Below are 573,848 nucleotides of genomic sequence, written 5' to 3'. Positions count from 1 at the left end.
TGTAGTTTGATGGGATTTTATTACACTGCAACAGTCCCCCTTAGCAATGAGCCCCCGACTTTTGATATAGATGACCGCACGACAATGGGCGACGCGCGAAGTCGCAAGATGCTCGGGAATCCACACCTATAATTTTAACACCCGCACAAAACGCGGTTATAACAGCCAGAAATGTGATAATTTGAAGCTCAAATGAGGCGTGAGAAGAGTCTAAGAGTAGCTGGCCAAGGTGTCAAAATGGCCGCTAGCTGTTCATAATGTGCAGAAAATGTCCGGTCATTCAAATTCCCTGCATCAACGGAACCTCCGCACGCAGCTGCATGCGGGGAGGGGAGGTATTCTCAGTTGACTTCCTGGCGCTGCGGAATTCCAGCTGTTGAGCTAATGATAGAGGGTTAGTTGCTTTTCAGTAATCCTCATGGAATCCTGAGTGTCGTGCCGTCACAGACTCCTGAAGGAGAAAGATGGAACTGAAGCAATGCAACAAAACATCTGGAATCGTTAGTATACATCATTGTTTTCAGATCTGGCAAGTCAGTGCGGCATGTCCATGCAGGAGAAGTGACAGCAACTGGCTTTTGGGGATGCAGGTATACGCTTACGGCATCGGGTGTGCCGGGAAGACAACAATAAGGAAGAGGACACAACAGACACTAACATGACTTGGGCCTCGCTCGACCGCGCCTGAGATGGGGAATGATTATGAGTACACAGCAACGGCGACGTGCTGATCCATATTTCAAAATAAATTTTCTGCACTTAAAATGCATAAATTGCACAACCCTTTACAGCACCTCCATTGTTGCATCATTAATCATGCAATACCTAATAAAGCGAATCGAGAATATCGCAATTAAACAATTGCCTGTAGATATGCCACAGATGTAACATTTTGGTGTTAAAAGATGTAACATTTCATCCGGTGCTTTGAGATAAGCCTTGCTCTTCTTCAACACAATCTACTGCTTGATAGTGACAAAAGACAATATTCAGTTGATTGATGCGCTCCCAGCTTCTTTTTACTGTAATACAAGGCAAATAGGCTCAGATTGATAAGTCATGATTCCTTTCAAGTCCGCCATCAATCTTTTACATATTTGAATGAAGACACCAGTCGCTTTTTCTGGAGGCGTCTCTTACAATGTCGTGCCACCATCCAAAGATTCAGATATCCCACGCGCGTATGAATAATACAATCCGCTCATACATTGCGTGAGGAGATTTAATGAGATGCCACCCAGACTTCAAAAGAAATCGTGCAATGGCCGTTGTCTTTGCGGACATGGCAGAGTTAGTTTTCGAATGCACCAGTATTCTGGTCGTCTCTGTAAGATGTCTGATCATGTTCACGTTACGCCCAAAGCTCTCACTCCGTCGGCGAACTTATGTTGTGATCACGGATGGACTTGAGCCGCCTTGGCTAGTGGGTGTTTGCCAGTGCACACCCATACCCTTGACCGACTAGCCTGTTTGACCTTTCAATGCCCCCCCCCCCCCCCTCCAAAAAGAACCGTTATTCAGAGTGTGTTGAAACAGTAGAGCAGGTAAAAACAATTGGGAACATTGAGCAGTCACTTCTTTAGAGTTTCGTGACACAAAACTGGAGATTTCAAACGGCCTCTTCAAGCGTTTAAGATGCATGGGATGTTTATCGAGAGACCCAACACCGATCTCGTGATTCTGCCCCCCGGAGCTGCCTCGGGGATAAATGCAAAAAACGTTTCATTTTCTACTAACGTGATTCCAAGTCATGTTTTATATTCAAAAAAGATATTGTGATTTGATATAACTGTCGCCAACCATGCGTGCATATGTTTCTCCCTATGTCGCCTGTCCGACAATTGAAACATCCTCCTGTTTATTGTAATATTTTAATTAAAAGTCACCTGGGGTGTTTTTATGTTCAACATGATAATAAAGGGTAATTATGGATGAGAGATTGGTGCTTTAAGAGATAGAATGTGTCGCTTAAGGCAGAGTCGGGGTGAACATGCGCGAAAAGCTCATCTCTACGATCCTGAAATTGTCGGTTTCATTAGTGGTTTACTGAAATTTCTGGGTGTATTTCTCAGATGTAGAGACTACGCAGGATTTTCAAAGTAAAGTTGAAATAAACGAGAAATAGCTCAGGGGTGAAGAGATTGACTTGTCATAATGAGAGGCAAGATAAAAACGGCGACAATGCTGTGGCATGCATGGCATTATATAGCAAGTGTATGCTTAAATGCAATCGCCATTGCAATGCACAGACCTGTTGGTGTCAAATCAGGGTGGACCTGAACCCTGAATTCGATTTACTGGTACATGTACGTCACAAAAGTGATATGGGATAAATAAGGTCGAATATTGAGGATGTAAATGACGGTTACAGGGAGATAAGTCATTTCCACATGGTTGGGTCCCTGCGCAGGTGGGCGAGGGGAAACCACCAGTTGCCTGGTAGCCTAACCAGCTGCTTGCAGGGTAATGATATGTTATTTTCGAGGTAAATGTTACAATTGAGGTGTCAACATCAAACCGCAAGGTGGTGGATAGTCATGGTTGAGTCTAACTTGTGGGCAAGCCGACGCTGATGCCGTCTTCAGCAACAACTGAAGAAAGGAATGTGGCTTGGTGCCGTTATGACTGAGTGGCTTAACAGAACGGTCTTCCGGTGGGCCGTGCAGAGAGTTCACCACCTACCCGCACTACACTGTCAACTGGAGGCGACAACGCCATGAGTTTTCTTGAGGAGCCCAGTCCGGCTGCCCCAGTCCGGGCCAAGCAGAATAACAAATAAAAAACTCAAACCCCGTATTAAAACGCTGTGTTAGCTTCATGCTTAAACTAGATAACTCTACAAGGGAAATCAGTAACTTTCAAGAACTGAACATTGAATATGCTGGTGGTAACGCTTTCTGGTCGTGACTGATGCAGTATCCTTGGACTTGACTGATGCAGTATCCTTGGACTTGTCCACAGCATCGTTCAATCATTGCTCTCTGAGCTGCCTTGATTCTGTACTTACCCAAATACTGAGACCAAATGCCTGTTGACTGTGCTTTAAGAGAAACTGACGCCATGCCTGGTCTCTCTTAAAGCACAGTCAACAGACACCAACCCCCTCAGACTCAGAAACCACAAACGCCCAACCCTTCCTGCTACCTTAATACTTCTGGATAACTCTACAAGGGAAATCAGTAACTTTCAAGATACATGTATCTGCATCAACGATGCAGTTTACCCATCAAGTTTCGTCCATGCTGTATATATACTGTATGTGTACAATGTATATGTACATGGAAATGGAAATGCACAATAAGGATTCACTGGATCAAAATGTTACCAAAATTTAACTACATGTAATGTATAACCACCAATAGATCCATACCTGATAAATCTAATGCCACCTCCGAACATCCGAGTGGAAACCGAGTATAAAAAGATTGTCTTCACTTGTCACTAAAGGCGTCAGGGCGAGCGCAGGACTGGAGGCTGGGCCCACAGGCGCCACACCAGATCTAAATGTCACAATTTTGGAGCCATCGGACGATCGGATTCGTTGATTATTAGTTTGATATGGAGGATGATTGTTTTTGATGGATAATAATTTCAAAATCATTAGATGACACTGGGACATAAAGTGGTATTAAGTTAAAATCTTATCTTTAACTGTTGTTATTGGAAAGCAGTTTGTCAAACGGAACACAAAATACCGATCACTATTTTACAGCATTTGTCTACCACCAGCTAGAATCTCTGTGAAAACAAAATATTGTGACTTGAACTGTTCAGTGTCCCCACTGCCCTTATCCCAAAAGTACATGATTATCTGCTCATAAAATGATGCTGTCACACATTTACGGTAAAATCTGAAGAGTAAACCTGGTCTATCCAAATTTTGGACCTGAAGAAAATCCGCTAGGGCATTGTTTTTAATACTGGGTTAGCAACTCGGTAGCAAAGCGACATCAGTTTAATACATAAGACACACCGATGAAACGTTTCATGCCAGTCATTGTGTCAAAGGTTTTATCAGGTCACCTTGTTTGCTTTACAACCAGGATTCTTAAGAAAAATATATCTGAATTCATTAGGTAGTTAGAATCTTATTTTATCATTATGTCAAACCATAATATCATTACATTGCTAAACTTTTTAAGCAACCATGCGAAGATGAAGAGGTCCATCTCTCTTTAATCGCTATATAAGCATATGTATCGCTTATTCAGGCGACATATCATCTTACAATTTCACCAGGACGCCTGAGGTCCTAACAAAGAAAAGATAGTGTCAGACCCATTGTACCCCGATCAATCGCTAATCGGCATTTTAGGATAGAGTTATCCCGCTGTCGAGGCTCCTTAAGATTTTTTGAGATATCATCATCTTGTTGGAAAAATGGCCTTTTTCATATTAAGAGGCAATTATGTTTGTGAGATAAATTCTAAGTAGCGATTACCCTCAGGACCTAAGATCATCTATTGGGTGCCTTGTGGCGGTTATGTGGGGATTTACTCAGCGCGAGAGGAAATGAAGTTTTTTATATGTATATATTCAAGATTGCGATCGGTTATTTGTCTTGTGAAGACGCCATTTAGCATGAAGAATGTCCCACATCTGCTAGGGCAAGATTTGCCATGTCGTAGAGATAATCTCCCCTTAACTATCTCGTGTCAACGTTTATATAATAAATGACCATCTTGTGATTTGAAATGGAGATTATAACGCTGAGGCCACGTGTAGAGTTTTCCCTGCTTCCGATCAGAATTCTCCATTTAATTTTCGAAAAACATCAATACAGAATAGATATCGAATTGTATTCTTTATAAGTCAGCTTACGTGTCCGGATACTTTGAAATCCTTACGTGGTCAATGTTTGGGCCGATAATATACCTGCAAGTCAATGCAAGTGGGACACAGATATTCATTTTGTTGATACATTGAGGTCTCACGGTGCTATGGACGTCGGTATTGGCAGAGACTGCCTGGATAACAAGCATGACAAGGGCACCCAGTACTTATGAACTGGGAATACGTTTTTGCCTTCGCCTAAATGCTTGACTCTGGCTCAAATTTGATCCCGGGAAGAAAACGAGCGTTGAATGAGAATTGAGAAGAATATTGCGGAATATTACAGCTTAGCCAATGATCGGGGTGAATAATAGCCGCAAGATTGAGCGTGTGATTCGCTCTATCGATACCCAGACTGCAATCTTTTTCTTACAAGAAAACGGGGCGAGATGATTCTAAAATTATCTTTTAGCTAGGAGAAATTTGATTGTAATATAGGAATGTAAATTCTTAGATGAAATGCTGATATGCAAGTCAAATGTGTGAAAAATGTCATTTGGGCCGATTTAGGTCTAAGTCCACGCCCGGGTCGATTCAAAATATAAATGGAAGCGAAGATCAGGGATAAAGAGTGGAATCCCTTCATTATTACTAACCCAAGGTTAAAGATAAGCACGGGTATGAGGGATAAAGGCGCCTGGTTTGGTTTTGGACTGGTTTTGAAACATAAGAATTTGAATAAGCTCCACCGGTATTGTGGAGCGCCGTCCGCGATCGAATGTGTGATCTCTCTTCTCGGGGACGCCTTGACGATGAAATGTGGGTCTTGTATAAGTCAAGTACCTGACAAGACCACTGACTGTGTCAGTTAAATGACTAAGCCTTAGATCGTCAATACTAGTGTACCTAAGAGATAAAAAAGCATGACGTATAATCCTTTGTTCCCCGGACATTCATCCCGAGGACATTTACAACATTTACACTGGTATACACTGTAAAAAGAAGGGCGTCTCATACGTTGCCTTAGAAATGGCAAGGTTACGTAATAACCCTTAAGTACCCCGAGTCTTGAACTTTATAAGCCCCCCTCTTAGGAGGGGCTCTTAAGATACACGTGTGTGCGGGAGTATATAGTGAATGATTAGAAATAAAGAGAGTAACAATTGTATATCCTACAAACAATTTTTTTTGGTATTTTTCTGAATTAACTCCGTTGAGTTTACCGATTTCTCCGCGATCTTCCGGTGGTGGTTGCTATCCCATTGGTTGAAATTAAGTTAAATTAAATTTAAATCTTCATGGGAATTCGCTACATCATATGCCTAAGAAATTGGCCAATTATATTAATATTTTTATTAGAGAAATATCCGTCCTAAATAATGACAGAAAAGGGTGGTTTATTTCAATTTTGTGTCGACATGGTCGAGGTCACGTGACATAAAAACAAAACAATCGCACACACCCGTCCAAAAAAGGCACTTTAAGAAAAATAAATACGTTTTTCCAGCTTAAAACCACACTGACGACTAAGTTATATTGGTCTACTGCCCAAATCTGAAGTATCAAAATGAATCACAAACTAGAACTAGCTCTATTTAGCTATAGTAGCGTGAAAATTTCGGGTGAGCGACGTACATTCTGTACCCTAGCGGCCAATAAATAAACTACTTCCAGCCGTCTGCTCCGGTCTCGTTAGGGAGTTTTTCCCAAATGTACGCGATGATGACGTGCCCCATTAACAGGACGTGACATCTATTTTAAAATGCGTTTCCAAAGTGAATGCATGAGGACAATCCATTTAAGTGTCGTATATCACTGGAAACGCCCGATTCCCGTGAATAAGGACAATCACAATGTATTACATTACCAAAACAAAAATGTGTCGGAAGGAACTATATGAATGGTCCCATCGCACCCCCCCCCCTCCAGCAGTATGACACAGAAGGGCTAGTTGACTGTCCACCGGGGGGGGGGGGGGTTTGGGGGAGCTTCCCTCAACGCACTGGTAAAAACCTATGTCGACGGAGGGGGGTTTGGGGGGTGTCCCCCCATTGTAACAGCTGTAGTTGTTAGAGCTTGCACTTAACATATGCTCGTAGGGGGGTTCGGGGGAGCTCCCCCGACCTAAAGGGGGGCTCACTAAGTCCTTGACTTTACATATTAGAACCATATACCAGAGTCCATTTGAAAGACTCTGCATACACCAAATACAAAAGGGTCGGACCCTTTTTTCAAGCGGGCATTTTCTGCTTTTAAAACCGGCGGCCGGCAAAGAATGAGGTTTTGAAGACACGACCACAACAACAACGGAAGAACGTAACGTTAACGTAACGTCGAAAACATGATAAGTACATTAAAAAAACAAGATTTGAGGCAACAAATGATCGCCAGGTGCTCGAAGAAAGTGTTATAAATGTTCATTGAATTATGTAGATCACAAATGTTTGGTTTTGGGAAAGTCAATTGTATTGTAAATGATAATTTGAAGAGTCTAAATCGCGGGCGAATGCGATGTACATACATGAATGATGTAGCCTACACGTTGGCCATCATTGTACACTGCACGCACACTGCATGCATGCAATTAACGTTTTTCGGGTACGAACGTGTGACATACGACCAACCATTGAACAATTTGAGAAAAACCCTTGATTGGACACTCATTCATGTCTATACCCCCCCCCCCCCCCCCCCCCCGCAAGGGTTGGGACAATCAGTATTCAGTCCTTCGACACGTTTCACCTGGCGTGATCAAGGGAACTGATCGTCTGATGCCGGGATGCTGCCAAGTGCTAGAGGTAAAAGTCCACGCATGGACAGCCCAATCCGCTCCTGTTTGTCCTCATATTTATACATCGTTATGATATCTTCTTAATTATATCAAATCTCCATCACAATAACTTTATGATTTAGTAGATGATTGGGTGGATTCTGTGAGCGCCTCAGTTGTGATTTGGGCATTCACAAACTCCGAGCAAACACCAAAACCACCTGGGAACGCATTATAGCCAATGCAGAATTAAATCTTTCATTTTAATCGCACAATGGACCAAAGCAGAATTATATTACATGAATTTCAAACGATCAGTTTAGACGGGCGCATTGGACTGTGTACACATGGCTTATTTTGATAGGCGATGAGAACCCATTAATTAGTGGGATAGAGAACAGCTTAGAATGTGACGAATAATATGGGCCGAATGACGTTCTTTGTGATTGAGTGTAATAAAATTAACAGCAATTGGCACTGATTTTTAAAACGGTATTTTGAAGCCGAACTGGGGTGCTCACAATGTCGATTTGTCGGCGTTGATCGTCAGTCTCTTCCGTCGCGAAGCTACTCTGTAAAATAATGCCGACAAATTGGCCTGTGTTGCATCGTGAAGATGAACATCCCAAAAAAATATCAACGATTCATTTCCACCTAGTTTTGAAAGCAACACGGAGTCGGCGTAGGTGGTACATACATGCAGGTACAGCCCATAAAAAAGGCCATTAATGAACGAATTAACAAGCAGTTTTAGTGAGGGCATTTTCTGGCATGCCTGTTACCACAAGCAGGTATTCGTAAGCGTAAAGCTACACTACCAAAATTTTCCGAATTATTCATTTTACCCGCACAACATTTTCGTTTACCTGCAAGGTAATTCCTCGTTGAATCGCCGAGGCAGGTTCGTCGAATCACCGAGAGGTTTCCCCATTGACGAAAAATCACCTCGTCCCTCAAATGATAGTAGCCTGTTTCCGAGGCTGAGTGCGGGATGAATCGAAATGTTTGCATAAAGTATCAAACGATAAATGAAATCGTTTGTCATTAATTTTCATATCCATCCACAGCGGGCATCCATAACGGTGTGCAAACAAAAATGATAGGCCAAGATTACATTAAGTCGTATCATTTGTAATTTGTGCCCATTGAAACTGAGAAGCAAGTCGTTTAAATGTCCCGCTAATCCCCAAAGGTGGAGAATCGGGCCTCGAACAGATAATGAACCAGCGGAATAATCAGCAGTTTTTCACAGGATGGCTTTCAGCGCGATAAATGATGTTTGCTCGCAAGGTTTCAATTCTGTGGGCTCATTGATAATCATATGGTAGCACTTTGTTTGAAGAAGACTCCAGTTTTGCTGGATACACAAGCTGATTCACTGGCACAGGGTATTCACAAGGGGTGGATTCGGGGAGTTCGTGAACCCTTCTTTGAATACAGTGGTTCTCCTCAAGACCCTCACTGTATAGTATTAGCATATCTTCATTACTAATTATTATTTTTATGCACGACATGGCTAGATGTTGTCAAAAAAATCAAAAAGCTGCGGCAAACAACCGACAGAGGGTTGTCGATAAGTTACGTCGGCACATGAAGCTGATAAACTTAGTGGCGACTGCCCTTTTCACCAGTGAGAAAAATAAGTGGTAATTAAAATAATTTTGATATAAATATCAAGATAGTTCCATGGGTGATACTAATATGAATAAAGACTGGTAAACGCCCCTACTACAGTTTTGCACAGAAATCGGGGTAAACGTACATACATGAAGTTGTCAATAAAAGCAATTACTAGTCTTTACATGTTTGCACGTTAGAGATAAGTCTGGGTGACAGAAAGAAAGACCCAGGAAAGGGATTAGTACTCCCTTGACTAAGCATTTGCCCTTAACCCGTCAACTGAAGTCAATGTTCCTGGATGTATTTGCATAATCTCACAGGAATACGAGACCCGATATTCTCCAAAAAGGTTGATGTCAGTGTCGCCACCACTGTTTGATATGTTCAACCACCACGATATATCACGAAAAATCATCATCTTTTCGGTACTTCAGTGCCGCCATCTGCGTTTTGAAAGCATTCTGCTAGTCCACGATAAGACATTCCTGTGGATTTCTCCATACCACGCAGACGTAGACGTACATGTCACGCTCTCAAAACATTGGATTTGGTACTGAAACTGCTAAATGTCTACGACAGAGTCATGAACCTTCTGCCAGGAAATTAATGCGAAGAAGAGCGGCTGAATACTTCAGGCCTGTTGACCTACATGCTGCTCTTAATGATTTATCATGAATAGGCCTAATGTCCAGTACCTTTTCTGATGCATGTTATTTCGTGAATTTTGTGTACACGTCTTCTGCTTTGATATCTTGCAGGCCATTCAAATTCGAGATCAACTCCTCAAGAGTGAGAAGTCAAGGCGTTTCTCTCGGACCTCCTCAAAATCTCACTGGCCATGAACTCTCAAATCGAGCTGATGCGCTCCACAAAGTATACCAAGAACATGCAGCTGGACAAAACGCCTCACTATCTTGCCGCAGCTTGTTTCAAGATTCAACAGACCTTGGTGAAATTGTAAATTACAACGTTCGAGAAACTATTCGCTGATGGCGATCCACGTGGTGATGAAATCGATTACATGTACCTCGTTGATGTCAACCTCGCCCAGAACCATGATGAGTTGAGCGAAGATCCAGGGACTAACTGTCAGGAAGTAGCCCAGGGCGGTCCAGGCTCCAAGAGTCATGCAGACATGAAGGTTCGATTTCTTCATGCCCCGTTTCTTGAATAAAAGTTGATGAAGGAGTACAAGCTTTGTGATTATTGGACAGAGCGTTCCACAACAATTTCATTCAGCCCAACATTTTATGTATTGTATAATAATACCGAATTTATGTATCTGGAAATGTTTCCAACATACTGCAGTATCATTGTAGGCCAAAAGCAGTTTAGCTTGTGTTGAGGAGGGGGGTGGAAAACACCACTCTTGGCCGATATTAAAGGGGCCCTGGCTCTGAAGGTCTCCACCATCTCTAACTACGGCCCTGCCCTCTTCCTTTATATAGCTAAGGACAGAGTCTGGGAAGATCATGATCAATTTCTACCGGTAGGTCCGTTTCTTACCTAACCTGTGGATGACTCGACAGTCATATCCGAGACTCTTGACTGGGACTTGAGAGCAATCCGGTATGAAGAACAGAGCTAACGACAGAGGGAAGTAAAAGATCGTCGCATAATGTGAGGAAGTCTAAGTAGGTGTTGCAACCCAAGTTAAACATACCCAGTTTGTATAGAAGGCAGAGAGTACCCATATCTCTGAAACACCATGTAATGTTATAGGCCTAAATAGCGCCGCGTGGAGGGCAAAGAAAAAACTAAACAACGTGCTATCAAATCGGGCGAATCTTCTCGTTGAGACAGTTCGGGTTACAAACGTTCTGTTTGTATGCTGAATAAGCCGCCTATCGACTGTTGGAGGATTGGCACGATTTGAGGAGCAAGGAGAACAGTTTACTTCAACCAACTTAGTCTTTCCCGTTCTGCCCGTGAGGCCAACCCTTGTTATACAAATTTGCCAGGACTGTAAGACAGATTGGGGATGTAGCTCAGTGGTAGAGCGCTCGCTTTGCATGTGAGAGGCCCCGGGTTCGATCCCCGGCATCTCCATCGGAATTTTTTTCCGGAGGGAACGTTCCTTCTTTCTTCTTATTTGTCTTTTAAAGGAACGTTCCTATATTTTCTTTTTTGTTTTTTAAGGAAACACTCCTTTTCCTGATAGTCTACAGTGGTTATAACTGCCCGGCTATCATACATGATATGGTCGGAGAGAAAAACCCAGGATTGTATTTCTGAAGAGCCCGAAGAAGTTTGAAATGTGCGAGAACATACGTGTATACGTCGACACTTCAGAAATTTTATCCCGGATATGACGATGGTACGGTTTGCGCATAACTGACCAATTAACTAACAGAGCCAGCAAATGATGTAAGTCATGCATAATCAGATGATATCCTGGCTCTGTTAGCTGATTGGTCAGTTATCCTGGTCAGTTATGCGCAAACCGTACCATCGTCATATCCGGGACAAAAGTTCTGAAGTGTCGTAGGCCTATAATGCGCCTTATATCTCTGAGTAATTGTAATCATGGCCTCTACAGAACCATATACCAAAATCCGTCAGAAGACAAAAATTCTAGGAACCAACAGAAGCTTTGCGCGCTGTTGGCTGGACTCATCTCAATTCAGTTAAATTTCAAGGCATCAGATGGCGTGGCAGTGGAAAACTCGGACGTCCGCGACTGTCCTCAGACGATGTGATTTTTGCGCTTTTAGCATCAATTATTTGTTTTAATCTCGGGACTTTATAACTAGATGATAAGTTATTGCGATGATTGCTACGTTTCCTTCAAACAAAAGAAACTGAAATATTACTTCTTCTTGGAAAGAAGCATATGGCGCTACACTTTCTTCTTGAATAATGAGACCCATTTTTGTCTCTTTGTCTTCCGCGCATACCGCTTGGAACAATCATCAATCAATTATTGTAGTAAACATGTTTTCAGACAAGTACTGTTCTCAATTTTCTGTCTAATCTCAAGTAACCAGAGATACCTAAGCCTGAAACCCCCACTCTCGACTAAACCATTGTACACACCTTCACTCTATCGCCCCTTTGTGAATAATGGACAACTCCGGTGGGCAAGTTTCGTTGTCAGTCGAGTTTATACCGTCTCTGCATGAAGTGACAAAGACCTCTGGATAAACCATTAACAGGGAATTAGCTCACGAACGCAGAGAGAGTTTTGAGTTTATGAGATATCGAATCGTTTTTAACAACTGTGTATTATTTGCATTTCGAAATTCATAATTATTTCTAAATTATTGAGTGGAAACTTAGATGATGATAATATTGTAGAGGATTAATATTCGGTGAGAGTTATGTGATTGTGAAATCGGTAAAACCGATAAATTCAGACATAAATATTTACAAAAGTAAGCGAACAGGACTTGGATATTAGAGAGAATTGTTGGAAAGCCAATTAAACTTTAAACATCTTGAAATTGGATCTGATGAGTGTGACCACGTGACATAGGATATTTTCTCAAGACTCTGGAGGATATTAAAAAATGGCAAAATACGCTGTGTTTTTGACCCTTTGTTTAGGGGCAGGTCTTCTACCCCAATCTCTCGTATCGGGGCAGGAGCCACCTTTCTCTTGCCCGGATGCGTGTATGTGTAAGGGGACCTCTGTGGACTGCAGTTTCAGAGGCTTGGTGGAGGTCCCGCGGGACATTGACGAGAAGGCATCTAGGCTGTAAGTACCCTAATCACTGGTAGTAGCAGCTTAGCCATCTGCACCTTGTCCGATGTGTTACAACCTCGACGCAATCTGAATCTGATTACCATGATATCTATTTTCTTTTTTATGATGTCTTGTTGGATATGAACAAATATTTAATTAGTGAGATATGTCAATAATTTTCTTAGTTAGAGCATTGCATTAAAAGGTATGCACAGTTTTGGCACTGTTATAATCTACATGTTCGCAGTCGAAAATAAGATGCATGTTCAAACCGCTTAACTTTTCTCCTGTTTGTAAATTATTTATAATTTGTGTGTTTGTTCTTCAGGAAGGGTTTTGATCATTAGACTGACCATCTACCAGAACCCAATGATTGGATTGTGCTTTGGTATGGATAGTCAATTTCTAAGCGTATTTATTTACATTCGTCTTAAGTCTGCCAACTGATATTCTAGGTTGCCTTTCTTTATCTTTAGTAGCCAATAAGAGGAACGAATACCCGCAAGATCAACATCAGTTGTGAGAATGTACATGTATATCTTCCATTGCAGGCATCATATTAACTTATATTTTGATTTGTAAGATCATCGTGTGGCATTGGATGATGGCTGTGATAAGCACGATGTAATATCAAAGTGAACGCCATGTGTCAGGATGAATTGTGTTATACCGCGATGTCAATGTCATCTTTAAATGACATTGCCGATGTCAACGTTATTGTTACACGAGGAGAAGTTGAGTAAACAGAAGGCCTTCTGTTTTCTATGGTGGATTCCAAATATTTAAGGGAGAAAGAAACCCTTTATGTCCGTCCCTATGTCCCCCGGTTTCCTCAGAGTCAGTTTTGCAAATAACTCCTTTTTTAAATTATTGTGGACAGTAAGTCAAGACTATACCTTTATAATAATGCTTTACCAATGACCAACATAGCATATACCCGCGTTATAACGCTGATAATATACCCAAACTCTTCAGAACGCTTCTCAGTTCGAGTCTCCTTGACTTTGAACAATACCAGGGGTTGACACACCTGCGCGGGACTTCAAGGAGATGACTTCATAAAGCTCAAACAGTCTCAAGTACGGGGAATTCACTTTTTCGTCTTTCATAAAGTCGCCTGGTCGGTTCCCCGAGGCGGCACATAATATTGGTTGGATCTCGACTTTATTTGTCGAAATACTTGCCGAGTATACGCGTTGGGTAAGCAAGGGAAGAATCACGGTTTAGAGTTTTAAAGACACGCGCAATGTATAAATGAAAAAGCAGTATGCTAGATGAGTGTCGAGTTGAGAGACTCCTAAGTACGTATGGACTATCGCAAGACCATTGGTTGCATCTGCACTGATCGCATATTCCTTAATTACGCAGAGAGAAAACTCCATCGCTCAGGCTTGGCTGCGACAGCCAAAGGTTTTCGGGCATGGTGACAGCCCGATGCCCAATCGAGAACGAGCCTCAAATTTCTAAGTTTCTGTCAAGGACACCGAAACTATAAATATTTTCACACAACTCTGCCGCTAACCGGAAGGCAGGATATTTCAAAGCAAGCACGAACATATGTCCATTTAGGCAATCTAATTAATAAATACAGGGGTCATTCTAAACCATTTAATGAATCGCCTATTGTTTTACAATTAGCCTCAGAGAGCAAGTTCGTGCCATTGGCATTGATACCTACATGATAATTGTCTGGCGAGTAAGTGGTTCACCACAAACCTTTATTCCGAAATTAACAGATTGATGCCATTAGTAAATTGGGCTTTTCCCTCATTCATGACTTGTTGGAATCTTACACTGATTATTCAACTCAACAACCACAATACCAATAAAATATGTGTTTTATTTTTGTCATTGGAAACTGTCGGACTCGACAAAGATATGTCCACCATCCAAAACTAATTACCAAAAGCCTTTTTTATATTCTCTATTTAACTAATAAAAAGCATAGAGCCTAAAGATATAGTTAGCTGTTCAACCAGATTTCTGTTCATTCATTGTTTTGCTTTGATTGCATAACTTTTTCAAAATGAACGACACCTTAAATCCTTTCTTTTCAGGGGCGGTTTGTTACTGTGGCTAAAACGAAATACAGCAAAACGATGCTTACCAGAAGTGGGGTTCGAACCCACGCGGACATTCGTCCATTGGATCTTAAGTCCAACGCCTTAACCACTCGGCCATCCTGGTTCGATGTTTGCTGATGACAAAATCAACCAAAATGGTGACGTTTGTTTTATCAATTCTCGCACACAGTTCACCTAAGTTAAAGATAACTTGGCGTCACCCAGATTGTTCGTGGAAAAGCCATTCGCTGTACGTACGCAGTTATTGCGCCATTTTTGCTCTCTGAAACTATGCAGGCATTGAACAAGAATTGCTAAATAATAAGGCATAATAATACGTTAGGTATAAAAAAAACATATCAAAAAGGAGCACAGAATGCTGTCGGAGTGTTTAAAATCGCAGAAAATCCCACATCGAACACTGACATTACCTGTGCATACATGTAGCCAGCAGCATACACTGCTGTTGTAGCCTACATTCCAACTTTAATTACCAAGTATACCAATATATCCATCTTTTCACAGTGAAATTGACTTGAAAGGACACTTTGAAATTTGACACCAATATCTTAGACCAGGCAAGATCAGTTGAGAAATCGATGAAATTACTGATATTTACGTAACTTGCCCAGAGGTAATTACAACTTGCCATGCTAACCCGAGTTTTCTTTTTTCTGATCACGATTCTGCCCGAAGCGTTCTCTCTGGTTTGGTTCAGTGCTGTGCATTTTGATGATAAATAGTGAAAAATTATGGACATTAACAAGGTTATTGATTATACCACAGTGTATGATCATTAAATAATGAACATCGATGTATACAATGATATGCTAATTTGTTGCCTTGTGTTGGTATCGCAGTTTTTTTAGAATGAATAGCGCGGTTGAAACTTTCAAATTTATGCATTCAAGGAAAAATTTAGTTTCGTTGCTATTGACACCCTTACAATGTACAGGAGTTCGTCTTCTTGGCACATCATATACATTCTGCAGAACAGCACATTGCAAATTGGTACATGAACCTGTTCCTTTTTTCGAATTTCAAATTTAACGCGAAGTGTTGAGTTTAAAGATGATAAACTTTATTCCAATGAAATACCAACCTTTGAACAGTGAGCTCAAAAGCACTGTCTAATCGTATCTAAATGTAAGTCTCATTCTCTCAAATCCAGTGGAGTGCACTGTTACACGGCAATCAGTTTTGATTCAGAAGTGGAATCGAGTGGTATCAGCTTCCCCTCCTAAGGCAAAAGGCAGCAAGGGAGTTTGGTCAAATGCAATTGTTATAAAATCATTTTTGACCGATTCTCCCGATCGCCTTTGCATGCAGAGCATCTGACTGCAACAAATTTTCAGTATGACACTCTAAACCATGAGTGCCCTGTCGCCAGGTCAAGAATAGCCTAATTGGATATCCACATAGAACAAAAGTAGAAGAAATTGCAACAAATCTAAAGTAATTACACCTTTGTGCTGAGCAGTCAATCTTTGATGTCATGGTTTCATTTCCGTATCAAATAACAGGCGATGTGCATTATTATGCTGAAGTTTTCCTCCCATAGTCACTTGCAAAATTACAGTTGCATGCATCGACCATAATTGTAACGTACTAAGAATATATTGAAGTATCGCTGTTAGCCGTTTGCCCAGGAGATGCATGGTTTACTTTTACTGCACGGAACTGTGCAATATCGTGCGTTTGGTACGTTTGATAGAGATTTTGGCTTCGTTGCAACGTACGGTTGGCTCGGACCAAAAATAGGCAAGGAAAAGATACTCCACTCGAATCGAAGAGAGAGTGTTGTATACCTAATTATAACGCTAAAGATACTTCACTCTAAAAGCTTTCTCATTTCCTAGAAGGTTCGTGCTTGCTGTTAAACAGGTGCGATGTGGTATCGTTAGTACAGCGATAAATCTTTGTCGCCAGTTTCCATTTGTCTGAATCAGAAGTGTTGTGTTCTTGTCTGTCTTCTTCCGTTTTGTTTGCTTGCTTGGTTATTTGTTTAGTTTTTTCCATCTCGTGTTGTCAATGGCTCCGAGTGCTACTCCGTCTACAAATCAAATTACAACACCACTGGTCGGTTTTTCTGAACTTACGCTTACCGTTGCCTCACATATGCTAATACACTGCAACCTTTCAGAATTTCTTAGTCTTTTTTATAATACAAGAGTCATGTGTAGAAGAAGAAAAAGAAAAAGAAATTAGACAATCTAAAGAATGTCTTTATCTTTCTGCTTCCTTTGCCACTGAACTCTCGACGTATCTGTTCTTCATAACCATCTGATTACAATCACCGATGATTGACTCCGTCTATATCTTAATTTGAAATAGACAACGATGATTTCTTCCTCTGCATGAAAAAATCATTCCACAATCTGAGAGATCGTCTTTATCCTTCTGTGTGTTTGTCACCGTATCTTCTTGCCATAACAATCTGATATCACAAGCCGGAAATGGAATCCGGCCATTTCGAACTCGACAGAAAAATAGGAAGAGTTCTCAGAGGACAATACCATGTTCTCCACAGAGTCTCTCAACCTCCCAAGCTGTTAATTCCTTTGTTGAAAATCACTCGGAAAACAATGACAGTCTCCTTACTAAAGTGCGTCTCACAATTAAATCTGTTGTTGGGTGTTTGCTCGGGGCCGAAATCTTACACGCCCAATCTGATATATCATTTACACAATGGAAACAATGGCTAGTCAATTTCGATTAGCTTTTACATGTAGTTACTGCCTCGCTACTGCGTACCTCGAAAGAGACCAGTCAACTAACGAAAAAGTGGTTGGAAGCTGCTGTGTGCTCAAATGGCTCGGAATCTAGATGTCACTGGTTCGAACCACACAGTTTGCATGGGATTCTATCGGCAGGTTTCTTTGTCTAACCTGCCTTACCTAGGGTACCGGTCAGAAGTACTCAGGTTGCTGCATCGATATGTAACACTGAAACTTCATTTTTCAACATTCTTGCTCCGAATAGAGAACATGGTTTAAGTTTTTATCGACCGTCCGACAAGATAAATTTTATTCGATTGGCTCGATGAACCACTTACGAGTTTGATTGATTTATCTTCCAAACCAGACCACATTGGCGAAGATAAGGCATGCTGCTCAAACATGAACCGAGAATTTGATTCACAACCGATTTTTATAATGAAATCGTGGTGTACATGTACCGTACCATTTTTTAAATTGGAAGTTGTATGCATACTACTATATGCACAGACCACGTGTATTAATTACTTTTGAATCCCATGATGTTATGATGTACAGTGGAGGCGACAACCAACGAGATCCAGGCCTACCTGGGGGTATTGCGTCTTCGGCGTTTTGGTCACACTTGTCGGAAAGTCTATCACAAACGTGACAAATAAAGCGACGGATCACCAGTGCCGGGAGTTCGACATGCTTTCTACAGATTTCTGAGGTGTAATAAATATGAAGACCTAGATCGAATCGTAAGCCAGAAGGTCATAACGAAGGAAAACGAACAAAATATTTAAATGGAGCCTTGCTGGGTTGTAAAAAATATCATTAGATTATCACCTCTGCCCTTCGACAATAGCTGTGAAAGGAATGTCGCTGGCCTACCGTAATGATAGCTAATATGGCTCGCTATGCCCACCACCCCTCCACGCCCCCGAGTCACCACACAGCCAGACAAACCTTCCACATAAACCGATCCGATAATAAAGGGAAAGTGCGATTGTCTGTGCTCGAATATCATTCATATCTCTCATCACTGAGGTCTAATAGCGTGACAAAACCCTACCCCAAGTGTGGGGACCTCACAATGGCCCCGCCCCAGGTGTCCCGGCTGAACTTCAGTACGCAGCCCCATGTATACAGTACACCTTAGACAACAACACACGGTGTAGAGTGTAACTGGGGAAAAACCATGGGTCGTATTCGTGCTACTAATTAGGACATGTCGAATTTTAAGATGTTATCTATCTGGTCATGTTAAATCCACTCGGTTTGTGATATCCCAAGAGGTAATTATTAGTTTGCGATTGTCCATTTGAACTTCGACGAACCCACTTTAAATTCTCCCCCCTCGTTATACCAGCGATTGCACGTAACACGCTATGACAAGATAGAAAATTACGAGAGTACATGTAGAGACATTATCGTTGTCACCAACCTGAGCGTCATCATCTCAGCCTCAAATGGAAGACATTTCCTTATAGGATTTCTGTGCATCTATGCCAATGCAACGCTTTGAGTACAGTGTATACACATATGATCAAAGGAACAACTTCCATTACTTTAGTTCTTCTGATCGAGTTAAATTGAATTTACCACACAACATTTTCATCTCAGCTTCAAATCAGCCTGGGGATAGATGTAGTTGTTTGTATTTCAAGGCGATCTACATAATTCAAGGCACCCTGTAACGATGTATGCTTTGAATACCAACAACTTTGATCCTTCTTACTTATAAATGAAAATATGATGAACAGCATCATCCGTGTTGCACGTGGCAATAGCAAAGATTACGAGTAATTCCTTTTCGATCATCGATTACTTAGAACTGCTCATCAAATGTACCTTTCTGTTTTACTAATTTACAAAATACCAAGAAAGTATAGAACTGACTCTTTATTATCACTGCAGTTACTTGCAGCTTTCAGATGAGGAGTTCAAGAAAACAAAATGTGGCAAAAGTTTGAATGTTGAGCACATGTTGGTGTTCGTCAATAATTTCAGCAAAATAACTACCAGAAGTGGGGTTCGAACCCACGCGGACATTCGTCCATTGGATCTTAAGTCCAACGCCTTAACCACTCGGCCATCCTGGTTCGATGACAGCTGTCGTTGAGTCGGTGAGAAATCCAACCAGATGACCTGCTATGAAATGATGACACCAGTTTTAGCTCAGTTTAATTACTTTTACACGCAATTTTGTTCATTTTGAAGACGCCTATAAACCACTCGTCAAATTGATATAATGCTGTAAACGTAACTGCTAACAGCAGTTGCTAATTATTTGATGATAGGTTACCACTATTGGCAATATCTGCCAGCCCGGTAACGCTCTTTTTTAAGAATCGGTGAAATCTATCCCGCAAGAGTGGATTTAATTAGACCAATTTCTCTCAAGAAAATTATCAATCCTCGAGCTGAATTTCAAAATCTCATCATCGTCTCTATCTCTCCTCAAAGATGTTTTTATAGTCACTTGATGCGTTCCAAGCTATCTAGTAATTGCTTTGAAGTCATCGCCTTATGTTAACGCAGGATCAATTTGGATTTAGTGTCAAGCTGAGGGCAGCTTTACTCATCGGGTAAAAAGGCTGAAATAATATTTTTGAAGTGGAATTCACAATTATAGTGTCTTTGGCGCAGTTGCGTGGAAATTCATATTTTCGAAACTTTAAGTGATATCAAATCACTTATTTTTTGCTGTCCCCGTTGCTTTTCACAATCATTTAGGCATCGCAAGATGTTCCTGCAGGGGCTTGGATTTTTCCTTGAAAAACTTCTACGGGATGCATATATTTGTTGTCTGAAAAATCCCAGATTGTTTTCCAAAGCTAAGAAACCTGTATTTTGATAGTGTGTATTCTGAGTGACTTGATTGCTACAAGACATTGTCGACACATTGCAATCAGAAATGTTCCATCGCATGATGACGGTACCGGGAAGGAAAATATACCATGTTCCTTGTGGGCTAAAGAACCTTCAAAAATGCACGTACCAACTTCAAAACTCCGTGCGCATGTTAGTTTTAGCACATTGCCGGGTCAGTCAAAGGTCACCGAATGACATCACAACGATGCTACTAACAATGATTGAAAAGACCCCATGCTTCTAGGTATTTTTGTTGTCGATTATCACACTTCACGTGTAGTCCGCAATATATCCCAAATTGATTAATTTGGCGTTAACGTGCAGTTACTTCTTTCTCCGTAAGGTTAGGCAAAACTGAGGCCGTTCCTTTCGAAATGTGCCACCACATATGTGTGAATATCTACCGAAAAACAACACTTGGAAAGGCATATAAAGTGTAAATGGCTACTGCAAACGTAACATATAGCAAGACTAAAATTTCAATTTTGAGCGAGCCCATGGCTTTCTCATTTTTCGCATTATTATTGGCCGGCTACTCTTCTATAAGTGATCTACCACAAGCCTTCTAGTGACCTTAAAGCGCAAAGGAAATGTTATGCTTTGGATTCAGTCAATTGCTAATTAGCTCACTCAATTGTTGATTAGCAATTGACTGAATCCAATACAAGCATTTCTTTTCTGAAGTTGTACCTTGAATTCTACAAAAGCAAGGCTGTGGTCGGCTTTCAGGATTGACCCTATCCGATATTATTAGCTCTCTCATGCAATGTTGTACTGATATCTTTCAACTGGTAAAACATTACTATAATGTAATCTTACACTGTCATAACGCATTTACAAAGTGACGGGATTAGAGATAATCTTGTGCAAGTAATGCACATGTGAACGTAAGAGTCATGTCCAAATATGATCATATTGAGTCAATTGACTTTGTGATAAGCTAGGAGGATTTCGAGATCCATTTGGTAAACATAAGTTCACACTCTCACGAAAACAGAGCGTTATATATCGTGGTATAACTTTTTGTAAATCTATCATCGAGAACAGAATCGAACAAAGGCAAACAGTAAATTAAACAGGCATCAATTGAATCAACCGGCTAAATAGAGATGCAATGCGGTTTCAGATTGTTCCTGTTGGAATTTGGAATGGGATCTGGCGCTGGGGTTGGTCTCATGGGCGCAGAAATTTCTACTACACATAGAGATTTAAAGACCATCAGCAGTAGGAAATGCACGAAGTCTCAGCGTCAAGAAGGTGTTAAAGGTACCGTCATATACGAAAGCTTCGTCGGTTCTCTTTATATCTAACTTTGGCTTGGACATTGCAACTTCAGTACTATAGGATGTCCTTCAGCACAGAATTGAAGCATTCATCATTTACGGACTGGGAATATTGCTAACAGCATGGTAGGTCAGTAAAACTAAGAGATGAATATCGCGAGAAAGCTGAACTAATTTCTCAACGCAAAAACTGCTGATACCTGCGATACAAGACTGTAAGACGTGCTCTTGCTTAGAATGTCGGCTAGGCAATTCTTGATCGATTTTGACGGATTCGCTTGTGAGTACGTCCCACAATGAAGATTTACCATGCCTTGACCAAACTATGATTTATCAAGACAGGTTTCACAATACGGCAGCCGGATATGAAATATAACCCGTACCTGGTTAACTGCACTGTAGAATCTTACTTCTGTTTAAGCTGGGAGCACACACATATCTGCGAAATCATGTTTTTTGTCGAAAAACGAATGTTTTTACTTTGTGTCATGTTGTCAACTAAAATTTTGACGACAACATGCTACAGATGCCAACAAAACAAACGTTCGGTTTTCTATCAGTGCAGGCTTTTCAAGAAGACTTCTGCGCCATGATCTCGCCGACTTTTGCCTCTGTTTGCTGCCAGCTTTAGTGAGGTCGCAAAGTAAAACGTAATAGCAAAACAATCAATAGATTGTCTGTAAAGTCTGGTAAAATAAGTTGGATATTAGTATCAGCAACACTGTGTGGTGTATGGTCTCTACCACTTTCTTTTCGATGTCGATGACCGAGTGGTTTAATTGACAGTAAAATAATTGATTACCAGAAGTGGGGTTCGAACCCACGCGGACATTCGTCCATTGGATCTTAAGTCCAACGCCTTAACCACTCGGCCATCCTGGTTGAATGGTTAGCATCCATTTGTATGTCTACTTATTAGCGACTAATTGCTCGTCTACCTTCAGTGAGGTCTTCGAACACCACACCGTCAAACGATATGGTGAATGTAAAAACGTCAGGAAAGCAAAATTGAAATAAAATCATGTTGCCGTTCTGATTTTAATTTTTCTAGATATCACCTTCCCTATCACAGGTTAACAGCTTAAACAGCCCCCTTGAAGGAATGTCCTAACCTTTTGTATTTTGAAGAATTTAGGTATGGTTCTATAGAGATCCATGCCCTTCAATACCTCATACTTTGAAAGCGCATAAAATATTCCTTTGTCCTCGGGCGCTTTATGGTACGGACAGATTTTCCAAGCACACTGGTCCAAGAGACTCGCAGAATACTTCATGATGGTGTCCACATCATGTACTTCGCATGCAATTCCCCGTGCACTCTCACGTCGTCTCCTAAGCCTCCCTCTCCGTGTACATGTCTAATTGCAGTCATTCTGATCAGGTAGCAAGGATCAACTGATTTATTGCCGGACATTGATTGACGGTCCACCGTGATAAATTCTATGGCAGTCACCGCGGTGGCGATATAGCAAGTAGTCGCAAACTGTTTACGAAACATGACGATGAATATTCTTACATTTCGCGAACCTTTATGAAATGGGAATCGTGGTGAGACAAATATGTATTGGAATTAATGAAGACGTTCAAATGTCAAATAGGACGGAAGCATACCGTTCGCGTCATCTTGCACGCTGATTTAGTCAATTTAGCGATGCCGCGCTGAATCACGGTCGTTGACTGTGGGGAATTGCTGAGGTTGTCACGGGAAGGTAAATCATCATCACGAATGCAAGGTTGGGAATTGCAATGGTTTGTGGTGATAGAAAAGGATTTTGCCTGACAGTCAGCGGTTGGAGCAGCAGGATTATCCCGAAGACATCGTTTCAGGAATGGGCAATTCTTTCGAAGTCCCCCTCAGGCGCATAATGATATTTTACATGTAGGTGTTTAAAGCGAAGTAACAAAATGAAAAGGGATACAGCCCCTATGCATCAACGCATTTCCTTTTTAGTGTATCAAATGCATTTAACCCTCCTCAAGGCCAAACTGTATTCGTGTAACAGCAGCATACTTCCCTTATACTGCAACCTATACACAGTGCACACACATCCGTGGCATCCCATGGGGTAGAGTCATGTACCGTTCTTTCTCAACGTGACCTGTCACGCTGATTTCCCATTGTCCGGGGCTGTATACCAGTATTGGCCTCTCAAACAGCCAACCCGCGGGGCATCTAACCGGAGAATACCACTGCAGATGATGGGGGCTTAACCTCGAAGCTAACCCAGTCATTACTTGGAGTAAAACCTTTTGTTGTCTTTATTATCCTCTTCTCTCTCACAGTCGGACAAGCCTGGGTGAGATCTGAGCGCTTTGGAGGTGTGGACCCCAACAATATGGGTCTGGGTGATTATCAAAGGATAACTGTTGGGAAGCCTTCAATTGGAAATCGCTGTTTTCGAACTCACGCTAATTCGAGTTGTGTAGAATGGGCCGAATATATTCAAGAAATATAAATCTTATCATGCAGTGTGGTGTACATGCAGTGTACATCACAGCTGTTTCTGAATGACTGGCAGGTCTGCAGAAGTCAGATTTGTGTTCCCTACCAGTTCAGATGACAACTGACATGACTGAAGACCTCTCTCTCTCTATATGTTCCTGCTGGAGCATAAAACAGCTATCTTTACATTTTGCTTTTGGAAGTTTCTGGCCGCAAAAACTTCAAATACGCAAAGTAATGCAAGAACGAACCATTAATGCAACTATTATCTGGTCTAGACTATGGCCGCAGAAAGAAGGTTGATAATATCCTGTCAATAGGGTTACCACAAATACCTCTATACCTTACCGTGCGTAGCATTTTATTAATCAGAAAGAATGTCCTTTAGTGCAGGACGCGGCGTGTGTCTGAGGTGCATTTCTTCATGCTTTCAAAGGCTAATCCTATTTGCTCTTGGTGTTCATTGTAACTTACGCGGAGTCGATTGGGCTGCTGTCATGACCGCGCCAAAGAATCTGCAAGAGAATCTGCGAGAGCTCAAAATGCAAACGTTCGCCTTTCTAACGCAGTGAACAATCAGTCTTCAGCTAAATGATCTTTGAAATAAAGTCATCTGGTCCACAACTCCTTCACATCAACATACCCTGAGGCTGACACAACTTTCAAAGGAAACCGAGATGTTCAATTCTCGATCGTTTTTTCTCCTCTTCATTCAATGCGACAGCATGAATTCATTTCATCCGAACTATGCAGGTAGTAATGATAGATTTGATATCAAGATCAGTGTGTTATACCAATCTCGGATGAAACTAACTTGGCATCAGTCGGGTATCAGTTCAAATGATTCTAATGAAAGAGTATCAGAGCCCTTGACGATGCAAATTTTTCAGTATGGTTACAAATGACATTTGTTTAATGGAAATACAGCAACAGTACGCTTTGTAACAAGTCTTAGTCATGTTTGTGGTCTTTGGTTCATTCATACATAGGGGATGTATGCATCGGCTGCATGCTGCGTACATACAATTCAATTGCGATTAAAATCTACTGTTACACTACACGTCTCAAAATGCATTACACCCCAGTGCCTGCATGATGTCGTGAACTCTTGACGGAATGACGAAAACAAGCAGTATCGGTGCATTCTCTTCGGTGAAGCCGATCCCAATAAACATCTCGGTGACTGTCACCCACGCCGATTGCACGTTACACAAGATGTATCTATCTATTTGCATTTTGATGAGGCATTTTCACGTTCCTTATACCTGATTACGTTCGCGTTGTCCAAGAGGCAATCAGTGTGTTGGGTGCGGTGGTTCGCGCATCAGTCAGCCGGCGAGTAGAAGTTGATACGTATATAACGCTTGGAGCCAAGTGGCGAATAGATCACAGAATCTCACAATTTTTATGAATGAATCTCGGGGTCGGCCATCATCAGCGTGATGTACACGATACATCATCGTATAATGAAATACAGTAGGAATATTAACTTGGGGTTCTTTTCACATCACAACTGCACCCTTGAGACTTGCTGAAAAGAGTGTGGTTGATTTTTCTTTTCGTTCAAGACGGCCCGATCATGGCGGTGAGACTCAGAAATGGCTTGAAACTTAGAAGACAAATATTAATTGAAATTTTCCCTTAGAGATTGTCCTTGAACTACATGTATATGCTAAATTCATCAATAGTGCATTTCACCTGAAATTAGTTTATAAGACTGTGCATTGTTAAGCTCAATACACGCAATACAGTACAGTTTTGGAATTCCGCATATTCTTCAGATTCCCAGTAACATGAGATTATGAACTTCAGTCGCGGTTGCGTGTCTTTTGAAACGTGACGCCATCCCTCAACTCCCAACCTTGAGATGTCAATTTTTAAAAGAAATGTATTTCGGTCATGGATTCGTCTCAGATAGCATATTAACCTTTTGTCACAATGCAGTGTGAGAGTTCGGAGTTGTCACTTTCAGAAAATATCTCTCTGGAACAAAGAAGAATTTGATTCGAAAACCTCAAGTGATACACGAATTGTATCCGAGTTCAGTCAAACCCCGGATATTGTCCGTTTTTCTGACCGACGACTTAATTACTTGGATGAGTTGCTGACGAACACTTACAGGGTAACCCAAACACTTCAGTCATTTTAACACAGTTCATATAATATTCGGTAGCCCTGGGTAGAACGCATTGCTGCATGCATGCACGCACGCACATGTACTACCTGCATCAGTGCATGCACGCACAGAGGAAGGTGTTGGTAGAGGAACGTACTGGACCCGACGATTGGAGATGCACGACTTCGTTATAATGCATGGAGCTACTTTGCCAACAGTTGTGTGAAGATATGACAGACATGATACTGTAAAAATCCTTCTGGATTCTGCACAACTTGCTGAAAAAGTGTAAGGTGTAGGTCCACTAAATAATAGGGAACGATGTTTGTGAAAGAGCTGGCGGCCGGCAGTCAGATGGTTGACAATTTTGAAAGGTTTGGTTGATGAAAATAGTATGTAGTTGTAACATGTAGACAGTGTTTTCAATAAGTTGACTCCCCATCACTGCGATATCTTATTACTGATCGTATGATCATCTGATCTGTCGGCTGAGCCGCCGAGTTGACGGGGAGCGTGAATAGCCTCCGTCAAGCTTCAAAGTCCGCGAACGCATTTCATGTCCTTTGTCGAGATTATTGCGCTAGCCAGAGACAGATTCTGTTAGCATGGCTATAAAGTGGACGCATGGCTAACTAAAGTAATGGGAAAATGAAGATTGATTGGCATAGGGCTATACTCTTGATCAGAAATATGTTTCAATCTGGCACACATTGACTGTTGATGGTAAAGCTGATCTTAGTAGATCCTTGGGTTACTGGTACTTTCAATATTATGATATCTAGGAATATGTCAAATTAATTTGAGACCACACAGCTTAGGAGAACACTGGTCGTATGAGTCGAACACTGTTGGCGTGGAGGCGGGGGTGGGGACAACGATAATGGCATCATGTTTTCGCCTGTAACATTTTTTGCGTCACCTAGCTGTTAGTAGATCTTGCCAGGAGTTCAGGAAGTTCACTAGAGTGAGATAGTTATAAAAGGTACACTGGTGTCGCTCTCTAGTTGGGGGAATGGTCCAAGTTGAGATGAACGATGTCCGCCTTTTGCAGATTGACGTAATTTAAAATGATTCATTGGCGTGCTCTCGTTCAGGCAAAGTTATATTACACGACCTTTAGCCTGAAATGTTGTTACATGGAGAAATGTTTATGAAGGTAAAGGAGCCTAGGCTCAAGAGATTTTGACATATTTCTGGAAATGCTTGAACTTCTTCAAGTCAATAAAAACCAACAAGTGAAAATGTTGATTCAGACTTAGTGTTTTTAAAATCACTTTACATTGACAGATTATTGAAATCGCTGACTAATACACCATTATGAAAAGCCCCTGGTACTTTAATAATTAATGACAAAAGAATGATTATAGCTCAATTGAAATATAACCCACAGCATTTGTCTCCGTACGTGCATGTGGTTGCATCAGAGTAGAGTAGTTAAATTTTAATCATACGATATCATGTACAAACGTTATTTTTAGAAAATACCATAGAATTATTTTGGGTTTTTTCTTCTGAGGCATTCCGCAAATTTAAAAGTAATTGAAAAGATGTAAAAAGTGCTAACAAACAATATGTTGTACCCGTTGCTGCGGGCTGTTTCGACAAAATGCAAATACGACTGACTAATTCAGAATTCGGGATTCTTGAATACATACTCTGTAACCAAATCAATTAGTCAAATATAAAACACCGTGAACAAATATAAATTGGAATTTAAGTTAAATCTCGAATCACTTAATGTTTCTTGCAAATCCTAAACTTGAGTAAGTGCTAAACCAACAATCCTTAAGATTTGAAACAGCCCTTATATCACCAGCAACGATGGTAAAATATTCCCCAGGGAGTCTGTCAACGCAATCGCTGTATCTCATATCAGGTTCTTTTATGATAGCGCTAACAGTAAATATGCCATCCCCAACCACGAGGACTCTGACTCACTGAGAGACAATCATCTCAGATTCTGAGAGATCAAGAGAACGATAGGTTGGGCACTTTCATGCTTGACAGTCTTCTTTTGCAGAAGTTGCTTCTTTCGCCATTCAGGCCTTGAAGTAATTTAAGAAATTGATATCGAGCTGGAGGTATTCGTGATCTCACAGAAAACCGCGAGGGTGAAGCTAAATCTTGGCCAAATACGAGCGAAATGACAGCAACACCTGAGCGGTGTTTGGTGGCATATGGTGAGGTTTTAATTTCTGTTTTAAAACACCTCAAACAACATTGAAATGAGATTTGACTGCTTTTTTCTGCTTCGATATTTTGTACCACTACCATTTTAAATCTTTTGAAGACATCTGAGACCAGGCAGTCACTTAACCCAGTGTTCTCCCAGTTTTGGTGTGCTCATGTCAAACCAATAACCGGATAGGCTTTAAATGGATTTACGAGTCAGTCCCTGTCAAGTGGGTCACAAGGATTTGTCGAATCTCCTCGATAAAAAATATAATTGACCCTTTTTCTTTTCCACAATGCTAAATCCATTGTTTCTCACCATGGCCCTGATATTAACTTCTTAAGAAAATCTATCTTATTAACGTGGTAACTTTCTCAAAACAATCAATACGAGGGAATAAAAGGCTTTTTGTCCTGATACTTAAGGACTGAAAATATGAAAAAAAAGAGTTCCCTAGTGTTTGCAAACACTTAACGTGATTTGGTTGGCACTAAAGTAATCTGTTTTGACGATACTTGAAGTTGTCAGTCAATCTTTAGCTTCTTTTATACCGCACATTGCCAAGCTTCATATTTCACTATTTTATAAGACATCCCTGTAACGAACCATGGTTGGTTAATTCTGGTCAAAGAGTTTGTGTAAACTTCAGTGTTGAATATAATCTAAAATTAAAAGCCCCGGGTGCGAACAAGCTGCAATAGCGCCGACTGAAGTTGACACTGTGGAAGGGGGTATAAGAAATGAAAATAAAGGCATGAACCAACGCTTGTACGCCAAAAGGTCAGAGCAAAGAATCGAAAGGCCCCTAAAATTCTGGTTGTAGTAGTGTTTGAGGTCATTTGTAATATTGGTGTATGCATACATTTGAACACATTCCTAGTGCCCAAGTTCGAGTTTGAGTTTTAAAAAAAACATATATACTGTCCTCCATCCTCTCCTTCTGTATCCAGCAAATGAAACTGACGTCTCATTACGAACGCATAGACATTGTTCTTTTTTTCAAATATAAACAAATTAGTTCAATCAAATATGTATAAACTGTATTCAGTGGTTCAATTTAATTTAATTGCTATAAAATACCGATGGAATGGATATGTAGCTTTTTTGTGATCATTATTCGATAGACATTTCCGCCGCTGTAATTCAGTGATAGCTTGGCGTACTGCTTGCTATAACACGCTAGGGTAGTTTGCCTTAGACTATGATATAAACTTTCAAATCTAATGAAATACCGTTAAACTTAAGATCATCCTTGCCGGCTGATTTCACTTAATACTGAATATACATTTGTCAATGTTGTAAACGATACTTCGTAAATGTTACCGGTATTTACTTTTTGTCGATTCCAAAGACCCCCAAGAACCTTTTTGAGCGGATGTCCTCAATAAAACAACCTAATTTCCCCATTACAAACTCGTGTGGTAACTCTGGGTGGCCATTATCAAACTTATAGTGCACCCAGTTTAATGGGTCTTTCAATTCTATATCTAAGATGATATTTAAGATTGACAAGAAATATAAAAAGTGAATCCCATTTAAATCTGGTTCATTTACTGTTGATCTTTTGATGCGATTGACAAGACCTTCAGGGCATGCGGTTTGACTAGGTCCACACTTTCAAACACTGACAATGTGCAGACAAAGGAGCTGTCTGTTAAGGTAGTTTATGTGTGCCAGGGGGTTGGAAATGAAAAGTAAATGACAGTCCGTGCCAAAAGATAGTATGATGAGTTCTTCAAGACTTTCAACACTGACTTATATGTTCCACTAATAATCGAACTTCTACCGAAAATGTTGTATTTTACTTCTAAACTGGATATCAGTGAAACATTCCTTTACCTTGTTTCACTTAAATGCGATAAGTGTGTCATATTATAAGACATTTATGAATTGCATACCATACATAGAATTGCAGGGACATATATTATCGTATACATGATACATCATCATTAGATTATTGCTTTTTCATAACTCTGCGCCACGGCGCCACGTAGATTGCTATCGTAACATGAAATATCTCTTGAAACTATTTATTTCATGGCGATTCCATTGTAAGAAGTAGTCATTTCCATTGAAGTATTCTTTAACTGATATTCCGTATGCGTATTTACCCAAATAGAAGTTTTCATATTCGAGATGAATTTTCAGATTTTTGAACTAACGGAGTCCAAGAAGAAAAGAATGCTTTGGAAATCCTGATCAATGCATACTATTTTTCTTCAGTTTTTGCTAAATACAGAAATAACATTTTATCCATTTATATTTTTCATAGTTTATAGCATAGATGTGTGGTTCGATTACATTGACTGTTATAATTTCAATAAGGTGTTCTAAACTTGGTTATATTTTGGCAGAAAGTGCGAGTAGTTATTATTCGGGGTGTGAGTGACACACTTCATACTTCATTAAGCGAAAAATGACTCTGCACGCAAAAACTCCCAAATGGCTGAGAAAAGGAGTCAGTAATTTGCTTCAAATGGATTGATTGTTCTTGGTCATGCTCTGTCCGATTCTGGCAAAATATGTAGTTTTAGATAATTTAGACTTCGAAATTTCATTTGGTCAAATTCGATTCTATCACTTTACTTTAGCCACCTTTTTTAGCGTCTTCTCAATTCTCAATCCTGTTCTTTAGTTAGAGAAAGACGAGAGAGAAGGCAAGCATATGCACTATGTGAATTCACATGGTCACCATGTCGGTTGTGCCGCCAAATATCCCCTCACTGCCCTCAATCACCAGGAGTCTAAGTGAGAGATAAACCTATTTTTGAAGATGAGCGAGATTTGACAATACCCACTATTTCCAAATTTCTACTTTTGTTATCTGTGGGAGGAATGGAATCATACAACAAGATTCCCCCTCTTGGGTGCTCACGCCAGTTTAAGTGGCACCTAGCATGTTTTCTTAGAAAACAACAACACATTGCTTTCCACATTCAACAAGTTTGCTGTCTCTTCCTTGAATAGCTTAAGGAACTTAGAGACATTCTCTAAGACGCAAAGGTATCTATGCAATGCGTGTGGAAGCCTGTTTAAGGTTTTGATAGTGTGATACAATCAAACATCGGCCTTCTAGAGCTAAATACTGATAGAAGTCGAAGACGAGAACCTTTGAAATTCACGCGTATAATGTATAATGTTTGGTTTCGATAGCATACTGAACTACGTGTAATACATTTAGTAGAATCAGGGATTGCTGACCCTTATGTTGCATATTACAACAATTCTTTGATATACATTGTACTTTTCATATGAAAAACAATCAGAAATACTTTATTAACAATCAATTCGATAAGAGGTATCTATATTACGGGTGAAAAAGGTTATATCGTGAAGGGTCAACTGAGGATGCAGTAGACGGACAACTGGTTGTGTCGATGTGTTTACTTTTGAAGTTTCTTTCTTTTCTATGTATTTTCTCACGACAGCCTACTCGGAACTTGTTGATTGCAATCTCTGTCTTAGTGATACATGTATCTCTAAATGTCACTCCATCTGTCTTTTCAGAGATCTTCAGGGGAATAACATTACCGTACTAAGACGTGGAGATTTTGTTGGACTGCGTAATGTGAAGATATTGTAAGTACATGTAGCTATCACTAAACGAAGAAGTAAAGTCATTGACGAAACTATAGTTATCCGATGTTCTATATACTCCTAGAGTTCCTGAGCAGTTTTTCATTGAGTGGTTTCTTGTCACTGGAGTTTGAATTAAATTTTAGGTTTTTGAACCAAGCTACAGCAAAAAATCAGTTAATATTCAAAATCATCTCGAAGTTCTTTAATGTAATAATAAAAACAATAATAATGTTGCTTATAGATTGAGCCTCTTATCTAAATGATGGCCACCTGTGTCATTTCGATCATCAGAACTGTAGTGTTTTCCCCATCTTGATGTGTTCGCCTTCATTGTTTCCAGACAACTGTTGGACAATCAGATTCACGCAATGGAAAAAGGAGCATTTCAGGATATGGTCAAGCTGGAGAGATTGTAAGTAAAAAATATGTTGTTGTTCAATTTCTGTTTTAAAAAGCTAAACTAATTAACACTTGCTGGTTTTCTGCCCTGCGACCACAAAATACAACACATGCTTTGACATTCGCCTTCTTATTAAATGAATGTAACAATTTTAAATACACTTTAATGTTTTGAACATGCTGTTGAGAAACTAATAAACAAAAATACAGAGATCTGTTGCATATGGTCTTTTTAGAGGTTTGTAGTATAAAAGTTCTACAGCTCAAACAGCTTTATTTGTTTGGGGTGTACGTCAGTTCTGCCAAACCCATCATATCTATTGGTAGTATTCAGCAATTTACGGAGAAAGATCAATGTCTGGCTTTCCAAACAATTTAAGATTCACTATTATGTACCGGTTTCATTTGGCTTAATGCCCACTCATACATTTTGGTTAAGTTAACAACACTCTACCTTAACTGACAATGAAAAGCTGACGACTAACGCTTCAAACTCGTAATATACCCTGTGGACCGTGGGATTAAAGTCCATAGATATCATTATTATTAAACGTCTTTCTATAGACCCTGGCTACTGTCTTGGAAGAAACCACCTAACAAATTTTCTGTGCGATTAACCTTTAGACACAGATAACAAATCCAATGCCTTGATTTAAAACCACATTACAGTTCAATGAAGTATGTCATTTATTTATTGAAAGCAGTTGATAAACTGTCATTTAGGCCTTTCATGCATGTCATGTGTTGATGACACTTCTGGATGGATTCATCTCAGGTATTCTATGCCTGGTGTCCATTTTCAAGCCAAAAAAGAACCATCTCGAATTCTCGTAGACGTATGCTTATCTTGTGGAGAGTTTGTTATTTTCATATAGTAAATGGAGACATGACGATTCTTCGAAATGTCGCGCTGGAAAGTATTTGGCAGGTCAGGGCAAGTCAGATACAATGACGAGATCGACATCGCATTTCGTAGCAAAAACACAATTGATAACTACAAAGTCTATATCAATCCAATAGAAAGGGTTAAAAATCCACTGAAGTTCAAAGAAGTATATATATGGACGTTGCCCAGGGGTAGAATTCCAAAGTTTTAGAAAACATGTTAGAAATGTGTAACATTTTACAACGTTATGATTTCAAAAATGGATAAATTACACATAATTGCCACCTCTAGCTATTGTGTTTGTAACAGTGTACTTTGTTTCTAAGAAACCGACACATGACCCTCTTTCAAAGGGTCAAACCACTCATCATGCAAAATATCTTGATCCTCAAGTTTTAATTTGTATCTTGAAGATTGCTATGAAGAGGTTCGGTGTGTCCGTGGGAAGAAAATGCAAGGACGATAGATATGTCATTGGATTTTCATCGTCAAAAAACACTTTATATACCTTGCAACTTTTCTTATCAATTTTTAAATCAATAGCCCTAACGGTAAGTCATTACATACTAATGGCATAGTGTAGATCAAATAGGACATTTTATTTTACACCAATTACTCGAAACGAACCATGCCTTGAAAGTATTAAACTTATCATTTTTCAAATCTATGTCTTCAGCTAAGAAACTACAGGATTTGATTTAACTTTTGACCCAAGTTATTCAGCAGAGACCTTTCCTTTGGGAATGCCTTAGGTAAAACCAGATTATCCCATGATCCCTTGTAGTATAGGCCAAATGAAGCCTATGCCGTGTTTGTACACATAGCTAACCCCTTTAGCTAATTTGTTAATATAAACTTTTGACATTCACGCCAAATGCTTCCCAGGGAAAACATCGAAATCAATTCTTTCGAAAATTAAGTCTAAACTTTAATATAATAGCAATTTTCAAATCTTGAGTGGTAATCCTAATTTTCTGTGATAGGTTACGCCAATTCCATGCCTGAATGTCTGCGCTGCGGTTTAGGATAGGGGGAATTTATCATAAACATTCCAATCATATTTATTAACAAACGTCGTTTGATAGACCGAATTGTGACAACACCCCCAAATCAAAATTTTGATAAACTTCAAAAGCATTTGAATGAACTAAACCATTCAGCAATAACTGCTGACTTAAGATAAATTTGTGGAAGGTTTTATAATCAGTTCATATAAAGTTTGGATCAAATGCTACTACGAGTAGGCTTGGCTATAAGGTTCATGATCACACATGTGTCATTCTCATCCCTTCAAACAGAAAGTAGGAAAAAATGAGGACATGAACAGTGAAATATATATGCAACTCGTAGTTTATTGGGAAAGGGGATGTTTAAGCTCTCATTTCTTGCCTTTCGTCTGTCACCCGGCCGGTCGGTCGCCTGTCAACAACACTGAAATAATCAGTGTGAGAGTAGGGAAGAATGATTATACTTGATATTCTTGGTGGGCGACTTCTGTCGAACTTGGGTCCTTTTCATGTTTGAGACCATGATATTCTGGTGTGGAAAACTAACCAAAAGTCGAAGTATATAGCTAAATGTTTGTCATAGGTTCTGTCGTACATTCACAGCAGGGTGGTGATCATGACGTTTGTCCAAGTCTAATGATTATAACACATAACCACAAAAACATACCAAAATAAGTAAACTTCCCTGAAAGGATCCTAAATTAGTTTTTACACGACCCAAAATAATAAATTGGCTTTTTATGAGTAGAGGAAAATAACTTCAGAACTCTTGAGCGGTATACTTGTAGGTTTGTCCAGGCAATATTAAAGAAATGGTTTCGGATGCTTGGACAAGGGCATTTACAGGTCAAGGGTGGATTTGCCCTCAGCAGTGACACCCTTAATGAGACCTCAATGAGGGCCTATTCTTCAAGCTACGAAGCCATGGTAGAGTAATGCTTGTGTAGTTAGTAGGACTGGCATTGACTGGGGGATATTCTCAAGTTCTTCTTTCTTGTCAAGACATGATGATTCTCAGAAATTGCTTTCTATTCCCGTGGGATGATCGAAATTGTCAAAATACGGCTCTTGCAGTTTTGTCAAGGGTTGTGAATCCTGAACTATCATTTTACTAAATCATGAAGTTTTGTAAAAGAACTTCTTGATCATCGTGGTTAATGGTGTAAAATCGCTTCAACATACTTATCTCTAAGCATTTTCCAAAACTGATGAACCATACTGCGAGAGCCACGCACTGCCACACACTTGATGATTTTAGTCTGATTCCAGTCACGTCTTCTACTTCCTTTACCCATCTTTCCCCGTGCAACTCCGCCATTAGCCATTTCCGGTTACAGAACGTACGCTCATGTTAATCGGAAAGCTACATAACTTCATTTATTACAAGCACACTGCTGGTACAAGTAATTAGTCAGTAAGGAGTATCTCTAATATTTCGTGTTGTCAGTTGCCTTTTGGATAATTTTTTTGATTCCAGAAATAGAGCACTCAACAGTCAATCTGATAGCCTTTAAGTTTCGAGCCGGAAATGCTTCCAAAAATATCTAGAGGTACTCATGTATTACTCCAAGAATGGAATGGAAAATTCGAGTTTTTAATGACTAACTGTTTCTTACAAAGTACGTTTCTTTCGTATAGTCTGGTAACTATTCCTTTCACTGTAGCTATATTTTCTCAGGGGGTTTCATCAAATTTTTATAACACATAACTGTATCGTGGGAAACTTTCGTGGAAAAAAACTTTGATTCAGACAAAGTTGCTTCAGTCTTAGTGAGCAAATGCCACGTGTTACAAAGTGAAAGAGGGATTACAATATTCCACAGTATTTTGTTGCACAGCTCCTGTGGCTTGAAACTCTTTGGACGAAATGAGATAGCGGGGAGGATTCTGCTAAGTGTTTCTTAAGAGACATTTGTCTTTAGTACACATTTGTGGCAAGGGAATCTGTTCTTCACAGTTATTAGGCCTAAAAGCATAGATAATGCAAATTCGCTTAAACGTGATGGACATCAACACGTGCCTTTTAGCTTAAACAATTAAGTCATTTTTAGACCACCATTATCGTCCATTAGTGCTTTTCCTCATGGAAAGAAAACAAACTAACGATATTATAAGTTGTTTGTATACCTAGTGTTGCAAGACTGGTTTTTAAGAGCCATGATGTGGATTTTGGTATCTTCCTACACCTTTAGTGATGAAGACATGGTAATATTCTGTTGCAACTTGGCAATGTTGATTACTACTAAGTGGACTCAGTGGAACCACTGCCAAAAGCCTGGAAATGCCTACGAGAATGATATCACCATATTCTCAAGGGCAATGACTATATTTAGGTCCGGTGAAGGTTGGTAACGTAGAGTAATATGTTACAAAATTCCCAAAATTAAAACATGCTAATTAAAATACATGAAATCTTAATTTTAGTAGTACAAGTATCTTGCCGAATTCTTTCCATGGGAACTTAAAAGAAAGATTTTTCTCGGTGTGTATGTCATGTAATACCATTTGTATTTTGCTTCTACCAATAACTTACGAGATATGTTTCTTCAGATGATTTCTTTGCAATCGTACTATTTTTATCACTGCTTCAATTCAAAATGAAAAAAAGTCAAATCAATTTCTAGCCTCAACCTTGGATATGATGACAAGTCTCTTGAAAATAAAATTCTGGCAGTGTATTGGTTGGTTTAACCACACTTACACTTCAATAAATACTTTCCATTTTGTGATAATACGTCCATTGACATGTTTAGTATACATCTTAACATTCCTCCTTAACGTTCGAGTAGGGTAAATCAATTTGTCAAACTGGTAAAAAAAACATGGAGGGGACTAATTATTCTAAGACATCATTGACCATAGAGTGCGCAGGTAGGTATGATAATGGCTGACGCGTCTGAAGTAGTTCCGTCATCTGGTTGACTTCCCTGACTAGTTACTGTCACCTTGACACAGAGCAGGTCTCAGACCTACAATGGGCCTTTTCTGTATGATGAGTAGATAATTTGGGGCCGTTTTCTAAGGGCGTCAAAGCACATCAAGACGATTTTTACCCCTCTAGGTCAGGGGGTACGTTCGTGTTCAAAACTATTCTGAGAGCGTGAAAATACAGAATGCGTTTGGTCAATGGAAAAAAAAATCTTCAAGAAAGAGAGATCAGGTTAAAGGTTTTCGTTGAAGACTTGCCTTCACCCAGTGACATTGCAAAATACGCAAAGATACACATGGCTTCCTTCTAGAATCTATATTGATTAATTGTTCTTTCTGTTCAAATCCTATCATTAATTCACACTGTTGACAAGGGATTCTAGACACAATTACAGCGTTGATATTTAGAGCAAATAGCAAATAATTGTATAGCAAATAGAGGGGTGTATGTTGATGTTGTCTCTGACGTAATCGGCCCTGGCTGCAGCTAGAAGTGTCCTTCGTGGTACTCTATTCATCATGTCAGAGGCGCATTGCGCATCTGTCCAACTTCGACATTTTTCTTTTAGGAAAGACGATGTTTAATTCAAGAGGTTGCTCACCCTTCCGACTCTCACTCTGACCGAGGTTGAATTACAGCTAGCTAGTGAAATATTCGACTTGATTCAATTGACCACCCAGCAAAATAATTTTTTCATCAATCAGTCAAATTGTCATTCAATATAAGTATACCAGTATCATTTGAGCACTTTAATGCAGTGAATTAGCTGTTTGACGAAACCCCCTCCAACTCAACAAACAGTTTTTGTCCAGTGGATTTCGTCCGCGTGCAATGGAACGCCCAACTGTTCAGCTAGTCTGATCGAAGATTACTAGATGGTTATCACGATACAAATTCGTTAAAAATGGAGACCACCGAAGATGCTGCACCCAAAACCCTCAAGGCTGGCCCGACGTCTTTTCACTTTAACCTTAAATCATCTGAAATCATCGAAGAAAATCTTGCCTGAGATAGATCCCATGTCTCACTATAAGGCTTCCATGCACCGATTCAACCTCCTAATAATATCTCCTCTCTTCTTGTTTTGAGATAATTTGAACACCCGGGCTCCCAGATGGCATCACAAAGTTTACCATTTGTCTGCTAACAATGGGGAAAGTTTGACATCCAGGGGCAGAGGAAGGAACGTAAGCTGAATGAGAGATTGAAAAGTTGAGGGGTGAGCTCAATGGAACATTCAATGTCATTGGTGGTGCTGCTCCACCGCAGGCTGTGGCAGACCGAATTCAGATGCAGGTGCCAGATCCCTCCCCTCCTACTGCCCGACAATGGCTCCTGATTTATGTTACGCCGACTACGCACTCTACGACCCAGGGAGCAGAATGTATCGGAATTGAGGCGAGAGTCTGGAAGAGTTCAAGGCCTAAGGGTTCTTTCATCGGGAAAATTTGATTTTGCGATATCTTGGCAGAAAGGGCAAGTTTTTCAAAGTCATTCTTTGGTGTTTGTAAAGAATACCAGTTACTCTTAGATAAGAGGTGATGAATAAGGCAATAGCTTGTAGCAACCAAGGACATTCGATGATATCTCGACCCCGGCCTCATTTGCTTGATGTTAGGACTAATAGCAGCTTTTAGTTCCCACAACAAAGACCAGTTTAGTTGCAAAGCAAAGTAACAATGAACAATAATGCATCGATGACTTTGTAAATGACTTGTTTGTTCTTAAAGTGACACGCTGCAAGTGACAATGTGAACTCTGTTAATCCAACCTAGCGGTCATTTCTCATCAGAATCCATAACGCCACAAGTCCATTTCAATTTGGCCACTGCAGCCCGTGCTCCATACCCATTACCTGGTCTCCAACGTTCAATATCCGTGCTTAGTGACCACATCATTAGCCTTTCATGTGGTCACTCCTACAATAACATTAACTGACATATTTGACACTCTATTTACTCTGTGACCAATGCCAATTTGGTAAGAATGTCATAACTGGCGGAAACTGCTATTGAACTGAATTGGCAGCTGTAGTTTCCCAATCTCAGGATTGATCGAATATTGTTGGTCTAATTGGTTTGGTACAGTGTGTTGCAGATGTGATACCTCTTGGAGCAACAACACGCCAAGACAGCAGCATTGCTACCTGTTTCCTTTAGTTTAGTTTATAATTCAATTGTGAGCTGTCATGTAGCCCATTTTGTGATGCCTGCCTTCGAAAAGCAAAGTGAACATGTTGGGATATCGATGTTGATAGCCATTACCAACCGTTCTTAACGAAAACAATTCTCAAAACTCGCCAGTGGCGTCCAGACGTAGAGATTAGCAGTCTTGCCATAGGAGTTGGAGAAAAGACACCATATACCCAGATGGCTGCAGACAAGGTCGTTACGACCCTAAGGGTCAAGTTCATGCACGATGATTAATCCACTATCGTCTTAATTTAGGACCCTACGGGAAAACCCTGAGGGATGAAAGCTGTCGATGCCACAACGTTTCGATCGGCGGTTAAATTTAAGGTTGCCTCAAGGGTTCATTGAGGTAGCTGTGTATAGGTGGATGAAAAACGCCTGGGGCGAGGGGTTAGGATCCTTAAGGCGACGAAAAAATCCATTGAAAAACTGCTTAAACAAAGCTCAATAAGGTCAGGTAACAGTCTCTGGTCCTCACCTTTCGGTCAGACTATGTGCCAGTGTGGTTTACAGGCCTGCAGACTCATTTCCATTAACCTTGCCGTCCAGTTGTTTCCAGCTTTTCATTACATGCACCATAATCATTCAGTTTAGTGGTACAGCGGCTAGGCTTTATTGTAATTGTGTGGAGGAAAGAATGGAAGGATTGACCAACTGACGCCCGGTTCTCTTGACAGACATTTCGTTGAATACATTTTTATGAGAAAAAGCAGCAATACAGTGTTTACTGAGTTTACTGATGCAACTGCATGCATTCTGTGGATACATGTATGGTGATCATCTCAACACTGACACGATAATCATTTCATCATCATCTGCTGTTGACGTGACTTTATTGGTTCCCAACAAAGCACCGCAAGAACTAAACGATGATGTAGGTTGCTGGTCATTCAACGCAGTTCATTCGCCAACTGCTAATAGAGACTTCACAATCCATCGTCACTCATATCAATCACATGCAAGCTGTGTAGCTGTCCTGAGAGTAATATACACATGACTACAGCATCTTTTTCTTTATTAAACATAATCCTGGATGTGATTTATAGCTCTTCTCATCATGAGGCCAGATGGTGGAGAATGACAACTTGTTAGCTGTTATCGACCCCTGCACGGAATTCACTTACTTTCATTGCTGCTAGCCAGCGGTTAAGAGCAACGACTCCCTAGTGCGCAGTTGTTTCTAAATGAAATGATAATGATAATGGCAACGATAATGATAGTCACATGAAGAAAACAATAATTGCGGTTTTTATATGTAGAAACTTTTTACTGGCTGCACGCTGTAATCTGAGCAGCTATGATGTCATTCTCTTGCTATTTGATATAACGATACTCCTGTCCAGTTCCTTGTCGGTTTGTCTCAATCATCGACAACCGTGTTGCTCTGACTAACATCACTGATATTTCACACGTCTATATCGTTTCGCATAGTCCAGAAAAGGTTAACACGGCATCATTTCCTGCTTTTACCATCAAACCCGCCTTGCATGTGGACAGCGTATCTTGTTTGAAACACATGCCTACTTAATCAGCCTCTTCTCCAAGATCTCGTGTTAATTCAATGGAACGTGGTTGTGATATCCATTGCTTTCTGCACGCAACAAGCCTCACAGCGGCAATTAGTAACCAAGCAGAACAACCTTTTTCTAGGAGTCGTGTGTCAATTGAGCAAATTGAGTTTAGAACAACTTAATGTCGTGTCGAGCGAGAATCAAGGTTGGAATTAAATAAGATTGATGCAAACATGGATTGGATTCGAAAGCTACGTTAACAGGGTTCGTCAAGGATATTAAAGGCATTTCGAGATGTGATGTGTTTGTCTTAAAGTGCTAGTGAAAGGTTGAGAGCATTACAGGTGTTGCTAAGTGGGTGACGTATTGAGTAGAAAAGGCAATTGGAAGGGGAATTTACAGCCGCAGTTGCGGCGTTATGTATCACGTACGTTTGACTACATGTAGTTGTAAAAATGATACAGCTTTATCGAGAATATAACTTTCATTGTAAAGCTGACACTAACGTTTTTTCTATTAATAAATGATACATGTACGACCTGACGGACTGTGCGTTCCTATGTGTGTCCCTAGCCTTGGGCGATTGCCGATGATCAGCGCTGGAGCTTTGAAACTTTTGGAGAAACTGGACCAAGACGAGTTGATCATCAACGGAGCAGATTATCGGTCTTGTTGTGCAGTGGCCTGAAATCATACTTTACCTAAATCACCGTGATTTATACGAGATCAAAAGTGATTACTCATGTTGTCTAATTAATACAACCTGATTAATCATTATCCTAATTACGAGACAACATAAAGCTTGATCAATCACTTTGTTTCCCGACTGTGCGTATCCCCTGAACGAATCTGGTCTGTAATTAACATCTTATGTCTAGTAACAATGGCGCCCATTGATAACCTCGCTTCATGGTCAGTTCAACATGCAAGCTACATGCAAGTTGCATGGTGAAATAAACAGGTGATCCAGGTTTTCCTCTGTCGTCTGCCTGAACAGCTGTCATGGCGTCTCTATGACGTTGCATATTTGATGACATAATGACGTAATCCAGCTTAAAACAATTTGTATGGCTTTCGTGTCGCCAGTCTGTTATTTTGACATACTCCATTTTATTATTAATATTGTGACATGCAATGAGTCAGAGAAGCTGGCTGGCCCATATGACTTTCACAATGGCAAAAAAAAAAGTGCTCCAGTAATTCCATTGTCATGTCATTGACGATATGATTCACTTTTTTGAACAGACGGTCAGTCTGACGGCTTTAGAAACAACACTACAGAACTGTAGTTTTTCTTCAAGTACGACCCGCCCTACATGCACAGATAACCACCACCAGTGATGCTAGTGTGCTGATACACGTGGCAGACTAAGAATTGTAAATTGTTCCGCTTGGTTCCAGTTATATTTAGAGGAACGCAATGGAATTGGCCCAAGTTATTTTTGGTTTTAGGGGCCCTTGGTCGTCACCTCACCCCTATCATGGAAAGCACCACCAAATTCTATCTTTTTACCCCTATCATGGAAAGCACCACCAAATTCTATCTTTTTCTGACGAAGCAGAACCAAGCGGAACATCTTACAATGTACAATGCGCAGTCTACGAATCTCCTTCGTCTTACAAACTCCTCACTTGTGTTTTGATCCGAAATATTCACCCGGTGAAAGGTTGCGTGCATCCGACCTTTGATGCAGTTATGTTTCCAACTGAATGGTGAATGACATTTATCATTGTGAAACAACTCACCTTGCCATTCCAGCAGCGCTTTTATCACGTCCAACGGTGCCATTTCTCAATGTAAGTGTCCCGTCGACCTTGCACTATTATGTTGTACCAGGCAATGCCAGGTATCTCACTGCTCGAGCTCGAGATTAAAACATCAACCTGACTTGATCACCGTCATTATGGTAATCATTCTATCAACCTGTTTGATGGATGGGCCAGCTCCTGTCGCTGAAGGAACACAGATTGCTTCGGGCTTGCCGGCGTTGTCTTGGTTAAGATGCCGGGTTCTGTCTGGGGTTGTTGGTAGTCTGCTAGCTGGCTTGTCACTATGTGGACAAGAGTTCAAACGAATATATTTGAGCACGTGGGCCCAAAATACGAGTTTGGTATGGTTCAAGCAAATGTTGCGCCCAGAGAGTTGATGCTCAGCCATGCAACATTGATGCCCAAACCACAAAACAAATATCTAGAAATGTAGGGCCTATGCAATTCAGCCCGTGCTCCTTCAATTTGTATGTTGCAGCTGAAAATTTGAACTACCTATCACTCGAAATGTTCATTTTTTCATGTTAAAAATCCTCTCCATCAGGGAGAAAGAGCTCACGGTAGGTTCAGAGCAACCAGACAGCTTCTGTTGGCCCCTGAGGCTTCCGCCGAGGTAATTCCATTGTCTCTAATAATTAGACCTATTATTAGGTGCATGTCACAAGAAATGTAGACATGGGAATGTCGCCGCTGGATCAGAAAGGGTAACTTACACAACGAGTAGGCGATAAAGGTCATAGCATAAAGAACGAATGAAGTGAATATCAGACTAAAATTGTAACACGCCATGGCAGTGTTATTAAGAATTTGAAAGCTCAAAATATTAGTAGTTCGCCGTTATCATCCAAAAGCTTAAAATATTGCAACTCGCCAAAATGGTATTTTATTAAAGCTCTACCTGCAACTCGCTATAACAGTATTTTCCAAAAGTTCAAAATATTGTAACTCGTCATTGTGAGGGCGTGGTTTTTTTACATCTCGCACTATGATGTTTTCGAAAATGTATTTTAATTGTCCATTATTTCGCTCTCTTTTCAGACGCTTAAACAGGAATAGATTGACTGTAATTCCGGATTTAACTTTCGCAACGACAAGTAATCTTCACAGACTGTAAGTACTCATTACTTTCACCTCTGCATGTTCGTTGGTCCATGCTGGTCTCTGGACCTAAAGTGACATTGCTATCAAAATCACCTGGTGCTACATTGCAATAAGTACATAGTTTCACATCAGCAACGTTCAGGCTGCATGTGATGGTAATCTATAATTTTGTTTGAAACAAAAAAATATTATTCAGAAAGTTATACGTGATATTGTGAAGTCACTGTATTCTCACCCTTAGAAAAAAACCAATAACCATCACAGATCCAAACAACAGCCCACCTCCTTCCAACCTCAATACGTCGCTCTCACCACGATTACACCAGAAAATAGCTTCATCCTCGTCCTGTTGACGCTCTCCAATGAAGTGCGCCCGACAATTATCCGCAGTGCCCTAGAGCGAAAAATCTCATTTTGGACCATGATGGTTATCAGGTTGTTTTGTGATAGGTCTGGTCTGTTGATAATAAACCAACGAGCCCCCGGGATGAGATGACAATTACAGAAGATGCAGTAGCATCATGCAGTATTTCGCCCCAAATCCTGTTTGGTTCGCGAATGTCACGTTTTGATACAACCCTCTCTGTAGTATGTGGTGTTTTCTCAAATACAAAACAGCATGTCGGTGCTAAATTAGTCATTTACTATAGATAAACTAACCTATAGGTCCGGTATCGTTATGATGTGTGTCAGATCTTGACGTCTTGAAGTCTTGAACTTTTGAAACTGAAGAGGATATAATCGATTTTACAGTTGTTTTGACAAATGCTATTTTTACTTATGTATACATGTGGTAACTCTATTGCAGTCCTCTTTGCACTTGGTTAAAGCAAACATGCACATAGCATCTAATTAATCAATGAACCACTCTTTCACTAATATCTTATGCGAGAGTCCACATACTACCAAAATTCATATCCCTTGATAAAATCGCGCACAGACGGCAGGTCTGTGGTGGAATCCGATCCTTTGATGCTACCCGCATCACACTGACACTGGTACGGGTAGCACCCGTTTTCCTCAGTGATGATATTATCAGGGTCTTTCTCGATTTGGCAGATGTAACGAGCATGCAAAGCAGCACCACGATGTTTCTCCCAAACGTAGTTAGCACCCGGCATTTTCCCAATGAAGCCATTGCCGTGGAATAGGTCATACCTGGTATTCAAATAGTCCAATTCGACTCGGCTGTTGTCAGCCCACACCCATGGAGGCTCCACACCTGGAGTAACCGAATTGGGATCCGATTGATCCCATGACAAGCCCAACCAATATATCGTCGTATCATAAAACGATTCAGTAATGGCTAGAGTCGATACTGCCTCGATTTCATAGGGAGTCGTCGGACACGCTAAGTTTGGTTTGTGGCCGCGGACGCTGAGGCAGCGACATTCGGCCTCCTCGTGGGTTATCCCAGTGGCACGTTCAAAGACTCTGAAACATTTATTAGTCCCGGCGTCTATCCATCCTCGAGGACAATAACCAGGCACGACGCTAGGCTTTGGAGGCCTTGGTTTGGGCGTAGTGTTTCTCTTCTCCCTCTTACAGATGAACCCACTCAGGTAGTGCTTACCCCCAAATTCGACCCTATCACTTCCACAGTTGCCAACCGTAAGTTTCGTGTTGCGGGTTTCATTGTCGCCGATATAGAAGCTGAGTGCCATACACCTCTTGTTAAAGTCTCTGAACCCACTTGTGGGGTACATCCGTAGTTGGTCACGTTCAGGCTTGTCATTCGTTGCTTTCCATTCGTAAACATTATCCAGCCTGTTGCGTCCCATCCAATAGTTACGGTCACTCCTCAAGTCGTCCAGGTATATATTTCCCAACAGGAACATACGATTTTCAACCGCAGTGTCAATTGACAGCAAATATCCTCCATTTGACATGCAGATTTCTTGCCCATCGTACCACGTGTATCCCTTGGAATCTATTTTGGTAGTGTCAGGTTTTACAAATGCATACTCATAAACAATCCGTGGTCTTCTTTGGTAAACGAATTCGTAGGTCCAGTTCAAGGAGTAAACGCATCCAAGAAGAGTGAAGAGGAGTCCACATCTGACTAGAATATCAGCCATGGTACAATGTTCTCTGAGCTAGTTAAATTGCGTACGGATATTGCGTGCTGGAGAAAATAATGGTTTGAAATTTGTTTATATATCGTGTACGGTTATCACTGCGTCACATAATGACCTAAGTTTTGATAATCTTGAGGGCGCGATTGATTTTTTACTGTTTGTGGTAGATGTCAATTTGATGTACATGAAATACTATTAGCTGACGATCTTCGAGTGGGTGCGAAGTGACATTGGTCATTTCGGTGCATACGAGGTTATCATGGCATGCCAGATACATGAAGCTTGTATACGTGTATTGCCTTGCCAGCAACTGAAAGAATTAAGGGCAGACTTATTGACCATGTTTGAAAGAACCTGCGAATTCTTTGGAGAAATGTCCTCCTAATTTTGTTCTTTGTGCCTCCGAGGTAGTAAACTTACCAGAGGATACTTGCTTGTTCAGTTTCTGATTAAATGTCCTGTAAAGGTGAAATTGTTTACCGTTGATAATCACAAGTTATTGTCCTACTACTCCGGATAGTGGGTCCTTGGTATTCAGTAATTATTCATTATCTCTTAGTATACACTTCTGAAGACAAACTGGACCTGTTTGAACGAGCTGATTGCAAAAGCTGAGTTAATCAGAATTGCTTGTAGAAGCAAATGAGACGATGTTGCCAGGAGCTAGGTCTTGTTGCAGTGCAGTAGATGTTAAAAGATTCGACAGCATCAGCTTACTCATTTGCCAGGAAAATGGTCGACTTTTTACATCTTTTGTAGAAGGTTTGTTGACCCAGGAACTCTTTCACTAGGCCTACGTGCTCGTGGCAAACGACGGCCTCGTACTTTGAACTCACTGTAAGACACTTGCTTCCAATGCCAAATACTAAACTCTTATGCACGGGAACATTGAAACTTCATAAATCACAGGCCTTCTTGCTTCACTGCTCAACAGGGGCAAGAGATAACGATCTTTACACCTGTATTCAAGTACCTAGCTTTTTTCTGGTGACATTTTCCCTTCTAAGCCTTTGGCATGTTTCAGGACTTATCGTCCTGACTTCTGAGAGCTGTCAGATGGGATTTGTCTGGCTTTGGCAGATTAAAGGTTTAGAATTAGGCTTTCTGTTCAGGCACTTCCATAAACAACAAGACATGGTACATGTAGTAAACCAAAGAAGATGTTCGCAGTATTTAGTATCGCCCCTCGTATTCAAAAGGCCTGTCGATCTTGAATTGAAGGGGCAGAGTAGTCACAGGCAGAGATCAACACAGTTATCGGACGCGCGCCATCACTCAGCTTCTTTTTCTTGCAGCAGTCTCTTTTAAACAGCAAATACCTTTGTTCTGGGTATTCCTGTTTCTCTGTATCGTTTAGAATGTTGTTTTGACAGAATGATGTCCGAAAATGGTGTCCTGTTTCGGGTCCTGTTTAAAGTCATTTCATCCAACTATTGGACGACCTAAAGCTTTCTAAGGTCTACCATCGGGGTGGGTCAATACCATCTGTATAATTGACCAGCCGGGATTATTGACAATCTAGCATAGTTATGAAGTTCGTGGTAAATGTATATCAAGTTTCTATAAGGTGGCAATAATAAGAAACGTTATACGGATACATACTGGCTAATTCCGAAATATCCATCATTGGTAAGGCTTCATATGTTGTTTGTCCAACTGGTGGTTTGAGGACTGAACATAGTCAAGATGTGTGAGGATGTGAACGACCATTTACAATGCGATCACTTACAACGTCCTGATCCCAATGGCCTTACTCAGGTTGACAGTAAGGAAGTAAGTTCTCAGTTGAAAATTTTACTTTAGATTGTGAATTAACATCAACAGCATTTGTTGCCATCTACACGAACCCCCAACACTCATGCTGTCCAAAGCATACCAGTGATGGATATTTACCATTCATCTATATAGTGCATTTGTTGAAAGAATCTTAGAACCTGAAGGGTGAACGTGCATGACTGTTCCTCCACGTGTTGGTACTCCATCAAACACTAACGTGCTATTCGAACCCAATTGAATTACCTCCTCTCGGGTGGTTCATCACGAGTTACACCTACACTGCATCGCATCGAGTTTGACGTAATCCGGAGTGCATTGACGCACATTTTACATCTTGAAATGTACGCGTTGTTCTCAATAAGGCAAGTTGGAATGGACCTCATATCATAACGTAAAGAAATAGAAAATAAATGTACTGTGCATACTGTTAATAAGCTTGTGTACGGGATGAAAGAGTATTCTGACAAGTTTGCCTCGGGCATATTGCAAATAGCAATTCCATCACTCTTGTTGTTGTGAGTGGATGAATATTGGGTCAGGATTATGTCATGACTTCGTTGATTGGAAAGATGGCCATTTCGATTTTCGACGGAAAATAGACACCTGACATCTTGGCCTACAATGTTTTGATAGAAGCCAATGCATTGATGGTAATGCCTTTATGGCTGCCACTTCAAGATGGCTCATTCAGGTTCAGTACTTGTTGACGTCTGTTTTTATATATCTCGTGAAAGCCACAATGAGCAAATTCCATGAATCCTCCAAATTCGTTGAAACTTTGCAATGATGACCATATTAACTACGCTTACCAACAATCTTGGGTAATCATCCTGTCATGTTGTCACCACTGGTTTGACTTGCTTCGCTCGTTAACTACTCACTGGTATACATATACCACAAGCTCATTGGCGCCGGAGTTCCATGTCCCCTCGGGACCTCCTATCTCTAGGGTATGGCTGGCGGGTTGTCTGTTGCATCTATTCGCCAATATCGAATATCCTTGTTTACTCATATATAAAACTATATGAGAAAACTCAATGATTGGGTCTTTGGGATATTGTCAGCGTTTTCTTGGAAACTAACCATCCACTTACTTCTTTGCTGAAATGGAACAGAGAACTCAAAACTTTTCTCTTGGGGTTCTCTGAAGGGATATCTCCCCTGTCCCACTCTTTGCTTAAAACATCACCAGTCAGACATCGTCTCCACGATTTTTTGCTTTGTTATTGCCATCACAAATATCTACCAATTCTGGTGCTGCCGGTTTTTCCTGTGCCTTTGAGTTAATGATCGGAGATTAGATCGATTATTTCTAAGAAATCCCCTTGGATGTTGTAACGCATCTTTCAACATTGATACAGCAATGGCAGCGACTGGGCTATAAATCTGCAATGTTCCCATTGACAAATCGGTTGTCTCCAAGAAGCTTCTAAACTGGAGGCAGTATCTCACTTCGTGAGAGTATGACTCGTCTATAATCCCCAGTCGACCGACCCAGGAATCTCAAGCCGTCAAGGCAAATTTAAGGATTAAAAGCTGAAGTGAAAGGACACGAAAAACACATCGCGAACCTGCTTAATAACTGACTTAATTACACAGAACAAAGGCGCTGAGAAGGCCGGTCACAAACAATGGAAATTATGAGATTTCGCAGACATCTGTTCAGAGAGAGAAAGAAGAGATGCCTATCTCAATCATTTCATCAGAATCCTCTCCAACAGTCAATGTCAACAAACGCCCTTCTTTGTCTTTGATGTCTGATGAAAGTCCTGATGACTTTCTGTTCACCCTCTAGCGGTCGCGTGACAAGGAATTGCGTCACGTGATACCAGATCGAAAAACTGAGAAGCTTCTGTTTTCAGCACGATGTCATATTTTAAAAGGTTATGACCGCGTGCCGACGGTGAAAATGTTTTGCTTTGAAGGCAGGTTCGCCGAGCGCAAAACCGCCACTTACAACTGCTCGCGAATCCACCTTCGGCGATATTGGGCGCGGGTGCTGTAAACTTGTTGTATTTTATTATTGTCAAATTCGTGATCTGTTCCTCAAACTGCGTTCATATTTCATGATACAACCGGCGACGCCATTTTGTAATGCGTTTTCAGTCTGAAGCTTTTACTTTCAGCCTCCATTTTTAAAACTGTCATACCAAGTATAGATCTCTAATCTATACTTGGTCATACAGAAATAATCAATTCACAGTATAGTCAGTAGCTAAGTGCCTTTATAAAATCTCCATATCTTGAAATAATAAATTCATATTCTTTCTCCAGCCTGACATGAGAATTGTCAATATGGGCTGGGCGAATGATCACAACTCTTGAGATATCAACGCCCTGTGCCTAATTGTAGTCATCCATGCGGAAGCATGCGCAGTGACCTTGATCCGGAACAATCGGTCACAAAATGGCCGCGTCGGGAGATTTCAAACCCTGTGTAAACATTTGAGATGATATTCATGGTGCTCTCTGGGATCAGACAGGTGTGAAATTCGCCAACAAAGGTGCCATGTTTTCTCTTTTCAAAGACTTAGTTCACACCAATTGATTGCACCCATGCTTCAGTGATTTTCGGCCCGATTTCTTTCGGTGGATATCTATTTCTTCGTCCATCGCAAGAACATTAAGAATCATTAAGTAGCTTTATGGTGATGTACTACCGCCCCATTGTCATTGCCAACGCCCTTTAATCATTATATTTAACTGTCAAGCCATCTTTAATGTCTGTCCTAAACCCTCTGTATGACCCGGGAGAAGATTCTTTGGAGTTTATTACTCTCAGGTGGGGAAAATAACATGTACTCGGTGTGCATATGCATGATATTAAAGAGCTAAGTCAGATTGCGGAAGAGAAAAAAATCCCCTGGGCTTCGTCCTCTTGGCAATGCACACGAAAGGAAGATGTTCCTACGCAGAAGTTGGCAATATCTAGCTGCTTCAACTGCTTGTCCGCTGCCCAGACACGCCAGACTTGGTTGAGAATTGCTTTCCAACAAAACCTGAGGGTTAACACAGTAACAAGTCTAATCATTCTGTTCAATACATAGTCACGATTTTATGTTTCCCCTGAGCACAATAATAGAGAAATAATGCATCCTGAAAAAGAAAAAACTTGCCAATAGCCGGGTCTGTTGTCCAACCCTGTAATTGAAGTAACAAGTGTATCAACTATCATTCTATTCAGTACATCTAACGATTTTATGTTTCCCCTGGCTACGTTTGAGAAACGTTAAAGCCATCATTAGGAAGAAACCATCCAGACTTGCCAACGTACCCCTGGTATATTATGTTGTCCAACAACCATGTAATTGTCTGTCAAGGGTTAACCCAGTAACACGTGTATCATTCTCTTCAGTATATATTACGATCTGTTAGGGAAGATTGAGAGACAGTGAATGCATCATTACGACGAAACCAACCAGATAACGGATGGTGCTCTCTACATAGACATGCTCATCAGCGCTCATCAATCTTGCCCCCGGTCGATGCTGCAGCAAGGCTATCAAGAGAAACCAAAGATGAAAAGAATGAAGTGGAGCATCAACCAGTTTGGTCTTTAGGCATAATTCATTTTTATAAATTGGTGCCTTCAAGTGAATATGACTGTGTGTCAAGTCAAAGAAGAACTGATATTCCTAGAAAAGCATGTATTTGGAAGAAGGAACTTATTCCTCAATTGGTTGTAGGGCAGTGTAGGGTGTTGGTCATACATCTCTAGCTATGGCCCAGCCAATTTCCACACATTAATGGAACGATTGTTGTTTTTCCACCAATCTGCCAATCTATCAGATGACCAAAACGTGTAGCAGAGTATGATATCTCTAAGTTTCCTTCTTAATAGACCGATTCCCACACTAAATAATGACATTTTGCCTTTAGCAATCGAGCAATCATTTCAAATACCAATACCTTTCATTCTTCTGCAGTAATGCAATAGAAATTTACCATACAGTTGTCAAATTGTGAAAGCCAGATTTCACATCACATCAACGTTATAACTTAATAAGAATTGTCTCCTGCGATGTGTAACTGCTGTGCTAAAGCATAGACCTGTCACATTTGACACTGCACAGGTAAATGTTAAAGAAATGTTTGAAATTTTATCTTTCATAAAAAAAATCATGTCTTTTTCTCTTCTTTTTGCTGTATTCTAGCTGAAACCAGATGTATTTTATAAAAATTATGTTGTGGCACTCAACTGGACCATTTTACTAGAAATTGTATGACAATACCGACTAATCATGTCATTGTGCAGCGCCGCTGATGCGAGTCATTTCTATCTACCTTTAATGTAATTTGAGATGAACATAATATTATTGAAATAGAAGTGGTGGATGGCATCTCTTGACGGGTCTGGTGTCCTTTTCTGTGGAATCTTGTCTGCGAGATTGGATTTCATGTGTGTGACGAATATAACAGACAGTTGAATAACGTACATGTACATAATGCAGTGCATTAATACATTCTCGAACACGCATGTTCATCGCCTTACCTTATTGTGTTTGAAGTCGGATCTTTCCCAATTCTTTCCTGCCGTTAGATACTCATAATTTTCATACCACAACAGTACTGTTACTATTGTTCAAAACGCTTGACGACTTTCAGGTATAATCAGAACCACTCGGCTTGACTTCATTTGGCGACACTTGCATACACCTGTAGTAGGGCTGTCTACATGGCTGTGCCGGCTTGCAGACCTCATTGAGATATAAACCATCTCACCAAAAGTATCGCCAGAGGCTCAAAAGGCTTGATCTTTTACTGACACACCTTCTGGTCAGAGGTGCGGATGCAGGAGATGGTTAGTCACTTGGCTAGGCTTGCTTCCCCGGGGTGCCGTTCGGTCTTTTATCGTATTGACGGAACGTAGAACCCGGGAAGATTACCCCTCTTCCTTGGCCCTTCTCGTTAGAAGTGAGATGCAGAAAGCTGCCAAGTTACAGCCTGATTTGTTTGGCATTGCAACCTGTTCAGAACCTTAGCTGTGGCTATCAGCGGTTCTGACAGCTGTTCAAGCCATCTTGAAGAAGTAAATATCTTTATGCAGTGCTAAACGTCTAGTACTCAAAGTTGAAGAAGTCAGCGTGCGTTTGAATATTACCAGCGTCCCTGTGGTCTACTTGGAATGGTATGGCAAAGGCACATGTATGGATCGTAATTTCAACATCTTTGAAACCATCAAGCCAAACTCAAAAGCCAAGACCAAAATTTGGATTACATTTCTAGAAGCCCCGCCGCTGTAGTACGATTGACTACCTTACAGTGCGGTTACAGCACTTCCTGCGGCAGCTTCGTCAATGACATATTTTACTCTTTATGTTCAAAGTTCCTTCCACAGTTTAAACGATCGATTGATCATGGCTGATTACAACTTCAAAGTTGCAATTCAAACATCTTATATAGTTCCACTCTACTATCCCTAAATTTCCAGTCTAGACACGCTCCCTCTGTACGATCCAGAACCCATAGAGACCATTTTAAGTCAATTAATTTCTTTATGGTATTTATCTCTCATAGGAGACTCCGTAATTTCTCCCAAGCACCACTCTGGCGGCTGAACGGGGGCTTTGATTGAGGCTCTTGTCCATTTCATTGATTAGAGCTTTATCATTATTAATGGATAGATAAGATGATTTTGCTTCCTTGTTTGGTTGCTGATAGATTATTGGGCGATTTATACAGTTAGCTTTCTGGATGGTATCCGGGTACATTTTCTGTTGAATCGTGGATGTTGGTACGTTTACTGTCGAATCCTAGATGTTGTCGAAATCTAGGAACATCCTTGTTGTCGCCATAAACGACGACGACAAGTTTCGGCTAAACCTTTGAGGGAAGTCTTTTTGTCACTTTTAACATCAGCTGGTGACAATAAACAGCTAGTTCCTGATGCTGTCATCTCATTCTTGATGCTGAGTGTTGTCTTATACTGGGAAAGTGAGTACTTTTAGACTTACTGCCTTTAAAGATTCTGAGACATATAAAACTTTGTTTAACTATCACGACATATCGGGAAGGTCATGACCATCCACCCCTTAATTCACCTTTATCACGTTCAATAAAAATAATGCCAGATATCAAACTCATTGATACAAAATAAATGTCCACGTTTTATTCGGCTCGTTTGGAAACGCTTGCAACAGCGAGGTCTCAGTTGTGTCGGAGTAACACAAGCCTATCTCTCGACCTCAGTTAACTTTGGTGCCAGAAATATTCCTTTCTCTTGATTAAGATTCATGCTTTAGTAACCAATCACTTGTGACAGCTTCTTTCCTTGATAGTACATCATGCCGTAAGCACTTCCATATCCTGAGTAATTTCGTTGCGTCTAATAAAAACGTTGCTTGTGTGTTGTTCAACTTAAAAATAAAGCTACTCAAGTAGGCAGGTATCATTTGTCCGAGAAATACCGATGAAATTATCTGAAACAATTAGAACACTTCAGCGTATGCTTAAACACGTTGAGTGGATTCCTTCGGTAAAGGAATTTCGAAAACACCATTTAACATGTATGTTCCCTGGGCTTCTAGATCTCTGAACGACATACCTCTGTACTCTGTCTTTTTATAAGCTAGTTACACTGTCAGTACGATAGTATGCCAGTACGATAGTATGCCAGTACGATAGTATGCCAGTACGATAGTATGCCAGTACGATAGTATGCCAGTACGATAGTATGCCAGTACGATAGTACGCCAGTACGCTCATCCTAGCTTGGAGGAGGGATACTCACTTTAGAATAACTCTTCCAAATGCAGAGCGAATGCTGAAGACGAAGAAGACCAATGCTTACCCAAGTTAGGTTAGAGCAGCTAGTATTGCGATCAAAAGAACTGAGGCTTTCCATTTAAGGAGTAGATGACATCTGCCTCCCTGAAGCAACAATCGTTGAAAGGAGAGACGGAAGCCTAATGGGTTGTCGTCTGTGATCCCTTCACCGCTGAGACTCTCTCAAGGTGGTTTCACTTATCCCTGCTCCCTCACGCGGAGTCATAGCGTGATATGCCTTTGATTGGTAAACGCAAGAAGCGGTCGGCTTCAAGTTGACTAAAATCTCAAAGGAGAGCTCGTACCTTATTCTGCAAAGAGGCAAGCAGTTGAACACCGCGCTTCTCAGGAGTATGTTCTCTGTTAAAGTCGTGGCAGGCGTTTTGATTTATGTGGATTTTGTAAGTCGTAAATATTTGAGAGGTGCGAAAATTGGCAGTAAACAGTGTGTTGATGTGTTGCTTTGATATGTAACTTTGAGTAAAACGGGTTTTGGTTTGAAGGAATTGAATGGCTTCCTGAAGCAATTTAACTGGTGATAAAACTAAGAGGTGATAGCCCAATGGAATTCCGACTCTTAGTCCTATCACCACTTGACTGTGATCTATCGACTACCGTACGTGTCAGGTGGTACGATCTTTTTCGTGTTTACGTTGAGCTTTTCCAATGATGTTGGTCATCTACGTGATAAAAGTTTTCTCGCAAACCCTCTACAAAGTATGCTCTTTATTACTTATGATATACCTCATATACCAAGAATTTATCCATATATGGTCGACACGATAGATGGTCAATCGTGTTCTGTGTGGGATGGCTGCACAACACATCATCAGTTATGTGCTACACTCCTAATCATCCTAATTAAGCCCACTAAGCCATTGGCACGAACTGTCCCAGTCCGGACCATAATATATCTATTGGCGTATACTTTATCATGAATTAGTATGGTTATCCATTCCATTTAATGATGACATTATACCGGATACTGGGACATGATTCTGCTCTCATTCCCATAATATTAATGAATTCCGGCTGGATTTCTGTGACATGTCACGCTTGGTGCCCATTCAAAGGTTACTATCCCAATAAGTATCCTGCGTTCGGGGAAATACCACTTTTTTGGTACTGTCGGAATCTTCCACTTTATGACAGATTATTTGTACTCTACTAATAAGTTGTATGATAAAACGCTAATCCCGCCTTTGTGGAGGTATAGCTCTGGAGAATGATAAAAGCGAGAGAGAAGGCTGAAGAATAAGAAGAAAGTGTGATAAAGCATACTGAGTATATTTGTCACGTATCAAGAACCAAGTGCTGCAACTGGATAAGTTTGATGGCTGTCCTTCGACTTACTCACTGAACGCACTTTTAGGATGCGTTGTGAGATTGCTTACAGGCTGGAACTTTCCGGCAGCCAAGACTTCTCCAGTTGACTTGGGTCCCTTTTTCCGAACTATAGGTGATATCATATCAGGCAACATTTCTTTTTATTGTTCCACGATCTTGCTAAGATTTTCACTTCATATTGACTCGGAAGGAAATACATGTACGTGACGTTAGTGTAAAACCAAATAGAGTGTCCCTAGCAGCAGGTCCGTGCTTCCCTCAATCGTTAATCTGAGTGTTCCTCAGAATACCGTCAGTCAAGAATTCTGTCGGGGAGGATCTTCAATGCAGACTTAAGCTTGCATTTGCGAATATCCTTCCCGACATTGACCGTGATGATCCTTGATAGTAATTAATCGAATCATGAACCCACTACATCATACGTCAAAGCAGTGATCTGATAATGCCATCATAGCTCTAAATTGAGCTAATCAAGTGACCGTTAATGGAGAGATGAACTCTCTGTTGCGTTTGGAAATTCCTATGTCATGAGCACGAAATCATCATGGCACTGGAAAGTATGTAAGAAGAAGATGCGTGCTAGTGGACACTTAAGAAAAGTCCAACATCTGAAATACGAAATCAAAAGATGGCGAGCGAGCACGAGGCCGAAGCAGTGCACTCGGAAATTTTCTTAATGTACATTTGGATCTTGCGCTGACTGGGCAGCTCAACTGAAAGGTTTCGCGGTTTCTGAAGTCTATTGATAACCTCAACCATAGTTGATACCAGACTTCCAGCCCAAAACTTTAACTTGCCTTCCGGATTCACACGATATCCTCCAATAACTTCAGATTGAAGTACAGTCATGATAAAAAATCACCCAAAGACAGGTTAATGGAAAACCACGTTGAACAAACATTTTCGATTTTAGTAAATGGATGGCGTTCCAGGAACGTATTGGTAGACAAATTTTTCCCGTCTTTGTAATTTAGAAAGGAAGTGTCAAAGTCAATATTTGCAAAAGGCAGTTTTACAAGCCGTATTACTTGGTATAGACTTAAACCTACAATGAACTGAGATTCTGCTCTCGTCTGCCCGAAAAGCTTATAAAACATATCACAATAAGTCGATAAATTATTTGACAAATCGTTATTTATTATCACAGGTGTTTGGGAAATGTTGCAGGTGTAATAACCTATAGAACCGTTACAATAGAACCTCCCATTGACACTGTGTATAAATTTCCCGAGTTATAATCCATTAACGACATTGAGCATCAGCCTCTTACCACAACTCATCCCCTTTCCGCCAATTCCGCAAACTTATAACAATTTGTCAATAATTGTATGCTCAGGTGTGAATCGACAATGCCAGTTTACAATCGAACCCTCGTTGCTTTGAAATTGTGGTTTATTACCGTAACCTCCCACATCTTTTATATTTCATTACTGGCTGTGTCCATCTGGCTGAGTTGATATACGCTTATATACTTCACCACCATGCCCATGTCCTGTATCATAATACCAGTTGGACCTCCCCTTTACCCGCTGTTTTGAACACCTGGTATCTCAATTGTAATATCATTCCCAAAGGTGTGAATCATTACACCCAAGCTATTTCTTTCTTTCTTTTTCACCACTAAACTGTGCAATATAAACCAAACACGGATCCTCCCAACTCCGCCCTCCTTTTCGTCGGTTCAAACAAAAATGGTTGATATCAACACTGGTTTAGCACACGTTTCTTTTTTCTTTTGTCGAAAGGATACATACACCAGTCCTAATTAACCACATCTCAATTTCGGACTCTACCAAACCGCCTTCAGACTTGACACCAATGAGAGGCATGCCGCTTTATCGGTGGTGTGAGACAATCCTAAAATCTCTTCAGGAGGAGGGATACCGACGCACAACGCCGATAGTTCGGTATGAAGAGTGGGATCTTTATTTATTTAAACTTTTAAACTTTACGATCTACGAAGGGAATACCTCGTTAAGAACAGGTTGGGTGTTAAACAAGGTTACACTGAAAACCGTTGTGCCCAATCTGTCAACTGTAGATGATAACATTCTCTCATCATTCTATCGCCCAACTTGTCCATCAGGTTGTAACAGCAGCCCATCAAAATATGTTATCATACAGGAGTTGTGATGCGTATCTCCGCTTGTCGTTCAATTGCTGGTAACATGACTTCCATTATGTTCTTGACCTCGCTCCTTCGGTCACTAAACACTCGATAGAGAAAGGGACACCGAATGTTGTTAACTGATTAAACCCCTGCTGGGGACGAGATTGTTATTCCAAAAGCCATCACTATACCATTGTGGGGATGACCGAGCAAATATGCACGCCCCGTTTCATCATTGGCGATGGGTTTTTGTATAGTATCCGCAGAATGCAATTAGACCAAAACCAAGTTTGTGACCTGCTTGTGGCACAGCACTTCCTAAATCATAAACTAAAGAATTCTTCTTCAGGGTTGAGTTCGAGTTGTTCATGATACAGTTTGTTTACCGCGTTGGTAGATACAGTAGCAACCTGGAGGAAAGGATGCTTCCGATCGCCGTCGTGGTATGCGTAATAAGACAGCAATAGAACCATGACACCTGAATTTCGACAGAATTTGTCATGGGCCACTGCTCGTTCGATGAGATCAGCACACGTGCAGTCCAACAGAGATTGTTTGGAAATGACTTAAGGTCTCGTAATGACGAGTCATCCTTTTCAAATTGAAATCTAAATGACCCTAGAACGACTCTAGGTGCAGCTCAAAGAAGTCCGAAACCAAGCATTGGTTACACGAGGTTGTTGGTTCAGGTGGGCCCGCACAAAGCCAAGATGAATACAGATGGTCCTCGAAAACCCAAATGATGACCATTCAAGATGACCTATATTTACTCTTCTTCTGTTGAGAAGGAAACTCTCGCTTTAGGTGGTCCACAACATTTGGTGACTTTATCCTCAAGTCTGTAGAAACACCACTTCATTTATGATAATACATTTGAATTGAAAATTATCCGGAGCTGATTTGGAATGTGGGAGTTATTCTTTAACAACAAACGCCAACAGAATGAATAGAATTTTCGCTCAAGTATCAACAAAAAGATGTGATACATTTAACTGTCAAAATGCTATGAGCTGCGCTTCGCGAAGATGTGCTGTACTAGAATATGTGTGGAAATCAAGTCGAATCTGGCAAAAATGTACCATCCGCACAAAAATACAGCTCGTGATTATATCGGTAAGATGATCCTAGCAATTATGTAAAAGCTTCATAATAGCTTTGCACAATTGGGATGCTAGATTGTGCATTGTCTCGGCCGAGATCCAAGCTGTCGCCAACAAAGACAGGAGTATCTTGTTACCCATGTGTGTCTCCGCTCGCCCAAGACAATGGGAGGGTTGGCGAGGTTCAGTCTTCATGCGGTGTGATACACAGATGGGGGGGACCCAGTAGTGTCCCGTCAGTTTGACACAATGTGACACCGAATGTCGATGTGGATTTCTCATCTCTTTTATTGCGCTGCAAATCCATAATGAAACTTAGTGTTATCACTGTCACGACTGCAGTGTGCATTGGGTGATGATGGCATGCCGGATTGCAGTGCATGCGGTCAGTTAAGTACAAGGTTGAACTCTGCCGGAGAGTAACATCGACTCACAATGCACTAGGCAAGATACTGTCTTAATTTCAAGTACATGTAATGTAATTTAAAAATGCAAATGTATGTGTAATGTCCTTTCTACAGTTGATGGACAGTTACAGGAATCATCGTACCGAACCATCTTTCATTTGCATATAAACCCTAACGACCAAGACGTTATTTGAGCTACATGACTGACGAACGGATGATCAGATTGTTTTGAGACTCAGAAACGTGTTGGCCCATTGACGATGACCTGGTCGAAATGTCAGAGAATGTGTGGCTGCTAACTTTGTTGGTAAGGTAAATGACATGAATGATCTTCCTTCTTTTTCAAACACAAACATGATCGGATATTCGTTGGTCTAGCAATCATCGATTTCGTCACTTCTGATGGTTTCCATGTGCTGTGAAGGCATCAGGTAAAGTCGGGTTCACCCACCGCAGGTGCAGGACAATCATCCCCTTCGCTTACACGTTCCTGCTTCATTCAGACGGTCATGAAATCCCTAGATGGGCCTCAAGCCTAAGGAGGTATCACGTAGTCTTTTCTATAGTCAGTAATGGACCTTTCGTGTTATCGAATGGCGTCCATGTCAAATTTTCGCAGCGTGCCCAGTCAATGCGAAACTTCATTTTTGTTTGCACCAAACTTCAAAGCTCTCAAGGAAAATTGTTTCCTGAATGGGGTTTGTAAACAGGGGCTTTTAGCCGGCATGTCTGTTTAGTATCGTCAACGAATAGGTGCTCATCTTAAAATATTGAATTTCGTCTTGAAGACTGTGTGCACACTTGGACGTATCCAAGTTCACTGGCAGCTAGACCTGTCATGTCGTCTGTGGAGTAGACGTCGGTTTGTGAAACTGAAAGCCATTTGATTCTTTGGCACTGGTCGTTCCGTCTGCGGTTTGATTGGAAATGGTTTCTTGTGGTTGGTTTTGTGAAAGTCGATTCATGCCTTTGGCAGTGTGATGGCTATCTCATGAACATCAAAATACACCGTATGTTGTATCAATGATTTCAAGGACGCGGTTATTTGATATTGTTGCATTCAGATTGCTTCTTTGGGACCAGAAAACATCTGAAACATGAAAATGCAACACTTCCATACCCAACAGAGTGGAAGAGAGAGTATTTGGTGATCTCTCAAGGCCAGGTACCGTCAAATGAACTTAAAGTTGCTCTGCAGTAGCCCGACTGAGACATAACATTATTGGCATTTTTCGTGTTCTTGTGGTTATTTATTCGACCTGTAAAACATTTTGTGCTGTCAACAGTTCGTACAACCATTCTATAGTCTGAAAGTTTAAATAGTGTTTAAAAAATATTTGCTGTGTTAGTCTTATTTCAGAATTAAACAGGTTGTTTAAACACATGTATAGAAAAAAGACACAATAGAATAGCCTACCAAAACAGGTGAACGCGACCAACAAAAATGTCAAAGGGTCATAAGCTTCAGACACAACATGGATTGTGTATGCCCAATCAGTTAGGGTACTTCAAAAGCTTAGCAAATTCTTCCTTCTCCTGCTTATTGCTTTTTGCTTTGGGAAGCGATAGTAAAAACATCACTTGACAGGTCCTATTCATTCTCTAGGACTCTAGTACCACTTTGGGTTCTAAAGGAAAAAGTAATGAAAGTGGGATAATAATGGCCGATGATAATGTTAGGCAAGGTTGCCCTCCCCCCGACTTTTGACCCCAGTTTAAATAAGGCCTCGAGTAAACATGGTCCTAATAGCCATTATTTGGGTCTAGTTGGCCATGTAGGAATATGTTAAATGTGTCTGCTGATAAGATCTGTACTTTCATGGTCCCTTTGAGTGCACCGAGCGAATCCTCTCAACTGTCGGTCGGGTCTACTGCCTCTATTGGGGCCTGACAGGTTTCATACCCAATTCTCTTCTCTTCAATACATCCCTCTGACTATTCTATCAAGCGGGACATTAAGTCGCAGTCTGCGGACGAGCGTAATTGTCGAGGTTGGTTGGTTGGTAGAGTGCGATATTTTGCCCAAACAACTCTGAACACATGTGTGTTGAACCTGGTCATATTGGCGCAGCGATACATCAAATAGATCTTTCAAAGAACGTACATGTAATGGCTATTTCGATTAATCATTATTCGCATCAACGAATAGAAAGTACTTTTCCCACCCCATAGTTTCGCTGTTTCTCATTCTGAACCCAGAGAGGTTGGCATGTCTTGTTGTGTTTCTTTCTTATAAAAATAATATTCTTGTTGTTCTTCTGGCGTCAGATTTAATCATTTTCATAATCACAATACAGCCTGCAGTAGTAGGTTTCAATAACCGGACATGCGGTGTTCGTGGATGCGAATAATGATGAAGCATTCTACCTAAACCTCTTAACAAATAGGATATCGAAACGATAAAGAAGGCTTTTTTAATCATTTGCTAGACATCAAACTATTCCTTATGGAGCCAAAATATCTGAAGTCTGTTTCGATGCTTTACCTCAGAGATCAGAGGCGATTGCATTTCAGGACATCCTAAATTGCCAATTTTTCATGTGGACGTCGCACAACAGCTTTCCATCTGCACTCCATTCCAGTGAACCCAAGTTGAAACCAAGTTCTAAGTCAGATTACTTTTGACGCCATTCAAGCGAAGAAAATGTCAAAATAATGAGTGGTTGTCGATACCATTATGATATTGCCATGATCTATTTTCGATTGGATGGTGTCAAGGTATTTCATGCATGATATCTTACTGTGAGTACCCGGTAATAAAATAATATCCCCTGTCCAATTTTATTGCAAACAGTTTTGGTGCTCGGTCACGATGGTGGTGAAGATAGCTTAACGATGTTAGTCTGATCTCCCGCACGTTTTTGGCACCTCACGCTTTGTAACACCGAGGTACAGTAGCGAGGTCGATCACCTACATTTCTAAACAAGTTGACATCATTTTGGTAGAACAAAGGGGAGACATCCCTTTGGGTGTAGAACAGAGGGAACTACATTGTGATATAAAAAACATCACAGCATAAAATAAGAATCACATCAAACTGGAAAGAGATCCTCTCTGACATGTCTGAGTCGACACATCTCCATTGAATCTCCGCTCTTTGCATCCTTTGGAGTGATGGTTGTCACGTAATGTTGATGGCAAGCTCTTACCACCGCGTAACATTCTTCACCTTTGCGTAAACTCGAGTCATCCCCAATTGAATGTAAGGTTGCACTGAGGTGGAGAACCTTATTGATTTCTTGTTAGCTTTTGCTGGGTTGCATATTGGTTGCCATCTCGTGGTGTCTGGAGCTTTATTTGAGTTTCATTCAGCACTTCAGATTTTTCAGATGTCACAGTTCAAACTTTATTCCGCGTCGAAGGTTGAACTACTATTTGGTACATATGATGTGCAGCTGTTTCCTGCTAAGCCGTTGCAATCACTTTCTGTAGGCAGTTTCACTGTTTGGTTGTGACGATTGCTTTGACGTGTGTCTCATCCTAATGCATCAACTATCGCCATGTGTTCTTGGGCGTTTCCTGACGAATGCTGGACCGACCAAATACTTCTGGTCAATTTTCGGACACTGTTTCCTTTCCAAGCGATATTTGAGCCCTTCGACGACCATGTACAGCCAATGAACTTCCCACAACCTTCCTATAAGCCCAATCACCATCACCTCTGCTACTGGAATCCGCCGTGCCCTCTCAGACCTCTTTCAGAGATTGTCTTATCTTGGGTTCTCGGCGAACATGACCATTCCATCAGCCAGTGCCGTCACCTTGGATAGCGTGGTCATGCAGAAGCATAATCAACCACTTTATTTTATCAAGACCTGAGTCACCCTATCAACCTTGTGATATCCTAGAGACACCCAGAGCAGTTTAACGCGTTTCTCTGTGGAAAGGTTAGATAAGGGTGTGGGACATTGAAGTCATAATGGAGATTATGATTGCGATGCACAGTGGTAAACCAAGCAAAGCAAGGAGTTTTACTGTACTGTGCATTTGCTGTTCTGACAGTGATCAGCGAAACTTGTACCTAACAACTGCTTTGGTCGATCCATTTAGCTAGTGTTGGCACGAGGTCCCATGATAGATGAGCGCGGATATTGGCATATTGAAAGCAATGTAAATAAATCACGAGCGATGATGACTGAAACCCTAGACGTCGGGTTATCAAAATGGTCATGGATCAACACCGAGCACCAGTAAAAATATTGGTATATAACCAGTCATTCTTGGAAATTCTGTCCATAATTTTGCAGGTACAGTTAACTGGACGAGAGAACATGGTGTCAATACGACCGAATTCACTTACTCTGGATTAATTTGAGTCGCAAATAACTGATGTTAGCGTTACCCACTTATGGTTGCAGATATTTTTCAAGCAAAAAGTATTTTCCCTCGCCAACATGTTGATACGATGCATCGCAAAGGTGGTCTGCTTATTTGTTGTTGCCGTAAGCGTCGTCAATCAACATCACTTGGTGAAAAACAGCCAATTGCTGTATTAGCCACATGCTCTTCAATCCTTGCTTAGCAATAGATCGAGAGCATTAGACATTCTTTTCTACATCATTTCGCTTTTCTTGGTGTTTATTTGAACAACTGCTCCCAGTAAATTGCTTACGGCACATAATAAACTTATCATCGTCTGATCAAAGTTAGATACCCGAGCCCTGGAGATGTTGCTAAATGATCGGATCTCTTTGGTCAGGGTGGTAACACTCAACGATTGCGCATGCCCGGAAGCACTGATACTCTTGACGTCTTTTTAGATCTGTCTAAGTCTCGCGAGTCCCGGAGTCGTCAGTTTATCCTGTTTACATGGCGAAGGTTCTTTCTAGCTCAAAAATAGTTTAAAACACTGTCGGGGGTAAACCTCGGTCAGAACTCAGAACCTTTCGCCGTCAACAAATCACCACTGCCCTTGTCATTGGGACGCAAACGAAAGATGGATCGGCAAAATATTACGCGGGGTGCAAACTTATAAAGCAATAGCAAGTATCAGAACAGGATCTCAATTGAGATGTATCGGAACATTAATTGGTACGTGATTACTTCGCGATCCTATGATATTGGCCATTATTAGGCAAACGTATACATATATCTTTGCTACGGCTTCTTAACCGCAGGGCAGGACGCTAAATTAACCGCCGGATTTCTGGTCAACAATTACCAGATCTAATAATCGCGGCGCAGTGATCGAGACGCGATGGAAACCAATCAGCAATTATCGACCAGTTGGGCCTGGGGAAATCCAGGGCTTATGGTTGATGAATGGAGCTGTTTGATGGAGAATATGATAGTTATGGATTTTCCTTTCGTTTTGAGAAAGAAAACTGGTCGTATTCCCCAAATGACATTCTGTATCATTTCCTTTGGCATACGACTAAATGCTGTAATTAACTCCGTCTCATCGCCCGAGGTACCAGTCTACTCAGGCTGTGCCGGTCGCACTTGGGGGACAAACGCAGACCATCAGAAAAAATACAAAATGTGATGTACATATCCGCTTTTATCGTGTTGTTCGTAGTTTGCATTAAGTCTCTTGACGAGGAACGCCGATAAATCGGCGTGCCAATTAACCAGAAGCATAGTTTTGTTTTTCTGCAAGACTGCTTCGGTCAGTCAACCAATCACAGGACTTCGCCGCTGAGATTCTGCAGGACTTAAGTGGTAAATACCTCACTAACGATAACAGGTTAGAAAAAGTTCTAAGAAACATGTGATTGGCAATTAATCAGATATTTTCACACGCCTGTCGATTACCACAGAATCTACGCTGTACAGGCAACGCGTGTTCAATCATGGCCATCAACAAGCAGTTTCACGAGACATACATATTCTCGCGGGCTTTGATATCGACAAGAAATTGCCGAACGCAGCGTGTGAGTAATAAGTTGTCAAATCATGAATGATCATCAAATGTGCCCATAAATGCATGATTCCACAGGGCATTTTCCCATTGACCTGTTGCGGCACTTCCGTTTTAGATGTTGATTCGGTGTTATGCTTACCGGTCACGCTTTTTGCAGCATCTTGTTATTTTCATATTTCTCTTAAACTTTACAAAGGCAAAAGGCGTATTAGGGTTACCGATTACAGTGTCGTTCGTCTTGAAAAGGTCGTCGTTGGCGAAGATATGACACGATGATGACACGACAGACCTTAGTAATTCGCCGATTTTGGCTAGCGGTCCGATGGCTTTGGGTTCTCTCAGTTTCGACCTGCCCGCTCTTGAAGGTAGACTGGGACCTCCAACCGGCTTTGGATATTGTCAGATGTTAATAGGGCTAGTCGAGAATGGTTTTCAGTCTATGTCAAAGGCAGCTCCTCAGTTGCACCAGACTTTGATTCATTGATCATTATTCGAGACCGGTTATCAAAACATTCCCTCCATCAGTGCTATCTGGCAAATGATAGTTTCGTCACCTACATGGATATTTCGAACGCTTTTTCAATCAATCCTTACCTACTGACAGGCTATTATGAACACTGTTGATAGTAGCGATTTGATTGCGGACATCGCCGCAAAATGCTAAAACTCGTGTGTGAATAGTCACGTGGAATAGTGACTTACTTGCCAATAATTGGTTGAGTATCAAATTTCACCAGCCTATAGATGAGTGGGACACTTATTTTGATTCTCCTCGATCAAAATTAAATTCTATGGCTCTTCTTTTGAAGAATCCGTTCATGGATAATGTGAAGGATTGGTTATGTTCAATCGATCGCCCATCGAACACACAAGACGAATACAAAATTGATGTAGTGTATAAACTTTACAATACATGCTTGACTTCAGCACGCATGGCTGGTATAAATATACCGTTATGTTCGCCATTGATATCTGCTGAACTGATGAAAATTCGGCATGATATGTTTGGCCATTTGGTTTAAGACGGTTGGATAGATGATGTAGGAATATACTTATTTATAATATGAGGATAGAAAAAAGCTCTCGCTCAGCGTGACAGAGCCGATGGCTCAGTCCTGTGATCAAGCAATCATGGGTTCGTGTCCCGTCGGTGATTCCAATCAGATTTGTTTCTCTTGATTTTCTTGTTATTTCAGTCTTTACTTATTCATTCAGCAAACCCCTGAGCTCGAACTTTACAAACTGAAGTACACAGTGACTCAAGGCGCGGAGGCAGGCCACTCTGGAGGACGGTTTGAAAAGGCGAATTTTGGACATTTTTAGTCAGTCCGACGATTGCCCCTAAAAATAAATCGCCCGTGTGCGTTGCCCTTCAGGTTACGACGCAGCGGATATCACTGGACGTTCAGAATGAGCCAAACATGTCCATTAAGGACGTCGTTAGTCATTTTATTGTCTCAATCAACTGCTCCTTAACGGGTTAGTTACGACACACAGGAATTCCTTAGTCGTCATCGATTGCGACCATGCACTGAGCACCTTACCATGCGATCGCGCGAGCAGTTTGCCAAGGAAGGCGAAGACTGGCGCACTGGCATTCAATAGTGAAATTGGGCAGCCAAAGGGAGAGCAACAACTAACTCATAAAAGCGACATTTCATCCTTGGATGATTCAGTGAGAGGTGTCTGTGGGAACCAAGGCAGGTGAATCTGAACTTAAGATGTCCTCGATGTGTTGATTGGGCGTAAAGTATGTTGTTTGCAGGAATGTTTTCACTATTTTTGGATGGTAATGTTGATAGATAAACAATCTTTGGCTGTGCTTAGGTCCGTAAGGTCAAAATAACGCCATCACAAAAAAACACATCATTTTAGAGAACTTACTGAATATGAGCTTTTATCCACTAAGTTAATATGTATTGCACGACACCGTCCTCTCTAACAGCGTTGATATTTATATGTCATGGCTTACGTAAGATGGACAGTTACATTGTGCATGTTCCCTTGCCAAATGGTCTTACCATGATGGCAGCTAAGTACCAGTCATCCTCCTCGACATTTCGTGACCCATGGCGAGTACCACAACCAACAATGACCAGGCCGCGTTTCTAGCCGTCTAGTGCTCTAAGATACAGTTGGTGGACTTCTCAAGTGGTTTATTCTTATCCAATTAAGTTCGAATTCCTCGGATACTTTGCGGGTTGATCATCGACGTCCATTTGACTGCCCAGACGACAAGGTATAGTCTGGCAAGGTCCCCTTTGGTGGTACCGGAGTATTAAAAACTAAAATGAACGAGAGCACAAGGGATATTTTAACTGATTACGGAGAAAAAATGAGATTCAAAGGATGAACAGTATTGTTGTAGCCGCGCATACAAGCTATTAAAAAGGTTACCCTGTCCTCACCCCTTCATACGCGGAACTAAGCAAATGCATTCAGTCACTATTTATCACAAAACCTTTCATAAAAAGTACAAATAAATGAGATATTCGTGATAAAACTTTCCTTAGAATGGTCATGTTCGCTCTTCGATATTTCATTGTGGTCTACACGACTGCTAAACGTATTTAGGACGGTTTGAGAATACAGGCCAAATTCGCATGGCAAAGTGAAAAAATAACGTTGATGATTTCTTCAGTGCTGGCCATTTCGCATACCTCACTGTCACTGGGGCTGAACCAAGATGTACTCAGATGAATGGCCATTCATGACAGTTCAAGAGGACGGCTTGTTGTAGTAAGTCATCAGGTTATCCTTTTGAAATTCTGATATACAGTACTGTGTACAAGGGGACGTCTGGTGAAAGAAGAGAAACGTGGTTTAGTAAATCTGCTGGGACCCGCGATGCATGGTGTCTCTCAGTGACTAGTGGTCATGAGGTCCCACTTAAGGATCAACCCAGGCGAATGCTCATGTTGTAACGCAGATTGTGCAGCTCATCTCGTTCAGGTTCAATCGGAAGGTATCACGATAGACCGAGGAGAAGTGTAAAGCGCTTTGAGAATGTTGTACACTATAGCATTTTGTATTTATTTTTCGTATTTTTGGGAGTGCTGGCATGCGTCCCACGAGTATATGAGTTGCTGTCTATACAAGGCATATCGGCCCCTATTTTAGGGCGTCATTGGTACATTATACTAAAGAATATCCTAAGGGAGGTGTCCTGTAATCTCGATATAAGCTCTGTCATTCGGTGCAAGAATCACTTAGATTCGCTAAGTAATCGTAACCCAAATTTTTCCCTCAACAATCCTACGATTACCAGACAACAGGTAATGACACCATTACACAAAAGATAACCTTTCAGTAAGGTTCGCAGATGAGAAAAAACTACCTCTAATTGGTTGTGACTAGCAAAGGACTGTGTTCCATTGAGCTGAAGACCTGGTACATAATGTTACATCTACCATAAGGCACGCTTTGGGTACACCTGTCGCGGACACACTCCCTGGTCAAACGGGCCGCCCTCTCTTGGGATCAAACCGTGGTCAGGGCATCGCTTCGAGCCAGTTGACTGAAGTAAAACAACATGACCCACCAACAAAAACAAGACCCTTCTTTGAGAATGGCGCCGTCGTTGGCCAGTTCGAAGCCATTATACGTTACTTTATACCTGGTAGTCAGCACATATTTCCAGAGTTATTCAAATTCAAAAGCAAATAGTCTTTTCCATGTCACCTGGTACCATTGCACTCTTACCAAGACATTCCTATCTCCAGCTGTAGATGGAACACGCGCCAGCCCCACATCAGCAACAACCAGCAAAAAATCCCTCCTCCGCCAGGTTGCACTCAACACACGCGACACCCTACAACAAATCAAGCATAAAGCAACTGCGCGCGTTGGTTGTGCATTTCACCATACGTTGGCTGTGATAACCAATGCATTGAGTCTAATTACTTGCATCACATAATGTACTTTGTTTTGGCCAATTTCACATGAATACTTTTGAAAGTTGTTGCACATAACGTAAACTTGTTCATCATAGAAATGGCACGTTTTCATTGCCAATGAAAAACCTCTCCCACCGGAATTACGCTGACTCAGCGAAAATGAGAGTGATTCAGAAGGTAACGATCAAACTTCGTTAGCTAACTCAAAATATATCAGATTTCACGAAAGCACGATTGAATCTATGAGAATGATGATGGAAAACAATCTGGGGAATAAAGTGGTGCGAAGGCGTTTGTGTGATGAGCGAAAGACGAAAAGGAAGGATTAGAACTGAGCAACACCTCGTGGGTGGATCAATAGGCCAATAAATGCCCCCAAAATTATACTCAATAATACGAAGATGGATGTGCAAATGGTTGTTGCAAAGTTACGAAGGAACGCTGTCGACCAGCAATGATCATATGACAATTCTAGAGTACAACACAGCACATAAAGAAACTTTGTAAAGCCAATGACTGTCAAGCCGTACGGTATACAACTTATGAACGTCAGGTAATACCTCCGATAGTTCAGAATACGGTGGTGGCTGCGAATGCCTAAAAATCTCCGGGCAAGATGGTCCCGCATCATAAAAGAACGTGGAAAAGACCCCGACCGTGTTCCTTGTTATATCAGATTTCCAAAGAACATTCGTTTTGCGAAACATCCTCAAGTTGTTATCTGATCGAGTTGTCTCTTGTCCATTGTTGCTCAATTGAAAAGAGTTGACCTGGAAGGCGCCGAAAAACAATTTTCTTGAATGATTTTATGTTTCTTGTTACCACCAACTGACTAAACGTATAGGTTATCATTGTGCTATAGTTGTAATTTTTTGGAAACTTCGTGATAATCGCAGGTCTAACTGGAGAGACTGGAGACTGGAGCGCTGAGATAATAACATAATTACATAAAAGTTGCGGACATCCGTGATCGTATACGTTTGTAAAAAGATGACCTGTAATGTTTCACTGACGAACCATGACCATAGGAACTAGAATCACACGATTCCGTTAATACGAGGGTCAGAAATCGCCGAATTAATGGCTTCATTCTTCAAACATAGCTGTCCATCTATCTGAACACAAGGAGATGAATTCGACGAAGTTGTGCACACTCTTTAGATTTGATATATACACATGTATATATATGATGCATCGGAATTATCACCTGGCATTAAAGGTCCGAATGCTTAACAGTTTAGAGAAGGTTTCTGGACAAGCCCTATTCAATTCTTCAGCGGAGCCAGAAGAAAAGCCATTTTGACACCCGTAACATTGCACATAAACACACTTCACAACCATACAATGTACAGTTCGTGTTTACAGATGTAACCCCTGTCATCAAAGAATGGCTGAACTTTTGACTTTCACCGATAAAAATCTTCAAAATTAAAAATTCCTGTTACCATACGACAGGCAGCTAATTTTAGGGGACATCCTTTGTGAGGTTACATATGGTAACGACAACATTTACTCAGTGTTGACAGGTTGAACTGTATACTTGTCGCAACGATCCTAATGACCTAAATGTATTTGAGAAAAAAAAGAAAGTTAGCCCTTTTGGCATGTTTGGTTGTCATCCTAATACTTTATCACTTTATTCTAACACAGGGCAACTCCGTTGAAACCAGGAACGCCAAAATCAACATTTAACTACGATAGACTATAGTTTTACAATACGTGAAACAACATTGCGTTGAACTGATCTCTTGCAAACCATAAAAGAAGCTCCCAGATATCAAAGAATTCTGGTAATTTTGTTTATTTCGCCTTTTATTGTTCGCCGTCTGCAGATGACACTCGGCTAAAGTGATACCGGCTTCGTCAGGCACCTCTGTTTTTTGAAGAATTTTAACAGCTTTGGAAGACATTCTGTTATTTTGTTGTTATTTGCTGAAGTATTTTACCACTTCGATTTTTATCTTGTGGCGATATTCCCCTTGGAAGGTCAGTGTGTTCTCCTATGTCAGAAGCTCTGATGAGCGTCCTTTTTGCATGCAGGGCGTCTTGGTCGCCCTTGTCAGAAGTCACGTCTCACACTCACGTCTGCTGAGAAGAGGCTATAAAGACCGATGCCAGCGACGGGAATTCGGCATGCTTTTTGTTAGGCAAGCGTCATCTTTCTTTTTGTTGTGTTGTTTTATCTTGAGCTGCTGGCCATTTTCACTCGATCCCAGACAACCTCCTTGATTGAAGGGGCGTTTTTAGGGTAGTCTTGACAAGTCATAGCCCCCAATGTTACGTGGGCGCCCCAGAAAAATGTTTCAGTCGACCAGTTCCATTTCAATTCTTATCTTTCAGAATTGCACACAGAATCTGAAGAAAAACTTGTAAATGGAAAATTGGCGCCATGACTTTCAAAGCATTGACAATAAAGAAGTTCCTGTAAATGAAACATTTTTATATATTTACTCTGACTGAGTCTACCCCAGTCATCTCTGCCTAAGAATGGCAAGGATGGCCAAGGCGCCATGAGACAGTGACAGTGGTTCCGAAAGGATATACTGTTTCAAGGGCCAACAAAAGCCGTAATGGGGTAATTATGGGCTATTGTGGCCAAAGATTGCTATCATCTGACCAATTGTACTCTGATGAACTGAGATATCTTCCTTGTAGAAGTCTCGACGGAAACTATAATAGGCTTGTGGAATGAAAAATGGACTTGAAGTGGTTATAACAAGGTACATCTAATGGAAGGAGATACTGCCATATGACGAACTAGTGCAGTGTGTGATGTTTTGTATGAATAACTCGTCGATAATATTGCGATGTGAAGACAAAAAAGTACTGTATCTTCACGATTGTACCACTTTACCGTTCTTGATGTTTTGTATGAGTAGGTTCTGGGGGGGGGGGGGGGCAGGATAAGTTGTGGTGGTGAGGCCACTGTTGAATTCTTTGATGTTTTTTATCCACGTTGTCTCCGCCACTTGTCCGACTGACATAGGGGTTCCTCGTTATTGGTAGGAGATCCCGAAACACAATCCGAGGTTAAGTTGCTGGTATTTCCCCTCGCCCGTTTATTCTTTTGTCATCGATGGCCATCTCAAATGACAGTCCAATCATCACAGCGTATTGACAGCCATTCGAACCCATTAATATTAGATTGTAAGATATCAACACCCATCTGACCAATACAAAGGAGAAGCAAATCGGCCAAGATACGTGAGTCAAAGTAAATGTTATGCTGAGCTTATAGTGATGGTTCCAGGGAAAGGTGTTAGGAGTCTGAGGGCAAGAAACGGTGGTGAGTTGATTAACTTTGGGCATCAAAACCACGGCCGCCGCAATGTTGAATTATGAACAGCCAAAGGGATGAAGATCCGTTTTCTTGCGAATATCCGATACATTCAGACGTGATAAAAAACTATATACATGACAATAAAAGTTAAACATCCGGAACATTATTGAACAGAAGGATTTCTATCTCAAATTGCGAGGTATAATGCATGGAGTAAACACTAGAATTAAGAGTGTTCTCAACCTCTGAGGACTTCGATAAAACAAGAACAATGACACTATTATAAAAGATTTGACACTTCTCACCTCTTCATGGTGACATCATTGACTCACTGGAGCCAGTCTTCTGAAGGTGTAGGTAACATCAAGGGTTCAGCACGAGTCTTTATGTATAGTGTTCCACCAGAGACCACTGCCCGTTGGCGCCAATTCCCCCTGCACTCCAGTTGAGGAGTTTGCATTTTCATTGAATGCTTTTGTGAGAGGAGTCGAGAACGTATATTTCAAAATGTCCTCGGGTCAAGGAGTGATGAGGCCAGGGTGCACTATCTGTTTGATATGGAGATAACGCTTAAGGTTGCCTAACTGGCGAATTCGATATCAGCAAGCAAATGGCCGTTGAGACAATCCAAAGTAAAACAGGTTGACACATGCAAAGGTAAATTCGGAATCAGCCAGCAAATGGCCGTTGAGACAACCCAAAATAGGTTCCTCCAGTGGCAAATTGCGATTTCAGAATCAGCGAGCAAATGGCATTAGAGACAACCCAAATAGGTTCTTCCAATGGCAAATTGCCAATTCAGAATCAGCGAGCAAATGTGTGGTATATCATTACAGAGACTTGTTTGTCCTCTGGGAGGCATGGCGCCCTAAAATCTTTCCTCCACACCACAATCATTGTACAAGCCTCAAACAATCAACTTAGATTCAGCTAAAGTACTTGACTATTAGAGTTACTTCAGTCTAGAAGTGGGAGACAAGTATTCGTATGTCGTCGCGTTCGAAAACCTATACACATATCGCAAACGTTTTTTCACTTTCCTCTTCCATACAATGTCCATGGGCAAATTATCAAATGTTAGTTTTTTTTTTGAAAGAAGGACGGATACCAAAGCTCAGATCAGACTGAACATCATCATACCGACATATACACAATACCCAGTAGTCACAACCAGGAGACTTTTCCACGAACTAATGTGTTTTTTCTTTCTTATAATTTTAGAGATCTGAGTTTCAACAATTTAAAAGTAATCGGCAGAAAAACGCTGAAGGGAGCACCACTCTTGAAAAATTTGTAAGTACATTTAAACATCGATCGGTTTTACATTATTTCAGACGAGACAGAAGCGACTGTCTCCTAAAATAGAAACGACTCTGCCTTTAATGGCCAGTGAATCAGATTTTCTCAATCGGAAACAAGCGTGCAAAATCTTTGAAATTGGTATCCGGGTTAAATTCATCGATGTGGGTCTAGAAAAATTGTCAGAATCATTTGCCAAGGCCAGATCAGTTCTAGCAACACTGAGCCTGAAGAACAAACAGTATCACAACCATGGGGAAGGCATCACTCGAGAACATCATGTTCGAGAATTTTTCGCTGGAATAGCACAACTTATCATTGTTATATGCGAGATTAGCCGACTATTTTTACAAGAGCTACACTACGCGTGGTGGCAGGATGGGCGAGCGATGAAGGTGCGAAAACAATGAAACTTGAGCCTGTTAATTTCGGTGCAAAAACTGTTATTTCGATAATTTTGGCGCAAAAAGAATTCCACGTGGGTAATTTGGGGTATGATGTGGCAGTCCATTGCGGTCACAATTGCCCAATTCGAAAGAGGTTCCTTTCTTTTTTTCACATTCCTGAGTGCTATTATCAATTTTTTCGTCTCCGTATGAAATGTTCACTCAATTATCTCGCCAGCAGGATATTGCACTCGTACTGAGCACATGGCTTAAATAATCACAAGTCATCTTTCTCACACTAGTTTATGCAATAAGACATGCAGAAGGATAATGAGTCCTACCAGCATTGGAGATGGTCCATCACAAAAAAATCATTAAATAAAACCTTTCCTTATTTTCAGACAATTGGACCATAATGATTTAACGTGTATAACAGAGGCAGCAATCAAGGGATTAAAAGACATGGAAATTTTGTAAGTGCGAAACTTTCATCAAGTTGGTCTGGGTTCGAGCGTGAATTAAAGTAAGGGTTAGGGTATGAGGGTGGGAGCAGAGCTTGGAAGGAGGGGCGGGATGGAGTAGGCCTATAAGCCCCGGCGGCCCTAAGCATAAGAAACATTCCTTGGCGAGCCCCACTTTGGAGACATTCTGTGGGCTCTTCGGATGTCGACGGAACAGCCCAGCCACGGTCCATGTGGAATTTGTCCTATGGATGGTCATAAACGAATAAAAACAGTGGGAAATTTTGATTCTACTCCTATGCCAATGAAAAAAAAAGTTAGTTTTACCCTATTTGCTCATTTTTTGTTTCAGAACAATTAACAACAATAGACTCACAACATTACCTAGAGATATATTTTCCGAAATGCACAAACTCAGAGTAACGTAAGTATATGTAAATAGGTCGGAAAGTTGGGGCCGAAACTACATGCCACGTGCGGGGCCACGTGGCATGGCTGCCACACATCATACGTAGGCCGACAGGGTGTACCAAAAAACAAGTATTTTCCTCTGTGTATCCATTGGCAATGAAAGCTGTATACAAAACGTCGTTGATTGATTGTTGTAATAATCAATTTATTTGGTCCTTCCTCGTTTATAAACATCGTTGCCGGATACGAGGTGTTCCTCATGTCATCGTGTCATTCGTTCCTCTAAAGCAAAGGTTCATGCCATTTGATTACGGTAGCCCTACAAATTAGGGACAACAATTGAACATACAAAGATATGGTTTGCGAAAAGACTTCTTCTTGTCTATTTTGTTTATCCCCATTTCTCAGGCAACTGGAGTTTACCATCACATGAGAATTATCATAATATATGTGATGTCCCCTCATGATTGAAATACATTCAGGACAGTCAGCTTGGTCAGCAGTTGAGACTGTCTTCAATTGAAACCCTTAACTTCACTTGCAATGTGCAATAGTGTTTCAGTCAAATGATGTTCAGAAAGAAGATGGCTTACAAAGGACCAAAATCATGTGAAAACTCAAGACACAAATTTCAACTTCCAGGAGAATACGAGAAAACCAGCTTGTGTGTGATTGTCATCTGTCATGGCTAGCGAAATGGTTACGGCAGCATCCAACATTGGCTCTCTTCACAACATGCTCAGCCCCACATCATCACAGAGGCGTCGAGATTGCAGAGTTACAGGAATCAGATTTCACTTGCAATGGTGAGTATGCCCTTATATGGTGACACCCCCCAGAAAGCACACCCCTTTGTATCCGCCACTCAAGGCTTTCATGCCCTTCATATTTTCAGGTATAGACGACTGCAAGTCTTGATAATTCGAATTTATGTTGGGGATAACTTGACTTACTTTGTGCAACATTGTGATGTGAGCCAGGTTGTCATCAGTAAGATCATCATGTTGAGGATTTTCATATCATCATATCGAATTGAATTGAAAACGACAAAACTTGTAATACAGATTTAGTTCTTGTGTTTGCAGGAGTGGAGAGCCCCCACCCTCAGGAATGTGTCTCGGAGACGGTGTGTCCAACAGAGTGTATCTGCACAGAAGGTATCGTCGACTGCAGGGACAAGGGATTGACTGAGATACCGGAAAATATCCCAGAAATTGCGACAGAATTGTGAGTATCATTATTAACCTTTCCCAGTCTCTGGGCAACAACATGTAATTAAATTGGCAAGGAGAATTAAGAAGTGGCTTCGCTTAGAAAATGTGTGACATACTCGACCAGAACAAGGGAAAAAGTTGGATAGTTATAAAAGAAAAGAGTCTGTGTCAGTTGACTTATTAGACAGACGTCTGAAGGTTTGAAAACCTTTTGCTATTTTGTTGATTTCACTTGCAGGCGTCTTGAACAGAATCAGATAACGATGATCCCATCCAAGGGCTTCCTGCCATACAAGAGATTGAGAAGAATGTAAGTTAACTTCAAAGTTATTCAGCGATGTTGTTTATTTATCAGCTTTATCTTCTATTGTTTGGCTCCCAGTGGTGTATAAGTTGTTTATTTATCAGTTTTATCTTCTATTGTTTGGCTCCCGGTGGTGTATAAGTTGTTTATTTATCAGCTTTATCTTCTATGGTTTGGCTCCCAGTGGTGTATAAGTTGTTTATTTATCAGTTTTATCTTCTATGGTTTGGCTCCCAGTGGTGTATAAGTTGTTTATTTATCACTTTATCTTCTATGGTTTGGCTCCCAGTGGTGTATAAGTTGTTTATTTATCAGTTTTATCTTCTATTGTTTGGCTCCCGGTGGTGTATAAGTTGTTTATTTATCAGCGTTATCTTCTATTGTTTGGCTCCCGGTGGTGTATAAGTTGTTTATTTATCAGCTTTATCTTCTATTGTTTGGCTCCCAGTGGTTTATAAGTTGTTTATTTATCAGTTTTATCTTCTATGGTTTGGCTCCCAGTGGTGTATAATTTGTTTATTTATCAGTTTTATCTTCTATTGTTTGGCTCCCAGTGGTGTATAATTTGGTCTCTTGGAAAGGAGTCTTTCTCGTGCCAAAATAAGTTGATGTAACCTCTGATCAGTAACAAGGGATTTCGTCCACTCATACATACATGCATTTTAAAGGAAGCTACTATACTATTTATGATATCAAGTAATCCATACGTGGTATAGACAATATAATTTCTTTCTTTTCAGTGACCTGAGTAACAACCAGATCTCCTATTTGGCTCCAGATGCATTTGCTGGTCTTCGCTCACTGAACTCTTTGTAAGTATCTTGGTGAAAAGTGTACTTCCCTTCGTAATTTTTCATGCAATTTTAGTTTTGAAACTTACTTTCAATAATGAGTGAATAGTAGACTCCAGATCAGTTTTGATACTGGCATGAACGTCTTCTGTATTCTCAATCGTGGATAGTCAGTCCTGTTCTAGCAACTGATGCTTTCATCTGCTATAGTTTATCCTGGTCACTGTGAAGCTGCTCCCAGATGCAGGTTCTGGGTAGTTAGAACGCCTCCCACAAGGCAGCTAGTTGTGGGAATTTTGTCAGGATGTAGTTGACAGTCGCATATGATCTTCATTGTGTACTTTTCATACTGCAGAGTTTTGTATGGTAACAAGATTGGTGACCTTCCACCGACGATATTCACTGGTCTGTCTGCGCTGCAACTACTGTAAGTATGACTCGAAGAAATGGTAGCACTTTATGAGGAATTTGAGGATAGTTTTCATTTTGTTAGTTGAGAAAAGGAGATAAGAAAGGAGAAAACACATGCTGGTACCCTTTTCTCTTTCAGCTGATAAAAAAATGTGCATTAGTTGATGACGAAAATATTTGAAGCACTCAAAATTAACTTTTTTTCTCATATAAGGTTACTGAATGCCAACAAGATATCCTGTGTTCGTGTTGATGCCTTTGGAGATCTTCATAATCTCAACCTGCTGTAAGTATCAAAGATTCTTGGTTCAATAAATTGCTTCAGTTGTTAGGCAAAGATTGACACAGCTGCTCAGACCTAACACTTCTTGAAATACTTCAGTGATTATTTAGATAAATGCTTTTTGGAGCTGCTGATGGTCTCTGCTGGCTCGTCCTTTCAGGTGTGTCAGACTTATTACAATATCATCACTTGGACATTCTTCATTCCAGATCATTATATGACAACAACATTGTCTCAATCGCCAATGGAACGTTTGACCCACTCAGGAACATACAGACACTGTAAGTGTTGGTGGCAACACATTTCGTTTTTTAGACATTGGCTGAGAAGTTGGAGCAGTCAAGCTGATGCAGTATGTGGGTGGAGTTTGGATGGCACTCACACCCTGGCACAATGTTGTGTCCACCGTGCCAAGTCTCTTTGACACAGTGCATTGTTCTGGGGCGATAAGTGATTGTGCCCTCCCTTCTGTCTAAGAGTCTGAGGGCATTCAACATAGGGTTGTGACTACCTGGCCTTGTCACCAGTCACTTGACAGAGCAAGTTATCAAGATGAAATAATGTCGTGGATCTCAGCAATTTCATTTCTTCCATTGCCAATATGGAAGTTACCTCAACAAACTCATATGTCCTTAGCTGATACCTGAGTAATGGAACCACTTCCTCTTTGAAATGCCTGTGTGCCCACCTATTTATTTATTCAAGACCTCCATGGCGCATTATTTTAAAAAGCTATTCAGTGAGCGTCAATAAAAACTGCATGCTGCGAGACTAAGTGGTGTACTCAAGTAATTTGTACAAACAGTGTGTGGAAGTTCTATCTTCTGAAAAGTGCATTCAAGTCATTCTGAAATTTCTACCACCGGTATCTCTCCGATGTTAAACATTTAACTCTAGTTTGGATGCATCATTTGTTTGTAAAGATGAATCATTTTGTGCAAAAGTCAATCTTTACCGGTGCCTTTTCTCCTTAGAGCCACCTGTGCTGTATTCTGTGAACAAAATCATCCACATTCGCCTATCTTTTTGCAGTCATCTTGCTCGAAATCCCTTCATCTGCGACTGCAACCTTCGCTGGCTCTCTGAATACCTCCACAGCCATCCGATCGAGACAAGTGGTGCCCGCTGTGAGGAACCCAAACGAATGCAACGGAAAAAGATCGGACAAATCCGCCATGGCAAATTCAAATGTAAAGGTTAATATTAGTTCAGCTTGTGCGCTTCTTGTCCACCATGCAGCTGCTGCTTCAAGGTTTGCTCAATAGCTTATTACTAACAGCAGCTAATTGGAGATAAATTGATCTTGAAATTGGCTCATCCAAAACTTTGATAACATCTTGATCTTGGTAACATTAAGATTGGAACTACATGCTGAAATTGGCTGATCCAAAACTTTGGTGACTACTAACATTATGGTTACATGAAGTTTGAAATTCGAACTGTATCCGCAAATTGTCATAGCCAAAAACTTTGATTTGTAGATCTTGAAATTTGCTTTAAAAATCTGTAATTTTCTGCTGTTAGGAATAAGTTTTTGTGGTTTGCTTGGCCTGTGGAAAATTATCACTGCTTTCTTTAACAGAAATATGCTTGCTTTGTCAGCAGGTTTTCTTACTTATATTTTCAACTTTGCTGCATGCATTGAATTTGATTTGGCAAAGATTCCATCAGCGGGTAAATTTGCTGCCGCAATTGCCAACACACAAAATTTTCTTCCGATTTTTTTCTGTGTCTTGTAAAAAGTGTATTTAGGCATTTGATGTATTTGTACAAATGTTTTGTTCTCTTCTTGAAGGCAGGGGAAATTTTCCATGTGGTCATGTGTTGTTGTTTAGTGTAGTTGTAAAATTGTGGTTATGGCAAAGGCATTAGCCTGTTGGCCGATGCGTATAGAAGTGCACTACGGGCTGCTGTCAACCCATGCAGGGTCTTTAAGTTGCCCTGGAATAGACCCCAAATACAACGGACCTTATAGCTTTCTGTTCCAAGCCACAGACATAGAACACCTGAGTTTTTAGCCTGAATTGTCAAGGACTCTAACCAGCACCCTCTCTTGTGTTAGGTGGACAAAATGATCTTTAGATTATAGTGAATAAAACACAAGCAACGATCTACGTATTCTCGACGTTTCGTGTATTTGACACTTTTTCAAAGAGATACAGAATCAAAAGATCAACCAGGTTTTATATAAAATTTAACTGAGATTCTGGTTTGCGCTATGAATCAATCAGTTTGCAAAATGATCTTTAGGCCATCATGGCCATCATGAATGTTGCAAGGTGAATAATCCTTCAACAAGTGAGTAAAGTTAAGCTCCCGCACCCTGAACTCAGTAGAACCTAATTAACTTGAATAACTAATTTCACTAACTAGTGAGCACCGTTACTCACACTGGTTCCCCATTACCCATGAGATGCTACATCTTTGTATCTCATAACTTTTTGTGCACTTCAAAATGTTCATCGAGTCAATCTAAGTGTTGTTTAATGTGCTTTTTGTGTGCATAAAATAGATTGTTATAAATCTTGCTCTACGAAAGTCAGCATATTTGTGGTTCTGTGAATATATGGGTTGAAATTGTATAAGCCTTCTTCGAGAGCGTGATGTAATCCCTAACTACTGCATGAATTTCGTCAAGTGATGAGATCCCTTCGTTTCTTCAAAATTTGTTAATAAGAGTGGAAAGCCTTTTCCTATTAACTGTATCACCTTACAATACAGAATATTATCATGGTTGATATTGATCATCATACAGATGTTTGGCCAAATTGGCTCCACGTTTGAGATATGGCCTGCTGCCATGTTGGCTATAGATTGACTTGCCACAAACTGTATTCTATCTTCTGACATTTTCAGGTAGTGAGATGACCAAGACCAAGAATGCTGGTTCCTGTAACATGGAGAATGACTGTCCTAAGATGTGCAACTGCAGGGGAACACTTGTGGACTGTTCAGGCAAGCGTCTGATTCGAGTGCCGGCTGACATCCCCTCATACGCCACTGAACTGTAAGTAGCCCATTCTATAGAGCTGTTCACAGACACTATATGCAACCTAGAATAAATCACAGAGCTTGGGATTGAAGTGTGATAAATTTTGGCGCTCAGTGTTGTCAAGGGAAAAGATGTTTAGAATTTGAACCCTCAATTGAACGTGTAGAGCACCCTTGTACCTGGAGTGATTGATAGACCCCTCCAGCGGGTGTCAGCAATCTGAAACCCCAACCCCTTTTCTGGCATATACATATACATGTATTTCATTCCAACCCCTATTTCTGGTATACATACAACATGTACCTTCTGTAACAAGAGTCTGGGGAAATATGACTGGATTTGGTATCCGAGTAACGTAGAGTTGAAAAATAAGGGGCCTATCAGAGTCAGTTTGGTAGTGAAGACAGCAACTAATGATTTTCTAACTGTAATATTTGTAACAAAGATTGCCAATGATGTTTCCTTTAATTTTGAAACCCTTCTCCTTCCAGGTCATTAGCTGATAATGAAATAACCAAGATTGAAAATAATGGTGTTTTCACAAGGCTGAAAAACCTTGTAAAATTGTAAGTTAGTTTATTTAAAATAACAATCAATGAATGCTTAAAAGATCAGACTTGCATTACTTGTCATTAGATGACCATGACCAACGAACAAAATAATGTCCCCAACCCATGGCTGATATGAATAACGTCTAGCAAATGCTTTTACTTCAATTTTGTACAGAAAGGTCTGGTGTAAATGTACATGGAGTTTTAGATAAAAGCATTTGCTAGTCTTTATTCATATCACCCATTGTCTATCCAATTTCAGCATGTTGAATAGCATTGAACAACCATGTGGATTTTTAGGAATGGTCCCAGGTTAGAGAAACAAGAGCACCTTCGTTGAATCCTAATCTAATTTACATGCTTTTACAGAAATATGAAGAACAACAAGATTGACACAATCGAAGAGGGAGCTTTCTTGGGGGCAGATAATCTACAAGAAGTGTAAGTATGACAGGAGTTCAGGGACTATTTAACCACATTGTGGCAACAGTATTATCAACACTTTCACTTTCTTGCCAATTTACACATACGAGTACCTCTTGTCAGTCTTTCTCTGCGGATTTAATCTCTGCATCATTCTAAGCTCATGATCAAATTTTTTCCAGCACCCTGACTGAGAATCGCCTTTCAACTCTTAACAGTGCCATGTTCAAGGGCCTTACGAGGATCAGGACTTTGTAAGTAGTGGTTTCTTGTGATGATAGGCATCAGAAGGGGAGCTGTCAGTTAAAGCCTCAGTCAATGGCCGACCTACCGTTTGCTTTGAAAATGAAAAGCCAGTGTAACAAGTGAAAATCCCAAAGCCATTATCCTGTTGTTAAATCAACCCCGTCATCGTATTCCGCCTTCGAACTGACCACTGCAGACTTCAACACTAGTGCACCACAAGTTTGGAATTGGAGAGTACGACCTTTGCCCTGCACCGCTGAGTCAATGACTGTCAACCACATCCTGACAAAATGCACAAAAACATCTAGACAGAGAATGCAGAGGAAGAAGAAGAATTGGCTGTATTTACTTCTTTGCATTCTGAACTTTATTTCAAAATTTGAAATTTGGAATGTCATTAAGATTCACTTCATTCTGACTTGAAAGATATTTTTATATTTCCATTCCAGAATGTTGAGAAGCAACAAGATTTCCTGCATCAACAATGATACTCTAACTGATCTGAAAGAACTCAGACTTCTGTAAGTGAAACTGCATGTTTTTATCAACATATTCTGATAAAATATTGAGAAACCTTCCCGGGAAAGAACATCTCGGCTGGTTGGAAGGCCTGCCAAATTCATGGCAAGCTTGGGAATTGATCGTCCTGGGTCGGACTGAAAGTGTAATGTGTTGCTTCAGTTTTGTTGAAACATCATCAAGGGATTGCTTTCCATTTCCAGGTCTCTTTATGACAACCAGATCCGTTGTATCATGAAAGGTTCCTTCGAGAGACTCAAGCATCTGACCACCATGAATCTCCTCTCTAATCCTTTGAATTGTAACTGTCATCTCGGATGGCTGGCTGACTGGCTGAAGGGCAAGAAGATCGTCACGGGCAACCCCAGGTGTACGGCCCCACAATTCCTCAAGGACATCCCCATTCAGGATTTGAAGATGCAGGACTTCACTTGTGATAGTAAGTGCTGTTATGGTTGTGCTTCTTTATCATTTGTGTACCTGAAGAAAAGGATGTCTCAATACCAGAAGACGCCAGTAACACCCTGGACAATCAGTACCCCGCAAGTCCTAAAGTAATGAAATAGCATAATCGATTCAATCTTCGTTTATTTCAGTGCCGACCAATGAGCTAGGCTGTCACCCTGGCCCTGCACCTTGCTGTACGAAGGACGCTGTCACAAATGTTGAGAACACCTGCGATCGTCGAGCATACTGTCCTCCTAAATGCAAGTGTTCTGGTACGGCCGTCCGATGCAGCAGGCAGAAGTTTACAGAGATACCCAAGGATATTCCACTTGATACAACTGAACTGTAAGTTGTATATTCTCTTAGGTTTCTTTTTCACGTTAAGCATTTCTAAGTATCCATCACTATTTTAGTACCGGTAACTTTTTGCGGCAGCAGTAGCTGTCTTATGAGCATAGTTTCCAATGAATGCAGTGCATAGTGGGACTGAATACTGGAGAAAGGGTGTATACTCATGTTATTATTATCTGCTAGACCTGCCTCGATGAATGACTTAATCAATATGAATCTTTTTTAAACTGACTCTGAAATTTTGATTGTCTTATTTTCAGCTACCTCGATGTGAATGATATTACTGAGATTCCCGCAGAAACATTCTCAAGACTTACCAAGTTACAGAGCATGTAAGTAAATGGACCCAACAGATATGATACAGTCTGTTCACCCTTATATTGGCTTAAACGTTAAATTCAACTGTTATGCTCCTCATTCATCATTTCTCTCCCTTGCAGTGATTTGAGCAGCAACAAAATCCAGTCGTTAACAGCCAGGGTCTTTTCTAACCAGACAACAATGCATACTCTGTAAGTACAATAGTTTAGAAATCATTTAGGGCTCTTGGCTACATGACTCAGGTTTACCTTCAAGGCAAGATAGAGAGTTAGAGGCATGTCAATTTCAAATCTTGAAATCAACTTGCATTGTCTTTATCCTTCTTACGTCAAGATATCCTTGATTTACGTACCGTTCATATTCATTGGATTTTCTCTAGGAAATGGAAATAAACATCATCATAGTACAGTTGAGTTATCATTTGCAGAAATTTGGTATTTGAAGTATTGGTACATTTATATATGCAATGTAGATCTTCTTGAATAAAGTATGAAATGACGTCTGCTTCTTTTTTTCAGCATTCTGAGCTACAACAAACTCCAGTGTCTTGATAAGACGAGTTTTGAAGGTCTCAAACAATTGCGTGTTTTGTGAGTATATAATTTCAAATGTAATACACTGTCTCATAATTCTCCAATAGCAGTCTTATAAATGTTCAACATGCAGCCCTCCTGATTCAGTATATATCTGTAAATAGTTCAGAGCAGGACCTCTTAGTTATACTTCACTAAATCTGTTATTAACTAGAAGGAGACAGAAATATTGGATGTTTGGCTTGTTAAAAGGAATTTATACCAAACTGGAGGCATTGGTTGTCTCACCTAACACCGCAATAAGGAATATGGCCCAAAACTAAAACCCCGGGTGTTTTCGAGTGATATTCTATTTAATCTCATCTATAATTCTATAATGGTATTGTTTGAGTATATAGGTCTGTAATTCTGACTGTTGGATAATCTGCTTTGCAGGTCTCTTCATGGTAATGAACTTTCTACCATCCCATATGGTTCCTTTAAAGACTTAGTGGCTCTAACTCATATGTAAGTATTACAAGATCTTCCCTTAAAGAAGTAGATTCACGCCTCAAGGCATGGTTGCAAAATTCAACTGAGAATCCGTCACTGTCACAACGGAAAAAAAATCACCCCTGATTGCATTGGGTACTACCAACAGATTATAAGAAACATGCTTTCTTCCAACCTTACCACGCATATTCAAGCTGGTTTCATACCTTCATGATAGAAATATGAATCGTTTCATTTATTGGCCACTCCATTGGTCCTGACTCAATTGCATATCTCTTAGAAACAATCACCTTAGGCGGTCCTGGCTAAATGGCATATCTCTATGGACATTAGCCTCAGATGGCATTCTTAAAAACTGCTACTTCTTCTTGTTTCAGTGCCCTTGGCGGTAACCCACTCTACTGCGACTGTAACCTGAAATGGCTGTCTGACTGGGTGAAGAAGGACTACAAGGAACCTGGAATCGCCTCATGTGCCGGCCCAGCCAACATGTTGGAGAAACTCATGCTTACGACAGAATCCAAATACTTCCAGTGCAATGGTAGGTTTCTCATTGATAAGACACAAGGGAGGTTGAGTCATTAGGTTGCTTGAGCAACAGATATTGACAATCTGTGCATGGACAGCGCTTTCTGCCCAATTTTCCCCTGGGAAGTCTGTGACAGTATTGAATATTGTCCTTTCAGATCCACCAGAAGACTACGTCCTTGCCAAGTGTAACATCTGCTACACGGATCCTTGCAAGAATGGTGCATCCTGTACCCTGACCGGCTTTAAGAAGTACACGTGTGAATGCACCCCGGGTTATCACGGCCATGACTGCGAGAACGAGATCGATGCCTGCTATGGTAACCCATGTGAGAATGGCGGTACTTGTGAGGTGGTCAATGATTACGGACGATTCGGGTGAGATAATCGAGAGGTTGCACACCTTTCTGACTACCATTCTGACTTCATCTCAAATCGAGTTGTTATGGATCAGGAAGTGCCTCAAGTTATGAATAGAGGCAAAGCCTATTAATTTCATATTGCCAGTGTAGCTTTTGTATCCCTGGGGCAACTTTTGAGGAAGTAAGCTTTTTGAATTTGCTTTACAGTCATTTATTTCTGAATGTGTTAAATGCAGATCATAGTCTCTGAATTTATCCATCTTCGTTTTCTAGCTGCAACTGTCCCAACGGCTTTGAAGGTGATCGCTGTGAGACGAACATCAATGACTGTTTTGGTCACAAGTGTGAAAACAACGCCACCTGCGTCGACCTTGTGAACAATTACGCCTGCTCATGCCCGCAAGGGTTTAGCGGTAAGGCTCGATTGCTTACTGATCTTTTGCTTTCACTTCAGAAAATAGGATTATTTCCCAGATTTAACACGTCTTAAAGGCTTTTATTTGTCTCTAAGATGAATATAAGGTGCTGCGCAAACAAGCAATTTAAATCACCACAGACTGCAATTATAATCACTCTCATATGCGACAAAAAGATCACTTGTCAGAAATTTCTGATTACTGTCCAATTAAGCCCTTCCAAGTCTCCCCAAATTCGAATTTTGAAATCCCTGAATTGCAGTTCATTCCATATTTTGTTGCTGCATGTTATTTGATTTTTGTTACAGGTATATATTGTAGTGACCAGATTAACTTCTGTACAGACTTCAACCCCTGTAAGTTGGGTGCTGAATGTATCGATCTCGGCAATGACTACAAGTAAGTTTCATCAAACAACTTCCCGCCTAATATTATAAACAAGATAATTTGCAAAGCCCTAAAATTGCTGATTATTTTAGTTTGCCAGGATACCAAGACCATTTTCGTTGAGAAGAAGGACTCCGACAAAACCACTGATTGAAGACATATCACACCAACTTCAAATAGCATTCAGTCAGCTGACAACTATTAGAATGTCAAATATCATGAGATAAAATACAGAATAGTTCATTTCGAGGTTCCTCTCAGCGTTTCAAAGCTTGGCCAAATCTTGTTGACAGTTTGCTTTAAACAATTGAAGATGTCATCTCTTCAAGAAGTGGTACTGATTTTCTCATTTCTGGAATGACTTTGCATTCTAGATGTATCTGCTCATCCGGTTACAACGGCAAAAACTGCACGGAAGACATCGACGACTGCCAGGAACACAGCTGCCAAAATGGTGCAACGTGTGTCGACGGCGTTAGCAGCTACTCGTGCGTCTGCCCCGACGCATTCGCTGGAAAATATTGTGAGATTGCTCCGGTGGCACCAGTGGTGTATGCAGTGGGAGATGGGCCAGCTCCATGTCAAAACCACGACTGTCAAAATGGAGGCGTCTGCTACCAACCAAAGGGATCAAAAGAATATGCCTGCAAGTGTTCACCTGGTACGTTTCTATAGTTTGTTATGTTTTCTTCCAAAAGAACCCAAATCAAGTTGATTACACCGTGTTTTCCACCACTACACTCTTTGATTGGGTGCTCCGACCATATTCAGACACCATTATAGACTTCAGTTCAGTTTTGTGCGGGGGGGGGGGGGGCAGCAAAGTCTGTCCAGTGCTCTTACAGAAAACCATTATGAACTCCATGAATTTAGTCATCGTTTTCCTGCTGTTCTACCTAGACAAAAGCAAAGTGGAGCACCCTGGCCCCAAGTTCAAATCACTGTTTGTCGGGTGGGTCACCAGAATAATACTGGCATCGTTTTCCTGCTGCTCCACCTAGACAAAAGCAAAGTGGAGCACCCTGGCCCCAAGTTCAAATCACTGTTTGTCGGGTGGGTCACCAGAATAATACTGGCAAATCAATGATACATGTAATCAAAGTGTGTCAGAGTGATATGTTATGGAGGAAAAAAGGTTCATAAGCCTCACCACATACTTGTTTCAATTCATGTTTTTCTTCTTCAGGTTTTGATGGGAAGAAGTGCGAGAAGCTAACCAGCATCAGCTTCAGACAGAAGAACGCATACGCACAGCTCGGCGCCCTGATGGTGAAACCTGGAACTAATCTCACGTTCGTCCTGGCCACAAAACAGGGAACTGGAATCTTACTTTACCACGGCAAGGAGAAACATATCGCTATTGAACTTTTCCGAGGCAGAATCCGAATCAGTTACGACGTTGGAAATTACCCCGTCTCAACAATGTTTAGCTATGAAACGGTTGATGACGGTGAATTCCATACTGTTGAGATATCGCTTATAAAGACCAATGTTACTTTAATGATTGATGGTGGGAGGTCGCGTACAATTATCAATGAGGGGAAGAATGAGTATTTGGAATTGGACGACGAGCCGACTTATATTGGTGGGCTGCCAAATGTCGTAAAAGCACGGGCGCTGAAGAAATGGCATATCAGAGATGGAGATAGTTTAAAGGGTAAGCTGGTTGGAGTGCCATGATGTCATCTGTGAACTTTAAGGAGAGTCACACTTGTCTTTCTGATGTCATTGTACAATGTTCTAGTCACTTAGTACTTCATCTTCAGTGTTTCCTCTACACTTTAAGGTGTTACTGTTACTCTCCAGGGAGTATTCCCTCCAAGGCGGGTTGAGCATTTTTGCCTTCCACTATGGTCAGGCGCCAGTTGGGATTAATGGCCTAGTATTTTCATCTTCAGACAGAGGTAGAGTCCATCATAAGCTACTCATGTTCCCAACTTGGTGGGGCCTTTTCTTGCCCTTGCAAATATCACCAGGTAAAAAGAGAGGTTTATGTCTCATTCAAAGGCTGAAGCAATTTTGCGTTGAGTATCTTGCTCTAGGCAAAACAGCTGTGATCATTCTGAGACAATTTTGCCTTTTCAGGTTGTTTGAAGAAAGTGTATATCGGCGGCCGCCTGGTCGATTTTGTGAATGCGAAACTCCAGCATAAGATGACCCCAGGATGTCCTGTGTTCGATAATCCCGACCCCTGCAAAGCTCACAGGTGCAAGTACGGCAAATGTCGGGACAACGGCAAGAGCTACACATGTTCATGTAGAAGGGGCTATTCTGGACAATTCTGTGAAATTGGTATGTTGATGGTTCTTTGTACTTCTTCTTTAGCATTGCTGTTTTGAGTGTTTGTTACATGCCACTACAGTCGGGAACCAATTAAGTTTATTAGCCTTGTGATTTCATCTTCTGACAGGGAGTATAGAAGCCTACTACAGCCTGCAAGATATCTGGCTTCTTGCTGGCATAGAATAAAAGTTGTTCGGTGGCATTTAAAGGACAAAGCAATAAATGTCAAGTGACTTGCCTGAAATTTGAAGAATTGGACAAGCATCGGTGAAGTGTGGAATCAGTAGGAAGATGGTGTTTCATCATCAGCGCAACTGGCGCAGTAGAAAACCCTAGTCAATCAAATGGCATGTAAGGAAGTGCATCAAGTGTTTTGCACTTAGTTTTCCTTATTTGAAATGACAGTGACACCTTGCTTTCTCATCTTTCAGAGCCGAATTGCAAAGCAATGGAATACAAAGAAATCTATATCGACCCAAAGACTGGCTGCAAATCTCGTTCGAAGATCCGTCATCGTCGTTGCCACGGGACGTGTGGCAACTCCTGTTGTAAGGCAAAAAAGATCAAAACGAGGCGAGTGCGTGTTTTCTGTGACAATGGAACTAACTATATCCGGCAGATGCCCGTTATTCGAAAATGCGGCTGCAAAGGATGCGAATGAGCAATTTAATTTCTGATGCGTTGAATTTGCATCTTGGACTTCGTCGGTGTGTACATAAATAATGGTCAGTGTAGATAAACATGTACTTTGTGACAAATTCATTCTCTGTGAGCAGACGACAGATATATTTCTAGGCAGATGGCGAATATATTTGAATTTAGTTCAGCTCGGATCATTGTTAATTTATGTAGAAAGTGTTTGGCAAACTCAGTGGGAGGTTTTTGAACAATGTGGCAATATATAGTGTACTTGTCGAGACGCGATGTTTGGTCTGACATCAGCGCTATGGAAGACTTCAATAAAATACTGCAGAAATGGGGTTAGACGAGAGTCACTGCAGTTCATGTTAACCTCTTGAAGTGGATTCGAGAAGAGCAAAACGTTTTAGAAATGGATTCTTGAATGTTGGTCTCGAAAAAGCTCAGTATTGTAAGATCAAGCGCACAAACAATTGCTGGAATCAGAAGTAGCTTAATGCTGATGAGTGGACACGGAGGAAAGGGGGAAGGAATTGTAAGGCAGCGCAACATGGCTTCCTGTTTGGAAATGTATGTAATCCTCTTATTTAGGATGCATACTTTTGCCAGTGGGACTAGGAGTGGCCACATTTGAATAAGGGAAAGTTGTTGTTAATAGGGACTAAGCTTGTGTTGGTCGGCCTTGGCCAGAATCAAAGAAGGTAGTTGATGACAAGCGGTTTTGTAACGTAACAACTTGTGCTATAGTGTGTATGTAAGACTTTACAATGTTCTCTGTATAAATTGGAGATATAGAATCGATTCTATGGACAATTCAGACATTAGGTTTGTTATGGTTTCTGGAAATTATTGGGAGGTGTTCCGGACCAGATACAGAAAAGAGGGGAAGGTTTCCCTTGTAGATATTATAATGATTATATTTATGTGGTATGATCTGAAGGTCTTGAAAACAGACCATGTTTTAGTTTCAATTTAATGCAGCACACACACTGGACATTAACTCAATTGTAAAGCGCAAAAAAGAACACAGCCCCTTTGGAATTGAACCTATAAATTGTGCGAAATGTGTACTCAATTTTAATGAAATGTCAGTTTGATATCGAATGCTTGTATCTTTTCAATTTTACAGAAAAGTTATTGTGACCTCTCAGAATAAGTAGGTCTTTAGAGGATGGGTTTGTTTATTGTGGCCGACCTGCCCAGGAGACCACCCCAAATGACCATTAGACTTCACCAAGCTAAGATCAATAAAAAACAAAATTGAAAGAAACCTAGCCAGTAGTTTGAGCTCTAGAGCCCCAAATAATGTGAACAAGACATTTATGAATGGACCATAGATTGACCGAATAAGCCTTCCCAATTGAAAAGAAATGCTTTTTCCTCTTTCATCTTTTTCATGGATGTAGACATTCTGCAACTAAAGTGCCTTGCAAACAAGTTATTTTGTCACTGCAATCTGCAACAATTATCACTGCGATGATGACGACAAGCATGATATTCTTGTTGCATCTGATCATGACTGCAGGTCACAGCATGGGAAAGCACATGTTTGCATCGCGGTTTGATAACAAAACACATACTAATTTCAGATCAGTGCCAACTATTGTTTTATTTTATAAAGATGGAGTAATACTCAGTAAATGACAAAAGTCATTTTCAAAGCATATATTTTAGAATATGATATACCATATTATACATATTAGTTTGTGTATTTTAGATGGTTGTTCATCACATGGGACAGTGGAACTATTAACCTGGATATTGTACATGTATATCATGTGAAGTGACTATATATTTTCAATAGGAAATAACCGGTAGCTACTTATAAATCTTCATTCTTAGTCTGGTGATTCAAATTGATATACTGGTAACAGGCCAACAGACTCACCGGAATCCTTTGTAAGCTGGTGGAATTGAGGGGTGAAAGGCTTGGAAGGCACTCCTAAATACTTTGGGGTTCGTTCGTTGCGTAGGTGTCCATCACAGTCTGCTCATGTTTCTAACTTGGACAGCTTCTGCCCTGGCAGAAATGCGAGGACATATGGCAGTCAAGCTGAAGTGACTTGTCCCAAAGGTCACAAGCAATGTGTCCATCTGCAATATTGAACCCAATATGTTCATATTACAAGTCTGATAAACTACTTGACTATGCCACCCCAACCAAAGAATTCAGGAAACTGATTGACATAGGGGTATTCAAATATATTTCAGTTTGTTTTCTTGGGGCGACTATATTTTTGAGGTGTTTAAATAAAGAGGTGTATAGACTTGTTCTCAGTGTATTTACAATATCTGGCTATACGATCAGGGAATATACATTTATTGAAATATTTATCATGTGTATGTTGGTACATTTATTATGAAACTTTACATGGTGGATGCCAAGAGGTTTAGTGACCACTGACCACATATACCTGGCATCGAACATGTAGGGTGAATGAATTTCATCAACAGTTTATAAAAGGCAGTATACAATGGGCCTACAACCCCATACATCCTTATGAGGTATAGGAGGTAATGCCTGTTACAAACTGCTGATTTCATTAATATACTCCAGTATGTTAGTGTTAGCAATCCACTGTGTTTTATTTAAGAATGGAAAGTTTGGTTAGGGATTGTATTATCATGTGCAGATCACAATTTTTCCTCTCGCCCTCAAGTTCATGGGTTGGTTTTCAGATTGACACGTTAACCCTTGACTGCCTATGTTTGTATACCTGGAATTATAGCCTATTCAGAATCTCCTTCTCAACATAAACAAGTTTACCAATATGTGACACTTCACACTAAAGAAGGGAATCAAAATGTAGCTTATGACCTATGCTATTTGAACATGTGGATAACTCCATATGCCCCTCAGTGTGATGGATCACAAATAAGCGATTTAAATGTTGCGACTCGCAATCGTGATCATGCTCATTTGCAGGTGTCATCGTAGGTGCCTGCAACATGAATCAGTGATCCCAGTGACCCGCAATCTGTATCAAACTCAACAATCACCAGTTTTACCCACAGACCAGAGGCCTAGTTGTTGGACATAGAAGTGATTATAATTACAAGAGGCGGTGACAGAAGTCGATCATTTCCACAGGGCTCAAAGACACTAACAGTCTTGCCTTTAAGGGTTAAGTGTCAATCACTAGTTCATTATCTCATTGTGCCAGATAAGCAAGTGTATGTACATTATGTTTCATGTGTATCCCACCCCACACCTCATGTTAATGTGTATGAAAATATTTGGTACGAAAATAAAATTTGGACATAGTACGATAATATGACTCTTCGATTAGAGACCATTAGCGAAAACAGCTTGGGAGAGCACGATTACAAGACTAATTCATGTCTTGATCCTCCCAATTGTGACCACATGACACATAAGAATTAACACATGACTTGGAGACATATCACAAACTGCACCATTAAATTGGACATGTTTCATCCATTTGCCTCTGCCCAGTTGAGTATTTCAGCATCTTGCTGTGCGGGCAAACTTCTTGAAACATTGTCTTCAATAGGATAGGGAGTGTGGTACTCGAAGCTATAACAACTGTGAGGTCACTATTGGGGTACAGCAGACAAGCCCTCCCCCTCTACTATAATGTCTGTCAAGAAATGCTGTATTGAGTGATGCAGCATCCTCCTTAGAACCAGGACATTCTTCCACGATTGGCTTCTGTGCTCCAAAGATGTGAAAAAGGAACGTACTTTTAAAGTACAATTGATAGGCAACGATTGAAGCCTGGTGTGGCCTACTTCTCTCAGACAAGATCGCAAGTGAGAACACAGTATCAGCTGGTGCTCAATTTGGGTTGGCTGAAGACCTTCTGGTGTACCCTTTTATCTGTCCTCTCTCAAATTGACAGAGCAGGAAGATCAGAGAAAACACGAATGGTCTGGATTTTTAGTGTTGTTTCACAACGAACTGAAAATTTTTTGCCTGGTGAACCTCCATCACGCCTATAGCTAATCCATCAGGTAAAACATCACAAGTGCCATTAGTTGGCATTGGTCTTTACCTTAAGTCGGCATGTGCTTTTGTACGATTGCAAAGTTCAGCTCAAATAGTGCGGACTACACTCACAGCTGGGCGAAGTCACCATCCCAAAACTAATCTCCATACAATTGATCAATGTTGATCACAGGTTGTGACATTGTCTTCACAATGCCACCAGAGCAATGTAAATTCTGGGCTGGGACGAAGTCGCAATTCCTTAACTTATCTACATATGATTGATCGGCTTTGATCACAGGTTGTGACATTGTCCCCGCCATGCCAGAAGAGCAAGGAAAATTCTGGGCTGGATTATAGACTATCTGATTAATCACGTCTCAATTCTGAGGTGCCCCAACTTCAGAGTAGTTTATTTTGGAAGACACCTATGCTTCAACAACACAGGAGTGGAGCATCTTTTTTAGGTATAATAACATTGAAGATTCATAAAACGCAGTAGAGCACTGGCAGTCAAAGCATTTATCTGCTTATTATCTTATTTATTCTGCAGCTCCATTCCAAAGTGTTTTTGCCTTACAATGAGAAAAAACAAAGTAGCAGCACCTTATCTCAGTTTTTTTTCTAATAACTAAATTCACAAATATTAACAAGGCACAACATTTTTAATCACATACAGCGCTAGAACTGCACAGTTGTGGGCCTGAAAGGGCCTGCTCATGGTAAAATAGAATCACAGAAACTATCCTCAAATGAGCCATTGAATGTGACATGTAACAAGCAACACTAATTTACAAAGGATGTGAAAAAGTTAACCGTTTGACGGAATGCCACAGGTAATCGCCCTCTGAACTGGTGACAATCGACCATATAGTGAAAGTGTATCACTGCGCTATCTCATTGCTTGAATTGGCAGATTTCAATTAAGAATTTACAAATTTGAGCAATATCATGCCTTTTAAAAACAATTTTGATTGCACTATTTGCGCAAGGCTACATGAATGACAAACAAGGAATGACAAACAAGTGTGACTGTACGCAGTGTATGAAGTGCAGACTCAATGTACACTGTACCCGCCGTATTGTATAGACGGCGTAACAACAGTATGATAAAAAATCTTGGCATGGAAGACTGTTAACAATAGCGGCGATGTCTTACCATGCCAAAAACGGTTACAAAATAAATTTATTTTTTATCAAGTAGGGTACCTGTAGGCTTAGGATTCCCAAAGATAATAATTATATTCATTCAAGCCTATACTTTTTCTTTGGCTCGTGGCTCTCCTGGCAGCACTTAATTGGCTCTTTAACAGAGTCTTGGCTCTTGGCTCTCAGATTAGGGTATCCCGTGGATATTCCATTGTAAAATCTTAACTCTAATAACCAGATTTACAACTTTTCAAATCACATACTACAGAGCACAAACTAGACAGTCATAGGCTAAAATGGGCCTGCTCTATGGTATAAAGTAGAATCACAGAAACTATCCTAAAATGAGCCATTGAATGTGACATGTAACAAGCAACACTAATTTACAATTGACATGAAAGAGTATACAGTTTGAGGCAAAGCCTCATAACTATTAGATAATTGCCCTCTGTACTAGTGATAATCAGACTGGCCTGAAATTCTCATTATCGACCACTCCTCAGCGGAAATGAATCCAACCAAAAAATGGGGTCATTGTATACAGTGGTACTGTATTACCCCGATGAGAAGCACTTTACTTATGTCCCCCACTCTCAACTAAGATATTTGTGCGCGTACCGGTTTGACTACGGGCTGAAGTTGACGATGTACTCCTGACGGAGCCATTGGGTGCTTCGCCCGCTCATTGACCGAGGCATGGTGACCTGGAGACAGTGACCGGATTAGCACTAGCTGGTCGAAGGACACTTCACAGGGCGTCAATTCGCAACTTCTCATCATTTTTAAGGCACGACCTATTCACGTGGACCAAGTTTTACCCGTCAACCTACTCCTTACGTAGCGTGGGGTACCAACCCACCGCAGATTCAGGAGTGTGCAATGGTTTCAGAATATCCTACACCCAATTGTGCTGTCCATTCGCAATAGATTTAACCACCGTCATGCGCCCTTGACATCGCCATCTCTCAGACGGTAACAAGAAATGGTGCAATCTGGCTGCAAATTTTTCCCAGAGGGGCGAGATAATGATTATTTCAGACCGATCAGAGTGTCACAAGTTCAGAGCGAAATCACCTGACAGTTATATGGAGTTGCACCAAAATGCAGACTCTTCATTTCATTTGTAAATAGGCATCGATTATTTTTGTTACATTCAATGGACAGTCCTACAATCTCTGCAAGAGCCAAGTCTGCACATAATTACTACAATATTGCTTCAAAGCAAGAAATGAATCTGCACATATTTACTGGTATGCAGATATGCCAGCAAGGCATCGAAAACCTTCGTAAGCCCTTAATGAGCAACTAATTTATAAAATTACAAACAGGATTTATCTTACAACTGTACTGCTCCAAAGAATGGATTTTAAAAACTACATGAAGGTAACTATACTACCTCATCTGCAGTGGCTGCAATACCGAGACGTTATTGGTTCCTCGCTTCAGAAGGACCTTCACTGCTGATTCACATTTGTGTCTGTATCCTTTAACATGAAAACTAACTCTCAAAACAAACTAACAAGAAATATAACTGCATTCCTTCTATGCATCTAGCAGGATAAATGTTTTCTTGAGTCGCTTAGGAATACTCAATTGTCTTGCAGAAATTAAGTATAACCCTTTGACTATTAGGCCTACATCGAAAAGAAGCAACTCTCGGCTGAAAAAAGTAGATGTCCAGGTACTTTTGGTGATGTCCTTTTCCACATTCTTCAAACTCATGACCTCCTGTACATAATTGTAACATCTGAGGACCTAACAGGGTTCACCAAAGCTGAAATAATGAAAAGGACTGATTCTGGGTAAAAGACAGAGAAATTAAGCTAAATTTACTGCAAAGTGCACTTGCAGCTATTTTACAATGTATTTTATATATTAAAGGGGATGCAAGTAAATTTTGATCAAGTCCCCTGAAGAAAAATACAAGAATGCCACTCAATACATTGGAACCTTTTCCTTTTACAGATAATTCTGTTAGTGTTAGCAGAACACTCTTTCTATCAGGGGGTCCCACATGTGTCTTGTCCTAATGAGAGCCACTAAAAGACACTTAACAACTATGAGCCAAGGAGGACAAAGTAAGATGTGGTGCAACTGTGTCATCAAGTGATTCTAGTTCTTGACGCCTGCAGGAACACCATGCAACCTCTATGACTTTCCATTTGTTCACTAAAAGAATATCTCACGCTTTTTCTTGATCATCAAGCATAGATGTCTTTTCATGTCGTAGTAGTAGGGGTCCTATCTTGTTCAGCTGATCCCAATGGTCAATGTGATCCACGTCCATGCCCAGACTGTTTACGCGAGAAGTCACGATGCTCTACCAGCTTCAAGTACCTGTCGTTTGCGGGTAAGGTCGAAGTGCTGGAAGAGACAATAGTACTTTACTTTTGATTTGAATGCCTTTTTCTACCAAGACGCGAGGTGTTAGAAAATTTAAGAAGTGCCTCAACAGATCAACTAATATCTATATATGCAACAGCAGTTACAGTGCCCCTTCCTGTTTGAAATCTTGGATCAGCACCTAAGGAGATTATCTAGAGCGCGTCCAGTCAAAGTCAATTGGAGGCATGCGTGCAAGAAACCGATAAACCACACATTTGGCAAAATCAACTTCTATCAGACTACCATCTATCAACTGAAATCGAAAGCATTACTCCGTGAGATACCCGAGTATTGAGATATCAAAAATATTCAGGTTCATCTTACACTTACAACTCTGAATACCTTTTCTAAAACTTACAAGAAAAGCCTTTTATTTCCTACTGGAACCAACCTCCTTCCTCTGGGCAAAGCTTCCCCAGCATCTGTGCTTTCAGGCGACATATGGCATCAACAGGGTTGGTTGTTTCACTGCTAAAATCAAGAAGGCAGAAAACTCAGAAAACATTACAATTGCTACTCTTGTTACATCCCAGACCTTTTCAGCTTCTTGACTTGTCTCAAAGCTAAAGAGATAACATATGAGACACCTTTCTGCTTTGAGGGCTGATGTTTCACCCCAAAAACCCCTTTTCAGACCCCCAGGGAAAAAGATCTATCAGAGAAAGCTCAGTAATTTTTTTCCCCCCAAGACCACAGCATGTTGAATCTAGAGAGAAAACATTACCATGCCCCAGCTCCATTTTATTTTTCTGGTTGAAAGCAATTAAAGATGACCAACCAGGTGGCAACTCCTTAACTTAACCGAATACAAAAGTCTGGCAATGGGGTGTCTGGGGTTCCTCCCAGAAAACTATATAAACAAGGGGGTAAATATGCATTGCCCGGGCAACAGGCTCTCATACATAGTCGTAGCAAAATGTTCAGCATTTCACCTGCAAATTTCAAACTTACCACACCTACCTTTTCGTCTCAAAATCGCCCAAAAACAGAACAGAAATGCGGATTTCAACTTTATGCCAATGGCACTGCACTATTTACTGAGCATTTAATACACTGAGGGTGTAGGGCATTTTCATGACAACCATTTTTTTCCATTTTGCCCGAGGAAAACTAAGTGGAGGAAAATTCGTTGTTAATCGCCGAATTCAACCAGAAAACCAAAAGGAAGGGCTTACAATGACGAATAGCAAGTTCTGTTCACTAGTTTTTAAATTTCAAGCTGTCAGACGGCGAAAATTCATGATTGAAAACGGCCCAGAAAATCATCACGACCGTGCGACCAAGTCGCGTGAAACAATGTATTCTCCAATCCATGTGCTCTGCGTTCGTCGAAGTTCCGTTTTCAAAATCCCTTTCATCGCACTAAAAGACTGCTATTTGTTCACATCATTCGTGTCTATAGATGTAGAGATTCACATACAACCTTAAAAACTGCAATATTGATGCATATTCACAAGGATGATGAAGGATTTGATTGGTCTTTCAAGACATTTTTTTTCTCCGAGCATCGAAGCATTTTTCCGCTTTGAAAATTTGGAGGAAAACACCGCGCTAACTTCACCGACTGAAAAATACTGAATATGCTGACTACAATCAAAATAAATTGGTCCATTATGATCACGAGATCATAACGAAGAACTCTGACATAAGATTTCTGTTACTTACCCAACAAAAGCTGTCTTTTATGGCAGAAAATTATCACGAAATGTCAAAACTTTGCGAAATGCCGATCGTCTGCAGCCACGTGCATCCCTTCACGTTGCGGGGGGAGGGTACGTGATTTGATGGGTGATGGGTAATGACGTAATTTATCCCAAAAATACCTGGGTCCTCAACATTTTTTGGCGGGGTGTTGGGTCAACAAACCAACCGGTGCCGCAAAAATGTCTTTTTGCCTCACAAACCCACTTTTTGATATCCTAAAACTGACTATGGACTTATATCTTCGGAATAAATTTTGCAATAACCCCGTTTTTTTAGTTCTGTGACAATCCCCGTCCGCATTGGGCGGGTCCATTTTCGTCAACAAAAGAGAAGCTGTGAAATCGGATAGGAGCTGTCTCGGCTGCCGGTGGTCGGGGCCGGTGATCTAAACAGACCGTTAGCATTCTACAGGGGTCGGGCTGGTGTGCGCATTCGTAAGTGATGACAGTTGTGGTGTACCATGTCCAACTCTCCCAGAAGTAGATTGAGGCATTGTCTTCATTAAAAATAGGTTGTGACTATACAATGGTTGTCCCTCATTGCCAGCAGTACCGAGCATGGGACAAGACCCCAGTGGTCCAGTTCAGCCATGATCTTGCATCATAATTGTCCTTGACAGACCTTCCCAAACATCACATTGTGATGCTGTTACGCCAAGTGCTCAACATATTTGAAGGCACAGCAAAACCTCCACAAAAATGGGCAAAGTGTCTTGTAAAGTGCCATCATGACAAGGGCACCCAAGCAAAATGCCGACTGTAATTAGAAAGGGCCCCAATGCAATCCAGAAAGGCCACTTTGGCTTTTAGGCAAGTCTGAAATGGGGGCTATGAGGCAAAACAGGAAGGCAGCACAGGCATTGTCTCTGTCGCCTCCACTAGTGTTGAGACCTTGGAGAGTGTGATACAGGTGTGAAACAGAAATACCACAGCGGACAATTCCCACAATAGCCAACAAGCAAAATCAAGATGGTATTTGGTTTAAACAAGATTTATTAAGCTTTTATTAAGCTGTGACATTAAAACAGAAAGGACAGTAGAATGATTTCCATGATCATGTATGCCAGGGCAACAAATTGACAACCATATTTCAAGATAGTTGTAATACATGATTGAGTTAAGCTAGGAAAATTAACCTTGAAAGTTATAACATGAAAAACTGTCAGATTTTGAAATATTGAGGATATGTGTAAAAAAACAATTTATAGAAAATCAGTCAATATTAGCATCAAAAGGGAATAAACATTGAGATATTTGCGTAACAACATTGACGTTCTGCACTGCAGTAAACAAAACAGACCATTGATTAACAGTTGATTTATCTTGTTTTGGGAACAACTTCTTCGTTTAAAATAACGCAAGCTTCTGCACAGATCACAGTTTTTGAATTACTGGACATAATGGATGGACAATTACCGAGATTTCAATTTACAAATGAAATTTACTTCAATACAATTTGTACTTTCTTCTGTAACACAGGTTTCTTCTTGTACATTTCATCATGAACATAATACATATCAATATCAGAAAATATAAGAAATTTAAGTTGTCCGGGAAAATACAATTATTCTAGCACTCGGCTTTATCAAGAATAGTATTGAAGAACCTAACAACGCTGGCAAGGACGTATTCAAAACTGTATATCAACCACAGGAGTTTAGCTAAGGACAAAATGAAATGGTTAAGAAGAATACATCAGATTCAGGCATGCTACAGCACATCATCCCATGAACACAACACTCGAGTCTACAGCAGGCATAGCTCACTGCACCATGGGACAAGGAAGAAGACTTTAAACCCAAATCAGCCAAGATAGAGAGCTGACATCAAGAAGGTTACTGTAAGTGCGTAACAGTCGTTTAAAACTGCGCAAGAGGAGGTTAGAAATCACTAAATTCAGAATGAGAATGAGATGGTGTCATTTGGGCAATTGTCAAAAACCTGCGTGAGCAAAGAGTTAAAATACAGACATCCTCTTCAAGAGCTTAAATTCTCCAGCCTTGGGCCATATTAAAAGCGGACATTCTACACACCATGGGTCTAATCTACCAGACAGTTTGGTTGCTCAACAAATACATGCACTAACATTTAGATTCGGTCAATAGAAATCCTACAACCCTTATATAATCATGTAGAAGTTACATGCTAACAATTAGACTATTCACTGTGCGACTATTACATGAAATAAATGTATACATCAGAAGGCTTTTCCACTTCAACTTGGTTTTTACTTCTCTGTTTTAACAGTTGGTTTTGATCATAAATACATACAGTTAACCCTTGATTATGTCATAGACTTTCTTAAACACATTTGATCAAAGTGAAGTTTGATGGTGGAGTTAAGTTATGACAGCAGGATGATATATCACAATACATTTCAATTTGTTGGATAAACTACAAAATGCAAATTTTAAAATTTTAAAATTTTGCAGAATTTCGAACCGAGATGAGAAAAATGTAGAATTTCTCATACCTACATGTAAACAGAACATGACGAAGAAAGACCACGCAGGATTTGTTCGTTTTACCTTCCCAGTCTCTAAAAAGCAAAGCAGTGTCTTGAAAGTTGGATAAATGAAGCCTTTACATGCTGAACTCCAGCAGAGTGCTGTAGCTGGACTGAACTGAACCATAGTTGGCGCAGAGCGAGACCTTGCTCTCGTTGCCCCAATGCTCGGCAAAGGGAACGTTTCCCTCCCACCTGCCGTCCTTGTCGTTCAACTGGGTCCATTCCTCGCCTACGACGACGGCTACGGCTCCAGCTTTGGGTACGCTCAGGTTGAAGAAGACGGAACCATTCCTGTCTTGTGTTTTCTTTTCAAGGTGACCGACCTGTGGGCTGGATAAGAAGCATCCCTCCTTCCACTGGGCAAACTGTTTCGGGAACGGCAAGTCGTCTGCGTGGCCAGTGGTCTCGATGACAAAGTTGAAAACACCTGGGAGACTCTCACTTGGGTCAGTGTATGGGAGAGCGAAAATCTGAAGCTTGTAGACGCCAACCTTTGGCAGCTTGCAAACGAAGGAGAGCATCTCACCGTTCATTTGTTGTAAGACGTACTGGCTCATGTCGTCATTGGCACCATCTGATGCATACAGGAGCTGTGTGGTGATGCGGATTGGTTGAGAGGTACGTAGATCGATGGTGACAACGCCTTGTGAAGTTGTAATGTAGGGATCCGAGTGGCTAGTTGTTTCCAAACCGAGTTGGGCAAACTTTGGTTGTGGGCCAAGGTAACCTGGGGGAAGGTTAATACCTTTGGTTGAACCTTGGGTCTCACTGGTGATCAGGTATTGCCAGACGTGGTATAAGGTATTGCCGTCCTTTTCTGGGTCATTGGCGTAAACTTCAAGACCATACTCGCCCTTGCTTGGGAAGGTAATATTGAAAATAGCTTGGTCGTTGACACTTCGATAAATTACACATTCCTCAAGGTCGGCATCTTTGTGATCGTTACTCTTCAACTTGCCCATGAATCTCAAGGTCACGCCTCGTGGCATAGTGAATTTGATATCGCATGAACCGTCGAAGCTGTGGAACACACTTCCCTGTTGCAGAGGCTGGAAGGCGTACCTTGCTGCTGCTTCTGCTGGGCCCCAGGTAGTCTGTGGGCATGGTGGGTAGGGAGTAATGACCTTACCGGCTGGTAGGTGGGCATCAATTCTGTATTCACACACCGCGCCATATACAGCATCCTTATGAGCTAGATCAACCTCCTTGGCATAGATGAGTAACTTGTATGAGCCGGACTCTGGGAATCTGAGTCGGAAGACAGCTTCATTGCCTTGGGTCTCCTGCATACCATACTGCGACAACTTGACTCCCTTCAAGACATCTTGGCCGTCATCAGTGCTTATGCTAAATGTGAACGCCAGATCTGTCCTGTGGGGTGGGAAGGTAATCGCCAAGGTGACCTCACCATTACAATTGATAACAGCTTGGCGGTGACTCTTCAACTCTAAGCCGTATTTGAAGAAAGCTGATTTGACAGGTGCAAGCTGTTCAAACTCGGACTGGGAAATTGGGCGCTTAAGTAACTGCCAATCCTGTTCATCAGGGAAATGGGTGTAGATGAGTTGGGCTGAGTTTGGTCCGAAGTAATACAAGTCAAGTTCATAGCGGACATTTTCAACATTTGCGTGCTTTCCAATGAGACGTCTTGCGGCCCAATGACAATCGACCAGTCGCCACACACCATGAATCAAGACGGCATTCCATGAATGCTGGCCCTCTCGTCCAGTAAACTTCATGCCTGGCTTGTACTCAGCACCCTTTGCGAAACCGGTCAGGATGACGCAGTGGAGACCAGCGTAACTGAAACACAACAGTAGAGATAGTGTCAGGATGATGCGAATTTCAGAAGTAAATCACTGACTTTATATCATTGACCTGATTTTCTTTGTCCCCCTTCTTATCAAGTGACTTTGGTCTAGAATCGACCAATTCAATTCATGTCGACCTCTGTAATCAGGATACCTCGTAGTCAGTCCCAGGGATGTCCTTAATAAAGATGTTCTATAGCACAACTTATTTGTTATGCAGGCATGGTAAGTGCTAATGTAGCTGAAATAGAACCTGTCCACTTCTCTGGGCCAGTGGAATTCACCACTCTCCGTAACAAAGAATATAGTCCATGGACTCTTCTTCTCAGTTATAGAACAAGAGTACTGTTGTTCATACTCTATACTAACCTGCAGAGTGTTTCAAAGATCTGGGCGTATGTTGTCTTTCCTGTTTTGAGACCCATGAGGATTTCTTCAGGGGAGTCTTTGTCTGGGTTGGTGAAATGGACACCGTTCAAGTCCTTGGTGCACAGCCAAAGGAAGATGGCCCTGTAAGAAGAAGGTAAAATCAAAAGATGGGGCAGTGTGTTGGTGAAGGGGAACACTTAGAATACTTTTTTGACTTGAAGTTTATATTTTCAAGTAGCAAAAATGCAGCAGTTGACTTACCTAGCCTTTTCTAGTTCATCAGAGATGCTCCTGGCGTAGATCAGATGCCAAACCAAATCACGGAAGTTCTTGTGGTCCATTTTGGACACCTAAAAGAGAACCAAGTAGTAAAGATCTTTAGATTTCGGGTAAACATGCAAATTAAAACAGAAGGTATTGCCACTGTACAGTACACCGCTGTCTTTTCCTGCCTCAGATCGACAACTTAGTTAAAATAGGCCACTCTTTTGATTATCTGATCTCAATTCTGGGTAACAGGCCCAGATGGGTATTTATAGTAACACGATAGGTGGCGTATTTGCAGGAAGAAATCTTGACTCTCTGTCAGATATAATTAATTTTCTTAATTAAAGATGGGTCTTTAATGAAACAGTTGTTTGTAGTCTTTTCTTGTTTATATATGAGTCACACTTTCTTGGTACAGCGGGCCTAATGCCCTATATCGGTGTCTGAAGTTAACAATGGAGAGAAGCCACAGATCATTTTGGCTCCCCCATGCAGATAATTGCAATGTTTGCCACCACTTTAACCAGATGACAAACCCGAAGTACAGGAGACAGCAAGTAAGTTTTTAATAATCAAGGAAACAGAAGACAAAATAAGAAAACAACTTTACCTCAATAGCGTGCTGATCAACTGCTTTGAACTTCTCATCATTCGTCTCCTGTTGCTGGAACTCGGCCTCCTGTGGTGGAGGGGCAGGAGCAGGAGTAGCGTGCTGGGCACTGCTAGTCTTGCTCTCAACCTTATGGGGGATGAAATCCTCTGGGGGAGCCAGCTCAAGGTTCAGGGTTGTAGTCCAGTTGGGCTCAATGTAGGCCTCACCAGATTCAATCGGGGCACCTTGGTAGCCTGGGTAGGGTCCTTCATTTCCTCTGTCAGTACCATAATATGGACTACCATATCCAGATCCTCGGTCACCAGGGCCATATCCAGATCCTCGGTCCCCTGGACCACCCTTTCCTTGGTCACCAGGGCCATATCCAGATCCTCTGTCCCCTGGGCCACCCTTTCCTTGGTCGCCAGGGCCATATCCAGATCCCCCGTCACCTGGGTAGCCATAGCCAACTCCTGGTTGTCCGTAGCTTTCTGGAGCAGATTGCTGGAAAATATGAGCAGGTAGTTAGAATTTGTGTGCAGATTTCTTTGGGTAGGTGTTTCCACATCCAAGTCCAGAGGCAAACTGAAACATTATTGGTCGAAGAAGAACATTACAAGGTGTCTTTAGCTGAAACTTAAACAGAATTGAGATCAACAAATGAAAACAAAGATTCTGACTTTTGCAGTTGGTATAAAGAGCACTGCCGACCACTTAAGTTCAGAAAGAGAATAAGACCTGAACCACTTCGTTTAGGAAAACTGCAGTAAGCTTCATCACGTTTGATGATTGAACTGAATGTAGGCTACTGACAGGTTAGGTATCACTGTATGCTTTTAATGATGTAACATTGACTTGCAGCAGAAAATAAGCGATTGGTAACGAATGTATCAATATTACAAGGTTTGTTAGCACCTGCATTACTCAGACTTGCATAGGTCAGACTAACCACCTCTTTGGATACGGTTAGCCTTAAACCCTAACACATATGTTGTATGCACAAATGCACAATATTCTCTACAATTCAGCTCAGAAGTCTTTTGGCACAAATGCTTTTTGGGAGCATTTTTTACGAAATGAATCATCTTTTTCCTGGGTCTTGTTCTTTCATCTACCTGTACATTTACAATTTTCAATATCTTAATCAATCACGCAAAATCTAAATATGATTTTAAAAGTGCTTATATATACATTTGTCGCAGTGCGCAGCGGCAATCATGCAAAGAAGCTTTGAAGCTCCCCCCAAGTCGTCCCACTCCTCACCAATCTATGTTGATGAAAGAGGAGTCGCATCACCCAGTGCCAATCCCAAAAATGGCCGAGAGGTTGCGTCCAGGTAGAACCCGCAATCTGTTTCTTCTGATGGGGATTGCACAAGCAGGGATTCATAGAAATAAAATTCCTGGCTATTCACAACCAAACCAAGGGAACCAAAAATGAAGAGAGTCTGTCAGATGTCAGCTGTGGCCTCTTTTACCCGAGTGCCTCTGCTACGGCAAGAAAAGGATCCCACGTCACAGGGGGTTCAAGTGTTACCTGCAGTAGACTTCAAATCTCCCGCAAAATCACAAATAGGGTTAAGGAGAAATTTATTGATTGATTGATTGATTGATTCTACAATAACTTACTGCCGGTGCCATCACTATGGACGCCTTAGACATCACTTTTATCTTTCGTTGGTGCTGCATGATAAGACCTATTCATCCACTTCCTATGTATCGCATAAGATTTCACAATACTCGTCTCGTAACTAATCCTTTATTACAAACTTTATCACAAGACCAAATTTACAGTTTTTGGCCGGGCAAAAGTATCCAAAAGAGTCAAATGATGCCAAGCCTGATCAGAAAGTTTAAAGACTGGAATGGAGATTTGAACACAACTTCTTTGGAATGTATGAGATCCCTTGAAATTATATCACTTAGAGAAAGGTATCCTCTGTTAAAACTGGAATGTGATGCACAGATCAACTTTCTACGACGAAAATTCTGCTTTACTCCGATTCAGGCACATGAATAAGATTTCTAGGATGAAATGTTGTTGTACTCCGAGTCAAACACAACCCTATCAAAACCGAATTCACAAAGTTCTGTGATTGCCTACCAGTCCGCCCTATAGTCTAAAGTATGCTAGAGTTCAAAACCTCTACTGTATCACCTGAGCCTGGAGTGTATCTATCGATAAGATGGTAAATCAGACTGATTGAATGGCTAACCAGTGAGCTGTTCTCACCTGGGGGCGGGACAGGTACAACACGGCTGCAGCCAGAAGAGCATGCAGAAAACATAACTGGCTATCATGGAGGGCCTATCTCCACATCAGCATTTTATGCTGTGATTTAAAACTTCCCGTCGTTGTTGTTTATGACCCTTTCAACTAGAACAGATTGTATTTGGTTCATGGCACAAGTCCTAAAAGGCCTTTGGAAATCACATAAAACGCTGTAAAATGCTGCATGAATTGGTTACGTGAGAGAAAGTTCTCTTTACTGATCATAACGCATCAATGAATGATTCAGAATGACCTTCGGTTCAGATCAATTACAGAGGTCAATTATGGTAATTGCTCAGATCATCATTCAAGGACAGCAACGGATGAATTGGATTTTTCACAATATTTTTAAGCCTGGAATTATCATAGATATTTTTCGATAAAGATTGTACACTTAATGGTTGTGAACATACTAAGTTTTTGTGGATTCAAGAAAATCAAGCCTTTCAAGTATGACTTCCACATGGAATGTGTGTAGGCCGCACCGCACACAAAGGATAAGAATGTTTACCAACAGGTAGACGATGCCTGAACGAAAATCAATCACTCGTTGTCTGTGAGAAGTTCAAACTACATTAAATCATGTTAACTAAGCTAGCTACAGGGTAACTTTACCACCAGTTGAAATATCAGCCACAACAAAGAAAATTGGTATCACAAAAAAAATTTGTAGGCCTCCTGCTACTCTAAAATCTTTTCAGGACAGTAGAACTAGTGTGTTAATACCCCTTCAGATAGCTGTCTTTCGGGAAATATCATAGGATGGCAAAGCACGTTTTCAAACTCACTCTGGAAGAAGGCTACCACTTAGCAAGAAACTGCAAACACTTACCCAACCAGCTGACAAGATTTTCACGAATAAAGCCCTTTTTTCCACAACTTGTAATTCAACATGTTCCGTTCCCCAAATCATAATTCATTTCCAGAAACTCTCTCTATTTCCACAAATAGTTTTACTATTACCGCAAATAGGTCTTTATTTCCACAAATTAAACCTCATTCTCAAAAATTTCAATATTTCCACAAATGGCATTTTATTTCCACACAGACTTCAGATTCATAGGACATGTAGAATCAAGGCACGCACTTGACAGGCCAGTTATCATAATCCTCTTGTGAAAAAATGATTTGGGATATCCAGCACTCCGTTCGAAAATACTGGCCACTGCTGCAGTAACCATGCAAGTTTTGATCCAACCCTGGGACTAACCACTTATATTGTCCGGCATGCACAAAATTTAGATCAGTAGGCCTCACTGCCATATAATGAAGGGTTATCAAGCTGCCAGCGAAGAGAGTTTTTACATTAAATTCCTGTCTCCAGTTACAGCTCGGCACATAATTTCAACTTGTTTATGCATGACACTTCAAGCATCCACAAATATGGGATATTTTCAACTTGTATTTGTGGACAAGTCTTCAAACATCCACAAAATGTCAGATAAGGCAGCTGAATCTAGGCCTCGATAAACCACCCAAAAGGCTCAGGGCCATGGAGCTCGTGTTTGACGGTCAGAATATTATTGGTTTTGTAGATCACTGTAAACAGTGAAGATATGTCTGCAAAGCCAAAGGTTTGCAAATTTGCACATTTTTTAATTTCATGTTGACTTTATTTCAAGCTTGCTGCCGATATATAATGGTTAATGCATAGAGTCGAAGTTTTAGTGAGTTCAATTATAGCGCTCAATTTTAGCGTTTACTGTAAACTGTCAATGAAACAGCAACTTCTCAGCCTATGAAGAGCAGTGGCCAGCAATGCCCAATGGTCTTGACTTTTATCTGAATGGGCAAATGATGCAAAAGTGTTGCCACCTATAGTATTTGGATCAAACTAATGTTTCCCATGTGTTTATGGCATAAAAAGAGGGGCTTCAGACAAGTGCTGATGAATTAAAATTACAGTGGGGTATGATGTGTAATGCACGTCACCTGCACATGATTAGGACATGCGACATGACGTACTATGCACGTCACCTGCAACAAAACACTCACACAAAAACACCTCCAGGTTGACAGTATCTGCAGTGAGCCTCATTTTTAAGAGGACTTTCTAAAATGTGTCAACAAACCAGAATGACGAGGTCAAGAACTGTTTACTTTGCAAAGATTCCACAAATTCTGACCTGAAAACCCCATAGATTCATTCATGAAGAAAACGTCTTGAGTTTCGTTCAATTTGACTATCGCAGGAGTATTGCCGCTGAAAGCATTTGGTGTGAATCTTCAGTTTCTGTGCAGTAACTCTGCCTTTCATGTCAGGAATGCTGTGCATGGTGAAGCTTTATCTGCTCAGGAAGCTATTTCTTTTATTATTCCTAGACATACATGACAACACAATCATTTGCCGCTCCAAAAGCATACATGTAAGAAAATGCCATTACATCCAAACATAAACTGTGTCAACGTGTTAAGGTGACCCTTTGGCTCTTGCAGGTAAAATAGGCACTTTGTACAGGCGAACCTCAGCTGGCTTATACCCGTCGACACAGTTTATATTTCAGCTTACTAAACAATTTCTCCAGGTTAACTAGCTACTCATATGAAGACTATTTCAGAACCAATGAGGTAACATCAACATTGCAGAAGTGTGAAAGTTGGTAATCATCGCCAACTACTTTGTCTTGATCTAGTACAAGGCATAGTCAGACAACTAAATCTTGTAACATTCTAAGATATCATATTTATTTCAAGCCAACAGGTTCACCATGCTTGTTCGCCACAGTTTGCTATGATTACATAGTTTTTTCTTGCTAAAGCAATTTAAATTTTATACAAAGGCCAGAAAGGAAGCCAACAGAAGTGTGTCCACTTCTGGTATATTCTGATTAGACAACTAAAAGGTAATATTCGAAAAACTATACTGGTCGACAGGAATTCTGCCTGAAAAGCATAGGGAACATTTCAATTCCTGCAAAATAATGTAGTGCTAGGACTAACCCTCCGTCCTCAAAGCCATGCTTGGGTAATAAGCACACAGTAGTTTAAACAATCGACTGTCAAAACCAACACCGCTCGCGAATCGTCATTCTTTTAGCTGGCATTCCCAACTTACCTCGCCCTGTCCTCCCTTCAATGACTGTCGCTGAGGGTCACCTCCCTTGATGAACTGGATTTGAGGGTCATTTCCCTTCATCGAACCCTGATGAGGGTCCCCACCCATAAAAAATCTCCCTTCAGGGTCAGTCCCCTCAAAAAATTCAATCTGTGGGTCATTTCCATAATATGACTCTCCATGGGGATCAGTCCCCGTGGAACTCTGTCCATGAGGGTATTTACCCTTAAGTGATGCCCTTTGGGGTTCATCCCCCTTGAAAAACTTCCCCTGTGGATCGTTATAATGGCCCCGGAGCGACCCTTGCCTTGGGTCTCCATCTTTGAAGAAGCGTCCTTCAGGGTCGTCCTTATCAAAGAACTGACCCTGTGGATCAGTGCCCTTTAAGGATCCCTGCCTTGGGTCCTGACCCTTGAAGAAGCGTCCTTCTGGATCTGTGCCCTTTAGTGACCCTTGTCTTGGGTCTCCATCCTTGAAAAAGCGTCCTTCAGGGTCGTTCTTATCAAAGAACTGACCCTGTGGATCAGTGCCCTTTAAGGAACCCTGCCTCGGGTCCTGACCCTTGAAGAAGCGACCTTCTGGATCACTGCCCTTTAGTGACCCTTGTCTTGGGTCTCCATCCTTGAAGAAGCGTCCTTCAGGGTCGTTCTTATCAAAGAACTGACCCTGTGGATCAGTGCCCTTGAGGGATCCCTGCCTTGGGTCCTGACCCTTGAAGAAGCGTCCTTCTGGATCATTGCCCTTTAGTGACCCTTGTCTTGGGTCTCCATCCTTGAAGAAGCGTCCTTTAGGGTCGTCCTTATCAAAGAACTGACCCTGTGGATCAGTGCCCTTTAAGGAACCCTGCCTCGGGTCCTGACCCTTGAAGAAGCGTCCTTCTGGATCATTGCCCTTTAGTGACCCTTGTCTTGGGTCTCCATCCTTGAAGAAGCGTCCTTGGGGGTCGTCCTTATCAAAGAACTGACCCTGTGGATCAGTGCCCTTGAGGGATCCCTGCCTTGGGTCCTGACCCTTGAAGAAGCGTCCTTCTGGATCAGTGCCCTTTAGTGACCCTTGCCTTGGGTCCCCATCCTTGAAGAAGCGTCCTTCAGGGTCGTCCTTATCAAAGAACTGACCCTGTGGATCAGTGCCCTTGAGGGATCCCTGCCTTGGGTCCTGACCCTTGAAGAAGCGTCCTTCAGGGTCATTGCCCTTAAGTGAACCTTGCCTAGGATCCCCGCCCATGAAAAAATGCCCTTCTGGGTCGTTCTTATCAAAGAACTGGCCCTGTGGGTCTTGCCCTTCAAAAACCCGCCCTTGTGGGTCACTCCCCTTTACAGACCCTTGCCTCGGGTCCACACCCTTGAAGAAACGCCCTTCAGGATCAGTGGCCCTATAAGACCCGCCCTGTGGGTCCTGCCCTTGAATGAAATGACCCTGGGGGTCAGTTCCCTTGTAAGACTGCCTTGGATCAATCCCCTTGAAAAACCTTCCCTGGGGGTCATTGGCATCTTTCCCCTTGAAGAATGTGCCCTCCGGTGCAGCCAAATCAGGACCTCCCTACAAGATGGTATAAGCCAGAGTTAGCTTGTGAACACACATACAAGATTTTCATTGCATGTAGGTTTTTTTTACTAGACATTATTATTTCAATAGAGTTGGACATACTGTCCATAATAATGATGACACTGTAAACTGCCAATTTCTCACACTTCAGGAAATTTCTCCAAAAGATTCCACAAAAGCTCCACAATTTTTATTTTGGCGAATTCCCAAAATGTTGTTCGCAATTTTCATCTGGTTTATTCCAGAAAAACAGCAAAAATAAAACAGCTGCAAAAATTTGGCAGTTTACAGCAGCACTGTTTAGTAAGTTACCGAGGACAGAAATTATTCAAAATTAATACAACAAGTTTTGTCAAATATGCTATGATCATTTCTGGTCTAATTCTTTGATTCTGAAAGTGCTGCTTTTCATCAGTCTTTCAAGTTTTGATTAAAGACCTTAATTTTACCTGATGGATCAAAATGCTCTGAAAATAAACTTATCTTTATTAACAGTCAACGCAAAGCATGAAAGCCATGCAAGAGATGTGCTCTCGCTGAAGCCATCTCATGTTTTTTCTGTACGGGTGCTGCTTTAATAACATCAACAGTCCGACCTCACTATATGACCTACGTGTCGGTATCAGTACTCTAGAGCATAATACAAACCACGGCAGTGAAATCATCCCATAGGTCAGAGTTGTTCTTCTTCTGTGTCCAGCCACCTGTACTATATCTTCAGTCCCGTGCCGGCAATGCATAGGTCTGAAGCCACATGGAAATAAAGTGGTTTGTATAGGCCTGATCGGCTGTTGTAGTGAGCGCACCATTGCCAGTGCGCTCTGTCATCATGACTGGAAAGCTGTGCTTTCAAAAATCTTTTATTTTTGAAAAACATGCTTGAAGATAGTTTGATGCTCTTCTTTTACAGACTATGTACATTGTGGCATGTGAATGCAGATTATCAATATCATAACAGCACAAGCATTCAATTTTCTGTACAATTTATCACTGTTTTAATCGTCAAGTGTAAAACCAGATGGCATTTAATAGCATCTCTCAAATTCAAATTTTGCTATATATCCTGAATGACAGTATGTTGTGATTTCTTCTCCTTAACTTTAGTATGTACAGAAGTCTCATATACAATGGTTTAATGTACAGTGGTTTAATGTACAGTAGTTTAGTTCCAAATGAGATAAACTCAATCGTTGATTTTTTTAGTTATTTGAAGATAACTAAAAGTCATCTTGTTAGCAAGTTCATACATTGCAATTTTGTAATGTACAACACTCTCAAAGTGCTTTACATTTCCTCCCCAGCCTAACCCAGAAACCTTAGAAACCAAGAAGCCCACATACTGTGCTTCACTTGGCCATTTTAGGCACTTCCAAGGAAATTCAAAACTTCAATCACATTTTTGCATTTGATCTCATCGCATTTTGGAACCAAACTCTTCAAATAGAAAGTAATTCTTGGAACTCCATCCATCCATGGTCTTTCAGTACACTGTACAACCCTGAAGTAAAGAAAGAAAAGCCATGCCGATAGTTTCGCTGAGCCACTTGCTATAGTGACCCCTTATGTTCTTCAAGAAGGGTTGATCCCTCAGTAACTTACCATGACAAAGTGACCCTGATACGAGCCAGGGGAAACAGCTGTCCTCATCTAAAACATCATGGAAAGTAAAGGTTAGTACCCAAAACTCTATGTCACCAAAACCAAAAGCCCATTGCTTCAAAGTAATGAATTGAAGTAATGCCAACACCAAACAGTATTAGCCGGAGTTACTGATTTTGATTAAGTTTTCTTTATCATTTTGTATGAGTTGAATGATGACCGCGAGGTGAAATGAAATGAAGCACCAAGCTGGTGCTGCCATCTTTGTGCAAATCAGAAAAGCATATTGTTCACTCTTCCTATGATCACAAGTATAGCCTTAGGATTGATTCGCACCAACTTCAACCCCCCCCCCCCCCCCCCCGCCCTATTCTTCTACTTCTTGCCTGGTTTTGGGGCACAAAGCACAATGTAGAAAGTCAAAGAAGCCAACTGAAGGCTGGTGTAGCCAAGCCTTTTTATGATTGCCAGCCTCACAGTAAATTCAATGATCTCCCTCTACACCAGCCCCGCCCAACATCCACCCTTGCCTGATGTGAGGGGCACAACATGCAATGAAGAAAGTCTCAATGTCAGAACTCAAGGGAATAGTGTGAAGAACAGGTCAACACAACAACATCGTGGTATGCAAGCAAACATCCCAGCCTACACATCAGAATGTGCCGAGAATGAGGTCAAGTGGCATACAGATTGGAGAATATTTACTTCATGGGTAAAAAGAAATGCAGTAAAATTGCCTTGTTTGTCATGCGTACATAAGGTCAACTATGCTTAATTTATCCCAAATTTGATGAAAGTGGAAGTACTGCCACAAATTTATGCGTATATAACAACTTAGTCTATGCATATTAATAATCTTTGATTTATATCAACTCTTTGACTGCCAAAGCAAAAAAATGGCAGGATTGCACTTTTTCCATCCATTATTCAAACAAATTTTAAGATAAAACAGGAAACCTGCCAATTTATAAATATTAACTGTCCACAGAAATGGAGAAATCTGAGCTTACATATTTTGCTTGGAGGATTTGGTGAGCTAGCACGTTCCTTGAACAAGCAAAATTGTAAAATCATGCTGTATGGAAGTCCCTTTTAAAATCTAGCAAACTGAAGCCTATCAGTAAACTTCCTTACCTGCTGTCCAGCATACTGAGGGCTAATCGCCTCCTCATTGACTCCAGGAGAACCTGGTGCTCCAGCTGGTTTGCGTCCCTGGTACGGTCCCATCCTCTCATCTCCAGGTCTCTGGCCGGTCGCAGCTTGAGTAGCCAACGATGGGTAACCTGTAGTCTCATCCTTCCTGGGCACGTATTGGAACTGGGTGTCCTGCATTGGCTGCAGGAACTCTGGCGGTGGTGGTGGGAGTTCCTCCTCATAGGCATGCTGTTGGCCTGGCTTGGGAGCGGTAGCTGGTCCCTTCTTGCCCTTCTTGGAGGGCGACTTCTTCTCCATACCAGCATCAGCGGCAAGCTGTAACAGGAAGGGGGTAGATTGAGGAGGGTGTTTATTTTTGATAGGATTTCCTTTCTTCCACTTTCTCATGCAGTTAGGGGCAAGTCATTTTTTCAACATTTCAAGGCAGTGACGTGAATATAAGATGACTGTTTTGCATCTTGCCTCCACCTGGCACCTAATGATACTACCCGGAGTAGTCGATGGGTCATTTGTATTGTGGAGTAGAAAAACCATTACCAGAACAAACTTCATAGCATTTCAAAATAGTACACGCATCACTAACCCAACTCCCTCATTTAGCTTTGCACCTAGATTGATGATCCATACCCACTGCCGAGTATAAATTTGCATTCTCGATCGCTTGTTTAAATTTGGCCAAAATCTCAGTCAGAGCGTAGTTCAATGGAAGAGTCTTCGCAAAAAAATGTTGAAAAAATATCTGTACCCCAATGTGCATCGACAAAATCAACACATATGATCTTTAAGAAAGATCACACACAGACTTTGTGGTGTCAGGCTATATCAAATAAAATGCAAATTATCAATGCAGAGAAGGGTTCAACTCAAGACCTACCCGTGGTATGGTAGGTTTGAGATATCGGAAGGAAAAAGAGACAATACAGTTTTCCTGGATAGTGATGTTCAATTCTTCAGTCAATCCAATTCAACATCAATCATGATGGTCAAGTTCAGGATAGAGGATGGCAACCAAAGCAAACATTTTTGGTCGCTCTGCATGCAACTGCCTGAAAATGCTCAATGCAGCGTACTTACAATGGAAGTCCTAATTTTATATTGTACCTAAGAACAGCAGCAGATCAAAAGCCAATTAGCATTGAGGGTATATTTGTGAAAGAAACAACTTCTGCCAGAAAGATCACTTGAGGTGACTTTGCACCACGGGAACGTACTGGGTGTCATGAAAGATGAAGTAATGAATTCTTGGCGAAAACAGTGATTAGCACTTGGTCTTTGACAGCTCATTGAGCAGGATTGGGTGACTTGAATCTGCCCGGGATCAGGCGAGAGGTATAGACCAAGCATTCAGGACGTGTCAGCCATGATGCCATCTAATGATGGCAATGCCGCAGCATGGACAATTCAGAATGTTCAATTGTCAAAACTGACCTTCAAATAGAACTCAAGTCTTCGAAGTCAATATCATGCTGGGTGATCAAATGAGTGAGGATGATGGAGTATTTATGACATGTATGTTCCTCGAGAGAGACAGCCACGAATTCAATAACTTACCGAGCCAGTTCCAGGTTGGTAGCTACCATAAGGCTTGATCATGTGGGCACTACCCGGCTTGGCACTGGTTACAGGTGTCAAGTCGTAGTTCTCCTTGAACTGCTTGTCTCCTTGCGGTTTCTCAGGGTAGGCGAGCATGTACTGGCACATGTGGGTGTACGTGGTGCCATCTTCAGGCTTGTTCGCATAGATCTCCAAACCATACTCGCCACGCTGGGGAAGATCGACACTGAAGTTGCACTCGTTGCCACGGTCCTGCTCCTTGATGCAGCGATCCAAGGTCTGGTCTTCCATGCCTGGTTTCTTCAGCTTAGCAAGGAGATTGACTTTCGGGTCATTCTTAAAGAATCCGACATCGGCATGTCCGTTGGGTGCAGTGATGACTCCCTCCTTAGTATTCGGGATGAGGTCGAACTGCGACACTGGGTAACCTGGGCCCCAGTTGGTGTCGGAGCACTTCGGGTATGGATGCGAATCTTCAGCTGCCTTGTCACAGATGATCTTGTATTCAGCTGCAGCCCGGAAAGTAGTCTCGATGGTCAGCTTATCGGGGATATGCTGGGCGTAGATGGTCAGGTAGAACTCTCCCTTGGTTGGTGCACGGAGGAAGAAGTTGATCCTGTTTCCGGTTGTCTCCTGGAGGACGTAGTTCTTCAAATCCTGTCCTTTGTATTCCTCGGAGAACGAATCGACAAAAGCCAACTTAAAGGTGAAAGTGCAAGGTCTCCAGAAGGCCAAGGTCATCTGGAGCTTGCCGTCCTTGGTGCGGACAACGCCATGGTTGTTCTCAAGGAAATCCAGGTAGCACTTGAAGAACTGCGACTTGGCCAGAGGGAGGTCCTCATACTGGGCCAGGTTGACAGGCCTGGGGAGGAGCTGCCATGAGCTATCCTCAGGGAAGTGGCTGTACACAGCCTGTTGGGGCTCCATCAGGAAGTAGAAGTCGTCATACTCATAGACGAGATTCTCAGGCAGATTCTTCTCGGAGGAAAGGTACCTGGTTGCCCAGTGGGCATCGATCAGTTGCCAAGAGCCAGCAACATTGACGGCATTCCAGCTATGGTTATAGGCAGTACCAGTGAAGATCTTTCCTGGGTGGTAGTCAACACCCTTGGCAAATCCATTGACAGTGACACAGTGAAGACCAGCATGGCTGAAATAAGAAACAAAACTTGAGCAAATCACCTTACATTTATGTACGGCAGTGACAACAACCAAGATGGTCCAAACATGAGACCCGATGTGGGCAAAATGGAGAGTTCAGATGATGCTCGAAACCAATATTTTGGCAACATGTGCCATGGCTCATATCTTCTTCTATTGCAAGGATGTTCCGCTCTGCTCACAACCCCAAACCTGCTCGAGTCCACCCCTCAGCCTCGCCGTCATGTGTGAATTTGTAGAAATCAGATTCCCAGAAGCAGCTTGCTCAAGTTAACTTGCAGCGAGATACTTCTCTTCGAAATTGTCTATCTGGTGATACTTACATGCACATGGTCTCCAGGATCTTGGCGAAGGTTCCCTTCCTCCTCCTGAAGGCAGTCAGCACCTCCTCAGGTGTCCCAGGCAGCTCCTGGTCGAACTGGATGATGTACATGTTCTTGGCAGTCATCCATCGGAAAATGATTCTGAAAGAGGATTAAAAAGATCCTTTACTTACAAAGAATCATCAGGTATATTGCACTTAAACTAAGTTGTCAACTTGTCAACTCAGGGCTAACAAGTTGTATCTGACATTTTTGTATTTTGGAGGAAAGGGTAGTAGAACTGCAAAACGAAATGGAAGTCTAGTTGCATTTTCAACTACAAGACAGATATATAACCAATTCAAATATTTTTTGGTCTGCCCATGACCATGACCATGAATTTCAAGATCAGTCTGTGATGCCTCTGCAGTAATGATCAAGACCTGGTCACACCCACTCACCTAACTTTCTCGAGGTCGGTAAAGTTGGCACGGTAAACCAGATCCCACATAAGATCCCGGAAGTTCTTATGAGGGTTACGCGCCACCTGCAAAGATACAACACATGAATGGGTTAAACTTTCTGTTATACGATGGACAATCAGGTTTTCTTGTTTCAAGGTGTGAGAATTACCTTGAACCAAAACTGGATAACGGAGAGTCCCTTGTGCCACAATATTATGAAGGATATTTTACACGTTTTTGACGCAATCGGCTGACAAAGCCAGCAAGTGACTGCACACTCTATATAGCAGATATGTGGACACTATTGAGGGTTTTCATGACCTTGTCTTCCTCCCAAAGCCAAAGGGCTTCAACCTATTGAAACCCATCAACATGATCAACTGAGTTATTGAGAGGATGCTCAATATTTTGGAGACAGCCCTCGCTTACTGGTGAGGCTGGACCAACTCATAGTATTTCATTTTGATTCGATTCGAGTGGAGACTGCTTCTAATACATGTTATATTACTCACAAACCAAACCCGTACACTAAAACCTGATATTATATAGGTCAGGCCTGTTTGATCGCTTTATTCTTGGGTGTGCCAACTGTCCATCTATTCCATTAAGGGCAATCCACAATGCCAACCTAAATAAATATCATTAGACAAGACTGACCGAGGTATGACCCTATTGTGAAATGGTAGTCAAATCATGCAAACATAGGTTGATGTATGTACATGGCTAGATCTTCTCATCAGACTGCAGCCAGTCATTTGGGACAGACTGGTGCCTGGAAAATTGATTAATTAACAGCAGGCTGCGTATGTAAAGAGATAATCAGTCGCCATTTCCACCCAAAGAGAACTTGAGTTCACAACAGTATGCTCTCCAACCAACACACTGGTCCTCCCAAAACATTGCAGCCGATACGACTCGTTTTTAAGTCTGGTGCAGATCAAGTAATAATGTAGCTAGATTCGGGCGATGAACAGGTGGACAATAGGGCCTGAAATGGGGTTCAATTCAGAAACTCGGGTCTGACTTGATATATGAAATTTGCTTGTCAATGTCATAGTCAGGCGCTTGAGAATGGGCTACTTGCATCCCGTTAGGATAGGAGCTAGGGAGTGCTGGCTGTCACTAGGGTATGATGGTTTTGTTAAGTCATGCAAGGGCTTAGTTTATGAATGTATAGCAAAAAAGTGTTTAAAAATGAGATAACACTATCAGCATATTCAGAAATGATAGATTGCCCCAAGCATGTGTATATCAGTCTGGGGCTAACATTCCATGTGAAAAGGCTATCAGGGAGATACTAGTAAACAGTCTTGGAGCTTCCATCTTGTTCTTATCAGAACATCATGATAAGTGATTTCGCTCTCGTGCCAACGGGTGCAGTCTGGCATTTCTGCTTTCTCCATATTTAATCAATAAATGCACCTTTTACATTTCTAGTTTTCCAGTGTAGCACTAGCAGGCGGGATTGAGAAATGCTAAGAAGTTACTAAGAGATACTTGAGATTTAAGGATGCCAAAAAACACCTAAAGAACTTCATTAAAACCAACCAGATCTTTGAAAACTACTGGCAAGGAAACCACCCCAACCTCCAGCGAAACCAGCTTGATATAGCAGTATATCTGACAGCTGTGACACAGTGTGCATCCCTTGGAAGAATACAAAACATCATCAGATGGCAGAGCACCAAGACTGGGAACCCATTCTTCTTTTGCTAAAAATAGATTGGTCCATTTATTCCAGCCTGATCAATATCACCAAGGTATTGATTTCGTTGGTCTGTCTGGCTCTGGTGAATGTCATAGCAACCAGGATGCAGGGATGAAGAGAACATGTACTCTAGCAAAATTCAAATTGGTCCAGGGGCATAGATTTGCCAGAGTCCTTACTCAGTGTCATGATTGATTGCTATTGAATCGTTCTGATTCACCATTTTGTTTTAGATAGCATCAATTTCATGCAGACTCATCGGTCTATATGTGATCAGCAGAATTTCAATTTCCTTCTGGTTATGCATCTTCATAGTCAAAAGCGGACCTCCACTGCAATATTGCCAGCCGCATTCAAATCCATGTTTAAAGGGAACTGAAACCGCCAAGCCAGTTCGTATGACCTCGTTTTCATTTCCCGCGTATCGGGTGATCAGAACGAGGCATGAATGAAACATGGCGCCTAGCTGTCAATCATTGAGTGACGTCACTACTATGGAATTTACTACGAAAACTCATGAATGAAAGATCGCATGACTCAAATGATTCTCACATGATTCTCACATGATTCTCAATAATAACAAATTGAACTGCGCATGCTCGGGCACTGGGGGCGGAGCTACAAATCTGAACTCGAATAGGAAGTTGGAAGTTTGACTTTCTCGGGCGGTGAAAGTCGAAAAGTTGAATAAATCGCTCGGCGGTTCCAGTTCCCTTTAAGGTTACTCACCGTTATGGCATGCTCGTCGATCCGGCGGAAGACAACGGCATCTTCATAGACCTGATGTTTCAGGAACTTGGGTGGCGATGGTTTTGGTCGTGACTTGGGATCGACCGGTTTCGGGTTAAAAGTTGGCGGAACTCCAGCCATTTTGTATCTTACTTCTTTCTATCCTGGACTTCAATTACAACCTGAAGGTAAAAACACAAGAAATGGTTGAGTGATAATTTGCAGCAAAAGCAGCAAGCTCTCCTCCGAATTTACAAATGCAAGGTTAGATTTTCCCACATGCCATGGATGACGATTCTGATGGACAACCAGACATCTTGGTGCTCTTCGTCTTCTGGCAACTGCATAGAAAAGATCAAATCGAATACTGGATGTGACCAAAACCTACATGCAATTGGCTGAGATAGGGGACGGTCCCAAGTAACACATAAGTCACCCCCCTTTTCAATTCTACCTAATGAGTTGAACAAGCCACCAGGAGAGAACTTTTAAGGCCCATAATCATGGGGAACAGCCATTGGATAGCAGGGAGATCTTTTGAAGACAAAAAGACTGTCGTTTTAATTTAATATGCAACCTGGCAAATGACCAGGACAGACTTTAATACCAACACGTACATCAAGATTGGCAGACCTCCCTTGCTTTCATGTACGTGTAGAGCCCAGTTCAGAATACATCCACACCCCAATACATAAGTGTGGGCGGAAAGGCTGACCTGATCTGGCCAGAGTATGACTGATTCATTCAGAAAATGCAGGATATCCTCTAGTCGAACCCAAGACAAAGTTATGCTCTGCAGCCTATCTCGAGTGTGGAGTCTAGGCCATTGCTCATGTCTAAGATATGTCAAGTTTTTTGTATCAAGGAAATAGTATGTGAATAGGCTACAGGTAAGACACACAACAGGCGAGCATGAAATAAGGATTTTTCAAGTAGCAGTGCCAATCAACTGCATTTAAAACCCAAGAATTTCGAAAAAAGAATAATGTTGTGCCTTGGTTTAAATTTTACAACTCAATTTTACTTAACTGTACCTTGCAATACTCTCTCCAATCCCTCTAATGCATAAATCCACCAAGGGTCACAAAAATGATTTTTTTCAAAGTGCAGATTTTGGCCAGTTTTCAGACTGACTGAGTGAGAATAAAAGAAGTGTTTTCCGTGACCAAAAAGCTAACTACCGGCCTGTAAGCCCCCACTTTCTGTCCATTTGATTGGATCCAATGGGTTTAGACATTATTCTCCTTCAAAGGTTCCAATAAGTAAGTCTAATACTAACTAATGGATCAAAGAAAGCATGTAATACACTATCTCTACAGCGATGGATCATCTAACTACATGTACGCGCGCTAAGGCAGGCACTCTACAGAAAATACCACAAGTTGTTCAGGTATAAATTATTTCCCCGATGGCGATGGCCAACAGCCCTTGCCAATCACGCCCAAGAAACTGATCCATTGGGAGCATCTGTAGTGTGCTATCAAAACCAAACAAGATGGGAGGTATGCTCCAAGGAAAGTAAGCATATTTGCATTGCAAAGGAGAAAGGCAGGACTTGAGCCTCATACCTTCACCTGAGCTGAGGAACCGTTCCCATGACTCGGGATTGATCTGTCCCTCCTTTTTGTAACCAAAAGATATCACTAAGGATTGAATTTTGTGAGATGTCGCTTTATGTAACCCAAGCAGTCAGCATTTCCTGCAAGAATATTGATTCAGCAATCACATAGTGGCAGCGCCTCCAAGTCAAACAATTTGGACAAAGCTCTGACGATGCCCCATGCTTGGTGTGCTCAGACAACAATTTCTGCAGTAAGAGATTTCAGAAGACATCACCTGAAAGGCCGAAGCATGTCAGGGCTTTGCCACCGAGAAGTAGTTTGGGTTGCCTGAAGCTGCACAAGATACCTTGGCATTTTTCTGGGGCCGATGGGGAAATTTCTAAAAATATCATTCACCTCACTCTGACTGAGTCAAAAGGGTAGGCAGCATGCAGCCAAGTTGATTGACGAGAATGATGCAGAGAAATAGAGCTACCAAAGACTGGTTTAGCGTATGACTTGGAATGTGAACAACCAACCTGTTGTAATGATATGCAGGGTCTTGATGAAGCGATCATGAATATGCACACTATTGAAGCATAACTTCATTACCCTCATTAATAATCTGAAATGACTATTTCATTTGCAGCTGCAGTTGCAGCAAGACTAATACAGCCGCTAAATCAAGTCAATAGAATGTTTTTGCATCAGGCATTAATAATAGACATGGAGAATATTATAATCTTTGAACGATTTTTTAAACAATATTCATGTCCTTTTCACATTATAATGAGAACTCCTCTATATTCAGGCCGCCACACTGAATGGGAAAGTTTCTCATGAATACCTATAATAAATGGTGACCTATTTTCTCAAATTGCATACGAGTTCAGCTCACCACATCAACAATAGCATGCAGGATGAATGGCCAGAGATAATGGACGCAGGTCCATTCAGGACATATTTAGATTTACAAATGAATTGTCCCTGCTAAAATATGCTCTCCTTTATGTACGTGTAGATAGTTGTGTCCACATCGTTTGGGCTTAGTGTGATACTGATAACCACTATCCTGCCACTGCAGTATGCAGAAGGTCGCTATAGTACTATCAGAACATCAAGTGTAGGAAGCCATTAAGAACATGAGTGTACAAATTCCAATCTAAATGTGATGATATGAAGTTACAAAATATTACAATACAAGGAGTCCTGCCCAACCATCTGAACTTGACTGATTGGCTGGTCAAGTAGGCCTAAACCCAGTATACTCTTCTTATGCCTTGTTGACCATTTTTTTACAAATGGATGGCCAGAGAACTTTTTAAGCAAATTCATGCCGTGGTCATGGTTTTTTGTTTGCAAAAGCAAAGTGTTCTTTTATCACTGCAGGTATAATTCGTTTGGGCACAGACCTGTCATGCATCACAGTGGCTCATGGCATTGTACGAAGTTGGCTTAGGCCTTCTGAGTGACATGTTCCGAGAGTGCTCATTCACTTTGTTTGGGCTCTGGTTTGTCTTTGTCAAAATCGTCCATCGACCATACTCACAATCATCAATGACATCATCATGACAACAACAACAGATATCGAGCACATCATGACATGCCTCAATATGTCGATGATCAATGCATGAATGACAATGTCATCATGACCAAGTTTATGATAATGGAGGTCAAACTCATGATATGGGCAATACCAGTATGTCGATGTCCTCCAATTTTCATACACGGAATTTCATCACAACGTCATCATCTACCCTTGCCTTTGCATGTTTGATGCCAAGAATGAAATTCAATCAACACCAAATGCATGGCTACATGTAGTGATGTACATTATTGTTGGGCGTGGCTTTACAATCTGGGCCATTCCACACAAAACATGTAGATCCGGCCCCGAACTAACACAGCGATTCTAACAAAAGTACGAAGTGAATACGAGTGGATTTAGAATTTATACTCACTTGAACAACTCAATATTTCAATGACTTAGTCGGGGTGCTATTTGCACGTTTATTTTCTGTGAAATTGAAGGCTTTTGTAAGGAGATCCGTGCCGCCGACCAGACAAAAACTAGCCTGGATGGAGAAGCGTCGCTGACGTCAACAACAATTATGTTGTGTGAATGGAGCGCCGATCAGGTCATAAGCTGCTGGTTTGTATAAAAATGAGGAGTTAGACGGATAACCGTGGGACAGAGCCAAAATACCAAAATCACACAGATTTTGAATTGAAATGACATGGATATTCATCATATGATAGAATATTCATGATTTCCAAAATGTAATATCAAAACAAAGTCACGACACGATCAGTGGTGGGTGCCAGCTCCAGCGTAGCCCCAACCACCTCCTGCGAGAGGCCGAACTTTACCAAGTTGTGGAATCGGTTGACGTCATGTTTGACATGATATCCAAAATATCCAAGGCCGACCCCATAAGTCAGAAGAGCTCCAAGACAAGAGGCCAATTCCATCACGTTAGACAGGAGAATCTACGTCAAAATTGGCCACTCTGCCTACTTCCTCCACGGGAAAAGGCAGCAGGACAGGACAACTAGCCTGCATGGACTTGAGTACAGAAATATTACTATTGATTAAGTCCTTATGAAAGAATAGAATACATTCATAATTACTGCATAATTTATTGGAAAATTTTGTACATTTTTGTTTCCATTTTTCACACAAGACTGTTCTCTGGGAGAAACAAGTACATCTCACGGTCGTAAATCAAATAAACTAAGTATAAACATTGTTTCAAGGAAGCAGAAACTGCATTAGCACATATGAAAGCAGGATTTTTCTGGTCATGAAACCTCATGTTGGACTGCGTCATAAATACTCCATAAATGCAGTTCTTTTAGGGGGGTTCACACAGATGACTCATGACACACTGAAGGCGGTGATACTCATATCCTTAATCTAACTCTTAATCAGCTGAACTGGATCTAAGTCTTAGCTGACCACTAGGTAAACCCACAGGTAGACACAATCAGTAGGGCCCCATCAATCTCCAAGTCCTGCATCTGTCCCTGAATACAATAGTGAGATACACAGTCATTAAAAACAGAATATCATCAAATATCCTGCAGGATACATTTCCCAAGTCTACAGTACGAAGCACATTTTGACCTTGTCAACAGGATTCATTGCAGTCTTTGTCCAAAATTGAATCTCTTACTTTCCTGCCAGCCTCAAAACATTGGTGATCATACTGCCAATTCCATCAAAGACTTCATGTACTCCGGTATTGCACATGAATGCTGCAGTCGTCACAATTTTGTTTGACACATCCACATGAGCACTGTCAGAATGGTCAAGGAAAACAAACAATAATTATTGTCCCTGGAACGGAAAGAAGAAGACCTTTTGCAAATGAGGCAGAACTGAATTGAATTACGAAGATCATCACTTGGGTATGTAGACAGTGCCACAGTTGATAATGCTTGTTGGCTTTTATGTTGCATCAGTCTCATCATGCAATGGCTGAATTCAATATTTTCTGCTTTTTAAAAACATCAGGTAACATTCGAAATTCGGGCATCTGAAAATCTAGCATTGCTGTGAAGGAATTCATAAAATGGTAAAAAGGATATAGAGACATTCGTATTGACATGCTTTGAGCCCATCTCCTTGATAGCACCAGCAGTCCCAGCATGGGGCCACTTCCCATCCTCCTCCTGGTCAGAGCCAACAGTCACCTCACAACCTGGCAGCACCTTGGCAGCCAGAACAGGAGCAATACAGCATAACCTGTAAGACAAATGAAATGGCCAGGGCCATTGTGCTCACCTCATGTGGAGGAAAGATGGATAAAGAGCATGGTATTGTGTCATGTAGTGTTAGGTTTGATGTAGGTCCAAGCAATTACAATTTCCCCAAAATGGCCAATTTACAATACATTCGACCTCTGTGACCTTGAAAAGTAGGTCAAATCAAAGAAGACCCGGGTGACACATTGAATGGTTGTTAGAATTAGATGTACCTATGATATAAAATTGGTGCCAATCGGGCAAGTCATTACTAGGAATAATGGCATTTTGAAGAGATTAGGATTTGGCCCCCTCCCTGGAGGCCAAACGGCAAATCAGATCGCACCAAACTTCGGTACCTAAGATCACCTGACCAAGGGGTACATGTGTACTTAATTTGTGATCAATAGTCATTGCAGTTAAGAAACGTGCCATAGTTACGGCCTGACGGCGAATTTACGCCATTTGACCTCTGTGACCTTGACAAGAAGGTCAAATTAAAAAACTGTGTGACATATACTGTATGGTGGTTAGATGTACCCATGATATCAAATTGGTGGCAATCGGGCAAGAAGTTAAGGAATAATCACATTTTTAAGGTTTTTGGATTTTGCCCCCTGGTGGACAAGTGGTGAATCATATTGGACCAAACTTCGGTCCCTAAGATCACCTGACTAAGGGGTAAATGTGTACCAAATTTGGTATCAATAGCCATTGCAGTTTAGAAACGTGCCATCGTTACATCCTAACGGCCAATTTACACCATTTGACCTCTGTGACCTTGAAAAGGAGGTCAAATCAAAAACCCGGAGGATATATGATGCACCTTTGCTAGAAGTACCTACCATATTTTTTTCAAAATTTCCCGACTACTATTAAGGGAGATATTGCATATTTTCACTTTTAACGTTTGGCCCCCTGGTGGCCAAACCATGAAACGAATCGGACCGAAACTTGGTCTCCAAGGTGTCATTACATAAGGGTACATGTGTACCAAGTTTCAACTCAATAGCTTTAACAGTTACGAAACGTGCCCTGCTAACGGACGACGGACGACGACGGACGACGACGACGACGACGACGACGACGACGACGACGGACGACGGACGCCACGGTATGGGATAAGCTCACCTCTGCTAAGAGGTGAGCTAAAAAGATAGACAATAGGTTGTTATTGTATCATCCCAGCATGTGAGGTTGGCTGTCTAGGTGGTGCAGGACCGATGTTCAAAAATAGCCTCAGCGCCAGTCAAACACTTACAGCTGTTGGTTCAACGTCCATTCCTGACATGTCTTCATGTGATAGAGTCAGGGTGGCAGAGGTTTTGCAGACCTCCAGGTTCCCCAGTTTCCTCAGAGACTACATCACAAATTGCCTAATACTGTTCACAGAGCTAATAATGTGTTAGTACGCTCGGCTCATAACCGTTTAAACTTGGATTATTTTGAGACAATTCAGAAAGTCGGCAATTTATACAAATCCAGATGCATCAACAAACAGGAACCTGAAGATGGCTCATGGGGAGCTTCCCCAGAGAGACCAGTACATAGTGTTTAGAGCGCCTGGCACATAATCTACGAATGAAACAAAAACCTTTTTAGAATTTTGGGACACTTGCTATTTCCATGCATAAAGGTTTATAGTGTCTCTTACAATTCACAACATTTCATGTCTTACCCAATAGGCTTCTTCGCAGAATGAAACTCCTTGAGAACTCGGCTGACATCTGGATTGACTGTGCAGTCTTTACCATCTACTGCGAAGGTGCACCTGCAGAGGAAAAGATCATAAAATCGTGAAATCAGTTTAAAGAGATCATGAGGAAACCATGCCTACTAATATAGTGACTGTCAATGGAGAGTCAACTTGCATCAGAAGTTTGAAACCCTTTCTTAGGGTTTGTCATTCTCCCATATGGGCCAAAAGTTTGTTCATATCTCTAGCACTTCAGCCTTTATTAAAGACCTCGACCCTTTGCTTTACTGCTGTCCCAAGCACTACGTCCCAGGTGTATTTCATGATTCATTCCCACAGGTCCTGTTCTCCCGTTGTACTCACAAATTTTTGGCAGCTCCAAATCCACCAGGGAAAACTATGGCATCAAATTCGGTCATTTTCAGATCGTTCAGTTGAGTGATGTTCCCTCGAGCAATACGGGCCGATTCAACAAGAACATTTCTGAAAAGGAATTTGACTGAAGAGGTGAGAAAAAAATAACAGAAAAATTGGAATCTAACTCTCTTTCAACAGCAATACAGCAGCTGTTATGCACGCCATTTGACCCTAAACAAAAAAAGTTCAAGGCAAAGATCCATAAGGATCAGGACACTTGACTGATGATGATGATGATGATGATGAAAAAAAGTTCTCTCTTTTTTCAATCTAACGATATACATGTTCTTGTTCCAAGAGATGAATCTTTTTCTGACATTCTGAGTGGATGCTAGGCCAGACGCAACAAGCTGGCTACCATGTCAATGGGCAAGATTACAAGTCCCGATGAGAACTTGGAAATAGTTTCCTCGGATATACTGGCAGGGATTTCAGGAACTTAATTCCTGGCTGTTCACAACCAAACCAAGAGAACAAACAATCAAGTTAAGAGAGTTTGTCAGATGAGACTAAAAGCCGTGGTCACGTGCAACTGAGTGTCTTTGCTAGCCTAGGGCAAGCAAAAATATCCTTCACTGTAGTGGACTTGGAAATTTCCGGTCAAACCCCAAATACCGGTTAGATTGATTGATCACTGTGACCCACCTCTTTTCTCCTTCACTTGGCGCTCCCTTGGTATGATCTATAACATGCATCTGATCAGTGTTTGGAGCAAACATTGACACAGTGGCGCCACCACGACTCAAATGAACCAGACAACTGAAAGGTAGACAGACTGTAGTGTTAGCAAACTTTTTACCAAATACACATACTTATTGTTTTTAAGTATTTTTATGCTGGGTCATCACAATTATGAGAATCAATGAATTTCGAAAGTGAATGCCAAGTCAAGTTGGAAGGTTGACTGATACACCTGAACCTGCCGAGCAAAGTGGAGTCCCAAGAAAAATCGTTTGTGCTTCTTCATTCATCCTAATATCATACTCACGCTGATGCTTCATGGATTTCTGTGCCATCATAAACACCACATCCAGACAAGACCTGCAAGATGATGAAAGCCATTATTTAGAAAGGAGTTCAATAGACACCCTGCGACAAGCAATTTATTTCAAGTTGTCCATGCCTTTCAATGTTCATGATATTTTGAATGCTTTTAGTGATGTTTTGATTTAAAACAAGGTGATTATGAAACGCATGAGATGAGGGTACCGGTCAGCGCCAAAACAAACTTCTTCGAATTCCTCTATTGTCTGCTCTCACTCTCAGCCAGGAAAATGTAAGTGCCTTCACAGAGTATATGCATAGGATGTGGTGCTGAGTTTTGACACTTTTTAGTGAACTGGGTTATAAACAACAGACCCTAACCACTGGAGTTGATTCAAAGAAGCATCTTTCAATAGAAGTTTTTACATTGTTGGCGCTCCATATCTGATGAACATGTTCCTCTGGTCAAATATCCTCTTACCAATGCAACGTTGGTGCCGTACAGGACCCTAGTGGACTGCAAACCACGGAAAACAATTGAATTGAATGGTGCAGCCGCTGCCCTGATCGCAAAACCCAAAGAAAGCATTATTATCAACACCAAAACTAAATTATTTCGTAGAATAAACAACGCGATTTGTTACATCCTCGATGTACACTTCGAGGCACGTCGGAGTTCTTCTAGAAATAAAAGGTGACGCCACCATTAGCCTCGTTCCGCTTAGGCCATGGAAATGATTTTTCCGGTTTACCGTCCGAGAGATTTGAAAAGACGATGCAGGCTTTTTTCATTTTTAATTATTCATTAGCGGCTTACAGCCTGGTTTACAGGTAAAAACACGTGATTCGGCAAGTTCCAGTAAATGAGGCATGAGGCATTGAAAAAATGTCATTTGTGGTGAAGACCCTACCCTATCAAGTTTTTATTGTGTTTTTTAATTTTTTTAGGTAAAGATGAATCACTGACACTGGAAAGATTGTTTTGAATCAAAAAATAATGGCAACAATGAAATAAATAGCTTTTTTCAAAAATAATGAAAAAATTTGAAGTACGCTCTGAACCCATGCGGGAGGTGGACGGTAAACCGGATTAATCCATTCCATGGCCTACTATTGACCTGTTCCGTTCCCTTGAGCGCCGCCCCTCGGCGAAATGTAGAACCCGGCCTAATGGCGGAAATTCTGAACAGTTATGTGTCAACTTTCTGAATAAAATCAGCATTACTCCAAGGTAGAAATCCTGATGGGCACCAAAGGATATTATATCCCTAACAGCCATGTTCAAGATCACGTCAAAAAGGATATGTGATAAAAGATGGTCAGCTAATGCTAAAAAGCGCTAAAAAGACAGTTTCTCGAGTTTGAGAAAGTACCTTAAATTCGCCATGACCCCAACTGAATTGTTCAAGCTGACACTCCCAGTCACACTGTGACTGTGCATGTGCATGCATGACGAGCGGCGCATATAACATCGAATTTCTGTACCTATTTGCTCTGTAGCTGGTACCTGGAGAAGAGTTTTGATAGTTGATCGAGATTAAGCCGAAGTTTAAAGTTGGACTTGGAGCGATGTTTGTTTAATGTCTAAACCGTACCGTCGCCACTTCTGGTCCAACTTCTCAAGTATTGTATTGAATTGAGACCCAATGAGAGCAGCGACTTGACCACTGCATCAGCCAGTAACATCAGTCCTTCAGAGAGCTTCTATTCACAATCACATTCTCAAGGCAAATATTTGAAAGTAAAGACTCTTCGCTCCAAGATGTTGAGATGTTGCATATCGCTTTCATTTTCACAGTTTCTCTTGGATTTTGCGACATTTCTCAACATCATGGAGCAAACTAGGGCCCACTTTTATTCTAATTATCTAAATTTGTTCTCCTTCAGAAATTAAATGGCATACGGTAAATGATTAAAACTTTGATGGAGATGGAATGATGCCAAGCTAGGTCTCTTGGCAATAGATGGGTTAACGTCTCTTCTTGGCAAGCACAACATGGATCTTGTGGAGAATATAGTCTATAAGGTAAAAAATTCATGAACTCGTGTGATAGTAATACCCGGTTGTATCTGATGACTTAAAGCTGATTCCCAATAACGGGTGCAGGCAACTTTTCTTGATAGTTTTATTTGATTGGCCCTCAACAATGACCAGTAATGGTTTTACATTTAAGAGGAAGGAGTACACTCTCTTCAGAGTGATACCTGTCTCATAGTGCAGAGTGAATGCGGAAGAAGATGAAAGATGTAGTGCAGATGGAAGATTGCCAAACTGTACATTTTTCTGCACAAAGTTCTCTTGTATATTGTGTCACAACATGCCTTTATTTGTCCCAGACACTGTAAGATAATTTGTGATCTACTTTTTCACTTGTTTGGCTTATTGCCCCAGACAGAAGGTGAATGAATGATAATCAATCATTGGCCGTGTTGATGTTTCCAGTTAGTCCCAGTCTGTATGTCTGAAAATCTGTCTGCAATGTTTCTCATGTCTGTTGATAAACATTGTCTACATATTTTCTCGAAATTTTCTTGGCATGGCCTGGGCTTGGCAAAACCCCATCAACAGGGAAATTTCGAAGTGGGATAGACAAAAATCGGCTCTGTGAGTGTGATATGATTTTGCCAATAGGCATTAACTACACATTTTGACACCTTGTCATTCAAGCAGGTTGAATTGGGTGTCAGTGGTCAACCCACCAATTAAATTCTCAGACCGCTTTCAAAATGGTTTTGATGTCTGTTGGTTGGGTGTATTTTTTAAATGGAGGTCTTGGTTGATCTCACATTAATATTTTTGATGGACTACTTTTTATGACTGTTGTCCAAGACACAAGAGTTTTGATTGAATGACACCAAGTTAGGTGTGTAAATGCCTGTTATGAAATAACTGATACTTAATAGGTACAATGTATTATGATATCAAATTATGGCACCTCTTCATTTGGGCGTTTTTTGCAAAAAATTTCTGACATTTTTGTATAAGGCGGACAGAGAGCCATCTAGGCAAGAACTGAAGATGTTCCCTGTCTTACTATTTGTGACCCGCTCTACCAAAACTAGGCGCTTGTCGCATCTGAACTTGCCAGGTTGATACGGACTTGTTGTTCATTTCCCTATTGTAGACCTTTTGTGAAATGTGACCAAATCAGTTTGTAATAGATTTCACAAAAGGTCTACAATAGGGAAATGAACAACAAGTCCGTATCAACCTGTCAAGTTCAGATGCGACAAGCGCCTAGTTTTGGTAGAGCGAGTCACATTTTTATGCTTGGTGTTTCTTATTATCAAGACATGCTAGACGGGTGAGATTCAGTGACTAGGTTAGGGTCAGGTGATTGTACATTTTTGTAAACATCTCTTGTTCATGTGCAGATCTCATGCAGGGTGGCTATGGTGCTGTCTGGGTCTTGAGAGATAGCTTAGATTCACTATAGAAATATGAGACAGATCCACCATCCTTAGGCCTACTAACCAGCATGAACCAGACAAGACAATATGTTTATCAGGTTCGCAGAGATTGAAAAGTTTTCGGTCTAAATATTTATTTAGGACATGAAAATTAAATTCTGCCATTTTGCGAGTCAATCATTCCAGATGTGATTGATTTGCAGTTTTATCTCTGTGGCCTTGCTTTGTGTAAATCCTAAATATAGGCTTGATTGAATCCGCCAACGGGCTGTCTGGATCTCACTCCCACCCGGACACTTGTCAAGGCAACACCGACGCAAAATCAGTGGATACTTTTTACTTTAATTTTCTGCCTTTTTTTGTGTGAAAAAGCTTTTAAAATGCACATTGTAAATAATCCACTCTTGAGTTTGCAGGTAGGATTCTTTTCTGTTTTAAAACATATTTAATTCTCAAGACCAAGACTCTTGACTTGTTTTGCAGGTTGTCGGATTGATCCATCAATAATGGCATCATCTCCCATTGCTTTGCAACTGCTTTGCTTCTGCTTTTCTTGAGTCAGGTAATAGCATCAATAGGTGGTGTTAATAAGATGATGACAGGGAAACTTATTGCCAGCCAGGCGAGTGATATGTTTGGAAGGGGTATTAAAGATGTGTCCGATATGAAATAGGCTATTATACTTTTATAGGTTTGTTTAACATTGGAATACATTCAGGCTCTTTCCGCTTAGGGCTTGCCAAATTTGGAATAGGTTCTCAGGTACAACAGAGCTAAGGTTTGAACCCAGGTGCTTGGCACTGGAGACGGAAGAAAAGTATTTCTGGCTGGCCCTTTTGTTAGGGGTGACAATATGAAAACAAAGCTAACCTTTTTTAATTTGACCTGAAAATAGGTCGTGACCAGTACAAATTAAATTGTCTCAAAGTTCAGATAACCGATAGGCTATTTGTCTGTGACATCAGACTGTCAGCCTCGGATTGTGAAGATTTTCCCAGTATCTGCATGAACTACTCCAGTTACCGTGGTAACCAGTATGTTCCCTATTTGACACTTTGCCAGAACAAGACGATTATTTGATTTTCGTCGGATTCTGGAGAGGTGCCCAAACTAGGAATCAATATGCTGCGCAGTTGAACACCCAAAAAGTGATCAAACCACAAACATCCATTACCATAAATTGGCACAAAAATACTGATGAATTGAAATTGGTATTCTCATGATCTTTTGTCATTGCACGAACTGAAGGTGAAACTGTGATTGTCACTTTTTGGAACAGATTGTGTTCCAGCCTCTAGTGACCTTGTAATCACATCTTGAAAGTTAAAAGTGCTGGGTGGAGTAAGAAGGCGAGTTAGACAAAAAAACTTGCCCAGATTCTCACATTGACTGTAGAGTTCGAACCAAGGATCTCTTGGCCGCAAGCCGAGAGTCGCTAGTGGCCGAAAGCCACTCGTTCGCTGTGGCTTCTTTACTCCTTGCAACATCTTGTCCTCCATGCTCTTCCGCAGGATATAGCCATCTTACCCCAGTAAGCTCAGTCCGCTACTAAATAACAGGCAGTCCCTGTAGAACTTGTTAAAGGGAACGGACGGTACCAGAGCCTTGTGTGTCAAGATGGGGCATGGGTTGTCCTTCAATGACCTTCAGGAAGCCAAGTAATTATAAAATGGAAGCAGTTGCTTAGCACCAAATTTGCAGCTTGTCTTTTTAGACAAAGCCAGGCTACAAGAAATAAGGTGATAAGCCAAGAGCTTATTTTGATAGAAAATCTTGATAATCCATGCTCTTCCTGTCCTGTTTGGTATTCGGTTGTTGTTATGTAGTAATTTCTATTCCATTCATCAAGTCATATACTCATAATGTCATATGACCTGCGTGAGACATTGAACATGTAATACATAAAGGTCAAAACTCATGTAATAGGGCAATTTTATATCAATCAGAGTTTGATTACTAATCAATTCTTGAAAAGTTCTTCGAAAAAACAATAGCGATGTGCATGAGAACCATTAACCTGATTGGTTCATTTAAGAGGTGTGTCAGGGGTCTGGCATTTTCCAGATCGCCTACTGGTTGTTTATTATGATAATTTTATGTCCAGACGTTACCGACTAAGGTTGTATGACCATGTTTAGGTGAGATCTGTCAGTTTGCCAGATATCGACTGAGACAGTGCTGTGGGTAGACGTCTTAGATTTTGATAATATGGGAAGACTGAGCTTAGATACTTATTCACATGAAGGTATGGGAAATATTGAAGGTTCGCAGGGAAAAGATATTCTCGAAGAAACAGTTAAATTCAATTCTGCAGTAAGTGTCATATTTGCCAAATTATGTCCAATTTCATGCTCATTTTTAGCCGGCTTTGACAATCTGGTGTTGACATCTTGCATAATGTTCATTGTGACCCTTCCACCTTGGACAGTTTGACTCAATGTTATGTTACGTCCCCCCCTTGAGATAGATTAAGGAAAAGAGAATCCTTGATTGTTCAGTGTTTGGTCTTGGTGCTGTTGTTTTTATCCTAATTCATGTAATTCTGTTTTTTCAATGTGTTTTAATGATTCTTACAACTTACCTCCCATTATAGTCCAACGCCTTTCATTAAATTTGAAATTCGTTAACTACTGAATTTGACAATTGACAATTTTCCTTAATTGGGGCTTTATTGGTTGTGTCATCATCGGATTCTTTCTGGTTTCTTGACTGACCTCCCCTGCACATTAGTGAGAGGAACTCTTTCCCTTCCTCTCCCTTCTATTCTAACTCAGCTGCCATGGGTTGCATAATATATGGTGTCTTCAGGGCTAATTTGATTTAATTCAAATTCTAAAATTGTTTCTCTACAGGTTTTCATGAAGCTTCTGTCAAGCCAAGGGCTGTCAGTATTTTGGTGCATTGAATTAGCATCTCATTCTCATTGGACCAGTTTTAGCTTGTCTGGTCGCTCTGTTGACGTCACCATGACGTTGGTTGTTATGGCTATGAATCTGTCAGAAGTGGTGGGATGGTGTGGGAGAGAGACATTTTGTGGAAATAACGCATGATCTGTCCTTCCAAGGTTTTCGATCTTCTTATACTTTTAAAAGAGCTGACAGGATTGAAATGTCGTGATTTGATGACCATAGGCTATAGCGGATGTGGAATGATGACAGTGAAGATTGGATTAATCAGTTTGATGCTAATCCCATTTGAGAGTCTGGCATGTCTGCGATCCTGTCTTACCTGTGTGTTATATAGTGACCTTGGGGGGGGGGGTCTTCCAAGCCTTACCATATTTAACCTATTGATTGCTACAAGTTGGTTGAATGAAGATGTATCTTCATGCAACTGACTGGGCAAGGTTGTCGTGATGCCTGTAATCAAACATACTATAAAGTGAGAGGTAAGAGAGCCAGGGCATCAGCCAAAGCGATAACTCCTCTGGCTTCCTCCAACCGATCAATGGCTTGAATGGGAGGCTATTACAGTCGGCCAATTTACACAGTTATTGCTTGTATTGGCCAGGTGTCAGCACCCTCGATCTGGCATACTAGCATGGTGACAGGTTCGATGACCTCTCAGGCCATATGGTCAAAATCTACCTCATTTGTGATATCTTGTCTGACCTTGGCATAATTAACCTCTTGATAACCTGCTGACCATTGGATGTTGATCCACTCTTAGGTCCAGCTTATGAAATTTTAAAGCTGAAGTGTCTCAAGATAATGCTGGGCAAGTTCTTGGCTAGCATTCAAGGGGTCCCTGTTTTGCTCCCAACAATCGACGTGTTCAATCTTTACTAAAACCTGAGCCCTCTGACTGGCACTTTGTGAGGTATACTAAAAGGTTTCAGTGTAGACCGGGGTTCAAGCCCGGGTTCAAGTTCAAGTTCAAAGTCAGATCTCAACCATTTTGACCCCTTCAAACAAATTTATCTCTGAACAACTTTTGACCTTTAATACCTTTAAAACAAACTTTTGATTTTCCATACAATAAACTTTCGGCAAGGAAGTAGTGATCTGCTTGTATACCAAGGCTTGCTTGTATACTTTAATAACACTTGGCATTGATCCAGACATTCCCTACTAAGGTCAAGGTCATTTGGTGTAATGATTGCAAATCAGCTTTTAGCAGAGAGCAGCAAACTGTTCGATTTACTCAGGGATTCACACATTGATCAGCCTTCAAATATGTCGTCCGATACCGGTGTATGTATCAGGTTTTGAATCCTTTTGTTATTTTCGTGTGGTGTTCAGCCAATTTTGTGTTATTCTTGGTTAAGTGGGATACATTCTGGCTGTGTATATGATGAGTTAGCACTTATCAATGGTGGTGTGTGGCACTCGTAGTGCTTTCCAATTGGCTGAATGGTTGGTTGTATTGAGGTGTGTCCTTTTATTGTTTTGAGCTTATATAGCGAGTTGGGTCATGATGGCCATTGGTATGGATTATTGATTTAGCATTTCAAGGGTATTTGAGTTAGCGGTATACAGTAGAACCTCTCTTAGTGGACACCTCTATTAAGGACAACCTCTCTATTAAGGACACTAGTTTTTGTCCCAAATTGGTTGTTTCCACTCAATTTGACCTCTCTTATCAGGACACCTCTCTATTAAGGACAATACTTGTCAGTCCCAAAGGGTGTCCTTAATAGAGAGGTTCTACTGTACCACTATTATATAATGGCTATCACTGTGTTGAAGGTCAGACAATTGGGACGTTAAACTACTGTAAATAGGGAAATATTTGTGTGCATTAAAATGTGTTCACAGATGATAGCGAAATATGCTAAATTAAATAATGCTAAAGCTGCATTTTCACAAAACTGCGAAACGTGGGTGTACCCTGTGTCCACCTGATGACCATGAGTTCCTAAGATGATGCAGCAATAAAAGCAACAGAGATAATAGGGCATGATTCTTAATTTTTCCTATATCAATACTTTTAGCTGGAGTCGATCAACAAGGTGCTCCAACTTACATCCGACCAGTACAAAGATGTGATGCGCGTGATGGATGAGGAGATGTCCAAGGGATTGGGCAAGGACTCCCACAAGGACGCCTCCGTCAAAATGTTTCCAACATATGTCAGGAACATTCCTGATGGGACGGGTAAGGATGTCGGGACCGAGATTTCTTTTTGGGCGGTGTGGACTAGATTTTTTTAGAATAAGACAATGTGTTCTTGCTGAGGTAGTTTTCTGCCTTCTCTTGCATGCTGATCCGTTTTTCTGGCAACTCCTACGGTGGGACCCACTGCAGGGCAGTAATGTTAAAATGTGGTTTGTAATGTTCCCATCCAACAGATGCAAAGGCTTGCTCTGAGAGGATGGCTGTTCATGGCACCAATTTGAAAGTTGTTTGTTGGCATAGCTGGATTTTGATTGAAATTAATGTCCAATGACCCACATAGGATGATGTTTTACAATTCATGATGACACAGCAATTTGATTTAAGGCTAAAGTTATTAGTTCCTCCGTTTAATGATATAAAAGTTACCACCAGGAAATCAGAACATATTCAAAGTATGAAGATTTCCAAGGCAAAAGCCTGCAGTTTCAAGTCCAGAAAATTTCCCATTACTGTCTGGTCCATCATTAAGATCCACCCAGTCCATGTATGTGTCTATCTGAAATAGTAAAAACATAAACTTCGGCAAATGGGGCATACACCAGACAGGATATTTCAATGAAATGTACCTGACTACTGTGCTTCTTCCTCCTTTCTGTCAGTCGCAGTACCTTATTTCGAGTTGAGCCATTTCAGTAGAATAATAATCTTTCTTATCATCATTGCGAGTTTCTTGGAATTGTTGATTGAATTCTTGGTCTTTGTTGACCAAGCAATCGCGTTTGTTTTTCCTAGCTTTACACTAAAAACTCCTGCTGTTGTGACAGAATGGCAAGTTTGGCCTATTGTGCATAACCAGTAGGCCCATAAATGAGAACTCCAGGGTTCAATATTCACCATCTGGTGCGATTTGACTTGAATTGAGAAACCGCGGTTCCACAGGCTCTGTGGTAAGTTTCCGAGCCATTAACTTACATCAAAGTTAATCCAACGCCTGTGAAAACCGCTCGGTTTCCTGCCATCGCTGGAAGTTCTTGCTGCAGTGGAAACTAAGATTTATTCTCAAATAACTTTTAACTAAGACCCCTTGTTTAATTGAGCTTCACGCCTTTGTCCGCTTAAATATCTTGTGGTCACCTGCATTGGCCTGTTGTTTTCCAAAATATTAAGCAGTTTCAAAGTAGGAATGTAGGCCAACTTTGTCTGCCACCCAATTCCACTTAAGCTACATGTATTTGAACCAATGTGACCGCCCATGGTGGAAATTATACCTATTCTGGCCTTATACTGACCATTTAACAGTAATTGTATGTGTGATGGTTACATAGCTAAACGGATTGTTCTGTATTCTTGTAGTGGTATCAAAATATGTACACAGCACAGGTCATAGACTTTACGCATTAATCACAACTGCTGATGTCACTAGACAGTGATCAAATTACACTTTACGTCCAAATTGTTGGAGTGGTAAATCGTCACAAAAAAGTAACATATTATGCTCTTTTGGCTTAATGTTTGGGATATCATCTGCCTCCTTCGAAATCGGCGTCTTCAGTTCTCAGTCTTACGTGTAATCAGATAGGCAAATAATAGATAGGTTAATGGCAAAATGAATCATTTCATTGCAACCAGCATGACTAACTGTGTCACTCATTATAAACTAATTGGTCATTTCAAGGAATGCATACTTCCTTGTCTGGAAAACAAAGCATCATAAAATATAATTTTAAAAAATGATGATAGGATAGTGATTTCTTTCAAGTTCAAGGAATCAGATGTCATAAGGCGCAATCTGAGAGATTGTGATCCATGGTGTTAATTTCCATTTATCCCAAATCGGTCCTATGAGGACAAAGTCACAACCAGAAGGCTGGGATAAGATCACCTTTAAATAAATGCCATTGATATCTCTGTCTAACCTCTTCATCTTTTGTCATTCCAGAGGAGGGTAACTTTCTTGCCTTGGATCTTGGTGGCACCAACTTTAGAGTTCTCCTTATTTCACTCCGCAAAGACCATGATGTCAGCATGAAAAGTCGCATTTATCCTATATCACAGGAGACAATGACCGGGCCCGGCACACAGGTGTGTAGTCGTAAGAATACCTTGTCAAAAATTGTCCAGGATTTCCCTTTACCGCCATTGACGGTAAAGTTTGGTGGACCTCAAGGGCCTTAAAGGTGTCAGCGTTTCCCCACAAGTACTGGATGGCAGGCATTGCCAATGCCATAGGTGAACCACAGCTGTTGCAGATTCCCTTGGCTGGCCTCTGAGAAATCGATTGTTTAACATAAAACATCCTGCATTCTTTCATGGACAATGAGAATTGACTGCTTCCTAAGTCAATTTCAAGGTTTGATCTGTAGTTCACCTGATGTCAGTCGACGAGTCCACTGGCTGTCCAGGGGCAAGCTGACTGAGCCATTCAGTGTCTTTGAAGGTTTCATCTCCTGCTTTCATTGCAGCTATTCGACCATATAGCAGAATGCATCTCCAACTTTGTCAAAGAAAACAAACTCAAGGACTTGCAGCTTCCTCTGGGATTCACGTTCTCTTTTCCCTGCGAGCAGCGAGGCTTGGCAAAGGGCCACCTAGTCCGATGGACGAAGGGATTCACGTGTAAGGGAGTCGAGGGAGAGGACGTTGTGAGGTTATTACATGAAGCTATTGAGAGGAGGAAGGTGAGCTTTTAACATTCTTTTTGCAAGAGCATTTGTGCAATTCTTGTTCTGCTTTTTATGGGAACTAACATTCTAGTTCACTTTGACTGCAATGTGCTTTTGTGGGGGTAGTGCTTATTATCATCACTTTACTGTAGTACTAAAGCTCCGCGCAAACAAATTCATGACTGATGTACATTTGTTTGACTTTACAGTTAAATGTTGATAATTTTTTTTGAAAAGGGAATGCAAAAAAAAGATTTAGTTTTGTGCTCTTTTGAAAATGTGGATATTTTTGGATGACCCCTTTTCTTGTATTGTATGCTATCTCCCTAACTGCATGTGGCAATGATCCCATGTGCAGATTTTCTTTACGCTTAAATCAAAAAAATTAAGTTCTTACTGACCTTTCAGGAAACCGACCCAGTAAGTATACAACATGAATCAATGTAAACAAAGCCAAACATTTTTCTCCTCATCTGGTTTTCTATGTAATCATTTGCTGTGTGTGATGCACTTTTTCGGTTGATTTTTAGAACTGTAGACTACTTCTGTTAAAATTGAACCAGTTGAACCAGTCGAACTGAAATTACACTCATTAATCACTTTGAATTGAATACCGGAACATGATTTTCAGCATGATTCGATCAACATCATCATTCCACAAGGAAGGTTTCAAAGCAAACAAAGTCGTTGTTGGTGAACTTGGCCTAAAATGACCGTCTGAGTCGTGTCACACAAATTATACAACATCATTTTGTTTATGGCAAATTGTGCAGAGCCCAAGTTTACCCTAGATCTCACTTGTTTCACCAAAAGAACTTGCAAATGACAAAAATAAACAATCAAAAATTTCATAAAAACTTGTTTGTTGAAAATTAAACCTAAGTGCGTCTGGTTTACTGCAAATGATAGCATTTCTTCAGCTGTCCATCTGCTTTTGAAGCCAGTCTTGAAACATTCCTGTATCTGCCTTATGCTCCATGTAAAACCAGAATCATTTCTTTCTTGCCTAATTGGTGAAGGGACTGTAAATTGTGAAATGTTTGCGAGCATTTTTGTGCAATTTCGGTGAATGCGCTGTCAAACTCGAACTTGTCAACATTTTACAGTGTACAGTAATTGCTCTCAGAGTAACAAGGTGTTGGGCCTCCAGTGCTTTGCTTTTCATATCAGAGTAATCATTGGTGGTAGTTTATCATTAATTAATTATGGATTGCCTACTGTCATGTAATGGCAGCAGATGTCTTGCGAGCTTTCCGGGACAGAGCAAAATAGGGTAGTTTTCGTTTTTTCTGCCAGAGAAGAAGACTTCTGTTTTGTGTCACAGTGTCATGATAGCCATAGTAACGTGCCTGTTGATTTGTTTGGTGTTAGAGATTAATCTTGTGAAAGATTTAGATTTTAACTAGATGACTTTACTTACTACACTGCTCTTCTAAATAACTTTCTGTAGAAAATTAGTGTGTTGCTAATAATTGACCTGATTAAAAAGTTCTATTAGCCTATAATCTTTGACTGAATAACACAATGATTTCTCTTGATTTCGAATCTGTATGTAATTTCTGTTCCCATACTTGGATAGAGCCTACTCTGTATCTCTTGATAGAAAGGTGTCGGGATGCTGGCATCAGATGAATGTACTCATGCATCACATTTCAACCTATCATTCGTCGAAATCATCATTTTAAATGACAATCATTGTTATAGCCTGCGTCATTACCACACCTTACAATCATTATCAAATTCAAGAAATCTTATCATCAATTTTAGTTTCATCAAAATAATCATGTATTCATGACGATTCTCTCTATTCCTTCAGGATCTGAATGTTGAATGTCTTGCTGTAATAAACGACACAGTCGGCACTCTGATGGCCTGTGCGTATGATGACAATGACTGTAAAATTGGTCTTATTTTAGGTGAGTGCTTGATAGACATACCCCCGCCCTACTCCACCCAAGCCAAGGGCTGCTGATGTCCTGCTGGGGGACCTCAGCCCTTGCTAACAATTGACGTTGCGTCGTATTTGGGTATTGCTGAATGGTGTTTTTTTCTCTCAGAGTATGCCCGATCCAACTCCAGCTTCGTTGGTGACTCTCATTCTCAACTGCCCGTTTGCCTTTTCCTCTCATCCTTATTTGTTACACGGCCTATCTGAGAACTTATAAATGCTTTTTACAGGTACAGGGACCAATGCGTGTTACATGGAAACCTTGAGCCGGGTGGAGAGATGGGACGAATCACTTGACGAACAACCCCAACAGGTACAATTCACTTCCTTGGCCTCATTCATATGGCTTCTTGTCTTCCTCATGTTTTGATTGTTTCGTCGGTGGATTTTGTGTTATAATTGGTGACTGTTTTGCTGGAATTGACGGGTGACTAATTGTGTTGGTGTGGCATGTTTTTAAAGATAGATCAGAATTTTTGGCCAATTATCTCCAAAAATGTCATTGATACGCTGTCCTGTAAAAAGACATCACTGCATTTGCTGGAAAATTGCCACTCGCTTTGGTGGTGTGCAGTTGCTCTCCTAAGCTACCTTGTAAATATGTGAAATATGCAGGCGTGCTTAATAGTAACTCTTGTCAGTTTACATGTAATGGAGAGAAAATGAATTTCCATAATGATCTATGAACGATTATATGTAATTGGGGTATGAAAATACATCTAAACTAAACATGATGCTATTTCTGCGAGTGGGTCTTAATCAACAAAGCTGGTTTAAGGCTTCGATAAAATTTGTTTTACACCGATTATTATGTTGACCTGTAAGATATTAGTAGACATGTTAGAAGAGAATTAAACAATTTTATTAGCCGTGTAAGAAGAGAATTAAAGGATTTTGTGATTATAGCTATAACTAGGTCTACTAAATACTAGAATAGTGGCTTCTTGCCAAATAACATTCACTAAACTGAGAACTTGCATTAACTTTCTTACCAGCACTAAAGGTTAATGAGCCTGTTTCTAAGAGCGGTGAGGTTCAACTAGTGAAAAAAAACTAACAAAAGGCATACTCTGACAGAAAATAATTATTGCTGAGGTATTCACCCCTTTTGCAGTGGCTTTTGTTCTTTTGTGTTTTACAGTTTTTATGTTTTGCTTGTTATCTATTTGTTTGTCTATCTTAAAAGGGACCCTCGTTGTCAGCATAAAAAGTGGCATGAACTAGTTCGCCTCACCAACACCAGGGGTGCCAGAATCGGTGTTGTCACAACTCTGACATTGAGGATCCCTTTAAAATGTCACAATGCTGATACCCTTGGCATAATCGAACACAGACAATAATGCCTAAATCTTATTTTGCTTCCACTGTGAAAGCCTGTACCGCTCCTCAAACCCTCAGCAACTCTTGCAAAATTTGAGATGTTCTGTGGAATGTAAGTGTATCAGCACTGTGAGCATTGGTGTCGTCTCTCACTAACCTAACAATAACCTAACACAATCTGTCTTGCTTGTTTGCTATAGTCACCACCACACAGTCCTAAAATAACCGAGTTCCTCAATAAGCTGAAGATTGGCGGCAAGCGTCGCACTGAACTAGTCAACGGACAGCCCTATGTATGTTTGGCATGATCCTGATGGCCAGGGTCTGTTCATAAACCTGACTTGTTGGAAACTATAGTTGACGCTATTTTCTATTGGTGGCACAAGTTGGAAATTCATACGCTTTAGCAACCAAGAAGAGGTTAGTCTCTATCAATTCTTGCTACAAGACACTGAGACCCTCATCTCTGTTGTGCGTGGATTTACCTCTGGTGTCACCCACGTAGAGCGTAGAGCAGTTACATTAGCATTTCCCACAGGCCACCATGTAAATAATGATCACAAATGGAGCTTGCCTTCACTTTATCAGGACACTGAGGCTGGGAGACACAGAAATAAGTATCTGTTAGATGTGTTGCCGAAGTCCTTAAAGTCACTTACTAATAGAAACTCGGACAATTTGTTTTGTGACATTGACAATGATATGCAGTTTGGAGAAGTATCAAGCTTGGGTTGTCATTTTTCAGTTTAAAATAATCATTTTATGTCTTCAATAGGATGCAATATTGGAATAATTGAGAACAGTACATTATTAAATAATTAGGTCATAATCAGGCCAGGGCCGCTTTGGTGAAAAGTCAGACATCATGCTGATATTATCGACCTTGAATCCAGGCACACTGGCTAAATAGTTGTTTTGGTGTTTGTCCGGTTTGGCCCCTTGTATTTAAATTGATTGCTAGTCATAGTCAAGTATACTGGACTAAGTATGGTTGTGTGACAAGATAGCACTTCATAGCCCTGCATGAATTGATGTCCACTTTTGTGATTTTCTGTGTTATTTGGTTTGCATGGGGATTTATGTTACATTTCGTTTTTGCACTCTTTGAAGGCCTACTGTAGAATATCCTTGGCAGTCGTCTGAAATGGGGAGGAACAATTTCTGTATACTTATATTACTATGCTCCCTCTGGTATTTACAACACTGACTTTGGGTCTGAATACTGTAAACTGAACTTGTCGTGCCAAAATATTTTGCAAATTTAAAAAATAATGAGGTAATTTGGCAGTTTACCACAGGCCATTACAACCTACATTTAGCAGCACTTGATCAAATTCTGTCCAAATTGAGAGGTTATATGACGGTTATATTGCCCTAGTATAACATGAGCTATTTGTCTCTTTAGGTGATCATCAATACCGAATGGGGAGCATTTGGAGACAGTGGTTGTCTTGATTTCATCAGGACCGAGTATGACGCAGATGTTGACAAACATTCCCACAATCCAGGACAGCAGTTGTAAGTTTATCCTATCATAACCCTTTCGGTGGCGTCCGACTTGTTTTCAGAAGCCGTGGGTTCTAAGCTCAACCAGGGTCACCTGAGAGAAACAGCAATGACATACATTAAACTGAGACATAAATACCATCAAAAAACGCTACGATGACCAACCTCTGCCATGGGAGTACTGCTATTTGGTTTTGATAGGCAGCAACCCCTGTTGCCAGTCTGTGGAAGATTCAAGAAAGCCGGCCTTGTCAGTCGAGCAATACTGTAATGTTACCAATAGCTGTATTGTCTTCCGTCATCGACAGAGGTCCTTGGTGTGATCATCTCAATCAGTGACATTTGAACTCCGTGACATATAGAAGAAGAGTTGGTCTTAAGATGTCTGCTTTTGTTTTCAGATTTGAGAAGATGATCTCTGGTATGTACATGGGAGAAATTGTTCGTCTTGTGCTTGTGAAGCTTGCTGAGGATGGTCACATCTTCAAGGGTGAAGTGACAGAAGACCTCGACACGCGGGAACGATTCTATACGAAATATGTCTCTGAAATCGAAAGGTAAATTAGCTAGTTGAGAGTTGAATTCTCAGGTTTCCTGAAGTTGAAATATTGTATTTTTGCACTGTTGCTTGGCTTGGTCTGAACTTAGTTTGAATCACCCTCTTGAAATTGTTTCATCAGCATCGTGATGCTCCTTATGGTTGTGGGGGAATGTGGCAGTGTTGATAGTCAGTCTCCACTGACATTTATATTCAGCGGCCCACTGATCAGTTGATTCGGACCAGTCTACTCCTTGAGAATGGAGTGAAAGGGCTTGGAATTTATATAGAAAACAAGCTTTGATAAGTAGGACACTGAATTGCTGTGATTCCGTGCTGTTCCTCATTTTGCGAGACTCCTATATAAAGTCATATTTTGCTATTTCTTCTCTTCAGTGATATTGTCAACAGTGAGAAAAATAAGAAGGCTGAGAAAGAGAACACAGATCAGTTTGAGAACACGCGTCACATCCTGAAGGAGTTGGGATACGACGAGGCGACAGATGAAGACTTCCAGGCAGTCCAGAAAGTGTGCGCATTAGTCTCGTCCCGGGCAGCTTATCTATCAGCAGCTGGTGAGTGGAGTTGGGAGTTTTTGTTAAGAGCGATTTTTCAGTGGCATTGACGGTCTGGTGGATATTTGCATACTGGTAAAACTCAACATTTCATACCTGATGCCATCCTGACTAACCAGAGTTTTGTATCGTGCCGTCCTGAAGATATAATATCCTGGCTTTGGCAATTTTACTTGGTGCGTCAGTGCAAATAGGAATGCTTGGGTCGCCAGCAACACATGTGAATCCCTATCTCTACCTGATCTGATACAGCTATACATATTGGTCAAGTTTCCATCACCAAATCTTCTTTATTATTAATTTGATCAAAAATACTTCAACGATGTTTAGATTATAATCTTTTTACCAAGTGAAACATACACAAGGGCAGGCAAAGAACCCTTATGAGAAGTTAGAAAGTAGAACAACATTAAATGTGATGGAGTCCTCCGTCAAGGGCCAAAGTATACAAACTCACACGGCAAAAAAAATCCCAATTTGCTAAAGTTCTCTCATGAGGTTAGAATAAGTTGTCAGTTGATTTGTATTTTCCAAATTCTAAGTATTCCTTCTTCTCCTTCCATCTAATAGGTGTTGCTGCTCTTCTAAACCGAATTGACAGCCCTCAGACAACGGTCGGAGTGGATGGTTCCCTCTTCAGATACCATCCACGATTTGGCGATCTCATGAGTCAGAAAATTGAAGAACTGAAACCAGAAAATAAGGTAAGAGAATGTGGGGTGGAGATTTGAGATTGTTGTACCCGCTGGAGGTGGTCTATCAAAAACTCAGGGTACAAGGATGCTTTACACATGTAATTGAGAGTGGCCGCTTGGGTTCCACTCTTGATTAGTATGGTATAGAATTGGATGATGCTGCTGCTATGCAAACCACACATACAACACCGCATTTGTAATGTTGACCAAAATAGGTCAATACAGTGAGGCTGGTGGAATGCAGACTCCTATGTTCACATGTTGCAAAGTGCTTAGCAGTGGATGAATCATCTCCCGTCTCTTTCAGTGCAAGTTGATGTTGTCCTCTGACGGCAGTGGCAAGGGAGCTGCATTGGTGGCTGCGGTGGCATACAGGGTCAAACTCCAACAACATTCGTCCTCATGAAATGCTCACAGAAGATAAACCTCGGATCCATTTGCTGCAGGCTGTGTACAGAACCCTTCAAAAATCTCAAGAGTGGCAGCTAGGAAATCGTCGCAAAAACGTGGCTAATGTCTAAGAAGTTACTAAGATGGCATCTTTGGAAGGAAGGAAAACTTTGAAGTGTGCGTGATTTGAGATTGTTCTACTCCACTTGAGGAATTGAGAAATGTATTAGTTTTGTTTGGGAGAGCGAGGGTTGATGCGCATATTTTGGCCAAAAGGCGTGTAAGAATTGTCTTTATTTAGTTAGGATCATTCAAGAAGTGCACTCAGTCTTTTCAGGGATTGAGAATGCATCCATCTTCAACGCAGCTGATTTTATTAATAGATGATAGCTTAGTTTTAGTTTTCAGACTAAATTATGTCTGGGGTATTTCCAGGGCTGTATTTAGCAGGGTGCAGGGGAGGCTTTTGGTCCCCAGATGTTTGAAAAACATCTGATCCCAGAGATACTCCCCCTCAAGTGGTGTCCCCTGTTGGTTATGAAAGGAACTGGTCGAGTACTAATGTGAGTTGAAAGTGACTGATTTCGCCTGTAAATGGCAAAGTTTGTTGAATGATAAGTATTTGGCCATATGTAAAATTGTTATAATTTGTACCTCAGTTACAGCTGCCGATCAGAGGTTTGGCTTTCATGGCTTTATACAGCTGCTTTCAAGTATGACTTATCTGATGCAATTTAAATATTATCATATTGTGTAACACATCTTAATACTCACACTTGTAGTATCATAAAATGTCTACTTTAGAACCCTTTTTAGGTGTTTTGTGACTCTTTTTTTCCTGAGTTAGGGTTTGATTCCAATTTTAACAACAGAAAAGTGGTATATCTATCTGTTCCAATATTTCTTAGTTGTCTATTGAATAGAGGTGAATATGTTGTGTAATAGTTACATTTATTTTACTCATTATTTAGGGATGAAAGTAGGAGGTTTATGAGAGAACGTGGGTCGATATACTGCATGTACTTACTGATAATATCCATACTGTCTTTTAATGAAAGTAACTTATGGCTTCTAGAACCTGTGATCTACTAATGTGAAAGCATCAGTGGCTATGAGTGTACTTCCAGTTATCTAGTTCTTAATATACTGTTAAAACTCTAATCTTATGTGCTGTTTAACCCCATAAAGTATAAAAATTTGAGTGGAATTTACCATTTTCCGAATACTTGAATTTTGATCCTTTGAGGTTACTAGTGATACATCTTTCTGTGGTTAAGATCATGTGATCTAATTATCAATTCCGTGCTGTTCATTCTAAGGGGCTGTCCACCACCTGATAGGCGCCGAAGTAGTTCTCAAGATAGTTCAAAAGTCGAGGGATCCTGACCAAGTTAATACCAACTGGTGTGGATCCAGAGGGGAGCACCGCCCCCTTGTTAGAGATTTTTTTTTAAATCATCAATGCATTTTGGGAAATTAAGGCAAGAAACCCCTCATTTTATGAGGCGATTCTTCCCAGGACGAGTCCAGGGGCCGTCCTCTTCGACCTGGTGCTGGGACACGAGGTTATCAAAATCTCTCTGCATCTTTCCTTGTTCCTGATCGACCAGACACTCGTCATGATCGAGAGGATAGCCCCCTTTAGATGAACACAGGGAAATTTGCTTCTGTTACTAATGCTAATTCATAGATTATTTTAATGTATAAGAGTTAGAAAAGGTCTTCTCGTCCCTATGTGCCAATAGCTAATACAATATAGTGATAAGATTAATGGTCAAGGTTGTTGGGCTTTTGCCATATCGCCAGGTTTGTCTGCATTTGATGTCAAAACCACTGAGAATCCACACAATATTTCCCGAGGGCATTCTCTGGTTCAGGAAATGTGATGCTGATTCTCCATGGTGTGATAATCACAAGTTACTTAGTGTGTTATTACCTTCTCTCCAACGGTACGGGGTATAACAAAAAAATATCATCTTTTAGAGTATTTAGCCGTTGCTCCTGTCATGTGACAAGATGAACTATGTATATTCCTTGCACTTCTCTGGTACAGCTTGCTGTTAGCTTATATACCATTCAGGATTTCATTGGGTGTGGTTGTGGTAGAATTAGTCTGTTTCACTCGAAAAAGCTGTTGGTTACTGATCATTATGTGTAAATAAACATGCATGAAACTTTAGGGAATTCCTGAGCTGCCACATACTGCCAAGACATAGTCTGTGTGCAGGATGCAGTGTAAATGAACATGTAATAGGCAGTCAATTTGATGTGACATGGACCATACTATAATTTGATAAAACAGTGTTATGTAATTATGTATAAAATAGTTGTTAGAATACAAATAAAACCCTACATATCACTGTACAAATTTTCTTCTTTCACAATTTTGTCATGCAACTGCTTATTGAGAATTTACTTGTCATTGCAATTTCAGTTATTCAAAGTGAGTTGCGATGCACACGTGGCCGGGGAGCTTGCATCAGCCTTGCAGGAGATATTCTGGAGGGAGTATTCTCCCCCCAGGACAGGATCACCCCTTTTGCATGTCATTATGGTTTTGGCTCTGATTGAGTGCATTGACTAAGTGATTCTGTCCCCAACCTTAGGTAGAGTCCTCATGTCCAGAGGTGGAGTCGTCGTCCTCAAAGAGCAACTCGTGTTTCTCAGTTTAAGTGGCCTTTTGCTTGCCCAGGCAACAGCATGAGATACGAGGAGTCTTGGTTTTACATCTCAAAGAAGCACTTGGTTGTGCCAGTCCCAGCTACACTCCGGACGCAGTGGACTGGCCTCGTCTCTCCATGAGGAGACCAAATTAGGATGACGCGATGGGCTGCCCAGGGAGTCTAGTCCCAGCAGCCTCGGATGAAATCTTGCTGCTGAGATATCCTTGGAGACAGTGCTTGTGGCACATATGGCTAGGATGGTTAATAGTTGTGCCAACGTCTAACACATATGTGTAGCTGGCTGAACCCGAAAGGCCTTGTGGACAAGCCTAGTACACTGTCCCAGCCAACCTTTTCATTGTATTCCTGAGTAAGCCAAATGGTCTCGTGAACTCCTGAATAATAGCAGAAATGAAAAAGCTTGTTTTATCCCTTTTTGATAATACGTGTACCTTAAAGTAACCATAATACACTACTAGATGAGAGCTGAACTGACTGGACCTGGTTGTGACTGCCAGTCTGGTTGTGACCAAGTTTTAATAGTACCTCCAAAGGTCTTTTGCAGTAACTTTCCAAGACAAGGTTTTTCTTGAATCAATAGAGTTGTGTTAGCTACTACACTCCTTTACTATATTTTATTTTTTGGTTGAAAAATGACCAAAAATGACCAAAATGACCCCCTTTTCAAACACCCCCGACCCCCCCTAAAAGTTCCCGGTGTCGGAACAGCTTTATTTTGTAATTCAGTGGTTTGGTCTTTTCAGTTCCTACCTTGCCCTGAAGATGGCGATGGCGTAGTTCTCCATGAAGTTCCACGAGACTCCGATAACCAGCTCAAAGAGGGGAGATTCAGACTACGTCGATCTACGTGGTTCGGCGCTGAAGGTGTTAAAGGGATAGTCTAGTCCCCTTTCTGAGGTGACAGCTAGCGGGCCAAATTCATCTAGTTTCTTTAATTGATGTGAAAACATTGGGTTATCTCGGCTATTTTATTTTTTAAGTGCCACTCATTTCTCTCCCCACTGTGTAGTGCCACCTTAATTGCGGTGGCACTACACAGTGGAGAGAGAAAAGTAGGTTTCCATGTTCATGAATCGGTTCGACCTTTTCCAAATTCTATTTACTTTGACGCCGCCCTGGTCTTAGTTTCCATGTGCAGAGGGATCTTCGGCGATTTACTGAGAATCTAGAATCTGTGCCATTTGAAGCGGGTCTCAATCCCCAGACCCAGTTTGGCTTCAGTTCAATACAACATACCTTCCATCTGCCACGCGAGATTTGGCGTAGTTGTGAGAGTGTCAATTACACTCGTTCAAATTCAATAGCGAAAAAATAGCCGAGATGACCTAGATGCATTTGGCTATCTGCCGGTGATAATGGCATTCCCAAATCATTCATTTTGAACCGATTGAGGCCCGTTTGAAGATCGCACACATCATGCCATTTCTTGGTCAATTATTTACCATTTTCAGGATCCAAGTGGTGTTAAAGGTATTGCTACCTATCGGTGAACTTATGAATGAAATTCCATGAAAATGCTGTAGACTTCTTCTCTGGATTCATATGAACACAGAAATGTATGGATTATGGTGCCTATGATGTATGATTAGGCCTCAGCAGGAACTGAACGACTGCCCTTGACGCCGTCCTCCGCACTGTGTGGTGCCACCAACAAAGCGGAAGTAGCCGCTGCCAACGGTCTACCTAATGCGCGTCCGGAACAATTTGTGCGTCCGGAGCGCGTCCGGAAGAGAAAGTGCGCGTCCGGAACAATTTCCTATGTAAATATGAACCTAATGTTGCATTAGATGGCTTAAATAGCATTTTAATTCCATGTAGAGAAAATAAAATTGGAAAAAATCTCCTTGGTGACTTTGTATTTTACAATTTTCAGCGGGGTGATTTGGGTGTTACACAGCCATCAAATCCCAGTTTACTGACGTTTCTCCTCAACAAATTGTTGTTGCAGTTGCAGAATTTCGATAGTAGCCGTGTTGTAATGGATCAGACTGGTATCTGGTGTCTCAGCACATGGAATGAATTTTGTTGACCCCCTTCCCCCGCCCCCCTCGATCCCCTCCCCTCCCCCTAAAAGCGCAAATTGGCTTCACAATAATTGCTATTGCCCCTTATCCCACGGCACGCAAAGACAAACTCATTCCGACTTAGACGACCACAACAGGAGAAGGCGCGTAAGGAAGTTGGGATATGAGTATGGCATTAGTAATTAACCACCTCGCTGAAAATTGTAAAATACAAGTCACCAAAAAGATTTTTTTCAATTTTATTTTCTCTACATGGAATTAAAATGCTATTTAAGCCATCTAATGCAACAATAGGTTCATATTTACATAGGAAATTGTTCCGGACGCGCACTTTCTCTTCTGGACGCGCTCCGGACGCGCAAACAGAGTTCCGGACGCACATTAGGTGGACCCCCTGCCAACGTACACCGCCACACGAGGATTTCATCATCTCTTGTTGATTGGCGTGTTGATCTTCTGTTTGGGTGTAGTTTATCCCGTATTTCTGGCTATTTAGGGCGTCTTTCGCAGCGTAGGAGCCGCTAATGATTGAACGATTACAATACTGAACGACTAAGACTATTTTGGCGTGACTGATTGCCGGTGATCTCACATTAAACGAGTGATTTTCAAATTGAAGGTCGAAAGCTGTTCATTTACACGACACAGGCCAGCCTGTCGCTCGCATAGGGGTGTCAAACTTAATATTCCGAGTCTAAATCTAATCTGCGATGCCACAGGAATTCGACAGCATCGAAATGCAGAAGGAAGTGGACACGAAAAATGGTAAATTTTGGTTCCCTTGGTGGCATGACCTCGGCTATCTCGACTCGTGCATGCTATCAGCATACCAGGTTGTGTCAGCTGTGCAAGCTCTTCCCCTTGCACACATCACTGTCCCTGGAGTAAACCAATGGCAATGGTTTATTCATGGGATCAGATGAGGTAGACAAATCCCATTCTTCCTTGTAAAAATGGTTCTTACATCTTTCCTAACGACACAGTCACTGTCGCCAGTGCAGTGTCGGGTATCGCGCCCGGTAGGCCTATGTCTTGACGTCATCAGTTGTTGCCAAAACTGTATGAAGTGTTATAAAGTTTCTGCGTTTTGGTTAAAGCTGCATGCTCTGTTATTTGTAACCTTTGCCCTTTTTGCGTCAGCCCAACATCAACTTTATAAACTGAGCATTCCATGTCTTGAGTTGAGTAGTGTCTTAGGTAAACAAATCTAACATCAGAAATGTTATTGATTGATTTTTACGGAGATAAATGTTGGGAATAGCAATCCAGTCATATGAGTAGAGACTGACTGTTTGGTACAGTACGGGCATACCTTTATACCGGTAATTAATGACTTGTCTGTTGCCCAGGAATATATTTTGTATGTACCAGCTGGTTCTTGGCTGATGTGGAATCCATGAAATTGCCTCTTTTAACACTCCATTGCTTGAAACTTTCACTGAAGTGAAACATTTTCAGTCGTCGGCACTGATGAAAATGACCAAATATGATAAAAGTTAAACTGGAATTTTCAGACTTGTGTAGCTCAATTGCTAGGGGTTAATACATTAGTTTATATGATGGTACCTGGAAGTCCTACGGATAATTGTCAAGAGAAACATTTTTAAAAGTGTGACTGAAAAAAAAAATTAGCAGTTCTTTTCAGTCTCCTTCAGTCCTTGTATTAAACTATGACTTGACAGTTTTCTTATTTTGTTCCCTCTGGGAAAACTTCTAATCTAAGCAACGTCTTAAAATTGCAAGTCATTCTTGTCGTAACCAACAAAACAATTTTACTTGAGCGGTTCTCTGTTATAAATACCTGATTGACATTACCAAAATCAAACAAGGATAGGTGTCTATGGCTAGACTTCAGTTGATGTCATATTACCATGAAAAAAATGATATTTTGACTGGTCATCATGTCATGTATGTCAACTGAATTCATATTTATATTTGGGAAAAGAAGATGTAAGATTGCTCAAGGCAGAAGCAATTTAAATATCTTGTTTGTGGGGTGCTTTTAGTTCATCCGTGGAACAGGAAGATTGCCTGGGGAAACGTGTTGATACAATGTCACTTTGCTGAAGTTTGATCAAAAATATTATCATTGCTTAGAGATGATGTTTTCCCATGGGAGTAGTTTACAAAACAAGTGGAATAGAACCATGTCTGTTCGGCGTTTCCCCCAAAAGATTAGATCACCTCTTGTTTTCATCCTCAGTCAGTGCTAGTACTAGTTGCAAGGTAGACCTAGAACCCAAGGAAATCTTGTTCAAATGTCTTCAGAACTAGGTCAGGATATTGAAGATGGTGAAGGACACACCCCTCATTCTTTTAGTAAGTTTTGAGTTTATGTCAAAATGACAGTTCTATCTGAGTCATGTATAATGCATACTTGGCAACCAAGAATATTATAGAATATACTCTCAAGTTGTGTCCTTCATTCCATTATGTGTCCTCCAAGTATTACTGTTTCAGGAATAAGTTGTTTACTTATTATATTTTTCCTGTCTTTTCAGTTCCCTTCTGGTTCTCCAGCCGACTGGGCTTGGCCATTATCGGATTCTTCGGAACTCTCATCCTGTATTCCCTGAGGATAAACCTCTCCGTGGCAATGGTCTGCATGGTCAACCACACTGGGATAGCCATCATGCGGGAAGGGATGCCTATTTCCCTCAACGCCACAATCCCGTACAATATCAGTAATATGAACGTCAATGCGACAGAAGCCCCTTGGATGAGTGAGGACTCCAAGCGTTGCAGTGGGATGAATGTCAATGGATCATCAACTGAGGTGAGTTTTTTTCACCTGACGTTTCTCTTATACACTATTGTCCAAATTTGTTATAGGCCATTGGAAAAATTTAAAAAATGTTGTACATGAAGTCAAAAACTAACTGAACAGTTATAACTGAGCTTACACTACGGGTGTCTTGCTGCAGTGTTAAGTGTCAATAGCCATAAGGCCAGTCTTAAGTTTTATTGAAGTGATAACGGCAACTTGTCATAGCCCTTGGCCTTTGCAAACTTTCAACTTCATAAAGTTTTGTGCCGTGTTGCAGAACAGTGCCCATATTCGTGTAAGTACGAGTTGAAAAAGATGGTAGATCTTCTCTGCGCTTGTTGCACCACAATGCCGGGTGGCAGATAATCTAACAATAATTCAGCCATATGGCAAGTGCTTTGCATTAGTAGAGCCAATGTAACAGAACTAGTTTTATGGTAGTCCGACATGTACAAAGTAGCAGCCTAAATAATGTTCTGTCAGTTGTCTTTATACTTCTGCAACCACAGTACACTTTCTACTCGTCCATCTCCTGGAAATGAAGGGCCACTTGGATGCCTAAGAATATCGTATTCTGACTGGGGACTCTTTCTACTTGGGTCACTGAGTTGGATCGAACTCTGTGGTACAGACTGTGCTTGTACAGTTCGGCTCAGTTGTTCAGAAATCTGTCACTGAGTTGGATCGAACTCTGTGGTACAGACTGTGTTTGTACAGTTCGGCTCAGTTGTTCAGAAATCTGTCACTGAGTTGGATCGAACTCTGTGGTACAGACTGTGCTTGTACAGTTCGGCTCAGTTGTTCAGAAATCTGTCACTGAGTTGGATCGAACTATGTGGTACAGACTGTGCTTGTACAGTTCGGCTTAGTTGTTCAGAAATCTGTCACTGAGTTGGATCAAACTCTGTGGTACAGACTGTGCTTTGTACAGTTCGGCTCAGTTGTTCAGAAATCTGTAATGGCTTATTCTTAATCCTGCTTTCCTACCCTTCTTGTTTCAGGCAGTAAAGGTGAGCCACGCCGAATGGATCCAAATGAAAGCCTTCCTTTAACCTCCCATCTTTCCTTGTCAGATCATGAAATGGTTACAGTTTATGGTGGTCTGGCATTGTCTCGGATTGCACATTGTCATGGCTATTTATAGGCTTTACAACTTCACTCTGGCCATCACACATATACACCCAAGACTCAAAACTTTATTTCAGACATGTCAGATGCATAGAAATTCCTAATTGATCTGGTGCTTTCGAATTCCGACTACAGAAAAAATTAGTGTAAAGCTTGGCTCTTTTGCCTCTCAACATCTTCTGTTAGAATTCGACTTGTATATTCAAGCAAATCAACCCCAGATTGTGCTGAAGTACTTTTACTGACAGACTAAAAAGATGTTTTAAATGCGACCAGTTTGATGATGCAACTGCACTTCTTGAACCCAGCAATGATGATGCAACTGCACATCTTGAACCCAGCAATGCTGATAAACATTTGCAATGATGGCCTCAGTGAAATCTACATGTATTGTACAGCTTTTGCATGTTTAGACTAACCTGGTTGATGGGGAATAATCTAAAAGGCCTGGTCACAGAACCCCACCTGGTCTACCTGAGTGGTCTTGATCAGACAATGAAGGACCGCCAGCTCGGTGTGAATTCCTTAACCCCTTGCCTCTCATCGGCAAAAACAAACAGCTAGCGCTTTCTCTAAACAGCTTTCAGATCAAACATGATATCCAACAAAAGTGAAATCTGAGGGCATGGCCAACTGAGTTGGGCACCAGACAGGCTGTTTTTATTCACCGAACACAAGTCTTTTGATGTGTTTCATGTTAAATTACGAGTACTTCACACTGATAATGTACCACTCGAAAAAAAAGATAATGACAACGCTGAACTTTTGCCCTGCGTGCTACAGTGGAATTTCCAAGCAAATGACATCAATTTTCTTGGCATGAAAATAGTTTTGGTGCAGTTCCTCACATTGCCTATCATTGTGCTCGTCCACTGCTTTTGAACTTCACACCCTATATAGTTCAGCTCTTCGCAATCAGCAGCTGACCCACCCTTGCTTGTCTTTGAATGGTTTCTGGGACATGACATTCAGCTTTTCAGACTCAATTGTATGATGAGAGCATTATAACAAAGCACACATTCATATGGTCATTATCTACCAGTCATATTGCCCTTAAATACAGACCTCAACAACAAGATCTGCAGTAGAACTTGGTATTAAGTCCACCTTCCCCATGCTATTGGTATACAATGAGACCTCCCTTAGCGACACACTCTATCAAGGACATTACTATTGGTGTACAGTAGCACCTCCCTTAGCAACACCCTCTCTATTAAGGACACCTTCTCTACTAAGGACACTACTACTAAAGTCGTTCAAAACTCTCTATTCCTTGGATAACAACTGACGTGAGAGGCTTCTGGTTTCCACCTTCGGAAGGGACTGCAATATCGGCATGCTTGCAAGGAATTGGGGAGATGGGTAGTTAGTTACTTGCTTTGCATGGCTGTTGCCTTAGAGAAGATAACCTCTGATCTGATTTACATTCTTCGTTTGGATGTTATGATGATTACCCGTATTCCAGCCATCGAGTCGCATGGACTAAATGCAACAGTACATCTGTGATTGGTGCCCTGGTGTTTGTACTGCTGACCATTACGGACCCGGGTGCTCAGCGAACAAATTCATCAGAATATTTCGTAACACCATATGATAGTATTTGTCATGCCTCCATATAGGCTAAAACAGCATTACACTTTTTAGACGGCCTAATTCTGTTTATCATTAAAGCTTATTGAAAAGGGACATATGTTAGACGTGTGTCTTGATAGGCATGAAATATCACATAACAGCGATAATTTCAATGCTTACATTTGCTCAGGATGCATGTACATTAGTACATTGAGGGTGGACTGTTTGAATGAACACCTGGTCTGATGTGCTGATGCAATCTTCCGGTCAGTGTTGCCCTATTAATATGACTATATTTGTGAATGAAGTATTCCAGATATGCTGATCATATATCTTGGCAAATTTAGGCTGATATATAACTTGACAAAGTTAGGACACTTTAATAAAAGAGGCGGTTTCACGAAACTGAAATAAAATTGCCACAGTTATTTCCAGGTTTACTGTTTAACATGTAGATTCTAGCTAGGGTGAATTGCATTATTTGACTTTTGTTTCCATCCAGAGGTTTCAAAGAAGTATTTTGATAAAAGATTGAAATACATTATAACGATATTATAAAGAAGAACAAATCTATGTTGCCTTTATCATCCTCTTCCTAGCTTTTTCACCAAATGTCCAGGAACCACCCAGCATTAACATTCTCTTCATCTTCCTCCAGGATGGCGCTTTCTTGTGGGATAAGACGAGCCAGGGCATCCTCTTGGGCTCTTTCTTCTGGGGCTACCTGATCACGCAGCTACCGGGTGGAATCCTCGCGACAAAATTTGGTGCGAAGCGTACCATTGGCTTGTTTATGTTGGCAGCTTCCATCGCAACTCTACTGATGCCGATTGGTGCTAAGACACATCACATATTCCTTCTGGTTCTCAGGATCATCTGTGGATTAGGATCGGTAAGTTTTCTTGACCAAAGTAATCTGTTTGGCCTCTAAAAAAATTTTTATATAGGAAATATTTTTAGGCTGCATATAGATTGGTCAAGTCCTAAATTACTCAAATGAGATAGTTAGCAATGTCATCGTGCTTCAAATCACTCAGTGTCCTTGTTTGAACTACCCATTTATTTCACCCTCTAATGATGTCAATTTCTCTCCTTACAGGGCGTATACTTCCCAGCTTTCCATTTGCTCTGGGCTTCTTGGGCTCCGCCAGCAGAGAGGTCAAATCTTCTCGGGTTCACATATTCAGGTTAGTTGGTTTCACATGCCATTCGGACCACCTTGGTTGAACTTTTCTAAAACAGCAGCCTATTATTCAGTATTTGGGCTGTTTACTTTTAATTCCACTTATCTTCAGGCAATGTTCATGAGAAGACAATGTCCATGAGGAAGAGGAAGCTATCCTGATGACATTGTAAATGCAACTATGAACTGCACACCTTAGTTTTGAATACGCAATGTGACTTGTGACTTCACCCTGATTTCAGTGGTCAGGAATCAATGATTGCAATGACAGCTTTCAGACTAATAGCTTTTAAAAACAGCTCAGAGGATCTGTTGGTTTGTTTGCTGTCCGAAACGGTTTTAATGGAATGACTGTCTTGATTCTTTTTGATAAAAGCAAATCGCTTCCTTTTTAGGTGCTCAGATTGGTAACATCATCACACTACCTCTAGCTGGTTTTCTGTGCAAATATGGCTTTGATGGCGGCTGGCCATCTATTTTCTATGTCTTAGGTAAGTAGTCGGATTAAAGTTAGGAGAACACAGAGGCAAATGTATGTGAGATTGACACCAAGTCAAACAGAAAGCCATAAAGGCAACTATCTCCGTCGCCTCTGTGAATTTCTAACCCTGAACTAGTTTTCTGATCAATTGATCACATTCGAAACATATTTTCCTCTCTTTCTCCATAGTTTATCTTTCTGTTTGTGAACATTCATAATCAGCGATATGCTGTATCTTAGTTTTGCTGTGTCGTTATCCACAACAGCTGTCGATTTCCAGTCAAACGATCTACCTTTTGTATTACCGTATTAAAGTCAACCAATAAATAGGCCTACGCATGTGATATTGGTATTGGTAGTACATAAGGGTGAATTCATTGTTAAGTCAATTCATTTCCAGTTGAACAGTAAATTTCGTCCTATCCAATCCTTCAGATGGCACAATGGGACTTATCTTTAACTCAGTTCCACTCGGTTGTTTGATAGTATGTTGATGTGACTGTGTTTATGTCATGAAGTGTATGAGTTTCAAGTTTGAACACGTCAATTGGTGTTTTCCTATTCAGCCAGTCAGTGTACACAATGGGTGGGTGGGGAGCAAAAATATATAATAAGGTGAGCTTATACATTTTTAGTGGGAGTTATATTAATATCAAGTTCCACTCAGTTATTTGATAATGATAATGTTGGTGTGACCATGCATTCGTTTTGAAGGGACGAGGAAAAGCTGTGTCAATAGCTTTTCTTCCCGACTCTTTCAGTGAGTCTGTGGGGTGGGCGGAAATAGCATTCATCCAGTTATTGAGTTAATTGTTACCTTGAATTTGTTTGCTTGATTTCAAAATATGGCGGGGGCCTAATTATAATGGTAACACATGACTGCCAGCATTCTGGCCTTATCTGCTGCAATCTTTACACTGCTATCTCTTCATCTGCCATGCTCTTTAATATCAATGATTTATTGAAAGTCCGTTCATTTGTGTTATGATTAATAGTGTGGTGCTTAGTGAAGATTCTCGACTTGCCAGCTGTGCAGTCCTCACTGAGTTGCTTTGTATTTGTTATACTGTTATTCCCCAGCAGTCTTGCTTACTTGGACAACCAAGGTCCACCAGCTCGGTTGTAAATCCTAATAGTTTATCAGTGAATATGACTTCAGTGGAGTCATATGCTTCTGTATGTGCTCATTCAAATCTTAAAAGGCTGTCTCAGGGAAAGACATTTCAATTGACTCCTAGCAAGCTTTGGAGTAGGAGCATGACTGGAAACAAGTTAGCTGCCAGTTGAGTCGGAGACTTTTGTGGCTGTTTTGACAATGTGTCTGAACACATTATTGACAGAACCCTTGCAAAAAATGTCGCTGACTCATCATGAATTTGGAAATTTCCAGAACAGCTGCATGTTTTAATACTGCAAAACAAGCTCTTAAAATATACTTGTTTATCAGTTTACTGAATGGGGCCAGAGCAACATCTGTTTGCAACATAATTCATGTTAATGCGGAAATTATTGAAATTGCTCTGTGACTGCATCATTGTTGTCGTGTTTATTTGAACTTGCTGTGTAGTCAATGACAAGGCAATTACAGACCTCCCATTCTTTTTATGCAGAGACCCTTATTTAGTCAAGGGCGTATTGTAATGGTCTTTCTAATTCTTAATTTGTTTGACAGTAAGAGTGGGCTAGGGTATGAACTTATGGTACATGTGACACTTTCTCTTCTGATGGATCCATGGCAAAAATCTAATGAAGATCCACCCAATATGTGTGGAGTTTGTCCCCTGTGACCTTGTAAAAAAAGTCAAATCAAAAGCTTGTACAATATGTGACCCTGGCGTGTGTGTTAAAAGTGATTGGTCTGAAAATTATTGGGCTCAACTTCTGATCACTTTGTCATTGCAGGTACTGCCAGCACAATCTGGTGCATTTTGTGGTTGTGTCTGGTCTCCGACAGTCCAATGGAACATCCAAGGATCAGCGAGATCGAGAAGAAATACATTGTTACCTCTTTGAAGGGACAGATGGATACGCATAGGTCTGAGGTACGTGAATTCCTGTGACGGCAAGCTGTCCATCAGCTTTCTTTACAAGACATCCAGTGACTCTATATACCACGATGGTTTGCCCTGTATGGATGGGTACCTTTCTTCTCTTCGCCAATATCATATCTGCTTTCTTTTCCAGAAACTTGACGTCCCAGTAAAGGCAATCCTGACGTCTATGCCAGTGTGGGCCATCGTCGTGGCCAACATCTGCTCTGATTGGGGCGCCTACACCTTCCTCACACAGATCCCAAGTTACATGAACGATGTCCTCAAGTTTGACATTGCTGTAGTGAGTAATATTGTCGTTAGCTGTCCCAACTTGATTGTAATAAGTTACCAGCGATCTAATATCCACAAGGAATGCTCTCTGAGGGACTCTGTGATGGGGTCTTGGTGGAATCAGTTTACTGAACTTTGAAGTGGTTTGCTGTGCAACCCAGTGTGCACAATTTTTCAAGACTCATGGATTTATGATGTCCTTTACTCTTTGTTTATTTTGACTTCAAATCAGTTTTGTGTTGTTTCTTCCAGAATGGCATGCTATCGGCCGTGCCCTACATTGGCTTCTTCCTCGTGGTTGTGATCTGCGGACCAATCTCAGATCTCCTCAAGAAACATCATCTCATGTATACAACAAATGCAAGGAAGTTGTTCAACAGTATAGGTATGTGTTAGAGTTGTGTTTAAACTTTCTACATCGGAGTATGTAACCTTTTCACAATACTGGACTGATGCCTTGGCAAGAGATTTCTTGGAAGTCGAAGTAATAGTAACACTATGGTAAGAGTTATTCGACAAAATTCCATGAGGCAGCACTTTGAACATGCTGAAAGCTGCATTCTCTCAACATCTGATCTTAATTTCTTCCATCCTTCTCCTTTGCAGCAAGTTTCATGCCTGCCATCCTAATCATTGTTGTCGGTTTCATCGACTGCACAAACGCCTCTCTGGCCGTTGCTATGTTGTCGATTGGCGTTGCCTGCTGCGGGGCATTCTTCTCTGGCTACGTCATCAACCCTGTTGACATTGGTCCAAGATACAGCGGTATTATCTTTGGAATCTCCAATACATTGGCGTCTGCCACTGGATTCGCTGCGCCATACATGGTGGGAGTCTTAACTGGAGATGTAAGTTTAAATAGCTCTTCAGTTGTTTCTGCTCAGGCAGCACGAAAAAGTGCTGGCCCTCCCCTACAAGAAAAACATCCTTGCTCAAAAACGTTTCTTTAAAAAAGCAGTTCAAACCACTTTTTTCAATGATCTTCATCAATAAAACTTGCCGCGTTTTTGCACCATGAGCACTGCTTGAAGGTGGTTGTATGTACTAAAGGAAACTGAATCCACTTTCACATATTTGTTCATTGATAGACATTAACTCATCAGACATTGACAGTTGGTATCATTTTAAAAGTTTTCAAGGACTCTTTCGAAATCTTTGCCTTCCTTTGTTTTCAGAAATCACGCGAGTCATGGCAGATCGTTTTCTACATCACGGCAGCCATCTTTGCCGCTGGGGCCATCTTCTTTATCATCTTCGCCTCGGGAGACGTTCAGCCGTGGGCCTATACCACAGACTACACTATCGATGTGTCACTGCCTGAAATCACTCCCGGAAAAACGACGAACATTCAGAATGGCGGTGCATCACACGAACCATCCGCATCGGATAAACTTATGGCAGATCAGAATATGCAGAATGTTGAATTGGCATAGTCTTTTCATCAATGGTTCAGGGATTCATTTTTCTGTTAACATAAAACCAGTTTGAGTTTTGGTTTTATTGGTTGTGTTTGTACAAATAATTTAGTTATGTGTACATATCCATGTACAAGCATGAAGATGCACAGGTCTTGGCAGGGCCTATGATTCAGCATTAGTGCGTCTTGTTTGCTGCGCTCGGACTCCGTTTCAGGCCTTGGGTAAGCAGAGACTTTGTTCCTTGGATGGCCACCGTCTTGTACAGAGTCCATTTGGGGCCTTGGGTGATTGGAGACCTTGTTCTGCAGATGGCCTCTGTCTTGTACAGAGTACATTTCAGGCCTTGGGTGATTGGAGACTTGGTTCTTCAGGTGGCTTCTGTCTTGTACATAGTACATTTCAGGCCTTGGGTGATTGGAGACTTGGTTCTTCAGGTGGCTTCTGTCCTGTTCAGGGTCCACTTCAGGCCTGAGTGATTGGGAGACTTGGTTCTTTGGATGGCCTGTGTCTTGTACAGAGTCAATTTCAAATTCAGAGCCAATCCTGGACCAGATAACTGTCATTGTTGTAGGGCTGCCTGTCAATACAACAGTCTGGTGTTGCAGCAGTAAGTTCAGAGGTCTATCAGCTGTGAATTTCAATGCATTTTTAGCTCAGCTGACAAGCTGAGCTATTCATATGAGTAAATGGTAGAATGAATGTCCGTCTGTCTGTCTGTCTGTCTGTCTGTCCGTTAAACAGGCACGTTTCAAAACTATGGCGGATAGGCGATAGATTTTCCCTATAAGCCATTTAGACCCTTCAGGACTCCTGAATAGACCAAGTGTAGGTCCGGCAGGATTAACAGTTTGGCCACCAGGGGGCAAAAAGCCTAAATCACAAAACAATTTTTTGGCGCTTTATTCAAGCAGATAGAAGCTTGAAATAAAGTTGAAAAGGACCGCATGCATGTAGGTCTTGAAACTACTAAGAGTAGTTTTGATTGATACTACCAGTTGGCGTTACTGAGCCAAAATCTGTGTTGACCTAGTTTAAGCTTGATTTGAATTTCCCGCTCTTGTATGACTCTGAAGGTTGTGGGTTCCAATCCCACTTCGGGTCAATTTTTTTTTTTTTTAATTTTTACTTTTTTCACTTGTAAATACATTTTCTTTACTTTTTTGAATAATTTGGTAGGCGGCCATCTTGGTTTTTTTTTCTATTTTAAAGCCTTTGCTGTATCCAGAGTGACATGAATTTTATGGTTGGTGTACAATAAGTCTCCTTTACATGATATCACATGGGCTTTCTATTTGACCTACTTTTCAAGGTCAGCCTGGCTCAGGCACTTAGATTTGACTAATAAGTGGCATATTTGTCACCATTTAAAAGTCTTTTTACTTTGGTATGTTTGCCTGATATATTGACAAAACTGAGGTTGAAAGAGATCCATCGGGTACTTTCCATGTTCATATATTTCAGCTGAGCGCCAGGCCCTTGGGCCTCTTGTTAGTATCATTGACAATTTTTGAGCTCAAGAGGTCTATCAGCTGTGAGTCTCAATGCATTTATGGTGTAAGAGTCATGAAAGATTTTTGAGAGTTCAGGAGTGTATCAGCTGTGAATTTCAATTCAATTTCAGTGAAAAAAATCATTGACAAAATGGCTTGCGAGGAGAATATCTTCATATGTATGTACATATGTGATGAATCGAAAGAAACGATGTATATTTTTTAAGTCAATGGTTTAAGAAACTGAGGCAGTCCATTGGGTATGTCGATTTCTCTAGACTATGCCTGTGGATCTCTTCTTGCTGTACATATGCTATGCTTGGTGGTTCGTGCTAAGAACGATCCTAGAAAAAGGCTTACAGGGTTTGGTAAAACTTTCAAACAATAAACTTCATGCAGCCTCGAAGCGTATGAAGCCTTATTTTCGATAGTGCATATTTACTACTGTTTTCTCCTATTTATATTATACAAGTATGTATTGGGATCACTTGCTGCTTGTGTTCCCGTAAACCGGTTATTATAGTTAGTGATTTTGTGAAATTGCATCTTTGACAATTTCATGTTTTGACAACCCTGTAACAGTGATTTCAATTCAAATTCAATTACTCCGCATTTTATTTTACGCCAATTTGATTATCAAGAAATCAGTATATACACAATAATTCCCGATATCAAAGGGAAGAAAAAATGTAGCATTGTAAAATTTATGCGTTCTTGTATAGAAGCTAGGTATAAAAATGTATGCAGTGTATTCGCATAAGTATATATTCTATGTCTGTGTGCTGATTATTTCTCAATAAAAAAAGTTGAAAAGTTACAAAAATAATAATTATGAAATTGAATAATTAATAAAGGAATACTTTTGCTATCAAGGCTTAGACATTCTGGGTTCTGGTTCCATTGGTCCTGAAAGGATGAATGTTGTGTATAGATAAAAAATGGAAGTATACCTTGGGTATACTTCAGTGAACCAAACTATGCCCAGGTTCCAAGAGCATTTTGAGGATCTCAAAATTGTTTCGGTCTTGTGTGTGAAACCCAAAAAAATATGTAATGTTTGCTTTTATGCTTTGCAGTGTGATTTTTTGTTGATTGATTACTTTGAGCTTATTTTCTGTTATACTTTGCTTTTCTTGCCTTAGGCTGTAGGTGGAATGAAAATTGTAAAAAAAAAATTCCCGGTAGATCGAAAGAAGTGAAATATTATGATTTGGTGCGGGACATTTGATTATTATTTTGTCGCTCAGTTTTTGTTGGGCACAATTATTTGAGGTCAGGATAAATTACAGAACTATCTGATTTTAGGTCTGTAGTTTGCTTTGTGAGCGTTTTGGCGATTTTAAAATGATTTCCTCTCAAATTATTATATTCACTTACATTAAATATCATTATCACCCTGACAACTCTTGAATCAGCTTTTTTTGTTATAGATAGTTCTTAAACGGAGAGAATTTTAATTTAGAGTAGGAAGTCTGTTAGATCTGCACACATTGCACTGCCACTTTACAATTGCATTATAGGTGTCTTTTGGGGTATTTTTGGGGGTTTGGAGCAAACCCTACTATCAATGATCAGGCCCTGGTCTTTTTGCATTAGAGATTGCAGCTAAAACCTGCAATCTGTAAAGTCATTCTGGGTAACCACAGAACATGTACATGACCAATCGTCAACCTCAATCAATGCTGCAATCTTGTTGCGGGCAAGTCATGAAAAGTTAGGTGAGAGACAGTAGTGTTATTTTATCTATTGGCTCAAGTGGAATAAAATGTCTTATTGCCAACACAGTGAACAGTTGTTAGTTCTTTGCTTTTGAGGATTCTATGGTTATGGGTTTATTGGAATGGCGTAACGTGGAAGTATTCGTCATTTTTAAAACTCCGTGAAGTCTGTCCCAATTCTTATAGACAAGGTAAGAAGGGATAATAGACCCTTTTACACCAGGCAGAGGAAGCTGCTGGCCCAAACAAACCTAAATATAGGCACAGTGAACAAAAGAACGTGTGGTGTGTGACCATGCAGTCTTCTGTTTGCTGCTTGTTTGTTGTGGCTTCCTCCGCCTGGTGTAAGGGCCTCTATGATTCACACTCGTCCAGGTGTCCAATCAACTGCACGGAAAAGGCATCCTCCAAATGACTTAAAACCAGGAACAAAATAAGTGACCAATTTTAGTCTGATCCAATTCTTGGTTTGGCCACCAGGTGGCTTAAGCCAAAGCCACAAAAAGTGCTCTATCCCTTGAACTCTGGGCTTGATCACCACGAAATTAAGGAAGGGTTAGCCAGGGGTAAATCCAATTGCAACAGTTGGGCAAGTGACGTCACTGCAGAAAAATGAAGACTAAAGCGGTTGTCTTAGAATATCAAAATATATTCTTGACAGCGTATCTCCAACAAACTAGGGGCCATCCATAATGTATGAGCGCATCAAACTGGGGATTTTGAGACCCCCCTCCCTCCCCGTGTACAGACATTTTGGCCAAAATGTACAGGCGTACGCATTTTCCCCAAAATTCCAAGACCTCCTCCCTGCAGTGCGTACGTACTAAATGGATGGGCCCCCTTTTGTAAATATTGCAATATTTCTACATCATACGAAACTGTTCAAGTTATCTGTCATGCTGAATAAATCCTGTGGTATGATAAGCATTTTCAGCAAGAAGCTTCTAATGCACAAAACTGTTCCAGGCTATCTGTCATGCTGGATTATATGCTAGCATGTACAGGAAGTCACTTCTAGCGAACTATTCCAGGCTATCTGTCATGCTGAATAAATCCTGAAGTGTGCTAGCATGTATAGCAAGAAGCTTCTAACAAATGAAACTGTTCCAGGCTATCTGTCATGCTGAAGCTTCAACTCTCAAAGACTGCACATAATTTCTACAACAAAATATACATCATTTATCCTGCTTTAGTTATAACTCAGGCCTTGAATTCTAAAGTTATAAGGGCACACATATTTTAGAGCCAATGGCCTTGGGTACTGAAAAATATGAAAGAAGATTGAAAGGGATGATGAGGGCCATTTTGGAAGGCACCGACTGCCATGGCAGCGGTGACAGAGGTTAAATTCAAACCCTGCCACAGGTACAGTAATAGACACTGTTTGGCTGGGAATCAATTAGACCCTTGCTTGGTGAGGTTTTGAGTGGGAAATCCATCACTAGGGTGATTCATGCAAAAACGTTTCTGAATCAAAACGCCAAAATAAATTGACTCTTTCTGGGTTATCTAGAACGATATAATGCACATCCTGCATAAATAGCAAACACATGTCTATGCAATGATAACAAATTCTTTTTACATCATTCAGCAAATCAAAATGCTCTTAGAGATAAAATATTTCAAACTATATCTACATGTATACATACATTAGATACACTGGCACCATACAGGACATATCAAAATTGGGCCATAAATATAACTAGACCAACTATGATTTGACACCACAAGCAATATATCTGTTTCGGCCACATTTTTAAATACGTTGGATTTGGAAACTTCAGATCCAAAACCTATGTGGCTGGGGCGGAAATTGAATTCTTCCAGACATCTGGCAGATGTCCACAGGTTTGATGTCTGATTGACATCACTCCTGCAAATGTCAGCTTGATATTTGCCCGTTGATTTCACTTTCAGCCAGCATCAAGTTGATATCCGGCCGACATCAATCTTGCTGAATGTCAGCTTGTTTTTCGCATAATATGCCAGTGTAGAGGGACTACCTCTCTCATAAGGAGAGAAACTGTGATCACAACTTGGTGACTTCTGCTCTATTTGACCCCCGGACAACATTCCCTAAAGAGAGATTCTATACTATCAAAAACAATTCAACTGCCAATGTGTACTATCTTTGAACTGTAAAAGCTAAATTATCAAGTGTGATTTCATTGCAAACAATTGTCACAAAGATTTGAAGTGTCAGTGACAATGTTCATTGCAAGCGCTCTGTCAGAGAATTGGAATCAGGTTTGGCTGTAGACTTTCTGAAATACTGGCTGAAAGAATTGATCTCACATCCCACGTGTTTGGCTGATTGAATGGATTACACATCTCACGTGTTTGGCCGATTGAATGGATTACACATCTCACGTGTTTTGGTGACTGAATGGATTACACATCTTACGTGTTTGGCTGAAAGAATGGATTACACATCTCACGTGTTTGGCTCAAAGAATGGATTACACATCTCACGTGTTTGGGTGACTGAATGGATTACACATCTCACGTGTTTGGCTGACTGAATGGATTACACATCTCACATGTTTGGCTGAAAGAATTGATTACACATCTCACGTGTTTGGCTGACTGAATGGATTACACACCTCACGTGTTGTCAGCCTTTAGTAACGCAAGATGGTATGGCTCTGACAACATTGTCTCGTTGTTCGGCAAGTTATTTGTATGGTAGTGGTATAGCATATTCTCCAGTGAATCTGCTTGCGCTTCGGATTCGTTCTTGTTCGTCAAAAAATACTTCTGAAATACAAAATGAAAAAAATCTAAGAACACAATCAAATGGTCAATTTATTATGGTATTATTCGCTTAGCTTAGGATTTCGTTCTGTTTTTCGTAAATATAATATTGTTTTTGCAATTTTTGTTTTCGGGAGTCGATATTATGTGTGAAATCGGCATGTACGAAACACTCACAAATATTTTACATATGTCAGAAACTCATGCTCAGAACAAAAAAAATGCTCACCCCTTCTTCCTGTCTGATAAGGTATTTGTGTGTTCTTTTTTTACAATAGACTGCTAAAACTTGACTCTCATCAACGCCGCTACTATCTCGAACTAAATATACACCATCTGTGGCTAACTTTGCCAAGATCCTGAATGAAAAATTAACAGATTTTAAGAAAAAGGCAAAAGAATTAGCATTTCGAATAGAACATAGAAAAGAGAGGGAAGTTGTGGAGTGCAAGCGATCCCCCTTCCTTCTTTGAATTTGACCAAGCAAGTTTCAAGGGCCGAAATACATCTTTAAAATTGAGCCCAAAATCCATTTATTTTGGGGAAATGTCCCCTCGGGCAAAACAACCTTCCCTGTAGAAATCCTTGAGGTGCTTATGAGCCCCTGCCGGGCCAATATTTACTTTGGAAGTTGTTGCAGATTCATCTGTGCATGTTCCAAGTGAAGATAGGTTGTTTACAGTCTATATAGTTGACTGCAATCAGAAGTGATCACAGTCGACAGAATTAGAAAGATAATCACTGGCCACTTCATGGTATGACCAATGACTTAGATCATGCATGGTGTTTTCAATTTCATTGATGGAACTAATCAGCCAACTTACGCGTTCGCCTCCTCTTTTGTCCCTTCAAAGAAATGACACTTCCAATATAAGGAAGGATCCTGAAAGAGTGACAGGAAATAAATGCATGGTGGGTATGTGAAATGCTGTATTATAAATACAGTGGAACCTCCCTTAGCTGATACCTCTCTATTAATGACCTCTATTAACTCCTCGCTTTGACTACGATGGGAGAAAACACAGTGTTTTTCACATATAAAAAAAAAAGGAAGTGACTATTAGGCAAGCCCGGCTTACCAAACAGCGACTTTTTTTGTCCTGAATGGAGAGCCGAACTCCTTAATATCTATAAATGCCCAAGGGCTCATTAATATTCATAAGTTAGTAATGCGCTGGAGAGGAAAAACCGCAGTAACAGACCATTTTCAGATCAATACGCCATTATACATATTCATGAGTAGGCGTGGTTTATTCATCGGCTTGCCAAACAGGAAAGAAATTTTGCTCTGTTTGGCAAGCCCGGCTGGCCGAACAGGGTGGCTTTTTAGTGCTGTTTGGCAAGCGGCTCTCCAAACAGGACAAAAAAAGATGCCTGTTCGGCGAGCGGCTTGCCAAATAGACCCGGCCTATAAAAAAATTGCGGTATCTCAATGAGAAAACATCATCAAAATCAACAAGGACAAGAGCAGATGTGCCCTTCTTTCCACAAACCTATTTTTAGAAATGAAACGGGGTATAGCGAGAGTGCAGTCAGGTTCCCGGACTTGGTGGCAGTTGAATCTGAGGGTGGAACCGCCAAAAAAACTCATTTACCGTCAACTCATGGTTGGGGGTTCCTTTCCCAACTGGAAGGACCTCCCTCTGGTAGATATATTTGGTAACCAAAAGTCAAACCCCCTCCCGGCACTCTGTGTTTTGGCAAACTTTGAACTTGTTAATCAATGTACGGACAGCTGATTTTCCAATTTGAATGGGATTTCTTCACTGTTTGTGTGTGAATCAGAGGGGTGTATAAAAAAATTGTTACCTTGTCGATGTCTGCCTGTGTAATTGATAGCTGAAAGTGGAAGCAAAAAATTAGTGTCGGAGGACAAAAGTGTAGATGCTAGATCACATCACCCACTGTGCAAAATATAGCACCATCTCCTGATGCTAGTCTGCATCCCAATTTACATTGCCAGTGTAAGTAGACATCAAAGATCAAAAATAAAGATCAAAAATAAAGATCAAAAAAGATCAAAAATTACATCAACCAATACGAATTTGATCAAAAATTAGGCGAACCTTCTTAGATGCTGGTGATACTGGTATTGGGGGTGCTGGTTCATCTAAACCCTTCTTCTTGCCTGTTGGCAACTTAGGTTTGTAATCGGCCTCACTTTCCTTCCTAGCAGGGGGGAGTTTTGGCGCATTACCCTTGTTCCAAGGAGGTAGCTCGGGTGCTCTTTCAGGGCTGGTTTTTTGCTTCCTGGCTATTCGAGGTTTTTCTGCAACACTCGGTTTTTCTGGTGACTGAGATTTTGAGTTGTCTGTTGATGGTTTCTTAAAACTTCTTCCATCTGGCTCGGAACGTTTACTACTCCTGGTGATAAAAAGGACAGAAATTATGTCCAAAAAAATTACATTCACTCTTACACAAGACTGGTTTCATGCATTGGCAATTTGGATTTGCTGGGTCTGCAGGCAATGTGGGGTGGCAGGGTCTGCAAGCAGTGTGAGATGTCTCTTTCCCCTCCATACCTACCCTGGTGTTGGTGGCAATGGCCCTTTATCAAAGTCTCTTTTGCTTGGTGGTGGAACATTTGGGACACGACTTTTTCCCTAAAATATAAAAAATGAGACATTTAGTATATCACTAGGAGGAATGACCTTGGGGCTACTTTTTTTTCCAAGTGAACCTGACACTGTGACACCCTTTTTTGTTTGGAGGATATATTTTTGGCTTTAATTAAGGATTCTAGGTGTCAAGTGATGCAAGTATCAACATATGTACTTTTGACCCTCCCCCCTCAAGGGGTGACAAGCATCACCTTGTAGATCCTCTCAGGATAATGGCTTAGTAATCAATGTTAGATGCCTTTCCAACATATCTTATTGAAGAACTTGTTTCAGTTCTCATCTTTTCCTGAAGAAGACATTTGTGTCTTTTTTAATTTTGAAGTTATGGACATGTTAGAGCAGTGAGTACCAGCTGGAACGGGAGTTTGGTCCATGTAAATGTAGATAGTTCGGCTATCAAGGTGCAAATAAGAGACTGCTGGCCAACTCTACGATAGAGTAGAATGGGTAATATCCGCGACTGTGTTTTTTTTGCGATTTTTGCAATTTGGGAGGCAAACACAACAATAAATTTCCCAAATATTTCAACTCATAATCATGCATTAACCCAGTTAGTTTTGGCAGCAAATGTCAACACAAAACAATGCCAAATGAAAAATGATGCACACTTTTCGGTTTTGCAAACATTACTCGCTTTGCTGTATGCATATACTTACAAACACAGTAGACCCACTACCTGGCATGCTTACTTTTCTAGCGAAGGTCTTATCAAGCTCACTGGCAATGTTACTCGGTGCTCGTTGTTTACCTGAAATGACGACGGGGTGATATTAAACTCAAGGTATATACAAATGTGTGTCAAATCCATCAGAATTTTAAAGGGCAATGCTGATTCTAAGAAACTTGTATCATTATTTTCAGACCTTGTATATGACCTTGGATGGCTCATGTCTCAAGTAATCTTAACCGTAGGATTATCAAATATATACTTTATTAGTTTCACTACTCGTGCCCGAAATGTCAGTCCAACATGCAAAGACTCATGCCCTTGTGGACCGGAATTTCGGTCTGATGACGTAATGTACTACAATGCATGACGCATATTGCACATCATTATGTCATTGCTAGGAATGTCGCTGAAGAGTCAAGTACTCAACCGAATAATGTCAAAAATGCCCAGTAGTGAAGTGGTTAAGTCCTGGCACTACTTTCGTAGATGAGATAAGATGAGATCATTTAAACAGGTGAGCAATCGCTGGTGTGTTTGCCTTAAATTCTGATCGAGCAACTGGGCCTTAAAAGTCCTTCATTTCCATCTAACTTTTATTTATTTGTGAGCCTTTCCAGCAAAACAAGTCGCATGTCGCACTGAGCTTGGCAGGTTGAGATGGACTGTTTGTTCATTTCACTATTGTCTGCCTTTTGTGAAATCTGACGACATAAATTTCTTCTATCTAATGATGTCATCTAGGCTTATCTTATGTGCAACATGCGACTGGTTTTGCTAGAACAGGTCACATTTGCTCACCTGATGAGATTGGTTTGGCCGCCGATTCAAACTCCAAATAATTAGTTGGGTCATCATCTGAAAGTCAATCAAATTCTCTGAGAAATTTTTCAATATTTCAGATGATTTTCAGAAATTCATGATGAAATATTGAAACAGGCAATGACGATGGAAATGGCACTGCCTCGTAATAGCGGGGTGACGTCAAGTCCGAACTCGGGGCAAAGCAGTGACGTGGCGCGACAGGTTTTTCTTCACGTCAGGAGTTGTGCGTGCTAAAAATAATAATGCACGTTTCTACTACCTAAGAGCTGAAAAAAAATTGGAAAAACAGAAAAGTTGTCACTTATGAAAGAGAAGAAGACTAAACATACTGAAGTAAAAAGTCGCTAACACCTTTAAAGGAGATTTTAGCCTACCTTTTACATTCATATGAGCACATGATTACACAAAGGGAACACTCACCATCATCATCAGAATTTTTTCCCATTAACGCCACCGGGTTTTTTTTAGTGGCTTTATCAACCTCGTAGACAACATCTGTCAATGATATATCATCATAGATTGGCTGTTCAACAAAGTCTGAGAGTGATTCATCCTTGCCGTCACCAGGAGGGCGACCAGATACTGTGTCACTGAATTTCTTTGCCGCTATCGTGCCACGGTTCGCTTTGAACATCTCCTGCTTGATGGCAATCATCCATTTCTGAAATATGAAACATCTGAGCATGGCCAACTTTTACGTAGCTTAAGTTTAGCATACTAACAACCCTGTAGGCTAAGCAGTAGTTTCAATTAAGTTTTCCTTTTTTTCAGCGAAATAGTTTTTGTGATTATCTTAAAACGCAAAGATAAAAGGCACACGAATGTATCCAGATTCTGGGTGTCTGTTGACACCATTTATCTCCGGTATGATCTTGGAAATGCTTGATTTAGAGCTTGAAGTGTTGGCTGTTCGAGAGGCATTATCAGTGACAATGAGTGGAAATCAACAAATAGCACTTAAACAGCAATGCGTTCTGAGTAGCGCTATACAAATACTAGACATTATTATCATATATTATATCATATAAGACAACGGAATCAACAATTCCCTACCTCCATATCTTTTTGAGTCGGCGTGGAGAATGCCAGTGTTTCCATAGCTGGCGATGCATGTTCCATTTGGAAAACCCATGGGCGTTTATCTGTCTGGAGTTCCTTCGCTCGGATTACTCTGAAGAAAAGGTTTAGCTTGTACAAACTGGCTCACCCTTGATACCATAACTTATGAATTCAGTGAATTCTTAATGAAGGAATTCCAGGCAGAGTTTAGGAAGGACAGGGCTCAGCCCCTTAGAATAGAGATCATAGTACACAACTCTGAAAAGGTGCTTTTGCCAGTATCAGCAGACAGAAATGTCAAGAGTAAACAAGAGGCCCAAGGGCCAAAAGCTCAGCTGACATACTAGCAACATCAGTTATGATCACTGTACTGCAATAGCAATAACAGATGAATCACCTTGCTGTTGTTTGCTATACTTAGAGAGTCTTTTTAAGTGCTCAAACAATGTCAGATTACAGCGTTAAATTCACTTAAGTGCATAGTACAGCCGCTTAAAGCCAGCAGCAAATGACAATCTAAGTCCAGCATCTACCAAAAGTGTACAAAACCAAAAAACGAATATGATTCATTATCATATAATACCCGAAATTACCTTATATCATTATTCCCAAAAACTCATTCTTTGAAGTAATGACTTTTTGTTATTACGAACAATTCTGTATTGCAGAACATGAGATAATTTGTCAATCAAATCATTTCATGTGCTACACAATAAATTATCCACATTCTCAATAACAGACAACTTTTTTGGAAGTAGACTACTTTCGAATATTGTTCTGGGAACTATGATTAGAAGCAATTAACCCTTTTGCTTCATGTATAGGTCATAGGTTTCAAGGAATTGTTTTTGTACAGCGTTATAAACTCTGTTTCTTGGTTCAGGACAACAGAAATACACGGCACATTACTGTAGTGACGTCGATATGCATCCAAGTTCACTGAAACTTCGCATTTATAACATCTGTACATACTTCTTTATACAACGGCACAATTTGTCTTCTCTTTTTAGATATCTGTACAAACGGAGAAGGCCTTTGATAAGATCAAATAAATCTCATAGCCTGAAACGATTGCCCCACATCAGTAAAATAGTTTCTTTGACCAAGATATTGATGACCCTTACCCGGCATTGTCGAGGAACCCACAAAAGCTTTTCACAAGAGCAACCAAAAGAATATCAAAAATTTATTCATTCTTATAGACTGAAATCATATCAAAATAAACGATGTGCTCTTTTAAAATCTGAACTGTACTTCCCGAATCGAACGAATTGCAAAATAAAATGTGAGTTACCTGTTGTAACCAAATAATGTGTATGATCCACTGGGTTTCTTTGATGTATCATCTTTGAAACAGTAAAGGCATCCACGGTTGAGTATTACAAGGACAGGTCGAACTGAAAGATGAGAAAATTGTATAGAAATTGCACAATTTTTAAAACAAAGGGATTAAAAGTGTAAAAGGGGCTAAGGGACATATCCCTGATTTGTGATGTATGTGACCTATGATCTAAAAACTTGCAATGGTGATACCTTAGTCTGAGACATAAATTATGGCTTAACAAAGATTTTTTGTGAACTAAAAAGTTAAAACAATAGAACTTTTAAACCTCCTGTAATGCAGAAACTTAGATAGCAAATGAGTAAAAAGTCATAAATGTGTTGCCTATACTTACCAGGAGTTAACAAGTTCTTAACCGACTGGAATCTGGCTGCGACTCCTTTTGCATCATGTTTTAACTTTGTGATATATGCATGATAAGATGTTTCTCCATCTGCGAGCAGCTGCTGTGAAGCTGGAAGTATCACAAATCAGATACAGAATCGTTTGAAACACCCCTGAGGCCACAAAAAAACTATCGTTGATTGGTACTTGCGATCACCTTGCACAGTACACATGGTGTGGAATCGCACCAAATTTGAATGCAGAAGATCATTGAAAAGGATTTAATGCTTTTTTGAAGAAAATAAGTTTAAAATTTGGGAGCAAGGGTGACTTTCAATTGATGGTGGACTAAAGCTTGCTTGCTGCCAAAATTTAATGGTACATGTATATGCGCTACAGTTGAAATCTTCATGCTCTTTAGGTTGCATTTGAGTTGACAAAGAAAAAAAAATGCTTGGCAAACATTTCAATGTTTACAGTAACAATATATCTGAATAACAAAATATTCTGAGGCAACTAACTCTTCTGAATTGATAAAATACTTTAAAAAAGTAACGCCCACTTACCAACATTCTTTTGTGGAGTTGGAATGTTAAGGTCTAACTCCGTGTCCATCCTGTCCTCTGAGTTATATTCCTGAAGTCCCTTAACTGCTTTTACCAAGAAGTGTTTCCTGTAGTCCAGTTGAAAAGATTTTTGTTATGATTTTATAAGACGGCACCATAAGACTGAACAAACGCGGTATTGGTCCTTGGCTGTACCGGTACCTATATGGAATGATTCAGAGAAATGGAGTGAAACACAAATATTTGACAGACAGAATCTCATTAGCAAACACTTTTTTTGATAAATACACCCGCATTAATCGAACTTGTACTGATTAAAGTGTGACAGTACTTATATTAGGTGACATTTGGCTGTGAGAACTTGAACACAATCATAGTTTTTACATAAACAGAAGTCTTAAAAGAGGTCTTTAAAAATCGGAACCTCTCTGAAAGGCAGTAGCCAGATGGGCCAGTAGATTAAGAAGTTACTGATATAAAGTGTATCAATCAATTTTGTTGCAGAATACCAAACATTTTCAACTATATTCTGTTATTGTCTTAGCTGAGCTTTATTTTTCAATCATTTTAATTGAGAGCTGTTTTATTCAATAAAATTTAAGGAAAGAACAACAAAGGCTGTACATAGATACATATTTGCCCCAAGGCCAATATTGAGTATGTCTGACCTCATGGACATTATGAGGAGAATTGATAATCTCATTTTACTGTAGGGCCCATATTGTATTTTGTTCATTGGTAATTATTCCAGTGTCATTGGACAACCTATCTAAAAAAAAAACAGTGGCAAATTTTCACACAGTGTGTTTTAAAATGTAATGTACATATAGGCTATACATGGAAATACAGGATGAATGATTGACACACTGACACTCTTTTCAATAAATATCTTGATATATATGAGTTGTGGCAACTTCTGATAGGAGTAATTATAATTTAGCTAAGTCTATAGGACAATGGGTGATATGAATAAAGACTAGCGAATGCTTCTCTCTAAAACTCCATGTACATTTATACCAGGCCTTTCTGAACAAAATTGAAGTAAAAGCATTTGCTCGTCTTTATTCATATCACTCATTGTGCTTGGTTTTGGTTTTAAGAATACTTGGCCCACACTTTTGAAGACAAGTACAACCAACAATGGGCGATATGAATAAAGACTAGCAAATGCTTTTACTTCAATTCTGTACAGAAAGGCCAAGTGTAAATGTACATAAAGTTTTAGATAATAGCATTTACTACTCTTTATTCATATCACCCATGGTGCTTTCCTAAAGTATGTCCAGGAGGGTTGGAAATACATGATTTAGTCTCTACCACTAATATAATGACGATTCAGAAACAAAATTTAGACGAGATTTTCTCATCTTATGCCATTGGTCACAATGGATATCAATAAAGGAAGGAAACTACTACAGAAGCCCTATCCTGTTTCACAGTTTAAACTAAATGACCATTGGCCATTTATCCTTGTCTTTAAGACAAGTAGGTATACACATAGACATCCATGTAGCCTACGGGAGCATACCTATGTTCCCCGGTACCTATGTTCCCCGAAGAGGTACCTATGTTGCCCGATGAGGTACCTATGTTCCCCGGTACCTATGTTCCCCAGGTACCTATGTTCCCAGTACCTATGTCCGCAAAGAAAAGTGTGTTTTTTGTGATACGGTTTGTTTCCACAAATTCCTGGAAAGAACTCAAAGAATGAAGTCACTGAATTCCAGGAAATTGCAATTAAATCCCCCAAAAAGCAGAGTTTCAGTATTTTTTTTTGTTTGTATTAAAAGGCATTTTTACTCAGCATAGATTCATTGTTTCGTGACTTAAAGACCAAGGTGCACGCGCCTTTTCTTTAAATTGGTACATACACTGTATCATAAAAACTATAATGGGGGAACATAGGTACCGGGGAAGATAGGTACCTCTTGGGGGAAGATAGGTACCTCTTGGGGGAAGATTGGTATCTCTTGGGGAAGATAGGTACCGGGGAACATAGGGATGACCCCCTACCTAGCTCCTGCTTGTAGTGTCTCTTTTAGAGCTCACTAAAATGATATCATTACCACCAGGCACCATAGACTGAAGTTCCTTAAGAGTCTAATACTCTTCAACTACAGTTATTCCATCATCTTCTGTACCACAAGCATGTCTTAAAGGGAGACAATAGATAGGAGCCTAGTCAGATTAAGTACAAGATTGCCAACAAGGATTTTTCCTGACTCATAGTGCACTGATGCTATTTTTGCCTGATCAAGGAATATTACTGTATTAGATTTAGCCAAATCATCTAACAGCATACGAGTCGCCAATCTGACGCAGCTCTTGCCAATAGTCTACATTTCCTTCCTATATTTGACAAGTGTCTTAACTGGTCAATAAGTAGGCTAACACACAGATATTAGGCCTACTGTCAAAATTGGAAGGACGAACTGCATAGATAGTATACATGTAATTTATAGTAGACATAAAGAAGAAACACTTGTGATAAAACCCGTGACAAGTTTTACGGCATGCATAGGCCAACAATGCCTCAGGCTAAAATAATGAAAATGTCTTGATATCATGATACCAAGAATCCATAGACTATTTTATTCTTGATGATACTAAACATGTTAGTTTGCCGTTTTGAAAAAGCACACCACAAATATCATGTCAGTTTCACTTACCCTTAGCTGAAAGTCCACTAATGTCTCAAATTTTAATAACACATTTCACAACTGGTAATCCTCCGAAATGTTCTTTTATGTCTAACCAAGACCGATTGGTAGAAAATATAGGTCAAACTGCCACACGATATGATGAGACATTTTATACTTGGACATACAATTTTGGAAATCCCAACCATAACTTCCTGGTTAGGGCCTGCACAAGTTTAAAGATTGGTGTCTTCGTTTTGTTGGTTGTGATTTAGCCGGGAATTTTAAGATGACAATCTTGAGATAATCCAGCCACTCAGCCACTCATTTGCTCTAATCAATATGAACACGCTAGGATTAAGTGAATGATGAACCCTGAAATTTCAGTTTTAACACCGCCACGACGTCACCACACCAGTAGCATGACAAACCCTTTAACACCGCCATGACGTCATCAGTAGTCATCAGTAGCATGACGTCACCGTTGTGCTGTCCGTTGTCATGGTAGAACGTCAATGACGATGAAGTGTGGCATGCTGACACGGTCACGGTAGGTAAGATTTTCTCGCCCTATTTCTCTACTGAAGAATGACAATCCGTTTTTCACTGTTAGGATATGGTTTACATAATAGGATGTTATCCCTTGGAATCCTTTTGTACCCTTCCTTCAGTTATGTAATAATCACAAAGAGATTGTACCGACAAGCACAATGCGACTCTGAGTCTGAGACTGGACTCTGACAAGGCGCGCGGGCACAACGGGACACTGGGACTAGAATATGACAAGACAAGCAAAACATGACCGCGGCACTAACAACGACTGAGACGGGACTCCGACAAAAAAAGTAAAATGTGGCGTTGAGACGGGACTCTGACAAGACAAGCCATAATGCGACACTGGGACACTGGTTGCGGTACATGTAAATGTACTCTTTATCCTTCATGTAGTGTACAATGGATACACAAAAGTCGAGACGACGGAAAAGAAGAAAACAACACATGATTATACGTACGAAATAATATTCAATAAAACATCAAATAAAATACTGACTTACAACTGTAGATCAACAATCGGGAAAAGTGGCCATTCACTGAAAAAGACTACGGACATACATGTAACAGGTCACGTCCCTAACGAGTTGTTCTCCGCCCGGAGTTACCGGCGCAACATTAACTTTCCGTCGGACTCCAGCAATTTGTCTTCAGAAACGACTCATGACGGCCGGATGAGCGCATTAACACTGACGACGAATGGGTGTTTCTTTCAAAGATGCGCCCAGTTGAAATTGGGAAAAGCACAATTGGCCATTTACTTGATACAACTTTTATGAGATGGTTCAGTCTGATAACTTGGCACTTTCAAAACAAGGCTTTTGTCTCAACCGCTTTCGTCGGCTAAATGTACTGCTGGTGGAATGAATGTGTCTCTCCTCTCTCCACGAAGGATGCTAACTCGACTTTGCATCACCACGACCTCGCCATCGGCTTAAGGCAGAGGTCATGGTCAAGACTGAAAGTCGTCAGCCGTCTATTTTTTTTTCAAATTAAAGTCCCTTTTTGTCTTCAGCTGCGTTCACGATGGCCGAATACTACCAATTGCCTTAAGGTGCCTTTCCTCACTCACAGATAGATGCAAACTTGAACTAGAATTATCTCTACTTGGAAGAGCCCGCATGGTCATGACCTCCTCTTGTGCGGCGCAGGAGTCAAGGTCAAGCCGGTCAAGGCTAATGACAAGTCGTTTGCTGTCCTCAATCGTATTGAAAGATGTCTCGTGACTCTTTTGATCTACACATGGCCCCGGTAAGCTCTCATCGCTTCCAGAACTCTCGATTTGTTTCTTTGCGCCACCCAGCGACACTCGCCCTTTCGTTGCAATCTTCTTCCCTCCTTTTTGGTTAGTTTGGCCATCATTTTTCTTCCGTCTTTGAAGTTTTTCCACTTTAGCCGGTTCATCCAGGTGGACGTGAAATTGCAGCGAGTCGAATTCCTTGGTGTTTGCGTCGATGTCGCGAAGTATTGGACAAGGGTAGAGGGCATTGATATCCAGAGGAGTACCAGTGTGGAGGTCTGCAGCGGTCTTTGCAACTTCTGGTGGCTCAGTCGCCGTTTTCGCACGAACTTTCTTCGTCCTCTTTCTTTTCGTCTGCTTCTTGGGACAGTCCGGGTCGCTGGGGACGTTGAATGGCTTGAGAGCGCACTCGCAGGCGGAGTCGTGACTGCAGGAGGGTGTGACGTTATTCAGGTACTGATCCCACCTGAAAAAAGGAAAACTTATCATTTTCGTAGTGCCGGAGAATGTTGGAGAACGACTTGACGCATAATGCCGATTAATAATCGGCATCTTCCCAGAGATAATGGACGGAATTCGAATTTACTTGAACCTGCACTAGTTTTGGACTGAATTCTCAGACACTACGTGACGGCCGCCTGCCAACTTACTTCTGCTTGTTTGGCTGTGGTACATTGATACAGCACTGGGCGACAGCACGACCCAGGTTGAAGTAGAATCTGTCAGGAAATTCTGGAAGAGTTAGCGATGTCGTTGACTGGCCATCTGAAATGAAGTGGCGACGTGAATATGGTTATGTTCAAGGCAAAATAAGAAATCTGCCAGATGCAGAAGCGTATATGCATTTTAAAGGCTGGTTAGACTAGTTGGACCATCAAGAGATTCGGAGGCAGTCATAGCCCCAGGGCGATGTTTCGGTTTGAAATGATGACATTCTCGCAAGTCTATGCGACTGAAATTGTTGTCGCCGTCTTGATAGTATCTCGTTCTTTACAAGATGGTGAATAGCCGGGAAGATAAAATGTATCTTACCCTTTGCATGATCTTCATCGGAAAGGTTACCATAAGGATCGAATGGGAAGGGCCAGCTCTCTGGTGGGCGACGCTTGTTCTGTTGGTTGTCGTGTTCTGTTTTTCGCTTTCTGAAATATGATGTCGAACGGAATGTATTGCAGGGAGATGCTTGAAAAGCTATGTGGTGCTTTCTTTCATCTGTTAACGCTGTATTCCTGGTTGAAACTGTATGAAAGGGACACAATGATATGGCTACATGTATTTGCATGACACACCCGATCTGAAGCCAAACGGGTCAAATAACACGTCTACACGACAATATTAGTTTCTCGACTTCGCCGCCATATGACCTGTCAGATGCAGCCCAGGAGATCGAAGAAGTTACCAAAAACAAGTTCATGTCTACAACTTCCGAAGTAGGATGATCAGAAAAACGAGTTCTATATTTCTTGGAGTATAGAACAACAGTCAAATACTTGGCCTACCTTCCAACAGTGTTTGTCGTCTCTTTTCCACTAGCCTTCAAATTTGTCGCACTGCTTTCTTCTGACGAAGATACATCTTGACGGAGGACCTGGACCATGGGGGTTTTAGGCGCACCGTTCTTCTGCGAGGCCATCCGTACAACAAGGGGTACTGGGCCACGTTTTGCCGCCGGTAGGTTCACCGTCATCGTAGTCGAGATGCCACTGGCACCCACTTCAGTGGAGACGGGAGTGAGGTGTGCTAATAGTGATCCGTTTGAAGCGGATGCAGGAACATGGCTGCTTGAACTGGAGGAAGGAGGATTTATCGCCATCATCTGATAACTTCCACTGTCGGGTTGGATAAAAGGCAAGTTTATCAATTTCTCATTACGTGGTACAGACAAGTCCAGTGGCACTGACAGTTGTGGCGGTTCTTCCTGATGAAGAGATTGTAGCTGAGGAACTGTAGTGTCAGTAGTGCTGGTCGACAATGATGCTGTGGCGTGCGTCTCGTTAGGTTGTGATATAACTGAATGGGTTGGTCCATGACTTCTAGCACGCATGGTGTTCTCTTTGTTTGGAATCGATTTAACGGCTGTGGTGACGGAGCCACTTGTCGTCAACTGGACGGGTTGCCCCGTTGGATTGACGAAGATGGGCAAGTTGATCACACTTCCATTGCCGTCTGCATTGGGTACGACTTGGATTTCAGCTCCCCGTACAGGTTCGTTTAGCATATCGACTGTCCTGGAAATGGTGAGAGGACTGATGGTCGTTTCATCGAGAGTCGCAATCCTCCTTGGAGGTCTTTGGGGTTTGGGCTGTACCACTTCCTTCGGTTTTCTTCCACGTGGCTTTGCAACCTTTCCTCTGGTCGTGCGCTGCGTTTGCTTACAGGAAGACACGACATTAGGGTTATTTCCCGTAGTCTCTAGTTCTACACATCTATAAAACTTCCTTGTTCTATTGTCGATTGTCTTCGTAATTGCTTGGGGTTTCTTGGGAATAGATGAAGGAGATGATACCATGGCAACTGTCTGAATCTGAGAAGACGTGCACGTCTTCAATTGGGGACCGTCACTCTGATAACAGCCTGTCTTCTTTGACATTTGGGTAGTGGCAGCGTCTCTTTCTTGGATTGGCGCCTCTCTTTTGATTTCCTTCCGGCTTGCTGGGACATCACTAACCACGGCATCTGCTCTCGTCAGCATGTTCGTTAGCGCAACTTGCGGAACAAGCTGTGGCCTGCTGATGTTTAACAGTCTGTACCGACCAGTAGCGGGGTCAAAGTTCATTTGCAGAGGTATCGACTTTGGTTGTACTTGCAGACGCTGGCCAGACACTGCTCTCGGTGCCTCTGGAAAAGAGTCTGAAAATGAACGGACTGAAAATTTAAGCTGCACGTATTACACAATCCCTCAGAAGCAGAAACATTTCATGGAAGTACGTTGACAACTTTTCAAGGGGTTTTAAAACCGAAAATCGAACAAATCAGCCACCAACGTTTTCTGTTGAGTGGGACTGGCATGGTGACACTATGTCTTGTATGAGACTCCCTAACGCCGCTAAAACATGATTCGGCGGTTTCTGGTGAAATATCAAGTTAAAAAATAGGCAAATGAAAATGTACAGGAGTGGTAAGACTTTTCAAGCTATTTGTTTTGATAGTCATGACTGTTTGGTCGCAGATCATACCTTGTTTTATTTGACTTGGCCTGATAGCTCGCAGCGACTCTGCTCGGTGAAGGTTGGACTGACCCGTCAGACTGCCTTCCTTACAGAATTCCTCCCAGAGTGGACTTGTCGAAAACGGTGTGGGTGTGTCTTTCTTTTTTGCAGTCATCTTTGGCCGATAGGTCCAGCCTGGGGCAAGAGAAAAGGTACATGCATCAATACTATGATTGATTGACCAAAGAAAGCGGTAAAATTCACTAAACGTATTGTTAAAATCATGCAGGCATCACTCGGAGTCGGAATACGTCACGATTCGATTCGCTTTTACGGACTATAAGTGAAAGAACATCTAGGGCAATTTCACTTTCACACTTCAGGATGATCATTAGGTGCAGCCGTCTGATATTTTCACGCAAACGGAGGACAGGGTAGCACCAATCAATTTGTCAGAAAGGTGTTTGCGATATCATTACCAAAGCAAAGTGTATTTGATACTACAAGGAGACAATTCATCATCATTTTGACGAATTGATTGTCCCATTGTCCCCATGTCCTCACCGCCACTAATGTATAAATCTGATAGGGAAAAGCTATAGAATTTACGGTACGTGCCATTGGGTCGGCTTCGAAAACTAATTTTACCTGGAAACTGCACATTGTGCAAGGCTTTTATCTTTGCGGCCTGGTCATAGAAAGGCTGCTTTTCCTCCTCCGTCATTGCCTGCCACCGATCCCCTAACTTGACGCTGATATCCGCGTTAGTAGCATGTGGGAGCTCCTTGCAGAGTTTGGTGCGCTCTTGCCTTGCCCAGACCATGAAAGCGTTCATTGGCCGTTTGATTTGCCCATTGCGATTCACGCAGTTCGATCGTGGGGTCCGATACATTTCTTGCGTTCCTGAAGTCAGCGATGATATGAAGAGTGTAAGACATTCGAGTGCAGTAGGAAATACTAGTACTATGACTCTGCTGAATATAAATGTGGACGGGGTCATGTGATGAGACTATTGGCGGGATTTTACCTGAACACCACACCTTAAAACGTCGCCGTTTCATCAATAGTCAAAGGTGTTTCTTTTAATACTGCTGGCACTTATTTCCGTTTCTGTTATATGTGCTAAACCTTCCTATTGCGTGTCTAAAGGAAGCGAGGCCTATCAACGGAGTGTTACTTTACTCAGAGACTTGAAAGACTCTGCTTTACTGTAGCAAAGCCTTACTGGTCTCTTCTAGTACTACGTTCATATCTAACCAGCCTAAAGTTAACGTTATAACCATATAACCAACGTACCAGGGACGACGTTCCGTCTAAGTGGTCTCCTCCTCGGTTCTTGTTCGATCATTCTCAAGGTGTCATCGTCTGTCGAAGACTTCAGGAGCTTGATTGCTGCAGCGTACGACTTTCGGGCAACCCTCCCGATATTTGTAAGCGGAGTCACTATCTCTTTTGATGACTGCCCGGCGGGGCCATGGGCTGCGGTGACTGTGGTGGTGCTGCAAGTGCCAGAAGTATGTGTGGATTGTGGTACAGGAGCGCTGGTGGTAGACGAATGCACGGGAATCGCAACCGCCCGATAGGGTGGTTGTGATGCCATCGTCGGATCATATCGAGGAAGTAACAGTTTTCCTGCAGGTGCTGGTTGTGTCATGAAAACCTTCCCGTCCGAATTCATGAATGAGATAGGACCCTGTCGCGGAGGTATCCCGGGACTCTGCCTGGAAGTGACCTGATCGCGGAGCTTGTTGGCTGCGACCTTGTCCGAAATTGCCTTCATGATGTTGCTGATCTGATTTGGCGTGGTCTGGTTTGGCATTGGAGGGACAAATACGGCCCTTTGGACGTTCCCGAGAACGGTGATCTTTTTCTGGCCTATGGTGACCGTTGAGAACTTCTGGGGGGCTGGGAACGTTGGTGTGGGACTACAAGGACTAGGCGTAATCGTTGACATGGTTGAGGAAATCACCTGGAATGGACGAGGCTTCACTTGCTCAGCGTTTACATTACTTGGGGCAAGTTTGAGAAGGTTATTGTGAGATACAACAGGGGATTTAACCAAGCTATGTGTCTGAGTCCTTGGGAAGCCCATCCGCTCCCCCAAATTTGGGTCAAGTTCATCCTGTCCGTCAAGGAAGAGTGGCGAGGGCTGAATTTCAGTCAACTCCGTGAGTGAGTATGACTCGTCTGGTTGTGATGACTCTTGCGACGACTCGCGTGTTTTGTTCGGTAGACCGGCCGTGAGTCCGATTATTTCGCTTTTAGATTGGTCGATTGTTGACGCCATCACGGGATTTCTACTCCGATGTGTCGGGAGTTTCACGTCCATTGCGACTGGACGTCTTATCTGCAAAGGTGTAATCATCAAAATTATACTTCGCTGTTGCATCATTAAATACAAAGTCCGCGTGTAAAAGAAATCGGTTTCCCCACTCGGACACCGACTCCCTGCGGATGTCTCATCCGGCGATTTATCTAGGAGGGACAGGTTGTTTTAAAACCAGTCTACATGTATTTCAATTACTAAAACTTATCTTTATTGCTGTCTTAAGTTAACTTGAACAACGAAGACGGGCCATAATTTTTTTTGATTTGATTTTGCTGGGCCTCGGGAATATCACAATTTGCACATTTCGTGCTCAATGACACTTTTGACAGACTGAAGTCGTGAAGACAAACGTCTCAATGCATAGCAATGAAAGAGATGGAATGCGTTCCTGTCGGGGACAGCCCAGTCTCCTGCCAGTCGCATCATGGACGCCGACGGATCGGGGAGTGACAGACTTTATCTGCTGGTCAATTCAATGCTCCCAAAAATTCCCTTTTGATATTTTCTTAATCTTGTGCTTTTCTCGTCTATTCATTTATTGACAGGGTCAAGACTGACAACCATGTGTGGTGGTGTATGAATCACTCAATCAGTCGAATGTTATCTGAGTAGTCGTGTCACTGTCAGTCACTGACTGAGTCAGGACATGCACAGCGGGGATTGCTCCGCCGGCATCCCAGCTTTACTGCGACTCGACTTACACTGACTGGCATGCTGACAGTGTCTCTCTCTGTCAGTGACAGTGAGATACTTACCCCACCGAACCTCGTTGCTTTATTGCCACAATAAACAAAAATGGACAAATCAGAGAAATCGGGTAGGTTGTGACCTGATCCTGTACAATGCAATCGAGATCGAACAATGACGCAACGTTATCACGCGCAGGCGTTCGCGGCGTCATTTCATTGTGACGTTACGAAAGTTCCCTGTGACGCAATCTTCAATGACGTAATTTTTGCTCCTTCGACGTTCGTGACGTCACCTGGTTAATATGACGTCACTCATGGCGCGAATTCGCAGTAAAAGTTGAACAAGAGGCCGGACGCAATCAGTTGGATATCGAATATCTATCAAACATTTTCCTCTTGGGTGAAATTTTGTATTTACAGTCAAAGAAAATTGAAGTTGGACCATGTTTAGCCAAATTCAATGTCAAGCAGACGCTGTCACAACTATGCCCCACCACTGTTTACTGACTGTATACTCTGCTGATAATTTCTGTTTTATTCAGCATAACCTTATTGTGGACAATGTTTAAAAATCTGCTTTGTTGGAATGGTGGACTATCCTGTTTGAAATTCATAAGCTTCTGATGTCTTGGTTAAAAGACATTGGTAATTCAGCTTCAACATGGGGTGATATGAATAAAGACTAGCAAATGCTTTTACTTCAATTTTGTACAGAAAGGCCTAGTGTAAATATACATGAAGTTTTAGATAAAAGCATTTGCTAGTCTTTATTCATATCACCCATGGTGTCCTTCAGACAATCAATAATACTGTAAAATCGGTCAGGAGCTGTCCCATGTTTTGGTACCCGACAAGTTAATCCCGAGGGGGTTGAGAATAAAGATGTTCCTGGAAATGGCCCAGCGTTTCAGGTTTGGTAGGGCATCTTCTAGAATGAGATAGGCAGGCATATTTTTGGGTACGTTTGGACTGGACTGAAGCTGCAAGGACATCTCGTCGAGATGTCATCTTTTGAAGGACATACAGTTATTGTGAGAAGTTGCAAGGGCATATCCATGTCCAGAGGCTGGGGTCATGAAAAAAGCATGTACTCGCAGGCCTTTGGGTGATGTATTGAAGCCAAAACATCACCTATCATCATATCAACTCAAATCGTGAATATCTATGTTCAAAACGTTTTATTTATATAACTATGTACAAAGCTATAGTCAAAAGGTGATCTAATGAATTTTGTTTGTACAATCATAAAACATTTACAAGTATTTACAAGAAGGAATTTGATATGAAAGTAAAAGGGTCAGTTTGCTTTGGTCACTGACCCAGATGCAGGATGCAAAATTACTGATATAAGACATCTGATCCAATCCCTTGTGTTGACAAGACTGGATTATTGCAACAGCCTCCTTGCCGGCATTACCAAGAACCTAATGCACAAACTCCAACTTACACAAAATCATGCAGCCAGGATTATAACTCGAACTCGTCGTGACCAGCACATTACACCCGTGCTCAGGAGGCTACACTGGCTTCCTATTCCTCAAAGAATTGACTTCAAGGTGTCACTCCTTTTGTTTAAGTGCAAAGCTGACCTTGCCCCATGCTATCTATCAGATATTGTGCCACTGTATGAACCCAGCCGATCCCTGAGGTCCCAGAACCTAGGTTTGCTCCAAGTACCCAGGTACCGCCTGGCATCATATGGTGGCAGAAGTTTTGTGGTGTATGCTACGCAACTCTGGAACAGACTAGACATGAATGTGCGAAATGCTCCAATTGTGAGCACATTCAAAAAGGTGCTGAAGTCGAGATTATGGTGACTTTGTTTTCAAAGCGCAGCCGAGCACTCATACGTTATTGGATAATTGCGCTATATAAGTCTCATTTAAATTGAATTGAATTGAATCAATCATCGGTATGGAATTTTCACGCAGAATTAACTCAAGTAGAACCAAACTAACAATAGGCATGAAAGTATAGGCAAAATATATCAATATAGAATCAAACTAACGGTCACAACAAAAACAAATAAAAACTAATTAAAGCACAAATATTTCCATAATGATAAATACCATGGAAGGTGTTTTGGTTTTACAAAACGTGAACACCAATGCAGTGATGCGAAACTTGCAGTAATATCGAGACAATATGATTTCATAATTATTCATTTCTAAGACCAACAGAACTTCATCATGATCAACTAACTTGAAATAGTAGTGAGGTTCAGACATGTCAGATGTTGATTAGAGAACACGGTGATATGCACACAGTTTCATTGCAATTCTGATAAGAGGCAATGCGATATCAGTCGTCAAAGTGCAACCTTGTTTTCGGATCAAAATCTGCAACTCTCTCATGGACACTTTCAGCATGATTTTACAAAATCATTCCAATCTTCTATAAAGCATGCCCTCTGGGGCACAAGTATTGGCTCGTGTACTCATATATGTATGCTGTACACTGAAGGGCATTTTGTTTGAGAGATGTCAGGAGTGCATAATGTTATTTACCTTACAAATCAATAGTCTACAGAATATGCCAACACATGCTGGCTGGGTGCTACTGGTAGAACATTTACTGACTGATGGGCCATGATCAAAATGATGTTCAGTGTTCAGTCAGAAATTTCAACAGTGGATCTCTCACCATCTATCTGTAGCAAAATCTTCAACACTTTCAAAAGAGAAGACCTTAAGAGTTTCACCAGAATGTTCAATTTGAGAGGAGAATGTGTACAAAAACAATGTAAAATCTCAAAACAACTGGCATTCATCAAACTTCAAAGCGACAGTCCTCTTACTGGTGATCAAATTTATAAGACATAGAAAAATTCACAACTTTTATCAAAAGTATTAAATGGACGTTTTTTTTTTTAAAAAAGAACAATATTTCATCCTGTGATTTCTAAAATGTTACAAATTGTTTAGTTTTTTTGTAATCCCTGATCCTGACACACTTTTATCAAGGATCTCAATGTCAAAGAACGTAAATGCCCTTAATAGCAAGTCATCACTAGTAGGCCTACTAATGTCACACTATTCAAGGGAGCAGTGTCCAATCAATCGGTGTTTTCTTTTCCTTCTCTAAGCAGTCGTTCACCTTGGAGAAATGCTTGCAGCCGAAGAATCCTCGGTGAGCAGAAAGTGGCGACGGATGGGGTCCTTTGATTACATGGTGCTTTTTCTGAAAACATGGAATATAAAATTGAGTTGGCTAAAAAAGGGAGAATTTCTCTTTCAGTCCTGAGAGTGTCCATTCCACTGTGTAGTATTTAAGCTTAAGAGTTTTAGAGGGGCACTGCACCCTGCCTTTGCTCCATTTTCTCTTTTTGCCTCCCCTTTGACTTTTTTCCCTTGCCCTTGGCTAATTTTTTCACAATCGACAGTGCATCAGAAGACAATTTAGGAAGAACTCACTGTGTTAATGAAACTGCCTTTCTTCTGTGCATAACCTCCCCAGAGGACAAAGACAATACCACTGTGATGGCTGTTGAAATACTTGATAACTGCATCTGTGAATTTCTCCCAGCCTTGATCCTTGTGTGAATTGGCTTGGTGGTCTCGGACGGTTAGACAAGCATTCAACATCAGGACACCTGGTAAGAAAGAGAGAAAATAAACTTAATAATGAATGCTCAACACAGCTAATAACAGACATCTCCAAATGCAACCTTGTCTATCTAACAAAGCTCAAGGTATTCAGACAGCATTTCTGGTACTCCTTCATTGAATAGATTCATAACTCTTGATTGTCCCCTTGTCTCAATTCATGTTGTAGTGTATTTTAGTCTTTGCAAGGTTCAATTATCCCACTTGTGTGCTGGCCCTCGACAACCGAATTATCAGACGGACAGGTTACATGTTCCCTGCCTGATACCTTTTTCTGATCAGCCCAACTGACAAAAGAGAACACAGGTGCTAGTACTTGAAGCCTGATGGGCTCCATCTCAAACACTGTCAACTCATGCATTACTAGAAATTCAGTATCCGTCTCTCTAGTCCAAATTCAGTGAAGTTCTTCTTACCTTGCCTTGCCCAACCTGTCAGGTCCCCATGACTGGGCTTCTTGAATCCAGGTATATCATTCTCCAACTCTTTATACATGTTGACCAGACTTGGAGGTGGTGGGACACCTTTGCGCACACTAAATGCAAGACCATGGGCTTGATTTGGACCGTGGTAAGGGTCTTGCCCCAAGATAACAACCTGGATCTGGAAAACAGGACACATTTTACATGTACTATTATTAGTGTTACTAAAACTGGCTTTCTTGAACAATAGGCAGACCTTTGGGTTTCCAGACAGATGTCTCTTTTATTCATGTTGTTTCTTTGCCAAATAAAGGCAACTGAAATCTGGATTATCCCACTTGTTGGCTTGCCCTAGACAACCAAATGATCAGATGGACAAGTTACTTCAACAAAGTTGTCCTTTGGGAAAGTGGAATGTCCAACTATATCGGACAACCAGACGTCTTGACACAGTTCCAACAAAAGATTGTTATCATTGCTTTTCTCTGGCCAATGGTCATATTATGCGGAGTTCCATAAATTGCTTGCAAGAATGAATTTCATGCATTACTCAGCTCAATTCTTAAAATCTTGATTAGAGGTTCAACAACTTACCAGATTGACATCACACATCTGTGTCCATGAGAAAACCTGTTCCTTTGGAGGGTAAACTGTGTTCTTCTGACGTTCTTCAGCCAGCATCTTACCAAGCTGAAACGAGAAGTAAGGACATCTCAACTACCAGTACATGTATTTGTATTCTCTGAAGCTTTAGAGTACAATGTAGATCAAACATCTTGGATTTAGATTAATTGTTTCTTTCTCATTTATACACTACCATCCAGACACAGAACGCCAGTTCTTGTCTCGCAGTCACACCTAAAACAGAAGGACTTCTTAGCACAATGTGAAAGTTGGTTTTGCAAAGAACTATGAAATCTTATCAACTGAGCTTACAAAAATCCTTCAAAACATACACTTAATACACACCCTGAGGAAATAAGGCTTTGAAAATTCAGGCTCCAATGCCTTGAACCAAGACGGACCGATATTTGTTAATAGACCATGACTTGCTCTGGACGCCTTGATCATTTTTGCTGACAGTCTGTTTTGTTCAATCTTGAGCCTCTGGTCCGGGGAGAGAGGGGCATTTTCCTGGTCTTCATCTGAACTGCCAGATGCTTTAGGTGACTGTATTGGTGTCTTGTTTAATCTGTTGGCAATGTTGAAGTCATTCAATCTCTGCTTCTTGGGTGTGATTTCATCACCTGTTTCTACATTCTGAAAATCAGAAAGATTCGATAATGAAATCATTAGGGCGAGGCCTCGAAAAAATATTGTAGTCTGTACATTGCTTGAGAAGAAATTGAATATTACAGTTACACTTCTTCTACCTGTAGTCGTAGACGAGTCTTCTTTGATGTTTGTAAACTAAAGGGATGGGGGTTCGGCCGAAACTGGCATATTCAAACTACGTTGCGCTATGTTGTACCGCTACGTCATGGGAAGATTGTGTGTAATATTCATATTGCTATGGCCGGGAATTAATGTCATTTATGTAATGGTAGGGCTCACGACGTGGCGATGCAAAGTCGATCAGAGTAGGCCTAGTATACCTTCATTTTTACCATGAAAATTTCATTTTGCCCAAATGTATATGTCTGAAATCACATGCATGCGACATTCACCAATATCCATGCATATTGTCACACTGCACATGCATAGCTGTGCATGACTTGTCATTGTGCATGCATGTGACGTGTGTGGTACTGTGCGAGTGTTGTACATTCGGGAAGTAAAAATGGAGAAATCGGATTGGGATTTTATAACAACTTACTGTGTTTTTGTCTCCAAATGCCCTCTTATTCTGGCCCGATGGCGAGAAGAAGTTCGAGATTTTAGACTGGCCGATCATTTTCGATTGCAGTATTAAATGCAAATATTGAAAGTTTCGTGTTGTTTTCCAGCAACAATGCATTAAAACATCGATTTCCCGGGAAATTATTTCGTCTCCCGCGAAATATCGGCGAGCTAATGCAATCCAATTTAACAAAATGCGACCAATCAGAATCCGTTTCTCATTTTCCTTCAACCTCGCCTCGCTGCCATCCTCGTTCAAAGTTGTAGACCAGTTCCGAAACTGGTTCCACATCCCGTCGGTAGTTATTTTCCACTACTACATACATAATACATGCAACAGTGTAGTCGGTTTGGTGGGGGACCTTGAACAATACACTTAGCTGTCAACACTCATTCTCAATAAGGGCTTGTACTGGATTACTGGGACAAGAGGAAAGTGTTGACGTTGAGAAAAAACACCACCAGTCAAGTTGTCTTCATGTGGAATTGCCTGAAGAGAGTTAAGGAGGCAAGCGTTCAGAATCATGAGCCAACTCATCTGCATTCATTGAGATTGACTCTCAAAATTCATTCTTTAGTGCAATCAAATATTGGGTGGATTTCTCTTCTGCATTGGGGGATGCCAATAACAAAAACAAGAATAACTTTGAAAATGAGGGTAATCACAAAGTCGGAAAATTATCTTTGAACTACAAAAATATTTCATTTTATTCAACTCATCGAGGCAGTGACAGAGGTGTGTAAAAACATCAATTCAAAAATAATTCACAGGCTAAAAATATAAGATGAAACTGTGCACATTTTGTAATTAGCTTTTGGAGTACTAAAATGTGAAGTGAATGGCTTTCAATGTTAAACAATGCTAAAAATATAACATGAAGCGGTGCACACATTAATGGTATATAGTTTTTGGAGCACTCTAATGTGCATGGCTTTCCACACCTAGGCAAATATAATTTAAAGGCTAACAAATATCAGATGTGAAACTGTGCACATTTTGGACTTAGGGTTTTGGAGCACTCATGGCTTTCTTCGTCGATGAAAATGTAAACAGAATAAACTTTAACCCTTCCAAGTATATATTTTTGTGTGAGATCTTAGCTTCATACAAGTTTTTGTGTACCCGTATATAAACAACAATTTAATTCCAAAAGGCAGGCCTTTCAATTACAAATCCATTTTGGAGAAAGTTCAGTTGAGCTGAATAATGATATCCTTCTAGGATTAAATTCCCATTTCTCAGCATTCATAAACTACCTCTTTCTTGAAACCCCAGATAATGAAATACATGACAGCCACCAATAAACCCAAACTATCAAATACAGGGTGTGCTCAAAATCATGTAATTGAAAGCTCTGAATAAGATCAACAAATAAGATCAACTTTAAACTGCACTGTCAATAGAGCAATGCCATAACTTGAGTCTGAGATCAAAATCAATACAAATTATACACCTTAAAGATCTCATGATCTGTCAAAAACAACTTGACATTAAAGGCATATACTACAGCAAAACAAAGGCACCACCTAACAAAATATTTCTTCATTAAAGAAAACAGACATATCACTGTGATGAACACATCAAGATCTAATTTGCAATGCAAAAACTGTCTTCTACTTGTTATGTATCATGATCTCTTGAATGAAAGAATGACCAGCAGGCCAACAATACATAATTTCACTCTCTCACTTTCAAATTCTGACAATACATTATCAAACGTACACAGTGTGCTGCACATCAAAACGTACAAAAAGTTCTTCAAGTTTGATTACGACAAAGTATTCTCCTTGAATGAACCTCAAAAGTCAACTCTCTTGAGTAAATACATGTGGCAACATTCCAATTCTAGCACAACGTCATTCTTTGTTATCCCTGTTCTTGTTGATTTTATCGCTCCACAATATGATTGATATGTCCCTGAAAGATACAACAAGACAAAACATTCAGAAAAGCAAAAAGTGAAATGTAGCAGTTTTCAATTGAAGAAAACTCTGGTACAATCAAATCAACGGTGGATCATGGAATGGGGATGAGACAGAGATTCACTGGGATAGACTTAACTCATCGAAAGTGGCGGATTCCATCTCCCAAATTTCTGGATCTGCCACAGCATCAAGGCAATTTAACTGCATCCTCACATGCCAGTGTCAAGCCCAGGATGTTTTCCTTTTACCCACACTTTTTCACCTCGTTCCTTCAAGTGTCCTTAGTTATAATGGCATCCCAACCCCAGTGGTTTTCAATTTTAGAGCTCAAAATAATACCAATATCCTGAATGAACAACTTACCCCTTGGCCTGCGAGACATTGGGCACATGGCTTAAAGTTGTTATTAGCTGCTTTGTTCAGACCGGCAAGTGGAAAGCTGTTTATTGGAAACTTGCATGCTGGACTTGGGTTATTCTGAAAAAAATAATCTTTAATTGAAAAGAAGCCAGGATTTCCAATTCAGTCCAGACAGTGAGCTGATAAAAGATATGTAAATTATTGGATCCTCGGTTTGGATACCAAGGGTACATCTCCTACAGCAAGTTTTTGGTAGTGGAGATCATGGTGTCCACAAATCCAAACAGAATCAGTGCCTGGTTATTCAAAAAATTGGGCTCTGACTTAGCTGAATTTAGTTTGATTTTAGAAGATTCTAGCACAGCAAAACTTCAAGCTGGAAGAAGGCCTTTACAGACTTCACAGTCAGCAACATAACAAGTCCTGACTTACTGCTATTTGAGATGTGTTGCATGAGTATTGGTGATTCACTTCAACTCTTTGTTCCTGTGGTTGGTATTCTTCACAAACCATCATTTCTTGATCTCCTGAAAGGATGAGGTGAATGTTAGATATCACAATCTAGATTATAATCTAGAGATTATGTTCTAGTTCACAACTTTTGGGGTAAGGTGGTAAATTTAAAATGCAATTTGGTCTGGTGGCCTGCCAAAACAGGGAGTGGAGAGCACTGGAGTGAAATCACACAGAATTTATCCTTTCTCAATAAAATCGACCCAAAATTTAACACTTAATTTTGGGAAGAATCCACTTCACCAAAGCAAAGTTTACTCACCTATAAATTGCTCACATTCCCCAGCAAAAGTAGGCAATGTATTGCCAAACTCAAGGCCTTGGCAGTGGCGTTTCTGAAAAAGGTAAATTCCAAAATTAATTTTAGTTGTCGAGTGGCAATTGAAAAATACATGTACTAGCATCTGGACTATTTCATAATTGCCCGAGGTTTAAATCGCCCCAATTTGTGGCGACGGGTGGTCACTGAATGCCACAACAAACCATATTTTTAACGTGATTGTGATATGGATATGTAGGTTATAATGTAATTCATATGTGTATCATGTATATGTAAATTGTAATTGTATATAGCTATACATATCATCACACCTGTAACTGTGTTGAACGAAGATCAGCTTCTCTATATCCTGGCGGTATTCCTTGTACACCATTTTCACAATATTCAAGGGTCGAAACCATCTGTGTGGGGCAGTCCTCTCTCAGGTTATGTACTGTCTGTATTTCATCATGTACATCTACACGCGGTCTACCTAATGCGCGTCCGGAACAATTTGTGCGTCCGGAGCGCGTCCGGAAGAGAAAGTGCGCGTCCGGAACAATTTCCTATGTAAATATGAACTTAATGTTGCATTAGATGGCTTTAATAGCATTTTAATTCCATGTAGAGAAAATAAAATTGGAAAAAATCTCCTTGGTGACTTTGTATTTTACAATTTTCAGCGGGGTGATTTGGGTGTTACACAGCCATCAAATCCCAGTTTACTGACGTTTCTCCTCAACCAATTGTTGTTGCATTTGCAGAATTTCGATTAGACTGGTATCTGGTGTCTCAGCACATGGAATGCCGTCAGAGTGTCTTATCATTGTTAATTTCACAAAAAATCAGAATCAAATATGTTATTGAAAATCACTATACAGTCAAAGTGTCAATTAGTGAGATGTGTTCACATTAATATGTAAAGAGCAATCTCTAGTGAACTCACACAACTGTTTGACATGGGGGAGCCCCCCAAACCCCCGTCCTTCTGACATACTTAGCCAGTACGTTGGGGGATGAGTCCCCCAAACCCCCAAAAGTATATTTTGTGAGAAAAATAAGTGAAAATTGTACTACTTCTTTGATGTGAGTGTATCCTTAAATCCACTGTCATCACTAGATCCTTTGATAATAAGCCATAGCTAAATTTAAGTGTAGCCAATTAGAAATTAATCTAAAAAATAAGTCCCCCCCCTCCCGGGCCCACGCTGTCGAATGGTAGAAAAACTGGCCTTTTTATTTTAATGAACAAGATATATACCCAGGAAAATAATCATTAAGCTCATCTTTAGTTGAAGCTCTTAAAACCGCACTGAATTTTGTTGACCCCCTTCCCCCTTCCCCCTCGATCCCCCCCTCCCCCCTAAAAGCGCAAATTGGCTTCACAATAATTGCTATTGCCCCTTATCCCACGGCACGCAAAGACAAACTCATACCGACTTAGACGACCACAACAGGAGAAGGCGCGTAAGGAAGTTGGGATATGGTATGGCATGAGTAATTAACCACCTCGCTGAAAATTGTAAAATACAAAGTCACCAAAAAGATTTTTTCAATTTTATTTTCTCTTCATGGAATTAAAATGCTATTTAAGCCATCTAATGCAACAATAGGTTCATATTTACATAGGAAATTGTTCCGGACGCGCACTTTCTCTTCCGGACGCGCTCCGGACGCGCAAACAGAGTTCCGGACGCACATTAGGTGGACCCTCTACACGTGCATTTGAACCGGTCGTAAGTTGAAAATTGGAGTTTTCAAAAACTGTCACCATGAACGGCCTTTTTCTTCCGCAAGGCATTTTTATACAAATTATGTCTCTATAGAGTGAAAGGAATGTATATATTTAGTTGTCACTACAGTATTTTGAGATCTGATGAAGAAAACAGTAATTAAATTCGGAGCTTTTTCCTTTGTCTAAACAGGAAGTAACCAGCATTTGTTTACCCGCGCCTGCGCATTTCCATTTTAGTTTCGACAGCCGAACGTTTCGTCCGCCGTTCTTTGTTTATTCTGCGGGTTGGTGAAAACAATCGACAAATATCACTATGTCTAAAGCACATCCACCAGAGTTGAAAAAGTAATGAAATATTTGATACATCTTTCACACTTCTAAATCCTTATTTTCGTGATCAAAAGTGTTTATAGAGCTTTATGGTGTCTTTATGATATGTCTAAATAATGGCTGCTCCCAGAAGAGCCGGTGTGTGCTGTATATTTTGTGTACATTGTGTACATGATGTACACTCCGGATCCTGTGCATTTTGCAGTTGCACTGTGCAAACAGAAAATATACCCTACCGGTCCTGTTTTATGTATGTGGTCAGTGCTTTCTTCATCCTTATTGCCCAGTTGAGAATATTCAGGCCCATGACCTGAGTAACGTGTACGAATAACGGACAATATCACTGACACAGTTCACTCCACCATGTCAGCGTCCCCCATGCCCGTCCATGACCATGAATGATGAATAGCTTGATCACTCCATGTTGCTGTCTATCGTCGGCATACATCATCATCATTTATGCATGCATGTCGTTTATTCTCAACAAAAAGTACTGAATATGTTGACTGATGTTGCACATGTTACCGTGAAGTCCAGAAGTAGTGCCTTCACTTCAGATTTCCAAAATAAACATGGTGAAAAGGGCGTACTTCAGTGCTTTGACTTTGTGTATTTTTTTACTTAAATTTTGGTATTTGATTTTAAGATCATAACATTTCTTATTGCATCTTTTTCAGGTACATGGACAGGAAATTAACGTGTAAGTGTAAAAATGTTCTGTATAGTGTATCTCCTTTCTAAAAAAGTCACGGGGATAGGTCAATTGCAGCTATACTGAAGGAAATCATGCCAAGGCAATCACATCATTGGCAAAATTGTTCTCTCTTGACCATGTGAATGTGATAAGCATCCTTCTCTCTCTCTGGCAGTGGCAGTTGTTTTAGTGCATCATACTGCACAAGTTTAATAGCTCCTCAATCTGTGATATGTGGATTAGGTAACATTTGTGACAATCGATCAAGATCCATGCTGTGAATCAAGACAACAAAATGGTATAAAACTACTTCTTGTGTTTCAGTAAAAATCAATGGTAAACGTAAAGTGCAAGGTGTTCTCCGTGGGTTCGATCCATTTATGAATGTGGTCCTCGATGATGCATATGAGGAGAGAAAGACAGAAGACAACAGGACAGAACTTGCTTCAATTGGCATGGTGGTGAGTGTCTGTCAATTTTAATCTAGAGACCACTGCGCAGATTTTGAGGATCCAAAAAAAGTTGTCTTGGGAGACAGATTTGTCAGTTGTATCACCATTAGTCTTTTGTCAAGTACTGACAAGTTCGTGTGTACTAAGATAACTGTTTCGATATAATCTGTTTAGGACAAAAAATGATAAAGGCCAACACTTTGCCCAGTAAAAGACCCAGGGGAACAGTTTTGACCCCAACCTTGCTGAAAGTCAGATTGGTGCTATAATTTAGATTTCTGCACTTATCTCAACAAGACGAGAGAGTTTTCCAAGTGTCTGAGAACTGCCTGGCCAGGTAAAGCCCATTTTCCGGAATAGACCTCGGGAAGGAAGAGCCAGTGATTAGTCTACTATTGACTTACAAAATATGTACATGAGTATGCGATGAGATGAAATGAACATAGCTGTACTTGCTGTTACATTTCTTCTTGATTGTTTGTCTGAACCCAGCAGCATTACCTAAAATTACATGATCAAAGTAATCTTACAATCTGAATTTTCATTCCAGGTTATTCGAGGAAATAGCGTCATCTTATTAGAGTCGATGGAACGAGTATGATCATGTGAAATGTGACCTCCACGAGGCTGTTGTGTGTTTTTATAAGTGACAATGACACTATCAGTACATTTACCATCATGACATCTTGTCAAATATCGAAGGAGGATTTCAATATGAAATCTGCTTTGTAATTGTATATAACAGTCTACCCATAAGTTGAGGGATGTCCGCATGATTCAGCAATTACATCATGGGCGTTTTTTCCTGTCAATCTTATTGAAAGGCCCTATTCAATTGGAGCATACAGATTAGCTCTAATAAAGTGCAGAAAATGAATCATGTTGAAATTATAACCACAACTTCTTGTGTGGAACTGGTCAACAGTGGTGTTGCAGTGCTGGACATAAGATTTTTGTAGGGGGCACATTTGAAGGCCATTTTAGATAAAGTGGCCTTCTGTCGTAGAAAACATTAAAGAAAACTTAAAGGGCACAAGGCCAAATGGCTATATCTAGTGCCAAGTGGCCAATAGCCTCAGTGCCTTGGCTTATGTTTTGCCCTGATGCTGTGGGTTTATAACATTTCTATATAACAAAGTCTGTGGAGTCTTTCACTGCCATTTCATTTTGTCCATATTTTTGTTTCATGTTGACTTGTGTGTAATAAGCAAAAAGATACCAGGGGTGCGTATCTGGGGATAATAATTGTTTGACTCGCTCTGTGGATATCCAATTTTACCAGTGAGTATGACTCTAGTTTTGTCAAAGGTCTCTGAGAAGCACTCTTCCATTCCTATATCACATTCATAGCTCATTCGAAATCATCTCCTTGCACTGAACTTGTATTTTATAAATAAAATAGTGTACTATAACACTGATTCTTCTGTTTTATTTCTGAATTCACTATAAATGAAGATTCATCTTCGCTAGTGCAAAGATTCATCTTTCCAACATGGCCAGATGGAAGCATTCCATTATTACCAGCATGGCCCAGTTGTCCCCAGCATGGATGAGATGCACAGTCCTCAACATGGCAAGACAGAAGCATTCCATCACCAGCATGGCCCAGTTGTCCCCAGCATGGATGAGACACACTGTCCTCAACATGGCCAGATGGAAGCGTTCCATCACCAGCATCTCCTCAGCAAAGATGAGACACACTGTCCTCAACATGGTTAGACGGAAGCGTTCCATCACCAGCATGGCCCAGTTGTCCCCAGCATGTCCTCAACATGGCAAGACGGAAGCGTTCCTTCACCAGCATGGCCCAGTTGTCCCCAGCATGGATGAGACGCACTGTCCTCAACATGGCAAGATGGAAGCGTTCCATCACCAGCATGGCCCAGTTATCCCCAGCATGGATGAGACACACTGTCCTCAACATGGCAAGACGGAAGCGTTCCTTCACCAGCATGGCCCAGTTATCCCCAGCATGGATGAGGCACACTGTCCTCAACATGGCAAGATGGAAGCGTTCCATCACCAGCATGGACCACTTGTCCCCAGCATGTCCTCAACATGGCAAGACGGAAGCGTTCCTTCACCAGCATGGACCACTTGTCCCCAGCATGGATGAGACGCACTGTCCTCAACATGGCAAGATGGAAGCGTTCCATCACCAGCATGGCCCAGTTGTCCCCAGCATGGATGAGACGCACAGTCCTCATCATGGCAAGATGGAAGCGTTCCATTACCAGCAAGGCCCAATCGTCCCCAGCATGGATGAGACACTCTGTCCTCAACAATTCTAGATGGAAGCGTTCCATCACCAGCATGGCCGAGTTATTATTATTATTATTAAAAGCATTTTTATAGCGCTTAACGTTGTTAAAACTTCTAAGCGCTTTACAATTTATAATAAAACATAACATTAATACATGATAGAATAAAAGTTATTACTAAAGAAAACGTGCAAAGGATTCAAAAGAATTTCTTAAAAATATGAGTTTTTAGTGCAGTTTTAAAACGACCCAGGGTACTCTGGCCACGAACACTATTTGGAAGCTCATTCCATAGCTTTGGTCCCGCCACTGCGAATGCAGAGGAGCCTTGAGAGTTGTCCCCAGCATGGATGAGACACACAGTCCTCAACATGGCAAGATGGAAGCATTCCATCACCAGCATGGCCCAGTCATCAACAGCAAGAATGAGGCACACTGTCCTCAACAAGGTCAGATGGAAGCGCTCCATCACCAGCAAGGCCAAGTTGTCCCCAGCTTGGATGAGACACACTATCCTCAACATGGTTAGATGGAAGCATTCCATCACCAGCATATCCCAAGCAAGGATGAGACACCCTCTCCTCAACATGGCCAGATGGAAGCGATCCATCACCAGCATGTCCTAGTTATCAACAGCGAGGATGAGACATACTGTCCTCAACATGGCTAGATGGAAGCGATCCATCACCAGCATGTCCTAGTTATCAACAGCGAGGATGAGACATACTGTCCTCAACATGGCTAGATGGAAGCATTCCATCACCAGCATGTCCTAGTTATCAACAGAGAGGATGAGACATACTGTCCTCAACATGGCCAGATGGAAGCGATCCATCACCAGCATGTCCTAGTTATCAACAGCGAGGATGAGACACACAGTCCTCAACATGGTTAGATGGAAGCGTTCCATCACCAGCATATCCCCAGCAAGGATGAGACACTCTCTCCTCAACATGGCCAGATGGAAGTGATCCATTACCAGCATGTCCTAGTCATCAACAGCGAGGATGAGACACACTGTCCTCAACATGGCTAGATGGAAGCGTTCCATCACCAGCAAGGCCCAGTCATCAACAGCGAGGATGAGACACACAGTCCTCAACATGGTTAGATGGAAGCGTTCCGTCACCAGCATGTCCCAGTCATCAACAGCGAGGATGAGACACACTGTCCTCAACATGGCTAGATGGAAGCGATCCATCACCAGCATGTCCTAGTCATCAAAAGCGAGGATGAGACACACTGTCCTCAACATGGCTAGATGGAAGCGTTCCATCACCAGCAAGGCCCAGTCATCAACAGCGAGGATGAGACACACTGTCCTCAACATGACTAGATGGAAGCGCTCCATCACCAGCATGACCCAGTTGTCGCCAGCAAGGATGAGACACACAGTCATCAACATGGCTAGATGGAAGCGTTCCATCACCAGCATGGCCCAGTTGTCGCAAGCATGGATGAGACACACTATCCTGAACATGGCAAGATGGAAGCGTTCCATCCCCAGCATATCCCCAGCAAGGATGAGACACCCTCTCCTCAACATGGCAAGATAGAAGCGTTCCATCACCAGCATGGCCCAGTTGTCCCCAGCTTGGATGAGACACCCTCTCCTGAACATGGCCAGATGGAAGCGTTCCATCACCAGCATGGCCCAGTCATCAACAGCGAGGATGAGACACACTGTCCTCAACATGGCTAGATGGAAGCGTTCCATCACCAGCATGTCCCAGTCATCAACAGCGAGGATGAGACACACTGTCCTCAACATGGCCAGATGGAAGCGCTCTAGCATGGCGAGGTCCAGTTGTCTCTAGCATGGATGTGGCACACTGTCCACAGCCACATGGAAATGTTCTGTCCCCAGCATGGATGAGATGCACTGTCGATAGCAAAACCATATGGAGGCGCTCCATTACCAGCATTGTCAGATTCAGTTGTTCCGAGCATGGATGAGACACACTGTCCTCAAAATGGCCTGTTGGAAACTCTCCATCTTCAGCATTGCAAGACCCAGTTGTCCTCAGGATGGATGAGACACACGATCCATGGCCAAACCATATGGAAGTGCACTATCCTCAGTATGGTGTCCCCGGAATGGATAAGACACAAGGTGGATAAACTTACCCCAGCAAGGCCAGATTCAGTTGTCCTCAGTATGGATGAGACACTCGGTCCTTACCACAACCTGGTGGACGAATCGGTCTCCGAAAAGGCAAAATACTGTTGTCGGTAGCATGGATGAGACGTGCTGACTGTCCTCAACATGACCAGATGGAAGCGCTCCGTTCCCAGCAAAGATAGACACACGATCAGCATGCATGAAATACACTGCTCTCAGCTTGCTCTGATACAAAATGTTCCTAGGCGATGACAATGTCTTCACGCTGATTGATACTTTGTCTTCAATTTAGGGATGCCAAGACAAAGACACTTGTTGCCTTGCCAGACACAATGCCATCAATCTGGTTATGCTGTGGACAGTACGACTCACCATGATGTCCCCAACTTAGATGTCCATGCATTGAGGAGGTATACTGTTCTCAACTTGGTCAGATGGAAGCATTTCATCTTCAGCATGGCGAGACACATGGCCAGGTGGAAGCGTTATCTCCACCTCGGATGCCCAAGCATGGATGAGGCGCATTGTCCTCAACGTGGCCCGGCGCTCAGCCTTCTGCTTAGGGAGATACGGTTGTCTTGAGGATATGAATGACATGCACAGTCATCAACATCGCCAGATCTTCACATCTTCAGTATGGCGAGACACATGGCCAGGTGGAAGCGTTGTCTCCACCTTGGATGCCCAAGCATGGATGAGGCGCATTGTCCTCAACGTGGCCTGGCGCTCAGTCTTCAGCTCAGAGAGATTACGGTTGTCTTGAGTATATGGATGTGATGCACAGTCATCACATTGCCAGATGGAAGCGTTCCATCACCAGCATGGCACAGTTGTCCCCAGCACTCATGAAAGACACTGCTCCCAGCACAACACGGTGGAAGAACGCTTCTCCCCATGAAGGCGAGGGACAGTCGCCCCTGGTTTGGATGAGACACACTGACTACAGCACAACCTAGTGGACGAATCCGTCCTCGAGCAAATAAAACAGCTGTCCCCAGCAAGGATGAGACGTATTGACTGTCCTCAACATGGCCAGATGTGAGCGTTCCTTCTGCAGCATAGTTAGATATTGATGTCCTCAACATGAAAGAGATACACTGCCCCCAGTACTGATATAAAATGCTCTGGGGACAACTGTATCGAACCGTGCTAGGGACAAAGTCCTTACATCAGGCAATGCTAAGGAAAGTCTGTCTCATTAATGCGTTTGTATTGGGACAATCGTGTCTCACTATGACTGGGACGTTGTGCTTCCGTCTCTGGGCGTATTGAAGATCATTTGACACATCCATGCTGGGGTCAACTATATCTTGTAGCTGGTCATGGAACGCTTTCATCTGGCCATGTAGAAAATAGTATTCCTCATCCATGCTGGGGACAACTTGGCGATGCTGGTGATGCAATCCTTCCATCTTGCCATGTTGGGGACTGTGTGTCTCATCCATGCTGGGGACAACTGGGCTATGCTGGTGATGGACTCCCTGCGCAGCCCATTGCGTCATCCTAACTTGGTCTCCTTATGGCGAGGAACGAGGCCGCTCCACTGCGTCCGGAGTGTATGTTGGTGATGGAGCGCTTCCTGTCGTGTCCAAAGACAGTTTTAAGCCAAAACGTCCGGCGAAGACATAATTGGCCAACGACGACCACAACGCCAGACGCGCAAGCCATCGTCTGCTACCGGAGGAAGACGTCCTCAAATTTCGATGATAATGTTTTATCCGTATAGGGCGGCTTTAATGTGCTTATGAATTGGCAAGCGGGTATATGAGGAAACACAAGATATAATAAGTCAGTCAGACTCGGAGAAATATGCTTTGCATGTCCACTAAATCTGACTGAACTGAAGCGCAAGCGTTGACGTGTCGCCCACGGCCACTGGCACTGTCTCTCCCGTCGTTCAACTTTTAAAGACCTCTACTGCTAGTGTTATAACTCCTTCGACACCCGAGTTAAAATGGTTTGCTAATGATGCTCTAGATTAAAGCTAACAATACCTACTTATTTTGGTGGTGTATTTCAGGCCATAGCCCATGCCCTGCCTCCTGTCCGAGAACAGGGGAGGCCTACTTCCGTTGAAGTCCTTTTGAGAAATCCGACAATTGGTTTGGGTGTGGCACCTCCGACTTGTCCTCATTCGTTGGTGTATTTGGTTTCAAGAGTTTGTTTGCAGGGTTTCATCCCCTCTGTTAGAATATGTTGACAAATTTGTATGACATTGTTTTGATATTTGTATTTTGCAGTTGTACCACTACCAATCAAACAATCAAGCAATGAAGCTTTGATGGAAATACATAAAGACATTTGTGAGAATACGATTGTGTTCTTATCCTGCACACACCGAAGACCAGTAGACCCGCGCCCAGTATCGCCATGCTGGTGATGGAACATTTCCTACTGGTTCTATGTTGAGGAGAGCGTGTCTTATCCATGCTGAGGACATGCTGGTTATGGAACGCTTCCATCTTGCCATGTTGAGGACAGTCTGTCTCATCCTTGTTGGGGACATACTGGTAATGGAACGCTTCCATCTGGCCATGTTGAGGAGAGGGTGTCTCATCCAAGCTGGGGACAACTGGGCCATGCTGGTGATGGAACACTTCCGTCTTGCCATGTTGAGGACAGTCTGTCTTATCCTTGCTGAGGAGATGCTGGTGATGGAACACTTCCATCTTGCCATGTTGAGGACAGTCTGTCTCATCCTTGCTGAGGAGATGCTGGTGATGGAACACTTCCATCTTGCCATGCTGAGGACAGTCTGTCTCATCCTTGCTGAGGAGATGCTGGCGATGGAACACTTCCATCTTGCCATGTTCAGGATAGTGTGTCTTCTTATCCATGCTGGGGACAACTGGGCCATGCTGGTGATGGAACGCTTCCATCTAGCCATGTTCAGGATAGTGTGTCTCATTCAAGCTGGGGAAAACTGGGCCATGCTGGTAATGGAACGCTTCCATCTTGCCACGTTGAGTAGTGGGTGTCTCATCCAAGCTGGGGACAACTGGGCCATGCTGGTGATGGAGTGCTTCCATCTAGCCATGTTGAGGACAGTGTGTCTCTTGAAGTTGGGGACAACTGTATTGCACCAAACGGTGTCATCCCATTTCGCCTACTCTCATTTCGCCTACACCCACTTCGCCTACACCCATTTTGCCTACTCTTATTTCGCCTACACCCATTTCGCCTACTCCCATTTTGCCTACAACCCATTTTGCCTACTTCTCATTTTGCCTAAACCCATTTTGCCTACTTCCCATTTCGCCTACTTCCCATTTTGCCTACTTCCCATTTCGCCTACTATTAGTAGTACTATGTGATATTAAGGCATATTTCTTAGGCATTTTTGGACATTTTATAGGTCCTGTATATGGGTATGGGGCAGGCGTATACACCTTTCCAGAAATGGGGCGCTGAGTGTCCGAAATAATGATGTCATAAGGGGAAACCAGGCCTCATGGTGGAATGCCTTTGATGACGGACAAGGGGGAAAAAATTAGTTCCAATGCAAGCCACCAATTTCGGGAAGCATGTATACCTACTACAGAGTGGGCCAAAAAAGTGTCCCTGCCTTTTTGCTGGGCCCAGGTCTCTACCGCATCAAGAATGGGGACAATGAAGGTGATAGCAACAGAGTGTACGGGGTGCTCAGAAGCGTGCTCCCTATTGTAAAAGGTTATAGCCAGGCATTAACAAGTTACTTATTAATAATAAGAAACTTGTTAAATGGCTGTATTGTTTATCTAAAGAGAGCACAAGTATGCAAAGAATAATGCTTTAGAAATCTCATTTATCTTCACCTTAACTGCTATAATTTGAAACTACTTCTATCGGACCCCACCTTTTCTTAGTAGACACCCACTTAAAATATTTACACATTATCCACAAAGTTTTATAGTACCACTATCTGGGCAAACCATACTACAGCAGGCAAAATGGGAAGTAGGCGAAATAGGAAGTAGGCGAAATTGGAAGTAGGCAAAATGGGTTTAGGCGAAATGAGAAGTAGGCGAAATGGGTTGTAGGCGAAATGGGAATTAGGCGAAATGGGAGTAGACGAAATGGGTTGTAGGCGAAATGACCACATTTTGTAGGCGAAATGGGAGTAGGCGAAATGGGCCGTAACCCACCAAACTGGGGAAGCTAAATGACACAAAACAATGTCGTTTTACCTCTGCTTGTTGTGTGCTGTTAACTTTAGTGAAAAACCAAACAGAAAGAAATAAGCTGCATAGATTTATTGCATCAAATTCAGATTTTTACAAAATATCATAGTGAAAATATTACATTTGAACATATTTACAAACTCCGACTGGAGGCCACACATCATTACACACTCATCACATACACACTGATCTATGAGCTTACACCAAAATAGAAACAAAAGGTCAACGCAGTAGACCACCCATGTGCACAAATCAATTGTCCACCGATGTGCATTACAATGCGGATGACTTGTACACTTAAGTGGACATCTCATTGAGGGGTTACTTTGACCTATCATGTGACCTTTGCCTCTATTTGTGGACTGTATAAATATCATGGAGCACCGATATAATTATATACATCAAGAAAAGGGACACAGCGGATCTTTCAAACTCCCCACATTGACCCAATCTGGTGACAATGTAAATTTGGCTTATAAATGTGTCATAAAAGACAATTGTAAAAGATGATTGTAAGACCAAGTTAGTTTAGATATGTCTAATAAGTTGAGGTTCATACCTTACAAAGAGAAGCGCCTGCCTAAGTATATGACAATTTGCAAAAGTCACCAAGCTACATGTAAGGGGGGTCAGCCTCAGTTGATTTCGACCTCACAGCTGACGTGATGTGGGAAAGGTCAAGTGAAGGCTGACCCTACAAATTGGAAACTTTGTTTCCCAACAAAAGAACACCACTGGGGGCACTCATCTAAAAAGAGGCAAAGTTGGGCCTACATAAAGCGCTCATATTGTGACAGTGCACGAATACCCTTGCAGGTTACTATAAGAAAAGCCGAAAACGCATCTGAAAATTCAGCATAAATATCCAATGTGCTTGCTGATATTACTCGGCTTTTGTGGACAAGCTACGATACAAAGAGTTTGCGAAACAAGGAAGACTGGCTTTGCGATGATGCAAAACTCTCTTAGACTGACTGCACCACTGTAGCAACAAGCTTCTTCAAATGGTTGCGGAAATTTATGAGGTTTTCGCTCTTTTTCTTATCATTCAATATTGAAAGTTAACAGAATCAAGTCAATTTGGACGGAACCTATCTGGGTAACAAGTGAGCAGCAAATTTGTGTGAAACAAGTTTGTTTTAAATTCACAACGAGCTTGGAAGTTTTTAAAAAACATCCAAGCTCGTTGTGAATTTAAAACATTACTGTGGCATGTGTCAATGAAAGTAGACAAAGTTATAATGTGACATTTAAAAGTGATTCTTTTCTATGCAGCAGTGCTAACAGGAGGATAGTCTTATTGAGGACTCCGCACCATTTGTTATAATAATATCATAATTTAATTGAGCTCTATACTTGTATTTGTATGTTTCAGTAAGTTATTTCATAATATATAAACTGTCAACACAAACCCACCAAAATGTATGCAAACCAAAGTCAAATTAGATGTTACTGGTATATGGTATACAATACATCGTCCACCATCTTACACTGAAGTAAATCACATGCCTCTTCAGGCATTCAAATCAAAGCAATAAAAGAAGAGAATTGTTGCAAATACAAGTTGTTCCTACCTGCACCTATGTTTTGGAGAACCTTGTCCACGTAAGTAAAAAACTGCTTCTACACCTACACCTCCAAATAATCTTACAACCAAACTGCTATAGGGTCATCTAAACTCAGTTCTACGACACACCAAGGAAGATACCGGAAGTGCATATACGAGACATTTATATGGGGCGTCAAGAGATTCTAAACCACAGATGTTATGGTTACCTTGTCATAGGAGAGTAAAAAGAAGTCATTTCCACAATTACTTTACATGTTCAAAAAAATTAGTCGTCAAAGATGTCCTACTGACCAATTACTGGATACGGTTCTTGGCCTGCGAATGACGTTACACGGGCTTCCGGTTTCCTCCTTGACAACACACAATGAAAACAAACTGGCAGTTATCCCAAGGTGTGCAGAGAACATCTGACAAAGCTTAAATAAATGCATTAGCTCCTCTATAATTCTATGGAAGAGAAACAGTTTCCTCACTACTTTTGCCTACTTTACATCGATTCAAAGTAACATCAATAAGGAGCCACCTCAACTACAATGGTGGCTCTAAGTCCAGGGAGGGTAAAGAGCAACCCAGACTCCTCGGTGATTCCCTTTTTGTCCCTGACCTTTACATCAGTTTCAGTGGAGTAGCCCCATTCATTATGGGCGGAAAATGATTCAAATCTTCAAGTAGTAAGTGCTTTCTGACTTTGATCCAGAAACCTCTCAGACTCAACCGTTGACGTGTGTCATGCCTTCCAAACCCAACTCCACATTCACCCTCGTTCTAAATCTCGGGAATCAGGGCCGATCTTAACCTCCTTTTTATCTCACAAAGACTAATGAAGTCGGGAGTGACCACCACAAATAGCTGCGGTGGCCCCTTGAACAGATGTATACAATTCTTAACAATCCAATGAATTCAGCATTCTCTGTATACTTTACTAAATAACTCCATGAAATTTGCAATCAAGTTAAAACATTTAACACGAAAAAACATTACAAGCAAATACAACACAAAATAATAGTACCAGTGTGAAATACATTTTGCAATAAAATGAATACATAAAGCAGAAACCTTTTTTTCCGACTCTTGTGAACAAGTCAATCGGCCACTTGTACATTACATTCTACAATATCGAAGACAAAGTGACTTTCTCTTTTGCATAAAAACGTATCGCAGGTATCCTCAATACTTTTAGTAATTAGGTATCATCAATCCTCAATCAATCTTTGAGATCCGTTATCTGATAGCTGGACGATTTAAATATTTCACCAAAACTGGTACATGCTCAGCATGCGAATTTCAAACAAATAAATAGCAAGAGATTTTACCCAACATTTTGAGTTTGTAACAAGTTTAAGCATCCTGGCCTCAGGCAAATCACAGTTTACACCTCAGCGCAGGCTTAGGAATTTAAGTAGGCTCTAGACATGGCACAAAAGAATAAAGAGATCCACAAGCAAATTTCATAAAAGAGTTCCATGCAGAGTTTTTAAAATGTCAGAACATCACCGGCAAAGACACTCGCTGACTCAATCTGAGACTCTACCAAGAAATCTCCAATGAGTACCCAAGTGCCCCTGTGCCCAGCCAATACTCTTTCAAACAAAAACAATCAGAACCTAGCATAATTCATCGGGAGGGTGAACAAAAAACTGCTTTACGATGAATATGAGATTTTGCATTTTGAGTCACAGAAGAGCAGAAGAGTGCATATGTGATAATACATATTTTAAAACTATACTGGATCCATGTATATGCAGCAGTAAGTTGACCTTTACCCTGCGATATGTAAATCTGTACAGTAGATATTCACTGGAAAACAAGACAATATTTACAAAGCATTTACAAATGTGATCCAGCCATGTGGGCAAAAATGACAATGAGTTCCACAAGTTGATAATGATACTCAGGTGATGAATACTTCTAGTCCCAATACATTTGCATTTATGTTCTTGCTTAACCCCTTTAGCGCCAAAAGATTCAAATATTTCTCAATTTGGTCGATTTGGCCCACTGAAGCTCAGTGTTAGAAGATCGACTGCAATGCCGTCGCACAACAGTAAGTGACCGACACATTTTCTCTTGGAAGACATGGCTTATTAAAGCAATCAACACCACACACACTTTATAACATACATTGTTACAAGAGCCTACCTAATACTGTAAACCGCCAGATTTTTGTGCCTATTCATATTTGCTGTTCGCAGGGGGAATCTGGGTTATTCGTAAAATCAGTGAAAAAAATCGCACACACAAATTTGGGTGTTTAGAGTGCAGTATTGATGTTTACATTATGCCATTAGCTTTATGTTGTCAGCGATTGTTATTTTGAGAATCCCTTGACCAAACAAAAAGACATTTTATACATGGAAATACCTTACCGAATTGTTAACAAAGTTATCAACTGTGATTCCTGAGATTCTGAAGAATAATGATCGTATGGATGACAGCTATTCATTAGTCTTTGTAAGACCAAGGGATAAAGGCATTGTCTTTGCTCCATCTCAACAAGATATAGCTACTAAGGACTAAAAGTGCATTTTTCTCTCCAAAGAATATAACTACATGTGTGAGCTGTGTATTCTGCCATCTCTCTTTGTTTTAACAACTCATATATGCTAGAACTGATATATCATCAATGTTAATAAGCATTTGTATAACCTTTCTGGAAATTTTGTCCAAACTATATCTCGAAAGACCACCTACACGTTAATTTAGTTGATACTAATTCAACTCTTTTTTTATTATTCAACTGTTCCCATAGTTATGCACCATTAGACTGTGAACGAGAGTTAAACCATGGCAACATCAAGTTACCATAGTAACAGCATTGAGCATAGCAACCACTAGTAACAGCATATTCATTAATTTTATCACAATTCTTGAACACTATCTTCACAACAACAACAATGTCCACTTCAAGGTTGGCGATTATCCAACCATCTATTCATCATCAGTCCAAATCCAATTCATCATAAGTCATTATCCAGGTCGTTGCCATAGTGATCCATCTTCCAGAGAAGCAGCATCATTTTTCTAGGTCTGGCTTCTTTCTGGCACCTGACCGTGTTCTATGGGTGGTGACCCCCTGATAATTCTGAAAGAAACAAAATCATTCAAGTGGTTAGAAAAGTTTAAAGCAATAATTGCAGCATTTGATATTGCTGACACACACTAGGATTTTACAAAATATGAAACATTAAGAAAAGCAGAGTTTTTTGCAAAAGTTACAAAATGTTCAGATTATTTTTGAATGGAAATATGATTCGTTCGTAACCAAACTAAAGATATCAATGAATCGTGTAGCATGATATGCAAAAAGTGCTGAATTACTGATAATAAATATATATAATTGGAAAGGTAAAGAAAAGAGGGCATACTTCGTTGACCAACCACCAGAGTATACTGGGGAATGCAAGGATAATGACTGATATTGAAAAAAGCAAATTCTCAAAATGAACGGAGCGACATTTTGAGGAAGGGTCTCCACCAGTTTTCAACCACTGCTCCCATGATTTACTCAAGTCTACCACCAAAATTTGAAATAGGAACACCTTATACCAATTCTACTTTGTGTAGCACTGTACGCTTGTACACACTGATGTAGTTAAAAAACAACCCCAATGGATATGACATGAAATGTATAAATTCACAATCAGTATATTTTGGAACAGTTGATTAGGGAGTGATGACTGGTGTCACATAAATCCTATACCAAGCTTTAACCTGTTATCCCAAATCTAACAAAAGACGAACCATTAGCATTGATTCACTTTTAAGCTCTGACCTCTGGGACGGTGCTTAGAGAAGCTGCAACAGGACGGGATCGCATTAAGAAGTGAACACAATTGCTTTTCATATCAATTCACAGAAAGCGACATTCAAAATCTAAGATTAAGACGAAACAATGCCACTGATGATAACTAAAAAAATGTTTGCTTTCTATCTAAAGTGGATTTTATAACATCCACGACATCATCTTGTAGACAGTTAACTCTGTATGCTACCAGCTTTAGGGAATTAGAAATCTATTTAAAGTATTGAATAAAGCAGAAGGACAGCAAGTCACTATTCATAACCTGATACAAAGGCGTGCAAAAGGTTTAATGTGAGAATTGGTCAAATATGACACAGTGAAAACTATCAAGGGTCTATTGAAACAGAACATCAATAAGTTCACTCATCTACCCATCTAAAATTCAGACCTTTCATGCTAACATAGCAAGAGGAGTTGGGGATCATATCTAAATTACTTGATGCAATGAGGGATGTAATTTTTTCATCTGGGAGGGGGTCAGCCATTTCCAGCCAAAATGTCACCTTCTTTAAACTTCTGGCTTTATTCACAATAAAGTGTTTATGTCATACATCAGTCTTTTTTCATCATTTAGAGGGGAGGGGAGAGAGATCACAGTCTCAGGGCAGCAAGCAATTCTGAGATGACTGTTTTTGTTGAAAGAAGCATTTAGGGTGGTACACTAACTACTAGTATGGTGCCTACAGGGTATGACGGGTGATATCTTTCACCATAGCTATTTACAGTCCCTCAGGTCACACCAATAGAACAAGTTAAAATCACATGTTTAGATATTAAAGCAACTGTAGATAGCAACTGCAGTGCCATGTAGCGGAGGTTGAGAAAGGTTCCTGGAACAAATGAGGGGACAGTCTGTAACGGCAACACCACATCTGTGAGAGGGCCATGTTATGTCAAACCAGGGTACCCACACAACACCAACCAATAGAAATCATAGCTCACCCATTGCAGATTTTGCTTTAGAACGTCTCGACCTGATTGCCTAATAAGTAGTATGTAGAAAGCAATGAATAAATTGCAGAGGCTGATAAAAGTTTCTTGAATTGCCACCAATTCATGTAGCTGAAGCAACTTGAGTGGTGTAACTTCCCCAATTGTGCAAAAAAGGTTGAAGCAGGAGTTTTCTGGAATAGCCACCAATTCATGTAACCAAAGCAACTGAGAGTGGGGTAACTTCTATACACTAGATTGTCTGCAAAGCAAATGAGTTAGTCTTCCATTTTGATGCCTCAAAATCTTATCAGTTCAGAGAATCAGTGAGATGACATTTTCTCAGGCTGATTAGCATCATGAACCTGATACATGTAGACAGATGGACTCGATACTTGAGTCACAGGTAATTGAATTGGATTTTGGAAATTGACCAGATGTCATAGCTTTGTAACGAAGCGACACCAAAAAGTAAGGGTAATTTTGAGGCTACAAAAGGAAGAACTTATTTTGCGTCAATCCACGACTTACGTTCACTAAAATATATATCCTGAAAGAAAATACAAATAAAGGTAACTTAGAAACAAAATAATGACTCTTGTATTATCTCGTGCGTTAGCTGGGTAGGGAAAGTTCAGCATGCAAGGATTTTACTGCAACTCTTTAGACTATCACATCTGATCTGAAACTGAAGAAGCTAAAAGAACAAGTTTAGAAGGCAGACCTCTATAATCACAGAATGTGCAATTTCTATCCACAATTCTAATCTCTGTCAAGGTTTATTTCAAAATAACCTGCTAAATTCAAACATGCCAGTGACTATGAAAGTGTGATAAAATGGTGTGAATTTATGTTATTTCTTGTTCAAACTAACATGCCATGTCAGTGTCGGAAAGAGGAAGTTATATGTCACCTGAGGCCCTTATTCATGGCACCCAGACATGTTTAGGGCCAGGGTATGGGGTGGGTAGCCTGGCCTTTGGTCCTCGCGACCCAGGACCCGGAGGTAAAGTCAGATACTGTTTGTACTCGGGTGTGAACCTCAAAGTGGGTGAAAGCTTGAAGGAAATGGAATGCAATGTAAGTTGGGAAACGACTATTTCTCATGAAAAGTTAACTTGTTAAATTTGACACACTTTGATCTGGCGAGAAAAAAAAGAACATCAATTTTGATGAGAAACGTAATCCTGATAAACATGCAGTAGTATCATGCTTCACAACACTTTGCAAAGAGAGGGAAGGGAAAGGCGCTGAAAAGAGCTAAAAATCTTATTAGTAGACAGATGCTGGAAGACCATTGTTCTTTCTCACTTGAATTTGACTGCAAATATGGCAGAAGCTACATGTAGATAGATTAGAGATTGCACAAGGTGTTTCATACCACACACGGGCCCATGTATTTAGTCATTTTGGTCCCTAGCCTTTCATCTGTTCACACCCCATAGTCGTTCAGTCCTATAGACCCAATGCTTCTGACCCAACAACACGAAAGAAAATGTAAAATCTTCCAGCAACTGTAAAATGGAAGCAGGCAAGGTCGAAAACACCAACATACACAGCTACACACTTTAATCACAGCTCGAACTGACGAGCGAGCGTACGGGCCATCACTGATCTGCCCGGTCTTTCCAGTATTGGAAGCGGTTAATCCAGCGCCCCTCGCCACGCCAGGTCTGCACAATGGGCCCGCGGGGAGGTTGACCGAGGAACTCCTGTAGTAAAGCAATGTGGCATTAGTATTCAGGGTTTGCTTCATTTTTAGACATTTCATTCTTATTTTCTGTAAAAATACACCACCTGCCTCCTCATGCTTCTGGGGTGAAAATAGAGCTAACCCACAGCCTTTGAGAGCCAGATTCCCTCTTATCCCACCACTGAAAATATCTGCCAAGTTACATCATCTCTACAAAGGTGCAACTCAGGCAGTATGAGTCCCCTTATGATTTTGATTTTCTCCTCTTCTTTCTGTTAGTATTTTCGAGCCATTTAATTGAAATTTTGATGCAACATTCTAGCTTTTTCTGTGGGTTAGCAAGGTGACCTCGTGGAAATGGATAACATTTTCAGGCAATCCTACCTCGAACTTGGAATACCCTTGAAAAATGTGGTGCTGATTCTTCAGGGTGCTCTATAACACTAAGCCCTGATCACACACTTTCAAGACCAAGACCTGTACAATAGGAGTATTAAGTTTTAAAGCTAAAGCCTCACCTCTTTCTGAGCATGGGTTCTTCTTTGGACTTTGTCGGATGTTTCTGGAGTGGGTGTGTACTGCTGCTCTTCATCACGTTCGTGCAGCTCATATAACTCTGAAACAAACATGGCGGATGAGATTATAAACTGGATATCGCCAAAGGGTTGTAAATGTAGAATTCAAAACAGATATTCACCTCAGAAATCAGGAAAATGGCATATTTCAAACTGTCTGATCTTGATGGACAAGCTGATAGAATTTGGAACAATTGCTTTCACAACTTTTTTGTCAGTTTTGATGAGTAAATATGACACCAATTGTAAGCAAGACCATTACAGGACAGTTCAGCTGGATCTGATATGATTCAAAGTACAATTTGAAATCAGTTAGTTGAAACAGTTTCTACTGGTACTGACAAGATGAATCAGGAGGAATCATGCGGAACAAACCAGTATTAGTTGAACCAGGAAAGTGGACAACTGTGGAAGACATATAGTTCTTTATCTACAATACGATTACGAAGACTGAGACAACTTTTAGGCAACAGGGCAACAGCAAAGAACAAATTAAGCCCAGCATTATGATGTCAGCTGTTGGTCAAGGAAATCCTTCCAAAATGGATCTGAGCTCAAAATACAACAAATTCAGATTATGATTTTTCAAAGAACCGTTGGTACCTGATGAGTAATTTTCACTAATCGTATGCCGTTTTCGTCGCCCTACAGTAGAAAGATTTTCGTGGCTACTTGTGTGAAGATGTCGTGGTTGTCTTTCAACATACAGATCTGTAAAAGGGATGGAGGGAAGACAATCAAGATGAAGCATGGTAACATTGATGGAGGGACACTTGGAACATTCCTGGTTTGAGCATGCACACTTACAGGCGGTGAAAATCTGTCCTAAGGTCTCCTGGATATACACGCCCAATGCTGGTAGATTGGCATGTAGACACCACCAAGAGTCAAACACATGACTTTCGACCAATGAGTCTGGTGCACAAACAGGTTGGCCAAGTGTCAAATGTACGTACAGTTGCCCAAAATCAACAAGAATCAGGCATTGTTAAGTTAGGTTTATGAAAGGGTAAAAGATAAGAAAAGACAAAATGATATGGAAGGAGAGAAGTTCAACAGAGTTGGATGATGCAACTGGGTATAAGAGAAGACAAGAAAACTGTATCAAAAGAGAGGAGGAAAATGCAAAGGGATTATTAACGAGATAACTACACTAGACCTCGGCCATATCTGAACGCCCATTTAGTGACTGATGCTTGACTGGAACAGACAAACCACTACAAGACAAAACACTATCCTGATTTGAACAAAAAATGTGGGATAAACTACTAGTATGCCTAACACAACACCTAGATACTTAACATTTGCTTCCTTATACGTTTTACTAAGGTTACTTTTGCCAGCTCTTAACTGATCAGATGGTTTGGTTTTTGCTCGAGGTAGAGTGGCATTCCCCGATATTGGCGGCATGTCTTGAAAAGACAACACAGCATGTCAATAATGCATGTATTTTGGCACGTGTATCAAGTGATAACATGTTACCATATAAAATATAGGCACTGCATTGTCCTGATGAGGAAAAAGAAAGGGGCCATCTATTGTTATCGATATTTTTGAAGGAGTAAAAAAAAATTTTTTGGTAGACCCCTTCCCCTCTTCCCGAAAGAGTACTGTACCTCTGAATATGTTGAGTTTTGAAAATATTGGTCAATTGAAAATAAAAACCATCATCAACTTCTTGGAGGGTATGGAAAACGTAACAATCGTACCCTCTGGTGAGGACCCTGTCCCTGGTGTAACCTGCAAGATGTTTGTTATTTGCAGTATCATACGCACCTGTTTCATCGAATACCTCTTCATTTGACGAACGTTCTGATAAATCGTTCATGCTGTAACTTTTCTTAAGGTGGTCCGCAACGACACTTTGGCCCTGGAAAGACGAAAAGAAATAAGGCTTATTTGCCATACTAACCACTGCCACCAAAACAAGGCACAATGCATTACACACTGTAAACACTGCTACATCCCAACCAAGGTGTTTTTGATAGGATTGATAATAAATCCCAGTGTAGATGACCACTACCAATAAAGTTATTCCGCTAGCTGTGATCAGAATCTCCAAAGGGTTAATTGAGACTGTTTATGATCAGATGCAGCACAGATACAGCTTCCAGTTCGGTCTATGATGTGATGAATCATAGCAACTACCTGTAATATGGATAAACACTGCTACCACTGATGGAAACCACATGAACTCAGTTCAATCATTGATCAGAAATCAGAAGCAGCAAGGTTGAGCGAAAGCTGAAGTTATCATTAAATAAGCCTATGGTACAGCATAAGAAACCCCCCCCCCTCCATCTTCTCCCACCAATAACACACAGATCACAGATTTAAAGAAAATTTGCATCCCTAAAATTCTGAAGACTGTTTTCAAAAACAATCAACAGGGACAGACCCCAGAACCCCACTCTGCTTTCCTGATCAGCCAGTGCAGAGTTAGTTTTCAGACATGTTTGTTGATAACAGTACCTCCCTCTTAGAAGCAGGTGAAGTACAATGTTTCAATCAAACCTGGCAGATCTCAACATCAAGTTTGACTTGGTGTAAATAAATAAGCCTTTTTTTAGAAGACGCATCAAAGAATGAGCAACCTCGTTCCCAACCAAGGGCTGTTGGCAATGCAGGTTACAGCAGAGAGACATCAATGCAATGGGTTAATACTACTGTATGAAGGTATGGCAGAAGACACTTTAGAGCAAAAAATGTACACAGTATCAAAGTATACACTTTACCTGCCAAGGTTTTGACATAATATATTGTAGGAAAATAAACTGGCCCTGAAATGTACACATCGAAGTGAAATATGGCGGCGAAAATAGAGCTATCGGGCAGAGTCATTCGAGAAGTTAGACATGCAATGATGATTCAAACTTCCAATGTCATCAACCTCACGATTCTGACTTGAAACTCTCAACAGGACCAAATAACCATCCACTGAAAGCATTAAAACAGGCTTGAAGTATTCTATGTGGAAAAATGCAATCTACTGAACTAGCACTAGCAGGCACTTCAAAGATCCCAAGACAAGTTTTCACGTTGGAGCCGCACTTACCTTAAGAGCAGTTTGTACAACTGTATTTGCTGCGTAGTTCAGACCTCTAGTACCGAACGTCATTAAGGCAGCACAACCCTTGTCTTTTGCTGTGGCTATACAATCATCTATATCCTGCAAGCAAAACGGGAATATTTATGAACTTCAGTCTTTGTGACTGTCCTTCAGTTTGCAAGGTGTGTTTTCATCCAGAGTCTCTTGTAAGGCTTGACCTTTTAAGTTAAAGTTGGGGTTTATAGTCTGATATCAACTATGCTAGAGGTCATCATCCGACTTCACACTTCAACCCAATCTTTTTAATAGTAGACCTAATATAAGGGTCAATGAGCACTACAACTTGAGCACATATCAAGTCTCCCTCACCAAAAGTCACCAGGACATTGATCGTCCAATGATTCTATTGGAATACATACCCTTTCTCTTTTCATGAGCTGTGGATGGACAAACTTTCTGTACAGAATACTGGACCCTCTGGTAGCCGGTGATAGCAGCCATATCACAAACACAATTTTGATTTCGTAATAAAATGGAATCCTGGAAGAGAATAGAAATGAGATTATAACATATCTTGCAGTCGGCCTTACTTCAACTCACAAAAAATTGCTTGGGTGGAGCCAACATTTTGTACGAAACTTTGGCCAGCCACCTCAGTTTTGGCCTTCGAGGACAATTCAGCTCCACCCTCAAATTGTCTGAACAGACAACCGTCCAGATTGATATCAATTCTTTAAACCAGCGATAGTCAGACCACAAGTCAATACACCACAAGTCAATACACCACTTGACCACTCCATCTCTCCGATTATTTTCATACTTCATACAGAAAACTGGATCAAGGTCATCACTCAGGTTCTTAATCAGCTAATAACATTTTCTCAAAGCTTTTCCAAACAAAATTGACATTTTCCTTGAAGAAGCATGTGTATCATCAACTCCACATGACAAGAGGGTGGCGCATATCGAGAAGGAACCCCTCCAAATATGACCTTGGCTACTGATAACAATGTTTTCCATTGCTTCTGATGCAAATTTGGCAGCCCTAACGGCAATTTGAAACCATTTTTAAGTGTTTTTGAAAATGCCACAGAGGGAGAAAAAACTATTTTGAGCCTTTGGGTCGGGCAAGTAAGAGGGCTCGCATTTTTCATTCCTTACCACGAGAGGAAGGCATCTGTGAGTGTTTCTATAAATGTGAACAAGGCGAAAACAATCCAATACATCATCCAGCGTACCTGAAATACAGAATGAAATGAAGATCATGAGATATCAAGGAGGTACAGATATATATACAAATATATAGAGCTCAGGCATCGAGTTTGTTGGATTTTGTTGGGTCAGGGCTGGTCTATACAACCTGTTGCTGTAGTTCGTGGTAAACTTAGTGCTGCTTTTCTGAAATATTGACCAGAGCCACTGGGCTTGTCTCTGTTGATAGTCGTTATCATAGCAACGTCATTGTTGATATACCGTTGCCCAGCAACAGACGTAAATCACTGTTATTGTTTCAAGGCTGTTAACAGACAGAAGTCCTCTTGAATCATATTTTCACAGTACATGTGTACATGTATAAGTCATGACTGATTTTTTTTATGAATACAGTTCCGGACGCTACCAGGTCGTAGTGAGGAAACATAACTGCATAGTTTGCATTCTGAGAGAATCATCTGCCATGGGAGGTTGTACCAACAAGTGATTCTAGGGTGTACACGCCATTTCAAAACTGATTGAGCTAATCAAGAATGAAACTGGTACAATGGAAGAATTTGTAAGCTAATGACATTGACAACGCATTGATTTTTTATGGATGTAGGAGAAATTTTAAAGAACTTTTTACTCTCATAAGCAATAACTTCTACAAAATCGTGTGATGGTTAAGTACTACATGGCCAGTACTGAATCTGAATCTGACTTGTGAAGTGGATAAATAGTTTCAGTACTTACATATTCTTTGACATTTTTCGTCTTGACCGCCTTGTATGACGAGTAGGCCGGGTAGAGGGTCCCGAAGACCAATCTGCAAAACGTATAGATAAGGAGAACCATCACGCTACGGTACCAGTCAATGTATGTTTCAAGAACCATCCCTGAGTGAGCCACGGGCATGTGAGGGAATAAGGGCACAGTAGGGCATTAATAGGATCTCTTGCGTCACTTAATTGTCAAAGACTGGTGGGAAAGTTCATCCTTAATAAGCTCAAGTTTGCTTTTGTTTGAAAGTCATTACTGCATTCAGTCATACGTAGTTCCATTGTTTGACTTCCTGGATGAGCATTGTTTTCTTGTCTCCCAAATTGGCTGAAATCCCAAATAGTCAATTTATGTTATCCAGGGAAGTTCATTCTGGCGGAATTTGGTCCTATCATTTCCTGAAAGTTTACATTACTCCATAAACTTGTGTCATTTCCGATAATTTGGAAGGATATATATAATCCCGAAATTCCAAACATGAGAGGTCTGGCTATGAAATTCATAACACTACATAACTGCAGTCAATGAGCCTTTATATGTTTTGGTGGAGATATCGCATATTTCTTCAAATTGTTAGTTGTAAATGCTTCCTATAGTTTTCTAATTGTTTCGTAAACTGAAAATGGAAAGGATCAAAGAGATTCATGACGACTTCTATTTATTAGTCAACTCGGGACAGAAAGTGTTACAATGAGAAAGAAATTAACAAATTGGAAACTCAACTCAACGAACACAGCAACAAACCAATGACATCAATCAAGCATGTTTATGAAAAGTTCAAAGGATTCCCACAGACAAGTTCCACCAATTTTCATTCCAGTTGAGCAATCAAAAGCCAGACACAAAAACCTACCATCTGATTACAGATGAGCAAAGTCAGCTAAACAAAGGAATATATAGAAACTAATAACTTTCTGACAATTTCTCTCCATATTAAGCAAATGGTGAAATTATGTTCAAATTCAGAAACTGTGGATTACCAATTGCCACCAAAATTGAGCAGTCAAAACTACCAACAACAAAGGAGGGCCATTTTAGTTGAATATCATTATTCATTATAATCATAAAACACTTTTGGAAATGTCATGTCAAATAACGCAGGCTCTCTCAGGTCATCTCTGCAATCTAGGGAGATGGTCATTTCATAACAAAGGAGGATATTTGAAAGAGGTCAGCCTAACAAAAGAACGTCAACAAAAATCAATAACAAACTGTGGATAATTAATGATAATTTCATTGTGTAGGTAGAGATCGGAAGTCCAATCTCAAATTGAGTGATGAGGTCACAACTCCTGAGTTAAGCGGTGATGACATTTGTGAATCATCGATAAATTAAAGTGCTCGCCAGATGATTTGGGAATTGCCAAATTACCAAAATTATGCATGATGTCTGCCGAAACAAAGAATCTTTTTTGGTTATTTGGAAACATTGGTCATGAGGCTGCATCCTGGAGAAATTCAAAGAAGAGAAGCTGATCCTACCCCTCACCCCTCCCTATGGATTGTTGAAGTTTGCACAAAGAAGATGACTCAATTCTGCAGCCATTCTGACCTTGCTTCAGAAATTGAACTAAAAGTAAACCGCTACATGAACCTTACGCCTCCTCTGGTGGGCATATTTTAGTCCATCAAAGTAGTCACGGAGCCTGACACAATGCTGCAGCAGCGATACACACTTCGGCATGCCAGACCAGACCAAGAACAAGCCAATAACTTGCCAATGATGATTTTAGATGGTGACACCATCTTTCTTGAGAACTTCCGAGTTTGGCTGCTAGTTTTTGAGAATTGGGACAAGTGAGGTACCAGCAAGGTCACATATGGGACCAAAGTTTATGTGCCACGACACCTAGCAGTCAAACTCAGAATCTGAATCTGTCAAAGGATGTTGATTGTGTCAAAATTTACTTTAAATCTTGAAGGTTCAAGCTTTGTCACTCCAAAACCAAGCATTTTGACCCTAAAAATGTAACTGAATGCGGGAATTGCTGTTCTGTGGATCCCTTCAGCAGGGGCAAGCTGCTCTGATCATACATGTATAAGGCAAGATATTGATTTATTCTTCGTTTGATGGTTCGAGGCACCTCAAAACAGAGACAGTTCTTAGAATCCTTGGCAAGGGCTAATCCTGTCAATACCAGGAGGACCGTCTCTCTTAACACTAGGAGGCCTAGGAGAGGGGCGGAGTATTAGTACGACCTGAAGCCAGGCTTGAGAATTTTGTAATAGAAACCAAGGGGGATACTCAAGATACGCCTTCCAACAAATCTACGCAGAAAGTCAAAGATAGAATCCGGCAAAAATAAAATATTAACTTACTGAATGACAGTCGAAGTCAAGGCACCGAGAATCATGATGATGAATAACAATGGCTGGTTCGATAGTCCTTCATATAAGGCCTAGGCCATGTAGGCCTGAGGTGACCTTTAGGGGCAGCCAATAGGCACGGTCTGCCACATCAATATATCAAACGATATCCGTCCATGCCACCTGTTACTGATTGTACAAACAATACCAACAAAACTCTAATTCGATTGAACTCGATATTGGCACATACATGTATACGCATACCACCAACAAAATCTCGTCCAGATCAAATTAGCTCGTAGGCGACATAATGATACAGTAGGTGTATTTCAGATTGCCTTCATTATGGCTCAGGACTTTGTGCCGCAGTTTCACCGCTTACGAGGTCCCAGGAACAGCTGGATCTGGAGAGTTGACCTCAATTCCATATTTGCCAACTGGGGACAACACCATCATATTCCTGTATAGAACACATTACACTTATGTCTGTAAAGTACTCGGCATGAGCTTTCGACTGTTAAAAAACCACCGTGAAATCCCCAGGCATCAGAATGAATGATTATTTAAGTGCAGCATAAGCCGCAGATAACGGTTTTTTGCCATCTGCATATATACAGCGGACCATCCCTTAGCAAACACCTCTCTATTAAGGACAACCTGTCCATTAAGGACACTAGTTTTAGCCACAAATTGGTCGTTTCAATTCAATTTGACCGCTCTAAACTGGACACCTCTCTATTAGGGACAGCACTTGTCAATCCCGAGGGAGTCCTTGTGTACATTTTTTTGGCCACTGACTTAGGAATATGCTGCTTCTGGCCGCAGAATTGACTGATAGCATGCCAGATATGCAAACATCCACTTCACGCCTTAGTGCCTGCCTTTTGCAGGGATTCTAGTGTCATGACGACTAAACCTTAGTCATCCTGGGGGTACGCAGTGGACAAACACTAACAGCCCCGCAAAGGGTTCAACAATGACAAACCTTTAGTCACGCTCGAGGCTGATTCACAGGGTTAGGGTCTTGCTCACCTTAGAAAACAGAAGGAATCACAATCTAATGAATTCAATCAGTTCTTAAATATCGAATCCATAAAAGGCCATGTCTGAGCTTGAAGGTGCTGAGTTTGATAATCAGAGAGCATGCTGCAAATGAAAAATAGCTAAATGAACCCGGTGAAGACAGCACCACCAGAACTGTTGCAACATTGAGACAAAGAACTTGATGAGCCTTTCTGGGACACAAGAAGTGGGGAACATCACAAAGGATAGCCTTCATCATGGTAAAGGGAAAAATTAGACCCATAAGACCAACACAGATCTTACATCCAATGTATTAAGGTTCTCTATTTCTGTAGGCCTAGACACACTGTTGCAATAACTCTGGGTAGCATACAAACAGGTAAATTAAGAACTATCATTCACAAAACACTGAAAAAATTCCATATCATCCAGGAGAAAAAGGGCAACAAGTCCACAAATACAAATGAATCGAAGCTGCGAGGAAATCTGCACAAATCACTTTTTCAAAGTTGTTTTTCCATCCCGAATGTTTGATATGGCTGCTACAACCAACTCCTCTGCGCCTCTGATCGTTCGACCTTGCTAGGCCTGCCGTTAGCTTCACAAGATCAAGTTACGAAAATTCTGCTCTCCATCAAAACAATGGCCAACGTTCTTCTTTCTTTCTCCCTGAGGTGTCCGAAAGCAAGTCTAATCATTTCCAATGCATTCCCTGGAGTGCTAATGCTGATGAACGTACCTCGAAACTGTATGATTAGACTAGAGAGCGAATTAACAGGTGGTGTGGTTAAAAATATTTGCGGGGAACAAGGTATGGTGTGGTACTGCTTCAACTTAAGCATACATAATTAGCTATGATATTGCACACAAATGTACATAAATCTCAATAATTTCAATTGAATCAAACGATAGAAACAAAGGCAGTGCGCAGGCCTTCATCTACTGAATAAAGATTGTTTATAAGAAATAAATTATCGCCACGTTACCAATATGATACTGAAAGACGTATCTGATGGGATTGAATGCTGGTAAAATATCTGAGACTAAACAGAGCACAACGCAATCTCTCGGGAGGTGAAAACACATCCCAGAGGCGCTGCATTAGCATAATATTTAGATTACCAGGAAACCCCTATACCAAGTGAACCTCTCATCTATGTACGAAAGTGATAATTGTTCCATTCTTATGGAGGTGACCGGAAGAGTGGCAGCTTATAACTGGGCTAACTGAACAAGAAATGCCCAAGGACTGAAACCCGGTTAGAAGTGGAGAATGGAAGGAGATGCCTTGACACGCAGAGATGTCCTCATATGCAGGTTTGAGGCAATTAGAATATTTTTCACATTAGTATGGATGATATTCAAATATCTTGGTTCAAACGGATAAAAATTTCACACAAACTTTGCATACAGATGACATGGTTTGTAAAAACCCCAACAGTAAGTATATGATTTTGAAAGCAAAGAAAAAACATTCAGGATATGAAAACTGCCCATTGACAATGTCATCAGATTATTTTCTTGATCCACTTTCGTCCAATTCAAAAACATGCAATATCATATTGGAATCTTATAGAAGGTCATTTCGGCAGTTCCTACAATGTGTGTCTAGATAGCAAACATTTCGAAATTATCAACACATTTGGACCACATAGGGAGGTGCTGCCACACCATGTTGCAATTCAAACTAGAGTTTCACCAGTAACCAGGTCACCACCATCCAAACATTACGCCAACAAAACTCCCTGAAAAGTGACAATAAGAGAATACGCCCGTGATGACCTCACTCTTAGTCTTATGATGCGCCGCACATATTCTGCAGCCAAAAAAGACCTATAAGCCACTCTCTCTGCAGATATCATTTTGCAACATTTCTTTCCAAAGGTCTGCGCTTACGACGCTGGCTTGCCCCTACAACGGGTCCATTATCTTGAGTGGCACTCGCTCTGAGTCACAGCGTAATCCATAACAATAATTTGTGCTGAGCCTCATATCGATCCCCGGACAATCTTCTCACTCATCCAGAATTTACTAACCCTTGAGGTCCTAGATCAGCTGCTATGAACAGTATCATTTGAGGGGCTCTCGAATTTGATGATGGCATGACTCACCTTCGACGATATGACCTCTGGAGAGAACTTGAACTGGACCATGGAAATGTTGGGGGAGAGGGGGACTTTGTTGACAACTAATTATGAATAGGCATGATGCTATTGAAAGAATTATACTATGAAGTCAATGAGGAATGAGGTCTGGTCATAAATGCCAATGAAAGGGGTCCAGCAAAAAGCGTCTGACTGAAAGTTACAAAAGTCTTATTCATTTTGCAACATTTCTGATGGACTGTGTCTTCGGGCTTTACCACAGGACGAAGTGGATTATTATATTCTGCACATGCAAGACAGTAATCATAACAGGTCGACAGACTGTGAGAATGAAATCGTTCATACTTCCCAAAACATATCGATTTTACTCCGTTGTTAGAACACTTCAAACATCCTGCTCTTTTTTCTACAGAACCTTTATGACAAACCATTGCATACATTTACGAAAGCAACAACAAAGGACTTATTCATATTTCAAATATCGAAAACTGGGCATGCATGCGTGACAATAGATGACTGAAGTAGCTTGCTGAAAGCCTTCATACAAATGTATGAAATCAGGCCTACACTTCGGCTCAGCTTTTTTTGTGGTAACGAAGTGTGTAGGTTTTGCAGGGAGCAGAGCTTTTAAATTTTGAAATGGCAAGCGAAGAGGACAATTGAATACATGAATGGACGTTCAGGGATATATCATTTGGACAATTATATATATCGTCAACAGAACAGGCATTTCCATTACACAGGCACCTTTATGACTTAACCTATTTTGGAAACAGTGAACAAAACGAATAACTTCTAAATACTGGTGCAATTCAAAAAGGGCATATGGTGTCAACTTGAGAAGGGCCAAGAGCATGGTGTCAACATGACAGCTGATGAAGAACCATAAAATAATCAGACAATATCCATCATGGATATCAGTAGCTCTCATGCTGCCAGTAGGTTTTACAGATCTTCTTCAAAAGGAAGATGAGGCGACGTTTTACCCTCTTTCCTCATGAGGAAGTCAGTTAATGAAGCAAGATTCACACTCACAGTGTGCTTTCATAGAATGGAATATGCTCATGATTCAACAACTCACAATCGATTTCACGGCAACAGCTGCAGACGACACGCACTCATTCTGTTGAGGTGACAAGTACCTTTCCATTGAACACAGGTTCACTCACTGCTGTACAAATGATAGTCCCACGGCCTGATTTTCGCTGGAAATTGTCAGCAAAGGTCATAGAAAGAAGAGTCAACTTGCTCAGACCTTCAAGCATGCCATCATGAGAGCTTTATACAGAGTAATGCTGATTTCAAATATTCGTCCCAGAAGAATTTTCCTAGTTCATGGTTATCTCTCTAACAATTTGATCCCACTCCAAAGTCATGCTCTGTCTTGGGTACACACATTGCACAGCATTGATACCAATCAATAATAAACGTAACATCATAAATTTCCTGCCAGCAACCAAGGATACCAATATCACACTTTCCAATGGCAAGTCAACCTACTGCGGCTCTGATCTGAATATCAGCCCCTGCACAAATGACGCAAGTTGTGTTACAGCTGGTAGTCGCAACCAAGGAAACCTGCTGTATTTATGTAATGCTACATTGAAGTTTCTTCAATTCTTGTGTAATCGACAAATCTGCTTTTCATACATGTACACCAAAGGGATCCAGGTCTCACATTTTGATCAGGGGTGCACAACTAAAGTAACCTGCAATCCACCCATAGAACTGCTCATCCTATTTCACGAACCAGTATGGCAGTAGTCCTCCATTGCATGTGAAATATCTGGAGGCCAGTTGGGCAGCCTCATTAAAGTTCCTAGCAACAGGACCACTACTAAAATCAGACCATGCAAAGAAACACTACTACTAATGTTCAGAAGTTCCTAAAGATTTGCGACCTGCCTATCATCTTGCGAGGAGTGACTGCGTTTGTCTAAGCAGCTAAGTAGCTTCATTGAGCGTCTTTGGGAGGCAATTCCCCACAGCGCTGAGAGGAGATGGAGAATACATCACACAGCATCATCGCCATGATCGATACTGGTGTATACATATGTATCTTCTTGTCATTCCAGTAAACAGCCGAGGAAATCGAGATCGATAATACTAATCATGCGAAGGCATCCTCGGCCAAACAAGATGTATCACGCTATCGGCAACCGCCGATGTTATCCAGTGACGTGCGCACAACTTTGCTAAATTCAATCTTAGCGAGTAATGCACCATGATTCCGTATAAGACTATGCATAGAAGCATTCAAGCAGAAGGTTGCTTTTATCTGTTGGTGAATGACACTTTTTAAAGGAGGAACTGGGGACAGATAAACATATTTCCAGTACAACTTTTTTGTTCGAACAGAAAGTGGGATTATAAACAGACACTAATGATTTCTGGTCTTCCATGGCATTTTGGTCATGAGGGGTGGGGGCAAGACCTAACTTTTGCCCTTCTACAATCAGCAAATCAGTCAACCACTACAGGTACTTTTGTGACCCTTGCCCCTCTCGAACTACGGCCCAGAGATCAGAAGATTATAGAACAATTGGAACTCAGAACCCAGGCGATCAGAACTTTCCATCCTCGAGGAAGCAACCTGATTCAAGGAGGGGATACACATTCCAAGTAAAGATGCAAAAAACAGACAAAGAACAAATATCGCTTTGTGTGAACTCGGCACTGATACTTAAGATTAATAGAATATAGCAGGCAATCTGTTTGAACACTCAACTAGCACTTCTTCATTTGTCCGGGAAATAGGCAAGTTGTTTCATGTTTGTCAGTAAAATGATGTCAAGAGTCTTTTTTCATTCAGATAGCAGATACTGAGTTGATAAAAGGCCACAGGCCACAAAATGTAAGCCAACTTGATATTATACTATGATTATGATAGGCGAAATGTGTACTTGTCCACTCTGGTAGTGGTAAGCACCTCCTCAGGAATCAGAACTTGTCATGCTTATGCTACTACACTTTCAATTATGCATCAGATTCATCATAAGAGTAGTTCTAGACATCAGAGAGGGCTGCTTGATGTACAATACAATCATGTTATATGTAGGCCTGAAGTTATTAGACATCTCAGGGACAGAGGCATTCTCACAAAACAAATAGACCTGCTTCATAGCTGTAGTTCTGTCAGAGGTAACATCAGTTTCTTCCTCCAACAGAAAAGCAATGAGATCAACATACCTAGACCAGTGATATGTGTAGTTGAAAAACATATTTCCAACCAACGCTACCAATGCTTTCTTCAAGTTCACAAAGCAAGACTGCACTAACAGGAAACAAGATGCCAGGATAAGCAATCATGTTATGTTGCTGACTTTCCTTACTAAGCTTTGAAGGTGCTTGATATGCTAACAATACCACCAAGGTACAAACGGGATACATAGGCCTAGCATTAGCACTATCAATAGCAAGGTTGTCAAGGTGATTACAGAACGAATCTCCTTCTAACTTTTTGTAGAATTGCTCCAGCATCAACAATGACAATGTAGTTTAGTGTTGCTAGGCCCTGATAGTCCTGTGTCTGGTTTTCAGACAACGAACCACTGGTACTGGGCACTAATTTTAAGATCAGTGGCACTGTGCTGATAATCAGGAGGTCCTAAGCTTGACTATCAGAAGGATCACTACTGCTTCATCTTTGTGTCCTTGAGCATGACACCTAACCCAATTCGTCCCTCAAACAAGATGTAAAACTGAGGTTTCTTGTATCTGGTGCCTTTGAGACCACACCGATTGAGAAACATAAATGGCTCGTGATGAACTCTTCCTCTGGGTGGCAATGGAGTCACAAAGCCTGTGAACACAATATTCCTGCCTTGGACTGTTGGAGAAATACTCCGGGAGAATACAAGGTCAAGCAGTGAAGAAGAGTAACATCATCTCGAAGCTCACAAGTTAATCTTGAACAAAGGAAACGTCAAACTTACTTATTATCCACTGATCACTTGATAATCCATACAACTGAGACCGCCCAATGGGGTAAGGGTGAGCTGTTTTAAACTCTCCTTATCCAGACACATTCCAATCCATCCTGACGCAATGAAGCAATCGATGTGATCATGGCAGATCATTGGAATGGAAACCAATCAATCTTTTGATCTTATTGATGGTGCTCAACAGAATCTTCTTATTTCTTATCATCCGGTGAACACTGAGTTTAGTTCTCTCACACCTGATAATACAAAATTCAATTCTGGGGAAGTAGGCCACTGTAACAAGGGTGATCCACCAGCTTCCCGACAAGTTCCAAATAGCTATTGGTTTGGTAATTTGGGGTTATGTCAATACAATCATGTCCCTGATAGCTTTCAGGAACACGTCAGCAGTACATGTTGTAGGTGGGAAAGACACTGGGAGTGTGTTTGTGTGACGTTGAAGTAAACATGAAAATAACCTATAACATAACAACATGCAGGAATACAATCTTTATAATACAATGTAGATATATCATAAATCAGAATATTAACTAGTCAATGCTCCAATCAAACACATTTTATCTACAAATGAACTGGAACCAATTCAAATTTAGTATGAAATAAAATGCTGTGGAGTGTCCAAACCCATCAGTTGCACTGGAGCTGCTTCAAAGAAAGACGCAGCGATCATCCAAACTTCTGATGGTTCAGTTTCCATGGAAACATGCTAGCTGATCCTCACTTAGACCTGAGCGCAGCAAGGAAGATGCCAGGAATCAATAGCTGTTTGCATTCGCCGCTATTTCCTCTGGCTGGATATAGAATGTCAATGTGTTGTAAGCTCTACAATGTGGAACTAAAAATATGGAACAATGAACAAAGTTCACTGATCAACTGCACAAGCAATAAGTCTTTCGTTCAAGTTTTGCTGAATAATCCATCAGCTCTATTCACCATCAGTAATTTGAATAGAGTCGAGTTAGAGATATATAATCAATCTGTAGTTGCAACCAGAACTCTGATCCCAGTGTAGGACAGCTAAACATAAACATATTTTGCAAAGCCTTACCAGAACAACGATGATGGTAAAGTGTACACAGGGGGAAAATATTTGCTCATCATTTACATAAACGCAGCCCAGAATTTGTTCCAATGTAACACAATAACAAAGAAGTAATTGGGCTAAGGACACATCATTGATACATTTAAGTACTTTCATCAAACAGACATGACAAGATACCTACCACTAGGCCCATTATTTATTCCAAGGTGCCTCGAAGTGATGCAGCAAAGAATTTTGCAGCATTTCCTCACGTCTGGGACGTACTATAAGAATAGGCAGACAAACTTCAAAGGTGGATATTTCTTACGAGATAGCGCACATATTTTTGGAACAAAGTAGTATTTTACTATTTTCATAGGTTGATGCAATGATGGCACTGAATGGATTTATACAAATAAGAAAAATATCTGTTAGTGTTACTGATAGCAAGATGGGTAACTCGGTCACTCAGTGGCGGGTCAATGGCAATTCTGTAATATCATACATTACAATGGAAAATGGCCCTTTCCATGACAGGTGCCAAAAGAGTCGGTTTACAAACAAACAGAGAGGGAAAAATGCTGTTTGAGTTGGAACTTGGAGGCTTGTTGAATAACGTTCTTTTCGTCTTTGAATCTTACTGTTTTTGTCTGTTGTCCTCAAATCAACAATTCCTTAAAATACAATTATACAGACAGCCTGTCTATTGCCTAATACAAACTGTCATGGTCTGACATTCAAGCACTTGTTGTGCAATTTTACATTATGTATGTGTATGTCCCTGGTAGTAGTGCACTGTGTACACTACAGACAGAGTACAGTTCACATAATGCATGTGTGTAGATGTACATCTACCAGTGTAAATTGGTGGATTTGAAAAAAGGGTGTGATTTTAATCTTTTTTCGCAGTTTAAACTGAGAGCAAGGTGGTGTATACTTACATTATAAGCCGCGAGATTAATGCTGAAACCATTATCACAAAATCTAACCCACTTCAGGTCGTCGAAACGTTATAAATTTCGAGTAAGTACAAAAAGTAAACAGTGCAACTAGAGGCCGATGTTATATCCAATCCGCGTTAGCAGGTCATGTGATCTTCGAGATTTCGCGGGAATTAAAACTGTAAACAAACGCACGTGCGCAGTTCAAATGGCAACAATTGCCGACCTGGGTTTTCCCGGACTTTTGAAAAGGGTTTCTTAAAGGGGGACTATAGGTAGGAGCTTGTATGAGCTGCGGTAGTGTCATTGATAATAAACCATGCCTTTGTGGATAGGTTTTATTTAGGACATAGTCAATTAAGACATTAAGTACCACAGAGCCCAAAAAAGTATGAGGAAAATGAATAAAAGGTTGTACCCTAAGTCTATACTTGTCCCAGCTGAAAGCCCAGTTGATTGCGACAGTGCTCTGCCGTGTTAATGGAACTTAATCTCTGCTTTTAAGGCCATGGGAATGATTAATGATAAATCCAGTTTACCGTCCGAGAGATTTGAAAAGATGATGAGGCTTTTTTTCATTATTCATTATTCTTTATCGGTTTACAGCCTGATTTACCTGACCGTTCTACTACTCACGTGTTTTGACCAAACACGTGAGTAGTAGAACGGTCTGTTCCAAGTCATCATTGGCACAGAGACGTAAAAATATACGACTAAAGAAAATCATGAACGGGGAAATCGGTATCCCCATGGAGAATTACCTAGAACCAGACGCCTCCAATACCAGAAGCAAGAACCAGCAGAAATTGGCTGGTGGTAGACCTATAACTCAGAGTGGGGAATGAGGAGTATCCTATTGACAGAGACACATACAAAACGCCACCTCCCCTAAGGCTAAAGCCCCTAACTGCGCGTATTAGTAAAATGAATACCACCAATTTCACCCCCAGCTCCTACCTATAGTCCCCATTTAAGAAACCCTTTTCATGTTCACCATTTGAACTGCGCACGTGCGTTTGTTTACAAAATCTCAAAGATCACATGACCTGCTAACGCGGATTGGATATAACATTGAGCCTATCCAGTGGTCGTTAGACGGCTACCATTTTGAAACTTGACGTCAGAAATGGGGTCACATGATTTGACAATCACGCAAGATTGAGCATACCAAATCAAGTATTTCCCCCTGAAAATCAACTCTGGTCATCTGATATTGTATTGTTTATTATATGATGTGCAACATAATGTTATAATCTAAACTAACAAGGGCAAATTAAGTCAAATGAAACGACGTTTCAATGTTTAAAGAGGGGAATTCCGTAGCAGAAGCAGATGTTTTGAGGAATGTGATTGGGATATCCCCATCAAATTAAATTTTCGAAATCATGCCTTTAAACAGAATTAAGATACTCAGAACTAAAGTATAATGTACGAGTTACAATCTCTATATTTTTGTGAAAATAAAACAAGAACAAACTGCAGATCGGCGTTAAATTAGAGAACTACGTTTTTTAAAGGGCCGCGGACAAAGATTGTTTTGCTCACTGCAAACCTTTGACCCCAAACCCTGGGTATTCATCCGCCGTAATTCTGGGAGACATTCCAGTGTTATCCCGATTTTTTTCTCAATTTACACCATTACACAAAACTATGGATACTTGAGGTTTATCATGGCGTTTAAATACAGGGAGGAGATCGTTGGCAAACGGTTCCTATCCGTTCGGAGCGCCTTAAAGCTGAAATTGAGCAAGATAACTGAGTGGGAATGGCGGGCTGGAGTTGTTCGAGCCGCCACTCACAAAGATCTTCAGAACCCAGAACTCTCGGTAAGTTCACCTCATAAGTAATACCGATTTCTCCTTGTTTTATGCTTAAACATGTACCCTGATTTATTCCCCATAAACAGGCCGTACTTTTCATATTAAGTATGTTGAAGTTTCTCTCAAGCGGGCCAAGAAAACTAGTGTAGTATTTTCGAATTTCGGTCACGATTTGGAATAGTCGTCATGGCACTACATTGTAACTATATAGTGCGTCCGTGTATCGTGTAGAAGAATGTGTATGGCCAATGTATTTTAATAGTGTGGCTACCTACCTGTACCTGAACTACAAGTGCATGTGCTGAATTTTCCCATGCTGTGTTTTGTTAAAGAGGCTTACTTTCTAGGACTTCAGTTTTAGTGTTTGTTTTTGTCAGAAATAACGTTCAGAAATTAGATTAGATACTGAGATAGAAATACATGTAAAATGTAGCTACGGTATACTGTAAATACTACTTATTACTAGTGTTATTGAGAATAAACTAATAGACTAGACTAGACTATACCTCATTTTACATGCTTCTTGATATTCTAATTGTTCTCTAATCATAATAGTTCTATTTCAGGGACTAATATCAAACACTTGGTCAGTTTCGATTATTAGTGTTGAACATATTGTATACAATTTAAGTTCCCCTTGAGTGATAATGAGGCCAATTAATCACAGATTAGTTATTCTTGATTGGTAAACAAAAGACCTGCCAGTGTACTAATAAACAGAAATTCATTAGTCCGACTATCCTTAAGGTAACTAGTTAAGTTATCATTTGATGAAATATACTCAGCTGTACATCTCATAAAAACTTACAGAAGGAATGTACCAGGCAAATAACTTCTATCAACAACTAACTATTTTTTCCAGATATCTCTTTAAGACTATTCAAAATAAAGGGAAAATGCAAGAATTTGGCTGCTTTTATTCCTTCCCAACTCAAAATTGTTTGGGTAGGGGTTGTTTTCTACAGGTAGGTAGGTAGGGTAACATCAATATACACTTTCCCCTATCTCATTTTGGTTGAAGGTAAGTAGTGTTTTGACTACATTCTGATCATACAACTTGAGCAGGTTTGAGAGCATAATCACCATGTAAATATGTATGTACCTTTGTCTACATATATGTCTTGCTCAGCAAATTCCGCCATTGAAACTTTGCACCCCAACATACTGTAGCCAGTGTAGGACTAGGGGGGGGGGGACCATACTCTCATCGGTATTAAGAACATCAGGGATCAAGCAACTTTAGAGAATCCCCAGTAATCCACTTCTAAATCAAAATTAGAATAAAATGTTTAAAAATGTCTGTGTTACCAAGTCATGCAAGTGTTATAAGACTTATTTCCCTCATTGTACATGTACATGTACATGTATTTTAAACCTTGTCTTGACACACTACTCTCTATGAATGATGGCAAAATGACAAACCGGTAGTTGCATTGGACATGTTTATGGTCATGATAGGTATTGGACATGCCATAGTGCATTTCCATCGTTTTAGCACTGATTGACCTACCAGCAGGAGTGCCTGTCGGTTTCTATGTACTTAGTGTAATGTAGGCTACACTATCTACTTTATTGTAAATATAAGGTACTTATAATTATAACCATATATCCTGAATGGTCCATGTCCACTACTACTGACTGAGTCAATCTTCTTCTCGCGAATTCTGAGTGATAGGCTAATATTTTTACTTTGACAAAATATGTGTAGTTCAATTCTTAGGATGTCCTGTTGGCAATCATGATAGATGCGATGTGGGACTCAAACATAGAAAACATTATACAGTAGCTTGATAACATGTAGGCTGAAAACATTTATGTTTACTGTAGACTAGTTCATGTCCCAGCTGTCTGTTTTTGTGAAAATCAATTCTCAAATTTACTACTCTGCAAAATTTGTGCATTGTATTTTGTATGCAAGTTTGAACCAGGTGATAATAAATTCCAGTGATAAGAGTTATTGACAAGTCCTGTCACCTGTAAATTAACGTAGGTATACGGTGTAGGCCTATAATGCATTGTGTAGCCCTATAGTGCCTTGAATATTGCTGTTTATTCATTGTGTATGCAATGTGAGTTGTGACTACCGTATATTGACATGATAGAAAAAAGTGTAGCCTCCTCAATTATGAATGTGACTGGCCAAGCGCCAATAAATTTGATTGTATGTAACTTGGTGTACTACATAATAGATTACACACCAGAACTCTGTATCAGTGAAAACAGGTTTATGCATACAGTATAAGATTATTTTTGCCTATTCATGCATTGTGTGGTCACCATTTTGAATCAATGTTTTCATGAAATATGCGTATGCTCAGCCTGTGCGATTCAGGCAAGTCAGATATAGTCCTGGTGCAAAAGCTGGGCTGATTTGGTCAAGGCCTGTTTAGTTTGATCATCTCAGACTGAGATAATAATAATATAGCATCAGCAGTAGATAGTATGATATTATAGGACTTTGCACTGACCAGGGTCTCTCTTGTCAAACACTTTACAACAAGTGTCCTTACAAGGCCTAGGGATCTCCTCAGATCCATTTTCACAGAGGCTTTCTAGGAAACATTGTCGAATGCATTTTTTCACAGCACCATTTACAAAGTGTACTGAGAGCTGAAAAAGGCATATAAAAGGCTAAATGTCAAAGAAAAGAGACAAGGTAATGTAATGTAAGGTATCAATGAGCTATTACTGTACAGCTCGACCTGTGTAGGACACTGAGTCTGTACAGTTGGAAAGGTCATACTAATGACCCTCGAAGGTCATATAATGCTCATGACCTTCTGCATGTCATGATAGTATTTTAAAAGTCTTTACTTTACATATATCATTCTGTCGTACCACTACCAGGTTTCCTGTGCAGAAACAAAATGAGTACACAAACATCAAAAAAATTTGGCTATTAGTCTTGGGAAAAAAACGGCCACAGTCCTAGAGAGAGGTCTAAATATCTTTCTTTTTGTAGTTGTTATGCGTTGAATTTGTTAGCTTGTTGGATGTCAACCCCCATATCTAAAGCATTTTATCATCGAAGATAAAACTTTCTTCTTGATAAGTTACCTATGCCTACACAGTGGTAATTCTCTGGTATAAGTGGTAGGCCTACCTATGCGATTTACTATTTTGGACATACTCATGGTTTGCATGCAGAATTGAATGTACATTGTGGCATATGCCTACCTATGCACCAAATCTCCAGGCTGTAGACCAATACATTATCATTATGTTGTTTGTTATTTTGGGCAATGTGGTGCCAGCATTGTTGTGTTGTTACCAATTTAAAAGTTGGCGTAGCGTACTTATTTATATTTGGCATGTATACCCATGCAGTCTAGTGTAGGTCTGTGTGTATGTTGGTCAAGATAAGCCCAACTAACGGTTGTATTTTGGTCAAAATGCATTCTTTAGAATAAAAGTGTACAGAACACTTCGACTTTTAAGTGGCAGGATGTGGCTTTTGAAATGACATGACATCCCAACTGCATGCAAGGATGGAATTGGAAAGCAATTTTAGCAATAATTGGAACCGATTTTCGTTATTCCTAAAAGAAGTGATTTCCGATCGTCTCCTCATCATCAGTCATCAGTCATCATTATCATTTGTTTACTCGTATTTGATTTGACCTTGACCTTGGCGGCCGAGCATAATCAATATCTTTCTGGCGCTCTATCCCAGAGGGAATCTACTTTATTGGCGACATGAGAATGTATAGCCTCCTGCAAGTATTTTCGTTCTTCGTGGTTATCTATAGTTTTTTTGCGAATACGTGTATATGCAAAAATAATAAAAAGTGCACTATTTCAGGCCTTACACTAACAGTATCTTGAACCTCTAGAAGAGCATAATCGTACTCTTCCACTCTGCCAAATGATATTTTTTCATGTGTCCAGAGAAAGGTTTCATGTATACATATATATATAAGTTTCCTCCTGCAAAAGATATTTGTTCATCACATCAGCAGGAAAAATGAAGAGAAGTCGGTTCACCCCAACGCTTGATTCACAGTCAGTTACAAATTGCCGGGAGAGATGATTTGGAAATACAATTTAATGTAGGCTAACTGTTCATGCTCAATTCAATTTTATGCAACTAATGTCATGAATGCGGTCTGTTTACAGCTGGGCTGTTTACAGCATCGGTTAGATGGCATGGTCTTCTCAGTTACCAGTATTCACGATCAAGGTAATAAACCTTACAATAATGCAAGAAGAAACTTCTCCGTCATTGAACGATTGTCTCGCTGACCGGGTTTCTTTCGAGAGCACCTTGAAGGGTTAAACTTTTCCATTGCTGTAAAAAGCAGTCCCTCCCTGTTCAAGCTGCATTGAATTTCTGTTGGCTGATTCAAGTGTATCCCACTGATAATAGCAGACTGACTCACCGAACCATCCCTGCTGTTCACTAACTCAGAAACTGAATGATGTGCATGTTCACTGTTTGCAATGGAGCCATGCATGTCAAAAAGTCAGCTTGTATCTTGACCCAATGTTTTCGAATTAGCCCTCAATTGCAAAATCCGCAGAAATATTGCCTGTGGAAATTTTAGTTTTATCCGGTAAGCTTGGAGTTGAATTTGCATGCCAGAACCAATTTGTAAATGATTATCAAAAAGATTCGTTTTGCATCACTGCTAGTCCGTTCATGGCCAGGAGAGTTGAGATGAGATATAAAACTACATTGCTGTTCATCGCAAATTATTGTGGGTTGAAGTAGAATGTTTACATGTAGATTGTTGGGCACATGCAGATGCATCCGCATCCACATTCTCTTCTCATGGCTCATGTTAGCGCTAGTCTCCATCTACTGCCAAGGTAAACACTGCAGCTAGACAGCCAGTGTATAAAGTTCGCCTACTTTGTTTCAAATGGCAGGGTCATGAAGGGTTTTGCAGGGTGGGGGTAAAAAATCGTTTTCCTTGTAGACTGTTACTGGTTGGTGCATTTTCAAGCTGACATTTTAAAATTTTGATCTCATTTTTTTCCCTAGGACTGAGAGAGATCAAAAGGAAGATGCAACCTAGTTAAATTCCCGAATGGTACTGTCTCATTTGAATTGGGCGAACGGTGCATTTGTAGAGGCAATTAAAAAGCTCCAGGTATCAGGGACAGAAAAAGGGACCACTGCCAGGTTCATTAGCAACATGGGCCTGGTTCTGTAGACTGTAGTGAAGCTTTTTAATAATCCAACTGTACGATGGGATTAGTTATTGATATTGAAACCTGCCTGAAGACATCCTCTTGCAAACAGGCCCTACAACATGACACCTCCTTATGCATGGGAGGGAGCTCTTTAGAATGTATGTATCGAGTGAAATGGCCTGATATTGTCAAGATGGCGTGGAGATTGCTTGCTAGTGATTTAGATGTTTGTGCGCCCACAGTGGTGCTTATCGTGCAGCTCGCCTGCTGGTACTGTACATACACAGCACAGTTTCTGCAAGCTGTGCCGTGGTATTGAATTTTTCCATCTCATCAGCATAGCTTCACTGCACATTGACTATGGCTGGGACTACTTTTTTGTCAGCCAGCAGACTTCAAATCTAGGTTAGTGCATAATAGACGAGATCATTTTCATAACAGTAAAAATATCTTCGGAATGTTCATGATGGGGCAGATTTGTTGTTACTACAAAGTACTATTTATCACCAATAGGGGTCTCGGCCTAGGTCATCTCCAAATGGTGGTCATGTCCACTTGCCACTGTATCAGATATTCAACCGTGTTGCATCCACTTGTTTGGTTGTTGTTGCTGGGTAACCAGGATATTTCTATTGAGCTTTTGTTGGTGCCTTATTTTGAATCTGCGGCTGTGATTTTGCACTAATGGAATCAGAACTTGGCTTCATTGTTGCAATGATGCATGGGAATGTCATGAATTGACTACCGTTACACAGAAGTGGTGTTTCTTCCCTGAGCATATTTTGGTTGCACAGTTGTGCTGTGACGAATTGTAACATAATTTTGGGTTTCTAATAGATGTGTTGAAGCATCATCCGGTCATTCTGGTAATCAAAAGTCATGTTCATGTTCAACTAAACCCCTACGCACAATGCTCATAGTAACACATGGTCTTTGGCGTCATCTGTTGAGTTGTCAGTTCTGGGCTTACTGAGATAGTTTGGAGATTGTTCGTTTAGGTGTTAACTGAATTCATGCGTACATGTATTCTGCCATTGAAATTGGTACCGGTAATAAATTCTTCTGTGTACCACATTATACATCACTGTAGAGTAGGTATCTACTCGCAAGTCAGAAAAAAATTTGTATTTTCAATGAATTACAGTCCTTGAACTCATTGAACAGTTTTATGCCCCGCAGGAGGATGTTCAAACGGAATGTTTGCTCTGCTATTTTCTCCGCTGCTGGTGATTCAATGTTCTCATGTTTCTCTTTGTAGTTAGATTATAGAGAGTTGACAGAGTGATGCTTCAAATACAAGGCAAAGAAAATCGATAATAGAGACATACATTGTGTGTTGTGACACAGGCATTATTTCCATGGTGGCATGTTGGGCAAAGTGCCTGTGGCAATGCAAAGTGGAGAGAGAATGTGACATGCCTGAAGACATTATACAAGAATAGAATACATGATTTTCATCAAGGATGCTGAATGCTTCATGTTAAGAGGGTTCTTTTATTTTGGCTGGATCAGTTCCCTTTTGACATATGATGCCAGCATCTGTCAACCAGTAATATAACTTGTCTGATCTGTATTCCAACATAACCTTTTGCCACTTTGGTGTGGGTAGAGTACACCATGTAAGATGTGACTGGGCACATTTGCCATCCTTACGCACATGGGTATACTGCCACACTTTATTCTTAAAACTGTTCAAGTCCTTCACACTCATGGGTACTGTAACCCATGATTCTCAAGTGGAATATTTCAGTCCTTTATACTCATGGGTACTGTAACCCATGATTCTCAAGTGGAATATTTCAGTCCTTTTACTCGTGGGTACTGTAACCCATGATTCTCAAGTGGAATATTTCAGTCCTTTATACTCATGGGTATACTGTAACCCATGATTCTCAAGTGGAATATTTCAGTCCTTTATACTCATGGTTACTGTAACCCATGATTCTCAAGTGGAATATTTCAGTCCTTTATACTCATGGGTACTGTAACCCATGGTTCTCGGGAACATTTTATTCTCTTCACACATGAGTCTGAAAACATTTCAGTCCTTTACAAACATGTTATCTTCTAAAACATGAATCTGGGACCATGTTCCAGTCCTTTACACACATACACAGGTACTGTAACTCATGAGTCTTGGAACTTGCTTCGTTCCTTTAGGCACATGAGTTGTGGGGTATTGTAGCAATTGGAGTGCGCCATCAGATTCTTGAGAACAGGTTCAATTCCTAATGAGCTTTGGGTACCCATCATAGATGCATTGATCAGGTCGGCAGTGAATTTAGTTCCATCTGACTGCTGTTGACACGGGTGCTATTTCTTCCCCAACAGGTGATTTTCATTGTATTTGTAAGAAGATGATTGGTACTTCTCCATCATGCCCATAGATATTGTATTCTTAGATTGTATTGTGTGACTGACACAATGGGTGAACCCTGATGATTACCCTTCCAGTACAAGTTGGGGTCAGCTCTCTTGAAAGTTCACTGTCCCGTAAGCAGTGTATCTGTCTGTAAGATTACTGACAATTATTCTATTGTGGGAATAGAATGAGTTAAAATTGACTAGTTCAATATCTAGGGGCAAATTTGAGGTCAGCCAAATATCCTGTGATATGCTATGCAAATCTTGTTAGTTCTGGTGACCTTCTGAAGTTCAGTGTAGAGCCAACTTGTGTTATGGTCATTCTCTGCATTTTGCCAGGGGCATGATGGGTAGGGAGCGAAAATGGCCAACTAATATTTTATGTGGCGAGCTTGAGCAAGTTGTCCTTTTCTTTTATCATCATATCATGTAGATAGTAACTGCATGCATGGACTTGTAGGCCTGAAGGATCGATTCCTCAAAGCAAGGAAACCTCAGTTTGCCATTGCGACAAAAGCTTTAAAAAATGCAAAAATGGCAACCTACAAATGGCCAAGAGCGGTTTTGTTAAAACACTCAGAGTGGAGTCAATCCTAAATGCTGTTCTTTCATGCCATGTGTATTGTAACTGCATGCATGAACTTGTTTTAGGCCTACTTTCAAAATGTTTGCACACACCAGGTATCAACTCAACGCAGATGGTTATAGAGCTGATACAAAGGACCCCCTATCAAACCTTTAGAATATCATTCCATTCATGCAAACCATTATGCTATTAGCACAGTTCTGAATGTTCTTTGGCAACCTTTCATTTTATCTCTTTTACCATAGCCTATCTACAATGTATTTCATACATTTCAATTACTTACTTATGCATGTATATCGAACAGTGTTTTGTGCTTGACATCTTGTTGAGCTTGTAGGCCTATTAATTATCTTGTGTTTGCCTGCAATACCAAAATTCAGTTATCATAGTTTGGAAGAGAAAATTAGTTCAGTATATTATAGTTTGAAACATGTTGTCAAAAGGAATGCTTTTAGTGCTCTGCCAACATGCAAGCAGTATGTGGCCAGGTCGACTACTTTAAAAACAAATCCTGCATTTCACCTCAGAGAGTATGGTGCCAGTATATGCCTGAGAGTAAACAAGAGATGTAGATCAAAATCAGTTTTTAGGAAACAGTTGTTCTTCACCCAGCTTGCAGCTTTCAGGAGAATCTCTACTTTATTGGTTTCATCTCACTGCCATTGTGGTCTTTGATGTTGCGTGTTTGATAAAGCAACTTTGCATACAGTAATTTTTTGGCTTCATCTCATACTTTCCACCATGAACACACTTTGGTGTCCATATTTGTATCGACGGCTGTACTCAGTATACAGAACTCTTTCTCCTCTATGTGATGGCAGGTACCGTTTTTATGGAGGTTCCCAGCTGAGCGTGCATTGTTTGGCGTATCATAAGAAAATGATTGGGATCTGTTCAGTGCTGCTGTCTAATTATTCTTACACCTTTGCCTGCATGCTCTCATACAACTGAGTACACCAAGTACTGCTGATGCTGCAAGCCATTTCCTTGGAGAGCCTATGTTCTTGTGAAAGGCATTTGCTGCTAAAACTGATGACGAATATGTGCAAACTTGGCACATTTTGCTAGCCTATCACTTCAGCTTCTCTGCAGAGTACAATGCCATGTTATTTGACCATACTTCGCTCATCACTCCTGCGACCACCAAGACATGACAGGTTTAATGTATTGTCTTAGCAAGATATTTCCTTTGTTGGGCTGCTGCAGTGCCCCGATGACACAGATGTGTTGATGATCTGTGTATGGTGTTGCAATAACAGTTCTCTATTGATCATGCACATCAAGGCTAGTTGAAATAACTATAAAAATGATTAGGCACTGTTCAGAGATACATGTATGGACTGTAGGTTTGGCTTTGCACACGCATTCACCAACTCCGGCAACTTGATTTTTCCTTGTTTCTATGTCAACTGTGCCACCACATCCCTCGAGGCGTTACTGTCCTGAGACGTCTGTGTCAGCAAACACTTTTCTTTGCTGCTCGAGTGTTTTCTTCGCGGGCTACAACAGCATCCATCCTCACACGAAGAACCAGCTAAAACTGCAATGACTGATGTCAACATTGACAGTGCCAAGTTCACTAAAAACCTGTCAAAAATATGCCTCTGCCTGATTAAAAATGCTGCAACTTCATGTCTGTTTTGGTGGTCGCTCTTGATCTGACTACCCTTGCACCTGAGTTGCTATTTCTATCCAGATGGACTTGCCTTTTGCCTATCTACACACTCACAGTCCTTGTGGAGTAGAGGTAACACTCTCCATACAATTAGCAGTACCTGTGGTATCATTTTCACTGACTCAGGAATGTAGTGTCTAGAAATAACTTATCTAAAACTGTCTACTCAAGACTGCTCCATAGCTTCACTATGTACTCAACTCTGCTGTTGCCTTGGCCTTCTCATCTGAGTATGGGGAGGCTCGTATAGGCTGACCTGTTATCATATCCCTGGGAATCTCACAAGGTCAAGTGCAGTCCAACAATATCAGGCCCATTTAATTACTTTTCATTCAATAACATAGTAGATTTACTTACACATTTCGTACTGGAAATATGATGCTTTTTTGTGTGGGAGACAGTTCCCATCTCAAAACATAATGGCACTCTTGTTGGACCAAAATCTCTTCCTGTCAAACTGTGTTGGAGGCAGAACATCAATCACACTGTTAATCTTTGATACCCTGGGTGGCGTACTCCATTAAGGCACATCTACTCAACCCATCGACGCAGTTCGCACCCTTGCACTAGCGTAATCAAGGTGCACACATCGGAAAATCAAATGTATCATCGAATCGAGAGATATAAATTGCGCCTTTCATGTCTACTTTGAATCGGCTCGTATTTGGGTGTCGTTATATTCTTTTGTTGGAGCTGGATGTATTTCTGAAAGCAGGTTCCGAGATTTTGTGTTTCTGGTTTGTCCGAAAAGGTCTGTGAAGCTACATGTAAAGCTGGCAATCCCTCCTTATAATTCCACCATAGATTGTCAAGGTCAAAGGGAATTTCTGGATCTCCGTTAAACATGTTTCACTAATGCATCAGACAATCAGCCCATCCATGCATAAGCCTTGCATGTGGTCATCTCAGGACATCTATTTCCGAACTCCAACTAACTGTTTGATTGCCCGAAGCATGCCAATTAACAACCTGTCCCCAATTCCATGTAGATACCAGATGGCCATCTCTTCAGATACAAATTGTATGGGAAATAATGGGGTTTGTAAGGTGGCTAAGTAGCAGTTGGTTTATTACCTTCATTATTGCTTTTCAAACCTGTAAAGTCCTGTTTTACAATGTCTTATAGCTTAGCCCCTTGACTTGAAATATCTGAAATAGTTTGTATTGTTGTCAGTTCATGACATGTGCAAGTAACAAATCTGACTAAAAATGAACAGCAGAAGGATGTAGAGGCTTACTGTGATGATTTTCAAACAACTTGATATTTTTTATATCTAAGTATTTAGAAGAAAAAAAACTACCAGGTGTTGTCTTTTTGTAATATTTTGTTTACTGAAGGAAAACGGAAATAAAGTGAATCATCAAAAAATTGTAGTCTTGTTGCTTTCTTCCTTCTAATTATCAGAAACGTCTTTGTTTCCCTGAAATCTGTAATTTTGTTGCCTGTGCCCCCCCCCCCTTGCATAGTTTGTATTGTATTTTTGTCATAACTGCTTCGGAGCTAGTGCCAATTTCAAAGAAGAAGATGGATTCCTTATCATGTAAGATATCTCATTTAGTCTCTTCTCATGTATTTTCAGGTTCTGGTCGAGTTCGATGATCGCAATTGGTCGCGCCGTGAATGGATTAGAATACATGAAAACATCTTTCAGATATTCTTGGTGGAGGAAAACCTGATATGGGGATCTAGGACAGATCTTACCAAAAATAAGCAGAAACTAGACTGGCCAGCATTGGTAGGTATACACAATATAAAAAGTCCTGTAAAGTACTCCAGAAGTTGACTTAAAGAATGTAGACTCAATGCAGTGATAGACAAAATTTCATGGGTGATCTCTCAACGCAGCGACTGACTAGAGTTTTACGTGTCAGTGTCAGGCAGTGACGGACCAGACTTTATGGGTGAACCTTTTAGGCAGTGTCAGTCAAACGAGCCAATTCAATCCGGCCAACTCTTTTTTCCGAAATATTTATCAGATCGTCTATAGAACAGTTCTTAGAACCGGCCCATTCTTGAATCAAAACTGACTATCATTAAACAGCCAACAACCTGCCTGAATACACAAGCATTCAAAATGAGTGGGGGAATATTCAATGTGCGTCTGATATGTTGGCCTTAGATATGAAATATTGAACAGCGGTGGCTCGCTTAGCTTTTGGCTGATGTGTGTTGAAGAAAATCAATGGGCCATTTCCCAAACAGGTCGGGTAGTACTAATTTAGAAGGAGGCGCCAGCAAGGAGATTTGGCAGGCCGTTGTGTGACTGTGGCGCGGTGAGATATCATCAAAGTGCAACCATAAACATGGTTGTGGGATTTGTGGACAATGATAGAATTTATATGGTCTTCTCACAGAATGGAGCCATCTACTTAACTGATGATGAGCATTCTTCTCTTGAAGCATAATACTGGGGGATGAGTTGGAAAGATAGTTACAGATTGTGGGTCAAAACCCTGAACTTATCATGTCAGGAGCCCACGTAAAGTAGGCCGCATAGAGCGTGGCAAGAGGCGCATGTAATTATAAGATCCACTAGGTATCATCGGAAAATTTGTCATTTTGTAATTTTTCAATGGTGAAAGGCCTCACAACCAGGACTCTCCGAGGTCAAAGAATCACAATCCACCTTTACATGTGACATATATGTTGTCTGTAACAAAGCAGATTAACTCAACTATGCTCTCTCCTCTTGCAGAATTTCAAACAGTTAGTGGATAAAGCAGGGATAGCAAATGGAAAGCTGAAACCAATTGAATTTCTTCAGGATAACCACCTGGAATTTATTGACGAAGGGGAAGTCTGTGTTTTTAAGGTGAGTCCATACATCTTTGATTGTCCGAGTCCATGTCTGACTTCTGGTGATGCTTTAAATTTGCCTGGCTCTAAAGATAATCTGAAGGAGGATACAAAATGGTCCTTCAAATTTGTGTAAAAGACGATTGGCGATTTCCCCTGCATTGTAAATAAACTCTCGGACCCTTGAATCAGTTTGTTGCACTAAAGAAGGTTGTGGTGCAGATGTCCACAAATATTACAGAGAGAGAATTTGTCATGCACATATCCATTGCTTACATCTGGCACCAAAACATGTCAATATTGACAATATCGCTTCCTCCATTACCACTGCATAGAAATTTTAAAAATCCATTTCCATATTTCCAAATGGTTTGTAGTATACTACACAATTCATCTGCTCTCTCATCAACCAACAAGCCACCATCTGTTGCCGGGAACCCATGTTTACATTCATTATCATAGTATATGTTGATCAATGTGTGCCAGAGTTTATCAACCTGGCAGCTCCTGTTTATAAATTCAGTTGACCCACTTTATAGTTCAACGATCAGTACCAAGGTGGCAGCACTGGCGGTTTTCAATTTATTCCAAGCCAATCTTCTCCAATATTGCTTCTGGGTAAATTGTATTTTTTTCTTCTCTATGTGGAAACGTTGTGTGGTGTACTGTGAGATATCTTGGCGGTTTTTCTCAGTACATGTAGGTTAGTTGAGTGGATATGAAATCGCATAATGAAAAGCAGACGTTGCTTGATGGGCTGGTCATGCCTGGAATGCAGGAAAGAGATCGCTTCTTTTTGTATCTTGTTTTTCATCACTGGGTCTTTATCACCAAGGCTGAAGATTGATACTGGTTGGCTTCTTCAACATTTCCTTTTAGCAACTGTAGAGGTACTCTATTCAGTAGAGATAAACAGAAGGTTGAATTTTGACCTAAGTTGCCAGGTCTACAAATGTAGTGTTGAGCAAACGCTGTCAAAATGTCAAATTTCAGATTTCCTAAAATATTTCGCCTGATTCGGAGTTTTTATATGCTGATAATGATGTGTTTACTACACCATGTAGGTGAACCAAATAAGTTTTATGATAAATTAACCTTCAAAACAAGAATAAATTTGTAATTAAATGTACTTATGTCTCGATCCATGCCTTAATGGCAGTCAGATGAATTATGATGGGTGTACTTTCTTTATTACCGGCACATTGCGATGACAGTTGCGACTGCAACTAATATACTGATTAATTCACCATTAGATATTGCAGACAAGCAAGTTTCAATGCAGCCAACATTGCATGTTACAAAAGTCACCAGTCTGCAAGGTCACCACCAGTTTGATTGCAGTTTTGTTTGCAGTTTTGTTTGCAGCTTAGTGATCTTGTTATCACTCTGCATCACAGTGATAAAAATCACTTGTCTGCAGTGCATGCCTCTGTACAGATGTGGTCGTTTTGATTTTGTCACGTGGTAGACAATCTGTTTTAAAGCTTGCAAAGTTGCTCTGTTGAATGTCATTCATTTTTGCGCTGCATCCACCCACCTTGTTGCTAGCGATTTCTGATTCTCAATTCTTACCCTGTCCTCGCATTGGTTATCAATCAGCTTTGTGCAGGGTAAACATCAGCCTTCACTTTAATACTGTTCACCTCGTAATAATGAGGAAATAGAGAACTTTTCACCGATCCTCGACGTACGTCAGATTCGTGTTCGGTGAATAATTCATGCAACTCAAGTCTGCCGCGCTCGTAAATGGCTCGATAGCCATCAGTATCGGACAAGCAACAACATTAACGCAAACACTACGCACCAGAAGCGAATACCAATATCAACCTTAGTTAATGGCGTTAGCAGTACGGGGAATTCTAAATCGTGACTGGTAGCAGTATGTTAGAATGATCGATGATGAGAACTGGTATTCTCTAGGGTTTTTCAAATACCAACTGTGTAATGAGTGCAGTTGTATTGCTTGACTAACTCGATAGGCTGGTGTTATCAATGGAGCAGTATCCACATTGTTGATCACCGCAGTCCCAGTATTCGGACAGCTCAGGTTGTTTTTAAAAGGAGAATGTTATTCAGATGCTGTTAAAGCCGGGTATCCATTGACTGTGACCTTGTGCAGTTTTTCTCTGTTCTGTGTTCGCTTTTGACCTTGTTATGAGCCACACAGACAATGAACCATTGTTTGGCTCTTCGGACATTTCATAGGCTGTACTGTGTGACCTTTTCATCTTTAGCATGTCATATCACGACATATGTACCTTTTGCCTTGGAATATAAAGAATGTTCCATTCTCATTCTTTTGCAAGGTCGCAAGGTCACCATGCCACATCTCCGCAAGAGAATAGCCTATGCATATCCAGACTGGCAGCCTCTATTAAAAGAGTAGTTCTTGCCGGTCCTTGCAGAGTTTTTCCAATCCAAGTCTTCAGTCAGGCTGTCCATCGCATGACAATTCTTCCTTACCTTTCGCTAATCAGACTTATCAGTTATTGCAAGCCTGATCATCATGTCAGTTTCCTCTTGTGGTGTGCAAGCGACAATCCTTTGTCCTTTTTCCTCCGATTGTAGAATGGTCTCCTTGAAATAAGTGAGAGCTGTTTATAATCTACCTCAGTAAAACCAATCCCATGATGCTTTAGAAACTCCTCGTGCATGCATCAGGGGAATTCTTTTTGAAACTTTTTTGATATCAACCAAAATTAATATAATTATATTTGCAGTCCTTGTTTAATGTAACAACTTTTTTAACACAATTTTTTACTAAATGAACAACCATTACCTGCTGGTAAAATGATAGCTTTACGTTGTGTTTAAACCTTGTGGCATTTTAGCGCTCTCGTCTGAATATAACAAAGACAATTAATGTGTCCAATAAAATGAACAAACCCTCTTGGCGGTGTTCAGTAAAAGACAAAGAGCGGAATTGCATTCATTTTGGACGAGTTAATCACTGAATATGTATTATCAAATGGATGAAAGTGAATAGAGCGTCCCCACGGCCGTACATTACTCTGATAAATTATGTAGGGGAGTCTGAAGAGGCAATATGGTAATATGCTACGAGAGGAGAAAGTGCACTCAAGTACGACGCGGTTCTTTCAGGGAATGGTTTATTGAAGCAGGGCATGCAGGATTGAGCTAATGGTGCAGTGAAAATAATGAATGTGCCAATAAGATCTGGTTGTTCCTGTCTCCTATAAATATTTCGTGCTATGTTGTTTGAGAAGGTGCTTTTATTCTCTAGTGTCTCTGTTCTGATCGCATTCGTGCGCAAATTATTTTTTTACAAACTTCATGTTGATGTACTGTTTGGGAGGGAGGGTCAATGACATGAGTGATAAAAGAGCACTCTCTGTACTCATGAGGTAATGTCGAAAACATTGATCGACCCCTCATACCTTCCTGAATGATAACTGTTCAGGTGAATATCTTGGCTGTTGAAGTGGCACAGTGGAAACGTCAGCGCCTGTGGCCTCCAAGGTCGATTCTCTGTCAGTAAAGGTGTAATTTTTCTTCATCCGACTGAGTAGGTGAAAGCAAGTACAGTAACTTTGCTTTGTTTGATTTTACTGATAGTGTTAAAAAAATGACTTTGAGACATTCTGTGTGCTGGACCAAGAACGACATGTTCTCAGTGTATGTTACAGTGGATTGTGTTTGGAACTGGGTCACTTCTGATCAGAGTGTCCAAGGTCTGATTATGATGACTCTGATGACATGCAATCATCTAATTGATACACAGTGTGCCCTTTTATGTCCCATTACCAGGCATTTAGGTTAATTGGACTTAGTTTGTGGTCTACTCTAATGGTGTGTTCACACTGGATGCGAATTGAAACCGAACTCCGTAGAGCGCTCTCCGGAATACGAATTGGTTAATCCAGTTTCAGAACGGTCGCGTCACACTGGCCCGAATACGCATTCAAATCGGTTTAAAACGCGCCATCTATTATTATTATTATTATTATTATTATTTATTAACCTCCCATATGGGAGAATAAAATTTACAAGTACAAAACATATAAGTATATAATATCACAGTATCACACAGTCATTATTAACAAGTTAAAATCGCGTAAGGTGCTTGACCATTTCCATCTCCCGGCCATGCCTATTGCCAAAGTTCGGGTCAAAGAGGAGTGTCCTCAGCGAGTCAACACCACCGTCGCTAAATGCGGAGAATCCCGGCCTCGCCCTGGAAAACGAGGCCAAAACCGGGGAAAACCCCGCCGCGACGATGTTGCTGACCAGCGTACCTTTGACCAATGAACCGGCGGCAACATACCTTGCCAGGAAATGGAAATGCAAGTCACGTGCAAGGGAGTTGATTTTTCCCTATTCTATGGCATAACGAAAAACGATTTGAGTTAATGACATCATTTAAATACATCAGTTAACTAGTTCGGAGCACTAGTTCCCGCGGTCAAAGGTCACCTTCTATGCGCCGGGCGCATGCGCAGTGCGATCGAAAACCTTAATTCGTATCAAGCGCGTCACACTTGAAATCTCAATACGGTTTCGTTGATTCGGATTTGCTGATTCGCATTCAATTCGGTTTAAGAACCGTGTTGGTTAAAGCGGATTGAGATCGGTATGAACCGAATTGAGTGTGACGCCCCAATACGTATCAACGTTTTAATTCGAATTCAATTCGTGTTAAAACCCCAGTGTGACCACGGCATATGGCAGGTTGGTTGAAATCTATGTTTGGGGTTAGATATGTCAATAGTCATGGAGGCGCCTGATGTTGCAAGAGGGACCATCAGATAGGCCTACCTTTCCAAGCACAAATCATTTCTAGAACTCATAAATATAAGAGACATTGTTTGATCTGAGCTATGCTTTTGATTGAAGGTGCACTTTAAAAGTGTCATGCCTTTTTGAACGTAGATCATCCTTGTTTATGTGACCGAGAACAGTCTGTTAAAAAAATCTTGTGTTTACTTCACCAAGTCAGCGCTAACTGCTCGTTCGAAAACATAACCTTCCCGTTATATGAGAGGAAAAACAACTGAACGCACATTATCCAATAGTTTGAATATCCTCAGGTACCACCACACATCACAGCTCAATAACAAGAAAACCCAAAGCTCCCAGTTCAATAGGTAAACTCAGTCTAGTGCGGAGTTGTACAATGTTGGGCTGAATTATGGATTCTGACGGTAATCAATAAGGGGCCATGGCCACGGTCAATATTTGCGGGAGTTAGGTATTACATTACGATTGCAACTGGACTCATTGTCGATGGTATAGCAAATAGTACCGCCAGTGTTTGGGCGGGAGCCAATAACTGGTGGGTTTCCTCAGTATAGATCACTTGCGTATCAGTACTCCTGAGCCAGTATGAACCCAGTATGAACGCTGCTATGCGTGAGATAGTCTGATCTGCAGGCCTGGGGGAGATGCAGAGAGGTGTATCTAAAACCTAGTGTTTCTCTTACAATGTTGTGACTGAAATGAAATTTGTTTGGCCTGGCTGTTGGACTTGTCATGAAATCGATTTCTCTTTCATTTCCTGCTATTAGACGCAATAGAATTTACATTCAATCAAGAGCCCGGCGCATACAATGTTGGTTAAACACATGGTCAATTCACATGGCGATATTGCATATAAATGCTCTTTGTGACATAGCGGCTGCATAATGATATGAAGCCTGGATACATAATAGTGATGATGGATTATTCTCATTATGTTCATGTTATCTGCCAGCCGATGGCATATTTTTAGATTGCATATCGTATGACCTTCACCTTTGTTGATCTCAAAGAAATGATTGAATTCATAGACGTCAAGTTTATAGTAGTTTCAGATCAACTGTAAAACATCTGTTCCATCCAGGGAAATGATGTGATTCCCCCCCCCCCACACACACACACACCCACCACTACAGCATGCTTGTCATGAGCTTGTCACGTGACATATCAAGAGTGTGAAAAATGACATTATTAAGTCATTTTAAAGTTGTTTTAAACGTTACTGCTGACCCAAATAACAAACTTTAAAATTGTGGAAGATTTACTATCATAAAAAACATTTAAAATGACCTGAATAGTGCTTTGAAAATGATATTGCTGGAAATCAATGAAGATTTTCATATCAAACAAATACAATAATCCACCTGTTTTCTCCGCTGCACCATTTCGTGAGCCTGCCTTCTCAGTCTCTCGGGATGAAGCCGCACGCTTCACAAGAGCCAACTGGCACCAGTGAACCTAGCTGCCTCTTGGTAACCATGGAAACCGATTCCATCAGGTCAAAATGTCATCTGTATTATCTTGAGACTTCAGGGCGGCCTTTCTCTTGAGTGGCATCCCGTGACAATGGGATGTGTTCGGTCTCAGTTGATGGTGCTTCTCAGGTTCTGAAAATTCAAGAGACCTTGCCAGTATCACTCATCATTGAACAAATCCATTTATGTTTGTTTCGGATCCATCCATCCAGCCATCCATCTGTTTGTGTCCAGTCCTTCCGATTATCTCTTGTTTTCAATCTTCAAAAGGCGTCAATCGGATAACCCTATAATCAGAAAGCCAGGCATCTAATCCTATTCCAGATATCCCTACGTTCTTTGATCATACCCCTTTGAACTTATTTGACGCTGTTGGAAATGTATAGGCCGCTGCTAGTGGCATTAGCATCCTTCTGAGAATCCATATACCATTAATGCTATAGCCAAGGGATATAAGGATAAATAATACAGTTACTCTAGTCGAGTAAATGTCTTCCCTGCGTTTCTGGAGACGTTGCAAATTGGTTTCCATGGCAACGGGTATGGTAATTGAAAATACGTCGTAGTTTTTCTCCCAAGGAGCGCTGCGGAAATGTGACATGTCTAGTTGTAGAAAGATTGATCAGTCAGCAGCAACGGCAAAGCAATTTTGCCACAAGCAGTAGATGCGTTGATAAAACCTTTCTCATTTCACACATTGCCTGAGCAAGGCAATTTTGGATGTGATGGGAAGGCCAGAGATGCTGTTGTGAATTCATTCGTTGAAGTGATGATGAAGAATAAGGCTTTTAGAATGCTTGGTCTTTAAGTTTAACTTGTCATTTTGAAGTCTTCTGCACTGTTTGTTGCAGATTCATTTGGCCTTTTATATTGAGTTTCAATGTTTTTAGTGCCATTTTAAAAGTCATGATCCAATAATGATGGAATAAAATAGGTTTGGTGTACCAGTAATTATTGTTTTATTGGCTCTCTGAATACGATAAAACTTGGGTCTCCATGTGCCTGTGATCAGCCTTATAGTTGTGCAGAAAAAGCCAACCAGGTGCAATACATTCGTGAGGCTGTTGCTGTTTGAGTGATAAGACTGCTCTGGGCTGTGGAATCGTGTATCTTGTAAATACAGGTGCTGATCATTACAACCATGGTTGTGAGTAGACGTAGCTACCTACCCCCAACAGGCTTTCCCCTCATAAAAATCAACAGAAATATCAGGTAATAGCAGCTCTGAGAATGCTTCCATCATACAGTATTTCTAGAGCAAGTCATGGGCGATCTTTTTCCTCATCTAACAATAGAAAACACTTCAAGAGGTGGGGGTGGGGGGTCTACATGTTCATATTGGAAGGAATTCTTCGACTGGGTGGGGACGGGTTAAAAACCCGAGGGCGGAGACATCCTGTGAGGGGAAGTGTGATTCTTTTAGGTGCTTGTTTGATGTTCATAGTACAAACATTGGCCCCAGATGACCTTGACCTTGGCAATTATTGCGTTAGTGATTAAATTACCCATACATCCCTGCAGGGAAATAATATTGACATTCTTTGGCGTGTTCATGACTCACAGTCAAAATAGGCAAGGCCAGCAACGCCAACACGGTCTGTGGTCTAAGCAAACTATGTTAATCATATTGAATTAGTGCAATATATTTTGCCGACTAGGTTGGCCGTATGCATTTTTTTCTCGACAAAGTCAATCTTGGTCGAGGGCCAAGCAATCAATCAACATGCACACATAATTTTTGCAAATACTTCCTATTTATGACTTGGCAGAACATTTGTTGTTGGTGAACTTGGCATAGTTTTTGCTCACTTTATCCTCCACCCTTTGACATGTTGGTCGGTAAAATTATGCACTAGAAATTCTTTTTTTGGTACGGTGTGTGAATATTACTCCTGGGCCAATGTGTGTGGAGAGGCATATACTTTTTCCAGTAGGCCTGTGTGTACAACTATACCGACAGACCTGGCCTTTTGAGGAAAGGATGAGGCCGAGAAGGTGTTTTCATGTTTTTCCCTTGCCTGTGTCCTTTCTGACATCTGCTGTCAATGGGAACAGCCAAATATATTTTGCTGAGAAAATGATTTCAGTCGTGTCTGCTTCCCCTTCTTGCGATGATTTCCATGTGGAATAGTTGTGGGCTCTACAGCATCCTGTTTCATGGTACTTGTAAACATGTTATTCTATTCATCCCATCCAGGTGGTGAGAAGTTTCTTCCTGGAGAACAGGCCAGGTCCGTGTGGTTAACTCCTTGATGTGCTTCATACTGTCTGCCTGGTATTAACCCTCATCTTATGAATATAGTTGTTAAAACTTTTAGGCATATGCTGAAGTTTTTCTTAACTGTTGTCTTATCTTTGTCTTTACAGGAAGAGGATGCGCCTGTTTCAAATCTAGTCAAGGATTACCCCGAAGTGAGAAAAGCTGTGAAAAACTGGATAGAGGACCAGGATGGTCAGAAAATCTTGCTGACAACGCCGTCAGTTCTTGTTGGATATCGTCTACGGGTGTATCGGTCTGAGGGGACGACACAGTGGTACACTGCGGTCATCAAGTCCTATAACGATGTGACTAAGGTGAGGTGGTTTCTAACGATTTTCTAATACGCAAGCAAATATAGTTAAACAAACAAAAATGGAATGTAGGTGTACTCATGAGATAAACAGATTGACCAGTTCTCAAAATATTGGCAGGGATGTTCATATACTGTACACAGTTGATACCAGAAAATATACAGTCTTCGAGATAGGCTAGTTCTACTGAAGAGCATCTCCATTGTAATTGAACTTGACTGGCCGTTGTTGCTTATTCATTTATTCCCTCCTCCCCTTTGTCCACGATGACAGCCGTCACATCCCTTCTGTGTCCCTTGGGCACTTAGTCCCTCAGAGCCAGTCTATGGCATTATTGGATCTCTGAAAATCGATACCCGTAGCATCACCACCTGTTCCGATATCTGCTGCTGAATCATCAGCATCTATGTTCTGTGATGTTGACCAGTGGCAATGGTGGCTGTCCACTTCACATGTCTGGGCGGTAGAACTTTTTGGTCATTTATCTTCATTGAAGGTCAAGGTCGTTATCATAATAAAGACCGACCTTTTCCCTCCATATACTTTCAATGCAACGTTTTACAACAAATAACTAGTGCATTTAGTTCCTGAAGTAAACCTCATATGTATAAACTATGCCACCTGTTCTGAATTTGTCTCTCAAAACAACAGGTTGTTCAAGGAATGTCACCAAGGGTCATCCTTGTGCCATGTATATAATCGCTTGCAGGCAGCATACTATTGCCTTGCTGTGCGATTATTGGCAGGTTTCATGTTATAATTCATTGCATCTGCCCTGTCACTCTATACTGTGACCCAAGATTATCTTATCCATTGTTACACAAGATTATCTTATCCATTGTTACCGGATGAATGATAATGAGACATAGAAAAATGACTGGAGAGTTTATGACCCTGAATTGAACAGGAATTGGCCCTTGACATGGTAAATGTCTAAAGATATGGTCTGAGGAGGAAGGCCTCACACAGTTCTCATGTTATTTTTAAAGGGTTGACGTTATCTCTTCATCAGAATGTACTGACCTATTTTAACTTTGAATGTTTTGAGTACTTGATTGGTCACACTATTCAAATTTGTGTCATGTATCTCATTCTTTTGAGAAATCAGAGGAGCACTTGAACTGGAAGTCGGAATATCTGATCAGAATACTTAAGAACATTTTATATAAATACTTGAGGATGTCAGTTCTAAGAGGTCATATCTGGTTCATGATTTTGAGTTGTCTTGTCTCTTGACACCAGTACCCAAACATATGATTTGCTTTATTCTGATAACCTGACCTTAGGTGTTTTAACCCTATTTCATTATCTTTGATAGACCGGCGCATCTTACGAAATTCCTCTGATACTTGTGTTTGAATAAGATCCACCAGACTTGAGTGGCGTGGAGGTCAAGGTCATGAGTCTTTGTCTGTCTGTACTATCATTGATATTGGGGAAGCAATTATTATCCAATATGATGTATTTTCATGTGCAGTGACCCCCTCAGTCATGAGTGGAAAGGGACCTCACATGCTTTCATGATGTCACCACTTTGGAATTGAAACCACATATTGTCAGAGTGTCCATTTGCCTGATGAAGGTAGTCTTCTCCACTGTCCAATGTCGTGTTTGGTGCAGACCTTTTGCACCATCCTTTTCACTTGTCAGACAAAAGTGTAATGTTATCAAAGTGAACTGAGCCCCTTGCTCACAATTTGCCATCAATCTTTAGAATGGCTCTGGAGACGCAGTAGGAAATGAACATTAGTCCTCTCCAAATGTTTTCTACTTGTAAATGAGATGATAAATCGTCCAGTTGGCACCATCAATGATCCCGCCGACAATTCCTCATCCGCCACCTACATCTGTATGCAGATTTGTGTTGGCTTGGCTAAATTGAGTGGTTGCGCTCAGGAGGGTTAGTGTGAAATGTAACAATGGGGATGGCAAATAATATTAAGGCCTCTGACGGTCTGCTAGGAGTCACGCAGTGGAAATGTCGGTCATCATGTCACCTTTGAGGTCTCGAGGTTGATTCTTTGTTGGTCCAGACATACTCATGTGTTGCAGAAGTATCTGATCAAAATATTTAAACTCAATATATAATTGTTGGTAATTTGACCTTCACCTATGTAAGGTGGTCAGAGGCTGTTGTTGGTAGCCTGTTTGGATTATTAATTGCTCATTATATGCAGACAGCCATCATTTGTGTCTGCCCATGGACATATTAATAACAGTTAAATGACAATAAATATGTACATTATTCATAATCTCCATTAAACTTCAATCATATTTGCATTCCATATTTGTATTTAGTGTTTTATGTTTAGCTGCTATTAGTATCCCGATGAAAAAGTACATCACCTGATCGACACATGGATTTTATCATTAACTGCAGAGTAATATTTTAATATTGATTAATTGAAGTAGGACTTTTGAACTCATGTTATGGTTGGCTATAAATGTCAAGGTCTATTCAAGTAATATGACTATTTTGTAAGATGATGAACATTTGAGAAAAATCATGGCCGGAAGAGCTTGGCAAACTGTCATAGATTGGTACATTTTATGCCAGGTTTAAACTCAATATTAACTTCATGTTATTTCTCCTCGACAACAGTGCCTCGATCGTTATAACAATACATGGAAGTATAAAAAATAATATCCCTAGTAAACAACTCCTTATATGGCTGCCTGTAACAACCCGCTGTTACGTGTTTCTATGTAATTGACATAGTTTGAGGTATAATTGGGAAAACATTGTATATATCCCTTGTGCGCTTGCTCATTTTATCAGAGAGTGCATACTTATTATATCATTTTTCACATTCGTGTAAAAAAACGAAATGTTGGATACAAAGGCGGTATGATTTTTGCTAGGATGCCTCTGGCTGCATCAATAAAAGTATGCTTTTGCCTGGGAATTCTAATTATGATAGGATACACCATGACATTTTTAGGTGCAAGTTATCATTTATTTCTGATCAGAGGTCAAGGTCATCAGCAGTAGGATGATATTATTGGTCTTGTATTGGCCAAGAACTCCATTTCTTAGTTGAATCATGATAATTACCGAGTTCAAGCGTAGCGGGGGCACTACAGATATAAAGGCCTACCATACATACATTCACTTGAGCTTCTTTTAGGCCTCGCTAGAATATCAATTCCAGCCCTTTTCGATATCCGCATCATGCATTTGAATTTGGTGACAATGATGTATGCACTTGATGACCTTTAGTTTCGAGCACGCATTTTCAGCTGGCCATGAGTAATGATAATATTATTAAAAATTCTCAATATCATCAATATTGTAACAGATGTTCGTCATTCATCAGTGGCAAAGGTTCAAATGGTCAGTTCCTGCCTGTGTTATGATATATCACACTGGGTTAAGGGGATGAGTCAATTGACCCGTTGTCCTACTTATGATGGCGATGATCAAGACTGTCCCAGCAAAGGACATGAATGTCCCCATTCTAATTTCCCTGTGTGATGTTATTATTGGCCAGTGGCAAATTCATCTGAATAGGCCTACTTCAGGCCTAAATACCCTGGCACAAATTCAAATTTTTTTGAAATCTAAACCTGTTGATCTTTCTAAAAATGAGGTAAATTATTAGTATCAAAAATGGATCTGTGCATGGAAACGAAAACAAGGACCGAGTTAATATCATGATAAAATATACATACTTCCTGTCAAGTTGATTACCCTGGTGAACCAATCTCTTTGTCTTGTTGAAATGTGAATACGAAATTCTCTCTCATTATCGTTGGTGATGAAAAGTCTCGATATTGACTCCAGTGCAGCGCAGTATGTAAATTGACATCGGGCATTGTTCGTCTTCCCATGGGCTGCTTTTTGTGTAGAATTAATGAAAGTGCGAGCTTGTGAGCTGAAAAAGAAGAGTCGAGTTTTCATCTTTGTAGTCTCAATTGTGGCACGGGCAACTGTAATTAACTAAATATGAATTATCGTTAGCCTCAAATTACTATACCTGGCAATTTTCCCCGATAAGGGTTAAGGAGATCTCCGGCTGATTAAGCAACAGAGGTATTGAGCCCTTGGAATTGATTGGCATTTCTGAGAATGGCGGGTGATGGAAAGCCTGGGGGACGTGCTTTGGTCGGCAACAAGAGGTTCATTTGGTATCATACTGGTGAAAATGTGGTTGAAACCATGAAGGAGTGCAAAGTGAATGTTATTGTGAGAAATGTGTGGGAATGATGAATGATCCCTACAATCGTCCCAATTCCAGTCCTGTTGACTACTTGAATAGTGTGGCTTGGCCTGAGCAGACCCATCAGCTCAATTTGGTTGCACCAAATGTCACCAATCCGTCCCGATATTTAATATTCGATATCAAACTGAATGCACGGTAGCATCAGCTGTTGAAAAAATAAAGAATCATAGAAATGATTGATTTTTTAGTCGTTCTTCATCCTGGTTATGATTGATTACCTTCGCTGTGTGACTGATGCAGCCCTGGGAGAATTGATTGCCGCTAGCTTTCAAAATGCTAAGTGATTTCTATGATCCATGCCCTCGCTGCAGGATGATTAGTTGGCTAAGATTTGAAAGTGTCAAAATCTCTCCATGCAGAAGAGTAGGATCTGTTTTGATCTGGACTCAAAGCCAAGTGTATTCTTAGTAGCTGCTTTGATTCCAGTTGATGCTTAGCTTTTAACTCAATATTCTAAAATCTGAGACAAAAAGTTCTTACAGCCCAATAACAACGAACTGAGCTAACTGTTAGTGGTTGGGTTAACTTACATCATTCACACAATTTTTGAAGCTATGAGATTCACATCGAGTTCCATTTTTCCAACAAATCCTCATCAAACGTGTCCGTTTTCCCATTGCAGGAGTTGACTGTGGTTGATGACACAGTGTTAGAAGAACACAATGAGGATCCTTCCCTGGTGCAGATGAAATTAATTGGAGATGGAGGTGAGTGCGGAAGAAATTTGTTCTCATTCTTTGATCGCTAATTGTCTGATTTGATGAAATTCCCGTGAGATGTTGAGGCGCAGATATCCGCTGCCGTTAAATGTCGGTGAAAAAGTAGCTCTTTCTGAAAAATCAGAATTTACTCAGTTCATTTCAAGAAACACAAGAGATTGTATGTCGTTTTAATGCAACTTTTTGCTTTTTGGCGACGGTGGATATTATTTGATAGATACATCTACTAGCTTGGCAGAAAAAAGGAAAATGACCATGACCTTCATACTCATCTCTGGACAATTTACCTTCAAATGTGTTCTCCAACCGAAGCAAGCACCATCAGTTTCGAGTGCCAATCTTCAAATGAAAGGATTTCGGACCACACATATGATGGAGCCGCTTGACAAGCACCAAGACTTTGATTGAAGATAGAAGAGATGATGGAACATGCAACCTCTTCACATTGTTGATGTGAAATTTGGATGGAATATGACACTCTGACAGTTGATTTGTGAGGAGGAGACGTGGAGAAATTAAAGATGCTACTTGGACCAGCATTGAATCTCTAACCATACGTGACCCTGGCTTGATACAGCCTTGGTATCTCTTTACGTACAATCCAGACCTCCTTGTCCATCAATCCATCAGTTGTCACGAGAGATACACGGCTTTAGTGTTCTGATTAACATTTGACATATTGACGTCTGCCATAATCCGGGATTATATTGTATTCCTACAACCAAACGGGCCTGGATGGTCTTTGCTCTACAGTTGATGTTGCCTGAATATGTTAGGGAGCTGGGGATTGTGTTGATGCCCATCAGTTTTGGCATGTCATTTTTCTAGGACAAAGGCTTTGGGTGGCTGTCCTTTATTGTCTAAACCTAATAGATAATGATATGGATTCTTTACAGGTAACCCCTGCTGGATGCTGAGTATAGTATCTAAATTCGATTGACCACTGGTTGAGTGAAGATCTGGTTTGAATAAAGGGATACATCCAATCAATCAAGCAAGGGTCATTGTTGGAGATTCAGTAGTCCAGGCAGCATGTAATCCTTCAGTAGTGAAGGTTGCTTTGTGAATTTTGTCTTCATCAATACAAGACAGTAACTGCTTTCCTTGACAGTTTTACTTGTCTCATCTTGACCTCCAGGTCTTTGACATCACAAGAATTCCTGTATGCTTCCTATTACAGAAGAATGGAGTGATACAAACCACAAGGAGCCTGAATGTACTGGTTTGTGAACTAAAGTGGCCACATTTTGCCAAATCCCACCTCCTAATTTGGTTATTTTGGTGCTACAAGTTGAGGGACATTTGATAGCAATGTACAATATCAGCTTTGAGTGCATTTCTTGCTAGCTCTAGTTTTAGGATAATGGTCCTGTCAGTGGAGTATTTCACTTTGAGTGCAAAGCTGTCCTCACCATAGCGGGTCAGCACTTCAAAAAAATGTCAAGTGTGTCTGGTCCGCCCATTGGCAGTGAAAAGGCAAACATTTTGTGCTCTTGATGGAGGTTGGGGACACTCACCAGTTTCCTCCTTCACATTGTTCATTGATATAATAATCAAGTGATAAAGGTCGTAAATGTGGCCAAGTGTGACTTCGTTTTCAGTTGAACCAGTCTGCACTGAGCCCAGTCGTTTTGATATAGCCTATTGACACTTACTCTCAATGATAAGTGTAGGTGGTGGCCCACAGAGTACTGAAACCCACTTCTGAACTACAGTTGGCTTCAGAAGTAAATGTCCTCATCCTGTACAAAATTAATGGGCTAATTTCCTATACATATTTATATATATTTACCAAAATTATTTCTAGAAAGTTATCTAGGATGCTGTACCTAGAATGGAGTCCCACCTTGTATGAGCAGTGTATTTGCTGCTTGTATGTACAAAATGTTTGGTCAGGATCAAGTGAAGACTGCTTGAACGAAATGTGCCCTTCATATTGATGTTCTTCCTAAGTGTGCAGGGGTAATTTGTGGTTATTGGACCATTAGCTGTCGGGAGAACAGTGTCAATATTGGGAAAGAAAAGGAGCTCTCGTCTGACCCATTTAGTCTTAATGTGACACCGAGTGGAAAGAAAGACTCTCAGAGGACCAACTTGCAGAGTTATTGCCAAGTCTGTCAGACCTTCCGGAGACAAATCGAACAAATCCAAGTGCGGAGCTTTGTTCAGTGTCTGTAACCAGTCCTTAGAAGTTGGAATTCCATGCAGCTACATGTACCTCTGGGTCATTCGGCAAGCTTATTTGCCCCACTCAAAGTTGAGTTTCGTGACATTATGTTCTTGGTTGATTTCTGCGCCCACGTCATCTGCCTAGTCTACAGGTTGCGGGTGCTCTAACTGAAGCAACTTTGCAGCTATTGCAATGAAACTTAATGATCGTGTTACCCACCAAAATACCTCGGATGGGGTACCTCGAATGTCATGCGACCAGCTACATGTGCATGCCATGTCACTGTCACCTGGAGCTGAGGCTGCTTTCCATGGGCTGTCGGATTGGCACAGTGGAAAAAGTCTGTATCATTGAACTCTAAAAATGTTGCTGAATACAAACGGTTAAAACCTTTTAGGCCACGTTATTAAAAACCAGCATTGATTTCACTTTCGAATCCATGTGATCTCTTTAAGTGTGCTCAGCTAACTTTTCCCTGGGGGAATTTCGTCTCCATTATCAACGCAATTCTTACCGTGTATGGTAATGGCAGTGACATGCCAGCTTCCCTAGATATTATTGGAAATTACGCCTTGAAATAGGAATCCAACCTATCTACGCTGTAGGTTGTAATTTTTTATCAGAGGACGTGATTTTTAATCACTGTCATGATCAATATGACTATTGTAGCTTGCGGACATTTTCTTTTTATGGCAGGAGTAAATAGGAGAGATGTAGCGTTTATATTGGATTTTGTATATGATTGAAAATAGCATGTAATAAACAGCAGATATTTTTCTGTTTGATATCTAAGTTTGTGCAAGCGTAGGTTGTTAATGGTATTTCTACTATTTTGCCTTTAAAAAGCTTTATGATAGCTTTGATGTGTTTTAAATTCATAAATAAATTGTGTGAATGTTGCGTGTTTTTATAAAAATGGTGAATCGTAATTTTTAGGTGGAAATTTTATTGCTACGCTTGACAAGGGTTTATTTAAACACAGTACCATGCAAAGCCTTATTTCCCCTTGTCTGTCAGGACGGAGGGGACAAGTGGGACTGCCAAGAGAACAGTGATTGAAGGACACTTGTAGCCACCTTGATCAACAAAATTCCTGAGGTGCCCTCCAAATATCTCTGGTAAAGCTCCTGAAATCTTGACAGAATTTTTGGCCCCATCCTGGTTCCTAAACAGACATTACCCGCGATGACATCCCCATTGAACGCACCAGTTCTGTCACCCAATATCTGCATTCAGTCCTTCAGCACGAGATTGCTGAGTAATAAGGTAACCCAACGCAAATTAAATTTGCTGTTACAACTTGCATGCCCGATAATTGCGCTCTGGGTAGTCAATTCTTATCCAAGTCAGCATCCCTAACAACATGTGTTTGTTCTATTCCATTCCACATTCCACCCTTCAATACAGTTGCTCCATTGAAAAGAAGCTGCTGGCTGAGGAACCTAAATCAAATATGGTACAACTTGCATGCTCGATAATTATGCTGGGCAGACGTTAATTCTGGTCTAATTTCCTCAGTCCGTGCATCACGGAATGTGAATGAGATTGGTATGCAGATGGTTTGTCCTAACGATATTGCCAATTGAAGCTGGTCAGTCTGGTTCGTCCCACATCGACCAATATTGACTTCTCGCTAATGAGATTAGATTGATTCACGAGACCATGGGGTGGCGTTCTAAGTGGAGATTCACATACTGCCTGATCTACCAACTTTCAGCCACTGCTCCTCAGCCCATTCATCATGAAATCTGTATCATATTGGTATGTTGTTGGCTGGTCTAAAGATATCGCTAATTGAAGCTTGAATGGCATGGTCAGTCTGATATGCCCCACATCGACCAGTGCTGCCCAGTGCTGTTATATAGACTCACCTGATGATATGACAGCATTGCTCATCTGGTTCAGAATCACATCATCCATGATATTTCGAATTGAAGTGTTCGCCATTTTCGCTTTCGTCTGCTTCTCAGGCTGTGCAAGCATGGAATGTGAACGAAGCTCGACTGAACAGTATCGCCAGTTGAAGCTTGTCGATCTGGTATGTACATCCCACTTTAAGAAATATTGACAGTTGTGCAACTTCTACTGACAAACTAAAGTTGAAAATGTTTCTTACAAACCACTGCCCACCAATTTATCAAAAACTGAAAAGATTCTATCAGATTCAGAATAGTTCTTGTCACCATTATTTTTCGAGTAAACATGACTGGAAGACGTGCTGATAAAAAACTTCGAGTTGCCGCCTTATCGATTTCCTGCTCCTCGCTTGTTTGTAATCAATAGATTTTCTATAAGTCTTCGACAAGTCCTTGATGGCGGCTTTATTTCCTGATGTCGCTCAACCACTCTTCACCAAATCCGATATTTTTTTGGCGACAAATGCAAAACGGAAAAAATACTTGATGGAATCCAGCGCAAGATTTTTTCGCTCTTAGACTATTGAGATATGAAAAATAAGGTACTCTTTATAAGGTGCAGTCAAACTGGAAATAAGTTTTTTTTCGGCTGCAGCAGTTTAATAATTTCCATTCTGTTGCGTCGAATCTAAGATAGTAGAGGATATTTGTACGCACTAGCTCCGATAAGTCAGACCCCAAGAATCATCAACTTTGATAGTAAAAAGCTTCACCAATATTAAAATACCGAATTGAAGTTCAGGTTTGAGTCTGATGATATCAAAAATAGAAAAGTATCACTAAACTTTACACCTTTACACAGTTTTCCTAAACTTTTCAGTAGAACTCTGGTTTTTCAGCCCCACAACATGAGATTTTAACATGTGGGCGGCGTGAGGAAAGACCGGCATGAAGACCTGCCAAAAAACTCATGCTGACAGTGAAGATAGAATTTAAACCTGGGACGTCGTGACCACAAGCCTGACATCTGTGCCAATGGACCACTGCAGCTTCTGAAAAAAGTCAAATGCTTTGAAACTGTTCTACAGATCATGAAAAGGGAAAAGACTTTCAATCGTTTTGTCTCTAAAATACAGAATGGCAAGTCAGAATTTGAAGCCAAAAGACAGCGGCGTATAGTGCGATGAGGAGACGTCCTCTCATTCTTACCATCGCCATATTGACATCCTAGTCTATCATGGTGTGTCTCATGAAAGGTCAACTGTACAAATTTCAACGTTGCCACAACGAATCTGCCACCCTGGAATTCGCATTGTAAGCTGCTGGAGTGAATAATAACGATGCATTTATCCATCCAAGCAATCGATAAAGAATTCATGTGAGCTCCAGATTACTTGTCACGCAGGATTAATCAACTCGCATATGCCGTTCACGGTTTTTTCCAAATCGTATATTTGTGCGATGGAGTTTTGGAGCGGATTCCCTGAGGTTGTTCTAAAGGCCGTTCAGCTTTGCAGGCAAAAGTGTTTGTCTTGCGCAGTTTCTGCGTAAAATGATATGAGGTTTTCTTGGTAGTTCTGTTTGTTTTGTCAGTCTCATTGATTGATGATGGGGAAAGAGTCACAGGAAAATAAAATGAAAAGAAACGCTGAGTGCATAGTACACGAAGAGTGCATGACACAATTTGTTAGATGGATTCAGTCTGAAAGTATTGAGTTTTCACTTGGATTCGTATATGATTTTTTCATGGATTGGCTCTTTTGATATCCAGTTAGGAATTTCCGTGAACGTTTCTCAATGGTCTAATAAAAATGCGGGGAAGAAGAGGGGGCATCATGTCTCAGGGAAACGTAACATCTGTTGGTTATGAAAGACTATGGCATGTGACACTTCACTTTTTGGCGCATTGGACAGTGTTACAGCTTTGCATTAGCAGTTGGCGTCAAATGTTTTGGTATTCCCAATTTCCAGTTTGTGTTGCCTGGTCCATTGGTTTCACACTGTTGGTATGCTACTGAGCATCTATCAAAAACCTTTATGAATCCCACTGTCTTTCACACTAGTTGGGAGTTCTCTGACCTCGGGACATATTGGGCAGATAGCTTCCATTGAAATCTACATCTCTTTTCCCCATTGAACGCCATCGGCATGCAGCGTGCTTGCTAGTTGAAATCGATGGTCATGCTTCTTCATTTATTGATATTAACCAGCTGGACCCATTGGTGCCATGAATCATTGACTGGTTGCTAGAGAGGAAAGAAAGGCCAGGCAGACTGTGTCCAATGTGATCCCGCTGCTGGCACCATGGTGCAATGGCTTGCGGTGATGCAGAAAATCTTTGGGACAGCCATTTCTTGGATGGTGTAGTGGTTTTCACGGCCCTGCATTAGATGTTGTTTGCCAGTAACACCAAGGTCATGTGTACTGGGTGAGAAAGTCCCTTTACTGTCAAGTCTTCCTGATATCATGCTTGGCTAAACTTCATTATGTCAGTAATGTGTCAATACCTCAGTGCCCAATGAGGATGATTTAATGAGATGTGCTTTGATATGTCAAAGTGTATGAGAAACTGACTTGGACAGACAGTGCCCCGATATGCTCAGTCTTTAGAGATTAGTCTTTAGATGTCACTTTGCCTTGGGCAGGATAGTGCACTTGATGCTTAGCCATGCGTCTTCCTTTGATGTCGAATGAATTCAATAGAATGGAATAAGAAGTGGTTCCTGGCTAAAGGTTGCTCTGCAGAATAGCCATGGGCTGGTTTCTCTCTTGCATTTGTATATAGTAAAAAGAGGCAGTTTTGCATCAGTTGTGATTTTTCCTATCCTTAGCTTTGCAAAATGGTTCAGACTAATGCAAGCTTTTTGCTGACATGACAGGCAACACCAAGAATTGTTAAAGAAAGCAATACTTCAGCATCTTATCTTGCACACGGTCCCAAATTCTGGCGATTGGGGGCTTTTAGTAGGCAAGCAATGCTTTCATTTCACATGTCTTGTATCCTTTTGCTGAAAGTAATGTAAGAATAAAATGACTTTTCTTTTTCCCCATCAACTAAATATCAAAGATTGACATATTAGACATAATGAAACTTTCTCTAATCCTACTTTTCATTCGGGCAGGTACATGTACCACATATCTTTAAGGCCTCTCTCCTTTTATGCATCTACCATCAGAAATCCTCTTGGAACTCATCTTCCTTGAAAACAGAAGTCATTTCAACCAGTTGCCGAAGTCACCTGAATATCAATCTAAAGGTTATCAGTTACTGGTATTGTTATTAACAGGTTGTTGTCGCCTTGTTTCATTGAAATTGACGTCCCCACTTACAGGGACCTACTAATGGAGTACAAAGCCATTTCCCCTGCCTTGATGGTCTCTTTGGCAACCAGTTGTGCATCCTAATTCATAGTCTATGAATACGACAATAGAATTAAAGACTGTGGTGGCTGTTCTGAATGATAATATGCCAATTGGAAAGTATTTCTTCTTTCTTCAACAACAGATTTTTTTGCACAGAATGCTGTTTGCATGAACAGCAAATCAGGTGTCATGGGAGATGGTTTTTAGACATTCAGCCAAAAATCTGGTTTTTATTGGCAACCGGGTAACAGTTTGAGGAATTTGTTGCTAAAAGAGATGAAATAATACTAAAATATGGTAAAAAAATTGCCAAGTTTACATCCTCTGAACAGGCTATAATTTAATGTATCAGGAATTGTCTGATGTGACTAGCTTCCCAGGAAGAGCTGGCTCAGCTCGGCTTTCATCTCATCTCATCTTATTGTTAATAGTAAATCATACGTTACCATGGAGACGCGGTATTCCAGCTTTGTCAACAGGTGACCTATTACAGGCAGGTGAGTGTCTGGTGAAAGAAGCTATCATGCTAAGTCTGACTTGAAGCTGTTCAGCTTTGCAACTCATGTGAGTATGTTTCTTATCATTTCCGTTTCCCCATATTATTCTAAAAATTATGACTACACTCCATTGTTATTGAAGAATGAGGACATTAGGGCCGTTTAGACGACGCGAAAAAATCCGGATGCGTCCCGAATCCGGATTAATTTTTCGTCGTGTAAACGCAAAAAGATCCGGATCAATGTGGTTGCATCCGGACTAAAAAGGTACCATCGCCTTGGGTGGTTTTAATCCGGATTCATCCAGATTCGATCCGAATGCGGTCTTTTCGCCTGTCGTCTAAACGGCCCTAATGTATCATTTATGAAAGAAATATAGGGATAGGTTGGTTAGTTGTCGCTTTGGAATTATTGTGGAGGGAAAGTTGTCTCCTTTTTGGATACATTTGGGTACAGTCAACTAAGACTTGGAATGTGTGGTGTCTCTTTTCGAAACACCACACCCGGTTCTTTAGCTCGCCATTTCACTCTGAAAGAGTTATGGACAGGATGGCATAATCTTGTTTTGGTATTTTTGATGCCTCCTTTGCTTTGTGTAGGCTCATTCCTTGCTCTGTCACCGGGATAGAGCAGATATCATCTTTTAATGACAGTGAGTTTTCAACCCTGGAATCCGTCGTTAGGGCTGATATCAAAACAAAGTATGTCTGTTTACCTATTGTTCAATCAATAGCAAGATTTTTTCAATAGTGATATTATTTTTCTTTCCCATTACCATGCATTTAATAAATACAACATGGAAAAACAAGATTTTTTCTGTTTTTATATCGATAAATCCACTACTAAGTACATTTACCACGAGCATCTCATTTTATCAAAGGATATGCCATTTGTAACCAAACGCCACACAGACTCAATTGATCAATTGGCCGACAAAGTTACATTTATTGACAAGCTCACATTACGTGATGAAAAGATCAGATGAGTGCATCTAGTTGACAGAAATCAATCGATGTCAGGTCCACAGATTTCTAAATGGTTTAACCAGTAGTTGGAGTTTCTCCATTTAGGTCAATTAAAAATATTATAATAGCATGATACAGATTGAATTATCTAATGCATTCATGTACTATTTGAAAATCAGAGCTGATTCGCTCGAATTTGGATCCCAGAGCTCTAATTTTGTGCCACGGACATGATTAAAGCCATGCTGTTGCCATTAAAGTGTTTATTTTACCATTTGTAACCTGCATATTGGACCATTGTACTCCGTCCATAAATAACCACTAATAGTTCATCTAAATAACCTGGAAACATGTCACAATATTATCATGTATTCTGAACACATGAATACCTACCATTACCTCTGATAATATGCGTTGCCACAATTATGCATGTTCGGTATGAATAGTGTATGAACCTGTTACGGTTAGCTTTCAGGAAATCGGCTCCCCTGGGAATAGAGTACAATGACCTGGTACCACAACAGAACTCAACATAGCGGTTAAATCCTACTGTATAAATCATACCTTTCATATTCAGATGCAAGGTCGGTGCAGTCTTGACTCCTGATATTAACAACAAAATGATGCTGTTTGCCCCAGTTCAAGATAAAAGGGTGAATTTATGGTGAACTGTCCATTTTCAGTTCCACGGCAACATTCCATTTCCATAATAATGGTACCTTGCTCCTCGATTTACATCATAATGTAGCTTTCATTTAATGTCGTCAATCATGAGGCAGTCCTTTATTGGAACAATGTGCTATTCAGGCGTGTTCTTGCTACATCGATCGTGGGCCGTTTCTCGCTACCGGTATGATATTCTCGTGATAGATTGCCTGTCACATGACTAATTCCCGGGCGCAGAAGTTATTTTGCTGCTGGTTTGGCTGATTCTGCCAAATTGTGCTCTTGTACTTTAGCGGCCCTTTGTTTTAAGAAGAATACATGGTAGTATCATGAGCCAATATCTTTGGCTTTGTCCCTATCTACTCCAACGGCTAGTCTTATAAAGCTGGCTACGTAGAGCTTCCTTCCCGTAACCCTTATCCTCAAACTCTCAAGAGATCATAGCGGTTGGTTTCGTCCCGATCTACTCCAATGGCAGTGGTTATAAAGCCAGGGAAGGGCCATCTTCCCAGAACTCTCCATACCCAATCAATCTGATGAAGCCAAAACTTCCCATCTCCCTGGTTTATCGACCAAGAGCAGTAAACATGCCATTGACTTGTGCACTCAAGATAAACCATTACATCTATTTCGAGATGGGCCAAATGCCACTATGGATTAGGGCAAGCCATCTATATGCTTAGTCTCCATTGATCAATAGGTTAGCTAGAAACCATTGATTTTTAGCTTACTACGTATGATATTTTGATATGGCTGGTGTGCTAGGGCGTAGACAGTCTGATTTGTGATATCTGGAGGTCACCTTGACTGGATCTCGTTACAATTTTGACCTCATGGATTTGGCTGGCTACATTAGGAATTGGAACAGTGTCAAAAGGAAATTTTGGCATCCTGCTCAACTTAAGTCCAAAAATCCCATCTTCCTAGCCCACTAGCCCCCTAGCGCAATTCCCAACCGGATGTGGGAGTGTAGAAGGGCATCTCAGTTTAAGTTGTGCCTCCAGCTACTCACACACAACCAGTGTTTCCATTCCATTGTTGACTGCAGCGGTGAAATTGGCAATTAAGATAGATTCCCTGGTCAATATGACTTTATTTCCATCTTTTGACTTATGAGGGAGAAGTTCAAGAATATTAACCGCGGATGATTCAAGACGTGTCTCAGATGTGTCTGACAACTGGTAAATGAAGATTCAGTTATTTATCTCAGGAAATGTGATCATTTAGATCTTGGAGACGGGCAAGTTGATGCCTTCCACTTTTCATCTGGGAGAGGTTGTAACTTTCTTGGGATCAAATGGTTTTATCTTTTGCGCTCTGTTGATGTAAACACAGGTAATCTGTCTATGACTACGAAGTTATTAATGATTTTGAGCTCCATCACCATTCATACATGTAGCACGTCAATCGGGCTAAAATCCGATTAGTCTCCTGTCCCTCAAGAGGGCTGAAATGGCTATTACTCATCACCAAGTCTGAGTTATGACGGCATTTTTCAAGGTCGATGTTGGTCGTCATCATCACCAGAGGCTGATGGATAGTGATTCATCCATGCTAGTATTCGATATGTCCTAACCTTGTTTGTTCTCATGTTTTCATTATCGTCTTAGAAACATCTTTGGTGTTCACCTCCATGCATCTGTGAGCCATGCTGGTCTTTTCACTGATCTTCTCTCTTCCTTTCTGTGTAAATTAGACTACTGGTACATTATTAGGTATTTTAGTGTGTTTGTGCCTTGTTCAGTAGAGACTTGCCAAGGGCACGAAGACAATTTTTGAGGTCACCTGTTCCCAAGAAAGCTATGAGCAGAAACCACAAGGCAGTGGGGGTGATGATGGTAGCCTTGGTTCAATTTGAGCCCCAGCGTAGGTTATTCATATGGATGACATGTTGATGATACTTCCCGTCTCTCTGCCGCTGCGTCCCGAAACCTCCGGTCAAAGTCCCCAACAGGTTTTCCTTCACTGTACCGCCATGACGTCGTATCACATCATGTGTTCCCGTCACGTTTGATTAATCACTGCCATTGCCAAGGTCAGACTAGAATATAGATACTACTTTGTGGTTACCATTCCCTAGGAAGCTATTAAGCAGAAGCCACTCTGTATCACTCACAGCATCTCTAAAGCGCTGACCTTTATAGCTCTGTTTGAATCTGCCTACAAAAGTTCATCGCGCCGTGGGCTATCTTCTGTACTATTTACTATTCTGTGGCAGCAAAAAGCTAGGAAGGTTTAGTGTGGCTTCTTGCTATTGCGCAGCAAGTAAATACCTGGGTGCTCCACCCTGTCTTAAACTAACCTTGGGACCTGTTCAAGGTCTTTGCTGAAAGAACTTAAGCCATCTTTCTAGAAATATGAGCTTTGTCAGTTTCCATGTTTCTTTGTTACTCTACCCAGCGCAGACTTTTGCATATGTACTCGCATTCAGGTTCATCTGAGAAAGTATTGTGCCAGGAGTGTTCCGGACCCATCCATGGTCAGCCGCAATTAGGCTGTTCGCCTGAAGCTCGCTCAGATAAAAGTTAACATTTAGTGTTCGTCCTTTGAGTACACCATCATCAAGGAGAATACTTCAGGATCTTGGTGGATAGTTCTCATGGTTGGAATGAAGATACTTAAGGCTTTCCATTACCTTTTCAAACAGTGTAATTCACAGTTATCGAAGCCTGTGCAATATTTGTGAAAAATGTTGCGTACTTGTTATTTGCAAGTGGGAAATTACTACTGGTAATTATTTAGCTGTATTTACTATCCGTTGATTTTGCATAACTCCTCGTGGTTGGTATGCATCATCACTGCGTTATCGAGAATGGCATAATTGTGGATACAGTCGTCGCACTCCATCTCGTGTTGAGTACATACCAGTCTGGTATATGACTACAACTCCTGTGTTCATGTTGATCAATAAAAGCTCGATGGCTGGCTACACCAAGAAAGCGATGAAGCGCTCGCCTCGCATCATGATGTTGATCAGTTCGTAGGAGTCATAGAGTTTGATTCTACCGTCTGGGTCTGAGTCAACAGGGTGAGTGAGTGTACTACGCCGCTTTCAAATAGTGCGCAATTCTTAGTAATCGTCTCTTTGTTTCCAAGGTAGCTAGTCATTTTTGTCTAATCATCGGTCACATTTTGATAATCATACTTGCTCTAATAGGACATTGCTTTACAGCTCTCCGGAACACATTAAAATTCCTGAGCATTCGAAGAGATTGCGGATCAGAAAAAGTACAAGAAACCTGATTTGAGATTGTGATGTTTACAACACTGAGTCACATCAACAACAGACTTTTGTCGATAAACGGAAATTGGACTAAAACTCTTTGGGTGGAACAGGACAAATCAACCACAACAACAACTAGTCTACCTTCGAGTTGACGAAAAGGAAGAAGAAAGATACTGCATTGTGACCTAAAGGCTCTGTGCTTGGGCTTTGAGCGCAAGTGAAGGGTTGGACACTTCTTCCACCTACTGTTGGACAAGAAGAAGGCGACAACAAATCTATTTTTCAAGAGGTTCAAAAACCTTTCACGAGGATTTGAGTTGGGACGACAGACAGGACCCTTCTTCTCAGCACAATTACCAGACAGTGACATTGCTTCATATATGTGGAGAATCTTGACTTCTTGACATCTTTGTCAGAGAGGAGATTACCGAGTGCCGATAATTGGATGAAATTGGACAAAAAAAGACTGGACAAAAACGTTCTGCAAACTTTTATGAATCAACAAGAAGATGTCTTTCTCTGATTGTGATCTACTGTCGGATGACATGTCCCCTGAGCATTACGAACCTCACCCTCTTCTCTCTTACCTTTCAGTTGTCGACTCCATTCTGAAAGGTATAGATGTTGGAATAACACCTAGGAGAAGATCCTGCAACAATAAAGACTCACAAAGTGGGGTAAGTTATACAAACCGTACTATAGATATCAGGGGACTTGCCCAGGTGAAACTGGCTTCAAACTGCTGGATTGTTGAAGACAGTGTTGACAAATATTTCCTTGTGTTGAATATCATGGAAAAGAGAGTCTTACCTTCGACCACACCAGGCCAGATTGTACTCTGGTGTGTGTGTAAATGGGTGCTCATCATGTAAACATCCCTTACGATATGTTTAGTTAATATGTTCGAATATTAGGATTGCATGGCTCTAAATCTTCTACACCAGGCCTCAACCTTGACTCTCATAAGAGTTTCACAAAGATATTTTCTCATCATATGTATACAATTGATAAGATACTCAGTAAACTTTTTGTTTCATCTTGAAACTTTTCCAAGTATGTAACTCCTTCTCAGACAACATGTTGTTTCTTTGCTCTTATCATATGATCCAGCATTCCTGTGTATTACACTTACCATGTAAACTGTTAAACAGCTAGACCTAAATCATCTCTGCCAAGAGGTTTGAGGCAGAATTCGATGAAAAATTTCGCATGCTAAGAATTTATTGATTGCTATTTCCTGGAAGAAACATTGGGGAAATTTATGAAGGATGTGTAGCCTTGAATTTTGTGTAAACTACTGATAAGGCTAGGTCTGGACCAATAGGCAGATCTCCCTGTAGCATCTGGTATCATGTGAGGCCCTTAAACTGATTGGGCAGAAGTTTTACTTTGTTTAACGGCAAACATCCAGTATAGCTTTGTTCGCATATGTTGTATCGATCAGGGCTAAAGTATTCTTCAACTTGTTGTTGTTGCCTGAGGGACACAGTGAAGATGGATGATACAGATGTGCCTAGGATGACCACCTGCTCCGAGAATCCTGGGATTTATCAACGTCTGCAGGCCGTTCTCTTCAGCAAGCTGCCAACCACACTGGCCATCACTTTAGCTTGATTGGGTTGAAACGAGAGGCACCTCCAGTCCAGGTCCGTCCATACGTCCGCTAGAGAGAAAAGGAATGGGCAACAACTCACTCTTCCACAGCAGAGTCACACTGGCCGCCAATCCTCTGGTTTTCTTACAGTTTACCACCACGTACTGTTGTACTTTGTTGACTTTATATCGAATATCAGCGTAATATTTGTCATTTTCAGTCAATATTTGTCATAAACAGTTGTAGGATATTTGTAAATATGATCAGGTGGTGATTGTGGCCTTCGATAGTATGATGTTGTCACCCAGAATAGATTGATGCGGATGCGCTGTGATATGATTGAAATACAGGGAGCATGTCATTGAATTGGAAAATATCTTTTGTTTACATTGCCATAACAAATTTGTCATGATTCACAATGTTTTCATGTGAATTATATGGAACGAAATGAAACCTTATTTTGATCTGCTATTTCAAAAGCTCGAGAGCTATATTTCTTCTTCCTGCTTATGATTGCTTGTTGGCAGTGCATTTATCATTTCCCATTGCATTGTAGTTAGCCTACCTCTCCAAGTTATTGATATCACCAATTTATTCATGTGTGGCATTCAACATGTAAAAATGTTATATGCGTGTCAATATAATGGGGTGTTTCTCGGAAGTCTGTTCATCCATCATTCAGTGTTACCGCTGACCCCTTCAAGCCAGGAGGTTGCCTCATAGAGTATAATACTTCATTGAAGGACAATGTAGGTTGCAAGATGTTTGAGCTATTAGGCCTACTGACATGATATGGCCTTCTTTAATATTACTCCAGTTTCACTGATCTAAGATCGGCTCTGAATGTAGGCTTTCGCAGTCGTCGAAGAAGCTGAAGTTGATGGTTTGGGCCTTTCATATGACAGAAGTACAGATGCCTTGGTAGCAGTAATTCTCAAGAAAACTTTCCCTCATTGAGGAGACTCATAGAATATAGGCTACAGCATCGGACACCAAATGAAAACAACTTTGCATCTGTCTTATGTTGTCAGCCTTTTGAAGCGCAATCCAGACTCCCTTATGGGATCTCTGATTCCCCTATCAAAGCTGTCAATGAAGATCATTTCACTTTGTTGCAAGCAATGTGATCAGATATACACCCTCCCCCGTGCTGCTAGCATGACAGATCATCAGTTTGTGCATTGCTTTGCTCGAGTTCTGCAGGGCCGTTCAGTCTCCCTCTTGGGGCTGTGAAGATGATTTCCATCTTAACACCCTCCCCTTGATGCCAGCATGACAGATCCTCGGTTCACGCATTGCTTTGCCTCTTGGGATGGAGAACTGCTTGAAGATTATCTCCATTTCTTACTGGCAATATGAGCTGGTCGTGCTGGATGGTGATTGCCTTTGATAGCACTCCATCATTTAATGACATTCCTATGTGTCACGGGGCTGATTGATCATCTAGCAGAGACTTAAAGATGAGGCGCATCAAGGGAGATTGCACGAATGATACTCTCAAAGCTAATGTAGCGACATTTTCACAACATACCCAAATCTGTTCTGGGATGACGCAGGTGTAATCAGGGGGAGGCTGGCCTCCTTAGCCCTAGTCAGCAACCGGCTAAGATAGAAAAATCACAGGTAGGCTTGGATCATCAGCCTTCCACCCCCTTCCGTGTCACCCTCCTGTGTATTTTGGAACAAGCAGTTACTGAATTCACTCATCATCCTCATGGCCTTGATTGCCTGTTCTCTCAGTCTACCATCAATCTTGAGGATAGAGAAAGGAATGAAGGCCATTTGATGAATTAACAATTATTAAAAAGAAAAGTCTAATATTTTGATCTCTTCTATGAAAAATGTCCATGTTGTCAATCATTTTCGTGTCACTTAAGACGTGAGGCTGGTGAAGGGATCTATCTTTACTTAATTGATAGCGCCTCGATGCACGCCATGCCCCCCCCCCCTCCAGCGACGGGGTTGCCTTTGAAGGGTAATGAGTCAGACTGCAACAGCGTGCTGTTTTGGGTGTGGCTGCACGCTTGATACATTTCAGTAGTTATGATAAGGCAGTATTTTGTTAGTGGTTCCCAAAGGAATTTGTTGATCTTTCCCAACATCTCCCCCCTCATTCCCCTCGTCGATGACATGATGATTTATTCCTTTTGTCTTCTCTGGGCCATAAACCAAACAGTTTGCTTGTTTGTAGCCTTGATAGTAACCGAGTAACCCAGTGGCCCAGCAGCCTAATAATTATGGTATCATAATTATGAGGAATTGCCTATTTAATGTCAAATGATCAAAACAGGAATTAAATCATCAGAAAAGATGGGTTGTGATTCACATATGACAAACCCCAAGACAAGACCTTACCATTGTGCTAAGATTATACAAACGAGAAAGGCGAAGTTTAAGCCTACTTTATCAACAGAGTATGTAACCTATGCGGAAGTTCTTCGGAAGTTCTTGGTGTAAAAGCTCTTTATTTTGTATTGGCTAAATGAATGACAAGCAACTCTTCCTTCCTCTGCCAGTCAGAAAATTGGCTAAAATCTGACTAAAATCAAGGTTTTTAGCTCAGCTGACAAGCTGAGCTATTCATATGAGTAAATGGTAGAATGAATGTCCGTCTGTCTGTCTGTCTGTCTGTCTGTCTGTCCGTTAAACAGGCACGTTTCAAAACTATGGCGGATAGGCGATAGATTTTCCCTATAAGCCATTTAGACCCTTCAGGACTCCTGAATAGACCAAGTGTGGGTCCGGCAGGATTAACAGTTTGGCCACCAGGGGGCAAAAAGCCTAAATCACAAAACAATTTTTTGGCGCTTTATTCAAGCAGATAGAAGCTTGAAATAAAGTTGAAAAGGACCGCATGCATGTAGGTCTTGAAACTACTAAGAGTAGTTTTGATTGATACTACCAGTTGGCGTTACTGAGCCAAAATCTGTGTTGACCTAGTTTAAGCTTGATTTGAATTTCCCGCTCTTGTATGACTCTGAAGGTTGTGGGTTCCAATCCCACTTCGGATCAATTTTTTTTTTTTAATTTTTACTTTTTTCACTTGTAAATACATTTTCTTTACTTTTTTGAATAATTTGGTGGGCGGCCATCTTGGTTTTTTTTTTCTATTTTAAAGCCTTTGCTGTATCCAGAGTGACATGAATTTTATGGTTGGTGTACAATAAGTCTCCTTTACATGATATCACATGGGCTTTCTATTTGACCTACTTTTCAAGGTCAGCCTGGCTCAGGCACTTAGATTTGACTAATAAGTGGCATATTTGTCACCATTTAAAAGTCTTTTTACTTTGGTATGTTTGCCTGATATATTGACAAAACTGAGGTTGAAAGAGATCTATCGGGTACTTTCCATGTTCATATATTTCAGCTGAGCGCCAGGCCCTTGGGCCTCTTGTTTTTAATCCTTGGGCGACATTTACCCTGCCCTCCTGCCTCTCCCGAGCTAAGGCCTTGTTTTGAAAATCCTATTCTCTGATGTAAACGAAGCAGTTGAGAGAGCAGTATGGTGTGAATTGTGTAGGCCTACTTGCCTCATGTAAACTACAACAGGTGTCTTCATTCTTTAGGATCAGGTGATACTCCTAGGCCCCTCAGCCAGACCGGTGATGCTTACTGCATTCCAGGGCATAAAACTCACATTGAACTCAATGAAGTCATGCGATATGAATTGCGATCTGGTGCATTATGGTTGCTTGCACATCCTTTGAGCCTGGAAAAATTGATTTAGAATGTTCAATATTTTATCCGACTTTTCTTTATCGTCATCATAATAACATTTATCTCTGTACATGGTGATATTTTCAAACTTTTTCCTTCAGCTCTTTATAGATCTTTTCATTAAATTTTCATCTCGTAATTGGCTTATTTTTCAACACCATTTTTCAAGCAACAGACGCATGATCTCAACGGGGAATAAATCTGCTTCTAAACTTTTGTGGATCGGGTAACTTTAAAAGTACATTCATCGCATCAGTGAGACCATCTTGCCGCCTGAACGCCAGGTGAAGACAGATTTCCAACTCATTAAAGGTGAACAGCAGGTATTCCGAGGAACATTCCATCTTGGAATACCGTGCCTTTAGGATAGTGCCAAGATTGTTGTGACTGGCAGGTTCTGCTATACAGAGGTCAAGGTCATTCATATATCCCTCTGGTTAGTAAACACATCCCATCCGACAAGTAGTGGTATTGGTTTGTGGTGTTCCCGTGTTCTTTAATGTGATTTCTGAGAAGCCTATCTGGGGAAGGTGAAGGTCGTTTGTCGTTTATTGATCCTGTCTGCATATGGAATTGCGGCCATCTGTTTCAAGATTGTAAAGCGGTTCCAGGTCCGTCAGGAGGGCTTCAAGCATGAGTGAAGTGTTTCAATGATGTATTGGTATGAAGATGCCAGCAAATCATAAGTAAGTGAATTTCTCGTTGCCGTTTTTGAACGATTTTTACTTTCATTAGGTTTGACAATAAATCTTGCTGTGTTTGAGATGAGGCCTCCTTGAAAATGAACTTTAGTATGTATAAGTTATGGAATTTCAAGGTTTTTGTCATAATGCCAATGTTATTGTCAATATGTTGATTTTCATTCTCATTCATATTTGTTGCATTTTGAATATGTCGATGTATGAAATATGGTATTCTGTTATAAAAATTCTATGTCCACCATCTCCTCTCCATGCTGTCTCATTCCTTCCACCCCCTATTACCCTAGCCACTCATGGGCAATGCTCATTGCTGAGGCTGTGAATAAATCCAGAGAAGTGAACCCATCAGAATGTACCCTGATTACAATTGTGTCATTTCTGCAAGGAAATGCAATAATGGAGGGCCATGGATCCCTTTGGCGTTCTGACACAAAAGTACACTCAAATATATCATTTTACATCGATAATTGAGTCGACATCGTAAACTACAAATCAGACACATCTTTGTGTTCACCGTAGTAATTGGTTGGATACGCCCTGACGTCTGCTTGCAAGCAAGGCTCCAATGATTCATGTTTCACAGGACAATTTCAATTGCAGTGAGCAGGGAGCAACATGGCTAGAGGGGGAATAAGGCTGAATCATAGCGCTGGTTTACCCTAGAATGTGCAAATTTGCAGCACACACTATGAATCATATAAAAAAAACGGGTGAGAGGGCGTGAAGCAGAAAACCTATACAACATTCGAGTGGAAATTGGTTTATCATCAATATTGTTGGGTGGGGTGGCGGTTGGGGAGATATGGCCATCACTAGTTGCTACCAGTTTTGACGGGATGGCCTTTTATGTAGTGTCATGAGCAAATGATGAAAAATCCCTAGGTGGTTTGACGTCCATTTTGATCAATTTGGCTTCCTGCATGTGAGAAGCAGAATGACACTTTCAGTATGTTCACTAAATGATCAGTTTTACTGAAGTAGCATATCGGCATCATGAAATTCTGTAGGGGTAAAACCCTGGAGTGACATTTGCCAAAAGGTCAACTATATCTTTCTCACCAGCAAAAAAGGTAGAGAAGTTGTTGTTGTTCATACCCAATGGATACAAGAAAATAAGCACGATTTTACCAATATCTGTCTCTGATTTCATCAGCCTCCACTGACCGAGATTGACATTTGCCATTCGGCATATGTTATCACAATATCAGGGTGTCAGGGCTGATAAGGTATGATGTAAATCATGTTAGAATGGACACATGTGGGTCTGGTCACTTAAGGATAGATAGGTTATACCACTGGTCATATTTGTCCGCCCTATTTCAAACCTGATATGGACACGTCTTTTTTCCCATTTTTGGGTAAATAAGTGCTTGGATGTGGCAATTTTCCTAAATTTGTTCTCGACATGAGATTGTAATATCAGGACTATAAATAACAAAATGGCCTGACATATAAATTATCGTAAAGGTAAAAAATGGTTGAAAAGCAATTATGTTGCACAGTGTTGCAATATGGTAGACTTGAATGTTATTTTGAGAGCGGATGAGCAAATTGTATATATACTTGGCAATAGTACTGGTGGGCAAAGTCCTAGTTTGTTTGCTTCTGTGACTTAAAGTACATCAAGCCACGGCCCGGCTACTCATATCAAAGTTTCATTGAAATCAGTTCATTATTTTTGGTGGTGATAGACCAGTTTTGACCATTTTGACCTTTGTTCCTTGACATTTGGTCATTTTTGGTTGAGTTATGTTATCTTTTTATCGATCCGGGCCTTTAGTTGTGAGACTGGTACCTGGTGTTAAGGTGTACTCGACTTGTTTGTGTCAGATCAATAAAGCCTAAGGCTATTTGTATTGGATCACATCAAATATTCCCCTATGTAAATTTGTCTGAATGCTTGGACAGGTTTATTAAACGACCTTGACCTTGCTCTGATTTCCATCTGTTTGATATTGAAGAACGTAAGACTAGGTATATTATTTATCTAATACTGTCTGACTTGTATAGTAGCTGTTATCTTGTACACCATAAATCAGACTTCTTAAATCTGACATAAACAGCAGGTTGTCCCGTAAAATGTCCTGAAAAGATAGTCGTCCTGAAAAGATAGTCGATAGTTTGGCTTGCCAGATTTTGTATGAGGGTGGGGTCTTTGCATGTCCATATTGCTTGATCCCAGTGTAGGCTACGCTTTGAAGGATGAGACATACGTGATTATAATCCATCGCCATGATGACAGCGATTGGCGCCGGGTGATGTAAACTGTCACCATCTTAGTCACTGTCTGCACTCTGAGGTCACCACTCTTCACAAACCAAATATGGAGTCACTAGCGCCGGGAGGCTGGCAGTATTCTGCTGGAAGGGGCATGGGGGGGGGGGGGGTGACGCGTCACTGACCGGATTGCAGCATGTGTGGAATAAGGGCGGACAGTTTGTTCCCATTTTCAAGTCAGAAGACTTGGTGATGTGACCAAGGGCATGCAGGCAGCACAATTATTTCTGATTATAACCTACAAGGAAGGTGCTCCTCTTCAGAGTTCAGTGTAACCTAGAATTGCATTATCACAGTGGGCAACTTAACCAAACTATTACACATTGACACCTTGTCTCTCGCGGCCCCCTCCCCTTCAGACATGCAAACTTTCAATACATCTCTCCCACATAGTGATATAAAAGTATTCTGGGGTGTTGTTCTCTGTTGCTAAATTGAACATGCCTTAATGTTGCATTTCTGTTAGCGCTGATCTAGGATATTTCTAAATTTTCATTAAAAGCTGCTCAATAACTCGAGGGAATCATACTTATGAAAGAGATCCAGCTCTCATATCATTTGCACTGAGTATGTGTGCACTTATGTTCAGACGATTGTACATAGTCAAGAGCTTTTCAACCCCAGGCACTGTTTAGGGCCAGGCCGAATATCTAAAATCTATGTTTCTCATCAACATGTCTGCCTTTTGATTTTGTTATGTTATCTTGCGCAGGGACACCTATAAAGGTGAAAAGGCCAGTGTCGTGTAAAACGAAATTGAAAAAATGCAGTGCTCCAGTGCGTTTGTCAAAAGTGTTTGATTATTTACTAATAGTGAGTGGTTTTCAAAGCTTTCAAAACGTGTTCTTAAAAACCAATCAATTTATGGATTCTTTGTAGTTGAAAACTGGGTTGACACGCACAATGAGAGAGGCATATCATTTTATGGATCTTCCATTTCAACAAGAATAATGACAGTCTCGCCATAGCATAATGATTGCTTTTGTATGCCGCTTATTAAGCCTATAGATTTACATAGTAAGGCCACATATCTTATATTTCTTGTTTAACAGGAATGTGTCACTAAAAGCTATGGCCAGGTGGTCGAGATAGAAATAAAGTGGGACAATTGAAAACAATGGTGTCCTTACCAAGCACTTTGAAAAAGAAACAACAGTGTCGTTGAAAATCTCTGATATGTATTTCATACAATCACTGAACTGTCATTTGAGCATTGTGAAGTTGATTTGTATCATAAATATACATTTAAATGCATAAAATTACTTCGCAGAATTCAATTTTATTCTTTTGTGATTACATAGTGCTTTTTGAAGTCCCATAATCCTGTTACTATAAAAATTTAAAAACACGTTGTCTAGTGTTTGAAATGGGGTCATGAAATAACCGCCAGGTATTCTCATGCTGCCAATAGATTGTTCTTTTATATCGAATGTACTATTTAATCCTTTGCTTATGATCGTACATGTAAATCCTACTTCATTGTGATCATTCAATGGAACTTGTTCAGTGGCATAATCATAAGGTATTACTTTCAAACTTGGGTCATTTATGACATGTGACAGTCACAGGGGATCTGGTTTTGTTGGCGCTGTTTTGATAAACATGAACCAATTCCATGATCCGTCATTGTAAACCTTTTCACCTTCTCAATGAGCCTGGTCTCGTGGCTTGATATAGACAGTATTAGTACTATCAAACCTGGGTCATTTATGTCATGTGAGGATGAAAATAATGGAAGCTTTGTGGATGCTAATTTGATATGTTAAACCTTTAGATGATATATATTATTAGCTCAGCTGACTAAGTCAGCCGAGCTTGTCAAATAAGTTGTTCAGTGGCGTCCGTCTGTCCATCCATCCATCCATCCATCCATCCATCCATCCATCCATCCATCCATCCGTCCGTTAAACCCATGGTGCACATTTTGTAACCGTAAGACCTAGAGACTTCAATTTTGCATTTCTGGATACTTCTGGTCAAACTCTACTTTCAAAACAAAATTTGTCGCCATTCGACCTACTTCCTGCGAGCGAGAGTGCATGAAGGAAACTGGCCTATATCGGCCTAGGAGCAGCAGAATTAGTCGAAATATGCTCTAGTATTAAGATAAAATTCTTGAAAATCTATTTTATTGAGAAAAAGTTCAAAATTTTAACAGGAGAGGGCGCTACCTGCCTTTTAATTATTTCTGCCGATTCAAATTCCCGCCCGATGACGTCAGCCATCAATGAAGTCTCCTATTTGCCAGTTCTCAAAACATGGCAGCTACACAACAAAAGCAGTAGCTCCAGGAATAAATCACTGTTCACTTCAGCTTCGTAATCGATTGTACCCCCACTTTATTGTGTTTTGTGTGGTGTTCCTATTCAATCAACGATGTAAGGCCTTATTATGTTTGTTTTAATTGAGAAGGTGCATTATAAGCGGCGTACGAAATACCGAAGCGGAGACAAAATGGCGGCATGTTGTTTACGCTATGTGCAATAATCTTGGAGCTCAATGACACTCAAGTACCCAATTTTCTGCTTAAAAAGTAGTCTGGTAGGCGATATTATCACTAGTTCGTTTCAGTGGTAGTCATAAGGTCTTTAGGGACTAAATTCAGAAATTAGTTCTTGAATATTTGGCGACATTTCTGTGAAAACGATATCGGAAGTGCATGCTCTGTTCGCGATGACATCGCCGATGTATTTTGAAGTGGAGAATTCCCACAGTTTGTGCAGTGAATCGGCATGATTCTGTTCGCCTATTATGTTTTAGTTCTACGATTCTTTCAAGAGTAAAAAGTAGACATTCTAAGCAATACAATAATGTCACTCCCATAAAAATTGATTGGAAATTGAGGGAGCTACGGCATTCTCTTCGGCAACTGGCAGCGCTGAAAAAATACATTGCAGACTGTACAATACCAAATGGCACATTTTAAAAAGCGCTCATTGGACAACGTAGGGAATCACCAGAAATGACGTCATCGCTGGTCTAAATAGAAAACTACGGTGGCGCAGTAGAGCACAAGAAAAGGTTTAGCATTAACTTCGTCATGCAAGCTTCAGCAACAAAACGATTTCTCATGAATGATTTATTTGATCATCATCAGCTTGTTTCCCCTGATAGATAAAAAATGATTTACAATTTCCATCAAAGTTTTCTATTTTGTGTATAGTCACATGTTATTTAACTGGCAAGGAGCCAAGCAGTTTTGAATATTCGCGGGAAAATACTTCGTACTTGTAAACGAGGCTATGACAATGAGTATCCTCATTCATGGCATAAACTTCATGTTTCGGTAAATATTTTCATACGATGATTTCACCCGAATTGTGGTCAGGATTGAGGAATGAACAGTGGCATAATTATGTCAACCAAAAACATTGGTACCGTAGTGAACGCAAAAGGATATCAAATACCATGGAGCATGCCATTTTCATGCATAATGAACTAAACACCGGGAAGATATTAATGATATTAACTCAGCTGAGCGCCAGGCCCTTGGGCCTCTTGTTACCCTTGATTCGTTGGTGCTTGTTACAAGGTACTAGTAATGCTATGCAATCATAGCCCAGTTACATTAACCCTTTGGTTGATATTCTGATATTTGATTATGTCACAGGCGCATGAAGATCAAGCACCAAGTAATTCAACAGCCACCCCAATTGTTATGGTGGCGTTTTATCCATTGATTGGGTGAGTGTTCGATTGATTGATTGGATGTTTGTGCGCCTGTGTTCTGGTTGCCATTGTTGCATGATTGAGATCAATAGTTTTTTACAACTGATCAAGCAATGCAGCAGCTATAACCAATACAGCCGCTTTGTGCCTGGCACTGAAACTTAATGCATTTCATTTGCATTTTACTATATGATTCAAAGCATGTCAACATTGATTCAAAATCGTACTAATTCTGCACCAAGTAGACTTGATAAAAGGTTCTGCCATACTAGCCCGTTAACACTTTCAGCGCCCAGCCATATTTAGCGTACTTCCCCCAGGGGCCAAGGTTACGCCCCTTTTTACCCTTTTTCAAAATTATGAAAACAATAGAAGGAATAAAGATAATTACATGAAATTTTCTGTGTTGGTTCTTCTTTGTTAGATCTCTTTACAATGCTAATTTGGAATGATAGTCAGCAAAGCACTTGATTTTGCACAATGGTACCCCACACATAGAACAGTAATATCTGGTGTCTTTCCGAATACCCACTTTTTGGCATACTCTCGGCTACATCTGCCCCCGTCATCAATCTTCGACCCGCCATTGCGCCTATTCGAATGCAGACAATCTTGGCTATAAATAGCACATTGGCTGAACATCATACTATCACTTCAAGCGCTGTATAGTTAAATTGTTTTCCCCTATACTGCGCTGCTAGTCGCCTCGAAGACAAAGCGGGAAATTTAAAAACGCGACGTAATATTACGTCGGATGGCTCAACCGTGTGAACTTGCAAGACGTAAAATTACGTCAGATGGCGCTGAAAGTGTTAAGGTGTTGGTTGTGAAGTTTGATGAGGCACAGTACATCATGTTGATAATCCCTTGCCCTGATTTTTGCCAGTTTCCTGTGTGTATCATAAAAGAGAAGTGAAATAGAGATGCTGACTGTTTGTGAGTTTTGTCATGTCCACTTCTTCTGTCTATGTTTACTTATCTGTCCTCATTCTGCCCATGTACCCGTGAGGACCCCTGAAGATCTTGACAAGCGAAGCCTGTCATCTCACCCCATTGTTCCACTGCCTGCTTTCTCAAGTACGGCTCTTACGGAACTACTTTCGTGGAGATCTGGCCGCAGGAATGTCAAGTACCATCCAAGGTCAAGGTCGTTTTTTCAAAGCATGTCGCGCTTCCCCATTTCCCGGTGAAATGATGATGTGCTTCCTCTTCACGTCGCCCAATTAGGGAAATGGATTGAAGAAACTGCCGATAATAGCGGGGCTGTTCATGTGACATATGTTAGGAGATAATTCTCCTGTCATGGTGACTGGAAAGGAATTGTCTAGCTTCTGGTTCAATAATGGTGTGGCAATCCTATCATTCAATTTTGTATTGCTTGTGTATCTACTTCTTTATTCTGAGTTGGTTATGAAATTCTCATCCCCATTGCTGTCATGAAGAATTCTTAAAAGGAATTAGACACAGTGTTTGATCTATATTTTAGATGAGTGGGGGTGTCCATTTCGCTGATGATATTCTATTGAGATCCCCTTACAGAAAACTTTGGCTTAAATGATCTCAAAAATCCCTTTGGTGTGTGTTAAACTGGCATGCAATTGCATGTACTGGCTGGTGTGTATCGATAGAGTTCCTTGGGAGTGACAGCCCTTTTGCAGGACGTCTTGGCTCATACTCTGATGCCCGGCTGGACTTCAGCATAGGGCACTTGTGGCCATCACATGATATCGCTACAATTAAGGCCCGAAACTGTTATATGATACCACTCACACAAACCGCCCATCTCACCAATCTATCTGATATATCAGGTACCCAAATCAAGTCAGATGTTAACCACTGAACGAGCCATCGCCATGGTAACGTGTATGTGATCATTAGAGCATAATGAGATGTCCGCCTGTAATCTGGTGATGTCGTGCTGTAAATCTTGCCCCATTTCCATATCAGATAATGATTGATGTTGGAATTTCCGGGGCGCAGATCATAGTAGTGTTCCATTCCTTGCGGAAGCACACTTAATTTATGGGAATTGAACAGGGTTTATGAGCGGGTCAATGTGACGTACCACTAGGGTTGAACTTACAAAACTCGGGTTATCAGGTTATATTTGAACATGATTTGATTTTGGCTGTGATCTCATCAAGGTCATGTCATACTTGTGTTATCAAGAGATTAGAGTCTAACATTTCAACATTACCAATCAATCAATCAATCAGTAATCTTTTTTGGCAGAGCTCCCTCCCTCTGTTTCACTCATTAACTGCCTTAAGATCTTCTATAACTATTGTGACGTGTCCTTTAGTGGTATCGGTTGCATCAGAAATATCTTTTTACCGCAATATGTCCTAGTCTCTATTACAGACAGTATTTAGCCTGTTAACAACAGGACTTAATCGGCAATATCGGTTCTTTGTTTGTGAAGATGCAGAAATCAGGCCCGAGTTGCACAACAATCTACTTCCTACGTCATCTCACTGCTGTCTCTCTGTCCGGTCAAACACAATGCCTCTGCACTTTCCTGATAGTGATTTACGAGCATCCTGCTTCTTGGAACCATTAACGCAGCTCACTGTATAATTGAGGTTCTGCAATTAATGATGTGTGATGCCTGAAGTAGTAAAATCACTGCTGTCTTACTGTGTAATTATTAATTCTGATGAAGTTCTGGGTACATTTCAGACGAGTAATTGACCCAACCCAACACTTGTCTTTGAAAGATGCAGATTTCACTTTATGTGTCTTTGGCTGCATTAGAAAAGCAACTTCTGCTTCTACTTTCATGATCATCAAGCTAGTTGAATGCTTTGTAGGTTGTGGTCATTTGGCTTTATAGGGCTTTTGCAATTGTCCAGGTTGACAGATTTGGTCGTCTCGTGTTCAGCATATCTGCATGCCGTCACAAAATGTTCTCACAGGCCTCCGAACGGGATGGTTCCTAGAATCATGCTGTTCTTTTCCATAAATCCTGAAGTTCACATGATAGATAGAATGTGACCTTGCCCTGTGAACAAGGTAATACCTATCTGTGTTGATCGATCAAATTTGCTTTTTTATGTCAACATTGTAGGAATACTCTTGATATTCAATCCTTCGGCAGAAAAAAGGAAAAAATTTGTGTCAACACTCCTCAGATATGTTTTAATTCCAGTGCTGGTACCTTCACATGACGCTTGTTCTTCTTTGATGTCCAACTGCCCGGAGCAATTCCTTTATCTTGTGTAGCGTGAATGTACTGATAATCTGTTAAAAATGTGTTCCTCAATGTGGCATATTTCATATCACAAAGAATTTCTTTTATCGGGGATGGGTGTAAAAAACAGTCTATTGTTGGAATTTTCCTGTGGCTGTATTTGTATTCAAGCTCCAATGATCTGTGTATATTTTGTATTCTGCCGTTGGTAGGTTTTTCAAATACCATGAGGCGTTGATAGTCTATATTAGCACCAATTAACATATCAGTTGTTCAACTCAAGTACTTCTAAGTCGGCCATTATGATGACAATCCAGCCAGTCATCATTAAATGTTCGTGCCCCCCCCCCCCCCTCCCCAGGGGAAATGTACGATTTGTATAACGACAACTCCCATCGATAATTACGATTTCATATTATATATCCACAGTAATCACAGTGTGATTTTGTCTCATTTTGCCTCAATGGCATGCGTTGCCATGGTTATGTGCTTAAATGCTCGTAGGAACTGCCATACAGGTTCTCTTGGTAATTGTCTATCTGTGGATTTCTGACTAGCAGGTGTTTCTAACTGCGCAGTTCATGACAAGCTTTTAGTTCGGACCATCTGCGGGATCTGATAATCCAAAAATTGTTACTTGAGCCGTTCTCAAGGTGCACCTCCGATGCAAAAGAACTATTAAAGTTGGCGATAAAATTGTTCAGTGCTTCTGCTATGATACACTGGGAGCAAACTCAACCTTACCTTTGGTTTCTGGACCTTCTAATTTACTTGGTGGATGCATCTCAAATGCAGTTGTAACCTTTACCTACATTGTATGTCAGCAACTTGTTGTCAAAAGATTTATTCAAAGTACCAACATTGAAACTCTTACAAGTGTGTTGAATATCAGTGCATCTATCTATCTATTTTACAGCAACCATGTGCGGTGGGGAACTAAAGCTGGAGTTGAGGAAGTGGTCCCATTTGTGCCATAGGTGCATCTCAAGTACTGACCTTGACCTTTTAGATGTCCTTGAGATTTTCCATCATGTTCATAACTAAACTGTCCATTTTTGTTCACAAATATCTAACAGTGTATCTGTTATGATCATGAGCGTAACGTCCATAATAATGATATATAGCGGAAATGATTTTGAAGAAACGAGGGCCAATTTCTTAATGGAACGTGTAAATTTGAGTAAAATGACATAGCATTGCGGATGCCACACCTCGCGTAATGATCATATCAGGAAGATGGATCACATCACTCAGAGGCTAATTTAAAGCAAGGAATGAGCTCTGGTTTAATCAAACTGGTTGAAAAGAAAGATGCCCTTGTCATTATTAACATGTTTCACAAAATTTAGCTGTTGCAGTACTTAAACCGACTGATATAAGTTTGATTATTGCTTCATGTCTTCTCAATTTGTCTAAAACTTAACATTATGTTATTTTCATTCATCTCGTAGGTGGGGCTACATGCCAAGGTGAAATGTGTCATGTTCCATTTAGAGATATCATTTCCTTGCTAGTGGGTTAAAGGTCAAGGTCATTCATCTTCCGATATACGTTTCAGCACGCTTGGATGGCAATACTGCGTCTTGCGGAATTTATCACTCTGGGAAATGGGAATTAATCCAGTTTATCCATTGATTATCCTCCCAAACCAGCCAGAGGAGATTGTGAATGACTGTCTCCTAGACACTGTGCGTGCGGCTGGCTACGGTATCGACAGTCCCGCTGATGAAATACGGCAAACCAAATGGTGCTCTGCAATCAAAAGCATTGCGACTGGGCAAAGTACATTCTACTTGGTGAATTTATCAGCATGACGATCTTATGTTGTGTCTGTGTAACTGATATAGCAAATAATTCCATTTTTCCCAACTATCCATTTTGGTGATATTTACACGACACCAGACAAGGGCCCTAGGTGGGGTTTTATGCTAGACTTTCCCCTTAACCAGCAGACAGCGTAATAAGCCATGAACTATACTATTTATTCACTGTGTTTATTATTATCATTCTTGTCAAATGATAGTGCCGCAGGCGAATGTGCGAAATATCATCCCAAGGTTTACACTTGGCTTATCCTTTCACGGATATAAAAACAAGTTGTGGTGTAGTGGTTAAGAAAAAAAGCAATCTAAAGAGCAATGGAAGACGCAGTTGTCATGAATTTCATGAATGTTCTGATGCATTATTCACCAATGTCTGCATTGGTTCTTCCTGGCAAATCACGGGTGTTTTCTCACCTGGGTCCTAGCTGCACTCAAATCATCACAAGTTCTCTCTCCTGAGGTCTATTCATTGAATACTAATCTATGGCGGGCCGTTCCATAACTCGCTGAAGTAACCAAAGGTGTTTCTTCTTTCAACAAGACCACAGGCGGATTGAGAAATTTCGAGACCGCATGAAAAAGATGCGATCTTCAAAAGTAGGTCAATGAGCCTCAGTTCAGTTTCAGGACATCTCATTGTGAAAAAACATCTGCACCGGCCGTCATTGACAGCCCAACAATAAACAATAAAGCGAAAGGACTGAATGGTATTATGAGGATAATATTAGCAAAATTTTTGAATGAACCAAACTTTTTTCATTACAAAAAATATTTCATTTTTGCGGTGGAACTTGAACATGCACTCGCTAAATAATGAGTAATTTTATTCTTTCAGACACTTAAAGGATTTTTGGGCAAGGTGATTCATAATGGGGGGGGGGGGGGGGGGGCTACAATGGCTATTCGTCCTACTATGTAATTGTCAACTCTTTGACTTGATGTTTTACAGGTAAATTCTATGACGGCAAACATCCATGAAAAGGTCAAGGTCATTCCGCCTGTTTGTTATCATAGCATTGCATTAACCATAACCTGTATGGGCAAATACACCGAAATGTACTCTGGATAATCTCGCACTATAGAATATATTGTTTAATATGTATGAATGATTTCATGTGGATTTTATGCGTTCTATTATTGCGAGTGATATTTATGCGCAATCACCCATGTGGCGATACAAAATCATTAACCCACATAAAGGAAAATAAGAATATAAAATGTTTAGTCCATTTCACTGAGGTTTATCTGGCGCTATATAGTGCATTTTCAGCAGGAATGCGTGCATCTATGTATGGGGTAACCCAGCGAATCATACTCTATCTGATTGAATGAAGTTACCTGTTTACAGGGAATGTCTACTGAGTCATGGTTTATTCTGTATTCAGACATGTCTGGGGTCCTGACCCCTCAATATTGAAATGTAAATGTGATAAGATCCAACAATTGTTTGGCGTGTAATCAATATGACACTTGGGGAACGACATGTCTGATATGAATAAGCTATCAGGGATGAAGCCACTTGCCAAGGTCAAGGTCACTTGATGTGTATGTGGAATGGTCGAAAAAGCTTAAAGAACAACATTCGAAAATCACAGTGTTGACCTTTGGCACCGTGCATGACGCCAAAAACCCATTACTTCGTACTTTACTAATAAACTACTTTGAAGTAATTGTTTTGAGGATGACTTCAATTCCATTGCCACGTGTTCTGAAGTTAAAGTTTAATGTCTTGTATAGAAATCCAACTGGAAAGAACTATAGTTCCTTGGAGGGATTCTAATCTACGACCTATCGGTCTGAAGGAGAGCGCTCAATCGCTATGCCACCTCGTTCCCCATTCCTTTTGACATGAAAGCTAATCGTGGAACTCATTTCAAGTTTATGATGATCATACCGGGAGGCTGGTGTAGATTCTAGGCAGCGATTAGACTGCCAATTTGCACATCGATTTAATATCAACTCCTGTCAGCTCTGAGTTTGAGAGGCTGATTCCCATGCTCATGTGATAGAGAGGGCAATTCTCATGAAATTGGCTTCCTTTGGGGTCTCCAGTTAACCATCACTTTATAGATTTCAAACTGATTCCATTGATGTCACGCAATGAAAAATCAAACGGGGCAAAGCTCTGGCAAAAACTTAAAGGTTTATCAAATTAAAAGTTTTCAACAACGAAATGGTTAAGGTTAATAGTAAATGTACTATTGACCTAGCCATGTCCATCACTTCATTATTTATCAGATATCAACCATAACTTTTAGACTTGACATGATAACATTACTATTAATCATCACAGAAATGATAAGACGAAATTCCTGTTTGAAAAGCAAATATTGATAAGGCTGTGATATCGACCGTGGACTATAGATTTCTATATGTATAACCTATTTCAAAACTCAATTGAACTTCGTTGTCTAGAAGTGGGTGCATTGAGATCTGGAGAGGTGAGAATTTTGTCAACTGTTCAAATTGTGTGCGCAATATATTTATACAGTTCGAGTGAGTTGGCTCTGCTGATTTTGTCAGAGTTGGTATTCAAGAAGTTGAAATGCACAACTTATGTATAGGAAATTTAACTAGGTCTGAGCATCTAGCCCCCACCGCACCGCAGGAAACAGTCGAAGATGCTGTGGCTAATATTCTTTCAGTTGAGGCTATTTCTAGTTGAGGGGTCATTATTCTGTCCACGACCCTGGGAATCCAAAGAGTCCTTTAAATGCCCGGATCTATTAGCGGTAGGCCCCTGTGATTATGTTTCGCCAGTGACTGTCACGATTTAATGTCATCCCACATTGTGATGGTTCTCAACTCTGATGTAATCAGTGCCCTCCTTGATTCCCATCGTGATATTCCTGGCTAGATCCTTTGTGGTGCTAAACAGGTTTCTCTGAATCCTTGTTGTGTTGGTCAGCGTGCTCATCCCCTGCGAGTGTGATATCCTGGATTGACATCCGTTTTCAGATAAGCTTCTGAATAGCTCAAGGAGGTCTCTCTTCACCTGTTTAGTGCTACTTTAGATTGTTTAAAAGAGGTTCGGATTGTCGCGACCTCTCAGAATCTGAGAGGAGAGTAAAGAGAGTTGGGGACGTCTGTAAAAATCTTCGTGTTCAGGACAACAAGAGGTCCTCAAAAGTTTTTCACCAAATTTGTTTTCAAAATGCAAGTCAAATCTGCCACCACATGTTTCGTGTCCTTGGTTTTGGGAAAAAACGACTCGTCAAGGACATTCTAGCATGTTTTGTCAAACCGTTTCTCGCATTATTACATAACATTCTGCCATTCTGTTTTGGCTATTAAGTTGTTGAAGCCATTTTAAGCCTTCTTTGTCGAAAGATTAAATAGAAATCACTTCGGGCTTTGAATTGGGTAAGCCCACCATTTTCGACTGAAAACATGGTGTAAATTGTAATTAGTCTGTGGGACGAAGTGGAATGAAGTTTATTCTTGATATCCGTCTTGAACTTTGGGATTACTTAAAATGGGTTGTTTATCCTGAGCTAAGCATGACTGTGGCCAGTTAGGTATTCTGACCTAAGAAACAACTTTTGTAGAGAAAAGTCCTTTTATTCATCAGTAAGAACAAATGTGACCCTTCCAGCAAAACCAGTCGCATGTTGCTCACAATCAAGATTGACAACCTATTACAAGGTTTCCTTGACTACATTCATTAGCAGTGAGCTATGTTGGGTGAGGGTCTGTCCAGGTGCTATAGATACAAAGATGAGGACTGGAGGGGGGGGCAAATTAGCGAAGATCTGCTTTGCACCGGAAGTGATTGGAACATGTGTTTAGTTTCTCCTAGTTGGTGTTCATGCCAGCACACTTCAGATGAGTTGACGGCCATATCCCAATTTCAACAGGTTCGTTTTCAGAGTATTATTTTTCCTGATCACTGTGTTTTTCATAGCCTTGCTCACCTCCTTATTTCTTTCATGTGACTGCACTTTCCACTTTGAAAATGATAGTAAGGGTCATTGATTGTGAGTCATCTGGGTCATTGATACAGTTACCCTACTGATATTGTTAAAATAGATAGAGAAATCCTTGACAAAGTACGATTAATCTAGTTATGAGATTTATTGCCGACATGGTCATATAAAAGTTATTACTTGGCAAAGAGGATTAATGGCTTATGTGTGCTGCATTTATAACCCTGATATCAAAACATGTATATTCTATGGTCTCGTAACCTTATCTATAAATCTCTGAAAGCCGCCAGGCGGTTGTTTAGCATGTGATGTTCTGGTCTTAATATTCTTGAACAGTGGTCGTGGAATTCAGTCTTTCTCAGCAGAAAAGCTGTTAGAAGTTGTGTTCTGCCTCCCCCCCCCGGAAGCCTATTGACCCCCCACACACACGGGACCAAAGGTCGAGTATACGGCCCTGAGTTGTCTAGAAGGTGTTGAGAAGTTGGAACATCTTTTTTTGACAGACGAATCTCACTTCGGAGTTCCTCCACCGAGTGTTAAGAGGACCTGAAACATATCATCAAATAGCGTAGCCTTATCCCATTTGATAGCCTATGGTCGAGCAGTGCTACACCTTTGTTATACAAATGTGGCACCCAAGACAAACATAATGGTTGATTCTATTGGTGCAATGAAAGGCAAGGCATTCACAACTGTGTTGTGGAATAGCTATAAAAACCCTCCTTAGACATGCACACAAATACGCACAATAGAAAACTCCCCGGGATTTTGATTTACACCACTCCAGCATGCATAGACTACCGCCTTTGGCTATTCATATTGAAATGAGTCCACCGCCTTTCAGGTCAGCCTGACCGCAAAGATTATATCAGTACCTTGTGGTTTCGTGGAAGGTGTGCTTTCTGGCCGACAAGTGTATATCCTGTATATGTGAGTCTCTTCATCATACGATATTCTCCTCGGGACTTAATGCGCCCTTATTTGGACTGTAATTAAGTGACGTATTTGATATGTGGTTTGAGGTGTGTTAAGCGATATTAGCCAACTTGACGGAAGACAGCTCGGACTTTGTTAACCTTGATCTGGAGGCATGTAGAGCGGCCATTGGTGAGCACAAATTTTCTTGGACTTCTGATCTCAGTGTGGAAAGAAAGGTAGATTAGTTCACCAATGTCTGGTTAGTTTATTCTCTTCTTGAAATGAAGAGAGGTTACTGATCCCGACCCCCCCCCCCCCCCCCCCCCCCCTTCCCCCATATCAATGTTTCATTTCGTCAGAGCACATGGCCACGCTTGAGATCAGGCCCCCTCGCAATGATTTTGGATTTTTAGCCTGCTGGAAATGCAGGGACTCCTTTCAAAACGGGTGGTAAAATTCCTTCTCATAAAAGCCGGACCTTCTGATCTACAGTTTTAAACACTTCATGCTGTACATGCCCGACTACAAACCTCTTGTCCCTGTTTAACCTTACCCTTTTGAAGTTGAATATCAACCCACAGCAAATCTGTTATAGAACCGTTTGAAATCCGACCACCACAACAGTCGTGTTCTCAGAAAAACATGTCCCTCTTTGATATTTGGATTGAGTGGGTTTTCAGTAGCGTCAATATGCACTTTTAGAGTCCCCCCTGCGGGAGTATTGATATTTTTCTCCTAACATGTTGTTGCTGTATGATAATGGTCATTCTTTTCTATGTGAATAGGTGATATTATATTACACTGTAATAAATGCTCCAGTCTGTGTGTTTGTTTTTCCGATATTTTTACTTTAGTCAATAAAACATGTTCCATTGTCTGTTTAATCTATATTCTGGATAAACTGAGCAAATCCAATGCAATTCTGCGAGTAAATTGGACAGAAATTCTACCAAGATAAAATGAACTCATCTGATATGGTTAAATTGTCCCTTGCGTAAAAGTTGCTAGGCGACGGGCAAATGTACCAAGGCGACTTGCTGCTGTTCAGACAAGTAAATGTCATTGAAATTCCATTGTTTTTCTTTGTTGAGCCAATTATACTGGCACGCTGAATGGACAATGTTAAACTTTATGAGCTTCGCTCTCCATTACTTTTATATACTACTTTATCCACCTCGCAAGCATCCTATGTTTGCGGATTTCAAAAAATAATTTCCATTGCCAAAAATATATTTCACGAACGAAAAATTCATATTCGAAAAACAAGAAGAAGTTCTGTATTTGCCCTTATATACATCATGAAACAGCAAAGATAAAATGGGAAAATGATGAGCATTGCAAGTTAAGACAATTTGGGTTATAATCATGTTATTGTCTGTTTTATTGCTACCTCTCTGAATACTGTGAGCAAAGACTGCATGAGAAATTTTAAGACAGGGAAATTGCCCGGAAAAAGGTTTTAGACTTGACAAGTATTACAGTTATACCACCAGGATGTTCAACATTGAAATGTGCCATGATTGTAAAAATTATTCATCCCATGATTTTGCATTAGAAAGAAACCTATTCATGTTTGTTTAAATACCACCACAGGTTTCTTTACGGGGGGGGGGGGGGGGGGGGGGGGGGGGGGTTTAGTACTTTGAGCGTTTGAGATTTGCTCAGTCGAGACTTATCTCTCGACATTTTGTAAGGAGAGCTTATCCATGCCAAGAAATGTTAGGTCTGTACAAGAAAGCTCCTGACAATGTAAAGTGGTTCCTTAGAAAAGACAGTCTTTATTGGAAAGCCACTACTTTGTGTCCATTTGGGTCTTTCAATCTCGAAAATGTACTTGCCACCCACTGAGAGTGCATGGCACAATAATCATCAACATAAGCCACACCTCAGAGTTAAGTTGTGGTCAAGTTCATCCTGACTGAACATGAAGGAGGGAACCAGAGACACCCGCAGGAAACCTATGTCATTGGATAAAGACGCCCTTTCTATCGAACCCATCACCGCTGAGGTGTCGGTCGCTGATGTTTATCTTTATTTCTATCTTGCCGATGCTCCACAGTTGATGTCATAGCCTTTTACAACCCTATTTGCAGAGTCCTGCCTTTCTACTTCATAAAGGACATTCTGTGCAGTGACAGTCATCAAAAAACTTGGCGATGATGGAATTATATTGGCATTTATTAGTCTATTTCCTGATCAACGATGTCAGTCAACTTTCTAGGCCAGTGTCACCTGCTCCTCCTTGTGACCCAGTTCCACTGCCATTGTAGTGACCTTCACCTTCATTTCTCTCATCCCTCTGTGCATCTTTTTTTACTGCCTGAATAGCAGCCGCTTTCATTGTGTATCAAACCGTGATGGACCGCCCCAAGGGGACCGCCCATTGTTCTTTTGTGCAGCTCCTTGTTGAGAGTGGCATACTTGGAGCCAATGTTGATGACACTGCTAAAAATATCACACAATTCACAGCCGCCTTTATGAGCCAAATTTTTTACCCGTCTCATTCAAGGCATTGTCATTCTTCATCCATTGGTTTGTGAATTTATGATGACACTGGTTTTGAATTGGGGATAACTTGGGAACGACAATTGCATCCAAAAGTACAGGGCTTGCTAATTTTTCGTCTTTTAAGAGGACAAGGGAATGGGCCAAATGTTGTCGTATGATTTGAAATGAAAATTCGGCTTGGTTTTGTCACTGAAATTTCCATAAACTTTAAAGCCTTTATAAAATTTTAAATTGTGGTGACCTCAGTCAGAATGATGATAAAAAGGTCAATCTCTCTTGATTTCATAAAAATATCATAGAATAATCACCTGCTGTAAATTGATATTCAATATCAAGCTGCTATGCATCACAAAGACCCTTATGAGCAGCTGACATAAAGTTTGAGTAGAAATAAGTCACGACTGTGTCAGTACTTGATCATGTCAAGAGCATTTCCAGTGAAACACTTTGCTGTGTGAGCTGTTTTGACTAGTGCATTTGCACTTCATCCACCTATTCAATGACTTCGTGATACAGTAACTTTCCATTTTTGGTCATGTCAATGGTATTTTGTGATAAACATGTTGCTCCCCTGTGGTCAATGTGATCATTTTCGGTCACTTTTTGAGAGTGGTTATGTTTTTAACAGTTTTGACTTTTCGTGAGCAAAAAGTACAGCTATTTGTGTGACATTTGCCTTGCCAGTTCTTCTCGATGGTTAAAGGGCCTTTCCTTTCAGAGTTTCCCCGCCAGATTAAGCTGCATTCTTGCTTCTCAGTAACACATAGCACAAATAAAACAATTCCGGCTTAGTCAAGTAAATCTGAAGGCCTTCGTCTGCATGCAGGCTAAATGATAAGCCAACACAAAAAGCAGTGTTTGAACATTTCCTTGTGAAAATCTATGCCCATGCAATATGTTCTTTGTTAAAAAATCTTGTGTGTAGCAATATCCAAAAATAAATTCATTTCAAAGTACCTCTGGCTATATGTGTAGGCCGAGTAAATAACAAACCCTCTTTGAATATAGGCATGATATGTAAGGTACAAATATAAAGCCTTCTTGGTGGTATCGGTTTGTCGCAGAATTAGATAATAAGCCATTTACATACACCATTGACGTCAAATGTTTTCAGGAGACATGGCTCACAGCTTGTTTTTTCAAAGACTGGGCCTAGTGTGAATAGTTGACCCGGGTAAAAGGATGTAACGCGTCTGCTTAGTTAATAATGCAAGGATTTTAAATGATTGTAATATAAGCCAAAGTAAGCCGAGAGGATCTTATGTGGCTAAGTCTGTGGGTTTAGCTTTGATCCACTGATTAAACGGCTAAATATGTTCTAAACTAATCATAATGGAGCGAGGCTTTTCATTTACGTGACCTGGCATGCACAATATATGAGTAAGACATAATAAATACAATGTAATAGTAATTAGGACAGTTTAATATGCTGCCGGATATAAAAATATAATGTATGCAATTTATATGTTTGGCAATCTCTCATGTTTGAATAGCCCAGTTATTGTTATGAAAACATGAAAAAAGGCGCCCTATTGAACTCTACCCTGTTCATTGTATCACCAGTAATCTACTGCTGATTGTATGGAGGTTATCACTCTAACCTTTCCAGCTCTTGAGAATAGACTCACCCGCCACCCCTATGAATAGTATAACCCATGTCAGCGGAAAGGTGAGCGCACCAGTGGAACATTAGCTTCTTGTTATACCTGTGTATGAGCGGCACATTATGTCTTATACGTTTATTAACATCGCCAGAGATGGCGGAAAACCATCGAGATCCGGTTAACCGGTCGTTGGCGCTTTTACTGCGACCGCATACCGGGTGACCGCGTACTTTCTGTGTGGATACACTTGGACTTGACTCATTTCCCGAGAATAGTAAATTGACGTTCTCGTCTCTGTTGAGCCTCGGGTGGAATCTTTGTGCTCCGATATTCACCGATTCTTGGAGTATTTTTAGTGGTGATGAATAGTCTGATGTTTTGCTGATGGATTTTGTTAACAAATTGACTCCGGATTCGTCCAGTTCGTGTTTAAACGGTGTAGATCACGAGTGACCTTGAGAGAGTGCAAAACGGTCTTGAAACCTCTGATCGAGAGTACCACATTCTTGATAAAGTACAAGGTTATTAAAGTGGGCATGTGAGTATCTTTAGACTTATCAGTTTTGATTTGTCGTCTGCGTATTCAAAGGTTGAGTTTGTTGGTGATTGATCTCCTCTATCACGAGTCGGAAGCCGCCCCACCCCCCCACCCCGCTACCAACTATGCCCATGCCATTGCCAGTGTGGCCGAAGGTCTACACAATGGAGTCATCATCGTCATGGTGGAAGGCTTGTGATAACGATCCATTGACTTGCGATGGTCACAGAATCCGTGACAAGTGCCCAAAAAAGGTCATCACTGCTAACCCTGGTTGACCCTTACCAAGACCCCTCCTTGAAGCATTTGTCAGGGATTCTTTACCGAGTCTGGCTCACTCTGCTCATTCTTCGCCTGATTATCATGAGATGGTTTGGCTACCATGCTGGCATTTGACCATGAGATACGAGGCACAATGGAATAATGATCCCACTGATTGCGGCTGTGAGATAATGAAAATGTCTGGTATTTGCATGTCAATTAGGCGAATTCCCAGAAACTACTACATGTTTTCGTATTCCATCCGCCCTGTCTAATCTTTGTCATAATGATCATGGTTCAAACATCCGGCCCATGTGGTCTGCCAACTAGGTGGGTCATGTGGTCATTGTGATCGCAATTGCCATTCACGGCATATCTTACCCGATTTAAATGTTGTTTTATTGCTCATGATCTAAACTAGGTCTCGGAGAATTGCTGTGCCTTTGTACCCCAGTGGCATGTCAGTGGCTCCAAACAAGCCGACACATGTACCGCCTTTGTTCAGCTCTGTGGTGGGTGACCTAGTTTGGAGGGAAAAGAAAGACAGCCTCTGAAAATATCCAATTAGATAATAGATAATAGGACTCGTCCTATACACACCATGGTGGTAAATTCTGGCAGGTTTATTCTGCAATTTTCACATGGTTATTCAATACACTTTTTGTTCCAACTGTCATGGTTGTTCCAAGTTGAAATGACCTGGAATTCTTCGTGCATTAAGTGAACATTCCAATGATCGAAGCACATGCTCTCCTGTGATACTTAACTTGAAACAGGATGTGTCCTGATTCAAATGAAGCATGCTGGAATTAACTTTATACTTGGAAAATGAAGCTTGTACAAGTGTTAGTTGGTATTTCTGGTAGAGTTGAGGTGGCACCAAGTTGATTTGTGATGGTCTGATGAGCTGCAGCCTTGCCAGCAGGTGCGCAAACTCCCGTACTTGGCCCCACCGCAGGTACATCTTATTTACAGTTACCTCATCGATATCTATAGGCAATCACAGCCAGGTTAGGTTGAAACCAAGGCTGAGTTCTTGGGAATCTAGGGCAGGCAGGGGATCAAGTTTTACCTCCAGACTGAAATAGATGAGCTATGATTTCACTCTGGTATTTCAGTCAGGCGTAGGACTTGGGTAAATAAACAGTGATGATGCATTAGCAGGTAATAGTAACTGGTAGTTGATAAAGTATGGAATTAGTGAAACCTTGGAAACACTGATAAACCTTGGAATATTCAATGTAAACCATGGAATCACTGTGCAAATAGCGCGGGAAATCGGGTGCGTTCCTTCCACGATTTATACCCTCCCAACTGACAGTCTCGTCCCAGCTGACTTTATTGATAGCAATTTGCCAGTTAGTTCAGAAGCCAACATTTTTAATGTGGAGGATGACGTCATCAATTGGCAATGCGCTGTGGTCGTTAAAATATTTTATTTCTCTTCAATGGAAGCAAAAATTAGTTTTTATGATTGTTTTGTATTCCATAGACGATAAAGTATTATGCTCGGTACTAGATGCACGAGATCATAGGACAAACACACACGTGAATAAAAAAACCGGTTAGAACTGGTGACGTCACAAAGATCTCTGCATCCCTCGATGCGTACTGGAAGATGTAAGAAATCGCTCACGGCGAAGGAAATTTTCATCCGCAAACTTCGGTAATAAACATACATGACTAGGCTTCTTTTATTCATCGTTTGTTATAAAATATCAGTCAATCATAGACAATTAGGCCTAGACATAGTCGTCAACCTTATCCATGCATAATGCATGACAGGCCCCCAATTTTCTCTGTATCACCCTGTGTGAACAGACCGATCCGTAGTTCAAATAGGCCCCGCGTGGTGGTGGCGTATTTATAAGCGGAGCGCTATTGGTTCATATTATGGGTGTGTGGTGGGCGTGTCTTCCCATATTTGGGAGATCAGTACTGTACACTGGAGGCGAGGTACAACTCGGTTGTTCTTAAATATAGACTATTGAATCGGATATGCGACAGATTTCTAAATTACCATAAAATTCCGATCTGATCATGTAAGAATAAGCTCCAAATGTTGATTCGTAACCACGTTAGGTTCGAATGGCATTATTTCATGTTTTTATGCATTTTTAGGACTGATTCCAAGGTTTATCACTGGTTCCAAGGTTTCACTGATTCTAAGCTTTATCAACTACCATAGTAACTTCTCTTTACACTCAGTACACATCATCGCACTTCCCCATGCTCATGGCAACTTAGCCCAGTGACCTTGACCTTGGCATGTGCTGATGCTACGTTTGGCCAGCAGTGTGAAAAAGGTAGGCTTTGTTTGGTACTGATCATTTGCAAGGAGGTCTCCTTCAGTGCTGCTGTCGTTGTTGAGCATGGATGTCTTCTTTCTTTGTGATGATATGTCATCGTTGACCTTGACCCTGAACCATTTGTGTGTTACTTGATGGTTGGAAGACGGCCAATTTGGGCATGTGTTAAAATAACAATGATACATGCATGTAGATGTAACAGTCTGATCAATTCCTATTTTTGAGGAGAATATTCGAGATCAATCATGTCGCATGTTGTGGGCTGTGTTTCGGCAGCATATGTAGTTTGTATGCAAACAGCTTTTGCGCTGTTTGTACTTCTGATGAATCAGCATTTCGTGAAAGTTCTTTGTTTTCATTCAGAGAGCAGAAGATAGACATCTCAGAATGACATTTTTACTCCAAGGACTGGTCTTGCTATGAAAAATAAGGTTGTCTACCACAGCCGTCTTGAGAATATATGTGGAAAACGTCTGCCTTTTCCAGTGCTTTTGACATTCTTGTGATGAATGTGTTTATTGCAATAAAAACAGCACAACATCCTGTAATGATGTAAAATTACAGCGTGTTTTTTCAACAGTTTGTTCCAAACAATTAGTATGTGATGATTGCATTTGCCTAATATCGTGTAACTTGGGCCTTTGATGGCAAGGATGTGGTCATCATTGGTTATTATCGGTTCACCTTGGACCCGGAGTTGCGTCATTAAAGTGGTGGGAGAATATCGCAGCTGCTGCTGTAAAGGTCAACACAGAGAGTGCAGTCAACTCACAAACGCTTAAAGTTGTTCGATAGTCTTTTTGCAAACTAGTCCAGATGAACCATACTGGCTATCATGTCTCGTCCTCTTCTTGTATGTCAAATTTATCTGACAGTGTCTAAAGTGTGCCCTTTATATTCATATCATATGAATAGCCACTTAGCCACTGTGCTGTTGGCTCTCTTTATTGGACCCATCCGAGTCGATTGTGTGTCTGTAAAAGTAGTCCCATGATGTTGAATTCCACCAACGATGTTATCATATGGATCGATAGGGTTGAATAAACCACAGCTTCTCGTGTGTATATCTTTGGGTTGTCAACACTTTGCTGGTAAAATGAGAAATGTCTGCTGGATTCAGTCATGCCAACTCATGGCTGAAAAAACTTGATATCTTTTGTGTGTACGGATATGTCAGTCTAAGTAATGTCCTGTCTACTTCAAGATGAACTTAATTGCCCCAGAAATTAAGATTTTAATGGTTATATAATTGGTACAAATAGTGTAAGTCACATTCTGGAATGAGTCATGAACAAAGCTTGATAGGCCCAGTTGTAGATGCCATTCAGATTGTTTGATTCCAAATGGTGCCTTGCTCGAGGTCATTGTTCAGGCGAGATAAGAAAGTTTTGACCGACAGATTATGTGCTGTTGGCTTGCAAACTCATTCCCTGGACCAGTGTTACCAGCTGTGTTAGTGATTTCATGCCTTATCTTATCTCTCAGTAAAAGAGGGCATCATGTGCGGGTCACTGGTTGTAGGAGAGGGACAGTAGGAGACAATTTGTGAGCACCAGTGGATAAAAGGTCGTTTGAGGGGGACCTTGAGGTTGTCGTTTGTTTTAGTCCACTACTGCTTATACTTCAATCCTTGATTAGTTACTCCTATGCTTTAACTAACTGTGTATGTATTCGGAACAAATAAAAAAGTATTTCTTTCTGGCTTGTTGGCATAATGGATTTGTATTGACCTTAGGGCCATGGAGGGGGACAGTCATTATATTGGTGATTGTAATACAACTTTAACCACCTGCTGACCTATAGGGCATACACATTCACAGCAGGTTTGTGTGGTAATTTGTGCTTAAAACCTTGCATAGATCATACGAAAACAATTTGGTCTGAGCTCTGTCCAAATTGTATAGCCTATCATGAAAACAGAGTTATTTGTAATTTATTTTCATTACGTGCTCGGAAAGGATTGGTATCCTTTCTGATTCGAATATAGAACTTTTGTTTGTTGCAGGAACAATTGTCAAAGCTGAAAGATGTGACATCACCCCAAACTTCCTGCGTGATGAAAAATCGTGGGTTTTCCAAGTTGGAAAGTCATAATGTTTCTTTTATCAGCTTTCCTTGACTCGTTGGCTTTGATTTGGCAACAGATCAGACGGTTCCACAATAATGATAGCCTCGACATCCTTAAATTTCACTCGACTTATGTATGTGTTTCTTTCTCTTTCTAGCCCCATTACTCGCGGACTAGAAGCCAAAGTCCGAGCCATTCTGCACCCACAAAGAGTGCACCAGTGAGAAAGCCGCGTCAGAAACCATTGGCGGCAGCGGCCCTGTCATTACCGCCGCCACAAGCGGTACCTCCAGTGCCTGCCATTCTTCCAGAGGAGAAAGGTAAGAAGACGCGCTGCCACTAGGTTGAGGGTGTGTGTGTGGGGGGGGGGGGGGGCGGCGCATGTCCAAGCGGAGGGGTGCGTTCTGAGACGATGCCTTAATAGCCTTATCAACAACTCATTGGGTGAGACATATGGCAAAGTTGAGATAAAAAAGCATATGTACATTTTTCATGAATTTTGCCAAACGACATAATGTCACTAATGGTTAATGTAGCTGGCCTTCATGGTAAAGGGGTTAATTTGATTGTGGTCACAGTGTGAAAAACTTGAACAAAGCCCAATAGGGTCCCATTATGAAGTTAGGTTGATCACAAGTGTGGGTAGTGATGTAAGGTAATGCAGTTGACAGCGATTATGGACTGTGATGCAATTAGACACGTCCATGGTCAGATTTCTCCAAGCCAAGGTCAAGGTCACTTGGCAATTTGAGGCAATTTGTTAAATTGGCTTGAAAAGGACGAAAAGGTTGATGATGATTCATGGATGGTGTCACCTGGCTGTTTTGTCCCTGGTATTTTCTGATGTGGAGCGCTTGTCTGTTCCAATTTACCCCTTATGTAACAGCTCTGCCTTTGTCAAGTTACGGTGGCAACTCCTCCTTTCGTCAGGGATGGAATGCTTTTTATAAGCAGAGTATCATTGCCAGAGACCATTTACTACAAGAGCCGTATCCAGTTTGACCATATTACCATATTCATTGGTCATTTGCAGCAGATCTGTTTATCAATATTTGCTCCTGCACCAGATTATAGCTGCGTAATCAGTTATGTTATTATGGTTATGAAAGATATTGATTTTTGCGCAGGCAGTGGTATTGACAAAAAGGAAATCAATGTTTTGTGATGTAAAAATAAAACATAATAGTACTGTAGTCAGAGAATTGACATAGCCGTGAGAACAAAGGCTGGGGCTCGGGTGTAGTGATGGCGATATAGAATATCATTTGAGAGTTTATTGTGAATAATACATAGAATACTGGAGAGTGCAATATTTTTGTAACCTGAATACGCTATTGTCCATTGAATATCGCCTGATGAATAGATGACGAGATGATTTTGCAGTGCCTTGGATGAATAGTAGGTTGAACTTTTGATAAGTGCTCCCATGATATTTCAAATGTTTTGCCCTTCATTTTGGCCAACCTTTGTGTACTTAATCCATGAGAGAATTAGGATCAGCCTTTTCAAATGAATTCGCTTGAATTTACTTGATATATTACTTGGACAAAGGTGATATCCTTTAAAGCGTTGTATGCCCATAGGCCCATGTCTTTGCCTGTATTTATGAGGACTGGTTTGGTGCTAAATGCACAATTATAATGACAATGAAAACATTGCACTAAACCACCAAATTCCTTCAGAGTATTTGTTAAGTAAGCATGTGTCTAATGCACATTGCCACACAACACTTGCTAGCCTCTTATGTCCCTGTAATCCTTCTGGGAGTCACTATTCTGAAGCTTCCAAGAAAAGCAGACATGTTTATTTTGGCCGAGCAGCCATATAAGTCCTTTGGAGGCCATCACATGTAAAAACCCCCAATTCAAGCATGATTGAAAGTTTTCGCCTAATTAGCTCTCTTTGCAATAGGTAAATCTCCACCACTATTTAAACCTGCTAAATATTTTCGCTAATCCTTGATTGCACAAGGGGAGATTGCTGGCTTTTCATTGAGGTAACTGGTGCCTTCAGCCTGTGCAGGACCTGTTTTGTTGTCAGGGTGCAGTGAATTAAACCCCATTGTCAACTTGCCCCATGCTGATCAAACCGGCTTTCCAATATTAGCCTTTGTTGGGGCCAATTCCCTGATTCCTTACCCATTGTTGTATCCTTAATACCCCATTGTCATGCTAATTTTGTTAGGAATGTATACATCCAATGGCTGTGGACTTTTCAAGCAGCGCCAATTGACCGAATTCACTGTACAAACCGCTTGTGTTTACCATGTCATAACAATGGTTTTATTGTGGTGTGTCCAGGAATTTCACCGAGGGGGGTGACCATGTGGAACCCGGGTGAATCATTTCGGAAGTATCAGGGAATGGATCGAGTCCCTCTGAGTGGGTCTGTGTGAGTTATTTACGATTCAGAGGAATAAGGGGAATTTCAACTGAGGCTATTTCTATTTAGCACAGTTCGATAAAACTTGGAATAACGTGGTGTATAAGTGGGATTTATTGAGTTGTGGATGTAGCATGTGACATGTTTTGAAGTGGCGGATATCATTGCACTCTAGAAATGTAAGTAGGCCCTATATTGAGGAAGAGACAAACCAGGAAAGTGGTGTTTTTTTTGGACATGTGATTTACAATCTTGGAAGTCATGACAATCAATTAGGATACAGGAACCAACATGTTCTTGTCAGAGTACTCAGTATTGAAGGCAGGTGATCCTTTTATTGCCAGTTTTGCTGATTCTGAGTATTTTGGATTTCTTAGAGGGGGGAGCAAACTATGACAAAATCAGTCAGCCTCTTACTTCTGGTAAGCTGATAATGAAAACGGGAACAAATGTATAACCAGTGCAGTTGTGCCACTTCTGAATTGTTGACAAAGAAATGTCAATAAACTCATATTTTGGTTGTAAAAGTCTTTATCTCTTTGGCTTCTGTGACAAGTTCAATAGGGTTCCTGTCACGTGTTTACTCACCACTTGAGCCACACCACATCCTGGTTGTTGTCAAATATGGTGTGTCATTGTTCAGTAACACACCACTCATCTGAATATGAAAAGAACGTGATGTTTGAAATCATGTTTGGGGATTGGCAGAAAAGCCCCCTCCCCCACGTAACTGACCTAATAACTCAAGTGTTTCATGGAGAGAAAGCAGTTCACGCCAAAACTGTAATGGACACACCACATCAGTGTTCCCGCATTTTGTCTAGCACATCCAACGTAAAATTACTTGCGTCTTCCCATGGGCAGCTTGTTATCAAAAATGCACCAAAAACCTTCAACTTAGAAGTGTCAACGTGTTGGTGAGACATAATCAATGCTGATTATCCTCGTTTAATTAGACAGAATAATGATCAAGCTTATACAGCTGCTAATTAACCTGCGGGTAAACCAATTTACTCGTCCGATTGTGGTGATGGTATTTAAATATTCTATTGAGGACATCCGGGACAAAATTATCAGTTACATGTACGAGTAGTTTTGATCTGATGTGGTAATGTTATAGACCCAGACGAAGAAGGGTGTCCCACACCCTCTTCAGTACTTTGAGTGAGGGAAGAGCTATAAAGGTGTCAGTCACTTGGACAGGCCAACATATTTGAAATCCTGGTTTCTCAGAACTGTTGCGATGACTCCTGACCTCCTGGCTCATTTGTGTCAAATGATTCAAAACAGTCCACCTGGCCTCGTTTCCTCTCAGCCTGGTCTCTTCTCTACCTCTGCTTTGATGTGTATTGAAACTAGTTTTCAGATCATCTTCGACTGTTATTTGATTACAAATCAAAGAAGAAAACATACATTCATTGCATGTACTTCGATTACTTTACCCCTAGAGGTTTAGCTGATGTACTCTTCGATCGTATTTTTCAGAAAAACCTCCTGAAAAGCCTCCAGCACGAAGCAGAACACGGGAAAGAAAACGCAAGCCAGTGGATACAATTTCAAAACCTCTGGTAACCGAAGTGAAAAAGACAGTGCCACCTGTTAACAACAGTGCATCTAGTAATAGTAAACGTGCCAAGTCCAATGACAAATCCGTCGGCGGAGATACTCTCAGTGAACTTTCTTGTGTCCCAGCAGCAGCGCCAGTGCCGGGCGATGTGAAACCAGCAGCTAAACCTAAAGAGAAACGACCAAAGCGACATAAGCCGAAGTCGGAGAAAAATGAGAACCAGGACTCTTGTAAAGCAAAATTAGTGAAAATAGACAATAAAAGGGCGCCCCCTGTGGAGCCTCTAAGCGTTAGTGAGACTGTTGTGACAGTTCGTGAAGAAACTGTTCTACCATCTGCATCTGTTGTGCAGAAGGTGATTTCTGAGGAAATCAAAACTGTTATAAAACCAGTAGAGTTTAAGTTATCAGAAGAACAGGTACAACCTGTGGAGTCTTCTGTCAATTCTGTTGGTGTAAAACCAAAGCAGCAAGTTCCTGAAGTGAAGGAGAAATCTCCGCATAAAAAACCGGAGAAGGAACGTCATAAGGACAAACCGGAAAAGGAACGTCATAAGGACAAACCGGAAAAGGAGCGTCATAAGTCAGGACATAAAGATAAGCCTGAAAAAGAACGCCATAAGGAGAAGAAGAAGAGAAAGGAGAAAGTGAAACGGCCTATTGTGAAATCTGACGCTGATCAGAGTGACGATGACAAGTCGTGTTTTGAACATGATGAAGAAACGTCACGTTTGATCAATTCGATTATTGAGTCGATTTCACGGGAAACCCGTGAGGAATCGCAGGAGAAACAAAAACAGGCTTCGCGTGCACGCACAAAAAGTGAAAATTCTTATAAATCTGAGCCAGTTGCTACGACTTCCGATGAATCTGGTAAATTTAGTGACGAGTCCGCAATGCACTATAAAAAGCAGCTTTTGTTAGGAGAAAAGTCAACTCAGGATATATCTGCTGCGATCAATTTGAACATTTCAGTTACCGACCAGTTAGCTAAGCTTGCTAAAGGTAAAGCTGAAGCAAACAGCAGCAAAAGTGGAGCCAGTACTAAGGCTACACCGCCTCCGTCTTTAGAGTCTGTGGGAAACTCCGACAGAAGACTCAGTCACGACTCAGCACTAGGAGACAGTGCTCTTAGTCACCAATCTGAATTTAGGTCCGAACATATCTCTCGCGTACGAAATGACAGTTTCTCAGATGAACGCTCATCCTCTAGACTTAGTAGTAGTTCAAGAATGAGTGATGAGAGACGGCCAAATTCACGAGTTGATGAAATCCGACGCAAAGGCATAGGTCCTAGTACGAGTCCTTTGGTGTTCGATAAAGACAAACCAGTGGAACCTTACCGGGATCCAGAATTACTGAAAAAAGACAGTGAAGTGAGACATATCACTTCTTTACAACACGCAGCCATGCAGCGCCCTCATACGCAAACGCCGGTCTCTGCAGCCTCCACATATCCGACTGTCCATACGCCGTTAGCACCGCATCATCAAGCTCTATCTGCACATCACCCTGGGCCACTGCTGACACCGCTACATTTCCCCCAACAGCATCTCTCGTCTATGGCATCATTAACCCATCCACATGTCCTGACACACGGCTCGCAGATGGACATGGCGTCGCTGGTAGCACGTGGCGCCATCCCACAGCAGCAGGCCCATCTCATCCAGTACCCAGCCCACCTTCTGCAGCAGCACCAAGCGTACTCTTTTCAGTTACATGGGAATGTATCGTTATCGCAACTTGAAGTGTTATGGCAACGGAAGTATCCCACAATTCCTGTACCTCCGGCATGGATGCTGGCACAGTACCAGGAGGAACTTTTACGGGATGTGAATTTATTACGTGAACGTGAACTTTTGGAGCGTGAACGGATAGAAAGAGAACGATTGGAACGAGAGAGGGAAAGAGCCGAAAGGTAAGGATAACTTCTATTACGTTCTTGCAAGGTTGCTGTTAACATTTATATGAGCCAGAGGCCATTGCTACCTACGTTGTACTGTTGATGGATCGCCCGGTATGCGAAGCTCTCTGCAGCCTCCTCACAGCAAAAGTGGCACATAATGAAAGGTACACACAGGAATTCTTATCTTGTGTATGGCAAATTTTTTTGTCTGAAGTGGGAATCCCGGTACTACCAGGTTCAACGGCAGGAACCTGCAACAGTATCAAGCTCTATAATATCAAAAGCTATACCTGTCTATTCTTGTTGGGGGGTTTGACAGATTATTACAGTACAAGTGCACTTTACTTGGGGATTTGTAAAACCTTTGATAGGTTTGATTGTTGTATGCTAAACTGATCATATTAGATTATCAGCCTAAACAGTAATATCAATTATTCAATGGATTAAATTTTATCTCTCAGATTAGTGTGTTTGCTATCTATGTTTAGTCAAGGTTGACACGTATAGAGTTGTTCATTAACACATGAAATCACGAAATTTCAAAACTGTTGATGGAAATTTGCACTGAGGTGTTCACAGCAAGGTGAAAAAGAGGTCAGGCAAAAATTTGTGACAGATAGGTGTTAAAAAGTGGAAAACAGAGTTTGCACATCCACCAGAACATTCACATTGAAAAAAATAATGAGCATTCTGTAAACAGGGGAATGCCGAATTTATTGACCGGACTTTCACTTTGCCTTGGCAAGTTAGAACTGTCCTCGTCTCCTCAACCTGGGGTGGTCATAATATCTGAAACTAAGATGATGAAAACGAGAACTAACAATGCATTTTACGGTGTGCTAAGGAAAAGATTCTGATTTGTCAGCCTTCCAGTTAGATTATGTGATAAGCTTCATATCCTGACAACGCCTTTGAATCATTGGCTCTCGGATCAGTGGCAAATTGGTCCACAGCGTAGTATTAGACCTGCCAGCCTTGGGGCACGTTCCTTGTAGATTTATAATCGGGTTGAGCGGGATTGGCTACATTTCATATTTATTGGCGCCCCCCCGGAGGAGGCAGATAGGTGCACATATTTCATATACACCATTACATAGTTTGCCGTCTGGCAATTTTGGATTTTTTTGTGAAGGGATAATCACTCCGTCTCTGCACCACAAGTTGAATGCTAATGATCACTCAATGTTGTATTTTTAAAAGGGTCGCATTTCAGTCAGGTTGGCTTAATTGTTCCGCGGGGATGCGCACACTGCAAGTGTTGCATTGAATATGCATTAGGCCTACCAGTACCACTGGTCATAATGCCAATAATGGGCACCTGGAAATGCGCACGGGAAGTCATCAGCGCTACTCAAGGATGGAGAGCGTCATTGAACATTTTGGGGGAATTGAAGTAGTTGACACTAGGGCAAGCTTTTTTATTTATGATTCACATCTAGTCTGAGTATTGATTAGCTGATCTTAAAACTATTGGCTCTTGTCGGGGTGTCACTTGTGGCAAATGAATCGGTGAAAAGTGGCCCATCCAGCTGTTGTCTGTGAGGTGACTCATTCCTGTGTGCTTAAGTACCAAGACCTGCTTTCTGTATGAATCCATTCATAATAAATTTACATTCTTGACAGGCATGAGCACTGTAACATGGCCACAACATGGGTTCCTGGTATGGGACTCCAGGATGCCAGGATCATAATGTAACAAGCGTGGTATGTGTTGTCTCGCTGATGATACAGACCCAGGGCACTCAAGTTGAGAGAGGCATTTGGAGTAAAGTGTTCCTTTTTTGTGGTCACCATATCGATGGGGAGGGGAGGGGGGGCACTTAAACCAGGAACTCATACCATGAAGAGTATTTCTAACAGCAATCATCGTTGATGGATGCCCATTGCACTGAACTGAGTCATCCTGTTTACCATGAAAACCTTGGTTTTTCAAGTAATTGGCACATAGTAGTGTAATGTAAACCTGCTGCTGTTGCTTCACAAGTTGGTACACAGCACTTCTGGTTCACTGACAGCTGTTAAGTTCAGTAATTGGATTGAAAAAATCACTTGGCAGAGGCGGCATTACGATTCACATTTGGTAAGATCTTGCAGTAAGGGATATCCAGGTCTCAGTGACAGACGGGGTCTGTGTCTGAGTGGTTGACGGCAAAGGCTAGCAAATTTCAATCCATATTCGTAACTTGAGTTAACACAAGCTTCCTCGAAATGTGCGACTTCTCGAAAAATATTTGATGTGTAAACTTGCCGTCTGCCCACGTGGCTCACATGTTCCAAAATCAATGGGAGTGCAATTATATCGCTTGTGTTGTTGTTGAGCCAATACCAGTCTCACAGACTATTTGCATATTTGAATGTCCCCTGTGGTGTAAATTCAAATACGGAGTAGGCCTATGAAATAATGCTTCGGCATTCCTGCTGGGTTTGTCTCTAGTTCTTTTGCAAAACATATTGTGCTTTTGTAGAATTGTTAAGGGGGGGGCTATGTCGAGACAAACGATTTCGTATTTAATTTGTTTCGACAAAGTGATAACTTACAAAGGCTTATGGGGTGTTTTGTGTTCGAGTGTTTGCCTTCAGGCCTAAGTGTGTCTCCATTGAGTTTGCCTAGTGACTGGAACTCGGGCCTCAAGCGTAAACTTGGCCCTTGCATTAACTTTAATGTTATTCATCAATTCTATTGTTATCACAGCCGGCTTAATCCGATCAACACAATCGGCGTTTTACAACATGTAATCAGGAATCTTTGGGAAGTTAGCAGTTTTTTGGCCTGTCAAATTCTAAATTTCCTCCAACTTAAGTGTGTTCCTTGAAAAACACTGGAAGGGTTAATATGATGGTGGAGGAGCTTCCTTTGTGATGTTTTTCCATGTGATGATAAGCATGTTTCCTAGTAAAAGTCAGGCTGTGATTGATACCCAGTGTTTTTCCTGACCGCCAGTTTGCAACCTCTACCTGATACAACCAGACGCCATGTTTATCTTGCTTCTACACAACAAAGTCTCGAGGAGGCTCAATCTGGAGTGTTTCCAGGTTGTAGATTCACAACAAATGGGCCTGTTGCCCATCTGTATGTCCATCTGTACGTCCATCTGAATATCTGTGTGCCCATCTGAATGTTTAATAACACACTGTCACCAATGCCTCTTTGTGGCTGATGGCATGATGTTCGGCCCAATCTATCTACACTGTACACTAGCAAGGTGATTGCATGCACACAAGACATGGAAATCTTCATCATCAGTCGACCATGACACCAAAACGAAATAAATATCAGGACCTTATTACTCAGATAGTAGTAGTACAAGCCCTGTATTCTGTCATGTGAGTCACAAGCTGTTACCAGGGCAACCAGTGACATTACTACAGAATTCCTCACATGACATAAAAGCCCCGTACCTGATTAGACTACTTTGATCTGACAGCTGTGATATCCCCACAGGCGTATGTTCAATTGTGTTATTAACACTTCTTGTTTTGTAACGAAGATGCACAGGTTTACAGGGTCAAACTTGAACGAGTATTGGTTTTCTTGATGATGGGACTGCCCCCTGGCACCCTCCAGATTGTCTTACTGTATTATTACTACAACAGGGGGCCTATAGGCCTAGTGTAAATGATAAGAAGTGTGTGTGAACAGGTATGTGGCATTCCTGAGAATCTGGCATATGTTTGTACTCCATCACAGACATCATTGCTTACATCCAGCGACTATACACAGGAAACGTGTTCTACCTGTCTTGTATTCCCTCTATAAACTGGTTTGCCTATTCGGTTGTGAGAATTCCATGAATGCTGAGGTTGTAGGAAGCTAAGAAATGTATTTGTCCTGGCAACTGCATCCTTTGTTTGGTTCACTGGAGATGAGTTCTTCCAGGGACGATTTACCTCTTTTCAGAAGTGTACATCATGGGGCCTTGTTTGTGATCTCTCTCTTTTCACAGCATGGGAAAATTGCTTCTCTCACCAACCCTACTTAACACCTCAGTTTAATGGGGGTTGCAGTTGTGAATAGGCAAACCCAGCTGGCTCGTGTATAGGCATCATGGGATCTTATATGCAGTGGCCATGTCATGAAAACCCAACAGGCATCTGAAACCTTGTTGGTCAAGATGGAATATAGGGTACTGGTTGCAAGTTTGAAAGGGTTGAAGCCGCAAATAAACCAAAGAAGTGGTGAATTTCCGAGGGTTAAGGCTGCGAACAAAGTGAACCGGATGCCAATTTTAGAGGGTTAAACCTGTGATGATATTGGGTCTGTCTGGATCTGATAGCAATCTCCTTCCAAACAAACAACACATTGTTTGAACTTCTTGTTCTTTGTTTTTTCAAGGTTACATGCCTACAACTTGTACATCCTACCATTGTGTACTTTTTACTGGCGAATACAATGTTTGGGTTGGTGCCAGGAACTTGACAAGTTGATGGTTTTTGGGATGCGAATGTCATGTTGGAATTTAGGTTGATGAGGTCTGATGGGAAATTGATGGGGTCTTTGAGGAGAATGTGTGGTTGATGGTATGTACTAAACTTGGCCGGCTGTGTATACTCGGAGAAAATGAAAATGAACAATATGCCTATTGCTTTACTGTGAGGATGACCTCGACCAAGTTACTTTACTTGCATCTTATGACACCTCCCATGCCTGGAGAAGTCACTTGACTGAAGATCGCTTCCCCAAATCAGGGGACAATTCATCAGGGTACAATACTTATCTCATGGCGTATACAGCCTGTTCATATGATTCATACTGCTCAAGTTCTATTGAATGACCTTGACCTTCTATAGCAGTTGAATTGATCGCGATCCCGTAGCGTGTATAAATAATAGAAGGGGCTTCTTGAATTATGTATTGAACGGCTTGGTCGATAAAAGAGACGATCAATCACTTTAAGTTCTAATTGAAACGGCTGCAGCTGTGTGGCCGAGTCATATTCTAGGCATGTGGAATTTCCATCTGATACTACGCTGAACCAGGTTACACTGCATTTCGCATTCCGATCGTTTGATGTTTTTATTGCACTCAAAGGTCTATTCCCGTCAGTGTTTGTATAATACAGTATCCTTACTATCAACTGCAACCTCTGGGTTAGACTAGAGAGTGGATACCTGTCAGCCATCTTCCATTTTGTGGGAGAAGGACGACATCAGCAGTCAGAAGCTTTGCCGCTTTGGAAGGTAACCTCCCAATAACCCAGGGGTTGGAGTGTATTTTTCAAGGAATCACGACATCAGCAGTGAGAAGCTTTGCCGCTTTGGAAGGTAACCTCCCAATAACCCAGGGGTTGGAGTTTATTTTTCAAGGAGGATATTAGGTTTGTGCTTGATTGGGAGGAGTGTAGGACTGGTGTGTCTAGTGTGGTAGGCTATTTGTGTGTCAACACCAACAAAACTAAGATGAAGACTCGACTGTCTCTAGAGTCTTGTTTATAATATAAAGACGTTACATCAATTGAATTGTGTTCGTGTTTTGACACACACCCAAGTTAAATCAGTGCCACCAATACCTTTATATAGCCTGATGCCGTGATCTTGATATTTGTTGACTTCTGTAAAAAGATAGGTGCGTGACCTTTTCTGCAATGAATCCATTTGGCATCCTGATAAAACTAAAAGCTTGGCACACTATTTATTGTCATGATTCACAATTCCATCTTTGTTTGGCTTTCCAATGTCAATGTACTGCAATGACATTACTGCAGACTGATGGCAGTTAGTCAAATTGACAAAAGGTGGCAACACAATACAGTGATTCTCATGTTTTCCCATTTCACTCCAAAATATTTGAAATTTTTGTCACAAGTGGTGTGAAGGGCTTTCAGTATCCAGGTGGTAGACCTATTTGAGAGTAAGATTATGAATGTGTGTTGTTGTATGTACTTTCAACAAGGATTTAGGGACTGTATGTTGACAATGCCATAAGGGCTTGATATCTGATGAATGTGAACTATGACCATGACATGTTATGGAGGGAGAAAAAATGGTATGGGGGGGACGAATTGATGACAAAGGAATCTTTTGGATGTCTCATGAGAGGCTTAGTCATGTTTGGTGACTTGCTGCATGACACAAAAGACATTTCCTTCATCTCTCTCTTTAAGAAACTTGGAACAAAGAACATTGTGTTCTTTCAGTTAACTTTTTATTCAGCAATTTCTGAGAATTCCAGGTATTGCATGAGGTGACATGCCGTGATCTCCTATGACTGCAGGGTTCTCCAAGTCTAAGGAGCCGTCGTGTAATGTTTCGAATTCATTTTCATATGGTCGCTTGTTTATATCATTACAGGGAACGAAAGGAGCGAGAAAAGGCCCAGATGGAGCGCGAACAGAGAGAACGAGCTGAGAAAGAGAGAGCAGAACGCGCGGAGCGAGATCGGCAGGAACAGGCGCGGAAAGATCGAGAACGTGCTGAACGGGAGCAGAGAGAACGGATCGAGCGACAGCGGGTCCTGAACGAATCTGCCGCTGCTGCTGCAGCAGTGAATCAGCACTTTAAAGAATCTTTACGGCTTGCCAGCCAAAAGGTGGGTCGGAAGTCTTTCCTTGTGAAGAGCAGATTGAGGTGTTGGAGAACCCAGCCAACCTTGTACATTAATGTAACCCAATATTCAAAGTCTGATTATGAATATTCAAATTCTGATTATGAATGTGTTCCCTTCCGACAGTACAGATGATGTCAACCTAATTCTGCCATATGAAGAATGACCAATGAAATTACCATCCGTTCAATCTGATGTACTGGGAAGAGATCCAAAAGGTTTTCAGTCATACTACCTAACAGAAATCATGAGTTTCTGGTCAAATACGTATCCCATAGCAATAGTCGCATGTATGTAGTTCATCCTCTGACTTGTCTTGGGCTGACTAGCGCAAAATGTTTTATTGACAAAATCATAAGTTTCTCGCTTTCGTTGTTACAGATCAGTGGTATGTGGGGTCAGGGTGGTGGGCCATCGATAACGCACGGAGTCCCAGTCAAATGTGAACGGTCGTCGGCAGAACCACATCGGCCCCAACAGCAGCAGCCTACTTACTCCCATCCAGGCATGGAACAGTCCAGGGACCAAGCTGAGAGAAAGGTATGTTGAGATATATTCTAGTTGTGATGTTACCTGCGTTAAGCTTGGGTGCTGTAAGGACCACAGGATTCACTCTGTTGGTGATTACCTGGTTCAGAAATGTCGCACTCTTTGTTGTCTGCTCAAGAGTAGGGCAGATAATTAGTCACAGAACTGGCAGATATTGGAGCTGTCTTTAACCACAGTATACAAAGCAGTAGTCCCAATGATTCCTAAGGCTAAACTCAAAATGTCTTTGCAGGACCAAGAACGGCGGGAACGCGAGCGTGATCGTGAAAGTGACTGTGAGGACAGGAAACCAACGAAACAAGAATATCAGGAAGGATTCGCCAGTAAATTATTTGTTGAATCGCAGCAAGACTTGCTGATGAAGCAGACAGAAGAGAAGCGGAAACTCGCCATTCAGCAGGAACAGGTCCTGAAAAATATGCAGCTACATTACGAAACGCAACAAAAATTACTACAAGAGCATTTAAAAAGTTACGATCCGAAAGTGCAAGAGGCCATATTAAAAGGACATCCACTCCCTCCTGAGGCGCTGAAAGCGGTCAGCCAGAGTAGTTCTGGACATCCGTACTTCCGGAGTACGCCACAGGTTGGGTCAGTGCATCAGATAAAACAGGAACCGAACTTTAGTCTGTATGGCTACCAGCCGTTCCAGCATTCGTATATTTCGCAGGAGAAGCTTCAGATGCATGGGTTGGGTGGTGGCGATCGTATCAAGGAGGAAAAAGCCGATTCAATGAAACTTAGTCCGTCAAGTCGATCAACGGGAACGCCTGGCAGTATCAGTGATAAAAAATCAGGACTTACTTCCCCGCCTCCGTTGATAAAGGAACACATGAAAATTGGGAGTTCAGTTATTGTGGAGAATAAAATAAAAGACTCGAAACCTATCAATTATGATACGAAAACATGTGGTTCACAGTTATCTCCAAGACAGCAGCATTTTTTACCACCAGGACAAGACCGAGTGGGGCCCCCCAGCTCTCAGATCTCGCCCTACTGCCAGTCACCTCGTACCGTACAGTCTGATGCCAATATGCCATTGGATTACAAGAGAAGAGATGTAAAGGTCTCACGCCCCCAGAGTCCTTTACATGTCGCCTCTCCCCAGCAGTTATCAGCGGCGGTCATGCAGCCTATGGAATTAAAACATCCCGGTGCGAACACCAACGCTAAGCCCCCCACATCCATGTCATCTCTTACCAGCAATAGCCATGCGGCAACTACTTCAGTCACATCATCAGCCTCATACGGAATGCCAACGATAGCCCAGCCGCCTGTGTCACTCCCTGCCTCTACGACTGCCTATTCATACAGTCTCATTCAACAAGGACTTGTGCCTAACCCTCTTTACTCACAAACGTCATCCATGGGCAGCACAAACGGAAGTGACGCCACATCGAAAGCCATGTCAGTGCAAGAATCGCTTCGCGCAAAATACACATCGTCTGGGAGCCATCCTGGCACCCAGGTTCCAACGTCTACTGCCGTTGCAGGAGCACACAGCCAAAAGCGACGCTCTCATAAGGAAGGTACGTCGCGGAAGAAAACGAAAGTGTCTGAGAGCAACGCGCAGCCAACGTCCATGCCTATTCCAGTGACCACGCCACGTATTCCAACCAACACATCTCCCTACACCATCCCGACCACACATACAACGAGTGCATCCTCCATGCTGTTTTCACCGATGACCACCAGCAGTAACTGTGGTAGTAATGCTAGCACCAACACTACTAGCAGCATCAATATGACCAGTCGTGCTACAGGATTCATGGACAGTTTCAAATCATTCGTGGAAAATACTGTGCAGAATGCTTTCTTGGAGGAGCAGAAACTACAGAGTGTTCATCCGAAAAATAAACATAAGACTAGGACTGCACAATTGTCACCCACACCAGTTGCAACAACAAATAGTACGCCTATTCAGATGTCATACATGGCATCGTCGCCTCCTTTGATGACAACGTCACCGGAGATTGGACTAGGCCTACAGCTGGCGCAGCCAAGTCGGCCAAACAGTACGTCGGCAGGTTCGACGTCTTCTTTGATGGAAACAATAAATCGAGTGGCCAACGGACTTATAGACACTGATAGTGATACGTTAAGTGCTCCGAGCCCTCCGCCCCAAAAACTATCGTCAGAGAGTGCATTCTCTCCGCACAAAGCGGCGGCCAATCATCCTAAACTAAAAAAGGCCTGGTTACAGCGGCATTCTGACGAGGACAAAAGTAACGACACCAACTGTATAAAAACTGAACCAGGGACACCGCCATCTGACTCAAATTCCAAAGCGCAGGTGAAAGACTGTTATGTGAACTGTTCGTATATCTCGCCGACGAAGGAAGGGGAAGGGAAATCCCCTATCAGTGCGCTGGCGATCAGTAACGGGAATATCAAGGAGTTACGAATGGAAGATGATATGTCGACCAGCTCAGCGTCGGAAACAGAATCTCAGGTAAGTGCCCATGCAGTAAAGTTGTCAAGGAAAATGACGGAAAGTCCAGTTTCATGGTGAATTAAGTAGAACAGCCTCAGTGGTTTATAAAACAAGTTTTGAACTCATTTTATATCACGACCACCTTGCACTGGTTCTGTCAATAAGTCATGACTTTGCTCCTGGCAAAACCTCTGCTAATGCAAAATACATCCTTCACCAATATCTTTGTAATGATGACAATACATGCACCTACACCTTTGTTGTGATGATAACAATAGCGTCTGCTTCTTCTTACCTTCGGCTTTTTGAAGTTGCTCTTTGTTGTTTATTTAAAGATGAGTCAGCTATTTGTAAGCATGCTTTCTTACAATATGACAAAGAATCAAAGACTTTCTTCGATAAATCTTTGACGAGTTTGAGTTGAGCTCTTTTATGGGATAAACATGTTGGGGGCACGAATTGCACTTGGTGTGTTTTGAGCTTGTTTGAGAGGCTAATATTGCTGAAAAATGTCCAAACTACTTTAGGATTGTTTGAAGTTGGATGCATTTGTTGTTGGGTCTTTGGGACACATGCTGCCGATGGGACGAAATCACATCACTCGGTCAGATTTTGACCTGTGGCCTGCCTGATTGTACAGTTAGAATCCAAAACAATGACAAGCTACTATTTACTAATTGAAAGCCAAATGCTATTTTCAGGGTATTGATGGCCAATCTGTTAAGCGGCGGTTAAAAAGTAAAAGGCAGCGTCCAAATAGTGCTAATAAACGCCTCAAGGGTGAAAAAGACGGTGATAAAGCAAAATTGGTAAACAACAACCGGCGAACGAAGGAAGAACGCAGCCGGGAAAGTAGTCGGGAGAAAACGCCAAAACAAGAACCGAAAAGCGATGAAGAGAAAGAGAAAGAGAAAGAGAAAGAAAAAGAAAAAGAAAAAGAAAAGTCCACGGAAAAAGTCACCGAAAAGCCAGTGGAAAAGCCAGCAAAAAAGTCCAAGGAGCCGTCGTCAAAAACTATTGAAAGATTACAGCCGTCCAATCCTGAATCGGAGGGTTCAGAATGTAGCAACCAAAGTTCTCAGAGCAAACGGAGCCGAAGCAGACGTGCTAAGGAGGTATCGAAGGAGGCGCTTAAAGAACTCCCCAAACCTGCCAAGGATTCCAAGGACACTGCTGTGGCATCACCTGCCGCACTCTCACTCAGTAAATCCATTTGTAAGTGTCCAGTTTTGATGGAATTGTTTTAAGATTGTCCCCTTAAGAAGAGTTGAAATAATAGTGCAGATGACCTTGGGTCTTTTCCAAAACTTATCATCAGAACTAATGGCATGTTGGTTTAGAAAGTTATTTTTCTGCAAGCCAGTGTGTGTATTGTGATATGAATCTTGACGACTTTTGCGTCTTTCTTCAGCCATCGCTGCCGCAAACAAACCTCTGGTCAAGTTGACCATCGCCCAGTTGAAGAAGACCATGCAGCCCTTCCTCCAGAACGGACCATGTGCTGAAGTGACGCCCAAGTTGATGAAATGTCGCGAATGTAAGATGACGCCAAACCAGCGAAACAAGAAACTACCAAACATATTCTGCAGGTTTTATGCCTTCCGACGACTGCGGTACAGCCAGAAAGGTTTCCTGACGATCGCTGGGTTCTCGGCGCCAGAAGATGCAGAGGAGGACGACATTGCCTTGTGGATGCCAAACTATGAAGGTAAGCACAAACCAAGTGTTACTAAAGTCTAGTCTTTGTCAATTCTTGCTGAAACCTATCTATGTCCAATCGCAGACTTCGTTCAGGTGTAAGTTGTCAAACAAATGTTCAGTACTTGAGGCGGAAGACCTCACATGTTTCAACCCGTGAATAACTCACCCAGTCTCGCCAGTGGGATGTTTATTTTTTGGAATATGTTGCCAATTTTGCTATTTCATCATAAATCCTTGATAAATAGTTTCTGAAAATCTGTCGTAAATTTTCAACCTTCTGTTCTCTGTTGTCACGACTGTTCAGTTGATTTCTTGCACTGTCTTAATCTACTTTCATCTATCTAAGACTGATTCGGAATATAAAATTCAAGGTAGATTATTATACACATGGTTGTTTAACGCAATTCAACATGATCAATTTAGAAACACATTCGGTTGACGACACCAAGGTGACAAATATTCACGGCGTCCGGCTTAGCTTTGGCATTGATTTTGTCCTTGAATTGATCAATCGGTCTAAAATTGGTGAAGCTAGAATACATAACACCTTTCGAATTTTATATGTTCTGCTTGTCCACGATATGTTTGTCTTGTGTCTGTGTGTTACCTTAGATCAGCATGTTAGAAAAGAGGGGGTCTCAACCAATTCTCGATAAAAAACTTTTTGAAGATGACTTCTCGTTTTGATTTTCATACCAGAAACAACGAAAAGGCACAAAAAAAGTTTTAACTAATTGGGAAGTTTTTCCACTGTTGAGACCCCTACCACTGATGAGGGCATATGGACACATAATAACAAATGACCCCTTATTTCACAGGAGATTGGCATGGTTTTTCAGCTCTCAATCCGCCGTTGACACTCGAGGTGGCCAAGTACATCATCACGCACGTCGGCGACAAGTTCTGTGAATTGGTCGAGCAGGAAAAGGAAGCGCGGGAACAGGCGCTCGGCGAGAGTGACAATCGTAAGTTCAGTAATAGTAAGTTTTCTGCTAGTTCCAATAGAGTTCCAATGAATAGAGTTCGAATTGAGTTACTGCTCACAGGCGCTGGACTTAATACTGTTCAAACAAGTTTGTCTTCAACGTGCCTTTGAAGAGCCCTACACTGTCCAATTCCTTCAATCCAAAGTCAATGTCAATCCAATATTTGGAGGCAAATGCAGAGAAAACTGTCCAGAGGGAATATAGAGGTGCTAAGACGCCCAAGATCCTCAGCTAGGCTGTGCTGTGGGGTATATTTTTGGTTTGCAGTAAATAGGCCGATGAGAATTGATTGATGAATTATTAATTGTCCTCCTGTGTCTTTCAGTGCAAGTAGCGTGGAAGCGTGCCGTGCAGGGCGTGCGAGAGATGTGCGATGTCTGTGATACGACGTTGTTCAACATGCACTGGGTGTGTCACAAGTGTGGCTTTGTCGTCTGCCTCGATTGTTACCGGGTGAAGATGAGGAAGCCAGAGCTCTCTCCAGATGTTGAAGACAAGCAGACGGATGATGAGCATGCCTGGTTGACGTGCAGCTCTAATCGACAGCCCCACGAACCCAGCAAGTTGATGCTGACACAGATCATACCCAGTACTGGTGAGTAGAATTTTTGGACACAATTTGACGTAAATCATCTACAAAACCAATGCAGCTTCTCTGAAAGATGGAAAACAAACATTGCCTCATGAAAAGATAGGAATTGTTATCGTAAATCATGACCTCAAAATCTTTTCTATTTGCAGCGTTATGGGAGCTTGGTGAAATTATCCACAATGTGCGTGAGAAATGGTCGATCCACAGCAACTGTCCTTGTGGAAAAAGTAAAGATCCCCGAGTCACCCCCAAGAATGGAGTAAGCCAACAACTACTGATGGACGCAGTCACGAAGTGTATGTCGTCAGAATCCAAAGGGGATAAGCCAATCATGAACGGTGTCGGGGACGATCACAACCAGTCAAAACGTGCCAAGAAGAGTCGTGGGAACGGTTCGAATCATGAGATTTCGTTGTATAATGATAATCCTGAGACAGCATCACCCTTGAGTATTTTAGCGGACGTGGCATCTTTGGACTCTGACAAAGGGCCGAATAAACGGGCATTGACAAAAGTCATAGAAAAATTGATACCCGAGAATTCTCTTGATGGGAAAACGACGCCAGTTTTTGGTCAAAATGAAAATGAGACAGTTGCTTCCAAGCCCCAGGAGAATGATCCAGAAGGCAAAGGTCAACCCGGTTGTTCAACGTTACGAGAATTACTCACGAAGACTGGTATGAAAGTAAAAAATTCTGACAAGAAGTCCAAATCAAAGACAACAAGCAGTACGATTGATGACATCATTCAGTTAGTCGTCGAGACGAGTCTACCAAAGGATCAGCCTGTTGATGTCCGACTTCGACAACCGACAAAGTTGACGCATTACATCCCGAAGAATGGTCAGACGTGGAACGGTCCGTCGACACCAATCAAGATCCACACGCTGACTGAGACTAGTGTCCTGTACCCTGATGTGCCACATTCCTGGTTGTGTGATGGTCGTCTGCTTCGGCTGCATGATCCTCGCCACAGCGGTAACTTGGAGATCTTCCAGCAGCAGTGGAAACGTGGACAGGTAAATAAGTCTTTTCAGTCACAAAGTCTGTGATAAAGCTATCTTCACCTCTCGAGTGATCTTGGCAGTACTGGAGATTGGCAATAGATGATCAAATTCAAAAGATCTTAAGCTTCTGATTGAAATTTGCGGAACTGAAAAAACCATGTATAATTCTAGAATGCTTCACTGCACCCAGTTCATCATCTATATGGCTGTGCATTGGTAGGTTTACTCTGCTCATAAGACTTGTCTGGAGTGGAATCCCCCCAATACAGACATTGTCTGTTGCAAAATGTTTGTTCCAAGTTGTCTTCAAGTCAGATAAATTGTGTCATGTTGCCAAAACAAATGCGATACTAATCAAGCCATGTCTCTTTTACAGCCTGTGCTGGTATCTGGATGTGACAAGCACCTTGACTACAGCGTATGGAAACCTGAGGCGTTCTCCCGGGAATTTGGTCCAATCGAAAATGACCTTGTCAACTGCCACAACCATGTTGTCATAGTCGGACACCCCATGAAGGCGTTCTGGGATGGATTTGAACACATGCAGAGTGAGTAATACGAAAGTCCAATCAAGTTTTCTCAAAATCATCTTCGACAGTATATTTCTTTGGATACTTTTTATATTGGCGAGGAATGTATGTTTCCTGCTGGTTGGTGGAAGTGACACTTGGTCAGCTGTTAAATGTGGAATTATGGCTTATAAAATGAAATTAATTTCTGGCATGTGAAACATTTGAGCGCATGCCTGTGGACGCAGATTCATTGGACCAATGCCGACATAATGTTTCTCACAAGTGATAATGACTGTGTCCTCTTCCTTTTTCAGAACGTCTCACTGATGACAATGACGAACCCATGCTCCTGAAACTAAAGGATTGGCCTCCAACTGAAGATTTCAGCGATATTCTACCAACCCGATTCAAAAACTTGATGGAGTCGCTGCCGTTGCCCGAGTACACCCAGCGTTACGGGATACTCAACCTGGCATCCAGGCTACCTGATTTCTTCGTCAAACCTGACCTCGGACCCAAGATGTATAATGCCTATGGTAAGTATTTCTGAAATGGTAAAGCTGGAAGATTGGGTTCAGTGGTGGCTCTCCAAATCAGAGTAAAAATATGGGGATTTGTGTTTGACACTAAGAGTATGTCAACAAAACCTTTGTTCAATTGTAACCGGAGCATTTTCTCTGTACAGGTTCTGCAGCATTTCCCAAAGAGGGAACGACCAATCTTCACATCGATATCTCTGACGCCGTCAACCTGATGGTCTATGTTGGGGTTCCGAACGACGACCGTAAGGGTATCGACCATGAGGCAGCCGCCCTGAAGGCCATCGATGAGGCGGGATGCGACCTGATCACGAAGCGACGAGTGCGGGAGATCCACGAGAAACCAGGAGCGCTCTGGCATATCTTTGATGCGCGAGATGCTGACAAGATCAGGGATCTTCTGAATAAGGTGAGGCTGCGTCAAATCTCATGATGTAAAAATAGTTCTGAGGGAGTGTGGGAGCCTGGAGCACGTTCAAGACAAGCGGCAAGTGCCTGGTAAACAGTGACAATTGATGATGTAAATCCTGACAAGTATGAATACTGAAGTGAGCTTTAAGTTTTGAAGCACAACGTGACTCACCCAATTCGATCGCGATCTAATCTTTGGTGTGTCTTTCCTTTAGGTTGCCAAGGAGCAAGGCGAGACCATTGAACCCGACCATGATCCAATCCATGACCAGAGTTGGTACCTTGACAATGATCTTCGGGAGCGATTACATAAGGAGTACGGCGTACTGGGTTACCCTATTGTCCAATGCCTTGGTGATGCAGTGTTCCTTCCAGCTGGTGCTCCACATCAGGTTAGTACACCTTCAGTGTTAGTTTTTTCACAAACCTCGGCTTTCTTCTGTCTTTCTCTCCCCAGGCAGCTTCCAGAGAACTACAGCACTCAAATGAACGCGCGTTGTTGCAAACCCACTCTTTTTATAGTCAAGGAGAAATAAGGACTTCTTTCTGCAATCGTAGTTTTAAGACTTGTGTAGTAGATCGGAGTCTAAAACGTCTTTCATCTCTCTCTCCAGGTGAGGAACCTTCACAGCTGTATCAAGTGTGCTGAAGACTTCGTCTCGCCTGAACACCTACGCCATTGCTTTACGCTCACACACGAGTTCCGCCATCTTTCGGACACGCACACCAACCACGAGGACAAGCTTCAGGTGAAAAACATCATCTACCATGCCGTCAAAGATGCTGTGGCCATCTTGTCCGAGCACGACCCCAAGGATGCCGAGAAGCCATGCATCAAGGATGAGTGAAGCTGTCATGGTGGTCTGATACAGATCAGAGGATAGTAACTGAGAATGCGTGCTCACATCAGCTGCCTTAAAATGTGCAGCAGCCAACAGTCGGTACGAACTATCTGTACGGAGGACTTGTGCAAATGCAAATTGCTCATCTGAGTAATGAGGGACTTATCCGATCAAACAGACTTATCCAAATAAAAGGGACTTATCCAATCAAACGGACTTAGCCAAGAAAAGGGACTTATCCAATCAAAAGGACTTATCGAAGTTCACTGACTGTAACAAAGCGATTTTAACATGTAAACATCTGTGAGAATCGAGCATTTCTCTAAATGATTTGAGAATATCCGTAACGTAGAACTGGGATATACTGTCGGCCCAAAGTTCATCGCTATACATATCAATGGATTACACTTTGACAGATCCGGTGATTCTCTGCTAAAAACTCAAAAGTGTCCATTTTATGCTCTTATATGGTGTAAGGACTAGTGTTGCTAATAGATCTCGAATGTTTTCAAATGTGCTAACATAGGATGTGGACATATGATGGAAAGTTATGTAACATTTCACCATGAATGATAATCTGGCCAAAACTTGAGACAACAGGGATACTGTACTTGTCACCAAAACTTTGGAGAGATGAAATACGAACATATACTTTACAAATGTCAGAATGGATTACCTGATAAGATTCACATGAGGACTGAAATGAATGTATTGACTAGTCTTAGGAATGGAGCCTGGGAAATTTGCAGCCAATACATCTAAAAGAACTTTGATCCGAGAAACTGATCCCAAATTGAGTGTTATTTGATCATTGGATGTCATAGCATGATTTATGGACGTACCTTAGTGATGGTGTAAGATGTTACGGTGTTATACCCGATTGCATCTTGCTAAGATATGAGACTTGTGGAAGTGAAGAATATGGGCCAGCTTCGACTGGTAGTGCTATGTTTCTTGAGTATGCCTCTTTGAATGCAGAGGAATATTGGTTTATTCAGATAGAGAAGTGTATGTAGTGACTTGGAGCACAACTGCATGTTGATGGTAAAAGATTAGGTTACAATGTTGTCGTCAACACAGTCGTTATTTGAACATTTGAGAAGTGTACATGTGTACGCTTTCCATAGGTGAGAGCAATGATCATCAATCTCGAATTAGAATAGATCGTGATCATATATGAGTTTGATTTTGAGATCCAGGGCTTTTATGATTGGCACAATGATCTTGTAACGACTGTGTTGACTAGATGGGTAGATGATGTCCAGCGTTGACTGGATACGATAACAATTTGTGATACAAACGCAAAGCTTTATCCCGGATATATAACTAGTGCCATCAGAGATAAAAATGTAGAATTGTTGTTATATGAATGAAAACAGAGGAAAAGATATTATCGTATTGTTGATGTTGGATAGTAGAAAGAGTTTATGGTATCTGTTTCTATAGAGACTTGTCTATTCAACCTTGGGCACCGAGGTGGCCATTTGCAAAACTTTGATACCATGTATAGCAGGCCTTTGGATTAAAGGCCTGCTACTGTGTGAGAATGCTGATTTTTAACTTTTACTTGATTCGCAGATTTGCAAATGTTGCCATTGGTCCTTCAGGGGCTTTAACGATGTGCGGTGGTTTGTGGCATTGAAAAAACAGAATAGGACAGAATTTGAAATTTAGCAAATTATTTAGAACTAGATTCAGCTGAAATAATGGGATTTTGAAAATTTACGATTTTTTGTCATTTCTGTGCTAGAAATCGCCACAAGTTGTTAGACGTACGTATTCTGGTGATATCCTCTTTGCGATCCGTAGTAGCAGTAAAAATGTAGCTCGTAGATGGCTGGCGGTAGTTTATGTCATATTGTAAAGGTTTGCAAGCCCAACAAGGTGTATATTGTAAGTTGTAGGGAGCACTGTGCATAACCTGAACTTACACATAGAACTAGGTGGAGGGGAGCTCCGAGGCAGTAGTATATAGACCAATTCATGAGATGTCAATCGTAATAGAGAAGACCAATTTACAAGTTGTCAATCCGAATTCACAAGACCAATTCATGAGGTGTCAATCCTTACAGATCGATAGACCAATTCATGAGATGTAAGTCCTAATGGATTATGACCAATTCATTGGCTATAGACGAAGGAGTTTATTTTGGTTAACAATCCCAAGCCATTGTAAACCACCTACTCTAATTTTCATGCCTCTAAATTTCTAAAAACATAGAATATTTCACGATTTTTATTTCTGACAGATTACAAAACTCCTTTCAGTTTTTCCTATTTTTTTCAAATTAAGGAAATCAGAGAAATATTTTGTTGTTACTCCTTACAGGCTTTTGAGAGTCCTGATTTGTAACTGGAGCTGAATTTTTCTTTATCCCCTGAGTCATATTTTGGTCTCCCCAGTTTTGAAGTTATTCTTTTCCGGCAGTTTTTTTCTTTCTTTTTTTGTAACCACTGTTTGGTGAGTCACCTATGCGGAAGTGAAGACCCAAGTCATGTGGCTTTGTTTGTAAGGTTTAAATAAATGTTATGATATATGTAGAAAATTTTGCTCTATTTGAGGAATAATTTCGAATAGCTCAGGTCGTGAAAATAAATAATTTCTTTAATTGAGTTTAAAGTGATTTTTTTTCTCTGAATTGTGATAATTTGAAAGATGTGGTTAGTACAAAGTAGTGCATTTGGTTGAAGTAACATTGGATTGTAGACTGTTGGCTGGATTCTGGTAACCGTGATGGTGTGCGTCTGTCTGCCCGTGTTGTATCGGTAACTTGTTAAGTATGTACCATGAGTTGGCAGTTTAGAATGACATTTTTCTTTAAAAAAACCTGGTGACCTATTGACATTGATCCTGTCAGAAATTCACGCACACGTTTTTATATACAGTGACTTTAGGTGACATTTATTTAACAAATTGTCAAGTTAAAACTATCTGTTGCATTTAGTGACCTTCCTTCAAGGTCATCTCTACATGTCAAGGTCACCAGTCCAACCAGCAGGTGTAGAAATAGAAAAAGCCCTAAATTTCTATGGACAGATTGTCAGAGTATTTTACATCCGATAAAGTAGTTTTACATCTTTTTTTAACATAAAGATATGTATATACAAGACAGGCACAAAGAAGAGTTTGTGTGTAAAAGCGCGGGGGAGGGGGGGATCTTATCAACTGTACAAATGTAATTTTCTATGCTTTATTATCATTATTATTGTTCATAGTAATTATTCTCAGTGTTTTTAGAAGTGCATACATGTAGTGTGCTATGTAGACACATTGAGCTAGGTGGTTACTACTCTTGGCCACACGTTCAATGGTCACAGTGTGATTTTGTTCATAAAGCCTTACATTTTTATATCAATATTCAGTTTTGTAAGAAGAAGCTTTATCGAGTTTCAAATTGACTGAAAAAAGGTCGAAATGGTTTCAGTAACTAGTAAATCTGTGTTAATTGTGCAGATGTCTGGAGATATTTTGGTTTATTCGAGAGCAGCGATGAACTCAATTACGCAGTAAAAGCTCTGTAGTAAATTAGGGTTTTACCAGCAACGATCTCAAGGGGGGCCTGAGGTATTGCAGGTAGATTCCTGTCAAAATTTGTGCATTTAAGTATTTTGCTTCTGTCTATGTAAGCGTATCATTTTGATGAAGATGTCCAGGTCATACGCTAAAGCATCACTAAATCAGTCATTCACACGTATCACAGGTCATTTCATTTATTCATTCTTGGACGATTGAACAGACTTGACCCTTCAACAGCTATGAGCATCCTGGGGAGAATGTAGCGCAGATAAAAAAAAGACACAGTTTTCGTCGAACTGAAATCATCAGAGAATTGACCATATAGTCATTTTGACTCTGAAAAAGAAATTCTCACTTTCTGTTATGATTTCAAACTTGGTCACTTCAGGGGAAAACGACCAGGCTTGGAAAAATGCTGCTCTGTTGCTGAAGGGTTAAGAGTAAATTGCCTCCTGGGTTTATTCAGTAGTGTCCTGTATATAAAGGTATAGGAATATTTTTATATGAATTGTCAAGCATGTATGGATGTGGTCATCGAGTGGAAAAGCATGACTTGACTAGTCTTTTAGAAACCTCCTATCATTCTTAATAAAATCATGAAAGATTTATATACGCCTTGAATCAGTTTATTGTCGTCTCTTGAAGCTTGTTTCCTTCATACCTTCTCCCTTCCTCTTCTGGGCTGACAAAGTCAGCAGAGCTGGTAAAATAGCTATTCAAATGTAAGTTTGCAAACTGTGTTGTTAAAGCTCATGTTGTTAAATCTAAAGGTTTGAAGATCAATGACTGCACCTTTATTTAATCAAAGGGTACAAGAAAGGCCTCCTATATTTAACAACTGAGCCTGCCACGGTTTCTGATCCCATCAGACAATCATATGGAAGATGGCTTGTGGCTGTGCTGAACCTGTTTTGACAACTAAAGCAAGTCATTATTTCTATCAAAATTCGCTTGTTTGTTTTGATACTGGGCATGAAGACCAAACAATTACCAGGACCCACAGTGTAAAATTGGCTTGGGCGACAGTGGCGCTGTCTCGCGGCAGAAAATAGAACTGAAATCTTCGTCAATAACTTTCAGTTCCACATTCTACCGCTAGACAGCAGCACTGTCGCCTAAGCCACTCCATCCGTATTACATGTTTAACTTCATGTACCTATAAAATAATTAGGTATGAATAAAATTTCATTTCATTTCTCCTATGAAATTGAGCATGCCCTCAGACTTCTTTTTAGGCCTTTTGCATGAATAGATTTTTGGTATTGCCAATGACATAAGACACAGGGTGTGGCCAATTAGCTGTATTTTAACATACATACGAGTCTTGCAAATAACCTCGACAGATCTACCATTTTTATTCATGTCTTGGAGAAATATTTTAAAACTTTTGATGACCGTTGTAAAGATTGACTGAAACCTAGGCCTACCTCCTAGGCAAGACCACCAAGCAATTGCGGTAAGACTTCTTGACACTGTAACCTACCTCAGTGAACACCATCAGGACACCTCGTCAGTCCCAAGGGTGTCCTTGATGGAGCGGTTCTACTGTACTACTTTATTGTTGTTCCTCAATCCATTGATATACTTGCAACTCCAGAACAAAATAGGGCTAGGGAATCCAATACAGTCTGTTTCGACATCCTGATCCTCCATCTACTTCTGTGCTCCAAAGATGTGAAAAAGGAATGTACATGTACTTTTAAAGTACAATTGATAGGCAAAGATTCCACACAGAGGGGGTTAATTTTGAGGAAAAAAAGGTATATTCTTTCATAAGGCAGAAATTTTGCACAAAAAAATATTCCCACGGTGAAAGCCAAATGGGATGAGAGGGTTAATGGAAACCTTGTTCCTAGGAAAAGTTTTAAAATTTTTGATACATTACAACCGCAATTTTCATTTTTTGATCCTGGGTACAAGGTTGTTAATTAACCCTTGCAGCCTGTTTGGCCCAGACCTTGGGAATATTTTTTTTGTAAGAATTTTCATTGTTAGGGAGAGTATTTGACTTTGACAGACAACGGTTGAAGCCTGGCGTGGCCTACCTCTCTCAGACAAGATCGCAAGTGAGAACACAGTGTCAGCTGGTGTTCAATTTGGGTTGGCTGAAGACCTTCTGGTGTACCCTTTTATCTGTCTTCTCTTAAATTGACAGGGCAGGCAGGTCAGGGAAAACAAGAATGGTCTTGATTTTTAGTGTTGTTTCACAACAAATTGAACAATTTTTGCCTGGTGAACCTCCATGGCGTAGCTAATCCATCTGGCAAAGCACCACAAGTGCCATTAGTCTTTACCTTTAGGTTGCAAGTCAGCATTGGCTTTTGTACGATTGTTAAGTTCAGCTCCAGTAGTGAGGGCTACACTCACAGCTGGGCGAAGTCACCATCCCAAAACTAATCTCCATACAACTGATCAGTGTTGATCACAGGTTGTGACATTGTCTTTGCAATGCCACCAGAGCAATGTAAATTCTGGGCTGGGACGAACTTATCTACATATGATTGATCGGCATTGATCACAGGTTGTGACATTGTCCCCACCATGCCACCAGAGCAAGGAAAATTCTGGGCTGGATTATAGACTACCTGATTAATCAAGTCTCAATTCCAAGGTGCCCCCAACTTAAAAGTAGTTTATTTTGGAAGACACCTATGCATCAACAGCACAGGAGTGTAGCATCTTTTTCAGGTATAATAACATTGTAGATTCATAAAATGCAGCAGAGCACTGGCAGTCAAAGCATTTAACTGCTTATTATCTTATTTATGCTGCAGCTCCATTCCATAGTGTTTTTGCCTTACAATGAGAAAAAACAAATTAGCAGCACCTTATTTCAGTTTTTTTTCTCATAACTAAATTCACAAATAATAACAAGGCACAACATTTTTAATCACATACAGCGATAGAACTGCACAGTTGTGGGCCTGCTCATGGTAAAATAGAATCACAGAAACTATCCTCAAATGAGCAATTGAATGTGACATGTCACAAGCAACACTAATTTACAAAGGATGTGAAAAAGTTAACCGTTTGATGGAATGCCACAGGTAATCGCCCTCTGAACTGGTGACAATCGGTCATATAGTGATAGTGTATCACTGCGCTATCTCATTGCTTGAATTGGCAGATTTCAATTGAGAATTTACAAATTTGAGCAATATCATGCCTTTTAAAAACAATTTTGATTGCACTATTTGTGCAAGGCTACATGATAGGGCAGGAATGACAAACAAGTGTGACTGTACGGAGTGTATGAAGTGCAGACTCAATGTACACTGTACCCGCCGTATTGTATAGACGGCGTAACAAAAGTATGATAAAAAATCTTTGCATGGTAGACTGTTAACAATAGCGCTATCCAGCCGGCGATGTCTTACAATGCCATAAACGGTTACAAAATAAATTTATTTTTTATCAAGTAGGGTACCTGTAGGCTTAGGATTCCTAAAGATAATAATTATATTCATTCAAGCCTATACTTTTTCTTTGGCTCGTGGCTCTCCTGGCAGCACTTATTGGCTCTTTAACCGAGTCTTGGCTCTTGGCTTTCAGATTAGAGTGTCCCTTGGATATTCCATTGTACAATCTTAACTCTAATAACCAGATTTACAACTTTTCAAATCACATACTACAGAGCACAAACTAGACAGTTATAGGCCAAAATGGGCCTGCTCCTGGTAAAGCAGAATCACAGAAACTATCCTCAAATGAGCCATTGAATGTGACATGTAACAAGCAACACTAATTTACAAAGGATGTGAAAGAGTAAACCGTTTGACGGAATTCCACATAACTATCAGGTAATCGCCCTCTGTACTGGTGATAATCAGACTGGCCTGAATTTCTCATTATTGACCACTCCTCAATGGAAATGAATCCAACAAAAAATGGGGTCATTGTATACAGTGGTACTGTATTACCCTGATGAGAAGCACTTTACTGATGTCCCCCACTCTCAACTAAGATATTTGTGCGTGTACCGGTTTGACTACGGGCTGAAGTTGACGATGTACTCCTGACGGAGCCATTGGGTGCTTCGCCCGCTCATTGACCGAGGCATGGTGACCTGGAGAGAGTGACCGGATTAGCACTAGCTGGTCGAAGGACACTTCACAGGGCGTCAATTCGCAACTTCTCATCATTTTTAAGGCACGACCTATTCACGTGGACCAAGTTTTACTCGTCAACCTACTCCTTACGTAGCGTGGGGTACCAACCCACCGCAGATTCAGGAGTGTGCAATGGTTTCAGAATATCCTACACCCAATTGTGCTGCCCATTCGCAATAGATTTAACCACCGTCATGCGCCCTTGACATCGCCATCTCTCAGACGGTAACAAGAAATGGTGCAATCTGGCTGCAAATTTTTCCCAGAGGGGCGAGATAATGATTATTTCAGACCGATCAGAGTGTCACAAGTTCAGAGCGAAATCACCTGACAGTTATATGGAGTTGCACCAAAATGCAGACTCTTCAGTTCATTTGTAAATAGGCATCGATTATTTTTGTTACATTCAATGGACCCAGTCCTACAATCCCTGGAAGAGCCAAGTCTGCACATAATTACTACACTATTGCTTCAAAGCAAGAAATGAATCTGCACATATTTACTGGTATGCAGATATGCCAGCAAGGCATCAAAACCTTCGTAAGCCCTTAATGAGCAACTAATTTATAAAATTACAAACAGGATTTATCTTACAACTGTACTGCTCCAAAGAAAGAGCCAAGTCTGCACATAACTACTGGTATGCAGATATGTCTGCGAGGCAGACAAGACCTGAACACTGCCACTGCTTCACAAGTGTAGCGCTGATATTGCTTCAAAGCAAAACTTAAGTCTGCATATAATTACTAGTGTGCAGATTTGCCCGCGAGGCAGAAAAGACCTGAAGACAGCAACTGCTTTAGGAGTGTAGCAACGATATTACTTCTAAGCAATGAAATGGCCAGGGCCATTGTTCTCACCTCATGGTCACTATATACAACCTAAGCTACATTGGCTTCAATACCAAGACGTTGTTGGTTCCTTGCTTCAGAAGGACCTTCACTGCTGATTCACATCTGTGTCTGTATACTTGAACATGAAGACTAACTCTTAAAACTAACTAACAAGAAATGTAATTACAGTCTTTCTCTGCATCCAGGATGAAATGTTTTCCAGGCTACCTTGGGAGTTAGCCATAAGTCCTGAGGAATTTAGGTATAACTTCTAAACCTTTAGGCCTACAAAACATTCTCAGCTGAAAAGGTAAATCTTCAGGTATTTTCAGTGCCAGTCCTTCCTGATATTCTCCATGTTCACAATGTCCTGCATGTTCTGTATCATCAGAGGATGTAACTGGTGAACCAAAGCTGAAATAATGATAAGGACTGAATGCAAGTAAAAGAAAAAGATGTCAACGATCAGCACAGTTTTCTGTCGAGTGATTTCAATGATCTCACTCATTTAACTGTGGTGTTTCATACGGCCATGTTTGACCTACGCAGGTACAAGCGAAGTGGTCTCAACGCGATTGATGATTGAGCCTCTCTCGATCAGGGACAGTGACTTTGATCCAAAATAGCCGGTCTTGTTGTCAAATACGCTCTTCTAATCACTCTTAAACTTTCAATCAACGAGAGCCATGAAAACTTGACAATAAAATGATTGTGGACATTGCAATATATGACGGAATAATGTCATCAAATATTTAGGTCCTTGGCAAGGTCAGGAAATGCTGTCACACCATCCTTGAATTCTGCTGCTTTCCATTTATCCACTGTGGATACCCTTAAAAGATGATAAGAGGTCTTTTCCAGTCAGAATGGAAGGGGCCCTATCGTGTTCAGCCGATCCAAATGAAATGCATACCTCTTGGAAGACAAAGACAACTTGCAACCCTTGGTTGATGTGACCCTTGTCCATTACCCAGCTTGAGAGTCACATGGCATTGTACCAGCTTCAATTACCAGTGGTTTTCACATTGAGGTGCTGAAAATCAGACAATAGTTCTTTTGATTTTGATGACTTCTTCTACAAAGACAGAGTTTTTAGAAACAGCTCCATGAAAGGCCTCTGGCTGTTGAAGAGGTGGTTGTCAAATGCACAAGGACATCGTACTATGATGGTAGTTCACTCTGGAACCTTATCTGCCAGGAACTTGCCAGCACTACAGGCTAACAACAATTTAGAATAAAAAATTTTCTATTAAAGGAACACAACAGGACAGCACTTGACCAGTGTTATGACTAAAATCCTGTTATAAACTTTTTGACTTATTATTCTCGTCATTCTTGACATGCTTACTTTCTGACCAGTTATCTGGCAGACAGGCTACTGTTTAATCTATCATGCACAGATCCACATTGCACACCAACCTTGTATTCTAAGATTGCTTGTCCTTGCAACGACATTGTAGATTCTTTCATCATTTTCTCCAGGCCGATCTTGCTGCGGTCAGCTGATCACAGTGAAATCTCGTTGGTGGTGTTGGAGTTGCAACCCTCAGCATGTGGACTGATCTCGGCTTGATTACCAGGAGGACGATGGTGCGGTAGCTGTTCTCTTTTCCAGTCTGTGCCATCAGATGGCGGAGCTGGAAAGGACCAGTTTTCATTTTTTTTAATTTCTGAACAAAATAAACAATGACAGTCATTACGGAATGGTCCCCTGGCTTTTTTTGGCACACCTAGATAATCATCTGCCAAATGTGAAGATACAGGCAGATACGAAGCTGTTTTAGAAACAAGTGCCATTACCTGCCATAAGCAGATCACAGGTCTGAAGTGCAACACAAACAACCATCACGTCTGCTCAGACTCTGTGAATAGTTGTCAGTAACTAGTTACATACATTCAGCAAGATAAAATGTTGAGAATTGTCTGCGTTGCTGTCTAGTTTCTTATGCCTTGTTTAGGCCAACCTACCTTCAGTCCACACAGAGAGCTCCTACTGTTTTCCATCACAACATGCTTCGGATGGTGTATCAATGTGATGAAATACTAAACACCATCTCCAGTTAATCAGCAGAGTCTGTCATCTGAGGTGATTTGATGATGAGCAAACTTTTGTTCATTATTTGGGCAGGAATCAAGATGGAATCTTTGTTAGGCAGGTTCTGAGACTGTACTTTAAGCTGTATGGGACTGCATAGTTGTTGATCAGGCAGTTTTATGTCCCATCTCGAAATCTTATATCATTCTGTTCATGAAATTTGACTTGGATTGATTGAAAAGCAGAGCAAGTCGGCACGGGCCTAAGAAAATACTTCTCTTGTCTGAATGAAGGACAAGAAACTCCAATGCTTTAAACAGCTTTCAGACACGTTGATAGAATATGAGGAACAATTTTCTTACCCAAAATATTTGCTCCTTCAAAAGTTAACTGAATCCCTCTTCAGGATGCACAGACCTTGATGTAACGGACACATGTCTTTCCATGTATGCTGCATCACTCAGTCTCATCTTCCTTGAAACTATGCAGGCTGAAAAATAACTCAAACTATTTATAGAATGCATGAATTCGTAACAACCAAAGGTTTTTCACTGCAAGGATGTCTTGACTGCAGCCAAATTTCTTTTTATCTTTTTAAAAAAGCCTTCTTCCTAACCAGCTGTCACCGTCTCACTGAGTTCTATGATCTGCATCATTGTCTCGCACAGGCAAAATGAATAATTTCAAAATGCATGCTTACAGCACAGTGTAGTTCTCACTAAACAACAAACATGCTACGACTTGCCAAGGAGGCAAATTGGGCATCTAATCATTAGTGCCCTCTATCATGTTTGCCAAGTTAGTGGATATTTCCTCAGGTCAAACCAAGCTGCTTCATCCTTTTACTGTCTGGTGCAGAGGCTCTCTTGGTACAGCTTCAGTGATAATTCAAGTTCATATGTAAACTGAACCAATCTCAGTTCTATATCCCTATCCTACAATCCTAAAACCATGCTGAAACAGAAGGCTAAAATTATTAGAACTATCATAATTATTTTGGGCATATGAAAGTTTCTATCACTTAGTCATCCTGCTGGAATTCATCTTTTAATTAAGTGGCTCGTAATATCTCATCATTATAGCAAGGCAGCTACCTTAAAGATATGTGGCTAGGCATCCTAGTCTTTATTTGACAGTGACAGATACCCCTGGACTGTTAATCCCAACTTTTTTACTGATATCCCTGTTATGCTGGCAAAATCACAACCAACTTTGAGCCCCTCAACAGTAGTATGGATCCCACAGAGTTCTAGTGAAGATGTCAAAGACACTTCCCTCTCTGACACAGAAAAATTGTGTGCAAATGTTTGGAAAATATCCCCATGGTGGGAAAGTTTGTTTTTTTAAAATTGTGGTGCTAAGGAATAAGCTGATCAATGGAACATAGAGAATCTGTTCCCCCCCCCCCCCCATTCTCCCCAGCTAGGCCCTTTTCCAGCGATGATAAACAAATGCACTATCCACAGAGTCAATGCATGTTGTGCATGCACACAGCAACACGTGCATACAACATGGCCGACGAAACATTGTATTCAGTTATCGTACTGGACTGGTCAGTTTCAATATGATTTTCGCCATCAAAAATGGTAAAAATCTTCACGTAATTCAGTTGACCAGATGCAGAATCACACACAGAACAAGAATATCTGGCTCCGGCACTTTGGTAAGTATCATGGAACACAGAATCGGATGTTTTATAATGATAAAAATCAGCGCGCACGTGCTGGCCGGAACGCCGCCATCATCAAATATTGGGCCACCATACAAAACTCCTTATCATTGCCCCGAAAACTCAAGAAAAGCAAAAACATCGGAATATGAATGAGCTGCGATATCTAATCTATGAACTTACCATCTAAAAGTTGTCTTTATTCACGAAAAAGTGGTAAAATCAAAGAATTTAACGGAGAAGTTTCGAAACATAAACGCCGCCATGCCGGAGAATTTTCCACGAGGACAGACGATCGTGTGATGACGTAAGGCGGATGGGGCGAATAGGAGGAGCAATTTTTCGGCGGCAATTAAAAAAATTCCTGTGTATTACATTAGGCCTAAATTAAATTTCTTTCCCTGGTAATTTTTCTCTGTCACCTTTCCGAATTCAGCATTAGGTGGCACTATACTCAGTGCGGAGGACGGTGTCAAGTGCATGCAGCGTCAGCAACCTAAAATGTGGAAGCGGGAATTATTGCCAACTGGCAAATCGAGGGTGCATGCGTCAAATAGCCCCCCGACAACCGAAATGAGGTAGTCTTTGCAATTCCTGCTGAGACCAAATCATACATCACAGGCACCACAATCTATACATTTCTGGGTTCGTATGAATCCAGAGAAGAAGTCTACGGCAATTTCATTGCATTTAATTCATAAATGCACCGAAAGGTGGCGCCACCTTTGACACCACTCGGATCCTGAAAATGGCAAAGAATTGACCGAGAAGTCATGATCTTCAAACGGGCCAAAATTGGTCCAAAATGAATGATTGGGAATAACATTACCACTAGCAGATAGTCAAATGCATCTAGTTTCAAAACGGACCCCCTCCCTACTGTGTAGTGCCACCTCATTCCGAAAAAAATGAGAGCGTCTTTCACCGTCTTTCATCAATGAATAGCGGGACGAACAGTTGGTTGTGACAATGTTTTTCATGTCAGGCCTATAAGCCTTGTCCATTAATTTGACCGTGTTTGCTACAAATGGCGCTCCTTCTTGATCAATTCTCTCCGAGCCCGCCCAGTTCATCTCCAGAAGTCAAAATTAGATACACAGTAATGATGTTCTCATCCTGAGGAAACCAGGCATCTCCGGCCTAGACTCGACTCTATTTGCCGTCCATCCTGATCGTCTTTCCACCGGCGACAGTGCGAAGCCGGCCCACTCCGTCCGGAGTGTAACAAAGCCCTGAGAGATTTCCAACATTTCCTCCTCATTGGCATCCTGAGGTACAGGTTTTTGATGCTCTTACCTCGTACACAAATACAGATACTGGCAGTCTTACTAAATCTTATAACATCTGTATTAATAAATCTCATTATTTGTCGCGTTGATTAGTCATTTCGTTTCGTCGGGTGACCCGTGGACATTTATCGTGGTAATTCAATTTATCTGTCATCTATTTTGTGATGGACCAACAATAGATTTATCTATTTTTTATGAACGCAATATCACATTATGTGTGGTATTTTCTAAACAGCTGTTTATTCAATCAGTCTTGACGAAAACTTGTCTCATTATATACTGTACTTCCTAACCTAAGGTTAACAGTGAGAAATATGGCCGCCGAGAATAATTTATTCCGGTAATGCCCATTTATAATTTAGTGATAGCCAAGGCCATCACGTGGCGTGATAGAGGTTTGACTGGTTCAATCTGTGTTTCAATAGTGAAAGTAGAGTGAAATTAACAACTGTCACGAGCTTTGAGTGGAAATGAACATTGTTGCATGGTATAAAGACCATGACTGCTTGAAAGACTTCATAGAAGCCCTAGCTTAGCTTGCATAATCATGGCACGCAGAATGTTCGCGTCTTACTCTTAAAAGAAAAGCTGAAGTACATAGACGGGTACCGAAACCAACAAAGATGCGTAAGGCTGTATTCAGAAGAGCACAACATCAAGAAGGCCACGTTCCTGTCTTGGTTGCGCAAGGAGGAGACAATTCGCCACAATTTTGACCACAGCAAAAAAAGGGGCCAAGAGCGCAAGGTCAAGGACCGCGATGTCGGTGAGTTGCACTTTAACCCTTCACTCTGAAAACTAGGGGTACAATAGAGGTGCTATGGCGTGTACATGTATAGCAATTTTTTTGCTGTATAGCACCTTTTTTACCCATCAGCCCGACGGGTATTGTCGTAGCGTCCGATGTCCGTCTGTACGTTTGTGGACAATTTTGCCATGAAACTTGTTGTTGTGTATCTTGGGGTGACTATAGAGGAAGGTTCCTTGCGAAATTTGGCGTGATCCGATATTCAATATGGCTGTCAGGTTGCAAATAATGAATTACTATGTTTTGTCTTTCAGGGTATTGGCCTGAGATGGAAGTTGAGATGTCGGAGTGGTTTCGTGATAAAAGACAAATTGGTATGCCAGTCAGTATCGAAGATCTAAAGGAGAGGGCGATGATCGAGTTTCAACAGTGGTGGGACCAGCTTCCTGAAGAAACCCAAGCCGACATTGTAACTAGTAAACCTGAACGCTCAAACCTTGCTGCATCAAATGGTTGGTTTGAAGGTTTCAAGAAAAGATAAACTCAGAATGAGTCTATTGTTTTCAAGTGAAACAACAATTCTGCTGATAAGCTGTTTCTCTTAGTATACCTCTCAAAATGCTTAATGCTAAAATGGTTAAATAAAGTGTATAGCGCTTTCATCATGTTCATCCCAATCATGTTAACATCTCTGCTATTTCAATTTCTAGACAAAACATTTCCCTGCGGAAAGTGACGAAAGATACCAGGGGCCATATTTACAAAGCCCTCGCAACTTTTCGACCACGCTAATCTTTTGTCTGACAGTCAGTGAACAATAGGGTGTATGCAGGTGAAAAATAGATTTGCGTGGTCGCAGAGATGCGAGGGCTTTGTAAATACGGCCCCAGGACGATACCTAGGACGCTGAGAATCTCATTGCCGAGTTCCGTGCCAACTTTTTTCAAACAGTTGGAGAGATGGCATTCCGCATCATCGGCAACATGGACGAAACGTTCATGCAGATGGACAGTATACACAACAGGACGTATGAACAAACAGGTTCTCCACAGATCAACATCAAGAGCAGTCGGGGAAGCAGGTGGACTAGTGCAGTTCATTCCACCTGGCTGTACGGCATTTGTGCAGCCGTTAGACTGCACCGTTATGCGCGCATTCAAAGCCAGGGCACGCAATGCGTGGAAAGCATTGATCAACCAACACTGGTGAGGATGGACAGTGTCCACGAATTCCATGGGAAGCTGTTCTTGAAATTGTGTCTGCATCATGGGATGGGATTGCCTTGGAGGCTATTGTCCGAGCTTGGGGCGCGGCAGGGCTCTTGCACTATCCAGCTGATGTGGATGATTTACTGATTGGCAATGAGGAATTGGATGATGAAGACGGCCTTGAATTTGACATGGATATAGAGTAATTACAGACTGAGAATAGGCCTACGTTTTCCAGTAATGTAAAGATTCAGTGCACAGCGATCCTATTTACGCCAATTTGTCAATAAAGGTTGCAACCAAGAAATTTCGTTCAAGTGTTTTACCTCAATGATTAAACAGTTGCTCCTTAAGAGCACCCAACAATTGAAAAGCCAGGGGCTTTCGCACGAGCGTACAATGGTTAATGACTAGTGTCTGTCTAGCCACAATACCAGCCCGATTATCAAGAAATGCGGAAATGATCACCAGGCCTCGGATAACATTTCCTGTAATGCACACGTCCATTGTTGGCACGCATGACTACTGAATTAAAATCACTATTGAAACGCAAATTGAACCCTCAAACCCCTATCAAAGGGAAATCACAAACAGTGGGCATTACCGGAAATAATTTATTCTTGGCGGACATAATCCTTACTGTTAACCTTAGGTTAGGAAGTACAGTATATAGCTGCGGGGACTTTACATCATGGTCCGCTCCTTGGCCCTTTGTAAGCCTCGGTCGCCTTTGCTTGTGACTCTGTCCTTATGAGTCGAGGAAATTACAGAATCAAAGAATCTCGCTCCTTGCGACACTGTCATTTTAAAGATGCGTTCCCAATAATGGGGTCGTGGCCATGTTGGTCCATTAGGCAGGTTTCACAGCCCTTACGAATGAAGTACGAAGGTCTGTGGTCCTGAGCGAAATCAGTTACGCAACACGACTCGTTTATAATTGGCTCCGAGTCAGTAAAGGACGAAAGTAACTTCTGAAAAATCAGCGTCGATTGGTACCTTTACAAACTTCGTACGTTGTTGGTTTCTCTTTTTGAGATAGTTATTGCAATATTCTATTATTCACTAGAACCTGTTAGTGTTTTGTCAAGAAAAACGACCACCTTAGTAACACGACCATCCCGCATGCTTCATAACAAAAATTCTCCCTTCCCGATTAGTTTCCACTTTGCTTTTCCCTCGTCAACACGATCGCCCAATTACCAGAGACAAGACCACTAATGAATATTCATAGGTTGGAGGGTCCAGGCCTATCTATTAGACGAGTGCATGTTTTTTACTCTCAAGTACATATTTGGAGAGGTATTGAAAAAATATTTGTTGTGGCAAGTCTACAGATATAAAGAAATTATTTGATGAAAAAATTAATTTCGAATTTTGCTAATTTGGTAATAGGGGGCGTGTTTTGAGTTTTTTCTGCCAGTTGGCTGAAAAGAGTGGAAATATCAAAGTCTGTCTAATTTGTCGATTAAAAAAAAATTTCCGTGGTCAATCACCATTTTATTTTTCACCATTTACTTGCCCGACTGTCCGGAATAACATAATCTAAATTTCAGATTCACAACACCACGCGTTCTTTGATGCGTCGCGGTCAAACATTGACAATTTAACTGCTAAAAGGCTTAAAAAAATCAATTGTGGTCTTGTCTCACCACGACCGCGACCCAGACGCGTGTGCTAGGGGAGGAGCATTTGACCTCTTTAAATTTGAAAAGTTGGTCAAGGTCAAACGTCAGCAGGTAAGAATTTTCGAGATATGACATGTAAGGTTTTACAACCGTCACTTTCTCACAGATGACAAATTTAAGTGGTCTTGGACAAATCATGTAGAAATGTACCACCCGGCAACCCGTTATGACAAATAGCTGACAGGTATGCCGTATTATTTGATGAAGATTCTATAGTGAGGATATGACAAGTTCAAGATGACAGCTCGGGCTTAAGAGAATAACATCAGAATAATTCCTGGTCTACTTGGGTGTTTACATGTACAAGGAAATAACAAACGTAACGTCATTACTTACACGGAAACGACATTTGAACGTCTTTACTTTTGCATATTTGCTATATAATAGTGAACTTAACACCTTCAGCGCCGGTATTTCACCCCCCAACACCGCCTTTTCAGACCCCCAGAAAAAAAGTATAAGCGATGGCTGCATGAGGTCTTTTGCAGTAACTTCTCCAAGACAAGGTCTTCTTGAATCAATAGAGTTATGTTAGCTACACTCCTTTACTATATTTTAATTTTTGGTTGAAAAATGACCAAAAATGACCCCCTTTTCCAACACCCCCCGACACCCCTAAAAGTTCCCGGTGTCGGAACAGCTTTATTTTGTTATTCAGTGGTTTGGTCTTTTCAGTTCCTACCTTGCCCTGAAGATGGCGATGGTGTAGTTCTTTCATGAAGTCCATGAGACTCCGATAGAGAGGGGGATTTGGGCCACTGAGATCTACATGGTTCGGCGCTGAAGGTGTTAAGAATAAGATCATGGACGTTGCCACCCGATGTAAACGGGAATGACGTCAGAAAAAGGCATTTTGGTATATGTGCCCTACAAAATGTCGAGGTTAAGATCCTCAACGCATACGACAAAGGAGGTCAATGTCCTCAACGTAAATAACAGCATAAATAAATAAATAAATATAGAATTTGTAAAGCGCCTTTCCAGGTCACCCTGCTCAAAGCGCTACCTCCTCTATTTTTTTAAGTGAAGATTGAACAAGTGTGTTTTAAGAAGGGATTTGAATTGGGTGAGGGTCTCAGCAGATGTAATTGCTTTGGGGAGTCGATTCCAGAGATAAGGGCAGCCACGGAGAAACGGCGATCCCCGTTCTTTGATTTTGCCTTCCTTTCAAAATATGTGACGTCATTCAAACAATAGACATGTTTTACGAAGACGAACGCATCTCAACGCAAATGCCACAATACAGAGCATCTCTTATTCATCAGTAGTACCTCATTCGTACGGTCAATATGTCCATTGCTGTAAAATCGTCAGGAGCCGTTTCGATATTCTCGATGGGATCACCACTTCATGAAATGATGCTGGTACGGCCATCTTGGATGTCATGACAGGACCTGGCCGATTTTACAGTTGATGTTAACTCCCCAAATGAAAAAATAGGCAGGTTTCGCAACCCCTATAAACGAGGAAGTCTCGTATAAACGACGGTCTGTCGTGTCATCAAAGTCATGTGCGAATTCATTTCTGCGACACTCGCAAATCTTCCTCGATACATAGCTAGACGAGGAATGGGGAATATTTTCGAAGAAAGTCTTCGATAAAGTACATTTTCATACTTCGTACCTCGGAGTGGCGAAACCTGCCTAATATGGGCATATATAGAGTTCGCTCGGAGAACAATAGATTTTATACATATCGGCGGATCTTGGCTTCAAGTCATTTAGGTATATGCCTCATCACCGCGATAATTGTCACCGTGAGAACATTAAGACGGTACATGTATGCATTTTGAACAATCTAATATATACGCTCAACTCTACACCACATGCGAGTGACTAAAAATGTAGTGAAATGCAGTTTTGAACTAAACATCGAGAGATGAATATGATGTATAGACGCTCTTCGCATCATACTGTAACAAAATGAAAGGTTTTCGTTTATTTCTTACCAAAATATTTTCATATTCTTTGGTGAAAATTGAAAAAGTTTAACATGGTTGCCTCCTCCACGTGTCAGATGACCGGCCGTGCCGCCGCGTAACCATGACCAATGGACCATGACTTGACCAGATTTCAATGAAATCTGGATGACAGCATTGACTAACAACCGGAGAAAATCAAGTCTTTCTAATCACTTTCATTTGTGTACTCATGTTAGTTCTAGTTTTTGAAACTCAAGGTAGTGTTGTAAATTAGTTGCAGACAATGAGAAGCCACATCCACCGCCACTGATTAGTGAGGTTTAGATCAATTCCACCTCCCGAGAACGAGGTACCGTAACGGAATTCGCGTTCCGCATGTGTTTCAACCGGTACGCTTTCGAATGAATCAGGTTGATAAGGACATTCTGTTAGGGAAGTATCTTTCTTATCATACACCTACGTTATACATTATAAAGTATTTTTAAAAACTCGATCGGGGACCTCAGCAGTGAGGATGGGTTTGATCATGAGACCTGAGGTGTGAGGATGAGACAGAGTGAGGGACCTCAGCAGTGAGGATGGGTTTGATCATGAGACCTGATGTGTGAGGATGAGATAGAGTGAGGGACATCAGCAGTGAGGATGGGTTTGATCATGAGACCTGAGGTGTGAGGATGAGATAGAGTGAGGGACCTCAGCAGTGAGGATGGGTTTGATCATGAGACCTGATGTGTGAGGATGAGATAGAGTGAGGGACCTCAGCAGTGAGGATGGGTTTGATCATGGGACCTGAGGTGTGAGGATGAGATAGAGTGAGGGACCTCAGCAGTGAGCATGGGTTTGATCATGGGAACTGAGGTGTGAGGATGAGATAGAGTGAGGGACCTCAGCAGGGGAGGATGGGTTTGATCATGGGACCTGAGGTGTGAGGATGAGATAGAGTGAGGGACCTCAGCAGTGAGAAATTTGATGCTTCAAACACTTCGGTGCAGTGGACTGCATGCCTCGTCCTGTCGCCGACCAGGATGACGCAATGGACTGCATAGGGGTCTTTTACTTATCATAGCACAGGGCACTGAATCAAGTGTCAGTATTAAGGAGTCAAAACGTTGTGAAAAGGGCTCAGCTGTGTAGCATCTTTATGAATCCAGAATCTTCTCTCTATTTAACATTTTTGAATATCCCGCCATCAAACTATCAATAGCACGAGACCATTATCGCATCATTATGCATCAAAGGTTAGAGGTCATCAAAACAACTGACATGCGGTAGAAACAAGGCAGAAAGTGCTATAAATCCATCCACTTTGAGTGCTGTTTTCACCGATTTATTTAAAGTGGATTTCTATTTTAAAGTGTTCATTCGAAAGTGATACCATTATGTATCATTTTGAACTTCTTGCCGTAACTTTTACGTGTTTGGTTCTTTCTGGAACTGAAGGTAAATAACTCCGCCTTTTTGCTCTTATCTCATGATGTCTTGATGATAAAGTAGGCCTACATGCAGCATTGTGTGTATTCAGGCCTAGTAATTAGTATATCTCATACAATACTAGGGAGTGAGAATGACCTGATAATGCAATTGAGCTGAGAATAGTAGGATTAACATAGCTCTACTACGGTAGACAGTATAAATAAAGGCACTGGAAAAAAGGCACTGGAAAAAAAGGTACGGAAAAAAAGGCACTAGGTAAAAAAGGCACTGGAAAAAAGGCACTAGGTAAAAAAAGGCACTAGGTAAAACAAGGCACTAGGAAAAAAAGGCACTGGGTAAAAAAGGCACTAGGTAAAAAAGGCACTGGAAAAAGGCACCAGGAAATTGCTATACTAGGTAAAAAAGGCACTGGAAAAAAAGGCACCAGGAAATCTCTAGGTTAAAAATTCATTTGGGGTGCCCCCCCCGTGCATTTCTATATGTGTAATGTGCTATGTGTAATGTGCTTCCAAGTCTTTCTCACCAATAAAACTGCAATGAGACTCATCAAGAATGTTTTGCTAGATGTCAATAGCCACTCTTGTGATAAACTATTGTGTCTTGAAGAACTACTGGACCAAATTGGATGATCTTTGTATCATTTTTTATAAGGATTCCCTGCCTATCCAAGCTAGTTTTTCTGGTCGGAGGGTACTGAAAATAGGCTGTTCCGTTTTTTTGGACCACCCAGTATTCTGTTGATGTAGAAAAAAACTACACATAGAAATGCACATAAAATTTTATGTAGTAGAGATTTCTCAGAGATTTCCCATACATTTTTTCTGGTGCCATTTTTCCAGTGCCTTTTTTTCCAGTGCCTTTTTTACCCAGTGCATTTTTTTCCTGGTGCCTTTTTTCCAGTGCCTTTTTTACCTAGTGCCTTTTTTCCTAGTGCCTTTTTTACCTAGTGCCTTTTTTTCCAGTGCCTTTTTTACCTAGTGCCTTTTTTCCATACCTTTTTTCCAGTGCCTTTTTTTCCAGTGCCTTTATTACCTACATTGCTCTACTACATGTAGCTGGAACAAAAATGTTTGTTTCTATTTTTGCAGGTTTTTAAAATAGCGTCTTCAAACATCGAAATATAGAAAAATGTATATGATTGTCTGACTTTTTATGTACCATTACCACATACATGTACATCATTACCAGAGTATCATTATAAACACTACCATTTATACGGTTATGATAAAAACTATTACCATTTGTACCATTACTAACCATGATTACCATTACCATTATCGTTTATGCTGTTACAATTTATATGTCGATAATCATTCATTCCCTTACCATTAAATGACCAACTTATATCACCCCTCCAATTCCATCCTAATATCCCCTTGCAACAACCACCCCCAGCCCGCCATCACCCCCCCCCACCAACATGACCAATAACATGATAGTGATACAATTTATCATCCCCCCATTTTATATTCATTTTGACACATTGCTATATGTATTGGTATCTGTTGTGCTATCTATCATCCTGTCGTAGTGGATCAGGACTTGATATTGTTATGGTCATGCACACCTTACAAACATGTTAATTGTTATGGCATATTTTATTTCATATCTGTATGGTCTTATATATAACTTTATCTAACTACGCACATACATAGGCACAATGGAAGACTGACCTGATATCACCATTGCACAAGAGCACATTATTGTACAATGGCAAATATTTACCATAAAAGTTTATCAAACTCTTGACAAGCTTTCTCCTTTTTGTCCAAATGAATGTGATCCACAGTTTGCTCTGTTTGAGGCTGGGGTAGCTTTTATGGGCATCCGTGATATGAAAACACCGGTATACGGTAAAAAAGGTACAGGAAAAAAAGGTACAGGAAAAAAGGTACGGAAAAAAGGTACAGGAAAAAAAGGTACAGGAAAAAAGGTACGAAAATAAAGGTACAGGAAATAAAAGTACATGTACTGGAAATAAAGGTACCGGAAAAAAGGTACCGGAAAAAAAGGTACACAAAATGGCATAAATAGGTAAAAAAGTACACAATTTTTTAAAAGAATATTATTCTCTTCAACTGGTTCAGACTCGGCCTATGTCTTAATCTTTTCTTGCCCATTTTTCTTCTTCTGTGACTAAGGTGGTGCCTTAAAATAGTTTAATACATTGCAGACAATTTTGTTACGGAATAAATTTGAGGAAAATTCATGGAAGAAGTTGCCCAACAGGGGAGCTGACGTTTTTTTTGGTAATAACTACATTCATGTTACATGTATTTTAAATTTTGAAATTATCAAGTCATATTCTTATTAGGGGCTGATCCAGGATCTTGGGAAAGGGGGGGGGCGCACCTAGCATCCTACCTGGCATTTCACATTAAGATTCTCGCCAATTTCCCTAAATAGCTTGTGTTTGGTCATGAATCTAATAATTTGTCTGTTAAGACCTAATTGGCCAGGCACGTTGTTAATTTATCATTTATCATTTAGCATTTATCAGTTAACCCTTTTGCAGAGGGAATTGTCCTAGAATCTTTACAATCATCATGATCTTGATAGCCGTGTTTTCATTATTGAAAACCATAACGGTATACTGGAAATTTGATATACCTATTTCTAAGGCCTATGCAATGCCTACGCAACAAATAGAGTTAAAGTTATGAATAGAAAAAAAGAGAATTCAAATGATATCTTTTTTAAATTGTGTACTTTTTTACCTATTTATGCCATTTTGTGTACCTATTTTTCCAGTACCTTTTTTCCGGTACCTTTATTTCCAATACTTTTATATCCTGTACCTTTATTTCCTGTACCTTTATTTCCGTACCTTTTTTTCCTGTACCTTTTTTAGCTCACCTCTTAGCAGAGGTGAGCTTATCCCATACCGTGGCGTCCGTCGTCCGTCGTCGTCGTCGTCGTCGTCGTCGTCGTCGTCGTCGTCGTCGTCGTCGTCGTCGTCGTCGTCGTCGTCGTCGTCGTCGTCGTCCGTCGTCCGTTAGCAGGGCACGTTTCGTAACTGTTAAAGCTATTGAGTTGAAACTTGGTACACATGTACCCTTATGTAATGACACCTTGGAGACCAAGTTTCGGTCCGATTCGTTTCATGGTTTGGCCACCAGGGGGCCAAACGTTAAAAGTGAAAATATGCAATATCTCCCTTAATAGTAGTCGGGAAATTTTGAAAAAAATATGGTAGGTACTTCTAGCAAAGGTGCATCATATATCCTCCGGGTTTTTGATTTGATCTCCTTTTCAAGGTCACAGAGGTCAAATGGTGTAAATTGGCCGTTAGGATGTAACGATGGCACGTTTCTAAACTGCAATGACTATTGATACCAAATTTGGTACACATTTACCCCTTAGTCAGGTGATCTCAGGGACCGAAGTTTGGTCCAATATGATTCACCACTTGACCACCAGGGGGCAAAATCCAAAAACCTTTAAAGTGTGATTATTCCTTAACTTCTTGCTCGATTGCCACCAATTTGATATCATGGGTACATCTAACCACCATACAGTATATGTCACACAGGTTTTTAATTTGACCTTCTTGTCAAGGTCACAGAGGTCAAATGGCGTAAATTCGCCGTCAGGCCGTAACTATGGCACGTTTCTTAACTGCAATGACTATTGATCACAAATTAAGTACACATGTACCCCTTGGTCAGGTGATCTTAGGTACCGAAGTTTGGTGCGATCTGATTTGCCGTTTGGCCTCCAGGGAGGTGGCCAAATCCTAAATTCTTCAAAATGCCATTATTCCTAGTAATGACTTGCCCGATTGGCACCAATTATATATCATAGGTACATCTAATTCTAACAACCATTCAATGTGTCACCCGGGTCTTCTTTGATTTGACCTACTTTTCAAGGTCACAGAGGTCGAATGTACTGTAAATTGGCCATTTTGGGGAAATTGTAATTGCTTGGACCTACATCAAACCTAACACTACATGACACAATACCATGCTCTTTATCCATCTTTCCTCCACATGAGGTGAGCACAATGGCCCTGGCCATTTCATTTCCTGTACCTTTATTACCTAGATTCGAAAACACCACTATGCCACTTCTTTGGTAATGACAAAAGTTTCAATTGATTTATTATCATTCTCGCCTTGAAATTCATAGAGGCACATCAATCATGAAGTGGTATTCTGTGGTTAGGCTGTCCAACTGAACACTCTACTAATGTCCAAGGTTCTAGGTCCAGTCTGATTCATTACTATCGGTAGAACCTCTCTAATAAGGACACCCTAATGACTGATAAGTGCTGTCCTGAATAGAGGGGTCAAGTTGACTGGAAACAACAAATTTGGGACTAAAAGTAGTGTACTTAATAGGGAGGATGTCCTAAATAAAGAGGTGTCCTCTGTGGGGGGTTCTACTGGTGCAATAACTCTAAAAGGCAACAGCGTTTTTGAGAAAGATTATATTTCTTTAGAACCTTTCAGTTTCAGGGGCCAGCCTTGCTGCGGAGTTCAAGCTAAATGGTATAAATGGGTTTGTAGTTCTCACGGAGACGTCTGCCACCATGAACTTGACCCTGACGACGGGTACCATTGCATCTGGTTCATACTCGCTCAAGGTTCATGAGCTTCCTGTTCGACTTGATGTGAAAAACCCATGTGACCCAGCCAATCTGGGCCAAGAGTAAGTCAACCCTGTATTTTCTTGCTACTGTGACATCACCAACATGGAAATTTTTTCGAGTTTCCGAGGATTTGAAAAAAATATTGGAATGGAAATACCATGTCCAGATCACCCCTTGAAATGTTTTTTGGCAATTTGGGTATCTTATGCTGTCATCAGTCATTAAAACTAAGACAGGTGTTTCTAGTAACACCAAAGTAGCCAAAATACTAGAGGGTCATGCCAAGGTCAACTGGCACCATGTTTGAGGTGAGCGCAATCCAACCTCGGGGGTCATTGCGCACTCCTATGGTCACCTGCTTATCAAGTAGACCCTGGATGTAGAGGTTGGCGCCAATCTGAACTTCCCACCCTTCTGCAATTCTATGAAATTGGTTGTCATTTTATTGATGTAATTGAAACATCCTGAAATCAAATCAATTGTGAAATGAAATATGGTGCCAGCAATATCAACCTTCCCTGGAAAATGTGAACCTCTCCATTTTGGCATTTTGCTGCCAATTATCTGATTTTTTCACGCAGCATTTATTGCATTTTCCAATACTGGCTGTTTTACAGTTCCTCCCTGGTTTTTTGTTGTAAATTTGCCAGTCGAACATGATTGCCTTCAGATTACCATCACCCCCCCCCTCATTTTCTGTCTTTGACCTCCTGGGGTTGGCTTCCCTGTGGATAGTGTATGTAATTCTTGTCAATGTCAATCTAGAACAAAACGAGAGGAAATCATGTTCTATGAGATCTAGATCACAAAAACGACTGTTAAAAACACTAATGACTGTGACTAACGAGCCTATTAATTGGATCAATGCGCTTGCCTTTAGAAATGGTGCCAATATTTTTCCTGTAATATTATATTTCCTGAGTGGTTAACTAGGACTTAAAAGATTTACTAATTTACTAACAATTCATGTACATGTACTAGGTGGTCTCAGCAGGGGATGGCCTCCGGCTAAAAGATCTCCACAAATCAGTGATTTTTGTAGGCCTAGCCATTCATGTAGCTGCCTTAAAATTATCCTCTTTCCCAGTGTTTTTGTTGCATTCACCAAGGATTTCAAGTCTGCAAGCCCAGGGCGGGGCAGTACCTGCAACAAAACTTCCCCATCACGGCTGGGTTTTTTTTATGTGACTGATACAGGCTGTAAAATAAAACCTCTTGTTTTGTTTTTCAGGGTTTCTACGGTGATCACCGCTGCAACCAATACTGACTTGTCATCAGATTCGGCTGTTTCTCTGACAACTTCTGTTGCATTGTCCGGTACCAACAGTGTCGCAGGTAACACTTGACTAAACATAACTCAGAATGAAACAAAACGAAATCAAATGAAATGAAGGTATCGAAATTGTTAAAATAAGAATAGAATTTTTTCCGTTGACATCAAAATTCTGATATCTGCATTAAATATCTTGTTCACAATGGTTGTGAAAATCAATATTGCTGATTGGTGAAAGGAGTAAAGGAATAACAGAGCATGTTGCTCAGAATGTGAATAGAGGTTACCTCAAGCCTGGAGACCAGCTATGACACTCCACAGATAAGACATTTAATAGATCGAACAGTGGCGTGTGTTATGGTCAGGAGGCAAAACCTTTTCGAGGATACCTCTTCTTCCAGACTTCCCCCAAAATTTAACAAACTGCGTTCGCTTTACTTTAAACTCCAGAAGCATGATCCAGGCTGGCAGATGTCGCATTGATTCTGAAATTAGTTCTTTTGCTGGTCAAACTACTCTCGTCCGGTATTCCCTCATTTTCTCCCCATGTATTCAGAGACATAATGGAAGCAATAAAGTTTCAAGATGTATTTACCACCTGGGTAACTTACCTCAGTCGATTTCATTTATTTATTTTGTTGATTTCAGGTAAAGCGTTGTTGATTCAACATGCGACTATCCCAGCAACTCGCTACTGTGCAACAATTGGTAACTCAAGAAATATGAAAACAGCACATGCGATGTTCCAGCACACAGTTGGCGGTGAGGTTATCTTTCGCCAGGATGTCAGCGGAGGTGATGTTACTGTTTACGTCAATTTATTTGATTTGGTGTCGCAGTATAGTGGTGTGACAGCAAGTTGGATGACAGCTTCGGGAAAAGTTGACGAAGATGTGACCATGAGATGTGCTGGTGCCACTGGTGTCGGTGGTAAACTTGGTGATGTGAACATTGGTTCCACATCGGGCACAGCGCGGGCTACTGCGACTTTGACCTCTGTAACCCTCAGCAGCTTCATCGGGAAGCTTATAATACTGAAATCAAGTGCTGGTGCAGTCATAGCTTGCGCCGAGGTGAGGGAACTGATGCCAAAAAGTGTCGAGAGTGTCTTCAGCAGTCTCGAGCTTCGTGGGAAAGTGACATTCTTCCAAAAGTCCTGTTTCGACCCAACCATGCTTGTTTTGAATTTCGGAAACGTTGCAAGTGCCACTTCATGGGGCATCGCTCAGTTTCCTGTCCGACAACGCCTCACTGCATCTGAAAACGTTTGTAGTTCTGCTGGGGCAACTTATGACCCGTTTACCCAGGGTTCAAGTGCAGTAGGAAAACTAGACCAAAGATTTGGTAGCCTTGCTTCTTTGGTAGTTGGTGGGAACAATAAAGTTCTGTATGATATGAACCTCCCCCTTTTTGGACGCCATAGTGTCATAGGTAGATCTATGACTGTAACAGTAGGGGCAGCCGTTGCCTGTGCGAATATCGGTTATCCAAATGGCGTGGGAGTCAATGTGGGGATCGCCACCTTCACCTATCCTGTGATTGGTCGTATTGTTTTACGACAGATCAGCAGCAATCCACAGAGTGAGACATCAATATTTGTTGAGATGAAGTACCCAGATGGATCAACGGCAACTACAAATCATAACTGGCATGTCCACGAATCGAATATCAAGGCCGACTTTATGGCATCAACAGGCACGTGTGCCAAAACCGGTGGCCATTTTAACCCATTTGGCGCCAATACCAAAGCTGCGCAGTACAGTAACTGTAACGCAGCCAATCCGTTACAATGTGAGCTAGGCGACTCGTCTAATAAGCATGAAACAATCAACATTGGTTCTGGCAGCGATTTCGCTCGCTATTTTTTCACCGACATCGACCTTCCTCTCTCGGGTGTCAACTCTGTCCTCGGACGTTCCTTTGTCATTCACAAAGAAAATGCTGCTGCTGGGAGATATGCATGTGCCAATATTTACCATCAGCGGGAGTATAAAGCTTCAACAGGCAAATGGAGTGATAAACCAGTTACCGGTATGGTCATATTCAAACAGAAGTCGGCATTTGACCCAGCAGAAGTCACCGTCAACCTTGACAACCTCCAGAGTGAGGCAGGGGGATTTCACGTCCATTTGTACCCCGTCCCTGAAGGAGCTGCAAGTCCTTGTTCAGCTGGCAGTGTCTCAGGACACTTTAATCCGTTTTCGAAGACCACTTGGCCACCTGCGACACAGGGAACAGATGACCAGTATGAAGTTGGAGATCTTAGCAATAAATATGGAATGCTGACAGGTGCGTATCAAATCTTCAGATAACCTGAAGTGCCGCACGAACTAGCGATCTCAGTCACTGCGACCTGCAGCAGAGCCATGACCACATGACGAGTGACTGCAATTCGTACCAATCAGTGGCAGCATTCTAGCCACAATAGTTTTATTAAGCATCTACCACTCATCTGAAAGAAGGTGATAAGGCAAGCCAAATAATTCCCCATACTATCGAGTCCAACTTTTGCAGGTTTGACTTCAAAATCAGCTGCTTACACCGACACCAATCTCGATCTCTCTGGGCAACAAAGCATTGTGGGAAGGTCTCTGGTGATACACAAACTTGCCGGGAACAGCCGATGGGTCTGTGCGAACATCTCATACAGTAATGCCGATGGACGATACTTCCGTGCCATGGCAAAGTTCGACAATGGCGAGGTGGCCGGATATATCAGACTGGTATGTATTTAACCCTCTGTGACAGGGGCCGTTAATGGAAACTTCAGATTTACAGTTTTTATAATAAAATCTGTTTATGAAACAGAGGGTACAATTTAAGGAGTAACTGTGGACTATAGCTCACATCTCGGCTTGAGGTCAAAAGGTCCCTGCTTAAAACCTGACTGTCGGTGAGATCCGTGTTATCAGTAATTTGTAACAATTACATGAATTCAGAAGTATCAGTCAGGTTAATCAGAGGTTTGGCTTTGTTACTAATGTTTGTTTACAATTGGTTGGCATGGCAAATGATCATGTCTGTGCTGAATTATTTAGTGAAAGTAGGTAAGTTTTAATTTTCACCTATGTGATGTTATGAATCTGTTTTGTCTAATCTACTCACGATATCCCAGTACAGAAGCAACTTAATGAGGAGAGCATAATGAGCATATCAGAATTGTGTCCATTTTTCCTCAGAGAATTTCATCATCTTTTCATTTCAGAGCCAGATGGTTTGGCCCGATGGAAGTCACACTGATACCGCTATAGAAGTTGACTTGTACTATAAAGATAACGCCACAAAAGTGGTAGGTTATTCCCGTGTACCACAAGTTTCAGCCAGAGGTTTACTAGTGTCGACTAAAGGCTGGAATTTACCGGTATTGTCTTGAAGGGAAGACGCCTTATACAAATCTGAACTCAGCTTCCAGACAATGCGTGTCAATAGGCAGAGGCTATGGAGGCAATACCGCTGGAAGTTCAGAATGATTCTCAACCTGCGACAGTAAAAAGCAGAGCGAAGATCTACTTAGGTCTGTTGTATAACTTATCCCATGGATGCTGCGTTCATTTTTGGGAAAAGTTGTCAACCACCAAATGAACTGGAAGACGCATGAAAATTGTATAGCTTGAACCCTGTGACTTATTTTTGCAGACATTACAATGATTGATTATGCCCCCATCTCTTTGCCCTCACGAACATACGTAGATCCTTCGTCCCAAGTCTGACTCACTGTCTGGTGGAAATGTTAGGCCTAAAAGCCAAGCTTGATTGCCTTTATTTAATTGGTCTCGTTGGCTCAGTGTTTTGGACGGTCTACAAGTTAGCTTATATGTGTTTACCTTATTACCCTAAATGTTTTGAAACTGTTATGCCTAGGAAAACAAAGTTTTACTTGAATCACCTGGGTTTTGTTCACCCTTATCAGAGATAGGTGAAACATTTAGATTGAATATCTTTGTACATTAGTGGTTATGTAAGTTCACCTCGGGTGAGAACCTGAAATGTGTCTGATATCAAGTTATGCAGTGCATGAGTAACATTATCATTAAAGGGGGACTATTGAAAGGTGCTAGGGTCAGTCAAATGGTTTTCAGATGAGTTGTATGCACAGTCCTATAACCAAAGGTTCCTGGTCAAGGGCAAACAATTGATCCCATCAAAGTTCACCATAGCTTGAGACTTATCCCTTGACAAAGAATCGTGAGTAATGAGGAAAAAAAACACCAATTGGGGCCTGCACAGACAGTTTAAAGCGCTATTGATAGTATATACCTCATTATATCTAAATTTGAATCGTCAAATTGGACAATCCAGGCTATATGTACTCCAGCTAGTTTAAAGGGTAACTCGTGTCAAATTTCACCATATAATGTTTTAGCTGTTTTTGACAAATGACTACGTCACTTTCTCATAAATCGGTAAAGTTTTCGAATCGAAATGCACATTTTCTAGAAATTGATGGTTTAATCCCGCCCGGACGGCTCGCTTCGATGCCGTTTTCGTTGATGACGTCACAACATGAACATTTTCGCGGTCGCGGTGGTTTACATTCACGATTTTATAATAAATCTAATCAAAAATGGAAAATTTGAGCTTTACATTTGTGATCAACAATTAAAAACGGTTTTATTTCTGCAAAAATCTCGAAACAGGTTTTATACCCATTTGTCCTTTCAGGACAGTAGGCGTATTACCTGCTTTAGTGTGACTGATACTTGTGGTAGAATGATTCACCTAAAAACTCCATTGTACGAGACTTAAGTCGGTGAACTCACTTGAATACTCTTTTTATCGGAGCCAGCACCAGAGTTTTTTTGTTGAACTTTCTCAACAACAAGGCTGGCCATATGAGCCCCAAGCTTTGAAATGTTCTTTGTTACAGTGACAATAACAAGGTTTATTAATAAAATGCTGACAGTATGCTATGAATGAGATGACGTTGATTATGGGTGCAGAGTAGTTTGTTTGGCTTAGATATATAGGTATACCTTAAGGTTGAATGGGAATGGGAGTCTTCCTATATGTCAATTATTTTGTGTCCCGGAGAGCACCCTTTGGGAAATCTCGGCCAGGCATGTACATTAGTGATTACTACAGTGGTCTCTTGTGATCTGCACACACAAAACTACGGGTGATCCTTCAATCATCCAATTAATGAATTACTCCTGGGCCATGTTTATCTGTCATGTTAGCCATTTTTAAGTAAATTGTTATCATCGAGCTGTGAAATTATGGGCATTTACCAAAGAAGTGCAAGATCCTTGAAATTTTCGTTTACTTAATTCTTACAATTTCCTATTAAAAAAAACTACTATTGCCCTTTTGGTTCTATGCGACTTTTTCTGTCAATGCCTGTTATGAACTGGCAGATAACATCTTCCCATAAAACATGCGACTTTGCTGAAAATGGGTCAACTTAATATATCTCACCAAAACATGAGTAGATATAGATGTGCAACATGTTTCTGACTCATGATCACAAAATGTATCAGCTTTGACATTAAAGGCCTACACCCTTTGTTAGAAATTTGAAATTTGTAATTGAATTTGAAAAAGTTCATATTGAGTAAATACGTGCTAAGTAAAAATTTTAGCATTGCCATCATGTAGACAGATACAAAAATAATATAAATACCATGGCTCGGCAAAGTCCTATGCATTATAACTGCCCTATGGCATTGTGTATGATTGGATTTCTATTTTCCTGGACCACCAGTAATTACGAACGGAGCACCCCTTTAATATCTGCAAATATTTTCCTAACGACTGGGGCTATAGAAATAGAATATTCCAATCAATATTTCAATCAATAGATGAGTAAGGCCGCATTAGTTAGCTGTCTGCTTCTCATCTGCTTATGATTTTAAAAAATGGGAAGCAATCATGCTCAGATTCTCCTAAAAAAGCCGTATCGAAGAAGCGGACGCACGTTGCATGAATTGGTTGTTGTTGCAGAGCCTCCGAGGGCATTTTATGTTCAAAATTGTTGAGGTTAAAATTGAGGTATTTGTTGAGTGTGAAAAAAAACTTGTCGAAGATCTGCTTACAGCCCAGGCACTACTCTAATGCGATTAAACCGAACAAGTTTGTAACAGTTTATGGCCAATTAAGTTATGTCACCACCTGGGGAAATATTTTTAAAGTGAATTTTGCATTATTTCTTTAGTGCTTTGAAAATTGGAGTAAACAATGGATTTTTGTTAACGGCCTGGGTAATTGGTGCAAGTTTTCCTAAATTTGACCCATCAGATTTTGTGGCTTCGGTTAAGGTATGTTATATCTGTACAAGCATAACTTTGCTCCTTTGACCCAAGTTGGTTATTGGTTATGCAAATCACTGCTCGATATCCAACTGGTTGGTCTGGTGGGATTGATAATCTTTTGTTGATATTGTGCAGAATTGTTAAAAGGGCAAGTGGCGTAATGAATTATTGGGTATTATCTTGATGTCAATGTTTGAATATCATCGCAGATTAGTGATACATTTTCAATATCCGGGCCTCTTAAATACCTCAAATGCAAATAGTTTAGAGGGGTGCGCCATTCATTCACATATATTTACCTTTGGTCCAATAACAGTGGAACCTCCATCAGCATACACCTCTCTATTAAGGACAACCTCTCTATTGAGGTTTCATCCCAGATTGGTTGATTCCATTCAATTTTACCTCTCTAACCAGAACACGTCTCTATTAAGGACTGCACTTGTCAGTCCCGAGAGGTTCTACTGTATATTTCTTTCATCTTTTTGAATCGACAATCATTATGATATCGATTTTCAGACGAACCAACATAACTGGCACGTCCATGAGCATCCCGTCTGGGGAGATGACAACTCGATCACTGGGAGGTGCTCAAGTACTGGACCTCATTACAATCCATTCAAGGCTGATACAACTGCGGTGAGTCACCGCCATGGCAATAACATGTGGAGATTTCGAGGTGGCGATGATGTTGCTTTGTCGATGTCATTTGGTCAAGAAGTTAAGTTCAAAATATGGACTGCATTTGATGGTACCTAAGATTGGGTGAGCCATCTGTGTGACTTTTGTTCCAGCCCCTGGCACAACCTGCATGTCCGCTTTTTGAAATGCCGCGACTCCAAAATGGCCACAGACAAAGACATACTTGAAACTGTCGAACCTGATTGCGGGAGAGCTGTTTAAACTAGACAGCGGTGCAAGAATTTGGCAGTTGCAGTATGAAGGGTAGTATGAAAGTACTAACTTCGAACGTTATTTCAGTCAACTCGAATGAAACTCGACTTCAGAAAGCTTGATAACTTAGCTTTAAGATCATTTTGAGTTCCCTGTTATTATTTGATTCTTACTTTTCTAGGCAAGCTACAAAACTCAGTGTAGTTTCACGAACCCTCTGGCGTGTGAGGTGGGAGACACAAGTGGCAAGACAGCCCGATACGACATTGGTGGTGGAAAGAAATTCTTTACCGATGTTTACACTCCACTTGCTGGAAACTTCTCTGGTTGGTTATATGAATATTAATGCCGATTTTGTGAGACCTTCTCTATCATGTTTTAAGTAATGTTGGTTGTTGGTGGTCGGGCGTTACTATACCTGGCCGCTGGTTTTAGCAGACGCCAAATAGAATGTCAGCTTTAACTTGGGTCAGAATGACTCTTCAGAGGCAATGTTGGGGTACGTTACAAACCCAATGCTGATTGAATGGCAAAGCAAATTTGGAAAAATTTTACCACTTTTGTTTATTTATTTCAGTGATGGGCCGTTCTGTTGTTGTCCATGTTGCAAATGCTGGTGCTGCACGATTTGTTTGTGCCGATCTTCTGCCAGAAACGACCGACACATACATGATGACATTCCCCAAAAGTACCTCACACAACAAGTAAGTTTCAGCAGACGTCAGATGGGATACAAAGGAATTGCTTCTGCCCGACACACGCGTTGTACTTAACATCATCTTTGATTGGGATTTGTTCTTTTCAGAAATACTCTGGTGGTGATTCTGTCTAATGCCTTGAAAACTGATAGCTGGAACCTGGCCACGGAATTCATGTCTTCCAAAGATGACTCGTGTCAGAGTGCGATGGTTTATTTCACAGGTAATTTGGCTTCCTAATTTGCATATTCTTGTCTCTGTGTGTCAGAATAAGAAATTTGACTGAGGATAAGCTCAAATATTGGGGCAGCAGCAGTTGAATTGATGAAAAATGAACAAGAGGTCAATGATTCAACTCTTTGGTCAGGGACTAATTAGTTCCTCTACCGGTAACTGTTGAGTTCAAATGATATAACCAACGGTGTTTTCACCGCTGGCAATACACGGATTAATCAGATACAGTCCCCTTAGCAGACACCTCTCTATTAAGGACACTAGTTTTGGTCCCAGAGTGGTTGTTTCCATTAAATTTGACCTCTCTAATCAGGACAACTCTCTATTAAGACCAGCAACTGTCAGTCCCAAGGGTGTCCTTAATAGAGAGGTTCTATTGTACATACTTTTAAGTTCTTTTTGTGCAACTTTTCAGGGTTTGAGTCTGCGGAACTGAGGAAAACCTTAATCGACTTAGTGATAGATCAAAACAGTGTTCTTGGGACTTACACTCCGACCAAGGAGTGTGGAAAGGTGCCGCCAAACTCAGGTAAGCTATAAAGGATTGTTAGCAACTAACTCTCCTGTTGTCTTATTCATTCTAAGACACCGACTACACCAATGTTTATTTCTAATTTCTGTATTGCATAGTAGGCAGCAGTGTTAACTACGAGGTTATGAGGCTCCTCATGCATCACAGATGGGCTATTGTTCTTTCAGTTTTCTCCTTAGTATCTGAAGTTGCAGATTTAACTGATTAAAAGTCTGATTAGAATTGTAGAAGAAGTCAAACAGTTGATGTACGTTGGTGAGGGTTTTTGGTGGTGATTTAAATTGATATTTTTTAGACTCTTCTCCTTGTATGTATAGTGTGTACGTTTGTACACAGTGAATAAATATTGATTAACATACTTTCCTATTTTCTGACAGGACTCAAATTGGTTGTTTCTCCGTCCTTATTCCTTACGCTGATCATCAGTTTCATCATCACAAGCAGGAACTAAATTCAGAACGGAGAAGTAAAAAGGAAACTTTCATTGTGGACAACTTTGCTAGGAGGACATCTTATCTAATACGGACACAGATGATATCCTGAATTGTTGGCTATGTAGCAATTAACCTCACTTTATGTGATCCAGTACTCACACAAGCTAAACAGTTCCGTATACATGTATTTGTGAAGGCCAATTCAGAACTATTATTTCACAGCTTATTGTAGCGAATATCTTTCAAAGGGTTGTTTTTTGTCCACATGTACCAATCTATCAGGTGCAAGCTTTAAGACTTTTCATGTTTTCCTTCAACAGTGAAAATGCTATTTAAAGGGGATGGGACTTCAGCATAAAGTGATGTTATGTTCTGATGATATATTGTAGTTATGCACTTCCTCAATAGGTGGCAGTGAAATCACTGGCGTGTAGAACTCGTCATAGTAGAACTATTAATATTCTTCACCAAGGGAAAAACCTGTTAATCCAAAGTATGAATGAAAACTGCTCTAGGATCTCTTAGAAACGAGGTTGCAGTGCGCACCTCGAAGGAGACACTGCTCTCTCGTGGTCGGCATGATCAAATGCGACTCATTCTCCAAAGCAGGGATAATATTCAAGCATAGTGTAGGACTACTATCACTAGTACTATCCACTGTGCCGGAGAATGAATGCCAGTTTGGATATCATTTTTGAAATTCCTAGACTCAAATGTAAGGGACACTCCCATTGGTCGCACTTACTTCTGGGCTGGCTTCTTCACCAAATGAGGGCAAAGGTCTCAGGGGTTTGTTTGCTGGGCCGGAGAAGTGAACATTAACCCCTGATTTCCTCAGGATTTGTAAACATACCCAAGGCTTAATATCGTTGTGACCTCTTGTGTTGGGTAAAGAAGGGGGTCTGCATGAGAAATTTGAATCCCCCTCTCTGCTAACATGAGGCACACAATATTGCCTTGATGTGGATATTCGGGATATGGTCTTCTACTCAGTAGAACTTCTAGTAATAGAAGTTTTGAAAAATGTTGGAAAGTCAAAGGAGGCTTATGTTTCTGTAGCGGAGATATATTCATGTTTCATCAACCATGGTACCTCAATGTCAGTTTAATGGGAAGAATTATTCTTCAAATCTGAATTGTTGGCTGTGACACTTCAATCTGAGATACTCTATTGTGATAAATGGTTTAATTTTACCTCATGAAGATTATCTGCTATTTTTTCTGTAGGGAGGTTCTTCTTTCTACTACCGTACATGTATTTTGTGCTTTCATGCAATAAATTAAAAATATAAGGTATATGTTCAGAAGTGAGGCTTCTAATTGTTTAATTTTCATATTGACTGTTTGTTCTGGTTTAATTTTACCTCATGAAGATCATCTGCTATTTTTTCTGTAGGGAGGTTCTTCTTTCTACTACCGTACATGTATTTTGTGCTTTCATGCAATAAATTAAAAATATAAGGCATATCTTCAGAAGTGAGGCTTCTAATTGTTTAATTTTCATATTCACTGTTTGTTCTGGAGGCTGTAGTTCTGTTACAACTGCCAGATCCAAACAGTCTGAAGAGAGTAGGTCAGTCTCAAACACCTGATGAAGAGAGTAGGTCAGTCTCAAACACCTGATGAAGAGAATAGGTCAGTCTCAAACACCTGATGAAGAGAGTAGGTCAGTCTCAAACACCTGATGAAGAGAGTAGGTCAGTCTCAAACACCTGATGAAGAGAGTAGGTCAGTCTCAAACACCTGATGAAGAGAATAGGTCAGTCTCAAACACCTGATGAAGAGAGTAGGTCAGTCTCAAACACCTGATGAAGAGAGTAGGTCAGTCTCAAACACCTGATGAAGAGAATAGGTCAGTCTCAAACACCTGATGAAGAGAGTAGGTCAGTCTCAAACACCTGATGAAGAGAGTAGGTCAGTCTCAAACACCTGATGAAGAGAGTAGGTCAGTCTCAAACACCTGATGAAGAGAGTAGGTCAGTCTCAAACACCTGATGAAGAGAGTAGGTCAGTCTCAAACACCTGATGAAGAGAGTAGGTCAGTCTCAAACACCTGACGAAGAGAATAGGTCAGTCTCAAACACCTGATGAAGAGAATAAGTCGGTCTCAAACACCTGATGAAGAGAATAGGTCAGTTTCAAACACCTGATGAAGAGAATAAGTCGGTCTCAAACACTTGATGAAGAGAATAAGTCAGTCTCAAATGGCTGATGAAGAGAGTAGGTCAGTCTCAAACACCTGACGAAGAGAATAAGTCAGTCTCAAACACTTGATGAAGAGAATAAGTCAGTCTCAAACACCTGATGAAGAGAATAAGTCAGTCTCAAACACCTGATGATCATACTGGACACTATAAAGCTGCGCACCCATAGACGATTCAGTTGTTCAGTCTACTGGATTGATCACCTTGTTATTTTGAGATCTTTCAACCTCTTGAGTTGGGTCCGAAGGGGGGTCTGCACCAGGGACTTGAACCCCCTCTGCTGACTTAAGGCACACAGCAAGTCTTTGTAATTGCCTCAATTAATCTCACTTCAGGAGAGTTGGCATTGGAACACCCTGTAAACTCGCAACCTGTTGTATTGAAGACAATGACTCAATCAACAGCCTGTACTATTGAAGACATTGTCAATTTCACTTTAGGAGAGTTGGCAATGGGACAGCCTGTATGGCCACAAATGGTACTAATGAAGACAACAATCGCCTCAATTTCACCTCAGGAAAGTTGGCAGTGGGACACCCTGTATGGCCACAATCACTACTCTTAATGCATCGTCTCAATTTCACTTCAGGGAGAGTTGGCAATTGGACACACTGTATGGTCAGAACCCATCTTATCATAGAATGTGGCTCAATCTATTACCGGGAGAGTTGGCAATGGAACACCCTGTAAACATACAACCTGTTGTATTGAAGACAATGATTCAATCAACAGCCTGTACTATTGAAGACATTGTCAATTTCACTTCAGGAGAGTTGGCAATGGAACACCCTGTAAACATACAACCTGTTGTATTGAAGACAATGATTCAATCAACAGCCTGTACTATTGAAGACATTGTCAATTTCACTTCAGGAGAGTTGGCAATGAGACAGCCTGCATGGCCACAAGTTGTACTAATGAAGACAACAATCGCCTCAATTTCACCTCAGGAAAGTTGGCAGTGGGACACCCTGTATGGCCACAATCACTACTGTTAAGACATCATCTCAATTTCACTTCAGGGAGAGTTGGCAATGGGACACTATGTAAGGTCACAACCTATCCAACCCAAGACAACACCTCAATATACTTCAGGGCACACAATAGACAGCCTGGTTGGTCATAAACTGTCCTGTCATTAAAGAAAGTTGCTCAATCTACCCCAGGGAGAGTTAACGATGGGACAACCTGTATGGTCCCAAACTGTTGTGCTGAAGACATTGCCTCCATATACTTCTGGGAAAGTTAGCATTGGGACACCCTGTATGGTCACAGCCTGTCCTGTTGAAGACAATCCTATTCAGGAAAAGTTGACTATGGGACACCCTGTATGGTCACAGTATGTCCTACTGAAGACAGTCTTCATATGGAAATAGGTTCCCATGTGATAGGACCACCCTCTTCTGACTGAATCATAGATTGTCCAGAGTCATGATCACCAGTTGTGAGAGAACTGCTTCTCCAATATCAGAATCGGGCAGACAATGTATCCCATTCTCAACTCTCCCTGAAGCAGATTTAGACCCCAAAGGACAGGATGTGACCAGACAGAGTGTCCCATTGCCAACTACGATACTAGTATCCATGAAGGAGATCGAGATAATTTTGTGACCATACAAGGAGGTATCCCTTTGTGAATTCTCCCTAAAGTAGACCGAGGCAATGGGTGACATGAATTAAGACTAGCAAATGCTTTTATCTAAATCTCCCTGTACATTTACGCTAGGCATTCCTGTACAAAACTGAAGTAAAAGCATTTGCTAGTCTTTATTCATATCACCCAATGTCTTCAATAGGACAGGAAAGGATAGGAAAGTAAGAAAAGGTCATCAACGAATATCGAATGCGGACAAGGACCTTTCTCGTTGGCCTTTGGTCTTGTTCAGCTGGTCAGAGTAGGCCAAGCCAGGCATGTATTGGGTGTCCGGTAAGGGATTATGGGGATATCCCACCCCTTCATAAGTGCCTCATCTTGACAGGCAGGTATTGGGTGTCTGGAAAGGGATTACAGGGATATCCCACCCCTTCACAAGTGCCTCATCTCGACAGGCAGGTATTGTCCCTTCAATTATAGACTGCAGTTCATTCAGAACTAGCTGCCCCAACAGATCCACTATGGAGAGTTGATTCCCAGCATACATCATGCAGCCCAGGGACAATCTGGGCTTGGTGGAAACACACCATGCTGCCCAGGGATTGTCAGAGTTCATTGGAATTGCATCACATAGCCCATTGACAGTCTGAGCTCATGGAGCCCAAAGATAGTCAGAGCTTGTTCAACATCCAATTCAAAAGACTAAATCAGGCAAAAGATTCTGAACACCAATTCTCTTTATTCATGATTCTATACTTTTAACAATTTAAGCACAAGGAAGCTAGAAAAGCTTGGGAACAACTGTAAATGCTGATTTAAACACCAATCAAAAACTGTGAAACAGCATGACATTTGCCAAATGTGTGGCTGTGGAATTGAAACTGATCTGATGTCATGTTAGTTATATTAACATAATCAGAATTTGAAGTCCTTATTTGTTTTAAATAGTTCCAGGTGTAAATTTTGATAATCAACATTCAAGGTTAAAGGTTCCTGTTCAAAAGAAACTGATTAATGTAATTTTGAATTCTGTTGTCACTTAAAGCTGACATGCATGCATGAAACCACCATTGGCTAAGAAAGAAATCACAAACCCCGACCATCCAACAACCAACTGCACTTGAAACCTGAGAGAACCCGACTGGTCTCACTTGATTATACCAACAACATCGACAAGACAGGTCAGAGATGCTTTCTCTATTCACAAAAACATCTCCGAGAGGTGTCTTGTCAATGAATATTCTGTTAGTGCATTCAAGTGTGACCAGTCCCAGGTTGTCTATCATGATAATTCAAGTGCAGTTGGTAATTTGATGGTCGGGCGTTTTGTGTTTTCTAACAGGTCAGCTTTTACTATGCCTGTCCTTGATCTTTATCAAGCACTAGCCAACACCTTCAATATAAAGACAATATCCATGTTTATCTACAATTTTCTGCACCACAATCACATGCACAGACAAACCATCTTTTATATGATCTTCACCTTGAACAATTTTTCATGATTTTTTTATATATCTTTAACAAAATAGAAAAAAGAAAATAATGTACAACATGTAAAGGGAACCTCCCTCAGTGGACACCTCTGCTGGCAGGACACCCTCCATATCAGGCTACTGTCCTCATACCACTACTAAATAGTTTCACTGTACAAAAATCTGTTCACCTCAAAATGACAGTATCGGAGAAAGTGTTGCAAATCATTAACTCAATCTATCTTAGATAACTTGAAATAATATTGTAAAATTACATGAAATATGACCCTCCTTTCCAATTTCAAGAAGATTTCAACCAATGTACATTTAAGAAATTTTAATCAGAAGTTAGAAACACAATAATTAAACTAATTTTCAATAAATCTTTAACTTCCTTTTTGAAGTATTTAATTCGTAATTCACTCCATACACAAAGCTTACCCATATCTTTCCTAATCTGTTAGTAAATTATTCATTTCCGACTTCTGCCAGCAGATAAAATAAAATTGAAAATAATTTAACAGCAGAAAGCTTGTTGCTTCAGAAGAAATCAATATGTGTCTTAACTCTGCAGAGACTCCAACTAACGGCGAATTCAGGTCTACGTAATCCAAAGAAATTGCAGTGCAGTATCGCAGGATTGCGATATTTTGCCGACTATGTCAGCACCAGGCAAGCACACAAATCATACATCATATTCAATGCTCCACCACTCATTTCCACTTACAAATCCTATGTTAACCCAAAAACACCTCTACTATAATGGCAACATCAAAACCTCGTCTTCTACTCAACATGACACCGAGTAGCAGGTTCACCTTCTTTCAACAAACTTATGAAAATGTACGTCAAGATTAGTTACTTATTAATAACAAAAATATACACAACTCTGGCCATCCTTAAATATTTTCTGTTTGATGCAACCCTAATCGACCTTTTCGAAGAACTTTGTTTGGGCGCTGACCAGTCATGCGTTTCACCTGGAACAATGGTTCACAGTTGTTTCTGGCACTGTCCGAAGTCAGCTTAGGCCTTCTGACACGTCCCGAGCGTGCGCTTTTGAAGGCCAGCTATTCACTGAGGAAATAATTTGAGCAAAAGATAGACAAAAGTGTCTGCACCATAATACTTGTGAACGTCTCAGCTAGAGTTTAAGTAGCATTCCTTTCCAACTATCAACATTCTCAAGAGGAACTTCAGCAGTTCTGTACTGTTCACATTCACCTTTGTACATTTCCTATTCCTATTGGAATGAAGCCAGGATAGACAACCAATACAGCCAATTCTAATTTATGAACACCTAAGATTGCATTAATCACTACGCCTCCCAGGGGATTTGATTGGCCACTTCGCCAATAACCAAAACTACATTCATCGCCATTAGACTACCGAACTCAAGCTGAAACGCACCACCTACAAACTAAAGTAGACCCTGTGTCATCTAATGTCCATCCAAACCTTAAAGCACAAGTACACAAACAATTTCATATAGTCCAATTGAAAAAATCCTAAGTTGAATAACCTTCACCTTTTCAACTTCTGCTTGGCCATTTTCAGGAGCATATCGAAATCCATCGATTCGGTTTTCTTTGGTTGAACGTTGTATTCCTCTTCTATTTCGATGTTACCATCTGTGAAAGAAAAAAAAAGTGATTACTTAGAATAATTCAAATGTTACATGCTCGAGTAGACATTTACTGGCTCATAGATATGACATGACGATACATAGCAGCTCGCCCTGTAGTAGTGTCATCTATGCAACACCAAGCAACCCAGTTTTGAACACCTTCAACGGCCCTGCTAAACGTCTTTTGTAATCATTGGTGTCCGGTTCTGTAAAAGGACTGACAAAGGTTTTCACTTGCCACAGAAAGCACACAAAGAAGATCACGACCTTAAATTGCACATTTTCACCTCACTGAGGAGACCTTGCCTCAAATACTGAGACACACAAAACCGACTCACCTAAATCTGCGTAATCACTTTTGCAGAATTGTCTCCGTCCTCCGAAGCACAAATCAAACTTCAGTACGCCAGGAATTTTATTCCCGTCTGAAGAGGAAAGTGATCAGGTATTAGTTCTCATAGTAGTCTGATAAATTACCGGTCAAGATAAGGATGAGCAATAGAGTAGATTAGTGTCTGGTTAGTTGAGTTTACATGGAAATCGAATATGCACCATGCCACCCATTCACCAGTTAGCTACACTTAATGTTGCTCAACTTGGGTGACATCCGTACCAACCGCAAGCTATGAAGGAATCCTCCATACCCTGCCTGGTTGGGCAGCACAACTGCAGTATTCAAATTCATGTCAGGACAGTAATCACACAATGGATTTCAAAACAAGGCACCATATTATCCACTTAGTTTAGCTAATCTTTTTCATCACTTTCGGTGGAAAAAAGCAACATCCAAATTCAGCAATTTGCCAACTAACTTACTTTCTTTAGCAGCATAAGCATCGCACGTATAAGCAAAAGTCACAAAGCCATAATTGTCCCTGAAATATAATGAGACCTTGTTTTAGTCAGATAAGACAACGGCAAAACAGTTGATCACACTTTAGGATCCAGTGACAGCCATACGCTCCCATTCAAACTTGGCAAAGGCAGCCCACTCAGCTCTTGGCTTAACAAAAGTAGTCCGAGGGGGGGCGGCAGCTGAGGTTTGTAACAACTTACCCATGTTCTCTGAAGTGGACACTGATATCCTCTATCTCTCCAAACCTCTCAAACCGTTTCTCGAGGTCAACCCTGGTGTATTCAGCGGGGATGTTGCCCACATAGATGATACGACGCTCCTCCTGAAACAGGACAGAAGACAAATTGAGAAATAGATAGACATTGCTTTTACGCATAGTCTGGCAGAGTCATCAAACCAAAAGAGCAGAAAGTAGTTCCAAAATGATTCCACAATAAATATGCCTGCATGGCTGTGAATTCCTGGATGATGGCAATGCTGTAACTCCTATCCTTTCCAGTGATACTGCAGACACATGCGATTTTGTTTTTTCAAAACTTATGGAGACTATTTCCAAATGGTTTCAGTCGGAAGGTTCGAACAAACAGTGGTTGTTAAACCCATGAAATCTATACTCACAATTTGCTGGGACTTGTCGTCATCTCTGTACAACTCATAGGAAGGCGAGCGTGACCTCCGTCGGCGATGACATGGACCACGTTCACTAGATAACGACCTTGACCTCGACCTAGAATATGAGCGGGAACGTGATCTTGATCTCGACCAGGATCGAGAGCGTGATCTTGGATGTTTGTTCGAATATTTCCTCGAATTATATGGTTTCCTGTTCATCCGGGAACGAGACTGGGCACGTGAGTGAGACCTCGAACCATTTCGCGACCTTGAGCCATGTCTTGACCTTGAACCATTCCTTGACCTTGAGCCATATCTTGACCCTTGCCTAGATCTTGACCCATGTCTAGAACCATATTTGGATCCTTGCCTTGAGCCGTATCTTGACCCTGATCTTGATCGACAGCGTGTCCTGGAATAGAAGTTGGGGTTACTTGAGAATTTCCGCCGACAACACAAAGAGCAACAAACTAGAGTATAATCACCTTTTATCAACGTTAGAATCATGAAAAATACTGATGTTTCTAGGGTCTGTTCTCAATCAGTCTAACAACCCAGAGCTTGCACACTTAACATTTGCCATCAGGGCACAAGGTAAACAGAAAGGCCAGCTAATGCTGTGAGGAATTGATTAGAAATAGTGCCACAACACAATGCCCAATGCAATATACCAAGGAAGAATTAACATGCGACAAATACCTTGAAATTGATCTCGACCTTGATCTTGATGGTGACCTTGATCTTGATGGTGACCTTGAATGACCCGAACTTGAGCTAGAAGATGCAGATCTGCTACTGTAACTTGATCGTGATCTTCTGTTCGTCCGGCGTCTTTGTCCCAGGACTGCATCACGTATCGCTTCCTCCTCTGATGCACTCAACATATAAGCCCCACGGTCATATTTCGTACTATTTGTGAAGCAGTTATGATAGGCAGGTAGCTTGCTGAAGCCCGAATTGTTTTGTCTCTCTGGAGATATATCCCGTTCAATTGTTTGCTGCTCTGTTGTGGCCGACACTTCTAATATATCCGGCCTCAGTGACTTTACTGGTCGCGACAAGGTCGTGAAGTATCCAGGTAACTTATCAAATGTTTTATCCTCCTGTACATTGTCCTTCCTACGATAATTTCTGTGTTCCTTTCCCTTGAATGTATTCCTGGTTTGTGTCGATTGTACAGCTTTTGTTTCGGTCATTTCAAAGTTTTCAATTTCATCCACATTGACCTGGACCGCATCCACACATTCGTTCGTATTCTGTAAACTCTGCTCTTTCAGCGCAATTTGCTCTGCAGCTTCTTCAAGAGCCTTTTGAGTGTTTTCCTTATTCCCCGATATCAACAATGATTTCAAGACGCTTCCACTGTCGAGGGATATATCCAGGTTAATATTTCCATGTGATTCATTGACGTCACTCGCATGAGAATTCGTGTCATCGTTCTCAGTTTTCACATGATTACTTGCACTCAGAACTGAATTTACTTGACTGTTCTCACCAGATTTGCTCATGAAGCAATAGTCATGGTCTAAACCCACCAATGTTTCAGAAGCTTGCTCGCATTTCTTTTGCAGAGCAGAGCTCGACTGTTGAGGTAGTGACTGTTTCATTGGAGTACCATAGTTCTGTTTCACTAGTTTCTGCATCTTTGGTGTTGTGCAGTGGACAGGCATCGACATGGCTTGGCCGCGACCTCGCTTCGACGGCATTCCCATGGGTAGTAGAATGGCAGATTTACGCTTGTTCGACAACTTGATCTTTTCGATGACTTCTGGGGGAGGTGTTGATGGTGGGGTACAGGCTGGAAGGAGAAGAGACGAGACCTTCTTACAACACTAGCAATGAATGTTTTTATTGACAATACAGGTTTCTTCCAACCATATCAGAATGCCTGAATGTCCTACAAGTTTCATGCCACGTCACAAAGAATTGGTTCTGCAGAATACACAGAGATTTTGATGAAAAAGCTAATGCCGGTATACTGATTTCTATTTACCTGGACTAGCTGTTGGTGTATTCTCATGCTTGATCAATGATAGTTTTGAATCTTTCTTCGGAAGAGTGGGCATAGGATCCCGCTTGGGACTGTTCCTCATTCGAGCCAGGTATTGGTCTTTTGTGAGCCGAGTCGGCCTTGGCTTTTCCTTTATCACTGTCAGATTCGGTTCTTGTTTGATTGTCAGCGTAGGTACCTTTCTGGTTTCAGGTTCACTGCAAAGAGATATATTCCTTATTCAAATAGTCAAGTTTTGAACACTTTCTCTTGGGCTTACACGAATCTGCTCAGACCTGCTCCCTGATGAATAGAAAAGAGTACTTGCCAAGGAACACCACCCTGACCACGAAGCTCTGGGGCTCATATTTTATCAGAATAACATGTATCTCCCAATCTAACTGGTAATGTAAGTCATTATGGACCTTAGGAAATCTTAATCAAACCTTCCCAGAGCCATTTTATGCACATATCCCGCATCATCTAAAGTTACCTACCTTGGTCGAACCTCATCTGCAGAATCTGAGGTAATGTCAACAACATTGACAATGATGTTTTCCTCAGCATCCACAGCTTCCACCATTGGCGACGGCGGAGCAGATATCGCTGGTGTAACACAAGCTGACACGCACGGGGTGACATTTGCCGAGACAGACGGAGAGACATTGGCTGAGACAACTGGTGTGACATTCTCCGATACAGACGGTGTGACGTTGGTACTTTCATCGTTAAGCTGTGCGGAGACGGTCTCAAATTGCTCGAGTAAACTGCACATATCTGAAGCTTGGATACCTGGAATAATACATTCCAAGATATTTTAAACATCACCTTTTAAAGATCCTAGTTCATTTAGGAGCAGATCACTGCCCCTCTTTGGTCACTACCAGCTACACACATCTGTTTTTGTGTTTGCTCGACGTTATTTTAAAGTAAGAACTTGATAATCTTTTGACATAAAGGCTGATTTTAATGCCAAGGATGACTGATCGAGTACTTCCTTTTTCTGATTGGAACAACTATTTTGAAAGGACATCTCACTTATATTTCAACTCAAATCGAAAAGATCGACAGCGGTATGGATACCAACCTTCAAAATTACCAGCATCATTATCTCCGACTTCAACACAACTGTTCAGCAAGAAGTTCATAGCACTTTCATTACGGGCATCGGTGATCGAGTCCGAGGTCAGAATGCGCATTTCTTCCTTCGACACGCTGCTGACATCATGTGTCTTTATGTGTTCCTTGTCGTCAACGGGTAAGATGTGAGTGAACGGGTGCAGTTGAGTTGGGAACGTGTGGTGGAAGTCGTTGTTGCTTTGGAGCCATGTTTCCATGATGTCGTCCTCACTATATCCAAACGGCTGAAAAACAAACATTGCCAAAATAATTTCGAGTCTAAAATTGTTTTGTGCATACTGCAAGTTTATCATCTAGTTGGAAGTGCATTTTGTGTTGAGATGAGCATAAGATTTACAACACAATGCATATGAAATTTTACTCGTACATGTAGACAACATCTGCATGTACATGCATGGAAAGCTCATTGTTGGAACCAATGCTGTTATCAAATGCCTATTCAGACTAGAGTTCATCAAATCAACAATGCCACAACATCTGCACTGACTGAGCAGCATAACATGCAGGACGGATTACATGCTGGAAAACAATATGCAAAGCAGCAATACTCCTAGTCCAGCTGCTGCATGTTTGTATCTATTCATCGAATTCAGACCGGGTGCCATGTTCGCTTTCAACAGAGCCTGGTAGAAACTATACGACGCAGATTTACAAAGATGAACTGGGAAATGTACACATTGTTATCAATTCTACCAGGTTCACCCAGGCACCAAGATGGTGAACTTTGATGGATATAGCCATAAGGATTATCAATGTTTTGTTTCAGATACATTTCAATCCTTGCCCCGCCAGCACCAGTAGACTAAAACCAAGTTTGTTGAATGAAAACCGTCGGGTAGATATACACATACGTGCTTGTCGCTGTACAAAGGCAAAAGCAAATGGTGGGAAAAGCAGGCATGCAATTACTTAAAAGCACACAAACCGATAAGAGAATGGGTAAATATTTGGAAGTTTATGAAGGTTTAAACTACTATACGAAGCTTATGTTCTGTCACCATTTTTCCCCTCCCACATTTGAAAATCATTGGTCTAGTTCATTTTACCACAGGATTATTTCACTTGAGCAGCACATTCGATGTTTCATTCTAGGAACAGGACCCAATATTCATTCAAGAAATAGTCTTTTGAGAAGTTAGGTTGTTCATTGCCTGGAACCACAGCTAAATCATCTCACCAAGCACTATATATAACTTGTCATGTTCAATATGATGCACTCAAATGTTAACCCAGAAACAAGTTGCACAGAAAATATAAAGTCCTCTCACTGCCAAGCACAACATCAAAAGCAATATTCAAAACAAGTCCTTAGAGAAGTTTTAAGATCGACACCAGCTACTTGAAGCAAAGACAAAATGCACTACAATAACAATACAAAAACAAAATGTGCCAGCATAAAAGCAAGAGCTGACAGACCACAGACGGATGAGTAAAAGTGGACCCACCTTCTGCTTGTCCTGCTGGGGCTAAATGTAGCACAGAAAATATTATCGGCAATGCAGTCAAGCAGGGTGAAGGGACATGTCACATTAATGGTTTGGGGATGGGGATAGTTCTCAAACAACATGAGACCATTAACCCCAAAGACAATACATCCCTTTGAGACTATTCGTACCTGGAAAATTCACACCCAAGGTCTATACCATCTCAAGTCAACTTGCTCAGGGACTAGAATGAATTGACTGAGTGTCGCATTTAGCCAAGTGTCAACAGAGTTTACGTATCAGGTTGTGTTATGTTTTGGCGGCACTGGTGTCTGTTAACACCAATTGGGCCTGGAGTATTTATTATTTTGAACATGCCGACACCATAAACTTCTGAATACATTTGATTTGCAGGTGTACACCTGTGCGGCCCATTTATATGGATCAGAAGAGGAATCATTTCATGAATAATGCCTAGTGCGTATGTACTATGATCGATCACACATTAAGTTTTCAGCAGTGATATAACTCTGCCGCTTACATAAATTTTTTCAATACACACCTTTTTAATGTCGCCAAAGAAATCTTCGCCAATGCCAATCTGTCCGCCTTCCATCGCGTACGCCTCTTTGATAATATCCATCATCTCATCATGAGACTCCTTGTCACTGGGCTCCTCCTGGAAATTGCAGGAAAAGAGACCTAGTATGAAAAGGTTAGCAAATACATAGAAAACATGTGCTGCATGTGACTGGTAGCAAGTCACATGTTCACCACGTGTTCACAGATATAAATTTGACAGGTTAACCGGTACATTTCGATACCACTACCATCTTCGCGTCTTTCTTTTTATGCCCGAGATCAATATGTTCTGAGAAAATAACAAGCTTTACCAAAATAAGTCCAAAGGTTCTAAATTGTATTATCACAAGTTCTCTATGCAAATACTAATAGTACCTTGAATGTTGATAGGACGCCCATGTGCCCTAGACTTCCAGGCCAGGATTCTGTCATCGTCTTAGTATTCTGGAAAGACAATAGTTTCAATTGACCCATTTTGTAAGTCACTGAGGAGGTAATCAACTGAAATGGGCATGGACTGTACCTCGGCCTATTGTAATTGTCAAGACATGTTTACCAATGTCAATGATGATGTCATGGTAGTATATGGGGTACTGCATGTGGCGACTATAGACCACAGAGGATCCGTATTATCGAATATCGTCATATCCGGGACCGAAGTGTCGTACATGTACAACTTCTATTCCGCTATATACGTACGAATAAGCATTAATTGCATCTGTACATTGGCTTAGTCATCGGTGTGCATCGTGCACGTGGCAAAAAATAACATGCACACCCCCATCTCAAAAAACAGCGGACTTTGGAAATATTATACTAAACAACTAAACGACAATATGTACACTTTAATGACAATTACTTAGTAAACAAAATGGTATCAACGATTTAATAATTAACGAACCAGTTATTGTGTATTTTAAGAGATAAATTAGGAAATCTGCTCAATATTTCGCACGATGGTCAAGAAGCCATGATGAATGACGTCATTGTCTGATCTCGAAATCTCAGGCGAGATTTCGTAATCTCACGCGAGATTTCGTATCGTTGCCAACAGAAGCCTCATCACTTAACGAACCAATGCGTAATAATTTACACACGAATAAAGCCATTATCTTGTGATATTTTATCAAAGAATCGTTTACAAAAATAAGAAAAAAGTAATTTTTTGCCTCTTGATTAAATTATTTGCTGTAATTTTACGCAAATGTAAACATTTCTTGTGAACTTTTTTATGCTTTATGATTTCCGGTGAAGATGTTGTTAGGTCGAGTAAACAATCCACAAAATCACATCATTTTCATGATTTTCTTCTTTGAAATTCTGATGAATCAGCTTCTGATGTAAACATTACAACATCTCGTTGACTCAAGAGTTGATAAAAGGTTAACTTCATAATATACAGTTCATAAAAATAGTCCTTGTTATTCATGTTTGATTTGTTAATGTTAGTTTTCATTGTCAAAATGTCATACTCATCAGACATTATGATTATGATTATAGTGAAGTCGTGAACTGTCATCTGTCTGTCAGACATCTGGTCAAGGCCGTCCAATCATCATTCATGGTCAATGGACCGAACACTAACATACATGCATTTTAAAATTGCCAACTGTTAAAGAAATCCATCCCATAAATTGCAGGGATGATGTGTCAATTGTGTGGTCTATACACTAGACCTCTACTAGGCTCTAGGCTCTAGTCTATACTGCAATTACCAGTTCTGGTGAATGGCAATTAGGCCTATAGAGCAAGGTTTAATTTTGCAAATAAAGCTTCTTGGTGTTTCGTTTCAGAGATATGTCTACAGAGGTTAGTCCAGAGCCCCTTGCCCCTCTGAAACATGTACCAAGTCAAAAAGAGGCCTTCCGCACTGAAGATGGTTACAACATGACATTAATGCAGAGAGGCAATACTCTGGACACATTGCCAACTGTTGCATCTCCCCGCCTTCCCCTCCTAAATGCAATGTCTTGTGGTCCTCCTGCCTTCACCAGATACCATGGAGTGCCTCGGAGATATGAAGAAACAAAACCAGTCATGGTCCAAAACTTCACACACAAAAAGATATTAGGTAAGATAGCTATCACTAGCATAGATTAAGAGCATATGCTTGGTAAAATAGGTGTGTTTTTTGCTGCTGAATTCCAAGATATGTTTTTTTTGAAGAGTTGAGGCAGGGCTCCTACAGGTACGCTTTATGAGACGACGTAAGGTTCGTTGGATATTTTATTTAAAACAAGGACTCCCTGTTTATGTGTCTGTTTGGTCGCATATGATTGGCCAGAGAATAGGGTGTCACAGGTGAAACTTGTTATCGCCTTCGTGTGGAAGGGGGGGGGGTCATTTTAGAATATTGGTACAAGCACTAACCCTTCTTAAAGTTGCTAAGTGGGGGACGGGATACAACTACACTGTACAGCTTTGTCAGTGACTTTTCCTGTTTTGTTTAAGATATTGGTTATAGCATCCATCAAAGATCTCAGGGTCAGTTGGAGCGAGAGAAGGAACAAGCCGTCCAGGAAGCAGAGGAAAGATTATGGGAGCATGCAGAAAAAGTCAAATACGAAACTCTGGACAAGTTGCGTGAAAAATTAAGTGTTGAGCATGAGAAAGCTGTGAAGAAGTTAAAGAAAGAGCATGAAAAAGCTATCAAGGTGAGGTTTTTTCTTCTTCTTCTTCTTCTGTGTTCCAATTTTTCCTAATCATCCTCTGGTCATGGACCGCAACATCTGAACTCATCCAATTTTATTCTTGTGTTCAGGAGGAGGCCCTCAGAGTGGAAAGTATCATGCAACAGTTGGCAATTGAACAGGTGAAGGAGGAGAGAGCGGCCGGAGAGAAGAGGCTGACAGCTGCTGTCAAGGCCACTGAGGAACGTTGTCACCAGGAGCTGCTGACAGCTGTGGCTGCAGCAAGGGCGGAGGAGAAAGATATGGCAGCCAAAGAAGCAGCAAGAAAGGCCAAGTGAGTGTCGGTTTTCTTCTTTTTCCAAACAGATTTATGATCTCTCTGCCAACACATGTCATTTTGTAAATGTCCTCCCATTCAAAGTTAAGTTTTATGGATATTTTAAGAAGCATGCGATTGTAACTGATCTTTTGTGACTCTTCTTACAGGGAATTTAAAGACAAATTTGATTGTGCAATGGCAAATGCTGCGCAGGAAAAAGAGAGGGCTTTGGTCACGCTCGCAGAAGAGAAGGATTGGGAGCGGCAGGAAGCAATCACAAGGACCCGACAGTTCGAACAGAAACAGGCAGCGCAGCGCCTCGCAGAAGTCACGGCATCATTTGAAGGTCGCATCAAAGTCATCAAACACAAACTGTCACGAAAACAGGATGAAATTTATGCATTGCAAGGAGAGTTAACGAGAGTTACGGATTTAAGAATGACAGCCGAGTTAGAACTTTATGAGACACGTGCAGCCTTCCAGAAGTACATAAACTACGTGAACAGCTTTATACCAGGACAAGCAGACTACCAAATGCCTCCCTCTAAAGTTGACTTTACTACATTAATACTGCAATTGGAGGCTGCCGCAACAGCGGAGTCTGCAGCTAGAGCAGCAGCAGATGAGCTGGAGGCTGAACGTACTCAGAATATCGCAGAGACTTCCAATGCTAACTAACTAACTTGCCAGGAAAGTCTCTCTCCTTGATAATCTTATGATTTGCAAATTGTGATACCTCAAACATATTTCTTTGAAGTTCAAAGTGCAGATTTTGACACTTTGCTTTAGTAATATGTCTCTTTCTACCCCGCTGATGAATATTTAGAGCATGAAAATCTACACCAAGAAAAGTTTAGTCAGTTTATCATGGCTTATAAAGCATATTATTCCCTTTCCATTTGAGTATCTATACCCTCACCGAAAGGCAGTGCACTGAAAATGACTGCATCACACTGCTTTTGACTGAAACCCCCACTGCATATGACTGTCTTAGGCATATCATTTTTTCTTAATGTTTTAAAACCACTGATTTTGACTGAAAGACCACTGCAAAGCACTGCCACTTGCATATCATTATGAACGACGTATTTCAAAAACACTGCCTATGACTGAAAGACCACTGATTTCCACTTCTCCAACTCTGATCGAAACCCGTGGCATTTTCAACATGACTGAAAACCACTGCTTTATGACTGGTGAGATTAAGACTTGATGGCAGTGTAAAGCAGTGGTAATTGCAGTCAAATTCAGTGTTAAATATCACCCATAATGCAACCTGAGACAGGAAGCTAGTAAGTTTGAATTTGATAGTCAAACATTCAAGAAATCATGGTACCTCTTCATATTTCTCGATATTTACCCGAATTTCAATATGAGAAGAGGGGAGTTTTAGTCAGTTTGAATTGGAACACATTTAAAGGAGCCAAATGAATGCAAAAAGGGTAATCTCGGCAGACACTGAAGTTGTATTTTCAGCAAATCAAGAAGGCTGTATAGGCCCTATAGGTGTTGTAATGGTGCATGCATACACTGCAAGATATCTGCATGTATCTTCATGCATCTACTGTAGGCCCTATAGGTGTTAATTGTAATGTATGCATACACTGCAAATTATCTGCATGGGAGCTCAATACACATCAATCAGTAGATCATTATTCTACAGGCTGCGTGCAGTTACTTTATTTGGACGTCAATTTGATCTAGCTTCAATCCCTGACATCACTGACAGTAGCTATGTGCCATGTGTCGTTTCAACTGTCTAGTAACCCCATCTGACCACTGTCATTATGACAAAGTTTGCAATGACGTAGGTCAAGGACGTGAATTTGTCATCTTTTTACTGTGTCACGTCATCATACAATGGCGATGTCCTCTATTTGTGCAGATGACGTCATCACTGCCATATTGGATGCAAACACACCGTCTAAAATAGGACAGCAAAAGTAACAGTTCGCTAGAAGTTTTTGCTTTTTCGAACAATTTCTTTGGTTGTCATCAGTACAGGGGGGTCACGTCCCCCAAACCTTTCTCGGCATCCGTGCCTGCATGCCATTAAATAAATTATTCATATTAACACTGAAAATGACTGCTCCCTCCAAGAGGTTTTGGAAATGGCAGTCAAAATCAGTGGTGTTTCAGTGTGGATTCAGTGTGCTGCGAAATATTTAAATTAACACTGAACCCCACTGCCAGCCCTGTGCATGATGCATAGTGGGGAGTCATTTTCAGTGTCAAAAGCAGTGGAAATCAGTCAGCCTAAATATTTTAATGAGCACTGCTTTTGACTGCCTTACCACTGATTTTGACTGTCTTACCACTGCTTATGACTCCCTAACCTCTATTTTTGATTGCTGTATAACTGTATGCTTTGGTATTGCGTGACTGAAAAACACTCCCTATGACTGCTTTCCACTGATTTCAACACTGCCATAAAAATGTGAGGTAACACTGCAACCTGACTGAATCCTGACTGATATCACACTGCTTTTCGGTGAGGGTAGTAGCACTTTGTAAATCAAGTATGTCTTGACTATGTATTTTTGTTTCAAGTCCTTATTGGGTACTGTAATTGATTATGGTATATCTTTTAATGATACGCAAATAAATCTGTCCTCTTGATTGATTCAGATCACCTGTAGATATGATTGACCTGGTCTTGGCTTTCTTTATTGAAAAAATCATTTGTGAGTATACAACATCGATTTTGATTAAAACAACAGCCATGTGTACGCCAAGTTTATAGTTATCAGACAACAAAATTAAAAAGTGTCCTGATTTTGTTGTACGAGTGCCATTTGAACTTAGACCTATATACTGTACATTGGGGATGGTACTGCTGACCTTTAATATCAAAGAGATATTGATTATATTCATTTTATAGATAATATATGTACTTTCATTTGTAGGGTGACCCTAAAATGTCAGAGTAAAGCTCCATTTATTTAGTTTTGATGAATGACATTGTATTTTGGAGAAATTTAAAAAAGGGGGCTCTGCTCTGGCATTTTATTTGATAGTGGTACACCTTGTGTATGCTGTGATATTGTATGTATTGTAGTATCAAGATTTTCCAACACCACTAGGGTACAACTAACCAGAATGGGAGTCTGCAAACTGTTTCGAAGTTCTCATGCAAGTTTGTCTGGGTTCATTTCATGAACGAGTTGGCATAGCCTACCAGCGTAATGTGGCTATAGCTATGTGATGCTGGCTGTCAAGGGTTTGCCTGGTCTTTCAAACGGTGTAAGCTGAGCAAGACGACAAATTCTAGCACAATTTTGGCACCCGTACTGTGCTGCAGTCACTCATTGGACATAGTCCGAATTACAAAGCCCTATGTTATATTTCATTCCCAAGTGACAGCCAGTGCCGTTTAGTGTGATGCCAATACGCCAATGGTAATTGGGGGAGGGGGGGGGGGGGGTAAGTTGGTGGTCCATACAGCCTACACTTGAAGAGACTATAGCGTCAGCCTCTCTGGCACCATTTATAATTACATCCGTCCACGATTGATTTTACAAGACCGTAATTGTTTTCTCTATTGGTTTTTGTCTCTCGAGTTTTTGGTTTTATTTTTTCCTCTATTCACTTCAATAGAAGAATTTTGTCACGAGTGGCTGTCTTGTATTTTGTAATGGTTATGGTGATAACTATGGTAATGATAAATGTAAAATAATCAAGAGGTTACCTCGTTCGTAGCTTTCATTTGCTAAAAGTTTGGCATGATAATTGTTCGATAAAACTCTTTGTAGCATTAACTAGAAAGGGTTGACAATGTAAATCTTTACTCTCAACACACACGTTTTAAAAAGGGTGTGTTTGCCAGATAATACAATAATGTGATAATACTCATGTATAGCAAGTCTATATTTTTTGTGTAAGGTACATCAAGTGATGTTGATGCGTGCTTAATAAAATCAATCTTTATTTTTTTTAGAATTGGTCTTAATATGCTTTCAATCTTTGCCCGGCTTAACTAACTTTGCTTAGCTAAATCATCTAGAGGTCCCTGGTTCAAACCCCAGCGTTAGTGGAGGACTTGAGGCAAGCCTTTACGTTATCATCAACTGACTAGAGCAGACTCTGAAGCAGGCATTACAGGATGTGACACCACAATTATCTAATAGGAAACACTGACCAATGCTCCAGCAACATCGAACCAATGACAATGAGCCATGTACTACACAACAAGTCTGCCCATTGCACAAAGCCCTCGGACAAGACATTTGGCAGAATGGTGGCACCCTGCAGGACCAACTGCACAGAGACCAGGCAGAAATGCGGAGGACAACTGAGTACATCTGACAATCAAAGCTGACCATCCGATGTGCAAAGGAGATTTTCTTCATGATGACTTTGGTTGTGGGTCTGGAGGTAACTGATGTGTTGGGACAGGGTGTGGGAATGTGACAGTGTCATATTGGGTCTGGACAAGCTGAGGGTTCTGACAGTGTAATCGGTGGTATGACAGGACAGGACAGTCGAGGGGTGTTTTGAGCTGTGACACAGCTGATACGTGGGACAAGAGGGGTAACGATTTTGAGTAGTAATTTACTACTAATAGGACTCGATAGGAGATGCTTTGTGATATTGTTGATGGGTCACTCGTTGGGACAAGACTGATGCTTAGGATGTGACAGTGTTGTGTGAGACAATGCCCTCCCTGGCCCTTGCCCAGGACAACATATGGCATTCCCCCAAGATACATCTATGCTTCTTCTTTTTCAGCTTTTGCTCTATGCTTGGGAGGTATGTTTTCATGGACTCTTTCACCCCCAAGATGGCTGGTCTTGTGATGACGTATTCAGCCAGAAGTAAAGCCAATCACTAGCGCCACGTTTTCCCCGGGATTGCAAGCGGCGTTAATCACAAGGCTATGAGGTGCCTCATATATGCCAGGGCCGATATTGGATGATTGAAATACGACAGGAGACTGGATTGACCAGGACGGAATAAGATGCAATCCCAATGACGTGGAGATTTGCTCACAAATGCGATTACTCTTCTAATCTAAGTAAGCAAGACCACATTGTCATAAAACACACGGAGACTAAAACATGAATATGCTATATAAATTCTGTATTTACAAATATAATGACACAAATTTGGTGTAAATCAAATAAATGTTTAGCCTATACACCATTTATTGTTTGCAATTATGCACATTAACAAAAAAATCTACAAGCAGCAAACTACCTCATTGAGCACATCTTTCTTTGGTTACATTCGTTAACTCACACTTTATACCCTAGTTGTGAACAGAGCTGGCTACCACGCAATAGGGCCTGGGTTCGATCCCGAGGAGAACCCAGGATTGTATTTCTGGATGGACCGGCATGGTTTTCAAGGAACTAAAGTTCCTGGCTCTTCACAACACATACAACGCATGAAATATGAGTCTGTCGGATGATACTAAACGCTGTTGCCCCTTGTTCCTGAGTGTCTATACCTAAGGCAAAAATCCAATAGGGTTACGACGCCAGTAATGATATACATATATACGAACCATACACTTCAACGAAACAACCATGATAGTTCTATCCAGGATTTGTAATTCAAATCTATGGGTTGTCAAATGAAAAAGGTACATAGCAAAGGCCATGTTGGAACAGATTGAGGGGAAAACTAGAAACTGACGTCTTAGTTCTTTGGGCCTAAGGCATTGTACAGAATACAAGGTTACAATAAATAGTTATGTGACAGTACAAGGGTTGTGATATAGAAATCAAATGCATATCATCTAGTATTTTATCACTACTAATAAACATATGATTAACTCATTATTGATTCAAAAAATCAAGTTCCTCGCAGACAACTTATTTATGATACTACATTACATTGGAGAAGCAAATCTATTTTTGAATTTGCAAATACAATAACCTCATCGCATCCGACCGCAATCATTAAATAAAAATAACACAATGTGAACAAATAACAACTCTTCTTCAGACGAAGCAAGGTCTCAACATACTGAGTTGTGATTTGTCTTGCTGGTTTCTCAAACGTAAACAGGATTTCGACACAAATTTTAAATGCAATCTTCAATGGAGGACAATATTGATCTTGCATCAACAAAATAACATTTCAGACTCAATGCGATTTTTATGTCCAAGAAAACTACTACCCTCTAGACTACTACTCTAGATTCAACGATCTAAGACCGGTTCACTCATCACAATGATACAAAGGCCAGCTTGAAACATGACGTCATGAATATTGGACAAATTATTGTCTACCCAAATTGAACATGGTGAATGGCATCGAACGACCAAATGCAGATTTTGGGGCCTGGTTTGCATATTCAGAAGTGGACTTAAATCGGTGAAAACTAGAGTATATCCAAGAACTTAACTGGCTCTTGATACACAACGGTCTACAAGCTGAATGTAACAATCAAGGCAAATACAAAATGTAAACCTTTACATTTCTTCACAAACTGTACACAATATTCTAAGCCAATAGCGTTTATAAAAATAGCGGCCTACTTCACCAAACCATCATTATAACAAGCGCCGAGACAATACAGGAACACGTGTTCACAGAATGAGGCACTGGCTGATTGAATACACTTGGGGATACAGTCACTCACGTACTATTTCAGGGCTCATGATAAGCTTTGCCGTTTAAAGCCAGTTGAACAAGGACAACAAGAGTGGTAAAAATCTACCACGAGACCATTGATAAACAACAATCATGGAATGTCTATCACTTTCTAATTGGATTTTATCAGTTTGCTATACTCTTGCCGTGTGTTCTCCTTCATGGATTCCTTTGGTGACATTCGTTTCAGCTGCCCATCCCTGAAATCAAAACAAGGACAGTTTAGAAATTGACAGATTAACAAAGCTGAAATCTGTCACTAAAACTTCTTTGCCAAGGCAAGACCCTGTGTTGGTGTTTCAACTTTCTCCTGGCAACTCATCACATGAATCACACTGACAATTCAACCTACCATTCCAAGTCAACTAAGCCACCCTGTTGAGCAATTTGTCGCTTGATTCTGTTGGCAAACTGAATCGCATTCTCGTCATCCTGTGAATGAAACAATGATACCATTAGAATTAGAATAGAGTCAAATCACGAGCGTAAACTGTCAACCTGGAAATATATTTGCGAGCATTATGATTTGTGGTGTCATTTGGCAGGGAAATTCTCAAGTTGTCTCCGACCTCAGTGAACAAAATTACTGTCAGAAGTGTCCATATAGGTCTTGAAGGGTTAATTAACAAAGAGGACCTAATAAACTAACCTTTTTCTCTTCTGGAGGTAGGTACCACACATCACATACGATTGCCCAACTCGACATTAACATCAGGATATGCTGCACCATACTATGTTTACTCGAATTCCAAAAGACATCAGCAAATTTGGAATCGTACTGAAAAGCAATTGAGAACAGGATGAGAAAGTTTCCACAAGATACTTTTTTACCAGAAGTCATACAAGCTTGCCAAGAATCCTTATCAACTCAAGGTCCTGCCTTGTTGGTTTCCAAAATATTGGGGAATAAGCACAACACAAAGGCAATGAAATGTAATAAGAGGTAAATCACGATATAAGATCGCAAATATTGCAAACATGTCCCGGTATGTGTTGATTTGCAAATTCTAGAAGATTGGCCTCTCAGGAGCTTAATCAAGCCACAACTTGGCACCTGACTTGCATAATAAACCAAGTCCCACACCTTTGAGGAATAACCATAAGTTCTTCTTACCTTTATGGCAACTGGATATATTGTACCTCCTACTTCGAAACTGCCTTTTTTAAACATCATCACAGATGTGTTGTTAATACAAGTACCTGCAAAAGAAATACGAGCTGTCAAACCTTTGAAAATAAAGAAATTTAGCCGTCAGAAACATTAAATTATATTTTAACATGTGCTTGGCTTCAAACCAGACACAACCCACCACATGGGGCAGCAGTCGCGCAGAGCGTTTTTCCTCATGATTGACATGTTGTGGGTTTGACTCCTGGCTGAGTTACTGCTCGTATGGTTAAGTTCAAGTAACTACATTCTGGTTACTTTACTGCCAATAATGAAAATGAGAAACCTAACTGCCAAAATTGGAACCAAACAGGGTTCAACTTAGTGCCAAGTTGCCCTCCCCCCCCACCAACCTCTGACTTACCTTCTGGAAATATAAGTATTGGTAATTTGTCTGGGTCTTCAATATGCTCCTTCAGCCTGAAAATAGATTTTGATACATGTTTGAACAATGATGGAAGAGAAGCTGGCTCCTTCTCGATTGATATCAAGAGGCAGTAGTAGTGCTTAGGAAGAGCATCAGCCTCATGATGAAGTGCTTAAGGGTCATGCAGATATTTCAAATGCGAATACTCTCAGGTTTATTGTATGATTGTAAATCCTTACCTTCTGGCAACAGCCAGCCTATCCTTGACCTCTGACCTCTCAAACCATACATGGGCTGTAGCCCGGTTTAGTGCTCTCTCTACGATGCCCAGGAAGCCACCTTGTGCCTGGCCAACCTGAAACATCAAGCAGACAATCATCAGGGTCTGCATTTTGAGCAGAAGAGACGGAAAGAATAAGAGACTATGACCCAAGACCAAGACAGGTTCATGGTGATACAAAAATTTACCTGGCCTTGCCTCGAAATCCCATCATTTGGAACACCCCCTACTTTCCATATTTAGGGCAAATTTTCCAGTGATTTTATCGCCAATTTTTACCCATATCCTAATTTGGGCTTACACACCGTTTAATGGTGTGCATATAGTGTAATTCAGAGGTCTGGGCATTCACAGTGTATTGCATTAAGACGCGTGACAGAAAAACCGAGGATTTCTCTTATAAGACTGCAGGGATGAGACGTTGGAAATGAGCGATATTTGATTGATTACCGGTACCATTAAAGCTACCCGTTACCAACAACAACATACCATAGCATAGCAATTATCGGTGGCTAACATAACAACGTCTATTGGTGAGGTATGATTGGCGACGCATATTCCTCCTCCACGAGCTTTCCGCTCGCGGTTGTGGAATCGGACGACAGCAGACAACGCACGGGCGATGATACGAAAACTGACTAAGTTGACGTAGTTATTCATGGCTTGCTTTAATCTGAAAGAGCAAAGTTCAAGGAATACTATACTCCACCAGGACATCAAGGATAAAAATTTCATCATCACACATGTTTTCAAGGTTTTTGCTTACAGAATTCACATTCCATAACACCCCACACTTGTGGATTTCGCATTCTTATACACCTCACTTGCATTGTTGCATGATGTAAATACGTAAGCCCTTCATTTTGACGACAGCCGTCTTGATTTTACGATTGAGATATGAATGGGGTTATCAATGTGTGGCATGATCCAGTGTGGTGTTGATACCAAAATCTGCATATCCCTGATGTTAACAAAGTATTCAGTCATGATCATATACATGTATGCATTGTGAGCCCAAGAGGTCAGGAGAGAAAAAGTTACATGAACCCGAAACTAACTTACTGCATTATCAAATGGTTGCAGAATACTTTAACAATTAAATATTGAAATTTAGCCAAGGTGGAATGAACATAAATTGGCGAAATTTAATTGTAAATCTTTTCATGATATTTAGAGAATGTTTCTGCGTCATAAATTGATGTCATAGAATCCAGGACAACCAGTGACTGGCAGATTATGAAGACAGAATAACAAACAACATATACCATAAAGTCATACTGAAAATGCACATGGTCAAAGCGCCAAGGTAACATAAAACTTAGATGCATCAGTGCAATATAACCACCACCAGTAAATATCTGCAGTCTTAGAAATAAATGTCATGCCAGTTACAGATGATTCACAGAATCTGACTCATGCTATTTTTTAGAATAACTTGAAATTTTGCATAGTTTTTCAAATAGTTTTGCACTTACGTTACAAGAGGGGTTGATATGGTTAGAAAACAAGTGCCTGTGTGGTCAATTAGATTTTTTGAGAGCGTTGCGCTTTTGAATTTGATGAACTCAACAAAGTGATATTTTGCAAGTGATAGTGATGGAGACCTGACCACAACAAAAACTAATGCTTACCTAATCCTTTGATGAAATATCAAAATTTATATGCAAATTTAGTATAAAACGATAAAAACAAACTGATGCGACGAATCACTAGAAGTACAACAATATTTAACTATGTCACTGCTAGCAACTTGTTTACTTTCAAAATCATGGAAAAGATAGCAGAAAGGGGTGTTATCATCATATTGTTTTATCTGGTTCACTGAGATTTCATCTTGACATTAAGATGGCAGATGTTGTACAATCACGTACTTGAGGCATTCATCTCCGTGTCACTTGCAATGATTAATTGGGAAATAGTTCCTTAAAAGTAAACCTATCTACTAAGGTAACTTACTTTCCATTAGGTATATAACCCACTACAGCAGTACCAAATATCAGCCCACAGATGCCAATAAAAGCTAGGATAAATCTGAAATAAAGATTGAGCTATTATTATTCAAAAATAATGAATAATAAAACAAGAGCTCATGTAATAAATGACCACAACCGTTGTAACCAATCTTTTAAACGGATATTATTTTTAACGAAGTTTTGATGCGATATTTCTATCGGAAAAACAATAATGTTAAAATCATAAATCATTATTATTCAGACAATTTAAATCATCAATCATACTTTTAAAAATATCAATCATTACTGTACCAGTCCAATTTTAGTTTTTCAGCTGTCTGGGAACATTATCTTTGAAAAGCAGAGAAAATTAGAAATCAAATGGAAGCCTTTACCTGAATGGAAGCAGGAACATGTAACGAAAGAAAAATCCTGTCCACCAGAGTATTGTCAGACGCAGACTGAAAAATAAGATAGACCTTTTAAAGATTCTTCTTCTTCTTCTGCACTTGACCTGCCTAAAACTATAACTTCAGTCCTGTGCCAGAGATGAAGCGGCTTGTCATTTCAAGGTTTCAAGGCTGTGTGCAAAATGTACAGGGAATTTGACGGAGTCTCGTAACGCCAAAAACCAGCGTGACATCACCGACCATCACCACCTGGGTAGAAAAGCAAGGTCAAGATAAGGTAAGAATGTTAAGATTTTTGACACTGTGACATCAATCTAAAGTGCATGTTTACGAGTCAATCAGATGACCTTGTTCTTAGATAGCAGGCCTGGCTTATAGTATCTGACTCTGAGGTTGGAGACTTTCGTCAGCCGAGCTATAAATACAACATAACTGACAAAAGCCTTTTTGAATTTCAAACCACTATCATTCAACCACTCATTTTTATGATCTTATTATTCAATTTCATGAATATAAGAGAGTATTGTTTCATTACGACTCTGCATTCACTAACCTGAAAAACTTATGTTCGTTAGTTCGAGTCAGCAGGTTCCATGACGTCAGCTCAGCAGCAGAAAATCTCTTGGTTACTTCATCTTCAATAATCGCCTGAGAAACAGCAGATGTTTAAAGTCTGCACAGGATTTAAGAATAAAACTAGAACTGAGAATCCACAGGTGAGGAAGTGAATTCTTGACCCCAGCAGACGACATTATTGATGGTGACACGAGTGTGTAGTGGATTAGGAAGTGGCAGCTAGTTGTTTGGGACAAAGATCCGCTCTTCCACCTCAATTTTTACTGAGACTATATCATTCTCCTCCTAATATTCAAGTGAAATGATCCGTTGGTGCTATAGCACGATTTCAAGGTATTGGAATGAGAACCAAAATACTCAATCAATATGTTACATAACGTGAATTCTTACCTCAATTCCACTTTTACAGAAGTCCATTGCATCGGACAGCTCGAAGTCTCTGTTCATACTCTCTAAGGATCTGACGTGAGGTATCACCATCCCTTTGGAAGCCGACATCTGAATCTCCCTTTGGATAACATGGATGCCTATGGGCAAGAAAGAGTATGTGAAAAATGCGAAGAACACCCAGTGATGGAAAACATGTAGAAGGATGAAGCGAAGCAAACGGTTGCAAAACAGGATAAATTTGCAGTAGAAAAAATACAACATTCTTTAAAATTAAGATTGTAAGTTTTTCAGATAATATTCAGGATCTTGACCAATTATCAAGCTCATTGTTGCCCAACCAAAACATGCAATAATAAAGTGAACATTAACCCTTGAAAAACCAAGATGATGTGTAGTAAATTAGCTTCAAAGTTCGATGCCATTCAAAAGAAATAAACAAAGCAAAGCAAGGACATTACTAAAAGGCAAAGCAAGGATTTTGAAGTGTAATAGACCTATCTTGTGAGTTACACTAACTTTTCTTCCTACTACCTTCGTCTCCATGCAAATGGACGGGTTGGTCAAACACTTCATCCTCTTCTGACACATCCGCTAGTCCATATGTCTCAAGCTCATAACGACGAATTCTCCTCTGCCCCCACTGGAAGGTGAAAGAAAGGTGGTCAGAGAATTCCCCAAATTTTAATATTAAGTCTAGGATCACCACTGCCCTCAACAGCCTTGGTAAGGAGATGACAACGAAAGAAGATAACTTAAGGAACAATAATTGTTCCAGTTCCAAAGCTTTCTTAGACAAAAATTGCATTTCGCAGTGCACCATGGGCCAGGAACAGCCCACCCTGCGAGTGACGCTGTTGCAATTTTTCATGGCATATGTGATGGTTGCCTTGCGTCTTTAACTATGAGCCTCCTGTGCAGCTAGTGTTTTTTTTTTAGACAGCACAACGCAGTCTTGTCTTTCGTTCAGTCACCGACCTGGATGCGATATTCTTCTGCACAGCCACAAGATGTCATATGCCACACAGTCACGTGCAGACCCCTATTCTATAGAGGGACTTCAATTGATCCTGGCAGTCTGGGCTGTGAAAATGCCACATGTTGTTGTGGTATATTGGTAAATAGGACCTGGCGAAATTAGGTACATAAAATTTATCAAAGTTCTTCACACTGGTTTACCTCGAATATCTTCAAAAGGATTTTAACATATCTCTGTCGAATGCCTAGAGATTTCCCTAAAGATGCTAGAATTATTGTTCCCAACACTATAAGAGCGAAAGGAGTGAGAAATATCGAAATAATCGGGATGATAATCGACAACGCCGACATGATCGCGGATCGAAGTGCAAGGTCAATCTCGTTCGCAGGCCACCACTGGAGACGGGAATCAAAATCTCCTTCTCCAAGCAGTTCGAACGATGGTACGATATACTCTCTGCAGTACTGATTCCAGCACATCGTGAGGAATCACAAGCGCGTCAGAATCAACAAATCGACCAGTCACCACAAAACCTACAAAACACACACAAAACCCGCACATGATAATGTACATATGTACAGACCTTTTAGTTCATGTACGTTTTAATTAATTATTGGCTGATTGATCGCTATGATTCTGGTATCTTCAATCACCTGTGATCTTTCCCACAAATCCTGAGCATCGGATCCAAAATGACCTGCGTTGGCAGCGACATAACCATGCAGTTATCCGACTGCGCCGGAGATCAGACGACGCGCCGTTTTTTGATCAAGAATTTTGACATTTACTCGCTAAAATCGTTGTCAAACATATTATTTGAATTATAGGGTAAATAAATAGATAGCAGTTATGATAAAAATTGTTCCTGACTTATTTTGAAATAAAGACTTGAGTGCTAACGAGGTCAAAAACGTCAAAAATATAGGGAAACTGTTTGGCAAATGACTACATGTTCACCAGCAACCCCCTTCCCGTGTGAGGGTACTTACTGTGATGACGTCACGCCCAACCCTACAGAGGGTGACTACGTTTTCTGGGACGGACGTCATATGGCAGAACAATGCCAGATAGATGTGTCACGACACGAATCGTAAGGGGTACACGTCTCGCTGCACCATCTTTCTGTAGGAATTCATCCAAAGTCTGCTAGTGCTACCTCATCAATTGCCCCCCCCCCCCACTACTGGCCGTCCCTGTGCTGGCAAACCTAAGATTTCTTATTCATTATTGAATGCTTTACGCAAACTTACTGTTTCTGCATTACAGGCCTGCCTGTCGTCAAATCCAGTGATGGAAGGTCATCCAGTGCAATACACAACCAATTACGCCTCTAGTCAGAATAGTCCAAGAAATGTGGTATGTCAATTGGTTTCTTTCCTGGCCCCTTTGTCGTAATTGTTGTATTGTTTTGTTCTTCTGCATTCAGTACACAGGCACATGGAAATAAGAGCTCAATAGCCCCCCCCCCCCCCCCCCCCCACTTGACTGACCAACGCACCTGCCACTGACAACACGCGTAAATTAAGTGTGTTGTCAGTGGGGGGGGGATATTGAGCTTTTTATTTCCATGTGCCTGTATTCAGCATTGAAGTAATGTGTTTTTGCTAAAAGTGATAAATCAAAGTTATATTTTCATGTTTTCCAATTGAATTGAATCTACTCTTTGTTAAAATTGCAGAATGCTGCTGAAGATGGGCTCTACACTGAAATGGTCACTATTGAGGAGGCACATGTCGACAAGGTGATGCAAGGACACAATACAGAACGAGATACGGGCACAAAGCACCTGGTTCAAGTGATAGATGGAACAGAAGTTTCTTACCATCCAGCTGGCATGCCTGTCAATATGAGTCAACTCCAAGTCCAACTAGCTGGCACTGAACAGGTTGAAGAAAAGCCCAGTATTCAGACTTTGTATCTTCATCCTGTCAATGTCAATGGGCAGACGACGTATCAGCTACACAATCCGTCTACCCCCCAGGCTTTGGGGATCCCCCAAGTGCTGCAGCAAGATGGGCATAGTGGTAGGTAAAGTTCTGAAACTCCTCGGCCAGGTACGGCCATCTCCCATGCCCAAGTTGTCCCCTCAGAGGAGTGGGCAGGTAATCAAAAAGGTATTATTACCAAGCTGTAATCTGCTTGTCACCTTCCACACTACAGTATAGTTTCCATCACTAAATTCCACTGAACATTTTAAAACTGACAGATTTATACATTTAGTTCAGTCTGATAATATCTGATCATCGCTAACCAGTGCTTCTTTCCCTGCTAGGTGTACAAATGATGAATCTTAATCCTGAGCAACTAACCAATCTGGCAACAGCCGCCTCCATAAACATGGTAGGTATCCAACCAGTCTTGATTAGTGTATTCTTGTCATAAATGTTCACAAATTGCAAAATCAATGTGGCTGTAATTTACATTAGCTTGTCTCTATGATAGTTAGTCCTATCCTCGGGGTAAATGGTTCTCAGATATCATTGGTTCAGAAACCAGGTGTCTTAAACAATTAGTTACGTCAATTACAGTGTTCCAAAGTGGGATATGTGACTTGAATCTTGGACAAACCAACTCATTTCCATTCGTTAGTAACCAGATGTCACTTTTTTTCAGGGCGAAATGGGTGAGGACCCCTTGTATGTAAATGCAAAACAGTATCATAGAATTCTGAAGAGGAGGCAGGCTCGTGCTAAACTGGAGGCAATGGGAAAGATACCCAAGACACGACAGGTCAGTGTAGCACTGGCAGGGTCACTGTTCCCCCTGTCAAAAATGGCCAAAAAGAATGCACTCCTGTGGAATATTTCCATGGCAGAAAGTACAAAAACCTCTAATCTTTTTAATTAAAAATTTATATGGACTTAGAGTATGCATACAGTAATTTGATTTTGACCTGCTGATTGAGGTATTTATGTAATATAATTTTTTTTTTTATTTCAGAAATATTTGTATCAATCCCGGCACTTACACGCGCTGAGTCGTAAACGTGGTGAGGGTGGAAAATTCAACAAACAACAAGTTCAAAACAATGAAAATTCAAACAGCGGATACGTGCCGAAGAAAAATCGTCGAAAACAAAATCTCAATACGAGTGTCGCGCCTTATCAAGAACTGAAACCAATTGCAATAGCGTGTCGTCCGCCGGGCACACCTGTGAGCTCGTTTTTGAACGAGGTGCTGAACAACACTGACATTAACGTTATACCTAGTGCTGTGACAGATTTCAAAGTTGAATGATTTGCAATCGAACCTAAGAATTCTTGGTATACAGTAGAACCTCTCTATTAATGACACCCTTGGGACTGACAAGTGCTATCCTTGATACAGAGGTGTCCTGATTAGAGAGGTCAAGTTGAATGGAAACAACCACTTTGGGACCAAAACTAGTGTCTTTAATAGAGAAGTGTTCGCTAAGGGAGGTTCTATTGTATTTTGATTCTTATCAGATTTGCTGGATGTACTCTTCGAAATCTGTTATCTGGGGGTTCTCAATGGAGTAAATCTTGACAAGTGACCTGTTTCAAGGGCGGCACTTGTATCATTAGAGGCTTGTGCTAATTGCCTTTATTTATGTTGTCTGTATTGATACATCTGTACACTTAATGATCATACATCACAAAATCCCTTTAATGACCTCAGACAATCTGTTATAAAGATTGGAATTAAACTTGAGATCAGTGACGTAGTAGTTCGGTCACCAGGCTCATAATCAGGAGGTTGTAGGTTCGACTCTTGGGAGGAAGTCTTTTCGTCCTTTAGCAAGGCACTTAACCCTTCTTGCAAAATAGCAGGCCTACGCAAAGATCCTCAAAGGTAGGGCCATTCTATTTTCCTGATTTACTCTTCATTTCAGATCAGAAACATTTTGTGGCTACAATATTTACCAAACATGTCTAAAAATGCATAATACGGTATCAAATATCTACTCTCTATACATGGTACTACTTGGTACAACACTGTATATACAAATATTCTGTACAATTGTCATGAATTGGCCTCTTTATAGACAAAATGCAGGTAAACAAATTGATATGATGAGCGCACATCTTGGTCGTTATATACTGTTGTGGTTGTGTTGATCTTTTAACCCTGCAACCTTTGTAATTATACTTTTCATACATTGCCAGTTTGTATGCTTTTATTTACTTCACTATATTTCTTTCAGATCATGAAGTAAAATAAAAATTTTCTTCAAATATTGAGTCCTGTCTATCTTCTTCTTTTGCATTTCTCGGTGCATTTTCAATAAGGGTACAATATATCCAGAAGAATGGGCGCTGCCCATTGTCTTTCTGACAATGTAGGGTTCCATTTGATAGCTTCCTTTTGCCTGGCACATCCTGCCTTAGTAGGCCTTATTCGAAAGTTGGCCTCCCTTAGCGGACACAATGCTTTTAAGGACAACCTCTCTATTAAGGACACGACATGTAGTTTTCGTCCCAAAGTGGTAATTTCCATTCAATTTGACCTCTCTAGTCTTAACATGACACCTCTCCATTAAGCACAGTACTTGTCAGTCCTGAGGGTGGCCTTAATAGGGAGGTTCTACTGTCCTTCATTTCTGGAATGACATTTTTAATTCAAAGGCGTTGATAAGTGATGTCACGTTACCTAATTATCATTATTATCAGCCATAGGCTTAGGGAGGATTTTATGTTAGAAGCGTGGAGGTGCAGATGGCTTTAGATAATGGTCTTCTGTGGACAATGTGATGTCTGGCTGAGCATATTGGTCTGATCATTTCATTGTTGATAAGATATTTGTGTAGAAGTGCCAGCAGATGGCCTTCAGACTATAGATTATATGGTGATAACTCATGTCATGATATTTACTGCAAATCATGCATGTATTGACATATGACCTAGAGAGAAAGGTCAAAGATCCTTTCATTTCCTCCCCATTGCTTGAGGGTAGATAACAAGATGGCTAATGTCCCATACCAAATGCTCAATAATGGTCACAAGGTGGCAGCCATTGGCCTCGGAACATGGCAGGTGAGCTAATTATAGGTCGTCTTATGCCATTGCGCTTTTTGGCAGTTCTGATTAATTTTAAGCAATAATTTTTCAGCCAAATAGGCCTTGTTTTCTCACAAACTACTTATACTTTCAGCTATACCTCATCAATGCTACGCATGCATGTAGTCCACCAAGCCCACTTTACTTTACTCTGTCACCTTCAACGTGTTTGCGCTGAGCGATTTTGCTCGCTTTGTGTTGGCCGATGCTATTTTTCTTCAAAATGATAATGGGACCCAACACTGTTTCCAGAGTAGAGGTTTTGCAAATCAAGTATGTCAAACTACTTCTTTTCCAGTCCAAGCCTGGTGAAGTGGTAACGGCTGTGTCTCACGCCATCAAGGCTGGCTATCGCCACATTGACTGCGCCTACGCTTATTTCAATGAGGAAGAAGTGGGCAAAGGCATCAAGGAGGCTTTGGATTCTGGCTGCTGCAAACGAGAGGATTTATTTGTTACAACAAAGGTACTTAGCGACTTCTTGGTGTTGGACTGTAAACTGTAAACTGTAAACCATAAACCGTAAACCTGGTAAACTGTAAACTGTAAACCCTTAAATATGTTTCCAATGCTAAAAGTTGGCGAGATGCAGTTTCATTTTCATCCTTCTTCCAGCTGTGGAACACCTACCACCGACGTGACCTTGTAACAAAGAGTTGTAAAGTGTCACTTGAGAAGTTAGGTCTTGATTATGTTGATCTTTACCTCATGCATTGGCCCATGGCCTATGTGGTAAGTATTCATGAACAAAATATTAGATTTTAGTCATCTTTGTTCCAATAGCTGTATCACAAAACAGTGTAAATGATTGTTCTTATCAGGAGTAATTAGTCAATTAGAAAATAGAGGACAGCCATACCGAAATGTTTCCAGATTGCTATCCTGTTGATATCTTAAAATCGCAAGTTTATTATCTGATTTTTGAAAAATACAATGTCATCTTTCAGGAAGACAGAGAGGACTTCCCAAAAGGAGAGGATGATAAATTCATTTTTTCTTCCGCACCTAATTCTGGAACATTGGACACTTGGCAGGTAAGAATGTGTAGAAATATAGTTTGGTTGTTTAAAAGTTATGCCGTTTTTTTGCCATGCCTGAAGGTAGTAAAATCGGGGACTAAATCAACTATTAAAATGAAATATTACTAATGTGCACTTTCAGGGAATGGAGGAATGTGTTGAGTTGAAACTGGCAAAGAGCATCGGTGTCTCCAACTTCAACAGTCAACAGATTGAAAAGATTCTGAAGGTAGCAAAGATAAAACCAGCCAACTTGCAGGTACTTTCTTTTTGGTTCTTAGATAGTAGACAGGTCTTGGTTAACCCTTTCCCTACGGGTGTTTCATTTCACCAGCTGAAGTGATGAAAGTCCTTCAATTCAGGACTCGCCCATCTGATGGAGTTCTTGTCATTTCAAACAGACGATTACCGATTTCAATGGGACCCCCTCCCCATATTGGACGACGTGGCCGAACAGTTGGGCTTTAAAGACGTAGATCTCTGTGGTTGGACATATTATGGTTGGAAGGTATTATACAGAGCATATTAGTGTCCACTGAAATGTTGGCGCTGAAGCCACTTCTGAAAAATTCCCCGTACAGACATAAGTCTATATACATATTGGCATGTCTCATGAATGATATTACAGTTACATGTATAAATAATTCAACAGTCAGAAGTTGCTCCTCGGTGCTTTGGCATGACTATTATTACCCTCTCAGCTCTGCAATGCTTTCTATTTTAATTAAATCATTTGTTGTCTATTCTTTTCAGATTGAGGCACATCCATACTTTAATAATGGAAGGCTTGTCAAGTTTGCTTTGGACCATGGACTCACTGTTACTGCGTACAGTCCATTTGGATCACCTACCAGGAATTGGTAAGATTTTTCTGTATTTTCTCATTTTTGTACCTTGAAAGTTTTAGCATCTTTCTGTAAAATCTTCTGAACTGCAATATCCAACATTTACATTACATGAATGCTGATATACAAGATTTGACAAAATGTGTCGAAGCTATTCATCAATCGGAACCATTTCTTAACTTTCAGGGCCAAACCTGATGATCCATTCATTTTGGAAGAAGAAAAAGTGAAAAAGCTGGCAGAGAAATATGGAAAAACTCCTGGGCAGGTAAAGGTTTTTTTACCTGTTTTTGATATGAACAAGTATAAATGCTGTTCTTTCGACAAGGCAACGGCACCGTTAGTAACGCTATTTCCATGAAAATTCCCCCAATCTAGCTACTCTCTATCTCCATGGCATAATCAATCGGGGAGTATTGATGGGGTTGTCACCCAAATTTGGGACTACTCTCCGATTTGACAACAACTCGCCTTTGGGTGATCCTTGCCTGAATAGGCCTATACATTCTGTTTTTGAATCTTTTTCAATACTAATGTTTCAGCTTGTCCTACGATGGAACATTCAGCGAGGGTTAATAGTCATTCCAAAGAGCGTCACACCGTCAAGGATTGAACAAAATATAGAGGTTTTTGACTTCGAATTGTCAGCTGATGATATGGAAACACTCAATTCCTTCCATGGTGATGACAATAGATCAATCCATCTGGACTGGTAAGTTCGAAATGGTGGCTAAGTTTCGTCTGGCGATCGGCAAGAAACGATCAGAAAGATTGTTAAAATCAGAGACACTTAAAAATTTTTTGCTTGCACAACATTTTGCAAAAGTAAAACACAATTTCATTCAGTCTAGATTATATTGATAACGCATTGATACAACCACCCACTCCGCCACCCCTTTTGAGATATAGTTGGTACATTTTTTACACCAAATGATCAAATCCCATTCATATCTTTGCAGGGTCAAACATCACCCAGACTTCCCATTCAGCATTCCATTCTAAAACGTGTCAAGATCTGGAAAATCTCGTGACCCGGTACAGGCTTGATTTTAAAACCCGAGTGACGTTTTGATCAGGTTAAAGTTTATTGTCAAGCATTACATTTTACAATATGTCAGGTGCAAGTATGAAATAGGGACGTTTTGATCAGGTTAAAGTTTATTGTCAAGCATTACATTTTACAATATGTCAGGTGCAAGTATGAAATAAATGTTGTGATATATATGCTGTTGGTTTGTTACTGGTTGCTTGGTGGTGGTATCCGTAAACACAGAAGTTAATCTGCAATATGCCACTGTCCTACCCTGTGTGGTGCGCCTGAATGTCCTGCCTATCATTCTCTAGGAATAATGAACAACACTAGATATGCTTGACAACTTGTGACATAGCAATAGGCTACAAAACCTTGCAGGACATGCGACCTAGATAACTAAAAGATCTGACCCCATAGCTCGTGGTCAATGTCCCGCCATGATCCTAGCCTATCATTCTCTAGGGATAATGAAGAATAACATTTTATGCTTTTACAACTTGTGAAATAGCCTTACTGAGCAGCGGTGCATGGAAGAGGCCAAAGAAAATGTCTTTACACAGATAAAGACGCAAATAAAACCTTTAAGGCAGTGACACATGACCAGATAGCGCAAAGATCTGAGCCCATTGCTTGAGGTGAAAGCGTCCTAAATAGATGAACAAGATGGCTAATGTCACATACCAAAAGCTCAATAGTGGACACAAGGTGCCAGCCATTGGCCTTGGAACTTGGCTGGTAAGCTGATTTTATATATTTGCATGTTTTCCTCATGTGGTCTCTTTGGAGAATCAATTCCCCAGCCTGCCAATTATCTAAATCTTGTTATTCAAGGCAAGCCCTCTGACTTACTGAGCAGTGGTGCCTGGAAGAGGCCAACTGGGCACCTGCTCTGTATTTTTGTATTTGTATCACTGTCTTATTGTTTTCCAAGACTCCAACAATGCAATTTTTCCAACATGTTGAAATTCCTCCTTTCCTGGGAAAGACTAGGTCGGAGAGTCCTAAGGCCTGCCCATCTCAATGACACCTCCATACCAATTTGCCCAACATTTCTTTCCTCTGTCCCACCCGTATCCCAAAAGTCATTTTGCGGCAAACCTGGAGTCTTAAAAAAGACCAATGCTCCCCTTTTCACTTGATTAGTCAAGTGCTTGAAGTCTATCCAGGTTGCACCCGATCATTTCTTTTTCAGCCCAAACCAGGTGACGTGGCGACGGCTGTGTCTCACGCCATCAAGGCTGGCTATCGTCACATTGACTGCGCCTATGCTTATTTCAATGAGGAAGAAGTGGGCAAAGGCATCAAGGAGGCATTGGATTCTGGTTGCTGCAAACGAGAGGATTTATTTGTTACAACAAAGGTACTTAGCAACTTCTTGGTGTTGGACTGTAAACTGTAAACTGTTAATGGTAAACTGTACCCTGTAACCTGTAAACGGTAAACTGTAAACTGTAAACCTGGTAAACTGCAAACTGTAAACTGTACTGTAAACCCTTTAACATTTCCAACGCTAAAAGTTTGCGAGATGCAGTTTCATTTTTATTTGGCGGTAGACGAAAGAATCATTCAGTATTATAGTTGGATGTAATGGTGACTGATTGAGAATTGATATTTTTGCAATTCATATTTGCATTTGTCTCCCCAAGTCACAGAAACTCTCTAGATGAAATGATTGCCAACATCGCGGTACCTGATCTACAATATTTGGTCTAGTAATAGAATTTAAGATTGGACTATCCAACATGCACAATATTGCCATCCATGCTATTAAAGTAACAAAAAAGCATTATTTTGGCTCAGCATCATTGCGATTTTGAGAAAATCCAATGTAATAGTCTGGCTCGATCGATCTCACCTCTCTTTACGAAATAGTTTATATTCATTCTCATTAAGAAATTTATCTTCTTCCAGCTGTGGAACAACTACCACCGACGTGACCTTATAACAAAAGTTTGCAAAGGGTCACTTGAGAAGTTAGGTCTTGATTATGTTGATCTTTTTCTCGTGCATTGGCCCACGGCCTATGTGGTAAGTATTCACAAGCAAAATATAAGGTTAAGAAGCTTTATGTTTTGAAAATAACTGATATCAGAGCTAATTTTTGCTGATTTTCAATTATTCTAAACCAACCCAGAGATCTTTGTTCCAACAGCTGTTTCTATATAGATTTCATCAGGCAGTGGTGTAGGCCTACAGCTCTAACCCTTCTTACCAACAAGTGATTTTTCCACGCTCGTCGGCAATTTTCGTTGCAGGCAATCATGACTGCAGGTTGCAGCAACAAAAATCACCTATTACTGATATTTTGAAATCAGCAAATTATGTAACTTTTCAGGAAGAGAAAGAGGACCTTCCTATAGGAGAAGATGGTAAATTCATTGTTTCTACCGCACCGAATTCTGGAATATTGGACACTTGGCAGGTAAGAATACTTATATAGGAATATCAATTTTGTTGTCATGGGCTACACTGCTTATGTTCATGGTATTTATTGCATGCTGAGGTCAGTGAAATCCAGGACGCTACCTCCTGCACTGATTGAAAGAACCTTGTCGTGTACTCGTGTTCACATACCAGTAAAGTTAAATTCTTATCCAAAATATGACTCCAATTTGATGTGAATACTCTTGGTGTTAAAACAAGTCAATTATTAGAATGCAATATTACTTGATATGCACTTTCAGGGAATGGAGGAATGTGTTAAGTTGAAACTGGCAAAGAGCATCGGTGTCTCCAACTTCAACAGTAAACAGATTGAAAAGATTCTGAAGGCAGCGAAGATTAAACCGGCCAATTTACAGGTACTTTCTTTTTGGTTCTTAGATAGTAGACAGATCTTGGTCAACCCTTTTACTGCGGCTGTCTCATCCCACACATTTCAGTAAGAACAAAGAGTTCATATGTCCTCCATATCATTTTTTTGAGGCACATCCAAAAAGCTCGTCAAATTTGCTCTTAAGATTGAAGAACATCCACACCTCAGAAACGAAAAGCTTGTCAAATTTGCTCTTTCTTTTCTTCAGATTGAGGCACATCCATACTTCGGTAATGGAAAGCTTGTCAAATTTGCTCTTGACCGTGGAATCACCGTGACAGCGTTCAGTCCATTTGGATCGCCTGACAGAGATTGGTAAGTTTTTTTTCTGTATTTTCACACGCTTTTCAGTACCTTGTTCAACCTAGTGGACCTTTACACCATGAAATCCTTGAGGAACTTTTCTGTATAAGTTCTGAAAAAAAATCTGAGAACTTATAATTGTGATTATCCAACAACATCATATGAATGCTGATAAAAGAAATAATAAAATGTGTCAATCTATTCATCAGTAATGAACCATTTCTTAACTTTCAGGGCCAAACCTGATGATCCATTCATTTTGAAAGACGAAAAAGTGAAAAAGATGGCAGAGAAATATGGAAAAACTCCAGCGCAGGTAAAGATTGTTTTAACATGTTTTTGATAAACTTACATTGGGCTCGCTGAAATCTATCAACATCATTATCTTATTTGGCGTAATTGATACAGAACTGGAGCAATTACCGATCTCTCATGTCCAAGTCGTGTCTACCATCGCCCTGCTACGAGTTCCTCGATAATCGAGCAGTCAGTTAACTCGTGAATCGAGCAGTGTCTTTAAAAACTCACATCTGCCGTTAAGGGATCCTTGTCTGGCTGGTTATTCTGTCATTGAATGTTTCAGGTTGTCCTTCGATGGAACCTTCAGCGAGGATTGATAGTCATTCCGAAGAGCGTCACACCCTCAAGGATCGATCAAAATATAGACGTTTTTGATTTCAAATTGTCCGCTGATGATACGAAAATGCTGAATTCCTTACATGCTGATAAAAACAGGGTGTTTCATGGGGACTGGTAAGTTGGAAATGTTGCCTTTTGAATTGTGAACTTTAAGTCCAAACTTTTCACCTTTGGCTTTGAACTTAAGTGTTTAGGTCAGAAGTGTTTTGAAAAGACATAATAATGATAATGCATAGATATAACTACCCGCTCCACCCCCCCCCCCCCCCTTAGAAAATATTCAGTACCACTAACTCCAAATGATCAAATCCCTTCATGTATTTGCAGGGTCAAACATCATCCAGACTTCCCATTCAAGATTCCATTCTAAACTGTGTCGAGATCTGGAAAATCTTGTCTTGCCTCTTTCGAATTTCAAAAAAGTTACGGGTGATTGTCAAGCATTAGCTTTATGATATTGTAGCATATAGATATGTATTAGGTGCCCGTAACAGCCAATAGGAACAACCCTTGCCATCCATGCCAGGCTCTGTTACATAACCAGCCAAGAGGTACCATTAGGGATAGATTTGTATAGTCAGGGAGATTAGCCTTGGCACTGGTCGAGTTTTGACCAAAGCAACGAAGCGAGTAGTACAAAAAGATTAAAATGATGTACAAGATGTGATGTTATAACGGGAATTGAGAAACATAACAATGTATTAGGTGGAAGTATGAAATAAATGTTATGAAAAATATGCTGTTGGTTTGTATTATTGGTGGTGGGGCTTCCTTCCACCCAGGAATATATATCAGTATTGGCTGGTATCCCTCTCAACAAAGAAGTGTATCTGCAATAGGCAGCATCCTACCCCAGGGGAGTGATGCTCCTCCGTCCTAGCCCATTATCACACTGCAGTATCTGGATAAACTCTGGTCTTCTGAGCCTGGTCGTCGCAGCTTGACTTCCACCCAGGAATTGGTTGTATCCCTCTCAAGAAAGAAGTATATCTGCAACTGGTCAACACCCCACCCTTGGGGAGTGATACTCCCACTCAGTCCTAGTCCCTTCACCCTGCTATCTTTATAAGCTCTGTTCTGATCGGCCTGGTCGTCTCAGCTGGACTTCCACCGAGGAATGGATGACATCCCTCTCAAAAAAGAAGTGTGTCTGCTATTGGCCAGTGCCCTAACCTACCCTAGGGGAATGACACTCCTACTCAGTCCTTGATGCATCGGAGGACCGACTGTGACATTGAATCTATTAGCCACCATCTCAGAGCCTGGCACAGGTACCAGAAATGACTCGTCTATGGACTTGTGTCACTGAACCTATCAGTGACCATCTCAGAGCCTGATAGAACTTGTCCGAGGACTGTTGTTGTGACACTAGCTGTATCCACAAACCACCATTTCAATGCCTGGCACAGGTTCCGGAAGTGACACATCTGACGACTGAATATTGATGTTCCTGGTACCTGCATAGGGTGTGACTTTGAACAGTCTGAATGAGGTAACTTGGCAACATCGAGGGAGAACTTGGATGAAGAAAAACGTCTGCAACTGGTGTTCAAATACTGGAAAAAAGGATTTTGACAAGACCTGGTTCATGTTCATGATAGAGCTCTTTATTTCAACTGTACGTCATTTACAGTAGTCAAAGCACTCCAGCTTTAAACAAACTTTACAGAATTTACAATTTGTACAAAATATATACTATCAACAATACGAAAACTATGCAGCAGCTAGCTAGCTATATATTTTCTTAAAAATGAAACTGATCATAGAATGTCAAGGTGGAAACAAATTCGTAAAATTAACAGGACGGATTTTGATTAAAACAGGCAGGAGAATAACATATCTTCCCAACTGAGTTTCTGTGTAATGCGTCGTGTAAACAAGCAAGTAATATTGCTGCGACCTTTGATCACCTGCAATGACCACCACAAAAGTGATATTTTTCGCATGCATTTTTTTACTACATTCTCATAGAAATCTACCAGTATTAACAAATAGTTGGACAGTAACGCAGTAATGCAGGCTGAATTCTGAAAGGTTAGCCTCAAACAACATTTCCATGGAACTTCTGAATAATCAGTTTCTGGGCCAACACATCAATTTTTCATTCTTCACATGCCGGCCATGACTAAGCTATTTCAGTTTTAAAAGCTCATATAAAATTATCATACGTCTAAGATCTATTTCAATATTCACAAATTTACAGCACCAGTTCTTGGCCAAAGATGTCAGGGACGACTTCAAGTTCAGACAGGGTTGCTATTAGCATGGCATCTCTGTCGGGCAAAGAATTTCTCATCGAGAGTTTTGGTTTGAAGTTCTATGCCGTTTGTGTACATGTACTATGTTTTTACTTGTGGTACAAGTAGATAGAAAAAAACATTGCCACTGTACAGTAACCAGACATGTCATTGTCCTGTAGAGTATATCCATATCTGTTTACACAACAGCAATGTCGAGATTAACAACAATTCACCATCATTTTGTATCAACACAACTGAAAAACCTCAAATTCATTTTCAAATTTCAAAATTACCAGCAATGTTAAACCCGTTATAGTTCTGACATTAATGGCTCATCACAGATAACACGAAAAGTTCAGTTCAACTTCCAACATAAAAAATTGATTCGGATATCTAGTAAGCAGAGATATTTATACTTTATGACGCATGGCAGAGAATACAAAATACTGCCAAGTGGAAACATTGACAGCGTGCAAGGGAATTCACCACATTAGTGTTCTCCAAGCGGGGAATGAGATGTATAATGAGCAAACGATTGATATTAGTTTTAGCAGGCTTCAGGTTACTACTAGGTTATAATGTCCAGCCCTGCAAGTCATGTGCATGTGTTGTCACTCCAATTCATATAAACACAAATGAAGCAAACATGGCATCTCTCTCTCTCATCACAGAACACTCTTCACATACTCAGATCTGCCAAATAATTTTGGCACTCGAATTCACTAAACAAATATTCTTATTTGACACACTTCTCCTGTTTTGCTACCACAGAAATTACTACAGTGATCCCAGAGATACACAAGTGAACAGCATGAAACAAAATCATCTTTTTTCGCATATCCATCCAACTCACTATTCCTTGCATACCCGGTACTTGTACAACCCAAATCTCTCCGGAATTCTCAGTGCTTTCAAATCAAGGATACTGCAAATCTGCAAAAGTTTTGCAGGCATTTCATCTTAACAAATAATCGTGATTTTGGAGTGCTATCTATAGGAATTTATCACAAGTCCGCTTTTCAATGTGGTGCTTGAAAACGATTCAAGACACTCGTTTTTCTAACAAGAATACGGCCGGTTTACAGATTTAATGAATTGATGCTTTACAAGTCTTTTCAATTGTTGAGACCGCCCTCCCCCGAAATAACAGCAGGTCGCATGAATTATTTTACAAATTTCTTATGTGGCAGCTGTGGTGGTGGGAGAGGTTTGCTCCTGTTGAGGACCTCGTCGTGTAGAGGGGAACCTGGGAGAGGGTCAAGCTTGGCACCAGCAGTCGAATTGAGCGACGGAGAACTTGTCCACTTGTTGTTCTTGTCACCTTTCTTTGGTTTCTGAAAGCAAGTAGGTATTCACTTTATCAATCAATCAATCAATCAATCAATCATTAATAGCTTCTTGTGCTCATATGGGGTATTGTCAGAGCTTTATAAGTCAACTACGGTACAACTCTTTTACTCCCTATGTGGGATATTTCATTCGCCCTTGTCTTCCTACCAAAACAGAGTGAGGAAATTTACTTACTTTTACCATGGGATTTAGCACACCAACATTGGGAGTTGAATTGAACACTTTGTTGAAGTTGGTCTCTCTATTGACGAGTTCCATTTGATAATACTTTTTGTCATCCAGCAGTTTCTTCATAGCCAATTCTCTCTCCGCCACGGCATTCCTGAGCTGGTGGATCAATTCGAGATCATCCGGCCGCGATTCTCGGTTGCTGAAACGTTCCTCTGCCTCATCGAGACTGAAATAGACAGGCCGCAAGAAAATATATCCAGTGCCCTTCGCTACAAAAAGGTTTGAACATGTAATGGTTCAGGTTTTTTATAAAATAACCACCACCATGTCAATAGAGGGCAGTCTGATGAACAAAATGATACCAATAACCCAATTTCACCGAAAAAAATTGATAACCAGGTTCTTGCAGTGACCCCTTTAATCCAAGCAAGAGCAACGCCAACAACTCAGCTGAGAGAGGTATGCATTGCTAGGCCTACAATGAAAGAGCGTCGGCCTCATAATCGAGAGCCTGTGGGTTCAATACCTGACAGAGACACTACTTGGTTCCCCTACAGGGCAAGTTCACAAGAGCTCTTTGCAGAAGCTCCTGGAAACTCCAGGTTTTTTCTGTAGAGAGCGGCCTAAGGACCATTTCAAAAATGTGCTTTGAGCAAGGTTCAAGACACCTTGGGAAATGTAAGGACGCGATATTGGGATAAATATACACACCCCATCTGTAATTCTGATATCTTATCCTTGAGCATCTCTTGAGCCCGGTTGAATTCCTCCAGCATCTCCTCCGTCTCTCTCAGGTGATCAGCAGTGATGTTGTCGAGTTCATCTTTGTGGGCTTTAGCGAGGTGCTCCTCACGTTTCCTGGAGAGTAATAGAAGACATTTTTACAAGCAATTAATTGAATTGACAAGGATTGATAAATGATCAGTTGGGGTATAATCTGCATTGTCGTACTTGTAAAAAGTGTCTCGGATTCAATCCAAGAGTTGCTAATTCGAAATCTGGTCTGGTAATAGTTTTGTCCTCCATGGACAAGCTCAAGTATAGCGCTGTATAGACATTTGCAAGGTGATCATACTACCAACTGAGCTGAAGGGAAATTCTCTCTAGTTGGGCGAGTGGGTGAGTGGGTGAGTAGGAATCATGGCACTGGCACTACTGTATGAACCTACCTAATCTGTTGGTTAGCATCACTCCTGACCCGTAGTATCTCCTTTCCCTTACTGTCCACCTCCTTCGCCAGGTCCTCTATGGCAGCCTGTAACTTGGCGATTTCATCCTCCAGGTTTTTGATGTGGCGGTCACGATGTCGTATGTCTTCCTGGAGCTCCTGCACCTGGAGGTCATACTGGGTCTCCTGAAAGAAAAAACAAAATCGAAATTGAAAAACAGCTGGCAATAAAAATCCAGCTAATATGGGTTTTCCAGTCTGCAGTTCATCACTATACGCAGCTTACAAAGGGTTAAACTAAGAGTAGGATAATGCATTGCACAATCATTATAATCCTACAGCAAATAATCCAAGCGTCTGCGAAAATACCCCACGGGGAAAAGCAAATAAAAGATCACCACGTTTAATCCTCAACTTATTTTTATTCCTATCTGTTCAATGACTACAGTTGTGTAAAGGCCTATTTGCTCTTCGACTTTGAAATGTTAGGTTGGTCACTTGGCCAAGCACAAGTAGTCTGAGGATCACCTAAATCTTTATACTGTATGCATACATGTTTACCCAGTCAGTGACTTCTCGGCTGGCAAGGGGAATTCTTATAAAACAGTGGCCACTACTCTACAACATGCAGTGATATTGTCAATGAACCGATCCAAGAAGCCCTTGAACACATGAGAGATCTAGCTTTGTTCTGATTGATAGCAAACAAAGACTGCTACATGTAGGTTTTAATTTGATGGCAAATATTCACTTTGTGCCTTTTCAGAATAGAAAATGACACCCCGCTGTTGGTACTTGGTTTTTAATCAAGACCATTGAGGTAGACCTCAAACCACCGCTCAGACTGACCTCTGTATTTTCAGTCTACTCACACAGTCAGACTATTACCATGTCTCCCTACCTTCTGCTTTGCTAGTTCTATTGCTCTATCCAACTCCATCCTGGCAGCATTCATCTGAGATGTGTGAGCCTTTGCGTACTCCTCGATTTCCATCGAGTGTTTGTGTGTTAGTTCTGTCTTCAGCATTTCTGAAAACAATACATTAAATTAAAAAAAAGATTCTGTCATAAGCTGTTGCGTAGCTTTCAATTGAACAAATGTTATCTTTTTAAAAGAATCATAATAAGTTTTGTCAGCATCTGGGGCCAAGTTAACCCAACCCAGTAGGTAGGGGCAGACTTGCTCAGGTCTGGACTATTTTGGGCCAAGTTAACCAAACCCAGAAGGTAGGGGCAGACTTGCTCAGGGCTGGACTATTTGGGGCCAATTAACCAAACCCAGAAGGTAGGGGCAGACTTGCTTAAAAGGCCTGACTATTTGGAGCCAAGTTAACCAAACCCAGAAGTTAGGAGCAGACTTGCTCAGGCCTGGACTGTTGGGGGCCAAGTTAACCAAACCCAGAAATAGGGGCAGACTTGCTCAGGCCTGGACTGTTGGGGGCCAAGTTAACCAAACCCAGAAATAGGGGCAGACTTGCTCAGGCCTGGACTGTTGGGGGCCAAGTTAACCAAACCCAGAAAATAGGGGCAGACTTGCTCAGGCCTGGACTGTTGGGGGCCAAGTTAACCAAACCCAGAAATAGGGGCAGACTTGCTCAGGCCTGGACTGTTGGGGGCCAAGTCAACCAAACCCAGAAAATAGGGGCAGACTTGCTCAGGCCTGGACTGTTGGGGGCCAAGTTAACCAAACCCAGAAAATAGGGGCAGACTTGCTCAGGCCTGGACTGTTGTGGGCCAAGTTAACCAAACCCAGAAAATAGGAGCAGACTTGCTCAGGCCTGGACTGTTGGGGGCCAAGTTAACCAAACCCAGAAAATAGGGGCAGACTTGCTCAGGCCTGGACTGTTGGGGGCCAAGTTAACCAAACCCAGAAAATAGGGGCAGACTTGCTCAGGCCTGGACTGTTGGGGGCCAAGTTAACCAAACCCAGAAATAGGGGCAGACTTGCTCAGGCCTGGACTGTTGGGGGCCAAGTTAACCAAACCCAGAAAATAGGGGCAGACTTGCTCAGGCCTGGACTGTTGGGGGCCAAGTTAACCAAACCCAGAAAATAGGGGCAGACTTGCTCAGGCCTGGACTGTTGGGGGCCAAGTTAACCAAACCCAGAAATAGGGGCAGACTTGCTCAGGCCTGGACTGTTGGGGGCCAAGTTAACCAAACCCAGAAATAGGGGCAGACTTGCTCAGGCCTGGACTGTTGGGGGCCAAGTTAACCAAACCCAGAAAATAGGGGCAGATTTTCCAAGGGCTGGACTGTTTGGGGCCAAGTTAACCAAACCCAGAAAATAGGGGCAGATTTGCCAAGGGCTAGACTGCTTGGGGCCAAGTTAACCAACTATAATCAACAAAGATAAGTGAAACAAACGTACCTGTTTCCTTCTTGTGTTTCTCCGTCAGTGAGCTCAGACCTGAAAGACGTTTCTTTTCCGCTTGATCCTGAACACTTTCCACGGTCACACGATGCGCAGACATCTGTGCCGATAACTCCTCCATATGCTTCCGCTTCAAATCGTTTCGTAAATCCTCCAACTCCTGCTCTTGCTTTTCTTGTAATCGGCGTAATTCTTCTTTTTGGTTATTCTCCATCCATTTGATTTTTCTCGCATAATCGTCAGCAGCGACGAGCATTTCGTCCCGTAATCTCCTTGCTTCAGCCTCCATTTCATCTCGTAGTTTATCAAGTTCTGACGAAGTCGATTCCTCCTTGTTTCTCATGCTTTGCTTCAGTTTTGTGATCTGGAAAAGTTAAAGAGGAATTGAATTTGAGATAAAAAGATCAGAAATCCAATGAAAAATTAACTGCACAACATGATATTTACTCCAAGTACCCTGACAATCTCGCAATTGTTGTGTTGATGCATACTATATACCCTCTGAGGTTTATGAACCAAAAAGAAACCTTGGGATCATACGCAAAGAGTACGGGTCGGGGTGAGATACCATATCTCCTCGTCCCTAGGCTTCCACCTCGTACTAGGCCTCAGCCAGCAGCTCTAGTTGACCCAAACAACGATAACATTGTCGTGACCAGACTCAAAACGTGAAGGAGAAGGGCCGATGAATCCGCCAATGCCACTGCGTGCCAGGAGTCAAAATAAACAACTCGTCAATGATTTCTTTCTACCTAATCTATGCCAGGATAATATAATCTTCACAGTAAAGCAACCAGAACATACCTGTTCCAGCAGCTCATTCATCTTGACCTGCCAGCCTTCTTTACTTGCTTTCATCTCATTGTCTTTCATACTTGTCAGTTGAGCAAGGGTAGCGCGTTTATCCTCATCTTTCTCAATAGTTATGTCATGGCGAACTTTAGCACATTCTTTCCTGAAACGTGGAAAATGCACAAATTGAAAACAAAAACTAGTTCTGTTTTAATTTTGATTCAAGAGGAACCCTCAGCTAAATGAAGACTTTCTCGGTGAACAGAAAAGAAAAGAATAGAATGAATTATTGAATAAGGATGCCCAAGGAACAAGGAACAAATTCATTTTTCTCCCATGATTCTGACTAGTGCAGCATCAGCTTAATGAAACGAATGGCCAGTTTCTTGCCTAGTATGAATTCTTCAGATAACTAATGATCAATTTCAGAGCTATAAATGTGCAATCGGTAGTTGATATTTTGGTGGTGGGAGTTTCTGAATGCGAAAGAAGGACCAACCTTAGAGTATCTGTCCACTTTTCTTCTAACTCCTTTGTAAGTTTATCAAGTCTTGTTTCTAGTTCTACTTTGTGATCCTTCAGACTTGTGTCATGGATGCCTTGTAACTTGTCAAGCTCACCCTGTTGTTAGAGAAAAGTTCACAGAGAGATGTCAGACATGGAGAAGAAGGAATCATTAGTGAGGTCCCGGAAATCTCATGAATTACAAACTTCTAGTTCCGAAGAAACACGCGTTCCTTTTCACAGTGTATCCAGTGTTATGTATTTGCAGCTGATGGACATGTATGCTTACATCTAGCTCTGTGTTGTTGAAAAACAGACGCTGTGTGACCTAATTCCTAAGGACTCGGCCAGTTCATCACCATGAATTCTTGCTTTGCTCATTAATAATGACCTCATGAGTCAGACTAACTGGGTCAATTCATGTTTGGTATGTTGAGCTTCATTCCCTCACACCCCAATCCTAATTCTGAACTTGGACCAAAAACATATTAAACATACAAACCTGAAGATTTTTAGAACTTTTCTGTGAAGACAACAGATCGGACTTGGTAGCTTCCAACTCTTTCTGTAATTTAGCAGACGCCTCATTCAGGGCACTGACCTTGGTCGATGCTGACCCTAAGCCATCTCTGCTCTCTTTTATCAATGCCTCCAACCTTTTGATCTGAAACGATAATGAAGAAATGTTGAAGGCATTTCATTTCTATCTGTGAAATGTTTCGAAGAACTCTTTCTCAGCGGAGAACTTCTCGGACGAGAAAGCGAAAACTCACAATATCAGAAACAGATAGCAAGCTGCTCTTTGTCTGTTTCTGCTAATATAAAACCCAACGTTCATGGGTTTCACCTGCAGATGAGAGATCTTTTTATCCCACACCGCAGCAACAATTACACAGACAACAGGTTTCTGCAATAAAAATCTCTTGTTTGTTGGCACTTTAGTTTATACCTCTGCTTTAGCTGCTTCAAGTTGGGATGTTAGATCGGTTTTTGTTTTCTCATACTCGGCTCTGATGTCGTCTCGCTCCTTGGTCAGTCTGGCCGTCTCACTCTCAAGCTTGCTCTCCAATTCCTGAAAGGAAAATGTCCGATTATATTGAGGAACTTTTAGAGGAAAGCCCAGTGCTCAACATTGCAGGCTTGGACCAAATAGTTGTTATTTTTAAATTCTTTAACAAAATTATTCAAAACCATTATCAAGTATGCTAATAGCCACAACACCCTGCCTTCCCGACAAAGTACCTAGTCAACTACCTCGATATATCAGCTCCCCCCATCCAAAAAGGACATACACATCTCTTCAGGGGTTGAACGCACCTGTTTTAACCTCTTGAGCTCATCTTCCAAGCTCTGCTTCGTTTTCTGAGTCTCTGCACCACTCGTTGACAACAATTCATTAACCCGGCTCTCGTGTTCCTGGAGGAGGAGTTTCTCTCGCTGATTTGCCCGTTCCTGCAGGTTCTTCAGCTCGCGGTCGTATTTCTCTTTCTGGGTTTGTTTTTCTACGGAGAGGTCCTCGAGAGCCTGGAATACAGAATGGAATATGAGCAAATGACAATGAGTTGACAAAAGTTCTGACAAGTAAAAAACCTAAACTAAAACCATATTTTTATTCATAAAAATTCTGATACAAATGTCACTACTACTTGGACTTTGGATGATGATACCCCTTTTGAAAGGTAGAACTGAAGTGGAAAAAAAGCGAGTCATACATCTTAATTGTTTTCGTTCGAACACCATGACCAAGGCTTGAGATGTAGCAATGGTTAGCAATGTCTCCTTGTGTGCACTGATAGCCTCGCCACTCTAAGGAACCTGTCAGTTCAAGGGCCTTGTTAAGAGGTGTTCTCCAGCCCGAGGCTGCTTGGAGAGGTGGAAGATGTTCAGAGAGATTGCTGCCAATTCCACAGGGTGTGACTGAAAGTTAAATACTTCATGCACATACCCTTTCTAAAGATCGTATCTGATTAAACTGCTCCTCCGTCTGGCTACTGCTCTTCATTTCAAGTGATCTCCTCTCCTTCTCGAGCCACGCCAGCTTGTCTTTTAATCTTGAAAGTTCCGAGGAGAGGTCGGAGATCATGGCTTCATTTTGGAGTCTTGTTGCTTCTAGTTCACCAATGAGAGCTGAATTGAAAGATGTAATTATTGGTAATTCCTTTAATGGAAGTTTTACATGACAAGTTACATGTACTACCGGTAACAGAGTCAATGGGTGAGATGAATAAAGAGTAGTAAATGCTTTTATCTAAAACTCCATGTACATTTACACTTGGCCTTTCTGTACAAAATTGAAGTAAAAGCATTTGCTAGCCTTTATTCATATCACCCAATGTTTGAGAAAAAGGGGGCAGGGCGGTACAGCAAGGTGCTTCAAAGAGGATCATGGCCACTTGAACAGCACATCAAACACTTGTTTGAAATTCTCTAATAATGAATGCAACAGTGATCAGCAAAAGGAAAACAGCAACCAGAAGGGCAGGCCTCTTCATACCTGATTTTTTTATCATTTCTGCAGCCTGGTCCTCACATCGCTGTTTCGATGCTGTCAGCTCGGCTTCAACTTGTCTCAGCTTCATCATCGCCTCTGAGGCCTCTTGGCGCACTTCTGCCAACTGAAATAGTTCATAAGATGTGGATGGTGATTAGAATTAACACAGCACAAAAGATTTACTAGAATCCTTTGTGGTTGGTAGGGGGGGGGGGGGGAATGGACTGAAAGGAGAGCCTGTGACGCCTTTAGAAATTTCTTGACAAAAGACCATGAATCTTTGAAAGTTTTTGACGTGAAGGGCAGGCTGCCATGTCCTTGTGGCCAGATCCTATCAATTCAATTTCATTTTTCTGGTTACTTGAGTCCTCTACGATTCCTTGAGCTAAACGTAGGTTGGCAAACTCACCTCCCGAGCCAAAGCAGCTGAGTTTGAATCTTTACTCTGCAGGCTATCACTCAGATCTTTCAAGTCCTTCTTGTATTTGTCTACATCCTCCTCAGCAATGGACAGTTGATTCAATAAATCGTCTATCCGCTTTTTGAATTGCATCTCTTGGAAGCTAAAGTCCTTTCGCATTTTCTCATTCTCCTCCTGGAGTGCCCTCAGCTGACTGTCTGTGGTGGAATTCTGTCGTTCTTTTAGAACAGCCAGTTCTTTTTCATAAAATGCTTGAGCTTTGCTTAATTTCGATTCATAATCTTCAGCAAGGTGTTTCTTCTCTTCTTGTACTCTTTCTAAATCTTCTTTCAATTTCTCAAACTTTTGACTATATTGTTTTTCTAACATTTGTTTCTGACTGATGACATCACTAGCCTGGCTACTCTGTGCCTTCAACAACTCTTCAATTTCAATCTTATGCGCCTGCTTCAAATCCTCAAGAGCATTTTGCTTATCTAATTCAAATTGCACACAAGATTCATCGTACTTCTGTAACTGGTCTTCAAATTGTCTCTTCAACGCTAAAACTTCTCTTGAGAGAGAGAGCACCTTTTGTGAATGGTCAGATTTTAATTCAGTTTCCCTATCCTCGGACTGTTTTCGGAAAAAGTCAAACTCTGTCAGCGCTTGTTTTCGCTGCTTCTCATATTCGATGACTGACGTCTCAAGATGTTCTATCCGCCGCTTGTACTCCACTTCACTCCCGATCTTTTCGCGGTATTGTGCCAGTTTCTGCCGCGTCTCGGACAACAGCTGCTGCATCCGCTCTTCATTTTGTTCTTTGATTGTTTGGATGATGGCCTCATGTTCGTCATTCTTAGTGTTCAGAGCGTAGATCACCTGAAAGATGAGATAACTTAGTATTAAACAAGGGGATATCATGCATTAACTTTAACAACAGTGGCAACAATGTAATATAATACACTATTATAGTATTACCGGTACAGCCAATACAGGGCATTCGATGAAGACATAGTTTTGGGCAAACTTCGGCCACTAAACGATCAGAATTCCTTAGCCCCCCCCCCCCCCCCCCCGACCAGGCTACGCATTCCTAATCCTATGCTCTATGGCACTGTTCTAGCTTGTACTAGCCGTAGGCCTACCAGTACCACAGTCCACACTCATTAATGATCACAGCGTCACATGTAGGCTTATGCTCTGCAAGTTATTGTGATCACGCATATATTGCGTGTACATGTGTAGGTACTATACTGTGTACTACTGACATAGGCCTTATACTCATCATACTCATAGGCCTACTCTAAGTAAAGTTACTGTACATTCCTCCACAAAACTGAAGAGTGAAGTGACATTTTGCTTGAAAACACAGCTGCAAAAGCACTCAAACCGAGAGATAAAACAACAAAATATTTCACCTTTGTCAACTGGGCAATCTTCTTTGACATCTTAAGATGCATGTCTTGGGTAACCTCCATGTCTTTGGGCGGATTTTGAGGCAAAGTCCCATACTTTCCGCTGTTGTAATAGTTGAAAGTGGCAGATTTTGTACCACTCGCCATCTTGGATGTTTTGGTAGATTAGTCACTTGTGCAAAAGTAGGTCTTTCTCACTTACGACTAACGCATGCAGAAGGCAAATATATGTATCCAAATTGATACGAATTAATGTTTCATTATTATTGCATCAAATTCTTTTAAAATCATTGCCTAGAAAAGCTTAACACAAGAGTGTGATAGACCGCTAGAATACAGTTGACCTATTTAAAGAAATAGTCCCAATTAATAGTTTATCGGTTTCCTTGGAGTCGGGGTCAATGGGTACATTGCAGATTGCGGTTGTTTCGCTCCCTAACCTTTTCGCCCCAGTCATTTCGCTCCAAATTGAAGTCGTTTCGCTCCCTGGGACTGGATGTCAAAGACCCATCAACTGTCTGTGGGGTTGCATTTAGACTTCCTTGAGACCTCGGGCAAGTCACTTTTTTATTGATCATAGGCTGGAATATAACTTTGCATCATCTATCATTCTTGTTGATGTCTAGTATGTCTCCCTGTAGAGACCATGTCACAACCAATCTGATGGCAGTAGCTGTCACAAGTCCCCGGTCTGAAGAGTAGTTACAATATGCAATATACAATACCCCCCCCCCCCCCCGAAACGACTGGAGCCAGTGGAGGTGAAAAGGTCAGGAATCGGAACGACGCCACGCCCAGCCCCAGGAGCACTGGGCCCTGGGTCACACAGTTGCAGGTTATGAGGATGATGATCAATATATTCAGTGGTTGTCCAACATTAACACCTTCAGCGCCGAACCACGTAGATCTGCGTGGCCCAAATCCCCCCTCTTTGAGCTGTTTATCGGAGTCTCATGGACTTCATGAAAGAACTACGCCATCGCCATCTTCAGGGCAAGGTAGGAACTGAAAAGATCTAACGGTCTTTTCAGTTCCTACCGTGCCCTGAAGATGGCGGTGGCGTAGTTCAAAACTTTAAATGACTTCATGAAACTAGGCCATCGCCATCTTCAGGGCAAGATAGGAACTGAAAAGACCGTGAAAAGACAGTTTGGTATTTTCAGTTCCTCCCTTGCCCTGAAGATGGGGATGGCGTAGTTCTTTCATGAAGTCTACGAGACTCCGATAACCAGCTCAAGGGGGGGGGGGGATTTGGGCCACGTAGAGTTACGTGGTTCGGCGCTGAAGGTGTTAATGAAGAGCATGTTGGCAGCTATTTCAGGGATTACGACCAAAAGTCGATTCCAGGTACAGAGAATGGGGAGATCAAGCATCGTTTTCCACAGTAGATAGAAACTGCTGTCATATCAGCTAAAATGAATTGGAAGTGAAACAACACAACAGTTTAAATTAAATAATTTTATTTTTGTACATAAAATATACATAGGAGAATTATAAAAGTAGCTTCAGTCTTTAGATATATGGTACAGAACCACTCACATTCATTTTGTTCAAAAAAGCCCATTGTTTACACAAGACATAAATACTACACTACAGGCAGCATTTTATAAACAAATCTGGGTCACCCCAATAACATCCTGAGCTAACATTAACTGATTACCAAGCTTTAGGCATTCGCAATCAAATTCAACAAAAAAAAGGAGATTAATTCATATCAAACCCGTATTTCGGATTTGTGAGACCAACCTGGAGAATCACTTTTCAAACTGACTGAGAACCTTAGGCATGGTTGATCCTAGGCAGGCCTTCCCACTTGCTGAGCATCCTGCCTTGGATAGAGCAGGATAGACTTTTAGAGACCTTAAAAAATGTATTCATCACAAGAAAACTTCAATGACACAGTTTTTCTAACATTATCGAAAAACATTCTCCTTTCCAAGGACAGGCCAGCTCAGCAAGTTGGAAGGCCTGGCTGATTCACATAAAGTTCGGGAATTGATTCTTCACAGGTAAGACATACCAGTATCCTCTAAAAAAGATAACTTTTACAGTGTTGAAAGACTTTGGATCATTACAAAACCATTCCATTAAGTAGGAGTGCATGAATGGACAAAATCAATTTATTCAAGAACCAATGCTGTGTTGTTTTCAGGAGTGCGCGATACCTCTCTGAAATTCAGCCAGCATGCCAACTTTAGCTTCACTTTTAGACTCAAATACCTTAACAATGACCTGAAATAGAACTTCTTGCGTGAACTATAACCACAATGGATGGAATCTACAAAAACTATAGTGGCAAAACCCAAGACATGTAATTCTCATGGGAGTGACGTTTGGTAAAGAGACTTCACAAGCTATGATTGGCGTTTGTACAATATACACATCACCCAATAAATAAAAACATGATTATAATTTCATCCTGTCTAAATTTGCTTTTCATCAACATTATCAGAAGCTGATCTGCAGGACAAGAATGCGAACAAATGACACAACGGCATCTGCCGCCAAATTACCTGAACACCTGAACCTGAACAAAAATTTCTGTTGCACCCCCAAAAAGCCAGTCTAGGTTTTGATCCAGACCAAAAGCCAGGTGTGTCCCTCCTCTCATACATAATGATGACATGTCACACCAGTCTGTTACCACTAACAGATAACAATGGTCTAATTGTGAAATAGGCCTACTGGAGTAAATTCAACTTATTTCAAAACAGACGGCAATTCCCCTAGCCAAGGTTTATTGAAGTTGTGTATTCACTTGGCTATTACTGCTGCCTCCTGCTGCACTTCCACTAAAGTTGAGAATGGGATTTGCAACGGATTGTGTCTCTCTCCGAAGTCTTTTGTAAGGACACCAAAATGCCAGTAAAAGAACACATGCAGCCAATGATGCAGCTCCGCTCAACACAAGGTCCGGAACTGAAAATAAGCAAAGGACTTCTTATCATAAAAGATCATCATCATTACCGGCGTCGTAACCCTATTGGATTTTTGCCGGAGGTATGGAGTCCACTATAGGCTACTGTCCACCTATGTGGGATCTTTTACTTGCCCTGGCATAGACACTCAGGTGCAAGGGACCACGGCTTTTAGTCTCATCCGACAGACCCTCGACTATTTCATACGTTAATGTACATGTTGTACAGAGCCAGGAATTTTAGTTCCTTGAAAGCCATGCCGATTCATCAAGAAATACAATCATGGGTTCTCCCCGGGCCCTATTGCGTGGTAGCCAGCAGTGTTAACCACTAGGTTATGAGGCTCCCTAAGATAGATTATTAGTGGATTAGAGCAACCTCACTTTTGACCAGCTGGCTCAGAATAACAGTGTGCTTGTTCGTTGTGCTAGGCAGAGGTCATGTAGAAAGTTGGTCAGTCACGGTCAAAACTTGGGACATCCTTGGGAGTGGATATTGTGACGTATTCTATTTCGAAGTTTAACCCTCATGCCACCCTAATGGACAACTTTACTGGTTCCCTCTGAAGAAATTCTGCAGGGTGTAGGCCCTAGATCAATTTGGAAAAAACTTACTTGTGTAATCAAGGGGTGTAATGTTTGTATCACCAAGAGTTTGGTTGCCAGTGCAGACCTGGTACGGCATATTTTCGGCTGACAGGGGCTGTGCGATCACCTGCATAATCATAATGAACACCACACCAATGATTTGCCTGAAATGAAGCAGACGACATATCAATATTACTCAGAGACAATCATTATCTCAGTGATAAAGCTCATGAAATCTGACTCCAGCAGTCAGAGTTGATGAGCGCTATCAGGAGACTTGGCTACACAACTCTCAAAATATACCAGTAAACAATAAATACATGAATGAAATTCAGGAATATTTGTTCAGGAGACTTACCCAGATATCATGAGGAAGCCAGCACTGGTGCCCTCAGCCACTGGGAATGTGCATTCTACTCCCAGTTCCAGGCATACAGGATACAAGGCAAAGCCAAAGAAGCCAAAGAGGGCAAGAGATAAGGCAACAAGAGCTGGTTGATCTCTGTGCATGGATATCTGGAATTAAAAAGTCGAACTGACATGTACTACTACCAGTATACTGTCTTGTACTGTACTATATTAGAATTTTATCTTTTTGTTTCAAGGACAGCCATTCCTGATGGCAAAATCCAAGCTGGAAGACACTTCAGAAATTCTTTTTTACCTTATTTTGGCAATGACCTGATGACTTAGAATTTGCTCAGGAGCATGGTCATTAATCAAAAACAACCGCATGAATTGCATGTACATTAACTTACCAATGTGAAGAATATAAGTGAAAGAGCAGCCATCACATAACATAACTTTGCCACTTCTTCAAACTTTTTCGTTTTGTCAACTATAACACCAGCAACACCTGCACCTATCACACCGCATCCTATCAACAAGGCACCACATATCCCAGCAAAGTCCTGAAACAAGAACCAGTGAAATACATCCCTAATAAGCCAGTGTCAGGGGTTTCTAATGTATAATTAATGTTGGCTGTTTACTTGTCACTGTCTTGTCTTCACAGACCTCTCAATTACACCTTGTATTCATAGTAAAGAAGTTGTTATCGACATTCCATAAGTGCCATATTCATATATGACCTGAGATCTTTTATATTGCATATGAAATGACATTCAATAAGTGCCATATTCATAGATGACCTGACATCTTTTATATTGCATATGAAATGACATTCCATAAGTGCCATATTCATATATATGACCTGACATTTTTTATATTGCATATGAAATGACATTCCATAAGTGCCATATTCATATATGACCTGACATCTTTTATATTGCATATGAAATGGCATTCCATAAGTGCCATATTCATATATGACCTGACATCTTTTATATTGCATATGAAATGACATTCCATAAGTGCCATATTCATATATGACCTGACATCTTTTATTATATTGCATATGAAATGACATTCCATAAGTGCCATATTCATATATATGACTTGACATCTTTTATGGCATATGAAATGCAGAAACTTTCCATTTAATCATCATTTACTTACATCACTATAGCCTCTTGCACAGAATACCTGTTCCAGCAGGGATGACAAAGTATTGAAGAGGGCCACTCCAGTACCAAATGCAAAGAACAAGACCCAGTAGGCTTTGTTTCGGAGTATCTGCAAAGATAAGAAGACAATCAAGAAATAAAATGTGACTATGAAATCCTATCTGACCACTGAACATGAACAGTAAGCGCCTGAAATCCATTTTCTTAACGAAATAAGTGCATGTGGTGGAGGACATTACTTGGCAGACATTTCAGAGCAAGTATATGTGACCCGCTCTACCAAAACTAGGCGCTTGTCGCATCTGAACTTGACAGGTTGATACGGACTTGTTGTTCATTTCCCTATTGTAGACCTTTGGTGAAATGTAACCAAATCAGTTTGTAATAGATTTCACAAAAGGTCTACAATAGTCCGTAGTCCGAATCAACCTGTCAAGTTCAGATGCGACAAGCGCCTAGTTTTGGTAGAGCGAGTCACATATTGTTGTCGTTTTGTAAAACTTACATCTCGTAAACCTTCAAAGAAGCTTTCATGTTGTTCAGCAGCACTTGCCGTCGGTGGTGTGGGTGGAAGGGCACTCCATATTCCAAAGGTAGCCATGAGTGTCGTGAGAATAGCAGGAGCAGTATAGATTTCCAACTGAAAATTACAGATACAGAGACAATCAAATTCGGTCTTTTAATCCGTATCCAGTATTTCGAAAGTAATTCACCGTCAATTGCAAAGTGTACATTAGTTCAAATCATTCAAAACCAAAATGGAATGAACACAAGAGGCAGAGAACCTACATCAGAAACGGCATCATCAATAACATTTTCTCGAGTTATCCCTGCTCAAGGCCGCTTGAATTTGAACTTGAATGTATTACTCCATAAGCTACTCACCATAAGAGGGAAGTCAGCTTTTGAGTTGACTATCACGGGAGAAAGGATATTGGCAAGAAGTATACCCAGTGGATTGGCTGAAAAATAGTTAAAGAGAATAGAATAGAAATGTCAGTCACAGTCACACATAATGATGAATATTTCTGTATGTTTGATAGGTCACTGTCAATTGGATATACACATGCACCATGTATTACTTTACATGTAAGGAAGTTGACAGGACTGTACAATCTCCTGGAGTACAGCAAGAACCCCCTTCTCCACCATCACAAGGCTGTCTCCAAACAGTGTGTTGCCAGCAATGCTGTAATTTCACCAGCATATAGATGTTATCCCAAAATCCTATATACTTACACATAGATGCTATCATATTAGCAGTGGCTCTGTGATTCTCCTCAAACCAAAGTGCAGCCAGTTTTGTCGGAGCGAAGAGTAGGAACGGCTGGGCACAAGCTGCAATGGTCTGACCAATGATGACCAGTGGATATGCAGCTGCTTCAGGAACATTCAATCCACTGACCAGTCGCAGGACGGAGCCGATCAAGTTGATCCAGGCTCCAGTGATGAGCTGAACAGAGAGCAAACAGACATTATTAAGATTACTGGTTCTCCAGTACACTAACAAATAAATTTGGTCAACCCCTCAATGTTTAAGTTTAACTTTCAATACTTTTTCTTCTCTCAGGGCTGTCCAACTACTGTTCAACTTGGCCCATTGCTGAAGGTCCCTGATGTAGCTACATGTACATGGCCAAACAAGAGAAGTGTGATGACTGGGCAGCAACCCTAAACACACTTCTTGCTATCCAAAGTGCAGTCATGTAAGCCCTTCTAGATCATTTTCTCCAGCTGTTGTGACTAATCTCTCTATTCAACTGTGGCTGTCACTCTTTTTTACTTCCACACCTTGGACTTGTTACAGTTTGAACTGAGCTGAAAATATTCCCATATGTATACTTACTCCTGTCCGAAGTCCGAGGGAATCCAGTAACCATGTGGCGAAGAACCCACAAGGAATGGAGGCAACAAGAAAGACCAGTGACAACCAGTTAACTGCCATGGTATCTACGCCATAGAATTCAGCAGTGATATTAGCGATTGGGGAGAAGGAAATCCAAAGCTGAAATTAAAGAATTATCAGTATTTCAGATAAGAAAATAGTTCCACTAAATATTGTGACACTTCACACCACAATGTGTAGTAAGTCACATTTGCGGCGTTTAGATTTAGCCACATGGAAATTTATAACTCGGGTTAAAAGCTACATTTTCATACCACTTTCATCTTTGAACCTTTTACCAACAGTCACAGTGGCAACACTGTTTGGCGAAAAATCATGGTTTTTCTGACAATACCTCGGCTGCGTTGTATTGCATGCCCAAAGCTAGTCCTCAGCCCAAAAGTGCCTATCCTGTCAGCTTTGGGCTGGTACTAGTTACTGTGACTACAGTGCAGTGTATATGTCTGTACTATGACGTCTATGTACTCACAGGTGACAGTACTGTGTACATTAATTACTACACAACTCAGAAAAAGGAAGTTTGTTTACCATCGCGTTTGATGCATTCAGCAGGCATAGCGTCAAAAGCATGTACCATCTTCTTGTGTAGACAGTATACACAGTCTGTACTAAGCTATTCGATGATGATTGATGTGAAACAGCATGTCTGGAGGCACTTGTTGGGCTATTTTCTACGGATTGTGTGCCCGGAATCAGCCTGACATCATCGTCCATTTTGTCCAAAATTAGCATGTGACTTCTCGGCCTTGACCTTCCCGTCGCAAGTGCTACGAACAAGCATGGCGGATGCTGCGGCGAGATCGCTTCAGTACGAATATAAAGCGGTAAGTTTACCTGATCATACGTCTCTATTTCCTTTGTTGAAGGCTTTCAAAGTTGCCGGAGGATCACAGGACCAGTTTGTTACAATTGACTTGTATGTTGCCCTTTTCGATTAGCCTAACAAAATCATTTTGATGTGCCGGGTTATTTCGATTGTTTACAATTTTTGCACACACGTACAATGATGCATGCATGGACTACGTGCATTACTATGCATTGTCTGCATAGCATCATACATAGTATTTTGGCCCCCTCAGCTGGCCCTGTCATCATTACCATCAGGGACCTGTTCTGCTGTACTCCAGTGGTTAAAAATTCAAAATAGGCATACTTGGCATTTTTATGATGGTCTTGTCAATCTCTTCTTCTTCAGAATTCTAATCTTGTTTTACAAGCTGATCGATCGTTGATCGATAGACGAGCTCGTGATGAATCTACTGGAGAAGTCATATCCTTGGTTGGTAAGCTCACAGGCTCCCGTATGGGAGACAGGGCATTGCGAAGTAAACCACCACAAATGGAAGAGCGTAAAAACAAGTAAGTATTATGATTCACATAAACGTGTAATAACAAGGTTTTAAAAAGTGAGTGTGGGCTCCTGAGGAAATCCGGGGTTAATGTTCCCTTCTCCAGTCCTGCCCTGTTTGTGTGCAAGGCCGGCAAAGCGAACATTAACCCCTGATTTCCTCAGGATGCAGGCTTTGTGGCCACTATACTATTGCAGAACAGCAACTTACATGTACATCAAATTTAATCCAGTACCTGTGAAAACCTTAGAACCTAAGCTTTAAAAAAGATGACATCTTGCACCATGCTTTATACTTCATTGTACGCTTCCATTGCAGGCGGCACAAGAGAGATGAAGCTCAGCGAGACATGATGAAGATGAAAGGTACAACTCTCTTGTCCGAGGGCATTGATGAAATGGTCGGAATTCTGTACAGACCAAAAACACCTGAGACAAGGCAGACCTATGAAGTATTGTTGAGTTTCATTCAAGCAGCCATCGGAGATCAGGTTAGTGAAATAAGTTGTAAAGATTTAAGTATAATTCAACAGTTCGATATACTGGTGCTCAGATTAGAACCCAGTGGCCTTCCTGATGAGGTTCAGGAAAAACCAACATCAGCACATTGGTAAATTTTATTCACTGAAAATACAAAATCTTGGTCTTTCAGCCGCGTGATGTGTTATGTGGTGCTGCTGATGAGGTACTTTCTGTGTTGAAGAACGACAGGATGAAGGATAAGGAGAGAAAGCGCGAGGTCGAGGGACTCCTGGGCGCCATTGCAGACGAAAGGTTCGCCTTGCTCACTAATCTTGGCAAAAAGATATCTGATTGGGGAGCTGATGAAAAAATGCAGACAGGTCAGTCATTTTATTAATTTTATGCATTTGGCAACTTCGGACTATAAACTCTTAAAGGTGGTTGGAAATAACATCCAAACACTGCTTCCATCGGGACATATATCTTCAGAGGAAAATATCAATCAGAATGAAGCAGAAGGTGTAAAAAAACAAATCAAGCCACATAAGCCAAGGCAATACAACAATTTGCTGTGGTTGTTCAAAGGTTTTTGAAAGTCATATACATGGGTTGAATTTTGGAATCCCCTTTCAGACGAGAACATCGATGAAACCTACGGTGTGAATGTGCAATTTGAGGAATCGGACAATGACGATGATGAGAATGAGTGGGGTGAGATCGGTGAAGAAGAAGAAGAGGAAGAAAATGACGGCGATGAAGCTGTTGTTGAGGGAAATTTAACATCTAACGTAAGTGTCTCGAAGTAAAGGCCCCGCTGACCAGGATCGTCACTTGGATACCTCACGTACAGGGATGCTTAGTAGCTCAATCGGGGGCCCTCTAACAACTACACTCTCCAGCTTAGGGATGTCTCACAAATTGGTCACTGCACATGGCACAATATGCCAGTGCCACACTCTTTATTTCGAATAAATGAATGAAAGTTGCTATCATCTTTACATGTAGTATTAAATTCATCAATGCAAAAGCACTCACAGTATTCTTTCTCTTTATAGTTGACAGGAGACGAATCGAGCAGAAAGGCTGAGAAAGCACTCAGGCTCCACCCTCGAGACATTGATGCGTTTTGGCTGCAGAGAAAACTAAGCAAATATTACGATGACCCAATCATAGCTCAGAAAAGGGCCGAGGAGGTGATGGAAATATTGAAGGTAGGAAGAGAAGTCAAAATTGACTCCTGTTTTGTTTTGAGTCGTGTGGCCCTCACCTGCATATCTGAACTTGGCTGACTGCTTTGAAGGTGTTGGACAGACACATTTTTCTTTAGAAATCGTTCTCATGTCTTCCCTGAGTCATTTGAACCTTCATACAATTCACCCAGATGATGGCTCATTACATGTACATGTAGCTTTTCTAAGTCAATTCTAAATTTTCTTCCCAGACGGGTATGTTCCCATTCATGACCCCCAATGCCCACTCCTATTCATTCAACAAGGAACATTGCTTTGGTACGCTATTGGGACTAGGAGTCTTATCAAAAAATCTTGCTGTTCAGGCTCTTGAGTTTTTATGCTTACAAGCCCAACAAATGATAAATTATGGCGAATTCATCTACCAATGCCAAATCTATATTTCCAGCTCATTTGATGTGTTCTCTTTGCAGACTGCCTCTGATGACCGTGAAGCTGAGAACCAACTGGTTATTCTACTTGGCTTTGCCCAGTTTGAATTCATCAAAGTCCTCAGGCAGTTCAGGCAAATGAGTAAGTTGAGTAACAAAAACCTGAGAGAAACGCTGTCCTAAATACTTACGAGGGAAGTGCAACAATTTCCAAGTGTTATGACAAGGAGCTAGTCTCAAAATCATGCCAAAAAAGACCAATTTTGGAGTGATAGACCAATATTAGACCCAAATTAGGAAAAGGGGTATGTGTCCAAAATGATAAGAGGCCTGACGAGTACTTTACGGTTCCTACTTATTTACTGAATTTGCCTAATTTTTTTCAGTATTATACTGTACTTTGCTCAACCAAGCCCAGAGTAAGGCAGAGACAGCCAAGATTGAGGAAAAAATGGAGGGCGATGCAGAACTTTCCAAATATCTCCAGGCCCTCCGCGAGACTGACAAAGAAGACCTCGTTAAAGAGGAGAGAGACCGTAAACACGAGGCAAGGAGGTCGAAAGTTGATGCAGATATTGAGGGGATGGATGTTGATGAACCCGGGGTAAGTATGCAATGATGGCAACCTTAATATAGTCCTTTTTTTATGACACACTTTTTATGCTATTTGCGGATGGATGACGCAAAGCATTAAATAGTCTTCAATCTGCTTTGAGAATGGGGAGAGTCCTGTACTTCTGCATAGCACTTAATGACATATTTGACTGTATATTTGACTGTTCGAGCTTATGAATTTATCAAAATCAGGAATAAATCTTGTTAATATGGATGTGATTGTCTTATTTCCAGACTGGCCTCGGATCAGCTTCTGTACTCGACTTGGAAGACTTGACTTTCTTATCTGGTAGTCACCTAATGGCAAATAAAAAATGTCAGCTACCTGATGGATCGTACAGAAAACAAAGAAAAGGTTTGTTAAACTCCTCTTGTGACAGTTACTGGTGATGTCTTGTAGAGTGATGTGCAAGGGTGCTACAACCTGCTCTGAATGCCTCAAAGTAAAAAATAATTTGTCTAAGTTCATGATAGTTTCTGGCACTTTTAAGACAGATGATATAGTTTGTTCATGTAATCAACTTCTTGTTTTCTTCTTCAGGTTATGAAGAGGTCCATGTTCCAGCGTTAAAACCAAAGCCATTTGAGGGTGACGAGTCGTTGGTCCCCATCAACCAGCTGCCCAAATACGCCCAGCCTGCTTTCGATGGTTTCAAAAGTTTGAATCGGATACAGAGCCGCCTGTACAAAACAGCTATGGAGTCGGATGAAAATATCTTGCTCTGTGCTCCAACGGTAGGTGATCATGGTGGTCTTCTGGCGATTTAAAAAAAATATGTTAGACAGGGACTGGTGTCTCCTTATACTCAGCTGGCAACCAGTCTAGGAAGAGGAAAACTCTGATGTAACAGCTGTGCAGTAAAAGTCCACGGAAGTCAGTAGGGTCCAAGCTTGTGGTGTGGCTAAATGTCTGTACCCTATGTCTAAGGGAGTTGCCTTCTCTATCAGATGATTACTGGGACTGACTAGAAATTTAACCTAGACGCTGATGTTTCCAGTGCACCAATCCAACAGCCAATAGGGTTCATCAAAGGAATCAAGTTCAGAATGGTATTACTCCGTTCCATTCTGTAAACATCATGATAGTTACAGGTATCAATTATTAAAAGTATCTGGCCTTTGCATCAGTGTAATGTTACATTTTTCTAAAACCCAATTTTTCCCCACAGGGCGCTGGTAAAACAAACGTTGCTCTCCTTACGATCTTGCACGAGATCGGCAAACACGTCAACATGGACGGCACGATTAACGTGGATGAGTTCAAGATCATCTACGTGGCTCCGATGAGATCACTGGTACAGGAAATGACGGGAAGCTTTACAAAGGTCAGTTAGGAAAAGCAAAAAATGCTCTCCAAAATCAAGTTGAAATACTTCTTGAGTTGTTTCGATGTTCCTGATGGTCAATAAGTTGACACTTTTGGGGGTTGGAAGGTCTGATAAGGATGGACCCGCTGGTCTTTGGCTTCCTGCAGGGTGACTGGTCAATTAAAAGTTGCATAACCAAACAAGTGATTTAGCTTCATTTGCTCATTGTGCTTGACTTGCTAAAATACATTCTGCTGCCTCTCCATTTTGTTTCTGCCTCGAAAGTTTACTTGGAATTTGTTCCAGGTTTATTGCTAGTCTTATATGTAGTATATTTTGTTTGTTATTGCAGAGACTCAGCTCATATGGTATCCAGGTATCCGAGTTGACCGGCGACCACCAACTGACAAAAGACCAAATCAACGCAACTCAAGTCATCGTCTGCACACCTGAGAAATGGGATATCATCACCCGGAAAGGCGGGGAGAAAACATACACGCAGCTTGTCCGACTTATGATCTTCGTGAGTATCCTTATACGTTTGTATAAGAATCGTTATTTGCTAAGAAACGTCTGATGTAGGAGGACGTTTGAATGACTGCTTTTGGGTGCCTAGATCTTCTTTAGCTCAGGGTTGACTAGTTGTTTTGTACAAGGTACAGTATCTGATTGGTAGCGCCGAGAAAAATGCCATTGATCATTAAAAAACCCAGTGGATGTACTGTTCGGTAGGTCTGAGAAAAGAGCAATTAATCATTCAAAACCCAAGGATATGTATTTCATTTTAAGGAGTGTTTTTGTCTGTTAGTGTTTTTGTCTATTCGTTGTACATCATGTAGTATGAAATAATTTCTCCTCGAGTTGGTGTAGCGGGGCTGTGAGACTAATTTAGTAGTAAAACAACTTTGTAATTCTCTCCACAGGATGAAATCCACTTGTTGCATGATGACCGTGGGCCAGTCCTTGAATCTCTCGTCGCCCGAACCATCAGGAACATCGAAACAACTCAAGAAGATGTGCGTCTGGTGGGCCTGAGCGCGACGCTCCCTAACTACGAAGATGTCGCCACATTCTTGCGAGTTGATCCGGCCGAGGGGTTGTACTACTTCGACAACAGTTTCCGCCCGGTGCCGCTGGAGCAGCAGTATATTGGTATCACCGAGAAGAAGGCAGTGAAACGATTCCAGATCATGAACGATATTGTGTACGAGAAGGTCCTGGAGCATGCAGGAAAAAACCAGGTCAGTCTTGTTTTCTAAATAACTCTTATAGTCCTTGATTGAACTTTATTTGTGTAGTTTCATGAAATGTGCTGTTGAAAATAATGACTGGTTGAAACTTTTGGTAGCCATACTCCTTTGAAGACTGCAACAGTGTCCCGGTTTGACAGAATTTTGGAACAGAATTTCCTCGATTTTGTATCCAGTTCTACATTAACATACCAGACTCTGCTAGAAATTTCAGAATTTTATTCGTGTGAATGCATAACTTGAAACAAAATCTGGAGGTTTAGCCAGACCGCTGTTATAATTGGTAGTCTTATCTGCACCCAATTGATCAGATATTTTTTCTTTGTAGGTTCTGATCTTTGTTCACTCGCGCAAGGAAACGGGGAAGACAGCACGTGCCATTCGTGATATGTGCCTCGAGAAAGATACGCTTGGTGTCTTCTTGAAGGAAGGATCGGCGTCGACTGAGATTCTGAGAACTGAGGCAGATCAAGTCAAGAATCTTGAGCTACGGGACCTGTTGCCTTATGGGTTTGCAATCCATCATGCTGGCATGGCCAAGTAAGACAATTTTATAAAAACGTTACCCTTTTCCCTTACAAAGTCGTTTTGGTATCGATCGCTTTACTGTGTGTATTGACAGAGACGACACTTCAGCTCTTAATCATCCTGAAGATGGCAATCCTGGCATTCTGTCATTGAAGAATTTAGAGCAGGGATAACCAGATGGAAGAGGAGGTTTTATTCCACGTAGATCTACGTGGATTGGCCGTGAAGATGTTTTGATATGACATACAGGCAAAGGAAGCTGACTTGTGATTACTTATAGTTCGAGTTCTAGGGTTTGTACTGTGCGTAATGATTGACTTCTTTAGGTATTGATGAAATCCTTCTAATTGATTCCAGAGTTGACCGTACTCTCGTGGAAGATTTGTTCGCCGATCGTCATATCCAAGTGTTGGTGTCAACCTCGACCCTAGCCTGGGGTGTGAATCTTCCAGCTCACACTGTCATCATCAAAGGCACGCAGATCTACAGCCCCGAGAAAGGCCGATGGACGGAGTTGGGGGCACTTGATATCCTCCAGATGATGGGGCGTGCTGGCAGGCCGCAGTACGACACAAAAGGCGAGGGCATCCTGATTACGAATCACAGCGAACTCCAGTACTATCTGTCCCTGTTGAATCAGCAGTTGCCGGTTGAGAGTCAGTTCATATCCAAGTTGGCTGATAACCTCAACGCTGAGGTCGTTCTTGGCACTGTGCAGAACGCAAGGGAAGCAGTCCATTGGCTTGGTAAGATAAAGACAGCTTTGCTGGTCAATTTCTTCACATTTTCTTGTAACGGTATTGATTTGGGCTACTCAAACTTTGATGATTGCCAACTCATTCAAACAGGCTCTTCTGAACATACAACAATGGATGGATGGAAAGAAATTGAAAAGCCTTTATGTTGACAACCTTGTGTCTGGGGTACCATGGATCTTTTCGAGGGTGTTACTACAACTTTATCTTTAACCCTTTCATCACTGAATCATAAATCTATTTGTTTCAGGTTACACATATTTGTACATCCGTATGTTGCGCCAGCCCACATTATACGGCATATCACATGACCATCTGACGGATGACCCGTGGTTGGAACAGCGGCGTAAAGATCTCATCCATACGGCAGCTGCTCTGCTTGACAAACATAATCTGATCAAATATGACAAGAAAACTGGAAACTTCCAGGTAGGTAGAAGTCGGATTCGATGTGATTACTTGTGATCTTGAGACCCTGAGCAATACTGAAAAGTTTTCTACACAGTGATTTATGCATCTTTGCTTTAGCAATGTTATGATAAAAATTCATCCCTGGAAATTGAGGTGCTTTGAGTGACAGGTGTATTCGTCATCCGACAACTTAAAAAGTTTATCGATTTCTTCGATTATTTACATCCTTTCAGCTGTTGGTGTAATATTTCTTAACATTGATTCCATTTTGGGATTTCAAAGTCATCCGACAGCTTAAAAAGTCTATTGATTTCTTCGATTATTTACGTCCTTTTAACTGTTTGCGTAAGATTTCTTAACATTGATTCCATTTTATGATTTCAAAGTCTGGAACTAATAAAGATTTTGTGATTTCAGCTCACAGAACTCGGGCGCATTGCCAGTCACTACTACTGTACCCACGACACTATCGCCACCTATAACCAGCTTCTGAAACCAACCCTGAGCGAGATCGAGCTGTTCCGTGTGTTCTCGCTCTCGGGTGAATTCAAGTACATCTCTGTGAGGGAAGAGGAGAAGTTAGAGCTGATGAAATTGCTGGAGAGGGTGCCGATACCCTTCAAGGAGAGCATTGAGGAGCCAAGTGCAAAGGTATTTCTTCCTGCATGGTGATTGTGGTTCATCAGAGTCTACTCTATCCAAGCATTTTTTCAAATTTTGTGAGTTTTCTCATGATTGATATGGCTAGTAGTTTTCAAGGGGGGAAAAATCAAGCAGCTCCATTTGCCAATCTGGTAACCTGATTTGTTCTAACATTTGCTGTCTTGTATTACAGGTGAACTGCCTCCTCCAAGCCTACATATCTCAGCTGAAACTCGAAGGATTTGCCCTGGTCTCCGACATGGTCTACATCACACAGTCCGCTGGGCGATTGATGAGGGCCATATTTGAGATTGTCCTCCACAGAGGCTGGGCTCAGCTGACTGACAAGGCTTTGGCTCTCTGTAAGATGATTGACAAGAAGATGTAAGTATGCAGAATTGTTGTGGCCTATTTTCGTTTTAACCAACAGAGGGAAAACCATTCTTGACTGGATGTGTAGCTTGTGCTTTCATTGCAAAAAAGAGTTACCAAAATGTAGTTGACGAATCTAGCCAATTTTGAATCCATTGATTGGCATCTCTCAAATTTGTGTACAAAATAAAGGCGTCTGCTTCAGTGTAAGTTTCGATTATTACAGTTGTCCCCTCTACCTGATGTTTAGAGTGTTTTCTTTCATTTCAATAGGTGGCAGTCCATGTGCCCCTTGCGTCAATTCGGAACGAGGAAGATCCCGGAAGAAGTCATCAAAAAGATCGAAAAGAAGAACTTCCCATTTGAGCGTTTCTACGATCTCAATCACTACGAAATCGCCGAACTGATCAGAATGCCAAAGATGGGTAACGTTATCCATAAATACGTGCACCAGTTTCCGAAGCTCGAGCTCTCCGTACACATTCAGCCAATCACTCGATCAACCCTGCGGGTCGAGTTGACGATTACGCCTGACTTCCAGTGGGATCAAAAGATTCACGGCCACTCGGAGGCTTTCTGGATCCTAGTTGAAGATGTTGATAGTGAGGTGATTCTGCATCACGAGTACTTCCTACTCAAACAGTAAGTGACAAATACTTGTATTAGCCTCGTTGTATTAAAATTTGTATCAAAATTTCCAAAGCTTGTCCAGTGTAGTTCACCATGCTTAACAGTGTTTAGGTCAAATTTCCTATTCCGAGTCAATTTTGATGGTGTTATAAAATGCGGTAATCTCACTTTCAAAGAAATTTTCCCAAAATAGGGGTGGTATTGCTAAGTCCACATTCTGTATGGAAACTCCTATTACTTGCCCATCTCTAAAATGCCCTGTCAACACTTGCACCATTTGCGTGTCTATAAGATATCGTGTCTATACTTCCAGGAAATTTGCCGAAGACGAGCACCTTGTGAAGTTCTTTGTGCCAGTGTTTGAGCCTCTGCCCCCTCAGTACTTCATCCGGGTTGTGTCCGACAGGTGGATTGCATCGGAGACACAACTTCCCGTCTCGTTCCGCCATCTCATCCTACCAGAGAAGTACCCACCGCCTACAGATCTGCTGGATCTGCAGCCACTGCCCGTCTCTGCTCTCAGGAACCCCAACTTTGAGGCCCTGTACAGCGAGAAGTTCCCATTCTTCAACCCAATACAAACCCAAGGTGAGCATTTATGTCATGTGCCGAATGGACCCCCCTGAAAAATGTTGAGACCTTTACGTTTTTGAATCAATTGCAAGCATCATAGGAAACATATATGTTTGTTGTATAGTCTCATGATGAACTTAAGCCAAAAACCAGAGCTTCAATTTCCATAAAGTAAAAAAGTGTTTGTGGTATGGTGCCTTGTACCACCTAGAGACTGAGTATTCCTTCATCTAAAATTACTGAGATCCCGTTTTGAAGAAAACTCTGCACTATTGTAATAATGAGTGTAAACAACAGCCTGTTCAATGTTGACTTACTTTTAGCAAATTGCCTTTCCAGTGTTCAATGCAGTGTATAATAGCGATGACAATGTCTTCATTGGAGCGCCCACCGGTAGTGGTAAGACCATCTGTGCCGAGTTTGCTGTTCTCAGAATGCTGCTACAGAATCCTGATGGACGGTGTGTCTATATCACGCCCAAAGATGACTTGGCTCAACAGGTAGGGATCAACAAAGTCCAAGTGGATGAAATCAGACATGATTTGCCTGCATAGAGATCTTGAAACAGCGCAACATGACGTCATATTTTGTAAACCAGTAGAGAATTATTGGAGGGTATGGTGCATTTTGAGATCATCCAAAAAAACTCCCACCAAAAGGGATTAACATCAATCCCTCTATCAATAACCATGCTGTTCAAATAAAATTGACCTGTGAAATTCTTGAGTGTACCCAAAAAAGGTTTGTGCAGTGTATACATTGATGTTTTTCAGATTTATCAAGATTGGCAGAACAAGTTTGCCCTTCAGCTTGGAAAGAAGGTGGTCCTCCTAACGGGAGAAACTGGTACCGATCTTAAGATGATTGCCAGGGGCAACGTGATCATCTCGACACCCGAGAAATGGGATGTGTTGTCACGGCGTTGGAAACAGAGGAAGAATGTACAGAACTTGAATCTGTTCATCGTCGATGAGCTGCAGTTGATTGGCGGCGAGGATGGGGTAAGTTTATTTTGAAGTCGTCCAAATTGTGACATATTCCTGTTGCCACGTCTAAGCAATCCAGGTTCTTCAAGGTATTGATGTCTATGTCCGAGAAGGCGATCTGCAAAAATACTGAAAAAGACCACTTGCAGATATATAGAAATAGACCTGAAAGAAATTCATGTGATAGTAGGCAAATTTTCATTGTTTTCTGTTCTTTGCAGCCTGTTCTAGAAGTCATCTGCTCGAGGATGAGATACATCTCCTCTCAGATTGAGAGGAATATCCGTATCCTGGCTCTCAGTTCCTCGCTCTCCAATGCCAAGGACATCGCCCAGTGGCTTGGATGCAGCACCAATTCCATGTTCAACTTCCATCCTAACGTCAGACCTGTGCCGTTGGAGCTTCATATACAGGTAAGATGGTCAAATGCTCTAAGTAGATTCATCACGTTGGTGAGTCTCAACTGATGAGATGTTCTTGTTTACACCAATGCAGATATTTTCTTCTGCATGTTTTGATAAATCTTGCTCATAAGAGAACGAGTGACAGCTTATTCTTCTGGTATCTCATGCCTTAACAATCCTGTCATAGACGTCACTGAGATGGGTGCACTTACAACAAAGAGCTGTGACAACACCATCACTGTCAAGTCTACAGCATGGTTCTCACCACTTCATGCAATCTGACAACCATTTTAGTCATTGATGGACAGAGGCCTTTTCTGATGATTACAAAGTGAAAAGGGACAAAGTGACACCACATTTTGGTCTTGTAACCCTTGATCCTGAGATAAAGGGGTGTCAGGTCGATAGAAATTTTGACAATGACTATTTTTTTCAAGGGTTTCAATGTGTCGCACAATGCCTCGCGACTCATCTCGATGGCAAAGCCGGTTTACCACGCCATCACCAAACACTCGCCAAAGAAGCCTGTCATGGTGTTTGTGCCGTCACGGAAGCAGACGCGACTGACGGCCATCGACATCCTGACGTTCTGCGCGGCGGAGAACCAGCCGAGTCGCTTCTTGCACGTGACTGAGAAAGATCTGGAACCCTTCCTGGAAAAGATAGAGGATAAGGTAAATAAATAGTTGACCAGTTTCAAAACTATCACTGATTGTGACCTGGTTAGAGCAGACGTCAAATAGAGATAGCTTGATATTGACATACTTACACTGATACTAGCTACTTGTAGTTGTATAGCCAGATTCTATTGATCTAAATGCAGATTTGTGCTCAGTTCTTTTGACATGATCAGGAGCGCTCCACCAATATCTAGCAATTTGGGCCTAATGTGATGAACCAATGTGTGGTACTGATGATGCAGCCACAGAATTCCTTCCTTTATGTCAACCTTATTGCTCTTTCAGACCTTAAGGGAAACTCTGACCAACGGGGTGGCGTACCTCCATGAAGGATTATCAGAGGTGGAAAGGAAAATTGTACAACAACTGTTCAGCACCGAAGCCATCCAAATCGTCGTGGTCTCCAGGAATCTCTGCTGGGCGTTGAGCATGGCTACACATTTAGTCGTTGTGATGGACACACAGTACTATAATGGTGAGAACCATTTGAGTGTTCCTGCCAGCACAAGCTGAAAGAGTTCTCTAGAAAGGAATATAATCCATGTCAATTGAAAAGTTCTTTACAGTAACTATAAAATGCCTATGCCATTCATGTTACTGCTCATACCACTCATACAACAGCACTCAAAGCTCAGACCTTGGGCGGCTCATGCATTATATTGGCAACATGTATATTGTCAACCATGACTGACAAAACCCAATCTCAATTTAACAATCAAATTACTCATCTGTTTATCTGATGGTTTACAGGTAAAATTCACGCGTACGAAGACTACCCTGTCACAGATGTTCTCCAGATGGTCGGACGTGCCAACAGGCCCCTGATCGATGATGACGGCAAGGCCGTGATCCTCTGTCAGAGCTCAAAGAAAGAGTTCTTCAAGAAGTTCCTGTATGAGCCGCTGCCAGTCGAGGTTAATATCTCTTTTATTGTCCCAGAGTACACCATTTCATATCTGACCTAGGAAAAACTAATTGTGGGTATAAATGTCCCAAAAGTCATAATAAAGTTTTAAAATGTTGTACTCTTGGTTAGTGATATGATCTATCGTTCGTTATAATCAACTTGTCTTGTTTCTGCCGCTTTATTTCCAGTCTCATCTGGACCACTGCCTCCACGATCACTTCAACGCAGAGATCGTAACCAAGACGATAGAGAACAAACAAGATGCTGTGGATTATCTCACCTGGACATTCATCTACCGCCGTATGACACAGAATCCGAATTACTATAATTTACAGGGTAAGTGATCATTTGACAAATACAGTTGTTTAGGTTCAAAAGTAAAGCTTTTGGAGCTATAATTAAAATGAGATCATTCTTGGGCACTGATGCGTTATATGTGGTCAGGAACTTTGGCGGTGTAAGACATCCAGAGTACAGACCCTGTGCCTTGGCATCCAAACTGAAGACAGAGCCATCAATTAGATATCTAGCAAAGGAAGAAGTAAAAGACTGAATGAACATCGGCTAAAAACTAAAGCTCTCTTTTTCTCACTTGTTGCAGGTGTATCCCATCGCCATCTCTCCGACCACATGTCTGAACTTGTCGAGAACACGTTGAACGACTTGGAGCAGTCCAAGTGTATCAGCATCGAGGATGAGATGGACGTGTCGCCTCTCAACCTGGGCATGATCGCAGCCTACTACTACATCAACTACACAACTATAGGTGAGTAGGTTTGCAGGAGAGGGAATGGGGGAGTTTATGATTTCATGGTGTATTCCATTGTAATAATGTGCACATTTACTTAGGTCATTCTTTAGGTGTTATACAACCATATGTGTACTCTCCCGAAGTCATCCGCTTGGCAACTCTCCCAACCGTCTTGATTCTCCAACACTGCAGTATCATTTGATATGAGGGAGCCATTGTAACTTGGTCATTGGAGAGTCTCGACCCGCAGGCTTGCCTATGACCCTAAGGCTTGTGAGCTTTCTTCAAACTGATTGGTCTATGCTGTTCCCCAGAACAAAAATTTCTCTTAAAATTAAAAAAAAATGTTATTTTCATTTTGGCGTTTAACAAAATTCCAAGCTGATGTTTCTTTCTCTTAATTTCAGAGTTGTTCAGTATGTCATTGAACGCCAAGACCAAGATCCGTGGTCTGATCGAGATCATCTCTAACGCTGCAGAGTATGAGAACATTCCCATAAGGCACCATGAGGATAACATTCTCAGACAGGTGAGGTTTGTTTGGTCCCGTCTCCATGCCAACTGGCGTGAAATGGAGCTTGTCTCTTGTGAAGAATGATCAGGGTATGACAACAGTTATAAACTGACCCGTTCCTGATACCCATCACCTGGTGGAAGGCACTCGTGCTTAAATGCATTACTATCACTTGACCTAGGTAATTCTCTTAAAGCCGGACTTATAAAATCTTAACAATTTTCTCTTCATTCTCACAGCTTGCCCAGCGCCTACCAAACAAACTCAGCCAGCCTCGTTTCAACGACCCCCACGTGAAGACAAACCTGCTGATCCAGGCCCATCTCTCGAGGATGCAGCTCTCGGCCGAGTTGCAATCTGATACGGAGGACATCTTAAACAAGGCGGTGAGGTTGATCCAGGCCTGTGTCGATGTGTTGAGTAGTAACGGTTGGCTGTCTCCGGCACTCGCCGCTATGGAGTTGGCGCAGATGGTGACGCAGGCCATGTGGGGCAAGGACTCGTACCTGAAGCAGCTGCCGCACTTCACGCCGGAGATCATTGGAAGATGTACAGAAAAGGTAAGCTGGTTTCCTATATCAACACACTTTCGAGCTTGTCTGTGCTACCAAGCTGTGTACATGTATAGTCAAGCCACAAACTGCCGTAGCCAGTAGTAGGTGTAGTGTGAGGAGCACGTGGTCAAGACACTAGAAGAACACTTCTTCAAGCCATCAGTTCACGAAAAGATGATGGACCTGTGAGTTGAAACGTGGAGAAAGCCTCACATGGAGTGTTTAGTTGGCACTGTCACCCTGCACAACTACCAGTCATCCATCCATAGGTACATGTAAATGGATTGGAGAATGAATATCAGACATTGTGCTATCAAAATTTACTCTTGGAGCGAATGTTAATACAAACCATGGCCCATTTCAAAATGCTTGTTTCCTTGTAGTACCATCATCAATTATACATTTTGCATTTGTACATTTCAGGAGATTGAGACGATCTTCGATGTGATGGAGATGGAAGATGAGGATAGGAATGAGTTACTTAAACTCTCCGAGACGGAGATGGCTTACGTTGCCCGCTTCTGCAACCGATACCCAAACATCGAATTGACTTACGAGGTGTTGGACAAGGATGGCATCACAAGGTCAGTCGGTTGGTCTTGCTTTGAAAAGGTTGCTCCCCCTGACTAGGATCTGTTGATTACACCTCATCCTCTTCGGCCTGCTGGAGCATGGGGCCTTGACCGGGCAACCCACAACCACTTTCGTATTGTGTCACTCTTTTTGCCCAAGTCTGTGACATTTCCTGCATCCTGGAATTCACCCTCTGATGTCCGTCACAATGTTGTCTTTGGGATTCATTTTGTCATCATTCCGTCGCTGCCTCAATTGGGCATTCATTTGACTTCTGTATATTATATACTGTTTACCAGAGTTGCCCAGATTAAAAGTAGGAAACCTGTCACAAATCGCTTAGAGAAAATGGAGAGTTTTAGCTTTCTCTCCTCAATGACGGGACTGCTTTAAATGAAACAGTAGTTCTACCATTCTAAAGTTTCTCGATACTAATTGCATTCATTCTTCATATTTCAGTGGCAATGCAGTGAATGTTGTCGTGCAGTTAGAGCGGGAGGATGAAGTCAGTGGGCCAGTGGTTGCTCCGTTCTTCCCACAGGTAAGAATCCAATCCAATGTATTTCATACGACTTGAATATTCCATTTTTGATGTTACTTACGTGACGATCGGCATGTGAAAAGTGACAGTTTATAAGTGACTATGTGAACTATATATACACCAAGCGTAATAGTGTTGGCAATATTCAGTACGAGATTGCTGCTTACACATGTTCACTGTGAGCAATCGTCCATAGTACTCTTGTTTGTTGACCAACTCATCTGCTAGGACATCTTCAATTGACTTTTACACTGCTAAATTTGCCTTTTTTTGTTCCAGAAACGTGAGGAAGGCTGGTGGGTCGTAATCGGAGATCCAAAATCCAATTCGTTGATTTCGATCAAGCGCCTGACCTTGCAGCAGAAGGCCAAGGTCAAGCTGGACTTCGTGGCACCCTCACCAGGCCATCATTCGTACGTGTTGTATTTCATGAGTGATGCCTACATGGGTTGTGATCAGGAGTACAAGTTCAGTCTCGGGATTAGGCAGGGAGATTCGGACAGTGATTAGACATTTCATGGACTGATGGGTTATGTAAAGATCAGTTTGAAGTGAGAAACTGGACAATTGGATGATGTAAATGTCGACATAATTGGATTGTGAAGATGGACTTAAAGTGTTATAAAGTAGTCTTAGTTTGAATTAAGGAATTAATACCGAGCTGGCGGTCATTGGTTGTATAATCAGCGCCTCGGGTTTTGGACTGCATTTTCGGTCTACCCGAGCGGTCTTGATTATACAACCAATGACCGACAGCGAGGTATTAATTTCTATTCTAAAAGGTTTCAAAATTAAACAAATTAAATACGATTTGAAAGGTATATATGTTCCGTTTTCGTCAAAGAATGATCCAGCCTGGTGTCCGGAACTCCGCCATATTGTTGCTTGTGAAGATGACGTCACGCAGCAAGGGAATTCCCAGTCTGCTAGCTCGATTTCTACCATTTCCTCGTCTTTGACCTCTTCTGAATCCTGACTGACGACCTCGAAAGAGTCCTCGGGTATCCTCCCTACTTCACAAATCCCAATATCGGGGAATACTTCAAAATCTCGTGTTCTTAACATTGTTTTGTGGGGCTGAGTCGTTGCTTCTTGGTGAAAATAATTCGTCTGCTGAAATTCAGAATTTTATACCTACCCAGGCGGTCATTGGTTACGATACCAAGACCGCTCCGATCAAAACGAGGCGTAATGTATTTTGTATTAGAAACAATGATATACTGTGACTAAGGCCTTTTAGAATTGGAAACTCATCTGAAGGACATTGGGTGACATGAATAAAGTCAGTTAAATGCTTTTACTTCATTATGAATAGGAAGGCCTAGCGTAAATGCCAGATGAAGTTTTCAGTAAAAGCATTTGCTAGTCTTTATTCATATCACCAAATGTACTTATCATTTTCAGCAAGAACTATGACTTGACCAGTTGATTTCATTGTGCTTGTTACATCTTGGTAACTTAACATCATCGAGATATACAGTACTGTATTGTATTGTAGTGTATTGTGTCTAGGCTGCATTTAGAATTTGTTTGTACATACACTGCTTACTTAATTTGTCATCATCATGGTCATCAACATTGGCACTTTGATCTTTATGGATCTTTGCCATTAAAAAGTTGAAAACTTGTGCACATCTTTCAACGTGCGTTAACCATAACGTAACAATTAATTCCATTCCCATTCTCAAAGAATTTGAAATTGTCAGATGACAAAAGGTACAAAAGCATCATGTCAATTCAGTTAAATGATGTCATTAATTATGAATTCCTTACTTAATTACTTGCAAGCAAGCCCATGTCACATGGGAGAAATATTCCTTTTGTCAATACATGTAGTGTGTTGGTGATTGAAACTATTGGAAGACACTGTCAATTTTCTCAGTTTTGTAACTTTGTAATTCTACTGTCGATAAAATTGGCCATTTTCTGATTGTGAAAGTACCATTTGTTGCATCAAAATGTACATGTAAGTCTCAACCAAGAAATTTTCAGTGTTGTATAAATAAGGTTGTTTTCCTCCTCATAAATACACAATATCTTTAAAATAAACAAAAAGAAAATCGTATTGTACAACATGTTATCTTCATGTAAAAGGGAAGAAAAATAAAATTATTTAAAAGATTTGATGTGTTTCTTGATATGTGATTGAAAGCCCTATACATTCTTTTAAAAAAAAGGTTATGTCCAAGTACAGACCGGCATTAGTGTAGTGGAAAATTCCGACATCTCTACCATCCTGGATAGAATTGGATGGTTTGGGAACCTCCCGACCTAGACAGAATTGGATGACAGAAGAAGACTTGCATGACATTCAAACCCCAAAAGCCCTTACCCTTACATGTATGCAGAATGACGTCCATATCAAGAACTACAACCACTCCCTTCGTCCTCCTCAATCCCCCTGGAAGAGAGTGGAGAAAGTTCTGGGGACACCTCTGTACTACTGGAATTCATGTTGTATCCAGAGGACAAGTGTCTTGAATTTGAATGAAAGTAGTCTTCACCTCAGACAAGGTTTTTAGTGCTGCCCTCTTTTGACGAAATGATAAACTAAACTTTATGAGGGCGGAACGACGAAAAAATGACGCCATCATAGTCGTAGCTTCCCAATGAGGCTGCATGCAAAATTTGAGCCGGATATTCCAACCAGAACATGGTTTTTAGCACCCCCCCTAAATATTGCACACATTTTCATTGCGAAGGGCTAAAAAGGGCAAAAAAACAGTATCCAGCCTTGGTCCCAGGTATAAATGTTTTTGAATGTACAGAATATGCATTACTTGAAAATCACATAAGACCTAGGGGTGAGGTCATTTTGGCCTTTTTTGAGATGGCCAGCATTCGCAAATGTTACACAATATCGATTTGAAAATTCTTGACAGTCATGATTGATGCATGTAGTTTGCTGTTTCAAAGTGAAATGCTGATATCATCGATAGTTTTGTGATAATTCACGAAATAGCGTGAAATGAAAAATTTGGATTATATCAAAATTATCAGGATATCTGAAAAATTTCAAAATCCTACTGCTAGAAGTGCTGGTTATCAGATGTGTATCAGGATTTCAGATCAAAATCTCATAAGCATATTGAATTGTGAGGGAGTGAATTATCAGAATATCATGAATGAAAAAGTACTTTTAAGAAAAACTTTTCCGATCAAAACTGACCAATTTTAAAGGGTATGAACCACAGAACAAATGCGTAAAAGCCTGGATTTTTTTAATTGGCGTTGAATAAAACCATTTTTTCAACCAAATATCGCCAAATTTGATAATATCAATATCATGGTTATCACAAGTGAAGTTATCACCATTTCCTTTTAACATGTAAGAGTTTTTGCCTTAATCTTGCCTGTTGCAAAATTTCAGCGCAATATCATGTACCATTAGCGGATGCTGACCGCTTCAAAAATACCTTGTATCCAGGCCTTATGTGTACTTAAGCTCTATACCAATGTGTATATTCACAAGTTCCAAAACCTGGATCCAAGGCCACATATTCTGCTATAAGGTTGACTTTTGAAATTTTTGGCCATATTTCTGAAAAACCATGAAGCAGTGGGCCTTTTGAGCTGAATTTTGTCATGCACCATGTTTGGACATCAGCAAAGAATATGCCAGTAAATTTTCCTCTGTTGATAACCTACAAGTGAAATTATCAAATTTGGTGATATTCCGTTGAAATAATGATTTTTTTCAGCCCTTATAAAAAAAATCGGGGCTTTTACACATTTATTCCATGGTTCAATATATACTCTTTCAAATTGGCCAGTTTTGATCAGAAAATTATTTCCAAAAAGTATTTTTTCATTCATGATATTTTGATAATTCACTCGCTCACAATTCCGTATGCTTATGAGATTTTGATCTGAAATCCCTACACACATCTTATACCAAGCACCCTTAGTAGGGATAGGAATTTGAAATTTTCCAAAAATCCAGATAATTTTGATAACAATCCAATTTATCGTTTTACGATATATTGCAATTTATCACCAAACGAGTGAAGATATCATAGTTTCCTTTTAACACAATACAGTTTTTGCCTTAATCTTGCCTGTTGTAAAATTTCAGCGCAATATCATGTACCATTAGCGGATGCTGACCACTTCAAAAATACCTGGTATCCAGGCCTTATGCATGCTTTAGCTCTATACCAATGTATAAATTCACAAATACCAAAACCTGGATCCAAGGCCACATATTCTGCTTTAAGGTTGACTTTTGACATTTTTTGCCTTATTTCTGAAAAACTATTAAGCAGTGGGCCTTTTGACCTGAATTTTGTCATGCACCATGTTTGGACATCAGCAAATACTATGCCAGTAATTTTTCCCCATTTTGTGTTATCAAATTTGGTGATATTTGGTTGAAAAATGGTATTTGCTGATGTGAAATGATAGATTGGCCACGATATCAAAATATTTGCATTTTCTTCATATTTTCATAACTTATATGGATAGACCCCATCTGTATCAACTGAACGCCAGGATTTGGGATAAAGACCCATTTAACCCATTGATTGCCAAAGGATCGAAATTTCGTGAATATCTAATGAAATTGCCCAAAGCGACTTTGAGAAAAAAGTGTACCTTTTCATAATTTGTTGCTAAAGTTAGGACATTAGTTTTGCTTCATATCAGAATAATCACTGCAGTCACAATTATCATGTAGCTGTTGGGCTGTATGGGATGTCCTTGAGGATGAAGTGTGCAGGATGTGAATTGTGTCTTGGAGGACAAAATGTCCAGGCAGAGGTGTGAATAATGTCCTTGAGGATGAAGTGTCCAGGATGTGAATGGTGTCTTGGAGGACAAAATGTCCAGGCAGTGGTGTGAATAATGTCCTTGAGGATGAAGTGTCCAGGATGTGAATGGTGTCCTGGAGGACAAAATGTCCAGGCAGTGGTGTGAATAATGTCCTTGAGGATGAAGTGTCCAGGATGTGAATGGTGTCTTGGAGAACAAAATGTCCAGGCAGTGGTGTGAATAATGTCCTTGAGGATGAAGTGTCCAGGATGTGAATGGTGTCCTGGAGGACAAAATGTCCAGGCAGAGGTGTGAATAATGTCCTTGAGGATGAAGTGTCCAGGATGTGAATGGTGTCCTGGAGGACAAAATGTCCAGGCAGTGGTGTGAATAGCTCCCTTATGGGGAATATGGGGCCATTTGTTCAGGGTGTGAATAATGTTGTCCTTGAGGATGAAGTGTCCAGGATGTGATTAATGTCCTTGATGATGATGTGTCCAGGATGAGAATAGTGTCCTTGAGGACAAAGTGTCCAGGCTTGGGTGTGAATATTGTCCTTGAGCATGGAGTGACACCTCCAAACATATCAAGCCATTTGGACAGCAGACAATTTGCAAAAGGTAAAAGCTCGAATTGTGAAAGGTAAGAATACGGTTATTGTGCTCAAACACTTCGAGAGGAGTGTAACATGGCAGGTGTTCAGATCGACACACTCGCCCTGCTAGTGTGGAGGTTGTGATATCACACAATTCAAAATAAAGACAACAACATGCATATGATTTCTGTAACTTATTATTTCATTTCAACAACTTCATCCAGGTGAATAAGTTCCCCACTATTAAAGCGGGAATAACACAGGTCAACTCTAGGTCTTTGGCCTGGCTCAGAGAAAGGTGATTTCTGATGCAAATTGTCGCAAATAAACAGGCTTTGACCAGCATGCCAGCTCCGTACGTATATATTGGACCTAATATCCAGAGAGGGAACATCGACTCGCTAGAGAGAACTTCAGCTCCCTTTCCATCACATGCCTTAGCAAAACCTGTCACATTATATTCATAAGTTTGCCAATGTTTGCCAAAGACACCCCACAGCACACAATCATGGCAAACATAGAATGTACACAGATACTGTAAATCACAAAATTATCTTGGTTCTTTACTTTTGCATTTCATACAGACATAATTTTCATGTTTTTTAATGTTGCGATTACTACAAATGTCTTATCAAAAAATATTTTTTGGCAATTTTTATTTCCGCGAACCCAGGTTATTCGCGACATCCGCAAAAATGTAACGCCAGCAAAGCTGTGCGGCTCACAAAACCCAGAAAGTGCTGGTGAACACACGACTGCATCACAGGAATGAGTTTCAAAACTCTAACAAAATAATCTTTGGTCATTATCAAAAAGTCCTTAACATCACATAGAGTTTTGAACACAATCACTCAAATCTTCAAAAATCATCAGCACCACACCACCTTAAAATTCTCTCAATTACAGATGTTAAAGATTTGGGTTTAAGTCTGATATCAAGGTACAGTTAACTCAATCTGGAACAAAGTTTTGAGGGTTTTAATTTCGGACATGTCCAAGTTTTTCAAACCAGTTTACCTCGGACAATATAAGGAAAACACTTATGGCCGAATTTACAAAGGGTGTTTAGCTTAAAACAGCGTTTAATGTCTGAATAGACAGAGTCAGGGCCTTGCAGGGTTTCTTCATGAAAACCGCATTAGACCCTGAAACTGATTATGTAGAATTTACACGCGTCTAACTCTTAAACACCCTTCGTAAATTCGGCCCTTAATGTCTACAACTATTGCTATCATGATCATTTAACTTCAGAATCTAAATAGAATGGAATAAACTGACACCACTACTTATGATATTCTTTAACTCAAAGTGCAAGTCAGGCAAAAAATTGGCAAAGTAATGTTGTGTACATGTAATAAATAAATGATGATAAATTAACAGGCGGATGCTGTCATTTCTGTACATGATGAATGCTGTCCCATTTAATGGGCATCTCATTTTCGAATAAATTAGAAGGCCCTTACACTTGCAATAAGGCATAGCATCAACACATTTAAAATGTATTCTGATCACATTCTGTAAACTCAGTCAGGATCTGTTGCGACTGTCAAGGTGGCAGCTAAATCGTAATGGAATATATCATTACAGAGGCAGTGGTGTCATCAGGTAAGTCAATGAAATGGCTTCTGACCGATTTTACAGTATCCATAATGCCTACTGTTAACTCAGCCAGGAGCCATCACATAACTGACAGGTGACGGATGAATCGCAATGGAATATATCATTACAGAAGCAGTTGTGCCATCAAGTCAGTCAAAACTACTCCTGACTAATTTTACAGTAACTGAGATTGCATACCGAAAAAACAAACTGAGTAACAATCATGTATTTAAACAGTAATTCATCACAAGAGCATTAAAACTGCATAAGTGCCAATATGCAAAAGCAAATTTGACTGTAACTGACCCAAAAAGAGCCTCTGACTGGCCGATTGCAAATTAGCACAATGGGATGCAGAATTCAGATTTTTAACTGGTGAATACCTCAAATTATGCTTTTGGAAATCTCTGGATCTTGTACAGATCAATTTAAGACACTACTGGAAACAATGGATTTCATGCTCATTATCACAAAATAATCAGTGCCAATGAAAATTAATCAATCAACTATCACAAAATGACATGTTGGAGTGCTTCTGAGTTATGCAGCACAGACCTTAACAATAAACTTTTCAAGTTTTTAAAACCCCCATCCCCAAACTATCAGTCTCCTTACAAGAAACAATACTGCCAAGAGTATGGTTGGTCAACAAACTGCATATTTTATCAATGATATCAATAAATCATGTGATATTATCACATTTGGAAACCATAAATTCATACAATGTAACATTATCAGAGAAGAGTCATATTGAAATCACCTTGAGCCAGTTTATCAAAGCCATCACATTCAATTTACAGAGTGAATTCATGATCAATTTCGAAAATGTATTTCAGCCCCGATGAAGCAATTTTCTCATTTTCCCCAAACATACCTAACAGGGATTGTTCTCTTTTGATTCATGCTGCATGCTTACACTCAAGTCATCTTCAACTTTTTATACATCAAATACGCCAATGTACCAAAAGTGGCTGAACCCGCAGCGTAGGGCGCAAACTTTTTACAAATGTCTACACTTTTTTTGATTAACCCCTTCTCATCCAAAGGCTCAACCTCTCCACTTGTGGCCCCTTCAACAATATCACTAGCGTCACCCAGGGCGATAGTCTGTTCCGTCTCGACGCCGTCTAATTCTTGCTCACCCACAGGAATCAAACGAGATTCGACTCCAGGAAGCATAATGCCATGCGCCATAGATCGCCCCCTTGCTGCACCAGCAGCAGTAAAAACCCTTGACTGAGGACGCTGTGCAATTCCAAATGCTGAGAAAATCCTCATCTCACGATCTTCGATATACGCCATGGCCTTGTTGAATATCTCATCAACAATGATACTACATATATCATACGCATCATCGTCAAGAGGTTGTACCTCTGCCTGGATGTTAGGAATGTTATACTGATTACTATCGTCCAACTGACTCACCATTTCCTGAAACTGAGCAAAGTTCATGACCTGATCTTGGGCTGGTGCTGTGAACTCCGAATTGTCTTGTTGCAAGTAATGACATGCCCCTTGAAGAATAGGTCCAGGATTGTCTCTTGTTGACCCCAAGTTTGACACGTTCTGAAACTCCAACGTTTCCTGATGAGTTGACAACCTGGGTGATTGCCAGTTTGCCGAATCTTGTTGTGGATAATGACATGCCCCTTTTATGACGGGTCCAGAATCGTCTCTTGCAGACTCCATGGTTGTTGCAGTCTGTAACTGCAAAGTTCCTTGATGCGTTGAATGTGAAGTCATGGAATCCTCTTGTTCGCGATAATGACTCAGAGTTGGTCCAACAGCATCCCTGCTAGACTCTGTATGGCTGCCATATTCTTGTTGTACTTTGATCATATCTTGCAGCACTGTAGGCCTGTTCAGGTCCTGTTGGTGGTAGCTACGGTTACTTTGCAATCGTTGGCCAAATTCATCCGAATGTGAGGCAGACGTCAGTGCATCCTCCGTTACTGTTTGTTGATTGACACACGGACGCACAGTCATATCACCAGACGTCTGCTCTGGATACCAAGACCGATCTGTACCATGTTCAGGGACAGCAGAAGTCTCTGCTCGAGAAGAAAAAGTTGTTATCTGCTGCACATCTCCAGTTATCTCGTCCTCCACATCCTGAGCCTTGCTTGTTTCCTTTTCGACTCTGCCAACTTGTTTTTCAATAGATCCTTCTCTTCCCCTAACACCTTCATTATTCCTGCCTTTGGTTATCGAGCTGACAAACTGTGGTAACTTGATTCCTGCAACTGTTGGAGGATCGATGTTAAAACTGCCTGACTGTGTAGGTGCTGACCCCACATCCCTTTCGAATGGCAGGCTCTCCCAGTGGCAGGTCTCTTCCCTGATATCACCGCCTGATAAACTTTGCGGAGTTTGAGCAGGAAGTTTATCAGGAGATTCATGTAGACTGTCACGGACATCATCCTGCAATGAAACGCGAGAGCTTTCCCCCAATTCTGAACTCGCAGTCACTTGGCCAAAGGTACTTGTGCTAGCATCACCGTCTGCATCCGGCAAATCTGATTCATTTGCCTCAGCCACAGCATCACCTTTTAAGTATTTACCAAATGAAAGCCTAGGGTTCTGATGCAAATTGTCTGCTTCTTTCAATTGCGGTGACAACTCGGATGTGGGGTTATTTTCTGCTACGCTGCCTGTGTACACCACAACATCGGGAAGACTCCGCCCGGCTGCGTCATCATCCCCAAGAGACTCTTCTTCAAATGAACCAGATTTTGTCAAGTTGATGATATCTGGTAATGAGCTGGCACTAGTTGAGGCCAGGTCAAGGTTCAGACATGTAGCTGCCAAACCAATGCCACTATCATCAAATGCTTTTGATTGCGTTGTCTTCATTTCATTCAATGGCTCGCATTGATCAAATGCATTGCCAGGCTCCACAGTAGCAGAAAGTAGTGCATCAGACTCACTCTCTATTTCAACGCTATCTTCAACAGTCTCCTTTGCATCAGCCCTTGCCTCAGTTGGGATGTAAGGTTCCCCAGCAGCAGCAACAGGTGTGTCAGACTCGCCATCAATTTCAAGCCTATCTCCTACAGTCTCCTCTGCATCCACCTGGGCTTTAGTCGCAAGATTAGGTTCAGTTGCAGCAATGACTGGTGAATCAGCCCCATGATCGACCACCTCAACCTTTTCAATATAACATGCATCTTCCATCAAACTATCAGCCCTTTCTTCTGTCTCAAACACCTGGTCAGGGTCCGTTTCAGCAATGACTGGTATGTGCGCATGAACTTCTTTTCCTCGGGCATCCTCTGTGACAACAACAGCAATGGCAGGTTGAATGTCAGACTGACTATCAGCCCTGCTGACAATTTCCACCTCACTGTCCATGGTATTTTCCATCATGATATCAGTCCTTGCCTCTATCGCCATGACAGGCTCAGATTGGGTTTCAGCAACAACTGGACTATCAGCTTCAAGGACCTTCTCAACTGTACTTGTTATGGCAATAGCAGCTTTCGTAGTCTCGACATAAGGCTGAACTTCAGTGATAACTTGTGCATTGACGTTCTGGTCCATTTCAACTGCCTTGTCCATGGTGTTATTATCAATGATTGCTACATTTTCAATGGCAGCCTCTGTTTCAGCAACGACTGGTAGGCCTACATCAGTTCTAGCATCAATCTGAACTTCAACTTCCAAGGCTTCCTCAGCAACAAAGTCGGGACTTGATCCAGTCTGGATATCCTGCTCCATTCCAAAAATGATTCGTGCATCAGGTATAGTATCTCCTCTCTCCTCTCCGGTTTCTTGATATTCCCGAAGTTCTTGCATCCGCTCAGATTCGGGACTTTGCTTCCTCATTTTCTCATCAACATTGTTGTTTTCATCTCCTCCTTGAGCAGAACTCATCCGGGGTACTCCCAGAGTTCTTCTGGGGCCAGGAGCAAACGTCCTGAGGTCACGGTTGTTGGCAGCAGCTCTGGGAGCAGGCGAATGTGTACTAGGGACATGGTTATTTGCATCAACCAGCGGAACAGATACAGTTTCGTTTAGGTCAAGGTGAGAGGCAGCAACTCGGGGAGCAGGTGCAGATTCACTTAGGTCAAGGTCACTTGTAGCAGCTCTTTGAGCAGGTGCAATGGCAGAAAGCTCATGGTCACTAGCAGCAGCGCTTTGAGCAGGTGCAGGCGCAATGATGTCAGAGGCATCAGAACTTGGAGCAGGCACAATGTGTGATGGAACGTCACGAGGAGAACTTGAAGGTTGAAGAATGACTGGCGATTGTGAACATAAAGCCAGTGGTGAATCTTGCACAACCTCGGTAGCAGGTACAGCTTCCTCTTGAGAGCTGACATTTTCAAAATGTTGGAGTTCTGATTGTCCTTTTCCAACTTCAGATGTGTTACTGCCTTCAATTCTGAGCGTTGACCTCTCACTGTTTTTCTTGTCTTGGGTCTCAACAGAACTTTCTGGGCTGCTACTTGAACCCTGTCCAGATTCTTTCACACCGCTCATGGTATCCTCCCGATTAGATATTTGCAATCTCCTTTGATTTTCTTCACTTGGTTGCCCAAGAACATGCCGCCTAACGCCAGGACTGCTCAACTTCAAGCCGATGTCAATCCCTGTCGGAGTCATAGCACACCGGAGAGCTCCAATACCAATATCAAAGACATGACTCGGCCCTGCCATAGTGCCATCTACAGACTGACTGGTCTTCAAGTTTCCTCTCCTCTGATCGGAACCGAAAGACTTTCTCCTTCCTTCTCCCTTGGCACCTGTTTGATCCTTCTTGCCGGATGACGACGCAGAGGTTTCCCTTCCACCAACAGCCCCTTCTAAATGTCTTGCCTGGGGAGTCCACCGCTTTCCAAGTGGTGGCACAGCACTATCAGAGTTTCTCCTTCCCTTTTCATGAGCACCTGTGGAGTGATCATTGGCAGCCGACACATTCTGGGTAACTTTACTTGCTGTTTTTGATTCACTTGGTAAATGTTCAGAGCTTGAGTCTATTTCACCAGAATTTTTATCATCCTGTACATCACATGGTGAACAGTCCCCTTGAAATGGTTTTGTCTCACCAACTTTTGAATCGGCCCATTGATTTTTAAACTGGTAGAAGTATTTGTTCCCATTCATCGGGTCCCTTACTGTTTTCCCAGACAAAAAAGCCATTTTTGCTGCAGACTGTCCAACATATCTTGTTTCCCTGCCCCCGGCATCAGTGTTCTTAGGCTCCAGCTGAACCACTGGAGTATTTGCGTGGGAAGAGGAGGGCTGATTATTTGAACCAGAAGAACCCAGAGTTGTGTTGGCAGACGACACAGTTACTTCACCTGACATCTCCGACACAGTTTCCATAATCACAGCAACAGCAGGAGTCGACACGATCTGTGTTGTAGGTATAACATTAGGAGTTACACCAAATTCTACACCAACTTTCTGATTCAAAGGCCTTTGCTGTCCTTGAGGCGTTTGACTAGCACGAAGTGATCTCTGTCCAGGAGGTGAAACTCTATCAGATGTGTTAGAATCTGGCATAACCATACGAGTCACAATAGTTTCCCCGAAATCGGTATGTTTTCTGGCAGTATAGGGTGAAGAAGATGGCTGCTTCAAAGCGTAAGAACTTCCAGCTGCACTTGTTTTATCATCTAAAGGGCTAGAAACCACTCTTTTGGCAGGGCTTGTAGGGGCAGTTGTGACTGTGCCCTTGTTTCCTGATGTTGATGATTTTCGAGAAGATTGACATTCACCATCAGATGACTTCCTAAGATATGTCTGCGATGATGATGGTGTTACTAACTCCCCTGGCTGATTTTGCTGAAAGGAGGCACCTTCGTTTGTGAGATCAACAACAGTCTTTTCAATGTTGTGAATATAAGATGTCATACCTGGTACAAGATTTACAAGATTTTCAGCACTTGGCGTACGTTGATTGAAAGCAGACGTTTCTTGTTCTAAAGCTCCTTGATTTTCTGCTGGACCGACCTCCGAGGATGACCTTGAAGGTGATGGGCTCCAATGATCATACAAGAACTTGGCAGAATGAGAGTGAGAGGAGGATGGGCTCGTAGCCGGTTGTCTGCTCCGGATCTTTTCTGGACTTAGAGAGAGTGGTTTGAGAGTTCCCTTTTTGCCCCGCTTTCCACTTCCTTTCCGTTGGCCAACATCTGCATTCATGTTTGGCTTGACTTGATCACCTTTAACAGGAGTTGAAGTAACTACATGTAAGAACCGAATGGGGATATTCTTGGGAGCATCTCTTTTTCTCCTCTGCTGCTCAGACCTGGTACCGAAAGAAGAAGTAGTTTCTTTTCCAGTTTTAGTCTGCTTTGGTGGAAGGGCAGACGACGGGCTTGATACTTCTTCAATTCCACTCAGGGAGGCCTCTATGTCATCGCTAATCCAAGTGTCGAGAGAAAAACATCGGTCTCGCCCTGGTTCTTTAGAATCAGTTACATTTAGCTCACTGTGTGACCCTGATGATTCTAAATCTGGATTCGGGTCATCATCGCTACGCTTTTCGGATTTTTTGGGTGCGTCAGAATTGCCACCATTCTTCCCAGCACATTCCTTGTTTGATTTGTAATGATGTTCATCTGTGAGGCACGTCAGGCTTCCAACAGGAGTGCCGTTTTGCCAGATCACATCCCAGCCCCGCGTCGTTTCAATGTGCCTTGAATTAGATCCATCAGGAAGGCTATCAAATATTTCTGTCAAACTTCTTTGTTTTCGACTCCGAGGAGGCAAATTTAGTTCAGCAGATGTGCTAACGTCCTCTGAATAGTCCGACAGTGTTCGTGACGCTGTCAGCATTGTGTTTTCGCTTGTTCCGATTCCCGAGTCTCCAACGAGCGAAGGATCAACATCAAGTTCAAGAGTTTCATTCGAACTGGCCTCAGTTTTGCAAGACGGATAGACAGGCTCCTTTAGATGCATATCTGGATCAGGAATGGACATATTGGAAATTGTCTCCTTGTCGCTTTCACTTGCAGTTGACTTCCTTCCACCCTCCCTCTGCCAGGAAAATGACATCCACTTTTTGTAAATATCCGACTGCTTAAAAGGCTTGCTGGTAAACTTTGGTAATTTTCCCCCCGTACAACAGCCAAGAAAGGACATCTTCTTAGGAAAACATCCAACAGAGTCACCTTCTTCTTTCGATGGTATTCTTTGGAGTCGTTTCCGTGCGATTGGGGTGATGTCGTCATACGATGCAGACCTTTTCATTTGGTCTGTTTTGTTTATCTCAAGGACTGACGCTGTATTCTTTGGGCCACAATGGACATCCTCAGTTGACCTAAAAGTGTGACCTAATCCACCCGTAAAGTCAACCTTGAGGTGCCTTTCCAATGCCTCCTCATCGAGATCGAGACCTTCATCATCCGTCTCAAATTGGACTCGACTGATTCTCGCTTTTCTGATGGGGAGATTTTGAATGACTTCAACCCTTCCAATAGTCACAACGTTCTCACAGCACGGGCGCAATTCAGGCTCAAAGCCCTGCCCTAACTCTTCAACGGAGTCTTCGTATGACACGGGTTCAGATCTTCGTATTCTGGAGTTGGGCTCTTGCTGAAAATCAGGCTCATGACCTATTTCTGAATCCACGCTTGCTGAAAGCTCAATTCGCCTGACTACAAAAGTTTTTGCAGGGCATTCAGTGGCTGAAATTCCAGCTTCCCAGACATCAGCGACACTGGTGTCTAGGCTAACGCATTTACGTTTACAACTGTCCGACTCTCCACATTTGTTTTCTGCAGGCTTTGTCAGTTCTTCACCCTGTTCTAATGTTATGGAATGCTGAGAAAGGGTATCACTGGAATCATTATTCTGGCTTTCATTTTGATGAGACTGTGCCAATATAGGAGAAGGGGTCCTTTGCATTGTGACTGATTCCTGTCCCTCTAATTCCTTAGACTTGAAATGTTTCGAAGATTTGGAAATCACCGGTGAACTGTTGTCATGCAAATCTTGTGGCTGAGGCAGGAAAGTGGTTTGCTGTCTGCTGTTATTGTTTGTGTTCAGTTGAGGGAGACTTCTTTGAGCAGACGTTGGAAAGAGTTCAACCCCATTGGTTGGCATTGAAGAAAACAGTGAATCTTGAACAGAGCAGACGCCTCTGTCAGACACAGAGGTCGACACCTGTTCTTCATCAGAACAGTTCATGCCAGTCATCTGTTCATTTCTAGACTGACGAGATTGTGAATCCTGTCCTAAATCCATTGTATCGCCGAACTGTTCAGGCTCAGGACCAACTTCTGCACCACGAGGGAGGGCAAGAGGATCGATCACTACTGCTGAACTCGAACGGTCACTTCCTCCACACTCATTTCCATTGCACTCTGACATGACTACTCGCATGGAATTAGGCTCACTCTCTGACTGAGTATGCAAACTATTGTCCTCAGTCTTGGCATCATCACTTTTAAATTCCTCTCTTTGTGAGCAACCAACATCGATTTCCTCAGTCTTGGCACGTACAGCTTCGAGTTCACCTATTTTATCCTCACCTGTTTCACCATCATTTTTGGCAACAACTTCCACTTCCTCAACTGGCCCATCAGCAGAGACCTTATGCAGACTACAATCCTCATCCCCACAATAAGTACTGCATTTACCACTATCGGATACATCCTGAACAAGACCTGCTTGTTTCGCTCCTTCTAAATCATGCAACTCCTCAACATTCAAAACAGGTTTGATACACCCACTTTTCTTCAACATACTACACCCAAAAGAACTACCAATGTCCGCATCTGAACTTTGCCGATTTCCGTTGACTTCGCATGTCAAATCTTGTTGATTAGGTATAAAAGTTTCCGATTCCTTTTCAACACTTCCTGTCACTACTTGACCAGGTTCTCCTGGGTGCTCAAAACCAGATTCAACACTCCCTTCAGTCTGTGCAATACCAACTTCCAGTCCCACTGACTTAACACCAGTCTGATCAGCACTAGGCTGACTAGAACTAGATGAAACACCATCAGACAGGTTCTGAGCTTCAGAACATGATTGGGAGCCCCCTTCAGTCTGTGCAATACCAACTTCCAGTCCCACTGACTTAACACCAGTCTGATCAGCAATAGGCTGACGAGAACTAGATGAAACACCATCAGACAGGTTCTGAGCTTCAGAAAATAATTGAGAGCCCCCTTCAGCTCCAGCAATACCAATTTCCATTCCCAATGACTTAGCAATGGTCTGTTCAGGGTGGCTATCCTCAGACATAGACCCATTAGCACGGTCATTCTTTAGCCCATTTTCATCATAATCTTCCTCAGTTACTGGCGTCTTCTTTGAACTGAGATCACGTTGTAATACTGGCTGATTCAGGGCACTTTGTCCTTGAGCTGAACTCAAATCTAGCGACCCATTTTGGTTGGCCTCTGCTTCAAGAAGTATCTTAAACCTTTGAAAATTAGTTAAAGCTGACCACTCACTTTGTTCACAAGACCTTGACTGAGAAGCCCCTGAATTCACATGACCTCCTGACTCAACTTCACCAGAAATTAGAACACTTGGGTTACTTACATGAAATTGTGCATCATTCGAACTTGAATTGTCACCAAAAACAGTTTTAATTTTAGTCTGTCTATTTTCTGCAGAATCCAAACTGACTTGAGAATTGCCAGAGTCTTGAGCAGAAACCAGTTCATGAGATGAAACTGAATCCTTTCTTTGACCCTGTTCCCGGATTTCTTGACTGCCCCGCACATTCAAAGAAATTAACTCATTTATTTCGGCTTTTTCCCTTTTATCCCTCTGCACGTTTTCTAACATCCCCTTTTCAACGTCAGCACTATGTTGTTCAGTTCGATTCGTAATCGAATCATCACTAACAGAACCTCGCAGCGAACACATTTTGATACTATCATTGTCATTATCATCAATGCTGTGAGTCAAAGATACATTTGAATATCCTGGGCGTGCACTCAATTCCATCCTGTTTTGGCCAGGAACGGATTCTAACACATTTTCCCCACTCCTCGCAAGAATTTCCTTTTCTTCCTGCAACTGCGCCGCCTGCAGAGGACTCTCGTTACTAAAGTCTGGATGAAACGAACCCGGTTCTTCGCTTTCCTGAGCTGGCGCCGGTCCCGTTCGATCAGGCTGATGTGTCGTAACACTGACCGTGGAATCCCTCCGTTTATTGTCCGCTTCCATGGCAACAGCACTAACACTAGTGTCCTTGACAGATGACCTTTCCTTTGACCTTGAACTGTCCCTTGACCTTGAACTTACAAGAGGCACTGACTTCTGTTCAGCTTCCTCAGGCTCTACACTGACAACAGTGCTCTTTTTACCATCAACATCTTCTAGATTTTGCTGCGTCTGGTTGACAAGCTCGGTCGTACGTTCAATGTGCCCCAACATCGCCAGTGGTACGTCCGGGCGTTCAGGTGCCGTCGAGCTCTGTTGTGTTGAAGGTGATGTCATCTCTCTTGAGGCGGTGTGCGCATCATCTCGCCTCTGAAATGACACGAATGAGTAAACTACTTAGGTACCAAAGTGACTTGAGTTATGTAATGGGTTTCAGGGTCAACCGAGTTCTCACCAGGCAGTGCTTAAAAACCTTTGTTGACAGCTATCCTAGCTGTAGCATCAAAATGATTCTTCTGGCATTTAATATTTTTCTTCTTTTAGCATTTGCCCTGCACTTGGAGGTGTTATTTACCACAAAGGGTTCCTCCTCCTAGGAGGAATGAGCAGTTTATGTGCCACTACGGTTAGGGATCAATTGGGTTTATTGACCTAGTGACTCCGTCATTGGCCAATTCAATTGTAACTGAATTGAATTAAAAGTATTTATGGCAATCAGTGAAGTGAAAGTCAAGGAAATTTTGCAACCAAATATCATTTGGTCAAGACACATGGAGGCTTATTGGAAAATCTGGCTGATATTTGCAATTGAATTGGCTACTTTTCAAGCACTGTCAGTTCATACTGCTTTCTGATATAAAGGGCTGATGCACGAGACCATTCCAAGAGATAGATAATTATATCCATATAACTGCAATGTTTGCACAGAATGGAGAAAGGAGTGGATTTACTGTCATGTCAAATCATTTTCTGAAATGAGGGATTAATGATGCGTGAGATTTCCAGAGATGTGTAAATGTCATGTACCAGTATAATAGCAATGTCCTGAGAAATCTATGCAACAGCACTTCCATAGTACACCACTATCAGTATTCAATACCATATCACCATCGATATCACCCCGACTATTGACACAGAGTGGAATAAGTCAAATCGAGTAGAATTGCTAATCATTTCTCTCCTGGGTATGTTGACTCAGTCCTTCACATGATAAATGGAACAATTGCATGAAGCGGAGAGCGACTTTGATGAAATAGTATTAAGCACTTTACGCCTTCAATGAGGTATAGAATTTGAGAGCGAATACCCGACCTGTCTCATAAGGACGAGTGTGGGTAAATGGCTAAGCATAATCTGGTAGTTTGACCTGGGAGGTCATTACAAGAGTTTTTGTTTGAAATCAATAACAAATATACATAACCCAGGTTTGCAAATGGGTATGTACAGTAGAACCTGCCTTAACAGACACCTCTCTATTAAGGACAACCTCTCTACCAAGGACACTAGTTTTGGTCCCGAATTCGCTGTTTCCATTCAATTAGACCTCTCTGATCAGGACACCTCTCTTGTCTTAGTCTCTATACATAAGGACAGCACTTGTTAGTCCCAAGGGTATCATTTTTTATCAGCAACCCTGAATGGGTTAAACAAGTCTATAGATCACCATGAAGACATAGGGGAAAATTATTGATGGCCAATGAGCCTGATAAATAATCAATATGGGCATTGCTAATTGAGGATGGTGTTCTGGTCCATTAGGTTCAAACAGGTTATTCTTGTAAACCATTTTCTATGACCTATCAAGGGTAAACATTCACAGAATGGTGGATATGGAAAAGGTTAAAAGCGATGAACCTGAAGCTAAGAGTGCCGAAACTGAGGAAATGGATGTTGGTTGCTCACGGAGAGTGGAATGGTAACCTTTGACATGGTCTTGTTGGTTAGACGATGGGGCCAGTCACGAATCGGTCTGATTGGCTCATACGATCGAACTACGGAATATAAATATGAATCCTCTAACCTCCTTCTTAGGGTCATTTTGTTTCTGATTTACTGCCTTGATGATCTACGCTGTACGATATGCCTTCATTGGTTGTTAAATGTGACATTAGTTCGACACCATATTCTATCACGATGTGTACTTCATTGCATTGCAATGCAACAAATGCTTGATAGCTCACTTCTTGATTTTAGGGTTGACCACATGCATGAATATCACGATGGCATCCATAGATATATATATCTTGTAGCACTGATGGGCAAGGTGACCTTTACAAAAATTAAGTGGCAGGTTGTTATTGCAACTAGGATAGTATAACTATCACGTTGAAAATTGCTGCGCGAGATGCAGAGCATCAGCAGATGGTGCATATTGGAAAATGGACAATTTCATGAAAATTATTATCATAGCAGACAGACACATGTAATGTGATTGTTATTGATTGAAAAACAGCTGCGTCACTGTTACACTTTATACACAAGGTAAATGTACAGTTTATCATGTGCAAAATTCATCACTATCATTTTGCGATTAAAGGATCAAAACCGACATAACTGTCGTAAACAGACACAATAAAGTGCCAAATTTCTGCTCCTTTTCATTTCAGTAACCAATAAAAATTTCTGAAAATTTTTTAAAATTTCAGAATTTTTATTTTTGCAGATTATGGAATTACTCTCAGTTCTCCAATTGGAGATAAATTTTTTTAATCGATTTTTTGTTTTGTGAATCTAGGCTATATCCGAAATCCACGAAAGCGTAACGCCCGTGAAAATATATGCCAGTTTGCGATACTTACCAGATGTAACTGAGATTCATATTGGTATCCGGTGCAATTCTCAATCTCACTGATGATGTCATATCTCTCAATTTTTTGAAGTAGCAACATAAGCTTTCCTAACGTGCAGCATTCGCCATCGGCCTGGATCCAATATTGTAGGAGTTTATCGACAGGATCATTCATTTTTCCAATAAGAGAAACCTTTCTGTGAGTGAATCCTGCAAGAAGAAAATTTATCATGCATGAAACTCCTTTCAAACTCTGAACTTCCACATCAAAGTCTATTCAGCAACATTGATCCAGGAGTCCTCATCAACTGCCACACAATTATTTGTTGCTGCAACATGAACTAAAACATCTCTTGGCTGCAGGTAAAACCTTTAACTTGTGATCACTGATTTCTGTCACATGTCGGAGACTTACCTAGTTCGGCTGCTAAAGCTCTCCAACTGCATTCCATGCCCGGTATATCACTAGCAGTTGTCTGTAAATTTTCACTTAATTTTAAGAACACAGTTTGATCTAGATCTGTCAGTTTCGTGTCTTTTGTAGGTTTTCGCTCCCTTGTAGTTTGCTGGCTCCTGAAAAGGAGAAAGAAAGCCTTGAAACTTGCACATTTCCGAAGTGAAAAGGGCAATTAAAGGGTACATGCCCTGTTTAAAGCTTGCAGCACCATGATAAATGCAATCACTTGGACAAGGATGGGTTAAAGTGGTGGCAAAAGATGCCTCCGTCCGGCTGGTCTGCGCTGGTGTGCGCTCACCGGGATCCCCTTGACGCCAACTTCGATGGTGAGTGGCGTTCTGTCGAACTCTTCTGGATGCCAGAGTTGGAGTCAGGCGTGCTGTCAGCTTAGGGTATTTTGTAGCTATTTATTAACTCTGGGCAAGAATGTATCTCATGTCTATCACGGTTGTCACTGATGTGCTCTGGGTCTTGAGGGTTAAAACTTTGAAACCCGGATACTCTGCTGACAGTCAAGGGAAATCTTACCTGATTGATGTCATTGCTGGTGGCCTTTGACTGTAAGCTGCACAAGGAACATTTGAGGCTTGAGCTGAAGAAGAGCGGGACAAAGTTAGGTTTGGTATTCAATATTCATTCTGTATAGTACAGAAACACAGTGGAACTTCCCTCAGTGGACACCTCTCTAATGAGGACAACCTCTTTATTAAGGACACTAGTTTTGGCCCCAAATTGGTTGTTTTCATTCAATTTGACCTTTCTAATCAGGACACCTCTCTATTAAGGACAACACTTGTCAGTCCCGACGGTGTCCTTAATAGAGAGGATCTACTGTACATGGATAACAGATAATTGACTCGTGCAGGACATGACATAGCCAGTACTTCAATATTCAATTCTGAAGACGTTTGAAGATATCATGATTGACTAGCTAGCCAGTGTTGCCTTTTAGGACCTGGCTCGACTATACCACAATGCCTATGAATAGACTTGGCCACATGGATGGGAAGACAACAGAAGTTCCAGCACTAAACCCAAAGCAAAACTGAAAGTTGATAGAAACATGACAGAATGCTACCACAGACTCAATTACTTACCGGCATTAGTCCTAGGCCTAGCGCTGACTCCCTCCTCCAAAACGTCGGCTAAATCATTGTAATCGGGGGAACTCCTCAGGATGTTTCTAAAACGTTCCATTGCACTTTTCTTTTTCTTTACAAAGTCGATGAATTCATCCATTCCTTCATCCGGGCTGTTGTACTTGTATTTCGCCTTGATGCTACCCTGAAACCAACGACAGCTCATGACGACAATATTCACAAATTAACTGTCCAGCACTAGCAAAACTTTACCAAAAACAACATGTCTGCATAATTGCTTTGAATCCCTTTGATGACAAGGCATTTACGGAATCTGTAACCATCTCTCAGAGCAACTCCTACTTCTCAGAGCCACGGCCAACCACCTCTCCAAGTAAGTCAAGCCTCACAATACAATCACCTACCACGTTCGACTCGGTCAGGGTGTCTCCCATTAGGCGGAGCACCTCTACTGCGTCGAGGCGTCTACAGAACAAATACTGGTGCTTTCGCAAATTGCGCCCCATCTTGTCAAAGGTGAACTGATCCATTCTGCTCGACTGAGCCATCCTGGTTCCTTCACCTCAAACTGAAAAGATCGATGGAGCAAAAAGAGATAAATCACAAGAAAACAATCCAAGTTCCTGTTTACATACAAAACAGAAATTACAGAGGTTAGTAACGAAATTCCAGGACCAGGCTCCCTGTGGATCTGCCCATGAAAATCAGTGTCCTTCTTTGAATATTGTAATGATGTTCTCTCTACAGACATGATAGACACACCAATGCAACTGCAAAGGGAGGTTCCACTTGAAACACCTTACCCAAAGTGGAAAGAAAGGTACCCGACAGGAAAATCTTTAACAAGTCAAACTAGCATGACCAGAGTGCCCTCAGCAAGGACTCCGTATGAAGCAACTGAGGCGGGAGGGCAAGAGCATCACCCAGGGTACATGCAGCTATGTTCCTCGGTGAGTTTGAATGAGTCTATTTGGCCTTATCTAGGCCGACAACAGTGACGTGGGTCAAAAATATATTTAGCGGACACGGAATAGGAACTGTACATAGATTCTGGTATTCCCAACCAGAGGGAATTTGAGTTTCACTTTTGATGGTTTTTTTCTAAATCACATACAGACACCGAGGCCTACATTTTGTGTATTCACAAATAATGAATGGAAAGTTGTCAATGCAAAAACTGTTTTGTAAAGATCAAGAATATAAACAAATATTTTTTTTAATATTTGTCTGTCAATTGATGGGATTGCAACACTTGAAATCCTTGGCGGTCAAGATGAGCAACAACCTACAAAGTCACCCTGTCTCTGGCAATATCTGACATGACTTTGTTACAATTGTCATCTGCAGGTGAAACAGACTGATATTCAAGACATCAAATGACATTTTAGAGAGACTCCATCCTCTGGTCGAAACTCGAAGACCCGCTAATGTTCAGATTAAGTTAAAATGGATGTTGTGTTTGAGGCTTTTCAAAGCCATGCTTACCTAAATGTAACCTTTACAGCAGGTTTCTATAGAATATACGCAGCTCTGATATTCAGCCACATGAAGATGGACATGGCGAATGCAATGTAATGACATAATAAATTTCCTTGAAAATTACATATTATTGTCCAGAAAACAGTTTTACTCCTACTTCAATGTCCAAAACATAAGTAACCAAAAGCAATCGCTTTATCAAAACTAACACATTGATATGCCTCGATATCAATGCATGGAGCAATGTTATATGATACTCACATAAGGTATTGATTTCAATGCTAGATAGGCCAATGTGTATAAAGTATGTAGGCCTATATTTCATAGGACTAACTGATGACACCAGTGTGGACTATTTGCACTGTGCTTGTAGATACTCTACCCAAATTGAACATCATAATATCTGGTTCAAATTAGATATTCAGAACAGGTCTTGGATCAGGGATTCTAGAGTATTTAAATATGCCCACTTGCCAACAGGTCAATCATTTAGGGACACAACATCAGGGGGTCTCTCGGGCATTCAGGGGTCAAGCTGAGGTGAATTATAGGCCTGAATGCACATCACAAGTATCAGGGAAACCATGACTAAACCCTTTTCTTATTGCAAACAAATACAGACAACCTACAATAGAAATGACCTAGTTTGAGTCTGACAAAGTTTTTTTTCATATGCCTCTCGCGGGCACTTTCCTGTTAATGTGTGTCCCAAATATTGTTAAGCAAAAGTCTACTCATCAAGTCCAACACTTCTACTGTAAATGAAATTTACTGAAGGAGATGATGCTCAGAATTTGGGCTACATCTAACACTGGTGGTGCTTGTCTCCACGTCCAACACAGTCATGGGGATTTTAATGTCAACAACTCTTGGGGCATTTTCGGGCGTCTTTGACTGTGAAAATCTGTTGTTAAGATGGTTTGTTTACCCTGCCTGACCTGCTCAAGAGGTGCAGGTGAACCAAAAAAAACAAATGTGCACACTCAGAACTTGTCAGAAGGCCTAAGGAAACTTCGGACATTGCTATAAGCTACTGTGTCTGCAGACAGACCATTTGTTCCAGGTAAAGTGCATGACTGATCAGTAGGCCTGCCCAAACAAACTTCTACGAAAAGGTTGATCACCGGCTGCTGATGTCTTCTCATATTGCATACTGTCATGTTATTGCCCCGATAGTACAATGTATACACTTGGTGGCCCAGGACCTTATTTTCCCCTGCACAATAAAATTCTATCATTGTGTATCATTGTGGGAGGAAAGATATTTCTGGGCCACCCTGTATATATATACACTACACTATGCATGCATATTGCATGTAGGCTAATTAATGCAATATGATTATCCGGATGAGGACAACAGAAAATGTGAAAAGAAACCCAAAAGAGGTTAGTTTCCGAAATAAAAAGGATATACTCACTTACATCAATGATTATTACCTTCAATTATCACATTTCTACCGAAATAGAATTGACACATATTGTGGTAAGATAGAGTTTATAACGGAGAAACTGAAATCGCATGTTACACTTCTCTCACTCACAAGTGGGGAATTCCACAACTGGTAGTGCGCGTGCAATCTCGTCTCTTAGCACTCCTTGTGCATACATCCGTGTGTACTACAGGATACAACCCTGGATACACCTGGAACCGCACGAACAGCGGGAAGGTGTAAACTGTTGATGAAACTGCTGATGAAAATGTTGATGGGGTCCTCTAAATTTGGTGGCTTGACATTTTGTTTGTTTTTTAATATTTTTCAATCAAATTGCGTTATGTTATACTTTAAAGTCATCTTGTAATGTGGTAAAAAGGAAAATAGAAAATGTTATATATCAATATCAATGGGTGATTTTGATCAAAGAGTGGAGGCCATTTTTTAGGTTTTCGAGATGCGCCGATCGGCTTTTAGATTCTGTTGATGGATCATAGTACTTACAGATTATCAGCGTATTTGTTCCAAATTTGATATTTTTGACAATTCCAAGTCATAATCTTTCACAAAATAACTTTTTATTTGAATGACAATGAAAGTATCATCGGGTTTTAGGCCAAAAATAGTTGGCCTCTCTCACACCCATTTTGTTGATCCAAGATGGCGGATCCTGTCAAAGCGAGATCAGAGTACACATCAAAATGCATTTTACAAGGAAAATGTGAAATGACAGTCATTAAATTCCACTTAAAATGAAACTTTTATTCGTATTCATTGTGACAGTGATTCATTTGACCTGTGTGCTTCCTTAGATTTTTCATAATCTGGGTCATAATAGTACCTCTTTTTGCACTCAACAACTGAAGACCTACTGTAAATCTGTCAGGAGCCGTACATGGCTCCAGAGAGCTTTACGCCTGCTTGTATTTCGAACTTTCGTGTGTCTGGTTCGTCTTCCCGATTTGTTCCTAGTAGTGTGTCGATTAAATCTTCTGATTGTGCTTCCAGTGTTCCTTTCTCAATTCTGTCTTCACCATCTTTTCCTAGTTGTGTGTCGATTTCAGAATATTTTTTGAGCACACAATCTTTACCTCATCAGCAAATCGTTCAGCTCCTGACAGATTTACAGTAGATCTTCAGTTGTTGAGTGCAAAAAGAGGTACTATTATGACCCAGATTATGAAAAATCTAAGGAAGCACACAGGACAAATGAATCACTGTCACAATGAATACGAATAAAAGTTTCATTTTAAGTGGAATTTAATGACTTTCATTTCACATATTCCTAGTAAAATGCATTTTTATGTATACTCTGATCTCACTTTGACAGAAGAGCCGCCATCTTGGATCAACAAAATGGGTGTGAGAGAGGCCAACTATTTTGGCCTAAAACCCGATGGTACTTTCATTGTCATTCAAATAAAAAGTTATTTTGTGAAAGATTATGACTTGGAATTGTCAGAAATATCAAAATTGGAACAAATATGCTGATAATCTGTAAGTACTAGGACCCATCAACAGAATCTAAAAGCCGATCGGCGCATCTCGAAAACCTAAAAAAATGGCCTCCACTCTTTGATCAAAATCACCCATTGATATATAACATTTTCTATTTTCCTTTTTACCACATCACAAGATGACTTTAAAGTATAACATAACGCAATTTGATTAACAAACATTAAAAAACAAACAAATGTCAAGCCACCAAATTTAGAGGACCCCCATCAACATTTTCATCAGCAGTTTTATCAACAGTTTACAGCTTCCCCGAACAGCTGATTGCGGGATAAGGAACTAGCCATAATACAGCAAGTGGGGATTCCCCAAATTCTGACGTTTCGATTCATTGAATCAAGTTTCAGATTTTGTCTCTTTTCACGGATTTTCGGGGTACAGTTTCAGTGTATTGTTGAGAATTAATAAGTTAGAGTGTCGCTCTCTGTGTCAGTCAGTGACTGTATGTTTCGATTTCAAGTTTAGTAAGTCTTCCCGGCTTTTCTTTATCTCATCTCTTCGACATTTATTTATTATTATATTAAGCCTAAGCCTATATTTTGAAATTTTCATTTTTGACAGTGTTATGACGTCAGGCGTTGTGTGTCTTCTCAGAGCAGTACTGTTTGCCTTCTCAGAGCAGTACTGTTTGCTCTTCACTTCACCGTACTAACATATATTGAGTCACTATCGTGTGTCTTCTCAGAGCAGTACTGTTTGCCTTCTCAGAGCAGTACTGTTTGCTCTTTACTTCACTGTACTAGCATATATTGAGTCACTATCGCGATGTTAATATTGTCAAGGCCTTGTCGTGGCATGTATATACTCATCATCGAAGATAAATACTTATTGGAAGTAACGTTGGCGATAATAAACATGATTCGATGATGTTGATATGTGTTAAGCATATAGCCTATAGGCCCCTGGCCTGACACACTTGCGCCACCTAGGGTCGGTTAAACGAAACATCTTTAGAGTAGGTTCATGGTCAAATACGCCAGACAATGGCTCAAATGTCACAAGGCAGATTTTCGCCACATATTGTATATTATCGCCATTTACATTATGACGTTAATTCAAAAAAATTAACAAAGTGTTTTATTTCATAAGATTTCATCTGAATATTTGAAGTCCGAAGTATCTACGAATATTTGCTGTGTCAGAATCCGACAAACGATGACCAGGAACGCAAGAGCAGTCTTGTGCAAAAAAACACAAAAAAGTTATCTCTGTCCAGGATACACAATCCCAGTGTTAGCCTGTCACAGACATTCAATTGCTTAATACTTTCTATACTTTATTTCAGGTAGGAACTTTCTCCCACCGCCTGGAGCTTACCTGAGGGACAGGTCTTGGAATTGTTGATAATGGCTGAGGCAAATGCAGGGCTGTCGCAGGAAGAAGATAGGAATCGTGCCGAGCTGTGCACAAAATACCAGGATGTTCTATCTAGAGATGGTCGATTAGAAGCAATGATTTTGTACAGGCCAGAATTGGTCAGATGCTTGGATCCACCACCATTGCTAGATCACATGGGAATGTTGCTCTCAGATGGTACGTATCAGGTGGTAACTGTAAAAAAGTTAGAGCAGCACTTTCAAAATGAAGCTCAGAGTAAACCGGGAAATTTTCACCATGCTAAAATTAGGCTAATTCCTCATTTTCACTTGGTTACCGACTACATGTAATGATCACGGTTGCTGCCGAAATTCGTGATACCAGTACCTTTCATAAATGAATTTACCCTGCTTCCAATTAAAGCTTTGAAGTGACTGTATTATTGTAATGGACATGTTCTCTTTGCATATTTCTTTTCTTTTGGAGACGCAACAAGTAAGGTTGGTCCTACCAGGACGTGTTGTCCATGATATTGAGACCAGGAGGAGCTGTGGTGTGCAATCTATGGATCCAGTTAGACTCTTTGTGGATTCTGAGGTCCCTTGTTGTGTTGAGACCTGTGCACAGGGGGGCCGTGTATGAATTCGATGACTGTGATTGTGATGTCTTCTTAGCCGTTATTCCAAGCATATTGCTTTTCTCCAGAGAAAATGCTGAAACTTTGGCCATTTGTTATTTCAGAAGTGATTGGTGCAATCAAAGCTACCCATAAGAATACAGGAAAGATACCAGCAGCTCGACAACTTTTGGATGCCCTCCTTGCTTCAGGAAAGACAAATATATACACAAGTTTTCTAGATATTCTAAAACAAGAAGGTATTCTTACAAGAGTATTCTCTAGTGTCTGTTTTGGATCCATCTATGGCTATGGTCAGAGCAATTTTGTGTCAGGTGTAGCAACTGTCCGGCCAAGAGAGAGGCCACTGAGAGCTCAAGGTTATCATGTCCGCCAAACAAGAAGAAAATTCCGAGTTGAATACTGGGCCATTCGGGTGAAAGCCCAAGGCTCTTAATTATGTTACTGATGTGGATGTCAAGTCATCTACAGGGCATTGTTGCCTTCATTCCCTGTATGCTGTTCTTGCATTGTTTTCAGGACATGAAAAGGCACACGGTTTGATGCAGGGTATCAGGCATATTGAGAAAGACCAAGTTTTCAAGCAGGTTCTGGAATTGTTTCGCAAAAACATTGTACAGCTGTTAGTGGTTGATGTGTCTCTTCTTAATGAGCTGGTGAGCGAAGGATGCATCTCCGTGGAAACTAAAAAAACAGTCCAATGCATGTGTGACAATGTTTCGAACAATGCAGGTAAACACTTTTCTGTTTCATGAAAAAAGATATTAAAACATCAATGAATTAAAGCAGAATAATCCCAAAGCATGGATTGGTTTGTTGTCATACCCGTACACGAGTTTCATGACGAAACCCTGGTAATGATGTTAGATTTAGATTGCAACCCATTATCCTGTCAACAATTCAAGCAAGCGCCCGTCTAAGTATTCTTGGAACACATTTCCAGTATTTTTGGGCTCCAAATTCAGCAAGATAGACATGACTGATCTGGCTAAAACTTTTATATGGAAAAGTGATTGGGCAACTCTTTCCAAACGCAATGTTTCAGTAAGCAGTGGACGAGCCAATGCGAAAACCTAAACGAAACTCATATGGCATTTAAAAACCGTCAGAGACTGTTATTCAATGTTTCTTATTCTCATCTTCACCTTTCCAGGCGCGTCTGCTCTCTTGGACAACATTTCCATGCTGATTCGAGAATGGCCAACAGGATTCGTGAGAGCATTGACTTCTTCAGGGAATGAATCTGTGGTTGAACTTCTTTCACCAGATTTTCTGGAGCCGCGTAAGAAAGTAGTATTGAGGCACTCATAATTTAGACTGCTAGGCTGTCTTGCCAGTACTTCTGTGTCTGCCCATTTCTTTGTACCCATAGACTTCTTGGTTCTGTAGTAATGGCTCAAAGAATAAGACGACTCAAATGAATGGAGCTGGTTTTTAGCTCACCTCTTAGCAGAGGTGAGCTTATCCCATACCGTGGCGTCCGTCGTCCGTCGTCGTCGTCGTCGTCGTCGTCGTCGTCGTCGTCGTCGTCGTCGTCGTCGTCGTCGTCCGTCGTCCGTTAGCAGGGCACGTTTCGTAACTGTTAGAGCTATTGAGTTGAAACTTGGTACACATGTACCCTTATGTAATAACACCTGGGAGACCAAGTTTCGGTCCGATTCGTTTCATGGTTTGGCCACCAGGGGGCCAAACGTTAAAAGTGAAAATATGCAATATCTCCCTTAATAGTAGTCGGGAAATTTTGAAAAAAATATGGTAGGTACTTCTAGCAAAGGTGCATCATATATCCTCCGGGTTTTTGATTTGACCTCCTTTTCAAGGTCACAGAGGTCAAATGGTGTAAATTGGCCGTTAGGATGTAACGATGGCACGTTTCTAAACTGCAATGACTATTGATACCAAATTTGGTACACATTTACCCCTTAGTCAGGTGATCTCAGGGACCGAAGTTTGGTCCAATATGATTCACCACTTGACCACCAGGGGGCAAAATCCAAAAACCTTAAAAATGTGATTATTCCTTAACTTCTTGCCCGATTGCCACCAATTTGATATCATGGGTACATCTAACCACCATACAGTATATGTCACACAGGTTTTTAATTTGACCTCCTTGTCAAGGTCACAGAGGTCAAATGGCGTAAATTCGCCGTCGGGCCGTAACTATGGCACGTTTCTTAACTGCAATGACTAATGATCACAAATTAAGTACACATGTACCCCTTGGTCAGGTGATCTCAGGTACCGAAGTTTGGTGCGATCTGATTTGCCATTTGGCCTCCAGGGAGGGGGCCAAATCCTAAATTCTTCAAAATGCCATTATCCCTAGTAATGACTTGCCCGATTGGCACCAATTTTATATCATAGGTACATCTAATTCTAACAACCATTCAATGTGTCACCCGGGTCTTCTTTGATTTGACCTACTTTTCAAGGTCACAGAGGTCGAATGTACTGTAAATTGGCCATTTTGGGGAAATTGTAATTGCTTGGACCTACATCAAACCTAACACTACATGACACAAGACCATGCTCTTTATCCATCTTTCCTCCACATGAGGTGAGCACAATGGCCCTGGCCATTTCATATGGTTATATATGATATCTTGTCAGTATCATCAAATCTTATGCCATTTTCTCTTCCAGGCAAACGGATTGAAGATGTTCTTGATGATATGGTAATGGCCAACCCTGGGGTACCAGAACGTCCTTATGACCAAGATATACCTGGTCTAGGTAAATATCTTTTCAAAATAAACTATCCCTCAGTGTCTCCTAATTCTGTCTCTGTTCAAACTTGGCTGTGCATTGCAAATATCAAGATAGGTCTTATCCACACTACTTTAAGAAAAGCAATTGACCCACCCTCTGCCTCCTAATTTTGCCACTAATTAGGTTGGGACATATCTAAGGTTGGTACTTCACAAGTTTGGACACAGTTCAAGCTTGGATGAGATTCTTGGGCTGAGTGAGACACACCATCTTTGGAGAGAGTCATGACTTTCCACGTGATTCCGGAACTGTTTGAGAAGCTCCATCGTTGGAGCAAGTCTCAGCCTGGCAGGATATACCACAAAAAACATTTCCATGTATCATATCGGCAAACTTCGGTTTTACCGTTATCTTTATTTTTACAGCAGATGACCTTCATAGCAAGTCGTCATCTCTCAATTCTTCAGATGGGCAGAATGTAAAACAGACAACAGTCAACCATGGAAGTGGCAACTTCACGTTATTTGCCGCAGGAGGTTCAACAGTCAACATCAGTAGCACTGTCAACATCCAGTCACCAGATGGTTCACTCCAGGACAGTGATAACAGCATGAGCATGGACAAAGATGTCCGGTCAGAAGGCGAGGATTTTCAGTTTTCGGCCAGCGTGGATGCAATGGATGCCCCACCGCGAGATGATAGCATCATGATGAGTAGGGGGGCTGCTTCTTCAGCTAGTGTGGGCATGGGAAAGAATGCTGTCTTGAATGGTAGGTAGCTGTGCCTTTTGATTGTAATATCTTGCCGAGTATCTTTCTCATGCAAAACTAATGAGTAAAACATCAGGATCCCGAGACCAAATCATTACGCATTTAAAGTCGTATATCAGACCAAAACCCGACTACCATCTATCTTCCACACACAGGAAAGTGATGATATTGCATTTTATCAGATGGTATTGTTCATTTATGATTCTAAGGCGATTTTTCGGAAATGGTTGATTTATCTGATGGAAATTCCTCCTCCCCGAGAAATCTCAATGCCGCCCTAGAAATAGCATGAATATAGGTCAATATGTAAATGAGAGCCGTGACGCGTTGCAGGGAATCAGGTTTTCAAAATGGCGTCGATGTTTAGTGAAATCAATTGGAGCTCGGACGAATATAACGAATTTGACGAGTTAGACAGTGCAGAATTGGATGAGAACCAACAAGTTGCTGAGCTTGGGATATCGCCGTACCAGTATGAGCCAGAGACAGATGAAAGTGGAGAGGAATCTGCTGACGAGTCGGAAATGGATCAGGATGAGCATGACGAGCCCCCGTTAGAATTGGATAATTGGCAAGTAAAGTAGGTCCTAAACACTCTGCCTCTGTGGCTCTGGACAGCTCACGATCACACACTGATCCTTCAGATTCCCTCACATCGCGACATCCCGTACATAGCTGCTGGCTAGCTATATTGTACCCTTTTGTGGAATCATTTATTTCCTTTGTTGTCGATATGACGGTGTAGGCCCAGCCTAATACTAAATGTACACCATGTACACATGCATTGCATCTGTGCATGCATGCCATTGCATGCACGCAACGAACAGCCAACACATCATGACATGTCATCTCATGATCGTGATGGTAGGCCCCATAAATCATGTTTAGGCTACACACTGGTTAAAGGACCCCTGCAAATGAATTCAATAAAGAAAGTTGATTGTTTTTAATCATGTCAGAACTTGTTTTTATTTACATTAATTACAAAAATTAAACCAGCTGCCTTCTTAGGCCTATAGGCTATGCATGCGCATAGAGATGACATGTTTGCTTACATCAGAAACATTGTCTATCATTCCAGGTGCTCCTGTGGCAAATGCCAGATTCTGCCTTCGAAAACAGAGTGTGTATGTTGTAGAGAGGCTATACGGGTAAAGGATATGGTTGACGTTGGTTGTGTCACAGATCGTACAGACTTCGATGCTATTTGCCTGCACACTGGCGTGTTGAATGTTGCTTGGTTGGCATACAAACAACAGTATGGACGTAACGCCTATGAAGGACCTGAACACAAGAAGTTGCGACATATAGCATATCGGCAGTTTGTGCGATGGTCTCACGGATATCTCGGCAAGGACATTAGAGTTGTAGTGCCAGCATGTGTAGTGTGCAAGATACGTGCTTTCTATCCACCACCTGGTATCGAGGAGAACATGAACTTCGAGGGTTTTCATCATGTTGATGAGTGATGTAAGTCCGATCGTCATCGCGGTGGAAGTAGTTACAGCACCTAACAAAAGGACATCACATGGCCACTTGGCATTGTGCCCAAAAGTCTAACTCCTGGTATGATATGAACGCTAATCTGGCCCAGTGACATTATCTTTAGTAGCGTTTATGCGACTTCATCTGCTGTATTGCTTCTGCTTTTGTAGGGCGTTCAAATCTTGAGCACACTGGGGCTGGGTCCTCGGAGATGATGTAGTCCTTTCCGCTGATGACCAACCTTTTCACCTCCACAGAAAGTTTGTGTGCATAACCTACATACAGAAGTTGAAATTATGTATTGATGATAATGCAATAATTTAATCATACATGTACATTATACGAGTTGCTATTGCTTGTTTATTTATTTACATAGTAAATTGTACGGTACATTATACGAGTTGCTATTGCTTGTTTATTTATTTACATAGTAATTGAAGCCATCATGGCATAGTGTAGGGCCTTTGGTGGACACTATGCTGTATGGCAAGGATGAGATCAGGCCTCTCCACTGCACAGATACCTTTACACTCTTTCTTTTTGAAGCCTATTTTGGGCCTGAAGGATAATGCCTCCATGGTCATAGCCCTTAAGCGCCGACCGCGCTTTGTCGGCGCGGTTTTTACAGCAGTTCCATGTATTGCTATCAGATGGCTGCTTGTTTATATGATGTTAATTGTTATAGACTTGGCAATGTCAAAGGGACTTACCAAATGTTGGAATCTTCTTCACAGGCACCACAATGGAACGTCTCTCTCTACTCCTTGGATTCGTCATGTTGAAGTAAGGTTTTCCGTCTTTGGTGATGCGTTGGTCTCTGCCTGCGTTTTCGTTGAAGTGCAATGCGGCTATCTGTAACCTAAAAAAATGATTTGAATTGACATGCCAATTGGAATTGCAGAGGTTTTCTCAGTATTGACCCAGGTTGTCCTTTGTTATACCATAGACCTATGAATAGTAGTGAATTGGAGTGTTATGACTGTCAAGACTCTCCACTAAAAGATAGTAGCAGGTGGTGGCATATGTGAAAAGATGAAACCATGATGACATAATAAAATAACCAAACTTACCTGCTGGTCATAGCATTGTATCCAAAGTGATACATCTTGGGACAAAAATGTAGCAGACAGCTGTGGTAACCTTCGAGGCCTGAGGTCTGTCCTTGAGGGCTCAATTTTGCCACACTCTTCAGGAGGTCTTTGTTCAGGAGCACCTTGCATAACTTGTCATGATCTTCAGAACCTGAAATCAAATGGAGGAAGTTATCTTAACCTTGAAATTGAAATCAAGAATGCATAAAGTGATATCACATGTCAATCCCATTTACGGTAGAAACCTAGCACAATCCAAGTTGTCAACCCAATACTTAATGTGTACTCACTGATGCACAGGATGACAGGGTTGTATTATTATCATAATTGTACTTCTCTCACTTACCTGCTTCGAACCATTTCTTTTTTCTACCACGTTTGCACACACGGCGACTATGGAGGCATTTGGGGAATAGTTTGCTCTCGTGTTTATGGATGTTGGCTATGTGGTTAGCAACCGACTTCCACTTTTCAATCCTTTCATCAACATTGTCTCCACTTGTTTTCACGCACCAGTAGAGATGGTTGACAATGCTTCCCTGCCACTGATCCACCAAAGGACACTTCTTCAACTGTTTTAGCTTCTTCTTTATGCCTAAAAGGAATAATATATCAGCAATCAATGCCATCACTAAGCATATTATTAGTAGTAACGGCCTAGTGAGAATTCAGGAAATGTACCTTAAACACACTTCATCAAGAAAACTAAAGTATTTTGAGTACGTAGTTAGTACAACAATATATTTACCTTTAGCAACATGCCATATGTCTAGGTAGTGAGTGATTGTTTCTGATTTATCCTCTCGAAGCCACTTGGCAATGGACTTGTGCCCGTCAGTTGTCAGCTTGATCTGGACATGGGGAAGTGCTTGCTCCACATATGTCAACGCCCTGTCAAGTCCCTCAAGCTCCATGTGGTAGCTATTTTTCACTTCCGAGACCTGAAAAATACAACATGCATAAAGTTTTGCTTTTTATTGCTTTAAATTGTAGCTTCTAAATGAGACAAACATTTGTTGTCACAGGAGCAAAGTCTTATGTAGAAAATCATGAACTCACCTGCACCAACTCCATTGCTACTATCTTGTTCAAGTCAGTGTCATGTAGAGAGTATGACCCATACTTTGCGCAATGGCCCATGCTGTCACATCGGGCGTCTCCCGAAAACTGGACTGAATCCTCCAATTTCGCAAGGCAGTCGATACTCTCGTCTTCCCACAGATTCCTCACTGCTTGATCAGCAGGGAATGCAAACGTTGATATCCCGAGCTGTGCATCCGATACGTTCTTGCACCCCCCCGACAACACAATAGTTTGGCATTTTTCATTGAATAAATGTCATCAAATCGGGTCAATTGCTCACTCGATCAATGCATCTTGTACACAATGGCGTACAATAGCCCCTTTCTGGTTCGAAGGGATCTCCCTGCAATGACGTCACGGCCGAATACTTCCGAAGATTTCCGAGTGCTTCCTTGGGAATTTCTTTTTCTGCTAGACCGGAATTTTATGCGAATAAAGTTTCAGAAATATTGACAACGACGGAACAAAATGTATTATCAAATGTCATTAATTGATGTTTGATATACATACTTCCCATTGACAAATTGCACTATTGGTGTGTTATACGACTTTAAGGGGCCTACAACTTTACAGGAGCAAATACCTTTAGCCACTGAAAAATAAGCTGCTATCAGTAAATCCCTTATGAAATGGACCAATAGGAGGATGAATAAAGACCACTGTGCAATGAGCTGCTATCAGTAAGTCTTTGTAGTTGATGTTGACCACAACACCCCTTTTAATTAACCTGATGTAAAAAGTATGAACAGGCCCTTGGCAAGGAACTATAGTCTGTGACGATTTCAAATTCCAGCATCTGACCAATCAGAATGCGGCAAGTCTGCTGTAGCGACAGGAGGTGAAAAGGAAGATGACGAACATGATGAAAAACAAGATAGCGAATGTAAGGAGGCCCCTTCTCTCTAATTTAGAGGTCTGAAAATAACCGGCACCAGCAATGCCACAATCACACCAAGTTCAAATGGACTCCTCCTTTTCCTCTTGTCAGTGACGTCTGACTCCCATTTTAGTGTAGGCAACAACAAAAAGGCAGAGACTGTCGATCGTCCCATCATTGGACGTAATAATGTAGACCGGCAAATCTCCGTGCCTCTATTTTGACATTTTTCATCCAGACGTTAAATTCTCGATTTTTCGGGCTTGGGGTTTGTCCTTTTGCATACTAGACAAGCAGTTTAAACGGCTGAAATTTGCAAATTCTCTCAAACTCACTTGTAATCTTGATTACAGCTACCAAAGAACAGGATAAGGATGAATTGGTTCTTTACGACTACCAAGAGAAGTTAGCCCGACCTGGTATAGAGGGTAAAAACACCATCATCTGTGCCCCAACCGGGAGCGGAAAAACAATTATAGCTGCTGGCATAATGAAGGTACAGTTCTTGTTTGTCTTTATAGTTGATTGAACCAATAATTCAAGACATTATGAAGACTTAAAGCAGTTGATCCTGACAAGACTATTTCGTGGTGGTGAAGTCATGTTCGATTAAAGAAAAGCAAGTCAATCTGAAGTCGAATGTTTTTTTACTGTGCCAATGTGCTGCGCACCTCGGCTTTCATTTAGGACACAGAGTTTGATCTCAGTCTATAATCAACTCTGTCTGCCTTTAAGAAGAGCATTAATTGTCATTCTTGACACTTCTCTAGAAGGTACAGCATTTTGTCAGTCTCGAGGTTGTCCCTTAAAAGGAGGCTCTACAATTATACTTTTCATTGTTCTATTTCAGGATCATCTAAAGAGGGACCCAGGAAAACGCAAAGTCATCTTTCTTGCCTGTGAGGTTGCCCTAGCAAACCAACAGAACAAGCAGTTTGAAAAGTTTCTCAGTCCTGAGTTCAAGTCTTTTGTGATATCGGGTGGAGCAGAAAGTGGCGATAAAGTTCCACCAATCAAGCTGCTCCTTCACGATTATGACATCATAGTAATGACGGCTCAGCTCCTCGTCAATGCTATGATGAGTCCGAAAGCAGCGAAGTTTGACAACGTGATGGATCTGGTTAAATTTGATGACTTCTCAATGATGATATTTGACGAGTGCCACCATACAGCCAGGGACCATCCCTACAATCTGATCATGACACGATACGTGGATCAGAAGCTTGAAGGCCACGAGAGTCTACCCCAGGTTCGTTAATGGCATTGGTGTTTAAGGCATTATTACCTATCTGTCAGGTGCAACACTACAATATTAGTTTCGATCACCAAATTTGGCAGAAAACAGAGAGAAAAAACAGAATTATCAGGTTTGCCAGATGTTTATGTCGATTGAGTGCTCCATGCAGCTATCATCTTTGTGCAGATTGATACATTGGCATTGGCCTTATGAGAGTATAACAAACTGGTTCCAAACGAAATACCCTATTTGGGTTTATTCTGAATTCGTAATCCCATTTTTGACCAATAATAAGAATTTTTATCTGGGCCATGTTAAAACCAATATATCTTTCTGTCAAGGTTCTTAGAAATTACCTGCAAGTTTGCTATCATTGGAGAATTCAGTCTGCAGTGCCGTTTCACCAAGGACGCCAATTTGGCATGTTGGTATAAGTAAATTGCCCTTCTGTGATTGTATCATTGGTAATTATAACATCCCTTATTATTTTTGATGGTGCTCATTTTAGGTTTTGGGCTTGACCGCCTCACTCGGTGTTGGTAAAGCTCCCAGCATGTCCAAAGCTATCGAACATGTTGTGACAATGTGCGCCAATCTTGATGCTGGGGAATTGAGTAACCCAGATGAAGAAATGATGAAACAAATACACGAGACATCAAATAAACCTATCATGAGTAAGTAGATGCTGGTACTTAAGATAAACTGAGCATTTAATACTAGGTCTCTCCCATCTGAGTCCATCGAGACTTATCATATTAAACCTAATTTCCCAAGTGCTGAAAAGACCCAGCTCATTCAAATGTGCTCGGAACACCTTATAGAATAAAATATTTGGTAAGGCTGTGTTGGGTATATGGGACATAACTGGAAGTAGGAAACCAGTCCTGAATTCAACAGTTTAAACAGTTGGCTTGCATCTGATACTTTTCCGTATCATCTACCTTTGGCGATCTCCAGAGCTTTTTGTGAGTGTTCTTTGGGTCAGAATGATTTAATTACTCTGTGTTATGTCCATTTCAGAAACAACCATTGCCAATAGCCGTAAGCCTGATCCATTCCTGGAGATGATTTGCGTAATGATGTCCGACATTGAAAAGAAACTGAAACGAAGTTGTGAAGGCAAGTTTTGTGTCAGTCACTAATTGTAGCAACAAATTTGAAAATATGCAAAGAATTGATCCTTGCAACAGATATTGCTTGATCCTTGACATGCAGTACTCTACACACATCTAAGATTAGCAGACGTCAACCTTGCTCAGAGTGCATTTCGGCATTATCCCAGTTAGCAGGTTTCAAGGAGCTGCCATTTGAACTCAACCATTAGGAGAATCGGAAAGAGACTTGAGTGGAGGACCCTGGGGAACGCCCCATGTGCCACCTAGGGTACAAAGGGTCCTAAGTAAGTAAGTAAGTATTAGGAGAATCGGGTACATGTAGTGGCTGGAGTCAAACCCGCAACCTCTCGATCATGAGGCCATCGCTTTTCTACTTCCCTATACAACTTTACTGGTACATGGAACATATATTGGCGACAGAAAGTCTAATATTGTCATAATTGTTACTTCTATCATAGGGGAAGACAAAGGTTTCCAGTCAGCATTCGGCAGCATTCCATCAGAGAAAGGGAGTCAGCCTTACATACAATGGTTAAGTCGCATCCAGAAGCCGATTGAGTCATCCACCGTCCTCTTACCCATTAATCGTCAGCGCAGCCTGAAGTATCTTAGCTATTTGAAGGTAAGTTTTAGTATTGATCAGAATCTTTGAAGGGAGTTTCTAAAGGGATGAGCCAGGTAGATCAGATTAAGTTTCATGAAGTTACCAGTGTCTCTCTCATCTGGTAGTTGATCGACTCTATTGACGCGTGTACAAGGAGTGTGCTTAATATCACTTCTGGGAGAAAAATAAATAAGATCAAGGTCTGACATTTTATTTCAGACGTACAACAGAGCCCTGCTTATAAATCATGAATGCCGCACGAGAGATGCTTTGGAATACCTGAAGGAAGAGTTCCAGAAGATAGAAAGTGTCCTCATCAAGGAAGCAGAGGACGATGATGACTTCCTCACAGGTGGCGATGAGGAAGAGGATAAGACTAGTGGGAAAGATGGAGAGCAGATCTGGCTGGAAGAGCAATTTGAGAGTAAGTAGATTTCCAAGTTTTTTATCCATATTTGGCAGAAGTCGTGCAAAATACCAGAAATTAACGCTCTGATTGTGGTCTTTGGCAAATCATTCTACTTTGATTGCCTTTTCCTTTGATTGAAGTAAGTAAACTAAAAATCCTTGTACAAGGGTGTCAATGCCAATTAGGGTCAATCCCACAGAGAGGAGCGTGTACCTGATGTGTGCTTGTCATCTCAACCAGAGGTGGAATACATGTAGATGTGACACAGAGCCTAATTAAAAGATATTGACGGAGCAAAGACAGAAAGGAATGATATGTTACCAGATAGTTACATTGCCAAGGTCGTCATATCATCAATCTCCAGTATGCTGAAATTGTCATCTAATCTGAAAAGTGTTTGTTTATTTTCCTTGCTTCAGAGGCGGAACCAGAGCTTGTCCAAATAAGCCAAGACCCACGCTTCAAAAACCCTATGCTCGCAACATTGAAGGAGAAAATCCTTGGAAAGTTTCCGGATGCATTATCGAAAGCCAATGGACGTGGTATCATCTTCGTTCAAACCAGAGAAATGACTGTAGCCCTGTGTCGCTGGATCCAGGAAGATGAAGATTTAAAAGATTGGAATCCTCAGATTCTAGTCGGTGCAAACGCTAAAGATCCCGGGCCAGGTAAGAACACATTTTCATCTCCATTTTTTAGGGCAATGGCAAAGTTTTGATGCATTCCAGGCCATGTGAGATGAGGAGGTCTATGTGAGGCAGGTCTGGTATGCAGGCAATCACAACCCTGGAACTGACACCACAATATAACATAGAATCCTATGCTATTTTGCGCGGCCTCACAAAACTTCTCTTCCATATTTCAGCCTCAATGACTCAGACGAAGCAACTGAACATCTTGGACTATTTCAAAAGTGGTGAACACAAACTACTGGTTGCAACATCGGTGGCAGAAGAGGGATTGGATATCCAGAAGTGTAACCTCATCATCCGCTACAACTACGTAACAAATGAAATAGCCATGGTGCAATCAAGAGGTAATGCTATCATTAAAACCGAGCATAGATTAAGAGATGCTTGTCAAAACTAATCATATCCTGCTGGTCGTGTGTTCAAGAGCAGGCATCATGCAGAAGTCTATACAAAAAGTATGCAGATTACTGGGTGTTGCCCATCTTGACCATTCCAGGGATGGATCTGTTCATCTTCCTCAATTCAGGGATGTCCAAAAGCAGAATCTCTGGTTAAAGCGGCCTCTCCCCCCCAACCCCCTGTGCAAATATTCTTCAAGGTACCTTTCTGTTGGGTGTGAAAATGTAGATATGATATGGAAATGAGTTAAAAGACATATGGAAACTAGGACAACAGCGTTGGCATTCACAAGAGTTGCTGAATTTCGTATGTTTTGATTGCAGGAAGAGCAAGAGCCGATGACAGCTCATACGAAGTCGTGACTGGAGGCACTCTTGGCGCTAAGAAAGCACAGAAGGAAAACCTGAATAAGATACGAGAGAAAATGATGTTGATGGCGATAGAAACAGTGAAGAAAATGTCAAAGGAAGAATATGAGAGGCATGTTCTTCAATATCAAGAAAAGTTCTCCAAGGAGAGAAAAATAACAGATATGGCACGAATGAGGAAAAAGGTCACCGGTAACCAAAAAGGGCCATATTTCTTGCTCTGCGGGTTGTGCACGAATGGATTGTGCAGGGCAGAAGATTTGAGACTGTTGGCCGGAACTCACCATTCAGTACTTGGTAAAAGTTTCCAGAACAAGTACAGGACAAAAGAAACAACGAAGACAAAAGTGATTGATGACTTTCAATTTAAAGGCAAAATAAGTTGCATTTCCTGCAACCAGGACCTGGGAGTTTTTGCTCTCTACAAAAATGTTCCATTTCCACTCTTGAAAGTTTCTAATCTACTGATTGAAAATGTTGTCAAGGATGTAAATAATGAACCAATGCTCGATGCCAAGAATGAGCCTGTGGTGTATCGCCAAGGTTACAAGAAGTGGAAAGATGTACCATTTACGGTGCATGACATTACTGAAGATGAATTAAAGGCTGCACTGAGTGTTGTGGAGGGGCCTGCTCTTCCAGAGACTAGCGATGTCTCTGCTTGAGTGATTACAAAATATGATATGTAGAGCACTGCCTGAATGATCTTGCCTTATTGCTGGCAGCCCATCGAGGTAGATCTAGGAGTTTGGTAAACTGGATGTGTTTCCAAACACCAGCAAACTTGTTTTGAAATGTTTTGACATATTCGTTCTTAAAAACATGACTGCTGAAATTTGGCATATCTAGCCAATCGTAGAAGAGCTATAGTGCTCAATTGTGATTCACTAGTTGGACCAATTGGCCAATCATATGCTTGGCAATAATAGTATTGTTTCATAGTGTGGACAACCAGTCCCAAACAGAAGCTAATTCTGTCACTGTTTGATGATGTTTGCAAACAGAGGTTGAGAGAAGTTTGCAAGTGTAGACCAGGTTTTAATGTTCATTGACAGCGTCAAATTCTTGGTTCAGTGGTTCCCTAGAGTTTCATCTCGACACCTTAATCCTCCTACAAGTTTGTTCTTCGCTATGCTTTAAACAGATTGCAGTCTTGGATGACCTAAAATGTCCTGGGCGAAGGCGGTAGATGTTGTGATCTTATGCATTGTTGATTTTCAAACATTTCAACTTTTTCCTCTCCCAGGTCAAGCCAGCTCGCTTCGTTGGGAGGCCTGCATCATTCTCTGCAAGTTGGAAAATTGATAATGAGTGCTTTTTTATATTTATTTGCAGCACAAGGTGCTATTTATTATTATTCACTAGGCTATCACAGTTGCTGCAATATGATTGCATTGTCGTCACTTTCATCTTATTTTATTTATAAATATAAATATAAATATAAATATAAATATAAATAAATTTGACATGAGAGTCTTGGTGCCAAAGGCAAAACTGTCTTTGCTCGCCTTTTATAAATATTCAAGATTGTGATTTGGTGTTGTAGATATGGCTGCCAATTGTAGTTGATTGTGACAGTTCACTCTATAAATTATTTCAATCAGTTGTTCTGATAGAATTACTGGTCTCTGTATTCATTCTTTGACTGCAATGGTTGTTAATCTACATTTTGAAAAGTCGTCTGTGGACTGCCTGGGGGACAATCAAATCTAGATGTTTGACTTGGGCATTCAAACACAGAATATAATGTAATTCCTGCCACAAGTATTTCACTACACCATGTAGCTTTTTAACAACACATCTGTAGAGGGGTTTCGAATGGACTCTCTATGAACGCCACTCTCGCTAAGTTGTAATAAATATTCTAAATGAAATATTGGCTTGTTTTCTTTGCAATTCGAAAAGTCTTTGTTTTTTGTCCGATAAAGTAAGTACACAACCTTCATTTCACCCTCTGTTCCTCAACATATCCTAAGGTTCAGGGCCATTTTTTCTCATCTAATTAAGTTAAATAAAAAAGTTTACTCTCCAGAGGCAGAGTACATTGTTCTCCTAATTGCGTGTAAAGGCCTGGTGACTTTTGCCAATGAGACTGGCCTAGCCTCTTAGTGTAGCGGATCGAAGCCTATTTCAATGGACTAATGAGACAGCTGCACTCTGAATTCTGTCCTCACTCAAGGCAAATCGGGTCTCTTGTCTTCCTGGATGAGATACCGTGGCCCTATGTTGTATATCTGCCAGGGATGACTGTGTGTTCTTTAGAAATGACTTTAATTGCCAAAGGCCCTGAACCATTTCCTTGGATTGAGCTATCTCCAGTACATGGATTATAATCTGTCTTGGTCTAAGCTAGCATCTCACAATTTTCTGGAAGACATTCACAGCCTTGTCTCTCCCACAGCAGTCATCTGGGCCTGCTGTCTTGACTGACCTAACATCTCACCAGGGGCGGATCCAGGATATTTCGAAAGGGGGGCGCACTTTGAGGGCGAAGCCCGAATTGCGAGCGCCGTAGGCGCGAAGCGACGGCGGGGGGGTCTGGGGGGCCTCCCCAGAAATTTTTTTAAGATAAGACTCCATATATGCGATTTCCTGGCATCTGATCTTCAAATATTAAGCACCACTTTAATTTGGGCTACAATTTTTTTACACCGTGCCGGAATTAGGGGGACGTGCGCCGGATGCGCCCCCCCTTGGATCCGCGCCTGCTCACCATGCTTGTGAAGACAGGTAGGCCCTACAGCGTAATTGGCCGTCTCTTCTATACCGCAGGCACAAAGGCCTAACGAAAAAGATATTGGATTCGCTGTCGTAAAATCAGAATTGTAACAGCTACTGTCATCACCTTGGTTGTGACAGTGTCTAGGACAAGTGATGCCCGCTGGTAACTACTATTCTGTTATTCAGATCTAGGACATTAATTCTATCGGCAAACAAACCAAAACAGTTAAATTGCAAAATTCACATCAAGCAATTATTTGATTAGGGAAGGCATATGTCTGTCTCCCTGTAGAGACCATGTCACAACCAATCTGTTGACGACAGTAGCTGTGTGGGGACATTTCAGCATAGAAAATACTCAAATAGAGGGCGTGGCACAAGCCACTGACCTAATTGAAACTCCCGCCAGTTCCACCTAGCCAATCACGAGCCAGCCTCCTGTCATGTGATACCAAACGGTCGACCATCTTTAGTTTGTGTACAAAAATTGCACGTTGTCGTTGGAATATTGAAATTTCATCAAAAACAAAAGCAAGAAATGCCTCGATCATGTTTTGATATCATGGAAAGCAAGAATTTTATACGAAACAAGAGAAAATACTAGGTTAGTTGTCGCTGTTTACCGTAAAACGCTGAGATAAGTGGTTAGTCTTTGATCACTTTCGGTCATACGTGTGTACCACTGTACGGTAGCCTACGTGTTTACTGTACGTGTGTCATATGTGTAGTGCATTTGTAATGTAGGCTACGATATGATTCGGATATGTCATGATGCTATTTGCTATGCATAATGCATGATGTGTATGCATTTACTATACAGCGTCCATGTACATGCTATGATGATGGGTACTCAGATACTGCACCACTGCTACTGCAGTCTTGAGATATACATGTAGTATGAATGTAAACATACCGTAGGCGTAGTCATCAGCTCTCGAAAATTATGATTTGAGGTGGGATATGCTCGTGATCCCCATGATCTTGTAAAATAAAAGGTTAAAATTTACAATCCCCGATCGGAAATGACGTAGTTTGATCGCATTCAACTATAAATCCATTGAACACTTCAACAGTGGTGCTTCGTTAGTCAACCGATGACCTTTTTTTGGGGTGCGATCGGGGATTGTAAACTCGTTCCAAATAAAATGTAATTAGTATTATGGGCATGGCTGCTTCATCACTTATAGTTTAATAATGATATTTGAGCCTTGTCGCCAAATCCATGTACTATAATGACAATGTTCTTGTCATTGTGTGGTAAATATTGAGGTCCGAACGGACAAGGGTGAACAGGATGTAAAGATTCATTTAAAGGAGGTTTTATAATAGAATTGCGAGGCATCCAAAAAAAGCCTATCAAATGGCTCATTCTCGCCATGCTTTGTCTGATTGCAGTGATTCCGACACAAGTACTAGTGAATAGTAGTAGGCCTAGTAGTACATGAACATGTACTGCTACTAGGGAATAGCAGGTCGAAGTACTCTTGTGCTCAAACATTCAATTCAATGAAAATATCATTGTTTTGAAAATTTTCGACTTTGCATATAGGCTATATAAAGGTTTAAAAAAGTTTTGATTCAGGGAAGCGTTGATTCCATAATACATTACACCCACAGCAAGTAATTCATTAAATAAGGATAAATTCTGCACTTCAAATTCTTCTGGCTTTAGTCGGACACCGTTTAAGCAATTTGATGAAAAAACAAACCATACTTTGTTAACCATCCGTCGCTCACACATTTGACATAACTCAGACCAGGTCAGCTAGCCGTCTTGTTAATAGCATGCATGTGCATGTAGTTGTCTACAAGTATATAATGAACAATAAGGGAGTCCATTAAGCTAAGCCCATAGGCCTACCTAGGCCTGTTCTGTCCATTAGGCGCTTGGAAAAACATTTCCTGCAGTGCTGGTTCATTGGATGTTTCGTTTCAATATTAGCTTAAAATCAGATTGATGTCGAATAGCGCGGAACAAAGAACTTCTCTTTCCTTGCTAAACAATTCTTCGGCAATGGTATTTAATATGGGCTTGCGAGTTGTTATAAACTTTCTTGAAGGGCTTTGTTAAAAGGTGTGCAGGGTGCCGGCACATCTTTGAGCCAAGAATTAAACGACCCTATCATTTAGCTTAGATAGGTGACAGTAAATGGGTAATGATGAGTGCCAGTTGTACTGTTGTCAAGATTTGTGTTAAAAATGCTGCCCTGCCAGTTATATCACAGTGGAATCGAATTGGTAAGATTCTAAGACAATTTTAGCGGAATATTTTCGCTTGTCTTTTATGATTATCATAAAGCTTGGAAGTGTTTTTGTAATGTTGCAAACGTTCATTCAAACAGTAATTAGACTTTATTCAGTGTTGTTAATTTGGTCAAAGTTGTAGTTATATTAGTGTAGTGCATCTGCCAGGATTTGAAAAGGGCAGTGTATTTTTTCCGTTTTGAAGGAACAGCCTTACAGGGTATGGTGCAGTATTGGCCATGGGAAAATCAGTTGTTGTAAAATCAGCCGAACTTTCACTGTTTTGAGGAACAGACAGGGACAAGAGGCAAAATTGCAGTTTTGATCCATGTCAAGTTACTTACTTAGTTACTAACATAACAATGCAATGTATCTTCAAATGTACATTGGTGTTGCGTGGAATGTCAGTGACACAAAAAAGATACTTCATGGCATATGCTGCCGACTCCATGCCAGTCATGCCACTTTGAGGTAGAGTAGTAAAATCAATTTTTGAGGCACCTTGTATATTGGGTAAACTTCAAATCAAGTTTTCTTGCTCTCAAACATAGTCAGTGTAAAAAGACTGTCCTTAAAATTGTCAGATTGCACTGCAGTTGGACCTTTTAGCTTCAATCGTCAGTTGATTAGACACAGTTTTGATATCTATTTGCGTGCTTTCTACCCAACCATCGTATTATCTACTTTAAAATGATAACTTATAATTGTAAACGTTTCAGTCCTAAGCTTATTCTCAAATAATAATGTGGGCACATAAGTGGATTAGAGGTATAGATCTAAATACTTGCACTCTGTATTAAATTATGTAGACTTAAAACTAAAAGGAATATTTAGAATAAGTCAAGAATAAAATAATGCAATAATCCTTTGATTTGATAACGTGTCGAGTGACCTGGCTGAGAAAGTTTGTCATGTTTATGTTTAAAATTTTGGGACTGAGGAGGCCAGATCAACTCAGAAATTTCTTCTTACACTTTTAGTTTATCCCTTTTTTCTCATTGCAGATGATGTACCATCAAAAGAGACGAAAGAAGAGACTTTCCCATGGTGTAAAGACGGTGGAAATCACCCGCGGGAAGTATGGATATGGCTTCACAATATCTGGGCAACAGCCGTGTGTCCTCAGCTGCATTGTCACAGGCAGCCCAGCAGAACAGGTCGGCCTCAAACCTGGTGATTTCCTCCTCGGTGTCAACCATGAAGACGTTTCCCGTGCACCGCATGATGATGTCGTTAGGCTCATCGGGACATCATTTGGATTACTTGTGCTACAAATTGCTGAAAATGTGAACAGTTCCGATTCCTCAGACGAGGAATACCATTTGAACAAGCCGAAATCAAAATATCCGAATCGTCATCGCCAAAGGCAGAATGACAGGCAAGAGAAAAATACAGCTAATACGAATAGTAATACTAATAGTAACAATCGTGCGGAAAGAGTTCTTGCCGATTTGCAGTCTGGTGCTATCTTTCATGAACCGCCTTCAAGCAGTCAAGGAAAGCGGAGGACAAATGGGGCAGACCGCTCGAAAACAAAGAGTCCTGCAGCAGCAGCGCTAACAACAGAACCGCCGCCAAATTTTGGCGTGAATCGTTTCTTTGACGAGAATAATGATGGTGCTAATTCGAGACGGACTAAGTCTGCGCAGAGCAGGCCTCGCGTTACCTCTCCCCTCCAGGACAACACAAACAGGGAGGTGCCTAAGACAAGTCTTTCGCAAAAGTCCCACGTGCAGCAGCATGCTGTTGTGTCAAATGGGCAAGGCCGTGTTAATGTCAAGTATGAGGGTCAGTCGGGGCTTCCAGTTTATCGTGACCCGCCTCCTTATCGTGGTTCAAGCCCGTATGAAGTTGTGCTCACGCCGAAAGATCTTTCAAATATTTTGGCGCCAACACTGCCGCTTTATATAAACAAAGAAAATGTGGGGAATTCGGCCCGTGACGTTGCGGATGAAAGCGTTTCATTACGTGTCATAGTAGGCTACATAGGTTCGATTGAAATACCAACGAACTTTAGCAAACCAAACTCACACGTTCAGATGATAAAAAATGCCATTAGACGGTTACGTGTCGAGCAAAAAATCCATACTTTAGTTCTAATGGAAGTTTTTTCAGAGAGTGTCAAGTTGAAGAATGCATCTGGAACAGTGATTGCAACCTACCCGTCTGAGAAAGTTGCCTATAGCGGTGTGTGTCCTGATGATAAGCGGTTCTTCGGCATTGTGACTGTGACGAGTGTCAGCTCTGATGAGATTAGTAGTGACAATGGCAGCGACCATTTCGATCATGTACAAAGTAGCTCTTGTCATGTGTTCATGGTCGACCCCGAACTACGAACTCACAGTGCACATGCTCAGAAAGCAAGGAGTTTCCGAATTGACTGTACAGTGGATCCAGAGACGCAGGGTTGCCTCGAATTCCCACGATCTTCCACGCCAATTTTACGGGTGTTATCAAAACTTTATAAAGACCGTGTTGGATCATGGTATGACGATGCAGCCCAGCCGCATATACTAGCCAACCCCAACGTTGATCATCAACGCAGCAATAGCAATAGTAGCAATAGTGACAGCGGACTTGGGTTACCACGAGATGAGGGTTCAGCGAATGATCGGGTGTTCATCGTGGACTTGGATGCATCAAGAAATGCTGCCCCAATGCGCCCCGGATCACATTTACGCCAGGTTAGTCTACCACATGATGCGCCCTCTAACATATCCAATGAGAATTCGAGGCAACATAGACAATCATCAAATCATACTGATTTACCGCCGACTGGTCGATCGAGTGACAGACTATCAAAACATTTCGACCGTGCTGGTGCTCATTCGCAGGATGACTTAGAATCTGTCAGCAGCGCTGACAGCATTCGACGGAGCATGCACAAACTCCTGCAGAATCGCCAGCGCAATTACGTCGGTGATAGCAGTGATGCGGAGTCGGTGCGATCAGAATCATCTCATCCTCAGACATCGCGGCGAGCTAAACTTTTGGATCGCCCAATGTCAGTGCCTCTCGCCACCCACACCGCTGATCAGACAATCGTAAAACACTCTCGGCCTGCTAATCTGAATTGTTCGTTGTACGCAGTGGAGACAATCGACTTGGCAGATAAACTCAGCCCACGGGCATTTGGACAAGTCACACCAAAGATTAGGAAGCCAGTGACAAGTCCTGGTGGTATCATTCGGAACATTGGTGACCAATTTGCGGGTGGATCTCCCTCTGCCTTTAAAAAGGTAAGACCTTCTTAAAAGCTTTTTACTCATCCAAAAATTGCTTTTCTTTTCGCAAATTAGGAATACACGGATGGAACAGTAATGAAGTACTTGCACCACTAAATATGCCACTACTACATTTAGCATGTCAAGTGTGAAATCTAAGGTTGTTGAACTTAAGTGTGAAGTGTATTGTAACTTGCCTGACAGTGACACAAGTTTTTAAAAATTCCAGTTTTCAATTCAAGTATTTGATCATGGGTTTGAGTTTTGTGTTCTTTTACATTATAGGACTTTGCTTTCTTGGTCCAAATTCAAAAGTATTTTTAGACACTTGTGTACTAAGCATTTATTTCATTGTCGTAATGTGAGTCTACCTGGTTGTAATGCACCATGTGAAAGAAAAAATAAGTATAAAAAATCAGCAAGAAAACGTAGAGAAAAGACGCTCTCTCAAAGTCAAATTAGAGATGATACTCTTTTTGTCTCAATACTTTTGAATTCAAAAGAATATGACCTTGAACAAGTTGAAAAGAGTCAATATTATCGGGTAAGATCCGTTTTAACAAATTCCTGAGTAGCCCTAACTAATTCCTTCTCATAACTGCTTCACCATGTTCTCAGATCTACAGCCCTCATTTAACTCTCCCTGAAATTTTTTTCAACTCCATGATGTTATTCATCTTTTAGCCAGCCCCGCCAACTGCATTTAAACCGTGGAGCAGGTCTGATGCAACAGGCAAGACGAGGCTTGGCAATATCAGCTTTTCTCATGAGGTAAGTCTGTTATCCGGTCCCTGAGCACCAAGGACCCTGCTTCAATTCATATGACATCTTCCCAATGTCATAGACGGCTTTATACTCTAAGCAGATTGAACTCAGACTTTTGTCACAGCACGTCATCGCAGGTGTGTGAAAAAACCAGTGCACTGAATTCGCCATTGCTGGAAAATGAAAGATCTTTTCCCATGTAATATAATATCAAGAATTAAAAAAGGCTATTCTTTATCAATTCTTGGTAGTATTCATCATTTTTTCTTTTCATTTGTTGCAGTCATTGGTCCCCTCTGAGCATGACCACCATGAACGACATAATACCAGTTGCTTGGCCCCTGCAAGTAGCCTGGACAGTGTGGCTGACTTAAACAAGAGCATGAAGGAACATGTTGAGGTCCCAGTCACCATCTCGGCAAGCTGGGCCGTCAACCTGGACAAGCTGTTAAACGATGGGTTGGGTTTGGCTGCACTCATGGAGTTCCTCAAGAAGGAATTCAGTCAGGAGAATCTCCTGTTTTGGATAACATGTGAGAAATTCAAGAGAATTCAAGATAAAGAAAAGGTAGGTTTTTCACAGGGTCAGACATTGTTTCAGGTATTCTTTTGCTGTCTATTTCAATTTGAGAAATTAGCCGCACGGAAATCAATGCATAGCTTCAGTTATCATAGGTTTGCTAATGTTAATTTCTGACATGTCTTATAACCTTTGCACTAGACTGACAACTAAGGGTGATGCATTGGTTCAAATTATGGAATTTCTTCACCATAACTGACAGTTAGGATGTGCTTCAAGGCTTGATTGAAAACTGAACAAAAAAACCACAGACTCTGTGCTCTTTCCTGTTTAAACTTGATGTGATTTCTGATTGTCATTTCAGCAAAAGGCCAGGGCAAAGGAAATCTTTGATAAACACATAGCATCCCGTGCTCCTGAACCTGTGAACATAGATAGCCAGGCACGGAAAACGGTTGAGCAAGGTTTGACCAATGTCACGTCGGAAATGTTCAAGATGGCACAAACTCAGGTTTGTAGGATGGTTAATTTCAAAAAGTACTGGAAAGTTGTGTATTTGCCTTTGTGATGATAAATCCGATGGCAGCTCTTTTGGGAAAAAAGAACTTGTGTCTTGTAAGGACAATGTGGTGAGCTTCTTTGGAAGTCTTCCGTGTCAAATGTGGTCAGTTGAAATCAATATTCCGGTTAGTGTTTTTTGACATTTTTGCTCTGAGCACCTTTGTAATTTAAAAAAACGATTTAAATCAACCAGCAAATATGTGCGAGTTTTGCAATACTTTTATTTTAGATCTATCACCTCATGAAAACCGACTGTTACCCACGATTTCTAAAGTCGACACTTTACAAGCAATACGTCATCATGGAAATGGGTAGCAAGCCGTTGCCTTTGCAACCAATAGAAATAGATGAGGCTCCCGCGCAGCAGACAACACGATTCTGGGGGACACTGGAAAAGAAGAAGTCTAAGAAGAACAAGCTCGATGAAGGCCAAGAAGAAAAACGAAAGAAATCATTTCTTCCTTGGCACAAAAGTAAGCATAATCATGTATTTTGGCTATTTTTCTGAATTATATGACATTTGTCACCTAAGCGTGTGTACCGGTAAATTCCTCAGAGCAATTTTTTTCATGAATGCACTGTCAGACGCACATTTAAAAGATTTTTTAAAGAGATACACAGCTATAGATGAAATGCATTCTTGTCATATGTGTGGCCAAGCAGAAAGGTGGCCAAGAAAGTGCTAGTGTAATTTGTAAAAATGCTCTGTATCAAACACAGTCTCTTCCATTCTTACAGATAAATCCAGGAAATTGACAAAGGAAGACAGTGGTAAGAAAGCAGCGAAACCATCCAAACTGGAGTCGGGACTAGACACGTCATTTGCCAAGAAAAGTCTGAAGATGCAGACCAGTAGTAGCTCTTTGCAGAAGGAAGGTGAAAGGAGCAAGGTGGGTACTGCTCCGTGTGTGCCAGCAGGAATTTGCAGCAGCAAGCTGTTAAGGCCTAAAATGAAACTTCATCAGAGCATTGGTGAATACGGTGTAGACGCTGTCTAGCCAATTGAGGGGTGCCTAAACAAAAGGCCAATCTTACTTTATATGATATGCCTGTGTGTAACAACACGTATCGTTCTCTGTGACAATATGAGCTTTTATTTTCCAACAGAGCACAACCCCGACTGTCTCAGAGAAATCTAACGTATCTCGCGAGAGAGAAACCACAACAATAGAAGGACTCGAGTCGTCCTCCATCAAGGTGGTCCTACCAGACGGCACCACATCCACGTTGTCGCCGTCAAAGGGCCAGACTGTCAAATCGTTGGTCAGTAAACTCTGTGAGAAGAAAGGTCTAAGTGTTGTTAGTATTGATGTCTACCCCCTTGGCAGTGATAAGGTGAGAGAGAAAACACCAGGCAAATTTGCCTGATTTTTCTTTTCCTTGTGTGTGTTGTACGTCTATTGCTACTCTGGTATCGTTATTGAAATCAGTTTGTTGGACGATAAATCTCTTCCTTGTGAATGAGACGTATGACCAAGACTGATTCCACCTGGTTTCTTGGCCAGGGCAGGTAAATGCTTTCATTGAGAGTCTTATGTTAGTCACAGACATCACCCGGTGACTAGCAATCTGGATAAAGTTGTTAAAACGAAAAATGGTAGAGACAAAAATATGAAGTAACATGAATTACTTCAAATATTCTCTGTTACAGGCGCTGGACATCCATGCCGACATCTCAACTGTGAGTGCCAAGGAGATGGTGATTGAACGACGGGTGCTGTTCCGGATGGATCTGCCCAACAAGAAGTGTATTGGAATCAAAGCCAAACCGAAACGTTCCGTAGCAAACGTCGTGCGACCGGTATTGCACAAGTATGGCTACAAGCTCGACAATGTTGTCATGCACATGGTACGTACCATTTCTCCCTGACTAGGTAATATGTCCAAGTGCTGATGGTCAACTCGCACCCATTCTCATGGTGCCCAAACAATTGATCATACTAGAGTGGGGAATAGATTTCCGGTAAAAATAAAACTACCTGATCTTCTGTGATTGGTGAATTGAGAGGTGTAAGGAGTGAATGCACCGCTCTAAAATTTGTTTGAGAAATGATTCTGGTGCTGGCCCTGATGTTCAGTCAGCCTATGAAACAGCCTTCGAGAAAATCCATGACATTCAGCTCCTGGTTTGTTTTCCTTTCCAGGCTAACAGTCCTGCAATGGTCACTATGGAGGCCGAGGTTTCAACGTTGGAGCACCAGCGTGTTGTCATTCAGAGTCGGGAGGATTTTGCAGGTACCGTAGAAGAAGTTACTCACCTTTAGCTGTCCCTGGTAGCTGCTCAGTGCACGGTGGATTGGTCTGTCTGCTTAGTCACCGGTCAAAACATCCTCAAGTTACGAAAGTCAAAATATTGACACTTTTACATTCTGTCGAATTCCAGCCAGCCATAGAAAATTGTGCCAAGACACAAGGGGAGCAAGCACATTAGTTATGTCTTGACTCTGCTCACCTGGGGTCGTTTTGACTGGAGACTGTCTGCTTTGCTCTACAGAAATTACTTCATGTTGCCTTTGAGCAATCTTGTGTTGTTGACCTCATCTTCACTTAAATTGTCTCTGAATGATCTACAGTGTGTGTTGTGAACTGTCTGTACTGTATAACAAATATGGTTTGATAATGTGTTTCCAATGGATTAGAAGTTTATCTCAAACAGCTGGGTTTGTTAGACTTCTGTATAAGTATTTCTTAGTGAGGCCTTTTGCCAAGTTGTTAAACATGTTAGTATAAAGTGATTGTTCATGATGTATATATGCATGTCTTGTACCGATATCAGATTTGTGCCACTCAGTATTAATGTCATTTACACGACACGAAAAAAGTGACATCACATCGGCACGTGATCTACATCGGTAATATGACCTGCATCTAGTCAACACCAAAAAACCTGAATCTAGATCGATGCAGATTCTCCTTGGCTGCCCTTTTCAAGGAGTGACTCTTGTCTTGACAACGTTCGGACGTAGAACCAGCATCATTGGCTGCGTCGGCGCACTGATCTAATGTAGTGACAAAAACTATTAGATTTATATTTACATGACACATAACTGATCAACATCCCATCAGATCAAAAATTTATCCAATGTGGATGTGATGTCGATTTGATGTTGGTTTTCTTTGTGTGAATGGCATTATTGTCATTACACGAGAAGCTTTGTGAACTTCCATTCCATCATACATCTGTACAGAGGATAAGCAAATGTTTGCTATCCAATATACCTTGATAAGATGAAGCACATGTGTGCTAATTGCTCTTTAAAAACATCAAAAATTGTCGTAACTACTGTTGTTAAGAGGGTTCTGCCCATTACAGTTGGCACTGTTGACGTTTGGGACGACTTCTCATTACAAAGGTCGAAACAAAATCACATTGCATTCCAACAATGAACCATGCCTCTCTATTCCCTTGCTTAAACAGAAACTTTGTCGACATACTGAAGCCAGTTGACCAATTTGTAATAGATTTGATGCTTTTCCAACAGGCATTAGCCAGCAATCTTGGACAGTACCCTTTCTTGTTGTACCAGCATTGTATCATTGTTGCTACAGCTTGTTGTATTGTTAGGTCTGCAGCTTGGACTAATAAATTGCATTCTTTTGCTTTGAATTAATTGTATTTCTTTTCTTTGCCTCTGCACACAGATAAACACTGGTGGATTGGTAAGATTGTTTGTGATTTTCTTGCACCCGTCTATCATATACTAATAACTAGATTGTGTTATTTCATCGGGAACTAGCCCACAGTTATGCCAAAATTACATGATTTTCTCCTCACTATTATCACTAAAGTTATACAACAGAACTTGAATAGACAGAAAGCCACCTTTGGCTAGAGAAAAAGATGAGACACTTGGAAACTGTATCTCTGAGTAAGAAAAAAAGGTTGCTTTGGAGACTAAAATTTATGTGACTTGATGAAATAACACAAATGGTACATGTAAGTCCTATCTTAAATTATAAATAACTCGTGCGAGAAGCATGGGTTGTGAGCAAGCCCGGACTGAGTAATGATCTGTGTGATGAACCCGATGGACCTAGGTTTGGAGCAGAATTTAACCTCAAGTTTTAAAGAAGTGTGTTTTACTTTCTAATTAAAGGCATGAATCGTTTTAGCTTGATATTGTTAGAACATTGATCCTCTTTAATTTTGAACGCCTGAAATGTAGTCGACACTAACTCATCATTTAGACAATTCACATACATGTAGATTCCTCTTGGATAGTTAGAGCTGTGAAACCCTCTTCCTGGTATCTAATGTAACTCTATAACTAAGTAGAAATTCTGAAACTGCAATAACTTCTTGTGTCCATATATAAACTAAAGACTGCTTTCATTTTACCTTATACTGTACATATGAAGTCCTGACACCCTACCAGGGTGGTGGGTTCCAACCAAAGGAATAAGCTGTCCTGGTGTCTAGGTGAACCTAACCCCTGATGCCAACTTTTAGATTCACTATCCCTGACTGTTTCCTCTACATGTATCTCTCAAACTGGGGGAGGAATTCTGTCATGTCTATTTTGGTAGGGTGGTGCATGTCATTGCCATCTTGGGTTAATGAATGTGGCATGTCATTGGCTGGGAGGGTTTATATGGCTTGACATTTGCCCGATGAATGTGGCATGTCAACAAAAACAAAGATCTTTTTTGGTTCCAGGCTGCTTAGGTCAGCAGCCAGGGGCAGTTTTTTCATGCCCGTTGGTTCCGCTTGGCACCCAACAAGCTGCTCATTGATCTAGCACTGCAAACCACCAAGTTTTCATAGGCGTTTTATTTTGGCAGATTATTCTAAATAAACTTTAATCACAAACGTAAAAATTGCAAACAAATATTCATATTTTTCAGAGTGGGGAGGTTTCGATGGTAGTGCCTCGAACAGTAAGCCACCAATACCCAAGCGAACGTCTGCCAGCAAGAATGACCTCGATGAGATCACAACGAAAGTGTTCGACGACATTTTCTCCAAGGTTAACAACGGGCCACACCGATTTGATGAGCTGGGGATTCTGGACCCAGACAGGAAGGTATGTCTGAATGTTTAAATCGTTCTTCTGTGTTCTGAAGTTTTGATATGCATGCTAGATAGTCAGTTGATATGCTGGACATCCTAGAGTGTTCTAGCTGCCATAGAGCCCCGGAGTTTTGTGGTCATGGTCCTGTTGTTTGGCCAGTGTTCCCCCTATTCTTATCTAACTCGAATTTGGTAGAGAAGGTCAGGTTAATTGATCAGCAGTGTGCGATAATCCTTAAGTCTCGGTCTTCATCGCCGATCTGATCCAGTGAGAAATTGTCAGACCATCAGAAGTGGATCGCCAGTAAAACTCCTCAAAATCAACTAATTGAATGACTTCTTTCAAATGAATCAAAATTTATCATTGCTGTTTCCAGGATGATGATAATCCCAGAACAAGCGAGGGCAGGAACTCATCTGGATTATTCGGGTTGCTGCAGCGGAACTCCTTCGAAAAGGACAAGAGTAAAAGCCGAGGACGACCCAGTTTGGGTGGCACACAGAAGAGCCTCCCATCGAAACTCGCCAAGATGAGGATACAGGATAAAGATAGTAAGTTCCTAAGACGTCAAATCTTGCCCGGTAGAAATATACTTGATGCAGTGGGTTCCATTGCCAGGATTTCAAAGGGAAATCTTTTTAAAGCTTTGCTTATGTTTGAGCTATCATGACATCTCTGCATGTTGAAGTACTTCTCATGACTTTCCTATGTATAAAAAACTTGCCAAATTTTTTGACAGGCTATTCTCATCTATGACCCTGTGACTAGTTGCCAGATTTTGATTCGGATAAAAAAACTGAGGTTAATTCCCAAGTAAGCAACTCCTATTTGTTGTTTTTTAAGACTTGTTTAAAACAGTATTTTAAATTGTGGCATCTTTACATTTCAGATGACAAACTGTTTGAGCTCCTCTCCCGAGCCCAGAGTCAACGACTAGATGACCAGCGCGGTTTATCATCGGATCGTTTCGAGCTGCCCGATTTCCTAAAAACGGATCAACCCACAAACAAAATGAGAAAAGGAAACTTCAAGACAACATCTTCAAGTGATATGTTTGGGACAGCGTCGAAGGGAGTGGACGGATATGGTGGAATGAGTTTGTTTCGATCTCAATCTCACCCCGAGGGACTGGAATCTGACGTTGATGACAAACCCTTCGGCCATGATTTGCAGATTCGTAGTATTACCCCTGGACCTGGCGATATCTCTTTCTTTGATGACAGTTTCAGTCAGGACTGTGTTCTGCCATCTCATACTGACGCTGAGAATATGTTTTCAGGGGGCGGTCAAGTGACCAGTACCCCAGACATTGACTTTGATAATCCACACCTCATGAAAAAGAGTGTGCGCGACCTAGGTTTCAACTACAGTGTCGTGGAGGATAATCAGCATTGTTACGTTAGGACCCAACCGTCTAGTGCTTCTAAAGATTTGGGGATCACACCAATAAGAGCAAGGACACCCTTGGATAAGAAACTCAGTCCTAGGGCAACTTTGCCAGCGTCTGCGTTCAATGAACAATCTCTGGACAACAAGACGTGCTTTGATGAAAGTGATAGTCTGAACTTAACTGTCATTGGTGGGGACTCGGTTGCTGATGCGTCGTTGATCAGCGAAATGCCACCAGCGCCCGAACTGTTAGAAATGAGTACTATTAGTCATGTGGCCGAGGCTAATTTTCCACCGCCGACGCCCCTGAAACCTCCGGGCAGAATTAGCAGTGCAAATGGGAATAGCCGCAGCAATGCAAGTGTTGGCAGCCTTGGCAATGCAAGTGTTGGCAGCCTTGGCAATGCAAGTGTTAGCAGCCGTGGCAATGGTAGTGTTAGCAGCCGTGGCAATGGTAGTGGTAGTAGTCTAGACAGTACATTCACAGGTTCAAACAGTAGTCAGAAATCGCTCCCGTACACTACATGTATGTATAGTGTACCCGAATATAAAAATGACTCGAGGCATTCACCTCATTCCCGCCAATATCCTCCTGCAGATATTAGTAATTTCCGATCGCATTCCACTAACAATTCAGTTTACGTACCATCGCAGTCACGCCGGAGTACACCTACGATGAGTATGAATGAAACTACGATGACACTCAGTCCTATGGAAGCCAAATTGAACTCCTCTGTGCCTGTTCCTAGTTCAAAACAAATGTCTCCAAAGCGAATTCCTCCACCCGTTCCGGAAAAACCAAGTGCAGCGTCTCGGAAAAACATGGCGCTGAAATTGAACTCGCCATCTAAAGTCAGAATTGAACTTTCCAGTCCATCTCCAACAGAACTTCCCTCGCCATCAACTCATGAGTTTGTATTGTCCTCACAGTTGGATGGTGGCGCTGCTGACTTTAAGGAGAAAATGCGGAGGGTGTGTTTTGAAAATCCCGAAGTGCGCCCAGATGCTAAAGTGACATTTGTCTAGGGTGTCGTGTTGGTCTTTTAGACTTATATTGCATAATCATTCTTAAGCTAAGAGTATTGTTTGCTGCTGTGCGGTATACACATTTCTGTGACCATATCTTTTGCATTGTTATTCTCTCGGTATGATGCCATTTGTGCGAAAGGCGGTTGGTAAAACTTCAAATTGCGGATCATGGATGCGAAGGAGTTCTAAGGTTTCCTGCTACAATTGATTTTGAGAAGCAGAGTACCAGTACACACTTCATTTTGTTAGGCTTGAGTTTACGATATTCACAATGTCTTTCAGTTATAACCTTTGTGGTCTTGTAAATATTGAAAAATACACAACAGATTTATGAAGTTTGTATATGAGGAGATGTCTAATAAAACTAACAAATTATGCTACTTTTACCGAGTTGTATATGAACAGCATGAGCATTTGAGACAATACTGGCTTACTTCAAACAGTTTTACTCTGTGCATCTTCCATCCATTGTTGTGAACTCTGTTTAAATTTTTATCAGTATTTTTATGACAAGTTTAAAGGCTGTTTCTTATATCATTCTTACCAGCTGGACATTTTTATGTGGGTTGGTTTTTGCCAAGCATTTGACTCCAGCCCTCTAATGATATCCCTTTTGCAGAGTGGTGGCTGTGAAAATTACCTTGTGTCCTCTCTGTCAAGGTGGATTTTCAAGACATGACCAACCATCTCTCCAAGCAAGTCCAGCCTCAGACTGACGGCCGCTTCTGAAAAATGTATCGACCATACCGGCTGGATTTCTTCAAGAGGTTCTGGCCTTGACTCGAGAGGTTGTTGCCGATTACACAGGGTTGAACTTGGTTGTTCAAGTGCCAATTCTACACAAAAAAAGCAATGCTGGGGGCCTGGGAATCAGTCTTTCATGTATCTTAACTTGAGATTATTTCAAGTTTTGAAGTCCATTCCTTGTTGTATGTTGTACATATGTAGATTCATATTTATGTATACCATTAAACTGTGAGAGTGCATGTACTTTTAGGACGGCATGTAGATGATATGTGGTCTACCCACTACTTATTATTTGGTCAAGCATGTAAACTATTTTAACTCTTTTCGGACATTCTTTATTGGAAAGTCAGCAGAATGCTGTTATTTTTATCAGTTTTCCACATGTCTTGCATGAAGGGTTTTACTTCTTTAAGTACGGTATGCAAAATTTGATAATATGCATTAACCTTGATATCTAATTCATATATCCTACTAATGGGGCTGAGAGAGTGTGAGGATGTCACAGACATGTCAAAGTTTTGAACATTTAAAACTTCAGTTGCAGTTATTATATTATGGTTCCGAGGAACATATCTGGTATGATACATAAGAGGAACATGTTGATAACTTAAAATTCTAGTTCCTGCTTTGTTCGCCTGTCAAAATCACAACAGGATTTTTTTCAATCTAAAACCCCTATGTTTCATTTCTAAACCATTGTCTTAGCTCGTTGTAGATGCCATGTAAAAAAGGGGAGATGGCCATTTATGTCTTGACTGTGGCGAAAAAGATGGCTTTTTATTGGTGGTCATCGAAAAACATAGGGATTAAGATGGTGCAAGTGCAACTTGAAATGTTTGTCCTTGGTAAGGCCGTCCAAACCTTCAAAATATCGTGCTTCCTGCTGTAGAGGAATGCTGCTTAAGACATCTTTGTCTCTGCTGTTTTAAACATAAGGATGTTATGCAAAACTTATTGTTCTTTGCCCGTCCAACACTTTCCAAGCATGTTTTTGTAACTTTGCTGAATCTTCTCTTCTGACATGTAGGCTATAAGGCACTTAACTGGCAACTGTGGACCCAGTGAACAAAATGTTTTGGTCCATCTAATTGTAATTTGAGGTGGACCTATAGCGAGGTATTAATTTGCATTCTTAAAAGGCTCATAGTCAAGGCTAAAATATTTCCATTGTTCATAGTGATATCTGTGTTTGTGTCACATGCAAGTTCCTCACCTATTTAGAGGAACCTCATTATTTGCTGCATAATTTTCAGGATATTAGTGTCATGTTGTTCATGACTTAATCTTCATTGTACCAAGGTTAGCCATTGCGGAACTGTGTGAATTTTTAAATCATTAAAACTAAGACATGGTACCTGTACTATTAACCAAATAAACATTGTTACTATTATAAGCATAATCAACTGCTTTGTACATTTTTTTATTTCAATTATGTGGTCTTACTTGCAACTGAGGCTTGGAACAACTTGGAATCTGCATTTGGGAATCAAAGCAGAAGATGTGATAAGTTAAAGGTCGGAGCTGGAAATGAACAGCCATGCATCCAACACCTCAAGTTCTCAGCCAGTCAGGTTAAATGCTGTCGGAATCTTGGATGGACAGCTTGCAGAGGATCGGAGAGAAAAAGGAAGTCACAAACCTATCTCAAGCTTTAGCCTATTGTTTCTGAGACACTGAACAAAAATTCAAGGAGCATTCTAAAATCATACTGAATGCCACAGACTTGTCAATTTCGTCCGGGGGGCAGAGACGAGACTAAGCACAAATTGTAGAACTTCAGACGTCCTCCAAGAGAGGTGTCCTGATTATAGAGGTCAAATCGAATGGAAACAACCAATTTGGGACCAAAATTAGTGTCTTTAATAGAGAGGTGTCTGCTAAGGGAGATTCTACTGTATGTGGAACATATCAATGTTTCTTTGGGCAATGTTACAATGTGCATGATCTGGACATTATCATTAACCCGTCACCAGCTAGAGCATGGACTTCTCGCCATGAGTTGTGACATTGTCCCTAGCCATCTGTATTTGGCATGGTCTTGTCCAGCCCAGCTTTTATACTGTCCTTCCCTTAATATTTATAAGCATATTTTTGCCACGGACATTAACCATCCCTCTCCCACAGTCTGCATAAACTTCTGATTTAACGTTATCCTGAAATACAGGTTTTTGATACTCCTAAATCATCGAGAGGCGGAGTATAATGAAAATCACTGGTTATGTAAGGATAAGTTTTTTTTAGATCAGTTGCCATTAATATAACAGGTATGCTATCTATCAGTTTCTTTTGTATCTGGTTACTGATGAGGCGTCATGTTGCTACGGCAACACCATCCTCGTCAGCAGATTCGTAGCTTGTCTGTGAGCGAGGTTGACAGTGAATTTTCTTTCATCATATCATTACACTAAAACCGATTATGATTATAACTACGCAAATTTTCGGCCACAAGTCAGCTAAAAACAAACTCATTTAACATTTCTATCTTTTTTATCGAAAGAATGTTTTGTATTTTGTTTGAAAGACACTTCTTTCTACGATCTATTTTATTCTCGGTTGAACACAAAACAGGTGCTTGCGTAAACAGTCCAATGTTGACAACATGGCCGACGTGACTTCAAAGTGTCAGATTTGTCCTCAAAAAAGCAAGCCATGCTACTTCCCAACATTGCCCCCATCCCCCTCGAAGGTGGCAACCTCTTACACAAAGTATGGTTCAGTGATTGGCACTAATAAACAAGTTATATTGTACGATACAATGACAAATCATTCGATGATCTCTGACCATGTACAAAATGTACACAGCTGTACAGGTCAAACTGGCCTCAGGGTGTCTCCAAAAAACACATCAAAGCAAATTTTTGCCAACTTCGTTATACTTCCTTGAGCCGTCATATTTTAACTAGTCCTTCATCAACTAGACCTTGTGGCCTAACTGCAGAATAGCCGGGACAGTAGTAGCTCTGTACATTATGTACACTCTGTCCCTCTGTACATTATGTATGGTGCTGCTCCCCAATTTCGAGTCATCCCCAATTTCGCGAAAACCCGTTTTTTCCCGTTTTCTCGCGCGTCACTTCGTTTCCAGAGAAGAAATTTTCTGATTTTTGATTTTCATTTCGTTCCGCAAAGAAAGCGCCCAAAATGCGTCCTAAACAGGCAAGCAATTCTCTAATTACGTTCAAAACACTGGGTCAATACCTAGGATCATGCACACGACACAGAAACACAACAATCAGTCGCGCATGCGCAATACCCGCGAAAATGGGGGAGCCGCTTCGGATTTGTTTTGGTCTGCATCGATCTTTCAGTGAGCGATTTCAAGATTAATTCACGCTTAAAGTTAAAACATCCACGCAGCACCCCAGATATTTCGTTATTGATCTCAAATTTCGTAATAAATAAGCTTTTGCGTGTATGGAATCGCTGGAAGCTAGTAAATCTGCACTTAGTGATAAGACCCGCGAAAACTGGCTCCTACATGATACACATTCCTATCATTTAGCACAGAGTGTCCCGGCTATTCTGCAGTTGCTCCGTCCTTGTTCTAAGGCTTGGACTTGGATGGTTTTTGCCTTGGCAATTCCCTTGGTCTTGGTCGGATGGATGGACCGACGGCCGGGACAAGGTCAAGCCAGGGCCGCCGCGCCCTGCATGCACTGATGCAGATTTAGTCCTTTGCCTTGATTTGTGTGATACATCATGGACAGTCAATGAATGTTGCAATATCTTTTTCCAGAGCTGTGATGGCTGCACCAATGACAGCTCTAATGGGTGTGGTGGTTGATGGGAGACAACCGGACAGAGTAAGTTTTTAGATCTCAAGATATTTGAGCTGCATGCTCTCTGGTGACAGCTTGAATAACGTCAGTCATTGACAATCTCTTTAATAATCAAAAGGGACAGTCGGGGCTTCAATCAAAATTGCTGTGTTCACTACTTGAACTATTTTCTGCTGCTATACAATACAATACATCAGTGTCTTTCTGGTTAAATTCACACAGGCCTCATCAGTTTCTTTACTGTGTGAGACAGAGCCTCTGTCTCGCACAGTAAAGAAACTGATTCACAAGGAGTGTTAGTACATGCCATGACATGCATTCCTTCTAAATAATCATATCCTTTATTTTCAGTTTGATGTCACTCCAAGATGTCGGATGAGAAAGCAAGTTGGAAACACTAACAGGTGGCGACTGCCTGAATCCCTTGGCAGTGACCTTTTGGGATCAAATCAAGCAATACGAGCTATCAAATCCAACTTTAATGACAGTATGATGCACATTATTACAGGTAATGAGAACACAATATTGCTGTGTAACAGTAAAGTGGTTAAAAAATGTAACGGAGTAGCATATAGCACATTGCATTCTGACAGTTGAGAAAAATTATAATCAAACAAAAACACAACCAAAGACAGAAAAGATAGGTCTTTGATAAAATGATTGCTGATCTATGTGTTTCCACCACTTTTTGAAAAAACAATCTTCTCTTATTTCAGCTGAGGGCCCGATGAATTCTCTGAACATGGATATGTCGCAACCGTATAGCTTCCGTGTCGTCGATGACCGTCCCAAAACAATGGGGTCCGCGCCTGATGTGCCTAATCTAAGCAAGTTATCCTCCCAGTCCCAGACGCTAACCAATTCAAATAGTGGTCCGCTTCCACCAGCCACAGCCCCTGTGTTTACTCGTCATGTGAGGGGCGTTGGCCCACTGAAGACATTTGTGCCAAGTCGCGCACGTCCAGCATCCGCCCTTGACGTTTTCTTATACCATTCAAAGAAAAGTGGCAATGTCACTGGTCCTGGTAAGAACCTCAACAATGTTCTACAGAGTGTTTCAAAAGGAACTTCAATTAGATTTGACCTCTGTATATTCTGTCAAGAGAGTGCTGGCCTTTAGTGTATGCTGAAGTGAGGTGTTTAAGGCTCCATGAAGTTGATAACTTACTTTTCATCGACCTACAACTAAAAGTTTTTCAGAATATTTCAATATTTGATGTATCAAATATAACTGTCCTTAGTTACAGGTTGTGCCTATCAGGTTCCTAGATATAAGTTGGGAATAAAAAGGCTAAATTTAAAGCTGAAATTGTCTTTTCAGATGTGCTTCTTAAGTGCCTAGATATGAGTTGGGAATTACATCGACCATATCTTCGAAAAGCGGGAACATTGTCGCTACTAATTCAGGGTGCCACTCCTCCAAAACCACAGATGTATTACCGGGAAAAAACATCGGACACACTCGACGAATACATCAAGAAAAATAACTTCTACAGCAATCCTGCACAGGAGGGCGTTAATCTTAGCAGTGATTTCGAGAGGGATCAAACGGAGATTGGTCTCAATCATCCCAAACACATCTCGGAGAAACGCTTGAACAATATGACAGTGATTGAGCTGGAGATTGATGACCCATTGATCACCAAAAATGGTGAGTCCAGTGACATAGTATTTAGATAAAGAATGTAACAGCTACATAAACTTATATTGACAGTAAGACCGAATGACAGTAAGACCGAATTTTTCCTTGCATGTGTAAAGAACCTACAGAAGTATGTGTCTGATCTGAAATTGAAAATTGGCGATACTGAAATTGAGCTGAGTGATACCATCAAGATTCTTGGTGTAACATTTGACAGAGAAATGTCCATGAAAACGCATGTTAACAATGTATGCCGTGCGGCAAATTTCCATCTCTATCGTATAAGCAAGATAAGATCTTTGCTCAGTAAATCAGCAGCAACAAGTGCAGTGCGGACCTTAGTTGTCTCGCGGTTGGACTACGCAAATAGTCTGCTATATAACATCTCTGAGGCCAATGTGCGTAAGCTTCAACTGGTTCAAAACTCGGCAGCTCGTCTCGTCACTAGGGTGTCCAGAGGGGATCATATCACTCCGGTTCTGTGCGCACTCCACTGGCTTCCTTTGAAAGCAAGGCTCGAGTACAAGGTTAATCTAATGGTCTACAAATGTCTACATGATTACGCACCAAAATATCTCGCAGACTGCTTGGAAGTTTACAAACCCTCACGCTCCCTGCGGTCAAGTACAATGGGTCTGTGTAAGGAAATCCGCACAAACCGGGTGATAGGCTCCTCTGCATTCGCAGTGGCGGGACCAAAGCTATGGAATGAGCTTCCAAATAGTGTTCGTGGCCAGAGTACCCTGGGTCGTTTTAAAACTGCACTAAAAACTCATATTTTTAAGAAATTCTTTTGAATCCTTTGCACGTTTTCTTTAGTAATGACTTTTATTCTATCATGTATTAATGTTATGTTTTATTATAAATTGTAAAGCGCTTAGAAGTTTTAACAACGTTAAGCGCTATAAAAATGTTTTTAATAATTTTTAATAATAATAATAATATTCCGAATGTGCCATCTATGTTTTAGAGACTCAATTTTTTAATCAATCTGTTTTACCACTATCAAACTGTTTTAAATCCAAATATTTGCTTCTAACTCCATTGTAAAGTGCCTTGGAGCATGCTTAGCTTGTACAAGGCACTATAATATCCGGTATTTATTATTATTATTATTATAACAGGATTTGAAAAGACTTTGACTTACCCTCAGCTTCAATTAACTTCTGTTTTTTCGAAACCGTTTGTGCTTCCCCAGTTCATGTTAGGTTGGACTTTACAGCACCCTGTCAACATCATTGTCAGTGTTGTCGTTGTCAGGGCAACACAATGATAATATTGATGTTGCTGGCGCTCCCTGCAGCCCCTTTTCGATGCATTGATTAGTATGTAAGACAAAGAGCACCAACAGAAGTTAAAACTTACTGGAGTCAATCCTCGGGGACCAACGCTAAGGCCATAGGAATGATTAATCCTGTTTACCGTCCGAGAGATTTAAAAAGATGATGAGGCTTTTTTTCATTTTTCATTATTCATTATCGGTTTACAGTCTGATTTACTGGTCAAAACACGCGATTCAGCAAGTTCCAGTAAATGGAAATCAGGTCGGTCATCGACATGAGGCATTGAAAAAATGTCATTATTATGATGAAGAGCCTACCCTGCCAAGTTTTTATTGTGTTTTTCAATCATTTAAGGTAAAGATGAACCACTGGAAAGATTATTTAAATAAAAAAATGATGGCAACAATAAAATAAATAGATTTTAAAAAAAATAATGAAAATATTTCATGTTCGCTCAGAACCCATGCGGGAGGTGGACGGTAAACAGGATTAATAATTCCCATGGCCTAAAGGAGGTTCTGTGACAACACATATTTTAAAAAATTCCTTCTTGTTCCCCGACAGTTATAAGTACCGTTATGCTTCTCTTGTTGTTTCAGCTTTGGCAATCACCCTTGGTAACCTCTATCATGATGAGATGGAGATAGACAAGGAAGAGCTCGTTGGCGTGATGGCAGCTGCCTATCATCTGAAGTTCAGGAATCTCATGGAGGGGTGTGTGGCGTCAATGTTGAAGACAATCACGGCGAGGTCTGTCTGTGCTTACCATGAAGCTGCTCTCAAGGTAATTGTCGGTCTGAAGTCCGTCTGAGCCAGAACAATGATTTCAGCACGTTGAAATCCGGTGTGTGTAGACATCAACGAAAACGATTATCTATGGAGTTGTATTGAAAGATGTCCCTGAGAAAAATGTGAGGAACTCTTCGTCCCTCCGGAAAACTCACATATTGGTTAAATCTGATATCAAGGGCTAGGAAACAGCAATGATGCTTGCACTTTAGAAGTGGCAGTCTTTAAATGTTTGTTATTTATTTCCAGTACAAGCAGGACCAAGTTATCAACGCAACAGAGAGATGGTTGGAACTCAATCTAATTCCGCAGGTAGGTAATTTTAAAAAATTTGAAAACTCGCATTCTGCACCAGACCAACTGATGTTACCTTTGAAATTGCTCATACCAAAATATTCTTGGAAAGAAAGCTCTCAAGCTTGGACACATACGCAGTGACTGAAACATCTCTTATGAAAATCTTGGTCTTTTCAGCTTTCCACTCAAATTCAGCTCCGCCAGCTTCCCATGGTCCTCCTACAGAAGATTCTTCAGACCCATCGTCTCTTTGTCTTCAATGAGTACGCACCGTACAAGGTGCTTGCATATTGGTTGTTCCTGCAGTTAAACCCCGAGATACAGTTGATGCCATCACTCAGCACCGTCATCTCGTACTTCAACAAGTAAGTCGCTTTCGTGTGGGATTCTCTATCATAGTGTCACCCCTCATGAATAGCCCGCCAGATTGGCTTATGAGACACTTGTTTACTTCCAAGCTTATTTGTCTAATGCCAGGCGCCTTGCAAGAAGGCAATATATAACTAGCTGGCAACTATCCAACTGGCCACATCAGAAAGAGCTGCCAATGGGGCTGGAACCTTTGACCTTTTGCTCATGAGGCAATGCTTTATACATGCTTCCCGAAATTTGTGGCTTGCATTGGAACTAACTTTTTCCCCCTTGTCCGTCATTAAAGGCATTCAAGTGTGTTGGTCAACCATGACTATCTCCTTTGTCCCTCCACCATAAGGCCTAGTTTCCCCTTATGACATCACTATTTCGGACACTCAGCGCCCCATTTCTGGAAAGGTGTATACCACTAGGCCATGGAGATAAGTTTATAATACTCACTAATGAGAGACAAAGGTAATAAAAAACTTGGTCTTTGATTATGACTATGTTTCTTCTTCACATTCAGCTTGCCAAAAGCCAATGCCTTGATTGAGAGACAGGAGGGTCAATACTTTTCACCCTTGTTCTCTGCTTTGAGACTCCATGGAATCCTTGACAGTAAGTTGTTTGTTTCCGTACATTAGATTCTAAACATACTGCTGTCACCCTGTCAAGCCTATTCCAGCAAACTGCATGCAAATGTAAAGAACCAAATAAGATAAGCAGAAAATTCTAAAAAAAAACTTTTTTCACAACAACCAGGGGAGACCTTCGAACACAACTCAACGTTGAATTTGAAGCGTCCAGAACATGTATTAAGCTAATTTTTACTTTTGCTGATTACATAATTTCTTTTAGTTTTTCCGAAACATAACAAATAGTTGAAAAACTAGGTCACAAGGTACAGTGGTACAATTATAGTTCTGGCAAAGTTATACTGCATACAGTATAGGGAACAGCATGCAATACACATAAATGCTCACAGAGCCTATTTGTACCAGGGTTATAATTGTTACCCCTTGCCTTGCATTAAACTACAGTAACACTTTAAATGTCTTAGAATAGTTAATATAGTTCCTCCAATATAGATGGTGGTAGCCTGTCCTTGTTCTTCATTCCCTGTAGATATATCTATAAATCGCTGATTTCTAAAAGTTTCTAGAACTTTTATGCACCAGCAGTTTGACCCATGCAATTGTACACTGTCCTACAGCTGTCCCTTTGCGCAGTGCTTTACAAAAATATTTAGGGAACATAGATTTGGTGCATGAATCTGTTCTTTTCAACCAGTAGATCTCTTTCCTTTTCGTGAAGGGTCAGCCCTTGACTTATATGACCTTACTCATCCTATCTTCCTCTCGCATGTCAGCCTAGTTACCGTGTAGTGACCCATGCACTCTCCCCTCCCTCCTCTATTGCAGCAAATAACATCAAGGACATGCAGCAGATGAACATAATACCACAGTCGTGGATTATCAAGGTTTTGACGCAGCATTACCATGCCGTAAGTCTTGGTGTGCTTGGAGTTTCAAATCTCTGCTGTGTGTGCAGCTAACATCATCTTGTACTTTAGACTATAATTTTATGTTTGCTAGTGTTTCAGTTTAGTCCTACGTGACTGTACCCTTGCCTTGTCACGATATATTGGCCTTATTTCAAATAGTGTTTGTGCCGTCATCTTAGGAGTATTATACATGTATGATAACAGTTGAGACTACCCCCAGTTAGGGAATTACACCTTTCAAATTTGGCTGTTAGAAAAGATTGTTAAAACTGTGTCTGTTACTCAACACTGTTTGGCTTATTTGGACCACAGCCTGCCAGATTACGAGTCCCTGGAATTGACACTTATTTCCTTACCTATTCTTGTAACTATTCATGATCATTATAGTTGTGAACACCTAACATTTCACTTCAGTTACAAGCAGGGGGTGACATGGTGAACATGAACAACTTCGACCTCTACGCAGTCCGACAAGGGTTTGTCATTGATGATGTAAGCATTGGCGAGGATTTCTAACAAATCTGTATTGTGGATAATGATTATTCAGACTTTTTAAAAAGAAGCAGCAACTTGTTCATGTCAACACTTGCCGGGCAGCAGGTCTTTTGAAGCAGATGATTATTTCTATTAACAAACATGCAATTTCTCTCCTCACAAAGATGAAAACAACATTAACCAGCGAGTGGATAAGAATTGAAAGAATGATTTGCCATATTCCCATCCATTGAGACCTTTTGAGCCAAATGAATTAATTATTTGTTGCTGCTGAAAGTGATGAAGTTGTAAGGCTCAACTGGATTGAGATTGCATCGCCTTGCATTTGCCTGTCCTCATTAAAATACTTGTTTGAATTCAGCCCAGATAATGTTAGTCTTGCTGCAGTCGAGATATAATGAATGCTAGGAAATCTGGCTTAAAAACTCCACTTCCATTCTCTGCTTTGTCATTACAAAGTCATCTTTTCGACAATGCCTCAACTGGTGTTAAAACATTGTTGTTTGTAAGCTTAATTGAAAAAAGAATTTCTCTATATTACCTGTGAGCTACTGTTGTATTTGCACAGGTTACAAACGTAATAAGTCCTGAATTTGCCTTCTAACGTCCGGATCCTTTATTCTAACACTGCTTCACAAAATTATACACACCAAAGTCATAATGATAAAATAGTTCGTCGGGATGACGATTCGTGCACGTGATTATAAAATACTCGGGAGACTGGAATAACTCTCTATCGCTCTCTTTCTATCACTCTCTCTCTCTCTCTGCCGAGAGCGTGCGGACAGCTGTTTTGTATTCACGCGCAGCTTTGTCTGCACCAATCAGGGGGCAACGTTGATGCGTCTCCATCCAATGAGGAGCCGCATCAATGCTGACGTAATTGATCACGCTGGGGAGAATGGAGGATTACACATTACAGTGCTACTCATAAGAAAGGTTTTACAATTACTATACAACACTACATCAAATTAGTTGTTTTTGTCTTTCAGGAACCCCACTACCACTCTGAGATATTATCCCTTCATGGCTTCCATTTTGAGCTGAAAGCCATCAAGCAGAAATTAGATAACTCGTACAGCTTCTTCATGCAGGTATGTAAATCTGTGGTGAAGATGAGATACAGTGTAGGTGTTGAGCATTGGATATACATATACATAGGACGGTCTGTGGAGGGAGATCTTTTGGGGCTTCGGCCCCAAGACTGTGGAATGAACTTCCTCTGTCCATCCGATCGACAGCTGACCTGGGCATCTTCAAGAAGGCATTGAAAACCTATCTTTTTAAATTAGCCTATTTTTAAATCCGTTTTTAATCATGTGGTCCTAAATTGTTTTATTGTTTTATTGCTGTATTTTAGTACTTTGAGCACATTGTTTCTTAGATTGTAAGGTGCCTTTGAGCAATTCGTTGATAAAGGCACCTAAAAATATGTTTTAATAAAAAAAAATAAAAAAATATGATGTAGCAAATTTTATTGGATCAACTCCCCAGCTCCTAACTGCAATTCCCTTGCCTTGCAGGACCATGGGATATACATGTATGACACAGCAAATTTCATTTGATCATCTCCCCAGCTCCTTACTGCAATTCCCCTGCCTTGCAGGACCATGAATATCCTACTCTGTCAAACATTCAAACTGTGAGCTGCTATTTCACATACTCATTGTTTTGGTTTTTTTTCAGCGGCTGAAACCAAGCGACCCGATCCTGTCATTCCGTCAATGCGAGCGCCAGACGTTCTCGATGAGAGCTGATCGCGAAGTGAAATACTGCATCAGAGTACAGACAATCCAAAATGGAGATTACAAGTTCCATTCAACTGGTGTCATAACCCACAAGTTCGGTCTTGGATCCAAAACTAGCAAGAGTGAGGTATGAGTACTGATATCTTCTTCAACAAAAGAAAAAATAATAAATGGAATGGTGCTCGGTGCTGTACTTTTAGAATGCCGCATGAAATTAATAATCTTTAATATCATCAGTACTGGCATTAAAGCATTGTTTAAATCAATTTTTTCAGCCAGAAACAAAGTTTTAAATCATGCAATGACAATAGTTTCAAAAACTAAGCCAATCTACCTTAATAATAATAATAATGTCACGCATTTATATAGCGCTCCTCATTAACGGAACTGTTAAAGCACTGTGGGATATCAAATTATTACCCCAGTCTCCACGGAAATCAATCAGGGGTTTCAAGGAGCAACCAGAAGGCGCTCACTTGAACTTGACCAGTCGGGGAACCAAGGAGTGATTCGGCCGGGAGTCGAACCTACGACCTCCTGATCATGAGGCCGACTCTCTTCCACTGCGCTACCGCTGCCCCTTGAATCAGACTTGAATCAGACTTCATGTTGTTTATTTTTCCTTACAGGTGCTGAAACTGGTCAACGTGTCCAAGCCGCTGTACGTTTCGTACTGTCTTCTGTTTCCTCCGTCGTAAATGAAGAATCAACGGGCCACCAAACTATGCAGTCTTGAGATCTGTCAGTCTTGGGTGCATTTTCAGGCAATAGTTATGTCCAGGATGAAATGTACTGAGCGTTATCCTTGAAACTGTCTACATTTCTTGCACTGTCAAAATCATTCTCTATGTCTGATCGGTCTTATAGGTCTGGATCAGAATTTGTTGTGATGAAGAATATATGATCTTTCTGAAATAATAGACATTGTTATGCAAGTATCCAGTACAGCTTTGATTGACAGTTATATATTATTTTTGTAATAAAGATGATTGCAGACTTTTTTGTATTTGAAATGGTCTGTGTTGTGAGACCATACAGGATCAACAGATTTAGCTATCCATTCAAAATAAGCAGAATGAATGCCTGTGATGTTTACGAGTGAATTTTGATCAAAGTTTTTGAACCTTTTGATTACTAGTATAGCTGTGATAAAACTGTTTTTTATAAATATGCGTTTACATGTATTACATTCCGTCCAAGTGCCAATAAATATATACGGTAGGTGATGGCACACACCAATAATGCCAAGAAGAAATAGATAATTTACCTATCTAAAATTGGAATGATGTTAATGTGTGCAGTTCTACTTTTATACTTTATATATCAATGACATTGCTATCTGAAAATCAGAGAGAAAAGTTGAAGTATTCAGGAGTGCAACTTTTCTGTGATTCCACAACCTGACAACAGGACTATACATGTATGTAAATCTTTGCCAGTTTTCTTGCCTGGGGAGTTTTAAAAGGAAGTATTTCTTCTGTAGTTCTTTCTTCCCTTTCTTCTTCCAAAGGTCTAACCTATTTCTTATGCTGTTCTTGTAGTTGACTGTCTTCTTTCACAGGTTTAACTCACATTCCTATGTAGTTCTTGTAATCGACTCTCATCTTGCACAGGTTTAAAGGGTAACTCGTGTCAAATTTCACCATATAATGTTTTAGCTGTTTTTGACAAATGACTACGTCTTTTTCTCATAAATCGGTAAGGTTTTCGAATCGAAATGCACATTTTCTAGAAATTGATGGTTTAATCCCGCCTGGACAGCTCGCTTCGATGCCGTTTTCGTTGATGACGTCACAACATGAACATTTTCACGGTCGCGGTGGTTTACATTCAGCGATTTATAATAAATCTAATCAAAAATGGAAAATTTTAGCTTTACATTTGTGATCAACAATTAAAAACGGATGTATTTCCGTAAAGTTGTAAATCGCATCATAGTATCACTTTAACTGATTTCTTATGTAGTTCCTGTACTTGACTGTCTTCTTACACAGTTTTAACTTAATTCTTATGTAGTTCTTCTACTTGACTGTCTTATATGCATAGGTTTAGCTGTTTTAAATGCGGTGTTTTGACTTTTCGATGAGTTGGAGGGGTGCTGATTGTATTTTTGTATTTTGACTTGCTTTCGGTGGAGAGGTTTTACGCAAACACTTGCTGTGATTTCATTTTATATATTGTCACTTCTCTTTATTACCTCAAGTTTTGCAAAGCAATGTTTAATTTCTGTTTATTTGTTGTGTTTTTTTACATTATGTCATATGGTATAACTACGGTGGCCCATAGAGGAAATGCGTTTATTTTCAATATATTAGAATTTTTTTTTTACAATGCGATTTTTTTCTCTCGGCGGTGAGAAATAAATCCAACGGCGGTTGTAATTCGAGAAAAAAATTCTAATATTGAAAATAAACGCATGTCCTCTATGGGCCACCGTATATAACACTGTTCCAAGTCTTTCCAATTTTTCAGTACTGTACCCCCTTCCTGTGTAGATATACATATGCTAGAACCCAAGTAAGGTCCTGCCTACATGTTCTGTAAAAAGGTTGTCGGTTGATTATGGTGTCTGTAGTCATGGCTTAGTTGATGCAAACTTGCATATACTATAAAATCAACTCTGGTTTGAGTTAAATGAATTGTGGTTCAGTACTGTTTTCTACCTAAAGTTGTTTGTAACCGTGCATATAATACTCTTTCTTATACATCACTCCTCCACCCTACTTGCCCTTGCCTTGAAATTAAGAATTTTGCTTTGTTAAGCTTGAGGTGATCTGGAATCATATATCTATGCATTTAACTCAAGAGCACTGTGTGATAACGTAATTTTATATTTGTTTGTTTTTGTAATTCACTCTGACTTGGGCACAATCTGATATCAATCTTTTGTCGGCACAGAGTTTCACCGTGATCAAAACATTGCAGTTTATTGTTTCAATTGAAGGGTGTGTTAGGATACACACTTGGTGGGGCTAGACCAAGTGAATTTTTCTTCCCCATGTCTCAGAAATGTATTTATTGTGAAGATCAAGTCTCATTTCAGTCGAGTTGAAATATATATGGTGTGTTTGAAGTTGGTATGTTTTTCATTTATTTAGACTCTGAGAAAAGAGTTTAGAAAGGTTATTAAATCTCTAAAAGTGTTATTCGCAGCATAGAGTAGAACCTCTCTAAAAAGGACACCCTCAGGACTGACAAGTGATGTCCCTAATAGAGAGGTGTCCTGATTAGAGAGGTCAAGTTGAACGGAAACAACCAATTTGGGACCAGAACAAATGTCCTTAATAGAGAGGTTGTCCTGAATAGAGAGTTTGTCCTGAATAGAGGTGTCCGCTAAGGGAGGTTCCACTGTATATCAATAGTTCATTTATGATTAAATTTAGCTTATTGTTATGTGGAATGTGGCCCTCATGTCAAATGCTGTTTAAGACACTGCCCAGGACACTACCCATGGTAGTGATGGAGAAACAGATAACATACCAAGCTTATTGTTATGTGGAATGTGGCCCTTATGTCAAATGCTGTTCAAGACACTGCCCAGGACACTACCCAGGGTAGTGATGGAGAAACAGATAACATACCAAGCTTATTGTTATGTGGAATGTGACCCTTATGTCAAATACTGTTTAAAACACTGCCCAGAACACTACCCAGGGTAGTGATGGAGAAACAGATAACATACCAAGCTTATTGTTATGTGGAATGTGGCCCTTATGTCAAATGCTGTTTAAGACACTGCCCAGGACACTACCCATGGTAGTGATGGAGAAACAGATAACATGCCAAGCTTATTGTTATGTGGAATGTGGCCCTTATGTCAAATGCTGTTTAAGACACTGCCCAGGACACTACCCAGGGTAGTGATGGAGAAACAGATAACATACCAAGCTTATTGTTATGTGGAATGTGGCCCTTATGTCAAATGCTGTTTAAGACACTGCCCAGGACAATTCCCAGGGTAGTGATGGAGAAACAGATAACATATCAAGCTTATTGTTATGTGGAATGTGGCCCTTATGTCAAATGCTGTTTAAGACACTGCCCAGGACACTACCCAGGGTAGTGATGGAGAAACAGATAACATACCAAGCTTATTGTTATGTGGAATGTGGCCCTTATGTCAAATGCTGTTTAAGACACTGCCCAGAACACTACCCAGGGTAGTGATGGAGAAACAGATAACATACCATGGGACATGGCATGTATGTCACAACCCATGTCCATTGGAAAGATGAAACCACGTCTGGGATGTTATCCGTTCACAAACTGATGACCATTTTAGTAGGTTGTTCTTGGCATGTAAGTATTTATCTCTTAATTGTTCTGTGGAAACATTAGATAACGATTTGTCTCAGCATCCACACAACCACAAACCCATATTTTGACTTGCAGACGACACACTATCAGTTTGACTCGCTAGATCCTGCCTATTGTCCCCCCCCCCTCCTTAAACTGGGAGGAATTTTATATTTTTGAGACATCACAGATCTTGGAGCAATTGTTGTTTTTAATCAGATTGACAACCTTGGCATGTACTTAAGCTGGCCGGGAGGATAAAACCTCTGCCTACCATGTGCCGCTATATATACAGTAGAACCTCTCTATTAAGGACACCCTCTGGACTGACTAGTGCTGTCCTTAATAGAGAGGTGTCCTGATTAGAGAGGTCAAATTGAATGAAAACAGCCAATTTGGGACCAGAACTACTGTCCATTATTTTCTTAATTATCCAAAAGATAGTTGTCCTATGATATCAATGATCATTGTGAGTTTATATCGGGGGTATATTGCGTGTCCGGAGACAATATCGCCCAAAATGCAACAGATTGTGGAATTCATTATGTCATTTATTCAAAATTAGATGATGAGATAATTATTCTTATGGGTTAATGTCCGCTGTAGTTCCGTGAGACGTTACTGGCGTGTCAACTCCTAAGGAAATACTAGGAGGTGAGAAGGCCAAGGCTATACGATCGCATCTTTCGCCTGTCATTCCTATCCCGGTATTCTTATCTAGGGATGACAGTTACTCCGAACGTCTGACGCTCACTTCAAGAACGGGCTCGAGTGGTAAGTTAAAGGAAGACTATCAGGTAGGAGCCGGGTGGGACCGATTTACAGTTGCATGAGGCGCCGATATTTCATGCGTCTACTGACGGCGTATGGGTGGTATCCCTTTAAAGGATAGACGCGCACACGGCCAATAAAGCGCGGCGGTTGTGACGTGTCTCTCTAGTCCAGCCCCGTAGTACATCGGCACAGAACACTAATTGATCCCACTAACTTATAAGTTGCTGACTATATATTTCCCCTTTAATGAATGTCAAGATGTGATTGCTTGATTCTTGGCATTTGTTCCGGTAACGTGGTACTCGTCGGAATCGGTGGTCTGGAGGACATGACTGTGATGGGGCCAGGTGAGGTCACTGGTCCCCCGATGTATCATCTTCAAAAATCAAGGGTGACGGTTGTCTGCGCGTTGGACCACCGACACCCTTGACGGACCAATATCAGATCTAAACAGGTCTCGTCGAATTGACGGGATGCAGATGAAACGTGGTAAAATTATGCTTCATCATCGCCAAATGGTTTCCAATTTGAGGGGAAATTAGCCGGACCGACACTAACAACTGAGTTGCTGCTTAGAGGGCAGCTCTGGCGTGCATTTATCACGTGGACAAGAATCTTATATCAATCCTTCGTGCCAATTTACGGATGTATCAATATTTCTAGCGCCCTCTCCACAGAAACCATGCATGTCATTATCTGCGATGTCTGCCGCTAGCCCTCCCTTGAACTGTCCGTTACGTTCCGTCAGTTCATCGATGAGGCCGACTAAACCAGAGTTATTCCTTAAGAGAATGAGCACAAAAATAAACATTTAAGACATTTTGAAGACAAAATAAAAATTTTATTTGGATGACCACAATGTCATATTTCAAAGATAACAGAAATGGATGGGATGCGCGTGTCACGTGACAAGTAAAACAGCCTCGGATTTTACCGAATAAAGATAATCGTTTGTCCTAATATAGCCTTGACATGAAGTATGTAAATCACGAATTGTTGAATGATATTGTGCCCAGTATGAACTGAAAAATCGTGCGTTTCATGAAGAATTTCGTTCCAGAATGTTTCCCTTGCAGTCAGGTAGCAGCAATTTGTGTTCCCACCAACCTCAGCTGCCCAAAAGCCTGAAGACACCTCTCTTAAACATTAAACAATGCGGCCCATCTTGTTTGAAAAAGCGCGAAATGTTATCAAACAGACAAACAAATACATCAAGCGTTCGGGAAAGAAATTCTTCATGCAGATTTAATACTTTTCTTCATCCAATCAATTCAATGTCAAAACATTAAGGCAGACGACTGTTAAGTTCAGAGTAAATAAATATAGGTACAGGATTGGTTCAAGTCCGGGGTAAATAAATCTTCACACAGGATAGGTTGACAACTCTAGGTAAATGAACATTCGCACTTTGTTGGTTAAAAGTTCGAGGATATTTACAATATGAATATTTTTGGACGACGATTGGCGTACTTTCGAGTTCTTGATGAGCTACATGGGGTCAGATTCCGTAACAGATTTTACGGTTTCTTGTCTATCCTTCTGGGTTTCTTGACCTTCTTGAAGATTCGGATCAGCCTATTTACATTTTCGTGGTGGGGGATTGTGCGATCACTCATATCTGCAAAGAAAAAGAATATGTGGTTAAGTCCAATTTGGTAAAGGAAATGTTAAGTTGATGATCCACTTCGAGACGTCTCTGGGAAAGCACTTTCATACTGAAAGTATCTCATAACTGTGCGGTTCCAGTAAGCAACGGTCTTCTTTTTAGCGTTTGCTAGGCCATCGACTGTCCCTGCTGATCTGTAAATAAATTCACTTGTTCTTCGGAGCTGTTCTTTGTCTCCATAAAGCTGGTAATGAACAACATCAGACAGGTTCCTTCAGACCAAATGTCATTCCTAACGGTTGCCAATCTTGGACGTGGCCAGGAGGATGCTTACCACAATGCCCCCTTGCCACTCCATCTCTACTTGTGATATTCGACAATTGTTGTCAGGGCAGTTTTGGGCACGGCTTATTATGCGCCGAAATCTGCTTCATATGACCATTTCAATTATTTGTAATTTCCACAATCACTCCTGCCACTCGGTGGGTGCGAGTGGAGATAGTGTGAAATTGCCCGGTGGCCCCGTCTATCGCGAGATAGATAGTCAAGATGCGTAATATTTTTCTTCATTTTGTCAGAGTCGCGCTCTTGGCGGTCGTTGTTTCCACAACACAATCGCCCAATTAATCCACATATCACCAAATTAAATCCACTTGTGGCATTGCTAGTGGTTCGTAATTACCCAACCACCTGACACTGCTTCTCAATTTCCCAGATCTATCCGAACCACCGAAGTCGCGAAATCACAACCTGCACCAGGCGTATAGAACGGTGTTGTATAGCTAAACGCCCCAAGTTCCGTTCGTTAATACTATCAAGGATCATTTAGATAATAAAGAAACGCTATTAGTTTTTCCACTAGACTGCGAGCCTCTTGCGTCTTAATCCTCCTTCTTTTCATCCGCGCTTATAGCTACTTTTCTGACTTTTAAATGATTACTGATGCTCATCTGTTGAAGCTGAGGGGAGTTTAGAGTTGTTGAAGTTTTATCAATGTCATGCCGATCCACCGTCGTTGTGCGTATATCCATCCTTAGGACTGATATTCACCGCCGATAAATCGGCATGATCAATGTTGGCGTCTTAATGGAAAATGCTATTCGGACTAGTTTTCGAACTATCGCCAATTCGCCACATTTACCGAAAGCAGCGCCTCTTGGTAAAATGTCAAGATTGCAAGTGACAAATACCTGGTAAAAAACCGCAAGTCTATATTTTGACCTTTGACACCGGATATTACGAGCGGATCTTGCTGACACCGCCCTGTCACGCGAGAAAAATATCCCAAGATACTGCTCAAGTTTTATCCGGTTTGACATCATCCGGGACACGAAAGTCTATGGCTTCCTAATGAGGAAGGCTTGCCAGTATTGAGCTAATCTCCTATAATAGTTGACATGTATCATCTGCCGGCACTTTCAATTTACTTCTACAGTTTTTATCCCGAATTTAGGTGCGATAAATAACTTCACTAAAGTGCAGCAAATCACTCCTAGAACATTTTAGAGGTTTTTGAGCTTTTCAAATCCTTTAAAGTTTTTTCGGCCAACACAGAATATGCAGGATTTTTTGAAAGATGAAACACCCCTTATCTTTTGCCGAGGATCTGAAAATCAACCTCATAAACCTTTATTTCTCAGAGTATAGAAAAAAATCAACGTACCTACCTTTTTAAATATCGTAACTCTATCACTTCTCTCAGTTGCTTAGTTATCTGTGCTGGCGCATGCGTTAATTCTTTGGGCCTCGGCCTGTAATAAAACAAAGGTTTATAGCATGAATATTCAACTTTCAGTATACATGTATATTGAAACTAAAGGTCATCCATCTCGTGATTCGTGTCTCATGATTTGACGTATGACATTCACGACACTCTTTAACGCCGACATAAATATCAAATTCATCAGCTTAAAATAGAGGATTTCCGTTGAAGCTAGACGGAATTATTCTGATATAATACCCTCGGAGATACCATTGTTTCCAGATAAGACGTGATGGGTGGTGAAAACATGAAAAATGCCTCGTGAATCTTGACTTTGGGCGAGGTCGATATAAGCTTTATATCAATTTGACATACGTCTTATATCATTTGTGGCATAAAAAAGGATTAGTGTCAAAATGAGTTTGTAAAAGAACATCATTTGGGACATCACTTTGGTATTTAATTTCAAAATGCACGAGGTGTGACTGCCCATATATCGGCCGCCGAGAAAAGTTCTCCGCCAGGTCCACTAAATTTGTACCATGCTTGTCGATACTCCGACAATATCAGGAAGAGATGAACAGGGATCAATTAAGCATGTATTGTCCCAAATGACTCAAGAGCAAGGATCGCTCATTAAATCTGACATGCATGCAAGTATACTCTCCAAATGATTCTAGAAGGGATCATTCATAGCATGTGTCTTTCCCGATTATCAAAAAAATGAATGTCTTCTCTTTACTCTTTCTCCTATAAGAGATGGAACTAAATCTGGTTACGCCCTGGATCCAAAAAATGGGACGAAGGGACGAAGCTGCTCTTTCACAATTTAAAAATTGAACTCGAATTCGAAAAGAATTGTGTCAATACGTTCTGAGGCTGAAAAGAAATGTCAACAAATGTCGTTGTGTAGACTGAAAAGCAAATGCGAGTGTTGAGTTTCCTAGGGACTGTATTCAATATCAGAACTTGAAATTGCTCGAAATTGCTCCCTACCCTATATCATTTCTTAGATTGACCACTTCCCAGCCAAGTTTGCCGCCCCCAGCATATCTTTGGTACCTCATTCTTGCATGATAAGGGTTATTAGGTATCATTACTGGCTTTCCCCACACACTCATCATTGGGGGCATCAGGGGGCGCGGGATGTGACTGTCTCTGAGTGGGGCCAGATATCTCCGAGTCGGGGCTAGGTTGGTGATTTTCTTCTCAATGATGTCATTCTTGGGGCACCGTATAAACTGCTCAATATACTATTGGTAATCAAATGGGCAGGAAAAGCGTGAAAGGTTACTTCGTGTCAGTGACATTTGTGCAGGTATGCCAAAAGCACCAGACCTCCACCAACCTCTTTCCTCGCGCGAAAAGGAGCCGCCAACTTTGGAAGCCCGCAGCACACTAGCCGCCTACTTTGGCGACAAGAAGCGTTCGGCTGACGCCTCTCGACGCCAAAGTTGGCGGCCAGTGGATCCCGGTCAGAGCATACCTGCCCAAAGTTGGCGTCCAGTAGCGTCTCTTCCGCCACTTTAGGCTGCCCTTTTGAAATCATGTGACATCAAGACGCAAGCCTATTGGCCATAGCCTCGCCGCCGACGCCAAGTCAGGCGGCAATCCGTAGCACACCTGGCTTCTTCTTGCGTTCAAGCGCGGCGACACGCGTCAAAAATCAAACATGTTAGATATTTGGCGTTTAGATGCGGCAAGTGGCGTCAAGTCGCGTTCGCCGACGCCGTTCGTAGCAGACTAGGGATTTTTCTGGCGTTCAGGACTCTTGCGGCAAAAAACGCCTGTGAACGCCGAAGTTGGCGGCTAGTGTGCTGCAGGCTTTAGGAATTGACCAATCGGAAGACATGTAAGCGCCATGCGCCGCAAGCATCACCCATCAACGATGTCTCCCATTGGCTAATACCTAAATAGTAATCCCAGCAGCAATTCCTGCTGTAGGAAGACCGCGTATTTCTACTGTGGTCAGTTGTGAGCAGACACTGGCAATGATACAGTTGCAAGAATTACGATTTAAGAAATGAAATGATTAGCATCAACCCGGCCAGCGATTCTCTCAAAGGACAACAAGTTGCAGGAATTCAAATTCGAATTCGGGAATCCGTGGACAACATCAAGTGTAAAATCTTCCCTCTCCCCATCTATCACTCAGTGAAAGTCTTCTCCAATCACACTTAGCAGTCCTCTCTAATAATACGATCCCATCTAATGACAGATGAGGGTATCTCTGGGATAAAAATTTGCCAACTCAACCAAACGCAATTATGAATCGGAGGGATGTTGGTGGGTTTCATAATTCACATGATTCAGACTGATTAGGATTTGGTATGCTGAATATGTCAGGTCACGTCGCGTCTTTCCATAAATCCAGATAGGCCTTTATTTTTTTCACGCTCACTCTAAATCACATCGATCGCCAACAAATGCATGCCGTCTGCTGCGCGCTTCTAACTGTTAAGCGCCGATTGATTTTAAACAAGGAACCCTAAGATATACTGTATACCCAAATAACTCATATGATGTGAGAAAACGAACTTTGGTAAATTTCAATTATTGTGCAAAACCCAAACACGAAATTGTCTATAAATATTTTTGCAAACATCGTTTCTGTTAGTAAACTACGAGAGATTACCACTCGTGATAGCTACCGTATCAATGGATGAGATAACGACATTGCCGATACATCTTTTTTCAAAATGTTCTACAGATTTAGTCATTGCCCATTTGATACGAACATTTAAAAACATTCCGTGCCGAGGCGAGAGCAATTTTTCATTTTGATTGGACATGAGCACGTTTCGTGGTCTATCACAAAAAGTCGTTGACTATCTTTTACGACATGTCGTGAATTGATGGGGAAATCGAATGATACATGCTTCATCATATATTAATACAAATAATGGTATTATCTTGAAAAGAAAATGCCAAAATCTTGCGAAATCGTTTAAATTAATTTCTTATCGAAGGTGCGCATTGCGCACTCAATTCTTGACCTTTACTTTCTTATGACGGATCTCCTTGATCTTTACTTTCTTACGATGGATCTCATTTACCTTTACCTTCACGCGATCGACCTCCCTGACCTTCAGTTTCGCTTGATGGATCTCTTGGACCTTTACTTTCTCACGATGGATCTCTTTGACCTTTACTTTCTCACGATGGATCTCATTTACCTTTACCTTCACGCGATCGACCTCCCTGACCTTCAGTTTCGCTTGATGGATCTCTTGGACCTTTACTTTCTCACGATGGATCTCTTTGACCTTTACTTTCTCACGATGGATCTCATTTACCTTTACCTTCACGCGATCGACCTCCCTGACCTTCAGTTTCGCTTGATGGATCTCTTTGACCTTTACTTTCTCACGATGGATCTCTTTGACCTTTACTTTCTCACGATGGATCTCATTTACCTTTACCTTCACGCGATCGACCTCCCTGACCTTCAGTTTCGCTTGATGGATCTCTTGGACCTTTACTTTCTCACGATGGATCTCTTTGACCTTTACTTTCTCACGATGGATCTCATTTACCTTTACCTTCACGCGATCGACCTCCCTGACCTGCAGTTTCGCTTGATGGATCTCTTGGACCTTTACTTTCTCTTAATTGATGGATTTCCTTTGACCTTTACTTTCTCTTGATGGATTTCCTTTGACCTTTACTTTCTCTTAATGGATGGATCTCTTTGACCTTTACTTTCTCTTAATGGATGGATCTCTTTGACCTTTACTTTCTCTTAATGGATGGATCTCTTTGACCTTTACTTTCTCACGATGGATCTCTTTGACCTTTACTTTCTCACGATGGATCTCTTTGACCTTTACTTTCTCTTGGTGGATCTCTTGGACCGTTTCTTTCCCTCAATTGATGGATCTTCTTTGCCTTTACTTTCTCTTGATGGATCTGTTGATCTTTACTTTCTCACGATGGATCTCTTTGACCTTTACTTTCTCTTGGTGGATCTCTTTGACCTTTACTTTCTCTTGGTGGATCTCTTTGACCTTTACTTTCTCTTGGTGGATCTCTTTGACCTTTACTTTCTCTTGGTGGATCTCTTTGACCTTTACTTTCTCTTGGTGGATCTCTTTGACCTTTACTTTCTCTTGGTGGATCTTCTTTGCCTTTACATTTCTCTTGGTGGATCTGTTGATCTTTACTTCCTCATGATGGATCTCCTGATCTTTATTTTCTCACGATGGAACTCTTTGACCTTTACTTTCTCTCAATTGGTGGATCTTCTTTGCCTTTACTTTCTCTTGATGGATCTGTTGATCTTCACTTTCTCTTAATGGATTTGTTTATCTTTACTTTCTCACGATGGATCTCTTGATCTTTACTTTTTTATGATGGATGTCATAACAGGTATTAGAACGCGGCAGTTCTAAATGTGAACTTGAAGCATTCCGGTTGAAAGATCGCACTTCTCGATTGTAAACTTTTGACGAAGTCATAATGAACTCCTTGAAACTCTAAGAATTCTTAATAAATTTTAAAAGATCGAAGCTTCAATCATAAAGACAAATTTCCTCGATGCTTTTTTCAAAATTAATGACAGCAAATTTACCAACTAATTATGGCGATTTAGTTTCCACCGAAGGGATCATCGGCGGTTTTCAAGAGGTGTTATTAAGAGTAACGGTGTACTCTCTTCGTAAACTGTAAAGATTGGAGGTGCTTCGGAAAGGTTTTCCTGATCCGATTTCGGTGACTTTTTACCTCATTAAATCAGTTGTAATTACATCACGCGCTAGAGAACTAAATCTGGTGTAAGATTATCAAATCGAATGCCATTTTTGAATCGATGGAACCGCGATTTTTTGCGCATGTTTTGTGGATGCTTATCGGGAATAATATCGCCAATTATTGTAAAGTGAAGATGTGCAACTTGGGAAGGCATCCAGTATTTTACTTTTTAAGGACTTCTCTCCGGATGGGCAGCGCGGCCGGGCGAGTAATGCTTCTGGGGCGAGGTTAACGTGTCAAATTTACAAAAGATGAGCTTACACTCTTTGAATTTGAAATACAATACGGTTACTTGAACTAAAATATCTGAATAGCTGTTGAGTCTGCAAATAGACGTCTAGTTTCGTGGAACTTTCCATGCGCGTCACACTCAGCCCCACTCAGCGGATTGCTCCTAACGGCCACTGCTTCAACCGAAACCTTTAAACCTGCTATCATTATCTAGCATCTTCATATTTTGTCATCAATAAATGAAATCAGCGATTTCTATCAACCTTCAACAGAATGCCAGCGGTTGTCAGCGACGCCATCCAACATTACCAATTCAATTTACGCAGCACCACAGCTATCAAAATCATCCTACCTTTTAATTACTTAAACTTTCGCAAATTTGCTTCTGCCTTCAAATTGTTTCGTTGACAGGGTTGGCTCATTAGCAGTGTGATGTGATCGTCAAGCACTTTAAAGGTGTACTGTACCCAGTAATCAGGCAACGTGATCTGCAATCAACGTTTCCATCGGGATTATAAGTCAGTTATAATATGCTTCGCGGGCTTTTTGGGTTGGGCCTTTTTTTACAGAATTGAGTTTGTTTGATATTTGCGCCAAGATTTTTAAAATAATCAGTTGTTAATAGTCATTTAATCCAATTTAACATGAACTTGTTAGGACGTTGATACAATTTTCATATGATTTTGTTAAGATTTACCTTGGCATCAATGGCATTGCAGCAATGCCATGTTGTCTTTTTTTTAAAACGGGTGATTGGCTCTACTGTTCTTTATGAAGGTCTCGGTGATGATTACCATGCTCCGTGCATTGAAATAATCTTTTTGAAGGTGCCAACGACTTTCAGAAGCCAGTTTTAAGGTAATTAACTCTGATGATAAGACTGATCTTTCGACAGCTAACGCGTGCCCATTACGACTCTCGAAAACATACTTTCGGGTGGGACCAACTCAGTTAAGTCAACATGGTTTTACATCTGTTTTTTCTCTCTTGAAATATTGATATTAGGTAATCTGGGACTGTTATCACGCCAGTTAAAGGCGCGTCTATCGTCAAGTAATGTAATTTCGAATGGTATGACGAATCCACGCCAAGTATACCGCTCGAGACTTCCTCAAACTAATCCACACGCACGTTTTGAAAGGAACATTCGTGCTCAGTCAAAGACCGTGTTGTCCCTTAAGTCATGATATCTTTTCTTAATTAGCTCGAGAAACATGATACGAGGTCGAAAATGCCGTACCGATTTTTAGGGGGAGTGGCATATCATGTCTGTCAGCATTTCGACGAGCATTTAAGTGATCTTAAAGGTATTTTAAGAACACCTTCACCCGCTTGTTGTACTGGCAAGTAACGATATTCGCATGCTGAAATATCGGGCCAAAAGGGAAATATCTCGCCTCGGTGGAACGTGTTGCATTCTCATGGAGGATCTTCATTCCAAATATTGATTAGGCCTATCATCTTGCTTATATCAATGACTGTGTACTGAATTGACAGTTTTTGCCGACTGTGACATTCTTACATCATACCTTGAGCTATATATGTCCTGTTTATGTGTCAGAAATATCCAGTTCCTTGCAAGATAAGCCGGTAAATCGTTGGCGCCGTGATCATAGTCGGCACGGTATCAGCTGGTGGCATCATAATCATAATACTTCAACAAGGCTGCATAGTCTTTTGCTCATATGTTGCCATTTTATAGGAGAAATAAGTTTCCTGTCAAAGGTGCAACCATCCATGGTGTCCCATTAACCTCCTCATTGCAAACCCGATTATACCCCTAAAAGTTGGTTGGTCCTTAGTCGAGTTGTCAAGTCTAAATCCCTTAATTTGATATCGCCATCATTCTCAGGGAACATTAACCTGTTTAGCAAACTAATAAGGCCAGTAAATACATTTATATTGCAGTAAGTGAATTTACAAGTTAAGTTATGATATACATGTACCAACTTGAGCACCCTCGGTGAGGACGGCTCCTTCAAAGCTTGTCGCGTCATCAACGACGGAAATCAGATGGAGGAAGTTCCTGACTACGACAAAGATATTTTAAGTGGTGCAAAGTCAACCGCCAGCTTTCAAAGTATGTTGTATGTACGGATGATGGCAAGAAAGTTCACTCTCAAGCTGTTAAATACTGACCTGACAGTACTCAATGACGACGACGATTTTAAAGTAAATCAATTAAAACATTCGGATGCAATTAAAGTTGAATGCAGGTGTTCCCTCGTCGATTTCATTGTGACATTGGCAAACTTGTTGAAAATGCCAATAAGCTGTCGCACAGCAGTTGCCAAGTTCACACTTGACGAGATGTAGGATTTACTGAGCATGTTGAATAAGATTCTTGTAAAAAATTTGCCATGTCGGCGGGAAAATACACTTCTTTTTATAAAAACACAAAACCTATGAATGTTACTTTCGATCATTCGAACTTGGAGCTTCGACGGGATGATATTTTGTAGGGTCCTTTCAACTGGTGAGCGTCGGCCTCAAAAGGTGAATTTATCTGGCCGGATTAGTCGGCATCAGCATCCCCGGGTCCGATGTTCGTCAAGTGTGTTTTGGTCCGCTAAAAGTGGGGAACATTTTGAATACAATGACTGTATAGGCTACATACATTTTCATGAATAACTTTTTTTCTGACAATCTCAAAGTCAATCCCAGCGTTTGTGTGCGAGCTGTCATACGAAAGAAACTGACTTACCTCAACTGCTTTGTAAATATAGTAAATCACGCCCTGGTTTAAGTCTTCACATGGTGCGCCGTCGATGTCTCTCTTGCCCCAACCTCGTTTGCCCCAGCCGCGCTTGCCCCAGCCTCGCTTGCCCCAACCGCGCTTGAGGTAATCATCTAAGGCGCCTTCTGAGTCATCGTCGCGCTTTCCCCAGCCTCTCTTCCCCCAGCCTGGCGCCCGTTTGTCCATGTCTTGGTCTGCCGTTTCGGCCGCGGCGGCGCTGGCGAAGATCTCGAATACCAAGAGACAGACTAGGGTAATGGCGATGTAGAGCTTCATGTTTCTGAAATGACATTTTTAAAAGTTTGATTAGTTATGATGGGAACGAAATTATGGTAGGCTAAGTAATACATTCGAGAGATCCTTGATCGGGAAGTCACTCCCGCGAAACTTCCTGAAAAGTTTAAAGCCTTGTCAGCTGTAAAACAAACTATTGCGAAAAGCACCAGGAAAAATTTACTGACACGTCCAATTTGCCAAAAAAAACCCCACCTTCATCAAGGGAATTTTTCATGAATTGAGTGAAATGAATTTTCCATTACGGATAATGATATTTACATAAGGAATGCACGTCCCTGATTGCAAGACAAACAGCGGAGAGTCAGCTTTTTCATTCATCCTCACATCCTTTGCTGCATGGAAAGTAGCGAGCTTAAAACATTCAGTTCTGATTCCAATAGCATCTTCCCACTGCGGCCGCAGCGAGTATTTGGTAAAATTACCCAGTTGCGTCGTGGTGGGAAGCGGAAGAAGTAAATCGTCAAAAGACCACTGCGACTAATTTTCAATTATCATGCAGGCACAATAAACGCTGGTGCCGAGCGTAGTTTTACCACAGCGGAAAACGCCCTAGTGCCCTTTGCTGATGCGGCCCTACCCAATCGCTAGTTGACCCCGTTGACCAATCGTCGGACCCTGTATCAGGCGAAATGCCCTCATCCGAACTGGGCGAACAGGGCAATAAATGTAGCTTATCCCGACTTTCATACGTTTTCGTCACTACTATCGGAATCCACGTAACCTTGCGGGTCAAGATGTAGTTAGTTCTGCTGCAGAAATCAGCCTTGCCATCAGCGGCCTTTCTGGACATGTTATTTTTCTGGATGATGCTCAGTTATCGTTGTGACAACGATGGTAGGATAGGCTACCTGAACTACCGGTCCCCGGTCGTCCCGAGAATTCATTTGTGTCGTTGGTAATGGGAAATCGCTGACTAATCGATCAGTTAGAGTTTGCCCGTATAAATCAGCTTCAACAGACTGTAATGATATGTCGTGTCTGTCAAATTCTAGATTGGAAGTCATCAATAAATGGGGCAGTCAATGGCAACTAGTTGTAATTAGAGAGAATATCGTCCTGGGTCTTCATTACGGTATTGCTTAGATTGAAAAAAACCTTCCCGCACGTTTTTTTTGTGCAAATTATATGTCCCTGTCATATTTGTCAAATTCTTCGGATGGGGATCACCAAGATCGTCAGCTACAGATTCAACAGCGTTGGGTCCATCTTACCAAAGCGTTCACCCATCGAGGTTTTCAAACGCATTAATAACTCTTGCAAAAAATATGTACATGCATGTATATTGGTTTTCGGTGTTCATGCTTCTTGATAACTCTTGACTACTCAGTCTATACGTCCATCCGCACAGAGACTTGGCGATCTCGGAACCTTTATTTGTCAAGACGAGCTACTCCAGAAACCATTCCCTGTCAGCTTAGGTCGTATTTCAGCGAGTTGCATGCCCATGCGGATTATAGTGACCCCAATCTCCTTCAATGCCAGTGTTTGCATGCACTTTTGGTTCAGCGTCTGCAACAGCCACGGACCCCAACTTTTTCGATTTTGTGTCGCATGACCTTCAGCTTAACGTAAACTAGTAGCTGATTTCTGTCATTTTTGGCAAGCAATAACCTTGGTGAGTGACATCACTGGCCTTGTTCCCGGTGAATATGATAAATCCTCTATGAAACTGATGCGAATTCGGTTATGTATCTCGTGTCGCAACTACATAATTGGATCACCGTCTATAGACAGCGCGCCTTCCGTGAGATGATGATATTGCAGTGTCATGATCATCCGGTTACAGCACGTCCACCTTTTTTCTCAAAAATGTTTTTTCTCATGGTTCGGATTTGGAACGACACAGCATTCGAGGTGTTATTACATGTACATGTATATACAAATACTTTTTTTCTTCAAAACCTTGAGATTGTTCGGGAAAATGAAATACCCCTAAAGGTATTTGAGCTTTTTAAATACGTTTGTACACCGTCCTTAATCGAGTGATGATTCGCAGCTACGCGCATTTGACCGATATGCTATTGTGAATCTCAATTTTAGATTACATCACGAACGGCACATCCGATTTTTAAAGTGAGCATTGCTAAAACCTGCTTATTTTACCAAACAAAACGGAGGGATTTTGTTCTTAGTCAAGGAATTGTATTCACGTTTAGAATTAAATTAAAATGTTGAGGGTGGGTGGATTCAAATGTTTTAGGATTCGATTAATAAAACTTCTAATTACATGTACGATAAAGAAGCTAAGCCGGAGGTTTCGGGAAGCCTATATTATCATCCGAATATAAATAATCATCTGAGCTGAAGATGACGAGTCATATGTAGAAGAAATTCGCTACGAGATGAGTGAGATTGTGTGTCATGGACATGGATTGTACGATGTTCGCTGACTACATGTTGAGCGCTAGGTTGTCTTCTGGGTTGGCCCGCATGGGCAGAAGGGAAACGTATGCTCAAGGCAAGAAAAGTTTGTAAAATGAGGTTTCTGATATTTACCACAACCAGGGAGGTAAACGGTGAACACTCAGAGCGTTGAGAGACTGATGAGCGCTCCTGCCATATCTTTGTCTTGTTGCTTATTTGTGATTTAGTTTGCTAAAGACCGGCACGCGTCGTTCGTATTCATTAACCTTCCTTTTGACTCGGGTAATACATATAGAAATAAACATTGCCAAGACACTCCATTCCACAGTTGTTTGCACGCAACTTGGCTTTAACTTGGGCACTTGATCCGCGGTGTGCATAAGAGTCATGATAGTTCGAAACCCAATATCAGAATACAGACTCCTACTTTGAATTCGATTGAGCTTTTCTTCTCAATACGTTCATGCCGAGCGTCACCATTTGGGGATCAAAGGCCGGGGTGTCGTCAGCTCAACCCGACAACACATTTTATGAAAAAAATCGAAGAAACCGGTAATGTAGTTATCTTTTCTTCAAATAGTTTCCTCACTTACAAAGCGCTTTCAGAGCATATGTTGGGTAGCTGTTTTCCTCTGCTCAAGTCGGAGATTTAGTTAAAGGGCTGGTGTAAGCAGAAATTGTCCCCCTGGAAAAAGTGTCCCGGCGGTTCAATCGTAATTCTTACGGATTTTAGTATATCATATGTTCGTTATACAGAGCTTGCAGACATTTTAAATTATTTGAATGATGTTTTTTTATCTTGGTGTATGTATACGTATTGGAAAATCTCGAATTCCGTTTCGAACTTTGGAGGAAAGAACATTTAGCCTTTAAGAAGAAACTCTTGGTGAACTCCCATACTGAACCACTTTAGTGTTTCAATCTAATTTTGACTCCCTGAAAAGAACACAGAGAATTGCTAATAGAATTTCTGGTACTGATTTATAAACAGTCTAATGATATTTTACCCCTATATACCCTCCATTAGCTTAAAATTGATTAGGAAAAAACGAATATACAATACGTATATTTTCACTACCGGTGAGTAATTACTCCGATCTGATGACATGAAATGTATCTTTGAAGAAGACTAGTTCTGACTAGTTGTTTGGGTCGACATGCTAATGTCATGCAAGGAGGATAACGGGAAAGTCCCAAAAAAAAGAAATGTGAGATTTGGGTGGAAAAAAACGAATTTTTTTTTCTCGAAAAATGCTTGTAGGGATTCCAAATCCGTTGAAAGCTTATACAGTAGACGATTTCAAGAAAACCCATAAAAAAATCAATATCCCCCCCCCCCCCCCAGTAACACCTGTTTCTTCTTGTTGACTCAACCAATGACTACAGAAAGGATTTATTTTTTTAAAGATTCTGATGCTGAATTGTTTGAACGAGCACTAGAGAGTAAAAAATCCTCGTCACTCGTCCTCGAGAACAGTTTTTCCTCTTCAACCACACCTGTTCGGCTGAAGAACATCACTATTTTACTGGAGCTGCGAATTCGAGTGCGGAGTGGTGGAGGTTGACCCCGCTTACTCTAATATACCAGAATATTCGGCAAATCTTAATCGGTGGTGGTAATGGTGGTATTACAGTTTCCTTTTTTCTAATACAAAAAATCACTCAAACACCAACCGATCTATCAATAATTGTGTCCCTTTTCGGCATTTCATCCAACCTTCCAGTCGATTTTGATCAACGCAAACTTCTCGGCGGCTGGTAAATGCGCAGTCGACAATCGCCATGCAAAGCAAAGTTATTGTTCCTTGTAATGTGAGTAGTCGGTAAATTGGTACAACTCACTTTCTGACCATTGTTGTTAACTAGATATTGTCTAATTGCTATGCGATTTGATATTATGAGGCACATAATTAATGCCAAAATCTTTTATGTTATAATGTCAAAACAACCCGACAGAATGAAAAACTCCATATGTGTCCTGGAGCGAGATGACATATGACAACCGAATTCAAACTTTGTTTCTCGATGAGAAAACGACAGATGCTGGCTATGAAAAATGATTGCTTTAGAAAGTTGTCAAACAAAGAAATCAGGCCTTTATTAAGGGTAAGTTTACACTTTCAAAGTGAGCAGATGACTCATTTGGCTCATTCTCACCCGATGTCACTTGTTTGCTCTCATCCAGGGCACGAAGAACTAAACCGCTCCGCAAACGAGAGTTTTACCGCACCCTAAAGGCCTATTAGGCTACACCACTGCGATGAGCGATAAAAAGATCGATACATTGCAGGTTGCAGCTTAGAGTAACCGTTTCTAGTTGCAGGCGTGGCTGCAGCTTTTACAGAATTTTGCTCGCCCTCCGTCGTTTTCGTTATGAACCAATAACAAATTATACCAATGTGTTTGTGTATTTGCCGTTTTAGCGCGCAGCTGGTGATTAAGGGAAAAAAGAGGAATAAATATGGGTGGCAACTTCAATAATCTAAAGCACGGGAATGAATAATTGCGCGCAAAAAACTGCTCCTCGGGGTGACTGTGGAAAAACCGGTCAATAAATCACAGTTGGATGTTGAACAGATTTTCCGGTTGGTTGACAATCTTTCCAATATTTCGTCAATTTGGCCGCCTATAATTTATCATTCCGCAATATCAAGCAAAAAAGCTACCGAAATTATCAGATTGGTTGTGCTATCCCAATGGGAATTGCATTCGGCAACATTTGCATGTCCTAATTTATGCTCGGAAATGGTCGGGACAACTATACAGGTCCCTGACATGTGGCGGATGGGTATTTGCGTAAATGCGTAATTGAGTAATGATTGGCTGAAACATCTAACATGATCTGAAGCGGTTGCCCGCGGTTTATTTAGCGCTTCTCTAAAACTGTAGATGTTCAAAAGAAGTTGGCGTTTACTTAAACTTGGCCTGATATCCATCCGGTAGGCCTAAAGCTATAGCCTATAGATACTATCTAGCAATATTTCAAATATCAATCATATACATGAAATACAACAGTTTATCAGAGCTGCTGATCACCAATGCGAATGATCAAGCAACCAAGAATTATCATACATAACCAGATCAGTTGAGCTAAAGATTAGGAATGATACATAAGGTTGAATCCCCCCCCGTAGTTTCGTCGATTTTCCCGCGCCTAGATAGTGACGTCATAGCCTTTCTCATAGGGCGGATAGGGGACGTGCGTCATCTCAGAGCTCTTCAGTACTAGCGTATTGAAAGTAGACTAATGCATTTTTATAAAACTTCCACGTCCAAACCTCCGCATGAACTGTTAAGAGGAAGCGCCAAGAAGGCTGGGTGACGATCTCTCGCAGCATGTCACGCATGTGGCAACACACATGATGAATTTCCTGTCATGATGGTCATGGTTTCTTTTAAGAACGCAATCGGTCGGTCCGTATGCGATTCAGAGATATTCTTGGATTCATTACTGAAGAAAACTTTATAGTTCCACCAGTTCGTACCGTAATGTTTCCAAAACACAAAATCGATACTAAAAAAACTTATATTCTCTGAATGCAACGCTGTAGAACACACCGAATACGTGACCCCCGTCAAGTCGAGTACAGAGGAAAACTAACAATAAGAAATCTAATACAACACACATCTATATGGAATTCAAGGATTTACAAACAAAGTTACCGTTTAAACTAAACAAGTCAACTGGATAAAGTTTGAACTACTCCGTCCTTAGAAAGGGCTGTCGAAAACTTTGCTCCCAAAACAAGACGATAGTAAAAACGGAAAATATTCCTTCAATTCGACTCAAAGAATAAACCTGTTCTAGAACCATCAAACTTCACCACCTACCTTTAGTTTCCCGTCAAATCCAGCGTCCTGCTATGTAAAGTTCTCGGCGTGTTCTCTTCCAAGTTCAGGATTCCCCGCTTTTAAATCCTAGGACCCCCTCCCAACACGCATGCGCGCTGTGGTGTCGTCTGCATCAATCGATCTGCGTTTCAGGTGACTCGTGGGAAGTGGTAACCGGGGACGTGGGCGATGGTTGGTGCAGATGTGATTAGCCACAGTTTGGTTTGATACAAGGGTCATCACCGCGATAACCCTCTGTCGTACAATAATATACTTTGGCTTTATACAATGGCATTTTAAAAGTTCCTGTTTTCTTTAAATTTTGTGGCGAGTTTGTCAATTGACAATCGGAATGTATAATGCATATTTTAATTGCTTATTGCTGAACATCTTGTTACCAAAGTTATGTGCTTGTACCGATGGAACACTAAACAGATGTACATGCACGTGCGTGTTTCATAAGTTTATATCATTAAAATACCTACGGGAACTTCTTCCGCCGCAGGGCTTGCAACAAACAATTATCAGAAATGTCTGTAAAGCAAGATAATTATGTTTATTTCATGACTCCATATGGAATAATTTGTCTTTCCTCCACCAATAATAAAGGAAAACTATATGCATTTTACAATTTAGTGAGGAGCCAAGTAGGTCAAATTAAGTTATACAAAGTCGCCGATAGGGGTCTCTATGATCTAACAGTACACCGAAACTAGTCTAATTCATGCTTGCAATCCGCGCTGAAACAAAACAGCATGCCCCTGACCGTGCATACTATAGTCACATACGGCTTAACTCCCCGATGTAACCAAAAGGTTTTCTGTGACAAATTAATGTAATCAGAAGCTAATATCTAAATGTTGGCTGGCTTGTTAAACAAATACTGCTATCATATTCGTTATAGTATTTGGTTAGTAATTTCACAACCTATATTTGCATTTTTCTGTCACAGTAAAATCGGGCTTTAAAACGTCAGCAAACACTCCCGAACCCCAAAGCTGCGATGAGCGGCAATCAGTCAACACGCCATAACATGATATATACCGAATGAGAGAGAATGCTTTGAAGCCTTGCATTAGGGACGTTTGTTTGTGTTCATTTGTTTATTTCGAGTCATAAATTACGCGTTTTATTGTTGGTGTCCGAATTAATTCAACAATATAAAAAATTGAGCTATTAATTCTGCTATCGTAGCCAAGCTTGCAGCCTATCTTTCTGCCGCGACTATTGGTTGACCATCGACACATCCTCATGTTGTGCGGGATACCCGGCTGGGCTCTGACAAAATTGTAGATACTGTCGGATGCGGTTTTGAGTGTGGGCAAGCCCATAATTAGTATTATTATTCTTAAAAACGCACCCAAAGAACACATATAATGATTAAAACAATGCACATGTCCGCTGACAATGACACAATTTACTGTTAATTTCCGTCGCGAACACTAATCGTAGAAATGTCTTTTCGGATAATCTCACAACACGATTGTGTCTTATCTGTCGAAATGTAGTTAATTATTTCTTTATGGGTTACTGCGGTGACAGGTCACATTTCCGCTACAATCAACTTCTTTCACGCGATATTTTCACCATTTGAAGGAGAACTCATTCATCAAGACCAGATATAGTATCAAGACGTAATTATTTCTCACTTTTATTGATGCGCACTCTCCACGCGGGCGTTTGGTAAAGACAGCTTTATCGCTGCTTGCAGTTCACCTATCTTATCAAAAAGCAACGTTTTGTGCAGTGTCAGGATGTCAGGAGTGCGTCACGTGGCCTCATTGTTTTATGGTCAGCTTGGTAAGGCATGTTTTCATTTAATCAATATATTCAGTCAGTGACATGTTCACTCACTGAAAAAGAGCATGTATGCTTATGATCGAGTTACGTCCAGAAAATATTTTTACAATTTTCACCAGTATCAATCAGATCTTACACTCTTGCACCGTTGTAGGTGCGATATCATGACGAAACACCCCCACGCTAGATTTGGCATGAGTAGATAAATAGATAATACACTTCTTACATATTCAATCAACATAACCAAATGAACAATTACGATATACCTTGATGTCACGAAAGCCATTACATTGAGCTGGGATATCATGCATAATCCATGCAGAACTTGTGACACTGACGCTAGAATTGGCTGAACTTTGCGAGGCCATACAACCGCTGTTATATCGGAGCCTTTCTATAGACAGAAGACAACTTTAAGTATCGTGTTCTCCGCCACGATGGGCTAAAAAAAACCTACAGAGACAGGTCTAATTGTCTTGGATAATCTCCAGTTTGAACGAGAGAGAAATTTTACGACTTAGAGTTAATAGTTTTCTTCATCAGCGTTCCTGACCGAGATTACATGAATGTCCACTTTCAATTCCTTTGAGCCGCGGTCGATTTTTTAAGTCCTGACGATGGTCGATTTTCGATTGGACAATTGCAACTGAACTATCCACTGAAATGCTAAAGTGCTGATTAGAGAAATACATTGTGACAGACTTCGATATAACCAATGATATTTACATGTAGCTGCTTCTCAGGAGATTCTCTTACGTCAAATCTGCACGGAGGGACTTTCTGACAAGCGCGACAAAAACGCATGAGTTTGACAATAGTCGCAATATTTCTCTAAAGTTCTTAGTTTGAAGGCAAGCCCTGTTTGCCTTTAGACACGTCTGACCCTGTAATCCTGTCAATTACAAATCGCTTCCCTCTCTCATCAGCGCGAAGGTGAGGTGTTCACCTAATCATAGTTGAGTGCCAACATACCATCTTAGCGTCCACCTCTTCAGGCACTCAAACACTCCTTGATTGTCGTGTTATGTTGGATTCAGGCAACTTTGTAATGATGTTTGGAAGAGATGGCAGTCTCCTTATTGCATATTCGTACAATATATCGGGTGGTCTTTAAAAAACCTTCCGGGCTCTAATTGATAAACGAATGGAAAATCCCATCTCGATTTGAAAAATCATGGCCAATTTGGTCACTCGATTTGCAGCATGCCTTCCAGGAATCTCTGATGTCGCGCTCGTGGTAAGCGGATTCTAGACGCCTGGACGATTCCGTGATGCGCCCGGAATCTTCGCGCCTAGTATTAGGCTGTAAAAGGTCTTGGCCTCATTCGTGAAATCTCCTTTCAGCGTTTTCTTCTAAGGTTTCAATGAATGACGGGCTGGAAATGAGCCCCGCGCGCTAATTAGGCTCAAATGAAGCGTAGGAACGAAGCCTTTGAGAGGAGGCAATCGTGTCACCCGGCATGCATCTGGCTTCCGCTGTATCTCGACCGACCTTTTATTTTTAATCATTTTTGACAATAGTGTTTTAATGATTTCTTCTCCGTCAGCGTGCGTTGCATCGCAATTTAGAGTAGGGTCTCTCCCATGCAGGGTATGTTACCAAGTCCATTACAACGTAGATTGGAATTCTTTGGTTAGAAGAAAGAATGACTTGAATAGAATTTAATCAGTTTGGAGCCATCGATGAAAAAAAATCCGCACTAAAGTGGATGACTTTTACCTCAACACGAACATTGGTTGCAGATATGTGCATTTCAATACGTTTTACGCCAGGATTAGCTGATATCTTCCCGAGGTTGCCAATCATTGACTGCAGAAATACAATCTCGTCTGTTTAGAACTATTAGATTTGGTTTGATGAGTGTTTATCTAACTGCAAGGTGACCATCAGTGTTCTTGACTTTCGTTACAATTACAGAAAATGGCAATACGGAGGTTGAGATCGATTCCAAGGACGAAAACGGGAGCCGGGTCCTTCTTTGCGCGTGACGTCATCAGTTTTAGTAAACTTTCCTGTCCCAATGCGTCAAGGCGGGCGGGAAGTGAGCTAACTTGCGTGTCTTCAAGTCATCATTGCTTCCAACTTCCATTTGACTGAGTCTTACACGTAAAGCGGTGAACATATATTTATTGGCTGCAAATGCGGAACGCGAATTCCATCACGGTACCTCGTTCTCGGGAGGCGGGATCGATCTAAACCACACTAAGCAATGGCGGTGGATGTTGCTTCTCATTGTCGGCATTGAGGTGGTATTGTGGTAGACGGGTTTTTACACCGGCTCAAATATTGGGTTGGATCTACATGAATATACATGTATATTAAGATTTAGAAAATGTTAACGTAATCGTGATTCGTAGATGCGGCGGAATTACGCTGATGACAATCATTTACGATATAATGGGTTAATATAGTTTATTTTGAGTAAATGAAATCGATGGCGGTCACAAAGAACATGTGAAGCGAAAACGTGCGGACAAAGGGTTCTCCATTCAAGTCCTGAGCGGCGTTTCTTTTCAATTATACTCTTCCTTCTTTGTCCAAGTTCACTTTTGATTAAAATGATTTAAATTGCTCGAAATTTACACCGCTACCTTGAGTTTCAAAAACCAGAACTAACATGTGTGCACAAATGAAAGTGATTAGAAAGACTTGATTTTCTCTGGTTGTTACCAAAGCTGTCATCCATTTCAATGAAATCCGGTCAGGTTATGGTCCATTGGTCATGGTTACGTGGCATTTCCCAGAAGCCTCCGCGCGGCGGCACGGCCGGTCATTCGACACGTGGAGGAAGCGACCATGTTGAAGTTTTTCGATTTTTCACCAAAGAATATGAAGATATTCCGGTAAGAAATAAACGAAAACCTTTCATTTTGTTACAGTTTGATGCGAAGAGCGTCTATACTTCATTTTCATCTTTTTAAATTTAGTTGAAAACTGCATTTCACCACATTTGGCGGCGACGCATTTCAGGCATTGGCATGCGGTGTTGAGCTGAGTGCGTAGACCCGTCTCAGATTGTTCGAAATGCATATACAGTCAAATATCGCGGTGATGAGGACGCAAAGATCGACCGATATGTATAAAATCGTAGTTTCTCCGAGTGAACTCTATTCAAATATATATTTGGCAGGTTTTGCCACTCCAAAGTATGAAGTATGAAAATGTACTTTATCGAAAACTTTCTTCGGAATTTTCCCCATTCCTCGTCTAGCTATGTATTGAAGAATATTTGCGAGTGTCGCAGAAATGAATTGGCTTTGATGACACGAAAGACCGTCGTTTGACGATAACGTCGCCGTTTATAGGGGTTGCGAAACCTGCCTATTTTTCAGTAGGGGAAGCATTCATCTACTGTAAAATCGGCCAGTTCCCGTCGTGACATCCAAGGTGGCAGTACCAGCATCATATCAAGATCGAGAATTTCGAAACGGCTCCGGACGATTTTACAGCAATGAGCATTGTTTCAAAGTCACAGAGGTTCTACTGATGAATAAGATGCACTTTATTGCATTTGTGTTGAGATGCGTTCGTCTTTGTCAAACTTGTCTATTGTTTGAATGACGTCACATATTTTGAAAGGAAGGCATCTATTTTTCATCGATTTTGGCCACTCTTGTTGTTTCAAACCATTTTCCATTTGTATCACTTCAGTAATCACCATATCTTACCCTGGTCCATGATACACATGATACTGGCTGAGATGTCAAGTTGTCTCCACGACACTCATGTTGGAGGCAGTCCTTCCTGCTGGCGCCCTCGATTTGTCCAAAAATCAGCTGAGGACAACGAGCACAATCCAATGCATGGTAAGTAAAATGCTGTTGCAAAAATCACTATATAACCTGTTGAAACGGAAGTATCAGAACTCGCGGATCCCTGGCTTTCAACGTACTCGCAGAGTGTTTTGTCTGATGCATGGTAAAGTTGATTTCATCGAGTTTATAAAAGTTACAAACGTATTAAAATATTTGTGGTTCCTCTACGTATCCATGGTATCGATGCTATTTAATGGTGATACGTTTACAGTTACGCGCAAGGTGAGAAATCTCAACACATTTCTGGCAAGGCTGCAAACCCTTTTGCCATGGGACAGAGCTGACTATAACGGGGAAATTGAATATCCTTCTAATATGAAATGTTTTTTCTCTTCAGCTTTGCCTATAACATTCCCTCTGGCTTCGCTCGTTGTGCTCGACTGAAGATCACACGTGATCCACCGACACCCGATACAGATGCAACAGACAACGATAGCCAAGGTATAGGTTGTTTCATCACGTGTTATTAGACAGATTGAGATTCCATGCACTTGTACGTAAAGGTAAAGCAAGCGTAACTATTCACGGCCTGCACATTTGAGGTCATTCAATATTGAGGTTAAGATCCTGAGTGGACATTGCCCTCCTTTGTCGCATGCGTTGAGGATCTTAACCTCGCCATTTTGTAGGGCAGACGATCCCGGCCGAATTTGACAGTATTCTGACACCAATCCTGGTCATCTCGTTCACGTTCAGGATCTTAACCTCTCTATTAAAGATCATTTCCAAACGAGACGTGACTATGACGTCATGCCCCTCAACAATAGTTGTTTGTATAGAGGATTTTAGATACTGGTATGCCGCGAACTAGACATTGTTTTGTCGTCCTTCCCCGCGTTTACCTTTGTCGTATGCGTAGGAAATCTCAACCTGACTATGCTCATAAATTGAAAAATTGGTTTTATGCTGTTACATTTGCATTGCTATATGTACGTTGAGGATGTTTTCCACCAGGCATGCCCAACTATTGTTTTGACTAACATCAGGGCGGTTACTAACTCATCCGTTTATGCGTTGATATCAACCCTCCCCATTACAGAGCAGAAGTGTCGAACTTAACATTGTTCTGACGTCAATCGTTTGTCGTTTACGTCAAGGATCCAAACGTGTATTATAAAGCAGAATGATATGCCAAACTAGATTTTTTTTCTAATTGTCAAACTCAACGTTAACCTAACCACTGTATGCTAATCAAGACATTGTTCTGATGCAAATCCCGTATACCTTGGTCGTTTTCGAGGATCTTAACCTCGCTATTATATTGAGTGACAAGCAAGATCTTGTTCAGACGTTTCTGTTTACCTTTGTCGTTTTCGAGGATCTTAACCTCGCTATTATATTGAGTGACAAGCAAGATCTTGTTCTGACGTTTCTGTTTACCTTTGTCGTTTTCGAGGATCTTAACCTCGCTATTATATTGAGTGACAAGCAAGATCTTGTTCTGACGTTTCTGCTTACCTTTGTCGTTTTCGAGGATCTTAACCTCGCTATTATGTTGAGTGACAAGCAAGATCTTGTTCTGACGTTTCTGTTTACCTTTGTCGTATTCATTGTGTATCTTAACCGCACTATTTTATGGAAAATATCCTGGAGGATTTTAATCTCGCCTATCTGGCATTGTTCTGACGGCACTCCTATCTGCTCTCAATATTTCTATAGTCATTGCCTAGATATGCGTAGAAGATCTTAAGCTATCTACGGACGCAGTGGACCGGTGTGCAAGGGATGGTAGTCCTAGGGCTGATAGTCCGTGTAACAATAGCCCGCATTGCTAAATGTTTTGGTTAGGGTTAGCGGTACAATAGATCATGCTGCTTAATTGGTCAAATACAATGCTACCGGACTATGACTCCAGGGGGACTATATCCGCTGTCACACCGGCTTCGTTCCTCACTATAAGGAGACCAAATTAGGATGACGCAATGGGCTGCCCAGGGTGTCTAAAACTATCTGGCAGATATACCAAAATATACCCAGTTCTGACGTCATTCCGGTTTACATCGGGCGCCAACTTCAATGATCTTAAGTTCACTATTATATATCAAATATGCAAAAGTAAAGATTTTCAAATGTCGTTTCCGTGTAAGTAATGACGTTACGTTTGTTATTTCCTTGTACATGTAAACACCAAAGTAGACTAGGAATTGTTCTGATGATATTCTCTTAAGCTCGAGCTGTCATCTTGAATTTGTCATGTCCTCACTCTAGAATCTTCATCAAATAATACGGCATACCTATCAGATATTTGTCATAAAGGGTTTAACAACGGTGGCGCAGACTTTTGACCTTGACCTCCTTAATACCAAGTTCAGAGGTAGACCGATGGCCGGGTGGTACATTTCTACATGATTTGTCCAGGACCACTTAAATTTGTCATCTATGAGAAAGTGACGCTTGTAAAACCTTACTTGGAAGTCACATCTCGAAAATTCTTACCTGCTGACGTTTGAACTTGACCAATTTTTCAAATTTAAAGAGGTCAAATGCTCCTCCCCTGGCACACGGGTCTGGGTCGCGGTCGTGGTAATTGGGCGATCGTGTTGACAAGGGAAAAGCAAAGTGGAAACTAATCGGGATGGGAGAATTTTTGTTATTAAGCATGCGGTATGGTCGTGTTACTAAGGTGGTCGTTTTTCTTGACAAAACATTAACAGGTTCTAGTGAGTATCGCGGGACTCTCCCTTATCATTAATAATGTAGTTCATTGTTCCTTTACAGAGGCGTCCGTATTGTATTCACAGGAAATCTGTCACCGAACAATAGGTCTAGAAAAGGATTGCTCTTGATCCCCTTTTTTACTGTAGACAATTTGCAAAATTCTCAAAATTGCTTTATCTTCTATTTTCCAGATGTCACGTGGCACAGGAAGAGATGGAATCTCAACAGATGAGGGAGACGCGGATGACTTCTTCACTCGCCGCAGAACAACACAAGAATAGTATAAGGCAAGACCAACACTTTGTGAAATTGTCCTGTCAACCCTAGTTAATACACTTGTCAATTTTCTTGCTGAAAATTATTTCAATTTATGGTGTAATCCCTTTTATAGTCTGCTCAGAGTGGCTTAAATTAAATTAAATCATGAACTCTATTTTCGTTTGGTAACAGGAGCAGGTAAACCATTAATAATAAATTTGTGTCTCAAAGTAATTAATTACATGTTCATGTATGCATGTAATAAGTTTATACATGTTATATTGCGGCAAAACACTAGTGTCGAATCCATTTATGGCCTCCATATGGTACTTGGTAAAGCATAAACATGACAAGTGTATGACTGGGTACAATAGCGAGGTTTCGCATGCCTGACGATGTACGATTACGTTTTGAAATTACTAAGATGAAACAAATACTCTTTATCCTGTAACGTAGTGTCCCGGTGTGACAGCGGATATAGTTCCCCTGGAGTCATAGTCCGGTAGCATTGTATTTGACCAATTAAGCAGCATGATCTATTGTACCGCTAACCCTAACCAAAACATTTAGCAATGCGGGCTATTGTTACACGGACTATCAGCCCTAGGACTACTATCCCCGCCACACCGGCGTATAGTGCCCTATTATTACATGTACGTTAAAATGACGTAGAAACCAGATGCCTACGACACGTGAGTTGTAAACGTATAGCAAAACGTACATGTTGCAAGTAAGCTTGCCAAACCTCACTATTATTTCTGTGGCCCAACGCATGAAGCTGATGACTATCACGGAACTTGAAAGATGAATAGAGAAACCCGAAATTGTAAAGATCCCACGACGGTCTTGATATAACGTTATCAATATCTGGCCGATTTTAGAAGCGAGACAAAATTCTGATATAAATCGTTCATTTGTGGTATAAATTGTCCAGTAAAGATGACCAGTTTCATGCATCGGGCCGTAGTGACGTTTTTACGGTGTTTCATCATCTGAACGAGTCGGGTGTCTATAGTCGCAGAAGGTTTGCTGGGTGTTTCTTTCAATCAGTCCTTCAAGAACAAATTATTGTTGTATTTGGTTGGGCTGAAATTAGTTGAAGAGTGCTAATTAAACCACCAAACTCAATTAGTCTTTCAAAGGTTTTTTTTCCAAATCACCAGTCAATGGTGTGGAGGAATAAAACACTAAGGGGGCTTTTTGTTGTGAAAGAGTAAAAAGAAATTTTCGGTTAAGAAATCTTCTAAAAAAGCGTCATGGCAGATTCGAACTCACAACCTTTCGAATGGAAGTCCAACGCTCTAACCACTACTCCAAAACGCCACCCTCTGATTTGCGATGCCAAGGAGCATGTCCATAAGAATTGAAGGCTTGACACGCCATTGAAGATCGGCCCCACTGTTGTAATTCTATTGAATATACTGATTACGGGCGAAACCATTTGTCCAAGGCTTTCTCATTGTTGTCCCGTAACCAGTGTAGTCAATTGAAATCCCAACTGCGGTCCATTGGACCAAAGACTATGATTCTGAATGGACAATGACGCAGTATACCCTTTGTACGATATTCTCTAGTTTCACTAATTTAAGACCGATGTATTGTTTTTGAGCATTATCGTTTCTCAGTGTTTCCCCTCATTGTTTGGTACGCTGTGACGCAAATTGAGGCGTGTTTCTCTGTTGTCCCTAATCGCGAATTCATGACTCTTTAGCTGCCCATGGAAACACTGAAATATGGGGAACATCGGTTTCGGATATTAAATTCAAGCTAAATATCATGCATATGCTTCTTTCAATACCATTCAAGACATATTTCCTTTGAAAGACAATGGTTTGGCAACACCAAGTTATCCAGTGGTCATTACTTTATGTTACTTGACCTTAGTTTCAATTTCATGCATGTAGTGATTAATCAACCGGTCTTATATCTGTGAAACTAGAGTATATGACGATGATCAGATACTTCACTTCATGGGTGTCACAACAAACAGTTATTCCTATTCTAACTTTCCCATAATTGTGTGTTTGGAAAAATTATGACAACAGAATAGATTTATTCATGCTAAATTTGATATTTCATGCAATTCATCAAGTTGACTGACACCGATAGGGAACTAACTCAGAAGTTGGGACACCCTGTATGTGGAAAGCTAGGCCTATAAGTCGACCACGATGTCGACTCTGTAGCTGTACGAAATTGTTTTTTTAGGACAACAAAACGCAAACTGTTGCAAAAGTGAAAGTCGAAACCTCATATCCTTGGATTATCCTTGGATTATCTTTGATTGGCAATTTACCAAACGCCTGGCATCTTCAAAATGTTCTAAAGAAACAATTTCCTTGAGTTCAACCAATACAACATTGAATAGAGAGTACAAAACCAGACAGTGTAAGAGATACTTTAAACTCACCACTATAAGACCACATGATAAAGTTTAATATTTCAAATATCTAGCATGAGTGACATGACAGGGGCATATGATAGTAATATGGTGCCTAATTGCCTATTGGTCGATCAGGTATAACCTAGAATCGATATAGGAATTGACGGATGAGGGATCGGGTACAACAGTACCTGATTGTCTATTGGTCGATCAGGTAATTTGCCTAGAATCGATATAGAAATTGACGGAAGAGGGATCGGGTACAACGGTACCTGATTGCCTATTGGTCGATCAGGTAATTTACATAGAATCGATATAGGAATTGACGGAGGAGGGATCGGGTACAACGGTACCTGATTGCCTATTGGTCGATCAGGTAATTTACATAGAATCGATATAGGAATTGACGGAGGAGGGATCGGGTACAACGGTACCTGATTGCCTATTGATCGATCAGGTAATTTACCTAGAATCGATAAAGGAATTCACGGAGGAGGGATCGGGTACAACGGTACCTGATTGTCTATTGGTCGATCAGGTAATTTACCTAGAATCGATATAGGAATTGACGGAGGAGGGATCGGGTACAACGGTACCTGATTGCCTATTGGTCGATCAGGTAATTTACCTAGAATCGATAAAGGGATTGACAGAGTGGTAATTAGGCACTACATATCAATTTCCCAGAAGTTCATATTATCTGATATGCCCTTGTTACTCCTTTAGTGTTTTCCTCTTTGTTTAGTTTGATTTGAATATAGGCTTATAATTTCAATTGTTTCAATTTTAAGTTAAATTTATATGAAAGTGGTCTCATACAAGTGGTATTAGAGTATTTCACCTTATTTGCTATGTACCGTTATAGATTATGATGGATTTTATTAAAATGGGATTCTTTGATAATTCAATTGGTCTTCTTTTGGTTTTTTTCGGCTTTATGTTGATCACCTCATTCCGAATAAATGACGGTGAGAAACGAAATCAGTAAACAGACGTTGTCAAACCACGGGCACTTGAAGATACATGTACCATACCTTGCCAAAATCAGAGATCGATAATCGTCCACCAAATCAATCAATGAACACAGTGTGGATTTGTGTGATTGGGTTGATGGATGAGTATCGATCATTGATTGATTTTGGCAATTTTAGACACTATTTTCAAGAGCCGGTGGTCAAATATGGCATGTTGCACTCTTAGAAATTAAAGGTATTTCATTTTGTTTTTCATGATCTTTTCGCCAGCACGTATTTCAAACGCTATGTTTAAATCTCCAGAAAACCATGGAGATTTTCACAGAACGTGATAGCTTTAAATGCTTTTCCACTAAAACCCTTCCAAATTCCATTGAGTTTGCCAAAAAGCTTTTTTCCTTGTACAGCAGACATGAAAATCTGTTCTAAAAAAGTCGGAAGGGCTTTGTAATCCGTGCTGTGTGTCAAAATACCTTTATTTCTAAGAGTGTATCCGTTGCAAAATTCAATTGGTATTGTTGTGTTGAATGCTTTATCTTTTTGCTCGATTATTAATACATTTTTCTTCAAAGCTTATATTATGTGCAGCATAAAAGTTTGTTAGCAAAGTTGCCAGATATCGTTGGTTAATTTGCTGAAAAACTTATGTTATCATATACCATGATGTGTTGTGCGAAATATCTATGTCTGATGCAGCAATGTTTATGTTTGATATTACTTCCGTTCAATAGTTGGTAGAAAGGTAAACAGGAGATATTGAAATTGGTCTGAAACGACTCTGATAAGCTTGCGCTGTTCAGAGCCTCCAGATCCTTTTCAAAGTTCCTCGTTTGTTCCTTTACTCTTACTCTCTATTGAATGGATATAACATCAAACTTAAACATTTCATCATCACACGTAAATACTTCATACTATTCATCCACTTGGTGTAATGATAACATAAGGTGTTCAGCAATTGACTATACCATTTGACAACTTTGCTTACAAGCCTTTAAGTCTCACATAATATGAACTTTGAAGACAAATAAATGTATTGATAGTTGAACAAATAAGATAAACATTGAACACAATAATAACAATTGAACTTTGCAATGGATCACATGCCTAAAAAGGACAAGGAACAACCTCGGATTCAAGGATTTTTCCCCAAAAAAGAGGACCCCCTATTATAGGCTATCTCCAAAAACGTCAAAAAAAAACTCGAGCGTGACCTCGCTCCGTAACTTTTTAAGAGAAAAGAGTAACGAGGGGAGGCCACGCATGATTTTTTTTTCGACTTCTGTGGACTTAGCGTAATTTTTGAGAAAAGCACAGGAAAAAAGGATTTTCGTACTCTGTTTATTTTTGCAAGACTATAAGAAAGTTACTGAGCGAAGTCACGCTCGAATTTTTTTTCGACGTTTTTGTACTTTTTTGAAAAGTACCACAGCAAAATCGTTTGACACAGAAAATGATTTCAGACTGCTCTGAACATTTTTGGCAAGATTAAAAGAAAGTTACGGAGCGAAGTTACGGAGCGAAGTCACGCTCGAATTTTTTTTCGACGTTTTTGTACTTAGAATATTTTTTGAAAAAGTTCCACAGGAAATTTGGACCACAGAAATGATTTCAAACAAAATCAAATGAAAAATATTGATATTTCCATTCCATGCATGATTCCTGAAAGGTGCGCTCCCCTCGAAACTTACAATAACTTAGCAAAGAATAAGATTAAATCATTATTTTTTAATGACGTAAAAGAAAATGAATACAGTCAAAACATGATTCGTTTTACATCAGAATTCGGATCGGATTTTTATTTGCATCACGGAAAGCTGCTGGAGGGTCGGATCAAGTCGCTTTGAAGGACGGTGGACACGAAGAATTCTGAAACGACAGGAAAAGAGAACAATGTTAAAAATCAGTGCAATAATTAAGAGGTCTAAGTATAATGTAGGGTACATACGATTAGAAATGATTTATCATTTCAAACCTTCAAGTGTCGAGAAAGCATGAATAAGTTTATAAAAGACAACATGCGAAAATAAATATCGGCCATGTTGAATAGCCCTTTTCACAGGCAGCGTAAGTTGACCATGACATAAAAGTCATATTTTAAATCAAATCATCACCAAAAGCATTCAAAATATCATGAAGATTGGGAGACATGGACAGCTTCAAGTAAATTGCTTGACTAAGCTTGTATATATTTTGATATTTACTATCATGTTATGGTCAACATACGTTGCCTGTGAAAAGGGCTTTTCAAAATGGCCGAAATTTATTTTCGCAGGATTGATCCAAGCCTTCGGATGTTCAACTACAAATAATATTCCATTTCTCTAAAACCATTATCACGGACGTAAATATCAATCGCATCGCATCACGTCCTCTTCTCAAAATTCATCAGAACGTTTAATAACTAAGGACCCTTTAGCCAATAAAAAATAAAAATTGCCATGACCCTGATCATGAAATTGTGTTGAAAGTCAATGTCAGATATCAGTGATCATTGTGGATGCACATTTCACGAACGGAAGTATAGGCTTATTGCAAAAATACTTGTCGGCCATTTTGAAAATACCCTTTTCACAGGCAACTGGAGTTTACCTTGACATAAAAGTCAGTTAAAAAAGCAAATGATCATCACAATCATTCAAAATATCATGAGCTAACGTGAGACCTAAAGGCTTGTGAGCAAAGTTGTCAAATAGTAACGTCAAGTAAATTGCTTGAATAAGTGTGTTTGTTGTTATAGCTTTATGTCATGGTAAAGTCCAGTTGCCTGTGAAAAGGGCATTTTCAAAATGGCCGAAATTTTATTTCGCAAACCATCTTTGTGTAAAATGTTTTTTTGGAAGCCGGGTAAGGGGTGCACACGACGTGATAATGGTTTTAGAGAAATGGAATATTATTTGTTTTGGACCGAGGTATCACTGAAATTTCTAGAAACAACACATGAAATAAGCGTGCAGAACCTCGCGGCCATCATTTTCAATTCTTCTTGGGCAACAGTGTCGAGTTTGCAGTACATCAACGCACCAGCATACCGACAAGAATTTTTGGTTATTTGCCACATCTTCAATCTATCTCAATCCATCAAGAGTGTCCTAAACAATTTATTTTGGGGCAAATATCGTGACTTGACCACTTACCAAGATGTTCAGGATGGATATTTTGCAGAAATATCCATTTTATCAGAGGAAGAGGTTCATCGAGAAGTTTGGTGTCGGATTCTCCTTGTCCACGTGGAGGATCTCGCGGATTTCTCGCGAGACCCGATACGAGTTCGAACCCATTGTCCATGTCACATTTTGAAATTGACATGTTTACACGTATACGTGTACGTAATAGTGGTCAATAGCACTGAAGAAAGGCGTAACCAACGACCAAAATAGGACGCGGACAAAGGAGAACGATTGATACCCAGGGACGAAGGTTTCTACTTGTATTACACGCTTATTCTTGAGGTACAATGAAGAATATCTTAGTCAATACATATCTAGCAACAACAAATTTGAAAGCCTTGCCCCCATATCTGCTAATCAACAGCCTGGCGATAGATTGTATTAGCAATTTGCTTTATAGCAAAACACAATTAGAGACATTAGCAATGTGGTTTCATAGCTGATTAAAATGACAGAATCATGTGGAAGACAGAGCAATTAGATCGAAATAGACAAAGTCGTCCCTTTTCCCGCAAAATTGAATGGTCCTTGCTTTTTGGACACCACATTTGACTGGGACCGCCCCCCCCCTTACCCCGATTATATAATTGGACGAGAATTATCAGCGAACCTAAGGACATCAACCTGTCAACTGGTGGTTCTGAAAAGCACGTCAGCACTCGTCTTGTTACAATCCTGCACTGAATAATTAGCAGCCTACTCAATACATCTTTACGCAGCTTCATCATGTACAACATCATTCCGTTCTTTCTTGATTAATTCATCAATTTCGAATAAACTGCCGACACAATTAACTCATTGATTATTCATTGCTTTTGAGATGTTTTTTGACAGCGAAACACTTACTTCCAAAAAGGTGAAGGCGTTGTAATAGAATAGTGCAATAACTTCCTCAAGAAGAAGGACCAAGGATAACGTACGAAGTTTGTAAAGGTACCAATCGACGCTGATTTTTCAGACGTTTCCTAATTTTTCGTCCTTTACTGACTCAGAGCCAATTATAAACGAGTCGTGTCACGTAACTGATTTCGCTCAGGACTACAGACCTTCGTACATCATTCGTAAGGGCTGTGAAACCTGCCTAATGGACCAACATGGCCACGACCCCGTTATTGGGAACGCATCTTTAAAATGACAGTGTCGCAAGGAGTGAGATTCTGTGATTCTGTAATTTCCTCGACTCATGAGGACAAAGTCACAAGCAACGGCGACCGAGGCTAACAAAGGGCCAGGGAGCGGACCATGATGTGAAGTCCCTGCAACTATATATATATAATGAGACAAGTTTTCGTCAAGACTGATTGAATAAACAGCTGTTAAGAAAATACCACACATAATGGGATATTGCGTTCATCAAAACTAGATAAATCTATTGTTAGTCCATCACAAAATAGATGACAGATAAATTGAATTACCACGATAAATGTCCACGGGTCACCCGACGAAACGAAATGGCTAATCAACGCGAGAAATAATGAGATTTACTAATAGGATGTTATAAGATTTAGTAAGACTGCCAGTATCTAATTACCCACGGTTTAATTATTCCCTCCTAACATTTCGTGCCAGGGAGTCGAGTTCGTGCAACAATATGGACACTGGGCCAGGTAAGCCGCGCGAGCGATCAGCTGCTCGGAGAAGACGCGCACTAATCTTCTTATGCGGGGTTCATCGGCTCTGTTTCCTGTTCACGAGGGGACATGCTATAGCAGCATTACAGTCGAGTCTGCTCTTCTTCCAGTGGGCTTTGGGGACTTAGACCCTGTAGTATGGTTTCCCGTTTCGACATCTCATTTACATTTACGTTTACAACTGTCTGGTGATGATTACGGGAGGCCATTAATAAGTTACTGTAAAATCGATCCTGAGCCGTCCCAGGAGCTGTTCTCTCCAACATATAAACGATTTGGATAATGCGGAATTACAGTAAAATAGTCATCAATCCATCGAATGGGACTTGTCTATGGATGTAAGCGCATCTAACGCCGGTGGAAATCATGTACAAAACGACATATGGCACATCACAAATTGCGACACCGATCTGGTCTAGGGGCCGAGTTCACAGTATCAATTAAGTGTTTTTCGACAAGATTGCAGCTGAGGTCGGGAAGAAGGGCTTACTGTCGTGAACAATGCTTTCTTGACCATCATTCCCAAGAACAGATAAAGGATGTCGAGTCTAACCGACCCTCAACCAGCATTGAAAATACGTTCTAAAACGGCTGGCAATTTTGAAACCGAAAATGTTTAAATGATGTTATGGCATTTTGGTGCACAATTTGTGTCTGAAGTCATCGTTCCCTGCAACAAATGCGTGTATAAAAATTCCAGCCAAATGAATGAGAGTCGCATATCGAGCTTCGGTAGGAAGATAATAGCTTGTAGTGTAATCTATTCTTAAAATGTTGACATTCTACTCCAGTTTTGAAATATCCTATGAAATTATTTTCTTTTGCATGTCTAAGTAGGCTCGTAAATCTGATGCTTGGATGAATTTAAAAACAAAAAAGGTGTGATGTACTGCTTGGGTGATATCATAAAGCTGCCATCCTACCAAAGCTGGACTCCCTGGGCAGCCCGTCGCGTCATCCTAATTTGGTCTCACCAAAGCGCGTCATGTAATTCTCGTTCGTTTGGCTGGAAGTTGTTACAGTTAACGAGCCTGACTACAAACACTGAATGTGCTATCTAAAACGTCATTAATCTTCTGTAAAAGCTATGTTTCTAAACAGCCCGAGGTTTTTGAAACATTGGCAGTTCTAGGTTTCATGCGATGTAAAATTTGAGTGGGCGTCGGGAGATGATCCGCGGACAGCCAAATTACTATTTTACCAGTGTTGACTTGGACAGCCAACAGAATAATCAAAATTGCGGTGGATGTCAGCACTGATTGGCTCGTAAAGAAATGGTAGTCCTTGCAGTAGATGTCATGCTCCATCTTGCAAAGGTCATTTAGTGGGGTAGCAACAACATGACCATCTCGGTCTATCTGGCCACAAAACTCTATTGTATTCGACTTTGTATTTCAGAGGACTTGTATTTCTGTTACACTGGATCGGGAGGAAGAAAAACGTTGATAATTACCTTGTAATCCCGTCATCCATGGCGACCGCATCTTTATTCCCCAGTTTGTTTCGTTACAAGGAGATCAACTCCATCTCGTTGGGGTCAAAATGTGGGAAGGGCCTTCATTGAAAAGTTCAATCTCCAATAAAAGACACGCCCTTCTGTATTGAAGGTCTGTCCATATCCTTTTCATGACAATGAAAATAGATGAGGGTCACACCTGCTGCCTCTTCTATATATAGGCCTAGTCAATTTCAAATCAATTTCTTTCCAATCAGATTTTACCATGAATTCAATGAACTTATTCAAATTTCAAAGTTGTTTTGAATTGCAGACAAATGTTGAATTGATAGTTTGAGCTGCCAATTAACAAGATGCTCACAGGCCTGCGACTCAGCTGATAACATTTTTAGTACCATACTGTTGGTAACATTTTCTGCACCCCTCCACTCCCCCTTATGTCGATATATAATGATGTCGCCTTCAAAATTTAGATCATACTGCAATTTTGTCACCTTCCCCTCCATTTTGATCTTTCCTCCCCAATTCCTGTTATCTTCCTCCTCCACTTTGACCATCTTCCCTGTCTATTTTAGCCATCTTTCCGTCCCCATTCTTGTCATCGCCTCCTCCCCCCTTCCCCTATTAAAACTTGGCCATGGCCTGTGAGGTTTGAAATTAGACCACCAGCCCTGATGGGGTTAATATCGCCATAAAAGTTAAACACTCTCCGAAACGATGAAAATTCCTACAAAAGAAATATTCCCACGGTCTGAGCCAAACGGGCTGCATGGGTTAATAAACAACCTTGTACCCAGGATCAAAAACTGAAAATTGCACATGTAATGTATCAAGAACTTTTTCCTAGAAACAAGGTTTCCATTAACCCTCTCATCCCGTTTGGCTCTGACCGTGGGAATATTTTGTTTTGCAAAATTTCTGCCTTATGAAATGGATGTACCTTTTTTCTCTCAAAATTAACCCCCTCTGTGTGGAATCGTTGCCTATCAATTGTACCTTCAAAGTACAGTAGAACCTCCCTTAGTGGACACCTCTCTATTAAGGACAACCTCTCTATAAAGGACACAAGTTTTGGCCCCAAATTGGTTGTTTGCTTTCGGTTTGACCTCTCTAATCTGGACACCTCTCTATTAAAGACAGCACTTGTCAGTCCCGAGGATGGCCGTAATTGAGAGGTACTACTGTACATTCCTTTTTCACATCTTTGGAGCACAGAAGCAAATGGTGGAAGAATGTCCTGGTTCTTAGGAGGAGGATGCTGCGTCACTCAATACAGCATTTCTTGACAGATAGCATAGCAGCCACTCATGACATGGTCTGAATGTGTTAAACTGCCATGACACATCTCTGCCATGACACCTCCAATTGAAAAGAGAAAACTATTAACAAGCAACAGATTTCTAAATATCTCTTCATTTATTATAAACATGCACAATATTTGACATAAAAATAATCTCTGTGTAAAAGGTCAAGATCACACAAGATGCACAACACCAAGATCAAATGAAGACAAAGTTTAGTCACAATCACAGAAATGAAGACATATGAAATTGGTCACAACCTCGAGTAAAAAGACAATACATGTACTAGGAATGAAGACATAATGTTGTCACAATGAAGACGGATTCTTTCACCACACCAGGAATAAAGAGAGATTCTGTTACCACACCAGGAATGAAAACAGACTCTTTACACAAGTAGCCACCACACCAGGAATGAAGCCAGATGCTCCACACCAGGAAATATGTATCATAAACACTAGAAACCAATACAAACTCCTCAGTTCAAATACCTTTGTAGGCGTCATTTCAAAGTTGTTGGAAATATAAAAACAGTTGAAACAAGTCTTTATTGAGATCTGAAAGAGATTACCAAGGGTTTTACATTCACTTCTCTTGCTGCCTTGTAAAACAGACTAATGTAGCAACTGTTGACATTGTGACTTCAGCAAAACAGAGATGGTGTTTGAAGGAGAGAATTTGCCAAGGCAGAGTCCGAAGGACCGGAAGTATTGGTGTTGACTCTGAACTGACTAATTGACATCTGATTGCTGAATAATTCAAGTCATTCTTTTTCTTGGAGGTGCACCAAAGTCTTCATTTTGATGTATCACATCATTCAAGTGCTGGTCCCGAGGTAACAAGATCTTCTTAAGTTGAAACAAGCAAGGTGACACCTGGATTTAATGTACAGAACTAAGAGCTTGCTGCGTTTTCAGAATGTCCTACCACTGAAATTTAACTGGTTGTTCAACATGTAAAACGACTTCCCATCCTAAAAGAAATATGCTGATCAACTATATACAAGCTATCTACACAAAGTGGAACATGAAAATAATAAGCTAATTAATTCTGTGCAAGCTATCTACACAAAGAGGAACAATGTCAAATTTAGCATGAAATTGTTTAAAATATTTCATCCCTCCCCTCATTCTCTGAAATCGACCCCACATTTTGAGAAATTGACGTAAAACTCACTGGCACCAGGGCGCTCACCTCAATCTCTGTGGCACTCCTCTATCTCCAATTCCTAGAACTGCCCTTGGCCCCACTGCACAGCTGAAGCAAAATTCTGCCTTCTCATTGCCAGCTTTACTAAATATTGAGGTGATTGCAAGCTAAAATTACCTCCTAATTATCACCTACATCCTTTGCAAAACCTGCAAACTACAAAATGTACTTTGCTTGGTAAAACAATGTACATGTATCATACATATCAAATAATATAATATTGCACCTCAATTCAGCAAACGTCCAGTCCAATCTATCCATTGAAATGTGTTGAATTTTGCAGGTTTCCATTAGATATAAAGAAGATTAATTATCTTTGTGCTGGTGATGGAAACTTTTACATCTTCACATGAAAAACAAAAGTCTGGTTTAGACTGTTATGGTCACTAATTAAAATACAACATAGACTGTTGCGCATTCCTATTTAAATGCATATAAAGAGCTGAACACAATAGTTTGCTTTGGTGAAATCAGAGATCAGCAGTCACTATCATCTATTTTGTGATACAAAATACAGTTGAGGTCAAAAGTACCATCCCTTGCAGCACATATACCGAAATAGATATCTATTCTGAATGATGCAGCCACTGTTTATGGACAACCACAAATTTATCATTTGTCTCTCTTTGGAGGAAAACAGTCCTCTTGTGTTTATGACGTAGCGTGTCCACTATTCTATGGAAGAAGAACTAGCGTCATCTTGGAGGTTTTTTTATTGTTGTAGGCCCTCCGTATGAGGTCGACAGCTTCATGATGCGTTGCCTCAGTAAGTACCTCGTCATCGACGGAGATGATCTGCATACCAGCCTGGAGGGGAGAGAGAGAGAAGATGTCAAAAAGTCCAGAAAAAGCTACGACATTGATGATAAGAAGTTGCTTATGCTTGCTCTTATCAAGAAAGAATGAAACAAGTACCGAAAAATCAAATTGCCATGGCCAGGATAGGAACCACAGAGCCTTGTAATGTTGGTCCAGTGACTGCTCTACCAAGAGTTCTCATTCATGCACATGCAGTGGGGGAAGGGCAGTTCAGGAGTCTGAGATAGAGGGAGCGGCACAGAGAGTGAGGGCCACTTTCACGCAGATACAAAATCAGGAAATGTAGTTCCAACACCTTGATTTGAAGTCCTCAAAGGAGTAGGCCTATTGGTCTCAGTAAAGCCTGAGTTTATGACAGAGGATTCACATCACCTGACCTTTATTCTCTCGTCTTCTCTGGCTGCTCCGTGGGGAAACACTTTCTCCACCCGGACATCGGGTTGCTTGTCACTGTCAGAACCGCCAGATATACTGATGCCTAAAAAGATGCACAAAAACAAGGGGTCACTCCAGTTTAAACGTATCCTTACTTTTACCCAGGAAATTTTAGATTCTTGTATAGCTATGACAGACATTTGACATGAAAAATTGGTACATTGATTTGCAATGACAATGTGACAATGTCAGCTGTGTTACATGATCTTTATCCCCAAAAATATTAGTGTTGGTTTTCTTTTGTAAAGTGAACAGGGAACAGGTGTGATTAGTTTTGAAAACTTTGTATTAGAATGTTACGATATATCAGTTAACATGTCACTATTGAGCTAGCCTTCGTCCTTTGAGAAAGCCTTCCACAAACAAAAGCAATTCGCGTCTTTCAAGATCAGCATCTCTTGTGGCGGAGCTCTGTAATGGGGTAACAAAATGGCTGACTTATGATGTTAGCCTTTGATGATTCTGACTTCACGTCAGGCTGTTGGATTGGCACAGTGGAAACATCAGTGCATGTCACCTCGATTCCAGGTCGGTCCCAGTATACTCCTGTTTTGGACAGTTAGCAGGACCACTTACCAAGTGATGCGAGATTCTTCGCAAGTTCCACCGTTATCATCGCGTCCCGACTGACATCGGCGGTGACATGATTAGACGACTGCACGTTAGGTGGCACCAGAGAAGGAGGCGGCATCTTCGGCAATGGAGGCGGAGGCGGAGGCGGCATCTTCGGCAATGGAGGCGGAGGTGGTGGTGACGTTGTTAAAGGTGGCGGAGGGGACATCGGTGGTGGCGGTGCATGAAAAACTGGCCGTGTAAATTTCGACGGTTGTCTGATATTCTTATTATACCCAGTCCCGGGAACAGAATCATAAATAATCTCCTCATCTTTTTTCATCACACTAACAAGGGCCACACTATCTTCTTCCAAATCGACACCATTCTGCTCTAAACTTCTCACATTGTGTAAAGTTCTAGTCTCCAAGTCATACCCAGCCACGTGAGGTTTCTTCCCCAACATCCTGAACGCGTTCAAATCCTCATAATCATTCTCGGAACTGCTCACATCCAAATGCGAATCAGATTTTGAAAGTTCTGCGCTCACAGCGAGAGTACTCAGGGACAGCCCACTGTCTTCTAACGTAAATTCAAATGTTTTCATTTTCGGCATTACAGGTGGCGTGACAGGGCGTCTTCCCGCACTCCTTGACGGTGATTTGTCCACGTCGTCTTCTTCATGTGATTCTGGGACTGTTTCCAGTGTCCGGGATTCCGTCCCCGAACTTTCCCCAGCATCCTCAGGGTCGGATATTGTACTATTGTCCCAGTTTAAACTTTTCCGGAGATTGCTGCGCTCAATTTTTCTGGAATTCGTGAGTGTAGGTTATAAGGGTGAGTTATGTTATGGTTAATTGAACTAATGGAGAGGATGAGTCAGCTTATAATTAGGGTTTGATAATCAACTTCAGTGCTATGAGTGTAAATGGAATTTAGAATTTTTATGGTCGTTGTGAGAAAAGGACGGGAAACAATAATTGTTAAAGTCATAACCAGTAAATGAAATGGATTATGATAGGTTATTTAGCAATCAAATCCTATTGCTATGCAGCGGCAAGAAGATGAAAAAGAGAAATATAAACTACAATTACTGACAAATCAACTGATTAAGTAGTCATCAACATAAAAGTGAACTATAGGCAGGAGTAAGGGGATCAAATTGGTAGTCTTCGGCGACTTATATCAAAAACATATAAAGCTTGATGTACTGTGAGATAAGGAGAGACCCCTTTTGGCCCTGCCCCTGCCTATCGTTGGCCTTCAATATAAATCATCGCAACATCAACTCACAGTATACTTTTTGGGGGCGACACAGGTTGTCCAGGCGTGCTAGCCATCAGTGGCTCGGTCCAGGTTTTGGCCAAATCATCCAGACCGTCAAGCCCATCCATCCCATCTTCCCCCCTCAAAGACAAGCGGAGAGAATCATCATTCAGACTCATGCTACGCTTTTTCTTCCGGTAGTCGATGACAGCGTAAAGAGGCTCGTCGTCATCGTGATTATTGTCAACCTGGACGCCATCTTCGAATTCCTGTTGGGGGTCGGTGATTTTCAAATTATCGATCGGAAGATTCAACGCGTCCTCTTTTGCGTAGAGGTTTGGGAACGGAAGGTGCTCGCTCGAATCGCTTAGTTTTTCCCGCCGGAATTTCTGCGAGAGTTCCCGTTGCTTACGCTCTAGTTCTTGGCGTCGTTCTTGGGCTTTTTCGAATTCTTGTTGCGTCTTGAGATGGAAGTTGCCGCGGTGGTCTGAAGTTGACAGAATAAGGAGTTGAAGAAACTAGTAGCTTAATAGTCAATGCTGAATTTATGCCAAACCTGACCCAAAAAATGCTACGTGTCGACTAAAATAACCATCCCCTGACAGGGGCTATGACCACAACATTACATTGCCTCTGTTAGCAGTAAATTTCAGTTCCTTCCAAGGCTGTTAGATATCAGCACAGGTGCTTTTAATCCCCAACATCCTAAAATGGTTTAGACTGAGACAAGACCACAATTGATTTTTTAAGCCTTTTAGCAGTTAAATTGTCAATGTTTGACCGCGACGCATCAAATAATGCGTGGGGTTGTGAATCTGAAATTTAGATTATGTTATTCCGGACAGTCGGGCAAGTAAATGGTGAAAAATAAACTGGTGATTGACCACGGAAATTTTTTGATAATCGACAAATTAGACAGACTTTGATATTTCCACTCTTTTCAGCCAACTGGCAGAAAAAACTCAAAACACGCCCCCTATTACCCAATTAGCAAAATTCGAAATTAATTTTTTCATCAAATAATTTCTTTATATCTGTAGACTTGCCACAACAAATATTTTTTCAATACCTCTCCAAATATGTACTCGAGAGTTAAAAACATGCACTCGTCTAATTGATAGGCCTCGACCCTCCAACCGGCTATGAATATTCATTAGTGGTCTTGTCTCGACTAGACTATGCGTTACAAATACGCCTCTAGCTCACCTGGTATTGATGCCATTAATGTTTTTCTGGGTGGCCCGTAATCTGGTTTTCCCCGGCTCATGATAACAGCTGAAAGTTCTGACATCCTTGCAGCAAGTTCTTCATAGGCCCGCATCTCTTGGTGGGACACCATGCTGTCGAACCGCCCGAGGTCTGTTGGGCTGATGACATCCCTTGAAAAGTTAAAACCTTGGCGTATTTGAATCCATGTTTAAAAGCCTTATTATACTGAAGCAAAGTTTAAGCATTATTGCACTGAACACTCCAGAGGTGAATCCAAGACTGAGAAAGGAAGGGCCCCATTGAGAAATAGGGGAAAATTTACCAAAGTCATGGTCAACTTGTGAAAAATGCTTTCTAAGTCTACACACCTTATCTCTCTAAGCAACAACATCTTCTCCGGTTTGTCAAGAATGGCCATGAGTGGTGCGACCAGCGCTTCGACATTTTCCGTATCGTGATACTGGAAAAGAAACCAATGAAATCATTCATTATCATCACTTGCTCAAGCCATTGATGACCTGAGACGTCTCAACGGAGCAGTTGACTCTTTTCCTTCAATCATGTCTTACAAGATCCATACTATTGCTGTGACATAATTTGCTAGCTTTGTTGCTCTGTTGCTCATCCTGCGTGAAGGGTGTGACAACACTTGAACTTAAGTTTCTTCTTCAGTTTCTTAGCCATTTCCAGTACCATGGCTGGTGCTTGGTGCTGTGTCCTATCTCAGAGCATCATCCAAGTCCCAACATGTACCTCGAGCTAATATCTAACTCTATGCTTCATCTACAGGGACTTATCAAAAGTCCGTTTCCACATCAACTCACCTGTTTTATATGTCTCATCACAGCATTAGTTTCATCATCATTGAGCAGTTTCTTGGCCAGTTCCAGTACCATGGCTAGTGCCGGATGCTGTGCAGTGTCCCCGAGCATTATCTGAGTCCCGGCACCATACTCAAAGCTCCCCTTCTGTCGCCAGTACATACTGCTCTTGCCACTGCTGAGAGAACTCTGTATGTCTGCCAAAAGCAAGGAAATCATTAGGCACAGTAACATAAGCAATTCGTGATACTTTTCCTTTGCTTGCTCAGTTGACAAACAGGAAAAATCTGAGTTACTTGTAACGCCTTTAAGATATGCTTGACGTAAAGCTGCCTAACCTGTCTTGAGGATGCCAGTAGATGACCTCTGGTGTCAAAACAGCAAGAACCTTTCACCCAACAGTTCACCCCATCATCCTCCCATTACCAAATAGCCGACAGATCACAAAGTATTTAGTCGTACCACACCCACCTCGCCATCTAACCACAGATTAATCACATGCAATAACCAATGACCTCTATTTGGGGGGGGGGGGGGGGTACTCCTCATAACGTGTGTTACCTGCAGCACTGTTATCACAGCAACACTGCAACAGTCATTATTACCTGACCGGCACTAAATAAAGCAATTCTTGGTTTCTGCTCAGTCAAATGCTTCTACCCAAACATTTCTGAAATTCTGAACTCTCAACAGTCAAAACCATCGAAACTCAAAATTTCCAAAATCATCACTCAATTCCACTTGTCATATTTTCTTTATGATGAGAAACCAAGAATTACGTTCACTTGGCCTTTACCCTTACCGTCGTCTGCCTTATTCCCACTACTGCCGCTACTGCTCGACTTACGGGACTTGTTGTCGTCGTCCTTGGCCTTTTTCCGAATACTGAACCCACCAAGCTTACTCTTGCTCTTCGTTTTGCCCTCTGGAAAAGTGAAAGGGGCAAGTTACTGGCAGGACACAGGCCTTGGAAAAGTGAATGGGTCGAATTTATGGCAGAACACAGGCATTAGAAAAGAGAATAGGCCAACTTTATGGCAGAACACAGGCATTGGAAAAGAGAATAGGTCAAATTTATGGCAGAACACAGGCATGGGAAAAGAGAATAGGCCAACTTTATGGCAGAACACAAGCATTGGAAAAGAGAATAGGCCAACTTTATGGCAGAACACAGGCATTAGAAAAGAGAATAGGTCAAATTTATGGCAGAACACAGGCATTGGAAAAGAGAATAGGTCAAATTTATGGCAGAACACAGGCATTGGAAAAGAGAATAGGTCAAATTTATGGCAGAACACAGGCACTGGAAAAGTAGACGGGTCAAGTTAATGGCAGTTTGCATTGAGGTCATGTGTTATGTGTCATGTGTCACAAGTCACACAGTGAACTGATGAAGGAACAAGTTTTCAAAAGATGTGTCGCTTGTGACTTGTAAGGCATGACCATGAAACATGACACTGTGACTGCTGTATTAATTTGGCCCAAAATTGACAGTTGTCCCAAAGTTCTTTGCGACCGACTCGGTTCAATATTCACTATGGAACCTAGCAAATGCCTTGATTATGATTCAACCCTCACCTGAACTTTTCTCCTTATCTTTTCTATTGAAGGACTTTTTCCTGAATAACATCTCCTTGAAAGTCTTTGACCGTTTCACCTTCTTGTCACCTTTAGTGTTCTCCTTGTTTTTCTCTTCGCTATCGGTTTGTCCTGGCAGTGGCACTGAAACAACATGAATGAAGGGGAAAGAATGATGAAAAGCTATCCGTGTTATGCTGATGCTCTCTCTTGCCTCGTAGACAGAATTTTGAAGGTTCCAGCCCCGTGTTTAGCTCTTTCTGGTGCAGCCGGTTGGTTTGTTGCCAAAGCTAGTGCAATAATCGGTACAAACTGCCTTCTCACCAGGCACCGGACAAAAGAGACAGGAGTTTGGAAGAAGTGCATCATAAGCTAAATCTAGCCCTTTCTTTAGGGGTGACACAATGATCAATAAACAAACTTTACAGGGTGCACCAAAAGAAACAGGGTGCATTAAAAGCGCCGACGGACGACCGACGCCATGGTATCGTATAAACTCCCCAGAGGTGAGCTACTAATCTCTTTGATGCTAAAAGCGAAACATCGATATCAATGCTAATTAAACATTTATTCTTCCAAATATCACGAAATGACAACTTGGACATGTTCTCAAAATATCAAATTTTCTTCATGACACATGGAAGACAATGTCAGTCTGAGTACTGAACCAAGATTTGGGGTGAAAACATCAAAGTCTAGTTGATTGAGAGGGAATATCGTTTTCGTGATATTTTGAAGAATTACTGCCAAACTAGCATTGATATAAAAATTTCGCTTAAACATCTATCAGATTATGTATCTATCATCAATATCCCACATTTTCAGCGTTATATCACTCACAGTTTGCGGATGCAGACCACTTTAAAAATACCTTGTACCCAGGTCTTACAGGCTTTTCAGTCCTATACATTCATGCTCATGGATGGTCATATGGGCCCTGGATCCAAGGTTCCTTTTTGAGTTTGATGGCAGAATTTTGCAAAAATTTACCAAATGTTTGAAAAACCATGAAGCGGTTGGAATTTTGAGCTGATTTTTGCCTGCAGCATCTGTACGACATCAACAACTACATTGGGAGTGTTTTATTGGTTCTGACATGTTTAGATATCAAATATAACAATATATCATTTTGTGTTATTTTTGGATGGATTTTCAGGGCAAACATGAGCGACGCTAAGATGCTGAAAATTTTGGAACGTAATGATAGATACATAATCTGATTGATGCTAAAGCGAAATATCGATATCAGTGCAAATTAATCATTTATTCTTCCAAATATCTCGAAATGACAACTTGATGGCATTAAATCTTATTGCACAAAGTCAAGCATGAAGCTAAACCAAATAGCATTACAATGAAAAAAATTAAATCTCTTGCAACTAAAAGACAATTTTTAATAACTAAACTTTAAAATGAAACTACATTAGTGTATTATATCAAGTCATTTCCTGTGCATTGAATGGCTTTACACAATTGATTGCAAAAATCATGTAAAATAACCTAAAGATTTCATAGTTATACCTGTCTTCCATTTATAATGCATGTCTGGAAATGAATCAAATTGGTATTTTAATGGTAGCATGATTTGACCATTGTTTTCTTTGACTTTTGTTAAAACATCTGCTTATATGAAACTGTGTATTGGAAATGGGCTTTGTTGCTCCGGGAGGCTGTTGGTTCAAGACCCGGCCAGTGCCACTCTCTTGTCTACTCTAAACTGATCTGTAAAGGCCTAGTTCAGAAAGTGCGCTCCTTGGTTTCACCAGAAAGGTATCTAGGCCAAGGAATAAATGTTAAGTGTTTCGAGAATGCGCTTTATAAGAGGTTACTTTTTTTCACAAGAAATACTAACCTTTGAGATGATTCATCTTGGACTTTTGGTCATCGAGTTGGGTTGGTAATGAAGACGTCAACAAACTATTCAGATCTGGTTCAATCAGGCTGTCGCCAAGCGCTTCATGACTTTCCAAAAACGACCTCTCGACTGAATCGCCAAGGGCATTATCCAGAGATGAGCGGAGAAAGTCTATCGAAACTGGTTCAGTCACTGCCGGCAACGGCATCGAACTATTGACGTCGGTTGACGACCTCCGACGCACTACCATTGAAGCAGTTGCAGTAGTGGGTAGTGCATTTCCTCCACTGATATCAATGGAATGTGAGCGTTTCCTAATATTACCACCAGGTGGCAGTGAACTGTTCATTCCTGGTGGTAATGTAATGTTCGAATTTGTACTTATATCGTTTGGGATTTTCTGATTATCTTTGGACAGCTCGGCTGCTAAAGCTAAAGTTGCTTGGTCGTCGAAGACCTGTTCTGTCTGGATCGCCAGGTCCATTGGATCGTTTCCGGCTGTAGTTTGGGTGCAGACCTCCACGCGTGATTCCATGGGGAACTGGGTCAGTGTCCCCTCGGAGATGTAGTGGTTGTCAACGAATTTGTTGTTACCCATCAGGAGGTGCGATGGTGAGGCAGTCGAGGGCCCTGGAAAAATAACGACAGTGTATAGACAAACATGACAAAGACTTTGCTGAACCTTCCATTTTGCAAGGTGGGATGGTCAGTTATTTCAACCTGCGATATTTCTGATAAGATTCTTTGAAAGTTAGCAGCACTTCTCACTTTGCTTTCATTCCCAGTTTTGAATAAAACATTCATGCTGGTGTCGCATATTCTTCCAAAAATTTTCAACCTTTCTTCCCCCCTGAAGGCTCAGCATTTATTTTGGTCATGCTATAGTAGAACCACTTTACTCAGGACACCCTTTGGACTGACAAATGCTGTCCTCGTAGGGATGTGTCCTGATCACAGAGGTTCATGTTGTGTAGAAATGACCCGTTTTGAACCAAAACCACTGCCAAAACAGGCTGGGAGCTAGGGCGTTCTGCTAACTGAGGGAGATTCCAATGTATTTCATTTTATCTATACAAAATGGGTTCCAATGTATTTCATTTCATCTATACAAAATAGGTTCCAATGTATTTCATTTCATCTATACAAAACGGTTCCAATGTATTTCATTTCATCTATACAAAATGGGAGGGAGTGGATACATTGAAGATACTTTTACCACATCATCTAGAGGAATGAAGAAAGAAGAAATGATAAAGCACGTCATTTGAGCCCATAAACATGACTAATGGAGGCTAAGCAAAGCATCACAACTGCATAAGCAATTTCTCGATATAATTCTATACAAACCTTTCCTAAATTTGGGTTGGTAGCGCTTTTTACCAGTGATACCTTCAGTGAGAGAAAGCAATAGAATACACACTAATTCATACTTTTCTGTGGCCATATTGAAGTTTCATGTACATTAAAATATATAACAATAAAAAAATAAACAATCGTTCAAATTACATTGCACAATTTCAACAGCCAGAAGTTGCTCAACTGCCTTGTTACTTCAGCTTTTTCGACATAATACTACCCCTACCAGGAATTATTATCATCATCAACATCCTTCAAAGAAGCACTTTGACCAAAGGACCTAAAGAACCACAGGACTTTGGCGGTTCACACGATCTGTGGACCAGGAGATTCTAACTCATTCTACCACTAGGCCCACAACCAAGAATTCCTCCTCACCACAAGAAACCAAACATACCAGATTTGGCATAGCGCTGGCGATTTTTCTGATTGTACTTTGCCTGGTTTCCTTGAGGGAAAGAATAAACAACAAACATCATAATGTAAATCTTGGACTAAGGGACTGTCAGTTGCAGATCAAAGGGTGGTGGCATGAGGTGTCCCCCTTCCCCTTTTCCTAAGAGAGCACAGACTTTTTTCATTCAGCGGACACTTGCCAATCAATGGCACTGCATTTTATCTTTTTGTCGCACATATCAACGATTATAAACACAGGGTCGTGGCAATTTGTTAAGTCGGTTTGCGGCGGTGCCTCATAGCCTAGTGGTTAACACTGCTGGCCGCCACGCAATAGGGCCCGGGTTCTATCCCAGGGAGAACCCAGGATTTGTATTCTGGATGAAAGGGCCTGGCCCTTCACAGTCCTTCGAATGAGACTTAAAACTGAGGTACCTTTTATCTGGTGTCTGTGCCAGGGCAAGTTTAGACCCCACCAAGTGAGAAACATGAGTAGCTTGCGTGGACTCCACCTCCTTGGTTGAAGGCCCTGGGCATAATAGTCAATGATGACTGCGTCCCAGTAAAATGGAAGAAGGAAGAGTGCTTTACTTACGTTGTCTTTTGAGCATTTCTCCCTCTACCCAGTTATATTCTGCATACATCATTTTGTATAAAGGATATCGGCCAACCTCCTGCAACAAATGCGAAAAAAACCTCATCAAATCATATACATAATAATTTGTTTATATCACATGTAATGTTCCTCATAATTTGAATTACTTTTTGTTTGACATCCAAATATTATGATACCGAGAAGTTTTGGTCCTCTCTCTCCATAGGAAATTTGGTGCTACAGTGATGATTGTGTCCAAATGGGTTAATGAACTGCCCTGGGACTGCTACAACGAAATTGTGATGCTGTAAAAGTCCTTGTCTTCAAGGGGTTGGTTGTACCTCTGCCGTGGGTGTGTCCCAGCCGGGGTGGAACTGTTCCCCATATGTGTGTAGTGAGTTTTGTGAGACAGCCGGAGTTGAGCTAGTATTGTAATAAAGAAGAAAAACGGTCAAAAGGTATTTACTGAGACGGGTTATAGTTATCTCCACCAGAGCTAACTAAGACGGGTTATAGTTATCTCTACCAGAGCTAACTAAGACGGGTTATAGTTATCTCTACCAGAGCTAACTAAGACGGGTTATAGTTATCTCTACCAGAGCTAGATGGAGGAAAACTCTGTTCTTACAAGAAGAACACCTACCCTGACAGTGAGCATGAGTTGTTTCTGCGTCTTTAAGAAGTCGACAGCATCCGTGTGTGATATATCCTCGAAACTCTGACCATTGACATCCACTATCTGGTCACCCATCAGGATGCCTTTTTGCTGAGCAAGTCCACCTTCGTCAATTCTGGAAACGATAAGAAGGAGCATCAACGGCTTTTTTGGCAAAGTTAGCTTCGATCGTGTGTGATCACCATTGCGCTGATGATAACTGAACCTCGTGTCTCATGGGCTTTGAGTCTTGGTGGGTTATGCTGCTAAAAGCTGCCTCAACCTGGAGGCGAGGTCCGAAAGGCTGGTCTCAAAAAGTGACTGCCATGGCCCGTGGATTATGACTGACATCCTCTGCGTTTTGTGGAGGGGCTTTCTGACAAGTGTGACCAAAATGCTGATACTCTGCTAGCTCAAGAACCACACATCTCTTTTACCCTTCACAGGTCGATTGAGCTCAGGTGTGCGCTGAAATGACAACTGCCACTGACAGTAACAGTCATTGTAAAGAGTTTTTGTTCAGATCCTGAGCAGTGAAAAAGTGTGATATAAAAATTGCCATTATTATCATCTTACTTTGATACATAAACTCCCAAACCGTATTCGCTTCCACCTCTGATGTTAAATCCAAGGAAATCATCTTCAGAATTTATCGTCAGATTAACCCTCCGCTCTGTCAATCCATTTAACATTGGCATACCACTGGTAAAACCATTGGTAAACGAGTCGTCGAATTGGCCTTCAATAATCGACCCCATGGACGTGTCATACCTGGAATTTAATAAAGAGTACTTTATTTTGTAAATGTAAAAGTAGGCAAATTCAGGACAACATGCAAACCTACTGGTTGAAACTTACACCATTAGGGACAAAAGTCAACCTCATACGAGGTAGTGATTAAACTGGGCCCCCTCCCCCCAATAGCGCTGAGGTTTGGGGCAGAATTTCAGCTCCAACCTCCCCATCCTGACCCAACAGTGCGACATTAATACCTTAAACACAGCAAAGCCTTACCGTCAATGCAGTAACAATTCCATCAATAAAGTAACGATCTCTGACTGACTATGCAAGAGGTAGAAAAACATTTTCTTTAGATACGAAAATACAAAATCTCAGTTGGGACATTAGTCTGTTTGGATTAGACCCAATTTTTCTCATTAGGCAATGAATATTTGTGTTGATAAATTTAAGATCAATTATATCATATTGATTTTAAGAAGATGTGACTTCTCTTTTTTCTTAGACCATCTTCGGTTTGTATCGATCATAATGGTTCTTTCACTACCAGCTGCTTAGTTTGTGTGACAGCTTGGCTTGGCTTGTTACTGCCCATCACATTGAAATGTAACATATTGCATGAATCACTACAAGAAATCAAGAGTACTCCCTTCAAACATTAAGTTAACACTTTCACGGCTGGAACAAATCCAAGTTTAGACCTTCAGGGAAAAGTTCCATAAGAGATAGCTTCATAAGTTTCTTGCCACAGCTTCTCAAAGACCAGAGCTTCCCAAATCTATAAAATCTCCTAGATTTTCAAGTCGTTTTTGGGACAGAGGTCAAACTTGCCCTATTAAAACAAACCCACTTACCATGACACCTTTTCCTTGCTGAACTTGGCCCCAGGCACTTTGCCCGTCCGCCGGATAACAATGCGCAGCCTGTAACTCCCAGCAAACACCTTGATGGCGCTACTAGACGCAATGCTGTCGAAGCTCACGTTATTGACTTCCACGATGTTGTCGCCCATTTCCAGGCCAGCGTGTTCTGTAAAAGTTGTATATTAAATTGAATCGAAAGGTACCTATTATGGAGATAGGCCATTGTCTCATGAAATAATGAAATTAAACACCATTAAGCTACCCTGTGCACATGACAGCCACTGAACAATGAGCTAGGTTGTCAGTTGGTGCTTTATTCTTATGCCAAATGCTGATACATCGAATTTGAGAAGATGCCCCATATATAAGAAGGTATAAACAACATTTTAGTCAAAGAGGAACAAATTTTGACCCCAGAAGTTACAGAATTATGAGGCTTTAGTTATAGTGGTCCTCTTTACAAGTCAATTTTCCCCTTTTATTTGACAGCGATGCCAGGATCATGAGAAGTATTGGCTCAGAGTCAAGTTCTTCGCTCTCAAATTAGACACAGGTATTCTCAGAGAACAGCAATTACTTAGCGAAGTGTGCAAAACTTCGTGTTTGTCACGCGACTGTGAATATCTTGCTGAATAGGGTCATGCACCCAGAGCAATGTACGCTGTCAAATCGCTAGGCTTTTTGATACAGGAAGTAGACCCTGGAAGAGATTATCCCTCCTCCTCATCACTGGGGAGGTACCAAGGCCGTGCCTCTTCCCCCTAAAGTGCTAAGACAAAGATCTTCATCACTACCTTACCCCCCCCTGTTCCACCAAGAGATGCCCTACAATACCTACCAGCAAGTGACCCCTCCTCCACATCACTGACATAGATTCCGAGGCCATGCTCCTTCCCCCCTCGGATGCTGAGCCCAAGTTCTTCATCGCCCTCCTTGTTCAATGTGATGACTTTGAAGAGACCTGGGTCCTCCCTCAACGTCTGACCATGAATGGGTAAAGAAGCTGTAACAAGACAAAACCATCAAGATCTTGATTTATTTTAATGAAAACGATAATTTATTGAGCACCTGAAGAGACTTTGATTAATAGTCTGCCAAAAACATGGTCATATTAGACAAGTGATTCCACGCCCAGGTCTGTGCAAGGCAGATTTCTACACTCAAATATGTAGAACATGGTAACTAAGGGTAGACTCTGACAAAACAACACTTTTCCATTTAACGACTTTTGCCAGGATTAGGTGCCAAGAAATGATAAATGAAAAGCAGATATGTGACTCGCTCTACCAAAATTAGGCGCTTGTCGCATCTGAACTCGACAGGTTGATACAGACTTGTTGTTCATTTCCCTATTGTAGACCTTTTGTGAAATCTATTACAAACTGATTTGGTCACATTTCATAAAAGGTCTACAATAGGGAAATGAACAACAAGTCCGTATCAACCTGTCAAGTTCAGATGCGATAAGCGCCTAGTTTTGGTAGAGCGGGTCACATATCTGGGACTGGAGACCACAATACAAAGCAGAACGACGAGAGGTGGGCAAGATTTGCAGCACATGTAGTGACAATCTATGAAAAAACATACAAGACAGACAACATTTATGCAGAATTTGATGAGCTGGGATTATTAAAGTGATACTATGATGTGATTTACAACTTTGCGGAAATACGTCCGTTTTTAATTGTTGATCACAAATGTAAAGCTAAAATTTTCCATTTTTGATTAGATTTATTATAAAATCGCTGAATGTAAACCACCGCGACCGCGAAAATGTTCATGTTGTGACGTCATCAACGAAAACGGCATCGAAGCGAGCCGTCCGGGTGGGATTAAACCATCAATTTCTAGAAAATGTGCATTTCGATTCGAAAACCTTACTGATTTATGAGAAAGTGACGTAGTCATTTGTCAAAAACAGCTAAAACATTATATGGTGAAATTTGACACGAGTTACCCTTTAAGGATGGGAACGGTTATGACATAGGGAATAAGGATTCTATGGAATGTTATTGTTCAAAGGTCAGTTATAAACTCGAGTCATAAAGATTTGTTTGATCCCTGACAACAAGACTACTTCTATCATACAGTGTTGTGCAGACAAGTCATGGATTGAGGAAGCAGACTTCTGATAAATCTCTGTTGGTGATGAAGCTAGTCATGTACCTTTTCAAGGCCCTTTGAAACAATTGACAACCACAGCTGATGGCGTTGTGTCGTCTGTTGTTGATTTCAAAAGACATATCACAATGTCACATGATGTCACATAAGATGTTTTGCTGCAATCAGCTCAAACCACTAGCAGATGACCTCACAAGGATATTACGGATATCGTGAGATGTGACTGATTTAATGATCCATGACAGGATTGCCATCATCACACAGAAGAAATGCAACTATATTTGTCGTGGCAGTCATCATTTTCGAGCTAGCTGACCTTTGAACAATTGGGCAAGGAAGTTACTGAAAACGTAAAATGACGAAAAAGAACTGAGCTTATCTTTATAAAGTCAAATCATCGAAAACATGAAAGTTAATTTGAAATATGCAAAATGAGATTCAAAGCTATAGAACTTGTTATTGGGAGTAACCTTCTAGAATATGATGCAGCCAACACCAATAGGGTTTGTATATACACTAAGCGTAATATGCAAAAATTGATACCTGCTGACATCGGCCTTTGTATCTTCAAATCTGAAAACATCAAGTTTTGGCATTCTACTACTCTGAGGTAAAAACAAAGTTCCACTCGATCATATGGTCATGCTATTACAGCTATTGAGTAGTTTGTTGGCCGTTCAACTTCCCTTAGCTGAGTTCTGCTAATTGAAGCAACATATTCTCCATCTGATCAATAACTGAGCAAGTAGTGAACCGTAGACTATAGGCCGCCTTTATCAAGTGTGGGAAGCTACCCAAATCTGAGTTTCAAGGATGTTTCCATGGCAGTTTTCTGGGGTACTCTAATTTGATTTGAAACTAAACCATGACAGAGGTTACGGAGGCAATGTTCATCAGAAAGTGAACACATTAGCTGGCAGAATGTTTTGGCATTTAACACGAAAACTTAAATTTTCTTGACTAGCATTAGCACCTAATAAATGCCATTGTTCCAAATCAGCTTCATTCATTGCTGCACATCCCAGTATCGCCAAGGAGCAAACATGCTAATCAATCATGTCGAGAGAACGTCTATTAAAGTTTAATAGGATTATTGATTGGCTATTGGCCCATGCCAGAAACCCATAGATTAAGCGCGGAGCAATTCAATGCGATTGTTTCAATATTGATTTGTACGCAGGGGGTGAGTGGCGAGCAGAAATCAAGACGACTGTAGAGAGGAAAGGATACCAGGCATTGGGGCAATGGGGAGTTTGTACTTGAACTTACCACTTAAGTTAATTTGATTCTTCGCCCTCATGCCCTTTTGTCCCCGCCCGTCAATTGTCCGATGTCGCTTCTTCTTAAATTGAACATGATTGGTCGACGGATGTATCGGATGCTTCATCTCATGATAGGGGGCGACACTATCGAACTCTTGAAGATGCGAGAGTGGAATAAGGTTTCGTATCTCGTGCAGGAGATCTTTTTTCTCCGGCGTATCCAGTGCAGAATTCAGACACTCGACGAGTTTGTCAACCTGTTTATAAGACTGGTACTCCTTTAAGACATTGTAGAGATAATTTTTGTCCTCCTCCGTCAAAAGTTCGTTCGAGTGCCGATAGAATTCGCGCAAGAACTGCTTGCGCTGGTAATCCTTGTTGGCCATGTTTACTGGCGCTGGCTGGTTAAAGTAATCCTCAAATTATATGAAGCCACATCTGAAAGTAGTTAAAGAAGATGCAGTTAACTCCCGAAGTAGATGTGGACATCGGTATAGGAGAGAGAAGCTGCCTCTAGAGGTTAAACATCGTCCATGACTCTTTGTTGGAAAACGTCAGATTGACAGACTAACAAATTGAAACAGTAGGAATGATTGAATACATTTACGGGATAAAAGAAAAATGTTCTGAAAAGTAAAACATGTAGAAAGAATGTGTACCCTTCTTGGCGTCCTCGCAGCAAAACAATCTCTAATAGGTCGCAAATGACAGCTGTCATTGGACGCAGGCCTACCAATAAATCTCTAAGGATCCAAAACGCCAATAATCCCCAGAAGATTTAGTATCCCACCACAACACAATACATCAAATTGCAGAAAAACTTTATCCAAATGTACAATCTTTTTCAATCCATCTGGGCAGGCACTGGACCCATTTTTCAAAAGTAAGCCTGTCAACTGAAGCTGTCGAGCAGTAAATCCAAGCATCCCATACCAGTATTTACCGTTTACTTAGCACCGTCCACAATGTAATGATATAAATAATCTAGCTTTAGAGTAATTGATTTTTCTGTTACAATTCCAGCACTAGGTGGACTCGCACTCATGCCATGTTTTTATTACTGAATGCAACAGGAGGGGTGCTTAATCATTCATCGAGTTGTTGCAGCAAAGGTGTGTACAACTCGGGTAAAAGAAAAACTTGATTATACTGGGTGTCAAGAAAAAAAAGTGCACTTGACTATACAGGGGTAAGGAGACCATAGGCTGTCCTGATTTTTCATCCCAAAATGGCTCCCGACAGAATCATCACTTACCCAAACTCATACTAGTAACGCCGCCTGGTTTTTCTGATGGACATTTTCCCCGGCAACGGAGATGGCTTGAACATGTAGTCCCTTTAAAGCACAAAGTTAATTATGAGATTCTTATCTAATTTCTTTATTGAAAACTGAACATCAAAAAACTTACACTTGAGGAAAAATCCAACATGAAGATAGAACTTGCCACCACTTCTAACATGTCAAAGAATTCTGTTCAATCAGCCAAATCTAAACAGACTTTGCAGCTCAGGAAACACGGCAAAGCTTATCAAACGACTTAGGCCTAAACTGTTTAGGAACTAAACATTCAAATAAAACAGGCCCAAAATAATTTGGAAGGAATTCCTGAGCACCACCAGGGAATTGGATTAAGGTGTTTGACAAATCGGACTTTAAATTTGGATTGCCTCAGTCTAGTACATGTTGTGGGCATCAATTTAAAATGGGCTCCTACATACAACAATTTAACCTGATAGTTTTGGGAAAGTTCAATTACAAGGTACCACCACAACCACCATGCAGGCTTCCTCATGCCTAGGAAGACTCAATTACCAGCTACCACCTCTACACCACCGGGCCTCCTTATGCCTGGTACGGTACAGGCTACCTCACCACCAGTATCAGGCTTCCTGCTGCCTGGTACAGGGTACTCCACTACCACCAGGCCTCCCCATGCCTGGTACAGGGTACCCCACTACCATCAGGCCTCCTCCTGCCTGGTACAGGGTACCCCACTACCATCAGGCCTCCTCCTGCCTGGTACAGGGTACCCCACTACCACCAGGCCTCCCCATGCCTGGTACAGGGTACCCCACCAGTACCAGGCCTCATCATGCCTGGTACAGGGTACCCACCAGTACCAGGCCTCCTCCTGCCTGGTACAGGGTACCCACCAGTACCAGGCCTCCTCATGCCTGGTGCAGGGTACCCCACTACCACCAGGCCTCCTCCTGCCTGGTACAGGGTACCCACCAGTACCAGGCCTCCTCCTGCCTGGTACAGGGTACTCCACTACCACCAGGCCTCCTGCTGCCTGGTACAGGGTACTCCACCAGCACCAGGCCTCCTCCTGCCTGGTACAGGGTACCCACCAGTACCAGGCCTCCTCCTGCCTGGTACAGGGTACTCCACTACCACCAGGCCTCCTGCTGCCTGGTACAGGGTACTCCACTACCATCGGGCCTCCTCCTGCCTGGTACAGGGTACTCCACTACCACCAGGCCTCCTGCTGCCTGGTACAGGGTACTCCACCAGCACCAGGCCTCCTCCTGCCTGGTACAGGGTACCCACCAGTACCAGGCCTCCTCATGCCTGGCACAGAGTACCCCACTACCATCGGGCCTCCTCCTGCCTGGTACAGGGTACCCACCAGTACCAGGCCTCCTCCTGCCTGGTACAGGGTACCCCACTACCACCAGGCCTCCTGCTGCCTGGTACTGGGTACTCCACCAGCACCAGGCCTCCTCATGCCTGGTACAGGGTACCCCACCAGCCTTCCTCCTGCCTTGGAAGACTCAATTACCATGAACCAACAGTGGAAAATCCACCAGAACAAAATCTATAAATCATGAGGCAAAATACATGCTAATATCACAGACCAGTTAAAATATTATCACGGGCAACAAAAACACATTCGATTGAACAGTGGTAAATATGCAATGAAATGATTCATTTTAGACATTGGAGTTGATTGGCTCCATTTTGAGAACTTCCTTATTTCTAACTACAACAATAAGTTTTAAATCTTTCTGTATTGATGAATGTTGATGAATTATGCCCTAAAAAATCAAACACTGGAGTGGACCACACTGGAGTGGGGGCCACACTGGAGTGGGGACCACACTGGAGTGGGGGCCACACTGGAATTTTTTATTAGAGATGTTATAAGTCTTCTTGTATGAAGATGACAGAAGCTTACTTCATGTACTTACAATGAGAATTGAGAAATACACCTACCTCCAATCAGAAATTTCAAGTCTTCAATAAAAAAATTCATGTAAAAGAACACAAAATGTTGTGAACAGCAGGCCTTTAACTCCAATGCCCGTTCATGAATTGTACACGATAGCTGATAGATCCTTTTGCAAATAGGCCCTTGCAAATACTTGCGTTTGTAAACATAGGCCCATGCCTGTACTACTGTACATCTACAGGAGGCACTCCAATATAGGGGAATATTAAGTTCCCTACCATACCAGTACCATAATTGGCTGTTTATCACAGTTTTCACAAGAATATAGGCCTCCAGAAGTTGCTAGGGACGGACCTTTTTCAAAAGAAACCCAACCAAGTTTACAGGTATTTCGAGGAAAATTAAGAAAGTTATGATACTAGGCGAGGCATAATTAGTCAACAATCAAACTGTCAGACCTAAATGATGCAGCCCTTATTGTTTTGCAGTTCTATAGGTGGCGTATTATGGAGATCTTGGTTGATTTTACCCGAAGGGGGAACAAACTTCCGTGTCACACGACATCAAAACAATCATGGGTGGATTATTATGGGTAATACATGTACCAGTGGCGGCACATCATGTCAAGTTGGCACATTATCCTCCTGGCCAGGTGAATCCCATGCCCAAGTTGTCCCTTTAAAGATGATTTATAGGAAAGGGATTTGCTCCTTAATTACTTTTATTTCTGATAGGAGGTACATTCAGGCCTCTCAATTACACCATTTTGGACACACACACCCTGCTTTTTTCATCATTTGGACATATTTTATCGACATTTCATTGCGTTCGCCCTTAATAACATCATCAGTCTTTCACCCAAAATTTCTCTTTTTGCCCTCCCCCCAATATTTTGGGGGGCATTATGTCTGAGGCTGATTCATCCATTTCAACCTCCAGAAAACACTTCAGGAGGGTCAAAAACTGAATTATTTTTATTTTGACGATTATGGACCCCCAGAATTTGGGGCCAGCCCTGACATTTTTCAGTTTTCTTTTTCAATAATCAAGGTGCACGCTAGACCTTTTACTGGTTTTAAGGTGTTGCTATCTTTTGAGATGGCCCCTTGAACTTGAGCCAACATGACTTCAGGACTTCATTACCGGAAGATGGAGGGTTACTGCAACCCAGACATCTCCAAAAACATGTTTGGCATGCCGATTTGGGGCAGAAAGTGTTCTCCTTCCCCCCCACCCCGCCCCACCGATCCCAAAAAGTGTGATATGGCCCCTGAACTGTTATTGACAAGTAGAATAGTGCGTACCAAACAGCACACTACAAAAGGCAGTATTTTGATTTACCATGCTAAACTTTATCAGGTATTCAAGCTAAATATCAAAATCCCATTTTTAAGTCAACCCTCATCGCTTTGTGGAGACGGCCCCCATTTACATCTCGCCCCAGGTCAACTCAACTCAAGGGGACGGGATACATAGTACATTTTACGCAGCGTAGATAGCTCGCGCGTGTGACACTAATTGACATGAAAATTTAAATGTGAATTACTCACCGAAACTTAGAACACACACCGAACAATGGTCATCGATGATCCCTATTGTTATATTTTCCATTTTTGCCGAACTGATTGGAGAACAATAGAGCACTGAAGCAGAAAATCGCCATAGAGCGGGCAAGTGTTCGAGCTGTCAATTAGTGCAGTCTCGCTGATCGCCGCGAGATGGCGATAAGAACAAATAACCAGCTGGAAGAGTAAATGGCGGTATAGAAGGGTGTGACAGCCTGTTGTGCTCGCCGTTTCTTTTTGCAGGAAATACACCCGGAGTAGCAATTCTTGACCATTTTCGTTGTTGTCAAGAGGAACAAATCCAAACTGGAAATAATTGTCATGACATGTAGTTATTAGTTATTATTTCGGTCCGGGACCCCATACTCATGGTTTTATAACCTACTCATTTGAACTGTTTTTGAATTGGCCAATCATCTCGTCCCATCAAGGGTTAACATTGATTCCATCCTGACATAACCAGTGGTTTTAAATATATGCACCTCAAAATTGTCCAAAAAGTAGACCTAAGGACTTTTTGGGAACGATCCCAAATTCAGGAATGTGGATGCATAGACCTAATCATACTGCCCGTCATGATCTGGAAGACAATGCCTATGACGGTTGTTCCTCATAAACTAACTACATGTAGTATTTTTCACTCCTCCAGCTGGTTATAAATTATCAACGCTTCTCTTTTCTCGTCCAGCTGATGTTTATCGAATCTTTCGTAATTTTCACTTTTTCTACAATAATCCTTATGAAAGGTGTTTCATCTCCTTCAATTGGTTAAATATTTCAGATGACTATATGGA

At 41.0% G+C, this 573,848-nt stretch overlaps 30 protein-coding genes, 3 long non-coding RNA genes and 4 other non-coding genes across 77 annotated transcripts; 19 read left to right on the top strand and 18 right to left on the bottom strand.

Annotated features, from left to right (window-relative positions):
• Positions 1-11,140: 11,140 nt before the first annotated feature.
• Positions 11,141-11,212, top strand: Trnaa-ugc (transfer RNA alanine (anticodon UGC)). Its single transcript has one exon. It is a non-coding gene; the product is annotated as a tRNA-Ala (tRNA).
• Positions 11,213-12,260: 1,048 nt separating this feature from the next.
• Positions 12,261-92,822, top strand: LOC135489821 (slit homolog 2 protein-like). Of its 2 annotated transcripts, none has more exons than XM_064775374.1 (34): positions 12,261-12,860; positions 32,010-32,081; positions 32,422-32,493; positions 43,814-43,885; positions 73,721-73,792; positions 74,586-74,657; positions 74,998-75,069; positions 75,699-75,862; positions 76,142-76,283; positions 76,509-76,580; positions 77,315-77,386; positions 77,721-77,792; positions 77,991-78,062; positions 78,269-78,340; positions 79,092-79,249; positions 80,916-81,066; positions 81,543-81,617; positions 81,972-82,043; positions 82,208-82,279; positions 82,721-82,792; positions 82,994-83,229; positions 83,387-83,582; positions 83,849-83,920; positions 84,029-84,100; positions 84,428-84,499; positions 84,878-84,949; positions 85,312-85,475; positions 85,621-85,840; positions 86,098-86,237; positions 86,549-86,639; positions 87,002-87,288; positions 87,814-88,284; positions 88,713-88,919; positions 89,342-92,822. In XM_064775374.1, the coding sequence occupies exons 1-34, from the start codon at positions 12,673-12,675 to the stop codon at positions 89,569-89,571; spliced, it is 4,416 nt and encodes a 1,471-aa protein (XP_064631444.1). In that variant the 5' UTR covers positions 12,261-12,672; the 3' UTR covers positions 89,572-92,822. The 2 variants fall into 2 exon arrangements, with proteins under 2 accessions (XP_064631444.1, XP_064631443.1); XM_064775373.1 differs by having other exon boundaries at positions 79,092-79,255.
• Positions 14,953-15,035, bottom strand: Trnal-uaa (transfer RNA leucine (anticodon UAA)). The gene has a single exon. It is a non-coding gene; the product is annotated as a tRNA-Leu (tRNA).
• Trnal-uaa (transfer RNA leucine (anticodon UAA)) lies at positions 19,633-19,715 on the bottom strand. Its single transcript has one exon. It is a non-coding gene; the product is annotated as a tRNA-Leu (tRNA).
• Positions 22,570-22,652, bottom strand: Trnal-uaa (transfer RNA leucine (anticodon UAA)). Its single transcript has one exon. It is a non-coding gene; the product is annotated as a tRNA-Leu (tRNA).
• Positions 92,823-94,114: 1,292 nt separating the features above from the next.
• LOC135489342 (uncharacterized) lies at positions 94,115-98,770 on the bottom strand. The gene is made up of 4 exons (XR_010447135.1): positions 98,698-98,770; positions 97,391-97,503; positions 96,834-97,011; positions 94,115-96,421 (listed from the first exon to the last, which is right to left on the bottom strand). It is a non-coding gene; the product is annotated as an uncharacterized LOC135489342 (long non-coding RNA).
• Positions 98,771-99,710: 940 nt separating this feature from the next.
• LOC135489581 (uncharacterized) lies at positions 99,711-123,463 on the bottom strand. The gene is made up of 12 exons (XM_064774984.1): positions 123,329-123,463; positions 119,827-120,008; positions 117,387-117,472; positions 116,947-117,087; positions 115,460-116,612; positions 113,888-114,223; positions 112,754-112,801; positions 109,610-111,148; positions 104,302-104,787; positions 103,686-103,774; positions 103,425-103,565; positions 99,711-103,047 (listed from the first exon to the last, which is right to left on the bottom strand). The coding sequence occupies exons 2-12, from the start codon at positions 119,965-119,967 to the stop codon at positions 101,319-101,321; spliced, it is 5,889 nt and encodes a 1,962-aa protein (XP_064631054.1). The 5' UTR covers positions 119,968-120,008; positions 123,329-123,463; the 3' UTR covers positions 99,711-101,318.
• A 528-nt stretch (positions 123,464-123,991) lies between these two features.
• LOC135489786 (glutamine amidotransferase-like class 1 domain-containing protein 3, mitochondrial) lies at positions 123,992-128,875 on the bottom strand. The gene is made up of 7 exons (XM_064775332.1): positions 128,693-128,875; positions 128,216-128,268; positions 127,873-127,986; positions 127,174-127,293; positions 126,793-126,885; positions 124,959-125,115; positions 123,992-124,668 (listed from the first exon to the last, which is right to left on the bottom strand). Exons 1-7 carry the CDS (start codon positions 128,798-128,800, stop codon positions 124,540-124,542), a joined length of 774 nt encoding a protein of 257 aa, XP_064631402.1. The 5' UTR covers positions 128,801-128,875; the 3' UTR covers positions 123,992-124,539.
• Positions 128,876-129,369: 494 nt separating this feature from the next.
• Positions 129,370-147,761, top strand: LOC135489785 (hexokinase-2-like). Of its 8 annotated transcripts, XM_064775328.1 has the most exons (14): positions 129,370-129,442; positions 130,099-130,237; positions 136,556-136,718; positions 138,619-138,761; positions 139,142-139,357; positions 139,751-139,762; positions 141,159-141,258; positions 141,521-141,603; positions 142,811-142,903; positions 144,016-144,128; positions 144,518-144,673; positions 145,051-145,229; positions 145,800-145,933; positions 146,232-147,761. In XM_064775328.1, exons 2-14 carry the CDS (start codon positions 130,208-130,210, stop codon positions 146,328-146,330), a joined length of 1,521 nt encoding a protein of 506 aa, XP_064631398.1. In that variant the 5' UTR covers positions 129,370-129,442; positions 130,099-130,207; the 3' UTR covers positions 146,331-147,761. The 8 variants fall into 8 exon arrangements, with proteins under 8 accessions (XP_064631398.1, XP_064631397.1, XP_064631393.1 ...); XM_064775327.1 differs by lacking the exons at positions 129,370-129,442; positions 130,099-130,237 and adding an exon at positions 131,910-132,038; XM_064775323.1 differs by lacking the exons at positions 129,370-129,442; positions 130,099-130,237 and adding an exon at positions 133,796-133,935.
• Positions 147,762-151,422: 3,661 nt separating this feature from the next.
• Positions 151,423-165,165, top strand: LOC135488995 (sialin-like). 2 transcript variants are annotated; one of them, XM_064774046.1, is made up of 11 exons: positions 151,423-151,787; positions 153,524-153,798; positions 154,067-154,084; positions 157,148-157,381; positions 157,589-157,676; positions 158,068-158,163; positions 160,056-160,195; positions 160,338-160,487; positions 160,730-160,862; positions 161,084-161,325; positions 161,653-165,165. In XM_064774046.1, the coding sequence occupies exons 1-11, from the start codon at positions 151,733-151,735 to the stop codon at positions 161,908-161,910; spliced, it is 1,689 nt and encodes a 562-aa protein (XP_064630116.1). In that variant the 5' UTR covers positions 151,423-151,732; the 3' UTR covers positions 161,911-165,165. The 2 variants fall into 2 exon arrangements, with proteins under 2 accessions (XP_064630116.1, XP_064630117.1); XM_064774047.1 differs by lacking the exon at positions 154,067-154,084.
• Positions 165,166-165,744: 579 nt separating this feature from the next.
• Positions 165,745-178,052, bottom strand: LOC135489418 (SH3 domain-binding protein 2-like). 5 transcript variants are annotated; one of them, XM_064774768.1, is made up of 15 exons: positions 177,931-178,052; positions 175,262-175,462; positions 174,706-174,825; positions 174,324-174,426; positions 173,024-173,141; positions 172,391-172,631; positions 171,947-172,003; positions 171,135-171,226; positions 170,384-170,460; positions 169,924-170,221; positions 169,667-169,696; positions 168,682-168,740; positions 168,087-168,216; positions 167,707-167,860; positions 165,745-167,515 (listed from the first exon to the last, which is right to left on the bottom strand). In XM_064774768.1, exons 2-14 carry the CDS (start codon positions 175,308-175,310, stop codon positions 167,708-167,710), a joined length of 1,527 nt encoding a protein of 508 aa, XP_064630838.1. In that variant the 5' UTR covers positions 175,311-175,462; positions 177,931-178,052; the 3' UTR covers positions 165,745-167,515; position 167,707. The 5 variants fall into 5 exon arrangements, with proteins under 5 accessions (XP_064630838.1, XP_064630839.1, XP_064630837.1 ...); XM_064774769.1 differs by having other exon boundaries at positions 165,745-167,179; XM_064774767.1 differs by having other exon boundaries at positions 165,745-167,860.
• Positions 178,053-178,303: 251 nt separating this feature from the next.
• Positions 178,304-199,408, top strand: LOC135489466 (small nuclear ribonucleoprotein G-like). 2 transcript variants are annotated; one of them, XM_064774831.1, is made up of 4 exons: positions 178,304-178,450; positions 197,526-197,548; positions 197,867-198,003; positions 198,545-199,408. In XM_064774831.1, the coding sequence occupies exons 1-4, from the start codon at positions 178,416-178,418 to the stop codon at positions 198,593-198,595; spliced, it is 246 nt and encodes an 81-aa protein (XP_064630901.1). In that variant the 5' UTR covers positions 178,304-178,415; the 3' UTR covers positions 198,596-199,408. The 2 variants fall into 2 exon arrangements, with proteins under 2 accessions (XP_064630901.1, XP_064630902.1); XM_064774832.1 differs by lacking the exon at positions 178,304-178,450 and adding an exon at positions 196,750-196,863.
• On the bottom strand, positions 187,038-191,867 carry LOC135489062 (uracil-DNA glycosylase-like). 3 transcript variants are annotated; one of them, XM_064774166.1, is made up of 6 exons: positions 191,703-191,867; positions 190,856-191,146; positions 190,481-190,576; positions 189,881-190,067; positions 189,273-189,451; positions 187,038-189,039 (listed from the first exon to the last, which is right to left on the bottom strand). In XM_064774166.1, exons 1-6 carry the CDS (start codon positions 191,841-191,843, stop codon positions 188,896-188,898), a joined length of 1,038 nt encoding a protein of 345 aa, XP_064630236.1. In that variant the 5' UTR covers positions 191,844-191,867; the 3' UTR covers positions 187,038-188,895. The 3 variants fall into 3 exon arrangements, with proteins under 3 accessions (XP_064630236.1, XP_064630238.1, XP_064630237.1); XM_064774168.1 differs by lacking the exon at positions 191,703-191,867 and adding an exon at positions 191,494-191,580; XM_064774167.1 differs by lacking the exon at positions 191,703-191,867 and adding an exon at positions 191,482-191,562.
• On the bottom strand, positions 192,432-196,713 carry LOC135489465 (uncharacterized). Of its 2 annotated transcripts, XM_064774829.1 has the most exons (6): positions 196,504-196,713; positions 195,116-195,268; positions 194,787-194,859; positions 194,444-194,538; positions 194,015-194,128; positions 192,441-193,643 (listed from the first exon to the last, which is right to left on the bottom strand). In XM_064774829.1, exons 1-6 carry the CDS (start codon positions 196,582-196,584, stop codon positions 193,614-193,616), a joined length of 546 nt encoding a protein of 181 aa, XP_064630899.1. In that variant the 5' UTR covers positions 196,585-196,713; the 3' UTR covers positions 192,441-193,613. The 2 variants fall into 2 exon arrangements, with proteins under 2 accessions (XP_064630900.1, XP_064630899.1); XM_064774830.1 differs by lacking the exon at positions 196,504-196,713 and having other exon boundaries at positions 192,432-193,643; positions 195,116-195,348.
• A 7,186-nt stretch (positions 199,409-206,594) lies between the features above and the next one.
• LOC135490038 (receptor expression-enhancing protein 1-like) lies at positions 206,595-231,602 on the bottom strand. 12 transcript variants are annotated; one of them, XR_010447261.1, is made up of 13 exons: positions 223,960-224,189; positions 220,104-220,746; positions 219,318-219,394; positions 218,576-218,696; positions 218,163-218,276; positions 217,843-217,887; positions 216,884-216,977; positions 215,711-215,818; positions 215,051-215,148; positions 213,371-213,389; positions 212,852-212,891; positions 211,849-211,902; positions 211,103-211,189 (listed from the first exon to the last, which is right to left on the bottom strand). XR_010447261.1 is itself a non-coding variant. In XM_064775693.1 (12 exons), exons 2-11 carry the CDS (start codon positions 220,263-220,265, stop codon positions 211,868-211,870), a joined length of 894 nt encoding a protein of 297 aa, XP_064631763.1. In that variant the 5' UTR covers positions 220,266-220,746; positions 223,960-224,189; the 3' UTR covers positions 206,595-211,189; positions 211,849-211,867. The 12 variants fall into 12 exon arrangements, 11 of the variants coding, with proteins under 11 accessions (XP_064631763.1, XP_064631769.1, XP_064631760.1 ...); XM_064775693.1 differs by lacking the exon at positions 213,371-213,389 and having other exon boundaries at positions 206,595-211,189; XM_064775699.1 differs by lacking the exons at positions 211,849-211,902; positions 212,852-212,891; positions 213,371-213,389; positions 223,960-224,189 and adding exons at positions 214,407-214,551; positions 231,472-231,602 and having other exon boundaries at positions 206,595-211,189; positions 220,104-220,176.
• Positions 231,603-233,054: 1,452 nt separating this feature from the next.
• Positions 233,055-329,533, top strand: LOC135490037 (probable JmjC domain-containing histone demethylation protein 2C). Of its 4 annotated transcripts, none has more exons than XM_064775689.1 (21): positions 233,055-233,297; positions 244,633-244,788; positions 245,749-245,865; positions 254,447-254,653; positions 259,496-259,580; positions 272,930-273,012; positions 303,599-303,761; positions 307,309-309,307; positions 315,584-315,821; positions 316,218-316,376; positions 316,618-318,837; positions 319,521-320,034; positions 320,231-320,527; positions 321,360-321,485; positions 321,832-322,101; positions 322,248-323,116; positions 323,481-323,652; positions 323,931-324,152; positions 324,302-324,564; positions 324,782-324,958; positions 325,181-329,533. In XM_064775689.1, exons 1-21 carry the CDS (start codon positions 233,142-233,144, stop codon positions 325,412-325,414), a joined length of 8,727 nt encoding a protein of 2,908 aa, XP_064631759.1. In that variant the 5' UTR covers positions 233,055-233,141; the 3' UTR covers positions 325,415-329,533. The 4 variants fall into 4 exon arrangements, with proteins under 4 accessions (XP_064631759.1, XP_064631757.1, XP_064631756.1 ...); XM_064775687.1 differs by having other exon boundaries at positions 321,360-321,500; XM_064775686.1 differs by having other exon boundaries at positions 321,339-321,485.
• Positions 329,534-333,401: 3,868 nt separating this feature from the next.
• LOC135489510 (uncharacterized) lies at positions 333,402-335,524 on the bottom strand. Its single transcript, XR_010447171.1, has 3 exons — positions 335,287-335,524; positions 334,781-334,900; positions 333,402-334,281 (listed from the first exon to the last, which is right to left on the bottom strand). It is a non-coding gene; the product is annotated as an uncharacterized LOC135489510 (long non-coding RNA).
• Positions 335,525-339,203: 3,679 nt separating this feature from the next.
• On the top strand, positions 339,204-340,784 carry LOC135490005 (uncharacterized). The gene is made up of 4 exons (XM_064775650.1): positions 339,204-339,255; positions 339,444-339,626; positions 339,923-340,077; positions 340,319-340,784. The coding sequence occupies exons 1-4, from the start codon at positions 339,204-339,206 to the stop codon at positions 340,427-340,429; spliced, it is 501 nt and encodes a 166-aa protein (XP_064631720.1). The 3' UTR covers positions 340,430-340,784.
• Positions 340,785-345,680: 4,896 nt separating this feature from the next.
• Positions 345,681-362,233, top strand: LOC135489083 (uncharacterized). Its single transcript, XM_064774242.1, has 12 exons — positions 345,681-345,862; positions 350,311-350,509; positions 351,682-351,785; positions 352,372-354,012; positions 354,238-354,446; positions 354,929-355,012; positions 358,491-358,610; positions 359,047-359,191; positions 359,443-359,569; positions 359,671-359,786; positions 360,213-360,326; positions 360,707-362,233. Exons 1-12 carry the CDS (start codon positions 345,802-345,804, stop codon positions 360,778-360,780), a joined length of 2,994 nt encoding a protein of 997 aa, XP_064630312.1. The 5' UTR covers positions 345,681-345,801; the 3' UTR covers positions 360,781-362,233.
• Positions 362,234-365,286: 3,053 nt separating this feature from the next.
• Positions 365,287-375,235, bottom strand: LOC135489135 (serine/arginine repetitive matrix protein 2-like). 2 transcript variants are annotated; one of them, XM_064774333.1, is made up of 13 exons: positions 375,166-375,235; positions 374,640-374,708; positions 374,245-374,361; positions 373,704-373,724; positions 372,206-372,482; positions 371,616-371,910; positions 371,122-371,336; positions 369,828-370,926; positions 369,135-369,540; positions 368,717-368,838; positions 368,477-368,535; positions 367,999-368,085; positions 365,287-367,664 (listed from the first exon to the last, which is right to left on the bottom strand). In XM_064774333.1, the coding sequence occupies exons 2-13, from the start codon at positions 374,694-374,696 to the stop codon at positions 367,558-367,560; spliced, it is 2,862 nt and encodes a 953-aa protein (XP_064630403.1). In that variant the 5' UTR covers positions 374,697-374,708; positions 375,166-375,235; the 3' UTR covers positions 365,287-367,557. The 2 variants fall into 2 exon arrangements, with proteins under 2 accessions (XP_064630403.1, XP_064630404.1); XM_064774334.1 differs by lacking the exon at positions 373,704-373,724.
• A 298-nt stretch (positions 375,236-375,533) lies between these two features.
• Positions 375,534-381,152, top strand: LOC135489546 (uncharacterized protein C6orf163 homolog). Its single transcript, XM_064774943.1, has 5 exons — positions 375,534-375,646; positions 376,058-376,335; positions 376,716-376,918; positions 377,026-377,228; positions 377,381-381,152. The coding sequence occupies exons 2-5, from the start codon at positions 376,062-376,064 to the stop codon at positions 377,889-377,891; spliced, it is 1,191 nt and encodes a 396-aa protein (XP_064631013.1). The 5' UTR covers positions 375,534-375,646; positions 376,058-376,061; the 3' UTR covers positions 377,892-381,152.
• A 1,123-nt stretch (positions 381,153-382,275) lies between these two features.
• On the bottom strand, positions 382,276-390,312 carry LOC135489287 (glycerol-3-phosphate acyltransferase 4-like). 2 transcript variants are annotated; one of them, XM_064774574.1, is made up of 13 exons: positions 390,133-390,312; positions 389,473-389,596; positions 388,957-389,093; positions 388,544-388,638; positions 387,976-388,041; positions 387,585-387,659; positions 386,118-386,301; positions 385,588-385,703; positions 385,346-385,401; positions 384,928-385,013; positions 384,463-384,591; positions 384,166-384,245; positions 382,276-384,013 (listed from the first exon to the last, which is right to left on the bottom strand). In XM_064774574.1, exons 1-13 carry the CDS (start codon positions 390,280-390,282, stop codon positions 383,926-383,928), a joined length of 1,386 nt encoding a protein of 461 aa, XP_064630644.1. In that variant the 5' UTR covers positions 390,283-390,312; the 3' UTR covers positions 382,276-383,925. The 2 variants fall into 2 exon arrangements, with proteins under 2 accessions (XP_064630644.1, XP_064630645.1); XM_064774575.1 differs by having other exon boundaries at positions 389,488-389,596.
• Positions 390,313-390,606: 294 nt separating this feature from the next.
• Positions 390,607-394,075, top strand: LOC135489566 (uncharacterized). Its single transcript, XM_064774965.1, has 6 exons — positions 390,607-390,760; positions 391,199-391,288; positions 391,611-391,956; positions 392,205-392,272; positions 392,546-392,662; positions 392,873-394,075. The coding sequence occupies exons 2-6, from the start codon at positions 391,223-391,225 to the stop codon at positions 393,167-393,169; spliced, it is 894 nt and encodes a 297-aa protein (XP_064631035.1). The 5' UTR covers positions 390,607-390,760; positions 391,199-391,222; the 3' UTR covers positions 393,170-394,075.
• Positions 394,076-394,621: 546 nt separating this feature from the next.
• LOC135489348 (aldo-keto reductase family 1 member B1-like) lies at positions 394,622-398,036 on the top strand. The gene is made up of 9 exons (XM_064774661.1): positions 394,622-394,926; positions 395,249-395,416; positions 395,566-395,682; positions 395,898-395,984; positions 396,112-396,228; positions 396,723-396,829; positions 397,001-397,082; positions 397,357-397,526; positions 397,774-398,036. Exons 1-9 carry the CDS (start codon positions 394,855-394,857, stop codon positions 397,814-397,816), a joined length of 963 nt encoding a protein of 320 aa, XP_064630731.1. The 5' UTR covers positions 394,622-394,854; the 3' UTR covers positions 397,817-398,036.
• A 138-nt stretch (positions 398,037-398,174) lies between these two features.
• Positions 398,175-402,341, top strand: LOC135489347 (aldo-keto reductase family 1 member B1-like). Its single transcript, XM_064774660.1, has 9 exons — positions 398,175-398,582; positions 399,040-399,207; positions 399,759-399,875; positions 400,183-400,269; positions 400,532-400,648; positions 400,871-400,977; positions 401,200-401,281; positions 401,549-401,718; positions 401,932-402,341. The coding sequence occupies exons 1-9, from the start codon at positions 398,502-398,504 to the stop codon at positions 401,972-401,974; spliced, it is 972 nt and encodes a 323-aa protein (XP_064630730.1). The 5' UTR covers positions 398,175-398,501; the 3' UTR covers positions 401,975-402,341.
• An 859-nt stretch (positions 402,342-403,200) lies between these two features.
• On the bottom strand, positions 403,201-414,695 carry LOC135489332 (protein FAM184A-like). Its single transcript, XM_064774643.1, has 15 exons — positions 414,513-414,695; positions 413,101-413,973; positions 412,695-412,815; positions 412,146-412,327; positions 411,518-411,724; positions 411,150-411,272; positions 410,703-410,864; positions 410,196-410,317; positions 409,709-409,859; positions 408,902-409,268; positions 407,435-407,562; positions 406,535-406,719; positions 406,077-406,223; positions 405,369-405,591; positions 403,201-405,178 (listed from the first exon to the last, which is right to left on the bottom strand). Exons 1-15 carry the CDS (start codon positions 414,654-414,656, stop codon positions 405,008-405,010), a joined length of 3,306 nt encoding a protein of 1,101 aa, XP_064630713.1. The 5' UTR covers positions 414,657-414,695; the 3' UTR covers positions 403,201-405,007.
• Positions 414,696-415,952: 1,257 nt separating this feature from the next.
• Positions 415,953-422,159, bottom strand: LOC135488901 (solute carrier family 49 member A3-like). Its single transcript, XM_064773825.1, has 10 exons — positions 421,975-422,159; positions 421,387-421,545; positions 420,780-420,993; positions 420,426-420,502; positions 420,046-420,180; positions 419,533-419,649; positions 418,773-418,925; positions 418,373-418,530; positions 418,042-418,178; positions 415,953-417,428 (listed from the first exon to the last, which is right to left on the bottom strand). The coding sequence occupies exons 1-10, from the start codon at positions 422,014-422,016 to the stop codon at positions 417,247-417,249; spliced, it is 1,374 nt and encodes a 457-aa protein (XP_064629895.1). The 5' UTR covers positions 422,017-422,159; the 3' UTR covers positions 415,953-417,246.
• A 37-nt stretch (positions 422,160-422,196) lies between these two features.
• LOC135488900 (U5 small nuclear ribonucleoprotein 200 kDa helicase-like) lies at positions 422,197-439,938 on the top strand. The gene is made up of 33 exons (XM_064773823.1): positions 422,197-422,270; positions 422,642-422,805; positions 423,114-423,285; positions 423,447-423,636; positions 423,890-424,044; positions 424,312-424,467; positions 424,920-425,019; positions 425,264-425,481; positions 425,727-425,847; positions 426,034-426,227; positions 426,662-426,817; positions 427,152-427,322; positions 427,723-428,040; positions 428,378-428,589; positions 428,935-429,323; positions 429,583-429,761; positions 430,161-430,394; positions 430,579-430,769; positions 431,031-431,399; positions 431,701-431,975; positions 432,300-432,460; positions 432,734-432,961; positions 433,168-433,359; positions 433,788-434,024; positions 434,316-434,505; positions 434,781-434,944; positions 435,126-435,273; positions 435,539-435,703; positions 436,096-436,217; positions 436,442-436,762; positions 437,180-437,340; positions 437,789-437,870; positions 438,150-439,938. The coding sequence occupies exons 1-33, from the start codon at positions 422,226-422,228 to the stop codon at positions 438,378-438,380; spliced, it is 6,411 nt and encodes a 2,136-aa protein (XP_064629893.1). The 5' UTR covers positions 422,197-422,225; the 3' UTR covers positions 438,381-439,938.
• A 3,502-nt stretch (positions 439,939-443,440) lies between these two features.
• LOC135488926 (uncharacterized) lies at positions 443,441-462,678 on the bottom strand. Of its 3 annotated transcripts, none has more exons than XM_064773889.1 (7): positions 462,646-462,678; positions 459,634-459,797; positions 459,227-459,413; positions 458,658-458,721; positions 458,088-458,245; positions 457,683-457,882; positions 443,441-455,253 (listed from the first exon to the last, which is right to left on the bottom strand). In XM_064773889.1, exons 2-7 carry the CDS (start codon positions 459,775-459,777, stop codon positions 445,732-445,734), a joined length of 10,275 nt encoding a protein of 3,424 aa, XP_064629959.1. In that variant the 5' UTR covers positions 459,778-459,797; positions 462,646-462,678; the 3' UTR covers positions 443,441-445,731. The 3 variants fall into 3 exon arrangements, with proteins under 3 accessions (XP_064629959.1, XP_064629956.1, XP_064629957.1); XM_064773886.1 differs by lacking the exon at positions 462,646-462,678 and adding an exon at positions 462,127-462,247; XM_064773887.1 differs by lacking the exon at positions 462,646-462,678 and adding an exon at positions 462,131-462,235.
• A 1,305-nt stretch (positions 462,679-463,983) lies between these two features.
• On the top strand, positions 463,984-480,296 carry LOC135489108 (ATP-dependent RNA helicase DHX58-like). 2 transcript variants are annotated; one of them, XM_064774289.1, is made up of 17 exons: positions 463,984-464,120; positions 464,942-465,189; positions 465,715-465,849; positions 466,130-466,342; positions 466,764-466,892; positions 468,257-468,346; positions 468,751-469,092; positions 473,545-473,634; positions 473,982-474,124; positions 474,479-474,877; positions 475,374-475,539; positions 475,886-475,984; positions 476,439-476,602; positions 476,804-477,008; positions 477,413-477,661; positions 477,859-478,029; positions 478,408-480,296. In XM_064774289.1, the coding sequence occupies exons 2-17, from the start codon at positions 465,003-465,005 to the stop codon at positions 479,115-479,117; spliced, it is 3,492 nt and encodes a 1,163-aa protein (XP_064630359.1). In that variant the 5' UTR covers positions 463,984-464,120; positions 464,942-465,002; the 3' UTR covers positions 479,118-480,296. The 2 variants fall into 2 exon arrangements, with proteins under 2 accessions (XP_064630359.1, XP_064630358.1); XM_064774288.1 differs by having other exon boundaries at positions 468,748-469,092.
• Positions 469,278-470,953, top strand: LOC135489109 (uncharacterized). Of its 2 annotated transcripts, none has more exons than XM_064774290.1 (2): positions 469,278-469,672; positions 470,174-470,953. In XM_064774290.1, the coding sequence occupies exons 1-2, from the start codon at positions 469,443-469,445 to the stop codon at positions 470,559-470,561; spliced, it is 618 nt and encodes a 205-aa protein (XP_064630360.1). In that variant the 5' UTR covers positions 469,278-469,442; the 3' UTR covers positions 470,562-470,953. The 2 variants fall into 2 exon arrangements, with proteins under 2 accessions (XP_064630360.1, XP_064630361.1); XM_064774291.1 differs by having other exon boundaries at positions 469,286-469,663.
• A 1,350-nt stretch (positions 480,297-481,646) lies between the features above and the next one.
• On the top strand, positions 481,647-498,063 carry LOC135488996 (regulator of G-protein signaling 12-like). Of its 3 annotated transcripts, none has more exons than XM_064774051.1 (14): positions 481,647-481,777; positions 484,422-486,656; positions 487,326-487,412; positions 487,690-487,974; positions 488,291-488,437; positions 488,717-488,960; positions 489,226-489,377; positions 489,595-489,750; positions 490,139-490,336; positions 490,632-490,722; positions 492,130-492,147; positions 493,333-493,511; positions 493,876-494,050; positions 494,389-498,063. In XM_064774051.1, exons 2-14 carry the CDS (start codon positions 484,422-484,424, stop codon positions 495,912-495,914), a joined length of 5,493 nt encoding a protein of 1,830 aa, XP_064630121.1. In that variant the 5' UTR covers positions 481,647-481,777; the 3' UTR covers positions 495,915-498,063. The 3 variants fall into 3 exon arrangements, with proteins under 3 accessions (XP_064630121.1, XP_064630118.1, XP_064630120.1); XM_064774048.1 differs by having other exon boundaries at positions 489,595-489,822; XM_064774050.1 differs by lacking the exon at positions 492,130-492,147 and having other exon boundaries at positions 489,595-489,822.
• A 1,199-nt stretch (positions 498,064-499,262) lies between these two features.
• On the top strand, positions 499,263-511,628 carry LOC135489385 (BTB/POZ domain-containing protein 16-like). Its single transcript, XM_064774723.1, has 14 exons — positions 499,263-499,370; positions 500,401-500,467; positions 500,795-500,951; positions 501,160-501,468; positions 501,765-502,094; positions 503,968-504,152; positions 504,407-504,469; positions 504,632-504,819; positions 505,335-505,426; positions 506,230-506,312; positions 506,727-506,804; positions 507,800-507,901; positions 508,494-508,682; positions 509,185-511,628. The coding sequence occupies exons 1-14, from the start codon at positions 499,264-499,266 to the stop codon at positions 509,251-509,253; spliced, it is 2,019 nt and encodes a 672-aa protein (XP_064630793.1). The 5' UTR covers position 499,263; the 3' UTR covers positions 509,254-511,628.
• A 2,816-nt stretch (positions 511,629-514,444) lies between these two features.
• Positions 514,445-531,268, bottom strand: LOC135489131 (cerebral peptide 1-like). Of its 2 annotated transcripts, none has more exons than XM_064774329.1 (4): positions 531,143-531,268; positions 524,618-524,930; positions 516,895-516,982; positions 514,445-515,243 (listed from the first exon to the last, which is right to left on the bottom strand). In XM_064774329.1, exons 2-3 carry the CDS (start codon positions 524,924-524,926, stop codon positions 516,938-516,940), a joined length of 354 nt encoding a protein of 117 aa, XP_064630399.1. In that variant the 5' UTR covers positions 524,927-524,930; positions 531,143-531,268; the 3' UTR covers positions 514,445-515,243; positions 516,895-516,937. The 2 variants fall into 2 exon arrangements, with proteins under 2 accessions (XP_064630399.1, XP_064630398.1); XM_064774328.1 differs by having other exon boundaries at positions 516,899-516,982.
• A 4,427-nt stretch (positions 531,269-535,695) lies between these two features.
• On the top strand, positions 535,696-540,285 carry LOC135488894 (uncharacterized). The gene is made up of 4 exons (XR_010447076.1): positions 535,696-535,786; positions 536,595-536,749; positions 537,096-537,199; positions 539,608-540,285. It is a non-coding gene; the product is annotated as an uncharacterized LOC135488894 (long non-coding RNA).
• A 10,417-nt stretch (positions 540,286-550,702) lies between these two features.
• Positions 550,703-568,702, bottom strand: LOC135490004 (uncharacterized). Its single transcript, XM_064775649.1, has 17 exons — positions 568,324-568,702; positions 565,772-565,936; positions 564,925-565,099; positions 563,909-564,103; positions 563,321-563,468; positions 562,678-562,756; positions 560,328-560,960; positions 559,997-560,020; positions 558,476-558,619; positions 557,700-557,822; positions 556,901-557,094; positions 556,445-556,536; positions 556,074-556,246; positions 554,895-555,354; positions 553,626-554,410; positions 552,992-553,092; positions 550,703-552,602 (listed from the first exon to the last, which is right to left on the bottom strand). The coding sequence occupies exons 1-17, from the start codon at positions 568,700-568,702 to the stop codon at positions 552,471-552,473; spliced, it is 4,002 nt and encodes a 1,333-aa protein (XP_064631719.1). The 3' UTR covers positions 550,703-552,470.
• A 1,405-nt stretch (positions 568,703-570,107) lies between these two features.
• LOC135490003 (uncharacterized) lies at positions 570,108-571,148 on the top strand. The gene has a single exon (XM_064775648.1). It carries the CDS (start codon positions 570,108-570,110, stop codon positions 571,146-571,148), a length of 1,041 nt encoding a protein of 346 aa, XP_064631718.1.
• Positions 571,149-573,848: the final 2,700 nt, after the last annotated feature.

This window comes from Lineus longissimus, chromosome 6 (genome assembly GCF_910592395.1).
Source record: "Lineus longissimus chromosome 6, tnLinLong1.2, whole genome shotgun sequence".
Classification (NCBI taxonomy): Eukaryota; Metazoa; Nemertea; class Pilidiophora; order Heteronemertea; family Lineidae; genus Lineus; species Lineus longissimus.
The sequence above is the reverse complement of the archived record's forward strand: the minus strand, read 5'-3'. Positions and strand labels throughout refer to the sequence as shown.

Bases quoted from the DNA above. Each gene is read 5' to 3' on its own strand.
- LOC135489821 (XM_064775373.1), top strand. From the start codon at position 12,673: ATGGCAAAATACGCTGTGTTTTTGACCCTTTGTTTAGGGGCAGGTCTT. The intron at 76,581-77,314 runs GTAAGTTAACTT...CTTTCTTTTCAG, and splicing joins TACAAGAGATTGAGAAGAAT to TGACCTGAGTAACAACCAGA. The intron at 77,793-77,990 runs GTAAGTATGACT...TTCTCATATAAG, and splicing joins CTGTCTGCGCTGCAACTACT to GTTACTGAATGCCAACAAGA.
- LOC135489581 (XM_064774984.1), bottom strand. From the start codon at position 119,967: ATGGCTGGAGTTCCGCCAACTTTTAACCCGAAACCGGTCGATCCCAAG. The intron at 114,224-115,459 runs GTAAGTTATTGA...TTCCTGTTACAG, and splicing joins ACCAACCTGGAACTGGCTCG to CTTGCCGCTGATGCTGGTAT. The intron at 111,149-112,753 runs GTAAGTTACTGA...ACCATCTTGTAG, and splicing joins ATCAGGGTCACTTTGTCATG to GGAGGTCCTGATTTGGCTGC.
- LOC135489786 (XM_064775332.1), bottom strand. From the start codon at position 128,800: ATGCTTTCTTTGGGTTTTGCGATCAGGGCAGCGGCTGCACCATTCAAT. The intron at 127,987-128,215 runs GTGAGTATGATA...TCTACCTTTCAG, and splicing joins GAAATCCATGAAGCATCAGC to TTGTCTGGTTCATTTGAGTC. The intron at 127,294-127,872 runs GTGGGTCACAGT...ATTCCTTTTCAG, and splicing joins CCAAGTGAAGGAGAAAAGAG to AAATGTTCTTGTTGAATCGG.
- LOC135489785 (XM_064775323.1), top strand. From the start codon at position 133,831: ATGGGAAGACTGAGCTTAGATACTTATTCACATGAAGGTATGGGAAAT. The intron at 133,936-136,555 runs GTAAGTGTCATA...CAATACTTTTAG, and splicing joins CAGTTAAATTCAATTCTGCA to CTGGAGTCGATCAACAAGGT. The intron at 136,719-138,618 runs GTAAGGATGTCG...TTGTCATTCCAG, and splicing joins GAACATTCCTGATGGGACGG to AGGAGGGTAACTTTCTTGCC.
- LOC135488995 (XM_064774046.1), top strand. From the start codon at position 151,733: ATGCCACAGGAATTCGACAGCATCGAAATGCAGAAGGAAGTGGACACG. The intron at 158,164-160,055 runs GTAAGTAGTCGG...TTGTCATTGCAG, and splicing joins ATCTATTTTCTATGTCTTAG to GTACTGCCAGCACAATCTGG. The intron at 160,488-160,729 runs GTGAGTAATATT...TGTTTCTTCCAG, and splicing joins TCAAGTTTGACATTGCTGTA to AATGGCATGCTATCGGCCGT.
- LOC135489418 (XM_064774767.1), bottom strand. From the start codon at position 175,310: ATGGACACGGAGTTAGACCTTAACATTCCAACTCCACAAAAGAATGTT. The intron at 170,222-170,383 runs GTAGGTATGGAG...TTTTATCACCAG, and splicing joins CCATTGCCACCAACACCAGG to GAGTAGTAAACGTTCCGAGC. The intron at 167,861-168,086 runs GTGAGCATTTTT...TTTGTATTTCAG, and splicing joins TTATCAGACAGGAAGAAGGG to AAGTATTTTTTGACGAACAA.
- LOC135489466 (XM_064774831.1), top strand. From the start codon at position 178,416: ATGACGATGAAGTGTGGCATGCTGACACGGTCACG. The intron at 178,451-197,525 runs GTAGGTAAGATT...CATCTTTTTCAG, and splicing joins GGCATGCTGACACGGTCACG to GTACATGGACAGGAAATTAA. The intron at 198,004-198,544 runs GTGAGTGTCTGT...TTTTCATTCCAG, and splicing joins TTGCTTCAATTGGCATGGTG to GTTATTCGAGGAAATAGCGT.
- LOC135489062 (XM_064774166.1), bottom strand. From the start codon at position 191,843: ATGCATTGTTGCTGGAAAACAACACGAAACTTTCAATATTTGCATTTA. The intron at 190,577-190,855 runs GTGTGTATTAAG...TTCTCGTTTCAG, and splicing joins CAAAGCCTTATTTCCTCAGG to CTTGGTAAGATGCTGGCTGA. The intron at 189,452-189,880 runs GTAAGAAGAACT...CTTTCTTACCAG, and splicing joins GACAGGTTGGGCAAGGCAAG to GTGTCCTGATGTTGAATGCT.
- LOC135489465 (XM_064774829.1), bottom strand. From the start codon at position 196,584: ATGCCTTGCGGAAGAAAAAGGCCGTTCATGGTGACAGTTTTTGAAAAC. The intron at 194,860-195,115 runs GTGTGATGATAT...TACCTTTTTCAG, and splicing joins TTCGTTCAACACAGTTACAG to AAACGCCACTGCCAAGGCCT. The intron at 194,539-194,786 runs GTGAGTAAACTT...TCATCCTTTCAG, and splicing joins GGAATGTGAGCAATTTATAG to GAGATCAAGAAATGATGGTT.
- LOC135490038 (XM_064775690.1), bottom strand. From the start codon at position 220,265: ATGCCCGTGGCTCACTCAGGGATGGTTCTTGAAACATACATTGACTGG. The intron at 217,888-218,162 runs GTAAGTGCGGCT...TGTACATTTCAG, and splicing joins TTGTACAAACTGCTCTTAAG to GGCCAGTTTATTTTCCTACA. The intron at 215,149-215,710 runs GTACCAACGGTT...TGTTTGTTTCAG, and splicing joins TAGTGAAAATTACTCATCAG to AGTTATATGAGCTGCACGAA.
- LOC135490037 (XM_064775685.1), top strand. From the start codon at position 233,142: ATGGCGTTTAAATACAGGGAGGAGATCGTTGGCAAACGGTTCCTATCC. The intron at 321,501-321,831 runs GTAAGTTTTCTG...TGTGTCTTTCAG, and splicing joins CAATCGTAAGTTCAGTAATA to TGCAAGTAGCGTGGAAGCGT. The intron at 324,959-325,180 runs GTTAGTACACCT...CTCTCTCTCCAG, and splicing joins CAGCTGGTGCTCCACATCAG to GTGAGGAACCTTCACAGCTG.
- LOC135490005 (XM_064775650.1), top strand. From the start codon at position 339,204: ATGCCCATTTATAATTTAGTGATAGCCAAGGCCATCACGTGGCGTGAT. The intron at 339,256-339,443 runs GTTTGACTGGTT...TACTCTTAAAAG, and splicing joins CATCACGTGGCGTGATAGAG to AAAAGCTGAAGTACATAGAC. The intron at 340,078-340,318 runs GTAACTAGTAAA...TTCAATTTCTAG, and splicing joins AAGAAACCCAAGCCGACATT to ACAAAACATTTCCCTGCGGA.
- LOC135489083 (XM_064774242.1), top strand. From the start codon at position 345,802: ATGTATCATTTTGAACTTCTTGCCGTAACTTTTACGTGTTTGGTTCTT. The intron at 351,786-352,371 runs GTAACACTTGAC...TGTTGATTTCAG, and splicing joins CGGTACCAACAGTGTCGCAG to GTAAAGCGTTGTTGATTCAA. The intron at 358,611-359,046 runs GTGAGTCACCGC...TTACTTTTCTAG, and splicing joins TCAAGGCTGATACAACTGCG to GCAAGCTACAAAACTCAGTG.
- LOC135489135 (XM_064774333.1), bottom strand. From the start codon at position 374,696: ATGACAGAATCCTGGCCTGGAAGTCTAGGGCACATGGGCGTCCTATCA. The intron at 368,839-369,134 runs GTGAGTATAGAT...GTCCTGTTTCAG, and splicing joins ACGACAAGTCCCAGCAAATT to GAGGAGCGTCGTATCATCTA. The intron at 368,536-368,716 runs GTAAGTTGTTAC...ATTATATTTCAG, and splicing joins GTCCACTTCAGAGAACATGG to GGACAATTATGGCTTTGTGA.
- LOC135489546 (XM_064774943.1), top strand. From the start codon at position 376,062: ATGTCTACAGAGGTTAGTCCAGAGCCCCTTGCCCCTCTGAAACATGTA. The intron at 376,336-376,715 runs GTAAGATAGCTA...GTTTTGTTTAAG, and splicing joins CACACACAAAAAGATATTAG to ATATTGGTTATAGCATCCAT. The intron at 377,229-377,380 runs GTGAGTGTCGGT...CTCTTCTTACAG, and splicing joins GAAGCAGCAAGAAAGGCCAA to GGAATTTAAAGACAAATTTG.
- LOC135489287 (XM_064774574.1), bottom strand. From the start codon at position 390,282: ATGTCGGCGTTGTCGATTATCATCCCGATTATTTCGATATTTCTCACT. The intron at 389,597-390,132 runs GTAAACCAGTGT...TTCACCTTCCAG, and splicing joins TCCTTTTGAAGATATTCGAG to TGGGGGCAGAGGAGAATTCG. The intron at 388,639-388,956 runs GTAAGAATTCAC...GCTGTTTCTCAG, and splicing joins TCTGTAAAAGTGGAATTGAG to GCGATTATTGAAGATGAAGT.
- LOC135489566 (XM_064774965.1), top strand. From the start codon at position 391,223: ATGGAAGGTCATCCAGTGCAATACACAACCAATTACGCCTCTAGTCAG. The intron at 391,289-391,610 runs GTATGTCAATTG...TTAAAATTGCAG, and splicing joins AGAATAGTCCAAGAAATGTG to AATGCTGCTGAAGATGGGCT. The intron at 392,273-392,545 runs GTAGGTATCCAA...ACTTTTTTTCAG, and splicing joins CAGCCGCCTCCATAAACATG to GGCGAAATGGGTGAGGACCC.
- LOC135489348 (XM_064774661.1), top strand. From the start codon at position 394,855: ATGGCTAATGTCCCATACCAAATGCTCAATAATGGTCACAAGGTGGCA. The intron at 396,229-396,722 runs GTACTTTCTTTT...TATTCTTTTCAG, and splicing joins TAAAACCAGCCAACTTGCAG to ATTGAGGCACATCCATACTT. The intron at 397,083-397,356 runs GTAAAGGTTTTT...CTAATGTTTCAG, and splicing joins ATGGAAAAACTCCTGGGCAG to CTTGTCCTACGATGGAACAT.
- LOC135489347 (XM_064774660.1), top strand. From the start codon at position 398,502: ATGAACAAGATGGCTAATGTCACATACCAAAAGCTCAATAGTGGACAC. The intron at 399,208-399,758 runs GTACTTAGCAAC...ATCTTCTTCCAG, and splicing joins ATTTATTTGTTACAACAAAG to CTGTGGAACAACTACCACCG. The intron at 401,719-401,931 runs GTAAGTTGGAAA...ATGTATTTGCAG, and splicing joins AGGGTGTTTCATGGGGACTG to GGTCAAACATCATCCAGACT.
- LOC135489332 (XM_064774643.1), bottom strand. From the start codon at position 414,656: ATGGCGAGTGGTACAAAATCTGCCACTTTCAACTATTACAACAGCGGA. The intron at 409,860-410,195 runs GTTGGTCCTTCT...TCCACGTTTCAG, and splicing joins AAGTGGACAGATACTCTAAG to GAAAGAATGTGCTAAAGTTC. The intron at 406,224-406,534 runs GTAGGTTCATAC...ATTACTCTCCAG, and splicing joins GATGCTAACCAACAGATTAG to GAAACGTGAGGAGCACCTCG.
- LOC135488901 (XM_064773825.1), bottom strand. From the start codon at position 422,016: ATGCTTTTGACGCTATGCCTGCTGAATGCATCAAACGCGATG. The intron at 420,994-421,386 runs GTAAGTATACAT...CTCTCTGTTCAG, and splicing joins CCCTCGGACTTCGGACAGGA to CTCATCACTGGAGCCTGGAT. The intron at 418,179-418,372 runs GTAAGTCTCCTG...GCTTCATTTCAG, and splicing joins GGCTTCCTCATGATATCTGG to GCAAATCATTGGTGTGGTGT.
- LOC135488900 (XM_064773823.1), top strand. From the start codon at position 422,226: ATGGCGGATGCTGCGGCGAGATCGCTTCAGTACGAATATAAAGCG. The intron at 426,818-427,151 runs GTCAGTTAGGAA...TTGTTATTGCAG, and splicing joins TGACGGGAAGCTTTACAAAG to AGACTCAGCTCATATGGTAT. The intron at 436,218-436,441 runs GTGAGGTTTGTT...TCATTCTCACAG, and splicing joins AGGATAACATTCTCAGACAG to CTTGCCCAGCGCCTACCAAA.
- LOC135488926 (XM_064773889.1), bottom strand. From the start codon at position 459,777: ATGGCTCAGTCGAGCAGAATGGATCAGTTCACCTTTGACAAGATGGGG. The intron at 459,414-459,633 runs GTAGGTGATTGT...CGTTGGTTTCAG, and splicing joins CCCTGACCGAGTCGAACGTG to GGTAGCATCAAGGCGAAATA. The intron at 455,254-457,682 runs GTAAGTATCGCA...GTGTCATTTCAG, and splicing joins ATGAATCTCAGTTACATCTG to AGGCGAGATGATGCGCACAC.
- LOC135489108 (XM_064774288.1), top strand. From the start codon at position 465,003: ATGGCTGAGGCAAATGCAGGGCTGTCGCAGGAAGAAGATAGGAATCGT. The intron at 476,603-476,803 runs GTAAGTTTTAGT...ATTTTATTTCAG, and splicing joins AGTATCTTAGCTATTTGAAG to ACGTACAACAGAGCCCTGCT. The intron at 478,030-478,407 runs GTAATGCTATCA...TTTTGATTGCAG, and splicing joins AGCCATGGTGCAATCAAGAG to GAAGAGCAAGAGCCGATGAC.
- LOC135489109 (XM_064774290.1), top strand. From the start codon at position 469,443: ATGGCGTCGATGTTTAGTGAAATCAATTGGAGCTCGGACGAATATAAC. The intron at 469,673-470,173 runs GTAGGTCCTAAA...CTATCATTCCAG, and splicing joins TTGGATAATTGGCAAGTAAA to GTGCTCCTGTGGCAAATGCC.
- LOC135488996 (XM_064774048.1), top strand. From the start codon at position 484,422: ATGATGTACCATCAAAAGAGACGAAAGAAGAGACTTTCCCATGGTGTA. The intron at 489,378-489,594 runs GTGGGTACTGCT...ATTTTCCAACAG, and splicing joins AGGAAGGTGAAAGGAGCAAG to AGCACAACCCCGACTGTCTC. The intron at 489,823-490,138 runs GTGAGAGAGAAA...TCTCTGTTACAG, and splicing joins ACCCCCTTGGCAGTGATAAG to GCGCTGGACATCCATGCCGA.
- LOC135489385 (XM_064774723.1), top strand. From the start codon at position 499,264: ATGGCCGACGTGACTTCAAAGTGTCAGATTTGTCCTCAAAAAAGCAAG. The intron at 504,470-504,631 runs GTAGGTAATTTT...TGGTCTTTTCAG, and splicing joins AACTCAATCTAATTCCGCAG to CTTTCCACTCAAATTCAGCT. The intron at 504,820-505,334 runs GTAAGTCGCTTT...CTTCACATTCAG, and splicing joins GTCATCTCGTACTTCAACAA to CTTGCCAAAAGCCAATGCCT.
- LOC135489131 (XM_064774329.1), bottom strand. From the start codon at position 524,926: ATGAAGCTCTACATCGCCATTACCCTAGTCTGTCTCTTGGTATTCGAG. The intron at 516,983-524,617 runs GTAAGTCAGTTT...GTTTTATTACAG, and splicing joins ATATTTACAAAGCAGTTGAG to GCCGAGGCCCAAAGAATTAA.
- LOC135490004 (XM_064775649.1), bottom strand. From the start codon at position 568,702: ATGGCCAACAAGGATTACCAGCGCAAGCAGTTCTTGCGCGAATTCTAT. The intron at 564,104-564,924 runs GTAAGTGGGTTT...ATTAAATTCCAG, and splicing joins AGCAAGGAAAAGGTGTCATG to GTATGACACGTCCATGGGGT. The intron at 560,961-562,677 runs GTAAGTAAAGCA...TTATTTTTCCAG, and splicing joins AGAAATGCTCAAAAGACAAC to GGCCCTCGACTGCCTCACCA.
- LOC135490003 (XM_064775648.1), top strand. From the start codon at position 570,108: ATGCCTAGGAAGACTCAATTACCAGCTACCACCTCTACACCACCGGGC.